Source organism: Furipterus horrens, unplaced genomic scaffold (assembly GCF_987537825.1).
Source record: "Furipterus horrens unplaced genomic scaffold, mFurHor1.1.pri manual_scaffold_2, whole genome shotgun sequence".
Taxonomy (NCBI): Eukaryota; Metazoa; Chordata; class Mammalia; order Chiroptera; family Furipteridae; genus Furipterus; species Furipterus horrens.
This window is the reverse complement of record NW_028327172.1, coordinates 137,555,368-138,067,159: the sequence shown is the minus strand read 5'-3', so window position 1 is coordinate 138,067,159 and position 511,792 is coordinate 137,555,368. Positions and strand designations below refer to the sequence as shown.

The 511,792-nt window shown below is 41.0% G+C and overlaps 1 protein-coding gene and 2 pseudogenes across 9 annotated transcripts; all 3 read right to left on the bottom strand.

Annotated features, from left to right (window-relative positions):
• Nucleotides 1-30,045: 30,045 nt before the first annotated feature.
• LOC150019561 (keratin, type II cytoskeletal 8 pseudogene) lies at nt 30,046-31,522 on the bottom strand (annotated as a pseudogene).
• Nucleotides 31,523-38,146: 6,624 nt separating this feature from the next.
• LOC150019560 (BAG family molecular chaperone regulator 1 pseudogene) lies at nt 38,147-39,707 on the bottom strand (annotated as a pseudogene).
• A 34,456-nt stretch (nt 39,708-74,163) lies between these two features.
• On the bottom strand, nt 74,164-476,164 carry CELF2 (CUGBP Elav-like family member 2). 9 transcript variants are annotated; one of them, XM_090266497.1, is made up of 14 exons: nt 383,314-383,390; nt 229,515-229,711; nt 178,166-178,248; nt 149,637-149,685; nt 141,738-141,872; nt 133,391-133,470; nt 129,238-129,396; nt 125,055-125,118; nt 115,423-115,557; nt 91,063-91,182; nt 83,894-84,091; nt 79,160-79,303; nt 75,794-75,965; nt 74,164-74,430 (listed from the first exon to the last, which is right to left on the bottom strand). In XM_090266497.1, the coding sequence occupies exons 1-13, from the start codon at nt 383,364-383,366 to the stop codon at nt 75,838-75,840; spliced, it is 1,545 nt and encodes a 514-aa protein (XP_090122623.1). In that variant the 5' UTR covers nt 383,367-383,390; the 3' UTR covers nt 74,164-74,430; nt 75,794-75,837. The 9 variants fall into 9 exon arrangements, with proteins under 9 accessions (XP_090122623.1, XP_090122629.1, XP_090122624.1 ...); XM_090266503.1 differs by lacking the exons at nt 74,164-74,430; nt 383,314-383,390 and adding exons at nt 89,492-89,527; nt 476,134-476,164 and having other exon boundaries at nt 75,600-75,965; nt 83,894-84,073; nt 91,051-91,182; XM_090266498.1 differs by lacking the exons at nt 74,164-74,430; nt 383,314-383,390 and adding exons at nt 89,492-89,527; nt 370,939-371,038 and having other exon boundaries at nt 75,600-75,965; nt 83,894-84,073; nt 91,051-91,182.
• Nucleotides 476,165-511,792: the final 35,628 nt, after the last annotated feature.

The following is a 511,792-nucleotide window of genomic DNA, read 5'->3' as shown; positions in this document are numbered from 1 at the left end:
AGGTAAAGCTGGTCTCTTATTTTTGTGGATTGCAGGTTTCAGTACCTTGGTCAATGTTCCAAAGTCCACAGCACGCCACAGTGGGAATACCGTCTTGCATGGTACCCATGAAGGACATCACCCACCAGGCTAGTGGCAGAATTGTAAAGCCTTAGTGTTCCCCATTCCCTTCCTGTATATTCCCTATGGCTTTGTATCCACCTTCCATATGTTACCACCTGGTATCACTTCCCTTGCAAACCCCAGCATCACATTTATATTTAAATAAGTGTGTCATATCTCAGTTACAGGTCTCCATCCAATGGCCTCTATTTTTCCTAGACCTTGCTTTTCTTACAGTTTCAAGTTATGAAAGGGTTCATTTTAACTGGAAGTTGGACTGTACTATCTATTTTTCAGGTCACTGATTCTTAAATTTTAATGTGCATAGAAATTACCTGGAGATCTTGCTGAAAACCAGCAGGTTTGATTCCATAGGTCTTTGATTTGTTCTGAGATTCTCTTGTCCCTATAACCTCCCAAGTGATGTTGATGCTGTTAAGACTGGGGATCACACTGAAACAATGATCAAGGCCAGGCTTCCTTGAAAAGAATGAGGAAGAAGTTCAAGGCCCATCATACCCATCCTGGGGGCCAAGCAGTTTCCTGGCGCCAGAGGTAGCTGCCCGGTATGGTTCAGGAAGCATATGGTAGTTTGCCTCTGCAGAGCTTGTGGACATAAATGGAATGGCTTTATGTCTTCTTCATGTCTTGGCACACCATTCATTTCACAGACCTAGACCCTTTGAAATCTCTAGTCTGGCTGTTGGAGATGTTTTTCATATCCAAAAGGCAATTCTGCAAGTTCTTATGGGAAAGGGATAAATCATCGCCTTTTGGGGTTCCCTGGAGCAGCTCCCAGCAGGTGGAAGAGGCATCTCCTGAAAACATTGTTCTTCCGTTTCATGCATGCAGGTGGGCCAAACCATTTCAGCAAGGTTCTTCGGCACCCACTCCTCATTTACTTTGGTGTGTTTTTCTATGGGACAGGAAGATAATAACATTTAGCCAAACCAAGCTGTGGGTTGGAAGTTATAACCTACCTAATTCCGTAATTAAGCTATCAATTAAGGCTGTGTCTAGGCCACCTGCTATGCCTGGGCCTCGTGCCATGTTGCAGATGCCAACTCTGACAAACCCATCCCTACAGAACCCACAGCTCCTGACACATTTGTTCCAGCAAATCTTTAGTCATTGCTCTCCTGCATTCCCCCATTGCTTCCTCCTCAAGCATTCTCTGAAGTCCACATTGAGAGAGGTTGCCCAACCCATTTGTCATGTGTGTGGGGTTACAGAATGTTGGGATCTGCCAGCAGGTATCAGCTGGTGCTTTTGAGGGCTATCGCTGTCCCAACAAGAACAACTTGGCACAGGAACCAACCACCTCTCTTGCCTTATAGGCCATGAGCTTCACCCCAGAGAGCAGGATAAGGCACACAGCTCAGAGAGAAAGAAAAAACAGAGGAAGAGATGCAGAGAGGAAACGAAGGCCCTTTGGAGGTAAGACCCATTGTCAACTACCTTTAAAACTTAGATGGATATTGAGTAAGCATTTGCTAAATGAGTAAGTGAAATGAGAAAAGAAGGAAAAGGCTATTGTCTACAAAGGATGGGTATCACCACAAAATGCTCTAGATGTTTTCCTATAATTTCAGGTAAGTCTCTTGTCTGAAACACACCTGGGCCTACAGAGACATCCATGACGTGGGCCTGCTGAGAAGATACAGTGTGACTGATTTCAGGGGGTCATGGCAGGGTCTTCAGCTGTAGAGTGGTCTCTCTCAGGTTGTAAATATCAGAGCCTGGGCTAAAACTCATATCCTGTGACCCCCAGGTTAACATGATTTTTAACTGTTAAGGAAATGTGCACCCCCCACCCCCCAACATTTACCCTACTGCAAGCAAGTGGTGATAGGAAATATATTTGGAAACCTGCCACTGACCGCACCAAAGGGCCTCCCTAAGAACAGTAGCGACTCAGGAAGACTTGCCTTCTAACCCTGCTCTAACTCTTCAGGGCCAGATCATTAGATCCTGAGGTCATTAGGATTTTGAGCAAATAAAGTCAGTATCACTTCTGTTTAGCTCTGGTGGGAAAGCTGGTCAGGTGACGCAGGGGTGGGGGTGGACAGCAGCAGTGCCCAGGGGATGCAGTGGGATGTGGACAAAAAGGACAGTGAGGGATAAGCAGTGGTCAATTCTGAACCTATTTTTAAAGACAAGGCCACAAAGCCCTGCCGGTGGGTTGGACATGAAACGTGAAAGAAGGGAAGGAGACAGGACAACTTCAGGTTTGGGGTTTGTTTGTTGTTTTTGTTTCTTTGCTTTTTTGGGGTGGCGGAGGGTTGGGGATAACATGCCATGAACCGGGATGGGGAAGATGTGGGAGGTGCAGAGGGAATGTGAAGAGCTCAGTACCGGGCATGTTAAACTTGAGACGATGTGTAATAACAGTAGGAGTAGCCTATCATCCACACATCAGGCACTGGGGAAACCGTCCTGCCTCTCTTGTGCCATTTAATCCTTACAAAAGCACTGCAGGAAAATTAGTAGCTGTTTCCATGCATAGGCTCATAAGACTTCATGCAACCACAGCAACACAACAAATCTTTCCTGTTTAATTTTTCTGTCCTAGCTGCATAGTGCCCTGGCTGGTGCTGGCTCATCACTCTGCTAATGAAGATATGAGTGTTCTCCTTGCTTCTGCAGCACAGCAAGGGATTATCAGCTTTGTTCTGCTCCCAGAGCTCCATGGGTGCTTTATAGATGCCTGAGTGAGTGAGCCTGCGGGAGCTGCTGGCAACGGCCCCAGGCCTGGATCCAGCAGTGTCCCTCACCTGTGAGGGGAGGCCGCAGAACGCTGTCTCAGAGTGTGCCCAAGGGTGCGCTATCTCTCACGAATCAGGAGCAGCTGTGGATATCTTCTTCACCCCCCTACCGGGCACTTGGGCTGGAATAGCTGGGACTCGTCACCCTTGACCATTTCTCTATATTTGGTCTCACCCCTGGTCTGTCCAGCACGGCATCTTCAGGATAGCAAAATTTCCTATGTGGCAGCTTAGGACGAAACTGCACCCTCTCTGACCTCGCCTCGGAGGACCGGCGGCCATCTCTTCTGCTGCAGTCTGTCTGTCATAGTCAGTGCCCACGGCTGACCCTTATTCCTGGAAAGGGAAACCAGACTCTGCTTTTTCCTGGTAGGCATATCCAGGAGTTTTCTGGCATATTTTACAACCACTCGGAAGACTGTGACATAGTGTGGGGACCTCCTAATAACACTGTTTGTCAATGGAAGTCTTTTGGTGTCTGCAGTGACTGGCAGTTCATGAAGGGTTGGTGTAACATGCAGACAAGTGGCTACATTTTCTGACTAACTACGGTGTCTCTACCGTTACCAGGAGAAACCCCAGGCCTGGAAATAGTTTTCCTGTGGCTCAGAATGACTTCTATCAGAGCAGATCGTGAAGTGATAATCCCACAGGGGTGCACAGTAGTGTTAGGGAGGCAGGCAACAGTAAGGAGACTGAGCAGTGTACAAGCATGTGGCCTCGACTTCCGTGTGCCTTTGATTTGTGATAAAATAGTGGGAAATCCTAAATCTTTGAAGGATGGTAGTGTTCTAGAATAGCCGATCGCCTCCATGACTGTTAAAACCAATGGGAAGTCGAGTCCCGGTGCAACCAGACGTCTTCTTCCGCTGCCCCCACTGTGAATGGCACTCGGGCTTCTGTGGGCAAAAATTGGAATTGTTCGGTTAGAGGGGAATCGGGAAGCTTAGTGATTCAAATGTACTTCCTAGCAGTATTTGAGGGCCCAGTGTAAGGACACTGACTGCACCATAGGATCTTTACCTGATGCCAACTAATTAGGAAAACGCATTCTGGGCCGAGCATGACTGAGCCCAGGGAAGGGTAAATGGTGTCGCTATAGCTGGTGCGCTGGAGCCCCTCAGTGTAACTCTTAGTCTCCTTACGCTTGATTGAGTTTATTCCATGCACAGGCTCTGCTAAAGGCCACCGGGTCCCAGCGTGCAAGGCAATTGCCAAAATATTGTAGCATTAACAGCTGGAATTCTTATCTGCTGCAGCTAAGCAATTAAAGTGGCACTTGAGTTTCACTGGAAGCGATTCCTTGGACCGTTTGGCGAGGTCTGCAAATGGGTCCGGTATCACCACCTTCCTGTCTCGGGGTCAGCTTGGGCTGGTAGAGATCGTTGATGCAGGCGCATTTTTCACTTTGGGGTCCAGTACCACTCACTGACTTCTCCCCCAGGGAGGCAGGGTCCTGTGAGGCCGACCCTGGGCCAGCATTTCTTAGCATCTGTTTGTGGAATGTAGCTGGACAAATATTGCAGGTGTTATGCAAAAACAAATTAACAAGTAAGCAAATACAATTAAAAAGGAGAGAAAGAGCCCTGGCCGGGTGGCTCAGTTGGTTGGAGAGTTATCCTGTTCACCAAAAGGTCATGGGTTCAATTCCCAGTCAGGGCACAGTTACAGGTTCAATCCACTGATCGGCGCAGGTATGGGAGGCAACCAATAGATGTCTCTCTCTCTCTCTCCCTCCCTCTCTCTCTCTCTCTTCCTTTCTCTCTCTCTCTAAAGTCAATGAATATATCCTTGGGTGAAGATTAAAAGAGGAAAAAAATATAGGAGAGAAAGAGAATGAGCAAATAAATTTGGAGATCTGAGTTCAATAAAAGTAAATCATTTTAACTTTTCAAAATATGGAATTTCTCATAGCCTTTAATATGCCACCATGCATCATGAATGTGCAAAAGGCTATGTAACTTTTTGCAAACCTTATTGACAATTGAAACCATTTTCCTGCAGTCGCCGTGGGTAACTTAGTGTTCCAGTGGCAGCTTTGGGATCTGCTTTTCTGGAGCAGACACTTAACGTGTGACCTAGGGACTGGGGAGGTAAGTACAGAAATTGAAGGTTAGCTTTTAGTAACTTTTATAGCTGATTATAGCTCCACAGTTAAAATTACTGGGCAGAGTAGTTTTTATTGTCTGTTGAGCCTACTAACAAAGTCGTGGGGCTTATAGTTCATATTTGTTTTACTAATTTCATGTTTCGAGTGATTAATTTTTAGGTTACTTTACAAAAAATATCCATCTGCAGCCCACTAAAAATTTATAAAACAGTCCTTTCCCTCATAATTTGAAAGCATCCCCACCAACATTAAGCCCCAACTGGATCTTTCTAGCATCAAGCCAAGAGCACGAAGGTTATCCAGACAGAATTCGGACGCTGTCCCCTCCTCCTGTAATTTTCTATCTAGTCTGAGGGTGGAGTCTCAGACCCAGGTGCCACACCGAGCTCATCCTCCACGGAGCCCAGAATGAAGAGCTGCAGGATGCCACCTTGTCTGCAGGTAAGTTCAGAAAAAGAAAGAAGGTGGCAGTCGTCACCCTGCCACGTGCAGCAACACTCACATGTCAGCCCGCCTCCCACCCTTGGCATGTTGCTGACAGCTCTTTGAAGACTTAAGAAAGTCTGACAAGCTTTCAGGAGTGGTGACTTCCCACCAAGGAACAAGGCACAGGAGGATTTAAGCAGTTCAGTTGAAACAATGCTTGCCTTTTGTTCTCTTTAATCGTGCCGGTCATGTGGCTTTTCTCCCCCAGCTTTCTAAAGTGTTCTCCAATAGAGGGCTTCAGTCTTTTCCAAACAGTAATTTTTGTAACAATGGTAATTACTTTAATTGGAGTTCTTTAAAGGTAGATCCTTCTCACCCACCTCCTAAGACGTGAATCACGCTCTGATCTATTGCATTACTCTAAATCAATGCTTTATTATTTCCTCTTTATATCCATTAATGGGCATTGTAGGAGGGGAGTCAAAAAACTTCCAGAAGCCGCTGTTTTTCAGTCTAGAATAATTACAAGCAATTTTTCTTTGTTTCCAGGTAATGGTAGATAATCAGCTTTATGCACAGAAAAATATGCATACTGCATATGGCTGGGCTCCCCAGCTAGGCTTTCATGGAGGATTAGAATGCTTAACGTCCCACTGGCTCCTTTCTGTCACCCCCCCCCCCCCACAGAATCCATTTGGCTCTCCCATTTCTGGGGGCCTTGTTTGGTTATTAATTGACAGTAGTTTGTCCTGCATAGGGTCTTCGACCCCCAAGTTGCCACATTCTTTAGAATAGCTGTTTGAGCTGCTTGACACATCCTAGGAAGTAGGCAAAATCTCACAGCCTTCACCTTGCTTATGGGAAAAGTCAAGGAATCACAGGGCTGTGGGGTGGGGGAGCTCAAGGTCAAACCCCAAGAACCAGCCTTCTCTCCAGGTCTGTCTGAACAACTTTCGTTCCTTTCATTCTTCATGTGATGTAGGGGACAGAAATAGGCACTTTTTGATTCCTAGGGTCCCATTTTATGTTGTTTTGATCTCCTGGTTGATAGAGGGTAAGTTGCTGTGAAATGTACCCATTATGGTTATGCAGAGCAGAGGGAAACTGGGGACCACTGAACTTTGCCTCTAAAATCCTCCTGGAGTGTGATGAGCTAAAGCAAGTCATTTGCGTTTTGGTTCCCATTCTCTTATGATGTCCTTTCTTTGCCCCTTGTCTACATTTTAGAAATATGGTAAAAGAAATATTTCCTCCACAGTTCTCTTCTTTTTCTTTTATTGTCTTTCTTTCTCTCTCCCTCACTTATCTATCCATCCATCCACCCATCTATGGTAAGGGAAGAAAATTCCCCTTTCCCCTCTTCGGGTTTCCAGCTGGGTGTAAGAATTAAACTGGTGTAAGACAGATTAACAGGAGAAACAGATACAAGGTTTATTAAATTTTTACATGTGAAGGGGAGTCTTCACAAAATAATGAAGACCCAAAGAAGTGACCACAGCAGAAAGCTTTTTACTTTTTAGACAAAGTAAAAATAAAGTTGTGCAGAACTGACAAGACTGAGGGGTTCGAGCTAAGGGTAGAAAATGGTGAGGAAGTAACTAGAAATGTAAGGGTGAGGTTAATAAGCTTTGCTTGCACAGCTCTTGTTGGTCCCAAGTTTTACATCTCAGGATGAGTCTGTCTTTCTTCCTCCTGTTACAAGGAGGGCACCTTTCACATAGTTTTATCTCCTGCTTTCAGGATAAAAAAGGAGAACACTCCTCTTACACCTGCTGTTTCTTAAGTGCTTCTAACTCAAAGTAATCAATATGCCAGAAAGGCTTATTTGGGGGTGACATGCTCTGAACTTCTTCACCATCAATCCTGTTACCCTATACCTGTATATCCATTATCTCTCTATCATCTTTCTATCCATCCCTCAATTCATTTGTCTACCCAGCCTATATCTATATCTCTATCTGCCTGCCTGCCTATCTATCCTCATGTATCTAAGTCATCAATAGACTGCATGTCCAGGCCTCACCAGTCCGTGACCACCAGTTAAGGCACCCTTCACCTTTCCATGAATTCCCCCGCTACTCATTAATTTGTGAGTTTTAAATTTTGGGTCCCCACCTTGCCCAGGGTTTCAGTTCCTCTGAGATCTCTTAGGGGTCTGATTTGGGGGTTGTAAGGTTTCATACGTGCTGTGTCTTTGAGTTGGGTCAGCTTTCTCCTTCCACAGGCTGCTGTCCTTATCCACAAGGTAGCTCTGGCACTCGGCACTGCATTTCAGGCACAGAACAGGCTCTTCCCTTGAATTCCTCCACCATGACAGAAACCAGACTGTGCTGATGAGCTAGGGAGAAGGGAGAGGGAGGGGGTGTAGCACAGGAAACTGAGAGGCCTGCTGGACTCGGTGATCCTAGAGCCTCAGGCAGGTCTGCCCTTGGGTCCTTTCCCGCGTCCCCCAACCTGGCCTCCAGATGGCCTAAATGAGAAGGAGGAGTCACCTGCCACCTGTGGAAGGGCTTCGTGCATGTCCCTAATCAGGGTCCCACCTAGCTGCTGGGAGGTCCAGATAGAGCCGGTGTCCCTGATCCTTGCTTCCTGTCTCGAGACCAGCCTCCCCCCAGGATACTGAAACAGAAGGGCCCATGTGTGGGAGAATTACCTCCCTTAGCCTCAGAAGTGCTTCCTGGTCATCTGGTCCCTGACAAGACTGGTCTATCAGAGCATGACTGTCCAGCATGAGCACTTGCTGGACCTCAGCCTTAAAAAATAAGCTTGAAGCAACAGCATTCCTGAAGGCCGAGAGACAGCAAGTGCTACCCAGGTTCCCTGCTCTGGGTTTTCCTCCTTCCCCTGTGGTAGACTTCTCAAAGTGGCCTGGCCTCCTGCAGACACGCCACCCACAGGCTGCAAGTATAGCCACTGAAGCCCATTTCTGAGCCCCTAGCCCACCAATTAATTTACAACAGACAGTGGTAGAACAAGCCTGGGATAATTGCTGCAGGCCCCCCTGTTCAACAAAGGTGGAGATTAGAGATGCACTGAAGTCACTGGTTCATAGCAATTCTGAAATCCAGTTGGATGCAAATTGACAGTTCTTTAGAATAATTTTTCATGGCTCTTGGCTTCTTCATGGACTTTCGTTTCCACCCTTTTTCTGGGTTTTTGTAGTTTTCTCAGCCTACTTCCTGCCCGTAGACATTTCAGAGTCCAAAGGCATCTTTTCAATTTGTTTCGTCTGTCCCTTTCACCCCCAAGCTGGCAATATTTTTTTCCCTCCAATATAATTCCCTTATAAACTTTGTAGGTATCCTGTGAATCTTACCGGGGCTCACTCCATTAGGAAAAAAAAAAAGCCTCACTTGTAAGAATCTTCCGTATAAGCCCTGCACAGGACGGGGTTGTTGAAGCCCCCCAGCCTGTGGCATTTGTTATTTGTTATGCTAGGTCAAGCAGACTAAGACATAGCAAGCAGCACCTTGGATTCATCTTTAAATCAAGTTTTCCTGACGGTGCCCTGGGAGCCCTTTCTTAATTTTAACATCATTTGCCAACTGGAGAGGTTAAGAATTTCCCAAACCAGGAAGTTCTTAACAGTCCCTCCTTAACTCCTCTCTCTCTCTTACCTCACCTTGTACCAGAACCAGCAAGAAGTAATCACATGACACCTTCAACTGCCGTGCTGGGACCATCTCCTCAGCGCCTCGTGCATAAGGTCCTCGTTTTACTTTCCATATTACTTCAGCAACGGTGCTGGTAAAGTTTCTGCCACTACTATACAACAGTTTCCAATAAGATTTTTCCTTTAAGCTCTCACCTGAGGCCTCCTCAAAGACAATCATGTTCTTATAAACAGATCAAAATGTACAACTTCCAATTATAAAATAAGTAAGTCCTGGAGATGGAATGTACAGCATGGTGACTGTAGTTAACATTACTATTTGAAAGTTGCTAAGAAAGTAGATCTTAAAAGTTCTCATTATAAGAAAAAAAGCTGTAACTATGTGTGGTCACAGATCTTAATTCTACTTATTCTAGTGATTATTTTGCAATATTACAAATATAGAATCATTATGCTCTACACCTGTAACAAATGTAATGTTATATGTCAATTATACCCCAAAGGAAAAAAGTTTTTCAAGACTCTTCAATTTTTCACTAAGATTTCCTCTAAGTTCTTCCAGCTCTGCTCACTACCAGGTCCCAAAGCCACAGGAAAATTTCCTCTGATACTGTATTCCCAAACTTATCTGGTAACTCCCCTACCAAGAAACAAGGGCCCCTTCTCAGAAAATAGCTCCCATTCTTTTCCTGCAAATGCCCCATTCCCTGCCAACCCTCTTCTTTTCATTTCTTCTTTCTCTCTCTTTTTGTGGACGAAGGGGTAACATATAATTAGTTTTTCAGGTGTATTTTAGTCTTATTGTTTTACACAGAAGTCACAGATCTTAAACTTTTGGCCAAGAATTGAAGCCCCTGAAGGTCCATGTCTACCGTGGAAGAGGTGGGGACCCTGACTAGTGGGAGCCAGGTGCATTCACACTATTGATCACATCATACCACCTGTCATTATAGGTGTTATTCCATATAATTCCTTCAGAGCCTCATGAAGTCAATTTACCTATGAGGACACAGAACAGTCATGTAATTTTCTCAAGGTCACATAGCCTGTGGCAGAGCCAAGATTTGAAAACAAGTCTTTCTCGGAAGCCCATAACATATCTACCACATCAATGGTCAGTTTTATAAGAGGAACCCCGCAGTGTTTGATGAATGAATGAATGGGTTTCTCTAAGTTGGCTCTGTCACAGTTCCAGGTTTTATAGTGGAAACAGTATGGAGATTCTGTTAGAGAAACAATTTTCAACCCATGTACCACAAGAATTTTTAAAACATGCAATACCTAACAATTTAGTCAGGGCACTGATCTTTTTCCCCTTAGATAGTCAAATTAAAAAATAAGAACAGCCAACACAACAATAGCCATCTGGTGGGAATGAATCAAAATTATACCTATTTTTGTCAGATCAGCAAAAAGTATAATATTTTTTGGTGTGCTGCATAATTTTAGTAATTAGTTTATGTGTGTCATGAGGTGAAAAAAGCTTGAAAAATCACTGTGTTCAAGGGTATAAACACACATTGCTATCTGCTTAAGCTGGAGGAGTTCAGCTCAACATCAGTAACTGATGAGACCCATTGGATTGAGCAGATGTACCTGGGAAAGTACACAGGGATCAACTCAGGTATCCCATCTCCATTTCTATGGGAACATCAGTCTGGGCATTTGCAAGGAGCCTATGGCACCCCAGACACAGTGGCTGCCATCCCTTCCCTTCATTTCCTGGCCCCCTGGAGTCCCACAGCCTGAGCAACCTTCAGGTATGGCCGTCAGAGGAGGCTGACACGGCCCCAGCATGGCCCCTGCCACAGACAGCTTCCCACCACTCCTGTGTGCAGGAGGGAGCACACTTGTTCCTGGTCCATCTCCGGGAGCTCTCTTGCCAGAGAAAGCCCAGTGGTGCTGAGTCTATTTGTCTGCTCCATTTGCTCCTTGCTCATGTGAGAGTTTTGCTAGTATTGGAAAGGGCATACATACATCACCTTTGGAGTTGACTAGATCGTGGCTATGTCATGGTTAGGTCATGGCCAGCTGTATGACTTTTTGGCAGGTGATTTATAGCCTTCATGTCCTCATCCACAAAACAGGATGCCAGCCTCTTAGGAGAGTTATGAGGGTTAAATAGAAAGCATTTGGTGCCTGCAGGTGTTAAAAATATAATTTGCCTTATTTTGAAATAAGGAGGAAGGTTTTTATTTGGGAAATAGGGGAGTTTTTCATGAGTGTGAAGAAAACGAGATGGCTTGTTTCTGTTGGTCAATGTTAAAGAAGATATTGTAGGATCCCTGAACTTCTCTGACTCCCCCAAAAGAACAATGATAACCTCTCCCGTCTTCATCAGGTGATGCTTAGGCCTTGTTGCTAACTTGGTCCATGTTATGGTCTGAATGTTTGTGTCCCCTTAAAATCCACATGTTGAAATCTTAATTCCCATTGTGATGGCATTTGGGGGTGAGGCTTTTGGGTGACGATTAGGTCATGAGGGTGGAGACTTCATGAATGCTTCCATCATGAGAGGACACAGTGAAGGTGTCCATCTGCAAATAGGAAGTGGGCCCTCACCAGACACAGAACCTGTCTGTCTCCAGAGCAGTTAGAAATGAATATTGTTTAAGTCACCCAGACTGGTATTGGGTTGGTCAAAAAGTCTGTTTAGTTTTTCCCATAAAATAGGACACCTTTCTCATTTTCACCAATAATTCTATTGATTTGGATATTTTGAGTATGTTGCTATCTCCCACGTGGTATAACATTAATTGTTCTTAATTAATGTCTCAATTTGATCACTATCAACTTCAACTGGCCTACCCGACCAAGGAGCATTGTCCAGGGAGAAATCTCTAGCGTGAAACCTTGCAAACCATGCTTGACTCGTACAATTAGTCACAGCACCTTCTCCATACACTGCACAATGTTTTTTTGCATTTCAGTTGCATTTTTACCTTTCTTGAAATAATAAAGCATAATATGCCAAAAATGTCATCTATTTTCTTCCATCTTCAATATTAAAATGGCTACATAAAAATTTACCAATTTTGATGTTTTTTTTAAATGCACACTGATATGACAGCTGTCACAATACAATCTAACAAAATTATTTCAAATGAAGTTAAAGACAAGTAAGCACTACTAGAGCCATCTTACAGAAAAAAATGTAGTGGACTTTTTGGCCAACCCAATATTTTTTTTTATAGCAGCCAGATGAAATCAGAGGTGTCCTGACACAGTACTCCTGTGATTTAGAAGCAGTCACAGACTTTATTATTATTTTTGGAAAGGCTAAGTTTCGTTGATTGTGTCTGTGCATCTGTTTCTTTACCAGAAGGTAAAGGATTAGACCTGTCCCCAAACAGACCCCTCTGAGGATGACAGTCCATCATCCCGAGGGAACAACTGCCCTCAAATGTCTGTTCAGGCTTTTTCCTCTGCCCCCAAATTGCTTATGTCTCCATCATTCAGCATGGCAATGACACATAAAAAGTGCTCAGGGACCTAGAATGGCAATCTAATAGGTTCATTCCTCATTCTGCCATATTCCTTTTGGCTGGACTCTCCCTTCTTGTGGTGACTTTCATGGAGTCTCTGTCTAGCCTCTTCCAAGTCCTGGTTTATATGCCTTTTTTTCAGCCCTGATGAAAGTGTGTTTGGGCACTTGAGTGGACAGGTGTGTTTGCAGGTGAAAAGAAGACGAGAAAAAGAAAGACCCTTCCCCCAAGAAAATGCTCTCAACTCTAATTCTATTGCAAATGATCTCTGAAGCTAAACTGAACTCACATCCTTGACATGCCGTCCTGGGAAGGGAGCTACATGGATGGGGTCTGGTTTTTACATGTCCTTTCAAAATCTAGCAGGAGGAATGAGCCATATTAATTCTGTCTGATTCAAGGGCCTTGTGGCCATTCTTTAATAGTCACTGCTCAGAGATCCGCAGGGGAAAGATTGCTTTTACATTGAGGATAAAACCTTGGTGGGAGCAGGCTGCGGGGTCTTTGTAGCCAGCTCTCAATGGAGAAACCCAGAATTTAATGTCAGACTTTCCACATGGAAAGCCTTCCCACATACATCACTGAATTAAGGGCCTGGGAAGTGGGTCTCTTTGCCCTGAAGTACTCAGTTGGGAGGCTGAATGTGAAGTACTCAGTTGGTAACTTAGGGTGCTATGTGTCTGCATTCCCAGACACAGAACAGAGCGTCTGCAGGCCTACAAGTCCTTCAATGAGGTCCCTATCTGATTGATCAAAAAATGGCACCGACTTTGTGTTACAGTGTGCCCTCCCTGTTCAGCTGGGTGGAAGCTGGCAGCTTGGCTCAGGGCTTGGGGGACCCTGGGTGCCTGGTGGGCAGCTAGCTCCTCCTGGCTCATGGGAAATGCTGCCAGGCGGAGTGGCCTTTCTTTCTTTCCTCTAAAAGTCTGTTGATCTGTATCCTTCTGGATGCGGCTACGTCTTGCAGCAGCTTTGGTTTTTTATTTATTCATGTGTGTGTTCTCAGAGCCTGTGCCATTGCTAAAGGGTTTATGGCCTCTTAAAGTTCCGAAGCCTCTGCTTTCATGGTCACTGTTTGTTGAAGAGAAGTGCTGTTTGGGGAAACGATTGGTTTGCCTTCCACCTGGATGATGAATGAAGGCTCAGTGTTTCCTCTTTTATTCAGAGCTTTAACAGCCCAGGCATCTGCTCGCCAGCACCACCAGCTCTCCAAAGGCACGTTCTTTTGTGCGTTCATGCTTCCTTTCCTCAGGATCGCCTCTGTGCGGGGCTAGGTGTGTGCTACATTTGAGTGGTTTATCATGCTGAATCCTGTGGCTTGGAGATTATTCTGAGAATTACCGCAGTGCTCGGGCACCTGCTGTGCAAATGTATGCACCCTCCGAGGACAGTGCAAACACCCTGGTGCCTGGCCTCTCAAAGGACTGATAGACTCGAGCCTGGGTCTGTTGACAGGAGGTCTTCTGAATAGCTGCTGTGAGGAATCAGGTATAATTGTCCTGTGACCATGGTCAGCATAATTAGGTGATGGGAGCTCAGGAACACTCAGTTCTGGCTGCCGAGTTTCAAGGGAGCGATGGTGATGAGGGACAGGAGTGGAAGAGGAGGCAGGTACCACTTTACCAGAAGCTGGGCAAAGCTGGGTTGGATTCTGCAAGAGACTGTCTCTCTTCTGTGGATACCTTCTGAAAACTTAGGATTTTATCATCTTTTATCCTGGCGCCTCATGCAGGAGGCCAACACAAAGCACACATGGGTACCTTGACAAGGGGGAGGAAAGAGCACAGTGCAGGGCTTGGCCATCAGCTGTGTCCCACAGGAGACAGCAAAGCCGTGCCCCTGGGTGTCCACAGGAACAGCGGCCCTGCCCACAACAAATGCAGCCCGGTCTGACACTGCATGAAGCCATGTGGGAATTCCCCATGTGGGAATTCCTCAGCTCCCTTCTCCCTAGAAGCCTGGTGTGGAGCGATGGCGCTGCTTCCTCCTGGCTACTCTGCCAATCCCTCATCTCCCTGCAGGAGCAGGGCAGCGTGAAGTTCGGCTCTCATTGCCCCCTACTAGGTCAGAGTGGATGGGACATAAATTAAAGCCATGTGGTCCCCAACTCCACGCCCAACCTGCCTTCCCAGAAAGAGACACCATGACCTTTTGACAACATCACCCAGATACAATGTCCCCGAAGTGCCCAAAACAGGAGCAACCCCTCTCATTGTTGTTTTACCAGGGAGAGGAAAGGCCAAACAAATCAGTCACCTGTTTTGGTTTCGAATCGGTCATCTCTCATCCTTCATTGCTCTGCCTGGGACACTGGAGCTGGACTGTGTAAACATTTCTCCTTTGCTGCATGGAGGAAGGTTAGGCTTCATCAACAGAGGCCATCAAAGGGTCCCCACAAGGCCAGAGCATCAGGAAGACCCCCCCTTCCAGGCTGTGCCCTCCATTACCACTGTCTTTCAGTAAAGGAGCCAGGCCAGCTGCCCCTCCAGCAAGCTTCTTTGCATCGGCGTGTTCCCTGGAAGCCTTGTTGTCTTTGAAGAGGTCAGAACTTCAGCCTTGGGTGGGGGTGGCCCCTCTCCTAGTCCTTCTGTTCACTCTCCCTCAGCCAGGAAGTAGTCATGCCCTTTTGCACTTGTCACCTCTGGACACCTGCCATTCCTCTTTCACCCCCTCTAATAGTTTTATTTAACAGTTTTTTACCTTAAAATTCCCCAAGTTAAATAACCGTGGCAGTCATTTTCTTCTGACTGGGCCTTGACTGATACTTACTCCCCCCTTTATTGAAGAAAAATGAAAGTCCAAAATTAATTCCTCTTCTTTAAAGATATTAAACCCACAAAGAAATTACAGCCCCCAAATTTGTCCCTTATCGCACATTGGGGTGTTTGGAGTAAGCTGATGACATAGGCCACAGGGAAAGAGTATAGAAATAGCATTGGGTCATGTCTTTCTGCTGGGCTTCAGTGCCGGGGCCAGGGCTGGGCTGAAAGCTGGTCACGCTGTCTGTCCAGTGGAGGCTGAGGCAGAGTGGTGCCATCAGACAGGTGGCGCAAGGATGGAAAGCCCTCCTGGTACCATTTCAGCCTGTCATTCAGCTGAGCACCCTTCTTCGACTTTACAGCGACGTGAGCCAATAAATTCCTTCTTCTTTTCCCTTCTTTTCTTCCTCCCATGCAGACTATTTTTAGATTAAGATTACTTTATGATACCATCTTTAGAGCAAACAGGGTCTTTTCACCAGCTGTCTTACGTAGATAAATTTGCCTCTACAAGTGATCATACTAACATCCCAGCCGAGCAGCCTTGCAGTCTGACTTTCACTTGTGGGATCATTTATAATTACCAGCTGGTCTGTACAAAGTATTTGGGTGTTTGGAAGGGAGATAGAGCAGATTGGTCTGAGGTGTCAGGATGGAAGTTGAAGGTATGAAGGAGGGAAGTCCTTCTTTAACAAAGAAAATCTCGTCAATCGGAGCGAAGTGTTTGTGACAAGGCCAGAGAGAGAAGGACAAGTGGTGGTTTCCCATGGTAACCACGGTGAACCTTATTCCTCATTAGGTAGCTGGTTGTGAGGAGGGTATGGCGGCCTGGCTGCCATGCTTCCGTGTAGACTTTTTTTTTTAATCACACAAATGGAGAGAAAACAAAAGGTAGTGGGTAAGAGCCCATTGCAAAGGGGACGTTGGTTTTCTCTTCGGAAAGAGACTTTAAGAGCTTCCAGCAAAGCTCTGCTGATTATTTATGGAGGCACAAGGAGACTTCTTTCCCATAAGGCTAATATGGCATGAACATTGCTCCTGGTATTTCTAACTCTAAGAAAATTGGAAAGATTTTCAACCCGAAATAAAGATAGGTGATGGTTTGTAAGTAGAGTTTTAAGTGAGTGGACACCACATTGTTCTTATAACTATAACCTATGGTTAGTTTTAAATGATATATATGTTTGTTTAAATATATTGAAGAAAGAACTCTTCGCTGGTTCATGGGTTTTCCATCCTATCAGTGTTTCTGGGGGGATAGGGGGAGAAGTGCTTTTCTTCAGACCCCACAGGCCACCTAGTGGCCACGTAGTGAATCACAGTGTCGGGGGGTGGGGGGGACTAGTGTGTCCCCCAGGGTGCTCCTGACAGGCCCAGCACTTTTTCAGTAATAGAAAGACACAGAAGCTGATTCACGCCTGGGACCCTGATTTTTGTTTTTCCGATTTCATCCTCCTAACTTGACTAGACTTTGATTTGCACCCTCCTAATCATTCAGCAGGAAGAGTGTAAGGCTCCCTCTCTGACAGCTGAGGAAATGGTGGTTCAGTGGAGAGCCGGCAATTTGCAGTGCCGAGAAGCACTGCTCTTACCTCAGATAAGAGCTTGTGGGAAATGGAGCTGAAGAAGATAAAGCAAATTCCAAACGTGGGGCGTGTGGGACTGATCGACATGAAAAATCGAGGAGCTCCAGATGGCAGTTTGTAAAACGGCTGTGGGGTGAATGAATCAAGTTTCCGCTGGTGCAGGTGCAGTGGGGACCAGCCGGCCTTCCTTCTCCCCGGGAGGGCCTGGGGCAGAATCACATTGAAGTGTCTGCAAAGCAAAGAGAAGGTGGTCCTGCCAGCACTTTGGTTCAAGGTGTGGTGCTCTTGTTTTAGGAGCCTGACCTGAATTTGTTTCTCTTATGTCCAATTTGACTCGTCTTCCTACTGGTTCATGTGAATTAGGTTGTATTCGCTTCCTTTGACAGAATTGCCTCAAAATGAGAGGAAGCCGTTTCCCCATGTTCACTGTCTGCTGGTTGGGTTCATTGCTGCTGCTGGCTCAATGGGACACCTTATCAGCTGTTAGGAGACTGGTTATGTGGTACTGTGTTTCCTGTTCCCTTCCTCGCGCCCCCACCACAGAGTAGAAAGTTTGCGTGTTAATGTGTGTATGTGTAAATATATATACTTCTATATAAATTCGCTCATATTTGTAAAAAGAACTGACAAGCCGAACATGGCAGGGATGCAGTGGGCAAATGGAGAAGCCGGGTTTCTCCGTCAGGGCTGCCTGGCCTGTTCTGTGCAGCCGCCGCTCCTGCTGGGTGAGGAGCCCAAGGGCCAGGCTCTCTCTGTGCCATTGTGTTCCAGTGGAGAGCGCTGGGAAGCCAAGAATTTTAAATAGGAATTTCACCTCCATGTCCATGTGAAGAAGTCTTAAGTGCTAGTCCATGAGCAGGATAGGAAGCTATTTAAGAATTAGTTGGCTCTGTGCATAACTTTAAAATACATGCGTGCATGGGATACGGGCCTCTGTCTGTAGCCCTGTCCCGGGACTCACAGCTCGTAAGGGCCGTCTATTAAATTCAATTTGTGCATATTTGACTTTAGAATCATATAAGTATTTTACATAACTATGAATAAACTTTAAGAAGTAGTTCCTAACTATTGAAAGCAAAATGAAGTAAGTGACTGAATTGGGTATTAAACCAGTAGCATAATTACTCAGAGAGAAACTATTTCAAGTGACTATAAAATGCAGTAATTTAACTCAACATCCTGAGTTAGGTTGTATTGAGAGGACAAAAAGAACTGTAAAACATTTTTTAAAACTGTATTCACTAATTCTATTGTTTGTGGTAGTTTCAGGATTTTTTTCTCCTAAAACTATTGTGTGTACACTGTGGAGGGAAGCCAATGAGTTTTTTCTTTGGTGTGTCACTGAGGCCTGGAATTCTGGGCACGAGAGGAAAGAAGTACAGATGTGTGATTAATAGGTTAAAGAAAAACCTTACAGCTCTGAATCTGAATTGGAAGTTTTAGTAGGAACTCATGTATTTTATCTTTAAAAAGAAAAGTATTTTATGGCCCAGTCCAATTAAGAGGCTTAGAGACAGTGAATACCCACAAAACCCAAATCAGAGTGTCAAAATATCTGAAACTATTTCCCACCAAACGGACTAGAGTTCTTCCAAGTTTGGGATGGGATGTGTTCACGATGAGCTCAGCCTGTCTCACACTACAGAGCAGGGGAGTTAGCTAAGCTGCTGAAGTCATGCCAAAGGGATCAGCGGCCACACTGATGAGCTTCCACTGCTGCTGCAGGCTGGGGGTCCGAGGCCTATTTCAAGGAATGAATGATGGAAAATTTATTCCACCTCCCTGAACCGCAGTTTCCTTACCTGCGAGAAAGTGACGCTGCTGGTGGCGCCTCACGCAGCTGTGGTGAGAACTAAAGGAGTTCCATACCCGCCGTCACGCACTTCAGCCCTTGATTGCTGTGTCATGCGTTTCTCTTCAGTGCCTCCTCGGGGATGTGTGGGTAAATATTTCCTCCCCAGATACTTGATTTAAAGAACTTGACCTGGAGGACAAAATAAACAAAGCTGTAGCTTGTTGCTGTGTATTATTAACATCCGTAAATGGGAGGAGATCTAGGCTCTCTATCAGAGCGAGCTTGCCTCCCAAACTTTCAGTCTGTTTGTTTCTGGTTCATTCCACGGGCAAAAGTCTACTCAAAAATCTCTCCTGGACGCAGCCCTCCAGCCTGCCCCCAGGTCTTCTTTATTTAACAGTTTACGGGGCCAAACCCTCTTCCTCTTTTTAACAGTGGCATTCCTGATGCATCTGAAATGCTACGTTTGAGGGGGAAGCAACACCTTTAATCCAGCTTCCAGACTGGCTGCAGTTGTCTGGCAGCCTTGAGCGGGGCTCTGAGCCTGTAGCAGGGAGCACCGCTATTGGGGTACAGAGGAAGCTGCCTTTTCCAGTCGCTTAGTCAACTTTGCTTGTAGGCCACAGGCAGAGTGGCCTTCCCTGAGCGGAGCCGTGTCCTTCTATCTCTGCTTGCAAACTTGCTTGGCTAAATGCATCAAGGAACAGCTAAATGCATCAATATTGTGAATGTTTTGAAATGATTTTTGCTAGAACGTTGTGTTGCACCAGAAAGCACTGAGCTTATCTGAAGACTTCAGCTAAGGATTCCCTGAAATAAGCAACAACAAGCCATTTACTGCGAGTAAGAGAAGGTTGCACAGACTCAGGAATAGGTTTGGACTGAAAAATATAAAAATTATTGAAGAGAAAGAGAGGGAAAAAATCACATTCACATAACTTTATTGCAGTATATTGCTGTAGTTGTTCTATTTTATTATGAGTTATTGTTAATCTCTTATGTGCCTAATTTATAAATTAAACTTTCTCATAGGTGGGTATACAGAGGAAAAAAATCATAGTAGAGGATTTGGTACTATCTTCAGTTTCAGGCATCCACTCAGGGGCTTGGAACATAGTCCCTGTTCCTAAAGGGGGGGTGACTGTACATATAGACACATACATACACATGCATACATATATACTTGCACACACGTAGGCATTGACAAAGATCAGAGAATTCTACACCACAGAGGCAACAGCTCTCATTTGATCTTTTAGGGGTGAAATTATAGACAATTTGTTCCATCTGTCTGCTTTTCTGTTATCTCCAAAATTTCTATAATTGCTTATTCCTTTTGAGTTAAGGCAATAATGACTGTGGAATGCCTTCTAATGTGTTTTTATGGTGGCGTTAAAAACCATCTGCCAAACACCACCCTGAGGAGGGCCTGGCCACATCCCCACGGAGGTGACTGCACAGAGGACATCTCCCACGTCAGACTGCCTGATACAGCAACGCTGGCATGTGTGTCCACAGGGAAGGTCCTCTGACCCCCTAATGGGCCATGTTCCCATTTGACAGGGCCTGCTCTCCTTTCAAGGGTCACGCTGGTGTTTCCTCAGCTGCTGCAGCCCTGACCCTCTCTGACAATTATTGCTGCATGTCACAAGGCCACTGTGTTAACCTGTCTAAACCTGACAGGCGAAGGCAGAGGGCCCCCATCAAACTCTGGGCCATGAGGCTCCAGTGGAGGGTTAAAAGTTCTGGAGTTTTCTGTGTCAAGACATAACAGTCTCTTTCCCATGCTCTGTCCTGGCTCCCACCAGCCCGCTGCTGCTCTCTGTGTTGGAGCAGAGGCTTTCAGACAATGCATCATCTCGGGGCCTGAAAACCTCACAAGAAAGATGACCCTGGGCTGCTGGCTCACCCTCTCAAGACAGATAGTCTAGATCTTCTGGAATTTGTTCAGAGGGAGTGGAGAGAGCTTTTGTCTCTCTGTAATGAAAAGGACCAATCAAAACCCCAGGTTTCCACCCTGGCCAGGTGGCTTAGTTGATTGAGGCATCGTCCTGTACACCAAGAAGTTGTGGGTTCAATTGCAGGTCAGGGCGCCTGTTCTCTCTTGCATCTCTCTTTCTCTCTCTCCCCCCTCCCCCTTCCTCTCTCTCAGGAAGGCAAGCAAACAACCCTGCCCCAAGTTTTCTGAAGGGCGCAAGGAGGGCTGTGATTTCATGCCTCCGCAATTTCATTCACTGTTGCTCAAGAGTGCTGACAGTGTGCTTCCCTGGAAAGGGGTAATTAATCTATGAGGAAAGTAGGGGTCCCTGAGAAAGATGGGGGTGACAGAGAGCAGATACTACAGGCTCCCACCAGAGGGTGTATCTAGAAAAATGTTACCCAGGTGGCAGGACCAGCCTGGCTTCAGGAAATGCCTCCTCAGACAGGAGCTAGTAGAACTTCCAGTTGTAACTTCCAATCTCAAAAGTATTAGCAACATTTTACTCTAACTTGTGCTTCTGCTGCCTCACTCTGTGTGTGCACATGGTGGTAGTGAGGAGATGCAATCACTTCCTGACAGTGCTAAGACCTGTTCTCTTTCATGTGTGTTATAGTTATACAAATGAGTTCAAGATGAAGATGGCAAATCACAGCAATGGCTATTCTTTTAGAAAGCTCCATGTGCCGGAAAGAAGTGCTTTTGATGGATTATTTCATGTCAATCATTCTTACAGCACGTATCTAAACAGCTCCACAGCAGTGGACAGAAGAGACAAAGTCCCATAAAGAAACAAAATGTGGCCTATACACAAAATGGAATAGTATGCAGTTATGAAAAAGAATGAAATTCTGACTCATACCACAAAATGGATAAATCTTGAGGACATTATGTCAAATGAAATAAACCATCACAAAAAAACCAATTTTGTATGAGTCCCCTTATATAAGAGCCCCAGCGTACTCATATCCATAGAGACAGAATAGTGAGTATCAGGGACTGGGAGGAGGGGCAGTGGGGAGTTAGTGTTGAATGGGTGCAGAGTTTCAGTTTGGGAAGATGAGAAAGTTCTGTGCTGGATGGTGGCTATGGTAACATAGCAATGTGAATGTACTGAATGCCACTAAACTGGACACTTAACAATGGTTAGGATGGTAAATTTTATCTTACATGTATTTTACCACAATTTGAAAAAAGACAAAGTCCCGGATGGCAGGGTTTCACGTTCTAACAGGGGCCATTCTACTCTAGCAGAGTGCATTTAATTTAGAATTCAGAGTGGTGATCTAATGCTCACAGCAGTCAGGCGTGGCGATGTATGTGCCCACGTTCACACTGGCACGACTCTGCTTTGGATTCCTCTGGCCCCGGCCACACCCCAGAGTCCCTTGTTACTTCTAGGGTGGTATGAACTGAGTTTCCTCTGCAGACTTCTCAAGGGCTTTCTTAAATTGCTTGAGGTGCATTTGCCTTCAACTGTCTTTTCTTGCCCTTTTGGCCTTGAATGTCTACCCAGCCTGGGCCTCTTCCTGGAGTCTGGGTTTCAGAGTCAGAACCCCCATCCTCTGCTCCGTGAACCCTTCCTCAAGAAGCCAGAGCCTGGAGCTACAGAGGGGCCCAGTGGGAGGAGGGTGTCAGTCAGCCTGACCTTGTGCACATGGGACACAGAGCAGCGCAGGCAAGGTACCAGGGCCCGGTGCCAGCGACTCTTTATTTCCTGAGCCTTTTTGCTCTCTCTCCGGTGCACCTTTAATATTCTTTCCATCTCCTGTGTGTGTGCTGCTGGTTGCAGGGCACCTTGCCACAGTGTGCTATTTCCTCCACTCCTTAGAGTTTCAAAGGTTGGTCCTGGTGGCAGACAGACCCAGCAACTGTGTCCCGTTGGAGCTTGCTGATTTTCGGAACCCTCAGGATTATACTGATGTCATAAAGCCTAGCTCTTGGACCCTGCCCTCTTTAGCCTTCTGTGCCTGGCGCTGAATGAATGAGGGAAGGCACTCAAGGATTAGGCAGCTATATGGAAAATGAATTGCATGATGATGGGGATGCTGGTGGGAAGTTCCATGGAGCCCATCCTGCTAGCAGGGCTCGAAAGATGTAGTGAGGTCAAGCGGAAAAAGTCAGGATGAAAGCGAGGTTGAGGAGAGAGCTGCCTAAGGTCACATAAAGAGCATCTAGTAGGGCTGGGAGAGTCTCTCTGCCTTCCTGTCTCTGTAAGTCTCTGTGTCTGTCTCTCACAACCAGAACTATGAGTCTTATTCAATGTGAAGCAGAAGCGTTTAAAGTGGATGTCTGGGAAAACTTCAAAAACCTATGAATCATGCAGCATAAGATGAGATCAGTTGCACGCAGGGCTTAGTCTCCGTGAGGCAGGCAAGGAGGTCAGGCAGGCTGGCACCAGAGGGCTGTGCCCAGTAGGTGTGGGATGCATCTCACCCCAGTCACTGCAGTCACTGCCCTGCTTCCCAGTGTGGCCTGTTCTGATCAGGTGGTGTTGGCCATGCCAGGCAGCCCTTTCAGGGATTCTTTGAGCCATCCCCGGGGGGTGGGGGGGTGGGGGGGAGATGGCCTGATTAACTCTGTGAGGCCATTCCTGCCGCCAAGGGCAGCCTTCCTGAGCAAGCCAGAGAGGGTCCTTTACAGACAACTGAGATACAAAAGCAGGCTGACAATGAAGAGGTTCCTGGAACCCCAGCGAGGGGGCCCCATGCAGACCATTCAAAGCTTTGATTTCTTTGGCTGGCAGTGGGGAGAGGCACTCTAAGAATTTCCGAGTCAGAGCCTCCAGGAGCCCTGGGACAGCCTGCCCCTTGTAAGTGACTCAGGTGCTGGGTTGAGAAGCTGGTGCAGGGTGAGCGGTGGGAAGAGAGCCTGCACACGTGACCTGCTCCAGAAAGATGCACAAAAGCACATTCTATTTATAGGTCAGAAATAGAGAGCTGGTTGCAGGGTTTTTGTAAAGACATGGGCACCAGCCTCTGTCTCCATGAGGCTGTGCGCGCAGGACAATCCTCCGTGGAGCCAGGACCCGCAGGGCCGGGGCGGGGCCTCTGCTGGGGGCGCTGGCACCGGGGCAGGGGTGTTTTTCCCATTCTCGGGTGCTGCTTCTGTGACAAGCCTGTGCAGGAAGGGGGGCTGGCATCTTCAGGTCGCTGTTGGAATGTAACCTGGGACGTCGTGTGCTACTTACTATTTAATGATATTTATTACGTGATGGCAAGTGGTAATGGGCTTCGCGCCTCCCTGGGAACCTCCCCCTCCTGCTCTCAGCCGCCACAAAGCCCTAAATTAGTGGGCTAAGATCAAAGCAGGGCCACACGTGCCGTCCCCACGCACTGCCCCCATTTCAGGGGAGGGTGACAGCATTCCTTTAACGTCCTCTGAAACAACCGGAGGTCCCATGTACACTCCTCTGTAGAAAGAGCACAACTCCGCCCCCACTCGTGCCTCAGGCCACTTTCACTCCAGAGTCAGGCGGTGGTCTCACTCCTGCTCCAGCGATGGCCACCCTACTCACTGCCTGCTCTTCCAATGCCCCTGGGCACAGAGTCGCCAGCTGGGATTCTGCCACCTCGTTTGTCCCTAGCGCGCAGGGTGTACATCCTCTTGAGGGTTTGGGACCGCAGGGCTGACAGGCGCCACTTCACAACCGCCATCCCTGTCCCGAGGGCCCCACCAGTTCTTCCAGGAATTTCCTCTTGGGTGGCTGGCTATCCAGTCCCTGTCTGTGTCCCAGAGCTCCCTCCCCGGATCCCTCCAACCCTCCAGGGACATTCCAGTTTTATTGCTTCAATCCCTGTTGCTGTTTGATGCTGAGCTTTGAGCCCAGCTTGGCCAAAGCCCTTTTATCTGGGTGACACCTTCTGAGGGAAGGAGCAGGCATTTCATTTAAATCCCAAAGACCCAAGAAAGTCCACCTAGGCTTAATTTTGGAAACCCAAGACCACCTATCTTGGAGCTCCATCTGTGTCTCACCTGGAGCAGTGTTTCCTTCTTCCTTTTGCACAGCAGTGACTGAGATCTGCCTGTGGGCTCCATCCTGAGCCAGACCCTGGGGGTCCCTGAAAGGCCATGGACAGACATCACATGGTCATAGTTGCCTTTCTGGATTTTATGGTGCCTTGGAGCAGACTCTCCAGACCTGGGAGGGGTTGCCCTGTCTTGGGAGCAGAGACCATCCTGCTGAGTGTCCTTACTCATTGCTCCTCTGTGGGACAGTTCTTCCACGGAATGGTTCTGTGCCGTGATCGTCTTTAGTTTTGGATCCAGCTGCCAAATTGGGACAGGGATGTTTTCCCTAGTCTTTGTTCCAGATGGAGCCACATCTGGCTTGGAAAAATGAGACCTCCGCTCCCCACTCCCAGGAGACCATCACTGGGTATCATAAAGATCAGGTTCCAGTGTCCTCCCACATCCTGGCTGAAGCCTCATTGGGGTGACAGGACCACCAGAACTCTGTGAGTTCAAGCCAGAGGAAACAGAAGGCCCCATCAGGCTTTCATGAAATGGGAAGAAACTGAGGACTGAAGGGGTGGGGGAAACAGAAGGAGCTGAACTGAGTTTTCAACACAGGCAGGGTTTGCACAAACAGAAGGATGAGGGGCATGTGAGATAGAGGGGCAGTGTAAGTAAAGGTTGGTGAGGAGGTTAGTTGCTTTGATGAGAGCAGGCTGATGGGGCCAGAGTGGCAAGTGGATGGAGAGAACAGTCATAGACAAAAACCGCTGAAATGAGTCAGACTAAAGGGGGCTTGAAAATTTGGACAATGGGAAGAGCACTAGGATGTTTCTAGAACAGAAAAAGAGGAAAAGAAATGTATATTGCCATGCACTTTACATTTAATCTTTACCGTGATCTTGTAAGGTAAAATATTATTATTTTACAAACGAGGCAGCTAAGGCCCAGAGAGATGATGTAACCAGCCCAGGGTTGCGCAGCTTGTCACTGATGCAACCAGTGTTCAAACTCAGTTCTCCCAAGTTCTAAAGCTCATGCTTGTGCCCTGTGTCACCCGGCCTCCCAAGAAGAGAAACTGCTAAAATTAATTTAAGGAAAGGTTAATCTAGCTGCAGTAAGGACACAGACAGATGGAAGGTGGGGGTCAAGGAACTTGCTTTGGAAATAAATAAGAATAAGAGAAATATCACACCAGAAAGCAAGGAAACCGTCAAGCAGACACAAGGGCCTACGTAGTTCCTGCTAGGCAAAGACAGGGAGATTCCAATGCCAGTTAAGATGATAACTGCAAGAGATTGACAGCAGTGGGTGAAAACACATCAAATATGTTGAAATCCAAGCCTTTCTAAAGATGCAAAAAATAAAACACTCATTGACCACTTTTGCAGAATGTTAGGGGAGTAATTCATTCTTTGGGAAACTGATATAAGAAGGGAATGAATCAAGTATTTGTTGCTCTCCCCTATGAAGCTTCTCTTTTCTAGAAGCATTCTAGCTAGTAAAAGAAGGTGTTCTAGAATGAGGACATCACCAACTGACCACCTGTGAAGGGTGAGTGGAGCTGGCAGTGGTCATCAGTGCCTACCAATGTCCCAGAAAGAGCCCAGTAGACACTCTGCTACCTTTGATGTTTCTTGCCAAATATAATCATACTGACTCGAATTAACTTTTTAGATCTAAATATCAATTTACAGAAGAATCAAAGGACAGGAGAACATATTCAGTGTTATCTCAGAGAGGCATTCAGCTACATCCAGACTGCAGGATCACTGACTGGATATTTGATAATATTCAGAAACTGCTAACATTTTAAAAGGAATGACAATGATATTGTGGATGTGTGTTAGGAAAACTCGGTTCTGTTTGAGATACCATCTGAAATACTTAGAGATGAAATGATATGATGTCTGGGGTGGAGGTGGGGGAAGTGGGAGGGCGTATGGACAAAATAAGACTGACTTGAAAAATAATTGAATTTAGGTGATAGGGGTGCATTAAACTATCTCCTCTATTTTTGTATGTGTTTTAAAAGTGTGCTTCAAGTGGGATGATAATGTTGTTGCAGGGACGGTGGAAAAGCGATGCAGGAATGAGGCATTTTTACAATGCTTTTCACAGATTTTAGAGAGAGGAAGGAAGAGGGAGGTAGACGGGGAGAAGGGGGAGACGAGGGGGAGGGAAGGGGAGAAAGAGAGACATCGATGTGAGAGAGCCTGACTGGTGTGGCTCAGTGGGTTGGGCATCGTACTGCAAACCCAAAGGTCACTGGTTCAATTCTTGGTCAGGGCACATGCCTGGATTGCAGGCCAGGTCCCCAGTTGGGGGTGTATGAGAGACAACTGATTGACACATCAATGTTTCTCTCCCTCTTTTTCTCCCTCCTTTCCCATCTCTCTAAAAACAAATAAATAAAATATTTTAAAAAATAAACGTCGATGTGAGAGAGAAACATTGATTGGTTGCCTCCTGTATGAGCCCCGCTGACCAGGGATCGAACCTGCAACGTGGGTATATGGGAATTGAACCCCAAACCTTTGGTACATAGGATGATGACACTCCGGTCAAATGAGCCACCTGGCCAGGCCCAACAAGGCATTTTTAGAAGGGAAAGATGGAGAGGGTGGGGCACAGTTGAATGTAAGCCCCTGAACTGCTCCCCCGCAAATCAGTGTGCTGCCAGAAATGTGGCCTGGTGTGACCCCGATTCCAGGGAGCCAGGCGCTAACTGTGGAAAGCTCCTCAGCCTTGTGAGAGCTCAGAACTCCTCCCAGTTCACTTGGGAGAACTATCTGTCATTTATTAATGATCTGTTTGATATTCCCAGATCCAAGGTCACCTCCTCCAAGAAGTCTCCTCCATCCCCCTGGGCAAAGCAATCATGCTCTTCTCTGGGCTCCCCAAGTTCCTTGACCAGATATCTTGCCTGGATCACAGTCTGACCTACATTTCAGTAGATGTTGTTCAGTCCCTTGTCCCCACTGCCAACTGTCCCCCTGGGGCCGAGTCCGCACAGAAATCCAGAGCTCTTCACGTGGGAGGCATTCAAACCTGCTTGCTGGTTATGAAACAGATGGCCCCACCTTGTTCCCTGGGCAAGCGAGGAAGGTCAGGCACTAACCATAAACTGAAAGCTGAGGCAGAGGGCTGGATAAGAAGGGACAGCCTTGCCCTTCATGAGGTCCAGCATTGCCTCTTCACCACAGCCAGGATCTAGACTTCCAGACCCTCCCCTGTTTCCACGGCTGTGAGCTGCTGCCTCTGAATCCCTTTTTCAAAGTCAAGTGCATTGAGGACCTAGGACCAAAATGCTTCCAGAGGTCCTTCCTACCAGGTCATGCTCTGGGTCCAGGTGTCCCGTGGGCCCCAAATCTGCTCTGGGGATTCAGAGGGGAGCACCTCCATGATGGGCAGCTGGTGGGGGCTGTGTCCTGTTCCCCACTCTGCTCAGATTTGGGGGAGTTGGGCTGCTGGTGGTGCCACCAGTGCTGCTTCTGAGGTCCTCCGGCCTCCCTGGGAGCTGATGTCTTGGACTCAAGCCAAGCATTTTCCTGGTTACACTCCCTCTGCAGTCTCAATGGATACTGTTGTCATCAGCTTTGCTTTTTCAAATCAGCGTTCAAAGGAAGTCTGCAGAGAGCATGCTCCTAGAGGCTGTCTCAGAAGATGGAGACAGAGCAGACCTTCAGGAGCCCATGACCCTGTTGCTACTGCTGAGGGCCAGGACTCCTGGGACAGGTGCTGCGGGTAGGGCGAGGAGGAGCTGGGGGCACCCTATCTGCTTGTGCTGCTCAGCTCAGGGCACATGGCTCACAAAGGTCAGAGCAAGTGGGACTGTGTCCTGAGTGACAGACACATGATGTGGGGCCGCTTGGGCAGCAGCCTGCCACAATCCAGCCTGGCCGTGCACAGGCCACCTGTGTGACCGGGCAGGGACCCTGAAGAAGGAACAGGTAAAAAATGGAAGAATGAAGCAAGAGGTTAGTTGACTCCCCTTCCATCCGTCCAAATTAGTAATGGAGGAAGAAGGCGATTACTTGGAGACTGATTCCAGGACAGGTCTCTCCCAATACATGTCTCTGTGTAGGCGCCCTGTGCAAAGGCCTCATTAGTGATCAAGGCTTGAGGTTCAGCATTGTTTTCTTGCTAAGTGTCTAAATTTAGCTCTCAAGTGCTCCTGGGAGTTGAAGAAAAAGGGTAAGAGCGAAAGCTCAGAGGCCAGAAGGCTTGTGTTTAACAAACCGACCAGCTCCTTCACGGCTCTGAACTGCAGTTTCCTCATCTACAGAATGGGGACGAGCACAGTGCCCACTTCACTGGGTTTTTCTTGAGTGTGGAATAATCTGTGCGGGAGAACAGAGTGCCTGGTACGATGATGCTCAACAAACGCTAGCTTTCTCATATTGTCTCAACTACTCACTTTCCTTAGGATGAGTGATGAGGCCTCAAGAGGACTCTGAAGAGGAGGAGGTGGCAGGAGTAGGGCAGACGGGTGAGAGTGGGTGGTGGACCAGGGAACAGGAGGAGGAAGGTCTTTGCTGAGTTTCTGCTCAGTGCCTACCTCTCCCGATCTTTCCCTTACTGGTGGCTGTAAGGGGTGGCACAGCAGATATCTATGTCACAGAGACCCCCTGGACCCTCGCTGTGTTCCTTCTGGTTGCCATGGTCCCACATTTATGATGTAACTGAGCTCACCAAGGCCGCAACTGTGGAACTTGCATGTCCCACTTGTGGCCCCACACCCCACAAATCCCCTTTCCTCCAATGGCAGGGTTTGGGGAGTCTTGGCAATCCCTTCCCAGGTTTTGTGATGGATGGGAAGCTGGAGAGAAGGACCAGGCAGGTAATGACCTGCTCAAGGTCCTCAGCTGGGCCCGAAGAGGCGCCCGCACCTCAGGAGACAGTGAGAAGCACAGACGTGGACTTTGGTTGCAGAGTGCCGGTTCTCTTGTTCTGACGCCACTTACCTTCAGCTTCAGGAAATGATTCCCAGACTGGTCGGGTAGGAAGGCTCCTTGTTTCCATTCATTTTAGTGAGGATTTTAGCGGGGCCAGTTAGAAACAGTTCACCTATGTGAACCAGGCACTTGACGACACTACCCGTTTGTGGTAATGACCATTCTGCTCTTGTCCTTTAAGGAAAGTGTGTCTGGTCCACATGCAATTAGAGGCTGCTGTTAGCTTTCCTGTGCCTGTAACACGCCCTGCCCCTCAGATCTAATTCCTTTGCTTTATTAGCTCTCACTTTCTTTCTTTTCTTTTTTTTTTCTTTGGCAGAGGCAGGTGAGACTTTATTTTGGGGAAAAAGGAAAACACTTGATTTGGCTTCTAGTCAGGGACATGGGTAAAAGGCGGTAAACTCCCCACCCCAAGGGCGAGCTGAGGACTGGGTGGGGCTGAGCTTCAGGTGGGCCTCCTGTGCCCTCCACCCCCCTGTGCAGCTCAGAGGACGGGAGGAACTGCAGCAGTCATTCACCTGGGCAGGCCATCAGATGACTCAGACACCAGCTTCCCATCGCAGGTCTCAATCTTCTTCACAACCACCGTCTTGGAGGAGCTGGTGCTGGTGCGGCTGAAGGAGCCAGAGCTCCCGCCAGAGCCCAAGCTGGCCTGGAAGCCCATGCCGTAGTTGACGTTGCTATAAACTGGGCTCAGCGCACCTGAGTAGCCGCTGGTGGTCCTGGTATGGATACTCATGTTCTGCCTCCCAGACTCCAGCCGGCTTTCCTCGCCCTCCAGCAGCTTGCGGTAGGTGGCGATCTCCACGTCCAGGGCCAGCTTGACGTTCATGAGCTCCTGGTATTCACGCAGCTGCCGGGCCATGTCCTGCTTCGCGGTTCTCAGAGCAGCTTCCAGCTCAGCCACCTTGGCCTGAGCATCGTTGATGGCCAGTTCACCACGCTGCTCGGCGTCAGCGATGGAGGCCTCCAGGGCAGCCCTCTGGCCTTTGAGGCCATCAATCTCAGCCTGGATGCGGCTGATGCTCCAGTTCATCTCAGAAATCTCCGTCTTGGTGCGACACAGGTCATCCCCATGCTTCCCAGCCAATGTCTGCAGCTCTTCATACTTGATCTGGTACATGGTCTCAGCCTCAGCCCGGCTACGGTTGGCAATCTCCTCGTACTGGGCCTTGACCTCGGCAATGATGCTGTCCAGGTCCAGGGAGCGGCTGTTGTCCAAGGACAGCACCATGGACGTGTCGGAGATCTGGGACTGCAGCTCACGAATCTCCTCTTCATACAGCTGCCTGTAGAAGTTGATCTCATCGGTCAGTCCTTCCAGGCGGGACTCCAGCTCTACCTTGTTCATGTAAGCTACATCCACATCCTTCTTGATGAGGACAAATTCATTCTCCATCTCTGTGCGCTTGTTGATCTCATCCTTGTACTTATTCTTCAAGTCCTCCACCATCCCCTGCATGTTGCCAAACTCCACCTCCCGTCTCAGTTTCTCCTGGGACAGTGTTTCCAGCTGCCACCGAAGGTTGTTGATGTAGTTCTCGAACATATTGTTCATGTTACTGTGAGTCATCTTCTGCTGCTGCAGAAGAGTCCACTTGGTCTCCAGAATCTTATTCTGCTGCTCCAGGCTCCGCACCTTATTGATGAAGGAAGCAAACTTGTTGTTGAGGGTCTCGATCTGCTCCTTCTCCTGGTTGCGCATGGCCTGGATGTTGGAATCCACCTCCAGCTTCAGGGGGCTGAGCAGACTCTGGTTCACTTGGACGGCTTTGATGGACCCTATACTCCCCGCTCCACCAAAACCTCCAGCCAGATTCATGTTGGTGCCCAGGCCAACCCGGTAGGCGCTGCCCACCCGGGAAAAGGGTGGGTAGCTGATGCTGGGCCCTCTCGAGTATGAGCAGCTGCTGAAGGCCTGGGGGCCAGAGGTGGACACCTTCTAGGCCATCTTCTGGGTCATCCTTGTGGACATGGTGGAGGCTGGAGTGGAGGCAAGGAGGCCAAGCCAGACAGAGATTCAAGAAGGAACCAAAAAGCTCTCACTTTCTTAACGTAGCTGATTTCTAAGGAAGTAAATGTGATTGGAGACAGGCTAAGTAGGACTCAGAGTCAGGCAGTGGGCCACAGGAGCACTGCCTTTTCTTATGGCTCCTGGTGTGGCCCCTGGTATGGTCCCTGGTGGGGTCCCTGGTGGAGGTGCCAATGCAGTCCTGGCCCAGGAAGTGTACCGAGACCAGAATATTTCCTGTTTCCCAGCAGTTACAAGCATGTGGGGCCATCCCTGCACCCCTGGCTGGATGCTGGCAGCAATGTCTGTAAGCCCAGCTGCGCAGTCACAGTCAAATTCCTTGCTGCCCCCAGAGAGGGTAGCCTTGTTCAGACCCTGTGGTTCATGCAGAAGAAGTCAACATACACCAGGCAGCTCCTAACAGATGTGACTTTTCTTGGCATGCCACCCCTCGGATTCTGAAAGCTTCTTCTGGCCCCAGTGGTCTCACAAGCTTCCCTTTCTACAAGAGATTAGCGATGGAACCTTCTCGAATGATAAATTCCAGAACTGTGGACTTTGGTCACTAGGGTACGTAAATGATGCCTGCTCTGCTTATAGACAGCACGTCCCAGTAAATTCTTTCTTCATGCTCCAGATCTCTCATGGTCAGGAGAAAGTTCTTCCAAAGCACTAAAAACTTTCAGGCTGTAGTCGGTGACCTTTTCCTCCCTGTTTCTCTTTAGTGAGGTACTAGAGGGCCTGGTTTCTCTCCTTCACTTGCTCATGGGCCATTAGCAGGAGGAGATGTTCCATTATCTGAGCTCTAATGAGCCCAGTAACTGGAGAAGTTGGGCCTGTGGGGGCGATTTAATTTCAAATTCAATGGCCCAGTTATACTAGTGGGCTTTATTCAGGACCCGAGGGCCCACAGAGTGGGGGCGTCCTATTGCAGGCAGTACCTGCGGTGGTGTTGAGGAGGGAATGAAGAGGAGAAACCCAGCTCAAAGGAAGTCCCACCTGTTGTTCTTTCTTATAACAATGGCTCTTAAAATAATCTGGGGCCCAGGCATCAGTTCTTGCCTGCTCTGTGGTCGCAGTGTTAGGGGCTCAAATAATACCCCTCTAGCCTTTGATTCAATATGTCCTGGAGAAAAAATGTGGCTTGCCTGTGGGCAGCACCATGGCCTACTTCCAGTCGGTGATAGGAAGGCTCCTGTCTGCTAGTCTAGATGCCAAGTGGCCAGGGGCACAGGTGGCAATCTGAGGACAAATCTTATACAAAAGTAGCAGGCCTGAGCTGCATGTCTGTTGCCAAACATGTTGAGTATTCACGCATCAGTTCATTTTTTATTAATTCTTCTGTTCAATCTACACTCATGATCTACCTAAAATAACCCTCTGCTGAAAGCATTTCCTGGATGCAGCACTTTGCTGGGCCTCCATCGCTTTGATTCCGGTCTCCAATTGCTCTTCTTTTCCTGCTTCATTTGTGTTGAAATGGAAGAATCATCTCTTCTCTTTCCCAAGGCCAGTGTTCCCGCTTGCCTCCTCTGGATCCCACATTCCTTCCCCACTGGTTCTTTTCCCACATCATTCAAACCTTTCCCTCTTAAAATGTTCCTTTGGGATCCCTAACCTCTCCAGCTGGGAATCCTCTCCTCTACCCCTACTCCCAGCCGAATGTGCCAGGATTGCCCCCCACCTCCTCTTTGTGCAGAAGTGCAGCTGTCAGCCCTCCGCTCCCCTGGAGCTGCTCTCTGACCACCAGAGAGAGAAACCCAACAGCCATTCTCTACCCAGAAGATTTTGTAGTTCCCTGTCCAGAGCTTGCCTGAGTCCCGCTTATGTGTGTGTCCAGGACTCCCCCTGTCTTCATCATCCATCCGTTCCTTTTCTCTTAAGCTGGCTCGACTTGGTATCTCCAACTTGGGACCAACAATGCCTTGCGACCTTTCCCTTCTTTCTCCCTTTTCTTTTTCTCTCCTGCCTTCCTTTCTCTTCCTCTCCTCACCTTCTTCTCTCTCTTCTCCTCCTCTCCCCTTCCTTCCTTTCTAGTCCTGGAGCCTAAAGGGAGGGGAAGTGTTGGGAGCAGAAGGCTCCAGGCTATAGCAACCAGCTGTCTCTCTCCTGGGTTCAGTTCCTGTCAGGTCTAGCATTTGGAGAGGGGTCTCCAGGCTCCTCTCTCTGGCCTCCCATAAGTCACAGTCCCACATCAAGATCTGCCTCTTTGAGCTAATAAAGGTACTTTTCATTTATATTTTTATATGTAAGGCCTTTCCCCAACATATCCTAAAAGAGAAATTGGTTCCTATGGAGGGTCCTATTGTCCTCACAATACAGCAGAGACACAGCATGCTTGTATATATCTGTATTATATATAGGATAGAATCACAGTAGTGCAATTTCAATGAAAGAGAGAGAAAATAAAACCCTTTAAAACACGTTGCTTGATCAAAATTTCTAGACCCTCTACTTCAGATTTGCTAATCCTCCCGGAAGGAAAGTACTATAGTAATGACTAAAGCATGCTGAGTTTAGTCTCTCTTTATTGAATATGTTTTCTTCTTTTTTTTTCAAAGGAGTTTAAATTGAGCGGCAGCATCAGCCAGCCTCATTTTAATTACCATCTTCCATTTCTGTGGCTAGCGGTACCAAGCTCGCAAGAGAGCTGCAGGGCGAAGGGATGGCTGGGTCCAAGAGGGGCAGCCTTCTTTCAAGAAGGATTTCCATTGCTTTAATCTAGTTTATTTTTTCTTTCTTAGTAAATGTACACTTAAAATACAGCAGGGACAGTTGGATTTCCAGAGCAGTGCTTGGTGTAAAACCTATCATTATTTATTTATTTTTGCATGACCAAACTGCCTTTGAGTCTTTGTGGTGTTGGTTTCTTGCCCTCCCCATTCCCCTGCTGGCCTGCTGATTTGAGAGAATCAACGATTATGGCCCAAATGGAGAAAACAGGGACACAGGCAGGTGTGGCCTTGGTAGTTGACAGGTCAACATGCCTTTGGATTCCATCAGCTGTCCCCCAGGCAGACCCTGCCCACCATCGTCTTCATATCTGTAACCAGACCTCTCCCCAGCCCTGTCTCCTCCTGAGGACATTTTCAGGTCACATCCAGCTTGGATGACTCCATGGTCCCTCCACTTGTGCCAGATGTCTGCTGTCGCTTGTCCTCTGGCCCTGGTGTTTGTGGGAATGGCCTGAATTTCTATCCTGTGCAGACGGGGGAGCAGCAGACTGACACAGAATTCCAGCACACCATCGCAGTAGTGAGCAAACGAGGGTTTACAGGAGCTCCCACTGGGAGGCAGATCCAGGTGTTTACAGCACAGCTAAGTACTTAAGGATCCTTTTCAATCTTCTGCTTCTCCAGAAGCTTTCCTCTGAGTGTTCTTCTAGCTCCCAGTACCCAGGCAGTGCCATTTTCTCTTTGCCAGGTAAAACAACCTTTCCGCCCTCCTAAGATTCTGACACCAATTTCACTGTTTGTTTTTCCCTACAACACCAAGCAATTAACTCAATTCTGATCCTACCTGAAGAGAAATCAGATCCTATGGGTTAAGCTCAGTCCCACACAACTGCCTCCCGCAACCCCTGAACACACACACACACACTTCAGAGATCAGTAGCAAGTCTCTTCTGACCAATCAGCTACAAATGGGAGGTTCCCACGACCATCTCCTCGGGTTTGGTTAATTTGCTAGAGCAGCTTACAGAACTCAGGGGAACAGTTTACTTACCAGATTACCAGTTTATTAGGAAAGGATGCAACTCAGGAACATCAGATGAAAAAGATGCACGAGGCAAAGCATGGGGAGGGTGCAGAGCTTCATGCTTTCTCCAGGTGTGCCACTTCTTCAAATCTCTCTGCATGTTTAAAAGCCTGGAAGCTCTCCAAACCTTATACTTTTAGTTTTTTATGGAGGCTTCATTACTTAGGCATGACTGACTAAATCATTGGCCATTGGTGATTGAGCTCAATCCCCAGCCCCTTGGGTGGGACAGAAAGTTCCAACCCTCTAGTTACATGGTTGGTTCCCCTGGCAACCAGCCCCACCCTTGGGTTACCTAGGGGTTTCCAAAAGTTACCTCATAAACATGATAAAGAGACATTTATGACTTTCTTCACTTAGAAAATTCCAAGGGCTTTCAGAACTCTGGACCCTGAACCAGGAGAGGACCAAATGTATATTGTATTTCTTATTTTGAACCACAGTATCACAGTCTTCTGTTGTGGGCAGCCTCACCTCCAGGGTTCCCCTCCCCTGTCCTTGTGGAGCAGAAATCAGATGTTGTCTGGAGGCTCAGAGAACTGAGGATCACAAGTCCCTTGGTGGCCACCCTGTGCTGCCTCCTACCTTCAGGCCACCCAAGTGCAGCTGAGCAGGAGAGGAGGTCACTGCTTTGGGACCCAGCCTAGGGAGCTGTCACCACCTGCCACCGAGGCTTCCCAAGCTGCTCCTCTGCTCTCCTCTGCCAAAAACGGGGCCAGCCATGGAGCAAAACGGGAGCCAGACTGGGATCCAGATGCCACTGCAGGAAGCAGGAGAGGAGAGGTGGCCAGTGCTTGGCATCTGGGCCACAGCTCAGACAGCTGGACTCCCAGGAGGCGCGCAGGAGGGGCTGCTCCTGAAGCGGACAGATAGGGAGGCCCAGCGAGGAGTACCCCACGTGGCAGTTAACGGCGGAGGTGGCACCAAAGGGTGGCTCCCAAGTGGCCAGCAGCATGGTTCCGAGAAAGGTTAAACAGTTGGCATTTCTGGTCGAAGAGCCAGTTTTTGAAGGGTGATTTCTGGGCTCTTCTAATTAATTCATGAAAAGCAGAGATTTGAGGCTGACAGATAGAGCTCCCTCTCGCTGGATGCACATTTCTGTGCTCTCTTGCTCCCTTGCTTTTCAAGCCTTTAGGTCTTTTAAAAGACTAAAAAGTAAGAAGAAGGAGAACAAGCCTTAGGTAGATTCCAATGTTCTAACTGAATGGAAACACATAGGGCTGACGGGAGGGGCTCCAAGAAGCCTGCAGCCCTCACCCCTTGCTGTTGGGAAGGGCTAAGCCCCCGGTCCTTTCCCCCTGGTTTCCTACTATGGTCATCCTGAAACGCGAGCCGGATGGTGCCACTGCTCTCAGAATCCCAGAGTCCCCTGTTTCCCATTGATTAGAATCATAATGAACCACACTGGCATCCGGAGTCCTCTGCGGTACCCATTCTTCTAGCCCCAAATAATCGCAGATTCTAAAGGAACATTTCCCAGGGGGATGTGATGTCCTTGTCCTCAAACCCTTGGAGGCTAGGTGGAGGCACTTGGTGCCAAGTCTGTCCTTGCACTGGGGTCGAGGGCCTAATCGGGTTGGCGGTGGCCTTGCTCACTCCGGTGCACCTGGCTCTCCTGCTGTGGGCCTCCGAGTGGCAGAATATCAGAGCGTGGTCTAACCTGGTCTCTGTATAGATGAGGTAGTGAGGTCCAGAGAGGGCATGGGGCCACATAGTCAGTTACTGGCTGATTGAGAACTTCACACATGAAGGACTTGGGGCCACTCCCCGCTCTTGATTCATGAATTCTCCTCTCCTGTGCTGGTAACTTAGTGCTACATACTCTCCTGAGTGCCCCGTGCTTGACTGATTCCCCAAGTTCTCGCTTCTGCCTCCTGTAAGAGCAAATGAAACCAGCATGAACACATTTTACTGGAAGAGAAACCTATGGGGAACGGGAGAGAAGTTTTTATTCTCCATTTCCTCAGGTGGCCTTTGCCCAATTCACGTTCTCTCTGATTCCAGCAGTGGTCCCATCGCAACCTGTCCCAGGGCCTGGCTGGGCAGGCCTCCAGCCGTGGCTCAGACTGCGGCTCCTGTGCTCGTAGGTGATTATCTCCCCATAAATGTGACGGATGGTCCCTTGTCAAACTGTAAATCCCAAGCTAAGCAGTTTGTGCTTGTTTGCAAATCAGCTCTTTCTTGTCAGGTGGCCCCGTGGAGAGATCGCATGGGGGCTGAGCTAATGTGAGTAGTGATGCAGACCCTGTTCTCAGGATTCATGACTTTAATTACTTTTCTTCCAGGGGCTGAGTGTATTGTGGAGGCTGCAGGACCAGGGGGTTCCTTCTTCCCTTTCCTGTGCTTACCCCACAGGAGTTCTGACACAGAGCTGACTTCTCAATCACATTATAAGCAGCACACTAGAGTGAGCAGGGCCTGCAGGAGAGCCTATGGTCCTGGGTTCCTGGAGCGTTTGTGGTGAGCCCAGCAGCCATGAGGGAGGCTCTAGGTCTGTGTTCTAGTCCCAGACCAGCATCCGGCTTGCTGTGATTTCGGGCCAGTCTTTGGATTTCTCTGAGTCTCAGCTTCCTCCTTTTTTTTTAAAGATTATAAAGACAATACTTGGTCACTGACAACAGGTGTACAAGAAGAAAAACTGGCAACTGACAATTGGCCAACTGTCCCCAACCACCCTGGAGAATCAGATAACTTCTGCTCCAGAGAGAGCAGAGCTGCTGGTCCTGTCCTTGAGGGCAGCATAGCCTCTCTCAGTGAGCCTCAGGGGCCGGGGCCGGGGCCAGGCTGGGGCCTGCGGCCGCTCTGTCTCCTGGAACGCCTTCTGCAGCGCCGTTGTCATACTCAGCTAGGGATGCCAAGCCCTTCTCACCAAACCCTTCCTTTTCAGTCTTCTGTCTTTGAAATGTCCTGGCAGTCTTAAGTGTGTCAGTCTCCTCGAAGATCTTCATAAACTGCTCAGTTGTGGCTTTCACTCTCCGACTGAGTTTGAAGAGAGCTTCAGCTTACAAATCCTTGGCCAGAAAACCCTGCTGGATTCAGGGAAGCTCTTTAGTCAGCTCTTCCAGTGGATCAGCTACCTTCTCTACAGACTTTTGCAAATCTTTCAACTTCTTCAGTTCAGCTTCTTCCTCTAGATTGTTCGTTTTCCCGATGAACACGGCTCCACAACCATTTTGTATTCCAAGTGCAGACAATGGCTTCTCCATTTCCTACAGAGATTTTTTCTTAAACATGAGTTTCTGAAAAGGCAGCAGGACCGCTGTGGCCTCTTCAACAACCTGGGCCGGGTCTTGGACAGTTGTTCACTGCAGCCCCATTGTGGGGTACCGTGAGGGCCCTGCTTCTCATCGCTGTGGATGACAGTCATGCTGGGTCCAGCTGCTGTCGGTTCCTCACTCTGGGCCACCTCTTTTCTCTTGGTCACCGCCTCCTCTGGGCCACGTGAGGCCACACTTTCTTCTTTCTGGGGCCCCTGGTGGATCCAACATGCCTGCTGGCTGCACCCCTGACAGATGCGATGAGAGAGAGGGGGACTGCGCTCCACCAGACCAGCAGCCCAGACGCTCCGCTCCAGGTCGCCTCTCACCAGACCCATGCGTGTTGCCGCCTGGCAGTGGGAGCTGGGCCTCGGCGTCCTCCTTTGTAAGTCGTCTGTGAACCTATTCCTGTCCGCTCGGGAGCTGACCAAGAGACTGGGAAGCACTTCATTATCATAGATCTTATTTTCTGAGTGCTCATAATGGGCCAGACTCATGTTCACAATATTCTTACAATTGCCCACCTAGCAAAGGAGGAACCCTGAAGCTTAGAGAGGTTCAGTGATCCGCCCAGACCACACGCTGGTGAGTGCAGAGCCAGCACTAAAACCAGGTCTGAGTGCACGGCCAGGGATATTCACCTCTGGGCTCTGCTGCCTCCTGGAACTTCAGCTGTGACTGCTTCAGATTCCCTGGTCAGTACAATGGGGCAGTGATGCCATTCTCTCTCCTTCTCCCTCACACGGGTGGTCTGAGTCCAATGGGACTTTAAGGCTCTTTGGAGGAAAATTCTAAATATCCTTAGTTTTACCAACCCCTGTAAAGGTATTTCTCTACCCCTGTGTTGTCTGGCTGGGATGGAGCCGCCCCATCCCAGAGGCGAAGGTCAGTGGCCTCGAGGCCTGCCTGGGTCCCTGGGCCGTCCCTGCACAGCCTATGCTAACAGAGACACATTGCTCAGAATTGCCAGTGTTGGATTCCTCACTAGTAACATCAGGAGCTCTTAGACCCTATCAATGCTCAGGCCCACCCACACACCAGACCAACCTGCTTGGCCTGTGAGGCTGGCACCACGTCTTCACAGCCCCGTGGGCAAGTCTGCTGCACACAGCAGCTGGGAACCGTGGGCCCGTAACGTCCAGGGTTCATTTCACCTCTACATTTCTATGTTTTTATAATTTACTGAGTCTCTATTATCATTCCAAAGTCAAATTAATTTGATATATGAGCTACCCTTGAATTGAATGAAAGTCAACAGAGTGGGAGAACAGGCAGAGAGTAACCGTGTAACGAGGCTGGCCCTGGGTCCAGCTGTTCCTGGTTCCTGGTTCCTAGTAAAGCCAGTCAGCAGAACAGTGTGAGAGACGAGGTGCAGTCCCTGGGGCACCCAGACTTCCTGGGGGTCTGTGCCAGGGCTTCATGTCGTCTCCTGACAGCAATGGTAAGCCAGTGAGTGAATGCTGGACAAGAGGTCACGGTGTCCGATTTGCTTTTTTAAAAGAAGACCATCTGAGTGTGCATGGAGAACAGATGGACATGGGGGCAGCAGAGGTTGAGGCAGGAGCGCAGGGAGGACTGAGCAGAAAGTGGCCTCGAGGGAGAGAAAGAGAAGTGGGAGCCAGCTGAGAGATTTAGAGGTGACCTCGGGCAGGTGTCCGTGTGGACTTGAAGTGCTGTGTAGTGGGGCGGGTGAGCTCCACACACAGTGTTCCTAGGTAAATGGGGCCTCCTGCCCGGCACACAGTGGGCACCTCCTCTGGCACTGACCTGGGCTGCACCTGCACTCATGTCCCCCATTGGCTGCCCCCACCCCTCTGAGCCCAAGTTCTGCAGAATCCATCAGCCAGGCTCCCTCAAGGACTGCTTTCTCCATTTGCAAATATGTACTGCAGATGTCTCTGGTTGGCCACACAAGGACTGTGACTCTCTAACTCCACATAATGTGTAATTATAGCAACACAAGCATCAAATTACCAAGGACAAGTAGCTGCCAAGTAATTATACGATTCTTTGTTACTTGGAGGGGTTTTGGTCCCCCCACCCTTTAAAAGCACCAGTTTGGTGGGTGGGCGAGAAAGGCAGGTGGCAGAGGGGCAGAGGATGAGAGAGCGATGCGGGACTCCAGCAGTGTCAGGGCTGCAAGTCCAGGGAAGTGTCCTGGTTGAGAGGAGGGAGATCCGAGCATCTCCCCGCCCACCCCTCTGTCAGCCTCCTCTGTCAAGCCCCCTAAGCAAATGGCATCTCTCCACCCTCCTGGAGAAGGAGAGGAGGAGAGCTCAATGGGGCTGGCAGAACCCGGGTGAGGGGGGTCAAGGAGATGGGATAGGAGCTGGGGAAGAGCAGGAGGTGGGGGGTTGGCTTTCCTGGGGTGCTCTGGAACCACCATGAACCGATGCAGTGCAACGGTGCCCACACTATGTCCTCAACAAGCACCCCAGCCCCTCTGTACCCTCACCACACACTTCCCATGGGCCCTTCAGTCTCTGCTAAAGCCTCAAGGCTGACCTTAGAAGGGGACCTTGGTCTTGTCACCCATTCTCAGCAGAAGATGGAAGGATGCTCAGCAGTAGCTGTGACCACCACCCCTGGTAGTGCAGGACGCTTCAGTGTGCAGCCTTCCAAAAAGCCTTCCTGAGCCAGCTGTCCCTTTCCACAGGCACTCAGTTGCTGTATGTGGTGCTGTTGTTCCTCCCATGGTCTCTGTATTGGCAGCTGCCCTGCCAGTGGCAGCCCCACCATGGCTCCTGCCCACATGTGCACTGGTGGCAAGCTTGTGCCTGCTCTGCTTGGGGCGTGCACACAGTAGATGGCCAATAAGTATGGAGTGGCCGGAAGTTTGGATGGACGTGGGACTTGGCTCTAACAGGCAGGAAACCCATTGGCACAGGACCATGGGATCCTCTCGTTCTCAAGGGGGTGCCAGGGCTGTGAGCAGTTCACTGGAGGCTGGCCCGTACCTCCGGGATGCCATGCAGGGACCAATATGTCCAAGTCCTGCGCATCTCCCACAAGCCCAGGTGCCATCCTTGAAATGAAATTGTCTGCTACCACCTCATTAGAGCACCGTTACTAGTTGGCACTCCCTAGATGGAATGCCTCTGAGGGGTCTGGTCAGCTCCCTGCACAAGCGTGCATACAGGTCCTTTCTCCTTGATGGGAACTTACAGCGCTCTCCCCGCTTTGGGGTCCCACATGCCCAGCCAGCACACTGTTCACAGGGAACTGCACTGTGAACGTCCTCAGACATGCAGTGCAGCCACTGCTGAAAAGTCTCTCCCTCACTCCCATTATGGTTTAGATTACAGAGCAATTATCCCTCTGAGCAGCTGTGTAATTCACAGGTCACATCCATTCACCCTGCTAATGTCATTCGGCAGACCCACACCTGCCAGAGCCCAGGACGTCAGAAACAGGCTGGGGCCCCAACACTGGGCCCCTTCTTGGTGCTGTGGTAGAAGTGATGAGAAAGCTCCAGACTCAGACTCCCAGGTCAATGGAGGGGAGGTAGCGCTGGGGGTCCAAGGAAATTTCCCTCCATCCTCCCACTTCACGGGCAGCAGGCTGCACTCAGGTTGTGGACAGTCCCCTAGCTTAAGTGGGCAGGGGCATTTTGGCTGAATTTGGGATGCCATAAAACTAGCTCTTTGAATCGCCCAATGGCTTGATTGATTGGGGTGTAAGAATTCCATTCTTAGGTCTCTGGGGGCAGAAGGCCAGCAGTGATGCCATCAACATGGCGGATCCAACGGGTGCCCCATCCATGCAGCCATCTGGCTGTCTCTGGGATAGGAGGTTGTGTGAGGTATTGGAATTAAAGAGCCAAATGCATCTAGAGGTTGGTCTCCCAAGCCATTTTACTCATCTGTCCAGATTTAGAGTCTAGAACTTAATTACTCAAATGGCAGGAAGCAAACACTGTACTTTTTAACTATTTTCCCCCAAGAAGCATAAAGAGTCTAAGTCCCTTTTCACCTCAATCCCAATCCTACTCTCCCACAACCCCAGGAATAATCATTGTTAACACTTGGTATATATACTTCTTCTATATATACATTCATAGATAGATAGGTGGATGGATAGATATATCAATGCATGTGCAAATATAATTTTTAAAATCCCATAAAAGGATCAATGCCACATATTGTTCTGTTGATCTGTTTATTTTACTTGGCAATATATTGTAGAGATCTTTCCATGTCCCTATATGTGGTGTGTTTATGTCATCCTTGTTATCCACTATATATATTCCATAGTGTGGATGGCTCATAATTTGTGTTACAACTCCTATTTTAATTGTTCCCATTTTACAATATTACAGGTGATCCTCCAGTGTCTGGAAATGCATTTTCCTGCAAATAGATTATAAATACATATAAACATGATTGTAATGGCTTAAACAAGATTCTTCCTTCCTTGTTTTTTTCTTTCTCCTCTCCTTCCTTCCTTTTGTTAAATGTCATGGGAAGTCTGGAGGCAGGCAGTCCAGGGCTGTTCAAAGATGTTCTTCTGTCTTCCTGTTCTGTCACCCTAGTGTATGGCTTTGGTCCTCCTGGTGGAAAAATGGCTGCTGAAGCTCCCGGGTCTGCTGCTACGTTCCAGTTAGGAAGCAAGACGAGCGAAGATGAAGGGAAAAAGCCAAAGGCATTTTGCCTTTCAGAATTTGCTTTTGTGTGGGTCTGGGGTGAGGAGTGAGGGGTGAAAGGGAAACTCTCTACAAGAACATACTGCCGTCTATTTGGCCAGGCTGTGTCACATGGCCAATTAACCCTGACCTTAAAGAAGGCTGGAAATGAATTTACTTAATAGGCTCAATTGTAGAGCAAGGCACAGAAGAAGGTGGCTGGAATGGTGTGTGAGCCTTCCGCAGAGTTCATGTACCACAGCAGAAGTGTGAATAGAGCTGTAGGCAAGATTCCCAGAATAGGATTTATTTTTTTAACTTCAAGCTGTGTGACCTGGTACTCAAGGTCTAAAATCTGGAGGCTTGCCTCATTCTTTCCTACAAGTGTCTCTGGCTCAGTGCACCCAGATTTCCAACTTGTAGACACTGGGCATTCATGTGCTCTGTTGCACCCCTGGCTTGTGCCCCACTCTCCTGGATCCCATCCTGCTCTGAGGTTCCGTTCTGTCTTAACATTTTCCTTGAAGCATCCCCCTGGCCAACTCTGCTGGGCAAAGTTTTCTTTTTCCCAAACTGAGAGTTTGTGTGATTTTGTTCTTGGTTCTCCTCCCCTCTCCATCTTTCCTTAGAACTGTTCTCAGGGGTCTATTTGGTCAAGGAGATAAGGGGAGAAAAAAAAACACATAGAAGAAAGGGATGTGGCCTGGGCTAGATTCTAAACAAAGTGGGCTGCTTGGAGACAGGTGGAATCTATTTTGAATTAATATCTCATGAATTTGAGACCAAATTCTGGGGAATGCTGGCTCCAAGTAGAAAGTGGGGGAGCAATTTCTCTGAGTCTCTGAGGGGTGTTGGGAAACAACGTGGCCCTGAGGCTGGTGAGGCACCTGTTCCATGTGGATTCACTGCTGGAGGCCTGAGGGCCACAGGTGGAGTGAGATAGGAAAGGAAACCCCCTGCAAGAGCCCCGTGGTTGCCAGCACCTGTGGGAGGGCACAGGGGAGTTTGTGAGCCCCAGTGACCTTGGCAAAGACATCAGAACCAGTGGTGGCCATTAGGGTTGGAGCAGGAGAGGTGGAAAATGGCCAGTCTGGGGGTGGCTGAAGGATGGCACTTGTGAGCACACATGAGCAGGTGGGGTGGGGTGCTGGGGTTGCTAAGGCACAGGACAGCAGGTGGGGTGGAGCCAGGGAAATCCTGTGTCGTAACTGCTCTGCTGATTCCTTTAGTTAAATGGAAGACTCAGATTACATATGCAGGTGTCCTCAGGTCTCCAAGGGCCATCCCAGGAGTTCAGACTCTCACTGTCCTACCGGACTCTTTCTCGTGGAGTGAGCTGCCCTCATTACTTCCGCTCCACTTTGCAGCGAGGTGGTTTTAGAGAAGACTCCAGGAAGTGGTGCTGCCCAAAGCTGGCCAGTCTGTGGATGCTTGGTTTTGATAGTCTGGCAGCATCTTTTGCGTGGCTGTGCCTGCAACTTTTCCCAGGCTAAAACTACTGTATTCTTGGTCTCAGGAGTAGAGTTTTGGAGTTTCTGTGTGATACCAGATTCCAAATTGTTTCTAAGGAGAATTGGCTTTTCTTTCCTTCTCTCTCTTCTTGCTAATTTTTCTTCCCTCCGGCTTTCCACCTTGCTATCTTCTTTCTACAGATATTTATTGAACACACAGTCATTGAGAGGGAAGTTGTCCCTTCTCTGTCCCTTGGTTGTCTCATCTATTAACTGGGGAATAACAGTAATATGTGTTCTGTGGGAGGTTGGCAGGATTAATGGTTTACCATATGCAAAATGCTATTGGTGATTGGCACATAGTAAGAGGTCAGTAACAACCACATTAACTATTATTACTTAGCATAGCAGGTGTGGTGGTCAGTGCTAAGTGGACATTATCAGTGTGGTCCCTGCCTTCTTGAAGCTTAGGGTCTCGTGCCACAAGGTGCGTTGTCAGTTTACCATTTCTGCTGACTTTGATAGCACAAGATTTCTGCTCCACTGGGTACATCAAATGGGTGAGTTCTAGGAAATGTGACTGTGAACTGACCTTCATCTAATACATTTAGCATGTGGCTGAGACAATTTTTATTTTATCTGAGTAAAGCATCCATATAGTCAAGCAAGTTAAATGATGCTAACAGTTAAATCAGAAAAAAAGAGTCCCTATTTGTATCCCATCTTCCACCTTAAAGAATACTTTTCATTCTCTTTATAGTTTCTTCTAGTATTTAAGGCCACATTCTTAAACAATATATGTTCTGTACATGACTCATCAATTTTATAAAGGATGAGGATTTTTACTTTCTTCTACCTACCTTCTCCTTTCCTAGCCTCCCACTATGGTTAAATCACATTTTAAAATTAGATTTGTATTCCATATTTTCTCTTGTGGCTCTGTGAATATTGTTCACTGAGTTGAGTAGTATACCATGACAATATTTTATTTCTTGTTCAACTTTTATGTTTCTTGGAGTTAATAACTGCATTATTCTGTCATCTGTTTAGATATTTCCTTACACAGCTGAGGATATTATTTATAGGCACTTCTTTTACCTAAGTTTTATTTTATTCCTTGAAACATCTATTTGCCTGACTTTCATTTTCTGTTTGTTTTGGTATCTCTTGCTCACATTGAGGACTTTCCTCCAATGCCTGGTGATGCTTCAGAGTTCATTCATATTTCAGAGGAATGCATAAGAAATTGATCAGAGCCCTGTGTGTATGTGCATGGCTTACTGCCTTGGGAGCTGTGCTGGAGGAGGGCTGGGTGGTCAGCAGGCTTCTTCCTTGTAGACACCCATGTGTCAATATCTGTGGGTTTTTCCTATCATGGGAAGGGATCCTCCAGTTCCCTGGCTGGGAATGGAACCCTGTTCGCTGAGGATTTGGAGCTGGGAGGGAGCAGAGGGCTACTTGTCTCCCCTGTCAGTGTGCAAGCCTTCATCTCACTGCCACCCTCCTCAATGGCCGGGCAACTGTGAGTTGGTTCAAGGTCTTAGCATTCCTGGAGGTTGGAGGTGAGTTGTCAGACTGGGTGGGGTTAGGGCCAGGGAGTCTAAATTTGCTCTCCAGATACTTTCAAACAGTCTTCCTGCTTTCACTTCGTCCCTTCCCCTGCCTTCCGCTGTACCCCGGCCTTCAGAGACAGAGGCTGTCTGGGTTTTACTGTACGTAAACCTTCCTGCTCCCAGCTTAGTCATTTCCATCAGCTTTTTGCCTTTGTTTTGTTCTGTCCTAAGTTACAGAGATCCTTTAGTTTGTATTTCTGCTTTTTTCCCCCTTTACTATTTGGAGCGAATTAAAAAAGAAAAGTTGACAGAAATGTCTTTATCTGATATCTTGAAACTAGTTGGAAACACTATTAAGTAAAGATTACTGAAATGTTATGTAGTCCTTCATATGTCTAGTTGATCTAAAATAATTATTTGGCCCTGGCCAGGTTGCTCAGTTGGTTGGAGTGTCATCTTATACACCAAAAGTTTGTGCTTCAATCCCCGGTCAGAGCACATACCTAGGTTGGGGTTCAGCCTCAGTTGGCGTGAGTACAGGAGGCAATGAATCAATGTTTCTTACATCAATGTTTCTCTCTCTCTCTCTCTCAAATCAATAGTAAAAAATATCCTCAGGTGAGTATTAAAAAAACTTAAAATAATTCTTTGAATTTAGCCAGAGCCCTAGAGAGCTGCAAACCTGAAGCCTGCTGCACTTCGAGTCCTGAGTTACTGAGTTTCATATAAGTGTGATGCCACCAGCCAACAAGAATCCCAAGGACTCTATGTTGTGTGTACTGTAAGGCAGCTTTTGACGACATTGATCATCACATTAAATGTTGTTTTCTTGCAAGGATCCTCAGGAGAATTTCTTTGTCTTATTTTTGTATAGTATCTAGTTGTTTTCTACTGAGTGGTTGGTTTGATTTTATTTTTTGGTCTAAGTTTTCCTTTTCCCATTGGCTTCTGGAGAGTGCAGAACATAATTTTAGGCTTTTAGCCAGCTTATAGAACTTAATTTTGTGTTCCAGGGTCATTTTTGTTGCCATTTTATTTCCACTTTTGTTTGCCTGTGCCTTTGGTTCTTCCTTCTCACCCACTCCTAATTCTTGTTATATTGCTCCATTTTACATGTTGGTTTTGATAGCTTTAAATCTTTTTTGTATGAAAGAGTATTTGAAATAAGCAAGTAGAATGTTGAAAAAAGGAATTAGTAATGAATGCATAGATATAAAAATTTTGTATTGTTTGGTGTATGCCCTCTTTAGGCATACTAAATTTGGTCTCCTGATTTTGTCATTTCTTACTAAAATGAGGAAAGTGAGGTAGGGATAAATTAAGTGATCTATTCAATAACTCTCAGAAAATTAGTGGTAGAGCAAAGTCATGAATCTAGGGCCCCTTCCATGACTTTACTTTGTCACCTCCTAAGAGATTTCAAGGAATAAAACGTCACTTAAATTTCTTTGACTCAAACCCAGAACCCTGGTCTCCGATCTCCCAGTTTTGGAGGTAGAGAGCCCAGAATTTTCAAAGTTGTGTCGTCTATGGATTTTACCATATTTTAAGCATTAGTTTCCCACTTCTCTTCCCCTTCCCTATAGATCCAATCTAGACATGTATATGGGATAAGCACTGCAGTGGATCCTGTAGAAAAGCAGAGGAAAGTGGTAAAAGGTACAATCTTCCAGTTATAAGAGCAGTAAGTACTAGGGATGTAATGTACAGCACGATGACTCCCGTTAATGCTGTTGTATGCCGCATAGGAAAGTTGTTAAGAGAGCAGATCCTAAGTGTTCTTATCACAAGGATAATTTTTTTCTTTTTCTTTTTCTTTTTATTGTATCTCTCTGAGATGATGAATGTTAACTAAACCTATTTTTGTAATCATTTCACAATATATAAAAACCGAACTGTCACCTTATACTTGTACAGCAATGTAGGTTGATTATTCATCAATAAAAAAGTGGAGAGAGACAGGAAGACAAACACATTCAGATCCATTCAACCAGTGGGCATTCACTGACTCCTATCAGGGTCCACAGCACTAAAATACAAAATGTCACTTTCTTTATTAAAAAATATCTTGAAACTCCACTTTCAGAGAACTCCTGGGGCCATCATATTGCCTTTTCCCAAACAAAATGAGGCTCTTCTCAGGCATCCCAGGGACAGAAGGGGCCTCAGGCACCTATATCATGGGCCATGAGCAGAGCAATTAATTCTGTGAGGCCAGTAAAAGTAGCAGTTTGCCCAATATTCCTAGTGGTTCAGTTGCTGGGTTTTTTTTTTTTTTAAGTGTATTTTATTGATTATGTTGTTACAGTAGTTCCATTTTTTTCCCTTTGCTCCCCTCTGCATAGCATCCCCTTTCCCTCCAGCAGTCTCACCCCCCCTTAGTTCATGTCCATGGATCGTGCATATAAGTTCTTTGGCTTCACCTTTCCTATATTATTCCTATATTATTACCCCCTACCCCGTCTATTTTGTACCTACAAATTATGCTTCCTAATCCCTGCACCATTTCCCCATTTCTCCCCCTTCCCCCTCCCTCCAAATGATCCCCATACCTATGATTCTATTCCAATTCTGGTTTGCTTAGTTGGATTTTGTTTTTATTTTTTAGATTTAGTTATTGATAGTTGTGAGTTTGTTGTTATTTTAATGTTCATAGTTTTGATCTTCTTTTTCTTAAATAAGTCCCTTTAACATTTCATAATAATGGCTTGGTGATGATGGACCCTTTTAGCTTTACCTTGTCTGGGAAGCACCTTATCTGCCCTTCCATTCTAAATTATAGCTTTGTTGGACAGAGTAATCTTGGTTGTAGGTCCTTGCTTTTCATCACATTGAATACTTCTTGCCTGCCCCTTCTTGCCTGCAAAATTTATTTTAAGAAATCAGCTGATAGTCTTATAGGCACCCCTTTGTAGGTAACGCTCTGCTTTTCTCTTAGTGCTTTCAAGATTCTCTCTTTATCTTTAACCTATGACATTTTAATTATGATTTGTCTTGGTAAGGTCCTCTTTGGGTCTAGCTTGTTTGGGACTCTGTGATTCCTGGAATTGTATGTCTATTTCATTCACCAAATTTGGAAGTTTTCCTTCATTATTTTTTCACATAAGCTTTCAATTTCTTGCTCTTCCTCTTCCGGCACCCCTATGGTTCAGATGTTGGGACGTTTAAAGTTGTCCCAGAGCTTCCTAAGCATCTCCTCATTTTTTTCAATCCTTGTTTCTTCATTCTGTACAGGTTGACTGTTTTTTTCTTCCTTATGTTTCAAATCATTGATTTGAACCCTGGTTTCCTTCCCTTCACCATTGGTTTTGTGTGAATTTTCCTTCATTTCATTTAGCATAGCCTTCACTTCTTCCCTTATGCATTTGCCATAGTCAAGCATATCTGTAAAACCTGTGAGCACCTTTATCACCAGTGTTTTAAACTCTATGTCTGTTAGGTTGGCTATCTCCTCATTGCTTAGTTCTCCCACTGGAATCTTGGGGCCATATTTCTCTGTCTCCTTATATTGATAGGCTCCAGCAGCAGCAGTGACAGGCTGGCGGGAAGTGCAGTTACACATTTTAAAAGTGTGTGTGTGTGTGAGGGGAGATATCTGGGGAATGCTCCCAGCACCAGACCAGATCACACAGCTCATGGTTCCAATGTTGGGGTAAATAAAGCCTTACTGTGTCTGACTGTGCAAACCAGTGGGGTTTGGGGCAGAGGAAGAAACTGCTGATCTCTCAGTAGAGCCACTTTGTTTTAAAGGACCCCCATGGTCCTAGAACGTCCACAGACCCACCCACTCTGGGAACGATGGCCAGGGCAGCAGATAGAGAGGTGCCAGTCCCATATGGAGGGGGGAGAGATGCCTGGAAAAGGGGCAAGTGCTGAGCAAGTGGCATTGTTCACTCTCAGACCCCTCTCCCACATACAGCGCCACAACGTGGTAAAACTGATCACCTGTACTGACGAATACTGAAGGCTCCACCACTTACAACATAACAGGTGCAACAGCTCTACCTAAGATGCAAAGACAAACAAACACAGGAGCCTGCCAAGATGAGGAGACAGTTGCTGTTTTTTTTTTTTTTCATTAAGGGATGTTTCTACTGCTTTCCTATTGTCTGATGTGGATAGTGTTTGGAGTGCAGGTGGGGTGAACCACAAATTTGTTATTTAATTATACTTTTGAGTTATCTTTAATTCTCTTCTCATCCACCTGGTCTTCCTTTCTTTACTGAGGGATTTGACACATGACAAGGCCCTTACCCAGGTCCTTCCCAAACCAGGTTGTTTTATTACCCATTAAGAATTATATTAGTTTCCTATTGCTACAATCTTAGTGGTTTAAACAACATAAAGTTATTATCATTCCATTTTGACAGTCAAAAGTGCAAACTAGGGCTTAGTGGGGTAAAACCAGAATGTTGGCAGGCTTGCACTCCTTTGTGGATGCTCTGGGGAGAATCTATTTTCTTGCCTTTCTCAGCTTCTAAACACTGCCAGCATTCCTTGGCTTATGGTCTCCTTTCATCTTCAGAGCGAGCCATGACCAGTTTAGTTTTTCCCACATGGCATCACTCAGACACTGACTTTTCTGCCTCTCACGTTCACACTTACGGACCTTTGTAATTATATTGAGCTGACCCAGATAATCTGTCATCCTGGTAAGAAATTTGGCATCATCCTCACCTCCTTTCTCTTTCCCTCATGATCTCACCACCCCCAGCTCTGCCTATTTTTCTGAGGTGTGTTGTGAATCCAGACTCCTTTCTACCCCGTCCTGTGGCAGTTCAGGCTCATTGCGTTCATCTGGACAACTACAACAGCTCTCCCGTTCCTGCACTGCTTCTTCCAGTTTGTTCTCCACTAGCAGCCAGAGTGAGTTTTGAAAGTTACACTTTTTATTTTGAGACAATTATAGATTCACATGCAGATGTAAGAAATAATAGAGATCCATATACCCTTTACCCAGTTTTCCCAATGGTAACCTCTTACAAAACAATAGTAAGGTCACATCCAGAATATTGACATTGATGAAGTCAAGTATAGAAGAGTTCTAGCACCACAAGGATCCCTGGGTAACTTTATTTATTTACTTACCTGTTTTAAAAATTGTAGTAAAATACACATAACATAAAATCTACCATCTTAACAATTAAAAAAATAATTTATTTATTTATTTGTATGTTTATTTGTTTATTTATTTATTTTTAGAGAAGAGGGAAAAGGAGAAAGAGAGGGAGAGAAACATCACTGTGTGGTTGTCTCTCAATCGCACCCCCAACAGGGGACCTGATGTGCAAGCTAGTCATGTGCCCTGACTGGGAATTGAACCAGAGACCTTTAGTTCATCTTAACCATTTTTAAGTGTACCGTTCATTGACATTTGGTAATTCACATTGTTGTGCTACCATTCATCCACAGAATTCTTTTCATATTGCAGAAGTAAAACTCTGTACTTATTAAACAATAACTCCTCATTCCCCACTACCCTGGTAATCACCATTCTATTTTCTGTGTCCACAAATTAGACTATGGTAGTTTCTCATGTAAGTGGAATCACATAGTCTTTGTCCTTTTGTGACTGGCTTATTTCACTTAGCATAATACCTTCAAGGTGTATTCATGTCACAGCATGTGTCATAATTTCCTTCTCTTTCAAGGTTGAATAATATTCTATCATATGTATAGAGCACATTTTATTTATTGATTCATCTGTCAGTGGCCTCTTGGTTTGCTTTCACCTTTTGGTTATTGCGAGTAATGCTGCTGTGGACATGGGTGTACAGGTATCTCTCTTCCTGTGTTGTCCTCTTATAACCACACCCACCTCCTTCTCTTCCCCACCCTTTCCTAACCACTGGTAACCACTCATCTGTTTTTCATTCCTATAATGCCATTTCAACAGTGTTGTTTAAATGCAAGCATATAGTATGTAACCTTTTGGGACTGGCTTTCTCTTCTTGTTTTTGTTTTTTACTCTGCATAATTTCCTAGAGTTTCATCCAATGATGATGTTAATAGTTTGCTTTTTCAAAAAATTGCTGAATAAGTCATCTTTTTCAAGTATAATTGTAGCATCACATTGTTCAATGGCTTACATCTCTCTAGTAGTGTATGGAACAATATCCATGCTCCTTGCCATGACCTCTAAGACCTACTGGGATCTGACTCCTGCCTCACTCTCCAACCTCAATGCCATCCGCCCTCTGCCTTGCCTCATTTACTTTGCTTCATTCATGTGAGTTTCTTGCTATTATATAAATACTTAAATCTTTCCTGCTCATCCTTTATTCTCCTTACCCTTCCTTTGAGTTTACTGTTTCCTCCACCTGGAATATATGTAAACAATAGTGAACATTTATATAGCCATTACCATATACCAGTCTAGGGCAGGAGTTCAACTCCAGCCAGGTTTACTTTGGATTCAGCGAGACCGAAAAACAACAGTGGAGTGTTGGAGAGGGAATTCATACCAATTTCCTTCTCATGGCAGCAGGCGAGAACAGCAACCAAATCTGCCTTTTAATTCTCATGGCGGCAAGTGAGAACAGGGGCCAAAGGATCATCTGCCTTCAGTCTTGTCCTGCTGCGGAGGACGAGTACAACACGGAGCCATGGGAGCCAAAACTATCTGCCCCACCTGAACAGCAAGGACCCGTATATATACATGAAGTTAACAAAGATGGCACCTGGCCAGTCTGAGCTGTGTAATACTTATGCAGAAAGAATTCTCTTAGATAAGGGTGACCTAGGGAAATGAAAATACATCTGTGTGGAGTGAGGATCCTGGCTACGGTCACTCTGACATGACAACCAGGCAGTGTTCTAATTTTTAAATACATGTCAGTGTATTTAATTTTCACCACAACTCTGTGAGGTAAATACTATTGTTATGCTGTTTTATATATGAAGAAACTGAGGCACAGAGTTATTATATAACTTGCCCAGGCTCACACAGTGCTCAAGAGGCAGACAGAACAGGATTTGATTCCAGACTGTGCAGAATCCTCTGTTCCTGCCCACATCTCTGCACCCAACCCTTTCCTGTCACTCAAGCATCATTTCCTCAGAAAGCCTTCTCCGTCAAATCTAAACCAGCATGACCTCTCATTGTTGCCATATTTTCTTTCCTCTGGGTTTTTATACCTTACTTCATATTTGTGGATTCATTTATTTGGTTGTCCAAAAAGTCCATTACGTTTTTTTCCATATGATGGCTCTAGTAGCACTTAGGTGTCTTTAACTTCATTTGAAACAATTTTGTTAGATTGTATTGTGACAGCTGTCATATCGCTGTGCATATAAAAAAACTTGTCAAAATGGGTGAATTTTTGTGTAGCTATTTTAATATTGAAGTTGGAAGAAAATATGCAACGTTTTCTGTGTACAAGGTCTGAAAAAAGTCCAGCTATTGTTAATATAACAAGAACAGTTTGCATGGGACATTAATGTAACCTGGCAGCCAACGAGAGTGGACTAGAATGCACATACACAAACAATGGCTTCGCTGTACTAGTCAGTGGGGGCGGTAGATGCCCCTGAGTGAGCATGTGTGCTGTGTGACCATCACATTCAAAATTATTGAGCAAGTAGAGCAATGAATCTGCACCAAATTTTGTGTTAAGCTTGAACATTCCTCTGCATAAACTATTTGGATGATTCAGAAGGCCACAGCTATGGGCAACTGGTGATTGGCAGCTTCATCATGACAATCCACTCATGCATCACATCTCCTGCAGAGTGTTTTTGTGAAACATCAAATTACCCAGGTGACTCAGCTCTCCTACAGCCCAGATTTAGTGCCCGGTGACTTCTGGCTTTTCCAAAAACTAAAATCACCTTTGAAAGAGAAGAGATTTCAGACTGTTGACGAAATTCAGGAAAATATGATGGGGCAGCTGACAGTGATTGGGAGAACTGTGTGAGGTCCCAAGGTGCCTACTTTGAAGGAAACTGAGGTGTCATTGTCCTATGTACAATTTTTCTCATATCTTCTTCAATAAATGTCTCTTTTTAATAGTATATGGCTGGATACTTTCTGGACAGATCTCATATGTTGCTTTATTATTTCAAGAAAGGCAAAAACGCAACTGAAATGCAAAAAAAGATTTGTGCAGTGTATGGAGAAGGTGCTATGACTAATTGAATATGTCAAAAGTAGTTTGCAAAGTTTCTTGGTACTATGGACATTTTGGCCAAATAACTCTTGGCTGTTGGCCTGTCTTATGCGTTGGAAGATGTTTAGCAGCACCCCTGGCCTCTACCTACTAGTAGCCAATACCGGGAGATAGCTGACATACTCAAAACATCCAAATCAATAAAGATATTGGTGAAAGTGAAAAATGTGTCTTTTATTTTATGGAAAAAACTAATTGGACTCTTTGGCCAATCTAATACATAATGTAATATTGGTTTTTTTTTTTCAAGTTTCTAAACTTTATGCAGATGACATCATACTATAGGTATCATTCTTAGCTTGGGTTTTAGCTCAACAATGCTTTCTGAAATTCGTTTATGTTGAAGATTTGGTTCTAGTTCATTTATTTTAAATAACTTAAGAGCAGGTTGATAGCTGTCAGGGGGTTGGGGGATCTGGTAGGGGGTTGAAGGATTGAGCAAAAAAGGGGAAAAAGAGGAAAAAACTCATGGACATGAACAACAGTGGTATATAGCAGGGATAAATGGTGATGGAAGGAGACTTGACTTGGGCTGGTGAACATAAAATACAGTGTACAGATGATGTGTTGTGGAATGGTGCACCTGAAACCTATATAATTTTGTTTAGTAGTGTCATGCCAATAAACTCAATAAAAAGGAAAACAATTTTATGATAAAAATGAAACTCTGTATTTAAGAGTTATATTACAGGTAAAATCAGATACGATAAGTAGATACTTGGTGAAATCAGTAAAATTAGGATGATTACAAAAAAACTGGAGAGTAATCCATTCTATGACTATATAACCATAATTCATATAGTCTATTGATGGACATTTAGGTCATTCCTAATTTTTTCTGCTATAAACAATACTGGAATGAACTGTCTTACACATATATCCTCAGATAAATGGGCAAAAGCATTTATACTCAAAAGTTCTTTACTCAAGAAGGGAATCACTACTGGGTCATAGATTATAAGAATATTCAACTTTACTAGAAATTGACAAGCTTCTATCCAAGGAAGACTATCAGTTTATACTCCAACCTGTAGTTTATGAGAGTTCCTTTTTCCCCACATAAGAGAATCATATTTTTGTTTTGAAAATATCACTCTGGTAGCAAAATAAAAAGGTAGTTGGGTGGGGGGTGGGGAGTGGTGCAATGGGGCCCAGACCCTGGAGAGCTAAGAGCTGACCTGGTAAGTTTCCTCAGCTCAGCAGTTGAGTGGGGAACTTGCCATGCACACTACGCTGCCTGTTCACATTCTCCCTTGTGGTATCGGGCTGGCGAAAATGGAATTATCTGCTTCTCAAGTGTTATCAATCACATAGCAAATTGTGTGGACAAGCAAACTGCTCTTCTTTGTAGAAAATTATTATTTATTTTTTATTTAACAAAACTCAAGGCTGAGAGGGTGCTCCATGGTGCCCTTCTGTGGTTTTATTATTTTCTCTGCTTTGGCTCAGCCTGGGTTGTTTATTATGCACGTGTTGTATTGCAAATGTGGAACAAATGAAGCCGAGATATCAAATTAATACTGTGATCTGTTTTTCTGTTTTGTTGCCATAACAATCCGTGGCTCTTGAAGCAAAGAGAAAATTAGAATTGTATTAAAGGTGTTTACACCATGTACACTCCATCCTGCATTATTATTTATTGCTATACTAAGTGTATTTAACATTTGCTTAAGGAGAGTTAACTGCTACTTCTTTTTGCCTTGTGACTTTTCTGCTTATCATTCCAACCTCGTTTTGCTTTTTGACCTTGACTTTTCTTATAGTTCTGAGCTGGAAGGAAGAGGGAAGTTTGGTCAGAGCCTCCGCAATCTCTTGACTCCTTATATTTATCTCTCCCCTTCATGCCCCAACCCTTGGAGTTCTTTAAAGTCAAGAGTGTTGGTTAGAAAGAAAGCAGAACCTAGAGAAAGTTTTTCCCCTTTCTTTGCCCCATTTCTACCCTCTAAACCTGAACAGGAAGCCCAGCATCCTTTGGGAGAGTTGGAGGAAAGTGGAGGGGTCAAATAAAGGAAAATTAGAGGAATTTATGTCTTAGAGGATTGGAGATTAATATGGCAAATGGAGAATTAGGGTGCTGGTCCCCTAAGATCTACCTTCATTCTACTCTTTTCCCAAGGTCAAGTGCTCACCTTTTCAGGGCCAAGGTCATTCTTTGACTGAGGTCCTTACTGCCCCACTGATCACAGAGTATAATCTGATGGGACTCAAGGTGGCTGAAATGGTGGAGCTGGTGTGGTAGAGGCCCCCCAACTAACCAGATAAATTTACCCATGTGGATGTCTGCTTGGGACTGTCCGGAGTTGTAAGTTCTTTTAAGGAAGATGCTATGCCTGCTGCATTTATCAGCCTATATTTCCTAGAATAATGCTGGGCACACATGAGGAACTCAAGGTCTTCATTCACTGATTATCCACATCATTGTAGTAACAGAGCTAAAGATAGTTTCCTTGCTGGTAGTGAAGGAAGATGTGTTTAAGACTGGACAACTCTTGGTGAGCTATGCCCATTTTAGAATGTCTGTGGCTTTAGAGATGATAGGAATATTTCTGACTCTCAGGAGAGTCCTCCAGGTGCTCTGTCTTTATTTCCTTCTTCTTCATTAGAGAAGAACATGGGCAAAGGAGGATATGAGGGGAAGCTTCACCTAGTGACTCTATGCAAAAAGATCAGAACCACAGATGCCCTAGGCAAGGACAGATTTTTAAAATGTCCTGCTGTTATCCTTCACTCCCTAGGGGATTTTCAGTCAGACCTAAAGCCCAGGGCAGGAGGAAGGCCCTTTCTTGTTCAAGTTTCTTTTTTAGTATGACAGACTCAAACGTAGAATGGCTTCTGTTATGTCAGTAATATAGGCAAAAAAAAAAAAAAAAATTATTGGTGCTAAGAGAAATCAAACTTTCTCTCAAGCCCAAAGTTATTTTCCTTCTCGAATTCTTGCATATGGGTACACAAACACACACAAACTTAAAAACTAAAAAGTATAAAAATGAGTTTGGAGGTCCAGGTGAGTGTGTGAGTGGTCACAGTATTATCATACAGGAAGCAGCTGCTCGTGACCATGGTAATTTCGATCCCAGGGTGAAGCGTGAAATGGCAGGAATATAAATCAGCTTGGTGGAGGGAAGATGCTAGGGGGACAGTGGGAGTGGCGAGAGGGTCTAAGACAGTCAGGTAAGGTAGGCTCTGGGTATGTCTTTGGAAAGAGCACAACACATCTCTTAGGTCTCCCTTGTCTTTCTGCAGAGCCCCTCTTTTCTGCCCAGGTGGCCATCCTAAGTCTTAGGGCAGAGGCCCCCTTAGACCTAGGAAGGTGGGGGCCAAAGACCAACATGACACAAGGTGGTGTAGTCGTCCTCAAACACTAACTCTTTGCATTTATGAATAACCTGTTTGAAATGTTCCACTTTAGCCACATTCTCTCAGACATTCTTGAGAAGGGTAACCATAGTTAATTCATTTGTCTCGGGGGATCTAAACTGCTTACCAGGTGAGTCACATCTACTGCTTCTGTTCAGTCACCAATTCCGACTAGAAGGGCTAATATTATTGTGTTTATTTCTGTGCCGGGCCCTTTCCTGGGTGGTAGAGATGTGAAGTAACTTGCTCAGGTTCACGCAAAGAGTGCTTCACAATTCTGCTTGTGTAGCCAAGCATCTGCATGGATGTGTGTGTGACAACGGCCCGTCCAGCCTTGCTGCATTTTGTGTGGTTGAATTCCTCGAATCCACATGGTCTGCATGGCAGTGACTGAAACGCAGTTACAAGAGAGCAGGTTGCAGTAACTATACTTGCAGAAACATGTGCTTCCTACCTTACATCGTATGTGACAGTTTTACTTGTTCCAGATAAATTCCTGGCAGTATCCAACTCTGGGGATTCTGCAGATGAAATACCCCTGTTAGGCTTTCTTTCATAAACTGTGTGCATTTTTATTTGTGTGGGAAGATGTTATTGTGAAATAGTGCCACGATGTCCCAGCTCACAGGAACCCACAGACACCTGGTGCCCAGGGCTCCACCCTGACTGAGACCACCTGAAACAGGCCCCCGCTTCCCCGAGTAGGGTTGTCAGACTCAGCAAGTAAACATACAGGTTGCCCGTTCAATGTAAAATCAGATAAACAACAAATAATTTGTAGTATAAGTGTGTCCTATGCAGTATTTGGGGCATGCTTCTACTTTCACTGAAACATTATTTGTCACTTATCTGAAATTCAGATGTAACTGTGTGTCTTTTATTTTCTCTGGCAACCCTGCCCCGAAGGAGAGTGAGATCAAAGAACGAAGGTGACACATGGTTGGCTTTTTTTTTTAAGTTGAAAAACTCTGGAGTAGTGTGAAATAGAGATGCTGGGAAGGCTACTGCTGAGTCAGTTTTATTTTTCTGCATGAGCAGAAATAACGCCGGCATGCGGGACCCAAGAGCAGCCAGGGCCTGGGGACCCGGGCCCCGCCCATTGCCTTCCCCCTTTTCCCAGAGTGCTGCGCAGCGGAACCAAATTTCCCAGGGTTCCTCACGGAGTCGCCGGCCTGCCAGGCCGGAAGGAGGCGCGCCCCATGTTCAAGGGAGTGACTTCGCCTTGGCTGGGGTCAGGGGTCAAAGGCGTTGCCACTGCTGATGGCAACAGCGGAGAAGCAGTACCAGGCCACTGTGGGCAAAGTGGGAAGAGGGTGTGTGGCGTGGAGTTTCACGTCAGGTAAAGCAACCGCGACATTTTGAGCCTGAAGACAGCGGGATAAACATGCGGAAAACGTGAATCTGACTAGATTTAAGGTGAAAACAAGGCGCCAAATGAGAGGTTGCGAGTGGGCAAAGAATTACGGTTCCTGCCCACCTGAAGTCTTGATCGGAGACTCTCATAGCATGACTTACTGAGATAGATGTGGAGACCGTGCTTGCAGCATAAGGAGGCCAGAGCCGCGTGCTCACGCACACCATTCAGGGTATTGCACGTGGGGTTGCAGGCTGGGGTCTAGTTACTCGTCGGCCAGGGTTGGCAGGTGCACGGCTGTGGCCGGGGTCGTAACCTCTGCGCCCACGCGGGCGAGTGTCCTTCCGCCCCTTAACTATATCAGAGCACTCTTCCCCGTTGCCCTTGTAGCCACCAGGGCTCATCCAGTGGGCGGTAGGAATGAACCACACCTGTCTTTCTGACCCCGGCTTTTACCGCCTGTGCGCCGTGATGGTTGTCCGGGAAACCATAACTATTGGCGTCGTGTACTGGCTGTTTGGTGGTAGACAAACAACATCTGAACCTCCATATGCTAACCTATAAAATGGAAACAATGCCCCCGTCATTGGGTCACTCAGGATGAAATGAGCTAGTGTATACAGAACCAATATAGTGCAATGCCTGGCACATAGCAAAGGTGCCATAGGTCAGCTCTGTTAGGCAGAAGCAATTTGTTTTTGGGCAGACCCCTGACCGCAACCTCTCCTCTGTTAGGAAGGCTCTTTGTATTATTTATTTTATTAGATTAAAGTCGTCTCACAAAGAGGGCCGTTTACACTTGCAGGTGGAACCTTTGTTGTTTAAATTCTCCCAGGATCATTGCCTTTTGCCTTTTATCTAATCGTTGAATGCTGGGCTTCCGTTTCTAAGTGGAGCTTGTTAGGAAGGAATTGCTTAGAGGAAGGCACCCTTCTCCACTGTGGGGAATCATAGCAGGTGGCAGGTGCAGCTGAGAGCAGAGAGGTGACACTGCTAGGCACTGACCTGGGCCTTGTTCCTGGCACAGGGCAGTGTTTGAGTGTCTCCAGCAGTTGGCTGGAATATGCCTAGGTGCTGGAAGCTGGCAGAGAAAACTCCAAACTATGACCCTGGGGACTTTCAGGGACACACAGCAGCAGATGTCTATTCTTGGCTAGGGCAATTAGCCTCAAAGAGGAAAGTCAGCAGGAAGAGAAAAAGGCTTTCACTCAGGGAGGGACACTACTGATGTACATTTGGTACAGTTTTCAGCTGCAGGAGAGAGAAGGCAGCTAATTAGATGAAATAATACTACCTGGAGATTTTAGCTGATCCAGGTGGGGACAGAAAGAAGCATAACACAGATAGGAAATTTTATTGTGGTGTTTTTGAGGCAGCCATTTTGACATTGGTGTGGCAAAAAGAAAAAAAAAAGATGTGCATACCAGACATTACTGACCCTTAACTCTAGGTTTGCACGATTTGACCATCTTCCTCCAATTTCCCCGACCTCTGCCTCTGGTATTTGAGTTTGTTGTTTGTTTAGCTTTTTTTTGGGGGGGGGGTGATGGTGGGGAGGAAATTCCACATGTGCTCTTGAAAAGAATGTATATTCTGCTGCTTTGGGGTGAAATGCTCTGAAGATAATAGTTAAATTCATCTGATCTCATGTGTCATTTAAAGCCCCATTTCCTTTTTGATTTTCTGTCTATCCATTGAAGTCAATGGGGTATTAAAATCCCCAACTATGACTGTATTACTGTCAAAGTCTCCCTTTATATCCATCAAGATTTGCTTTACATATTTAGGTGCTCCTGTGTTGGGTGCATAAATGTTTACCAGAGTTATATCCTCTTGTTGGATTGCTCCTTTTATCATTATGTAGTGTCTTTCTCTATCCTAAATGTAGCCTTTGTTTTAAAATCTGTTTTGTCAGCTATACATATTGCTTCCCCAGGTTTTTTGTTTCCTTTCCATTTTAATGACATATCTTTTTCCATCACTTTACTTTTAGTCTGTGTGTATCTTTCATTCTGAGGGGGGTCTCTTATAGACAGCATGTATAAGGGTCTTACATCTTACTCATTCATCTACCCTCTTTTGACTGGAGCATTTAAGCAATAAATATTAAAGTGATTATTTATAAGTATCTATTGCCATTTTATTCTTTAAACTGTGTTCCTTTTTTTTTTTTTTTAAACTTTCTCTTCTTAAAGCAGGACCTTTAATATTTGTTCTAATACAGTTTGATGGTAACAAACTCCTTTAGCCTTTTTTTTGTCTGGGAAGCTCTATTTCTCCTTCAATTTTAATTGATAGCCTTGCTGGGTAAAGTAATTTGGCTGTAGGTTACTTTTCATCATTTTGAATACTTTATGCCTTCTGGCTTGAAATTTTTTATTGGAGAGATCAGCTGACAGTCTTAAGGGAGCTCCTTTATAGGCTGCTATCTCCCCTTTTCTCATCCCAGATCCCAAAACCCCAGACTCTCCTCAGGTGACTCCAGTCTGCATTGCCCTCCCTCCACTGGAGCACAGGGCACGTGTCTGTGAACAAAATTTTGCCTGTTGGCTCTTTAACAGGGTGCTTGTGTCTCCAGAGGACGCTGCCTCTCCTTGGTGGACAGAAACCCTGCCTCTTCACAGATGCTATGTGCCTGCCTCTTCCCCCCTGCCCCCATCTCTCAGCAGGGGCTCTTGCAGCTAAGAGATATCACTCTGGCACCTCAGTCATGGCCCAAGAAAGTGGGGTGGGGGCAGTCCCTTTTATGTCTCCGCCCTTCCTACCAGTCTTGATATGACTTCTGCAAATCCATGGTTATAAGACCCCTTTCCTGCTAGTCTCTAGTTGGTTTTTCAGTATGGCTGTCCCCCAATTTTGTTGTATTTCCATTTTGGCCCTTGGAGGAGGTGTGTTCAAGATCCACCTACTCCACAGCCATCTTGGAAATCAATTGACAGTTTTTTCTTTCATTACTTTGAATATGTTGTCCCATTCTCTTCTGACCTGAAAAATTTCTGCTGAGAAATTCGCTGATAGTCTAATGTGTTCCCTTGCATGTACCTTCTCTCTTTTGCTGCTTTTAAAATTCTTCCTTTGTTTTTGACTTTTGACAAACTATGCATAATGTATCTCCTTGTAATCCTATTCAGGTTCACCCTATTTAAGGTCTTTTGGGCTTGTTGCATCTGGATGTCTTATTTCCCCGTGTTTGGGAAGTTTTGGGGCTATGAAGCTTCCTGTGTCTTCTGATAAGGCTCCTTGGTCAGGAAGGCTGAAGGCTTTATTTAGCAATAAGTGAGGCTACTAATTTGTTTCCCTGCCTCAGAAGGAAAAGCAACTCCAAGGCTGCTAATGCTCTGTGTTTTGGTCTTGACTCAAGCTGACCCATGAACCAGGTCTCCTGGCTTAACAGGGTCACCAGCGTTATTCTGGGGACAGTCAGTTCTGCCCACCTGCCTCAGCTCAAGCCTTGTTATGTAATGCAGTAGCTTCCAGGTGTTCATGCCAGCTTTTCCTGTCAGATGGGACCAGAGGGAACCTGGACCCTCTTGAGGCAACTTCGAATTTTTTCCCAAAAGCCTTCTGATCTAGAGGGCCTGGGAGCTGTACTTCACAGTGGGTGAGGTTGATTCAACTCTTCTGTCTGGGCATGGGCAGACCAGGCTCCCGGGCTAGCATAATTCCTCATTTGAGTACCTGAATCAGTCAGACATGGGCCACACCGAGTTCCTGAGGTCAGAATGTGCAACCAGCTTGATTCCTCAGATGGAGCAAAGCTGCTGGTCAGAACTACTACTTGGGCTCTGTAGGTGGGAACTTCGTCTTTCAAGATGCAAGTACTGGAAACCCCTTTTCCCCTCTCTGTCCTAATCAGATTCTCCGTGGTTAAGCCCCATAGATTCCCCTGTGATCTCCAGAGAGGAAAACCAAAATAGGGTTCCCAAAAAGTGACCTACAGTGCTCGGGGGGTGTGGAGTGGATGTCACCCTGGACTTTCTTTTCTCACTGTAGCAACCATAGGTTTGGGAGACCTCTTGGTGTGGTGCTGTGCTGGCCTGGGGGCGGAGCATTGAGGTCAGTGTGTAGCTGCTGCTTTTACGCCTCTGTGTAGTCTCTCCTGATCTCTTGTGTACAGGAGTGCTCCAGCCTCATCCCTGTGTTCTGAGATTCTCTCAGTGGTGTCTTATCCATGAATAGTTGTTAGTTGTTCTTCTTGCAGGGAGGAGCAATCAAGAATGACCTCTGTCACCATCTTGGTGATGTTACTCTTATCACATTATTTAATGATGGAGTCCCCGGTATTTCTTTTTTTTTTGGTTTCTTCTAGCTATCCTGAGAAGGTTGCCTTTCTCACCTTTTCATCACTGGGACAGGGAAATTGAATTGGGAATCTCACACTCTCTGAAGCTTGTTCTGTAGAGAGTGGGATACCGGGTGGCACTTGTCACCAGCATTTTACTGTGACTGGGCTGAAATTGGTACTAGGAATAGGGGTGTGTCTAGTCCTGTAGAGGAAACTGAATGAGGCACCTAGATGGCAGAAGACGCACTCACAGTGGGATGAGAAGGTGGGCAGCATGCGAACTGGGTGCAGAGCAAGCTTGTGAGCTTGGGGCCTTGGAGCTACAGGTGGATAGTGATGACACTCTTAGCTTTGGAGGACATCATCTCAGGTCAGAGCCCCCGTCTCTTATTCCCATTGAGGCTGTGTCTCCCTTTTCCAATCTCCTCTCAGCCTCATTGTACTCCTTGATGAGAAGACTCCTATTTGTTCAAGTCATAGTTTTGAAAGGGGCAAAATTGTTGGATGAAATACATTTAGTAGACTGGTAAGAATGTGCCATTTAGTTGGCTAGCTGGGAGACACGGCTCTTGAGTACATAGGGCCATTTTTTCTCAGCTTTGCCCTTTGTAGAGATGTTGATGTGGAGAAGAGGTGAGGACCAGCTCCCCTGCCCCCCCCACCCATTATATTTCATTCTTCCACAGGAAAGACCATTAAGATGTAGCCAGGGAGACACTGTGAATAGCAGTGAGCTCAGCTAAGGACTAGAAAGTCTGAAAGAGTTGCTGTATATTTGTAGATCTTAAGTGTGCGGGCACCATGGTGATATAGTGTTTGTTTTGCGGGGAGAGGAGTTTGTCTGGACCATCCACTCTTAGTGGTATGGAGGGTTTCTTTTCACTTGGCAGATTCATGCTAATTACGGCAAACTCCTGGAGGTAGGATCATGTTTACTTCTCTTTGCACTCCTAGCTCCTACAGAGTGCTTTGCATGGGGTCACTGCTTAATATTTGTCTTTTGAACAAATGAATGATGAGTGGGTTATGCACTGTCCCAGTGGTAGCTGTTGACGAATTGGGACAGATTACTTGGATTCACGCACATTTCTTGGATGTCTGGAGCTAAATGGCATCCCAGCAACAGCTTGTACCTTTTGCCTGTGCAAGGCTGTTCTAATGACTTTGTTGCACTTTTCTGCCTGCGGGCTGGCCTGGGCCCCATCCTGTTCCAAGTCCTAACTTGGCAGGATCACCAGTAGTTGCAGCTAGAAAGGGAGTTGCCTCCCGCTCAGGAATGCCTTAGAATCAGGTGCCTTTATTCATAATTTTCTGTTGGTTTGTACTCAGCTCTGTGGCTTTTCTGGTCTCTTAGATGTTAAAAATCTAGGGACATTCCCTAGGTATAAAATGTTTCTGAGAAGGTAAAAAAATGTAGCTTAGAAAAGATGACAATACACCCAAGGTAGTTTGACTTAACTGCAGGAATGTTCTTCCATTCAGGACCCTGTAGGTGATTAGCTCTGTGGCAACAAGACAGAACCTGAATTTTGGGGACTCATCCCTCTCAGTGTTCCAGGCCTTCCATAGTGGCTCCTGACTTCTGCCTCCTATTTCCACCATCTTCATCCCATACTATAATCAGACCTCTCTCCATAGATAGTGCCCAAGTTGTCCATTTACTAAGGCATGTTTTTCTTGAGCCCCAGCAAGATCACCTGCTATCTCCATCCATCCATCCATCCATCCATCCATCCATCCAATATTTTTGAACACTGATTATATGACAGCCACTGGTGATGCAGTGATGAATGAGACACAGTCACTTCCTTCAAAGAGCTCACAGTCTGGCTTGGGAGACAGACATAAGCACATGTTTAACAGTGTACAATCAAGAGTGAATGTTATGTGCATTTCAGACAAAGAACTGTGGGAAGGAGTGGGAAGATAAGGGAAGGAGAGAATGACTCCAAGGACAATAAATATTTATCACAAAGCTTAGGTAATGGTGAGCTTCTCTCCGAGATGCTCTTCCAAAGCAGTGGTTTTTAATCTTTGTGTTTTTAGTAGCAAAATTGTTTTTCTAAATACTACATGGACCACAGTAAGTAAAACAAGCAGAGTACCTTTGGTTAACTGGGGGTGGGTGAAGATGAGAGTGGCGGGCTGGAGGGCTCACTGCTTGGCTACATCTAGGCCTCTGAGCTCTGACCACTGCTGTTCCCAAAGTGATCAAAGATGTACCAGTTCTCATTGCTGCTGAGGACCCAGCTTTGCCATGGAGGGCATACAAGCTACAGGCTTGTTACAGGCAGATCTCCAGGTGACTTTGTTGTTCCCATTGGGACCCAAATGGACAGCTAGGCTTTTCTTTTGGGAAAGAGATACCTAAGTATAAAACTTAGGTGTAGAAAGCAGGGGTGGCTTAGAGTGAGTAATCAGTTTCCCTTTCTGGGAATGTAGTTAGTTGCTGGGCCTCACAACTTAGGGTAGGACTGGTGGTTGTGCCACCTATAAGGTGGGCGTGTCTCCAGGGTATGATTTCTCATGAGGGAAAAAGCCCGTCCTGGAACTTGTTAGTGCAGACATCTCTGCTGGAGGAGCTGTGGTTTTGTGTTGGACCTTGTTTGGAGTTGTCCAAGGAACTGAGGGAGAGCCGTGGGGCTCTCTGGGGATGCTGAGAGGACACCTGGTAGGAGACAGTAATAAAGCAGGCAGCAGAGGGGAGCTTAGCTGACCATGTCAGTAGATACTTCCATTGCTCCAACCAGTTGAAGGTACTGAGTATTTAGAACGTGATGGCCCTGATCTAAGTGTTTTGTATATGTGGGTTTAGGTAATCCTCTTAACTTCATGTGCTAGGGATTAGGTATTATTTTTAACCCTCATTTTGTCAGTGAGGAAATTAAGGCATAGAGAGGTTACATGGATAATTAGTGGTAGAGCTGGTGTGCAGAATGAGGCAGTGTGACTTGCCAGAGAATGCTCCTAAGTACCTTCTATATCTTGTGACTCCAACTCTGTGATAGAAGCATCATCCAGTGTCTCAAAATTGGATGGTCTTACATGGGACTTTAATTGACCAGTTGCAAAACACAATTATTTTTATATTTAACACATGACATATTTTGAATGTGTGTGTATAAAATTTTTAAAAAGTGCTCTGGTTGTAGGCAGGTAGAAGGTACTAGGCTGCTTTGCTGTCCAGTAGAAAAAGGTTAAAAGAAATGTAGCATTTCCTCAAGCAGCTCTCACCTGAAAGGCCCTCAAGCCATCCCTCTGAGCTTGTCTCCTAGTATGTATACCCTGAATGGCAACTGAATTGGGATTGCAGACCGAGGCAATACGTTGGTTTTCATTCTTTCTTCCATGACTGAGGTTCAGTGCTCTCCTACCCATTATTGCCTTGACTGTGTTCTACTTAATAAAGAGAATGCACCCTGGCTGGTGTGGCTCAGTGGATTGAGCGCCAGCCTGCGAACCAAAGGGTCACCGGTTTGATTCCCAGTCAGAGCAGATGCCTGGGTGGCAAGCCAGGGTGTGCAAGAGGCAATCATACATTGATGTTTCTTTCCCTCTCTTTTCCCCTCTCTCTACAAATAAATAAAAATCTTTTTTTAAAAAAGAGTGGGATGCTTTCCAGCTATATGACTGATGTTCAAGACAAGGCTATGAGAAGAATACTTTCTACGACACCCCATGTGCAGCCAGAGACCAGTGGTTTTCAGAATGTTAACCGTTTTTTCTTTTATTTTTTAGGAAAAAATCTCTTCCCCCAATCCCAAACTGTATGGCTCCAGCAGTGCAGTCTATCTAGACCTTTTCATTTTGCTACCCTTGGCTCTTTCACTAGTTTTAGTTTTTGTTGACAAATTTGTAAGCAGGAAGTTTGGGCTGGGAAGAGGCAGAGACTAGAAGATTTTCTGTAAATTTTCATTAACCATACTCTCTTTCCTTCATTATTAGGAATAACTGAGATTTATAAAGAAATAGGATGCCTGTGCCATTTTACAAGTAGAAGTTTATGAGTTTCTTTCAGAATTGAACATTAAGCAAGAAAAAATAAATCTAACATAAAACCCCAAGGCTAAAAAAATCCAACAGAAAATGCCATTCTGTTCTAACTGTGGCCTGTAGGGAAAATTTCAAAACTATTCCTTCAAAGGGCCAAGCAGCAGGCTTCCCATTTAAGCTTTGCAAATGTTCTAGGATGTCTCTCTCACATATTGCTTTGAAATTTTACCCTTCTCATCATGAATGATCAAACATCTTCTCCTGCTTTTTCTCGTCTCTAGCTCCTGAATAGAACTGCCTTGCTCTCCAACGGCGTATGGTTTTAGTGCCACATCATTTTGGAAAAGCATCGATGCAAACCAGCATTATTCTTGGATATGTCTTTCTTTTTCTTTTATTCTGAGCCTAAAAAGATAATATTCAGAGCGACAGTTGGGTTTTCTAGGTTAGGGCAGCTTGTGGATGCTTTCCAGGGGTCTTTTGGCAGTGAAGGGGTTACTCTGCTCTGTTACCCACAGCGCTCTGGGTAGAGATTTTCTATGGACACCAGTAAGGGGATGGTGTTCCAGATGTCTCTTGCTAAAATGCACTTGGAATAACTTCCCCCAACTCAATTTTGTTTCCAAAGTCAATTTATTGAATATTAAGTCATGAAGCCAGTGATATAATTTCAGTGAAAAATATCCTGTATCACTCAAGACTTAAAAGACTTAAAAGAACCAAAATACCCCTTAGAAACACTGCTTTGAAAAATAATCACTAACATTACACACACACACGAGTCCTTTCTTAAGCTTTATTTAAGAAATCGAGTACTATATAGTTCAATATATATAAGACACATCCAGTATTGTGTTCCTGATAGCAAGTGCATAGATTTTGTTAAGATATCATTTTCACTCGATATAAACGCTTCATGGCCACATGAAGATAATATTCCCAGTGATTGTGTCCAAGCATGAGAGGAGAAAACAGAACACAGCAAAAATAGTGAGCTACAACAGAGATGGAAAACAAAAACAGTGAATTAGCAGAACAGTCGATTCCTGATAAGTGAATAAGCTGATTGTTTGGTCACAATGTTTTATTCACTTATCAGGAATGATTCACAGTACATTTATGCTCACTGTGTTTCCTAGCCTGCCAGCTAAGAGTTCTGGACCATGGTTGCTAATTACTGCTGTGGGCTGCTGGGCAGATACGTGGCTTCCATCAGCAAGGTCAATGTTGACAGTTCTGTAATTTTCCCGGGTGGTATGTGAATGGCAAACAAATACACCTTGCTAACATGCAGCAGTGTTTTACAGAATCAAAATAAGTATGACTTTAAGCAGGGATCATCTTTATAGTCATAAGTGCTTAAGGTAACTAGCAGTTTTGTCTCCTTCTTTGGAGAATTATTTTTGTTGTTTTCCCAGAACAACAACAAAACTGGCTTTGTCTTTCCCTTCTTTTACTTAGCATGAGTATTTTGCCTTGTGCCAAATGGTGGCAATATAGATACCTTACATATTTAAAAAATAAACACTTGCTCACCCCCTTTATCTACCGCCTTCCTCCCCTCCCTCACATCTCCCACCAGAAGGAAAAAGAAAAAGAAAGGAAAAAGAAAAAAAAGAAAAGAAAAATCACCATCTTTAGCCATCTTTTCTCACTAATGTAAGCTGTGGGTTTTCAGAGGCAAACTGATGAAGGCTGTGATGAAATTTACAATAGAAGAAGTGGCAGGAAGTCAGCTCCCATCTGTGCAGGTCTGGAGCTGCTGTAAGTCACTTTGCTGAGGTGTTTGACCTGTGGAGGAAAGAGCCTCCTTTTGTCCACCTCACCAGGCCCCTCGGTTGTTGAGTCCACTAGAAAAGACAATCTAGGGATCCTAGAGGCTCCCGAAACCGGGGGTGAAGGGCCTGAGCACCTGCTGGGAAAATCTCATTGGCAGCCAGAGGAAGGCTGCCTGGTGCTAGGTGACCTGAGTCAGCGCTTGTGCATCTGAAAAGTTGGAAGGAGAGCTGAGGCATTGGGAGCAAACATCCATGGAATCTTTAAGAGCACTTGGAGAGCAGTCAGATTCCTGAGCATAAGAGATGGGCAGAAGAGGAAGGAGGGTCTGCGGCTTCAGTTTTAGAATTGTTTTCTTTAGTTCTCTTTTTGATAACGGGTCGGGGTGATAAGTGGGCAAGGGGGGGGGTCAAGTCTTTAAAAATATATATATTCATTCAGGAGGGAGTGTGTGGAGACAGGGCATTCTTGGCTTTCATTTGGAAATGGACTATATACATTATGAAGACTGAAGCGTGTGACACTTTACCTCCTCCCCCTTCCACGCCACCCGACTGACTAGAGCTTCCATTTGAGCACTTGGATATCTTTCTTTTCTCTTTCATTCATTTTAATAATTAAAGTTGCTCCTGTATTCACTTAGCTCTTAAAATATATAATTTAAATGACTTTTCTATGTACCTCTCTTGGTTGATGGCAACACATAGACTTAACCCTTTTCACATCTTCTATTTACCAGGTAAGTTTATTTTTTCTACCCTTGAGAGTTCACCTCTTTTAAAAATGTGAGTTTCTAAGAAGAGTAGGGCTGTAATGTTATGCCTTTGCACTTGTAGATAGAAGTTCTGCTGCTTCTCTTAAGTTTCTTAAGGTTATTTAGCAAAGCAGCAGCAGTTTTAAGTGAATGTTAAGAACTGCATACATATACCCATGGCGGGGGGACAGGGGGGAGAGGGGAGCGAGAAGAAGTGGAGAGGTCAGAAGAGGATAGAAGAGAAGGTGAAATTTCCGAGTCTGGTCAAAAGACCATAAAAGATCTTGGCAAATCCAGCTCTGTAGGCAGTTACTTAGGTGAATTACAGAAATAAGTATTTTGGAAGCAGTGGTTAAAATGGGCTGTTGTACATAAATTAGAGGTCGCTGGTGTGCAGTTTCCCCTTCCTCCAAATCAGATATTCACTTAGGTGGAATCGACTGTATCTTTTTACACAACATATAGAAAAAAAACATACGTGAAACAGTGTGTAGATGTATCACCAACATATAATGACTACCAACAATACAACACGCAGAGAGAGAAACAAGTATTAGGAAAATGGTTTAATATTGGAGACAGAAGCAAAAAACTGCATCACACAATAACATACGTTACAAAAATAAGTTTGACTGTTTCAACTACACAATTATGTTCACAATGAGGACGGAAGAATCAGAAAAAACTTTGATCTAAACAGCAAAAAAGCAAACCCCTAAAGTTTTAACTAATACATTTATCACTTAAAGTGACTGAGTACTTCTAAATCTAATTACCTTATTGTGTAACTGCACAATACAGAATAAAAAGTGAAACTTACCGCTGTATTTTAAGACAAAATTCTAATGCTAGATATAAGCAAAGGGAAAAAAGAAATCAAGCCAAAGTTTTTAATTCTCAAAAGAAAGCAACTTTCTTTCTATCAACCAGAAATCAAACTTGAAATCAGTCATTGTCAAGGGGCCCACTAGAGTAAGCCACAAAAATTTCCATTTTTTTAATCTCCAGTATAAAAAGTTCCACTGGTACAAAATGCATAATAAGTACAATCAGTTGTAGAAATAGGAAAGCCTGCATTATTATTATTATTATTTTTTGGCTCAAATTCCATCAAACAACAAAATCCAAATGCATCAATAAAACAAACAATACTCAATGGTCTTACAGTTTCCACTAGGTTGCATTAACTTTGGCTTTTCTCAGACAATATTTAAAAACTATTTCGTAATTCTAAACAAAATGATATTATTAATCTACAACAATTCTCACAGCACAGAGAAACACATACATTTTTTGTATGACATTATTCAAAAAGGTAATGAAACTACAGGTTTTTTTAAAATTTTATTTCTTTTTGTTAATTAGCACTTAAGATAATAATAAAAACAAACAGTAAAATGAGTCCAGAGTAGCACAAGCCAAAGAACTAGAACCCCTGTGGTGAAAGAAAGATGAACTTGTTCGCCTTGAGGACTGTCATTTTATCACAATTCTCTAATTTAGTTTAAAAATGACTATTCTCTACACTTGATTTAAAAAAAGCAGTTTCCCTGTGTTTGCTCTTCCAGCACAGGCCCTCGCACCCTTGCAGCTTTTTCCTTTTGATATTAAAAAGATAGTGACTAAAAGGACAAATTGTCTCTGTATCTTCTTAACAATGAAACATGCAAAAAACCCCAAACAAACAAAAACAAAAACCCTCAAGAAAACAAAGAATGGACTTTCCCCCCAAATACGTCTTAGTTGCCTGCAAAATAAGAAACACTCAAAGTGTTTACCCTGAGCCTCTTGTCAACTGCACTCAGTTCCTTTGGGGGAGATGCAGTGGTAAAAGGAAAAGAGGGCAGGAAGAGGGCAGTTTGCTTCATTGAAGAAATCAGAAAAAACTTTTTTGAGATCTCTGCAGAGATTGGTAAATGAAGAGATTTGGAGTGAAACAGCCTAAGGAATTCACGTGGTGTTCTCTTGCGTTCCTATGCATGTGTGTACACACCACCCTATACTGTATAGGAGAGAGACGTGTGGTAACTTTTGTTTCAGATGATTGATTGCTGCAGGAAGTACAAAATAGCCCTCAGAGGATGAAGGAAGGCCCCAGCAGTAGTAAACACGTGTGAGGATAATACAAATCATTTCATTATAAGTGCATGTGCCATAAGAAGGAAACTTTTTTTTTGCATCATTAGAGGCTAGTCCTTTCCATCCCAGGGTTATCACATCCATACACACATTAAAAAAAAAAAAAAAAAAGAGGGGGGGGCGGCTGGTGAGTGGGAGAGGAGGAAGGAAAGGGAGCCAGCAGTTTCAGAACTCCATTACAGACAAAGAAGCTTCCAGGGCCTGCTTTCAGGAAGGCAGGAATTTTTGTTGGGGCTGTAATGACGACATTGGGATTTGTTAAGACAGCAAGATATCTGTTCACATGAAGTCGAAGTCAGAGTATTATGGCACTTTAAAAAGTGGCAGCAGGAACTGATGCTAAGTATTTGGTCAGTAACTTTGATAAAGAACTGAGTTTTACTTATATGGTTAGTACATGCATTGAATTAAAAAAAAAAAAAGCTAGGGAAAGGACTTTCAGCTAATGCCAGACACACCTTGCTTATTCGGAGGTATCTGATGGGGTCAAAGAAATCCCCAGCACAATGGCTGATTTGAAATATTAATTAGGAATATTTAAAAAACAAAAGCAAAAATACCTCAAAAGACTAGCCTGTTACCAAGTCATTTAACTGGAAGGTATATGGAAATATTCTAAACTGGCACATCTGACCTCAAAAGCATACAGAATCTAAGGTTTATTTAGGTGCTGAATCTACCATCCCTCTCAGAAGGTTTACTGGATAAACTGTTTTTAAACAGAAGGAATTCCAGCAGCACATTAAGAATTCTTTTTTTAAAAAAAAGAACAAATAATCAAAAGTTTAATTGCGGTAAGGGGGGAAAAAGCAGAGAGGGTTAAAATACATATATATTTTTCCTTCAGATTTGCCTTGTGGATTTTTTTCTTTTGGATCTCAACCAAAGGATAAAGTAGTAAGGACAAAAAACAACTCAGAGAAGATATATGCAGGGGGGAAAAAAATCCAAATTAGAAACACCCCAAAACAAACTAAAATGATGACAGTATAAAAGTTATCAACGTTCCAAATAGCTCTGGGTAGAAAGGGTTAAAAGTTCAAAACTTTCTCACCTTAGAGGTTTCCATATATTATGAAGAAAATACATTGTGAGGTTGCCATTACAGCATTGATGTGCAGAGTGGTTAAAAAAGTGAGACATGGGCACTTATACAATGTCTTACAAAAAACATCATAGAGAAATAACAAACAATAACAATTTCAGGCAACAAGACCACAGGATAGCAAGTTAACAAACTTTTTAACCTTTTTTTTTGTTTTTTGTTTTTTAAATATTAGGGATTTATACAAAACACATAATAAAATACCCATGTTATCAAATTACTTCTCACAAGAAACACACTGAAGCTCTAGGAAGGAAGTACCTTTGGAATTTGGCACTATATATTTTCACTTTTTTTCTTTAAAAGAAAAAAAAATCACATTTTGCTGAACACAAACACATCTAAATAGTCCACAATAAAAAAAAAAAGTGACATCAATGCTTTACAAGCCAACACAAAACTTATTCTGGAATAGATTTTTTTTCCCCTCACATGAAATATTTTTTAAGCAAACAACTTTTTTTTTTGAAATTCTTTTTTAAGTAAACCAATTCTAAACTTGTCTTATCAACAAAGAACATTAAGACCATAAGACTCATGATGAAACCACAACTTAATTCACAGAAGCACCGACGCAACACAGTTTACAGTAACCTTTCTCCTGTACATTGAAACAGTATAAAATATAGGTAATTTCATGTGCATTAAACCATGGATTGTCTAACTGAGTCAGTTCAGCAAAAGGTGACACAAATAGGTAGCATTTGCCCCAAAACAGGGTAAATATTTTTCTTATACTAATCTACAAAAAGTGGTTCTATATATATCTTAATGAGAAAGTGAGCCACCTAAAATGGCCTTATCAAAAAACTTTACACTGCCTGAAAAATGTAAAAACTATTACAGACCTCTAGAGACTTAAAATCAGACAGTTTTTTTTCTCAAACTGTTTTTGGAAGTAGTCTGTTAGAAACCAACATTCTGTGTCCCTGGACACATATTGCTATTGTTACCAGTGACCGGGAAGAATGCCAATCCCTGTATAATACTTTCAAGTCTGTTTTATGAAAAGGAAAAAAACAAACAAAAAAAAAAAACATTTTGCCACAGGTTTTTTTCTATTAATAATTTTTCTAATAATAAATTTCAGTCTTGCGTGAATGCAGCAATGTTTTTCACATTGACTTCCCAGAATTCATAGCTAGATGAGGTCACATGCAAATTTCAAAGGTCAAACTAGATCAAAGGTCAGTAGGAGAACCAAATATGATGTGAGGTCAGAAAGACATCAGAAACAATGACGGGACGATGAAACTTTTTTTGAGACGCCACAGGGACATGCTAGGCAAACGGTGAACTAACGGGCATGAAGATGTCTAGGGAGAAAACAAGGGAGAGTAAAAAGTTACACAGAATCTACGCAGCAGCAACAAAATCACTTTTAAGGGTGCAGGAGAAAAACTAATGCAAATCTTAGGTCATTAGGGAGTCTGCGAGCCATCCACATAATTTGCATTTCTTACACTCTTTATCCACAGCACAATGGAACCCCAAGAGAATCCATCCGGAGAGGGAGAGGGGATGGATTCCAGGTGTTTTGGGGTGAGGGGCTGGCAAGGGACTGGGGAGGATCCAGTTTCAACAAATGTAACATAAGGGGAAAGTCAGACAACTGAACTGTAAACTAGATAATGGAAGTTACAAACAAAATAATCAGACAGATACAAACAACAAGAGGATAAAGCATGAAATTTTAGGCCTAGGGTTCAACAGTGAAAAAAAGCCCATTCCTAGAACGATTCCTTTAGAGACTACTTCAACAGGATCTAGCTAGCACAGAGAACTGCTCTTTAGGTACCCAATAAGTTAACAATAGGCAATAAATAACTTCCATTATTTCTGAGGCAGTAAAAATTTTGTACAAAAATAGAAATGCTTTTTTTACAAATAAAATTTACAGGCCTGTGGCTTTCTTTTTTATTTATGTATTATTTATGTATTATTTATTATTAAATTTATCTTTCAAGAAACATCAAGTATTTTCATTCATTTTTATTTTATTTTTAAACCCTGTAGCTTTAAGAAACAGATCTCTAAATCTTTTTACATTAATCCTTTCTAAAACTAAAAACAATAACAAAATAGACAACCAGTGTAATAACCTGACCAATAAATGTCATGTTTCTTTGAACCCTAAAGTAAAATCCTACTTATTAAAGCAAACCAAATGTAGTGGAAAGACATTTGTATTGTTTTAAGTGCTTCTCCTGGCTTTTCTCTTGCTCTAGGCCACCACCTTGACCTCTACCCAGCTGGTGCCCTCGTGGGGTAAGCAGGAAGGAGGGGCAAATTCTCCAGGCAGTGCTCTCAGGGCACCAGGGGGGGGGTCTCTGAGTTAGAATTGCACATTAGCTTTTGTTTGCCTTTTAAATTACCAAGCTGTCATTTATTTGTGTATGTTTTCCTTTAAAGAAGCAAAAAACAAAAACAAAAACAAAAAAACAGAAAAGATAAAAGGAGATTCAAATTGCAAAACAAAGGAGAATACAGTGGCACAACTGGAGGAGTTTACTCGATAGAAACAAGGTAGCCCAAGTTTTAAATATGGCGAACTAGGTGAGGGGTGGGAGGGGAAAATGGAGGCCTTATTGTAAAAATAACCGTCTCTCTTGGTGAAAGTTGGCAATGTGGTCCTCCTCTGCCTTTCCTGTTGAGAACAGGCTGGCTCGTGGGACTTACCCTAAGAAAGCTAAAACAAGAGCAGGGAGCCTCTGGGGTTAGGATCAGTAAGGTTTGCTGTCGTTTTTGGAGCGCTTCAGCTGGACCTTCAAGCGTTTCATGCCAATCTGAAAGCCGTTCATAGCCTGGATAGCAGCTTGCGCAGACACTGGATTGTCGTAGCTAACAAAACCTGGAAAATAGAAGGGGAAGGAAGGCGGAAGTCAAGATGGAGAGGCCGTGGATAGAGCAGGGGAGCCAGGGCCCCCTGGACAGTGTAACTGAATGGTCACATGTGCCAATCCCATGGACAAACAGGGCACACTTTATGGGCAACACTGGAAATGTCCACTGAGAAGCAATGAAAAGGCTAGCTGGACAGGTGATTGGATTTGATGAGAAAAACCCCTTGGCAGAACGCTAAAATCTCCAACTCAGTTGTTTGAGTAAATTTAGTCTCTTTGCTTACTGACTTCAGTCAAATCCACTTGTGTTTAAAGTCCCGTGGAACCCTTCTGCAAGAGCCCCAGGTACATGAGTAAGTGCTGCTCAGTTAAATGGTGGATAAATATGCAGGGCTGAAAGGGCCCCCAGAGGCTCATGTGTCCCAGCCAGGTTGAACTTAAGAAGGCAAGATAACTAATGAAAGCACTGGCTTACAGGGTGTGCTGCCAGAGACACCCCCTCCCCCACCTTTCATTCTACTTCATCTGTCTCATAGAGCCCACACTTGTTTGGCTATAGGATGGGGTTAACGCTAGAATAATTTATAACTTGATTTTTAACATTTTAGAGTTATTACTGAGAGGCACGTAGGGATGCAGGGGAAATGCTGGGCCTTCTTCCTTATCTCAACTTCCATTTTCAAAATTCCACCGAATTCAAAAGAATTGAAATTGCTACCTTTGTAGTCCCAAGAGTCTTGGGGAATAAGCAATCTAAACAGCCCAGGGCTTAACAACCATCCTAACAGAGTTCCCAGTACTCTTCTCTATTCTAACACTTGCCACCAAAAAACGATAGGGAGGGCATGTCTTTGAAAAAGAACTGATAATGCTCTGCAAAGTCCAAGAAACAGAATTCCGATCATATATTTTGTTCTAACACCAGGGGGTGAGATGGGGCAGGTGGTGGTGGTGCCTGCAATGTGGATGCAAAAGTGTTGAGCTTGTATAGTCCCTACGTACTTTTGGTGTGAAACAAAGCTATTATACTAATTGCATTTCAGTTTTGAACATCAGCTGTTCAGAAGGTTCTACATTAAGCTTTTCCATATACCTACTATTAAAAAGTTAAAGAAAATTCCTTTTCAAACTAGAGGAGGAAGGAAAGGATATAAAATACCTTGAGCAGAGTTCTCAGCAGATGAACATGAATATATGGTATAAGGTTTCTCATAGGCAGGCTGTATTGCAAAATGGTGGTTTACATTTTTGAAATCTAATTCCAAATAAATGTGATCCTGAATCTAAGATCCTTGATCCTTTCCCTGTGGGTTTTCATCCAGAAGTAGCAAGATGATTAAAGAATGGAAATGGGTCAGGAGTGCAATGGTTAACAAAACCTGGCCAAGAGGTTAAAACAAAAGAATGGGGTTATTACCCTCTGCCTAGCAACCCTGGGCCCCAGGAATTAAACTGGCTCCTGAAAGACCTTGGTATAGGATGCATTGGCTTTTAGTAAAAACTGAAAACATTGTCCATTAAACTAAACGCAATTGTCTGCTGGTACTCATCGCTATAACTTGCATTATTATGAACACATTGATTAAGTAGCTTGTGGGCTGATATGAGCTCTTTTAAAAGCAATAAATATTTTCTGAAAATCCAACCATGAAGCTCAATCCTTTTTCAATCTCCAGATAAGCCTAGGACATTGTCTGGCAATGAGGAATATAAAAATCTGGCTCAAAAACTGCAGGGAAGCTCCCGAAGGTAAGTTCATACTGAAACACATGCACCTTATATAACAACCAACTCCATTTCACTCTCTTCTGAACCATTACACGGGGGTTGATGGACTTGCTGCAGCAGTAGCAATAGTGTAATGGGTTCAGGCTGACAGCCTTTCCACTTGTGTAAAAAACAGTGACTTAAATGGTTGACATACGAATTCCCCTAACAACAGAAGCTTCAGACCTTCCTGGGCAGTCGCACAGAAATTAGAAAGACATTATGATAATGAAGTTTTTGAAGCCAAAACATACTGGTTGCCCATTATCAGTCAGCCAGATACTAAGTTTGAGTTTTTGGCTGAGTACCACCCTACCTTTGCTGTTTTACTTCACACCATACAATTCTATTTGTATTTCCTCTGGCCCACATGTAAACTACTTTATTTTGTTTTATGCTACTCTGAATACCTACTCCCAACATGAATTAGTAAATTGGAGGGGTGACTCAAGCAAATGTTCTTTCTCAAATTGGGCCAGAATTTGTCAAGTGAGTAATACATACTCTGAACATTCTGCCTCTAAATTACTCTGGGGACTAAAAGGGTTTGAAAAAATAAAACAAGCAATAATGCAACAAATGCTCTCCTTTTGGTATAAAACCTTAGTGCATGCAGTGAGCCTGCCTTACTCTTATGGAGCAGAAGTATTCCTAGGGAGGCCAAGGCTTGGCTGCTTGAAGAAGGAGGGCATGACAGCTTTGGCCGCTGAGGAGCTGGGTTTCCCATGCTCAGAATACCTGCACCTCCATGCTGTACATCCACCCAGGCAGTCCCTGCAAGGGTCTATCATCCCAGCATGATGCGGCGCCACATGTGAACTGAAAATATGTTAAGCAGTGACCCACTGTGCTCCTGGAGCTGCAGTGGGGTGGGCGGTCAGGCCTCTCCCCTACTAGGGGGATGTGTGCACTTGTGTGCAGTGTATAGAGATGCTGAACAGTAGGCCCCAGTACAGTGTGTCACCACATCCATAGTGGCTTAGTCACACTGAACCCGGCAGAGAAATTAGTGGTAAAATGGTTGCAGTGCCATTATGATCAGGACAGCCTACACTCCAGTTCATTAACTGACTCCCATCTGGGTAGAGTTTGTGGTTCAATGTATGAAATTTGAAGGAACTACTGTTGCTCTACAATGACCAAGTAGTAGACATATGTAGCAAGATATGTCCATAGTACAGTATATAACATTACCTAATGTATGGGCATTTGGTATAATTTTCCAGATCCTACAGCCCCTTCCTTTTTTTTTTTTTTTTTTTTGATTAAACAACTTTGCCCAGTCTGCTTATATGGATCCAGAGAACCAGGTAACACCAGCACACAGGGAAGGCCCTATCCTGACTTCTAAAGTATCTGCTATTTACATCTTCCTTCCCATAACTCCTCCCTTGGGGATGTGCTATAATATTCTAGCTTGGTTTCTTTTGCATACCAAAACACTTGCTCAGATTGGTCTGTTTGTCAATGAAGACTTTAGCAGAGATAACATTTCCAAAAGGCATGAACATCTGCAGAATGTCCTGGTCTCCAAACTCTTGTGGAAGGTGGTAAATAAAGAGGTTTGCACCCTCTGGACCTAAAGAGGAAACAAAAATCAGAGTAAGGTATTCTTTGCTTCTTAGTTCCCAAAGCCTCTTAGGAATGCTTTAATAACAGCTAGGCTAAGCATCTGGCTTTCCCTCAAACTGAAAGAGGACAAAATAGATGGATAAAATGTCATGTGCCAGTGTGTCTTTTAGGAACATGTTTTAGGGTTTCATCACTTCCTCAGAAACACTGGTTAAGAAAGGCTTCCTTTTCACTGATAATCTTCTGGGGCTCACATCTGCTTGCTGCACATGAGCAATATTTCAATCTCTTCATGGGTGGTGGTCATAGGATAGAGTCGGGGAAGAGAGTGCAGGCATGGGTTTTGCCTGGATGGCTGTGTTTTGCAGTATGCATATAATGTCTTTCAGAGAAGAAAGTGTCCTGTTTGTTCTAAACAAATTGCAGCAATTGAGAATAATGGCTATAACAGTAATGCTGCTTGGATTTCTCAATCATTTACCTAATTATCCATCCAGTTTTGATTTGCCAAATCTCTTAACACACAGTCTAATAATCATCTTTATTAGAAATGACTGGCAATGAGTCAAGGCAGGGAAAAATAGGTAGGTAGAGTTTTACAACTGTAATAGGAATTATACCACTGGGAGATAGCCTTGGAAATGAAGGGATGAGATGCAGCAGCTAATCAAAGACTAAGCTAAGCCTGACACCTTACTCTTACCCATCACTTTCTAGAAATACAAGAAACAAAGGCAGAGTGAGGAAGAGTTGAGCTATACTGGTTAGAGAGGTAAGATCTCCCAAGTTCCTTTCCATTTCATTCTCTCTTATCTCTAGCCACCTGCACAAGAACTATCTGAAGGTTAAAAGAAGCAAAAATGGAGAAAGGTGGGAATCCAAATGACCTGATGGAAGGTAATCATCTTCTAAAATATAACAGGCAAGGGTGCTTTCCAAGCGCTAGGACTAGTTGCACATTCTTTCCCAGATGGTTCTGGTGAGGCCTCTAGGATGTTCTATGTTCTGGGCATAGTATCTGGGAGGGAAGGGAACTCATAAAATTGGTGAATGAACCTCTGCAGCTGGTATATGGAACCTTACGTAACTGGCATTCACAGGAGGAACCAGGACTGGCTACCTTACTGTGAAGCTCCAGGGGACAAGATGCAGTGGGTGGGAGTCCATGGGAACGGGTCACACAAAAATTTAAATGGGGTAAAATAAACTTTATAAATAAAAAGATGAATATCTATGCAAAGAAAAGTCAAACCAGTTTCTTCCTACAAAAAAAAAAATTATAAAATAAGTGTTCTGATGAATGGGGCTTTTCATGAGGAAAACTTCTTGAGGCAAACTTCTGAAGCCAGAGGCAAAGCAGTTCTTAAGGGTCAACATGACCACTTTACCTTTCTAGGTCGCTCACTATTTCCATGGACATATCCACAGCCAGTGCAAAGGAGGCAGTCTGTATTTAAAGTTGCAGACTTGGATCCCCAAATGTTTCCTGGTTTAAAAAAATTCTTTAAAATGCAAACTATGAATAGATATAAAACCAAAACACTGGAAATGGATGTTCAGTGTGTACCATGCCATGCCCAGCCTGGACAAGTCTGATACTATCCAGCTTTGACGTTCCTTTCAAATAAAAGACCCAAACTCACACGTGAGACTGATGGCATCTTATCTGAATTGTGAAGTCATCTCACCTCCCAAAACTTGAGGAGAAAAGTGCAAATTTACTGCCTACGCCTGGATAATCCTGGCATTCTAGACTGCTCTACCTTTGGAACGTGTCCCTGCCAGATAGGGGGATCAAGAAGCTACGAAGACAGGTGAACCCAAGGAGGCTTTGTCCTTGTAGCCGTCATTTTCCCAGGAAAAATGCCACCCCACCTACTACAGATCCCATTTTTTTCCATCACCAGTCAATAGTTTGATTCTGCAAACCACCAACGTTGTTAACATTCAAATGAAAAAAAGTTGACATGGAAAACCTCTTCTTGTGTGCAAGGCAGGAGGCTACTGCCATAAATGCCAAGGGTAAAAAGTGAAAAAAAACTGAGAATTCCACCTATCCACCTCACCTTTCCCTTTAGTAAAAGCCAGCTGACAAATCACACATTCCTCATATTTCTCCTAGTACATGTTATTTAACCTGTTAGTGTTCTTTGTTATGTTGCTGGTCTCCGCTGGTTGGTATTCACATTTTGCCTTTCTAACAGGGCGCTTGCTCCAGCCTACAGCGCTGGGGCGTCTGTACTAGACTACCAGCTTCCCTGCTTCCTGTTGGGTGTTGGAGGCTCTTCCTACTTGTGTGTGTGACTTGCCTCCTGCAAACATGGGAAGATGGGAATGTGGGAAAGAGGCTGGAGGGTATTTAGGCAAGAAAGGGGGTCAATTTTCCTGGACTTAGAGCAGTAGGGAGAACACAACCCTTCAGAAGATTTAAAACCATATGCTTTACAAAGTCAGACTGGCTCATGTTCCTCTGGGATAATACACACCAGGGTACATGACTAAATATACCAAGCTGACTTTCACCTCTCTTGACTGAAGGACAGAACTAAATCTAAAAACCTATTTGGTACAATTCATTATGAGATTTTGATGAGATTTTTTTCTTTCCCAGTATAACTTGCCTTTTACATTATTTTAGTTAAACTAATATTAAGGTGGTTTACATTTCTTGAGCTCATGTTAACTAGATGAGGAGAAGGTATGAGAAAGTGAGATATGATTAAAAACAACAACAAAAACACCACCAGCAAACAAACCCTGCACCATGCTACCGGAAGCCTGTATACCTAAATATACATAATCTGGAGTTGGTAATTGTCATTTCGAACTGTTTTATATCAGTCCCAGAGGGTTAATTACTGCATAAGCAATCCCGAAAACTCAAGGCAGGGGGACTACATTTAAGGCAGTGGGCTGCAGTAAAGCAGCTGAGCAAAATGTTTCAAGGCCCAGACTCTATCCTTAAACTGCTACATTTTGAGTGTTCTGGTGACATTTTCCCAGCAACACGGGCTCTATAGTTTGCTGTAAGGTGCTGCTGGATAACGGAGAGGGTAGTACAACACAAGCAGGAGAGCTGGCTTTCATGGTCCCTTCTGAGGAAGGCATTATCTTACAGCACCCCCCTGTTGCTCTTATTTGTCACCACTGTAGTCAGACTCGAGACAAAGGGACCTCAAAACAGGCTTTTCTTTATGAAGTTGTGTATTTATGACATTGCATCTCCACACGCCTGGGGGAACAGTTGTCTGAACAGTTGTGCATGTTGTAAAAAATTTACAACAGTCACAACTAAGTACAGAGAAAGTTGAAATGTGAAAATCTAAGTTACTTTTCATCAGTAGTCCCTCTCTATATCGTGGTTCACTTACCACGGCTTCACTGTATCACGGGATTTTTAAAAATATATTTAATTATATATCATGGATTTTTTGCTATCTCGTGGGATTTTGCAGTACTGTATACGTATGCTGTTAAAGTTACGTAGGTTTAAGAGTGTAGAATAAATGTAAGGTTCCTACCTCGCGGAGGGGGTCTAGAACGTAATACCTGTGATAAGTGAGGGAATACTGTATCTTTTAAAGCTTGTTTATAAACCTCGGAGATTTTTTTTTTTTTTACACATGAGTATCTTTAAAGCTGTATCCCCTTTAAAAAATTCACAACTTTGTAAAGTAAAACTATTCTATTTCTCTATAGAATACCATGTTTAAAGTTGAAGTATTTAGACAAAAACTGTTTGGAATTATGGGGTAAGGGTTAAAGAGAAGAAATGAGACAAAATTCTTCAACAGTACTTCCCCATTCTAGCGTCCTATCCCATATTCTTAACAAGACAGAAAGAGAATAAAAACAATGTTGAAGGTTCTGCTTTTACAACAACTTCAATTAAGGAAGAAGAAACCAAAAGGAAGAAAGAAAAAGAGACAAACTCTTCCTATTTCGACTAGCTCATTAACTATTTTATAATTAGCTTTAATTTATTCTGAACTTTAACTTCCTGACATTCATTTTGCTTTACTGGCAGAGAAGCAATGCAATCAATCACTTATTTGCTATTCCCCAGAAGGCCCCCAATTAAAGACCAAGTCAATCCTAACAGTGGATAGTATCATATAGCTGGAAACACGGCCTGCTAAGAGGCAAGCTCCACAGTCATAGCATGTGTGGACTCTGCGAAACCTGTGACGGGCTGGACAGAGTGCATCACCCACAAAGGACTGGATCACTTCCTCATTCCCACTGATGAAGAGTTTTGTGTAAGGGGAGAAATAATGCTGATTTGGGAGAGGGGGTTCCTGGCAATTTTTTGATGGCAATAATCACTAAGCAATTGCATATAAACACACAGTGTGTGAGAAAGCCATCTTGAGGTAGATGAAAAATTAAATCAAAAGGTAAATATAAGTCTGAACAGGAAAGATTGAATCAAATGATTTAAGACGATCAGGTTCCTTGAATGAAAAACCATGAACAGTAGAAATAAAACTATTGCTTTTTAGCTCAGTCTAGTTTCTTTGAAAAGTAGCTCTGAAGGCGAATGTTGCCTGTCGGGCTGGCCACACCAGGGGTGCCCGGGGCCGAGGGCAGCACATACCTTCCTTCTGGCTGCCTGCTGCGCTCTGCTGCTGCAGCAAGCTCTGGCTGTACAGAGTGGGCAGTGCCGCGGCTGCGTACTGCTGAATCCCTGAGTAGGCCTGGGTGAGGGCGTCCATGGTGCCCGCTGTGCCATTCGTCAAGCCCGTGGCGCCAAGTCCTCCATTCAGAGCCGCCATACCTGAGAGCATTTGAGCAACTTTACAAAAAACCCAACAATAGAGAAGAGAAACAGCACTTTTCATTAGTGCTTTCCAAAGGAAGTTAGAGAATCATTTGACAAGTACAACAAATAGCAAGTGCATGCAGCTAGCATACCAATGAAAGCAACATGAAATTAAAATGAAACTATGAAGCTGTAACCGACAATCATGGTAAAAATACAAACAACAGCACACCAAAACCCCCCTGAGCAATGATAACCCTCACTCCCTAGGCCAGTGATCAACATTCACTGAGGTGCTACAGTTAGACAGTACACCTTTAATTCCATGCAGTGTGCTACTGGCAAGTACTGTGGTTATCCTTTTGAAATCAAAGCCCCTGTTGCTTCTTAGAGCTTGGAAGGAGGTTAAAAACATTACTGGCAGAGGCCTGTAAGATCTGTACACTTCAATCCGTTTATTGGGCTCTTTGAGGACCCAAGAGGTTGATGTAGAAAGGATAAAACTTTTCTCCTGTAAGCTGTCTGATGAGGAGGTGGCAGAGAAGACAAGCTCTATAGTCAAGAAACCAGTGAATCAACACTTCTGTTAACTAGCTTTCTTAAACAGAAGAATGTTGCCAGGGCTAGGAGCTTAGGAATAGCCTTTAGCTGATGAAGAATTCAGGCACAGGAAAAAATGTGACCCTTGTCCTAACTGCAGAGACTGAAGTTGCTTATTCAGTATGAAAGGCTAGATGTGGAATGGGGCTGTTTGTTTTCAGCAGCAAATAGTTAGATATTTAGACAGACAGACACACACACAAATATTATTAATCAGTGCCCATGTAACTGGGGTTTCTGCCAATGAACGAGCTCCGTGTCATGTTTTTCAGTCAATTGAAGTTGACACCTGTTTGGGTAAGCTGGGTCTTGGCTATTCATGATGTGAACTGGATGCTGGCTAGCATACTTTTTAGATTTTTTTATGCTTGTATCCTGGCTGCTCTTTTGCTCTATTATGGCTGCTGACTATGTCATATTTTCCCTGAACACTGAACCAAAACAAGTCAGACTTTATAGAGTGTTAACTTTCATATGAGCTCAGAAAATGGAAGAGGTGACATCATAATTGCCTTTAGTTCCTTTTATGATTAAACCTTTTTTTTTTTTTTTTTTAAGATCTGTTTCTGGGAGAACTTACTGAAACATTAATGAAAATCTTGGAGGGATTAGAGCTATAGATCAGGGCTATTAACTAGCAAAGATGACTAACTGAAAAGAGTTGATAAGAAGTCCTATGAGAAGAGAGAACAATTAAGATAAGGATGTTGACAAATTATGCCAGAATGACCTCAACACTCCCATCAATGTTTTTTTCATCACCATCCTTGGGAAGCAGAGGTGGGGAATGCTCTGCTTTCTCCATAGTGCTTGTTATTTTGACAACTTCATCTCTTTGATTAAAAAACAAAATGAAACAAAACCAAAAAACTACACACAAGATATGAATCAGACCATCACTTTACAACAGAGGAAGCTCATAGTGTCTCAAGTCTGGCATTCTCCCTCGGGGGCTTGAGGAGACAGAACTTGAGCCCTGGGTGATGTTACCAACCACTGACAGGACCTGGGGTGGGTGGAGCGCTGGGTGAGCCTGGGGACAGTAGAATGGAACACGCCTAATGAAAAAGGAAGTCAGGCAGACCTAGAAATACAAACAAAAGCTAAAAAAGGGTTAGCCAGCAGAGGTCCTGCTGACTTTGCTTTAAGTGTATTATTATGAAGGAGTCCAGTCTCCATAAGTTTTTTTGGTCAGGCAAATAAGTGCTGTTACAGAGCTTGGACATAATTTGCCCTCCTAATTAAACAATCCCTCAGATAACACCTAACCATGCTTTCCTCACTGCCTCTTTTCTTCTCCATCCCCATTACTCTATACAGCTGCTGGTGGGGGTGGGGGGGCAGAGAGTCACTTTTCTTTTCCTCTTTTGGTCTTATTTCATCCTCACTTCCCAATATTTGTGTGAGTAGGAAGAAACATCAATGTTTCTATTCTGCCAGAGGTAGAGGAGGTTGTAAAATAACTTGGGAAGAACCGAGCACAGCTGCTAAGTGCTGCTGGTTTCATTTCTGTCAGGCTCTTGATAGGTGCTAGGGATACAGATGGTCATGGCTCAGCCCTCTGGAAAGGCAGGTTTCTGTGTGAGAAGAAATACTGGGAGCGAAGTGAGCAGAGGCTTGCCATTCCACTTACATGGAGTGTACGGTTCTAGGTGTGCATTGTGGCCTACAGAGCTATGTGGAACACAGAGCCTGACAAACGGGCTGAAGACAGAAGCTCCACTTACAAAGAATCACTCCGGTTCCCGACAGCAATGGGATGGTGGGAAGCACCGCATCTCCACGATACCTCGTCTGTCAAGGGCCTCAGAGCTTTCAGGCCTCCCACATAAGACTGTGTAGGAGTGCCTTCCTGTGAACTGAAGCCTCAGCGACCTGGCTTCTCCAGAGGGATTGCACACAGCAGGTATTTAATTGCCACAGTCACTGGTAGCTCTGACTCCCTTCCCCTCTGGGGCATGTTCTTTTTACTGTTCAGGATAGGTGAATGATCTTCTCTTTCCCCCTTTCTGCCATTTTTTTTTTTTTTTTTCCTTTTGGAACACAGAAGCAGAATGAACCTCATGCTCCTGAAAGACTGGATAGATGTTTCAGGACTAGAGTCCTGTGTGGCTTGCAGCTCCAGCCAGTGACATTTCAGCCACCTCCTCACACTCGTCCTGCTACACTTCACAGTGGTTGGCTGTGTTTTTGGACTCTTTTATCTCAGGGCAAATCAGCTTTCTGAAGGGTCTGCTTGCTTCAGCTGAGTCCATGTGTGTGGGAGGTAGTCATGGCTGGGTTACCTGCCTGGGCTGGGGAGGGAGATGGCAGAGGAGGCACCAAGTAACAAGGGTGCTGATGCCAAAGAGATGGCTACTAGGGGCCTCTTCAGCCCATGGCTTTCCTCCATGGTATAACCATCCTTTTGAACACAAAACAGGGATAAAAATTCTAACAAGTACAAGTGCATTGAGAATATTTAAAACCAAAACTATTCTGGAAATTCTGGTGTATTTGCCAAAAGCCAAGGCAGAATAGGTAACTGATTACCTGGTAGAATTTGAAGGACCACCAAAGGAAGATTTCAACCTCTGAGAGTTATTCCTGTGAATTAACTAATGTGATTCTATATTAAATAATCATATCGAAGATAACACATCAATTCAGCTGCTGGTATCTGATTACATCTAAAAACTCTGCACAACAGAAACAGTTTTGAAGAAGGTTAAGTTGAATAACATGCTTTTCCCCTTAAAAGAATAGAGCTTTTCTTTGAAAAGGCCAAATGGATTGGTCATGCCACCCCATTTTAATCTATGTTTCCATGAAAGCCATTTGGATGCTGAAGGCTGGAACAAGGTGACAGGTGTGGCAAACCTCTACAAGGAAGGGTCTTTGCAAATGGTCTGTCAATAAAGTTAGTGTGTATCCTGACTACTAATACTTTAAACTCAACTGCTCTCCAAAGGTTCTCATCTGATGGAGACCCAAGGAACTGTGAGATTATTGAGTAGGTCTGAGAAGATGATAGAGGGATCCACTCATAAACATGAACATGAAAAGTTTTTATGGCCACTATGAAGGTAGTACTATTGGAGAATCAGAGGCTAAGCACTGTAAGCAAACTATTTTCAAGCCACTCTGCTAAGCTTTCTACCAAGTAAAAAATAGAGCAAGAGTGAAAAATGTATTAATGTATTCACACAGATTTGAAATCTGTTTACTAAGGTAAGTTTCCCTGGTGTAGGTGAAGCATATCTTTCTAAGTTGCAAGCTGACAGTGACAACTTAAGTATAAAGTGTCTACAACCAGGGTTGGTGAGTATGGATAGCACAATTAGTGACATTCATATAATATGCCTATGTTAGTATGGTCACAAGGGGGTGTGAGGCTGCCTGGGCTTATGTACATATCTAACTACATATACCTTTGTGTAATCCAACAATACAGATTACAAAAGTCATTTCACACTGCAAATAAAGGGTGATATGCCCTGATAGTATGCCCAAAGCATCTTTTCTTTTCTCTCTTTTACAAAAAGTAATTTCTATTCACCAGGCATTTGTGGCTGGTTATATTCAGAGCATCATAATTTTAAGCACTATCTGGGTAAGCCATTTAAACAAGGAAAACTACATTTAGACACACAAAATCAGACCTAGATTCTTGGGTGGACATATCTGCAAATAATATTTTCGTCTTAGTTCAGATATATTAAAAACATGCCTGGAGAACCATCAAATATTCTGTACGTGAAAGCCTGGTTGTGAATCACCCACATTTCTTCTGATCTGGACAATTTCTGCTTTTAGCTTTAGTGTACTGTACTATTTTTTTTAAGTCCCTCTGTTTATGAATGTATAAAGGAAGGAAAAGGAGATCAAATTAAGTTAAATTTAGCTAATTGTCTACTAACCAAAAGTTTATTAGGGGTGGGGAGAGGGTAAAATTTACACCAAGATGAGTTGGGAATTAACTGTGGATTCCATATACCTATTCTCTTTTTGGCTCCTTTGTTCATGGAAAGGAGTTGGCTCTATACATTACACTCTCCTTATGGCGGCAAATAGTGGTTCCTGGGATGGAGAGGGATGGGAAATAGCAATGTTATGGAAGCTGAGGCCAGCTATTCTAGGAGCTGCCTCTGACCAGCTGTTTCTTGACTACCATTTTGGGAATTCAGTAGGACAGGTAACATCATCATGTTGAGGGAGAATGGTCTGAAAGAGGACACCCCAGGTTAGGCTTTCTCTTTGTATTTGAGACAAGCAGCAAATACTAGCTGCTAGCCATTTTGGGGATTATTAAATAGTCCTGAACTAGTAACATTCACCAAATCTGAAAGAATATATTTTGGTTTCAGCATGATTTTTCGTTTCATTAAACATTCTCCTCATTCATAGTCTCTGGTAGGGGTTGTTTGAAACTAGAGACATTCTTATTTCCCACGAACTATACAAACTTACATTGACCCAATGGCAAAGAATTTTAAAAAACAAAATAACTTAAGCTTGTTGTCCTTGCCAGAAGCAAAATTTGTACAACACAGATCTCACACAAGACCTAGTCATGGTTTCTCTGCCATTCAACAAAGTCCCTCTCTCACCCCTCATAACGATGGAAAATCCCACTCAAGTATAACGCTGCAGGATGGAGACGGGTGGACCACACGGACAAGAGGACGACACACAACAGTCATGAGCACGTGCTGAGGAGGACAGCCACTCCCACTGGCCTGTTACTTTGCAGACCAAGGACAGGCAGGCGATCAAATCAAAGTCCTTGTTTTAGGGGAACTAGGTCCTGGGGCAAGAGAAGCAGCATGAAGGGCTGTGTGCAAACACACACACCTGCAACCGAGGGCAAGGACAAGTGGGCTGGAGCGTCTGCAGAACAAGGTCAGAAAGAGGAGTCAAGGCAATGAGGGCTCTTGCAAAGAGGGGGCTGGAGGCAGCTTTACTGGCACAAAACATTTGCTGTCACATGATAACCACTTCATATACTATTTGCTAATGAAGAGTCATCGTATATGGAAGTAGAAATATTTTATTTTCTTCTTTCTTTGGCTTATGGTGAGATAAAACTCAGTTCCAGTTTTTGTTTGTTTTTCCTAGAGCATCTGAATAAAAGGATTTAATAAAGCCTGAATATTTCCTACCTCTAAATTTATGATTTATTTTCTTATCAGGATTATAAAAGTTAGCCTTCATTTGGATGAGTTCTAGTTCATTTTTTACCAAATAAATTGCAAGGTACTATTTTCAAGCTTTTAAAGTATCAAATTACTGAGATTTTTTTTTTTCTTTTTGCCTTTTTAAGAAAATTGTACTTCCTGATCACTCTTTAAAAACAGTTCACATACTGAATCATAGCTTAAAACAGGGCAACTCAACAAGAACGTCTTTCTTAATGCTTAAAATGGGTGGTAAGTTGCTTGGGCTGCATTGTAGGTAACTGAATGCTCAAATCGGATCTCTTTGGGCTACATGGACCTGATGGGCTTGGCTGCTCTCAGGCACCCAGCAGGGACCAAACTGAGGCAAAGGCAAAGGAGATGCCTGCCTTCCCCCTAGGGCAGTAGCCAATGCCAAACATGAGCCTGCAATATACTTATCTGCTTGCTGGGAACTGTTCTCCCACAGATCTGATGTGCCAGACGTGGGTAAGCTACGTAGGTAGAACCTTGAGCTCTTCAGTGAGTCCCTGTTTCAGAACTAAGTGACTCTGTAAGCATCTGCCTCAGCCTGTGGTGGCAGAATGACAGCCTTTAGAGCTGCACTGATTAGAGTGACCCACGCCTGTGTGTGCTTAGTACTCCAGACCACGTTCCCTTCGGCAGTGGCTCCTCTGCTCAGCTGCACTTCCTTTGTTTCAAGGCCTCACCCCCTCTTACCCCCCAGCATAACTGCCATGAATCTTTGGGTTTTAGAGCTGGAGGGCACCTTTAAGATCATCTGATCCAGAACTTTCAATTTTCAAATGGGAAAATGAAGCTCAGAGTGGGGCAGTGATTTGCCTAAGATCCTACAAGTAATTGCTATCAGATTCGGGGCTGAATCCCTGTGTCCTGATTTCTGGTCCGTCAATTTTTCTATTAGCACACTGCCTCTTAGAAGAACAGAACACATCCAAAACCCAACCAAACCCCTCAAAACCTGCAAACATCTGCCAACCACAGAAGTGTATGGGTGAATATGCACTTGCTGCATATCAGAAAGACTACGGGGCTAGTGGTTGGGTGTTTTTGAGGCAAAAGGAACCTAGACAGTGTCTGCCTATCAAAGCATGTGCTCCTCCATCCCAAGTATTAGTTCTCCCTGTTATGTTTCCTTTTTTAGGTCATTTCTGGCCGACCATTTTCTGTGGAAAATTTGGGGGAAGGCTGTCCACCAGAGCAGCAAATACTCACTGTTTATGGTACCTGCAAGTGCATTAATATTATTCAGTCCAACAGTGGCCCCCGCCAGTCCTTGTAGAGTCCCGAGAGAGGTCAAAGAGTTCATGGCCGCACCAGCAGTGGAGTTGGGGGTTGAAGCAGCCACTGAAAAACCAAAAGGGTGGGAAAATGGAGAAAGAACACAAAATGAGTGAAAGCCAAATGGCCCAGTAAGTAATCTGCCCTCACCACAGCCGATGGATCCAGGGAGCCGTGCTTATGTTGTGGGTGAGAAAGATGGATGGGACTGTACTTGTGGCAACGACTGACCATTAGATTTGGCGATTAATAAAAATGACCACAGTTCTGTTTTGCCAGGACAATGAACACCCCCGTTGCCAGCAGGGAGGGGAAAATGTGAGAAGAGGAGACCTATCCTGGGCAGGCGCATCTCTCATTAGCCTCACTTTAGCTCCACGTGTCCTGATTTACAGTCCATCTGTTTTTAGAGGCCTCAGGCCTCTAAGCCTCCTCCTCATCCAGGTTAACAAAATAAGGAGTGGGGGAGAAAAATGACAGTGCCTGCCTTTCTTACTGTGTCTGCTCCAGAGCTGACATTTTCTCAATGCAGTTTTAGGGAAAAAAAAAAAAAATCATACATCTTCCTGAATTTGATAGAAGTCTCCAGGGCCCTGGTAGCAGTGGTAATAGAGGGGGTAGAATATAGGAGATAAAACCATTTTAGTTCAAACTTTCCTTCCCCTGTTTTCTCAATCATCTCTTATAAAACGACAGTCTTACTGGAATGGAATTCTCATACCATAAAATTTACCCCTTTAATGTATATAGCTCAGTGGTTTTTAGTATATTTACAGAGCTGAACAACCCGCGCCACTGTCTAATTTTAGAACATTTTTACTACCCCCGAAAGAAACCCATGCCCTTCTGACAGTGGCAACTACTTTCTATATGTATGGATTTGTGTATTCTGGACATTTCAAAGAAATGAATCTTAAAATATGTGATCTTCTGTGACTGGCTCTTTCACTTAGCAAAATGTCTGCAAGGTTCATCCATGTTGTAGCCTGTGTCAGTGCTTTCTCCCTTTTTATTTCTGAGTAATATTCCATTGTATGGAAACACTCAATCTTGCTCATTAGTTCACCAGCTGTGGACATGCTGGTAGTTTCCACTTTTGGACTATTACGAATTATGCTGCTGTGAACACTGTGTACAAGTTTTTGTGTAGACATGTTTTCAGTTCTCTTGAGTATACACGTTGGACTGGGATTGCTAGGTCATACACTAAATCTATTTAACATTTTGTAGAAATGCCAAATTGTTTCCAAAGTAGTAGTACTCCCTATCCTTTTATAGCTATTATAAAATAGCTATTATCAGTGTGTTAAAAAAAAAAACTAAAGGAAACCATGTTTAAAGAATTAAAGGCATGATGACAATGTTTTACCAAATAATAGAGCTAGAAATTATAAAAATGAACAAAATGGAAATTCTGAAATTGATAAATGCTTATGTAAACAGTATTTCAGCTATCTTACATTTGTAGAGCTTAACAATCTGCTGACTTTCATATCATCTTTATCCTGGTGATGGAGGTGAAGGCTAAACTCAACTCTGACCACAGCTCAAAGAAGCCCTTGATCCACTTCTAGCTGTGAAATCATTGTGAGTATGAAATTCCTTTCCATCTAGCATGGTCAGGAGCTTCATCCATCCTCCTGGAATGTCCATGCCCAGCAGGAGGGAATGCACCCCTGCCCTGCCACCAGAGACGACACAGCATTGTATGCAGTGCACCTCGCTTGGGATTCCTTTTGAATGAGACCAGATCAAATGTCTAAACACTGAATTCCTCACCTTGTCACATTGCTGTCCGTGTATCACATCGGCTTCTGATACCTCACAATGTGTGTCTATTTTCTCTTAAAATATATATATAATAATATATAAAGTCAAGCCAAAGTTTCTACTCCTTGTGTATTGTATGATGACAATATTTCATCAAATAATGGAGATGCAAATGACAAAAATGAACAAAATGGAAATTCTGGAATTGAAAAGTAAATTACAGAAATAATTCAGCATGGGGTTCAATACTTGATTTCAGAAGGCAAAAAAGCGAGCATCACAGAAATGTGACATACCATTGAGCACACTAACATGTGTAATGGGAGTACTAAAAGTAGAGAAAAGAGCAGAAAAATATTCAAAGAGATAATGACAAAGAACTTCCTAAATCTGATGAAAAGCATTCACCTATATATCCAAGAAACTCAACAGACTACAAATAGAGTAGCACAGAGATTCATACCCAGACATGATAGTAAAAATGCTGAAAACCAAAGATAAAGAGAAAAATACTGAAATCAGCAAGAGAAAAAAAAGACTCATTATGTTTAGGGGAATCCCAGTAAGATAAACAGCTGGCTTCTCAGAACAGTGGACCTGAAAGCGGTGGGATGGCATAGTCCAAGTGCTGAGAAGAAAAATTTATGAACTAAGAATCTTATATCCAGCAAAACTATCTGTCAGAAATGAAGGAAAATAATGACATTCCTAAATGAACAAAAACCAAGAATTTGTTGGACTTCCGGCCAAGATGGAGGCTTAGACGGACACGCTAGGTCTCCCTCTACAACTATAGAGGAATACAACTACTTCAAAACAAAGGATAACTAGAAATTCCAGAAAATAAAACTACACGGAAGCCCAACATATGAAGTTATAAACCAGCGGTGCCATTTGGGCAGGTAAGAGTTAAAGAAGGCAAAGCTGTTTGCGGAGCCCCTGGCGTGCGCGACTCCAATCAAGCCCCTGGCGTGCGCGACTCCAGGCGCTGGGGAGAGCAGCCGCAGCATCGCCTTGAACAGTGAGGCCCAGGGGGGCGGGAGGACGGATCCCGGTCTCCTAGCTGAATAACTGTGTGAATCCATCTTGGACCCCCGCCCCCACAGAAAGCGCCACAGGGCTGCGAAATAGGTCGCGGACAGGCACTGGTCCCTAATTTGTGACGCGTACACAGGCACCACCCCGGACAGCCGGCCCAGGAAAACAAAACGCATCTGTCAAAATGTGGCAGACAAATATAGAGATCTCGGTGGCACAACTCACCAGACAGCAGATAGAGAACCTGACAGATGAACAGATAAGAAACCTGTCAGAGGCTCAGTTCTGGGCCATTGTTATCAGGTGGCTTACAGAATTCACAAAAGAGCAGGAAAAAGATATGAAAGAAGCGAAAAACTTTCATAACGAAAGGAACAAAACCACATACGAGACAGATGGTGAGGAATCCAGAGTTCATTTCAACAAACTGGAATATGGAGAAGGAACAAGCAGTCAACCAATGCAGCGAGAGGAAATAGGAAGCAACAATGAGAGGATCAGAAACCTCTGGGACAGCTATAAAAGGCCCAACATAAGAATCATTGGTTTGCCAGAGAATGAGGAAGATGAACTAGAACTTGAAAAATTGAGTGAAAATATAATAAAGGAGAACTTCCCAGACTTGGGGAAGGGAATAGACATGCAGGTCCAGGAAGCAAGGAGAGTTCCCAAGAGACTGGACCCAGGGAGAACCACTCCAAGACACATTATAATCAAAATGTCAAAAATTAAGGATAAAGAGAGAATCTTAAAAGCAGCAAGAGAGAAGAAAAGAATTATGTACAAAGGGGTCCCAATTAGACTATCAGCTGACTTCTCAAGGGAAACACTACAGGCAAGAAGGGACTGGCAAGAAATATTCAAAGTAATGAAAATCCAAAACCTACAACCACGAATACTCTATCCAGCGAAATTGTCATTCAGAATAGAAGGACAGAGAAAGTGTTTCCAGGACAAAATAAAACTGAAAGAGTTCATTAGATCCAAACCACTGTTATATGAGATGTTAAAGGGACTGGTTTAAAAAACAGAAGCTAGGGAGATGAAACAAAGGCAAACGAAACAGGCAACGAGAGTGGAAAAGGAACTGTGGGTAAGGGAAGCATAGTGGGGGGAGGTCAACAGGGAGGGGGAGTGGGGAGAGGGAGGGAGATGATATAGGAATTGGGGATCATGGTAGGAGGGAATGGAATAGACGGAGAGAGATTGGGAGGAACTGTATGCACAACTAATGGACATAATCTAAAAGGGGGGGACAACTGGAGGGAGGGGGGCCACCGGGTGGAGGGGAGCAGAGGGAAGGGAAATTGGCACAAATGTAATATTTTAATCAATAAAACACATTAAATCTGAAAAAAAAAAAAAAAAAACCAAGAATTTGTTGCTAGCGGATGTGTCTTACAAGAAACACTAAAGCAAGTTCTTCAGGTTGAAAGCAAATGATTACAGACAGTAATTAGAATGTTTACACACACATACACACACACCAAAAGAAACCCCCAAAGAACATTAATGAAGGTGATTATGTAGGTAATTATAAAAGAGAGCATAATTGCACTTACCAAAAATGGTAAATAGAGGGTTACAAACAAACTCTACTGATATATACACACACACACACACACACACACACGCTCTCCTTTCAGATTCTTTAAAAGACATTAGGTTGTATAACACAATAATTATAACAATATATTATTGGGTTTAGAATATACATGTAAATGTAATATGTATGTAAAGACAACATGACAAGGGGAGAAGGGGGGAGTGTTTTATTGGAGATTTCTGTATCTCACTGGCATTGAGTGAGTATAATCTGACGTAGATGCTGGTAAGTCAGGGTGTCTATTTTAAGTCCTAGGGAAATTGCTAATAAATAAAATGTGAAAATATTGAAAATATCATGAAAAGAATTAAAGTGTTAGACCAGAAAATATTTACTTAATGCAAAATAAAGCCATAAACAGAGGAGCGAAAAGCTATGTGACACATAGAAAATGAAAAGTACAAAGGCACACGTAAATGTGCCATATCAGTAAGTACATTAAATGTGAATGAATTAAATGATACAATCAGAAGGCAGGGATTGTTAGACTGGATTTAAAAAAACCCTAAAACCAAAAACCATATCTGTCTATGCTGTCTCTAAGAGACCCACTTCAGATTCAAAGACACCAACAGGTTGAAAGTAAAAGGATGGAAAAATATTTACCATGCAAACAGTACCATTCGAGCTGGATGGTTATAATAATAGAAGACTTTCTAGTAATTTTAGAAATAAAATTGGGTCAACTGCTTGCATAGCAGAAGACCTTATGAAAATCTGTGTCTTTGTCCTCATGAAATGTAGCTAATAAAGGAACTCCAGTGCCAGTATACAATGACTGTCAGAAAACTCTGATCTGATTCAGGGCTCTCTTCTTCTTTACCTCCCTCAGACACGAGTCAGATCTGAGAGAAGAGGGAACGAATGGAAAGGAACAGGGCAAGGAGGTGAGATGATCCCTCAAAGCACAGGAAATGAACATGACGCAACCTGGGGAGAAGTGTGGAGGGGAGTTAGCTGGGTAACTGGAGCAGGACATTCTGGCACGCACCTGATAAACACGTGGGAGCTAATGTTATCATCAGAAAGGGCCCAAGGCTCGGCTGCCATTCACACCAGGGATGCAGAAGTATGTGTGCGTCAAAGCACTGAAAGCAATAACCTGGAGAAAGTCACTTCTCTGGAGGGAACACAGACACACTCCTGGAAAGTTATGATGGCCCTGTCGTCATGATGCTGTGGAGTACTCAGTGTTGAGTGCTGGAGACACGGAACCCGTGGTAGCGTCTAATACCTCAGTGTATGTATCGTCGAATGTTTGGACCTCATTTACAGCACAGAGACCTTGCTAGCCTCTAATCCTGTGGGCCACCCCTTGGGTGGGTTGCTCTCCATCTAATCTATGGTGGCAGGAGAAGGATCAGAGAGGTTGGTGAGCATGGGCATCTCTGAGGACAGGAAAAAGTGCCCTCTCTTGGCCCCAGAGGTACTAAGGCTATAGCTCTGAATAAAAAACACAACATTACAATTTCATCACCCTTTTCTAAAAACAACTGGAGGCAAAACAGGGCTCTAGTTAAAACTGCGCACTTTGGACTCAAACTGTCTTTTTCTCCTCAGGCTTCATTCAGTTCCATCATTTTTAAGTGGAGAAAAAAAAACCCAACCTAAAATGGCTGTGAGGATGAAGTAAGGTAAGCTGTGTAATGAAACCAGCACAGTATCTGGCACTGGTCAGGGATTTTTAGATCATCGATTATTGGGCACAGATTGAACTTGAGGGGACAAGCCTATACAGAATATTATTTCAGAAAAGAAATTAGATATGATCTTCTCCACTTTCAGTCTAAACACCTTCAATTATGAATGACTACACAACCATTGATGTTACTTCTTTAGATGACCCTCTTTACCTCACATGGAATTCTAGAGGGGACCCCACGTGCCAGTCCACGAGGCCCTTTCGAGTGAGGCCAGGGTGGGCACTGCTGGTCTTCTCACGCAGAGAAATCAAAGCAGCAAGAAGCAGACTTAATCAGTCACCCACTTCGAGCTAGAGTTTCACCCAGTGTGAATAGGGAAAAGGAGCTGGATGACGTTAGAACTGGCTGAGCTCATGCTTCATGGGTGATTTTTTCACATCCTTCAAGTCTCAGGTGGATCTGCGGGAGAAGTGGGTTCAAGTCATACTCTGCTTGCATGGATAATTCAGTTTTGATGGTGGACAGTGAGTTGGAGATAACTTATTACAGACACATGTAACAGGAAGCCTGGGCTCGGGGCTGTGGGAGAGGTTGATGAGTCTGGGTGACACACGGGGCCCATTTTGTGACTGACAATACAGAACCACTATGCAGAATAGAGGTTTCTTTACATCTTGGTTTTCTATTTATTTAAAAACCCAGGGAGACCAGCTGTAGTGAACTATACGGAACATGGTTTTCTGACCTTTATTATGCTGTTCTTGGGCAGTCCCAGCAGAAAGATGGGGATAGGGTGAAGAACAGGAAGGAGAAGAATCAAGCAAGAGACTAAGAAAAATGAGCTAAATAACCCACTTTAAAGTGAGAAGGTTCCATGACTCTGAACATCTGCCCCAGTTGAGTCTAACCTGGAAAACATACCTCGACTGCCTATCTAGCTGCCTTTAAGAACCTTTTGAATTCTAGTAAGTACTCTATTTAAAGCAAAAGAAAAACTTGAATCTGTCACACAGCCAATCACAATCAAATACTTCAAAACTAAATAGTCAACACATGCACAATAGAGAAAAGAGACCCTAAACACAATAGACAGAGACAAATTAAATGCCACCAACACACAGATTTTCCTATTTCTATGCTGGCAGACTGGCAAGATGCTGCCTTGGGCAATTGCATTCTGCCCACCTAAGATTCCCTTCAGTCTCCACTGAGAACTGTATCCTTTGCTTTCTCAATTGAACTGTTTACAGAACGCCAGAGGGACGTTTTGGGAGAAGGGTGGTAAGTGTTGGATACCAGTTGCCCACAGCACCTTTCAGTAGGACGCTGCTTCTTGCAAAGAAAAGGTTACACAGCACAGCCAAGGGGGGTGCCAGCAGGGGAGCTCCGCCTGCCTCGCCCTGCTCACCTAGTGGCAGACGGAACTTGTCACATGTGCCTCTTTCACCACTGGTTAAAAACCCCCAACCAGCCCCGAGCTGTTATGACCATTGGCTAACCAGGAAATAGAATGTCTTGTGATGGACGAAAGCCATGTTTTGATGACCTTACACAGCAACACAGTTCTGGGCCTTTTTATGGAAAAAGAAGTGTGTGTGTGTGTGTGTGTGTGGCGGCACTGGGGTATTACTGAGGGGAGTTGGCAGGTAAGAGGGACATTGGTGGTGAGGATTTTTCAGCTGCCCTGGTCACAGAATTTCTTTGTTGCTTTGACCAGGTTAGCTCATTCTTGGAAAGACTCTAAGCTGAGTAGTCTTCAAACATCTGTCCCACTCCACTGGGTATGTTCTTTCTCCTCAGGGCTGTGCTGTGTCTTGGATGGGCAATGTTATCTGGAAGAGTTTCTTGGCTCAGATCAAAACTGTAGGTCACAGACAGAGTGCCTAGGTCACTAGTTCCCTTGCTATAAAAGGTGGGAAGAAAGAAAGTAGGAAGGGAGAACAGGAAAAGAAAAAAGAAAGGAGATAGTGCTACCAGGGCCCTTGGAATAGCTGTCTGACAGAGCAGAGCCGAGAGTTGGACTTGCCTACCCAGCTCAAATATTTGTTTCTCTCCCTTAATCCCCAGCCAGAATAACAAAGGGCTGTAAGTCTTTTATGTGTACCATTTCAGGTTGGCTCTTCCCAGACAACCCGTGATCCAGATACGGAGTCACCCCCACTTTGGAGACGAGGACACTGAGGACCTGCCCAGTGTGCACATGAGTGGGCGCAGCCCCCCAGCTGTGTGGGTGAGCCTGTGATGAGGTGGCCACGCCGCGGCAGCCACTGAGATGTATAGTGGTTGTGGGAGCGGTGCGGTTAAGAAAACTTTCTTAAACCAGCCCGAATAATAAGCAAGCCTAATCTTACCTAAATAAAAAAAAAATTATTTCACTTATTTTCTTTTTAGGTTTATCTGTACCAGAGATAAATGCTTACTTGTTTTTCCTCAGCTCCCCAGAGGAAAGGGGCTCAGCTCCACTTCTCAGGAGAAAGCTCCTCTCTCTGCTGCAGGGATCACCTGGCCTACCCACCCTCCCGGCCCGTTCCAGTCTGCATTTCCTGCAGGAGGATAAGGGACTGATCTGAACTGAACTGAAACACAGCTCATGAACTGGTGCTTGACAGCGGTCCTCCTGTTCCCTGTTCCTTTTCCCTCCCAACTTCTGCATTACGGGGTAAGCAGACTAAGCTTATGTGGGTCCCCAGGGCTATGTTTGCAGAGGGAGATAAGAATTACTACTGTACTGTGTTCTCTCTGATGGGCAGAATAATGGCTCCTCTCCTGAAAGATGTCCATGTCCTCATTCCTGGAACCTGTGACTATTCTAGGTTAGGTGACCAGGAGGAATTCAGAGTTGCTGTTCAGCTGACCAAGAGAGGGGAAGATCATCCTGGATTACCTGGGAGGGCTTAGTGTCATTACAAGCATCCTTACTGGTGGAAGAGGGAATGGAAAGAGAACCAGACAGATGGCAGCGTGAGACATGTTGACCAGACAGTCCTGATTATGAAAGTGGTAAAAGGGGCCATGAGTCAAGGAAAGTTAGTGGCCTCCAGAAGTTGAAAAAGCAGGGAAATGAATTCTCCCCTGAAGCTTCCAGGAAGGAGTGTACCTTGCTGATACCTTGATTTCAGCCAAGTACGCTGGGCTTCTGACGTTGAGAACTGTAGTAAAATAAATTTGTGACCCTGGCCAGTGTGGCTCAGTGGTTGAAGCGTTGTCCCCTTGACCAAAGGGTCATGGGTTCAATTTCTGGTCAGGGCACATGCCCAGGTTACAAGTTCAATCCTCAGTTGGGGCACGTATGAGGAGGCAACCAATAGGTGTTTCCTTTTCTCTCCCTTCCTCTCTCTCTAAAAACAATGAAAAAATGTCCTTGAATGAGGATAAAAATAAAATAAATTCAAATAAATTTGTGTTGTTTCAAGCCAATAAGTTTGTGGTAATATTTCATAGCAGTAATAGAAAACTAATATATTCTCCAATTCATTTGTGCCAGAACTAAAGCTAATAATGATGATAGCTTATATTTATTGAGTGCCTACCACGTGCCAGTCATTGTTTTAATGACTATGAGTATTAGCTCATTTAATCATTTATAATTATCCTATGAGGTAGAAAGTCACACAGCTGTAAGTGGTACAGCCAGGATCTAACCCATCTGTCTGGCTCCAAAGAGTTAATAAAATGCTGATAGTGAACTTAAATTCTTATTTAGCATCTTGGACTTATCTTGTAGTTACTGTGGAGATTTACTGACAGAAGCAATGAATTTGCAGTCATTCAGATTCACCCTTAACTTTCTGGCTCTGCCCCTTTCATCTGTAAAACCTTGGGCTCGAATTAGCCGAGGTTAGTATTTATTTGCCGGACTGGAATAATGGACTCAGCTCTGAGAAGTGACATGGTAATCAAATAATCAAATGAGGTGGCATTGATGTCTGCTATCTAGTAGATGATAGATAAAAATTTGTTGGGTCTATATCTAAAGGATGAGTACCTGGTTATTCTGTCCTCAAAAAGAGGAATACCTTCTTTTCACATTATTTTACAACACTTGAAGATTCAACATTTTCCCCTTAGCAAGGCAGCTGCATGGATGATGACAAAATTTGCAGCCTTTTTCATTAGTCTGAGCATCAGGACACTCAGTCTGTGTGTACAGATTTGAGTGTGTCCAAAAAGTCAAGTTGAGTGAAAGAGAAATAGTTCTAAAAAAAGTACAATTTAGCCTAGAGAGGAGAAGACTCAGGGATGAGACAGTCTTAGGTCTTGACATCAAAAAGATACTCTTTGTAGCTCAAGAGACCAAAATGAGGATCCGTGGGTGATAGCTAGGAGGAGGCAGATTCAGTACAAAGGAAGTGTCAACGAATTTGAATTCTTCCAAAGTGAGCCCCGCTGCCTCAGACGCGTGACCTCCCTCTTTGTGAAACACGAAAGCTTAAGCCTTGGATGGCCATGTATCGGGGGTTTCTGAAGGCCCTGAAGCTGTGCTTGATAACTGCGGAGATCCAATAAAATCACTTTTGAAAAGCTCTTATTGTTTCCACCAGTGCCAGACACACTGGCTGCATCTCCTGTCAGGTAAACCAAGGACTGCAACAAGGCACAATTCAACGGGCTCAAGGCTGAGCTTTGGTGAAGGTCCCATTTTCCACTGCCCACACAGAGCTAAACAATGGGAAACCCTAGGCCTATTTTGAGACTGCAGAACAAAGGCATCTACATAATACAAATTCGATCAAGCTCAATACATAACATAGTTTCTACTGTCTCCTTTTCTAGGAACGCATATAGCAGCTGCCCCACTGAGCCTACCCAACTCAAACCTTGAATGACTGAGTCATGGAGACAATGAGCACAAAGAGAAAGACCAGACTTCTGTGGGCTGAGATGCTCTGATGGCCATTTGGTCAGAATCATTCTGTCTGCTGGGGGCAGGAAACACATTGGGGGCATAGTAACCATACACACTTTTAATGGAGAAAGGTCACTTTTTAAAAGTTAATAGTCCAGGACTTCCTGGCAAAAGCAATCACCTGGAGGTAACTTCAGACTGGACCAAAATCTCTGGTGGTGGGACCCGGGAATCTGATTTCATCAAGCACTCTTGGTGCGTCTGGCTCAATAAAGCTTGAGAACCACCATTCTCAGGGCTGTCTGAGCACAGTACCATCCAATTCCATCAGGGCTGGGTAGAAAATTTTGTTTGTAGCATGCGAAGATTAAAGGTTGTAAGGAGGGTAAGGTTTGGTTTGTGGTAAGGAAGGGGAACAGATGCTGGGAGGCAGGAAACCAAGAGTAACATACTACGTAAGCACAGTAAGTTATGATCCTATCTTCTATATAAGAAAACCCCACCAGGAGACAAGCTTATTAAAGAGCAGGAGTTCTGCCTGTCTTATTTGCCATAGCCTACAAGAATAACTCACACATCGTAGGTATCTGCTGAGTGAATAGATTAAAATGCTACTGCAGCCTCCATGTCCAGTTTCTCATAGGACAAGGCTAATCTGCAGGCCTGAAGGAGCAGGAAGAAGGGGATTCCATTCCACCTCATGACCTCACAGAGGGCTTCTCATGACACATCTGAGGCTGTGGCGCTGAGTAGACTCATCAAACCATTTCCTTTCACTTACATGCCAGAGAAAGAGTGTAGATATTTTAGAAAGTAGAATCAACGAAGCCAGTAGCTGCCTTGTCATCAGATGGGAGCAAGATACCCTTTGTTCTGCTGATGTAACTCACGCAGAAGGAACCAGGAGCATGCACAGGGCCAAGTTCAAACCCTAGCCGGAAAACCTCATCCTCCCTTTCACTTGAACTGGAATTGGGGACACACAAAATAAACACCAGGTGCTTCCTCATTCTTTGTAGAAGGTGGGGCAAAGAACGAGATCCCCACTCTGTGGCAAGGTAGACTGCTAACTACAGAGACCTCAGCTATTCCTCCATCCTTTCACAGATCCCAGCCCCACAAAGACGAGCAGACAAATGGTCATTTGGGGTGGATCAGCCGTTCACAACATTTACCACTTCTTCCGACATGAATGCTGCCCTTTCCGCCTTGTCTTTTATTGCAGGTCATGTCTAGCATTAAGTCCAACCCAGAAATGACTGTGCTTTCTAGGAATCAAGTGCATTAATTTCCTCATATTAATCCTCTTCCCACTTTTCCGGGACAGCAAGAGATTTTTTTTTTAAAGCAACAATGAAACAATGTTAACAGACAGCAAGAATCTGCCTTCAGTGCATTCCCTAAACACTTTCCATAGAACAATTACATGGTGAGCTTAGTGGCTTTGTGGTTTAAAAAAATAAAATAGTTGTAAACACAGAATTTGCTGGCTTTAACCAAGCAGACTTTAGGACACTGGAGCCTGCAGTTGTGTTGTGCCTCAAACAAGCCTGGATGCGGGAGTCCAACAGTGCAGTGAGGACTGTGAGGACATAGAATAATTAAGCAGTGACATAGGCACTACCATTATTAGCTAATCACAACTGCAGGGCAGTAACACAATACAGAGAGTGTCTCTTTTCCCATGGGGGTCTAATTATTGCACAATAACTACACCTCTCATATTAATTTATACCCTAAAAGATGTTTTTGAGGCGGGGTGGGTGGGAAGAGGAGGCCATTTGTATTAGAGAATGGTGTTGATAGGTTCTGAGGTGTTCTGATCGCTTTGCTTGCATCTCTGTAACAGGCCTATCTTCTACCCCATGAACAACTCTATTACATTCTTTCATTATAACACTTCCAGCCCACAGGGAGACTGGTAAGCAGAGGCAACCCAGGGCGACACAAACCATTATTGGTCCTCCAGAAGAGGCGTCCCCTACCTCCGGGGCTGCGGACCGGTACTGGTCTGGCTCTGTTAGGAACCAGGCTGCACAGCCGGAGGTGAGCTTGAATGTAATGCACTTGGATCATCCTGAAACCATCCCCCTGTTCCCAGTCTGCGGGAAAATAGTCTTCCATGAAACTGGTCCCTGGTGCCAAAAAGGTTGGGGACTGCTGCTCTTGAAGATGGGTAAGGGGAAAACTCAGAGTGTAAAGGATTCGATGAAGACAGTTCTTGTTTGGGCTCTGAATTACTTTTAAGGCATTATTCTGTGATGATCCCATTTCGGAAGGTGAGAAAGTGCTAAGAAATGGATACGGGAAGTATCATTTTTAATGTCCAAAGTAGCCCCACTGTTTTCCTCACTTTACTTTTCATTTCCACGTGCTTGTTGGAGATCTCACTAGTAGACTTTCTAAGAATTCTATTTCATTAGTTGTCACTCAACCTGGGTACCTCCTTAATGTACCCTACTTTTAGTATTCCCTCCACCAGTCCCATAAAGGGCAGGCACTTAAAGAATTAAGATGTAATTTGGGTCACAAATTTGAAAATGTCAGCTTATTTAAGTTCACTATAGATAGGTCTAACATGAATGGAACACGGAAAAGAGCAAATCAAAACTATTTTCTCTTCCAATGGTTTTTTGTGTGCAATTTACCAAAATAAATAAGAATACAAACCCTCCCTTAGCTGACCTCAGATGTTTGTACAGATGGTCATGGACACAGATTGAAAAAAAGTTAGTGATTTCCTCATGAGGGTGAGAACATGTAAGTTGAAAGAGCAAGAAATATAATTCTGGTTCCCCAGGAGTTCCTGCTTTGGAGTCTTTCACGGTGTGGCAGAACCACTTGATATCTCATCTGGATCATGACTAAGGCACCTGGACAGATTACTTGATGATTCCTTACACCTATAAAATTTGATGATTTGACCAGGCTCTGGAGTCTGGAGAGAGAGTGAGGAGAATGAACTGCTGTGGAAAGCAAGTGTGTGTCTGTGGGAATCACCGGAAACCTGTGTGAATCCTGGTCTTCAGATGTCCTGGAAAGGGGGCAGTTTGCCCAGATGGATAACAGACTCCTTTCTAGGTCATAGATCTTCCTTTGGATAATGTGATTCCAGGTTGGCAAAGGGTCAAGAAACTGTCCAGCAAAGTTCTAGTTTTGAAAAGGTGGGATCTGCAGGTGCAGGCTAAGTGAGCCTATACTTCAGCAGGGCGGCTACCTCTGCTACCGGCCCACCTCAGAGAGCAAATCCAGTTGAACGCCTGAAATAAAACCAGACAATTCTCCACCAGCTTCTGGGCCTGACTCGAAGTGGTGACAGCTACAAGGAAACCCTGCCTGGACGTGGTACCTTACTCGATTTAACGTAACAGCGAGTGCCATTTTTTCTTTAGTAAATAGGGTGTGTTGGTTCTATAACCTCAGGTCAAATTTCCCACTAATGTGGGAATTTCACTGCCAACTTGTTTAGCTAAGTCCTAAAAAAGAAAAGGGTCTACTCTCTGCATTTATATTCTACACTTGATCTTAGCCAAAAGGTGAAAAGCAATCTGCATTTATATTCTTATATTTTTAGGAAGGGTGGGAGATATTTGTTTGCCAAAGGCAAGAAATTCAGAGAAAGATATCACTGGCTCTTATTCCACTTGTAATGTATTTTCCTGTTGTCCAGAGGAATAATGACATCTCTTCCATATTACACTCAACGTTGTCATTAAAAACAAAAAACACCAGTATGTATTATATATACCTATTAACCTCAATATTTCAATGAGAAGAGTAAAAGCAAAAAAAGTATTTCACAACTGAGAAAACCAATATAAAGATTAAATAAGTTGTTCCAAGTCACAGTCCTTCAGCTCTTGGTCACGACTGCCCACATCCTCTTGAAAGAAAATAAAATTGAAATTCCACTATTACGTTCTTTAGGCTATTTTCTAAACCTCTGCCTGGGGTATAAATATTTTGTTGTTGTTTGTAGATATTTAAAGTCGTGACCTAATTTGATATAAATACTTTTCTGTCTTATATTCTTTACATTCTCATCATTACTGACCTCTTTCTGCTCATGCCTCAGAGGCAAAGGTGTTCCCTATTTTGAGGCCAAGCCATCACTTGCTCAGCATTTATGAAGGGTTTATGACATATCACATATGTTAATATGCACACACATTGGTGGGGACTGCTGGAAAGGCCAGGGGAGGGGCTGCTGGCCAGAAGTGGGGAAGCAGAGCCTGACAAGGCCCTGCTCCATGGGAGAGTTTGAGTCCATCCCTTCAACCTCCTTCTCCTGGAGTCCATCAGTTTTCATTTCTCGTTGGCCTCTTCCTTTTCTCCTTTGTTCTGGCTTCTCTTTGCCTTGGAAATATGTTTAAGTTTTCTCCATCTTAAACTTTCTCCTCCTATTGACCCTGCTACTTTTATAGACTTTTTTTTTTTTTTTAATCATGAAATTTCATGAAAATGCCATCTATAAATACAGAATTTTTACCTGCAGGGCTGTGGCATCTCCTCTACCTCTGGAGTGACCTGGCTGCTCACAGGGGTGACTAGATGGCCTGCGCACTCAATTCAAACACAGCCATCCCCGTTTCTGGGGGGTACTTTCCAAGCCCCCCAGGGGATACCTGATGAACCGTATCTATACTGTGTTTTTTCCCAAATATGCACACTTTGCAGCTTGTCTCTGGCTTATCCGAATAGCCAGCGTCACTACCCTTGTGCTTTGAGACCATTGATAAGCAAAGTAAAATAAGGGTGAGTGGGACACACACACTGTGATCCCAGGGCAGTTGACCTGGTAATGGAGATGGGTGCTGAGTGACTAACGGGTGGGAAGCATCTGTAGCAAGGAGGCGCTGGTCAAAGGGATGACTCAGGTCCCAGGTGGGATGGTGTGGGATTAGTGAGATATTTCATCTCACTACTCAGAATGGCGCGCAATTTACACTTATGAATTATTTCTGGAAATCTCCATTTAACATTTTCAGATCGAGAATGACTGTGGGTAGCTGAAACTGCAGATGAGGGGGGACTGCTGAACCTCTTCTCTGCTCTCCCCTTTAGCACACTGCTGCTCCAAGTTTCCCTGACACTGCTACTGCAGCAGCTCCCTTCCACCAGTGGTCCCCAGCCAGACTGCACTCTCAGTCCCTCCCTTGGTGCGCTTGGATGGTTTTCAGCGTAACAATCTTGCCCAGCCCCCACTCCAGCTTGGCCCTTTTCACCCCTGCAGTTCATTCTCAATCCACTGTTTTATTAATAGCGCCAATCTCTGTGATAAACTCGAGGGTCAGACACCCCACTGCTTGCTGGATGTATTTAAAAATGAAAGGCCTGTTCACATGTGCTTCAGCCCAACATGTGCAAATCAGCTTCTACTAAAACCTTTGTTTGTGACTCCCTTCTCTTTACTAATGAAAACACTGTGCCACTGGCTCCTCAGACTAAAGCTGCTCTGTCTTCTTCAACTCCTCCTCCCTCTTGTTCTCCCCCATAGCCACTCAGTACCGAAGTCCTATCACCGATATTCTTGTGCTCCAAGTCACAGCTCTTGGCTGCCTACGAGAGGCCCAGCTCCTTGGTCACGGCTTTCAGAGTCTCCATGGCTGTTATTGTCCATAAATCTTATCCTTGTGAAAAACGAGATAGATTTCCATTTGCCAACTAAATTCCTTTTCCGCATGTTTTTCACCTTTGACACATTTGCCATATTTTCCATCCCATTTGTATCTTTCAAAAGCCTACCCTCATTCTAAAATTTTGGCTCCAATGTCAGCCTTTCTATTAAAAATGTTCCCCAGTTCCTGAAGATGAAATCTCTCCTGTCACCGATACCTTGTACCTTATCTGACTTTCCACTCATGCAATTTGCTTATTTTTTTGTACATGGCCACAGATCGAGTTTATAGAAATTCATGGGATTGAACCACGTATGAACAAAACATTTCTATATGGTTGCTTTTGAGTCTTCATACATGGATGTTGGATCATGCACCTTCAGGGAGCTGTGACTAAATGATGTGTTGTTGCTTTTCTCATCTAAAATGCACTTAAGGAATGAACGCATGCTTTGTATCAGCATGAGCAGTGAAAAATAGTTCATCAGACAGCCCCACAGATAGCTTAGCGGGAGAAAACGCTGGTGGTCGTGTTGTACAGAAGACACACCCCTGAGCCCATGCACACACATTACTGGGGCACCCGGTATGGCTCTGCCGCACGACACAGTGAATCCCATACTTGGGACAGCAGATTCCAGAGCCACTAACTGCAGAAACATGAAGAATCAGAGCCAATACTAAAAATACATTATTCCCTCACTTATTGTGGGTATTACGTTCCAGACCCCCCTGAGAAGTAGGAACCTTACATTTATTCTACACTCTTTAACCTACATAACTTTAACAACATACGTATACAGTACCACAAAATTCTGCAATATAGCAAAAAATCCGCGATAGATAAATAAATATAATATTTTTAAAAAGCCCGCGATACAGTGAGGCTGCGATACGTGAACAGCAATATAGCGAGGGACTACTGTACTATAAAGCGCAGCGAAAACAAAGAAAGAACAAAGCACTGAGTGATAGCCCTCTGAACGCATGACAGAGATCTGTCTGTCCACGGGATGTGGGACAACAAGCAATGCTTAGGGCACAGGTGGAATTGGCTGGTAGAAATCTGGGTGCAGGCTCTGCAGTGAAATGACAACCATAAATATCTCCCCCTTCAGTGGGGGCAGCTTTATTCAGCTTTAAATTAGTTCAGGACATTAAGAGACTCCCGGTCAGGGGCCTCTCATTGACTGCAAGGCAGCTCATCCACTGTGCAAAGATGTTCTGATGGAGGAGGTTGGGGACCCTCTGGCAGGTCAGGGCACCAGAATGAATCAGAGAATCAGCTGCTTTTCTTTTTGTATCAGGGGGTGTCCCAGTTTCTCGATGATAAAGGAAATTTAAAGGTAATTCCACATCGAAATGCCCAGACCACGAGGGGCCATCAGAACTCCGCTGGGTTGGGAGATATTTGCATGTTTGTTTTTTAAACCTGAAGTATGAGGATTAATACCAAATAAAAACCATTTACTAGAAATGCAGACCACTGCCAATTATTTTTTTCAAAAACATGTTTTAAATGCCAAAGAACTTTTGAAATATTTGATTTTCACAAAATGCTTCTTTTGCAGAGCCACAGAGCAGAATGCAAATACACCTCTCAGCTTGTCTGGTTTTGTGACTTACCAGACCCACCCTGCTGGGTAACACTAACTCTCAGAGCTCCTTGCTGCATAAAACTCAGAAAAATGGTACAGTTTACAGAAGTGGAAGAACACAGAGAGAAAGGGTTCTCTCCTCTCCCCACTGTGGTCTAATTTGCAACATTTTAACATAAAGTAGAAAAATATATTGGTAATGAAGTTTTTTCAAAGGGTGTAGAAGTTATAAGTTATGCTTAAAGGCTAACTAAATCATTTTACTATAGTGGAATTTAGTAAAATAATGTTTTTTTTTTTTAAAAGCTAATGCTAGAATATAATCTATATAAGGACAGAGATTTTTGTCAGCTTTGTCCACTGATATGTTTTGAATGTCTTAGAATAGTCTCAGGTACATAGTAGATGCTCAACAAATATTGCTGAATGAATGAAAAACATATTAGGAAATTATAGTCACTATAGTGACATTTTATTTATGGAACATTTTGCATAATGTCAAACCTGCATTAACACTGAATGAAAATAAAGTGGGTCCCATAACGTCAAGAATAAGTTACTGTAACATGTGGAAATCTTTAAAAAAGATTCAGGAAATGAGCAAAAGAGTGGGCTGTTAGGTCTCTTTCAGTAGCAGTGAGGGTGTAGAGCTGTTTAACTGATTCGACCCCACAAACAGATAGCTAATTTTAACGACTGACTTGACTCTGCCTGACTGAAACACTTAACCACCTAGCTAGTGAAGGAGAAAACTTGACTTCTTTGAGATTTACTTCCTTTCCTTGATAATAAGCAATGAAAAAGGTGTGCCTAAGGAGAAAAATGGGAGGTGAAGAATTACTGGTCCCTGATTTAGTAAAATGCTGAAGTCTAGTATAAGTAACACATGCCCCTGGGAGGTATCCGAGGCACTGCTTTAGCTTGCCAGGGCAGGTGTGCCGAGGACCACAGGGAGTTAGTGGAGCTCACATCATTAAGGAGCGTTTTTGGGGGATGAGTTTTCAAAAGCCCACACACAAGATGATTTTTTTGAAAATAAAATGCCTTTATTTGATGTGAGACTCTTTTTTATCCCACATCATGACATCAGGACATTTAGAAAGCCAATCTTCATAAAATTGTTGGAATAAAAAAACTGCTCTATATGATTTTATTCTAATGTCAATTACTATTGATTCACTCTTCAGAAACCAGTTGGACCTGAATCTTCCCCTGTGGAGTGTTGCTATTTTTAGATTTCTCCAGAACCAGGTCAGGGGTTGTCAGGTAGGTCACTGGGCCTGTCAAAGGTCACGGTGACAGGTTAGGGTTACTTCTCAGAGATGTGTCCTGGACTAAACATTTATCTTAGAACATCTTCACATTGCTACTTTTTAAAATTGAATTGAACAGCACTTGAGTACCTGGGGGTGAGGTACTGTTGCAAATGCAAGGCGATTACCAGTGAATACACTGTCTCTGCTTTGAAAGAACGGACTGTCCAAATGGTGAGAGATGAGGCGTATACTCAAACAACTGCCCCACAGTGGAAAGAGGTGAAGTGCAACAGAAGTGTGAAGACCCTCTGTCTCTGCCCTCAAGGAACTCCTAATATAGTTGCTTAGGAAGGAGTTTGCATTTGACTCAGGTTTAGAATCAGTGCTTGTTAGAAATACTCATATATGATTAAGTACTTGCTCTGCATGAAAGCAGAAGGCTCGAAAACACGGGCTACGTCAGCCTATGGACCTCATCTGTTCACATGATGTGAGCCCTCGAATGACACGTGCAGGTGCAGTTAGGGGGACAGAAACCCCTGGTAACACTGAAAAGTTTGGGGATAACTCCTTGTGTCCCACTGCTCACTGGCCAGTGAGCCGGCTGCTTTGCTCCACCCCTGCCCTGGTGACAGGCGTGTGTGGCACTGAAGGTAACCACGCTCTGGTACTTCTTCAGTGAGGAGTGCAGGAGGGGCCCAAATCAGGGGAAGACACCTCCAGTCTCTGTTAACCTCCGACAGTCCGCAGGGAAGCTGCACCATTTCCCTGGGACTTCAGTGTGTCTGTCACAGCCTTCAGGGAGGCAGGGAACATCTGGAAGATGGGGAAAAACATTGCCTAGAATTTCAAGTGAAAACTATTTGAAAAGTCAATGGTGGGAATGGAAAAATGCTTCCTTAGCATTTTAAAATGCTTTACACTATCAAAAGAAATTATCTATTATCCTGAAATGTGCACTTGATTGAGTGCACTTACAGAGGCATTTGGAGAATTTTAAAACATTTTTTTGTTTTTTAAAGAAAGGAAATAGAAGGTCAATGGAATAACGTGGTACAGGAATGTAATATTGTATTTTAGACAGAAAATGCCAAAGAAATGTTCCTATGTGGTAATAACAATGCTCTCTCCTGAGTTCTCAGAATTATCAAGCAAAAACAACACATGTACAAGCCGAGCACAAGACAAATACTGCCTTTCTTTAAGACCTAGCTGCACACCTTAGAGACAATTTATCTCTTTATATCAATACAGAGACACGTGCCTCAAAACAGGTTCAAAATTGGGTAAAAAGAAATGACCCAAGGATTAATTAACTAAATAGGAGACTTAAGTAAACAGAGGAAAAATTATCATATCAAATTAAAAGACAAGAAACATGATTAAATTAGGCTTCAAAAGACCCGGGAGAAACTTATAAAAGGCATAATATGCATTTACCTGGTTTTTATTCTTTCATTATTTAATTTCTAATTTTATTCACTACCATCTGATAATTGCATGAAACACTTATTCTAACCACAGGCAATTTAGACCATTTTCATTTTTATTTCAAGGCCGTGAGACAAAGGAACCTATTTATTGCCTAAGGGGATTTTTTTAAAAGAAAAATTAAAGCTTAATCTTTCATGTTTTAAAGCATAGACAGTTTAAGTCATTTATAATAATGCTGTAAGGAGACTATTCCTGGGCATGCAAAACTGAAATGATAAATTTACAATTATTAAAAGAATTAATAGTTTAGGGGATTGAATTGTCCCTTTCCTTTCTGGATAGATTTGTCTGAAGCATAAGAGACAGCTTTAAAAACAGGGTAAAATCAAGCCTTTGTGGGAGTGATGCATTTCACAGTTTGACTGGGTTGTTAATGGAACAATAATAAGCCCAGCTTTTTATTATTTAAAAATAATAAGCAAAGGCACTGGCCTTGGGAACTCTTTTTCCTGCACCCCCCTGCCCCCATAGGAAATTGCTCTGATGAAGTGGAGTCATGAATTCTATTAAACACATTTTCTGTGACTTTTCTGAAAGAGTCCCCGATGGAAATTAAGACAAATAATTTACTTTCACTTAAACGTCAGGTTTTTTTAGTTATACTTAAGAAATATAATTGACATGTAGATTTAAATAGTTTCTGCTGCTACATTTCAGATTCTAATGAAATACTTTCAGCCATTATGCAAAGCATTCCTCAACAGAGAAGAAAAAAACCCCTTTCAGTGATACCTCAGTGAGCAGAATCTATGGAGGAGCAGATGCAGCTTTAAGAGCAAAGGGAAGGACACCTTGCTAGTGGTGGGTTGTACCGAGAGCAGGAAAGAAGGGGATAATCTCAGGACACACTCTTCCCTTCGTTAAGGCCCCAGGAAAAAATAAAAAAACAGTCAAATACGTCTAAATTTCCTTAAATACTTCGGCCAACTTCCTAGGGAGTCTAAGTACACCTCATTTTAAGAAATTTATGACATATCCATGCTCCTGACCACAGTGGAGGGAACAGATGTAGATCCACATTGTGGCCCTCACTTCTCACCCCTCACCCTGCTCAGCACCACAGATGGCTTCCTTGCCAATCTGGAATCACGCCAAGCTCCCTCCTGCCCCTCAGCGGTTACACTGGTTCTGTCCTCTGCCTGAATGGCCCTTTTCCTGGATATCAGCATGGCTTCCTCCCTTTGATTCAGGCTTCTGCTCCAATGTCACCTTTTCAGAGACAGAAAACCTCCTTCAACCCCCTTTCTTCTCTCCACCTTCCTGCCCAGTGTCTCTTCCCAGTGCTTGTCCATCACCTACAGGACAACCTGGTCTGCTTCTTGTCCAGGCTACCCTGACAGACTGGAAGGGACCAGACAGACCAGCGCTTCAGTTCACTGCCGTGTCCCCGCTGCCAGGGCAGCGCCTAACGCTGCACCAGCACTTCAGAAGAGCCATCCACCAGTCACATGTCACCGTGATCCACTCACATCTGCTTTAGCACTTGGCTTCTTAAACCGACAAGTCCTCTTTTAAAGAACAATGAAACATTCGAATAGTAATTTTGATTCCTCGGAACCACAGCACATTCCAGCACAGATGTCACAACAGAAGAATATATTTTAATCAAGTCAAATGAATCTTCACAAGCAAACAGCGGGCCATATACCTTTAACACAACTGTCAGAACAGTGGAATAATTGTAATGTAACTACAGTATTAAACATGTCAAAGTAAGGTTTAAGGACTGATGGTCCAAACGGTGGGCTATGTGGATCCGTGCCATATAAGGAAGATAGTTTTCATAAGAAAAAGTGTTTTCTTTTTTTTACCTCTTACCAATGATTTGATCAGTTTCTGCTGGCTATTTTCAACAAAAGGGAGAGAAGGTAAAGACCAAGGTTGGAAAAATTAGATGTACTTTAGACAAAAACGTTAATATTGTTTTCTCTTAAAAATGAGAGAGAAAGAGAGCAAATCCCCTTAATTTTTATATAAACAAAAAAGTGTTCAGATTTTGAGTAACTTTTAGTTTCTTTTTCTCCAATTAAAGTTAAAAATATCAGCTTCTGACTAAAGATACAATAAAATATGTGATGTTTTAATGAAATCACTTCATAGTCTTCATAGGGGAGGTAAAAATTCTGATTTGAGGAAATAGTTTTCAATTTGATTTATAAAACAGGTACATCAGAGAGGTTAATTTTTAAATTTGCTTTTAAGGTAAATCACTATTCTTTTTATAAGGGGTGATTTATTTTGTCAAAATGTTTATTTCTTTAAAAGGGTCACTATAGGATTTATTTAAATAACAAACATTATATATTACATTAGCACTAAAACTTGTTGGAATCACACAATTGTTTTTTAGGAATATCATTTGTTGCATGAGTAGGTGTCCATTTTTTAAGACATTTCAGAGAATGAAGTCAATGCCTCTTTGGGCTGTGGCTATGAGATTACAGCACATTTAGGATAAATCCCCCAGCTTTTCCTGAAAATCTCCTAGATTCCTCCCCTCAAACTGTACCCAGAGGGAAATGTATTAGATACATCATGTTTTATAAACAAACAGAGGGCTATTGCATTTGAACCTGCCAGCAGGCTCACGGCTTCCTGATGTCAAAAGCCTTGTGAAAGCTGGTCTGTGGTGCGCTGTAGCTTTCATTCTCTGTTTTTCTGAAAGAAAACCTCGCAGTATTCCATAAAAGTTTTCTTCAACACTTAGCTAGTCTTTTGGCATTGCCGATAGAGGGCCACGAGGTTTCAAAGTTGGAGAAAGCTTGGAGACCGTCCAGACCAACTCCTCCACGCACCAGAGGAGGAGGTGAGATCATTTATGAAGGTCTAGAACATTCAAGGAGAAAGAGAAGCCAGCGAAACATCTCTTAACAAACAAATCATGGTATCCAAGCAACTGCATTCTCTCTGGCTTGGAGAAAAGAAAAATGGCATCTGCTTTTGAATAAGGCAACAACATTTCTGAGGAAAAAGACTTCACATGACATAGTCCAGAACGTGGTCATAAACAAATAACAAGGATGGCTCCTCTAGACCGTGGCTTTTAAAATCAAATGTGAAAAATGGTGTGGGTGCGAAATATAACAGTGGAGTGATAAGGGATTTTGAGATTTCACAGAGAATTCTTAAACTGCTTAAAAAAAGAAGGGGGAGAAAAAAGCATGACTGAGATTGAGGCTCTTCAAAATGGTGGAGACTTAACGAGGACCGAATGGACAACACATTTTTGAAAGAGAATGAATGTGTGAGAATCACTAGCATGGTGGATTCTCCCAGAGAAAACACTTTTTCATTGGGAAATAAAACACCTGCACATTGAAAGTTTGGTCCTTTAAGAATAATTAATGGAATAAGTTAACCCAATGCCCAGTCAAGTTCCCTGGCTGTCTGGACACATCTGTCTGGACCTGGGCAGCCATTTTTTCATGTCCTCTTACCAGGGCTGGTGAGGGCTCCCAGGGCGCTGCTCGTGGTGGACAGAGGGTTTGCATTGGTGGTGGTGGCTGAGGTCTGGGCCGCGGCTGCAGCTGCCGCCAGCGTGGCCAGATTCTGTAACTGTAAAGCATTCATACCTGTGAAAGGAAGAGAAAGGTGGCTTTAGCAACAGGCCCACCTGGCCAGGCAGATGATGACCGCAGAGGCCCTGGGCAGTAAGCCCTGCGATGCTTGCTTGATGACTCATGTGTCACCTCGCCCTGGTGCTGCCTGTCCTAACCCAGCTGCATCAGCTCAGGGCTATAGAGATCACCGGAAAAGACGAGTTGAGATTGCTGTGTGTGGACTGGCCCCAGCAGGGCCTTCCACCACGGAGCTGTCATGAAACAGTAAGATCTGGGCTTGGCAGTGGGCGGAAGGGTATAGGGGTCAACTCTCAGTTTCTAAGCTTGCTAAGCTTGATAGCTGCACGTGGAAGGTATTAGAGAGAAAGAGAGTTTATTGGGGAAAAGTTGTTCTTAGTTTTAAGTTGAACTGATAGGGCTTCCTGGCTCTGCCACTTTACCTGCTGTGTGACTCAGGCAAATTACTTAACCTGTCTGATTTCCTGTTTAGTGAGTGGTAATAGTAACTGTATCTTACCTCAAAAAGTTGTTGTGCAGATTAAATAGATGAATGCAGATTACTTAGTATAGTGACTGGCACAATGTAGCACCCAGTAAATGGCAGTGACCATTGGTATTGTCACTGAAATTCTCTCTTCAGACTTGTTTTCCATGTGAACTCTAAAATACATCCATAGTAGGAACTCCAGAAATATTTGATGACTAAAATAATGAATAAAATGGCAGTGGCTAGTATTTTCACCTGTAAAACAGCTATATTTGCATTTTATAGGTATTTGTACTTTAAAAAGGGGCGAACTATTAACTAGAATGAATTTGTGGGTAGTAAAAATTGAGAAAAAACAGCAGAGAGAAATGAAACTTGGCGAGACCACCAGGGTGGGATCAGCTGAGAGCTCTGGGATGGGGGATGGTCCATCAGGGGAGGCCGGCCATGCTGGGCGTGGGGCTCGGGCCTGGCATCTTTGTCATAAGCACTTTCGGTATCTTTTCTCCTCTTTACTTCTACTGCTCAATCAAAGGTTCTCTGAACATTCAAAATCTTCCTCCGTGATTCACTTCACACTAATGCACACCCGAGAAGCAGGAAACAATGGCTTTCTCCTGATACAGAAGAATTTTCTATAGAAAGATATAGGAGTTAAGTAATCAGCTTAGTTTTGCCTTCTCTTCATGTCTCAAATATGGGTACTTAATAAATGTCTACTGAGCAAATTTAATCTGCTCTGGAGAGAGTGGCTAATGACAGCTTCCTTGTGTGTTGGGGAAGGGGTATGGAGCACACGGCGAGAGAATGTTCTAGCGAAGGCCCCGCACCACAGCCTCAGCGGCTCACAGCACAGCTGCAGGCTCACCGACCCTGCTCCTCCATCCTGACCCCCTCACCCAGGGTTTATTTCTACTCAGAAAAGAGTCTCTGATATCTCTGCTGCAAAATGGCTTCTCATGTTCCTCCAAATGATCCCCTATCTTCTCCCAGGTGACGTCCAGCTCTGTTGGCTTAGGGTGAACACCAAACACCTGTTTTCCAAAACCCACTTAGTTCCCAGGGGTTCCCAGAGGCAGGACACCAGCACTGGTGAGTTAGTCCTACTTCCTCAAGCACAGGCAACTGGGGACAAAGCTCTTCGGGGTTGTATTTATGAGAATTCGAGAGTCGAGAAAGCACTGCTCTTATTTTTCAGGCTTACTTGAGGAAAACAGAGCTGGAGGAAATACAGGAGCTGCTTGGCTTTAGTGTAGACCCACCTGGACTTGGCGATGGGCGATGGGCGATGGGCCGACTCCTGAAAGCCACTTGAATGCACTTCACACCTGGGCTTTGAGTCAGGTTGCCAGGAGCAAGGAACACGGATACTGACCCATCAGTTCCCTCTTGGCCATCTAGTGACGGGTCTTTACTCTCATGTTTTTTTTTTTTTGTAAATATGCTTTATTGGTTATGCTGTTACAGTTGTCCCAATTTCTTTTCCCTTTGTTCCCCACCTCTCATGTTTTAATGATACAAACCAGATGACCAGACTGCGTTACCCATGGCTGGCTGCGTAGACAAGTGGAGGGTTTAGCACTAAATTTAAAACCCACAATGCACATCTGGCACTGATTAATGATATGAAGACCTGCTCTCCTAGACCTGGGTCACAGGGTCCTTATCAGGGATACCTCTTTGACCTGGCCCAGGCGGGAGCCATGGTGCCTGGAAGGCAGGGTCCCCAGAGGTGGAGGGGCCTGGATCACTCACTTGGGCCAGAGGCCACAGAGCCTAAGGTGGCTGGGACCTCCCGAGTAGGAGCAGCGATCCAGCCTCAACTCACACCGCCCTCAGTGAAGACTGGTAGAGTGGATTTAACGCGTGCACTCTCTGTGTTACCTGCAAACTCCTTCATCTTGTTTCTAACTCTGGGGCCATTCATTAATCATATCCCACTTTGACGCTATTTTTGTGTATTCCTTAACTTTATAACTAGATACTCAGTTACTTGAGGACAAAAATGTTGTCTTATTCATTATCAAGTCCACCTAAACACACACACACTGCCTCAACATAGTAGGTGACAGGTGAATCCATGTAGGATAAATGAAGAGCATATCAAATAGTATGAAATTTTCATAAATTTTTCCAAAGAGTACTATCCATAGATGCAAGCAGATTTTTAGTTTTCTCCATGTTTTGTCAGTTCTTTAGTATTTATAACATGTCAAGTATTGACTGTTTCCCTCAATCATTGTTAACCATTCTACAAATATTTATTAGAACCATATATATTCCTCATCTCACCCACCAATACTCGTCACAGGTCCTGGAGCCTGGCTGACAGCACTCAGATTCTCCACCCCACTGCCCTTCCTGCTTGCAGACACCGGCAGAGCCCATGTATCCCCTCCCAGTGTCCCCTCTGTCTTTCCCCTCCCGCCCTCCACCACCCAGGAGAGTGTGTCACCGTGTTCAGCCTTTCCCTGCCTCCAGCTGGAAAGGCCAAGCAGTGGGATTGCGACTCTGGAACACCACACTGGGGGCGAGGAGGGCATTCTGTTCAACAGTCGCACTGCATGGAAAGGAACAGAATATGGACCAAAGGAAGCAAGATGATGACTGGAAAGGAAAAGCTATTGTGATTCCTAGCACCAGAGGAAGTCGAGGGGAAAAAAAGAGGTTCAGATGAAGAGAACCAGCAGAGAGCAGGCCCTGTATTTGCCTGCCCCTCAGTATATCTGTCCGTCCATCCATCTGTCTGTCCACCACCCACCTATCTGTCCATCTGTCTGCCTGTTACTGAGTGGCCATGATAGGCCAGACCCTGGGTACCACACTGAGAAGCAGAAAATAAGACAATCTCTGCCCCCAAAGAGGCTGCTATATATTGGAGCAGGGAGAAGCCAGGAACAGGGAATAATCCTGTATCAGTTTCTGGAAACAGGCCTAGACTCAGAAGATTTCTCAATAGTCTCTAGTTTGACGGTATGAGACAGAAGCACAGGAAAACTGAATTGGGGGGCGGGGGGGATGGCGTGCCCCACTGGAGGATCACGCCTGTCCTTCCATCCTGGTTATTTCAGGGTCCTTGTGGGCAGACCTTGGCGGATTTCACAGTGCTCCCTTCCCCCTCCTCCCAGACAGAAGCGCTCAGCACACCAGAGGCGGGCAGGGCAGCTTCCTTGCCACCTACTCTGGGTGGCGCACCATTTCTAGTGCTGATACCTACTCCCTTCTGCTTTTCTCAGTGCAGAGGCATCTTCTTTACCCTGTCCTGTGTTCCTGGGGCCTGGAATGCCCAGCCTTCTCTGCTGGTGACAATGTGACAACAACTGCTCTTTACTGGAGGCAGCGTGGCTGGTCAAGAAGAGTGCAGGCCCCGTTCTCAGACACCTGGGTCTCAGTCTGGGCTCTGCCTCACCTCCCGCCAACTGACCTCACCCTGAGCAAATGGGCTTCACGGTCTAGGCCTAGATGTCTTGACTGTGAAGTGGGAATGAACCACAACCCACCCTGCCAACAGCACGTGTCCTCAGTGACTGAGGTCTTGGCTCTTCCTGCTCCCGCAGCCAGGGAGCCGTCCCACCGTGTGGCCATCCCACCTAGGAAGGGGGCTCGGGGGCCACGCTGTTTCCAGAAAAGGCATTTGCCCCATGTCAGGAAGCAGCCTGGGAAGCTCTGTGCGGACAGGCTTGCAGATTTGTTCTCGACCTCCTCAGCTGTCCCAGATTGTGCTGGCAGGCTGACTGCATCACTGTCCCTTCAGATGGCAAGAGGCTGCAGATGGCCTGCTCCGGGCGGGAACCAGGTCTCCCCTTCCTTTAACTCTGCGCTCGGCAAACAATGGGGTCCCAGAGGCCATGAACAGAGGGTTTCTGCTTCTGCTCACTTCAAATTCACATTTCTGGTTTTCTTTTTCTTTTGGGGTGCCTGAGAGCACCCTGTCCTTCCTCTGCCTCAGCTCCTTTCACAGGCGTCTCCTGGTTCTCCGCCCACCCAGGCCCACTTTCCCTTTCTCAGCTGCTCCCACACAGTGGTCCAGAAAGGGCACCAGACGGACAGTGGACAGTCTCACTGGGAAAGCTGGGTCTGGTTTGGCACACAGCTCTTTTATAAGAAGAAAAACCACCACTTTGAACCTCACGAAGAACTCTGCTCGGATGGGCATCCCTCAAAACGGGTGATAATCTGGGTGACTGGAAATACAAAACATTTAAATAAGTGTTATGAAATCCAATAATGTGCCAAGCTCAAGATGGCAGGAAAAAAAAGAAAGAGTTAGGAATACAGGGATTCCACGTTTCATTCATTACTTCGGAAAAGAGGGTCCTTCTCAAAATGAAGAAATGATGTGGAAAACAGATGTGCAATATGCCTACTTGAAACTTAAGATTAAAAAAAAATTATTTATAAGGAGAAGGGCATGAAAATTTAATTTAATGTTCACCCTAGGTAATTTTGTGTCTTATTGTTCATAGCAATTACCATAAATCTGCATATCAATAAGCGAGAACAGATGTCAGTTGTTACAAGTGCTTGCCAATCAGGTCTGTTAGAAACTGACAGATGGGTGGTTATAAAACATTCTCAGAAGGCCCATTAGCACATTCGCAGGAAGCGTCTGTGGCGCGAGGGTGGGAGCCAGGCCTTGGGAAGCACAGGAATCCTTGTGGGCCCAGGATGACACCTCGCACCTGGGGAGGGCCTCAAGTGCCAGGTTCTCAGCCTCCAATGCAGTTTTTTAAATGCCTTCCCTCTTTCCACTAACCACAGGAAGACAGACTTCTCGGGGACAGGATCTCAAACCGATGAAAGCATCGCCACGTTGTTGTTGGAAGCAAATATTTACACTCTATAATTTTACTGTTACTTTTAAGATGTAGACTAGATATTCTGAAAGGAAATTACTAGCAGCTGTCCTGAATATCAGAAGTAAAGTGAATGTTTTCTCCTTTGTCAAAAGATACTCTTCTTCAGCCATGGCTTTATAATCTCTGTAATTTCCCAATAACGATCCCTTGCCCTAGAAAAAAAATTCCCAGAACAGAAAGCAAACCACTCTTACACACTTGAAATGTTGTTCAAAATGAAGGGAGGCACTTTTCCAGTCTCTAAATTGCTTCTTTCTGAGCAGATCTGGGGCTCTCCCTCATTATTTATCTACAGCTTGGACTTGTTTGTTATGTGGCCTGCTACACCCTCTGTGCAGGTGATCACTTCAGCCTGTACATATGCAAACATACCTGAATTTGCTGGTACCCTGAGCACTGCTGCCTGGGTGTAGGGGCAAGAGAGCTCAGGTTTCAGGATCAGGCTGAAGAGGATGTGAAATTGGGATCAGCCACTTACTAGCGTAGTAACTTTGGGCCAGTTCCTTAATTAACCTAAGCCTCAGTGGTCCCACCTGTAAAATGGGCTCTTAACGGTCCCTACCGCATACAGTTGTTTGATATTTGGGAATTCTGTATCCTAGGCCAAATTATGCCCCTTACCGGCGCTGTGGCCTCAGATTACTTATTTCACTTTTCATACTTCAGTTTTCCAACTGTAATGTAGTAACAAAGGGGTGGCTTTGTTCTTGGCAAGCTCTGAGGATAAAGAGGAGGGTTATTTCAAGGAGCTCTGTTAAAAAGAAAGCCGTAAAATACTACCTTTGTTTTTCTAACATGATCCTCTTTTGAGATGACAGTTGTTATAAAAAAATTAATGACTGAAAAGCAACTTTTCTCTCATTCCTTCCTTTTCAGAAAAATATCCATACTCTGAGGCCAAACTCAGACCCAAGTTTCTGAGAGTTCAGAGATTCATGAAACAAATACAACTGTTGAGTGAAAAAAAAAAAGAACACTTTTTTTACTACAAGTTTTAAGACGGAAAAATCAATCAACTTCAAAGGTGCACTACAAGTACACATAAAAGCACTCAGGTTAGGAAGATTTGATCCCAATCTATTTCCTGCTTTTAAAATTCATATTTAATAAAGGTGCCCTTTTATAAAATCATGGAACACATTTAGAGTTACTTTTAGTTTGACAGAACAGTATAGTTGATGTCTCATTCAATTTTATTAATGCAACTACTTAGTAACTCGTCATCTAAAATTTCTTTTACTGCTTTTTTTTTTTTTGGATTTATTTTATTTTCTCCTCAAACAGCAAGTGTTTTGCTCATTCAAATGATACATTTTAGACTCTGGTGATAAACCTGAATCTCCTGAAGGACAGACCATTATGTTTCGAGAGTTGTTCACAACAAAATATTATTAGTTTCCAAGATGATATTTCACTCTCTTCGGTGAGGGTTCCATGCCGGAGTACTTGAATTTTATTATGTGGAGTTTATTATACGGCACTGTAGACACACAGCTGGCACTGGATTGTGTAGGTGCCCACTCGCACAGTGCCACAATCTCAATCACCTGAGGAGCATTTTAACCCCTGGTGACTTTTGGTATCCGTGATCTCTGGGTTCCTTCATGTCCCTCCCACTGAATGCGCTACGGACCATGTGTTCCGTAATATGTGTGATATTGTACAAACCCTCTAATTTCAAATTCTCAGCAACTTATCTGTGAACATACTGTCTTTAGCTCATATGTTTTTTCAGCTTAGATGTAAGGCTAATGCCAAATTTCTTAATTAAGAAACTAGGCATTTAACCTAAGTGCCATTGGGTACATGCCCAAAACAAAAATTTGAGTTTGTCATTTCATAAATGTGTTTACTCATTTACTCAAAAATAGTCACGAGTGCCTCTTAGAGGAGCGAGGGCTGTGTTCATGAGCCCAGGCATGCTTGTGGAGCACCGGTGACTCTGGAGTATCACAGAGGTGAGGAAGGAAGGTAAGGGAGTGAGGGCTTCTGGGGCATGAGACAGAGGGGCACCTCCCACATCTGGGGAGTTGGGCACACTGCCTCTGAAAAGTGACCTCTATTACCCATTCACTTTATAACGACTGGCAAAGAAAAAAGCTAAACCTCACTTTGGGTAGAAGATGAAAGAGTAGGATGTCCTTTAACTTCACTTTATTGAAATAAAAAAATACCCCAAACCATGATGCTTCAAACACTTAGGGAGATGAGACTTGGTTATGCTTATGAATGAAAAATCACCCAGCAGACAGAGCCTTGATATCTATATCCTTAATCCTCTAAATGTTCAAGGCCATGGTCCATATGGACTGCTCAGCACTCTCTCCCAGCCTGTACAGACACGGGGTGCTGGATTTAACATACTGAAGGTTCAAGAAAGGGGTATTCAGGAAAGCCCAGGGCATTCAGAGAGTGCCTTAAATCAGCCATCTGCTCTGTGCACCTTCTAAGGTGATTCCCAGCAACCCTCCGTCTTTAAATGAGTGCGCAGAGCATGTGAATGCCGGTGTGCTGACTTGCGGCCGGCGTGGCGAACACACAGTTTAATGAGAAATGACAGGGCACACTGTCCGCCAGGGAAGATGCTCTTGGCAGTAGCCCGAGGACCCGGTGACCTTCTCTGCATAATTCAGGTGTGGGAGTTGGGGAGCCTGAGGCTTCCTCGAAGCAAAGACCCTAATTTTGGATCTGGGTGGGTCCATACTATTAGAAGAAAAACAAATCTTGCATTGGCTGAAAACGTGACAAATCTTACCACTTATTTTAGAGCTTGCAATCTGGAGATTTTCTCTTTTTAAAACATAGAAAACTTCTCAAATATTTTACTTATGTCATCCTAATTCCCTTCACAGAACCAAGAATAAATTAACTATTTAATATGATTATTAGCTCCAAGGCTAGCTTCCTAAACTGTATCCATAAAGATACCGATGAGTAATTTAACTACTTACCATTTGAACATATATATTTTTTCTAATAATTCAAAAGCTGTGATTATAACAGAACAAGCTGGCAGTGCCAGTAGATTTAAAGCCCAGTGAATGATTCTTCAGTATTTTTACTGTAGGCCAATATGTTCCATCAGACAACAAGCTCCCATTAGCCCGTGAGGCCGCAATGAAAAGCCCACATACAAGGAGAAACCTATGTATGCTCATCGGAAGTCTTTCCATAATCCACTCAAAGTAAAACAGGAAAAAAACCCAAGGACATGTATTTGGAAAAAAAAAAAAAGAGAGAGAGAGAGAAGAAAAAAAGGAGTCTTCATAGGGACAGATAAAGAAATCTGGCTTTTATTCTGCATATTGACTCAGGGTGTCCTTGATTAAAACAAATTGCCTGATTTTAATGTGCCAAAAATCTGTTCTTCTCCTTGCCCTTGCTCCCCACCTCTCTGGAAGGAAACAAGGAAAAAGCTTTCTCACAGTTCCTCACGGCAGGTTAATGGCACCTGTGTTCTGATTTATTGCACAAGCTGCCGGCCCTGGCCCCGTGGTAAGTTAGGATATCAGCCTGGGAGGTGACACAGCAGGAGTGACCTTTCACTAATCACTGAACCTCAGTTACTACTGACACAGCTCATTAGAAACAGAAACCCTTCATAAGCCGGCTTTCAAATCCAGCCACACTTTGATTTTATTGAGAACAAAGATTATACTTTTGCATAAAAGTGTCTGATGCCCAATTCTGTCAACTGGGGTACGAAAGTGAAAACGGCACCCTGACAATTGTCTGTGGATATCAAGGGACTGCGAACTGTAGCAAAGATAGGCTGCAGTCTTGGCTTTCATTATGGAGGTCAGACCATTTTTATTGACCGCCTGTTATTAAAATTTTACAAGCATGTTAATCATGTTGGCTGCCCTGGATATAAGAATTGTGCTGGAAATTCCCCAGTAGCCAATCCCATTTTTAAAAATAAGAAAATGAGTATACTATGCAGGAATTCTCTGTCCCCTCATGTCATAAATGTTGGAAATGCCAGAGATAGGAGAGCAACTTTCCAACACCTCTTCTAATTTTAACACCTAAACCAGAAAGGGAATAGGACTGGTAATTGCTCTTTGTTCTCCTTTATTCCCTGCTGCTTTTCTTTGCCCTCTGAACCCCCTCAAATTCAGATAACAGCACCGTCAAAAGGAAAGGCACTGTTTGTGACTTACCAGCCATCTGCTGAATGCCACTGAATGCACCCAGGTTGCTGGAGGAGGTGGCCTGCTGCAGAAGCTGCAAGGGAAGGGAAAAGTGTGCCGTCAACACAAGTGTGGAGAGGAGGGTGAAGTAACCTCCCAGGTTCAACTGGGGACACATCCTGTTTCCTTTACGTTTGTAGAGCTGCTTGCTGCTGCCTCTTAATGGACTGAAGGTTCCCACAGCTGGGACTGTAAATCCATAGTAATGTCTAATCTCTATTACGAAACACAGACACTGGGGAAACTCAGTAACACTGCTGCCTTAGAACATTTAATCAATTCACTCTTTTTAACAACCAGGTGTTAAGTCTATTGAAACCAACATGGCATGACTAATGCTATCTCTCTGTAGTCTGGTAGTCACTGTAACTCATCTCTGTCAATCGAGGTCCGTCTCTTCAACTTGCTTTCTCAGCTCTGTTTCCTTCATCCTGTGATAGAAGCACATGGATCCACTGCTTCTTGGGCCAACAGAGAAATCATGATAATTACAGACATCAGTGTGTCTATTCACAGCCATGACTACATGACCAAGATGGTGGTCACTCATTTTAAGATGGTCTTCACTGGCAGAGAGAAACATACTCTTTGTCAAAACTTAGAAGTGCCTGGTGAATGCTGTACTAAGGATTATAAATACGTATGTCAGCATCTTTTAAAAAATAACATATCTGTGAAAAGGTGTCTGCATTTCTTCCTAGAGACCTCCAAAACACATCTTCCTTCACATAGAATCAGTAGCTACCACAAGGTAAAGGCATGGGGTTACTGTCCTAAAATGCTCCTATCTTTTTTTTTTTTTTTTTTTAATTACTTATTTATTATGTTTATTGCTGATCTCCTTCTTAGAATACACATTGCAATAGGGCAGCAATCTTTTTTTTTTTTTAATTTTGGTTTTTCAATTACAGTTGTCCCCTTTTCCCCTAATTTCTCTCCCCCACCCAACCCACCCCCTCTCCCGCAGTCATATCCCTCCCCATTGTCCATGTCCATGAGTCTTTTATACGGGTTCTTTGACTAATCCCTTCCCTTACTTACACAATGGAATACTATGCAGCAGAAAGAAAGAAGGAACTCCTGCCATTTGCAACAACATGGATGGAACTAGAGAGAATTATGCTTAGTGAAATAAGCCAGGCAAAGAAAGAAAAATACCATATGATATCACCTAATACAGGAAACTAAAGAACAACACAAACAAAGGAACTAAATAGAATAAAATGCTCCTATCTTTGCCCAATTGACTTGAATTATAGGTTCACACTTAGGTGCTATATTAAGTGTCTGACTAGATTTATTGGTATCTCCTTTCTTTTAAGGTTGATCAATATAGAGTTTGTACATAGATATAAGCATATAGTTACCTCCTCTACTCAAATGAACATAAATACTGACAAGCATAGATTCACTCCAAATTTATTGAAAATTGTTATGTGCTTCAGAGGAAAAGATAAATTCACTATTTAAAAAGAGCTTTCAGAACTTATTTGGAGCTCTGCAAAACATAATGTAGAGGAACACCATTCCTTTGAGTAAGTGAAGGACTCTTTAGATAAATATGACTCAAAAATAGGAATCTATCAATTGACTTGAAACCACCAAGCAGAGTGGAGTATCAGTGGCTAATTAAACCAAAGACTTAGTGACAATGATATTATGGTGATTAACATGAACAGTTACCAGAAAAATGTCTCTCATGTTCACTTATCCCTCTCGACCCAGTGGAATACAGGGGTGGGCAAAAGTAGGCTTACAGTTGTGAGTACACAAAACAGAGTTTATTCTTATATTGTTATTTATTAATTAATTATTGTATTCATTTGTATTTTCTTCTTCTTGTTATTTTTGTATCCTTACTTATGATTTATCTTTTTTCATAATGATGGCTGGTAATCTAATCTACTTTTGCCTATACTTGTATATTACCCAGATGTCACAGAGAGAAAGAAAAAGACAGACACACACACACATGAAAAGAGGGAGAAGAGGGAAAAACTGGGGTTTAACCATTTCGATGAAAAAAATCCCTTACTTTGATTTGATTACTTGGGTTTCCCATTCTTTTGTGATTGTGACCCCTTACTAATTTTTAGTTTTAAAAATTAAAGTAAAAGTAAATAAGCTCTGAAGATATGTTGAGGAATTAAAACCTACTGAGATAAGCAGACCGGAGTGTCATTAAACTATTACTGAGGGTTTTTCCACTGCAAACCATTCTCTGGTGAGCCAGAGTCAGGATCTACCCATCAACACAGAGGTAGGGGATGCCTTCAAAGCCAGGGACCCTTACAGAAATGGACTTTCAATTCAAAGTAGGAGAAAACATAGCAAAGAGTATATAGAAATGTGTTTTATAAATGAGGATGAGACTAAATTTCTTTCAGAGTACAGAAATCTTTTGCTGTTGTGACCAAAGAAACATGGCCAGACATTTTGGTAAGTTGTGGGGCACAGGAGATGTGCCGGAGCCCTGGGACAGGCATGTGTGTATTGGTTTTTGGCAACGATGAAGTGGGAAGCTGGATTCTTAGAAACTATGAAAAGAAAAGATGAGCCTGACTTCAATCTCTGATAAAAATTCTTCTATATGCCATTCAACAGATGGTATGTGAACATCTGAAAAGCACAAGTTTGTGAAAAACAAATGATTAAGTTAAGACTCATTTTATTTTTCATAGAATTTCTAGACTGAAAGACCAAGAAGAAGACATGGCAGAGCCTATATAGATTTTTAGCAAGACATCTGGCAAAATCTCCCATGGTGTGGATCAGATGGAGAAATGGTGTGAAAGTGACAGTAATTCGGCTACTGGTTTTAGTAAGGACTCAGATAAAGACAGGAGACGCACGCTCCTCGTTCATTAATCAAATGTGCTTTGAGTAGCTATTCCATGCAGGGCCCCAGTAGGCAAAAAAGGCATAAGAGACACATCTGTCTCTGAGAGGCGGTCCAGCGAGACAGAGAGAACATGGAGGGCTGCGTCCCACTGTGCCACCAGCGGCAGGATCTTGGGTCAAGCGATGCAACTTTTCTGAGCCTCCCTTTTCTCACCTGTGCAAGCCAAGCAGTCTGACTTGTCCGAACCATGGGGAGGACTATTTTGCAGCACAGTACAGGTTCTGTGACAAAGTCAGTCTAATGGATAACACAGTCCTGGGAGGGACAGAGTTAGGACACAGACATACCCACACACACAAACAAGCATGTACACAAACACACTGGCAGAGACTAGGAAAAGAGCCCAGTCTCACAATATGAAATTATATGAATAAAATGGAGTCCAGCATTTAGGTTTCAAAACAGAGAAATGGAATAAAGTAGCACTGGTTTGGCAGGAGTTCAAGGAAGATAAATAGAAACTTGGAGGCATATCAGCTACCTTCCGTGTAGCATGTGACACGGTTACTACAAATGCCACTCTCAAGCTACACAGAGATTTTTAGAGTCCACACTAGGGGTCATTGCTCTTTGCCGTTTAGGTCTTACTAGGGGAATTGTCTTCAGTTCAGGTGACTGTATTTTAACAAAGACATTGACAGTGAAATACAACAGGTGGCTCAAAGAAAAATCAAGAAAGTAAAAAGTTTGGAAACAATGAAATGTGAGGGATGACTGAAAGAGTTGAGTCTATTTGGCCTGAAAGAGGATCTAATTTTTTGGTATCAAATGGATAAAGAAATATTTAATCTAGTTGACTAGATTTAATCTAAAGTTCCACTGGGAAGACCCAGGGTCACTGAAGGCAAGTTCCATGGGGATTTCATTTGAGGTCCTGACGTGGAATGGACTAACCTCTGAGGCAGTGAGCCCTCCAACTGCAGCTGCCTCAGTATCCTTAAATAAGCGCCTCCTACTGAGAGGGCCACATCCCTTCTAATGCAGGATTTTTTGATGTCTCTCCAATATGGGTTAGACATGTAGCCTTGTGGGACTTTGCTCAGCCTACATCAAGCAAGAATTAAATTAGTCATGTGCTTATGCTAACCCACTTAGCTTGGAAAAATTTTTCTGCATCAATGCTGATTTCAGTAATTTCCTGAGACTCCAAGTGTCCCCCAAATGAATTCTTCAGCATATGCAGGGGACAAGTAGGTTGTAAGAGTTGCTCCCCTCTCTCCTGGGAGTCACACTCAGGCCTGCAGCACTTACCGCCAGGTACTGTGGGGTGAGTCCGCCCAGACCTGTCAGGTTCCCCCAGGTGGCAGTGTTGAGCTGTTGCATCTGCTGTGCGAGCTGCTGTTGGAGGCGTCTTTGCTCTTTGTCCTTCTGAGTGTCAGCGAACTTCACCACAATAGGTGAAGAGCAGCCCTGTGGTCAGACACAGCGGAAAGCGGAGAGGGAGTTACAGCCTGGTCGAATCCGCTCAAGAAACTCAGCACTGGATCTAGCTTTCTGAACTATCTCGGAGCAACATGGGAGGGTCTGGAATGTTTTTAAATTGGTTTGATATTCCTTCTTCTTCTCTGAATTGTACCATCGACAGAAATTTCCAGATACTGTCATTGGTTTCTTTGGGGATCTGGCGGTCGGTGGAGCCATTTGCCTTCTTGCTCTGGTTAGTTAACTGCCTCTCCTTCCTTCTTCGTGTCTTTCTTCAACCTTCCGAGGCCCTCCTCAGAGACAAGAGACCTCATCAATGTTCTTTAACTAAGCTTCGTGGTTCACCTGTCTGAAAGTCAGACCTGTTCTGTGTGTCTGCTTCTTTCCACATGTGAGCAGGGGACAAGGATGGGGGAGGGAGTTGTGATGGGAATAAAAATGTCTCTCATTCTTTTGGGTTTTCACTCTCTCCTATTTTCGGAACTGTGGGGATCATATTGATCCATCAATATAAATAATCACAAGGATTTGTTTCAGAAACATGGATGAAGGAAGAAGATACACAGAGAACACAGACATTGACCAATGTAATTGTTCCCATGTTTTCAGAAAGATCTCTCTTCCTTCTGTATCACATCTACATTATCCACAGTCCCAGAGCTACTACTGTGAACCAAAAGGTTAAAAAATAAAAAAAAATAAAAAATTAGAAGTATAGTCTAGTCAAAGGGATATAGCATAAATGGTAGAGGGAGGAAGAGTCCATTTGGTTTCTTTTTCTAACAAATCTTCTTTCTGGGTTCATTTCTTTGAAAAGGGAAGGAGTAGGGGTAGTAGTGAGAAATGGCCAAGGGTTATACGAATTCATGTTTGATATAGATAAAATAATTAGGGAAAATAAGGGCCTAACTCCTCAAGGCAAGAAGACCTCCTTTGGAAGCACCTTTTAAACATTTGCATTTGGTAAATACTCAGCATAAACATTTTCTCCTCACTCCCCATTCTGTCCTCCTCAGTACAGCCTGCCTTCACTTTTCATCACAATTAAAGCTGTTAAAATTTTGCTGAGATAAAAAGAAGTAATTCTACCCAAGTGATTAAAAAAAAACCTTTTATTGAAACTCAGTATGATAATAGACCTCTCTCCTCTAAGAAATTTTATATTCTTATTTATATGAGCTTTTCCCTTTCTCTTCCCTTTGGGTCACTTTTCTTTCTACTAGGAAACAAAGTTGCATTTTTTATCACCTTGGGTAGTTATTGGGGAGTTAGCTATGAATACTTGAGGCTATCATGTCTGTTATTACCAAAACATGTGAAAAAAATGAGGTGACTTGAATTTCCAGCGTATAGGTCTTCAGCTCTGGTAGCCATAGTCACAGTACAGAATGTTAAATGTCAGTAAATTGCATAAAAGTAGTATTTCCACCATTAAAAAAAGGCTATGCTTCATTTTTCTTCATCTGCTCCATGTTTCAGCACTTCATTCCTTAAAGAGGGCAAAATACTCTGAAGAGGAAAATTATATAGAGAAAGGGTTTTGCATGGAAAAGGGTTATTATTGCTGTATCAAATTGTCCCATACAAATTATAGCATCTCCTCCTAACAGTAAATTTACTGTTGTTTTTCTTCTTCCTTAAATATTAAAAGATGATATAAAAGCAGAAAATCAGGCCAATGATTGCAGCTCAAATATTACTTATTTAAACCATGAAACAGAAAAATGGGATAGGGGTAGATCAGAGGAAAGTAGAAAAATAATAGGTACAATATTAAAAATTAATTATTTAAAAAACTGTGTTCTTTTAAACTTTGACATTCACATCATTTTCAATTTGAATCTCTTAGATAATACATCTTGACTAAAGATGTAAGCCAGAGTCCTGAAAATAATGTAATTCATTAAAAAAAGAAAACATACTTCAGTTATACCACTATAATGTAACTGCATAATGTAACATTTTCCATTCAAATGTCAATATTTTTGAATTAAACAAGACATTTAAGTGTCTGAGGGCCCTGTTCTTTAAGCATGGATGTCCATATTTCAAACACATGCACTAAATTTGATTTTTTATAATAGATATTAATAACAAAGGATCAAGGATTTCTTAAGAATCAGTACACTACATTCTCTACAGCAGAATCTTTTTCACTAGGAGAGCCTATTATTCCTTGGGTTGGGCCCATACCCAGTCTGCTTTCTTTCCTTGAGCTCTCCCTCTGTAGTAACAGGGGAACCCAGACCCCCATACTAGCACCCCTGTGGCTCTACTCAGGGGGCTCTGAGTGAAGGAGCTGGGGTGGCAGTGTTGCTAACAGCTGAAACAATTTAGACTAAAAAATTATCTGAGACCAATTCAGGTACAAATCACTAAATTACGGAAAATAAAAATAATTAAGGATGAAACACATACATGGAAGATACTAAATACAGGTAAAGACCTCCTTTTTCCTAACAGCACTTGTGTTTTAACTTCCAAGCTTAAATGAAGCTGTAAATCAGACTGATCCATGATAATGGAGCAGCCCAAGCTAGGAGAAAGGGCGGACAAAAACTGTGTCACAAAGGTAACTTTATGTTTCACAAGATTGGTTTCCTAGGTATTTCAAATCCCGCTAATTATCTCCTATCATGGCCGGATTTTCACCTGAGCTTGCCTTCAGGTAGGGGGGTGGGAGTGTCTTAAAAATGCATTGCACTGAAAGGAAAACACAGTGATTATATAAGATATGTTAGGAATATCAAAGTCAATATGAAGTTCAAAAAGGACAATAGGCTTTGCAATGCTGATATCAAAACTCAGAAAAGAACAATAAACACTTAATGACAAGGCCATGCACACTCATTCCCCCCTTGCCACCCACCTTTTGGCTCGCTGTAAAAAGGTGCCCACAAAACATGACGCATAATGAGCACTTGGCTCCCAGCATGCTTTGGGAGATGCAGCATTGCAAAAAACAAACAAATAAAAAATACCCCCCCCCAAAAATGGAGGCCGAAAAAGCTCAATCAATAAAGAAAATTTCTGCAGATTCAATAAAATTGAAAATATTTTTTTCCCCAAAGATGAAAAACATAACTTCAGATAACGCCACAAGGCCACCTGTGGAAAAGAGCACCCATACACAAAGATACAGTGTACATAATACAGCAGCACATGCACTCCCAAATGGTTCTATCAGACAATACAGAATAAGTAGCAGCATCTCACTCTTGGAATGCCTTTGTGCAAAATTCTGAAAGGCCATGACCCGAATCACAGACTAAAAGTAGAGAGCCATCTATCTTGCACTGGTGGGTGAACACCCACACCAGTATAGTTATCTTCCCCTAAATCCACTATCTCTCATTAGGATACCAAATTTGAGCCTTTATGCTTCTGGGTTATTCATTTTTTTTAGTAAGGAGGCAAATCTAATTTTTCAGGGGACTCTCATCCATGAGCATTTTCACTGCTTAAATGAAGTGGGAGAAATGATAAATTTCTCCAACATTCTTGATGCAAAAGCACAATTCTGTTTGACTAAAGATCCCACATTAAAAAACAGAAAGAACCCTGTGAGCACAGGGCAAGTTGCAATTTGGAATGGGGGTTGCTCACATTTAATCCGTACTAACCCTGGGCTGGGGAGTAGATGTGATCCTTTAGGTACAAAATACTACTTGTATTTGGCTTAAAGTGCATCATGACCTTACATGGCAGACCCTTGGCCACTGCAATAAAAGGCTCAAAAAATAATGGAGAGCAGGTGGAAGGTTTTTCTAAATCCATTTCAAGTCATTAGGGGAAAAATTCAGAGAGAGAGGGAAAGAGAGAGGGAAAGAGAGAGGAGAGAGAATGAGTATGAATGAATGGAGAGAGATGGTGAAAGTTTAAATCTGTGATTGTCATGTGAACGATGCACACAGGAGAGAACTGCGTTACCATCCCCATCATTTGCACAAAGAAAACAAAGAAAGGGCAGATGATACAGTACCTCCATGGTCTGAGACTGGTGCATGGCTTTGATTGCATTCTGTGCCATTGCCCTTGTAGAAAATGTGACAAACGCACAGCCTGTGGGAAACAAGGGGACAGGGAGCAGGAAAGACAAAAAACAACAAGACAAAAGGGTTGGACGCTTGTTAAACCAACACGGTCTACGAGAACTGCCACAGGACGACACTGTTCTCAGTAGTACATAAAAATAAACAACTTCTCTCTTGGTTGTATTGTATTTTGCTTTTTACTCACAGTGCTGACTTGCTAATCTGACCAAAGTAGAAAGATATGCTGATTGATTAGTTTATTTATTTTTTACATGGAGACGAGAAGGAAGTTGGGTACTGTTTCTAGCCACGGGTTTGAAATGAGCAAAATCTAGTTTGCATTTTCTAAAATAAAAAGTTGCTGTTTTACACTTTCTGCCTGGCTGATTATCTCTACTTAGGGCATCCACATATTAGGGCTCTGGATTTCAAATTTTGGCATTGATTTTTAAGTAGCAAATAATAAAATCCTCCAAGGGCAAATGAGCATAAAATTCCAAGAGCTTGAAATGTCAGCAAATAAACATATCTAATCTCTTCTGGGTAGTTAAAATGTATATGAATATAAATATACATTGATGACATTCAAATGTAAACCAATATACCAAACTCTGCACAAACTAGTACTTATTAGTTATGAACAAAGACAAATGCTCTATTACTCTCAGAAGGATCAACAGTGCATATAAAGCAAACATTTTAAATATGCATTGGATTTTTTATTTATGTAGAATCTTTAAGACTTTTGGAAGCTGTGACTTTCTGATATGTATCAGTGATCTGACTTAAAATCTAACATTCACAAGAATGTGTACATTATTTCTCTGAACATCTCCTGTGAAATCCATTGAACATTCCACGGCTATTTTTCTCTCATTCTGAAAAATAACTTGACTCTATAGCGCCTGTGCCCGTACCTGGTGGCAGAGCTGGCCACCATGCAGGTCACCACTCCAACTACACAGCTCATTGCCCTTTTCACTAATAAAAACACTGCCTTTTGAAATTCACATTTTATTCCTCATGCACCCTTGGGCTTCTTAGAGAAAAAGACTGAAATTAATGCAGATTCAGGCTGATTTTTATAATAAAACCACAGCACACTAAAAACTGAGCTAAATCAACGCAGACTTATTTCACTTAGGATCTCTAATGACTTTAAAAGTGCATTGATTTTCAGCTTGCTTAGCCTTGCACAGTTTGAACTTAGGTATCAGAGAATAATTTAGTGTTCCACTCAATTTACTCAAAACATTATTATTATTACTACTTAAAAGATTTCCAAATGAAGCAGATCTAAACACCGAGAGGCTAAAAAGCCTGTTGTCATCTCAGAGCGAATGCAAGAGAGCTGAATTCTGGCATCAACAAGGCGAGATGGTTGCCCTTGTTGCCAGGAAGCCAAATAGAATGTCCTAAGTCTAAACAATGAGTGGATGGTTTGGTTTACATAAATCCATTTGTGAGCCATAGGCCATATTTCCTTCTTTTGCTCTGCATGTATACCTGGTGAGATTATCAAGTCAATACTGTACTAGCACCTTTTAATCAAACAACGCCTGCCCATTAACCCAAAAGCACAACAACATCCAGTCATAAAATAAGTCAATGCATTTTTTTTTGCATTATGCTGTAAGTTTTAATACACAAAACTCTCAGTGCACGGGAGATTCCTTCCATATTCACCTCCCAGTTCAGCTGGCCTTCTGAAGCCTGAAGGAGAGCCCACCAGGAATGCTTAGCTGTTCATCGAGTTCTCTGACATCAGAGCAGCTAGTGAAGCTTGTACTTGAACATGCTGCCTGTACTTATACTGGCTGCAGGTTTTGTCATCAATAAAAGCAATCTGGCACCCTACTCTAAGGCACCTAGATGATGTGTGTAATGGAGTGTGAGACAGATGACAGTACCTCCGCTGGCGTCCATATTGATACTCAGCTGTGTTGTAAAATGACAGCATCCCAAATTTACCATCCCTTTCAAAGTAATGTCTCTTCAAAAACACTGTGATTATCATAGACGTTACTAACAGAGGAAATAACACTCAGAGACTTTTCTTTCCCCATGTCTTATTTTAAGAGTACAATGGAGGCAAAAGCAAATGATCTAATGGAGGTATATTGGAAACCATGGGAAGCCTGGATAACAGCTTTTTATAGTCAAAAAGAACTGTTTCATTCACTTCATTTGCTCTCATTATCCAGGAACATGTGCCAAACTGACAGTTTCCAAATGGAGATTAGGAATGCATTAAAAAACATAAAGTGTCAACAAAAGATCAATAAGGCACAGTTTATGCATTTACCACAATTTTGGAATAAGCAGAACTTCTGTAAATAACTTAGAGAGAGGTATATGGTAATAAACATACCTAAAAAGAAGGGCAAGCAACAGAACAATAAAATTACACCTCCATAAACTCAACCCATTGCCCTTTCATATATGAAACCAACAATTAAACCTCCACTAACACTTCTAATTATATGATCCTCATTCCAGCCCAAAATAAACGATCTGACAAATCTGATGCCTTCTTTAACCCTTTCTTCTACTGGCAGTAGTACAGCAAGAGACAAGTTGCCTCCTCAGGGGCTCGGTCAAGTTCTGCACTGTGTGCTGTGTTCAGGTACTTAGGAGAGAAAATTACGGTGTCATTTATAAAGTGAGAGCACATGTTGAAAGAATTCACTCTCTGTGCTCCTCTGGATGAAGTTAAGCGACTTCAGAACCGAATGCTTCATGGATTGATAGCTTTTTAACCTTTGTAATTTCTCTGAAATGACAGGTCACGATAGTGCTATGATGGTTAGATTTCAATTTTCTTTTCAACACCGCTGAAAACGTGGTGGTAGCTATTTAGGGTTAGGCCTCAGATCTGTGGCTTTTCTCTAACAGAAGCTCCTACCACCAAGACTGGCTGCTGGCTCCTTCTACAAGCTAACCAGATGGTTTTCCATTGGACACAAGTTAACTTAGGTCATAGCTGTCCCCTTTTTCTACTAAAAATGAGCTTCTGGGTGCAGTGGGGTTCACAAGACCTTGACAGGACAACTGCTCCAGTCTTGTAGGGTCTACTCCTTATTTTTTCTAGACTGTTGTATGTGCTATCTCGGCTGTCTGTTCTCAGGCTATTGACCAAAACACAAGAGAGATTTGGGAGAAAAGATACACGTACCCAGACAATGAAGCTACATTTTTTGGGGGAAGGGTGGTTAGATAAGATATTTGTATATTATTATCTTAAGACCTCCAAAAACGTAATAGCAAAAAAAAAAAAAAAAAAAAAAAGAAAAGAAAAAGAAAGAAGAAACATAAAAAAATTCATCTGTGAATGTGGCCAACCTTGCAATTATTTATTGTCTCCACTTGCAGAAAGTCAGAGATTGCTAGTAGAAATGAAAGGAGTTTGATTCCTTTTATTTCAGCGAGGTTGCCTTCTTGCTGCTAAAACAGATAAATGATTGACTGGGGAAAGGTTTCTCAAAGTAATTTCCTCCTACAGACAGGGTCTAAGGGAAGCACGTAGCTCTGTCACAGAGAAGGTTTTGGAACACATCTATTACACTTGTCATTTCAATCGAAAGGATAGCTTAACTCAGGTGTTCTACCTTTTCTCTTGGCTGCAAGAGAAATTTTAGAGAACTAGATGAATTCTTGCTCTGAACACACAAAAAAATATAGGCACTTTATAAAGCACGTACAGTGCCTGGGCCTCTTTTCTGCTACTCCTTTGAAAACGGCACAGCAGCCTGCTATATTTTAACTGAAAAAAGCATTAATTTAAAATAACGTGTGCGGCATGAAAGAGATTTCAACCTATGGAAAACTTGTTTTATAAATTCTCATTGTGCTGAAAAAAGGATCAGAATGTAGCCAATTTTCCTCACTGTATCTTTCTTGGCAGTGGCAGGGGTTATTAAACATGTTATCAGTATAATAACAATGGAGCACCCAAATTAATACTCTGATGAACCATTCCCAATGTTGGGTCCATTTATTTAAAATTGGCACAGAGAAATCATTCGATTATGGCACCTGAGGTTGAGTGCAGACCAGGACTTAATAGCTGGCACAATGTCAATGGAAGATTGTGTCCAGAGCAAGATGACAAGAGACAGTTAATGATCCAGGGGGCACTTGATAAAAAGTCCCCACATTTCTGAACATTAAGGTATTGTGTGGGCAAGACTAAAATGGTGTGATCAAAATTGAGTCCCTCTTTGTGTACGTGTTTTAAGAGTCAAAAACCCTATTCTAACATCTTGATCAGATATAACAAAAACAAATGAGGATATAATGGCTGAATCCAGTCTGTGCTTGCCAATATCCCTGAAAATATTGCCAATTCATTCGTCAAGGGTTTTGGCAGGAGAATGCTGGAATACCATAAACACAGCTGGAATATTCTGTTTAAACAAGCAGAAAGTTACCTTAAATGGCAGTGGAGATTTGACTACAGTTTTTGGGAAAGAAACATGAAATAAATTCCATCATTGTCTTTGAGTTACAAATATTCAGTTGCCATGGTACAGAAAACCTTGTATATTGTACCCAGATAGTCCATTCTGACTGTGGGGTTATGGGTGAGAACACATGAGTATTTTAGGAAATCAGCATGCTAAGGTACCACTATCACATGCATGCACTGGCTCAGAGCCTCCAGCTTTGGTTTTGAGCTCCTATATTCCCTCTGGCTTGCCATGTGTGGGCGCCCTGCATGCTGCTTGCTTTTTCAGTGAAGGCTCATGCACCAGGACTGTGAGGTCGATCTGCCATTGCAGGAGGAGCTAAGTATTAGGAAGGTGCTTGAAAGCATCTCAAACCAGAACTTCCAAATTAGAAAAGATGGCAGAACGGGTTACTGCCCCCAAAGGGGAAATGCATGTTTAGAGGCGGGCATACTGTGTGATGTGAGGCAGAGTCCCGCCACTTGCTGAGTGGCTTCAATGTGCTTGGCAGGTGCTAGGATCTTTCTGTGTACAGTTGTGACAGTTTCCTGGGTATGCAGGTGGGAGGCACTGTCCTGGAACATGGCAACAGGCCTGGATGCTGGTGAGTAGTGAATGATAGGACTCTTAAAATAGTCGTTCTTGCCAAGAGGTAGATCATGCTTTTTTTTATGGACAGCAATTCTAACAGAAAGTACAGTAAGGCTTAGTAAGTACAAAGCTCTGGGTCCTAGCAGCCCACTGGTCTGGTTCAGTGAGGGGTCCTGAGTCAACAAGCCTGGAGAAACATCAGCTCAATACCTATCAGAGAGGAATTTAAACCACTGATGTGACAGAGAAGAAATGACATTAGACACCTGTGAGGGAGCAGCATCATGCTTGTAGCTGAAAAGCAAAAAAAGAAAAGTGAACCACCCAATAAAAACTTGGTTATTGACTAGTTTATACACTGGCTTAGTTATTAGAAGGTAATTTTCAGAGCAGCCAAGCTTTCATTTCCCTTAATTTTTATTTATTTCTGGAACAGCTGAGCCAGCAACAGGCACTGAGACCAGAAGTGCTGAGCGCCCTTTATCTGCGGTGCCTCTAATGGGAGACACTTATTAATATTTGATTGAAAACTGCAATTCTTTAATGAAAGCAAAATAGTAGCATGAAAGATAATTTTTCTTTTAACAAATACACTGATTCAGAAGTGGTCTCCCATACCCAGGAGTCCCTGGATCCTGCTAATTGAAAAACCTAACATTGTCTGTCTTTATATTTCAGAACAAATGGTTATAAATGAGCATTTTCTTTTTTGTCACAGGGAATCTCATCAGTTCACCAGATAGTACTTTTCTGTAAAAAAATAAAAATAAAAAAGGTAGAGAGGAAGCTTCTGTTCTTTATATTGACCAGTATTTGCATAAAATATTGATGAGGGTCTTCCCTAACTTGTTTCAGAAGCAGGCAGCTCCTGTCTAGGCCAGTTGATTAATCAACCAAATAGCTGATCACATTGGCCAGATTCTCTCGTCAAGTCCTGTGTCCTGCTCTTTCTTATGGAAGATGGGGTTGCCTGAAAATCTCTTCTGCAGAAACTACTCACGTCTGCTCAAGGAGCTCTAGACATTGCAGGGGCCAATGCCATGCATTACTGTCCCCACCGGACAACAAGAAAAGTGAGAGGGAAGGTCGCTCAATAAACAGACCCAGCTCAGCAGAGGGAGAACGGAAGTTGTGCCTTCCTGACTCACGGTCAAGGCCTCTAGTAAACCACATGGATGGTGTGCCTGTACAAAAGCCCCACACTGCTAACCGATGATGCACTGCAATGCGCAGGGCAGGTATTACGACTGCTGCCATTTACAAATGGGGAACCTGAGGGAGAGAGGTAAGAAGATGAAATGACTATGGTAACGTTTCATGTCAGGAGAAGTTCTGGGATGGGACCTGGGGGTCACTGACCCCCAAAACACTACAGAATTCACGGTGAGTAATTGTAGGGCCCGGCTTTCTGTTCTCAGTGCCATGTGCCTTGGCACATGAAAAAGTACAATGAAAACATAGAAGAGTGACTGAGAACAGTAACAAGAGAGAACAGTAGTTCTGATTATGAAATCGGCAGCAGAAAGGCATGGCAAAAATATTATCGTGTGTCTCCCACATATTTTGTCCTTTGTTTAGCCATCCTGACTTTCCCCTTGGTATTCTCTGTCCTGGTTTGTCTGCCTAAGCGGGCATAGGTCTGTCATGATGCAGAAGAACCCTAGGATCAAATATGATTAGAAGCTCTCATGGTATGAATTTACTAGGATGGAAGAGAGGGGACTAGGATGGAAGTCCTAGTGTCCTTCTGCTGGGAGGTTGTACAGGAGCCAAAGGCTGTGAGGGTCATCAGCATAATGCACTATTTTGGGTGACACTGGTGATGGTAAAAGTGGCAAGCTACAGATTAGACCAAGGCACTGGGTCTGCTGTTTAGGGGTCTCCCTCAGTATCACGTTTTGCTCAGTTTTTTAGAGAACTCCATTTTTTCAATGAAGGTTACGTAACAAGAGTTCAGAATTGTTAGAGAATTCATTAACTGTGATCTCTGTGCCTCCTCCCCTCATTTTTTTTTTTTTTTGAGCGACCTGTGAAAGAAAATAGAGGGATGGTGAGCTCCAAGCTGATCCACCTCCTTTCAGTTTTCCTCTAGACTCCCTCCATTTGGGGACCTGGAGGTGGATGTGGGCGGGACACTTTTGTTCTTTGTGCCTGCAATTCTGGCAGCTGACATCATGAAGCTTATGTCTGAAAGTCAGAAGAACAAATGTTGTTCTGCACATGGTGCTGACTTTAAGCTAACCGAGGGAGACAGGTGTGAGGAGTGCTTTGTACCGCAGGCCCAGCCCTTCCTCCCCTGTGGTCTGGGGTGGCAGTGCTGTCCCAGAACCAGAGGCTGGAATGAAAAGACATTTCTAATCAGCCCCATGGAACTTGCGCGGATAACGACATTAATGGAATGCAATCTTTTTCGTGTTGCAAAAATATGCATTTTTTAGAAGAAACTGAAAACTGTAGTTTACGTACTTGCTTTCAGTTCGGCCTCCCTGGGCTGACTGGGAAGCGGCAGTCAGCTGAGTGTTAACACTCAGTGACAGCCCTTAGGAGTGGTTTGAAGAAGGGGGTGTGTGGTACTGTCATAGGGGATGGAGGAACGGGAAGAGGATAGTTATTTCCAACGACTTTGTGTAACTGCTTGGGAAAACTCGTTTTCTTCAATGCTTGGAGCTGCAGCCTTTGCTCCTATCATGGTGACAAAGAAGGGCCTACAATCTTCTTCTAGAGGAGGTCATTTCTCTGTCGCTAAATGAACTCCCTGTGCTCAGGACTCCAGGTTTGAAAACAAAACCCTGATGCTCCCAGAATGGCCCAGTTTCTCTGAGTTCATATCTGCTCTGTCCTAGGTGGAAACATGGATATTTTGCCTTGGTTTACATCACTGCCAGGAGGCCGACACCCTTCCCATTTCTTTCAGGCACAGCCGGAAAGCCAGAAACTAGATGAAAACATTAAGTATTCTGCTCCTTTTCCACATCTTCCCCTCACCCTTGTTTCAATCTGAGATTGAAAAGGGATGTGTAACAACGGGGCAGCCTGCTGGCTTCCGGCCTGACAGTGATAACCTGAGCTAATATGTTGGCACCAAGACCTTGCCAACTTTTCAGCTATGGTGAAAAGTTCAGGCTGGATAACTTGATCACACGGAATGTATTACAGGGTAACCCCTTGCTGCGTGTGGTGGCTACATCTACCTTGACTGTGACACAGAGTTCCAATTAGCACTTCAGGAAAGAGGCTTTAGTGACAGCACACTCACCTCGACTTAGCCCGTCGGGTCCCCGGAGGATCCGGCACTCTTCTATCTGGCCAAATGGAGAAAACATCACCCTGATATCATTCTCGTTACATTTCTTCGAAACCATTCCTATGAACAATTTTCTGTCTTCCACAGCTAGGAGACAAAAATAATGCATGAGCAAAGGCTGCTATCATCTTTTCCCTTGTAATCAATGCTTCGTGACCACACCAAACTGGGTGCCCATCTCGTGACACTGAGCTCAGGCCCCAAGGCTGACCCTAGACCTCCTGTCACTTCCACTCTGCCTCCTTGCCCTTCCCGACACTGCGCTCTCTCTGAGCTTGTTCTGACTAACAAAACAGCTTCACAGGACACAGAACACGAAGAAGTTCTTCCCCCTCCACTTGGAAATGAATGGTAATGTGTTTACTAAAATGTTCAAGTTCCATGTATTTGCTAAACACCACCATTCTACAGAGATATTTTTGAAGACAGTTTTTTTTTTTTTTTTTTGTTTTGGTAGATGTTCTTTAACTTGAGTGACAGGGAAAGAAAAAGGTCAGGAGAGGAAAAACAAAAGGAGCAGATATAACGGAACAGTAAACAAAACTTTTAACAAAGCATTCGAGGTAAGAAAGCAGCCTTCCCCTCCAATTTCACATAGCTTCGTCCCCACAGATCCGGAGAAGAGCAGGAGATGAAAGGCACCCACTGCCCTGGAAACCTAGCCATGGGCTCTGCATCCCTAACCAGGACAGTACATGCAGTCTGCCTGCTACAATGAAAGAGGGAGGCGATCCTAGTGAAGAGAATGGGGCTGTAGCTACTTGAGAATTACATCAGGATGCCCTGGCTTAGGGGTGAAACCTGTACCTAAAAAAGAACAAGGAGGGAATAATACTCTTCTTCCCACTAGGGAGGCAGGACTCTTGATGAACAGAAATTCACTTTGGATGTCATGCCAACACGGTGCAAATTCTAACCTTGGAACCAGATGGGGGTCAAGATTAGGGAAGGTTTACTTCAGATGACCAGGGAGATTTTCCTCACATGCTTGTGCTCAGGACCACTGGCCGATGTTTAGCTTTAAAGGCGCCATTACAGCGGAGTTGAGCGCAGTGTTGGGAGTCTTCTTTTAGGAGAGAGCAAGATACTGACAGAGAACCCCCTCAGGGAGAAGTCTTGCTTATTCCCCATGTTCCATCCACCCCATTATTAGAACTGAAGAGGAGGTTGGCCGGCTGCAGCAGCACCTTAGCTCGTTCCGGCTTAGCAAAGGGCTCTGCTGTTCCTCGCTGTAGAAACCTTCTTCTTGCATGTGTTTTATAGTCTTGTCATTGCTATTGAATTGCTTTTATTTCTGTTTCCCTTATTCCTTTCCTGTAGAGAGTAAGTGTCTCATTTTCATTTAACACGCAAGGCTGTATTGTAGCCTTTCTAGGGCCGGTTGCTTTTGGTGCCTAAGTCACACTGTATGGTCTCTGCCCTCTGGGAGGTGGGACAGAAGGTCTGTCTGTGAAGCAGTGAGGGAGCACAGGCGCCGACTCCAACAAGACGCTGTCCAACACTAGTTGGCAGGACGGGGCAAGTTCTACTGATCCTCATGCAGCAGCTGAAGCCAAGTGTGGCTACTGCGCATTTAAAAAATGTCTACTGTGACTGAGGCCCACGTGACTACTACATTGGACAGTGCAGTTCCGAGGGGCCTAAGTGAGACAGCAAAACGGTCCTGTCACAGAACCCCAGACTGGAAGAAGGAGACATGAGAGATGTTTTGTCTACGTCTGAAAGAGATCCTGCGGCCTGGCGGGGGGAAGCGGCTTGCCCAGGGTCATTCAGCAAGGAGGTGGCCTAACCTGTACCACGACCTAATATCCTACTGCTGTCCAGGCTTCTTCTCACTCTGCTGTGTTTCCTGCAAGCCCAGAGGAGGCAGATGAGGCTTAAAGCAGAGAGCAAGGCTGGGATTAGGAAACTTCGGCCCCAGTTCCAGCGCAGCCATCACACTGATGTGTAACCTTAGGCAATGAGCTGGACCTGGCTTGTCAGCTATAAAATGAAGGTTTAAATTCTTTTTCCTTTTCTCTTTCTTAAATACTGGAGAGAAGTGGCCCAGCCATATGCTTTGGTTGACTGAAGCACGTGGGGGTGGGGCATGCTGGAGCCCAGAATCCTTCCCTTAGCCTCTCTCCGCAAGGTGGCGGCTGCTGCTGAGACAATGCAGCGAAACTGCAGGGCTCCACGGACCGCAGGGCCCAACCACAATTCCACAGTACTTGTCACTATGAACTGGGCCCCACAGTTTTTGAGAAAGGCTTGATGGAAGATGTGGAAGTTAAGGTGGCCTTGAAGAAGCTGGACTTAAAGAAGCCAAGGGAGCCGTAGCTGCTATCTTTAGGAGATTCCTATTTAATTTTTTTCTGATCCTAGAGAATCTGGTTTTGGTTCTTTCAGACTAAAGCAAATAATCCATTCCCCACTGGTTTTTGGTTTCAGTGGTAAATCTATTGATTATGGTATTTAGCTAAAGCAATTCATAGATTTTGAACTTTAGCGGGAAATGATACTAAACAAAACATGCAGCTCCTCAGTAAGCTAAAAAATAATTTTTTTAAACTAAGATAAATCTTAAGGAAATGGAAACCATTTAAAAAATTCTGATTTCCTAATCACCATGAAGGGAAAACTCAGACAGGCAGGGAGACCAATAATAACTTTCACTTTTTTCAGTAACAACTACTAGTTAAAAAAAAAAAAAAACAACCCTAAAGCCGACACCATCCGTATGCTATTCAAAATGTGAATTGTTTGTGTGTGCGTATGCGTGTGCTTCAGGGGAGGTGGATGTCTCCAATTTTTTGCTAGTCAAGGTTGCTCTGTGGTTTTAACAGCTGGGCCATGTTTGTTTTAATGGCAAAGTGAGGATAGATCCCTCTCCCTTGAGTTTTCCTCATTTTCCAGTGAAAATTTACTCACACAAACTCTCCCTGTGATTTCCATGCTAAGGAGCCCCTAAACAGCCTTGTCAACATTTTAAATAATTATAATTATCTTCAATTTACTTAACTTTTTCATCAATATTTGATGAATTTCTTGGTGGGTTTTCCCCTAGTATTCACAGGCAGGGAGTATCTCACTTATTTTTTCAATCCACAAGAATGCTGATTGCTTAAATAAACCCACCATGTTCACAGTATTCTGCTAAGTGCTTTAGGGAAATAAAAAAAAAAAAGAATTAAAAGATAAGGTCTCTGCCCTCTTGGGAAAAAGCCTGTTTTCCTTTAGAATAACCAATGAATGAGTGAGAGGAAATAGTTTAATATACAAAATGCTGCACAGAAGGGTTACCACCATTAGTAACAACAACAGCAGAACGGGAAGGTTCTCCAGGCCAGGGATTATTTCAAGTTCTCCATCCATGGTTTAAATAGGAAAGGGTTAATATGATAAATGGGAACGTTTTTTAAGTTCAGGGAATAGAAACTTAATTTTTAAAACATCCCTAACTGTAAGCCAGTGGTAACACCCTGGTATACGGCCTGCCAAGTCACACCTGGATTTGGGTGGCCTGAATTAATTAACAACTTTTCAATGTGTTAGTGCTAACATATGGCATTTAATTACTGCCTTCAAATCCATGAGTTTCTCCACTTTGAATTTCAAAATCGTTTCTTCACCTTCCAGTAAATCAGAAGGGGGCTGGGTGGGGATGCCCTGCTACTCCCATGTGCACTGGAGCCTTGCAGGCCTTTATCCTCCCTGACAGTCTTTAGCTATCTTGACTCCTGTGAGCTCTGAACTTGACACGCGAACCCTGGGTATTACAGAGGCCTTGAGAAAAGAGGTAGGGGCCTTGATTGGCATTTCTGGATTTGAGGCTGTAAGGACCCCTGACAAGCTCTGATGCTGGAGGGTGAAAGCAGGATGGCTTTATGCTCTGTCTACAGAGTCAAGAACAATCTTCTCAACCAGGAGCGTGACCTAAGAGTGAATATTGGCCACAGCCACCAAGACCTACCCCAGCCACAGAACCAAAGGAAACCTCTATGCTTTTCTTATCACTCACTGCTAGGCAAAATTCAGATCTAGCAACTGCATTTAACACCCCCCTCCTTTTTTTAAAAAAGGTTTTGTCTATTTATTTGTAGAGAGATGGGCAGGGAAGGAGAGAGGGTGAGAAACACTGATGTGTGAGGAAAATATCAATCAGTTGCTTCTTGCACATGACCTGACCAGGGACCAAACCTGCACCCCAGGCATGTGCCCTGACCAGGAATTGAACCAGAGACCTTCTGCTTTGCAGTACAGGGCCCAACCAGCTGAGCCACAATGGTCATGGTGCAACTACATTTAATTTTCAACACTGTTGGTACCTTTTCCTGTATAATGATGAAGGATTAAAAGCTGGGAAACAGGCCCTCCAATGACATGCAGAAGTAAAGAGAATAACTAAGGTTGTGCCAGCAGATGCTGGTCCCTGAAATCCACACTGTCTCCAGTGCCCTTCCTGCACCGTCACTCGACTATCTGCAATGGAAAAATAACGAAAACGCTGGAGTCTATTGAAATTTGGGTATTGATTTAGTGTGTTATTCTTAAAGTCCCCAGCATTGTATTGCTAATGCAATGGACTTTTCTGACAGGGGGACACCTGGCATAGTAGCAGCATGAGTGAATTGGCATAAATATGCTAGAGGCTGCAGCTTAAATCAGAGCCAATGAAAAAGGCAGACTATAGAAAGCCAGGGAGATTTCAGAAGCCTGTTCAGTAAAATACTGATGTGCAGGGCAGAATGAAGAGCAGGCCAACATTTCTGAGCTCACCACACAGGTTCCCTTTGTCAGAGTCTCTGGATGAACAAAGACTAAAAAGAGTGATTGCTTTTCTGGAATTCATTTGTCCATCACTAATTAATCTGTGCCTTGTCTTGCTCAGCAAATACAAAGTTTTAGAAATCTGAACATACTGATAACAAAGGCAGTAACTGTCTAACTGCGATGAGCCCTTTGTGCTATCCATAAATGTCAGCAAACTCAATAAAAGTGCAATTAGAGCTCGTTATGCTTCTTTCACAACTACAGGAGCTATTTCGAGCATCTGAGCCAAAGAAATCTTCGTGCTCTTTGAGCTTTGGAAACTATGCTTACCTGTCAAAGCTGCCACGTGAAATCAGAAAAGGCTTGCAGCATTTATCACTTGCTTTAGAAAATTACACATTTCTCTTGATTCCTCCATCAGGTCCAAGGAGAACCTTTAACCCTGTTCATGTCTATGCAAGGTGAGGTTCAACTGGAGCCCCCATAAAGAAGGCACTTTAAAAGCAGATTTCAGTCCATTTATACTTCTGACTTTTTTTTTTTCTTTTACTTGAAGTTCAGGAGATGAAACTCCATCTACAAAGCAAAGGAATAATTGGCCCAACAAGATTTTTATTTTTAGGGGGGAGGGTTCCTTTGTGTGTATAGATCTATGCTGTGATGTGAACAGCCCAAGGCTGGACGTGCCAGTCTCGGTGAGCCAGATTTATGTCGATAACTTAGCAAGGTGAATATTTACTATGAGCCAGGTATTATGCTCAGCTCTTTGTAGATGGTGACTTATGTACTCCTCAAACACCCTTGGAAGGTAGGTGTTACAAGAATTCCAACTACAGACCACTATAGACAGCACCCTGTTATAGCTGGAGACAAGGAGGCCAGGTGAGATTGGAGAATGTAACCAAGGACACAGCTAACAAGTGCAGGGTCAAGGGGTAAAGTCCAGGCTCCTCAGAATAGTTTTTAACTGCTATTCTGGGTTGCTCCCTGGAAAATGGCATTTTTGGGTATTCTCTCATCTTAGTAAAACAGTGCCCAATCCTGCATGGCTTCTGAGATCATGCAAAACTGGGTGTACTCATGGCAGTTTTATTCTGTGTGGTGGCAAATGTCACCCTCAGTGTCCAGAGTAGACACCGAATGGCAAGGGCAACGAACCATTCTGAGGCCTCCCTGCAGCTGTTTTATGGAAAGGATTCTTTGAGTCAGGGCTCATGTCTGTACAATAGACAATGCAAAAGAAGACATTTTTTCATGGTTCAATTATTTGGGTATTTCAGGTTAAATGCTTTCAACATAGTTTTCTAATCCATCACACCTTTGTAGCTATGACCTAAGGTTCAGAAATAAGACAAAACCTTTTCCATCAACTTTCACCGCATCGCCCCTGTCCTGACACAGTTTAGAGAACGGAGAGGCAAAAAGACAGGGAGCATTTCTTTTTCACCCAGAAGCTCCAAGATGACCTTCATGGACAGAACTGATCCTACGAATACATGACCCCTCTCCCCATGGGGAACAGAACAACATGCACTTCTGGCACAGAAGGGTTCTAGGAACTGTCATGGGTCTATGGCCTTCAGCATGGGGAGGGGCACACTCAATGCAGAACGCTATGTGGCCAGGAAAAAGTCTGGATTGCAATGACTGATATTGTACAGAGGTGCTCTATCATATATAAAGTACTGTTACAGATATCTTGTACAGATCTTTACAAAAAGGCAGCCTGTGTGAGGTAGTTACCATTATTCTTATTTTATGGATGAGGACATTAAAGTTCAGTGTCTGAGCGACTAGTAAAGATCAGAAGACTGAATGTCAGTTCCCCGAGTTCAGGGCAGTCTTTTGTAGCCTGTTGTTCTTTTTACCATTTATTCCTGCAGCCTCAGCTAGTACCATGCCTGATACACAGTACATAATCAATATTCATTGTCTAATAAAGGAACGAAGAGACTAGACTGAGGTCCCGCAACAAAGCAGTGGCAGATCTTAGCCCCTCCGACACTAAATGCCAGGTTTGTGATAAAGTGGCAGAGGACATAGGGAACTAACTCTCAGAGAACAATGTGACTGATGAGAAGATGGTGGGCCATGCACTAATGTCTCCTCCCCGACACACAAATCAGAGGCTAGCAGCCCCATGATACGCTGTGGAATTCTTTTCAAAACTTTCCAGTCTGTGAAGAAGTCAGAAAATGGGATGCACTACAATTAGCAAAAAATACCTTGTGGAGAGATTTAGAGCCCAATCATAATTTACATTTGCAGATATGCAGATCTCTGAGTGCATGGCTTCTGCCCTGATTACTAATTAATGAGGTGCAGAACTGCCTGTGGAAGGAAGCCGTGCTGATTATGTCAGTCTTGTGGGACAGGAAGGCTCTGAGGTCTAAGAAGGTGGAAGAGTCCTTTCACATACATTTCAGTACATTCAAAATATAAAACAGGAACAGAGGGCTGGTGTAAGTGGAAGCAAAAACCTGAGAGAGGAATGTGACTATCAACCCTCTCGTGTCTCGGACAGTCAAATCTCGATTATTCCACGGACCTCATTAAATGCATAATTTGCACCGAGTGTATGTTTATTCAATCAGCAGGCTGAATACTGAATGAATGCGGATGCAAATGCATGGGTACAGTTCAGAGGAGAGTGCAGGAAGACAGCCTCCAAGCCAAAGAAGAACAAATGGAAAGGAGAAAAAAGGCAGCCTGGTTCTTAGCGGGCAACCCTTTTCCTCCCACCATCCCTGCACAGTGTAAGGTCATTCCTCCCCCTCAGGTGTCCTGTGTTGCTCTGCGGGAGCAGATAAACAAGAGTCAGAGGCCACACACAGGGTCACCACACAGAGCAAGTCCACAACAGAGGGACACGAAACACCATTTCTGGTAACATCACCACAGACCTTTACACCAGAGATAAATGAGGCAGGCAAGTGAGGCTCAGGTTCTCCAGACACACCCACTCTAGCGAGGGTTTCCTGGAGCAGTTCTATCTGCCTTTCCGAGAGAGAAAGCAACTGGGGCTGGCATCTCCCTCCCCCAGCTGACTCCTTAACTTACAGACACAGACATGACATGAGACAGTCCGTCGCCACCTACCGTTTGACTTTTCACTATCTGCAGGTTTCATCTGAATGGGATGATGCATCTAAAAACACAAAAGTGAGAAAGTAAAGGCAGATTGAACAACTGTATAAACGGTCTCAGACATCCACACTATTAGGCTTGAACACTGATATTGCTGTAAGGACACATAAATAAATAAGATGACCTCTCCCAGGTAAAAAGTAACCAAATCTAAATGTGAGCCTGTGTTTTATGTTCAAGAATAGAACTCTTTTAAGTCATGGGGTGCAGGCGGCACAGGGACACAGTATTTAAGTACCCAAGTACAGTATTCAAGTCTACAGTCAGACTTGAGTTTGAAACCTGGTTCTGCCACTCAATATGGTTTCTGTCTGTATCCTAGAGGTCCTGCTACTTATGATAGCTATGTGATCTTGGGCAAGTGTCTTAACTTCTCTGAGCTTCAGTTTCCTCATCTGCGAAATGGAGCTAATACCTGCATAGTAGGGCTGTGGGGATTAAGTGAGAAAAATGCAGGTAAAGTGCTTAATTAACAGGGCATAGGATATGCTGAAAAAAAAAAAAAAAAAGAAAGAGCTATTGTTTTCTTTTGTTATTACAAATTTGAATGCAGATTGCCTTTGTGTTTCTTCTGGCCATTCTCTGCTGCGTGGATTTTTCTTAGGTCTCAGAGTTATGAGAATTTGAAGGTCTAGCAGTTGACTGATTCAGGTGCCATTGTGTAATTTTTATTAAACACAGAGTATGGGACAGAATGGAAGGAGGGAGGAAGGGAGGGAAAGAGGGGAGAGGAAGGCAAAGACCTAGGACCATGTCTACTCAGTATACAGGTAGGAGTAGAAAAAGCCTGAGATGAAGAGGTGCCGTAACCGTGGCAGAACTGGGTGCCCTCTGGCCCTTTATGCAATGCCCATCACACCTCTGTGGTGCATGATCTGCAGTTTACTCCAAGTGCAGAATGCTGTCACTATTTCCAATTAAAATAAATTCCTCGAACTTCTTTAAAAGGTCTTTTTGCTTCATATTTCATCCTACCCCAAAGAACACTGGAGCCACAGGGTAGATGGAATCACTGGCTATGCAAATGCTTTTATTATAATGGGTCCCATTCTCCCTGAACCTTTAATTTCCCCAGTGGACTTTCATCGCTTGCAAGCCACAGCTCTGGGTTTTATCTAATTTAAATGAAAGGGGAATGGTACTTGGCTCTAGCACTTAAATGATGGGAAATTATTATCAGGCAGTCAGGACCATGTGCCGCTAATGCCTACCAGGGTCTTCAAAACATAACAGGAAGAGGAAAGAGGGAGCACTATCAGGGGATGAGAGGCTAAGTCGGTCAGAACTGTTTGTTTATTCTAAAAGGCAAGATGCTCTCAGGCATAGAACACAGGCCTTGGTTTGTGAGTTCTATTTGTATTCCCACTCCATTCATTCATCTATTCAATTTACAGAAGAGTCTAGAAAGAGAATGAAATGTTTAGGGATAAGTAGATCAGACTTTTCAAAAAAGACTAGAATATACACCTAAAAAGCAGGCAGAAGTAAACTGTGGAAAACTCCTGATTTGGGTTAAGGAATGTGGCCTCCATTCAATATGTAATGGAGAGAATAACCAAAAAAGAAAAGAAATGTTGGGAGAAGATGGACTGAGTCCTCGAGTTGGCTCTTCTTCCCTCATGTTTTATCCACCTGTTCAGCAAAAATGTTTGAGGTGCCCATGTGCCCCTGGCTCTAGGCTAAGAAGTGAGGAATGAAGGCCAAGGGGAGAAGTCCAGACCCCTCAGGTATTCACTGTGTGGTGGGGGAGACTGACATGTAAACGGCCTCCCCAGCAACGTGGTGAGCGCTGTGGTGTACACAGGAACGAGGGGGTATGGGAGCTCAGGGGACCAGGCACTGCTTTCTGCCTGGCAAGGGAAGAGAAGGTTTCTCAGCAAAGCTGGTATCCGATTTGTGTTCTAAAGGCCAAGTTGTACTTGCCGGCATAGGAGGGTGAAGTGGAATATCCCGTGTAAAGACACATGGGTGAGGAAGAGCACAATTTCTTGCAGTAAGTTATGCAAAACGAGCGCGGAGGGACACAGAAGTGGCTGAAAAGGGCATGAGCAACCGGCTCTCAGAAGAGCCTGTGCACTAAGAAATTGGAATGTTGTCTGAAAGTGAACGGGCAGGCATAGACGATTTAAGTAGCCAAGGCAACAAGATCAAACTTGAATTCTAGAGAAGTCCCCTTTGGCTACAGTAGAAAGACACAGGAGGCAGGGGGAACAGCAAAAAGGCTACTGCAAACGCCTGTGTGAAACTGATGGTGGTCTAAACTTCAGAGGCAACTGGCTAGCTGTGGGGGAGAGGGAAAGGGAGAAGCCCGGGCCTGGACAACAAGATATATTGTCAGATTATCACCCAAATAGAGAAAACAGAAGAATTTGCTTTGGAGGAGACTGATGAGCACAGGTCTGCACATGACCCATTTGATATGACTGTGGGATTACAGAGAAGTTGGGAATGTGAGTTTCAAGCTGCAGCGATGGCTCTGGGAGGTGGCAGTGGAGGCTGCAGGGAATGCGAAGTGAAGGGAGCCAAGGGACAGGGACAGAAGCACGGATCTGAGAGGGACAGACCAGAAGGCAGTCAGAGAAGCAAGAGGAGGAACAACTGGTCCCACAAGAGCTGCACAGGGAGAGTTTTAAGGACAAGGTGGTGCTGCTAGATGCTATGATGAAAATGCCCAAGTGTCCTTTTGGATTTGGCAATAAAAAGTTATTTAGGGAATTAATCAAAAGACATTTCTGTAGGGCTGGAGGAGGGCAGAATGTGAGCTTGCAGAGTCGGGGAGTAATAGGGAAGATAACAGTGGCAAAGATAAATGTAGACTACTATTTCAAGAAAAGTCACTACAAAATGGGGAGATACAGGAAGTCTGACGGAGGATGGGGTGGAGTCTTTCCTTTCCAGGTAGCAAAGACTTGGACAGGTTAATGTGCTGAAAAGATGCAGATGTGACTTTGGGTTAAAGAGAGGAAAGAGGAGGTAAGTGTACCTACTTATGTGTGGGACACAAAATGCAAGTGAATAGGACTTGCCCTCAGGGAGCTGACAATCCATCATGAAGCTGATATGCACATATATGAAGAAGAAGAATGTGACTGACGTTAGATTTCAGATCAGTCTGTGAAATGCGTGGAGGTCTGTAGCAGGAAACCTGGGACAGCATCATTCTGTAAGGACAGCACCATTCTGCTCTCAAGCTGTAAAGGGCTTGGCAATCATTTAGTCCAATGCTCTCAATTTATAGGTCTGAAGGGACTAAGCGACTTCACTAAGGACACACAGCTGGTTAACGACTGAGAGGGGATCAGAAATCTAAGCTTCCTGCTCTTACTCAGTGCCGAATCTCCCTATCACACTGCTTCTCCACAAAATGCCCCACTGGGGACTTAGACACATGAGCTCACAATGCAGGCTTCACTCACTGAAGAGAACAGGCACGCATTAGAAGGCGACTGCAATATCCCCTTAGTGAAGTAATAAACTTCCCTCACTAAACTCTCCAATAACTTTATCTATGCAGCTTTATGACCAGTATTGTACTAAGGCTTGGTTCTTAGTTTTCTTGTAGCGGTTGAGAGAATTAGCTCAATTTCTGACCTGAGACTACGCAGGAGGCTCAGGAACGCAATAGTGGTAGTATAGTCATACACACACACCATGTTCTGGTCAACGGACCATGTATACAAGGGTGGTCCCATAAGATTTTAATGGAGCTGGGCAATTCTTATTGCCCACTGACCTCAAAGCCATGGTAAGATCTTTGCGTAATGCATTCTTCATGTATTTGTGGTGACGCTGATGTAAGCAAATCTACTGTGCTGCCAGTCAGATAAAACTATAGCACATGTAATTATGTGCACCATTTTCTCTTGTGCATGACTTAGTCTCATGTTGTTTTGCACAGTAGCATGTTGTACAGGCTTGTAGCCTGGGACCAATAGGCTGTACCATACAGCCTGGGGGTGTGGTAGGCTATACCATTCAGGTTTGTCTATGATATTCACACAAACAGGAAGTTGTCTAACAATGTATTCCTGTTGTTAAGAGACTGACAACTATTATAGAGCAGCTGTTGCCACCAAAAACTTGAACTTTGTGTTGGTTTTTCCTAGGCCAAAAGGGGGTGAATGTCAACTTCCTAGAGATCACAACTGTCAGACCCTGGTGAATTCTGAACAGACGGTCACCCCTACTTCAGGTATATTCTGAAGACAATGAAGATAATGTATGTAAAGCACTGTGACCTTCTTGGAGAGAGGTGTTCAATCAGTACTGTATTAAGAATGGCTCATTATCATGAACAGCTCATGTGAGTTACAAATTTCTTATCAGATACAGGATGTAAATGTCAAGGAAGACAAAAAAAAAAAAGGTTTGGAGGAGTCCTTCTCATACCGTTTTACTTCCTCACAATCTCAGGACTCCAAAGACCATTGAGAGGTTTGCTGAATGGAGCAGAGAAATTATTGTAAAGGACTAGGCATTCTAGTTTCAAGTTTGCAGTTATAACAAAGGGATTCTTTCCCTAAACAGGAAATGGTTTCAAAGATTTGATCTGTGTGACTCCAGGACTACTCTTTCATTCCCTTATTTCTGCTTTTACCAGACACTCTGATAGCTGCTGGGAATACAGCAGAAAAAAGTCCTCGTCCTGATGGAGCCTGTTACATAGTGATACAGAGAGCCACATCAGCCAGCACCCCGCCCCGGCCCCCGATGATGTGTGTTGTGCTGAGACCCACAGCGTGGGAACCCGGTGGAGCGATGCCCAACATAGGCAAAGGGAGGGCAAGATGGAGAAGGTGTCTCAGCTGAAGGACTGGTTGAGTTCACCCTTGAAGGAATCCTAATGTTAACACACGAGTGAAGGACGTTTCAGGGAGGGAACAACATATTTGAAGATACAGAGTAGGAGAAATAGGTCATGTTGTTACTAAAGAATGATGATGGGACATCCTAACCAACAGAGGAAGCAATCAAGTTGCTAATCATCATGCACCAAATTACAAAATACCCAAAGCACAACAAGACTAAGAGTGAGGGATATATTCATGAAATCGAAATATTTCAAGTATAAAGACAACAATGAGAGTCTGCTCAATTCTGAATTAAAACTGCTGTAGGAATCATGATTGGTAGCTAGTGGCCACAACATCACTGCATTCCTCAGCAACGGAAGACAAAGTTCTTGGTGTCAGAACTGCTGCTTCTCAACACTGCCGCTGTAGCAGCCAAGAACACTGGCCTTATCTGCTGCCAGAGCTGGATGCAGCCGGAGGCTGGAGCTCCATTCTGTGTTCTGCACTTGGAGGTCCCAGTTGAAATCAACAGACCAGAGGAAGGGCCAGAGAATTAGGCAGTCACTCTTCCAGTCTCCTAACGTCTCGCCAGTTGGAAGGGCGTCTCAGAGTCAGAGGGGAGGCTAGTTTCCTGGGGAGCGTGGGTCCCCTTCTCCTTCTGTCTACAGCAAGTGAACACATGATCTTCAAGAATTTTTGCAAGGAGTCTCCTAAGACACATGCATTAATTAAATTAAGGCTGTCTCCGTAGCCATACAGGCTTGGCTGTGCCTGAAAACATCCCGCGTCCTTGGAGCACACTGAGCGACAGGAGGGGACCGGCTGTCGTAACCCAGCCTCCCTGTTGGCAGCATGTTTGTCCCAGGGAGATGCCAAGATCAATTGTTTTGGAAATAGGTCCTGAATTCATGGCAGTGAATCTGACTTAACACATTTCATCAAGTTTACATTTCTATGAAGAAAGCCTTTGAAATCTATTCCCTTGAATATTTCTTTGACTGCATATGAATTACCTTTTCATTTTATTGCAGAACATTTTGCCTCAAGTTACACATTCAGGTACTGGTTAACACATTGGTCCATATTTAACCCTGTCTGTTTAAGAACTAATGAAGTCTAATAAAAGGGAAATTTTGAGAGCTCCCACCCTCCCTTCCAGCACGGTGGGGAGGAGCCAAGCCTGTTCCTTAGAAATTAGTATATTTCTGTTACATTTGTGTATTACGTATCGCATCACACATACAGCAAGGTGGAGTCTCTGAAGAAGAGCTCTGCTGCTGCAGCTCACGGAAGGGCCATTGCTTCAGGGTCTCATTAGGCTTTCAGTGAGCTGGAGCTTTCTGAGGGAAGGACTGCATCTCACTGCCCCCTCTGTGCCAAAGCTAAGCACAACATCAATGGCGAGATGCAGCCTGCTCCTGTCTGACACAGGCCCAGTTGCCACCCAGGCCTCCACTCTGGTGGGAAGCTGTCTGAGCGTTGGAGCATGTCAGGCTTCCAGGGCAAAGCCTCATCCTTGATCCTGCCTCTGAATGAGTGAGTGGCACTCAGCCTTCCCTCCTCTGCTCCCCCCACATGCACTCAGGGCCCCAGATCTGGCCTGGACTTCAGAAAGCCAGAGCATTGATAGGACCCGATGCTCCTCACTCCTGAACGTGCTGACCTTCGAGTCGAAGCCAAGAGCCCAGCTGTGGCTCATGAAAATGAAAATGAGGATACATCTGCGCAGCAGAGCCATTACCCGAAGTCTGTGGGGGTAACGTCATGCGTAGGGAGCTGCACATAACCCTGGCAACAGCTGTCACTGACTACATTACAAGTCCTATCGTGTCACAGGAACACAGATGAGGCTGGGCCTCAGAGCACCGGCATTCACACTCTCTGGAGCTCCCATGACACACCAAGTCCAGCGGGACTGCTCTAAACCTCTCTGCCTTGGTTCTGTGATGAATACGGGGGAGAGTCTGAGTTTAATAGCCAACGGTAACAGAGGCCACGTCTGGACGATGGAGGACCTGGAGCAGGAAATGGGTGGAGGGGAAGGTGGCAGGCCGATTTCTCACACAGAGGAGAACTCATGCTGGAACTTGTTTAACCCCAGCCATCCCCAATTGATGAATTAACCACCTTTAACATGAGATTCAATAAAACATGCCATTTTTAACCTGAAATGGGTTTTACAGAGTCACTGTTACACATCTCATTATTAAACCTATCCTGACCTCTTGAGCGAGTAGCTGTGATAGTACATATTATACGCTTACTGCCTATAAAATATTTAAAGGGATACCAAGAAGGGAGAGAAAGAGGAGAATTCACAGAAGAGCTATGCACTTCCTGAGAAAATGAAGATTCCAGCCATCAAGACAAACCGAAATTTTTCTTTCAGTCCATGACAACACACGTATGACTCATGCAGAATACTTGTATCTTGTTGTACACAGGCTAGGGGATACCAAGAGCATCTGTAGTTTCTGAATTTTTCTTTAAAATGTTTTATAAATAGCAGAGGTAAGTTTCAAAAGAATTGCTATCAACTGGAGGCCCAGCATCCCCCAAATGACTGTGTGTATTGTCAAGGGATCTGCTATCATAGGAAGGTGCTCCAGAGCTGTCTGGGCTTCCCCAACTCTCTAGGTAGGAAACTTTGCTCCTTCAGTCACTGTTATATGATGCTCTTCCAGAGAAAGAGTGGGAGAAACAAAAGTATCTTTAGGAGTGTTGACTTACTAGTGTTAAGTAAGAACTTAAGAATTTTTCTGATTTTTAAAGTGGTAATAGGATGATAAACTTGCCAAAATAGAATAGAATAGATGCCTCTGCAAGAATACAGATGACAAAAATAATGTCTTTGAACCAGTTTTTATCACTGGGACAAAATCAGATTTTGAGCTCATGGCTATACCTGTTAAGTGTAGAATTTAGGTAATTTTGTGAAAACGGAGCTACATCTTCCCTTCCACTCTCAATTTTCCTGTGCCAAGCACTGTTGCAGGTTCCTTACGTATGTTAACTAACTTAATTCTCACGCTCACCCTGACACAAGTACATATGAGGAGCCAAGGAAGAGGCAGGGAGAGTCCAAGCTCTCTGAGATGTCGTATACCTATGCTGGTGAGAGAAGAAATCGATGATGAACAAGAGTAGCTTATCAACTATCATGAGAGAGAAAACTAATAGCTGACATGAACAGATCCTGCATTTTGTGGTTTCTTCATATACTGATAGTGTAAAAAGTACATTGGAATCTTCAGAATTGATCAGTGTGGACCGCTCAGTGTTGATTAAGCCAGCATTTACATAAGGCGGCCCTGATCCTTGGTTTTATGTTAACAACTAGATTATACAATGCCAATTTATTTGAATACTACTTTGGGAATCCTGGAGATATCTGAATGCCTAGTTGTCCTCTGAAGATCCGAATTCTTTGGTGGGAGCGGAGTGCATGGGGCCAGCTACACTTTGGGTCACAAGGCTAGTCCAGGGTGCTCTTTTGTGCACCGCCACAAACTCTGTTAACATGGTGGGTGCAGAGAACACTTTCAACCAACATTTGCTGACATGTATTTTTGTAAAAGTGACCTAAGCCAAGGAAAGAAAGGGTATTTGGGTGTGACAACGACAAAGAAATAGATGTTATACTTTCTCTTCCTGTAGCAAATCACAACTAGGGGGAAAAACTATAGTGAAAATAAATGAGGAGCTTAAAGCATGGGTAGTGTACTTAAGTGTTCGATAAGGTTATCATTATCGTTATTATTTTATTTAGTGGAAGAGTTTCCCAGAGGGAAAAAGGAAAAGGTCCCATTTGAAAGCTAAAAGACTATACTGGAAGGAATGGCCTTTCTTGGTCATCTGAGAAGTAAACAGCTAGTATTGGTCAACTCCCAGCTTTCTTCATAAACACTAATAATCCAGTGAAGAAGAAAACCCTATAGAACCTCAGTGTCTATATGCTTTTGGCTTATCAGCCTCCAAGGAAGCCTCTTCTAGCTGGAATTACTCTACCTGTTCATATTTTGTAACAATCATGGGGTGGAGCAGAGGGGAAGAAACAAGCAGTGAACCCATTTAGTCCTGGCAAAGAATAAAATAAAAAAAAATGTTATAGGAAAATTAGATTACTCTGGGTAGAATTCTGTGAGGAAATTTGGAGTCTGTCACGGTGATTAAGTCATCATTTCTGACAGATGACTCTAATCAGCTGTCCGAGAACATTCCGCAACCCCATCTGCAGGTTGGCATCCCAGTTACCCAGCCTGTGTTACCTTCTGTAGACAAAACACATACAGACAAGAGGGGGTAGGTACAGCCGGCATTTATTATACTCATCAGCTATGATTAGGTTCTTTGTTTTCATACTAAATAATAACACAGGCTTCTATCTTGCTTCATTTATTCTTAAAATGAGAAGAAATATGAATAGGATCAAACTAGGAGGCATGGGATGTGAATGAAAAATAACTTATAACTAAGTGCGAACATATGCTTTTAGAAGCATTGCTGTTCGAGAAGAATGCTAATCCTCTCTTACTTTAATTTTTCTTGGGACTATTATAGTGTATTATTTAGAGAGGTAAATCTATGACACTTTTTAACCCTCTAGTCAGACTGGGTACCTAATTAGTTGTTATTTCAGGAGATGGTATTGTTCCTGTGTTTAGCAATGTTATTGTGAGCAGAAAGCGGTTTTTTGATAAACACTGCAGCTATTCCCTCTCTGTCACTGCATCTTTGGGATATAATAAATAATTCATCCTGTCAGTTGAGCTCCCAAATAAATTTGGTGAAGAACAATGCAAAAATAGTTAAAACTAGAATACTGTACTTAGGTTTGTCTAGAATACTCTGTTTACAGCTGTATGTTTTAATGACAAAAAGCTGGAGGGTTTAAGACAATTTTGGAAGCGAAGATAAATAGAAAGCCTCATTATAAGAAAAGGTGTGCAGCAGCACCATGCTGCTGTGGAAATACTGTAACAGCAGAGGACCACATGATAATTCTGGGTGACAGGTGGGAGATCACAATCACTTCTGATTAATGAGACAAAATGAAGAGAAAGGTAATACTTTTGCCCTTTTCACTAAGTAGGAATAGACAGATATCCTTTATAACCATGATTTCTTTTTGATTGTGGAACTGTCTCCTAAAACCAATGATGGATGCTCCAAGAGTCATCCTTCCAGATGTTACACAGATGCTAAATTAGACATGCTGCCTCACTGAGCCATGCAAAATCACACGGACATAATAATGTCAGGCCTGGCCAATACTATGATCCTACAGGCCACAAATTTAGTATAATGTCATATTTTAAGACAAATGAGTCTGGTTTAAAAATAAATTGTCCTCTTGACATTGGTCTCTTCCCATAATGATCATCACTGGGCTCAGTGTTCACGTGGCCTTAGAATAAACGAGCACCCAGCCTACCAGGCTCTTGGTGGCTCCATCCCCCAACACCAGCTGCTTTGGGGTCATTCATTCACTGTTACCCAGTCCTCAATGCCCAGTGATTGGGATGAACCGAGCCTCAAGCCCTGCATGCTGGTGAGTGGATGGCACCGTACCACGCTGTTATCCTTCCTGGTATGGCAACGACCCTTTTGTTTAACTGGTCCTGCTATTCGGGTCTTAGCCAAACTGGGCGCTTTCTCTTCCCCTGGATCTCTGCCTTCTTCCCAGGGCTTGACTCAGTACTGACAACCCCTGGTACAGCTTCCTGGAATTTTCTTTCCTTAGACTTTTTTCAGCCATGCCCCTGCCTCACTTCCACAGGAAACACCCTTGGACAGTGAAACATTCAGGTTGCACGTGCATTTCAGTCACTCCCTGGAAGTATGCGGGGCTTCCGGGTATCACATCTGGGATGGGAGCAGTTGCTGGGTCTGCATTCCCAGACCCCTCCTGTAACACTCAGGCTTGGTCCTGCCTTGGCTTACTTTTCTTCCTCTTAGAACTCTCAATTTAGAGCTATCTCCATTAAATTTCTTTTTCTTCTATACTCTTTTCTATTTTTCACTGCTGCTACCCTCCTTAGCTCTTCATTGCTGCTCACTCAGATTCCTGCAATGGCCTCCTTACCAGCCCCGGTCCTCACCCCCAAACCATCTGATACACTGCTGCCTTTTTAATCTGTCTAAGCCTCAGGTCTAATCATTTCTCTCCCCTGCTCAAAAACTTGCAATTATCTGCCAAATTAAATTCTAGCTCCTTGGCCTGTCTTTCAGGGAACTCCATGCTTTGACCCCAAATTACCTTTTCAGGCTCTATATTTCTCTTCCATTCTAGTTCCTATTACTGGAACTCCGGCCATCTGCTCACCCACAGAAAGGCATACTTCTCATGCATGTAAACCCAGCATTTCCTTTGCCAATGCAACCGCTGTATGCTGGTTATAAAGAAACACCTATATGTCAAGTTATTAGCTTGAATCAAGTGGAAGTGCCACATTTGTAGATTAAAAGTGGTTGAATAGTGACAATTTCATATGGTGCACCCTCATATCTTGCATAGCAATGGAACTGCATTATCTTCTTTTCACACGACTCATAAAAAGCCCCCAAAGGCTATCTCCTTTGTGAGGTTTGGACAGCTTTCCAGTAATTCATCTGCACTACTCACAAGTTGTACAATTTAAATGAAACATTAACTCGACAAAACAGTGCGACCCTCTAAACCCACAGATGGGCATTGCCTGTGCAGCACAAGGCACCCTTCTGCCCACCTTAGCAGCTTCAATGCTCTGCAAAGATTAGTTATGCTTCATCCAGTAATCTCCAGTTTCCTTTCAAGTTAAGGCAAACTAAACTCACCACAAGAACACCCCTCTCACAAGCAAATCTTTACAATCTCTGGTTCAAAACTAACTTGGAAAACGTAAGCCAGCTGTGTTTTGCCTTGAACCTTTTGACAGGATGTAAGGCATTTCATCAAATCAACAGAAAAGCCCCAATGAATTTTGTATTCTAATGATTCTTCCACAGCTTGGCTTCTGAGTCCTGAGCTTAGTTGCTTTGCCAGCCACGTTTATTAATTAGTGTCTAACATTTCCATCTCTCTGCAAGTTGCAACCTTTCATAAAAAATGCATGATCTGATTGGCTTAGGAATGACAACTTCGTTTACAACAGACAAATAAATACCATACCTCACCCAGCAGTCTTTTCCCATTTATTTATTTAACTATCCCATGGCCTTTGGGATTTGTACTAAATGAATAAAAGTAGATAACTAGTGTAATATTCCTTTCTTAATCATGTTGAAGCAAAAATGATTAAATCTCTCTCTCTGTTTTTAAAAACAAATGAGGCGGGCTGAAAAAAAAATTCCCTACTAAAAATAGATGGCAAGTTTGAAAAAAGAAAAGCCTTTAGGCTATTTCATATTACCCATGTTTAAAATGCAAATCTATTAAACATCTGAGCAAGACATCTGATATTGTTTTTAGCAGCTATATTTATTCATCTCATCTTAAGCAGCAGTACTAAACTTTGGTTGGTATTTTGCCAAATGAAGATCACTCCTCCAGTGTTGCTAACTCTTTATGAGTTTAATCTTAATTTCACCGTCTCATTTTGATTTCCACCTTTTACTCTAATGTAAGAGATTGCTCACCAACGTTGGAAACCAGTGCTGGCAGAGCTTAGGGAAATTATGACGGTTTGAGTCTTCTATAAATATCCTTATCCTGAAGCTCAGCCTTCTGAAGCTCAAATTCAAGGCTTGGGCCTTCAAATAAATGGCAAAGGTGAATTTAGGAAGGGGATCCATGGGACACAAAGATGGGAGAAATTTTATATTAAGGAAATAAGTCAGGACCCTCCATTGACAGCACTTGACCTACAGCAACAAATTTACTTCTATGGCCTCCCACATCTCTGGGCGTGAAGTACTGAATGAGGCCTTAGGGAACTGGAGCTGTTTTGTATTTGTTTTGTAATGGAAAGAACATCACAGTTAGAACCACAAGGTCTGGGTTAGAATCCTGGCTTTGTCAATTGCAAGTACATACAGTCAGGCCAGCTGACTTCTTTTCTTTAAGCCTCATAACTCATACCATTTCTGAGAGCAAGGATCATATCAGAAAATGATTCTTTTCAAGGTTGTTAGGCTTGAATCACATATATATGTGAAAGTACACAGTAAAGTAATATATAATGATAAACTTATTTTAATTCATTTAAGGATTACAATTGGAGAAAAAATGTCTTGTGGCTACACACGCTCATGTCCCACCTTGTGCTTCTACTTTGTAGAGCAGGGGGGCTACCTTAGCAAAAGGATTTCGATGGAATGAAAGTGTTGAGACCACCCTCCCAACCCCCACTTCTGCTCCACCAGTTTCTGAAGAACCCTTGAGATTTTTTTGTATTGAAAGGCTGTCTATGAATAAACTACTCTTGAGAGTTCATTTACTCAACAGGCATTTGCTAGGTAGCAGCTATGGAATGATGATGCTGGCTCTCGGAACGTTCCCTCTCCTCAAGGAGTTTGGAGTTTCACGTGGAAAAGGCTGAGATGTAAACAATCAGGGGGAATACGATACAGCAGGTGGCAGGAGGAATTTCAGCACACGCTACAGCTAATGACAATGGAAGCATACTAATTCTGCCTGCCAGGACGGGTGAAGCAGCACTTGCATGATGTCCCAGGGCTGGAATACAGTGTGGTAGCAAGAGGGCCATAGAAGCTGGAGAAAAAGGAGGTGGCATAATATGGAGTTCAGATCTCACTCTTAAGACTCGGCAGCTGCATCTATTTCTGCCCTAAGACCCAACACAACAGTGCTCACCTACGCTCGTATATGCTGAGGGTCATGTGTAACTTCCAGTGTCCTGACTGTGACTCCAGCCATCCTCTTCCATTCAGGAAAGCACCTGGAGTGCAGTTATTATACAGATAACTTCACAAGTCCCCTAATCCCTTCTGTGCTTTTATTAGCTGTGATAGCAACTGGTAAGTCCAGAATTCTAGACATGCTACTAAGGTGGAGCACAGGCTCTCCTCGCTGACTAGGGACAGGCTATGGAAGGGGAGGTAATGGCCGAGGAGACGAGGATGATTTCAGCTTTCTGTCTTGGTGGGACTGCCCATCACCCAGACCAGTAATACCCACAGAGGGCCTGGTCTGTGGTGGGAAGAAGACTGAAGTGCTGGAATTTCCTATGGACCATCTGGATGAAACTTCCAATAACAGAGATGGACACCTAGGTTTGGGGCTTAGCAGGAAAGTCTGATTTCAATATCAAGACTTGGGGGTCCGCAGCCTACTGGAATCCACAAGAACAAATGATGGAGACCTGAGGAGATCACACAGCCTGAAAAGGAAGGGGTGAGCAAAACCCTGAGGCACATCCATGTTTAAGGCCTGGTTCTTTGCTTACCACCTGTATGAACACCATCAGATTCCTTTCTATTGGGATAAAGTATGTTGTTAATAATTTCTCTTCATTGTTGTAATGAAGGCACTGGGAAGGCCCATAGTTTGAGATGTTTTATACATTCTCTTACACACTTAGCTCTGCTCTGATCTAGTTTTCCAATGTTCCAAGCTTCCCTTTCATAGATCAGTCTTGGGCCTAGCCAGCTGGAGTATTTACTCTTTCATTATCAAGAATTCTGTTACATTCTAAGCTAGATTTTCCCTTTTCCAGTAAAGCATTTTCAAGTTACCACTATAGATTTTAATATCTGCATTACTATGAACTTGAAAAGTACATGATGTATAGGGAAGGGAGTCAAGATAAAATGCCTGTGAACACACCCAAAGAATCTGAACTACAATATCTATCCCACCAAATGCGGTCAGAAACTGAAGGTCAAGGTTCCTTTGAGATTCTGGGATGCTATTTTGGAAACCGGGCACTTGGCACAATTGACTTTGGGAGAGCTGCCACCCTTGAGGTCCCTGACTTCTATGCAAAGTGTTCTTCCATTCTCCTTTTCCCACCCATGAATGCCTCTGAGGCAAGTTACAGAGACACAAGGGTGTGTCCTCAGTGTGGCACATCTACTGAGCCAGCGTCATCAAGGCACCTCTCAAGAGGTGTGACCGAAGATTGCCACATGGATGGAAACATCCTTATCCTGGCTCTTTCCCTCTTCTCCAAGTGACAGGGAGACTTCATGGTTAGTCAACAGGTTTGAAAGGCTAAAACTCGTTTTCACTAATGAGCTGATGTGCCGAGTTACCACTGGATCCTGTTGCCCTGTGAGTTACAGTCTTCTATTTCTTTCCAAGACCAAGGGTGAGAGGACTTAACCCATGTGACTCAGAGGCCCAGTGAGCACATATGAGAAAACAGAATATATCAATCTCCAAAAATGCACAGTTAAGAGGCAGAAGCTACTTTTTAACCCCAATCCTATTAATTCAGCTCGAATCAGATACTGAAGTATAAAAATGGGTAGAGGACTGTGAGCATGAAAGGTGTCAACTGTATACACACCCAGGTGACAAGAATTTCAAGACTTAGTCATCGGGGGGTGATAAGCAAAATCAACACAAGGTGTGTGTTCGCCGGAATAAGGCCTGCTAGTTTTCCTCTTCCATTTCATGGGCTCCTTCTGGGTCCCCTTTTCTGTTCTGGTCTCACACACCGCCAGCAGGTGTTGCACAGCAGTCGTACTCTCTCTGGGTACAGATGACCTGTTGTCCTGCCCCTGCTTCCCTTCCTGGTCCGTCCAGCTCCTCTGTTCATTTCTGCTTCTCATTTGGTCAACAGGTTGCACCTGGTGCTTTGATGCTGGTCTGATGAGCAAAGCTGGGACTTATCGACAATTAATGGCCATGACAAGTTTTATTTTGTGTGGCAACAAATGACTCTGTGCTTCCAGCGTGCTATTTAGGATGTCTGTTGTACTTCAGGTGATTAGGAATAACCCCAAAATGTGAAAAATGTCTCAGATCCACAAGAAGTAAGGATTAAAAACAAGAACACACTCAGGGGGTACCTCACAACTATGCGGGCCAGATGACATTCCTTTGAAGCTTCCCAAATTGCAAAAACATACATGCATAAAGCACCCCTTATTAAAAGATAGGATATTCTACCCTCGCATTCATGCTGTAGTTAAAAATTTTATTTGTCAGCAAAAGTCTCTCAAGCTGTGGATATCAAGAGCAAGGGGATAAAGGCTTTGCTTTCCCGGTAAGGAATTTCAAGTCCAGGAATGATGAAGCAGCAGGGACCCCACGCTTCTGTTGTTTCGGCAAGGTGGGACGGGCTGCTGGGCTGCCAAACATCACAGATTAACTCTTTGTGACAGAAAATTGCTCCCCTTGCTTAGAATGAGCTTACGCTGGCCAGAAAAATCGTGCTTAAAATAGCACCAACTCAGTTCACCCTCTTACAGACCGGGACGTATTAATTCTACGTAAGTCTCATTCATGTGAGATTTTCCATCAGGTCTCAGTGTGCTGATGGGATGGAAAAGTACAGTTGCCTGTACCAAGATGCAGTTGAACAAGAGACCTCCTCATCTGCCCACTTGAGCACTCAGATGAGAGTGCCCATCAATCTGATGGTTACCAGAAGTATGTACGCTAATGTATTCAGTCCTGTCTTAAAGTGAACTGTGACAGATTCCCCGGAAAACAACACTGGTGAGGTCTGTTTCTACAGAACAGTGCTTCTCAAACTTGACTGTGCACATGCATCTCCCAGGGATCTGGTTTCAGAGCAGGTCTGAGCAGAGCCTGAGAGTCAGCATTTATGACACATTTTAAGCAGCAAGGCTATGCTGTGCTTGTGGGTGGATAATAGGCAGGTCAGAGCACTTCCATATGTCCAAGTGAAGAGCAGGAGAAGGAAACAGGCAACCTCCACCTCCTAACCCTCGGGGCTGATGAAAATTCATTCTCCCAACAGTGGTTCTCCAAGTTGCCTGACCACTGCCATCACCTGGGGAACTTTAAAACTACTGATGCCAGGTTCCCACCTCAGAAGAGTCTTGTTTCATTTGCCTGAGGAGTGGAGTGGGCATGTTTACTTTCAGGAGCTTCCCAGTGAGTCTATTGTGTAGAACTGAGAATCACTGCTCTAGCTGTAGATGCAAATGGGCTTGATTAACTATTAGGACCGCTTTCCTTTTCTTCACCTATTTCCTTACAAATTCATTTAGTTCATACATCATTTTAGGTAAATGGCCAGGATCAATACTAGTACTGTCTCTCTGGATCTTTCTCAGAGAACGGAAATGAGAAAAGAGATCACCTTGTTTAACTGCCCTCTCATCAGACTGGCATGGACAGACTGGCATTTGCACTATGAATCTCAGATTCTTTAAAAACAACGTGTTTGGCATAGTCTTGTAGAAAAATCGTGGGGGCATGATTTCTCAAAAAGAGCAACAGGCTCAGAGTGAGGAGACATGAGCTTTTGTTTCCAGCTCCACCGTGAAGTGGCTGCGTGACACGCAGCCTGTTACCTCACCTTTCTGGCTGTCAGTCTCTTCACCTACGAAGAAAGGGGGCTGGACAGTATCATTTATAAAAACACTTTAGCTTCTTTAGTCCATGATCTATAATGAGATCTGGTCTATTCTCCTCCACATACCCTCTCTTCCTCTACTGAGCCAGAGAAAAACATTCAAATAAATAGAAACCTACTGAAATTAGTCACAGGACTGCACAGGCTTGTGACTCTTTTATTTTCTGTACCGATGACATTTGGTTTGTGTTAATGACCTCCAGAGGTTTTACACACGGGCAACTTGGATTCAAAAGTGATTTGGTGACTTAGTGATTGAGATTCTCTAATAAGCGACCTGGTGGTGCTTGTGAGATCTAAAATTTTTTTTAGGGGTTGTGATAATAGTCAAGGCTGCCATAAGCTGCAGAAGAAATGTAAGAGAATGCATCAAAATCTCAGCTAAAGTTCCTCTTCCCACTTAAATGATAGCTTACAAATATCAGTAAATCATAAGATATTAGCAATGGATTAGGATGACAGGGTGAAGGTAGCATGAATTAGCTGACAGCTCTCTTCTACATTATACTTGTATCTAGTTGAAGGTAGGCAATTACTAGCCAAAAGATTTACTCTAATAGTCACAGAGACTAACTCTTGGGTGTAGAATGACTGAATTCTAGTTGAAACGACAACCAGAGTGGAAAAAATATTATTTACTGGTTTGTTATTTTCTTAGTATATTATTATTTATATGAGGTCAGGGGTATATGAAGCACTTGGCACTGTGCTCAAGACATAGTAAGGACTCAATAAACGTTAACTATTACTATTATTTTTTAATTGAACATTTATTGTTATTGGCTAAAATTATCTAAAGTCTGAAAGCCACTGAGAAATATCATGTAGATAAAACATTTATAAAACCAAAATGTGCTAGAAACATACTTCTTCTGGATTCTATAACTACTGTTCTGACTTTATACCCGGAATTTAACAAGCAATGACAGCAATTAATTCTCTGTTTCCTAATCCCTATGACTTGCTGACAATTCATCTACTGTACTGGACCCAATATATCACTTAATACAAAACTTCTGGCACACTTTTCTGGTTTGTATGTAAATACATGTTTTTCTGAAGAAACTTTAATATATGTGGACCAGTAAAATAAAACACTGAGTTTAATCACTAAAATATACTCTGTTGTCTCACAGTCACTTAGTTTAATCTTCCAGGGGTTAAGTGAGTTTCAAGGGAATCTAGTCACTCTCAGTTGGTCCTTCCTGTCCTGGATGGAGAACAAGAATGGAGGAAGTGGTGGCCTGGAGACCACACATCCCTGGTCCGACCCCATGTCTTAACTAAAGGTCACACGGGATCCTAGCTCCTTGCTCCCACAACCAAGACAGTGGCAGAGACTACCTAAGTTCAAGCCTCCACAACACGTCCACTTATTTGCATTCACATTGACACAGAAATCACAATTTGATGACTAGACAGAAGTAACCACATCACTAGCCCTAGTATCTTAGTCAGTACTTCATCCTTTGATCCTAACTTGCTTCTGGACAAAAAGGGAGAGCAGAGCAGATGGCTGGTTGGGGACAGAGAGAAGGAACACTTGAGCTCTCTGGACCGCATGGAGCCGGTCCCCTTGCCCTCGGTGTTGCTGCTCAGTGGGGCTGCTGAGGGGACTGTGCACTATCCTGTGTGCAGTTACTGCAGATTTCTTAGGGCCCCTGTTTGCGGTGGAGAGTTTGGTCCCCTGTCTTTAGAAGCAGAGGATTTAGGCACTTAGATGGCCACACAGACTTTACTCCCATAGTCCACACCCACAGCTTGTGGTCCTGCTATTTCGTGCTCCGGGTGGCAAATAATAGGGCTCGTGAGCCCAGCCCCCATCTGCCCTTCCCCTTTGGACAAGAGCTGAGAGGGGGGTGGAGGCCAGCTGGCTGGAGCCAGGACATTAGAATGCAGGTTGTGGATTGGGACCGAAAGCCTGTGGATGCAGATAAAGAAAAGCACCCTAATAACATGAATGTTAATGAGATGATATTGGAAAAGCTACACTCCTCTGAAGAAAGGTGCTGCATTTATATTATTTTTGCAAAGCAGGTCCACTTACAGTAAGGACAGTCTTGGATTTGGAGCTCACTCTCACAGAGCTTGGTGTTGGTCACCTTGTCCGGAATGCCTCACCTACCCAGCGTTTTCTGTGATCTCTGCCTGTGCAAGAGAGCGTGGCATCTCATCTCAGGCAGAGTGCACGCCACAGTGCCTGTGCTCATGTATCAGGCCTGACTCTTGAGGAAGGCCCCTGCTGACTTCTAGGAAGGTGTACTTAGCAAAGCACCAGGGCCGGAGGCTCTGCCACTCGGTGAGCTCACCAGGGGACACCATTAGTTGTAGCAGTGACACCATGAGCAGTAGCTGAGGATTTGGATTTGTTTTAGGACAGAGCCAAAGGAATCAAACATGGTTGTTCTGAGGTTATCAGTGAAGCAATGGAAATACCAAGGGGGCACTTCCTGCTGGAGGTGCCCTGAAACAGTGGGGTGGGAAGGATCTAGGACCTGCGAGCCTCTTGTCTCATGAACAGCGAGTGGACAGGACCTATATATCAGAGGCCAGAGATGCTGGTTTAACCCTGATTGTTTAGCAACTCAGTTACCAGCTGGGTAACCCTGGACAAGTCACTTGTTTTCTCTGCCTCACGGAGTTGTGGCAATTCCAAGTAATACAGTCCTAGGGCCTGCATATAGTGCCTGATAAGCGGGCAATCAACAGTCACATTTTAGTCATTCTTATTGTGCTGCGCTGACCTCCTGAGTCATGCTCCCCACTCCCTAAGATGTGGTGAATGTCATGCCAAAATCTGCCGTCAGGAGGCCAGGCTATTGGGGAGTGTCAGCAGCTGTGACTTCTAATTCTAGTTCTGTTACTGCTTTGCCGGTGGAGGGCAGAGAAGTTAATTTAATCTGCTGGCACCTCAGTGTCCTCAGTATAAAAAGGTGAACGCTATCAATACATCACCTGAAATATTTTTAGAAGGGGTAACAAACAGCACCACAAAGCCGACCACAAACACAGGCAACTCACTTACTCATGGGAACTGGGGACAGGAATCAGAGATAAAAGAAAGCCATAAATAATCCTTAAACCTCATTAGGTTAAACACCCTTACTTGTCAAACCAAGGCTGTAAGCAAGAAACCAGACTGACTTGTTAAGAGTTCACTGCCTTCCTTTTCCTTTCTCTGTGCCCTGCTGGAAAAATGATGAGTGCTAAGCTCCCTGTTGGTTCTCAACTAGAGAGAAGAGGGAAGCAGATGCCTGGAGATTCTCAAAAAAGAAGACAACCAGACCTTTAATGGTTCAGCTTTGTCTATACAAAGGACTCTGAAGTGACTAATACTTTAAGCAAGTAAAATCATGTAAATCTATCTACTGATGTACCTACATACCTACCTATCTACCTACATATCTATCTGTCTACCTCAAGCTATCTATCTAGATTTTTAAAACCTTAAATGGGACATTCCTGTAGGCAGCGTATGGAAGGTGAAGAACAGTTCTGTAACACTGAAAAGGACTCTAAGCATTACTTAGTCCAACCACTTTGATTTGCAGATGAAGAAAGGATGGGCTTTGAAGCATTTCTAAGTACTTATGGAGGAGGGAATTTCAGCACAATATGTGTTTCGAGCACTGGTGGCACGTAGTGTCAGTCAGGAGTCAGTACGAGAACATTTGTCACAGTGTCCCTTTCTGTACTCTGCCTCAGGTACTGTTTATTGTTTATCCTTTCATCTTGTGTCTTGTGGGTGGTGACAGCAGTAATGACATGGTCCTCAAATATGGCTTTATTATCAAAATTAAGTTAATAGCTTATGTCAATACTAGTGGGACTTCCTGAGCACCTGTTTGCAGTGACAGTCTATAGCTAAGGCAAACAAAGGATACTTGGTCTGCCTTCCCTGCTTCTCTCCTTGCTAGTGGCCAGTATGCTCCCCTTGTACTTAACCAGATCTGGCCCAGGGGTGGGTCTAGACTCCCTCTGATCATGTCTCCCTTCCCCCAGCTCTCTATTTCTCCGTGGGTGGGGAAGAACCCTGGGGCTCATGTCACATACAGCAAGTCTGTACTCAATGTCATTAACAGGTTCTGTGACTTTAAGTGCAACAACATATAACAAAACCTATTTTGCCACAGGCTAATTGATATAAGAAGAGTTAAAGTCCTATAGTATCTCATCAATGTGATAATGAAATGATGTCATTTGTGGACCTCCTGTCCTTTTTTGTGGCCTAGAGCTTGAGACCCTGAGCTGACCGGCCCATTTCAACTGGATGCTCTTGAGCTGTGCCAAGCCCACCTGGGAAAGGTTCAAGTTCTTTCCAGTACAACAGTTCATATTTTGGGGTGATGAGTTCTCATGGAGACCATATACTGTAGAGACAGAATGTGGACAATTTTCCAACTGGAATATCAAACCTTTCCCCCTTCCATTTGACTGTCACAACCCGTTCCTCTGCAATTGCACGCAGGCCTTTAACATGTTCATGAAATTTTTTTCCTTCCACCATCTTCTTGTGAAATCTTATCAACCTCTTGGGAACTGAGGTCCATACATGTGAACTTAATATTCCCTATCTAAACTTGAGATGTCATGAAGGAATGACTGTCTCTGAAATCAACTATTACTTCATTTTGCCACTGTGCCATCATACCATATCCTCACACAACAATGAGATACCAATATTCCTCAAACAATGACTTGGTGATTTTGCACATCTGGCCAGGCACCTGTGCCAGGCCACTTTGCATGCATGCTCTTGTAAACCCTCATGAAAGTCCTACTGATTAGGTGTGTAGTTGAGACTCTGCTGTTTGCAAAATAAAACATTGAGTTCTGTTTCCAACAAGTGGTGTGGCTGCTCCTTGCTTTAACCCTGTGCTGGCTGGGCTGCCTGGCTCAGTCATTTTCAACTTTTCACCATCAAGGACCCCCTCTTGTTAATTTTCTCCTATGGGTGTCCTTGCATTCAGTAGTCCGTATTTTAAAAGTAACTAGATTTTTAATTAGTTGATCAGAGATATACATATATAACTGCCATTCAAAGTCATTGAACTGACTGGCTATTAGCTCAAAGCAAAAGCACCCTCTAATCAGGTGGCACATACAACTTTATCATGGTTGAAACAGACAATTTCCAATGGACTTTTATCAAGTGTTAAAATATACTTTCCCAGGTCTCTGGGCCCTGGGCCTGAAGACTAGGAACCACTGGGCCAAAGATTTGTTCCATTTTCCAACTTTCTCTCTGGGGTCTCACCTGATGCTCTAGTTGGCCAACAATCCTGCCACCTGGCTAAGTTCCATTTGCGGTTGCTTCTTCGTCACACGGCTTTGGCCTCCGGGGTAGGCAGGGGCTTCTACACCCCTCAAGGAGCTCCTCTGTTGCCACACATGGCACTCTCCATCCCAGTCCTTTCAAAAGTCATCTTAAAGAAAGGCTTACTTTTTGTTTAGCTTGTATTCTTCTGGGACTTAAATGTTATATTAAAACAACCCAGGCAGCAGGGGACTCGTTGCTTTGGGGGAGTATTATGGGGCCAAATATTTCAACCAAGACCAAATTCTGCAAAGGTAAATCTGAAGAATGTACACCAAATGCATGTCCTGAATGGTACATTCCAGAGAAAAGGCATTTTATATGTTGGGTTGTTACTGAAGGAGAGTTCAAACCTACAGAAACTATCACAGAGAAACAATGTTTTATAAGCATCTTTCTTCAGGGCCTTGGAAAGCCTTACATAACGTTATCTCATTCTTCTGATAAGTAGGTGGAAGGCAGGATTATCATCAAGAAAATGGTAGTTCTCAAGAACTATGCACATGTACTGAAATTAGTCATGATTCTGATTTGAAGCAGAAACAAACAAACAAACATAAGAGTTATACTGAGAAACTGAGGCACTTCACAGAGACTAAACCCAGAAAGAAAGATGGCTACATAGTAATTGAGGGTATGTTGGCAGGCCAAATAGAAAAATGCGATTTTAAGCTAAATCTTCCTGTATTTATATGACTCAACTGATACCCACATGTAGATGTGTGTGTTAATTTATCTGTAGGTATTTGGAGCTTTACATAACTATGTATATAGATACGTGTAATGAAACAAATAATATCATTATACATACATATAATGACAAATTCATACCCATCTTATATTTTGGAGCATCTGAAATACTTGTGGGAAGAATTATCATTTGTGGAATAAAATTTGACTCCACTGGAAATATTTTATAAAAATAACCCATTCTGGCATTAAGTATCCCAGAGCTTTTTATTAAACATTAAGCATGTATAGGCACAGTGGCTGACCTTTGTTTTTTTGTGATTCTGTTACAAATAGCATGGCTGATTGTGTATCCTATGTACCTAGAACAGTGCCTGGCAAACAATAAAAATTCAATAAACATTGAATTCCTATGAGTATAGGAATGTTCCACATGGTCCATGATTTTGAGGACTCAAACCTGTTTGTAGAAATAGAAATTCTTGCTGTTTTTCATAACAATTTTAAATAAAATGCATAGAGAAAACATTTTCTCCAGTTTGACCTACTTTGGCTTTGATTCAAATGGGATGCTTTGGGGGGAAATTTCCATGATAATGATGACATGAGGTTTTAGAGATTTTATGACAGAAGTAATGATAATGGTAAAATAATAACCATCGTGACTCTGAGAACAAAGGCATTAAACACATATTAATAATTAGAGGAGGTGGTTCAAAGAAAATGACCACCTTAAAATGCATTACAATGGACAAACTGCACTTAGTCCCAGTGAGAACCAAGCTGTCCTACTGAAAGGATATTAAATCCTAGCATTCCACTGTTAAAGGACACGGGGGACTATTCTGTGGAGAGCTGCGTTAAAAACCGCCTGGAAGGAAAGTGCCTACTGCACAGGTACATTATCTCTTCCAGGGCAAGCCAGGAAGGGGTTCACTCACTTTGTGTGGGTGAACACACTTGTCCCAAGAGGCCATTGTATTTACAGCTGTTTCCCACTGGATCAGGTTCATTTGTTTTTATATCTCAAATCTATGTGGAGTCCATGCTCACACTGCCTGTGTTACTATAAAACATCTTTCAGTATGCCACTGCCAAAATGGAGTGCTCCAAACAAAGGTTCTCTTAGGGCAATAACTCCTTAATATAAACTGCATTTAATAAAACTGGTGGTGGTTCTAAAAAGGAACGGAATAAGGCATATTCAGAGAAAATGTCTGGAAGAAATTTGCAATTAATATTTTACAAGACATTTAGATTCCACCGATTCCTTCTTGCTGTTAAAATTTAAGAGCTTTCTCAAAACTGTATTCCTCTCTGTTATTACATCCTTAATTAAATTAATTTATACAGTGAATGCTCTAATGATACTGCTGTAGATTTTCAATCAAAACGCTTTATTGCTAGAGACAATATGTGTTAAGACCTCGAAAAAAGCATGACACAGGCACAGTGCTGTCCCTGGCACAGGGATATTTGGCCCTCATATCTGATTATTGATCGTGGTAGTTGTTCTGTGCCTCAATTAAGGTCTTCATTTTAGTTTTTTAAATTAAGCTAAATTAGGTCAGTGAAAACAAAGTGAACCTTGCAAGTTGCCTTTCCAAAGATTTATCTCTGGGAAATACAATGGCAGATATGACATTTCTATTGAATGATTCTACCAGAAACCCTCAACAAAGGAAGCGATCCCTAAGCCAACTTCTGTACTGTTAAAGCAGAGGCAACCAAAATTTGTCTAAAAACACAAATGGCTCAGCTGTGGAAAGAGTCAGTCTCTCACAATTTTGCACCAAACTCAATGGCTCATCAAGTAGCCCTGCCTGTGTAGACATAATCACAGTATGCTCTTCGGGCTATAAGAGCATAACTCACTAGGGAATTCAAGAGGGAATGTGAGAGTGTGTGTGTGTGATATCAGAATAACTTAGTCCCCTTAGTACACAGAAGGCACCTGATAATCATTAATTAATCTAATAAAATGCCAGTCATAAATAAAGTACTGTATCTAGCATTTGATCTGTTGCTTACACTTCTTCAAGCTGCCATTTGTAAAAGATAACATGATCAAACCAGGGAAACAAACCCCAGACTCTCATCCTTTGCTCTCGGGGTTGAGCTGTCCAATGTACCTCCTGTATTTTTAATATTCTGTTTCTAGGATTCATGTTGAGCATTTCAGAGGATGTAAGACCCAGTACCTTTCTCAGTCCCACGGCAAGAGACAGGCTTAAGAAATGGGTCCTTAGTGACTTTGCACCAACGAGTATGGCCCAGATCCTCGACCCCATGCCTGGTACCCTCCATGTAAAGGGTCTACAATCCACACATGACATGAGAGGAAGAGTGTCTTCATACAGAAATGTAAGCACAGACACAGTCCGCTGCATGACCCATAGTCCTGTTGGCTTTTTTTCCTCTCCCATACTAGCCAAGTTCTTTGTTTCTCTCAAGAAGGAAAGAAAGATGGTTCCTAAATCTAATTTTGGTTGCCTGATAAAGTTCCATATGATACAAAGCACCAACAGCAAAAGAAAATAGGAAAAAAACCAAACAAACCAAGAATCACAAACACCCAGCACTCTTTGATCTTGTTTAAAATTGAATGTTTTGGACACTTAAAAAAAAAAAAAAAAAAAAAAAAAAAAAAAGGCAGCAAGTGCCTTTTTAATGGATTTTATCCGCAGGAAAATGATTACAAGCAGGAAAGCTTTAAAGTGTCACCTGGTGATGCATTTTTTTCCTTTATTCCTTTTATTTTTATTCAGAGAGATATTAAAGGCATATGGCAAAGTGCACCATTAATTTCTTATTAATTTCATAATATGAAGGCAACCAGTAAAAAGAGTAGTGGTACAACTTTAAATTACCGAACTCACTTGGTATTTAATGAGAGGCCGAGCTCAGCAGGGATTCTGTTAAATTAAGTTGTGCCTTGCATCACAGTGGGGAAACAGGTGTATATTGGTTTAGAATTATGGAAATGTTGACTAATTCCAAGGCTTGTAATCAAACAGCAAGGCATCCTGTAATATTTTTTCCCCAAGAATACGCATTAATCTTTTATGTCTGGCCCCATTTCTTCCTGTCCACCAAAAGCTCACAGCTGAAAGGAAACCACTTTCATGTTTTTCCTGTAGCTGTTTAAGGGTGATATTTATCGGATGAAGCTATACATAAATGCAAGACGTGGAACTCTGTTCCTATTTACCTAATTGGAAATGGCGAGTGCAGCGGCAGTGTGCGCGTGGTGGAGGCTACCAAGTCTACAAATCAGACCTGACGTCTCAAAATGTTCATTTAAGCCGCTTCAAGTAATTGGGCATATGAAACTGAACTAGATAAAAGGAAAACCAAAAATAATCCACAAACATCTTTTCCAGACCCCAAGTCATTGTCCTTAATAAGGGGTCTCCAAATTCACCACTCCTGACTTCTGTATGCAGGATTTTTAAGGAGAAGAGACAGACATATGTGACTGTTTTTTGTTTTTGTTTTTTAATACAGAAGATGCTATTTGTTTGCTAAGAAAAGGGTCAAAGGAAGATGTCCCAAACAGAAGTATGCTCATCAGTCACTTGAATGTTTCTCAACATGGCTCAGTCATCGTATTAACTCTGGGTTTCTTGAGAGCATCTTCACATATAAAGATGGCATGTTTGGAGCTGTGCTTTTATTGGAGACAAATTCAAAGTAATCAAGCTTTGCATTAGTTTAAAATAGGATGTGATTTGTCACCAATATGCCCTAAATGCTAAACAACCATTTATCATTTCAAGTATTTTTTTTAAATACATATAGAAGGGATTTGGTTGTGCCATTTGATAATATGACCTACACACTACAAACTCACAGAATTTACATTATAAAAAAAATCAGATTTATACAGAAAATGAAGCTGAAACACGACTTTTCTTTTAGAAGTCTCTCAGACCTACTAAAAACTGCCTTACTAAAATTCTCTTCCTAAGTTTCAGGGAGAAGTAGTTAAATTAAACCGGGAGGGAGAAGCCTCATACCACACATGTGCTTTGCCAGCTTTCTCTTTGATTTGCTATCATGAAAAGGGGAAAACCAAAGTGGTGTGATTCAAGACCAAGGCTCCTAATTTATTACTTTTGAGTGATTAAGAAGCTAATATTTTGATAACCTTTTGTTGAGTAGCTTGCCACTGCAAATATTATAAAGTTTTCAATGGCTCTAAAGTGAATTAAACAAGTGCTCTCTTTTCTGGGGGTACTGGGGGACAAAATGCATATGTGTGTCTACATCTACAGAGACAGCTAAATGACACAAAGTTAGAATTATATTCTAAAAACATTATGGACATTATGTTATCTTTCTCTTATTATCATCGAACCAGGTTTCAATAAAATCATTACCACTGCACTGCTTACCACAGGCCCTTCATATAACCAATGTACATCATTATGATATTAAATTAACTTGTCATTGATTTTTGTGTCAATGGGGAAAATATCCAAAAAGCATTAGGGAAATTTACAGTAGCATGCACTATATAAAAATTGCCACAAAACTCCAGACATGTATTCTGATGAAGTAGCTATATATAAATCAGTTCGTTTCTAGTGAATTGTACTCATCAAATATTACTGGGAAGGAAATGGAAAAAAAGGACAAGCTTTGTATTTTCTGTTCTCTATCAACATGAAGCCACAAATTGGGCATTAAAACATTGACTTTGTTAACCACCATTGACTGTTTAGAAGCCATTAGGAGGTTTAATATTATGGCTGTACAGGGTACATTTTGTCCTTTCAAAAGAAAAAGAAAAATCTAAAGACGAAATTTGAAAAGGGGCTCCTGGTGAGTAAAAGCTTTTCCTTTTCCATTTGCTTCTCTTGTGTGTGTTGGGTTTCTTTTTTCCCTTTTAAAATCTTAGCCCACCCAATACTCTTTGGCAGCCGCTGTGGCCCAGTGGGGTCACTCTGATTTTCTAACCAGGGGACACACTATTGAGAGCTTTTTCCGTCAGCATTAATGCCAATGCTTCTTTATGGGGCCAGCCAGCTGGTTTGGCCGCTGCAGAGGAACGGAGGGGTCAGCACACACTCCTCAAAGGACCAAAGTCATTTTTGGCACCAAGAGCCCATCACTAGAGCCTTCAGTTGAAAGGACCATTTTCAAGCAATAAAGTGATTTTGGTACAAAAGTAAACCGACTCACCCCAGGTAAAGTTTTAATATTGTGCAGTGCATTCTGGGCCTCAAGTGCAGCTTTTCTTGTATAAAATGTTACGAAACAACAACCTACAGAGAGAAATGAAAAGGTTTTAGAAATTTCTGTGAATGCTTTGCTTAGATATAATGGAGACTGTGGCGAACAAATAATCTACTTTAAAGGATGCACAATTTAAAATAATAAAGTGTATGAGAACAGTAATAAACAACATCTCAAGCATTTACACCGTGCCTTTCATCCTAAATCATATTAGCTTTTCCCGTGTTGGAGATCAATTCATAACTCTGTGCACCAACTACCTGGAATACAGCTCTTCAGAACTGAGGGTGGGAGGTGGTGGGTGAGCTGTTAACGGGACTTGTGGTATAGTGACCTCATAAAGAGAAGTGTTTCATCACAGCAACAATAGCAGAAACTCACGTGAATTATAATTTCCTTTAAGGATATCTCTAGAACATCACACTTTTAAAATACTTTCTAAACTCACTGGTTTAGACAACTAGATGATAAGCTTCTTAAAAACTGGGACAATGCTCTATTGTTGTTTATCTCCACCACAGTACATAATATAAATTCCTGTACATGAGATACTCAATATTTGTTTGCCAGAATTAAAGACTCTATTTTAACCAGCTAGCAATTAAGTTACAATACAGGTGGGCACATGTCCAAATAGTTATTTGCATGCTCTGTCCCATGTATTAAATACAGCCGTGACACATCGGCTGGCAATCTCTGGATTCCTTACGTGCGAGAGCGATGGGAGTCCAGGCTGAACGCCCCTCCAGGAGAGGCTGGCATGTACCCTCTTCCCAACCAGCTCCCTCCACCAGAGAAAATGGTGGCAAAACCTAAGATCATTCCTTCTGTGTCCTGAAGGATAGCTGATCCCTTCCTAAACGTACTGGTTAACATAGCTGGTTAAACCAGATAAAGATACCAGTTAACAATCTGTTACCCAGCATTCGGTGTCTTGGCACAACCAGGCTTTAAAAAAAGGTGTGGACAAAACTAAAAATTTAAAGAAAAAGGATGCTAGCGCTGATCAGGGCTGTCTATGGCAAGTTGGGCTGGGGGAAAAAGCGGAGAGGCACACGTCAAGACTGTACATATTTTACCCCACTTTACCAAAGGGTCCTAAGGCATGGGGCCAGAGATGGGTACAGCTTTGAGGCACTCTCATGCCAATGACAGCAAGTAGCAGGAGAGAGATCCACGGCACTTAGGCATCAGCATTGGTTCTACTTGAAAATAAGACCAAGAGCGGAAAAAAAATAAATAAAAAGGCGCCGTTGGAGAGTGGTGAGCTGGCACCACTAGCCCTCTTTAGAATGCTAAGATGGCATTTTGATTTTTCAAAACAAAAGCTCATTCAAAGGAGTAGGAGGAAAATTAAGTGTAATATCAGTTGTATAGCATTCCTAAACACATCAGAGATGACTCCTCCTCATTGGGAAAGAAATTTGGAAACTTGTCATGAATTTGATTTCGTTAGAATCAAACAGGCAAAACCTTTACCTTTTGGACAAAGTAGAGTATGATCATAGCTTTTTGGCATTTAAAAAATCCATGCATCCAAGGATAGGAAACCTTTAAAATATATCATTGGCATGACAGAAGAAACAAAAATTCTGAAGAATCACAGGTGGGCAGACTGACCATTTTTATAAGAGTTTTTCATTTGAGCTATTTGGACTTCTTTGACCAGAGTTCATTTAGCCATGCTGCCTGATGGTAGATTTTTTTACTGAACCAATCAAATTAACAAGTAGTTTTAGCTTCATCAGCATAACGTAAGCCCAAGAAAAGCTATAGGAATTGCTTTACATCAAGCAATACTTTAAAACAGCAATGTAAAGTCCCAGCTTCCAGTATCTAATGTAATCACTCTAAGAAGAAAAAATGCCAACTATACTTTGTGAGGCTTGGTAGAGAAAGAAATGCAGAAAGACACACCCATTGCCTTCTGAACGTGTCTAACAACCAGACTCTCGGTAAGTTCTCCGCTCCCTCCCCTGGGCTTACGGGGATCGATTCCAGATAAGGAAGCTATGGGGAAGGCTCTGAACTTCAGTCTCAATAATCAAAGCTTCGGAATAGAGGCAGAATTTGATACTTTCAAGCAGGTGGATTTGGGAGGTGTGATACTTAAAAAAAGATTTAGGGATGGGATAGAAGTTACACGATAGTATGCTGGTGGAAGAAGGCAGTTAAGGAAGATGAAAAACACATGCCAGTCTGGCCATGCTCAGAGCAAAGGATGAAGCATTTCGATTGGTCTAAAGAACAGTGAAATGACAGGGGAACTGGAAATGGAAAACAAACACAGTACTAAGATAAAAGCAGCAAGAAACAAAGATGATGTGAACTACAGGAAGCTTGCATGTTCGGCCAACCTGAAGAGCTCTGGCCAACATGCCGTGGTCTCAGGAATAACGCAAGCTCTCCTGCCTTAAACAGCCAACCATAACGCCTACCACTTCCCAGTGCCTGAAATCCACTGGGAAGGTGCAGTTCATTTCCTATTTAAGTATTAACATGGTGCCCTCAGGGATGGTAACATTCAATTGTTCCTAGCTAGTTAAATCTTACTATAAATTTGGCTAAAGTGTTTTCTTCTTGAACAAAGTTCTTAGTGAATGGAAGGTGATTTTCATGGGGGGGGGTTGGTTTGTTTTTGAGAAAAGGCAAGTTTGAAGCTGATGTCTGAGCAGTGCAGGATGGGGATGGAGAGGGGAGTCTAATGTCTAGAAGGGGAGATGGGAAGATAGCCCAAATCTCAATCTCTTTCAATTTCATCTGGGTTCTTCTCTACCTGATAAGGTGCAACCAGCATTTTTTATTACTGATCCTCTCCAAACTATGCACAGCTCTTAACTCTTTACTTTATGTCCTTTTAAACAAAGGTTTTTATTAAGATGATGCCAAGATTAGTTCTGTAACACATAGAAGAATATCCTGCATCACATTAGTGACATGCTCTCTTCACTGCTCACTGAACCCCAGTCCAACACCTCAGCTCCCTAGGTGCCGTGCTGGCAAACAAATCTGGCACTTTTGAAAAAGGTGTCCCATTTCTAGGTGGGCAGAGCCCCTCTCCATAGCCCCTTGCTCAGAGAGCGGAGCCCAGTCTTCATCTCTGCCCCTGCATGTAGCCTCAGCTAGGCACCCTCATGCAATAACAACTTGCAGAAGTGTGGGGGTTCTGGGGAAGACAATATGATCCGGGATATCACCAAGACTCTCCCCTCTGGTTTCACATGTTTGAAAAATATCTAGCTTCCTCTATAACTTAGTTACTTCAGTTTCATTACTTCTAAATTAGTGAATAAAAACCAGGTCTGCCTAAAACCCTCCCCCAAACTATATGGACATAAAGCCAAAGTATTTCATTCAGAACAAAATTTTAAAGTCAAAAGTCAAAATTATTCTTTACCTTTCCTGGGCTGAAAACGTCTTGTATTTCATTCAGCATGCATACCAACCCATTTAATAAAAACAGTGTTTGATTAAGTTGTCTTCAAATTTGCAGGATAAATAGAGAATTACAAATTTAAATAGTCACCTTAAATGTAGCAATTTGTATTTTTCCCCCAATGGGACTTTAGTCTGTACACTTCCAGAATAAGAATGTGTTAAAGATTCTTATTTCTTTGAGTACTCTCCAAAAAGCATACTTAAAAAAAATCCATCTATTACTTGATATGCTCACTTAAAATTTAGATTCATTGACCCGCAGAGACTATTTCAACAAAGGAAGGGAGAAATATCATTATTTGCCTTGATATGGTAATTATCATGGAAAAAGGTCAGGGAGCTACTATAGATCCCAGAAGACCCATGAAGGTTGAACAAGGATGGAATTTTCTTTCTTGCCTACCCTAACTGGATGTACAGCTGTTAAGGGAACCACCTGTCTCTGCGATTTCCCCACACCAGCTGTAACTCAGGTCTGAAATTTACTGGATGCATTTTCAGGTCAGCTGCAACACCAGATGGCTTGGCAATCTGATTCTGGGGACAGACCTCCCTCCTTCAGCAGTTCTGTTTCCAACAGCATCGTAAGGTGGGTGGTTAAACATCGACATTATCCACAGGTGCTCTTCAGTGGTCAGTGGTCGAAACATGCACTGGAGGGGACAACCCCTCCAGCTTTGGGGATTCCAGGATCATTCCTGGAACCTGCCTTTCCCTGACATCCATGGAATTCTCCATGTCAAACATGGGAAGTGACCCCCCCCCCAACCGAGGGGACTCTGGGGGATAAGCAGACACTAATGCAGTTTGATGATTCAGGTGCTTCCACAAGACTTGAACCTTTTTCTGCTTAATGCTGCTAATTTTTGCTGCTTCACATTTGTCCGCTTTGTTCATTTGACACTAATAAGCACTTGTACGTCACAATTCTTGTCACCTTTACCCACTCATTCTGGAGTTTATCAGTGGCAGCAGCCAACTTACAAAAGCTGAACATAATGTTCCACACCCAGCCCACTCTGTGGCACCCTGCCTCTCCACAGTTTCATTGATACAATGAATTGTATCAGTAAGAGCTCTGGATTTTGGAGCAAAAAGATATATATCCATCGTTCACGTGTCAATTTATCAATCTTATCCCTGCTCCTCAGAAGTGCTTTTTAAATTCACAAGTGAAATAGGTTCAGAGCTAAAACTTAAGAGGTGATTGCAGAACCAAACACCAGTATCAGGCCCACACGGAGCCCCACATGCCCACTACTGATGATTTCTCTACTGATCCTCAAAAGATGCTACGAGTCTATATAAACTTTATGGGCAACACATTAAAGCATACTGACCATGAACACCTCCCTGTGAATTCTCTTTGCTGCCTGACTTTGAACATCTAGCAGAGACCCTAGGAAGGCAACACAGGACAGGTCAAGTCCGATGGTGGAAGAAGTGTGGACGAGAGAGGTCCTGAAGTACAGAGTGCCGCCGTGAAGGCCGGCGGTGCAAGGCCTCAAGTGAGCATCTCTGAGTGATCAGTAAGCAAGCGGATGCTGGCACCAAGGGCAGAAGAGAGGTACAGAAGTCACCTGGTTCCCGTGTCCCATCTGCCACCCCTCTGCCTGCCTCCGCAGAGCCCCGTCAAGAGGACTGGGAGCCTTTCACCATCCAGGTTCCCAGAAGTGGGCATGTTTGCCGATCTAGTTGCATTATGTTCAGCTTGTAAAGTGTAGTGTAATCAGTATTATAACTGTGCGATAAGATCAGATCATCTTGTATCCGAAGTTGAAGAGTGGCAATTCCCAGAGAGGCTGAGCACTACACAGTCCAGGTAGGGTAGTTGGCGTGTGACTATATCTCTTCACAAATTGTGCTGTCATGAAGGGTTCCCTCAGGTATTTTGCTGGCTTAATTGCTGAATAATTTGACACACTGTTATGAGGCTTTAGCTCTTCCCAAAGATGAAGCTCCAAACAAGACCAGCCAATGGTATCTACACACACACAATAGTAGTGCATTTAAAATCATAAAGAAGACACTCAACTTCACTGAAAGACTTTCATTTTAAATGATCAAGTAGATGTATCATCAAAGAAACCATCTGGATGATCACATATCTTTTCAAACCACAGCTGTTTCTCTTGAAAATCTTTGCTTGGAAACTCTTGGTAATAAAGAATTAAAAAAACAAAAAACAAAAAACAAAAACTGTACTGCATATGCAGAGACAACCAGTTTATATCATGTCTTGCCCAGAGACAGACAGCAATTTGTTTACATCGTTCAGTGTGGAGAGTAGTGTAGACATAGCCCTAGAGAACGATACCAGAGATCAGATTTTAAAATGAACTCTACCCCAAAGAGAACTGACACCCTACTTGTTAAAGAGACTTCCAGGTTTCCAGACCATACCGAGTTGGGGAGGAAGAGAACTAAGGTTTGAGGCTCTGGAGACACCATTTTAAGATGGCATTTTCTTTAAGCCTTTGACTCTAAAACATAGACAACAAGGCTGTTTGTGTTATATCTGCGTGCTTGTTTTAAGGAATCTGGGCATAAAGATAGGAGGTCAGAGACTTGAATGGTTTTCAATGATTGAATTAGTCACCCGTCAGCTGTAGTGTGGATGTTTCAGCTTACAGGCCAACATGTTATATCTGCTCAAGGGCACAGGATGCCAGCCCCGCTTGCGGCTGGTCTAATGACATTCCTCAGGACTCTCCTGGAGCCACCGGCCTGGGCTGAGCATGAAGGCTCTTGTGAAAGGGGCTCTCATAAACGGGAGAAAGGGCCTTTTTAGAATGTTCTGGTTCTAACTGCTAATTCTTCTTCTGATGCCACTCTTCCGAAATACCTTCATAAGGAAAACTGTGGAACATTTGCTGAAGTACATATACACATAACTGTACAACTTGAGGATAGAGGAAAGGTAAGAAAAATGATTTCCCATGACGCTGTGGCAGAGCTACTAAAATAAGACATATTTCAGGTTAGGAGCTCACAGCACTGTGCACGTGAACACCTGTCTCCTCAGGTGGGCTCTGTCCAGAGGATGCAGCGAGGGGGCTGTCCGTGCATTCAAGGTCTTAAATCTAGGAAATGTACGTTCATTTCTAAGTCTAAGCAAACAATCACTTGAAAACAGCCACAGAATGATCATCTGATGGTTGAACCCAGCGTTTATGCTCGTATTTCTTTCTTTTAAAAACAAAGTAATGGTTGTGGCAGACACATTCAATATATTTTTGAATTCAGGACATCAACAAAGTCATCATGTTATGAACTGAAAATTCCTTTAACAGCTGCCTTTGAATTCTAAGGGGCTGACAGATCAAGGGACTAAGTAAGGCCCTGGAAGGCTAAATTAGTGAACCCGCTATAGTTTTTCCATTTCTGTGAATGAAGCTCTCTCTTTTGTGCACATTTGCAAGCAAAGCAGGTGCCTGTGATACACAACTTGCATTGCAATTGGGATCTGAGCTCCTTGTCAAGTCAGTAGCATACAGGCCAGCTGAAGTCAAAAGAGGACACTCTCCTCATCCTTGATTCCCCTTGTAATCTATTTTCTCCCTCAATCTTCACCACTATATGGAGAATGAAATTCTTTTCCCAGAGTCCAAAGGTTGTTGATCTAAGTGGTGCATTTTGTGCTCAAGTGAATCTCACTTAGACCAAGGTTTCGGCTATCAATCATTGGCCTCACCCCTGCCAAGACTGTAAACTTCCAGTTTCTACAAAGCAGCTAAAGGTTCAAAAACCCCATCAAAAAGTCCCTGAAATTTTTTTTTTTCCAGGAAGACTTAGCATTGACCTTAAAAAAAGGAGCAGCTTACCAGGGAAGGTGACCCTCGGCGCCTTGATGAAAAAACAATGACAAAATTCCACTCTTTGAAAATACACAGACACTTCAGGAGGCGAACTGGCGCCTGCAGAGGCCCAGGTGCACGTCCCTTTCCTTGGCCCGAAGTCCACCCACCAAGAAGAACTGGCACTCCCAGTGAAAAGCCATGTCAGATGTGCTGGTACTAACTGGTGGCCTCTATTGTCTTAGGCGTTTCTTTTACTTTGTCCTCAGATGATGGCTTGCCTTAAAGGAGTGTGAGAAGGGTCTGCAGAGGGGATGTTACTGACCACGCGGCTCCATTACAATTCAGCCCCCATGCTGCCGGGCAGTTCTGTGTTCCTGCTTTCGGTTCCTTGCCAGGGCTCCTCTCAGCTTGGACGCTGCGCCCAGATGGCTGCAACGACAAAGGCTGAGACATACAAAGAAGAGGAATGAAAAAAAGTGGCATTCAAGGCAAAAAATGAGCTCTGGGAAGAACTTGCAAGAATATGAGAGTTTTGTTTTGCAGGTCCGCTCCCCCTTTTTTGCTTTAAACTCAAAATGAAGAAAAAGAAAATTACAGGAGGTTAACGTGGCATTGCTTTCTCTTAACTTCTGTGCTTCTTTCATAGACTCACTGAGTTTTACAATTTGTTAACTCAACTAACCTAACAAGAAGCTAACAGTAAAGGCAAAACCATCCTAATAATTACTGGTGGGACAGCACCCTTCAAAGTCAATGCCTATCACAGGACGCTATGCCATGGACCGCCCCTGAGAGTTTCTGCCTAGAACTCTTTCAACCTCCTTTCACGTAAAAAAGACTTTTATAACCTTACTCTCTCTTGTTTCAAACTTCTGCCAGTCTCCTAAGACAAACCTTTTTTCTCCATCGAAAAGTGGGTCTTCCATAGTGAACATAACAGCTACCCAATACAAATGCCACATCCTGTAGAAATCAACTTTTAATGAAACCATATCCAATTAGCTTGGCTTTACAGGGTTTGATATAATTGGCACCCTGATGTAAAAAGTATTACCATCTGCCCGCTGCCTAGGAAGCAGAGAAACAAGGCTGCCATTCTGTTTTCAGTTCTTGAATTATGTGGCTGTCACCATTTGGATGACAAAGTGCAAGCCCAAGGGAATCCCTTGGGAATTCCACTGCCAGAGCAGGCACTGTCCTTCTTACTTTTGGCTGCCTGGGGCAGGGATCCTCTGTCCCTCCCAGAACTCAGACTCAATGTTCCAACAGGACTACCCCTATACAGCAAATATGAGCCAACCTTTCAACCAGGGAGACAACACAGGCTCTGGGCAATCCTGCAACCTCTTCTCAGACACTGCACCTGACGGGCCATGACCATGTTCTGTTAAGTGGCCACAAGATCTAGGTGACTGCCAGCTTCCTGTTGCCCTGGGACTTCTCTTGGAGAAGCCATCTCCTGTGCTCCCATGACCCTGTGAAGACAGGCTCACTTTCCAAATCTCCTGCCAGGAAAATTGAGTTTCTTCCTATTTTTTTTTTTTAAACCTAGATTAAATCTACTGTATTTTCAAGCCTTCTGGAACAACTGAGGAAGAATGTGCGGAGCTGCGCCTGAGCTGCAACACTTCCCTGCTCATTATTATGTAAACGCCAAGGAGAGCAGGACAGAGACTGAAAAGGTATCAAGGGTAGAACTGCTGGGACCTGCTTTTCTCCCTTTACCCTGGGCCTCTGAAATAAGCCACTTATGTTAAACCATTTCAAATGTCCCATACCTGTAAAGTACCTGAAGAATTTTAATGTCACCCTTTTCCCTTGATACGACAGTGCGTGCCTTTAGCTGTTTCTTGTACTCGCCCACGCTGCTCTGGGCATGGGAAGGGGAGTTTGTGGGTGACCTACGTGCGTGCATGTCAAGGAGCCACGGGGACAGGATGAGAGCAGCAGGCAAGTTGGTCCAGGAAAGGTCACGTGGCCTTTGGAATACGAGGTAGCAAGCAAACTGGAGGTATTACATTTTCATTTTTACATACTAATTCTAGAGCTGGAAGAATTTAGGTTGACAAGCTAATTATTGTTTTTACTGTTTTTATTCTTTTTCACCTTTAAAAATATTTCTTTTCTAATTGCTGTTCTATTACAGCTGCCCCCAAATTTCCCTCAATGCTCTCACTGCCCATACCCCCAATCCCAGAGTCAATCCCCACCTTGTTGTCCATGTCTATGGGTCATTTCTACTAGTTCCTGATAATCTAACTATTGTATTGTACAAGGCCATAATGGGCAGTGTCTTTAAACTCGGAGTGACTGCACTGGCCCCTTGGACTGATGGGTCTCCCAGGAGTCTCGGCAGTGAGGCAGAGATGGTGCCAGTGGGGATGGACGGCAGCCACGGCTCCTGCTCCAGGGGCCCGCGGCCACAGCAGGCCTGCAGGCGGAGCTCATCAAGACATCTTCACTTAGATGGAAGAGGGCGGCCCAGGGTTAACTGTGGCAGAAGGTAGTTCTGTCTTGAATCCAATTAAAAAGGATTTAGTTTCTAAAGCACTGAGGGACCTCATTAAAAGAAAGTTTTTAATATAAGGTTATTTCATAGTATGGATTCACTTGAGGATAGGATGGCATTTTAATTAGGAGTTTGGTGGCAAGGAAAGGAGGTTAAAATCCTATCTATTTTCTGATGATTCTCAGTTCAGCACATTGGGCTTTTAGATGCTTCCCAGCCAGACCAGGCGGTGAAGTCTCCACTTCACTGTCCTGCTTCGAGGGTGGGGCAGTTTGTACTCCTGGAGACTAGGCATACAGACCTCTTATTGCTGGCTGGTGTAAAATATAACTCAGCTCCGTCCTGCAGCGTATTCTAACAGGTGTTCTGACATTTTACGGGCCTGACCTAGGAGGCGCTGAACTCTCTAGAGCAGTGGTTCTCAACCTTCCTAATGCCACGACCCTTTAATACACTTCCTCATGTTGTGGTGACCCCCAACCATAACTAAAGCATAGTGATTAATCACAAAAACAATATGTAATTATATATGTGCTTTCCTGATAGTCTTAGGCGACCCCTGTGAAAGGGTCGTTTGACCCCCAAAGGGGTCGTGACCCACAGGTTGAGAACCACTGCTCTAGAGGCATTTCAATCCAGAGTAGAAACAAAATATTTTTTCTGGGATTGGAGGAAGGAATTATATCTACTTCCTGACTCTAGTCTTGACAGCCAAAGTGAAATGTAGAGGCAAACCCTGTGGCTATAGAAACCGTGTTGGCTAAAGATCTGCACTGATGTTAGACTATTTCCTCTGCTGTGTGACTCTAGGGAGTTATTATGGCCACTATATCTGCCTCACCCACTCCCACGATGACGAAGTCATTTTTCACGTGCATGTAGGTCAGGGAGGGAGGGATTCTTACAAACTGCCTGGAACAGCAGAACTCCTGTAAGAAATGCACTTATGTAGCCAAACACATATAAGGTGACGCTCCAGGGGACAAGAGGTCCCAGAGTTCTCTTGGCAGAGACTGAGCATTTTCAAAGTCACACCAGATATTTCCTGCTTCATTCATAAAACTTCGCAGTGAGTAAAGCAGTCACCCATATTAGAATTTCAGATTCGCTGGGAGTGTGACACATTTCTTTACCTCCTAAAGTTTGTTTCCTTATTTATAAAATTGGGTTTTTAGCAGCCATATGATAGGACTGTCATGTTAAACAAAATACTCTGTGAAAGTGTTTTACATAGCTCCTGGCATAGCCATCAAAGTGGTTAAGAAATGTTAGATGTTATCATCTACCTTAAATTTACGTTCCTCCATAAAGCCCCTCGCCGGGCAGGGAGGGAGGGGCAGGCAGCGTTACCCTGATGTTGTAACAAAAGAAACCGAGGCTCTGAAAGGCAGTGTCAAACACCCCTGTCACAATGTCCTGCTGCTCCTGCTGGCCTCTGGGTGGAAGGGAGACAATCAAGCCTCTTGTGTAAGTGATGGCCACACACCCTTTAATAAGGTTTGGAATTGATTTTGTTGTCTTGCTTTCTGAGGTAATTACTCAGAACTAGCCAAGTTCACTCATTTGCACGGCCTTTGAGTGCTCTGCACATCTATTTACATGACCTCGAAACAGTCAATCAATTTTAATGTTGTCATTGGGATGACTTTCCTGTTCAGGGTATGACAAAATTTTCCCCAACTGTACACTCAGTGGCACTCCCCCAAGAGCCCAAAGTTCCCTAAAACAGGTTGTTATATGAAATAAAACCTGTTGCTGCCTAATGAGCACACCCAGGTTTCATTATAATGAAGGGAGTTTAGCAACAAATATGTCACTTCCCTTATTTCAGCAACCAAGGAGGAGGAAGAAAGCAGACACTGGACTTGGCATGAAGAGGTGGCACTCTAAAGGTCTAGGATCAGGAGCAAAATGGAAGGAGGGCTGGCATACCTACCCCCCCGGGTGTATTGAGGCACCCTTGTAAATGGGGTTCCTGTGGCTGCATTTTATTTTGAGAGTTATCATCACACAATGATAACACACAGGAAAAAAATCACTGGCTGCCTGATACACTGCTGTCTCGAACCATGGTTCTGCTATGTTGTTACCATGGTGCCTAGGACCACCGAGGCTCTCTGACAACAGGGGCCAGATGGAAGGGATCCTTGGTCCCCTTAGCAGGGCATGGCATGGTACAGGCTTCTAGGTGCTTTTTATATTGATTAACTGTCCTCAGGGCATTTCCCCATCTGCTCAACCCAGAGCAACTCAGTTTTTTTTAGACATCGTGTTCCACGAGCCCTTCTGATGTGGGCTATCTGTGGTAAAACCAGCTCACATGACACTCTTTAGTCCATTTGCTGAGAAGTGAACCTGGTATGGTTGACCAACTTCTAGGCTAAGAGAGGTGTCATTTGATGGTTAGGTGAAATTTTTGTTCAATCCACTTAGTAATAATGTATACATAGCACCAGCCTCAGACTCAAGCATACAGAAAACACTCAGTAAAAGTTGGTTTCTTTTCTTCCTTCTGCTTATGATATAATTTTAGGGATACTATGGGCTTCCTCTATATCTAGGGTGATCAAATACATCACCATCCAAGTGGGGACACTTTAGAAAGTAGAAAGGGATAATAATAGTTATTCTGGGACAACAGAACAAGCTGAGGACCATCACAGGCAAACACATATACCCTTCTCCCTCATTCTCTCTCTCAATCCTTCCTCTTCTCCTTTGAGCATCATCCTTTTAGCTGGAAGCTTCAATTTTTATTAAAATAAAAACTTCTCAAAAAAACACTATGATCTATTTTTCCAGTGATGTACACTACAGCATAAATAAATCTCTGCATGATGACAGCCTTTGATATGAGCTTATACAGTGACAAGGTGGGTGCTGAGGCCTGAGGTGTGATGAGGTGGTGTCAGGGAAGAGGGGCAAAGGACAAAAACTGGGGGTGGCTGCAGGAAAGAAACTTCACATATTTTGTGATTTTCACAAGGGCTGGTCCTGATTTGACTGTGATCAACTTTAAATGCTGGACTGAAGAGAGTAGAGGGAGCTTAGCAACCGTTTAGCTTTATTTAGTTCCTATTTCCAGTTACAGAAACTGAGACACAGAGAGATGCTATCTAGACAGAGTCAACTCTGGTCACTGACCAAGCCTGGACCCGAACCCAGTGAGAGGGCTGGCACTTGCCAAACTCTGCGTGCTGCCTCATTGTTCCGGATCTCAACTCGGGTATATGGTGAGCATGGCTTTTCGTTTTTCAGGAAATTTAAGAAATGTACCTGATTACGGTCACAAGAAAAATATAGTACATGGCCCTTCCACTTGATTTGCTTATAAAATTTGATTGCAGAGTTAACCGCACATTCTATAGCAGATAAAGAGAAAAGATTCATCTTTGCCATGGAATCTCTCTCTAGAAGACCTCAGAGGGAAAGTGAAATATTTCCTTGATTTCAAGACTATGGAAAAGTCTCCATGCCATGCACTGATTAGCAGCTATTTGGTTTCACTCTAGGGAGAAGACGCCATCTCTCAGCCTTCCCCATGCTGCCTGCAAGCTGAAGCAGTAGTTGATCTAAAAACTTTCATTTTTCTCAATCATTGTCAGTGGCACTCACTCTTCTGTTGAACCTTTAGAAAAGAGAAAAGAAATATCCTGCAGGCTCCCATTCCGTCCTCAAGATGACTCAATGAAGATGGATTTCTCTGTCGTTAGCCCTTTTGGACTTACGAGAGCCAGAGCTTGTGTGGATTTTGAACACACACACAATTATTAAGATGGGGGTGGGAATAAAAGGCTGCTGTAAGACACTCAGCAATGAGCCAGAAGGCTCAAGGCAGCAAAGATTACTTACACGGCAAAGTCTCTGCTGTACAGTAGTCCCTCTCTATATCATGGTTCGCTTATCACGCACGGCCTTATTGTATTGCAGCATTTAAAAAAAAAAATTTAATTATTTATTGTGGATTTTTTACTATATTGTGGGATTTTGAGGTACTGTATATGTATGTTGTTAAAGTTACATAGGTTTAAGAGTGTAGAACATGTTTAAGAACATAAATAGTGTTTATAAAAGTGTGGGAAAGGTTAATAAGGGAGTGGGAAAGGTTAATAAGGGACTGGGAACAGTCTATAAGTGTGTGGGAAGGGTTTATAAAGCCTTAAACATGTATATATATAAAAATACTAAAATAAATGTAAGGTTCCTACTTCGTGGATTTTCACCTATTGCGGGGGTGGGGAGTCTAGAACATAATACCTGCGATAAGTGAGGGAATACTGTACTCTATCGCTTCCTAATTGTGCAGATAACAAATGATACTTCCTTGTAGTCAAAAAAGAGATTTGCCCACCACTAAAGGCCTCCTAGTCCTAAATTTTATTCTATCACAAGAAGATCAATAGCTCAGGCAATCCAAAACAGTAGACATTCCAAATATTTTTTAAGAATGTCCTGGAATACTTTTTATGTTACTGAAAGGAAGAGTTATCTTCCTGAATGTAACTGTCTTAGGCTAATATTAAAGTTAGCTTGAATTTCCTGAGCACACCCCAATTTGTCAAAGGGACGTGGTCTGCGTGACTATTGGGTGGCCGGGAAAAAGAGCGTAGGACTCAAATGTGCTGTGAAGAGTGCATCACGCAGAAATTCCACACATCTTGTGTCATTCTTTTGGCGTGTTCAGAAGGCCGGGTGGAGCAGCTTTCCATTTTCCAGTTTTGGACAGAGGTCACTGATAAATAATTCAACAACTACTCATCCAATACAGTTATGCTTTTAATTTCCATGATGGACTCAATATTATGACAGCAGGGGAAAACTCCCAAGATTTCATTACTAGTCAGTCTTATACACTGACCTGTGTGTTAAAGAGCTGTCATAAGGTGATATATTCCAAGTATTTGATATAATCCGTAAAACAACCATATGTCAAAATGACTGCTGAACTTGGTCAACTGAATGAAGCAGTGAGCTAACTCAAAGAAAAATTCAGGTTTGAACAGATGTGTTAGTGTTGCATGGTAGAGTCACAGTATAACTCTGACTACATAGTACATTCTAAGACTACAGATAGCCAAAGGGTGCCAGGAATTAGGTTCCACCCATCTAGTCTGCCAGCATTTCTTATAACCCAGGATTCTCAATCTAAGACTGCAGCAAATGTACAATACCTTCCCAAAATCTAATTTCCTCTTACAGTGTTTCTCAAATTTTCCTGAAGACAATCACCTAGACTGTTTGTAAAAATGCAGATATTTAGAACCAACCCAGACAGACTGGGTCGGGATTTTCAGGGGGAAAGGCCTGGTAATCTCTATATCCATGTGCCCAGTGAGTCTGGGAAACAATACAATAAGACACCTGTGGCGGAGACCACTAGCTGTCCACTGCAATCCACTCTTTCCTCTCACAGTGCTGGGACTGGAGCAGAGTGCATGGCAAAATCACATCTGCTGGCTTCTTGCCATGTGACTAGGGACAGTCTAAGGCAGTGGTTCTCAACATTCCTAATGCCGCAACCCTTTAATACAGTTCCTCATGTTGTGGTGACCCCCAACCATAACTAAAGCATAGTAATTAATCACAAAAACAATATGTAATTATATATGTGTTTTCCTATGGTCTTAGGCGACCCCTGTGAAAGGGTCGTTCGACCCCCAAAGGGGTTGTGACCCACAGGTTGAGAACCGCTGGTCTAAGGGAATGTGAGTGGAAGTAATCTTAGCTGCCACGGGACGGGGTCGAGGCTTTTAATAGACCAGAGATTTTCATATTTACCTTCATAGTCACCTTCTTCTTATTTTGGATGGATGCAGATGGCAAACAACAAACAAAGAAATAGACAAAAACTAGCAGGAGGAGGTAGAGTCACAAGATGAAGAGGGCTGGATCCCTACACATCACATGAAGGAAAGCCACCCACCACCAGGACACCCAGAAAGGATCACTGACATGAACAAGAAGGAAACGTCTACTGGGTTTTAAGTCTAAATATATTTTTGGGTCTATTTGTTACAGCAGTTTAATGTATCCTGATTACTACACCAAGTGGTAAAAAATTACGGAGTGGAAACAATGACAAGTCCGAGCACGTCAGTGTTCTGCTTCACACCTTTAACACATTTTGGTACATAGTCTCTCTCTGCCTCTCACCTTCAGCACATTTTCTGGGTACTTCCCAAAGTGGCCGTGTTAAAACCCTTCAGAAGGCTTGAAATGAATGTCTTTTAGATTGTGGTTTCAGAACAATTAGAAGTGGATGTATGGCTATAGAGAAATCAGGTGGATAAAGTGAATGATGCATTTAAACCTATATTGAATAGTTTCGCTTTTTTTCAACAAAGCATCTGGTAAAATTGACTAGACTGAGGGGATGATATAATTCTTGACAGGCCTGTCAGTATGTCAATCCATATTGGCAAATAATTCCTAATTTCATTTGCTTGACTGGGAGATTTAGTCCACAAATAAACATAAAAGTTACTTTTTGTCCTCTCTTTCAATCTTTTCTCTTCTTTTTATTAGCACTTTTCAAAGCACAGATCTAGCAGTTCAGACCTGTCCCCTACTCCCTTCCTCTCTTGCTTCACTCACTCATTAGCATTCTCTGTGTAGGTGGGAACAGCCGTCCAGCCTGGAGAGATCTCAAGGGGTCTGGATCATCTTGGCAAAGCAAAGCAGCAGTGTGCTGTACCATTTCCTCAGGGTAAGTTAAGAGCTAGAAACCAGCGTCTTCAAGTCCTTTTAGTACCTAAGTAGCTCTGCAATTTTTAAATCTCTTCCAAAAATTCATGAAAATAAGCATATGCACAAATAAAAAAACGTATAAGAGAGACTAAGGCATATACTATGAAAACACAGGGAATGGTATTTAAAAAAATTAATAAATTCACCTCTTTCCTTAAACCCCTCTTTGTTGGGATTTCATGTGAATCTAAACAAGTATACAAAATGTTAAGTACCTTTGCTTTAAGGAGATGCTTTCTGTCTTTTAACACTGTGATGTAGGAACAAAGAAAAGTTAATTTTTGGAATGGAGGTAAGGGTGTAGTTGTGTAAGAGAGAGATCTAAATATAAATGTGACCCCTGAACAGTTTGTAGGCAGAACGGAAATCATACAGACTAAGTGGTCCTTGAAAACTGTATGTAAAACTTCTCTAGTGGTCTCAAAGAGTTAATATAGTCATCCAAACCCCTTATCAGACCACTAAGGTGATATCTGGAAAGTCTGGATGAATTTGAACATCATTCATTCTATTCAACCAAAAAAATCTGTCCCTGGAAGGTCTGCCCTCAAATACATTCTCCGCTGCACACCTCCCATGACCCAGTTTTGTGACATCGATGTTGAGGCATTGTTAGGTGCTGGCTGCTGTAGAAAACTCCCAGGTGAGAAATTCAGGCCATACAATCAGGACACATCTAGGTTATCTGACTCCTGAAGACTCTGGTTTTATCTCATTTCTCTTCACCATATTCCTTGTTCTATGTTAAGCTTTCCCTCAGTACTGCTTTAGAGAAGCAATACATATATTTCATAGAGTGTTTTAAAAAATCCTACATTTCTAGTCATCAAGGCTAACTTCTTGCCTGTCAGCAGCTTTTAAAATACTGATGGCTTTTTCCTCATAACAGAAATGGCAAGCAGAGTCTGGAGGGCCTGCTCTTAAGTGTGACTAGAAATGGACTCCATGAAATTAGATATATTTTTCAAGAGAAGGCACAACCAGAAAGGTGGGGGGCAACTTCCATCCATCCCCTTTCTGGGCCCCATCTATCTAATCCAGATATCTAATCCAGATATCTCTAGACAGTACAGAGATATCTGGGCCTGCTGGCACGCTTGACATGTGCTTCTGACACCTCCGGTCAGATAGTTACAGCAAGCAGGCCCATGTAATGACAGAGAAAGAGTGTGGCTGAAGGGATAGAGTCTGCTTGGAAGTAAACTGCTCTATATTCAAGGTGGAAAGAAGGTGGGCCAACAGTCTGGCCAGTAACTGAATCAGGGAAGAGTAAGAAAGCATCACAGAAACAAAGAGAAAGCATCTCCTACTGTTTACTTAACCAAATGGCTTCTTACTAGTCTCTACTTAAAAATGTTGGTGCCAGAGATAATATTCTTGGATTCTAGTAAAGCTACCATTTTGTCCCTGATAATCTGTAAAATGTAAAAAATAATCAAATAATTGTACATCATCCTGCCTCCAGCTTTTCAACTCCCTGGACTCCTTGGTTACCTGACAGGTAAACTGCTCTTGGTCCACAAGATGAGAAGAGCCTCATAATATGACTCACTGTATTTCCCCCCATGAACTGAAAAACTCAGACTCTACTTTTAGTTCAAAGACAGGTTGTGTAATCTAATCATCAGACCTTTATGTACAAGATTAAATTTTGAGTCTTGGGTCTTCCTTGAAATGTCAATAAGTTGTCTATGGATTGCTGCTAACATCTTTGTAAACTGGAATAATTGTCTCTAGAGATGACAGAGTTTATGAAAAAAATCTATGATGCTTTTCCTTCAGATGAGATTTGTAGAAAAATGGGAGGTCTGGGGCAGACCAGATGACCCCTCCTTTTCTTTCAATAGCTCACTATGAAAGAAGAATGTTAAAAAGTGGATACTGACCTAGAATTTTTTTTTTTAATTCACATAACCTTAGATATTTTTTATTGCTTTTAGAAAAGAAGACTCTTAAGCACCAGCATCCTTATTTCCAAGAGGCCAACCCATGTCTACATGAGCTAAAGTCTAGTCTAATGAAGTTTATCTAAAAACAAAAGATCGAAGGTAAAAAAAAAAAGGCATTGACAGTAGATCAAGCGTCCTGTCTCCCAGACCTTGCCCTATACTTTCAGGCTCCTAGGAAGTCTGACCATCACAACCCATGCTTTCCCTCTGAGATAACAAAATCCCGTAGAACTTTCCAATTTAGGAAAGGACCGGCTGACTGCGGTCCTTTATCAGTTCCTGCATTCTGCTCCCATGTCTTAACTGCAGCAGAATAATTATTTTTGAGATTGTACATAGCCATACGGAATAAGCTGTAACACTAAGAGATAACTGACTGATTACACAGCCATGTTTTAAACATTTCATCAGTCTTAGAACAGCAGATAAAACAACTATTTCATGTGTACCAGCAGGTTACAGATTAACTCTGCAGAGTTAAAAACTGTGAAACCAAATATCCGCTGATTCCAATTTAAAGCAATAAATAAATCACTGGTGAATGTTAACATAGTTATATGGGGTCTGGTTACCAGGTGACAGGTACTGTACATTTTAATCTAACTTTCGTATTGAAAAAAAAAAGTTGTTTTGCAACTGCCTTGAAGCTGCCACAATAGTATATTTTTAAAAGAGTAATAACACGAAAACATAAAGAAATAGCCTTAATAAAACTGTCAGCGTCAACAAAAATATAGATGATTCCTCATGAAGATATGAATTAAAATTAGCAGTAAATATACACCAATAAACTAAGCACGCAGGACTTGGACAGGGTTTGTGTACAAGCACCTAATTATTAGATATCCCACTGGGAATAGATTTAAGAGTTGCTTTCCCTGCCCCCTGCCATCAACCATGCAAGTCAAACAGGAGTGTCTATTCAATGTCCCAAGCAGGACAGCCCAAGGCCAGTCTGCGTCACTTCCACTGTGTATTGTTTTAACAGAAAAGTGGCCCACTGAGAGGCGGCCAGTCAAGGCTGCCACTGCTTTCCTTGGAGGTGTCAGGCAACCTGGATGCTAAACTGTATTCTGCAAAGTACATAAAATAATTTTGGTTTTCTTTTTCCCCTGTGACATCTGACAAGGATCCTTTGAGACCCTAGTATCTGTTTATTTTATGAGAATTGAAACTCGAGATGAAAACGGACCCTACAGAATCCACAAAGCCTTTTTATATATGTGAATGGAGACAGCAAGAGGTGTCCAGAGTCCAACAGAAGGACCCGGGATTCAACAGTCTGCAGGGTGTAACAAGAGCACTGGCCTGAGTCTGAGAGCGTGGCTTTCATCCCAGGTCTCCCAGCTGGGGCAAGTCACTACTGACCTTTGAACACAGATTACTGTGTAGAAGCAAGATGCCCAGCCCAGCCTGTCTACTCCCAAGGTCATCATGGGGAATAAAGGAGAAGATGAGGAGAAAATGCTCCATAAACAGACGGTGTCTATACGAATGGAAGTTATTACCAAATAGGGTATCAAAATTCTCTAGTTTATAAACCTGGATCAGCCATAGCAGGAGCTGAGCAGCTTTTGGCAAATTACTCTCCATGTCTTCTCTTTCTCTACAAAGAAGCTGACATTGGTGTGTTTCATGGTGTTACTCTGGGATGATTGGCTTAAATGACTCTAAATTATATATTCATGGTTTATAGGATAATACAGCTGCTAACCAATAAAAATAACCCAATGATGAATTCAAATTACTCGATTAAAACGTAAAGGACAAAGTCATTTTCAAGAGGCTAATCTTTTCCCATGAGGTGGACAGAGGAGGTTTAAATGAAGACTCTGTTCTGCTGTGTTTAAGAAAGAGCATTAGTATGTGGTGTGACTGCATCTGTGAATGAAGACATTCAAAAAACCATTATGTTTTCAATGTAGGTTAATAATAAGTATTTTTCCACCCACCCTTTGGCACAGCTGTACTGTTCTTGGCCTCAAGTGGGAGGCAAGGTGGATCAAGGAGTCAGAAGATGAATGACATAAAGCACACCAGTGCCAGTTCATATAAAACATTACCAGACTGGAAATGGCTGATTCTGGTCTTAGGGACAGAGATTCCTGGTTCACCTTCTTTTCCAGCAAGCGTCGAGCTGTGGCTCCCAGGCCCGTCCATGAAGTACCCAGGTAGTGATAATTTTGGTCCTCACTCTGAACAGATGCCAGCCCAAACTTTAAACACAATTTATCTCCAGGCCTCTTTTCCTAGGCGACACTGCTTTACATATACATGGCTGTTGGCCTGGATGGGACGTGGCAGGTGTAGAAACAAGCCTGATGATTAGGGAAGAGTAAGAGATACAAAGAAACGATAGCTAAGCATGGCTATTGGAATCTGGTTACCTGGTGCAGAAAACCCACAAAAGCAGGAGTTAGGGAATGCTGAATTTTACTCACTGCTATTTGGAATCACCTATTTACTGCACGCTAAATCTCCTCTTGGTGTGTTTCCATCCTCTCCGGTGCAGAAAAATGATCCAAATAGCAGTTAACACTCTCATAAAGCACTTTGGGGACATTCTAGGAAAAGGACAGTATAAGTGCCAAGTGTGACATTGCTCTATTGTAGCAGAATGAGAAATATTATCACATCTAGAGGTGTGATAAGAGGTGATTTTAAGTTCATGGTGGAACACTGACAATAAATATCATAGATTTATACAGCTTCCAAAAGAGTACTTTTGATGCTCCTTTTGAACTCGGCAAGGGAAAGGCATTATTGTCTCCATTATCCTGAGATGGGACTAGTGCCATGGGATGCCTAAAAGTGGCCCGCTGAAAATGATAATTTAGAGCATAGGTCACTGAGATCGAAACTCATCTCCATTCTTTTCTGAGATTATGGCTTGTCCAGCAAAGAGCCATCAGTATTTCTGTAACCCATACGGCACTATAAAGTATGATGGTTTCTTGTTTTCTGTGAAATAGACAACAAATAAAAACTGAGTTGAACTTCTCCATGAAAAGTAATTCCTATGGGTGTTTGCATCTGATGCCTCTTTCTTCCAGAAACAGAAAATGCTTTCTGACTCTATCTATTAAAACTTAACATTATATTCCCAGTAGAACAGCATAGCATGTTAACATGCTATTGATCTTTGCTAATAATAGCAAGGTGGGGTGAGATTAGAAGAGTTTATTTCAAGGATCCAGGCAGTTTGCTATACTTTTCCTTCTACTCTCCTATGGTCAATATTTGAACCTTGAATGTTTCAGGGTACCCTTTGCAGAAGAAGGACTTAATGATTCTAAAGGGCCAGGTCAATGCAAAGATGTAGACCTATCAGGGATACTGGGCAAAGGCCAATTTTCTTATTTCAAAATTTTCATTTTTTTCAATTCAAAATAAAAAGTTTTAAAATCTTTCCTTTTTAATGCTCAAAATTAAAAAAAGAAAGAAGAGTAAAAATATCATAAAACTGAAAAAGCACCAAAATGAGTCTTAAGATCTTGAGTCAAGTCTCTAAATGATCAAATTCCTAGCTAGGTGACCATTATTTAAATTGTAAATCTCAGTTTTCCCACCCACAAATTAAGGATGACTCCTCAGCCTCCTTCCCAGGATGATACTGAGAGTTAGTACTTGATAAATCTGTCAGTGTGAAGCACCATATAACCACATGTTTTAGCATTTCTTGGAAAAGTCATTCCATTAACAAATACAAACAAGCACAGAATTAAAGAGTGCCTTAAACGATCACATGCATTCCATTAAACCTGCATTATTTTTTTCTTGCAGCAAAAACTGTACTGGACACATAGAACATATTCTCCCTTCCGATAAGAATCCGCCATTAGGCAGGGTTGGTTCATACCCTAGCCCAGTCCTCCACAGAGCAGGAGAGCTCTGCTAAGACAGGACCTGTAGGGCGTTAGCTGTGACACAGAGAGATCTTAACATTAATTCAATGATACCCTATTGCACAGAACTTTCTTAAGTTACGACAAGTTCAGGTTGTGGTGAAATTTTCTTTTGTACTCATTTAAAATTAATTGCTGCACTTATCTTGTCACTGTGAAACTTCTGAGTTGTTCTCTCACATTCACATAAACCTGTGATTTCCTGCAGACCCCTCATTGAAAGATTTTGAGAAGGAAATTCACCTTACCCATGAAAATCATTCTTTTCCCTACCCTTACATTTGGCACGGGTCTCGATGAAAGAGCCCAAGGGGTTTCCAACCAGAAAGCAATGATTGTCCCATGAGAGGCCAGCCTGGTTCTCACAGTCCACAGGAAAGCCAGATTCTTCCAGGGGAAGGCTATAAATAATTGAAGTCCAGGAAAAGCCACTGGATGCCCAGTGAGAGAGAGGGTGAAGATCTGGGGGTGTCTGTGCTCAGGGAGGTGCACAACGGTGTCTACCTCTTGCTAAAAATGGCTGGGGCGGGTGCTAGAAGCAATGTTAGAAAAAAAACAAGAAAACTAACCACGTTATGAATGATTACAATATCTTTACATTAGTCGGGTTCAAATCATTAGATATTGCCAAAAGAGTGGAAAATGTAAAGACAGTAACACCAAACTAAATTTATTTACTGGTTTATGCAATACTTTCTCAAGCATTCTCGCCTTGTCTGCCTGGAGCCTTCTGGACTCTAGCTGTACATTTGAATCACGGGAACATCATTAGATGCTGACTGGGCCTGTCCTCAGAGGAATTCGGAATTCCTAAAGGTGGAGTCCAGGCACTGATATTTTTGTTGTTCAGTTCCTCGAGATGATGCTAACAGATAGACAGGGCTGCAAACCACTGCATCTCATTTGCACCTCATATCAGCTTCGTGAAAAGGGCTCAGAATGGGTGGGAAACTTACTCCAGGTCACACAGGAGATTAATTCCAAGTCTGGTTCAGAAGTCAAAGTCTCTGAAGCCTTTCCAAACAACAAGGCTCACTTGTAACTATTGTAACAGACTGTCACGGGACAGTTGTGATGGGTGTGTGTTAAAGAGAAGGGGGATAAGTAAGGGAAGGGTTTAATTAAAGAGCCTGTATGAAAGACTCATGGACATGGACAACGGGGAGGGATATGATTGTGGGAGAGGGGGTGGGTTGGGTGGGGGAGAGAAATTGGGGGAAACGGGGACAACTGTAATTGAAAAACCAAAATAAAAAAATTAAAAAAAAATAAATAAAAATAAAATGCAAATAATACTGGCAAAAAAAAAAAAAAAAAAGAAAAAAAAGAGTAGAGTGGCCGACTTCCATGGAATCCTGGCTCTCCTGGAATCTGGTCTGTCACAGACAGTTTCCCTTCCAGAGGTCAGTGGCACAGGTCAGTGGCAGGGGGTAGGGCCAGGCAGGGCTGTGGCACAGCACACTCTACCTCAAGGCTACTCAGCAAGTGAGGAATGGCTTGCTGGGGACCAAAGCCAGGCGGTGCCCTGTGAGGTACTAGAGTAAAGGGAGCAGCATGGTCGGTGCTCCTGCCTAACTGCGCTGTTTCCTCTCACCTGCAGCCTTGCTGGGACAAAGCAGGGCCTAACGCAGGATGATGCCTCCTCACTGCCTAGAGCTTGGAGTTTGGGATTGTGTTGGAAGAGCCCCATATAACCACGATGAGACTCCAGTACTCTGCTTAGTATGTGTGCCTTTGACAGGATCCCAGCCCCAGGGGCTGTACATCTGTACACGAGGGACAGATGGCTCCTTAACGCCAATGGGTGTGCTTACATGAAGGCATGAGAGGCCAGATGTGTGCAGATGACAATCCCTCACTGCTAACTGGCTCATCTGGACAAATGGCAGGAACCCATTAAATGACCCTGACTCCGTAACTCCCTAGGAAAATACCCTGTTGTCAGGTTCTAAGAAGCCAAAGTGACATAGACACTGGGAATCGGTGAGGAAGGGGAGGGAGCACCAATAAACCAGAGGAATGGAATTTGCATACACACATGCATGCGTGCGCACACACACACACACATCCTCCCTCCCTTCCTTTTCATTTGCGACTTCCTTCTCTACATTCAGACTTTGGATAATCACCTTGCTCAGAAATCAGAACACTGATGAAACAAACAACCACTAGCTATATTTTTATTTATAGAAGAAGTCAAGTCTGATGATTTGGAAAAGATCTAAACTTTGAAAATGAGGACAGTTGAGGGTATGCATCCTGGGGTGGGTGGGGTTCCACACTGAAATGAAATGCAAGAACAGGCAGCATGTTACCCTGAGCTTGAATTTCCTGTTCTCAGTGACTTCATATTTCAAGGCGTGTCCCCATTTTTGCCACCTAACAGGTCACTGTTCTGAGACCACCAGATTGGTAGCTGATTCTATGGTGAGTCCTGGTCCAGAGGTCTCTCCCTGACAGCGACACCAGGAAGGGCACAGCTTCAGAGTCCCTGCCCAGGGAGACCTCCTAAGACTACAGGAAGCTGGGTTGAGCTAAACTAAACTAAACACAGCTCTTTCCCAAGCCACCAATCTTGCCTCCTTCACTCTCCAAGCCTGCACTTGGGCAGGATTTTCCAAGTAAGAAGACAGTCACTATAAAGCCAAAAAAGTCAGAACAAGGTGACCAGTTGTGAGTGCCCACTATTTACAGGCACTGGGTCAGAAACTTCTAAATATAGTTGCCCCCATTTATAAACGAGAAAACAGATTCAGAAGGAATAAGCAGCTTACCTAGCCCCACATAGCTAGCTGAAGTATTGGGAACTAGAATTTAAACCCAGATTTACCTATAACCTTTCCCTAAATATAACCAGGACTTCAATTATTTCTTTTTTTTTTATTGTGGTAAAATATATGTAACTTAAACTTTACCACTATAACCATTTTTAAGTGTTTGGTTCAGTGGCAAGAAGTACATTCATGCTGTTGTGCACATATCTCCAGCATCATCTCCAGGACCCTTTCATCATCACGAACTGAAATGTACTAGGGTACAGGGAGCAGCCCTGACTAAACAACAGCTCCCCTTCCACCCTTCTCCCAGCCCCTGAGAACCCCCGTTCTCCTTTCTGTCTCTCACAATCTGACTACTGCAGGCACCCCGTATCAGTGGATTCATTTCAATGGACTTTTAAAGAGAGAAAACCCAGGGAGTCACAGTGTGTAGTTTTGTGCTTTCTTTTTCTTTGAATGCTTTCAGTATTTCAGACAGATTATGGAAGATAAAATCTCTCCATACCACATCCATGGTCTGGGCTACTTTGTGGGTTGTTTTTTTTTAAAGAATAATGCTTTTGAGAGGATCTCCCACTGGGAGTTACTGCTGTGATTAAAGAGCTATTTCTTGAACCAGGTACAGTATTAGGTTGTGGGAATACAGAGGTACCCATATAAAAACCTCTGCCTTTACAGTCATCCTTTCAAAGGGACAATGGCAATTCTCATTTGCAAAGCAAGAGAGAAGAAAGAAGAGGTATATCAGCTAAACTGAGCATAGGACTGAAGCGTCCTGTAGAAAACAGAATCTCTCCATTACTTCAGCCTAGTATATTCTTTTTGATTGGGCTAGAATTTCATTAAGGCCTACTTAGTGTTGATTTCCAATAAATGTATTTTGAATGAACATGTATGGATTGTTTAATTTTTATTTATTGATTTGAGAGAGAGAGAAAGAGAGAGAGATATACCAATTTGTTGTTCCACTTATTTATGCATTCATTCATTGACTCTTGTATGTATCATGACCGGGGATCGAAACTGCAACCTTGGTGTATCAGGATGATGCTCTAACCAATTGAGCTACCTGGCCAGGCCCATGGATTGCTTAAATATGTGCCCACTGTATGTTTCTAAAAGCATCTGAATGAGATACCGATTTCATCTTCAAGGGAGTTATTGATAGTGAGAGGAGCTAAGACATGTGAATAAATAAGTTAGCACATGGTAGAAGGTGGTAGAGGCACATATAAGTCTTTATAAGAATTTGAAGAAAGATGAGACTATTTTTAACCCGCAGATTTGATAAAACTTTGTAGGAAATGATAGGTCCTGAAGAAAGGCAGGCTGTTGAGAGAAAGAGATGGAGTGCAGGAATTCCAGCTTATGAAAAATAGATCTGTAGGTATGGAGATTACGAAGGGAATTAGAAAAAATAGAAAGGTTTACTGAAGATGTGGAAAACATGGCCATGTGATATGGGCTTTATTTACTAAGCAATAACATGGTACCACTAAATGTTCATGTACAATAAATCAGTACTGCAAGTCCTCTGGATGAATAGGAAGGCACTGTGAGAGGAAGAATCAGGGATAAGTATCATCCAGAAGAGCAGACTTCTGCTTCCAGTCTAGATGGATAACCTTCCAGTCTGGAAACAGCTGACTGCCCTCAAGAGTCCCTGAAGGAGAGAAGAAAGGAGACAGAAAAAAATATCTGAACAAAGTAAGGGCTTAACATGTTCCTAATTTGATGAAAACTATAAACGCACAGATGAAACAGCTCTATAAAGCACAAGTACCGGAAATAGGAAGAAAACTAAATCAGGACACTTCAGAATCAACTTGCTCAAACCCAGTAATAAAGAGAACAATCTTAAAATAAGACTGAGGACAAAGACTCATATTTGGTGAAATAAAGATAAGGACAACATCAAATTTCTCAGCAGGCACCGCGAACGTGAGAAGACGACGGACAGTTAAAGTGCTTTAAAATTCAGAGAACAGACTGGTGGCGGTCAAAGGCAGCGGCTGGGTAAATGGGTGAAGGTGGTCACAGGTACATGCCAGTTCTCAGATAGATAAGTTCTGGGGATGTAATGTACCATACAGTGATCTAAGTTAAAAATACCATACTGCCTATGTAAAAGTAGCCAAGGGAATACATCTTAAAGGTTCTTATTACAAGAAAAAAATGTAAATATGTGAGATGATGGAGGTTAAACATGTCGTGGTAACCATTTTGCAATATACATTGTGAAATCATGTTGTACACATAAAATACAATGTTATATGTCAAATCTCAATAGAAGTAGAAAAAATAAATAAAATACAGAAAAAAACCCTGTCAACCTAGGATTCTATATTCAGTGAAAATATATTTCAAAAACAAAGGTGAGATAAATGTTTTTAGACATACAAAAGATAAAAGACTTTATTCAAAAATGACCTATTGTATAAATAATGTTAATAGAAGTCCTTCAGCAGAAATTAAATGATACCAGAAGGAGATTGGGGTCTCCACAAAAGAATGGAGAGTATCAGAAATAGTAACTACATGGGTAAGTATGTATGATACTTTTCTTATTTAAATGTCTTTAAAATAAACTTAACTGCCTAAACAAAAATTATAACTATGTATTATGGGATTTGTAGCGTATGTAAAAATAAAATGTATGACCATAAAAGCATAGAGTCTGGAAAGAAGGAAAGCTCACTACTGTAAGATTCTTAAACTATACGTAAAGTTGTGTACAATCATTTGAAGGAAAACAACAAGATAAAGATAAATACTATAAATCCCAAGGCAACTCTTAAAATAAAACAGAGTTTTATACTAATAAGAAAAAAAAAGATTAACTAGAATAAAAATCTTAAGAGAAAGCAGAAAATAAAATAAAAAGCAAATGAGAGAAGTAAAAAGCAAATAGTGAAATTATAGACCTACACCCAATGTGAATTACGTGAATACTGCAATTAAAATGTAGACCTTGTTACAATGATTTAAAGAGAAGTAAGACTCAACTGTTTGCTAGCTATAGAAAATTCACTTAAAATACAAAGAGACAAATAGGTTAAAACTGAAAAATGGAAAAAGATACATCATTGTAACACTAGGTTAAAAAACCCCTTGATTGGCTATATTATCAAAGTAGACTTCAAAGCAAAGGATAATAGCAGAAATAAAGAAGATTTTTTCAAAATAATTAAAGTTTCGACAACTTCCAGCCAAGATGGAGGCCTAGAAGACATGCTGTGCCACCCTCCACAACTAAGAAGAAATACAACTGCCTCAAAACTAGAGACAACCAGAAGTTCCAGAATATCAAGTTGCATGGAAGTCCAACAAAGAAAGATATAAAGAAATACTCATCCAGACAGGTAGGAAGGGTGGAGCCAGGGTGGAGAGGACATAGTGTGGTGGTGGGAGCAGTGGCAGCAGTGGTGGCAGTGGCGGCAGGCCAGCGGAAAGGCTGGCGGAAAGTGCAGTCACATATTTTAAAAAGTCGGGAGGGACACCTGGGGAGTGCTCCCAGCACGAGACCAGACCGCGCAGCTCATGGTCCCAGCACCAGGGAAAATCAAGCTTCATTGCTTCTGATTGTGCAAACCAGTGGGGATTAGGGCAGAGGAAGAAACTGCCAGTCTCTCAGCAGAGTCTGCTTGTTTAAAGGGCCCCCACATGGTCCTAGAATGTCCGCAGACCCACCCACTCTGGGAACGACAGCCAGGGCAATAGCTAGAAAGACGCCAGCCCCATACGGAAGTGGGAGAAGTGCCTGGAAAAGGAGCGAGTACTGGGCAAGCGGCATTGTTCCCTCTCAGACCCCTCTCCCACATACAGCATCACAACGTGGTGAAATGGGTCGCCCTGTACTGATGAATGCCCAAGGCTCTGCCCCTTACAATGTAATGGGTATGACAGCTCTACCTAAGACACAGAGGCAAACAAACACAGGAGCCTGTCAAGATGAGGAGACAGGGGGAACGGATCAAGGTTCTAGTGGGTGACTAAATGACAAGGAGATAGCCAACCTAACAGATGTAGAGTTCAAAACACTGGTGATAAAGATGCTCACAGGCTTGACAGATATGCTTAAGTATGGTAAACACATAAGGGAAGAAGTGAAGGCTATGCAAAATGAAACGAAGGAAAAGCCACACAAAACCAATGGTGAAGGGAAGGAAACCAGGGTTCAAATCAATGATTTGAAACATAAGAAAGAAAAAAACAGTCAACCAGTACAGAATGAGGAAACAAGATTTGAAAAAAAATGAGGAGAGGCTTAGGAATCTTTGGGACAACTTTAAACGTGCCAACATCCAAACCATAGGGGTGCAAGAAGAAGAGGAAGAGCAAGAAATTGAAAGCTTATGTGAAAAAATAATGAAGGAAAACTCCCCAAATTTGGCAAAGAAAATAGACATACAAGTCCAGGAAGCACAGAGTCCCAAACAAGTGTGACCCAAAGAAGAACACACCAAGAAACGTCATAATTAAAATGCCAAAGGTTAAAGATAAAGAGAGAATCTTAAAAGCAGCAAGAGAAAAGCAGAGAGTTACCTACAAAGCGGTGCCTATAAGACTATCAGCTGGTTTCTCCAAATAGACTTTGCAGGCAAGAAGGGGCTGGCAAGAAGTATTCAAGGTGATGAAAAGCAAGGACTTACAGCCAAGATTACTCTATCCAGAAAAGCTATCCTTTAGAGTGGCAGGGCAGATAAAGAGCTTCCCAGACAAAGTAAAGCTAAAGGAGTTCATCATCACCAAGCTATTATTATGTGAAATGTCAAAGAGACTTGTTTAAGAAAAAGAAGATCAAAATTATGAACATTAAGATGACAACAAACTCACATTTTTAGATTCAACAACTGAATCTAAAAAATAAAAGCAAAATCCAAGTAAGCAAACCAAAAAGAGAAAAAAAAAATTTAAAGTTTCAATCCTTCAAGAGGACATAAAAATTCTAAACATCTATACATAGAACAACAGAACTTCAAAATACATAAAGGATAAACTAATAGAACTACAAGGATAAAAAGAAAAATCCACAATAATATTTGGAGATGTCAATAGCTTTTTTCAATAACTGACAGAATTAGTATAGATAAAATCAGTAAGGTTACATACAATTTGCACAACATTATCAACCACTTGCACAACACTCAGTCCAAGAACAGCAGGATACATAGTCTTTTCAAGTGCACACAGCATATTTATGAAGATAGGCCAAATTATAGGGCATCAAACAATTATCAATACATTTAAAAGTCTTAAGCTATTCCAGTTTTATTATATTCCATGGCCATGATAAAATTTAAATTAGAAATCAGTAACAGAACAATCTCTGATAATCTGCAAATATTTAGAAACTAAATGACATATTTTGAATAATCATGAGTCAAAGAAGAAACCAAAAGAGAAATTAGAAAGTATTTTAAACTAAATAAAAATGAAACTATAACATATCAAAATTTGTGGGTGGTAGGTAAAGCAGTAGTTAGGGAATTATATACCATTAAATGTGTTCAGTAGAAAAGCAGAACGATTTCAAATCAATGGCCTCAGCTTCCATCTTAAAGTCTACAAAAATGAGAGCAAATTAAACCCAAAGTAAGCGTAAGAAAAGTAATAAAAATAAAAGTAGAAATCAATAGAGAAAACAAAAACAATGAAGAAAATCAATAGAACCAAAGGCGAGTTCTTTGAGCAAACAAATAAAATTGAGACAATTTTAGCTGTATGAAGGAAATAAAGAAAGCACACATTATCAGTATCAGGAATGAAACAGATGACATCACTATAGATTCTACAGACATTAAAGGCATAAAAGAAGAATATTATATACAATTTTATGCCAATAAATTTGACAAGTTAGATGCAACAGACATATTCTCTAAGGGGAAAAACTCAAGAAAAAATTTATAATTCTGAATAGACCTACAGGTACATGTATATACAAACATCTAGTACATATATGTATATATGTTGTAAAGAAGTTGAATCTGTGCTTAACCTCACAAAGAAATCTGGGTCCCAGATCACTTATGTGATCAACTCTAGCAAACATTTAAGGAAGTAATATTACAACTTAATACAAACTTTTCCAGGACATTGAAGTGGAGGCAATACTTCACAAATCACTCATGAGGCCAGGATTACATTCAACCAAAACAAGCCAAAGAAATTAGAAGAAAACAACATAGCAATACTCTCTCTGAACATAGATGCAAAAAATTCTGCATAAAATTTAATCCAATAGAATCCAATAACATAAGAATTGTACACCATGATAAAGTGGGGTTTACCTCCCAGCAATGCAAGGCTGCTGTAACATAGAAAATCAATTAATGTGAGTCACCACACTTACAAACTAAAAAAGCAAACCATATGATCACCTTAATCGATGCAGAAAAAGCATTTGACAAAACCCAACATCCATTCCTGATAATGATTCTCAGCAAAATAGCAACAGAAGTGAACGTCCTCAACTTAAGGGCATCTATGCAATACCCACAGATTACATCATACTTAATGGTAAAATACAGAACAATTTTCTTCTAAGATCTTGAACATGATAATGCTGTCCATTCTCATCACTTCTATTCAACTCTGTCCTGGAGGCTTTAGCTAGTGCAATCAGGCAAGAAAAAAAAAGGTACTTATATTAAAAAGGAAGTAAAATTATCTTTTTTGGTGTGTGACTATGTTAGTTTTTTGATACAAAACCAAAGACTTAAAATTAAAAACTTCTCCTTTTTAAAGGCATTGTTAAGATAATGAAAAGACAAGACACAGACTGGGAGTAATATCTGCAAAACATGTATACTATAAAGGACTGAAATACAGAGTATTTCGAGAATTCTCAAATCTCAACAAGAAAACCCAGTTAAAAAACTGGCAAAAGATTTGAACAGATACTTTATCAAAGAAGATATATGGGTGTCAGATAAGCACATGAAAAGGTGCTTAGCATCTTTAGTCATATGAAAATTAAACCACAGTGCCATAGACCACTACACACCTATTAGAATGGTCAAACTTAGAAATCCTCATTACACCAAGTGTTGGTGAGGAAGTGCAAGGAAGTGAAACTCCTACACTGCAACACCCATAAAATGGTACCATCACCTTAGAAAACAGTTTGCCAACTTCTTAAAAAGTTAAATATTTATAACACTTACCATATGATTCAGTCATTTCACCCCTAAATGTTTAGCCAAGAGAAACAAAAGCACACTAATACTTGTACATGAATGTTCATAACAGCTTTGTTAAGTCAAAAACTGGAGACCACCCAAATGCTTATGAACAGGAGAACCGGTAAACTGTATTATATCCATTCAAAGGACTGCTACTCAGTGATGAAAAGGAATGAACTGCTGATATAAATGAACTATTGATACTGAATCTTGAAATAATTATGCTGAGTGAAAAAGGGCAGATCCCGCCCCCCAAACGGCTGTATGACTGCAGTTATAGAAAGTTCTAGAAAATGTAAGCTCACAGTGACAGAGAGCAGGTTGGGAGAGGGAGAGGGTAGGGTAAGGGATTTCAAAGGAAAATGAGGAGGTCTGTAGGGGTGATATGTTTCTTATTTTGATTGTGGTGATGGTTTCAGAGGTGTAGACCTATGTTAAAACTTAACAAATCTTATGCTTTTAGTATGGGGAGCTTATTGTATACTAATTATGCTTCAATAAAGCTGTTATTGGAAACAACCATTTGAAAGGCTATTTACAATAACCTAAAAAGGTGGTACAAATTGTACAGGTGGTAGGAATGGAAAAACATGGCTGTAAGAACGCAAAGGACTCCAATTCACAAGGTTGGAATGTGAGAGCAAGGAGCAGCAGAGGTCAGGTGCAACCCCCATCTGGAGACTGGATGACAGGAAGGGAAGGGGCCTCCTTAACAACAATAGGAATGACCAAAGGAAGAGTAGTAGTGGGTGAGTTCAGTTCTGGACACACTGGATGCTGCCACCACATCTCATTCCCAGGGGCAGCTCAGACCATGGGACTAGCAGTGAGAGGCAGGAGACACAGCCTCTGGGATGCCACACTCCCAACTTCACATTCCTCCCTCATTCCCCTTGGGTGGATTCCTTTTCTTCTGGGTCAGAATCTGAGTCCCTGAAGGTAGAGAACGCAAGTCTGGAAGAGTTCCATTCACCTCCATCTGACCTTGAAGAAATTTCTAGGATCACCACGAGAGGTAAAATCTATCAGGTTCTCATCTCAGAGTTTCAAAAAAATGGCCTCAGCTAAGTGGAGCTTTCGTAGCCTCATAAAAAGGTTGTGTGTGTTGGCACTGAGTGAATAAAGTGATGTATGAAAACTGGACGGGAAAAGGCAAGGTGCGCCGCAGGCTCTAAGAAACTGGAAACGGTAACACCTATGAAGTCATCTCTCTGTGCTGCCCCACTCCTTGCTCCATCAGCCCTGCCAGGACGGAATGGCTCCCGAGAGCGGCAGCGTGCTTCCTCACCCCAGAGCCAAAGGAAACATCTGTGAGTCTGGCGGGGATTCAGGTGAGCGTGCTGCTGAGAGGGCTCCAACTACAGAGGGAACTGTTTTTCTCCTTATTTTATTTTAAATGTCAAGCTTTTCACACTACGGTGACACCTTAAAATGATTCTCTTACTTCCGTTGCTTCAGTTGAAACAATATTTTTTCATGCTCCATAGAGTGCCCAGCAGCTGATTCAAAACCAAGAGTGCAATAGGGCCCTCTCTTCCAACGTGCCATGAAAACAAAAATAAGAAAAAATAAGGCACAGTAAGCTGGCAGGAAAAAAAAAATCCCTTTCTCTTGAAGTTTCTTGCACTTACTTACCCAACCAATGTTTATTACAATTTTAAGGCACTGTATGAGGTTCTAAAGGTATACTAATTGACTAAAATAGCCCCTGATTGCAAGAAACTTCTAGTTCAAGAAGACTAGAACACACACATCTTCAGTATGACCCAGGAAGCACTTGCAGGGTGAAAGGGGGCCATGCTGCCATCTGAATTTCATTATATTACTCTTTAATGGGTGTCCCAGAAGGAGCCTTTATGAATGAAATGGCATTTACACTAGACTTTGAAAGGCAAGGTTATAAACAGAATTGGGAAGGAGAAAGAATACCTCTAGATAGAGGAAACGGGCAAGACTCAAGGCATGGGGGCCAAAAGCCAAGGAGTGTTCAACGAATAATTCAATATTATTCAACAAACATTATTAAACACCTGCTGGCTACCATACACTGCGCTAAGTGGTAGGCATACAGACATGTCACAGGCAACCCATACCCCAGAGGAGTGTAGATTTTGAAGTGAAATAGGTGCTTTCAGTGTAATAGTCATAAACATCAAGAACAGAGATATACCGAGAACACTCTAGGAACCCCAGGGGCAGGACAGTGTAATGGTTAGGAGCACAGACTAAAGTCTAACTACTTAGGTTCGCATTCCATGCCTGCCACTTGTTTAGATATATTTGTTATCTAAGTTTCAGTTTTCTTTGCTATAAAATGGGTGTATTAATAGTATTTGCCTCATAGGACTGTTGTGACCATATTTTATAACAAGATATTGTATATTAAATCCTTAGCATAGAACCTGGCACATAGCAAGTATCCCAAATAAAACTAGTTCTTATTTCTGATACTACTGAGAACTGACCCTGCTTCTGCAGAGCTGCTGCTGGGAGTCAATGTTAGACTCTAATGGCTCCCCTAACCTCTCTGTCCTTGAGATTTCCCATCCAGAGTAAACTGGGAAAAACAACAGCCTACTGTGTGCCAGACACTTTTCTGAGTGCTGTGTGTAAATGATCTCATTCAATCTGTATAACAACCCTATTTGTTTTGCAGATGAGGAAACTAAGGCACAGAAGTGTCAGTGACACAAAGAAAGTAGGTGGGAGAGTCAGGTCAGAAACTGGGCACTTTATCTCCAGGTCTGTTTCAGGTCACAGTGTTAAACTAGAAGCAGGCCTTTTATCTGGTAGGCAAAGGGTAAAAAGAGACTCAGTGTGGCATGAAGATTAATCTAAACCAGGAAAAGCACACACCTAAAAGAAAAAATCACACCTTGCATTCCTATGGAGTTTTACACACTTTGTAAAATCTTTCACTTATTTGATCCACTTTTTCCCTTTTCTGGCCCCAAATTACCGAGGACCATAAACAGGCTAATAAACACAGCCTCACATAAGAAACATGTCAGCCCTGTGTATCTGTGGGTGCCGACAGAAATGACTGGGGGGATGGAGGGAAAGCATCTGATTTCGAAACAGTGCCGAGGGCTAAGGGTGGTCCAGCCTTTCCCTATATCTAATAAGCTTTCCTACTAGCTGACGGCTTGATTTTCAGCATGTACAGTGGGGCCTCAAATAATGTCATTTCATTCACTATCAGTTCTTTACAAAGCTGATGAGATTTCATAGGAACTTAACTCTTGTTTATAAATCAGTTAGCCTATGATAAAACTGATTTTTGTCATGCTTACAGTTGCAAACCTATCAATGACTAATGTATCTAGCAGAAGGCCACACACACAACCTGAGCAACTCAGATGTTCCCTCCTCCCACACGTACATTGCTGTTGTTCTTAACCTTTACTGGGTCAGAGAGCTTTTCAGGGGAAGAAAAGAACATTACAGACCCCTTCCCCAAGCACCCCCCCACCAGCCCTGGTACACCCCACGCCCAAAAGACTCTGACTGCCTCGTGGCCATGGGTCACATTTTTTGTTTGTATTCCTGGTACGTAGCACATTACCTAGCATGTAAGACCCTCAAAACATGTCCTAAGAATGAATGAAATCCTATCTCCACTTCTTGGCAGTAACTATAAAAGTGGGTAAGCAGTGTTACTTCATTCAATCCGCAGTGAATTTTGAATGTCTGTTCCATGCCAGGCACTGAGTTAGGCACTGGAATTTCAGCAGAGGTGGATTTAACAGCGGGCGCCCTGGGCATGTGCCCTGAGCCCCAACTTCTGAAGGGCCCCGCAAAACCCCAACTTTACACTTTTTTCTAATGACACCAAGTTGGTTTCATATGTGCCATTTTAATTACATACAGGTTTACAATCGGCGGTAAAACCTGACAGTATGTTTATATTCGCTTATTTTCATTATTTCATTACTATGCTGCATACTATACATACTACGTGGCATAGGCCCTGCGCAGCTGCGCTACCGCTCATTGGAACAATAGAATTGTATTTACTACTTTGTACTTAATGATATATGCAAATACGCAGGGACATAAATTAGTTTGTGGATATGTACTTGTTTTACGGTTTTAAAAATAGTTTTCTGGTGTATAAATAAATATTCAGGTAAGTTGAAATTATATTAAATAAAATTAATTCCTATTGTTGAAATTATATTAAGATAAAATTAATTCCTGTTGTTACATCAGTGCCTGGATTTTCATAGTTTATGAATAATTATTTAAAAAATTAATAGTACATAATGTTTTTAATTTATTTAAAAATACGGTTAACACGTATTTTTATTTTCCCTCTCTTTTTTTTTAAGGGGCCCAATATTTTCTTCTGCACCCGGGGCCTCAACCGACCTTAATCCACCTCTGAATTTCAGAGATACAAAGGACAAAGTTTATAACAAGTGATTTAAGCTACTCACATGAAAGATACCTATGAAAATAAGTGTTATAAATTCTAAAAGATTTTCAAAGTGTGCCTGGAGCTTTGATTTTTATAGTACAGTATTTTGTGCCTTTTTTATATATATGAATAAATGCCAGGAGAGTAAAGGGGAGACTCGATTGCATTTTGAACTCCATAAACAATATGAAGGCTTAGAGTTAGGGTTATATGGAACCCACATGATATAGGTAAAAAAGCATTATAAAAATCAGATTTTAAGAACAGTTCAGCAAATTTCCCTGGCATTTTCAGCCTTGCTCAAAATGTCCCTTAAAATTTGTCTTAGGTTCCCCTTCTATAAAATGGGGGTGCCTTTCCTGGGGGTGTGGAGGGAAGTGGCTAGAGTGCAAGGGAGGATGTGATATGGCCTAACGGTTTCCTCACTTTGAAGTGTTCTAAAAATACACCATTTTCACTGCAAACATGTGATGGAATATGTGTCAACACAGCCTTCTGTGTTGCTAGGGCAATCCAACCAACAGTTTTACATACCCTCACGCAGCTCTTCAGCTAGTGCAGGGAAAGAGAAAGCCACAGAGGTGGGCGCCTCTCCCTGAGCACTCTCGGCATGGCGTTCTGGAGGGATGTGGCAGACCCTCCAAATACTGATTAGTCTACGTTCAGCAATCAAACTCTGCCATTTGCTGCAGGCTCTTTCTGTCCCCTCTTAAACTGTCACTATTTCATTTGCCTTGGAGTTTAATTCATGGAGTAAAAACCTGACAGGTCCCACTTAAAAACTGTGGTCCTAAATACAATTAGAGAACAATGAGGTAGAGAGAAAAAACCCAAAAGAACCGATTAAAAAAAAAAAAAAAGTCTTTAATTTATTCATTACACCTTTTCTTACGTCTCTTTCTTCCTTCAAAAAGATTAAAGCCTTGGCCCTAGACAGCACTGCTTTTGCAGGGACGTGGGCTTGATGGAGGGACCCATCATTTTTCTACCTCTAGGGTAGAACACAGGCCATACTGGACTTGCAAAATAGCTAAGACCCGTCGCCATCTGGCAGCTGTACTGTGGCCTGTATAAAATGAACTGGTGGTCACAATCCAGTTCCCATTAAACAGATGTCCACTTCACAAAGAGAGCATCACACTCAGCAGCCTACTTGGCAGAGAGGAGACAGGACTGGGCACGGGAACCGCATTGACTTGTTCTGCGCAACCAGGTTGCTTACTCAGTCGGGCGGAGGCAAGCCGCAGGATTACGGCAGGTAGTGTGTCAGCAGCTCTCGGAGGACAACTCTATGTTTATTGATCTGTCTAACCCCTTACAAAACACCTCAAAGCACTTCTCAGACATTGTCTCATTTATCCTACTGAGAAGCCATGTTTTTCCAAATTAGGTTTTGGCTCATTGAGCCACACAGTGATTGTCTTCTAAAACTACCACCAGGACATGCTGACTGCACTAGGGGACTGACAGAGATTTTGGTGATAGGGACCACTCTCATCAGCTTTCATTACAGTACTGGGGAGAGCACTTGGGGAAGCATGGCCAGGAAAGGTCCCCTTGAACCTTTCTTGGGCTAGTTAGCATTCTTACCTCAAACAAGCAAGTTATTATTGAATGCTAAAGAGAAGGGGCAAGAAGAATGATGCAAAATGTCCCATCTACTTGGACTACCATGAGCATACTACAGAGAATGAAAACAATGAAAGCACTATTTACTGTTTTTGCCATTGAGGTATTTGAGTCAAGCTAGACAGGGAAACTAAGTGGGTCTGTTTCCTCCCTTTCTAACAGAAGTGCAGAGAGAGGGTATGTCTCCTGCACAGCAGTGGTGTGCAAAAATTCAGCAATTTTTTTTCACTTTAACTCATGTAGACATTTTGGTTCACATCCTCTTTTTTTTTTGTATGTCTTATTGATTATACTATTACAGTTGTCCCAATTTCTTTTCCCTTTATTCTCCTCTGCCCAGTAGCCCCCTTCCCTCCAGCAGTCCCACACCCCCCCTTAGTTCATGTCAATGGGTCGTGCATGTAAGTTCTTTGACTTTACCCTTTCCTGCATCATTCTTAACATCTTCCTCTCTACTCTACACCCTCCTACTATGCTTCTTAATTCCTGCACTGTTTCCCCCCCTTCTCCCTCCTTCTCCCTCCCAGCTGACACGCCTCCACATGCTCCCCATACCTGTGATTCTGTTTCCACTCTGGCTGTCTGCTTAGTTTGTTGTTAGGTAAAGCTAAAGGAGTACATCATCACCAAGCCATTATTATATGAAATGTTAAAGGGATTTATTTAAGAAAGAGAAGATCAAAACTATGAACATTGAAATGACAACAAAATCACGACTATTAATAACAGAATCTAAAAAATAAAAACAAAAACCAAGCAGACACATCCACACATCCTCTTTTTAATAACCTAACATTCTTTTTATAAAATTCACATACAAACATAAACAAACACCCAAATAAACAAATGCCAAATAACCTGACTTGGAGAATCTTTAAGAAGCAACATAGAAAATGGTAAGTAAAAACTCTACTACATAATTAGATAACATTAACCATAGAATATTAAGAAAACCTTTTCAGGGTTGGTATCAATTACCACAATATTTCTTTAATAAACAGAATGTATGCACCATGTAAGGGATACCTTTGCAATATAATTTTTTTAGAGAGGGATGGTCATGTGTATAAAAGCTGATGTTAATGAGCTCATTTCCTTTTCACACTTGTGACTCTTTAAATAATTGTCTTAACAGGACTGTGTACAAAATGAGCAACACTGCATAGGCTTCTGAAACCAGTGGTGATTCTGAGTGGGGTGTAAGGGTGGGTTAAGCCCTAGCCTCTGCGTGGGAATGATCTTCATGAGGACGGTTAGAGTTCAGAAGGCAGAGAGATTCCTGCCCTGAAAGTGAGTAAACGTGGCTCCCTTCGTGGTCACAGGCTGCTGCTCTAACGCCAGTCAGCCATCTTCAAAACTGAGTGCAGCTGAGAATGAGAGAGGCCAAGTAAAAGAGAATGAAAAAACTGCAATAAACTTTCAAAAATAACTCAAAAGTAACACCTTGTTGATGGTAATTTAGTCAACTTCTCAACAAAGTCAACTTTGAACAAATCATACAGAAAAGTCTGTGTGCCAAACACAAAAGCAAACCACAACTGAAAACCCCAAACAGAAAGTCGAGGACAATATTAACACAGTGCAGTGTGCTGAGCAGTGTGACACGAGGCCCACGACTGTCAGAGCGTCCACGGTCCTCAGGACCAGGGAAGATGGGATCGAGAATTCCGAATAATTACCAAGGTTTGGAACCTCTAGGTCTTTGATTCTGAGCTTCAAGTATTGGTTTTACCATTTAGGACACTCTTTCCCCAGAGATCCCTGTTTTTATTGACTGCCTGTTGCCCTGCCTTATTCTACCACGTCCTTCTCTTTCCCGACAGAATGCCGATTTAAATTGTATATAACGTCATCTAGCAAACTAGTTGAGAAAGAAGCATTAGAAGGTTTCTGTGCACAAAAATGTAAAAATAACCCTTCCTGTTAAACACTTCACAAAATCAAGATACTACTACTGCCGTGGCTAATTTTCCACTGTTGTGTTCTGTTTCCACACCTATCATACAGGAGTAAGACTTCCTACCCTTTATTCAGTTCCCGCCACACCCCAGGCACTGCACAAGGCCACTCACATTCAATAGTTTGTAAATAATCTAGTCCTCAGAAGTCAGCCATGTTAGACATCCATCTGAAGAAATGGTGTTCAAAGAAATGAAATTCTGGGTTACCGCAAAATTTGAAACACATGTATGTGCATCCTGTACACATGCACACACACCTCCCACAAGGGCTAAGGCTGTTAAGTCACTTTTACAGTGTCAGTTGGATGTAGCTCCATCAGGGAGGGGCCAGCCTTTCTTCTTCAGGCCCCGGCACCAAACACTGTTACACAGGAGGAGGGTGGTGGTGAGGGCCAGCCGATGCATTACCAGCATCTTAGTTATGTTGATGGGTGGGCTGCAAACTACATACCCTTAGATTTAACAGAGGACTCTCAGGTTCATGGAGTGAACCTTTAGCCTCTTCTTGTCCTATACTCCCTAAAGGGAGCAGAAAGAATAAGGAAAAGTAAAAATTAAGAGAAAGGTGGAAGAGGATGTATGGGGCATGCTGCTGAAAGGGAAAAGGGCAGATTCCTACTATCAGATGGCCTTGGGTGCCCTCAACACTCTCATTTCCCCTTTATTATATGAATAGCACTGGATTCTCCGCTCATGGGGCTTCTTGAGCATATTTTCCATGAGAGAAAACACACACAGAGATGTATGCACAAAATGGACACTGCTAACCCAAAGCTAGCTCTCCATTTCAAAAGAACTTCTGGCAGTCTTGCCTTTCAGAGCACTCAATTCTTTCTCTCCTTTTGGGGCAGAGAACATGGCCTGTTCATCCTTATAGTCTCAGCACTAAGTACAGTGCCTTATACACAGTGGGTGCCAATAAATACTGCCATGTGACTGGTACTTTGGTAAATACTGTTAACTTTCTGGGTCACATCTTTCATTTTTTTTCTGTTCTACATTAAATTCAATACTAAATGGGACCGGTGCTTTCAAGGCCACCCTAAGCTCCAAATAAATCTCTTTAACAAAAGAGCTAGGCATTAAGCCTCTGGAGAGCGCTGGCCAGAGGCCTACCCCTGGGGAACTGAACGTTAGCTGCCCCCACTATCTCCTTCACTTTCATCACGTTCTCTAAGTTCACCACCTCTTCTGGGTAAAAGTTTGGCTCAGTCTCTTCACTCTGCCTGCTGTTCCAACATTTTAAATATAAGCAGCAGAATCCTAGGGTTTAGTATTAATTGAAAGAGCTTATCTATATATAGCCTCACAGTGTACTTTAGCATCTTCAAAACTTCTATCATATTCTTTTTTTTTTTTTTTTTTGAGAGCACAGCCCTCTTTTCATGTTTTGCTACAGCCTTTCCCCATTTTCATTCTTGTGACTCAATGCTCTCAGGCCTTTTAAGTTAACCTTCTAGACCTTTCCATCTGGGCTCACCTTCCTGGACCTTAAAAATTCATGCTGCTCTCCCTTTGAACTCCTCCATCTCCTTGATACCCTTTCAATAATGTGTCCTAATATTGGGTACAGTGGCCTACATAGGAGTGAAAAGCACTTTGTGACAAGCAGTGAATTCCCTGTTCTTTAACACTTGGTGTCGGGCATATTCACTTGGCATATTAATGCTTTGATTATTAACTTGTCGGAGGCTTTGTTTCTTTAGGCCCCATCACTCTCCCTATTCTGTTTCTCTAGATGTCCAGGTTGCTGTTTCCAGTAATCTACAAGCGTTTTGGAAGCATTTTATTTTTTACCTTAAATAAAAAGACAGCGGCAAAAGAGCAGCATTTCATGACTTAGCTGGCAAGAACTATGAATACCACAGATAACCCTAAAGGTGACTATGAAGAGCTCTTGGTCCCTGCACAGGTTACGCTGTGAAATTGTCCTACATAGGCCTAATATACCCAAAAAGATTTTCAAATAATCAGATTCTGGGTTTTAAAGAGTGCAATCTTTTAATTCATTTCTCAAATTCTAATTTATGATCCTCTAATAGAAACAGAGAAATTACATTCCTTTGTTCTTGAAACTGATTACTGTCCAGAATATATGTCTCCAATTTGGTTTCTCCAATTTGAATTAATGTCAGAATGTGGATACAGGATTAGGGACATCTTTCTCAGTCATTTACATAGAAAGTGAAAAAATATTGATCTTAATACCAGTTCCTGGGGTGTTTCAACTGCCATCCCCATTCCCCAGGACCCATTAGTTTTTACCATTATAACCTGCCGTTCAGCTAACTAGCTCCATTTTCCATTTATAGCAAAACCTACTTTTAAAAAATTTTTGCTTGCTACCTAGGTGTCTATGTGACTCAGCAGAAAAGAGGCCTTGTGAAATCCAAATACATCATAATCCATCATTCCACCTATGCCTTTTTTTCTGTGTTCTTTTCCCCACCACATATGCTCACCCAAAACAGATTTGAAAATATCCTTAGAAATTTGAAAAAAACTGAATTCTTTAATACATTTAGTCAGTCTAGTTCATTGCAAATGTCTCTAGTGTGATACCTACTGCATCACTAAGATACCTAATGTCTAACTGACTTTCCACTGAATTTCACAGTATGGGTCAGAACATTTTCAATTCTATTGACCAATTGTCTTGAAAGCCCACATACTATCATCCATCATTTCTGTTACTATAGCAATGCTTATAAACCTATACCAATCTGTGGCTAAATTATGTTATTTTAGTTTAGTTTCTACTTTTTCCCATTTGGCTAATTCTCTTACTATCCCTTTTTAGCTTACAATGGTTCTAAAGATCATGGCTGTTTTGCATTTACTCATGAAGTTACATCCTAATACACATGTCTAACTGGAGGGGGAATTGTTCTAGTAAGAAGTTTGGGCTAGCCAATCTTCAAAAACAAGCATGAGAATGGATGGACTGAGGACCAGTGAAATTTCAACAGGGAACAAAGAATCTGAGACCTCAAGGCTAAGCCTTGTTAGCATCTGGGACAATGTGTCTAAGGATGAAAATTCATTCCTTTAAGAATATATGAACACACGATAAGAAAAATGGTACTAACTGTACTAACAACATTGTGCATTGTGCATTTTACTATGATTGGAATTCTAATAGATAATAGACTTCTCCAAAAGGTATGTGATATTTTTACTTATATATTTTTAATGCTAATATTCTGAACACTTCTAAAATATAACTTAGCTATGGTTCATTTTAAATTTTAATTAGAAGCAAAGTTTGAAGAAGGAAGAAAGTAAACCTTGCAACCCAACTGCCTGATTATCTGGGGCCTCTGGAGCAGAAGTGAGTAAGGGAGAGCAGATCATGCTAATAAGCTAATTCCCAGGCAAAGCATATGTGTTTCAGAGTGACTAACAAAGTTACTGGGTAGGAACTGGACTTCTCATTTCCAAAGGCTGGTTTCATAATGACCCCACAGGATGGCAACTCCGAGTGGTACCATTGTGTAACTGGTGGTGAAGCATCTCTGATGTGGAGCAATCTCATTGGGTACAAATAAAAAGGAAAGTAAGACTTTTAAGGAGGCAAACTATCAATGCACCAGCGGGAAACGCACATTGTAAGATGCACTAGAACTTGGCTCTTTCCGTCAACCTGTGATATGTGTTGGAGGAATTCCAGTAGACATTAGCCATGAAGCCCTAGGTTTCTTTCTCATGTCAAGTTTCTACCAAGAAATTTTGTCAAGAGCCCATTTTCTTTATTCTTTTGCTACTTTAATTCCAGAAATGCAAATCTACTGGGGACAAGACAACTGGGGACCAGCTGATGTCCCCGAGACAGAGAAGGAAACAAAATGGTTAGAAGCAGCCTTAAGTAATTTCTTTTTGTCTTTGATTTTGGCTCTCTTGGTGTATCCTCTACACCTCCCTCCTTCCCTTTCTTCCTCTTTCTCTTTCCAGATATGTAAGAATCAAAATGTGCCCAGGAGAGATATTATTTGCCCAGGAGAGCTGTTCTTTGATATAAGCAACAGAAATTCAGCTCTGTGCTAGATACACACAGTCCAGTCTCTCAGCACCAGGGTGTGGAGCATTTATAGAGATTCTTTCTCACTCTAACTTAAAAGAGTATTATTTAACATTTCTCTCAATCAGTTCTATGGGTGTGGTCTATACAAGTCAAAATAATTAAAACGTCCGTTTTGAAAAAAAAAAAAAAGGAATTGTTAAAATTTTAAACTATAGCTACATAATATAATGAATGACTTCATCTCTCCCAAGGATGTGATAAGGATCCCTGCCCGCAGGAATACAAAAATTCTGACTGTGTTTTATGTTTATCTAGTAGGACTGACTTCAGTCAGCCAACAAAGAAAGGGTGTCACAGAAGGTTACACAGAGATTTCTGTTAGCATAAAATTAATTCAGGATGAAAGTGTCCTTCCTGTAGGCCACTGAGGCAGCACTATTAGAACTGGGACTGTCCCAGAAAATCTAGGGCAGGAACCCTAGTTTTCAAGAAATTTAGGGCAGAAATTCTATCTTCTGCTTGTGTGCATTAAAATGTAAAATTGGCTCATCTCCCTACATTTTGAATTCTTCTTCAATTACTGATTTCAAGATGACTTAAAAAAAAAAAAAAAACTGGTTTCAGTCCATTTCTATTATTTAAGAAAAGTTTCTGACAGTTTTTTTTTTTTTTTAAGAAAGAAAGGAAAGGCCTAAAACATGAAACGAACCTCTCCATCCCACTGCTCGATTCCGTTAATGAAAAGGATGCATGTGTTCTTTACAAACCTTTCACATTTTAAAGCAGAATAAAGTCGATAAGATTATCAACTCCCTTTAGACTAGCAGCATTCGCATTGTTCTCTCACTGAATATGTCAAACAGCTCTGCGGCAGGTATTATTGCTATTATAAGGATAAAAATATAGAGGTGCATTCTCTCAATGAACTTGTGATAATAAATTTTTAAGTCTCCTGAGTTTTCAGGACCTGCTCTCATTTTGCCAAAGCACAGAAGAATCTTCTAGACTCAGGGCTGTCCTGCCAAATTCTGAAAGGAGTAAAATTACTGGTGCCTTCTCCTCTTTGCCTGCCTCTTCCTGTGGATTCCCAGCCACCTCATCTCATTCTCCAGAAACTTTTCCATAGTATGGAAATGGGAAGAGATTAGGAAAAAACTTAGATGTTTTGAATAAATTCTTGAAGACTGATGTAAAGGCTTTACGATGGGAAGAAGCGACTCATGTTCTGTCACAGGCTAAGCTCAGTGGAGGTGGAGAAGGATCGAGTTACTGAAGGCGAGCTGCTATCCAGGCTAGTCCCCCTCATCCCCTTGGGTCCCCCTAGCCAACCAACACCAACATGAAATGGTAACTGCATCAGAACCACCACAAAAACTGCTGTTTTGAAATTTAAAGTTAATAATCCTTCTCAGAGGTGCCGTAAATTTAATCTTTGTTCCACCCAGAAAGCTCTGGGCTTGAAGCAATGGAAGCTCCACAGTTAGGCCATGACCTTTGAGCACAATTCAAGAAAAAAGGAAGTTTTGTTCTTCAAGCCTGAAGCACAGAGTGAGAGTCCACACAAGCCACATCCCACTTCTAGTTCTCCTTTAGCTGAGAAGTCGCCAAAGAGAGGGTAAAACGGGATCAACGAGGCAACAGATTAGGATGGAGGGTCCACTTTACCATCCAATCTAAAAATGCCAAATGATTTTATTCTAATCACCTACCACAGACTCCCCAGTGCTCCTTTCTGTAAAACCAGGTAAACAATGCCTAACCACCTGAGCTTAGCCAAATGTAACCAGCATTCATTAGGGTAAACTTTTTCAGGGTGCTATGATCCTGGGTTATAACCTGATTAAAACTGAAATATCAATAGAGTGATGATCCAAAGCACAGAATTTCCCTACCATTTGGAGGTTCTGAGATTGGTCTCACTGAATAAAACGTAGACCTGCCACCTCTGCCACTGTCCCCCATTTACGATCTCCAACTCCTCAACCTTTCTTTCTTCTCCAGACTAGGAGCTACCTTCCATCTTTACCAGCTTCCTTACTGTAGACCTCAGAGAACATTCTAATGCATTTAATACCCTTCCTGACCGTCTACCACATCTGTCTTGTCACCTCCAGCTCAGGTTCCTGATGACTGTTTCTCTGCTCCCTGCTCACCCACTGATGGACAGTCACAGAACCACAACCAATAGGGCCCACTCTCAATTGACACAACCTAACTGTAAGCAGGCCCATCCTGCTCTTCTTTACCCTATTGGATTCTCCAAACCTGTCATTTTAAACCTTTCCCGTTCTTCTTAAATCTTCAACTTCATCTGACCTTCTCAGAAACGTACAATCTACTGGGAAGACTAAAGGCATCTTTACTGAGTGTCTGTTTGCCCCCAGCAGACTAAAACTTGTTCTGTGTCACTTCCCAACTGCCCTGCTGTCTCAAATGTAGGCTCTTTCCATCCTCTCACATGCGCTCTTCAGCAATTCCTCCTGTCTCTCCAAAGACGCTAATTCCTGTCATCCCTACACTTTCACTATTGCCTTTAGCTCTACCTTCTTACCTTTTGTGCAAAAAACAAGCTATACCTAAGCTTTCTTTCTTTCACAATTGGACTGCTACAAAGGGTAGTCTCCACTCACACAGACCTGCACTTAAACTCATAACCTTCTCCTAGCCCACTGTTCTGAAACACTCACGTCCTCCCAACCACCAAGTTCAATGGCTTTCCCTGGCCTGCGTTCTTCTTGACTCCTTTGTGGCACCTAGACTCAATACAGTCAAAACTGAATGAAAAACAAAACAAAACAAAACAAAACACAACTGAATGGCATATTCCTCGCCTTCCCTGTTCCCACCATCACTGACTGCTTTCCCATTTTTTCCAGTTAAGCCAAAACCTCCTGGTCATCATTGTCTTTGTTTAGGTATCAAGTCTGCTTCTTTCTACCATGGTCCTGTCATATCACTCAGTTCCTCCCTCTCTGTTGCCATGACAGACAGCATCCCTGTTTAGTTCTAGGTACTTCAGACAGCACACTGCACCAGTCTCCCAGCCTCTTCCCCTCCACAGACCCTCAGTCAACTAACAAATAAAATTCAAACATCTCAGCCTGAGAATTAAGGCTCTCTAAGAACTGGACTGAGCCTGTATTTCTAGACATGGTGATCTTTCCCTCTTCCATTTCATCTCATGTATTTCACATGATCTCCAAATTCTGGGAGAACTCATAGTTCCCAGAAGTCACCTGCATTTTCTCAACTCCATGCTTCAATTAGGCCAGTCCATCCACATGTAACGTTCAACATTGTTTTTACTTATTGAAATCCTTTTTTTCCCTCAAGATTTGGTAGAGGTGCCATCTTTTCCTATCTTGCTAGAAGTTATTCATTCCTCCCCTGAACTTCCAAAGTTCATATATGCTTCTCTCTTTCTTACTTCCTCTAATTTCATGTTCTTTTAGATTATAGTTACCTGCGTACTGGTCTCATTGTCCCTACGAGATTTCAAGTTCTTTGGAACAGTGATGATGATAATAATTGTAGTAATAACCAACACCACTACAAACTCCTACCACATTCCAGCTCTGTGAAAGCACATTGCTCCATTTCAGCAATGCTATGAGGACTGTCTCTTCTTTCAGAGGTGATTAAATACTGTGTCCAAGGCCATCACCCCAGAGTGGTAGAGCCAGGAATTGAAGTTAGGCCCTGTCTGACTTCAAAAGCCATGCACTTAACTACTATGTGGTAGTTCTCATCATCTATACACTTGACCAATCATCATGGAATAAAAAAACATCCTCTCCATAAGTTCTAGTAGTTCACTTAGCCAGGTTCCCCAGAGCTGCTGAGTCTGCATGGTTAGCACATACATTTACAGGGAGAAGAAACAGATAACTTAGGCTCTAACTCTTAAAGGATGATTTCAAAAATGGAACAAAGTTTTTAAGTCTCAAGACTAAACAGAACATCAGGTGTAAAGTGAGAGAAAAATCTGATACCCTGGATTTGGTAAGACCTTGACCTGGTCATTGTCCTTGGAATTACCGACATCAGTAAGGAAATGAATCAAGGCCACTCTAAAGCCTTACTTAGATCATTTAAACCACAGTTAGAGAGAGCCTTCACAATTCTAATTTCTGAGGCTCTAACATCAGCAGTGAGAAACATGGATATTGCACTCTGCTGGTACAGTCAGGACCAACATATATGTGGGGTCCTATTTTATACACAAACAGGCAAATGACAAATGACACACATAGGTATCAGTGTAAAGAAAAACAGTGGTTGCTGCTCTCTGAACATAAGCAGCTAAGGGCTCTAATCCTTTGAGAGGAATGTCGTTATACAGCTCAGATCCCATTACAACAGATACCGTTACAACAGAGATGTCTGTGTAACAAAAACCTTTTCAAGCTTTGGCTGACAGCCATGTACTTCAAGCAATATTTGATGTGAGACTTGGAGTTCACAGTAATGGGAATTGACCTATATTTCCAAAGGTAAGATTTGAATGATTTCATCTGTAACTTCTATCCCATGATACCATGAGTTGGACTGATGTACATTCTAAACCCATGAGTATAAAAACTAAACACAAAGATGGAAACAAATCAACCCTGCTCTTCTTAAAGGGCAAAATTCCTTTTTTACACCTGGGGAACACTTAGATAAAGGAGAAGTCTGGCCTGTGGCCTCATCTCATGGAGAGGAAAGATGGCAGGGCACATGAACACAGATGGACTGCGCTCAAATTGCTACTCTTGTCTCCTTCTAGCTGGGTAAACTGGGCTACATTTCTTAACTTTTTCTGAGCCTCATCTGCAAAATGTGATTATTACCACCTACTTTCAGAATTTTAGTAAGAACTAAATAAGATAACATATGTAAAACTCCTAACATAGAACTTGGTACAGAGCATGGGCTCAAAAAAGCCATCAGCCTTCCCTTTCCCTCCAAGACTGTGGGTTTATGCAAACTATTGTAATGAAGTTAGTTACAGAACCCAGTGAATGAAGTTAACAAAATGTGTAGTCTCAAATATACCCTGATGAAGAGACTGCTCAGAGGAACATCAGGAAAAAAAAAAAAAAAAAAAAGGAGAGAAAACAGTAGAAGAACTAGGCCACGCACAAATACTCACTTGATGGAGAGAAAGGTCTTTTTGGCTAAAGGAAGACATGTGGAATCCTGAGATAAAATGTAAGTAACCAGGCATTGTAACCATAAATGAGCTTTGATCACTGTATCAGAGGTCATTTTGAAAAATGCTGAATAAACTGAAATTTGGAGGCACATTTTCCTAGTCAAGAGCAAACTGTGGTTGTTGCTTGGAAGCACTGCTTTCCCGCCTCTGGCCTAGTTTTCTGTGGGTGTCCTTCTACATGGCAGGAGGGCCCGCACCTGCTCAGTTCAGTTCAGGGCAGGATACTCTCTTTCCTCAGTAGGATACTGTAGAAGTTAAGTATTAAAAAACAAATTCTAGTCATCTCCTTTTGGGAAACATGTAGGGAAATAGTTTAGGAATATAACCCACAAAGGGTCTTTTAACATTGCCTGAATTTGTGATGTTTTTAGTCCTGTTCACCTACCTAATTTCCTATTTTTGAAGTTAAGGACAACTAAGTTTGTGGTGACAAAATTTTATAGATGTCCTTTTGAAAACACTCTTGGTGTTATATGGTTATGTTTTGAGATAGAAAATGACAGCCTTAAGAACATAATCTGAAGGTGTGTGTCTGTTTACCTTTATAAAGTAAGGATTAGGCTTTTACATTTCTTAAAAGGTTTTAAAAAGTCCTATCAGACCTCTGCAACTAGTATAGGGAACAAGAGATGGCCCATTTCTCAGCCACAGGAGATCAGTGCTTTAATGATTACTTAGTCCCATTCCTTCACCTTGACAGGAAGGAAAATGCTCAGAGAAAAGTGTGTGCTGATATTCATGTGCTCAACAATGAGCTTGCAGGAGCTCTTCTGAGAGGCTGCACAGAGATAAAATAGCAGGCCAAACAGATATACGAAATATAGAGAAAAAGGAAGTGTGGATCCACAGAAAGACCAAGAGATCAAGAACGGAGAAAGAACAAAATTACTAAAGCAAGGTTAAAATACAAACAGAGACCAACCAACTGGCAGCAGAGGAAAGAAAATATTTTAAATTCAGCCTGCACAGCGCTTGCAAAAGATGACTCCAATATAAAGAACCTTCAATGTGGTAGAGATTTCTTACTTCTCTCTGTTAAGTACCCCCACCCGACCAACATCACCCTCATCTTAAAATGGTGGCAGTAAAAACCACCGGATTGGTACACGTGAATCTTATCACTGGTAAGGGCGTAAACCATAAGCATTTTGAAGGTGTGCTAACTATTTCAGGCCACTAGGGTGTTACTTCCTGCCCCCAAACGCACACTTCATCTAACGATGCCCATCCGGACCCCAAGAATTGATGTCCCTCCTGAAAGTGTACCCTTTATTCCTTAGATCAGTGGTATCACACTAACTGTTCAGAAGGCATTTCAGGATCCCCGCAGGCTATGGAAAAGCGAAATGCAATTGTAATTACATGAGCAATAATGGGAAGGTAGCGGTAGAAAGAGTTACTCCTGAGATGCAAGGCTGAGAAACACTATTCCTTAGAGAGGCAGCCACTCCAGGGCGAAGAGGAGCCTGCGCTGCCTGGAAAGTGACCTCTGAGAGCAATCACGCGCCTGGACAGACGCCGGCCGCGCCCCCGCCCTCGCTCCTCCTTTCCTGCGTCCCAGGCCAGCTGGATCCACCTGCCCGGGAGGGAGGCGGGCGGGGGCGCGGGGAGGAGCCGGGATGGCCACGGGGCACAGGGGCAGCAGGGGGCTCCCACTCGCAGTTCTCCCTCCTGCGATGTCCACAAAGCCCAGGGACGCCCACACCCCCCCCCCCCGCCCCCCGGCACCCCCGACCACGCACACCCCGCTGACTGTACCTTTACTCTGGGGAGGGTTCTGACTCCGGTCCCGGAGGACGTTGATCTGGTAGACGGCTCCGTAAGGCTCAAAAAGTTCTTTCAGCTCCTTTTCCGACCAAGACCGGGGGATCTGCCCGACAAACATCTTAATGGCATCTGGGTCTGGTTGGTCTGAGTGATCCAAAGCGCCGTTCATCTTGTTGGCTGTGCCGTTACTGTCAAAAAGGGAACCGGGAGCCAGAGTTAGGGCTGCACGGTCAGGGACAGGAAGAAAAAAATAGCGGGGTGGGGGCGGGCTGAGGCGGAAGGAGGAGGAAGAGGAGCTCGGGGCAAAGTGCCTAATGAGGCGTAGAAATTTGATGAACTAAAACAATGCACAGGCACCATTAGGTTGCTCCTCGGTGGCAACGGCAGTGGGCTCTCACTGCAAGCTGCTGCCGTTCAGCACCTCGCCTGAGACCCGGGCAGCGCCCCGCCGCCTGTCACCCGGGGCGTGGACATCTTGAAACCCGGCTCGGGAGGCAGCTGCAAGTTAAGTGCAGGTCTCCTTCTGCAAGGCTGCCATCAACGCATCTGCAGCCTTATCAGCCTCACACTGGCTCTCGAGTGGAAAGAAAGGCAGGGCTGGATTTCTGCTGGATTTTCCACCTTCCCCTCCCCTTTTTGGAGATTTTTGGGAGAAGAGAGGTGATAATGATAAAGTCACATGAAAAGAAAATGAAACACTTGGCAGTTCGTCAGATGACTAATGCAAGATGCTGATGATGAATTTGCAGAGTGCGCGAGGCGTCCATGTGTGCATCAAATTAGTACGTTGTTGCTGCTCAGAATGGAAAGTGCTCCAGCAATGCTGCTGGGTGCAGCCGATTGGCTGCCTACGCTGGAGAAAAGGGCCAGGGCGGGGAGGGGGCTCCTGTTTAAAAAGCACATTGTTTATGGGACTCATGCACAAAGGGTTTAATTCAGAGAGGGAAAGGCGATCTCAGAATTGCCTGCTTTGTGCCAGGGGGGAAAAAAAAAAGCAACCCCAGAAAGTTGAGTTCCCGCTAAAGGACGCTGAATATTTCAAATCTTTCACACTCCATAAAGCTCTCTGTATGTCTGACTTCCAGATGTTGCACTTGAGTTCTAAACAATCACACGTTTGGAAGAGAAGAGAGGAAAGTCTGCCTTTTCTTCTCCTAGCTTCAGTAAATATTAGGGGATGATATAAAGAGCATGAACATAAGCCTTGACATATCAATCTTCCTTAAGATTTCCAAAGCCCCCATTTGGAAGAGAGAAGGCTTACTGAGGGCCTGCAATTCTAGTCATCAGCATGAAATATGATGATGATGGCACTCATTTTTTACTTGGATTCCCCCTTATCTGACCTTCTGTAAATAATAAAGCAAAATCACATGCCCTCTTTGTCTTCCACCCTCTGACTGCCCCTAAACCCACCTACTCTGCCAAGTGACAGACAGGGCTGAATGCCCCGAGCGGTAGTCATTTGCAGTACTGTGCTCTTGGTTTAGTGTCTCAGTCTGTGAAAATAAAATGCACTTAAACAAGTGCAAACCTGGCAGACAAATATCTACAGAGCCATGTTCATGATCATTCTCCAGCCCCCAGCCCAAGAGGCAGAAAAGTCAAAAGGAGCCCACATAAACTAAAATTTCACTGCAAGTGGCAGGTGTCATTTCATTCCAGTCTTGGGGTAATAATAAGAAGGTATCCAAAATGATGGCAAATGCTCTTCACTAGGACCTGGCTTTACTTCCTACTTCTGATCTCCCTATTTTACCACTTCATTTATTTTTTTATTCTTGAGATAAACAAATGGTCTAACTTGAAGCACTTTCAGAGTTTTCTCTAATCAAGCTTATTGTTATATAAAATGTTTTGCTAAATAAAATATTGCGGACAAAATCATCTTGCAACAATTTAGGTGTAATATAATACTTGTTTATATTAGAGATCAATTGTTTATTGTGCACCTTTACTTCTTTTTAAGTTGTCCTTTGAGAATTCAATAAACACTTTAACCCTATGGAGCTAACTTTTGTGGGGTGGAGGTGACAGAGCCCTACAGGGAGCAGAATGTAATATTCACAGCTCGTTGAGAGCTCAGAGTGTAGCAAGACTTACTTCTGGGACAGGAAGGACTTGTGGTTAGTGCTGTTGACAATCAGCTAGAATGAAAGAGGAAGGCACTGCCACAGGTCTCAGCTAACAGAGAACGGAAGTTAAAAAAAATGGGGCTGTTTCATCTTGTTTGTACAGAGCCGTTTAGTATTGCGGAGGGGCTAGGCAAGAGTATACAGTACTAACATCTAAAGTTAGAATTCTAGAGCAAGGATTCCTTAATGTCTCTCCAAATGAGGGGCCATTTTTACTTGTTCAACAAATGCACTCACCGAAGTGCATAAAGGAGGGGAAACTGAGAAGAGGACGTTGCTTAAGCCTTTGGTCTTTTTATGTTGGTGAATGTCTATTTAAAATCCAGCTCCCATCAGCCATACTTCAGAAACAGCTGGAGACCTCTTATCTTCCTGAGGCAGTGGAGTGTGGGAGCTCAGGGCATGCGCTCAGAGTCCTGGCACCACCACCTCCTAACTGCACCCCTTGGGCCTGAGATCCTTCATCTGTAAAATGGGACTAGAGACTCTACACCGCCTACAGTCACGTGCTTTACACAGGACATGACCCAGAGTAAGGGTCTAATAGGTGTTAGCTATTTCTATTTTTAATCTCTTCACAGCTGTGATGCACTTGAAATGAGTGACCATCACACGTCTACTTTTCAATCCAATTTTTTTTCAAACACAACTCCTATCCTAACTACTACTACTAATATATATCTTTTAATGAGCATTTATAAGCCAGATACTGTGCTAGGTGCTTTACAAACATTATTTCTGACCCTTTTAACAACCCTAGAGAAAGTATTCTCCAGATGCAAACATCTAAGAAATAAGTTCCTTTCCTTAAAATTACCAGCTTTTAAATTATAGAAGTAGAATTCAAACCTAGGTCCAATGGGCTCCAAAGCACAAAATATTTCTAATCCATCATGCGGCCAAATATTGCATTGAGTCTGCCTTGGACTGAAGGTACAGCTCATGGCAAATCTATGAGAAGACAAGGCCAAGTGCAAGACCTCCTGGGTCTCCAGAATCCCACTGCCAAATAAAAGGTACCAATGCAAGAAACACACATACCTGTTCTCTTTCTATCTGTGGGAAATGCTGAACTCAAAGAGTCGGTTAATACTACTTTACAGTCCACATTTTCTCTATAATTACATAAGTGTCTTTATCTCCACAGATTCCCTTCCTTTCTATTCCCTAGGAGTCACCTCAATAAGTGCCTCTCATCCACATCCCTTCCTAACTACTTGCCTTTGGCAAACAAGCATCCCAAAGCTTTGTATCAAATTTGCATAACAATCCCTTTCTTAAGTAAATCCAAGGATTTCTAGTTGTTATACAAATCATCAACAACAGCAGCACACCTTTCCCAAGGAAAGCTTCTATGCAGGGCAGGTAGGCCCACCTGATGTAGGACCCACATGTTGCTGAGTTCCTTGCCCCAATGGTATAGCATCAGCCTGGTTAACTTGTTAACTTCATTCTAATGCACACAAGCTCCTTCTGTTTGGGACTCCCAACTTTCTGCCTGGCTGAGGTTCATTTCTAGCAGAGACTTACTGACTTGTCCTCATGGTGCCGTCAGCAGTGACACCAGAATTTGTGTGTCCGACAGTTAAACCTTTGCGGGTCCTTGCCAGAGGCCACGGAGAGCCAATGTGCTTTTCAGAGGAGTAATTACGGGAACAGATACCCCAAATCTCAGTAAGACTCTCAGTAAGATCTATTTATTAGACTCTGATATCGGGCTTAGAAAATTAGACTAGTTCACTTCTCTGCACTTCCCAAACATCCTAAACACCCACAGCAGTACAGGAATTAATTCAAATTCCAATAATATTTATTGAGGGCCCACTCTTTTCTAAAAACCTTTGCCAGGTGTTTGCCATCCAATATCACGACAGCTCCAGGATGCTGAAATCATTATCCCCATTTTGGAAATAAAGTAATTGAGAGTCATGAAGGTAAAATGACTTTTCCTGTATCACACCCCTAAGAAGAGGTGTCTGCAGAACCTGGGCACATTAAGTATAAAGGCCAACCGTCATTACTTAATATTCCGTGGGTTCCTCTAAGGTGATGTCTCCTGTGGGCCATTTGCAGGCCCAAGACAAGAGCACATCTCGGCTGGCACCAACCCAACAAGCTACAACGAGATCCCGAGTGCCAATTCCGCTTTTGCCCTTGGCAAAGAGCCACCTGTAAGGCTCCTCCCGGACAGATGCCATATGGAAGCAGACCAGTGGGCACTGGTGGTATCAGTCTCAGAGCCAAGAGGGAAATATCATGACGTTTGGGGAAAAAATGGGAGTGCTTACGTTTTGCTTTCAGCACAGGCATTGACCTACTTCCCTACTCCACTTTGGAGTAAGAAGTAGTAAAGTGACAGAAGATATGCAAAAATCCTCAGAGGTTCCTCTAAGCGGTAAAATATTAAAATTATAATAATTGATTGAAATACATTATTATTATTACCATTATTAATTCCAGGACAACAAGCTTTTATAAGGCCCAGAGAATTTTAAGGTTTCTTCTGGAGAAAACAAAAATTGATATTTTTATTCTTTCCTTTGTTCCTTAGCAACTTTCTACATTGTATCTCCTTTATTTACATAAAAGGAAAAACAACAAACTTACAAAATAGGTGTGAGAAATGACAAGTGGCTATAAATAATTATATTAATGCTGAGAAAAAGATGAAGAATGCCACCTTCAGAAGATACACAAACCCCAAACCAACACACAAAGGTGCTTTGTTTTGGAAAAATTCTGTATAAAGATAGCTAATCTCCCTGGTTCTTAATAATCTTATTATTCCCATACATTTTATCCTTACTTTTTTTGTTCTGTGGAATATCCTGTTGTATAATCTGTCCAACCCAATAGGGTAGCCAGTAGTTACATGTGGCTACTAAAGACTTGAAGTGTGACTAGTCCAACTGAGAAACTGAGTTTTAGATTTCATTTCATTTTAAACTTAAATAGCTCTAAAGGCAAATATACCTTTAGGAAAAAACTAATTAGGGTTGAGAGTTACTAAAACATGATTCCATCAGGAGGTTAATTTGGGAAAACAGGAACGAGGAACCAGGAGAGTGGCGTGGAGACGGAGGGTGCGTGGTCGTCAGGGGGCAGGTGCTGAGGCCTGGGCTCCTGCTGTGGCTTGGTACTGAATTAACCGTGGGAACCCAGGCAAGCCATATAACCACCCCGGACCTCAGTGTCCTCACTTGTACAAAGAGCAAAACAGTTCCCATGTGGCTCTAATTTCTGTAATTCTACAGTTATGGTTTGGACCCGGATAATGATATATAGAAAAGATAATTCATATAACATGACCAGCTGCCTGAAACCTTGGGGCAATTCCCTGTCTGTGTCCAATTTAGTCCCCAGGCCTCACAAGTGACTAAGGCAAGGGCTGAGGAGCTGACAAGGTGTCACCTGCACTGGGAGAGCAGCCTGCAGGCTCAGACAGAGCCTCTGAGTGGCTGGCGGCCTGGGGTTGCTGCCAGAGCATCATTTCTCTCAATTTGTGCTAATTCTTCCTAATATCCCAACTGCAGTCCCACCATTTCAGTCAGCCAGCAGGCCACTCTTTCAGAGCGCCCAGGAGTTGTTTTTTAATACCACTTGTACTTAATAGCACATGAAGAAATAGGCTTTGTTTGGTGTTCACAGGAAAATGTCCAGGACTGAGCTGACTGAGGGAAAAGCAGAAAGAACCTGGTGATGGGCCTGGTGCCTTCTGGTGGGCAACAGAATGGGCACAAAATCCAGTCTTATGAACCAGCTCTTACACTGTCCATGCTGCTGTTAATATTTAAGAACAGAATTGTGTCCTCGACTGATGGGCAATGTGGCATCTGGGTACAGCACCAGCTCCTTCCCACACTGCGAAGAGATACAGAGACTTAGCCCAGGCCCTGCTCAGGAGCCTCCACCCTCTGCTCTAAACTCACCACAGCCTCTCATTTAGGAAAAGGAATCAGCTGTCATCCAAACTCATGCTCTGGGAATGGCATCTCCCTTCAAAAATGCACCATTTCAGGGTCACCATGAAGAACACCTCCATCTTCTGTGATGCCTTTCGATGGAGCACCTTTGTGACCAACTGACACAGCTATGTGTTAACTGTAGTGGATCCTGGGCTGCTGAGTGATTCTGGTAAACTCAATAAAACTCTCTGGCTATGTTTTCTCCCCAATGAGATGATCAAACCAATGGCATTCCCGTATTTACCTGGAAGGTATTGTTGCCATTTGTCAAGTGCAGCCAAAGCACTGAGAGTCATGGCCACACCAATACAAAATGGGGCTCCAATGTCTGAGGTGAGACATCTGTAGATCTGCCAAATTCACAGATGATTTACTGGATCAAATGCTACCCTAAGTCAGCAGTTTTTCAACATTTTTCATCTCATGGCACATATAAACTAATCGCTAAAATTCTGCAGCACACTAAAAAATATATTTTTTGTCGATATGACAAAAAAAGATATGATTTTGATTCATTCACAATGGATGGCTATTGTTGTGTTGGCTGTGGTCATTTTTTAAAATTTGACAGTCTAAGGGAAAAAAGGTCAGTGCCCCTGACTAAATCAGGTAGTGAATGTTTTAAAAATTCTTGTGACTCATGGGTTGAAAATCACTGCCCTAAGTAGCTGCAGGAGGCAGAGGATTTCTCCAAATGCTCAAATTGTAAATAAATTAGTTTGTGCTCCTCTGAAGAAAAGGTTCAAGTTTCCTGTAAGTTCACTTACATGCAATATGCTCATCCCTATGCTATGCCAAATTTAAAAAAAGATTTTATTTATTTATTTTTAGAGAGAGGGGAAGAAAGGGAGACAGAGAGGGAGAGAAACATCAAAGTGTGAGATAAACATTGATTGGTTGCCTCTCGCACACCTCCCAACTAGGGACCTGGCCTGCAACCCAGGCATGTACCCTGACTGGGAATTGAACCAGTGACCTTTCAGTTCCCAGGCCGGCGCTCAATCCACTTAGCCACACCCACCGGGACTGCTTTGCCAAAATTTGAATAAAATTTTATTAAGAATGTATAGAACATCATTTTTATGAATGGACAACTAAGAAAGAACACATCAGTGATGGGCATTCTGGTGAATTGCTGGAGTTAATGTTAGTTTGTATTTGGTTAGAGGTCTAAAAGCTATACAGATGCTCCTCAATTTATGATGGGGTTATGTTCTGATAAATCCCTTTCTTAGTTGAAAATCTTGTTAAGTTGAAAAAGCACTTAATACACCTAATCTAGCAAACATCTTAGCTTGGCCTAGCCTATCCTAAACATGCTCAGAACACTTATATTAGCCAGCGTTGGGCAAAACAACTAATGCAAAGCTACTTTATAGTAAAGTGTTGAATATCTCAAGTAAGTTATTATGCATATCGCTTTTGCACCACCATAAAGTTAAAAGATTTCATGTTTAACCTTCGTGAGTCAGGGGACATCTATATATTTGTTTATGAGGGTGAAATGTAACACTATTGCTGCAGAAAGGGCTGCAAAACACAGAGCTTTGAGCTCACCAAACAAAAGGGACACCTAATTACCTTAGCTTAACTTGACTGCTAGTCAAAGGCAGAAAGCTAGAAAACCCCCAGAAAGAATTAAATCTGGAGGCATCCGAGGGGACCTAAAGTCTGAACCCACAATAACCCTCACTGAGAAGACGGTGAGGTATCAGCCTGGATAGCCCCTATCCAGGGAATTCATTTCCTTGGGTGATTTATCAGAAACAGCTCAGAGCAGAGCAGGAGGCATTTGCATAGGGACAGGTTTCTTAGATGAACTTTTAAGAAATGGCAACAGGGAAATAATAATCACATAGAAGATTCATACCGGGCTTCACATTTTGCAAGTGCCCCAGGAGCTCACCTTAATTAATCCCCTCCTCATGGCTGAGGTCAGGATTACTGCCCCCACTTTACAGATGGCGAAAGGAGAGGAGAGAGGGAGCTACCTGGCTCTGGGTGGACACCCCTGCTAGGTGTCCACAGCTAAATGCCATAGAAGTCACCTGTTTGCTTAGGCAAGTACTTGTAAATGGCCCTCTGGATGATGGAGAAGACACTAGTTTTCCCTCTCATCCCCATCAAATAATTAACTGAAATGTGAATCATTATGAAATAAAGGCAAATGTGGGAGGAAACTCAATACTGGTCTGAACTTCCCAACTGAACACTGATTTTTATCAAAAATGTCTCCCATATTCTTATTCCAGCAGCAAATGATGAAAACAAGAGACATATACTTTCAGTCACAAACAACACAGACACAGTGCTTGGTACCCTGTGTCCGGGTTTTGCAGCTCTGCTTCTCAAAGCAAATAACTTCTGCTGTTGCCTTTGTCTAAAATAAAATAGGATTTATTTATGCAAGAGAAAGCAACCAGAGAGGATTCACACACTCTCCATTCACTGAAGAAATACAGGTGGTAAAAGTGGATTTCAAACCCATTTAAGGTTTATTCTCACACGTAGTTCTTTTCTTAAATTCGGATTACAGGTATTGAAGACCTCCTTTATGCCAGGCATGGTGCTAGGTTTGAAGGAGAGAGTTGAAAAATTTCTAATTTATGCCCTTAAGCCCCTCAGCCAATGCATATGCACAACATGAAACCAAAATACAAAGCGATATGGCCCAGAACAAGGCAATATGTATAAGGCCTGCGGTAAGCCAGCAACAAGTGACTAATCTGGCCGCAGGGATTGGCATTCAGCATTGTAAACCACACTTCATCCCTGGGTCAATTTTTTCAACAGAATCTGAAAAAAAAAAAGTCAGAGGCAAAGGATGATAAGCTGTACTGTTTCAGCGAGTTGGCAAGGAGATTGAAAGAAAACAACTGAAGAAAAAAGCAGGCTGTGATTAGGGTGCAGACTTGGGAGAAAGCAGGTGCCCCCCTCTCCCCTGCCATGAGCATGCATTTGAGATGGGGACCTGAGCAACACCCGAGACATCACCTGCCCAGACCCACAGCTGGATGCCCTTCACACTCACTGCTGGCCCTCGCACTGGGGGGCACAGCCTAGTCCCCCAGCTATACTCGCTGGCAGTGCCATAAACTGGGAACCTACTGCCATCCACATGGTCCCACGCATCTCCGTTCTTTACTCTAAGCCAGTTCCTCCAGAGGTGACCCGCTCTCCAATGTTCCGTCCACTCACTACCACTCATATAAAAATCGCTCCCTTGGTCACGTCCATTGAACCCTCCGACGTGATCTACAGCTACCACGGACCGATGGTGTATCCGCAAATAAGCTTTCCTTCCAGTTAGGTTTCAAGTTCAACTTCCCCGTTTTTCTTACCGGCTCAAACTGTACCCCACCCTGCCCCAAGCCTAAGAAGAGAAACAATGTCTTCCACAGGACACTCACTCAATACCGAGGTACTGCAAGCCTAATCTCTCTTCTTGTCTGACCACTGGATTTGCAGAAACAATATTTAACTGAGTTTCCAATCAGTTACATGGTGGGACTGTCGAGCTGTGAGGACAACAATGTCTTAATCGTTAATTCAGTAAGTACTTATGAAATGCTGGAGTTACAGCAATGAATAATATAAGGTAAAACTACCTTTATGGAACCTATAGTCTAGAGGGGGGCATAAAATGAGTGAAATATTAAACCTAAAAGGTTAGAAAGAGATCATTTCGATGGAGAAAAAGAAAGCAGGGAAGGAGGATAAGGCGTGCTGGGTGCAGGACTGCAATGCTAAACCAGGTGTTCAGAGGAGGCCTCACCTGGAAGGTAAGCACAGTGCCTTGCACTCAGTCTCAGTGTATCTCCCACACATTTTCTGAATGTGTAGATTTAATACAGCAAGGAGTCTTAAGATTTGTAAAAATTAAATCACACATGATACAATTTGTCACCATTATTACAAAGGGCCATGTTATTCCATCTAGTGCTGTTCCATTGAATCTAAGGGTCAATACACCTATTGCCAGTGATTTACATGCTTATTTTTCTCTAAATGCCCACTGGGTCCCCTTGTTCTGACCCCGCCACTGTCTTAATTCTGGCTATCCTGATGGTAAAACAATTGCAACACTGTTCAGTGAGCTCTCTCTCCTACTTTGAACTAAAGGACAAAGATTTTACTGACCTTCGTGCTTGCCTGGCACTCAGAACTCTATCTACTCTTCTGTTAAATATTGATTATCTGCCCATTCATTATTCATTTTATCATTTATCAATGGCAGAATTTAATCTCAGGCTGGTTTCTTCTCAACTTCCTTTTAGCCAGCCTTCCTCTATCATAAATGAGGTGTAATCAAGGAATACAACTTAAATTGAATGCCGGCCAAAGGAATGCAGCCAGGAGTATAGGATTTGATACAAATGTGTGAGAGATTAGAAATGTCATTGCTTCTTTCAATGACCTGGAAAATCAAAAGTTGACAGTAAATAGGAACTAATTACTTCATATTAATGACTAGAGTTTAGGTCATAAAATAGAATCCATTTGTGAAGAGATATGTGATTCTGTAGACTAGCTATTTATTAGGTTCAGATTTTTTTTTTTTCTGATAATGCTTTCAAACTCATATGCTTGTGAAATGCCAACAACACAGTTAAGAAATAAAGGACCTTGGAACAGTCAAAACCTATGACAGAATGTTCTTGCTCTGATGTTTTGCTTTTTAAACCCTTTTGGAGCTCCTCAATTCCTTCTGCACAGATTTCTTATTTTATGTTGGTTTCTGAGTCACTGTTAGCTGCACTTCATATGCACAGGAGATTAGAAGTAGCACAAAGGATGGCATGCAGCAGGTGCCCATGGAATGATGGCCAGCATACAGGGGAGTCCGAATGGGCCCAACAGCGAAAGGCCACTCAGAGCTGGGACAACTTATATTCTCCAGAACTTCCCATGGACAGCAGCATAGCAGAATAATTAATCTGCGTAACAACAATCTTATCTAATGGGTCACATTGTGCTCAATACATTCTGTTTAAGGAGGCCGGGAAATATATAATTTATTATTAAGAAGAATTCCTTTAAAATGAAACAACAAAGATAATTGGTGCCTTAAACCAGTGGGTCCCTAACCTTTTTGGTACCAGGGACCGGTTTCATAGAAGACAATTTTTTCCACAGACCCACAGACCGCAGGAGGGGGTGGGTGGGACAGATGGTAATGTGAGCGAAGCTTCGCCTCTCACCTCTAGCTGTGTGGCCTAGTTCCTAATCCTAACAGGCCACTGACCAGTACCAGTCTGCAGTCTGGGGGTTGGGGACCCCTTCCTTAAAGGGTAACTTTTCAGGGGCTCCAGCTATCTCAGATTTTACTTTCCTATTCATTCCAAAATTCCTGTGTCAAAATTCAAGATTTGTGTAGCATCTAATTTGTTGTCATTAAATGCAGCAACCAATTCTGCCAAGACTCTTCAGCTTTTGGGGAGTTTAATTTTGCTATCTAAGTATTCTGTGTCATTTTTACCTCCTGTTATTGTTCTTGCTGTTGTTTGGCTAGCAGAAATGAGGGAGATGGGTGGGGACCTGAGCAGAAATGAGTTGTTCCCTTTTGGGAGGTTGTTTTTCTAAAGTAAATTATGCTTGTTCACTGATTAAGAAGTAAACTTTAATTCTTTCTAAGAGATTACAAAAGATAATATTTGAGGTTTCAAAATTAAAAATGAAAGGCCCATAATAGATGACTAATCATGAATTTTCTAGAATCTTTCTGTCCTGACATAAGAAAAGGCAATTAGATGTTCTACTATGACTGCACTAAATTCCTAGATAGCAATCCAAAACATTTGCCTCTCTGATAGTCTGCTTAAAGAAATTTGCAAAAGATCGAAAAGAAACACTGCCAAGTCTGTAGACTTACTCCAAGAAGACTTCAGAATTCGATGCATTTCAGCTCACTGTGTTTGGTTCCCTATGATACAAGCATACATTTGTCATGCTACAAAACTACGTATCAAAAGGTAAGTCCCAGTGACATTCTACTTTGCTAGTTTTTAAATCCGTTAATCACATCTTAAGATGAAATCAATACCAAACATCACATTTTGATTAAAAAATCTATAGGCCCCCTCTCTCTTTCTCAGAATACCATAAAATTTCATTTAGCGTCTTAAATCACCAATTAAAATAGGCTTTGACATTTAATTTGCTTATTCCTTATAAAACAGCCCATCAGATCTAACCCCCTAAATAAATAAGAATAAAAATAGGATTATGTGCTAAACTATAATGGTTGTTATTCTAAGAGACTGAATACCATTATATCAAAATTCCCCATAGCTGACTTTTTAAAAAGTCATTTCTTCATTTTTTGACACTACATCTGGCACAATGAATACAGATTTGTTTATATATCTGTCTAACTGCCTTTCCCAAACATAGCCAGATGGAGTCTTTCAAAATCAAATTAATTTCAGATTAATTCACTCTGGACCCACTCCAGTTTCATGACTCTTCGCTTTGAGGCACCAACCAAACTGATGTGAAGTCATGAACTTAGACGAGCACAGGGTTCCTCTATATCAAGGGGGAAAATGGTACAAGTGTGTGGTTGCTCCACCTGCCGAGAGAGAAATCCATCAGGCAGCACCAACCACCAGTTTAAGGTCTGATCAACATTTCACAGTGTCAAAATCATCCAGGAGGAATTTCCTTTGGGATCCAAATAGAATCATGGTTAATTTTACATCCAATATTCATAAAGCCTTGAGATGATTCCAGTAAAAATGATCGACCTAATTACTAACATCAGAACCAACGATGTTATGGTAAACTTGCCACATACACAGAGTCAGGTACCACATGTGACACGAAAGTTAATTCTAAGCACCAGAAGTGCATATTCTCTATCTCTAGCTGTAGCTACTGAAAGAAGTATAAACAAATGTAACCAGGCTTTGCATGCTGTCAATCTCAGTGAATGCCTTTATTATCATACTTGTTTCAATTGCAATTTGGGTTTCCATGGAGACACAACAGTCAGCTCTAGGAAATTATAAGATAAATGTCAGGCAGTGATAACGGTGTTAATGAAGCTTCAGTGACAAGCAGCTCTGTGCTTCAAATAATAAGCTTATTTCTATTAGCATATGTATAACCTGTCAAAAAAACCTGGAAGAAATATTAAAAATTAAATACTTTTCTATTTATATTTAAGAAAGGGAAGAGACCCCTCTAGAGTGGCTTAAATTTGGTGGGTCAACCTGAACCAAAAAAAAAAAAAAAAAAAAAAAATCACTGGTTTCTTGGGATGATTAGGTACCAGTCATGGCTCTCAACGATACTTTAGCTGACATCCACAAATGCTTTACTTTACCCGGTAATAGAAAGAATTTTTTCCTATTATGTGGTGAAAGTAATCTCTTTTGTTTCTGGAAGTTAAGAGCTCAACTCATGAAGTTTGAGCTTCAGAGAAATAAATGCTACAACCACCCTCATGGAAACTGGACTAATGTAAGCCCCGCCCTGACCCCTCCCCCCCTGCAGCCCACCCTGGGATGCTGGCCAACTATAATGTAATTGCTCAAATTCAGAATCCAAAACCACTCGTGACTAATCTATAGCCAAACATGTCCCACTGAAATTTTACCAAGAGGTACTTTCAGGTGGAAAAAAAAAAAGACTGACAACTATGGCTTTATGTAAGTTTGATGTATTTTGAATATACAGGTTGAGACTGTGGAAATGTGAACTATAGTACAGATCAAGGTAAGATCCTACATAAAGAAAGTGAAGAAATAATTAAGTTTTATTTGAAAAAGATGACTTAGAAATAGGAAAAAAAAGATTTTATGTAGATTTTGTTTTCTTCAAGTACATCCTTCAGGACCCTGAACAGTTAAAAAAGGGATAATTCTGCAAATCCAGCCTCTCCAGAAATACCCAAGAAGGCCTGCACATATTTACTTGTCCTTCACAGTAAATGCCCTTTCCTTGCCACAGTGTCCATTATTATTTTATTCATTACATCATATTTTTCCTTCATTTTTTAAAAAACTGTTTATCACATGCAAGGTCACTGTCCTTACATTTCTCACTGTTTAGTAGCTTGTCTAAGCAAATAGCCAAGATCTCAAACAAGGTATCATGTTTTTTTTTGGGGGGGTGGGATTCCAAAGTCTAGTACATACTTAAGTGACTACATGACTAGCTTTTTCTGGGGTCAGACAGCTCTTTTTGCCACATCTCTGCATTAGGGACAGCTGGCTGCTCAAATCCTCCTCACCTGCCTTGTTTTTCAATTGCTGTAACAAAAACCCCACAGGCTGGGTGGCTTATACACATCACAAATTCACTTCTCACAGTTCTGGAAGCAGGAAGTCCTAGGTCAAGGCACCGGCACCCTGGTGTCTGGTGAGAGCCCGTTTCCTGGCTCATAAACAGCCATCTCCTCCTTGCACACATGTGTGGGTGGGTGAGGGGGCTCTCAGGTCTCCTTTGTAAGGGCACTTGTCCCATGATGAGAGTTCTGCTCTCTGGCCGAATTTCCTCTCAAATAGTACTACTTTGGGTGTTAGGTTTCAACATGAATTTGGGGGGACATGAGCATTCAGTCTATCACAGCGCACTTGTTACCACTCTTGACTCCTTTGTCCTGATTCCACTCTTCAGGAAGGAAATCAATGGGGCCAAATCCCAGGTCTGGGATATAACGGGGCCATGGTGCTAGGGTAGGACCTTTCGGTGCTGCTTTTGAAGAAGCTAACATTAAGTTCTTATTTCCCCATAAAGCATCTCTTTTCCTTTTTCCTTCTCTTTGGAATGCTCCCTTGTAACTCCATATGGCTGGTGCGGAAAGTAGGAGGGCTGCCTCTCCCTCAGAGGGGTGGGCACCTCATCCATCCTTGCATATCTAGCATGGCAGGGTGAGACCCGGGAGGGACGGGGTGGGGGTGGGGCGATGAATGATGCTCTGCTCTGGAGGAGAAAGGCTATACTACTTTTCGTAAGAGGCCTTTCCTACATTCTTTCCTTCCTGACTGAACTCACTGTGAGGATGTGAAGACCCAAGGATTCAAGTTAGGCTTTGGTTAGAAGAAACAGCCCCAGCCTCCTTTCAGTTTCGGGCTTAGCTCAGAGGGCACAAAGGACTTTGGTTTCGCTCTGGCCAAGAGGCAGGGGTTCCACACCAGGGCTGGTGGCCATACACAGTGTCCTCCATGCCTATGTTATGGTACCTCTGCAGGAACAGTCAAGCTGACTGAAAACTCCAGAGTTCAAAATCCTATTCACCTCATTCAACTGCAAGGAACTTCAGACGTATATCCTTACCTCCAGGCAAAATAAAACACTAAACAAATCCAAGGCTATCAACAACAGAAACACTGGGACAACTATAATAGAACAACAATAAAAAAAGATTAAGAAAAAAAAAAAAAAGACTATCAACAACAATAGCCTATAATATCCTCATGTGGGCTCATGCTCTGGGATCTTTTCTTGTTATCCCATCCATGGAAAAGATATGAAAGGAAAAACGATTCAAAAGCACACAAAACCCAAAGCATTAGCAACATGATTCTTTAACAGGGCCTACACGCTCGAGGGCATATACAAGGAAAGTCATGAGGTTTAAATTTAATAACTCAACTTGGACTACCAGACTCGAGGTTGAAAACTTCTCAGTTGTAAATCAAAGCCGGACACTATGTTACTAAAAACTGGCTGAGTAAACATCTGTGGTCATGGAAACAAAGAGATTAAGAATAGCATGCCTTTGTCTCATCAGTTAAATACCCTCATCTTTTAGAAACTTTCTTTTGATGTGTACTTCTCACGTACTTCTGTTGCTCTTAAAACTTCTCATGATGTTAGATTTCTCTTGAAAGGTGGGGAGTCAAATATAGAAACTGAAAAGTTGCAATTATTATTGTTGGTATCTTTACATTATTGAAATAATTACTGCTATCTTTAATAACAATAACACGAAGCATATTACGACAGTTCTTCAATTTTAAAATGACAGCTCTAAACTGGGGCAACCAAAATTACAATCATAATTTTCTGGAATTGACAATATTTGCTAAATAGACTCCTTGAGGGGAAGGAGGTTATACACATGGGAAATAAATAGGAGATTATAATTTAAGTGTGGCAGAGCTTTAGTAGTGAGTTCTAAAGTGAAACCCGAAAACAAATCGCTGCCTAGGTCTTTTGTTTTCCTCTTGTTTAATGCTGAGAGGTTTGACTACACGCAGGAAGCTCAGCTTTTGCTGATGGGAAAGCAGGGAATAAGTGCCGGCCATGATTATATCTCTTTGGAAGGTGTTGCAAGTATTCTTTAGACTTTAGGTTTGTATGCTTGTTTTTATAGTCAGAGTTATAAGCGGAATCAAATAAAATAAATTGAAGGGAAATTCTCATATCAATGAAGTCATTAAAACACGACTCTCAAAGAAGCCTTTCCAAAAAAGTGTAGAGTAGATGGTAAATTGCCCTAAAACTTGGGATGACAGGGTTCATGTTTATGTAAAAACAGACATACTTACTACACTGGAAATAGCATCACAAAGTTAGGTTAGTAACTATGCCAATGCAAGATTATAAACCACAAAAAGGGGGAGACCAGGGATCTTGCCTTCAGCTTCATGTTTACTTTGATGTTTGCTTGTTTGTTTGTTTTGCATAAGGCTGATTGAGGGAAAGCAAAAAGGCTTGGATTATGTCTTGTGTTACTAAAACAATGAAACAGAAACACTGCTGATACTGAAACCAAAGAACTCTTCGAGGACAGGAAGATACAGAAATATAAAAAACAACCCAAATAACTATGAAAAGGATTCTCAATCTTCCTCCCGGGGCCTTATGGTATCAATTTCGGAAACCATGTTTCCCGTGGGAAATATAACTGGGAGGTTTTCTGTGTCTGTAGAATTATAAATTTATTTAACAGCAAAAAGCTATTTGAATTTTTGGAGATCCACTGGCTGGAGAGTACACCTGAGTGAATGAACACCTTAGGACAGAGTACCTTTGAATCAGGGACAACCCAAGATGAGGAGGTAACTTCCCAACTGTGGACCTACAACTGCGCACATTCTTTGAGATCAGCTTGTTTTTGAAGCTTCCACACAGAGCTTTCACTAGCAACCCAAAGCATCCTGATCTCTAAGGACAGCCTGGCAATGGTCCATCTCAGCACAGCTCAGAAAGATCAAGAAATAATAAAAAATGCCAGATGTGTCCTGAAGTCACACTCAGAAAGTGCAAAGCCTCGGTGTTTATTTCAGACATTACTCCCGGAAATCCCACCTCCTTTGGCCATGGGGTTATTGCACGTGTACTAGACTTACAAGAAAGAATTTGTTCTAGAATTTTCATCTAGATGACAGGAAACCTAAAGGTCTGTGGTTTCAGCAGTGTGGGAAAATCAAATTACATCAGAGGGTGAAGGCAGGGGATCTCCTTAATATTTGTGTTAATAATTTAGGTGTGGGTGGGAGGGACTGGGACTCAATCAGTAGAAAGTTCCTCTGGTAAGTGGGTTACTCGTGATAAATGGGTTCCAGCTCGGAGGCAGTTCACCTGTGAACCTGGAATGATGAGATTTATTGAGGCAATTTTTAATTCACTAACTGGCCATTATTGGCAGGCTACTAGAGCTGTTTTTTGGTTTGTTTTAAAGACAACAATTGATAAAAACAAGGGCAACCAGCTTGACTGGCTGGAGGGAGACCTTGGACTCTCTCTCTTTTTTTGTCCTTAATTAACAATAACATTCAAAACCCTGACAGAGAATAATGGTGAAATAAATTATGGAACCACGTATGTATTAAACCATACATTATTAAAACTACTCTAAATGAGTCCTTAATCTAAATAAAGACAGTCATTTTAGGAAGCCAAGCATCTCAAGAATTAGAAAGGACACAATGTTATTTTGACCCAAAATAGAAAAAGTGTGTCACTTTGCCAGCCAGCCCAAGTATCAACTCTCCTTGAATTTTATTAACATTCATATATGTCTCTACTGCTGGCTGAGTCTCAGCTTCAATTATTTACAGCTATATACTTCTGCTGGTTAGATAGGAGAAAGAAGCACATTGGGCAAAATTCCTGTCTAATATTTACACTCTGCCTGTTCTAACCAGTCAGCGAAAGCAATTCCATTCCTTCTCTACTGCATAAATGATCCCAAGGACCACCTTTGGCAAAGTCTTATGGGTACGCGATGCATCACAGTGTGGGAGTCTCTTTGTTGCTAAAAATGTCTAATTTGGTATGGTTGCAATATGTTTGCTTTATTAAGTTCTAATACAGGGATCTTAATGAATGCATTTAGGAAAAGCTTAGGAGCCCCTTCCTAATTAAACCAAGTCCTTGCTGTACAATTTCTACTTTTACTCCTGCTTAACTTACTCAAATAAACAAAGACAGACTTGGTTCAAAGGAACATGTTTTTATTTCTTTTCTTTTTCTTTCTTTCTTCCTTTCTTTTCTTTCTTTCCCTCCCTCTCTCCCTCCCTTCCTTCCTTCCTTCCTTTCTTTTTTTCTTTCTTTCTTTTTTTGCAGCTCCAATAATGCTAAGCCCTAGTCTTGCTTCAATATAAAATGTATTGTAAGCTACCATATGAATACTGTTTCTGCCATCGCAGGCCGATTGCCATCCTGAGGCGTGGCTCTCCACGGGAGAGTGAATCCTCTTTGCTGCCACCATGCCCGCCACCCTGCTGGGAGGAAGGAAACCTCACCATGTGTGAGGCCTGTGCGCAGCTCTGCTTGGCAGTTTGACACATCATGGTCAGGCGTTCATAAAAACGGACTTTCAAGTGACACAGTAACTTGAAATCTCCACTCTATGCCATGGAGATTATTATAATTTTATTCCTCTGAATAAAATTAGCAAACAGTGATTATGTATGTTTCTATAACTTAATAGTCTACACTCTGTGCAAAAGGAATCCACTTGCCTCTCAGCTACTGCCAAGTGATTATGAAACACTGAGCTCAATTGTTTTAACAGGCTTACCCTACTTAACAAAGACATCCTGGTTTGCATGCATGGGGGCCATGCTCAAAAAGGCTTATGGGGACAAGCTTTGCACAAGCATTTTATTTTTTAATGACTATAGAGGCTCTTGGGGCTCATCATATTAAAAGAACAAAAAAGGTGGGAAGTAGGATTGGTTTTTAATTACTTTTACCTCTGAAGCTAACAATCTTAAAATGAAGAGTTCTTTAAACATTCAGACACCAACTAAAATGCGACTTTTTGACCAGCTTTCTGTTGCTGCCACTATTGTTGGCAGGAATGAATAGATCAGAAAAATAAATAAATAGGATATAGTAATCTGTCTCTTAGTTCAGGTACTCATCTAAAATTCAAATAATTTCTAATCATTTTTATTAAGGCACCATTCAATCTGAGTACCAATTTGGAAAACTACATTTGCCATTTTGGCTCCATCCTTTTCTTTTAAATGAACACATCCATTCCGATCTAGTTCCATCTTCATGTGCCATGGCCTTGGGCTGGCTGCTAAAATGCCTGACTCTCTCACCCAAGTGACATCATCAGGAGATCAGACAAAGATAACTCTATAAGGATAAACACACTTCGAAATGCAGCTGTGAGTTTTAAATGGAAGATGAACTATCTAATGACATGGAGAGTCAAGGCTGCTCTGGCTTCAGAAGGAAAGAATCCTGAGTATAGGAAAAATCCATCATTAAGGATTATGAATAGTAACAACTCACAGAACACAAGAGCACATGGCCATTAGGGAGTGATAGAACGTGGTTCTGCGATCCAAAGGTATTCTTCCCCAATTCACTTTATGTGTGATTTCCTTCTGCCAGCTAAGGGTGAATGGTAGGTACACAGGCCGCTCACGGATAATAATAAAGTGCAAAGGACAAAACAAAGTTTCTTGTTTAGATTGTAACAAAAATGTTTCTTCCCTTTTTAATTATGAAAGTTTGATTGTTCAAATCATCACATTGGTTACCTTAAATTTACACAATGTTTATGTCAATGAAGCTGAAAAAAATCAGATTTAAATAAAAAAAATTTGTTCACACCTTAAACATAGTTAATTCATTATTATCATTTTTAACAATATCTGTAGAGAAACAGGCATATTTCTGAGATTAAAATAGATACCTTGTTAAGAAGCTTGATCAAATACATGTTGAATCCTTTTGGAAAGCTTCATATGAAAATGCATTTAAAATACTACCAGTAAAGTACCATTATTCAAATCATTCATTCTTTCAATATTTACTGAATGTCTATAAGATACTACAAAATATTCCTAGGAAGTGTAATGAATGGAAAAGAGGGAGGGTTTGATGCTAGCCAGACTCAAGTTCAAACTCCAGCTTTGCAGCTTTCTTGCTCTGTAATCCTGGGCAAATCCTTCAGATGGAGAATGAAAACAATGAGGCCTACCTCTGTGCTGTTGTGAGGATTAAGTAAGATATTTTAAATGTCTAACAACAATTGGAAAGAGTATAGTTGCTCTCACAGTGTTCTCTAAGTAATAACTGAAAAAAAAAATACATACAGGAGTAAGTATTGTAATTGTTTCTCATACAAGGTAAGCAGCAGGATGTATCAGCCAGATTTTAAATGGAAGCCACAGGGCCCACCATAAGCCCAGGCACCCAGAATACTAAATAAAGGTTAACTAATATTGATCATGATGCTAAAGGGAGAAAAATAAATTAAGCAACTTCTAGACTGTGGAGGCCTGGCTGAATTTTCGGAACTGGACTTAGTTTATCTGTGGTTGAAGGGAGTTCCCTGTTTACAATTCTCTCTTTGCAGTCACCATGTTTCTACCCACAGCTCACTTCCTCTTGTCCTCCTGCCTCAGCATCTCCACCCTTCTTCAGTAGCTGACTGGAGAATATAGATTTCCCAGAGCAATTCTACTCTTTAATATCTCCACCCCACCAATCGGTTCTATGCACACAATTTCACCTGATTCTCATATTAAATGTAATCACTCACCAGGCAATGTGTTTGCAAACGTGGGAGTCTTACATACAACCTGCTATGATTTGCCTGGTCAGCACAAAATGCATTTCAGAGCCGCTTATGAATTCTGATGCCCCCGAGAACCTATCTGAAGCACAGCCAGCTCTTTCAAAGATACATAAAGGTATCTCTGCCACACAGATGCTGGAGACTCATTTATAGACCAATTACAGGACTGGAGCAGCAGCAATGTTTTACATTTGTTCTGTTTTGTATTTTTAGCCCTGGCTCTTTCCTCTCGTGGATTATGGTAAATACAACATTTGCTTCCAGAACGTGGGACTTGCTGAGATCATAAAGGAAAGTGCCTAACAAGCAGATTACCTTTGGCTATTGCATTATAGGAATACACAGAGTTACGCTAAGTGGCTGGATTTAGTCATATTTGAATTCTATTAAGCTACCTTACCTTCAACATACAAATAAACAAGGAAGGCTTAGTGTGTAGTGTATTTTCAAATGCCTGGCACCCAAGCAGCACATCCCTGTGAGGGCTTCACTGTGGAGGAGGGCAGAGAAAGCTTTTAAAACAACAGCAACAACAATAACCAAATACAGTCAAGGTTTCTGTAAGTTTGTTCCTGAAGTTTCTTTCCTTCTTTTAACATTTTGTAATCTGCTTTCTCAACATCCAGACAACAAAAGAACCAGGAAAACAAAGTATGAGACACTATAATTCCACTGAGAAGTACATACTGCCCATCTCATAGAGCGACAAATTAACAATTTTTCATGTGGCACTGTGTATTGTCCTGAGAAGATGACATTCCTTATGACTCTGTATCCCATGGCTCAGTCTGTTAATGCGGCATCAAACTACAATTTGTATATTTTGCCTAATTGCCCAACTGCACAAATCATCACAAGCATGATGGACAGATTTTTCTTCTCTTACTCACAAGCCTGCTGCTTTTCTGACCTTGCCATAAATTAGCGAGATACTGAGTTGTAAATCTAGAGCTGCGAATGCCTTTCAGAGGCAATTACGATGAAACTTTGTTTCAACATCATGAAATGTGGCATTTTCACTAGATAATGTCCATATTCAACACACCACCCAGAGGCCTCAGAGTGAACCTTAGAATGAAAAGAAAACGTAACATTTGGCCACGCATTAACTGTGGAAATGCTGCAAGGAGCTCTCTGTTCATACAGTGATGCCATTGATAAATGGCAGAGCTGTGAATATATTATATTATTTAAAGAGCTGTCGCCTGCAGGTCTGTGCATTTTATTCAATAGTTGTCCCCTTTTTTTCAGGAATAAGGTAAAGACATTTCACCACTCTGAAAAAGTTTTTTAAAAAAAGGTCAGGTGTTGCCTCTGAAGAGAAATACATTTTAATAACGATGACAATAGTTTTCTTTTTTTTTTAATTCTCACCTGAGAAGTTTCCTTCATTGCTTTGAGAGAGAGAGAGAGAGAGAGAGGAAGAGAGAGGGAGGGAAATAAGACGTGAGAGAAAAGCACTGATTGGCTAGCTTCCACATATACCCAGACCAGGGGACAAACACAAAACCTGGGCATGTGCCCTGCCCAGGAATCAAGCCTTCAACCCTCTGGTTATGAAGCGATGCTCTAACCAACCTAGCCACACTAGCCAGGGCAAAAATAATTTCTTACTTATTTCTTTAGTGGTTATCTGTAGTCACAAAAATATGTGCTCTGTGAGGATACACATTTGTGTATTTTTTGTTAACTTGATATCTTCCTAGCTCCTAGAATGGTACCCGATATATGTAGTAAGTGCTCACTAGAGAGTCAAATGCATGAATGAATACTAAAAAATAAAATCAAAATTACAGTAAATCTTCTGAATGTAAGGAGATGTTTGGTAGAACATTCAAGTTAACACAAAGCCTAGACTAAGATGATGCCTTTGGTAGGAATTCTGAAATGGGGAATAAAGCATTGCAGGGCATGTTAAACTGTATGTGGGAGTGAAGCAGTAGGCAAGAGATTAGAAATAAGGGGAGCGAAAAAACTGATATGCACATTAGGACACCACCAACTAACCCACCTGGGGTGAAAATCATTCAACAAATATATCCTCAGTGCTGATGAAGTTAGCACAGTACTGGAAAGAAATATCTGGCACGAGGTTAAGTAAGCCAACGCCCAATCTAATCTGGCTTGAAAGGCAAAGCAAGCACTGAAATTTTAGGCTGCGGCGGTGGAGTCCCCAGGACCTGGGGAAAAGTGAACGTGCCTTTCTGCAAGTATGTAGTATTTCTAGGGTTTGAAGATTTTTAATGTACTGGAATCACAATTATTAAAAATCAGCGCAACATTCAATAGAGCTGGATATCAGAATCATGAAAAAGTGAGAGACAGAAGACCTTTAGGAATTGGTGGGTGGAGGGGTTTACCATCCCCAAACTGAAGGGGCAGGAAATGGAAGTGACAGAGGAATGTAAAGGAGACTAGGAGGGACTGAAGAAGCAGGAGGGGAGGGAGAATACACCGTGGCTTTAGAGCAATCTCCTCCTAATTGACCTGACCTCACAGCTCACCTGCCCATTCATTCCATGCACCATTGCTGACTTCTTTTTTCTAATGATATGTTTCTTCAGGATTGCCCACATACTTTTAATTTTGACATTCAAGTTCTTCACCAATGGATCCAACTGGTCATTCTGGCTCTTTTCCCATTTCCCCTACAAGAACCCTTGGGCACAAGTGTTTATATCCTGCCATCTTCCTCTGCACATCTTTTCATTCACTTCTGCACCCTGGAATTAGCTTCTTGCCACATTAATTCAAGACCTAGAGAGTGATCAATTCTTCTCCAAACTTACCACATACTTTCTGTCTATATAAGCCATCTGATGAGTAACCACATTTTATGTAATCTCACATCTTATACAACTACCTAATTATATTATTTAACAAGTGGGACAGTGTGGCCTACTGCAAGATCTTCTGCCTAGGGGTCCAAAGACCATGGTTGGAGTTGCAACTCTATTACTTACAAACTGGGTCACAGACCATAGGTAGGTATATCTGGGCTATAATTTTCCACTAATAATATATCAGCTGTAATAATGTGACATATGTGGTCTGTCCAGAAAGTATCCAGCCACATAGTATGAAAAATAAGAGACGTTATCGAAGAAGGTAAAAGATACAAGGAACGTGTACAGAGGACAAGGATACCTTAGTCCCCTTCCTCAAAGCATGCACTCTGGGACCTTACACAGTTCTCCTAATAAGCTATCAGCTGCCCTGTTATATTTTGCTTAATTTCATCAACAGTCTGAAATCTCATCCCTTTCAAAGGTGCTTCTAATTTTGAGAAAAGCCAGAAGTCGCAGGATGCCAAATCTGGGCTGTACGGGGGCTGAGACACTTGGGTGATTTGATGTTTTGCCAAAAGACGTTATGTGTGAGCGGGTGTATTGTGATGAAGCTGCCCATCACCAGTTACCCATCTGTAGCCTCCTGAATCATCTGACTAGTTTCTGCAGAGGAATGTTCAAGCTTAATGCAAAACTCGATGTAGATTTGTTGCTCTACTCAGTCATTTTGAATGTGATGGTCACATAGTACACATGTTCACTCAACTGCATCTACCACCCCCAGTGACTAGTACAGTGAAGTCATCCCTGTTCACACATGCACATTCCAGTCCACTTGCCTTGGCTGCCAGGTTATGTTGATGTTGCACAAAGCGTTCTCATTATATTAACAATGGCTGGACTTTTTCCGGACAGACCTTCGTATCACCAAGAGATATTGTATGTAAAGTACTCTGCAAACTAGTAAAACACTATATACTATACATTATGTTTTTATCTTTCTTCCTAGCTAGACTCTGAGTATATTGAGGGCAGGAACTAGGTCCAACTTCATCTGTCAAGGCAGCCTCAGGATCAAAATAAATGCATCAGGAACTAAGTGAATATGCAACGATTCAGTATTTGGCACTTCAAAGTCAACAGAAAAGGGCCTGAGGACCCAGGGCTTGCTGCTTTGTATTCCCCTGTACTTCAGACTCATCTAGTCTAGATTACAGTAATTCATTTCCATTTGGCTCCCAAGGAATCTTTCAAGAATGTAAATCTGCCTGTTACACCAGCTCCTTAAAATCTTTTAAAGCTCCTTTAATAATCTGCAAGCTCTTCTGAATAATTAAGGCTTTTTAGGAACTGGCCTGTGGCTAATTCCATGGCCTTGCTTTTACCATCCTACCCCTCAAAGTCTCTGCTCCAAACCCGCTGGTCCCAGATGAGAACCAATACAATCTTCCACCAATGTCCTTCAGTGTGGGGCTGCCTATCAGTTCCATTCACTTAGCCAAACCCTATGTGACTTTGAAACACCCCTCAGGGAACTCTTCTCTCCCACTCTAGTCCCTAACTCTAGAACTGATTGGGAGGCAGTGTGCTAAGTGCCACAGCAGCACATATATGACTTTGATGGTTGGCTTCTTGACAAAAGGGTCATGCCTTCAGATTTCCATTTCCAGACCTTAGCACAGAGCCTGGCACAGTGCTTAAAATTTTGTAATAAATGAAAAACTTTATGGGTGAATTAAATAAACAATGCTAGCAAGTTCCATTTTTAATGAAATTAAGTGATAGGTATTATTCTAGAAAATTTTTATGATTTAACAAAAGCAAAGACATTAAAAGTCAAAGAAGAAAATGTATGTAACAAAACAAAAATAGCTCAGTATTTCATACACTTCAACATTTCAAAAATGTTTTCATGATTAAAACTATGCTCTCATAAAATAAGTCTTGTCAAAGTGAATGAAACTACTGAAAAAGAGGTGCCTGAGGCTAAAAGATAGATGGGGACAGAATGGAAGACTCCTAGGTTCACAGTATCTCCTAGAGAAGCATACCAGATTGCTAAAATGGGCCACTCATCAAAAGATGAAATCTAAAATATAATTCCTTTCCTGTTGGATACCTAAAACTAGGAAAGAAGGATCAAAACCCATCAACTAGATTTCTATTAAGTCAAGTTCATTTTCTGTTCAGTATTTTTCTTTAACTGATTAAGCAGGGAGACTGTTTTCCATCTCATAAGTACAGAAAATGTCCATTTTTACTTTTACTTTAAATGAAATCCCAAGAAACTGTCTCTACCTTTAACCTCTTAGAAAATAATGCAGATGAGAAATTAAAGGTGGCTTAGTTTAGAGTGGTAACAATGTCCATGAAGAGAAGTGAACTAAGTAGAGGTAGGTTATGACTCAGTGAGTGACTGGTATATATGACTTGAAAAGGGTTGTTGAATAGAACAGAATTGAATGATGAGGCCTAATTTAGGGTGCTAGGAATGGAATGGGGGGGGTAAGTATAGTATTTGTAGAACTCAGATTTATAGAATAAGGCAAGTAATCAAATGTAGGGCAGAGGGGAGAGAGAAAGGGAAAAAGATAAATATTTTATAGGATTTTATAATCTAGAAGACTCTTAGCACTGTGACAGAGTCAAGGTATTGTAGGGAGCTCCGAGAACAATAATGGGGAAAGCGTATATTAATCACACTGAAATTATTCGCTAACTTGGGTGGTAACTTCTTCCCTGAAGGCTTCACTTTTACATAAAAATCACATGATCTTCATAAAAGTTTCATATCAAAAGGTAACTAACTGAAATATGTATTAGGAAACATTAATATGGACCCTTTTAACACACAATCCCATCAATATATGTTTTCTTTTAGTCATTTAAAATTTTTTTTCAGGAAGATCAATGACTTAAAATAATCCTGATTTTTTACAGGATTTCTTTTCTCACTCTTTTAAAAATTACTTTAAAGTATATTTTGCAAAGATAAGGTTTCTTAAAATATAATTTTTAGAATTAAAACGATTTAAAGTTATACCTAAAGCATGAAGTTTCATAAAATATGTAAAAAAGTAACAGCAAGCTACAAAGTTCTGGTAATTAAAAAAAAACGGTACTGATTTCAGCACAAACTCAGCATTTATTCATTTCAGTTTCTTTATAAGTAATATTCTGAGAAGTATTAGTATTTCTATAGGTGCTCTCATACAGGGTAGTTAAAAAATTCTCAATGTGATGATGGTAATTCATTTTCATGACTTAAGTAATTGAGCCTATCTTTAGAGTTATTAATTATAATTACATTAAGCTGCATTTCCAAAGGAAAATAGAATAAATAGAATATAATCACTATTAACATACTGTAAAAAACAGTAATTACATATTATTAACTCCCATCGCTTCAGTCACATACCATTGCACTTAATGCCTTCAATACGCTCCAGGATCAAGTTAAGTGAAAAGCATTAACTTTCTCTCTTAGACGTGATAATTTATGGCCCTTTTCAATCACAGCACCCAAGGTTCCATCTTAAACCACGATAAATTATTTAGGATGCAGAACATGGCTTTACTGAACACACTCAAGAGATGGTCTCCCATTGAACACATGCCATTCACTTTAGTCTCCTGGCTTCCTAAAAGAAAACAAGGTTTGATATACGTTGAACAAAGGCAGTTCATGACACCTGCCCAGGTCTTTTTAAAATAGAAATTTTCGAAGCATGTATTCAGGCCAATCTTTTCTGTTAGATTATAAATTCTTTAAAGTAAGGATCATTGTGCTAAACACCATGGCACGCGGCACAATCCTGCCCATAATATGCTATCAGGATGTGTGTCTGCAAAGTGAGTGAAGGAAGAGGCATAGGACAAGCGTGTTAGGAGCTATGGGGCTTTAATAGCATTGGCTGCTCAGAAATACCCCGTGTGTCAGTGGAAAGCTGGGCCCGGATGGTTGAGCCAGGGTGGAATACCTAGGGAATGTCACCACTCAGGGTGGCCAGGTCCCCTCAAGGCCATAGGCTTTTTAGCCTCAGGACACAGGTCATTCAGTTTGGTGTCTCAGTTTATTTTTTATAAGTGTTCTAATATTTAATACATAAGCAGCTCCAAGAAACAACAGCTGGTGGGAAGTGAAAATTCCATCATCATTACTGTCAACATTTCCAGGCCTGTTTTATGGGGACTGTCAGATTCTGCTTCAGTGCTGTTTCATACTGTGCTAATTTTGTTCAAATGATTTTCACCATCCTCAATTGAGCATATACTGGTTGACATACACACTATGAGTTACTAAATTACGCATTTGTAAATTCATACACTCCTTTGGGTATAGATTACAAAAACGCACATTTGAAGTCTGTCTCCTTAATTACAAGATTTTGGATAACTGAAAAAATATGGATAATTCTATTTTTAAAAACTTTATTCACTTGCTGAAATATCTGTAGAATCACTTGTTGAAAAAGCCCTATCAGTTATTTTTGTAGAACCTAATTTGTCTTACTTTTAAGGCAAACACATAAATAAAGATACAGTGGGTTCTTCTAGTGACTAATAAATAATGATGATAATAATCAGAGCTCATATTTATTGAGAGCTTAATTTGTGTGAGGCCTTTGGGTAAGTGCTTAGTATCTATTAACGTATTTAATACTTTCTATATCTTTATTACATAACTGCTATTATTCAAGCCATTTGACAGGTGGGAGAACTGAGTCTAAAAATTAAGTTCCATGGCCACACAGGGAGGCCGCCATGAACAAAGGCCGTTTGACTCTAAAGCCAAAGTCCTGACAGTGCTGTACTGATGTGGCCTCGCCCTCTGTGATTTATAGCATCCAACTAAAGAATGTGCCTTAATTCCAATACTTAAATCCTGGAGGGGCGATCCCAGGAGAGTTACTGGAGACTATGACGTAGAATATTTCTAACTCACTGTAGTCTTATTGACCTCTTTAAAATTTCCAAGAGAGGTTATTCCATTTTCCCCTGCAGAGTCAACCTGTCGTCGTCGGCAGCCGTCCGTCTCGAGAGATGATGGTGTAGCTTCTTAAGAGTCTATCTGCACCGCCGAGAATGGCTGTGCAGTCCGACTCGGGAGTGACACGGTATCTGTCTCCTCCCGTGTTGAATCAGCATCTTGTGATGACGCTGGAGTGTCCTCTCCAGTGAAGCTGAAGCTACAGAGCCTGGGCAGGGTGATATGGAGGGTCTGCTGTTGCCCATGCAGCAGACCCCCCCTCTCTTCGCAGCTGAAGGGTCCAAGGGAAAGACGGAGTCAATACAGCTTGGCTTCAGGTGCGCCGCAGGAGTTGCCGGTGTTGACTACAACGTCAAACCGCCTTAGGGACTCCGGCTCCGGATTTTCTGTCGGGGTTTACTCCCTTAGCCTTTCCCCTAAAGAGGTATGCCGCAAGGCAGCGGAGGTTTTTTGGAGTCAGAGTTTTCCTTCTCTGATATACCCTGACTGGAAGATCGAACCAGCGACACTTAGCTCGCAGGCCGACGCTCAATCCACTGAGCCAAACCAGCCAAGGGTAGAGCCAACCTGTAGCAATCTCTTATATCTCAAATAATGAAAATACTCCTTGTATCATAACTTTAATTAATATATTACGGAACCACATATTGTCCAAGTAAGCCTAAGCCTTCTTTCTCCTTGGACTTTCATGCGTGTGTGTGTATAAGACATTTATTTATTATATATATTTGTTACACATACAGGTATATACATATACATTCATACATATATACTGTGTGTATATATGTATGCACACACATTCAAACCAGAAAGCATTATGAGAAAATTTTCCTATTCTATTTAAATATACCTTTACATAATTAGGCAATTAACCTTGACTTTATAGTTGGATAACTTTAAGTCAGTAGAATGATATGGAGCAGAGATGACCTCTTGTTTCAAAATTCCAAACAGTCTTCAGTACAGTATGGAATATTTGAAGTGATATTTAATATTATATATTAAATTATTTTTTAAACACTAGAGTAGGATCGACTCAAGGTGGGGAAAACTCCAGATGGAAGAAGACATGCAGGAAAGAGTAATATCCAAGACACTGATAGTTATCTTCAGTACCACTCAGCAATCAATCAAGCATTAGGCAGTGGTTTCCTTATGTTGTCCTACTGAATTATTTGAGTTCTCTATTATTTAACTTTTCATATTCTGTTTTCTCAACCAGACTATAAGATTATCAGAGCCCAGGGACCATGGTATAGTCTCTGTTATCTCAAGTGCTCTGCACAATGCTTTTCTCCTAGGGATTGAATAAATATGTGTTAATTAGCTGAGTGACTGACAATGTTGGCTCCAGGTTGTCAGGCATCTCTCTGAAGCTCACCATCTGAGGCTGAGTCACATTTCTAAACAAGTGTAAAGCAGCACATTCAGGCTCCATGTCTCCTTTTGAGCATCTCTCTATTCCCAGCACCTGGTGAAGTGCCTGCTACATTACAGACTGTAATAAATATTTGCCGCATGGTTGTAATTGTTCTCAAAGGGCCAAGAATCACGTGGGAGCTCAGTGGAAGTGCAAACTCTCAGGCTCCACTCCAGAGTTTGATTCCACAGGTCTAGAGGTCCTAGAGTCTGCCCCACTGCGTCAAGGGACGCCTGTACTTACAGACCTCAGGCCATACTTTGACAAGCACCAAACTTACCCTCCTGTTGCCAGGATAATGGTGGGGAAGGTCTTTGGTCAGGGCTGCCCAAGCTATTTGACCAAAATGCAGAGGAACAGTAATGATGAATTTTGTAAAGCAGCTGACAGCACCCCTTGTCCTATGACCTCACGATTTATGATCTCTTGAGAAGGAGGAAAATATGACTGTGGATACTTAAAAAGTATTTCTCTGGCAAGGGTCTTCCTTACAGCATATTTCATGGGTATTGATAAAATTATTTTCATTCTGTTTGCTTAGTCGTGAAGTATACAGTAGAGACAAGTTGGAACAATGCATATTTAATAAAGGAGAGGTCAAGCTTTTTGACCAGGCAAAGGAAACACAATGTACAAGTCATGCACTTGGTCCAGGCTTTCCTGACCTTGACCTCCACTATTTTATGTTACATATAAAAACAAAACAAAGTAACATATGTCAGGGAATGGAGAAACTGCTAAAACAAGATATGTAAGCTTAATAGTAGCTGGATATAAATTATTTTAAAACAAAAAACGAGACATCAATGCCACTGTGGGAGAAAAATTAGACAGTATTTTCAGTTATGAGAAGGCACAAAACAATGTCACAGCACATTATACGAGAACTGGCTGGTGCAGTTGACTCTTTGGGAGGAAAGTGCATGGAATCAGGATCAGAGATTCCAGTCTCCCTCTTGGTGTCACTCTGCTCTCAAAGCATCAGTCAATATAAACACTTAGCCTTTATGAATTCCGTGCAGCTGCAGCAACGGGCACTTGAGTATCATGCTTGAACCTAAGATTTCCAGCAGCATTATATGAGGTTCTGTGATTTGAATGAAACCCTGTCAAGCCACTGGCCAGAGGTGTCTCAATTATTTAAAAGAGAAGAGTTTCAATTCAAAGTACAGACATACACACCTTTCAGGTTTCCTGGCACCCTACCTCCTCCAACGAGGAGGGCTCTGTCTGCACGGTGGAGGCTGGGAAGAAGGCATGTTACACAAGTATCCTGATCCTCTCCTCTTGCCCTCTATTTCAAACCCCATGACCAGCAGAACCACTAATACTTAGAGAACAAGCATGCGTTCGTTCAGTCAGTGAGCAGGTGTTTACTGAAGGTCTGTGACACAGCAGGCATACTCTTCAGGGTACCAGGATGATGGTGAACTAGGGACACTTGCTTCCCGCATTCACGAACACCCCAGCATGGAGAACTGGCTCACCCAGGGCAATTACAAGAAAGGGGAGTGCTGAAAGGAAACCCACACAATGCCTTGGGAGTCTATCAGTGATGGCCAATCAAAGCAAAGCTCCACAGCATTGGTCCAGCAAAAACTAGCCTGTAGCCATCTCAAATACCCGAGGGGCTGTTCTCTGAGGTCACATTTGACTATCTGCTCTGTCATCACTGGTGCTTTCAGAGCGCCCCACAGCAGCCCACCACACCCTCTCACTATGAATAAGTAGAACCGTGGGATCTATCACAGCCCTGTGAACAGTAACCTTAGACTCACAGGAAAATGGCAGAGGAAAAGTTCTCCTTGACTAGAACGCCTTTTCATCAGGTGTGAATGCTGGACGTGACCGCAATGTGTCCCTCATTCAGGCTGGAGTGAGGGGAGGACAGCAGTGTTCATTTCTCTTTATAATCTGTTGTCCTTGGCTCTATATGTGCCAAGTATCACTATGCTAGTGAGTCCACACTCCAAAGAAAATATCTGATAACACCCAATTCTGACCAAAAAATACAGAGAATCTATTTGTGCAGAGAAAAAGCAGCTGTGAAACTATAAAAACACGTGTTACACACGTATTGAGTTTTTCAGTCTCTGGTTGACACTTGCTAGTTTGGGGAGGGGGCATTCTTTAACAATTCCAAAGTTTTTTCAGGTTCAGGTCTAAGGAATTATTCCTCTTTGGTGAGAAAGCGCTGTCTTTTACTGGACCTCCACAGAAAAGAGATTGGATGAGTAACGAGCAGGAAATCAGGCAACAGTGACGGTGCAACATGCGCTATGGGGTGGGGAACAGTCTCCAGCACAGAAGCTACTTGGCCCTTTGAGATTCAGACTTCCTGTTACAAAGAAGGTTAACCGTCCTCACTGGATTGTAGTGAAGATTAAACAAAGTGATATAAATATGCTTTAGAGAGCCTAATGCACATTTCCCTTTTGTTTTTAAGGAATATGATGTGGCACTTTTGTTCAGACATTAACAACACAATCCCAAAGACTTCCCTCTCACAATTATTGTTGTTGTCACAATTAATTATCACTGCACAGGCCTCTCAATTATGACACATAAAGGAACTTATATTTTTATTGTTCTTCTTGGTCCCAAAACAGAAACTGTTGGACCAAAGAATCTATTTCAATGAAGAGGGGACACAACATCTGGATGGGGGATCGATATTTGAATGAGGGGATACTTAATGGCTCTACCTTACTACATTCTAACTCTTTAGAGAATTCTGACCTAAGGCAGGAAGTCTAGGTTTTTGGTATCTGTCCACTCATGGATCCACAACTTGTTGTTTGATCTGGCCCCTTTTTACCTTATGGTTCATTGTCTGCTCTTCAGTAGAAATCAGGGATGCTTGTGCCTTCTTCCCTAAACTATCACGTTTCCTGCTTTGCTACTTAATGATGGAAAGCTTGCTGGACTTCTAGAGTAGAGAACACAGGTAGCCCCGCTGTCTTCTTTAACCCCCTTCCAGCTTTATACTTTCACTCTTTAATTAATGGCAGTTTCGTCACTCACATGTGGCCCATCAGTTCTGTCATCCCTTTCATAACACTGTAGCTTTGATACAAATAACCACCAGCACCACCTCTGAGATTATCCAGTGTCCTTATTTGTCCCATTGTGAGGCTGAGAAACTACTGTGCTGAACAAAGCAAATTTCATTGTGCAGATGACCAATATTTGGGATGCATGATTAACAGTGTCCTAAGAGTCCCCTTGGTGGCCCTGTTCTTCTGTGTTCTATGACACCCTTTGGACATGTGATTAGATGACACTGTTACTTTTTCTCCTAGGTAGGCAGTTAGCATTGTTTTTCATTTAAGTCTTTTGCCGGTGGAGTGATTTTGCTGCTGTCAGACTGCATTATGGATATTAGATCTTGAATGAGCTGTAACTTTCTGCAATTGAAAATTTATAACACAAAGACAATTTCATTGGGCCCTGTCACTGTTTAATACACAGTCCTTGACTATGCAGGATCATGTGGGTTTCCATAGTGCTGCCTCTACTGCCCACATGTGCTGAGTGAAGGTGGTTTATTTTCACCCCTTTACTGTACTCTTGAGCTGCTTCTGCTTCAGTGACCAAAGTATATCCACATTTCCTTTCTTTGATATTCTACCCTCTTATATACCAGACTCCTGCCCTCTTAAAGCACGCCCTGCTTGTAAAAACTGGTACAAATGAAGAAATAGGATAGAAATATTTAAAATCTGCCCAGGTGCTCATTAAAATATTAGATTTTTTGCAATGAGTAACATGGATGATTTTTCCTTTCTCTTCCTTGTTCTTGATTATACAATGGTGGACATGTTTAATTGGCAGCAAAAAATTTTTTTTAATTTTATTAATTGATTTTAGAAAGAAAGTAGGTGGGGAAGAGAGAGAGAGACAGACAGGCAGACATCAGTTTGTTGTTCCACCTCTTGATGCATTCATTGGTTATTCTTGTATGTGCCCTGATTGGGGATTGAACCTGCAACTTTGGTGTATCAGAAGAACACTCTAAACCAAATGAGCAACATGGCCAAGGCAGCAGTAATTTTTAGGAAACAAAGCAGGAGGGGAAACAAGAGACATGAATAAATGAGCTGGATAACCTGAGGATAACTAATTTGACACACAGTTGCATACAGATATAAACTGTACCTTCTGTCAAAAAAGTTTAAATAATCACTAATCTTCCACTCTTTTAGAGTATAATCCATGAAAGCAAGACTTAAAATTCAACATCCACCCAAAATATTACTCAAAATCTGCTATGAATTGTATCTATATATTGGCAGAAAACCAGATATTTTATTATGCTTCATAATTTAGTACTGCTGGCTTTACACAGCTGCAAAACCAGATTCCTGAGAAAGCCCTTTAAATGGTCTCCTTTCTTTAATCACGAATTCCTTTCTTCTCCTGAAGAAATCTCCTAGGCCAACTTACTACTGAGTTACAACTAGCTGCAAAGTAGAGCCTGTGTACGACATTCCGACAGTAGCCTATGATGGCCAACACGACGCAGTTGAGAACATGTCATCCTGCTTCTCGGATCCACATTAATGCAGGACATAGATGATGCTGGTGAGGAAGACTGAGAATGGTAAGAAATTCTTTGTTTAAGGAGTCAAAATCATACTGTGGAGAAAAGAAAGTCTTTTCAATAAATGGTGCTGGGAAAATTGGAAAGCCACATGCAAAAGCATGAAACGAGATTACAGTTTTTCCCCATGTACATAAATTAATTCAAATGGACCAAAGAGCTGAAACAATAAATGACATAGAAGAAAACACAGGTACTAAACTTAGAGACTTTGTTCTTAGGGAAGATTTTATGGCTCTGACCCCAAAGACAAGGGAAGTAAAGACAAAAACAAATAAGTGGGACTATATCAAACTAAAAAGCTTCTGCACAGAAACAGAAACTGCCAACAAAACAAAAAGGCAACCAACCGAATGGGAGATGATATTTGCCAACAATAGTTCTGACAAAGGCTTAATATCCAAAATATATAAAGAGCTCATTCAACTAAACATCAAACAAACAATTCAATTTAAAAAATTAAAAAATGGGCAGAGGACCTGAATAGACACTTCTACCAAGACAATATATAAATGGCCAACAGGTATATGAAAAGATGCTCAACTTCACTAGCTATTAAGGAAATGCAATTCAAAACTGCAATGAGATGCCACCTCACACTGGTCAGAATGGCTGTTATCAATAAGACAACTAATAACACATGTTGGTGAGGATGTGGAGAAAAAGGAACCCTCATTCATTCTTGATGGGAATGTAAACTGGTACAGCCACAATGAAAAAGTCTGGTAGTTCCTCAAAAAATAAAGAATACAGTTACTACATGACCAAGAAATCCCTCTTCTGGGTATTTCCCTGAAAAATTTGAAAACATTTATTCTCAAAGATATATGCATTCCTATGTTCATGATGGCATTATAATTGTGACCAAGACATGGAAACAACTGAAGTGTCTTTCGACAGTGACTGGATAAAGATGTGGCACATATATACAATGGAATACTATTCAGTCATAAAAAAGATGAAGTTCTGCCATTCGTGACAAGGTGGAGAAACCTTGAGAATATCGTGCTAAGCGAAATACGTCAGAAGAAGTTAAGAACCTATGATTTCACTCATGTGGATATAAAACTGAAGGTAGCAAATGAAAAAACAAGAAAAACAAACAAAAACTTGCAGACACAGACAATAGTTTGGTGGTTACCAGAGGGGAGGGGAGTGGGGGGGCAATAAAGGGTAAAAGAGGCCTAATATATGGTGACAGAAGATGATTTGACCTTGGGTGGTGGACACACAATGGATATACAGATCATATAGAAGTGTACACTGGAAACCTATATAATCTTATTAACCAATGTCATCCTAATAAATTTAATAAGAAATTCTTTGCCCACAACATCTGTAGTGGTTGTTATTTGAAATAGTTGGACTTTACGGAATGAGTTATGAAGACTGGGGTCGAAGTTGACTTTTACAATAGAACAGGTCTATTAAGTGCAGGATAACCTGTACCCGCTAACTGAAACCTTTTCTCAGCTGGGATGATGAATCTCAGAGCTTAAAGTTGGGCAGCAGACGTCCTGTAAAAATGTCATGGCACTTCTTTCATGACCAGTGTACATAATGAGCCCCAGGGGGTTCTCATGCTTCTTGGCACAGCATATCCTTCATGAAGCCAAACACATGTGAGAGCTGCTTCCTTTCCGACATAGGTAAAGGGCACTATCACCTTTGAAACTGACTGCTTGTCGTCCAGCTCCTGAGGCATCATGTCAACATTACCCTCAACTCATTTACTGTCCTGCCAAGTTCCTGAAGAAGTCAAATATTCAAGTTTTCAAGTTGTTTTATTGTGAAGTCTTTTCAGTGAAATTGAAATTTGATGCATTCTAATCTATTTTTGTTATTTTTTGGTTAAGAAACCACAACTAACATGTAACAAAGGCTGAGTTCATTTTGAATGGTCAGTGAACATCTGCTAATAAACAAATGCACTAAAATGCAGCTTTAGGGGTTGCACATATTTCTAACCATAAATGCATTGCCTTTTTCTAAGTTTCAACATCAAGTGTATAAATTAGCAGTGAAAAGGTAGAGCAGAAAAAGAAAGTGACATTTAGTGAACAAAAACAGACGGGGTTTCAAGTATAATTATTTGTTTAGCATTTACAAATATACATATACAACTGCATAGACATATATCAATATACTTACAGGAATGTAAAGGATTATGCTAGTAGTGATGTGGGGAATAAAAATAAATAGAATGTACTCTTAAAAATATGCAATCTGATTAGAAAGATAAAAAACATTTACACTTCAGGACCCAGGGCCATTAATACAACAAATACATATTACAAATAAATATATACATATAAGTATGTATGTATACACTTCAGATCTCAGTACTTTTAAAACAATAGAGAATGATAATGCCTTAGGACAATAAAGGACTCTGGGGCATCAGAGTAAAAAAAAACTTCATGGTAGCAAGTGAAGAAGGAGGTGGGGGGGGGGGCAAACTTAAACACCTGACAGATATGATGGCGATGGCTCCTTCCTCCTCCATGACCTCATGAGACGGTTTTGTTCCCTAGGGTTTAATGTTAGGAAAATCCAAACTGTAACAATGCTGGCTGGCATAAAGTGTTTGTTGAATGAGTGGCTGAAAGCATGAATGAAACAGATGACTAAAGAGTGAGAATGTTCCCTGGGGTACATAATAAACTATGCAGGAAAACACTCAGATTATTACAAGGCTGGAGCAAATATAAAATGCTAACCACTGATAACACATTTATCACGAAATTTGCCGAACCTCAAAGACTCACTCTGCATCCACAGATATGACTGTTTCTTTCTATCTTCTTACTAATACATTACATTTTGCATCTCAAAATCATTGCTTTAGCTCTGTGTATAATATTAATTACCTGCAACTAAAGTTAATCAAGGCAAACCCATTTTTTTTAACACACATTTCCAATGTCTCAATGTTTTATTCAGAAAATAGTTGAAAAGATCACCAATATGTTCTGATATAGCTACAAAAACATATAAACATGTATGTGTATATACTTGCATGTATAATGCTATCTCGGAAATTTGGGGGATATGTCCCACTCCTCTCTCTCACTCTGCCAGGGCTGTATTGATATTCCTGTAAGTATATTGGTCTACTGCTGACATCTTGAAACATGAGAGTCGTCATGTGTGAGAGAAAAAGCAAGTGCTTAACAAAGGCAAGGGTGATATGTGCTTCTGAATGGATTCAAGATTCCTTGGTTATTACAGAAAAATCTATGAAAGATAATGGAAATAAATATAGAATGGAGAATTGGAAACTTAGGTACAGGCATTCCTCTCGTCTCAGACACTGGTCATTATCAATGAACTGTCCTTATGAGGTCATTGCTTTCTAGATAGCACATTGGGTTACTCAAAGGAGGTGAAAAGTGACTCAAGCCACCGGAGTAGAAGGATTACATCCTTTCTGTCAAGTGGACGGAAGGGTCCTACTCTGAGTGAGGGAAAGAAAATTTGAGGGAATATACTGAAAATTAGAAGCGATGTTGAAAGAGGAATGAGACTAACAGTTTACATTTGTAGGAGCCACTCAAACCCAAAGGCTGAGACAGTAAAAACAGGAAATGAGAGTAAGCAGAGTATTACTCTGAAAAATCGCAGATGTATAAATTAAGTTGCCGAGGAGGACATCAAAAACAAACAGTATAAATGAGTTTTAGGAGGCAAGTAGACGCTTTAATGGGGACAGCAGGGATTTAAGGCTACAGTGACAAAGTAAGGAGGTAGGACAGTGAAACTGAGAAGTGACAGGCAGTGTGACAAAACATGACCATCACTATTTTAATACCATCAACTCTGGACCACTGTGCCATTTTAGAAGAAGGCATATTATTAGATAATAGATCATCAGTTTATTACAAAGGGGAGTAAATGAAGGAACTCAATTCTTCACAGGAGGAGTATTTTCAAAATTGAGTTGGGAAGGTTGAGCTCTCCTTTCTGAGCCATTCAGCTGTATGAAATTCTCATCTTTTACCAAATTACCCATCTTAAACCTGCCTCTCTTTATCAGTCTATCATACTCAGGGGCATTTGGGCACCTTCCCTATGGCAACACTACAAACAAAGGCCACTGAATAATTCTGCTTACTGGCTCACAAATGTTCAGATTTATGTCCAAGCAAGTTAATTTTAGTCAGAAGAGAAATGATGATTCCTTCCCACCCTGAGCCCAAGTGTATGACAGCTAAGGAGTTTGGTTTGCACAGCACCTGCTGTTTAATGATCTGCACTTGACTGGGGCCAGAGGTCCTCACACTCCATTTATGTAAGTTCTTAGCCATTTCCACCACTGATCAGGTCAATCTCAAGACAGAGCCTGTTGAACCTGAAACCATCATCCTTAATGGTCCAGCTAATGGTTCCCGTTAGAAAGGGAGTCATTTAGATTGAAGTAATTTGTAAAACAATGCCATGCATTACATGGGAAAATCCTGCCTTATGCTGATTGGTGACCTTCCTGTTGAACTTCCATCATATATGATGATGGACTGTAAGCTCCATGAGAGGAGGGACCAAGAATCTCATATGAGCCACTACAGACCCAGGACTAACAACAGGGCCTGGAATATAGTGGGCATCAACAAATACGTGTTGAATAAATGAATGAATAAATAAATGATAATCTGTTATTAAATTTCCTATTTGCCTGACATAAACAATCACCAAATTTTGGAGAACGTTAAACACTGTCATTTAATATTACATTTTAAAACACTGAATCAGTTTCTGTTTTATTAGATATGAAACATATAATTGAGTAACATGCATATTTGTATTGCAATTTATTTTCAACCAAGCAACCTTAATCTCAACCCAGTTCCCTCTTTACTAGGAATAAAAAAGAAATACATGACATGATCCTTTCCTCAAATGGGCATAGAAAGTGTTGGAACCAATCTCGTTTCACAGGAAAGTCATCAAGAATGACAGACACGACTGCACTGAGTGTGTGTAGGTGTAGATACATAAGTGTCGAGCCTTTCATCATTCTGAGAGTGAAGGGGGCAGGGAAGGGGAGAGAAAAGGAAGAGAAAGGGGCTGGAGAGAGAAGACACATGTTTTCATGTTTCTGTGTATATTAACTTTATAATTGCTTCCATGTCTCTCGGCACTGTCGGAAGCGAAGCACTTCCAGATTGTGATCTGCCCATGTCCTCACCAATGAAGAAGGCTGGCCCCTGTCTGCATGGAGGAGTAGCCGATTCTTCTCCATGATGAGTGAGTTTCCCACACTACTAAGAAACTGGCCCAATATGGTTTTCAGCACCAGAGACGTTACCAACGTTACAGAGCACCATCGCCAAACTCTTATCCTTGGCCACCTATCAAAACCCTGCCTCTAAACTGGGCTCCCCAAACCTACTGGATATGTTTTTTTGAGCCATGGCTGAGTTTTCTTAAGCCTGCTGCTCTTAACTCCTTTTTGCTTCTGATGGATTTTAGGGTGGATAATAAGAGGAACAGGAACACTGTTAGAACAATAATCCAAAAGGGCTAATAAAAAATGCTAGAAGATAGGAAATATGGTTCCTGATGTCCTGGCAACTTGAATGATGGTGTGTGGCCTTAGAAACTGCCCATTTCATGTACCTGAAGGTGGTCCAGCAGAATGTCCTTACAGAAAAGGACACTTTAGAGACCATGACCCTTCCTGGTTGAAGAAGATACCTCCTCCTTTCACATCTGTGACTTTCACACCATGGATCTGCACCCGGGGACTGAGGGGCTCAGGGGAAAAAAGAAGAAATGCAGAGGTCACATTTATCTACCCTTGTTTTTCTTCTTTTTCTGGCCAGTTTAGGGAGATTGGATTTCAAAGTTGTGAATCTTGGCCCCAGATGTTGCAGCTGTCCTGCTAGGTCTTAGGACGGATGCTTTCCTGCTCCTCCAGTCCCCACCTTACACAGATCAGGAGCCCTGCTTCCAGGTTCCATAGATTGGTACTTTACTTCTTGCCAGCAATTTCAGACTCTAAAATAACTTTCTGTGTTTGTGTCTAAGATAATAAGTTTCCTGAAGACAAAATTACATTTTGTAAGCCTCCAAGCTTGGCCATCAACAGTACTTGATATGCTAAATCAAGCTGTAACTGGTTTGCACGAGAAAATTTTTCCCCATCACTGCTGGTATCTAAGAAGCCCATTCATCTGGGTTTCCTTTCAAAGGAGCAAATCCAAGAGGAGGGGGAAAGAGGAGATCCATTCCCACCTACCGGTTATGGAGTTAGGAAGGTTCTGGAATACTACCTTTGAAGGGACTACTTTCTGAAGATATTTGAGTGGCCACAAATCAGTGGCTCACTGCAGTCACTGTTTGGAGGGTACAGCTGGGCACAGCTAGTTGGAAACTGGCACAAAGAGTCAATTGATTTTACCATTCGGTTTTTTGACTTTGTCTAACAGGCAATTCCTGAACATCATAAAAGTCTTCTTAATTTGTCTCCATATTGTGTAAAGCAGGTGTCCTTGGTTACTAAACTGATTAGTAAGTGGTTTATATTACTCTAATAGTTGCCATTGTTATTGCAAAGAAGAAAATAGTTAAATAAGGCCACAGAGCAAGGCTTCTCTTCTCAGGACTAAGGACAACAGGATGTCACATTCAGAAAGGACTCAGCCTTGAGCCTACTGTAAAGATCCATTTTCAAAAAACACTACTTCAAATGCTCAACAGTGCATTTCAAAACTGAATGTTCCATTCATTGGCTTCTTGAAAAATATGATGGAAGGCTGGGCAGAAACCAAAGGCAGTTTCCAGAGACGCCTGAACTGCCTGGAGTATCTCAACCTGGATCTGAAGTACACTAAGCCTTGAACGTGACCTCACACTCTGCCATCATTCCAGGCCATTCCGTTATCTGGCAAAAACAAATGAAATACCACCTCCTGCCCCCACCTCATTCTGTATGAGCCCTTCCTTGCAGAGTCAACATCCTCAATAAAAAGCATAATAATTTCCATGAAAGTCATAAAATCTTTACTCTCCTCTGTCATCAGAGCATTTAATTCTCTTAGCATGCTGGGCGCTATGTACTCCGAATAAGACCTCCCCCAAAATAGTGCCTGTACAAAGCCCCATGGGAGCACCCTTCATTCAGAAACAGGCACATGGCAGAACCATTTTCCCCCAAGTGAAATGTCAAAGACACCAAGGACAGACACTAGCCCCTTGTCACTGGCAATTGTTCTTCAATGTCCTAACCGGAGTTTGTAACTTGTGTTTATTTTCATGATGATTTGGCCAATGTCTGCCTCCTCTATTGGACCATAAGCTCTGTAAGAACATGAACCAGCTTTGTTCTTGTTGGTTATTGTACTCCCATCATAACACAGAGCCCAACACTTGCAAGGCCTTAAGTTTTTGTTGAGAAAGGAAGGGAGAAGAGAGGAGGAGGAGAGACAGCAGAGAGGAAGGAAATAAGGACACCCGCTGCAGAAGAGAAAATGCTGCTTAATGGTTGGCATTAGAAGGGTTTGCCTAATTTCTTTCATGCAAATAGTCCTAACCTAACAATGCGCAGACGTCTTACATGAACTATATATTCACAGAGTGACCAGCCTCAGAAAACACTGAGAGAGGCCTTTAAAATTTTATCCCAACCATGTAATTGGACCTATCAAGGGAGAAATTGGTTTTCTATGCCTGGAAATCAGGGGGAATTTTATTATCTCTGAATTTTCAAAATAGCATTTAGTTGAAAAGTCCAATAGTGCAGACTTATAAACTTCTGAGGCCAGATCTGGGTCTACGTTGGTGACTTCTGCACCTGACAGAAACATGCCTGGGGGTCTAAGTCATGGACACTGATGGCTCCGCGCTCACTCACAGGCTGCACATCTACCTGCAAGCTCTCGGTGCATCAGCAAATGGACATGCGTTAAAGCTGTTGATTTGAGAGGCACTGGTTGGCTAACCCACATACTGTTTGACCTGCACCTGCAGTAATTTTGCACTTGAAGGACTGCAAGCTTCAGAGAGGAGCACCAGTGAAGTATTTGTAAGAGGCTTGGAGCTATCTCTAGTGTTGCGGCAGGGCTTGCGATGGCCCTTGTATAGTAACCTAGGAAATGAAGGACCCACAGCACCAGAGTAGGTGCAGGGTCTGGGAGGGCTGGGGAAGGGGGTGGGTGGAAGAATCGGGGCTCAGTGCAGGAAGGGTAAAAGCACAGGCTCCTCGGTGGGGGGTGTGCTGGAGGGGGCGTGTCTCAGGCCTGAGGAGCTCTCATATTTTCCTTCACAGACTTTTGATGGATCAGAAAGCTCCCAGAGTGAAAGCTGGTACTTGGAGGCGGGTCTTTGGAGATGCTTGATATTTCTTCCTCAAAGATAAATTTCGATTTCTAAAATGGTAGGGGTTAACGTGTCCTTAAATTTTATATAAAGTAAGCTTGAAACTTAACTTTTTCTTGGTAAATTCCCTCTTATTCAACAATGATGGAAACATCAGAAATGAAGTCATGTTTGAACATGAAGTACTGAGTGCAGAATCCAGCAAAGTTCTCCTTCTTGTATGCAGAGTTTAGGGGATGTGGACAGTCTTGCCACCTGATAAATAGGCTATTTGGGGAGTATTTGCTCCCTGAATTAATAAAGTTATTCCTTTCTTCATTGATGTGTAAATTAATAACTAAATATGCATATTTTCCAACCACAAGTGCCTATACTTCCTTGTACAGAAACTTCTTGGAGACAGTCTCCCCTACACCTGGCAAAGGCATCTGACATACAACAGGTATTTAGAGGGTATTTGCGGACTTGAAAGAACCTCTCCATTCACTTGTAGAATTAGCACTGTGCCTGCATCCAAACCAATTCTGCATATGTCAGGAAAATTAACTGCTTGGAAATTGAAGCATATAAAAGAATGAAATTGACTGTGGTTGTGTTACAAGATTGTATACAATCATCAAAATGCATCAAATTGTACACATAAAATGGTGAATTCTACTTTATATAAATAACACCTTAACAAACAAAAAATAGGAGAGAAAAATCCAACAGCCAAGTAAATAGTGTGGGTCAGGACGTGAACCCAGATATACCCATCTTCTTGACCATTAAAATGTTTTAGTCCCTTTGATCATTACAGAATGAGGATGAAGGGATTTGCATGTGTATATTAGAAAACTGCACTTTTTCTTCTCTGAAAAGCCTCTTTGTATCACTTATCCATTTCTTTATGGGGCTTTGAATTCTAAAATATAATTTTTAAAAATTTTAAAAATTAAAATATATGACCTTTGTCAATAAAAAGAACTAAAGATATATAGGACAAACATATTTCTGACAAGACACGTCTCCTGATATTGACAGAATAAGTTATTAATGGTTAGACTATATTAGAGGAAACCATTAATTTGATTAGTTGTATAATAAAAATTTAAAACACTATGAGAACCCATGAAAAGAGTGCTTGTCACATGCCTTCACAAGACATTATGTCTGTTATCCTGAATCACAGGAAGTGTCCTAGCTTGCTATGAGGTAGGTGACTGACACTGACTGTCCCCTAAAAAAGACAGATGGGAGTAAATTAAAATCTGACTTTTAGGAAGCATGTTTCCTGAATTTCACCAGCACAATTTATTGCTCTATTTTATCAAACTCTCCCAGATTTATCTGTTCAAGTTTACTTATGGTATCTAAAGGTTCAGGAAAAAAAAATAATCCTTCCAGACCATCATATCTTCATTAATACAAAGAGACAGGTGACAAAGTTACATTACACTGATTTTCTGATGTATCTTCTTAACTGAAAAATTATTAGTCCCCATTTAGTTTCAGCCTCGTTTGTGTATCTGGTCAACCGGATGGTGGTTTAGGAAAGTGCCTTCAGCAGCCCATTGTCTGAGCATCTCTACTCTCCTTTCTTTATGATGTCACCCTCTGGAACAGGTAGGACGCCAGGGCTCCTCCATCCTCATTTCACAGAGAGTGACAGAGGAGTTAAGTAGCTTGTGAAAGGTGAAACAACCAGTCACTGGTCAGGACCAAAATAGAATTGGGGTTTGCTGACCTCCTTGTCTCCTGCTCAGATGAATCAAGGACAAGAGAAGTGACTCCTGAGCTGTAAAATAACAGGGCAGCCTTTTGATTTTCTCATCCTTGAACAGAACGAGCTAACACATCTCTTTGGTTTAACATCTATCTGGACATCCAAATGAGTGTCTCCTGAATTGCTGGGGAAAAATGAAGGCCAAGAATCCAAAAGTTAATAACTTCTGCTTTTTCAGTCACTACCTATTACCTTATGTAAAAATTAAAGGCCGGTGTGTCTCAGTTTTGCTCTCTATGAAATGGGGACATTATGAACCACTTATTGAATATACTAATCTTTAGCAGAAGTAACATATCCTTGGATATTATCACTTGAAGTATTGGCAATGGAAGATATGAATATGGTTTTTAAGCCTGCCTCTTGCAATGGAAACAAGAATCAAGAGCTGGTGACATCCTGAAAACAAGTACACTGTACCTTGGAGCGGGACTACTGAGAACAGGGATGAAGAATCAACATTCATTTAAAACAGAGTTTACTTATCATGCAACTGGGCAAGAAGCCCTCAGTTCGGCACTACTAAACTGTATCACCTCTGCTGTACAAATCAGGCTTGACATAGGGCCTTATTTAATTCACAGACATGCTTATACTTCTGCAAAACTGAAAGCTTTTAATTACTATTTGTTGAGCATCTAAGACAATTAAATGCTTCTGATTACCCTTTTGTTTTTTAAAAACATAGAAGCAGAGAGTAAACACTTCTACACAACCATCAGAGGAAAATGCCTTTTGAGGCAGAATGCTTAAAATACATTCTGCCTTATAAAAAATGTATAAAAGGATAGCACAGAAGAAGGCTGTGAAGCGTGACATGGCCTATCATGTTGTGCATGCATGAGTTAGCTCTTACACGATCAGAACCAGGAGCTAAGATGAATAGCATTCAACCTAAGCCTGATGCGTTGGAAGTTCAATGTCATATCGCTCAGGGTCAGTGGCAGAGCCACTCATAGGTATCCTCTCTGGAGAGTCATGCATTTTAAAAATATTTGAGTAAATGTGTTATTTATAACCTAGAATGAAGACTCCGTTCTTCATTTTAATGTGAACAGTGATTGCATTTATTTCATGATATTGTCACATCTGTGGTCTTTGTTTTTATCATGAATGTTTACCATGAATTTCCAGCATGTCTTCACATTAGTCCCAGGTCTAGAGGTGGCCTCCTGAGCTCCTGCAGGAAATAACAGGAAACCTGGAACCGCAGGAAGACAGCAAAGCCCTTTTGGGCACTGCCATCACAAGGGACCACTGGTCTTTCTGAATGATGCCTAACCTATTTCTACAGTATTTTACATTTTACATAACATTTTGACTTTTGTGACATCCACAGAATTTATATCATTACACTTATGTGGCAATGAAAGCAACTCAGAGACGTGACTCTTCCAAAGTCACACAGATGCTGAATATCAGAACTCAGGTCTTCTAAACCAGACCGCTTGGCATTCAATAGAATCTCTTAATGGCCTTCGAAAAGATGAGGGGAGAGATAGGATATAATGGAGTAAGAGGAACTGATCACTGGCTGTCATGTGATTTACAAACCAGGCCTTATATTACTTGAGGGAAACAGGATAATCATGGTCTTGAGCCAGGCCACTCAGATTCAAATTCAAGTTTTGCCATATCTAGCTGTGTGATGTGTGATCCTGGGCAAGTTTCTTAAATCTCTGTGCCTAAGTTTTCTTATCTTTAAAATGGGGCAATAACAGAACCTACCTCATGTGACTATTACGTGAATTAAATAGGTTAACATCTGTAAAGCATTTAGAACAATATCTGCCATATAATAACTGCTATATAAGCAATGGGTAAGTGAATGAGTAAATTAATCTACTATGATGTAGACTGTTCTTCTCCAATGGTCATGAACAACTTACTGCTGATGTTTTAATAGATATCACCTCCCTCGCATCTTATTAGAAGTTCCTTTTAACTAATCCTGATACTTTTCCTTGCCACATGACCAACAGGAATACAGGTCTCTTTCCTCCTTGATTTTAAAAAGCAAAGCAACCACAACTGGACAGCTGACCTATTTCCCAGACTCCTCGGGTCTCTCCTGCGAGGCTTGGAAAACCACTGACTGATTTCACCAAATAATTACATGGGTTGATCAAAGAAACTCTTTCAGTCCAAGATGTCACTGCTCCCACCAGCACAGTGTGGCTTGAGGCCTGCAGCCCTGACCATCAGGTAGGTTTTGGTCGTCCTCCCAACTTCTGTGGCCTTATATATTCCATCTGTAGGTGAAAAGGATCTCCTTTGGATAAGATCTGGTCATTTATTGCCAGTTAAAATTGCACATGGCTTGGTCTTTTGCTCTTTGAAGAGTGATCTGTAAATTTCCATGGTCTAGAGTTCTTGCAGAGAGCAATTCAAATAAATTAATTAAAAGGATTTTATCTTCAAAATGACTAATACCACCCCACAGGATGATGGCCATTTAAAAAATTATTTACTCTTTTCCTGCACTTATCTTTTAGAAACCAAGGTATACTAGTCCCATACTGGCTGGGAAAAAGGTCCTTCGTCCTTTGTCTTCATATACCAATCGTTAAAGCATAAATGTCAGATATATTTCAAAGAAGGGTGGTATAAAATGAGAAAATCAACCTATTTTTCACTCTATGATAGGGTGAAGAGGCACACATAAAATCAATTCCTATGAAAATTAGATTTTTAATACCACTGACAACTAGGAGTGCCAAACTGGATTAACAATGGTGATGAGTAACTTGAATCTATCTATATTTTCATCATGCATATTAGTATTTTGTTTCTTAGGTCTACATATTGTTTTTCCTCTGCAGCTCAGTCAAGTGCCGGCTATGACTTTTTGAGGAGCTTTGAGTAATGGGATCAGCTAATGTTCTGTACATGAAGAAATTCCATATTATTCGCTTCTCTAAAAATACGCTGCCTGCCACTGGAGCCAATCCACAGTGATGAATAGCTGAAGGGACAAGTAGGTCTCTAAATTTACTTCATATCTGACAGCCCTTCAGCAGATACGGATAACGGATCCCTCTGACTCACAAATTTCACTCCCTCCTACTACAAGCAAGCCTCTTCTTTCTGATATGAGAAAGGGCAAGGATTCTTAATGACCCACTACGTTCCTCCCTTCCCCTTTTCAACCATCCAACAAAAATTGGTTAACTGCCTATAGTATCAGGCTCTCTGCAGCTGCTGGGCTGTATATAAAAAGTTGAATAAGACACATGTCCTCTGCAGCCATTAAAAAACCATTAGTATCTGATTTGATGCTACCAATCAAAACGGAGCTGGAAAAAAATTTAATTTGTATGTATATACATTACATTGCTCTAGCTTCCCGACCTCCAGAGACCCATGTGGTTAATCTGCATATTGAACAATTTGCGACAAGTTCACCTCCACATATTTATGTAGGGAAAACTGTATTCTCTGGGTGTGTAGTTTGGATTCATCCATACAAGAATGTTTATTAGGTCCCTATTATTTGCCAGAAGCTGTATGCTACACGGTGGGAAAAACCTGTGGTGATACAAAATGGAGAGAAATACGTACATAAACTTAGTTACCTACTGAACCAATACCTTTAGGAAAAAAATTTTTTTTTGACATATTGGTTGTATGTTTTAGCTAATCAAAACTTAAAATTATATGCTTTATACTAAGATTACTGCATACTCTGCTGACGGTGTTTAGACAAAGTAATGCTCCTTTCAGAGTATATACATCTTTGTGAGGTCTAAGACTTTAAGGTACATTTAAGATTTCTCAAGCCCAAAGAATTAAAGGGCTTTCATCAACCCATTACAACAAGACAATCACTTAATAAGAATCTTTTCTTTTCAAAACCCACTCACTCAACCTCACACAAAGAGCAGCCTTGGGCTGTGCTGAAATTCCATCCACGTGTCTTCACTTCAAGTCCCCTTTCCATTTATGACTCTGAGAGTGTAGCTAAGTAGGAGTGTCAGCTAGTTTTAAATAGCTACGAAGTGACTTGTGACTTATCCAATTTGGTGTAATCAAAAGATTTGATACAACATATAAAACTATCAAATTTGCTTCAATATACTATCTATTTATTGATACTATCAGCGTTTCTGTTTCTCATGAATACCCCCTCGCATCTGTGTTTTTTTCCTGGCATTTTTCATAAATACTATTGGCCTATTATGCTTGTATATAAAGAAATTATTATTTTGTATTCAAACCATGTTTAAAAATCTTTTTGATCATTATTTACTCTCATTTGTTGTTTTTACTTCCAATATGTTTTGTGACCAGGCCCTGTGCTAGGCACCATCACTGAAAGGACAGATGAGAAATGGGGAATCTATAATTGAGCTATTACATCACATTTTTAAAAATTAAGCAGGAGAAATGCAAGGAACATAATAATCAAAGCATAGAAGCATTTGCCAGAATTAAATTTGTTAGTTGTTTTTGCCCAATTACTATTTTAATTGAACCATCCATAATTCTTTCCTCTTGTATTTTTAGTCTCAAGGAAGCCAGAAGCCAGTACATTTTCTGACAGCAGAGACTCCCTAACACCTATCAAAACCACTAGAAGAAGAAAACAAGAAGTGATGGTACCGGAAAATGGTACCTGTCAAATCTAGAACCTTGATTTCATTTCTTATGTTCCTGGGTTAGCTGCACAGAGGAGACAAGCCAGAACCCCAACTCAGTTAACTCTACACATGGGGATCTGCTGGGGTACCCAGGTCAAGACAAAATGCAGTGTTTAACAAAGGAGACTCAAGAACCCAGCTCCACCGGAAAAGCAGAGGCCCTTTCCAACTCTGATTTAAGGAATAGTTGTTTCCAATACAGGCCATCTGGTATTATGTAGACACCAATGACCTACTTCGGTATTCCAGATGTATATTTACAGGTGTGAATATGGAAGGCTGGACTGCCTCTCCCGTCATGCCTATCTTACTACTCTATCTGCAGCGTAATTTTAATTACTGAGACAAGGCCATCTAATGTTATCATCCTCTTTCCTTCACTCTCTGATACATTTCTACATTCCCTGAGCAGCCAATTAGTGATAGCATAGAATCCAGGGGAATGACTCCTATAATATTCAGTGCCCCCAATTCCCCATGCACCATCTAGTGGTGATGATAATTATCAGTAATAATGATGCTGATGATGGGAATCTCAATGAACTTTAACAACCTAAAAAGACCATTTTAACAGTGAGTGAAACAGAACCTTGATTTTCCTTTTGGAAACATTTTCCAAGAAACACAAAGTGCTCATATTACCTTGACAAGAATCACCATGGTCTCTGGGTTAGAAAGCAAGTTAAAACCATCGTATTTTAAAATAAGATACTGATTTACTGAACAATTGAACATTGCATTTCCTTGTTCACTGGCTTTGCCAAGTACTGACAGCAAGGTGGTAAAGTAGTTTTTAAGTTGGGGCACAGACTTCAGACATGAGAATACAGGCTTTTATTTATTATGACTCAGTTTCAAAACTATCTTCCATCATAATTTCATTTACATTTTCCCTATCTTTGTCCATATATCGTTTCTACTGCCCAAACTTCTCTCACCTCACAGATGTCTCTATTAAAATGGACTATTCCTATTGCTTTCCCCCAGATATTGTTGTCCATAGTTTATTGCCACTTGAACCCCTCCTTAAACATAAAGGCATCGCTCTGGCTATCCACCACATACATTGCACTTCTATTAAAGATATATAAACTAACAAAAAACAATAAACACAGGCCACTTAAATCCTTCCTTCCCATTACCAGTTGGAAAATTGACGAATCATTACTAGCTCAACCAATAACTACAGTCTCTTGGCCCTGGTTCTGTGGCTCAGTGGACTGAGCATCAGCCTGCGAGCCAAGTGTCGCTAGTTCAATTCCCAGTCAGGGCACATGCCTGGGTTGCACGTCAGGTCCCCAGTTGGGGGCGCGTCAGAGGCAACCACACAGTGATGTTTCTCTCCCTTTCTCCTCTCCCCTCTCTCTAAAAATAAATAAATAAAAACTGTTAAAAAAACAAAACATGTCTTCTTTAAAAAAAATTGATAAAAAAAATAACTACAGTCTCTCTAATTTAAACGTGTGTGTGTGTGTGTGTGTGTGTGAAATTAGGGTCAGGGACATAAACATATGTTTGTGTATATGTACATATACACTTCACTAGGAATTAATCTGGCCTCATCTCTCTTCAACTCCTTTAGTAGTAGTTTCAGATTTTTTTTCCATATCAAATAACGCATAATCTCAAATTTTATATGTGGCCCTAGTGAATGCTGTCTTCTACTTCCTGTGATACATCCTAAAGAAACTAAAAAGCCTACTATATCTCCATGGCTGAGGTGAAGAATAATATGAAAGAGCTCACAAAACAAGATTTTCTTGAAAAGACATTAGTGTCCAATACAAAAGCTATATGTTAAAAAGTGTCAGCTCAGAATTTGCTCTGAGACAGAGCATTTCTAAAATTCATGTATATTTAAATGTGCAAATATGGAAGGGGTCCCTGTTAGAGCCAAAAGTGGATACAAGAAACAAACAGGTAAGTCGACTTTGAAAAAGTTACTCTGAGGTATCCCCAAAAGACAGTGCATTTGCTTTACAAAAACCAGGCCTCTCATGCAGTTGCATTAGCTCTTCTTGTCAGAGAACGGCCTCTCCTTCCCCAAATAGGTGAATATTACAATGAACCAAATTCACACATTGCAACTTCCACTGCTTTATATGAGAAGTCTCTTTCTAAAACGTTTTCCTGTCTGAGGTACAAATTTGCTCTCCAATTACTTGTGGCAGCACCTTGAGTTTCCACGTGTCCACCATAAACTGAGAGACACAGCACAGAAGATCCAGTCACGTGATTTCAATCATTTTTCGTCTGTAACCTCTATGACAGAAGGGCAAATTGCTTAATGAAAGGGAGAATGCTTTCCCATCAGACAGACAAGCATTTGGAATCTTTTTCCACCCATAAACCCGGGACAGTTTCCCATTTAAAGAAAGAGAAAAATAAATCCTCTTTATAATTGAAAATAGCTTTCCTCTACAGCTCTGTTAGGTGTCGCTGGGAAGAAAACCATTTACCAGTTTAGGAGGCAGATTTCACTGAAGGTGGATCAAAGAGAAACTAAGCTGATTCTTCTTATGAATCAGTCTTAACTACGCTGACAAACGTTCACCATGAACAAAAGCCTCAAAATGTGGCATCTACTGTCTGTGGCTACTTCCTTCTCAGGTATCACTAGATGACCTACCTAGCGGAGGGGGTCAGGTGTTCAATAGTTTTGTTTGGTCATTTTGCCCATCTTTAACATGGAAATTTAAAAAATAAATAAAACACCCAGCAGAAAGATGAAGATTAACAGTAGGAGGCCTAGAAAGTTTTTGAGCCCCTGAGTCAAAAAAATTACTCTGTTAATAAACACTACGTATTATTTCATCAAAGGATTTCAACTCACTCTCAAGTGACAGCTCCCGTTTCAGTGGCAGACAACAGAACAGAGAAGCACGTCCTCACCAAACATCCGCAGTGTGGGGAGAGGCTGAGCTGATCATCTGCCAATCCACCAGCCCCTCTCCCAACAGCCTTGCCACGCATCCCTGTAGTTAGTAGCTCTGAAAACAGGGTACAGTCCAGCACGTGTGTGTGCTGCATTCTCACGGGCCCGAGGCCTAGTTAGTGGGGGCCAAGGTGGTTCATGAGGAGGTGGTGAAGGCCAGGCTAGCAGATCTGAGACATGAGTAGCAACAGCACTAGACAAGACTCTCCCTTCGGCACATTTGATCTAGTGTTCTAGAAGAAGCAGCTCTTTGTTGGTGCGCTGCTGAGAATGCAATGACCTCGGAGAACACTGTGGAGGTCACAATGGTTGCCCCACTGCCATTGTCCCTCACTGGTCACCAGACAGCACATGGTAGCCACCAAGCCTCCCTCTTCCCTTCATCTCTGATTTCTTTGTCTTCAGTTGTTACCCTTGATTCAAGCTCCACTGTTTCTGTTGCATGAATTAACACATTCATAAACCTACCAGTGTTGAGGGAAAGCAAAGAAATGCCGGTGCCTGGGCAGTTTGCTTTAGGCAGAAGAGGGGGAAAGTGCAAGGAGTTGCACGGCTTCTTCAAATTCTTTTTGTTTCACAACAATTATTTTCTGTTCCACTTGAGAGAGAGAGAGAGAGGGAGGGAGGGAGAGGGGAAGAGGGAGGGAGAGGGGAAGAGAGAGGGAGGGAGAAGGGAGGGAGAGGGGAAGAGAGAGAGAGAGAAGGGAGGGAGGGAAAGGGAGAGGGAGAGGGGGAGAGAGAAATTTTCACACAGAGAAGCATACCCTTGTAATGCATCTAAATACAGTGCATCTAGGAAGGAATAACAGTGAGGTTAAGTTTTCTGAGGCACACATTAAAATACAAAGAGCATCAAGAGACCATTCCTGTCATCTTTGCTCTCTAGTCTGCCTTGATCCCCAGCTGCTTCCTAGACTGGTACCCATAAATTCCCTCTTGCTACAAAAGAAGGGAGGGATGGAGGTGTCAGATCATGGACACCTGGACTTCGGACTTTGGTAATCAACCTGGCCCTGGACTTAGCATTTCCCAAAAGAGATGTTGAAGGACTGAAACTTTCCCAGAGGAATGCTAATGGACTTAGCCTGATATGTTAACTAAGCTGGTGTGGGAGGGGGAAAGCAATGAGATGTAAATGACCTACTGAATATGTCAATAAGCAAACACCCCTTACTGAAAGGTGTATAAAAAAGGTGCCAGCAGAAGTATCCAGGCAATTCGTACAGGCACGCGAGGAGGACCGGAAGCCACCCCCACCCCCTCCGCCGCCGTTTCCCTTGCTCCTACAGGCCGTCGAGTCAGTCCAGGGAATTGCCTTTCCTCTTAACCCCCTTCCCCCTTCCTTTGTTCCCTCAATAAACCAGTTATCTGTTCCCACAGCAGTCTCTGGTCGATTTCTCAGAGCAGGGCTACCCTGACAGGAGGGAGGAAGGGAAGGACGGAGGAAAACCACAAAACATCTGCATCCCATAGTTAAGCACAACCATCAGCCTAAATTAAATAGCAAAAGAGTTGGTTACTAAACAAGGTCACTCAACAAAGTCACAAAACTTGACATGCAAAGGGTAGAGAGGGAGGCTAGAAAGAACCTGCTCTGTCCTGGAGAGTAGGGAGGCAGTCTAGGGTCATCCAGAAGGCACTGGGCTGTGCAGGAAGAGACCTGGTCACATCCATCTGTAACCTAAATTTCAGACTCTTCACGTAAAAGCGAGACCATGAAGAAGATGAGATTTAAAGGTCTTCTGGCTTTAAAATTCTAAATAGAAAATTCTTGGATTCCATCCCTCATGTTCTAAGGGTTCCAGTGACCAAGGAGGCCCAAGTCTGGGTGCTGCTCAAGAAACAGAATCAGGATCCTTAAATGGATCCATGTATATATGGCACTTGTTAAATGAAAGAGATAGCGATACCAATTAGAGGAAAATAGATGGATTACTTAGGGGATAGTAGTGTAAAAGGTAGATTACTGTAGGGAGAAAATGTTAGACAAGTACCTGACCACCATAAAAATAAAACAAATCCCTCAGAACCTCACCTTCAAATGCTGTAAAGGTCTAGATGTGAAGTATACCCATGAAGCTAACAGAAATAGCTACTGGAAAATATCTGATAGCTTGGGATAAGGAAAGATTCCTTAAACATAATTTTTTAAGTCATAAAAAAATGCACTGATGGATCTGTTTACAACAAAAGTACCATAGACAAAATGGACAGAAGATATTTGTCATCTTTAAAACTGAACAAAGAGTCATATCCAGACTATACAAGAGATCAACAAGAAAAAAGATAAGAAATCCAATAGAAAAATGTGCATAAAATATGCATAGGCAATTCAAAGAAGGGCAAATTCAAATGTCTGATAAATATTGGGTTGGCTAAAAAGTCCATTTGAGTTTTTCCTGTAAGATGGCTCTAGTAGCGCTTAGTTGTCTTTAACTTCATTTGAAACAATTTTGTTAGATTGTATTGTGACAGCTGACATATCAGCGCATTTAAAAAAGCTTATCGAAATTGGTGAATTTTATGTAGCCCTTTTAATATTGAAGATGGAAGAAATATGTAACATTTTTGGCATGTTCTGCTTCATTATTTCAAGAAAGGTAAAAACACAACTATAATGCAAAAAAAAGATTTGTGTAGTGTATGGAGAGGGTGCTGTGACTAACTGAATGTGTCAAAAGTGGTCTGCGAGGTTTCGTGCTGGAGATTTCTTGCTGGATGATGCTCCATGGTTGGGTAGACCAGCTGAAGTTGATAGCAATCAAATCAAGACATTAATTGAGAACAATCAACATTATACCACGTGGGAGATAGCCAACATACCTGAAATATCCAAATCAATAGTTACTGGTGAAAATGAAAAATGTGTCTTTTATTTTATATAAAAAACTACATGGACTTTTTGGCTAACCCAATATATAAGAAATTCAATCTCACTAGTAATCAGAGAAATGCAAATTAAAATGACAATGATACAGCTATCCAATTAGAGCTAGAAAGTCAAACAGTGCCATGTGGAGATGTGGGGACACAGCAAGGCTCAGCCCCAGCTGTTAGGAGGATAAACTGGTTCCCTCATTCTGGAGAGCAATCTTCTATGGTAGATGAAATTAAGCATGCTCATGCCACAGAAACTCATAACCTACAGAAACTCACCCACAAAGCCAGAAGAGGCCATGGATGTTCATCAGAGCACTATTGTGGAATATCTGGAAACTAGAGGCAGCTGAAGATGACTATTATTAGGAGGATTAATAAAATGTGTTGCATTTACATGATGGTGTAAGATGCAGCAGCCAGAAGGAAGAAATGAGACTCACATCCAGCCACATGAGTAGCTCTAAGACTGGGAATAAAGAAAACCAGATTCTATAACACCAGACATTTGAACAGCATTTAGTGCATTGAAATGGTGACCTTTGAAGAGAATGGGAACAGGGACAAGGGCTAAGAGGGGAAACAAAATGAAATCAGAGTGTCCTTGCATGGCCTGATCACAGAGATGTGCCATGTGGAGGAGAATGACTCTATGATCCACCTCTGTGCACCAGAACGGGGTGGGAGAGGAGCCAGGGAGCCAGGAAAACTGGTGGAAGAGCGGTCTAGCTTGCAATGTAGACAGGATCAAGGGCTAAAATGCCAAACCACTAACCTAAAAGACTTTAAAAGAGGATTCCTGAGAGAAGTGAGATATCTTACCTTTCACAAATAAATGCCTGGTTAAAACACAGAATGACATTCAATCAATATGTATTTACCAGATACCTGAGACTGTTGCAGGTGTACATTTAAACTCAAACCAGCTCTACTATGGATATGTTGTGATTCCCACAATCTCTTAAGTCTCTGATAGGCTTGCTGCCTCAGCTCCCAAATCCATGGGACACTTGAAAAAAAAAAGGTGGCTATTGGTAGGTGGAAGAACATACTAGAAGCTCAGAAATGTGTGTGCTTACACACACACACACACACACACACACACACACAGGCACATGCACACACACATATATTTGCTTAGCCCAAACCATCTGTCCTTATCCTAGGAGTAGCATGATGACCTGGAATACTTCTGTTAGCGTGAGCTCTGGATAAAGTATAAAATCTGTTTTCAACAACAAAGGTCACAAACTGGTGGACCACGCATCTCATCCAGCTTAAACCATGTCTTGAATTAGCTGCCAATGTTTGGGTTTCACATAAAGCCCAGATTCCCGGTTCTTGTGGGAAACTGGGAATATCCGGGACAATGGCCCACCTGTCAGTTCTGCCTGGAGCTGCTGGGTCTACCTTCCCACACACAGTAGGTGTGCCTCCGTGTTTGCCGCAGGTCCCACCCAGCCTGCCTCCCTGCTCGTGCTGCCTGCCGGGCCATCCTGGATGGCGAGCTGGTGACACTGCTACTGGGGCCAGTCACTCACTGCCAGGCAGGACACTGTGCTAGGCTGCCTGAGTCACAAAGGAAACTGGTCACAGTGGAAGAGCAGGCCACTAATGAAAACAATGTAAGTCTCAGCTTAAAATGAGCATGGGCCCAACTTCTGGAAAAGCTCTGCTCCCTCTGCTCCAGAACCAGCAGCGGAAATGGGGCAGGGAGAGGAGAGTCATCGGTTTACCTGTGTGAGGAAGGTATTCAAGCAGGTGAGGACACAACTTTTTTGAAGGGAGGTTTAGAGTAAGCCAGAAGCGAGAAGCAAGAAGACACCTACACATTGGGTAGTCACGGTCCTGAGGGCCAGTACTCTGTTCAAAGTAAATATACCTGTAACTCTAACTCCTGGTTCCCTATCAAGATGACAAAACACAAACAATGTTTATCCACTCTATAGGCTACTCATTATTTAATGTATATTAACTTTCATTTCCTTGGTTAAAACATCTGCTTGAAATACTCTGAGGATGCTTGTCCTCTTCCCCATTCCAAAGTTCTATGGAAATGAGATATTGTTCATGTTCTAAGATTAATAGTAGAAGTGCCAAGATGGCACTGGCTGTGTGGCTCAGTTGGTTGGAGCGTTGTCTCGTACACCAAAAGGTTGCAGGTTCAATCTCTGGTCAGGGCACATACCTACGTTGCGGGTTTGAACCCAGGTAAGGATGTGTACAAAAGGCAACCAGTTGATGTTTCCCGCTCATCAACGTTCCTCTTTCTCTCTCCTCCCCACCTTCCTCTCTCCCCCAAATCAATAAACATATTCTTGGGTGAGGATTAAGAAAAAATGCCAAGATGACTTAAGTTTTAAGTTTAAATGTCCTTTTCACTTTAGTCTGTCCTTAAAATGGCTAGGGGCTTCTTAAAATGATCAGGGCACATCTGATAAGGTACATATATAGGATTGACAAGGACCTTATGTCAGTTCTTTGAAATATAAAGCCCAGATAACCCACTAATAAATTTTTATAAAAACAGGTAAGGCACTATTTACATATGCTTTGAGTTTTTCTTCTATTAAAAATCTGTGGGTGAACACCATACTATATTCAGGTAATAGTACAGGCTAGAGGAAATCTATAAAAAGGTAGGAGGAAGAGTGTGACTGGGATGTAATATTGCAGAGAATAGTTAAGAAAAACCTGACATTGGGGCAGCAATCTAAACTAAGTGAGGGGGCTTCTAAGTTAAGTGTTATGTGGGGAAGAGTACTGCAAGCCCAGGGAAGAGAGCACATGCAAAGGCCCTGCAGCAGAGATGGGCTTCAGGTGTTTGAGGAAACATAGGAGGCCCAGTGTGCTGATGCAGCAAGAGATGGAGAGTGACTGAACTGACTAAAGAAACATGAGAGAAAGAGAACATGTAGAGTAGACTAAAGGAAAGAGAAAACAAATTAGGAAAAGGTATGCAGAGCCCAAAAGAAAACTAAGTGCTGACCTTTAGTGGGTAGTTGTAAAATACAACTGGACATCAGAAAGGGCAGGGGATGAAGAGGCATTCTGGGGTCACTAGTGTTTTGGAGATAAAGTCATGGCAGACTCATCCTGAAAGGCAACAGAAACATCAGCTCACACTTCTAACCCTGTGCCAGAAGATACTGAACAGTTTGACAAACATGATCTCACTTAATTTCCACGACACCTCTTTGAGAAAGGTAATCAATTGTTCCATTTTACTGGTGAGGAACCTCAGCCCTAAAGAAATGAACTAAGTCAAGGTCACAACTAGGAAGCTGCAAGACCTGAATCAAACCCAGATAGTCTGGCTCTGAAATCCGTGCCCTAATCACTACTGTAGACTGTGATAAGAACAACTTTTATGTTTCACCCAGTGGAAGTCAGGAGACGTCTTGGTTGCTCTAGACTTAAAAGTTTTAGTCCTCATTGCATAACCCGACAGGACAGGTGTTTTAAATTGGCTAATAGTGAAATCGTGGAGCTGGAAAGACGATGCTTGCCCCATCTCCATCACAGCTGAACCAGGGCTTCATTTTCTGAATGCAAACACAGTTGGGTACAGTGTCTCCTGTCCCATATTCCTCACCAAGTCCCCTATGCCTGCCCCACGCCATGGAAGTGTCTGCACACAGACTATACACACTGGTGCTAAGGCTTAGAAGATTCTTCTACTTATCAACTCTAAATGGCATTATTGGAAAATGAACTGTCACTAGCTTTTAAAGATCTTTTTTCTTAGTCTATTTAGTGGATTTTTTTCTGAGTTCAAGGTTATTTCTTAGGTCTCACTATTCCTGGTAAATATTTTAAGTTCACGAGGTAAATCTCATCACAACATTTTGTATGTTTTTTCCTGGGAAACAAAGACCTTTTTTTTTTTTTTAATCTGAAGATCACAGAGTTTGATCATCTGGCAGAGGATTATAGTAGTTTATAGGGCATGGCAAAAGGCAAGCAAATAAGTTAGAAACACTAGAAGAATTACTTTCCTCCAAATGTACAAAATTGTGTAACCTGATATAATTTATGGTGTATTAAACATGGTATGATATAAACACCAGTCAACATTAGTAATGATCAGATTAAAGGTGGAGATCAAATGCTAAGAGCCAAAGGGTGAGGTCAGTCCATATGTCTTTGCTGAAATATTTCTCAGGCTTTGCTGGGTGAAAGTAGAGTGACTGACCATAAAAATCATAATCTGAATTTCTCACATTTCAGGAGGATAAATTTAGGCATTACCATATTGCACTTATTCAGATTTTAAGATACCTACTCAATAATTTTAACCCTCTGATTGCAATAATATATCTTAAGAGTAGTTTTTATTTTAATCTTTGGGCCCAAAGATTAAAATAGTGTGTGAATTCACACATTTATTATCTATTCATTGAATATTTATTGAGCTTCTACTAAGGACCAGGTACTGGAACAGACAATCTCAAAGGGAAGATAAACATCACCACCACTACAAATAGATATGTACCAGGCACAGTGCTGAATTTAACATTCCAAGTTCTTAATTAGTTTATTTCTGATAATCATGACAACCCTTTGAGATGGGCACTACTAGAGTCTCATTTTACAGATGAATAAATGAGGCTCAGAGAGGTCAAATAACTTGTTTCATAGCTCACGGTGAAATCAGGTTTCAAACAGATGAAAAACCTTGTGCTTTTAAGAAAAGCACCAGGCTTTATTGCCTCTTGTAAAATGTTAATTAAAGGTATTAAAAATTTATTCACTATGTGCATATAGAATATCACGGAAAAAGATAAAGGAAAAAGTTTGGCTCTGAATTCATAGGGAGCCATCAGGGCACCATTACATCTGCGGTGGATCTCAAGCAAAGAACGAGAAGCTCCAAGATGAAAGCGTGGATGTGAGTGGCTGGGACAAGGCATGGACCCCCTCAGATACTGCTACATGGTTTTGTACAGCTGGGGGAAGAGTGTCTACAAGTTGCTAACTAAGCAGTTGCGGCCTCACTGGGAGGTGCCTTTAGGACATGCTAAGATGCTGAAACTTCAGTAGGCAAAGGGGAGGAGGCACTGGAGAATTTCAAACAGGAAGTGACTTGATGCGACCCACGTTTTAGAAAAATCAGCAACTTCAGTGTGGAGGCATGGAGGTGGCTGAAGAGATTACTGCAAATGTGCAAGGGAAGATGGTCCATCCATGTACAATGAAGACAAGGAGACTGATTCCTTATAATATATTTAGGAAGAAATGTGTATGGGACCAAGGGTCTCATGAGCTGTGGGTTTTGAAGAACTCTTACACATTGCTTGGGTGAGTTTGTAAGACTACTGCAGAGCAACAAATTAAGAAAGGGAGGAAGTTACAAGTTCCATTTTACATGAAATGTGGCTGCCTGTGGGACATACAGGTAGAGGTGTCCAATAGAAAATTACTAAAATTCAAGCAAAAAGTGAGTCTGGAAAGATTTGCAAGTCAGTGCAGTATGGATGATGTCTAAAGCCACAAGGGGGCGCTGAACTTGGGGTCGAGGGGATAACTGGGCTGAGTTTCCGGTACAAGTAGCACACATCCCCACAAAGGTGCCAGGCAACCATCTGCTTCTGCAGCAGAAGAGAAGTCCACGTTTTTAAAAATCTGAATACTCTTTAGCATAAGCAAGACTTGGGGAGTAAGACAGTTTAACTTGCCAGCAGAATCAATAGCATACGCATTTGTTCTAACTTCAGCTACAGCAGAAATTGTTTATACGTGGGGAAAGTAAAGTTACTTCATGAACAGAGAACTGCTTACATATTTACATTTTTTCTTACCCCATACCCCTCCCCGTCCAAAAGAGCCAATTAATGCCTTTTTCTTTCAATCGATGATTTCATAACTGGCATATTAGGGAAAATATCTTGCAATCTACTGAATGCCTATTTTTGTCATGGACTGAAAAGCTTCAGTAAACAGCAACTGCTATTATTATGAACTTATTTCTGCTTAAGTAATGGATTTACTGGATTACAGTCTGACTAATTGTGTTACACTTTGAAGCTTCCACGAGGTAAGTAAAATTAAGAAAGGAAGCTCCTTTTCTTCAATCACTGTAGCTCTATCAAGAGTCCTACCAATAGAATTAGTTCAATAAAGGCTCCAATGCTTCTTTACGAAAGAAAAATAAACACTCTTAAGAATATATTTATTAAATCTGGACTCTAACTTTTTACTGTGGGAGTTTGATGTTTTCTCCCAGGAAACCGCTTTAAACCAGGATACCTCGGGAATAATGGTATTTTCCTGTCATTATCCAAACTGTCGACAAAAGGGAAGATCATTATGATCCCACAGAAGATAGAAAGAATGGCACAATAAACTAGATGAATTTCCCATCGGGTGAGAGTAAAGTAAAATTATTCTGGGTGAGGGAGGAAGGATTCTTGGAATGCAGAGGCTGGAAGTGTGTCTGTGGTGTCACGGTGGTAAAAATTCACCGGTCGGCCAGGGTGAGTCTTGTTTAGGAAGCACAGCTGATTTTCTACAAAGAAGTTTAGATTCTGATGTTGCCAATATCTGTGCGTGAATTAATGGGGAAAGATAAAGGTTTCACTGACTGATTCCTCTGTCCTTGAAATGCTCTCCTGTCTTGGGTGCTATGCCACACCTGTCCTGGAACTGTCCCTACCTACTTCCTGGGCTATTCCTCTGCCTCCTGCACAGGCTCATCTTCTCTTTACCACCTGATGAGTCATTTAGTAATGTCATTCCCACTCATGACTGAAATTATTCCTATATATACACAGTCACAATTTATACCTTTACTCATGCCTTCCCCATATAGTCCATATCTGTATGCCTAATTCCCCATCTGACATTCCTACTGAGACGTCTCAAAGTACTGCAACTCCCTCCACATACCTAAAACCTAACACTCCTGATCACTTTTCTCCAAACCTGGTTCCCTCCCAGTGACTGGCCTACTTGACTAGTGCTACATTCGCTCAAGGACACAAGACACCCTCATTTATGAGGCCATCATTTATGCCTCCCTCTCTCACCCTCCGCAGGAGAGTCATCTCCAGGTCCTATTGATTTTTCCTTCCAAATCTCTCTCAATGTCCAATTAAAAGAAATGTAGGATTCAGCAAAAAAATATTTTAGAAACAATTATCAAGTCTCAAAGTCTAAATAGCATCAAAGTTATTTATTTAGTGGAATAAGTGCCTTCTGTCTCTTTGCCTCGTGTTTCCACCATTTTGCCACCCAAATTTTCATGTGGATTTTGTTCTATTTACAAGAAGAGAATCTAACAGCTGGTATATGAGACTCCTATTACAATAAACAAAGGAGAGTTAGCTTTATCCATCTGCCCCTAGGTACCTGTTCACTTGTTCACTGGCTTTGAATATTTACATGTGTGTGCTAGTAACTTTTCCCTTGCTTTAAAAATATCTCATATTATAAAATTCTATAGGACCTCTTTCTGGGCAAGAACATTATATTATTATATTCATAGACTTAAATTTAATGTTTAACCAGTGGGGGGGGGGGGTAAAGATTAAAAGATGGGGTTAAGTTCATCTTTTCTTGCAGATATAAGAATGAATTTCAAAGACTTCAAAAAGTTCCTTTTTCATTTCCTACATGGCAAAATCCACTTATATTTATTAGGAACTTGCATCTGGCCTTGAATAAAGAAGGCCCCTTGTCACTTATTAATAATAATGTGTCGATATCTTAGGAATGGAACGGAGAGATTTTCTACAATTAGTATCCCCTCGGCTGATATTCTATAGCACCCACTTGTTGACTCTGGGCAATTATTTGCTATAATTATAAACTGTGTTTTTAAAATAGTAGGGACAGGGAGTTTCCAATAATAGGTGTAACTATGTAAATGTAAGAAATTCAATATTCTACCATTAAAAATTGTAGTAACCTACCATTTTATTGAAAAAGACTAATTTACACAGCAGTAAATAGAAATAAAATATTTCATAAAGAAGAGCCAAAAATATAGGGCAGTAACATAGGAAGGTGTTGAGTTGAGAACTAATTTGACCTGATCGTAACAGTGACTAAAAATTTCAGTGACATTTAACTGACTACATTGATGCTAATTCCATCACAACCAAAAGCAGAAATAGACGGAGACCCAGAATTCTCTGCCCATGCCCTAGTCTGTTTTTTAATCGGCTCTGAAACGTATTTGTCTTAGGCATAAACCAGTAAAAAGCCAACAAAAAGAAAAAAGTCAACCCCAAGATAATTTTAAATGAGAAATAAAATCTAGAGGGAAGCCATGCCAGAATTTATTGAAAAACAGATTTTTCTCCTTCAAAAATGTTATTAAAAAATACGAATGTTTTTGTGACTTATTGCCAAGTATATTTTATAAGCTCTCTGCTACTCGGATGTACCATACTGCACAATGTGATGGATGGGGGCTATTAATCATTTTTACTGAAGAACAGAACAGCCCATGCAATATATTGCTATTAAAAAAGGTGAGGGTATTCTTAGAGTACATTTATTTCCTCATAAAGTCACATTTCCATACCCCTTGGTTTTTCAACTAGTTCCTTCCCACTGAACAGCATATTTTACAGGTCTTGACTTATAACAGAGGGTTGCCACAATGCCCCAGGACATTGCCAAGTCTCTAAACTTTCATTTCTCTGTTTTGTATAGTACAGTCACATTTGCATTTCTGTCCATTATTACATTTTAAACTAGACAGTTTTTGCATATTCTGTTTCTGGACTGTACTCAAACTGAAGGGATGGGAGAAGTATGCAGAGCTTGTCTGCTCCCCTAGGCAACTGCCCAGATAATATTATTATCCCAGGGAGAGTCTAGTCTCAGTGAAATCAGTTGCCATTGGTTCAAAGAAATTAACCACACTGATGAAGTAGACAGAGATCAGACAGACAAGTGATTTTCAACTGGTGTGCCACAAAAAAATTTAAAACATGCAATACCTGACTATTTAGTCAGGGACACTGACCTCACTCTCTTAGATTGTTAAATGAAAAAGGACAACAGCCAACACAATAATAGCTGTCCAGTGTGAATGCCCTGCCTTGAACCATAAATATATGTCATATAATAGAGCTGTACCTTATTGGACCTGTCACCATAATAAGGTTGCATCTGATTGGTTAATCCTTGGTACCAGAAATCCTTGTATATAAGTATAGGAACTTGATTTTTCAACAAGTCACTTTGGAGCAAAAAGGATAGGTAATTACTATTATTTTTTATAAATCAACCAAAATTATATCTATTTTTTTGTCAGATTGGAAAAAATATATTTTTTGGTGTGTCACAGAATTTTAGTAATTAGTTTGTGTGCTATGAAATGAAAAAAGGTTGAAAATCACTGAGATAAACTACTTTAGGTAGGACTTTTATTATTTTTCATAGAGAAAACAATATAGTTCTTATACAGATTGGTATAGCATGGATTATTTGTCTTAAGTAGAAAAATGAGATCCAATGATAAATAAGAGTCTTCTTTCTAAAGAGATAGACATAAGTTCAGTGTTAATCACCTCCCCTTTTATCCTCTTCCTTATCCATTTTCTTCTTTCTTCTCTTGTGTGTCCTGCTTCCTCTGTAATTCCTCCTCCAAGGCTAGTGTCTTCATACCTCTCCAGGACACTGGGGTTTAGCTCATGTCCACCCCTACTGATCCAGGGGTGGATGTGCCCAAGAAGACGGCAGAATTGGACATACTGCTTGTCTTGTTAAGGCTTGCAGACCCCAGTCTACAGCTCCTGGTTAAAGCAGAGCCAAGAGCATGCTGGATCCTGACCATTCAGAGAAAGAAAAAGTGGTGGCTCTTGAGGGCCTGTCTTCTGTCCAAAGCAAAGGACATTCTACTAACCAGCCTCTTTTTCCCCAGTCTTATGTGGTCCATTCAATCCAAAATATAGGCTCACAAAATACATGTCACTCTTCAAAAAGACAAAACTGAAAACCTTCACTAACTCTGAATTTCTTTGAATAATTATCCTGAATTTGCTTTTCTGGCTACTACTTGGGGATGCATGTGGTTCACTAACAAGTTCTTATCAACTCTGGTGAGTGCTCACTGCTGGTCAGACTTTAAAGACTAAAATGTAATACCTAGCATGCAGCGAACGAACTGTGTTAGAACTTCACGTGGTCAGTGGCAGGCTGAAGGCCAGATCCTCGAGCAGAGACCAGCCTGTGGCAATCTGGGAAGGCGCTGGTGATAGTGATTGTGGTGGCACAGTTCATCAGGTGATGAAAAAGAGACCCCCACCATTTGGGGGTGTCTCTAGTAGGCTGAGCACAGTATTAGAAAACTCCATAGAAATTCAGGGAACCAGTAGGATACTAAAAGTAGAAATGGAAGAATGCACTATGCTACATGCAACATGTGGGCACCTGGTCAAAACACACACACACACACGCACACACACACACACACACACGTAAAGACTCAGATTTCTGAATTGAGAAGTAAAGGTGACATGAGACCTAGCTGAATCAGAACACTGGACTCTTTCAAATCTCCTGGTTCCAGAGTTCAGGGTAGAGTGGAATCATCTAACCATGTGGGTTTCAAGGGATTCCAGGTAAACGAATGGAACTAAGCAGGTCAGTTTACTGAGTATTTTAAGTTTTCCCAGGCCAGATTTCCATCTCCCATCTATCTCCCTTCTAAACCCTCCAACTCAGAAATTTACGTTAAAACTTTCTGATGTTGTCTATCAAGAATAGACAAAGCACTTGGAAAGCAAATGGAACTTCTTTATGGACATGTAGTAAAAGGGAAAAGATATAAACATTTTTAAAGGCAAGTTTCTCATCTCAAAGTTTCAGTGAAAGGATTCTCTGTTTTCTTGATTTTTACTATGATACCCACAGGCACACCACAAAAATGAATGGAATGGTCACCCCTACTTTTGTTGGGATACATATGGGAAATATTATAAGTCACTAAATTACACAATAGAAAAATATGAAAAGTGCCATGTTAAAACATGATCAGAAGTTTGTGAGGAACAGCAGTATTCCTCAGACCACATTTTTTGAACCAGTGATTAAAAACTTAATTGTTGGTTTTAACATCAAAAGACTAGCATGCATGTGAAAACAAATAAAATAGTAAAAAAAAAAAAAAAAAAAAAAAGGGAAAAAGAGGATTTGATTAGTAATAAGCTTATTTCAGACCTCTTCAGATTAAGGTCAGGTATAAAATTCTCATTAGTTTCCAGTTTATTTAAATTAGGGTTACAGTGATTTGAAAATCAGATCCATCATTTTGGGCTAAGAAGGAAAAGAATGTGTAAGTCCACAGAGCCCAAAAGAAAGGGTGCCTGATGTTTTCTAATTTTCAAAAGATACTTATAATTTTTAGAATCTACAGTATTTTTTTCATCATGATTTGTTTTTCATCATTTCTGATTAATTCTTCAAAAAGGGGTTCCATGGGGGAAAGCTTTTCCAACCCCCAGTTTGGCAAGCCATCCAAACTCAGATTGCCTTCAATTAGCACAGGAAACAGACTTGAAAGATGTTAACACTTCCCCTCTTTGATTGTTAACTGCTTTATTTTCCATTTTATTTAAGATACTTAATTTGTTTTTAGTGATTTACTCTTCTTGGTAATTAGATGTAGCAATTAGGGAGCATCTTTTCCCTGGCAATGCAGTTTTCCTTAAACAGAAATGAGCTTAAGTCTACATTAGAGTTGCAGTGACTAAGTATAAGGATTGGGAAGGAGAAAGAGCCAGCTAAGATTCCCTCTCTTCTGCTGAAGCAATGCAAATTAGAGGTAAGACAAAGAAGCAGTAATTAGTGGGAGGGAGGCAACAAATGGATATTTTGAATGCAGAATTCATTCATAACACAACACTTCTCAGGAGTGCTGTTCTAATAGATTATTTGCTGAAATGCTCGCTGTTTAGAAGTAAATGCATCTCCTCTGCATTTGGTACATAAAAGCCTTTTGAACAAATGAAGATCAATACGAGGTAACTGATTTGTCTTTGCAAAATGAAATCTGATTATTAGTACAAAGGCTGGATGACCTAAAAGGAGGTATTAATACCGAAGAATGTGATGTGTGAACATATTTCCATGATAATATAGAATATACATGGCAACATGTTCAAACAAATTGTAAATAACAAGGAAATGTGGTTTTTTAAAAAAATTACAAATAGTTTTACTCAACAAATCAGCTAAAGTAACTGCATCCTTTTTCACTGGGGAGTTTCACAAATAGTTTCATCACTTGCTTCCTGACTCTAAGTGTAGGTCTCCTATTTTGTAAGGATTTCATTTCAAAGCGTCTCCTGTCATTATGATGAATGCTGAAGCCAGGCTTCTCCGATTGAAGTGTCGCGTTCCTGCCTCTGCCACTCACTCTCCTTTTCTAGTCTCCAAACAAAAATCCCACCACCACCTCTTTCAAGCTGAAAAGCAAGAGTCTTTTCCCAAGCTGAGAGGCTGTTTCCAAGTGACAACTCCTTGTCATCGTTAAAATGTGGTCAAAAGACAGAGAGGTTTACATGCTTCTGGTAAACCTGAGCTGCCCCTACCTTCTGCGGGTCACAGATTAAAACGTCCCTGGGCTGTAGCCTGGTTACAGGTAAAAGCCATCATTAGTGAAAGGAGAGAATAAACTGAACACCGGAGAGCTGAGATGCAGGCGACTCTGTGACAGCACTCAGAGATTTCAATCCAAATGACAGAGTCTGGAATTAAGCAGCAGACAACCAGACAGCTCCACCAGCACAAGTTCTACTTAATAAGCCTGAATGTGTGAGTATATCTGTGTGCATGTACATTAGTATTTTGCTAACAAGCCCAGGAAGAAACTCCATCAGGTCAATGCCCTGCACAAAGTCTCACTGGGCAACGTGTCAAGGCTGGTTCGGTGTGGAATGAAAAAGAAAAACAGCAAATGGACATAAATACAATTAAAAGGGATGAATGATTGATAAGAATGATATATAACATTCCAGATCAAAAGCACATCCAATCCAGTTATTATCCCACCAAAAATATCAAAATGTAATTATACTGTTTTCACACATCATTATTTGCCATTTGTGGAAATTAGAACGGACACATTAATTAATGTACAAAATGATATTCAATTATAGTGTCGTGTATCCTTCAAGGTTTTGCATTAGAATCCTTGCCAACATCCCCCACTCTAGGAGTTTACACCAAAAAGTCTCACATATGTTTATCTGATGTTTAAGGTTTAACCGCCAGGGACATGGCCTTAATTGGGAGATTCAGAAACCAAATGACAGACATTCTGGCATGAACACATTGCAGGCGGTCTTTTCCCACAGTGCTTGAAATGTTGCCTTTTTTACCTTTAAGAATAAATCAACAAATGTATTTAACATAGAGATGTGGCTCTTGCTTTCCTTTTGCTTGTTTCCCTTTCTAGAGAAAATGTTTTCAGGAAAAGACTGGTTGCTATGGAAGCTTTACTGTCAACCACTTCAGGGTTAGAAGGCTGGAAAACAGTCAACCATTTCGAGTCACCTGATCTATTAAACATTCCCAAGTTCATTATAATAAAAATGAGGAAGAGAAAAGATGACAAGGTGATTTCAAAAAAACAATGCAGCTCTTTGCCCATAAATGGACTGCAGAGCTCAGTAACTAAAATCTGGATAAAAGACAGCTGATTCTCATATTTTTTTCTTCCAAAGCTACTCTTACAATTGGTGGCATTTTAGAAAAATAACACAGATTCTCAGATGTCTAAAATAACACACCATTCTTGTTACTGTTGTGGACTTAGTGTAAAGTTACCACTCTCAATTCAGGTCAGTCAGGCAGTTAGGTCCCAGAAAGTTAATTTGCCATAAAGACATGTTTTCATAAACATGAGTGCAAATAAAGCACTGGATTCCATGTAGTAAGTTACAAACTGGGCTGAGAAAATGGAATGGCTTGCAATCTACCATTTGGATGTCCAGTCTTTGAGAACTCATGTGGACTGTCATGTGGTCAATACGATCTCATCCTAATACCATTAGCAGAAATGAACTGTAACCAATTGTAAGTGGCTGCTAATTGCCCATGACAATGATGGAAACACGGAATCAACCTCAGAAGAGCTAGTTTAGTCTGAGTGGTAGAGATACGGCCTGAAGCTATCGTAATCATATCACAGGTTGACTGTATTAATTAGCCATCCTGGGGTTCCAGCTGAAAAAGAGAGATCAAGAAATGGGGGACCACACTGATAGTCTGGGCCACATTACTGGAACTGACTGGCTGATTCAGCTAGAGAAAAGGGCCGGGATACGCACATAAAAATGCTGTTGTTCCCTGGTCCATACAAAATATCTCAATGTTTTATAAATGTAGATTATTATTAGTATCTGTTTTCTATATGTACATTATTATTATTATCAAGTTTAAAAGTTCGCTTGATGTTTGAAACAGTTCCACCGTGATGCCCGATTTGATGGCATTAAGGTAAAGGCTCCCTAAAATTATAAAGGTGGGATGTACATTATGGCTGTTGGTTTGATTTTATAACAACTCTCAAAACTTTTCTTCCCTCTCTTCTACCTGCCCCACCCCCACATTCCTAGTTGGTTTGGCATATATTTACTTTAAAGATTGATATAACTTCAAATTGATTATAGTTTGAACTTCACAGTACCCTTTGTGAGGCCAGTGATACCTGGAGGTAAAAACCATGGTGCCTGTCTGAACTTTCAGTACTAAGTTCCAATCCTGGGCACAGTCAGTTGGAATCTGCACACTGACTAATTCCCAAACACCGAACTGTTCCTGTATCACAAGCACCCTCTGAAGAGGGAACAGGTCAACTGTCCCACAGAATGATTGATGGCAGCTCTAACTCCTTCTTCTGTCAAGAAAGTCAACAGACCAATGGAGACACACACACATATATACACAAAGCTAGAGGAGACAATGACAAGTGACTGCATTGGTTTACATCTATTGGCATGCTAATTATGTGACAATAGGAAATTAACTGATGCCACTCACAAAGCACAGCCTCCTGTCACATACACTGGAAGGGATGGATTGCACTGGGCAGCATCAGAATGCCATGCATCTCCGCTTTAATTGAGAAGGACAAAGGAAAGTGAAGTTGCAAATCCAGAGATGCAACAAAATAAGATATCTGGGTCCCAAGAGCAGATGGGTATTCACTCAGCTGTGAAACTGAGTATTCACTTATCATTCCAAGATGCCTCAATGTGAAATTAGGGTGCAAAAGGATAATGGGGTAGCTACAAAACCTCCTTGGCAAGAGCCTGGCTTTGTTATGGTTACCATTACCTTTCTAATGAAGGAAATGCCAGTTGTATTAAATTCCTTAAAACTTCTGAAAAAGTTCAGGGAAAAAAGTTGAAGAGTGTTTGGTGGTAAGAAAAGTGACTGAAAACTTGCATGTCCTTATGTTATCACAGTGGGGCACTATCTGACAGGCCTGTCCAAGGGTTGTTTAATTCTCTAGAATGTACCTGTATCTGATTTTGCTATTTAGCATTTGACTAGAAGTTAGAGATTAGCTTAGAGATTTATGCCCAGTTAAAGAGTACCCCCAAAGGTTATGGTTTTATTACTCTCTAAGACATTCATCAGTTTTATATATAACCAAGACATTTTATTCTGATATTCATTTCTAAATGCCTATATTCAGGTCCTCAAAAGCTTTTTAAACCTGAATTACCACTTTACAAGGTTTCCTCGCTGATGAGTTTCATAAATCTTTGGCATGTGTGCCCTATATATTTGATTGAGAGTTACATTTTTTAACTTTGAGAAAGTTTTGACAGTGGTAAGCTCACATTTAGCTATCCAGGAGATTTTTATCGCTTTCTTTTATCTATTTTGCTATGGGTTAAATATTTCTACAGGTTAAAGTTTACAAAATGAGTTCAGAAACTTTCTAGGGTGGTGGAAAAAAATCTACGTGGGGGTCTTCCTCCATCTTTGGCTTACCTTTCCTCCTATTGCTCCCTAATTAGCAGACAACATGCTCATCTGACTACAGAAATTTGCATTTTAGTATTTCCTCACAAGTATAGTTTAGCTTCTTTAAAAAAGCCAAGAAAGGCATTAAAGGAAAAGGCAGAGGGCGCCCACTTTCTCTGAGGGGCTGTCTCATTTCTTATAGACCCAGGGCATGTGGGTCAGCATTATCTCACGGCCTCAAAGAGTGGACGAACTTCCATAAGAGAGGTCATGTTTCTCACAAGTCTTCATTTCTCTGCTGAAGAGCTGCCCTACCCACCATCTCCCGGAGACAGGATCTCACTTCATGCCCTCAAGCCCACTGACTCAACAGCAGCTGGTAAAATGATGAAATCTGAATGGGGGGGGGGATGAGGGGTGCAGTGGGGTGGGAGATTATCCTAGAGTTAGTCATCTACGTTTCTAAATTACAAATCAGTCTTTCGGTGTTCTCTCAGGTGACTCTGTTAAAATGTCTGAATATTGTAACCCGTAAGACATTTCTTCTTAAGCTATTAAGTACTAGAAGAAACAACTTCATTTTTTAATGGGAATGGGGACAAGTAATGAAAAAATGAATACTCAGTATTCTACTGGAAGGCTCTCTCTACAGAAGTGCGCGCTCCCTCTCTCTCTCTCTTTCTCTCTCTCTCTCTCTGGAGACCCAGGAGCCACGCAGCATGGGGAGATCACGTGTGTGCTTTTCTCATCATGTCCAGCTCAGCCTGGCTTTTCAATCATTCCATCTTATATGCCAGATGACACAGATTCTCTCCGTGAGCAAACTCCAACCAGGCTTCTCTTAGCCTTTTCTCCATTGGGCCCTACCTTGGCTTGTAAAGACCTGAACAAACACTAACATAGTTTCTAACAGCTCCATCTCCAGGATCACCCTGCCCCTCCCCCTTAAAATATCTGCCTGGGAAAGCTCAAGGCTGCCAAAGAATTTACCTTTTGTTCCAGACAATACCTGAAGATTCAGGAGGGTAGGGGGTCTAACTTCCATAAGAGCCAGTAACAAACCTAGATGGGCTTCATGTGGACCAAACCCTCCTTCCTGCTTTTTGTAATTTTCAGCTTCCCTGACACTATGAGCTGCCACTCAGTCCCTTCCCTGTTCCCTCATCCTCCCTTTAAAATGCCCAGTCACCTCTATACAAAATGAAGTTGAGTTCAGTTCACACTGGACTCTCTCCTTATTGCAATAGTATGTTATTGATCAGAATTTGTCCTGCCCTCTTTAGCCAGCATTATTTATCCTTGACACAGACATATGAATGAAGAAGCCTCCAGATGATTCCAGTCCTCAGTCTTGAGTTGCCATCAGTCATATGAATCTTTCCAGCAGAGGCCCCAGACCTCATGGAACAGAGATAAGACCTCACAGCTATACGCGGTCCAAATTCCTGACCCCTCAGATTCCATAGCAATGTAGTTGCTGTTTTCTGCCACGAAGTGTGAGATCACTTGTTACAGAGCGATAGGTAACCGCTATACCTAGCAAAACCACTGACTCTGCATGCCCCCTGCCACCCAAGGCGTTTGTTTTCCATCCATTTGCACAGCTGAGCTAAGGCAGGTCATCATTTTACGAGTCTAGGTGAGCACCAACACACACTGGCTCTGCTGCCACACGCTCCCTCCTTCAATTTATTCTGCATGTTGCTGAGTTAATCTTTTAAACCACAGTACTAACCATGTCATTCTCCTGCTACAAACACTTTAGTAGATCTCCAATGTCTATGCAGCAAGTCCTCTATAAATTTACATTCTCTGCCTTATGTCCCATTCTCACTGCTCATTCCACCCCAACTGGACTAGTCACTCTTCTCCAGAGACGTCCCACATGTTTCCATGGCTTTGCCTCGCCCATGCTGTTCGCTCTGCCTCACGTGTCTCTCCCACTCATAGTCAGGGGTGTAAGTTCATGCCTCCTTCAGCGCGTAGACCTGCCTCACTGGAATGTCCTCCGCACATAATTACCTGCATTCTGGCATCCCCCTCTTCCCTCTTGTACATATATTTCTTTTTACATCACCTCTACCACTGGACTGCCAAATTCATGAAGAGTCAGATCATGTCTCAGACATCTCGCTATCCCCAGCAATGCCTACTACACTGCTGTACCCATGACATACATTCAGTTTTTCTGTCATTGCTGAGAACATACCAGAAACACTAACTTAAGGAAAGAAGTGGAATCATCTGGTCTGGAAATTCTTCTGCCTTCACATTTAACACTGTACATGTGAAAAACATGCAAGGCCATGGGAATGACCACCTCCACTTCCTCCTTTGGAAGGTCTGAGAAAGAACTACAGTATTCCCTCACTTACCGTGGGTATTACATTCTAGACCCCCATGATAGGTGAAAATCTGCGAAGTAGGAACCTTCCATTTATTTTAATATTTATATATATTTTAAGGCTTTATAAACCCTCCCCACACACTTATAAATAATTCCCAGTACCTTATAAACCTTTCCCACTCCCTTATTAGCCTTTTCCACATTTTTATAAACACTACTTATGTTCTTAAACATGTCCTACACTCTTAAACCTATGTAACTTTAACAACATATGTATACAGTACCACAAAACCTCATGATAGCGAAAAATCCGCAATAAATAATTATAGTATTTTTAAAAATCCTGTGATACAGTGAGGCTGTGACAAGTGAACAGTGATATAGCAAGGGACTACTGAACTACATTTTAGGTAAAAAGAGAAGTTCAGAGTGAAATTTTAACTTCAGGTGCCTGGAGAAGAGGTCTGTAAAGGAACAGGCGTTTGCTAGCATTGTCTGGTGATGCATTTGGGTTTAGAAGATGTGCATTACCAGGCCCAGTTTTTGTTGGTACATGTTGTTCTTATAGGTCAATTATTCCTGCTTACTGAATAATATGGAGTCAAATACCATCATAAACGTGGTGCATGCATCTCATTCCAGGCCCTGCTGCAACTCACTGACATTTGTTAATAAAGTGATGGATAGGGGCAGCTGATTGTATAATAATGAAGCCTCTTCCTCGACCATTGCAGCACCCCCAGAAAGCCATACATAATTGAGGACAGGAAGCTGGTGGCTAATTTCCTTCACCTCATTTCCTTCACCTGGGCAACTTTAGTTAGCATTATTTCCAGCACTTAATTTGATACCTGTTTTCACCCTTTGCCATTGAGCTGTGAGCTTTTAGGTTTAAGATAATCTAGTCTCAGCTGGTCAAAAAAATGTGCAATCATCCATACACTATCCAAATATGCTGCGAACACATCTCTCATTCCTTATAAACCTTCTCGTGGTGGTTCATTCTGTTTGGTGGCTGGAATCTGAAGAACAATCCTATGGTAACCTGCCTACCCTGTGAAGATAAATGAATTCACCAAACTCAGTGAAACTTCTGAAATTTGAACGCCAACTTTACTGATACAAGATGGCCTTGATATCCCTGTATTTTCTATTTGTTCTTGGGAATTCTTCTTACACTCCATTTGGAGACTGGAACTCACCATTCTCTTGTCTCCTGCCTCTGAAAATCTCTCCAACCTGCCCCACACTGACACGGGGACACAGAGGCCTGCCTGCGTCCCTAAGAAGATAGAACATACCTAATTCTTTTTAAAAACCCAATCCTCAAAAATCAATTTCTCTTTTGGCGGTTGCTCCCTCCATCTCCTCCCGCCCCTTTAAGAAGGCCGGAAACATCTTTCCCTGGAATTTTCAGAAATATATTTTTAACTGAAATTTTATTTGGGTCTCACCATGCAGGAAGCTATTATCCGTCCCTATCTTTTTGTGCCTGATTAGGAATAATAGCTGATTTGTGAAGTTATCTATTACGGAAATAACCAAGATTAATGAGCCCTGTGGCACTTGCTGAATGCCTGGGGAGATTTATTGCTCAGGCTGTGCATTTCTCCTGTTGTGTTGTTGGTGCTGTCAGGAGGGTTTTTTTTTTTTTTTTTACACATGCAAATGGAGACATGGATTAACTGTGGAAGAGGAAAAAGCTCTTTTCAATGTTATCAGATATTTTGGATTGCTCAGTCCCACCTCTCCCAATTATACTATGTTATTCCACATAGTATCGGGGAAGTCTAGTCCCTTTCCCCGCTTTAGACCCAGTTAGGGAGTGGTTAGCTTACATCCTCCATGGTTCAGGGAGCAGAAACAAATAATATTTTCTATTTGCAAATCCTCTCCCCAAGTCAAAATTTAGTCTAGATGGACAGCAGACCATGGTTGCTATTGCGGCAAATGCCAAGGAAGTTTCGATCACTTGCTTAGCCATGGAGGTGCTGCTTTCCCCTCCCTGTAGCTATAGGGATGCTGTCCATGGCAAAACCACTGCCACCAGGCAGATTTACCTTCATCCTGAGGTCTGGATAGATTCATGACAGTTCTGTACCCTGTGCATCTCTGTAAGTGGAACAGTGATCCAGGGTGCAAATGGAACTTGGAGTAGTATTGCCACTGTACTGTACCACCTACGTAGTTAACATGAAGTTACAAAGCCAGCCTCTGACACAAGGCAGATGGGAGGTAGGGACAGAAAGCTCCCATGACCAGGTCCAATTTGGGAAGCAGAATAAGGTGCTGGGTAAGGTCAAGGACTCTGAGCCCAAATGCCTGCATCCCAGCGGTGTAAAACACCCCCAGCCTCTTGCCAAGTAAACCCTTTGCACCTCAATGCCCACCTGTAAGCTGCGGGAAGTAACAGTACCAATGTCACAAGGTTGTTTTGATAGATTACATGAATTAAAACATGTGAGAGTGCTTAGGTAAACTTCATAAATGTTAGCTATTGTTATTATTTTTAAATAACCATGTGTCGGTGGAAATGTACTTGAAATCTCCTGGACTCTTAATCCATGGTGTTCTGGTACATTGGTTCCAATCTGTAAATTGTCAGTTTTGACAATGGACAGAATGAAGGTGTAATGGATGAACCCTAAATTAAGAGTTGAAACGTCTGTCTTCTAGACCCAGGTCAGTCACTAACCAATGAGGTATGATGTTGGTCAAGGCACTTTGTATCTTTGGGTCTAGTTTTCCTACCCACAAAATACAGAATTAGAAAATGATCTTGAATTATCTTCAAAGATGGTATTACGTAAACAGTTACATTTATCTTCCTGTTCATTTAGCGGGAGGGACAGTACCAAGGGTGATTATAACATTAATGCAATATACCTCAAATTTTATATGAATGAAAGAAAACCCTAACAAAAGTACATTTGAGTATTTGCTAGATCACAGAGTTATCAACTAATAAAGACATGGGGTGTTTACTTGTAGAAATTATAAAAAGTCAATGCCTCTAAAAACATACTCTACAAAATACAGGAATGGCAGAGCATCCCAATGGGATACTTCTAATGTGCTGGAGGCTGTATTTCCATGAAGATATTAAAAGAATTGTTGGGTTTATTTAGGAGCATATATACTGATGACCTTAAGCAGTTAGACCATAACGAACTTCACGGCGAAGGGGTTTATATGCTCGAGGCCATAATTTCCTCACTCTCTTGGCAGAACTTTTTTTTTTTTTTATTCTTTTCCCAGAGACTTGTTAATTAATTATCATGCAGAGCCTGAGATTACTATACAAATAGCAAACTGGCTAGTTTTTTCAGCAATGTATTTATTTTCCATTTAGAAGCAGAAATTACCAAATTACTGCTTGTGAATTATATCACTTGTGAATTCAAGAGTGTAATTTCTTTGTTTCTCTCTCCCAACCCTACCTTTGACTCTGCCCATTAATATACCGTCCATCTTTTTCAGGCCCAAGTCAAATCCTAAGTCGTCATCTTCAACCTTTCCAAATTACATCCATTTTCCCCTTCTCGGTGCTTCCAATGTAGCAGTCTGCAAATCATGCTTAATTGTGTGTTGGGGCACTCCTTCATTCAGTCCAATAAGACCGTAAGCACAGAGACCATCTTTAATCCATATTTGCTCAAAGATACAGTCAATCATGTGTCTGTGTATTCCTCTATTTGTCCATAAGATTGAAAAAGATAAGGACTGTGTCTTAATTAATGCTTGTTTCCCCCACAGTTCCTGGTTTAAACTATCCTTCCACAAAGCTGCTGTTCAATATGTTACAGATTTAATTATTTCACTCCTTAGAGTTATATCCAACGAGAGAATAAGAAAGTAGGTTCTTTATTCTTCAGCAGGTAAATGAATGATCCAAGTGACAGTTTCTTTTCTTTGCTTCCATATTATCTGCTCATACCACTGACAACCAACATGGACTGGATCTTAATAGTGGCCTAAAAACTTCTCTGGACCCTTGATCACAAGGCCCAACTGCTTGATGGAGAGAACAATGAATAAAGTCTCCCACAGCCCATGGTGTGGTTGTTGAGATTGGCCATGGGAAGTATGACGTCAAGATGTGGTCGCTACATGCAGGCTCTGTTTCAAAGCCCTCTCCATCCATTCTATTTAATCCTCCCTACCACTAAATAAGGAAAGCATTATTCACTTCCCTCTTAGAGATGAAGAGACTGAGGGACAGAGAAATTAAGTGCTTTGCCCAGATAACTAAGGGAACCAAGAGTCCATTCAAGCTGTCTGACTCCGGAGCCGTCGCTCTTATCCACTAAATTTAGCTGGAGGGGTCAGGTGACAATTGCACTTTTTACCCACTGCAGGAAAAGGGGGATCGGGCACATGGAAAGAAGGCAGGAAAAGCAGAGGGCTGAGAGAGGGCACACAACAGCACCTTCGTACAAGCTTTCATGTGAAACTCAGGTTATTTTCCATCATTCCCAGGTGGTTATTTGGCACTTTCTCACTCATGCTGATGACAGAAAGAAATACATGTGACAGTCATCAAACTGCTCTGCACCAGCCTCCACTGGCCTCTCCACCTCTCTGTTATTTAAATTCAATTACATTTAAGTTCACTGGTTTCTATAAGCCGTTCATGAAATTAGGAAGCTGAAATACACATTTGTTTCTTATTATTAGGAAGTTACCAGTTGGCACAGCCCCCAATAATAGGTAGCTGTCAAAATGACAGAAGTCCTTTTACTGGCTAGTTTTTATTTTCCCAAGAGAGGTGTCAGCTGTCTACAGATTCCATAGTATGAGCAGAAGGGTCATAGGACCTCTAACGTCACTGCCAGTCAGAGGACAGAATAAAAATCACAGCTGAAGGGAATAACACATATTGGGATGGGACCTGGTGTTGGGATCCCTTCTCACAGGTGACCCTTCCGTGCAGGAGAACAAATATTTTTTTCTTGTATAAGGGGACTTCTTTATCTGGCATCTATTTGGAGACATTAGTATAAATAATATTAAGATAAGGGCAATTTCGAGGAGAAACAAGATGGCGGAGGAGTAAGTGGAAGCTACACTAACTTCCTCCCAGAACTAGTCTGGATTTACAACATAATTTTGGAGAAATCATCTGGAATAACCAACCGAACACCAGCTGGAGAGAAGTCTTATAACCACGGAGAGACAAAAAAGGCCGCTACATCACAACGTGACCGGTAGGGAGTGCGGACACGCGGAAGGGCTGGCTGGGCTCACACGGGTGGCAGCTGAAGGGGCTGAGAAACAGATCAGCAGCCGGGAATTCCCCCTGAGAAGGGCAGGGTCCAAACCCCAGCTGGGCTCCCCAGCCTACAGCAACAGAGTGGAAAGTAAAATAGTATCCAGCTGAGAAAAGCGAAAAGCCACAGGGTTTCTTGCTGGCTGGAGAGAAACAGCTGGAGAAAAAGAGCTCTTAAGCGGATCACATACAAAAATATTTTGGCCCCCACTTACCCTGGGCACAAGCAGAGGGAAGACAGAGAGGACTGGAAATGCTTGGGGAGAGTTTGGTGTGGTGGCTTTGAGGGGAGAACTGGGGAAGCGGCCAGCCGGGTCCCAGGGCTGACTCATCCCCACACTGCAGGCAGACCATCCCCGGCCAAGTGGAGTCAGCCTGAGGGGAAACAAAGGCCCTGCCTACAGGAATTAAGCTGCCACACCCACGGTCCTTAAGCCTGACGGCTAATCACAGATTGAATAGATTATCAACTAAAGGAGACAGACAAAGGCAGTAGATCCCTGGAAGTCTCCAACAGGCTGCCTAGGCCCAGACTGGTACAGGATCTGATGCCACCAGGGGCAGACCCAGGAAGTGCAGATCATTCTAAGAAGCACCAACAAACAATAGGAGTCACAAAAATGGGGAGACAGAGAAACAACCCCCCATCGAAAGGAAAGGTAGAGTCCCCAGAAAGAGTGCTAAATGAAATAGAGGGGAGCCAACTATCAGATATGGAATTGAAAGCATGGATTATGGAGAAGCTCAATGAGCTCAGCGGAAACTACGAAGAACTCCAGAAAAACTACAGTGAACTCCAGAAGAACTATAAGGAACTTACTGAGAATTATACCAGCATCAAAAAGGACATGGAAGCTATCAATAAGAGCCAGGAGGAAATGAAGAATACGATCTCTGAATTGAAGAACACAGTAGAAGGAATTAAAAGCAGGCTAGAGGAAGCAGAAGATCGGATCAGCGAGCTGGAGGACAATGTAGACAAAAACTCACAGACAGTGCAACAAAATGAAAAAAGGCTGAATAAGACTGAAGAGACTCTAAGACAGCTGCAGGACAACATGAAACGTAATAATATCCGTATCATAGGAATTCCAGAAGGAGAAGAAGAAGAGCAAGGAATAGAAAACTTCTTTGAAAAACTAATGACAGAAAACTTCCCTAACATGAAGAGAGAAAGAATCATGCTAGTCCAGGAAGCACAGAGGGTCCCAACGAAGATGAACCCCAACAGGCCCACTTCAAGACACATCATAATTAAAATGGCAACATTCAAAGACAAAGAGAGAATCCTAAAAGCAGCAAGAGAGAAACAACTAATAACATACAAGGGAGCTCCAATAAGGCTATCATCAGATTTCTCAGCAGAAACACTACAAGCCAGAAGGGAATGGCAAAATATATTCCAAGTAATGAAAAACAAAAGCCTACAACCAAGAATACTCTACCCAGCAAGGCTCTCATTCAAAATGGAAGGTGAAATAAGGAGTTTCCAAGACAAAAGAAGGCTAAAAGAATACATCTCCACCAAACCAGCATTGCAAGAGATGCTAAAGGGTCTGTTTTAAGAAGATGAAGAAACAGAGAGAGACAGAGAGGAACACGAGTACAAAGGGGGAAAATGACAATGAATAAGTACTGAAAGAAAGAAGGAACTTCTACCATTTGCAACAACATGATTGGAACTAGAGAGAATTATGCTTAGCGAAATAAGCCAGGCAACAAAAGAAAATTACCTTATGCTATCACCTGTTACAGGAAACTAATGAACAACACAAACAAATGAGCAAAATTGAACCAGAGGTATGTAAACGAGGAATAAACTAACAGTAACAAAGGGGGAGATGGGAGGGAGAGAAGTGGTGAGAAGGGGAAGGGTCTAGTCAAAGAACATGTATAAATGACCCATGGACATGGACAACTGGGTGGGGACTGAATGTGGGAGAAGGGAGGGACAGGGTGCAGATAAGCAAGAGGGGGAAAAAAGTGAGACAACTGTAATGGAAAAACAAACAAACAGAAAAATTTTTAGTGGGGGGAAAAATAAAAATATAAAGAATAGAAATGCAAGTTCAGTGAATATTAGAAGGACAAGGATTTTCCTTCACACTGTATATATTTTCTCCCTATCTGATCCCTCCAGAATTTGGCATTCTAAAGAAGTAAGTAATGACCTAAGTTTCTTTGCATAAAACTAATAAGACCAGTTGTTAATAACGATTTTTTGACTAAGACTTTGACTGGAATGTCATGCCTAAAGGAGACATGATTGGGCTTTGGTTGTTACCAAAAAGCCCTGAGCAACTGGGACTGACTTTCAAAGGTAATAAAAGTCCACGAGATAAAAGGCCTGGTACCTTGGATGGATGAGCGGTCCATAGCAATCTTTCCAGGGAAGGAACGAAGGTTGTTTTCCTGAAAGATGGCTAGAAGGGACCTTAAGGCACAATGGAAAACCAGGGGGACCTGGAAAAGACAGGTGTTTACAGGCAAGGCTGAATGCCAGGTATGTGGCTCAGCTTCTGTGCCCTGAAGGGCAGACTGAAGGTCACCCTAAATGTTCCTTGCATAAGTTTCAGCAAAGCAGAACTAAAGATCATAAGTGATCATTTGCTGCTCTTGTTGTGTTTATGCAAATGAACAGGATAAATTAAAAATGAACTTAATGCAGTCCCTTTAATGACAAGGAGGGTAATCTTAGGGAGAAAAATCACGATTCAAGGAAGATCACAATGCCCAGTGGTAGACTATAAAGTAGTGCAGCTAACCGTCTTTAAAGTTTCTTTTCATTTAAAATTTGTTTTCATTTGAAAGTTAAACTATGTCTGCGGCATTATCAAAGATGTTTAATTTACAGGCAAGAAGAATGTCAAATGCCTTGCAACTGGATGTCTTCCGAATAAGACAGTCCTACAGATTTAGAGACTTGTATGTGGGTTATGTTACATAAATTAACATGTGTTTTCTGTTTTCAAAGGGCATAAGCCTACGATCTCATTACCTGAGTGATTGTCTGTACGTATAGGCCTCACTTAATCCTGTCTGCAGCGCTGCCTCCTGAGACTCAATGGTTTGGCTGAACTAAGTGGCTGGGTTGGTGAAGAACGGGGTGGTCTGTGGGCTTCACTTTAAAACTGGTTTCTCTTTTCTATCCTAATGGCTTGGACAGAAAGAGCCCAGAGGCCTGAGAGGGGGGAAACCTAAAATATTTCCCTCAGTCCAAAATAAGTATAATGGGCAAAAGGGTTTTGGACAGGTGAGATGTACCTGGCATACCTTCCTCTAAAGAAGCCCTTCTTTTCCCTAATGTGGGACATTGAAAAATTAATACCTGTCTTTTGTCATCTAGTGGTTATGGATTGAATGATGTCCTTTAATCCTGTTGCCCCCAGAATACAACAAGGATGCCAGCCTGTTAAACCAAGCACGCCGTTGTCCAGAGACAGCCAACCAACCTGGAGTCTGCACGATCGTTCCCCTTGTGGGAAGGCCACCCTCCCCTCCACACCCCCACTCTTATTAGGGATTTCTCGACCCAAGGGTAGGTAGGACGACGACCATGTCCAGCTTGAAGCAGCTAGAGGAGCTCGAGACCTTCGTCCATTGCCCTTTATAAGATTGTAAAGGGTCTCAAGTCTGAGAGGGAGGGATTGTTATTTTTTATTGTTAAAATATTTAACTAATTAATTAATTATTTTTAAAAAAAGAAGAAGAATATATGAAAGGGTGAGCCATGGGCATGGACTTGGGGAGGGGATTGTCGGGGAAGGGGGGTGCTGGGTGGAGGGGAGCAAAGGGGAAAAAATTGGAACTATTGTAACAATATAATCAATAAAATATACTTAAAAAAAAGATAAGGGCAATTTCATAAAGCTTGTTATTAGATGCAAAGCGGCTGTTTAACACGTACAATCTGATGGATGGCAACGCGTTGATGCACCTGCTTGGAGGTGTGGCTTCCTCTGCCATCTACAATAAACAGTTCCGTGATGAGACACCCAAGCACAAGCCATGGGACTCTTCATGGACTGCCTGTGCTTCTTGCCAAGAAGGAAAATAATTCTGTTTTCAGCTTTCATTTGGAAATGTGAAATACTGGCTCTAGAGATTGGTAGTCAGAAAACGTTAGCCCTTTTAGAACTGGAAAGGATCAGAGCTCAACCAAGTAATCCCTTCCTTTTGCAGATAAGAGAACAGAGCCAGGCAGGAGTGACTTACACCCAACTTCTCAGCCACTCCTAGCAAAGTGACATCTAGGAATCCAGGTGTTCCATCTCCTGGGCTGCCAAGTTTTCCACTCTGCAGAGAAACCTAGCCCATTGCCTTGACCACATCAGCCACCAAGAGAAGCTGAGTAATCGGCAAATCTAGAAAACATGGAGGGAATAGAGTTTTGAGAGAGAGATGTGGGCCAGGTCATGGGACTCATCTCTCCCATTATTTCAACAGAAGATAGGAGCTCACCCATTGCCTGCAACTGGGAAGATTTTCTTTAGAGTCCTCTGTTGTAAGGAGGTAAAGGATGGATATCATTTTTGGAGTGTGCCCCTTATTGGGGAGTAATTGGTTTGGAACTGAGAAAGAGCACATGAGGGTTAAGTGGGGATGGAGAGGATAAGAGGGTAGATAGGACTGAAGTCCAAAATTGTGCTACTTTCTTTACCTCCTCACCTCCATAGAACCCTGGCTATGACCAGAAAGAAGGAATCCAGAGCCCCAGTCCCTAGTCCAACAGAATATTGATCATTCTGTGATAAACTGACTAAAATTACAGGGAATTTTGAAAGTCCCTCCAGGAAAAGCAAAGTAGGTCAGGGTGGTGTACTACTGGCCCCAGAATAAAGCTTATTCTGTTTTTCTTCTCAGTGAGTTAAAAATGTATGAAAGAAAGCACCAGGATAAAGGGAAACTAGAAGCCAAGGAAATGCATCAGTAAATGCCCAATGTGCCCTGAAAGCCTTTCTTTCCTAAGAAAAAGAAGAACAAGGGTGCCCAGTTGATACACACTGAAACCCTTTAGCAATAGTTATTTACCACCAGAGTGGGCAAGAAAATTGTCAGTACTTCAGAGGAAACTAAAACATACCAACCCAAATACACTTGTCCAAATTTTCATCTATGTCTAAATGAATCTTCCATGAGAACCTTTCAGAGGTTCCAACGTTCAGTTAATGGATTTTCTTTTTTTCTATTTCAACCCTCCCAGGTTCTGGCTGGTATTTGAACCCACAGTGCCAAAATAGCAAAGCAGGGTCCTCAAGTAGAATTTCCATCTTTCCTGGGAACAAATTCTACCAGGAATGTAGATGCTCTTGTCCTAGCATTCCTTTGCCAGTTTTTAAAACTTAAATTGTCCCAGGTGTGACTCAGACTGACATGAAATGTAAAAAAGTGAACTTGCATGCTAGTTGAACTTGAATTGTCAGGAGGTCATATTTCAGCTGTGATCCTGAGAGTAAGACACCTGCCCTCAAGGCTGCTTCTTCCTTTCCCTCATTGGTCTTTTTGCCAAACTAGTCAAGAGGAAACCATTCAGGAAAAAGTGGCTTCTTCAAAGCATCTTACTTTCCAGCTGATGTTCTTAACAAGAGACCGTGCCCTGCTATATGAAAAATATGGGGTATTAAAAATAAATAAATTAGTAATTCTTCTCTTCACTAAAGAATTTATTAAAAGGTTGAGGTTGTTCTTCCTACTAAATAAGTCCCTTTTGATTTAAAGAATAATTTTATGTTTTGAAAGTTTAACTTCTAGGAAATGGCTGCTCAAGCAACATTTCAAAAATTCAACAAACACCATTTTTTTTCAAATAAGTACAAAACCAACTCATCTAATGAAGCCAAACTAAACTAAAAACACAAGGATGCCGAAACAGATAGCTGTAGCCTGCCCGCCTCCAAGAACTGGCAGCCGCTAGACATAATTCTAATGACAACAGACATGGATCAAATCACAGTTCATACAATTTCCTTTTCATTAAGTGAATATTAAGACTTTGATCCAAATTTAACACTGCCCCAGCAAAGGCCATCCACCCCCCTCCTCCACCCTCAGAACAGGACTTCTCCTTATTACCTAATTATTAAGTTAAGCACATAGATGACCTTCTCTGGACAACACACAACGAACAGAGTCCTCCATACTGACTCAGTACCATGCACAAATTTTCTCCCAAAATAAGTGCTGGCAGAGAAGAAGTTAATGGTTAATACATATGGAAACTTTCAAGTCTAATACCGACTTTGCCTGAAATTGACCAAGTTTATACAGTTCTAGATGCCCATATAAGGCAATAAATCAATTTTCTGGGTAACCTCAGGTAAACTACAAACTCCGTGTTCCTTGTTTAATAGAAGAAATAACAGCCATATCCCTCTAAATATATGTAATCATCCACTCACTCAATCCATGAACATTTACCGAGAAATCAAGATGAACTAGAAACCAGGCACGTATTAAGGAATAATCCATTAATGATGGCAAAGGCTTGTAAATATACAGCTTTACTAAACAAAGACAGAAAAAAGCAAAGGGAACATTAATGAGGTCCTTACTTGGACCTTTTATATATTACCCCACTTAATTCTCATAATAAGCCTATATCGTCTCCATTTTGAGATGAAGAAATTAAGGCCGAGAAAGGTTAAATGATTTGCTTAAGGTGACATTTAGTAGCAAAGCCAACATTTGAACTAATGTCTGCCAAGAGCACAACTTCCCATGCTCCCGTGCTAGCTCTCATAATACGCGCTACAACATTCATAAACCAGCAAGCCAATGAGAGTGGTTTATAATCTTGATTTTTCAGCCAGATTCATTTTTTTCTTAGTGTTAGAAGTGGTACAAATGGTTAGCAACTAACAGATCCCATAGTAATCTGTTTTTTAAAATTACTAAGTGCTACTGCTCTTAGCACTATATCATGGTCACTCTGATTACACACAGTGATACAGCCATGTGACAGCAAAACCTGACCCAAGAAATAGGGCCACGTGCCAACTTCTTTTTCTAGGTTGAATAACTAGTTAACTTTCATTGATCTGCATTTCCCCCATATTTTTGTTGAGGTGACAGCTGTGTATCAAGCCATAAAGCTGGGTGTATACTAAAACCAAGGTCAACAAGATGGAATACAAAGAAGCTACGGAATAAGAGATCACTTAGGTGACAGGGCTTTATTTCAAGTTGATCCTAAAAATGTATCAACTTCACATATTTTTCAGATGTCCTTCCCTCCCTCATCCCTCTTAATAAGTTTAAGAACATTTTCATTTTACTTCTAGGCCAACAGAGGCAAACAATATCCTTAAAACCACAGGGAGGGCAAGGAGGTAAAAGAGAAGGAAGGGCGGTTTAATACGTTCAGTACATGAAGGACCCACAGCGCTATCACACCTCCACTGTGCACTCAGAACACGGTAAGAGTTGAAAGGACAAGGTGATCTGCTCAAGTGAATCAATCAATTGTAAAACAAATATCCTTGGGTCCAAAAGTGTTTGCTTACTTAATTCTTTAATCATATTCCACTTATACTGAAGATGGAAGTAGTATGAGCCTCTGAAAGAAATGAACATGCCCAAGAGTACCCTCACCCTCGGATCTTATCTACTGAGCATCCAAGGTTTTGTCTTTCCTGCCCAGGTCAAGAATACATAACGGGTGAGAGAATACAGAATTGCTGCCTCGGATGATTTTTTTTTTTTCTCCCTGTAGGCAGTGTATGAAGAGACAGAGCCACACATACTTCTGTGATCTGACAGAATTAGTGGCACATTTCTGGGTAGTATATTTGTAGTGGCTATGGGTAGATTTTGGAAGATGGAGGATTCAGACAGGAAGAAGATTCAAAATAAATGAAACTGGTGACTAGAAAATGGGTCAAGCACTAAAGTGAGCCCGGTAAAAAATACACTGAGGGAATTTCTCTCTTCCAGTTGTATCTTGTTCAACTCTGGAAAAGCAGCAAATTCATTCCCTTTGTAGTCATTTTCCCTGAGCAAAGCATACGTTTATGAAAGGTGAAATTTGTAGCACCCAAGAGAGACATTCTGTTGAACTCTGTTTCCCGTTGCATACATTCCCCCACCAACTCCTTTCAGGATAATACAAGGAAGAGCAATTATGTAGAAAGTGGAAGAGGAAATTAAAAGAAAATTTAGGCTGAATGTCTTAAAGAAACTCCCAAATACCTCTATCTATTAGACTGTGAAATTGCCCTCCAAGGGAATGTATTCAAAACTTAAATGCATGAAACAAAGTACTGTAAGAGGGGGTGACCTTGAACTAGCAGAAAATGGTCTGCTCTAGTCTACCTAAGCAGGTTATTTCCCAACCATTAATTTGTATTTTTCATTCCCTTTGGTATGCTTTCCTCAAAGATTATTTGGGGCTTTAATTGCAAAACTCCTAATATGCTTTCATAAGTATTATTTATGTCTAAATCCTGATGTAACAGTTTGAAAATCAGATTCCTCTATATTTTTCTTCTACTCACACAACAATTTCTAGAGCTATGGGACTGAATTCCATACAGCTGAAATTAACTTTATGTTTATGTGTATGGTATGGTTAAGATTATGCATGAACTGTTCATAATTCATCTGTCAAGAGGCTTACCCTGTATTTCAATACAGCTCGGAGGGCACGAGCCTGTTTAACACACCAAGCAATAAATAACTTTGAAACTAATGACTTTCTGGGTTCAACTTCAATTTTACTAAGAGTACTAATAATGCATATATATTTTTTACAGCTCAGAGAACTTGCATTATTTTCCAGGAGACAGGAGAATACATATTGACAACTTTGTACTTGGAAGATAGAAGTTTCTAGTGCTGACTAGTTGACCTAATTACTTTTGGTGTTTTGCTCATATTTATGGTGTCAAGTCTCTGGTTATGAAAACCTTATCAGAATACCTTAAAAACTGGACTGATCAGAACTGACCCACTTGGGATTATTTAGGATTTCTTTATAACACAGTATTTCCTTACTTCATCTGAACTTAGCTTTAAGAAGCAAGAATAAAATATTAGCAATTAGTCATTACAGAATCTTTACTCAAACAAAACCAATGGAAGAGAAGCCTTTTACTGTGCTTTGTCCTGGGGTCAGCACATATTCCTCCCATCTTTTCATACGTTGTTCCTATAAACCATTCTGTACATTGAAAATCTGATATTTATAATGATAACCCTAGGCGTCTATGAACTGCAGTCACCAAGGGAGATATGAACTCATTTCTGAGTTAATGGTTTTTAAACCTGCAAAGGACTTGGGACATCACCATTTTATAGGTGAATATACATTGAGGTGCAGAAAAATAACGTGACGTGCCTAAGGTTACTGAGCATTAAATGACAGAGTGAGAATTCAAAGCCAGATCATATCTAGAAGTTCAATACTTATTTCATAGCCTCTCTTGTTACTGTAACCCCCCTTTTTTTCCCTCCGTAAAATGACACGCTATCGGTAAGCCAGTTAGACTTGCAAGGCAAGCTGTCCTCCTGTCAATCCCCTTTAAGCCTGAGATTCTGCTGTGGACTACAAACGCCTTCACGTGTGGGGCTCACACCAGGTGATTTAAATTTCCCTCAGGTTTAGGAAGCTGCAAAAAGATAATGCCCACCATCGAAGCAATGCTTCTTGTCCCATAAACGTTTACCAAAGGAATCCACATTTTTCTGTACATACCAAAAGACAGGCTCGATATACCATTTCATCGAGAGCCGGTGTTCCTTTCAAAGACAATACTAGGGGCTATGTGTTACATTGCTAACTCAAACTTCCCTTGATATCAATCACTGCTTAATTTAATTCTGGGTTGTAAAACATTCTCATAAGGTTCACCTAAGAAAACAGTCAGGCACTGAAAAGTAGCTGTGGATCTAGATCCGTTCACAGATATTAAAGCAGGCAGAGCACATTTAAAGCCCTCAGGCCATATTTATCCACTTCCTGCTGTATAATACAGCAAGCCTACTGCCTCCTTGCAATGCAAATGAATGCTCACAGCATCTGCTTTTCTTTTCCTGTCCAAAGGAAACAATCTGTCCCCTTTTGCTGGTTGCTAAATCCGGACTCCATCACTTAGGGTTATAAGAAAAAGGCCCTACAGAGCATTATCTTTATCCTCTAATATTCTTCCTCAACCAGGAGTCAAGTTTGCTTTAGTAAGCTTGGTATCTGGCCACCAGGCCAAGCACCCTCTGTCTGTGACAATAAATAGTTCATATACTTAATAAAGAAAAGAAAGAAATAAAAAGAAAAAACAAACTTTTCTCTGCTTTTTTAAAGTCCATCAGCTATCTAAGTGGACTTTTTTTTTTTTTTTTTTGAACAAGGGATCATGACTTCTCTAAATAATTCAGAAGTTTTTCTTTTAAACAACTTAATATTCTTAAGTAATCAGTGTGTTCTCACAATAAGAGTGTACTACTGCATCACTCTTAACATGCTTTTAACAAAAACAGGAAGAGAAAATGTTTTGGGTTTGCTCATTGAGATGTTAATGTGAGCAGTAAGTTAAAGACCTCAGCTAATTGAGATTTTGCTCTAATACTAGTCAGTTTTCCTTGCCCAGAAAGTTCCCAACCATAACTCTGTAGCATCTGCTTGCCTGGGTCCTTTATGAATGTCATTTCTCATTCCTAAGAATTCTCACAGCTGCTCACTTCCCATTTCATCCTTGACCATGGATGCCACCCGCTTTGCTGCAAATATTTTACCCCCCAAAAGACAGGTCGCTAGTAAACGCTAGCCCAAATGGACACAGAGGAGACAGAACATATATTTATTTTCTGGACCTTGGACACTGGAATCAATACTAATGTTCATAGAATCTTAATCCACTTTATTTATATATCAGCTTTCTCTTGAGCTTCTTATAGATCTTATTACACAGAAACCAAAAGACCTCCTACAGAGAAGTTTTGAGGGTCAAATTACCATCTCTTTCTTATTCACATCTTGCATGTATGTATATACTAGGACTCCACATTCTTACTGTATGTTTCATCCTTAATAAATTATTTAATAGGATAGAATATGATCTTTTTATTGGCCCATTCTCAGACCAACCCTTTATTTTTCTTTTTAAAAAGTGTGTGTGTGTGTGTGTGTGTGTGTGTGAGAGAGAGAGAGAGAGAGAGAGAGAGAGAGACAGAGAGAGACAGAGAGAGACAGAGATGATGAACTTAGGGCAATACTGAAAGCTCCAAGTAGAGTGGCTACTATGCTTTAACTATTTTGTAAAAGAAATACAAGCATGTCTTTGGATGACTTATGAATACTCCTTACAAATGGAGACCCACAGGGTGGGGGCTCCTCCATGCCTTTGCCATTCAGAAGTAGTGGCAAAGGAAGGGGACAAGTCATGTCATGAGGGCTGGCAAGGAGAAAAGGTATTACAACAGAGGAACAGCTTCCCTTAGCAACAGAAGCAAACTAGAATACCGTCAAATAGATTTTCCATTCCCTTCTAAGTCAAAGAGATTTAAAAAAAAAAAAATTGTCCAATTGGGAACCTGCATGTGAAGCATTTCTATGAGAAAATAAGTTCCAAAATTAAAATATGTGACTTGAACTTTTGACTGATTTGCCATTTAGAGACCAAATTGTTCTGTTTTGGATATTTGATCATAGAATAACCCATCATTCTTATGGCTGGGCAAGGCCATCAGTGAATCTTTACTAAAAAAAACTAATGTTTTCCTAGGCAGAGGTTCAAATAGAGCTATACCAATTTGATCATTCAGATTTGTAATGCATGATTTATGCCTTTTGTGGCATTGAGAACCGCTACTGCATTTGATATAGTTTTGTATACATGCTTTGTGTCTGTGTGAGCAGTGCTGCTAATAACATCAGTTCATAGAGTGACCACAGGGAATGAGGGCTCTCTGGCATGTTGCAAAGCCTAGCAGGTAATTTATTTCACAATTAATATTAATTAGGGAAACCAAAGAACAGCAGCCAGACACTGGTTGGAAATCTTTTCCCTTAATTCCAAGTTGCTTCTAAGGCAGTGCTAAGATATTTTGAGAACAGAGGTATATTCATTTCAATGATGAAATTTTACTTAGAAAAAGTTGGTACACTTTCTAAGAATGGAAAACCAGGTTAGAAGCCAAAGTCACTAAGGAATTCCCAATTTTTGGCTATTATTTTTAAGTCCCTTGAACAGTAATCCCCACCCTTTTTGAATATACATTTAAAAAAAATTTGTACTTCCTTATGTGATAATATTTGAACTTTGGTATCAGATGACTGAGAAAATATAAAGGATATAAGACTACTTTGAATTTAGTATTGTGCTTCAAAATTATTTTTTTAATGTTACTAATTATTTTATTTCATCAATTAAAATAGCAACAAAATAGATTGGAAAATGTTGTAACACACATATACTCACATATACTTCCATCTATAGAAAATGCTTTATGTGTTCAAGAATTTTAGAATTTCTGGTAATGACTTTGCAGACCCCTCTGGGACTTTAGGCTCAGAGGCTGGAAATAATTTCTCTAAAATAGTCTTTCAAATCCCAAGTTTCCAGCTCTATGAGGCTTATGAAAATTAATTTCTCCTACTCATTTTACATTTGGTTACATTTTGAAAATATTTTCTTAATTATTTTAAATTTAACTGCCAAAATAATGACTGTAAAGAAATTCTAAATTAGATCATAACTTTGCCTCACAAAACTATGTACAACACAAAGTACACTTTTGGGTTTCCATGTCACTGATCTCTATCTGTCACTTTCTCTTACCTGTACCCAGGGGACAGCTTGCTCTTCAGCAGGGTGGATGTCATTATGATCAGAAGACTGAGAAGCTCAAGGCCATTTTACATTTTAGTACCATGTTAATCTCTAACCAGAAAACTACAGCAGAATCAAGTATAAAAATCTTTCCACTTGAAACCAAGTAGTGTGCATATAAGTGTGTAGGCACAGTGCCTGATTTAGAGTAGGTAGCAAATGTGGCTATTCTTAAAACCATCACAAGGTAGTAACTCATTAAACTTGGGTATTGCTAACAAGACAACAAATCCAAATGGGGTTGCTTATCACCAAACTGAGACTTAACTGAACTACAGTCTGAGCTCACCCAGAAATGGAATGTGAAGCATGTCAACCGTGCATCGCAGGGTCAGCCCCAGTGTGGTCACCTGCCTGAGAGACCCTCACCAGCCCCTAGGGAGGTGACCCTGCAGTAGCCGGCCTGCTGGATCACCCAGTGGGGCTTCCTTGTTCCTGCTGCCCTCTGCCTGTGAAAGTCTGTATTTGGGCAGCTCCTCAGAGCCCCTTTCTCTTTGCTATACTGAACACTGTCTGATTCATGAAGTAGTGAATAAAGCCGACAAGATCTGTCAAATTTACTCAGTCGAATTTTGTTTTCTGTAGCAACATACACTAAATGCTAGAAAAACTTCTGTACTGATAGGTGTTGCAGAGATTCCTAAAAGTTCACTGGAATAGTGCATTCCTTGCAGCTAATTTCATCCCTTCATTTAAAATAATGAATCATTACTACTAATAAAAGTTACACGGAAAAAACAAAATCATAAATGGGGGAGGAGAAGGGCCATCCCCCCCGCCCCCACCTTACCCCCCCCGCCCCCACCTTACCCCTCCACCCCCCACCCCCCTCCCCGCCAAAAAAAAAAAAATCTTCCCAGCAGAAAATGCTACAGTAACTGAGACCAAATGGTTACAACTTAAGGAACAGTTAGTTCCTTCCACAGTGAGAGCAATCTGTGCACATACTGAAATCACACTGCTGGTGAGCATTATACCATATTCTAACCTTTGATATTTGTAAATGTTTTATAAGTATCATGGCTATAATTTTAATATTAATATTTTTGATAATTATATTAATATTTTTATTATAGAATGTGTAATTACAATTTAATATATAATTTATAATTTTGTATATTTTAATACATCTATAAGAGTATTATAATTTATGTAATACATAATTTGTACAATGGATGATGTAATATACTCACAAAATATTTTAATATAATTTTTTAAATATTTATTTTTTCTGTTTTAAAATGAATTTTATGTATTTCAGGGACATTTTCTTCCACACCCAGTTAATGTACCTCTGATTTATAATGGGAAAGTGAATTCACCTAGAAGGATAGCACCCAAACGGATATTCAGTCTCACAATACATACTAGTGCAAGGTGTCTTTGAAACTTAACAGTTACTATCTGTGAACTCACTGGGAGCAGAAAACTACAGTAGTTCCTCCATATCTACGGTGTTATTTTCCATAGTTTCAGTTACCCATGGTCAACCATGAGGGGAAAATGTTAAATGGATAATTGCAGAAAATACTAGATGGAAAAATTCACAAGTAAATTGCCTGCTGTTTTGAGTAGCATGATGAAATCTCTTGTCATCCTGCTCCATCCTGCCTGGAACATGAATCACCCTCTGTCATGAGTCTCCACACTGCAGATGCTCCCCACCCCAGTCACTGAGTAGCCACCTCGGTCATCCGATTGCCTGCCCTGGGATCACAGCGCTTGTGTTTAAGTAATCCTTATTTCATTTAGTCATGGCTCCCAAAGCCCAATTCCGATATGCCAGAGTAAAGTGTAAGAGCGTGTTAGGTATGTATTGTCATAGGTGGGTAGCAGCCTAACACTGCATCACAAGGATTTCATCATCGGCCTCGCTTCTCTCATCCCGGAGGCGTGTATCATCTCACTCATCACAGGAAGTATGGTGAGTGCGGTACAGAACGGTATTTTGAGAGACCACATTCACGTAACTTTAATGATTGTATATTGTTATAACTGTTCATTTTTATTCGTTATTGTTATTAATCTCCTACTACACCTAATCTGTAGATTAAACTTTATCATAAGTATGTATAAAAAACAGTATATATAGAGTTCAGTTCTCTCCGCGGTTTCAGGCATCCACTGGGTGTCTTGGAACATATCCTCATGCATAAGAGGACTATGGTATTCGTGTGTATCTATGGCAGGGGCGACCTTTTACAAATCTTTGTTTTAAAATTCAGACAGAGGAATGCTCAGATTGAGGCAATAACATCAACAGGCCCCAGTTTGAAATACCATCAGCATGTGACTGGTCGGTGCTCAGACATGAGCCTTATAAAGAATAGAGGGCGTGGTGGCCGTGGCCCAGCAGAGGCCACTGGTCTCGGTCTAGCCCTACAAAGAAAGTGCAGATGTTTGAAGTTTGTGCTGTCTCTATGGGCTGGGCAACAGGCAGAAAACAAATGCCTAAGTCCTAACACCATTTACTGTGACACCAAAATCTTCCCCTGAAGGCAAAGAAACACCTTGTCAATGCAATTAAAAGAGGTTCTCTGAGTTACTTCTAGAGAAATGCAGAGAAGGAACAAAACTCTGGGAAAGGAAAAGGCCCAATCCTTTCAAAATAGCGCCTCCTATAGGCTAAAAATGGGTATTAAACAAAAGGACAGTATGGTTCTACCTCTGTCAATGTCTTCTGTTCTACTTGGTAATGTGCGATCCATCTATACTTTGTCGGCTTGATGCTACTGTGAAACCATAACAACAGAATGAGCAAGGCCCTCTCTAAGCCCATGCTGCCTTCATCAACTGAACATTTCTATTTCAACACACATTGATTAACCTTAAAACAAAATTAGCCTTGATAAATAAAAACGTGAACAAGATTAGAATGAGTTCAGTTCACTGTCATGTTTATTATCTGGCCATCTGATATTACTTTGTCTTTTCTCTCTACTTCCTTCACACAGCCAAATTCCTCAAAACAGTTATCCATGCTGCCTCTATTTCCTCACTTCCTGTGCCATAGCTCATTCCATTTAGCCGGTTTACTTTACTGAAATCTCTCTCACTAAGGCTACTAAAAATCTCTACATTGATAAATCCAAAAAAAGACAACCCTTTTTAAAAAAGTTAACTCTTATTTGACCACCCCTCTCCCTGCCCCCAGAAGCAATCAATGCTACAGACCCTGCACTCACAACACATTCACCTCCTCTGTCTTCTTTCACACAAACTCTCCAGGTTTTCTTTTAGGTCACTGGTCCTCCTTCCTTCCTCTGCCTCCTCTAAAAGCTCATCTTCTCTTCAGGGCCAAAAATAATTGGGTGTCCCAGAGACTGGGGCCTGGATCTTCTCTCACTTCATTCTCTCCCCTGGCTGGTGTGATACGTATCAAAATTTTAGTAACTGATCATTTTCAACTGAACTAACTGTAGATGAATCACACCTTACAATTTCCAGTCCCAAAATCTCCTATGAGGTATAGTCCCATCTACAGAGCTGTCTTCTAATATCTCATCTTGGATACTTCTAAAATCACCTCAAAGTCACCTTCATTTATTGAAATGCAAGTGTGATAAGGTCAATCCTCTGCTTAAAACCCTTTGTTGGCTCCTTTGCTCTTAGAATCAAGACAAAAACCTTCAACAGGCATCATGAGCCACCACCATTCCCTTTTCCTGCCTCATCTCACTCTCCTGCTCTTCCGCCCTCCTTGCATTTCAGCCACATGAGATTTCATTTAGTTCCTGAAGGAGTTCTCTTTTCTCCCTCAGAACGCTGGCAAGTGCTGTTCCCTCGCTTTTATTTTTTGCCTGCTGAACCCTCTGTAGTTCCAGAAAAACAGTCATCACCATTTACCATCTCTGTTCAATGGGCCCTTTACATTTTAAAAAACTTTTTGGATGAATTTAATGAATAATTTATAGAAAAATAAAGGAAGGGTAGAAACAACCTTATTTAAAATGTCAATAAGAATTTAAACAGTAAACCCAAATTTCTATTCCATACTTTTTTCCTGGCTTTGAAGATTTTCCCCAAATGGGCAACATCTTTCGAATGCAACTGAGCACTCATCAAATGTCTTGAATGAACCTGAAACATACCTGTCTTACAAATGTGAATTCCTGATTTCCAATACATCTCTAATAAGTCCTAGCTTGTCATTACTTCTGGTTCTTCTTCTTGAAGTTGCATCATTAAAACACAGTATCTTTAACACTGTGATGGAGCATAATCTTGCTGACAAGAGGACAGCCATATTCTTGGCTTAATAATTGCAGAACACTATCATTTGATTTTGTAACACCAATGAGAAGTCAATCCAATGATTTTTTGTCATTTCTGTATCATCTGTTTCTCTCAACCATCTTTGTATACACATCTACATTTGCCCACTTATGAACGGCATGAAGCATATTTTTGGTGCATAAACATCTTAAAAGATGAAAGAATACTGTCATCTGCTTTCCACAAAAGAGGCTGACCCAGGTTTTTGATGCACAGTGTATGATGAAGTACTTCCTGTGAATGACTAACTGGATAAGACTACCACATTTCCTTTTTGTCCTTTGAAATGTACTGCTGACTCACTGACTCCTGAGTTGGGGACAATTCATCTAGGCTATCTGTACATGAACAATCAGCCTGAGATGTCACTTATACAATCAATTTCACCGTCATTATGAGACGTGCTTCTATATGTTTTTGCACTTATTCTCTGAATATGTAATACTAGAGAGATGTCTTCCTGTCAACTTTCATTTATTTGCTGTTACAGAAGTAAAATTGTAAACGCTCAATTGCGTTTAGATTTCTAGACTTTTTATATTTTCTTGAAAGATGATGCAAAACTGTGAATAACACAGTAGGAAAACTCAAGGATAATGTAAGAGCGAACATTTATTTCACTAATGCATCATATAGATGATTCCATCATTCTTTGTTTTTCTTACTGTTTTTACTGTTTGTTTTTTTACTTTTTTAGCATGGTTGGCAATAATTGACGAGTAATGCACAGATGATGAAATAGCAAAATGCTAAAATATAGGAAAGATAAGGTCACTATGATCCTACCATGTTTCTTAGATTTATGAGAGTCCAGAGGAACCATGTGTAATGGTACAATAGACTGAGTTGCTTTCTGCTTTAAAAGAAGAAACAGTTTTTTGCCCCTTGGAAGACCTCTAAAGATAAAATTTATGAAATAGCAATCAGTAAAAATAGTTAACAGTGTTCAAACAAGAAATTCCAAAACCAAAATGGGGTCCAGTGAACCCTAACAGGGTTAAAGGCACCTACTCACATTTATCAGCATCCTTGCTGGGTTGTTTTTTTTTTTTTTTTTTTTTTTTTTTGGAGAAGGCTTTCTAGATCTCTCCCAATTATGTCAAACATCCCTTATTCATTTTTATAGCATCATTTTCCTCTTTCATATCACTAAGCATAGTTACAATTTGACATTTATTGGTCTCATTAGTGTGTGTGTGTAATCAATGCCTGCTCTCTCACAGAATTATACAGATTATGAGGGCAGAGACTAGTTATGATTTCGATCTCCATCTATTCTCAGCACCTGGAATCAAGCATGACGCATAGGAGGTTTTCCATAGGGATCTTAGGGAAATAGATCCAAACTAAGCTCTTTTCTTTCCTCCACACTATGAGAAATACCTATAATGGCTCAGTATGTTTCATAATTTTTCCCTTCCAGATTATTACATATAATCATTCTCCCTCTCCCAACTCACCAACCACAATAGGGAAGGAAATATTTACTAAGTACTTACTGGGGTCAGGTGATTTATAAGTATTGTATTGTTTTGTTTTTAAATTCTCAATAGTGAATATTATTATTTTTATTTCACAGATGAGAAACTGGGATTTGGAAAGTAGAATAACTTGCACAAGGTTGAAGCACCAACACACTGAAAAAAGAGATTCAAAGCCATGCCCGATCTGACTCTAACCTGGGATCTCTCCCTTCCATCCACTCAAACACACAGCAGGGAAGCGCTGCTATTTCCTTCACAACCATCCAGAACATGGACATTCTGGCTTGGAAAACGATGGGTACTAGGTGGTGTTGTCTAAAGAGCTATGCTTCCATTTAAACCAGTATTTAGATTTAATGTATCTGTGGGGCTTTTTGTTTTGAATGTTTCTGCAAAACTGTACTCTACTTGCCTTGTGTGTAGAATCTTATCAAAAAGTGGAATGCACACCACACAGGCACTAACTGGCATTTTCCTTTTCCTTGGGAAACAGGAAGTCTGCTCCGATATATTAATAAGAATGTGCTATAGACGCCATACAACTGTGAGAAAGTTTTCCTTGGCAAATTCAGAAAGTTCCCCAATAAAGGATTTGCCTTTTACCAGTACCTCAAAAACATATTTCCACTGGTTATCATAATGCTCGCTTCCATAAAGTATAATGATGCAAAGTAAGCCCAGTGTTTTTAAGTCTGTCAAAAATGTACATATTTATGTCTTTTTGTAAGTGGTTATAATGGCTCTCTCCTTAGAACTCATTTCACCTCATACATTTCTACTAGATGCTTAGGTTCCTCCTTTCAAAACGCAAAAGTAAATTCACAAGACAATGTCGTTCACAGCCCCAAAAGGGTTAGAGCAACATGACACGACTGCAAACTGGGTGCAGGAGGCAACCGAGAGCGAAGCCAACACTGCACACTCAGCTCCCTCATCCTCTCACCTGCGGGCAAGGGTGTCTGTCCTGCCACGGGGCAGCTTCCGCAGGCCGTTCAGGACTGCCACCCCAAGTGTTCTGTTTACACCTCAGCAACATCCACACCAGCGGTCTCAAAGGAGAGGAACCGAGCATGACTGGGCTTCTTTTCTCACTATACATGCACGGACCTTTGTCTTCCCCTCCCCACTTTCTAGCACATCCGAAACGGATAATTGAGAGATTATAACTTGATAAAACCCCACAGATGACTCTGACACAAGCAGTAACAGCTTGCTCTCCGAACCCCCTGGCAGACATGGACATCCACAGAGTACAACCCACACGCACCCCCAGGTCTGAGGAGTGGAAGGCCTGGGGCGCCTGAGTGTGAAGAAGCAGTGAACTGCTCAAAAGGGGGTCTGGCCTTGACTTATGATGGGGTGGGGTGGGGTGGGGGTTGTTCTACCTTTGTGCTTAAGCACCAGGAGTCTGGAGAGAAGTTCCTGGGCTTGAATATTGACTCTGCCACTTAAGTGGCCCAAGGTCCTTGGGTAAATCATTGATGCTGAGTCTTAGTTTCCTTACTTATAAAATGGAGATGATAATGTTTGCTGCTTAAACTTGTTGTAAGGGTCATGGGTACAATCTATGCATAGAGATTGGCAGCTTGCCCAACGCAGCAAATGTTGGCCATTGTCATAATTTTTTAAAAATTTTATTTTTATTATTTTTCTTCTACAATTGTCCCACTTTTTCCCTCATTGCTCACCCCCACCCAGCCCATCCCTTCTCCCACAGTCAATCCCCACCCCGTTGTCCATGCCCATGGGTTATTTATACTAGTTCCTTTAGCCATTGTCATACTTTTTAGACAGATAAAAAAATGAAGGAAGACGCATGTGGTTCCATAAACTATATGAAATTTATTAATAAAAAGTAATTACCAAAATCTGATGGGCGCTAAAACACACAGGATTCCTTTGCTCAAGACATTTCAAAAGACTTTTCCACATCACTCGGAATAAAGCCAATGTCTTTAACAAGGCCCACCTGGCTCCAGTGGTCGGAACCCCCTTTCACCTCTATGACCTGATCTCCTAGCTTCCCCCACTCCCTTGAATCCAGCCACACTGGGCTCTGGCTCTTCCCCCGACTTGCCAGACACATGCTGGCCTTTCTACAGGCTGTACTGCTGCCTGGATTATTTATCACACATGACCTCCTGGCTAACTCCCTCCTCTCCTACTTGTTTTTGTTCCAATGTCTCCTCCTTGATGAAGCCCATTCTAACATCTTATTTAAATTGCAACCCTTCCCGCACCAAATCTGGTGCTCTCAATCCCCTGCTCTGTTACTACCCCCAACTCCCCATGGAACCAACTGCCTTCTAATATAAATTATTTTATTTAGTGTCTTGTTTCTGTTTTTCCCACTGGATTGTATGCTCCAGAAGGGCAGGGGGATTTGTCTGTCTTGTTCACTAATGCTCCATAAATATTTGTTGAACATATAAAGCCTAATCTTAGTATTTTAGATTTCCTTTAAGTTCTTCCATACTAGTTCAAAAAAGAAAACCCCATTCCTGCCTTTTTCCCATTTTAACATGGATACATCAAAACAACGACTACAGTCCCTTATGATTTAAATGGTCCAGCAATCCTCTAACCATCACATTACCTGTGTACCAGGCAGTAAAGTAGTTTGTGTATTGAATTTATTTCTACTTATCTCTTTTGGAATAATAATAATAATCTGACATAGTTTCAGTGGTAAGGATTTTTCCTTTAGCAATATACTGGAAGAAACCTGAAGGAACAAAATGATAATTTCACATTTTTGCAAGAGGAATCCTCGTGATTAAGAAAGATACACCTGCATACACAATACAGAGTAGTGGTTCCTAGGACAGGTAGAGGTGCTCTGGTAATGGCCACGACTGCCAAACTTGTGCCCACCCAAAATTCCCAACACACATTTACCATCTCCAAAGAGGAAACCATTTTTAACAGAAGGTGCAGGTCCCAAGTAATAAACAGAGGACTAATGTTAAAATATATAAATTGCTTAATTGCTCAATTCCTTTGACACCAAGGCACACCATACTAAATAAGGATGAGCTTTAAGGATTATCAGGGATAATTCAGGTGATAAATTATATACATATCTTGAGAAAGGAATATTCCTGGAATTGAGACCGGGCCCACAAAGCTTTTGCAGTATTTTTCTGCCTGGCCTAATTTTAGATAATTCTCTGAGCACTGGAGAATTTTCATTGTGCCAGGTTTACCCCAGCTCAAGCAACAGATTTTCATCTCTATGACTGCAGGTCACATTATCTCATGAATGAACTGCTATTTAGGTCAGCTAAGAGTCTCTGCCTAAATGAATGTGCTTTTCATCTCCAGTGTTCACGCTCTATCTATCAAGATTTTAGATAGTTATTGGGAGGGTGGGGAAGAAAGAAAATACTGGTATCGGGATGCAGAATGAACTGTAGTATTTGGTTTGAAGCAGAACAATTCAAAATACCAAAATAATATAAAGTCTCTCATTCCTGAGTGATAGGTTTACTTATACACTGAATCACTACCATTTACTTGATAATACTGGTTTATCTACTACTTCTTCTGTAGTGTTAAACATTTGTTTTAAAACCAAGAACTGCTGTTTGATTTTAACTTAAAAACTTAGGTTTCTAGAAATATAAGAGCAAGGTACTATTTGTTTCTTTCTAAACAGACAAGCAAAAATGATTCCTTGTTTAAATGACCATAGAACATCATGAGGGCTGCAAAGTACAGAGTGACTTGCTAGAAATAGTAAATTCATCCAAATACTGAATGTTTTTGAGAAGAAACAAAATCTGAAAGTCAGAAGTGTCAGCACTGTGAAGTAATTCTGACAACCTAGCCCCGACTTGCAAATGAGGCTAAATCTGTCAATGGAACAAGATAGTCCTGTTAGTGGTACATTGACTTTGGGAAAACTCAATAAATAATCTTTTGCCAAAACCAAAAAATATAAACTCAGACAGGAGGGGATCAAGTCTTTCCCAGCAGGTGATGGAATAGTGTCTGATATACAATTGACCCTTAATATATTTGCTGAATAAACTCATGAATAAAGAATTAAGTGAATTCAGAAAAGTGGACAAATGCTTTTCTTATTTTTTTTTTTTTTTTGCTTTGCTTTAGGAGCAATTACCTATATAGAATGCAAAAGGCACAAATCCTTCTTCCCCACACAAAAAAAAGGTGTTCAGGCTCCACTTTTCAGATAGCTTGACATAACTGGTCAGATTAGGACCCAAGAATCACTATTTTTAATAGAATTACCCAGGTCATTCTAATGCATAGCCAAAAATGAAAATCACTGATTTATAACACTAAATGCATAAATCTAAACATTTCTATATGTTTTATCCATATTGACAGGTAAAAGAAAAAGCAGTATCTGTTTTTATTTAAAGATATCTGCTACGCTCATATAACACTTAGAATCTGAATATTTAAATTTAAAACCTACAAGTATGTTGTAAGAACATTTTATTTCATATTAAGTCAAGAAATAAACCGTGCATCTATGGGATTAAAATGTGATCCCAAATTACTGGCACGCAATGGTGCTTTCAAATAAAAATTGATAAACAAAATCCTCCAGCTTACATGTCAACATTTACATGTTTCTGCCTAGATTTTATAGATAACTCACAAGTGTTGTATAATAGCAGTCACCTGACCATGTCAAATCAGCATTTCCCATTTAATACTTTCAAATCACTTCACAGATATCAAATTGGAAGCAAACATGTAAAAGGCAGCTCCCCTTTACATGTTGCATGTTCTAAATACTTTATCTCAAAGTACATCAAAGAAGGATAGCACTCGGACTCCTAAGAATAGCAAAAGAGAAAGGTAAAAGGAAGCAGATCTGAGGTTGTGAAATGCAGACAACATTGTAACATTAAGAACCCCACCATACAAAATATTTCTAAATTATGCTTTTCCTATAATTATTTGATTGTAATGGCCACACCTGGTATAGGGGTAGCTCACTCCTCAGCTGGTACACAATGCTGTTTGGGCTAATAAGGTATGGTGGCACGAAGATGGATTCCTGGGCTTCCCAATACTGGAAGAGTTGAGTGAGGTTCACTCAGTACCTATGGGCAGAATTCAATTACAAGGTGTACTCCGTGCTATCATAGGTATTAGAAGAAAGTTAAACCTCTGAGATTACAGGGCTGTTCAGAAACTTAGACAAAGTGGAATTCGAGTCTTCAAATACTGTGTTCAGGTTCACAGGCAGCCAATAGCCCCCACACCTGACCTTGACTAGACCTCTTTTTCCTTTCATTAAGAGCACAAGCCTAATTGCATAGATACGTTTTTCAGATAAGCTTTTAGAGGAAGAGAATCCAAGAAAAAGAACTATGACCAAGTCAACCATTCCTGAGTATCTGCTCTGTGCCATGCTCCAGTATTTAAAGGCGAAACTTGTATTTAATCAGGTAATCTCAAATAATTTCAAAGCCAAGGTCCTATGGCCTCACTGTCAGAAGATGGAAATGTTGCACATTTGAGAAATTTCACATATTCAACAAAATGGGTTTGGGAGGCCTAAAGAGTTAAGCTTCCTGAAGTGAAAATCCCACTCTGATACTCCTATGCTGCCTGCCAGAGGCCAGGCTGCTCCTGGCTGATAGAATTCTTGCCTCTTCCCTCCTCTGTCCTGACAGCTGTTAACTTGGAGAGTGTGGCTGCATGCTTACTGCAGTTGCGCAGCTCATTACTTGGACTCCGTACCTTCCTTTCAAGATTTAAAATCCTCGATGCAAGAGAAATGAAGATGGTCACATGGGATGTGTTTTCACCATTTCACCTGAGTTCTCCTTCAAACAGGCTCAGCCTTCAGAAGGACTCACTATGTAAGCAAAACACTTTCTCTTCCCTGGTTGTGTGGGAAGAGCCCACTGTCCCGAGAACCTGTTTAGTAAGAGCTCTCACTAACTTACTTTCCACTCAAATGTAATGGTTCAAACCTCCTCAAACTCCTGTAAAGAAACATACAGGAGAGTTGTTGCAGCTGAAAACACTCCGCCTATAGGACAGTTTGCAGACAGTACTTGGCATGTTGTTATGCGGCTGAGCTCAGGCTAGCGAGGTCTCTCTGTTATTTATCCTCTTTTGCATTGTATTTAAATATTAAAACCCAGCCCAGGTATGTGAATTCTCTGGGGTTCTAAGATGGGGTTTGAATATTACATTTTTATTTTTTTCCATCAGAAAATATATCCCCATTCGGCTGGGAATAAAGCATTTTCATTTTGCGTAGCCTCCTTTTTATTTCCAGGGAATCTAAGATCTAGACCAGAAAAAAAATTTTTCCATTTAACATATGTCTTGCTAACAGTAAAAAGCAGAATTAGCCTTGCTAAATATAATTGGTATTTGTGGTAGACCACAAAAAATGTCATAATCTTGTTGGATGCGGTCTCCAAAAATACATCCTTCTGATAACATGGGTTGGAAGGATGATGCTGGGGTTTGGGGTGTCAGGCAGATCCGCCCACCCCCCATGAAATACCCTGGCACTCATCATCCCTAGTTAGGTACTTAACAAACAGCTCCCAGCACGTCATCAGAAACAAAAAAGGAATAATATTTCAATGCGTTGTGCACAGATTTAATGTTTGTATCCATACAGGCCAAGCATTCTTGGATTAACACTTATTCAAGTGAACTCCTCCCCCACAAGGTTCTGTCTGGGGCTGCTTTGTAAGAGTTCCACAGTGAGTAGCTGTTTATCATGCCATTAACTTGTTTTTCCTTTTTCTCTTGTACTCCCTACAGATTAACATTTAGCAAAACAAAAATTCCTCCTGATAATTACCTGGCTGTATTTCAAGGCATTCATAAAAGTGATTGTTTCCTCTGGCGAGGGATTCCCTTCATAGAGCATTAGTATTGGGGGGCCGTGGGTTTGGGAGTGCTCCTTGCTCCCCTTTCTGGGGTTGGGGTGGGGCCCTCTGCACCCTCTCAGGGCCCAGGCACCTCCTGTCTGGGGACCACTACCTCCAGCTGCATCTCAGCACAAGACAGGTCTGGGACATCCTGTTCTTTCAGGGCTGTATCTGCTGCCTCTAGAGATGGGCTTTTCCTCGGGGAAGACTGCTGGTTCCCAAGCCTCCTGGCAGGGCTGCTTGTTAATCTTTCTAGCACAGCCTCCCCTGGGCCCACCCTTCAGGATTTAGTGTGGAGCAGGTGACTGGACACATCACTTAGCCAGTTCAAAACCCTCTTCTCCTCCCAAAGGGAGGGTCCCATCACAGTGTGTGGTTAGGAGTCTGGACACGGGACCTGACTGTGCTCTCGGCTCATGCTTCAATGTATGTAACATTCCCCCCAGTCCTAGGACTTCTGAGGTTTTTACTCTAAGTTACAGAGTCATTTCTCATGTCTGTGCCCTTTCAGACTTCTTTTTTTTTTCTTTCTTTGATTGAAGTGTCCTGATGGATCAAAATGATTCACTCTGGCACTGGTTCTTAGTGTCTTCGATGTTTTGTGATGCTTCTATCAAGAAATACATCGGCATTCTTGGTAAACATTTCCTTCTTACTCATGAACTGTATTACCTTTGATTCCCCTTACTATACAATTTAAATACTTCCCTCCTTACACAAGAGTTCCTCAGAGATCCAGCTGCATCCCCTCTCCCTTTGTCTGTCTGTCCGTCTCTCCCTTCTTCCTCCTTCTCTCCCTCTCTTTCTCAATTTGCATCATGAGTGCATTTTAGGGAATTATGCTAAAAGCCTCTCATACTTCTTTTTATCTTGTAGAGAGACTGTCACAGTATTGAGAAACTTGTACAAGTGTGATAAATATTTTTTACCTGATTGATTACAAACTACAGAGCATGCCATTAGCCACCTATTCATAGCTATGCATTTTCAGAAAAGGAAGAAGATCTAACTATTCATATCCTAAGGAACAACAAAACCCCATTTATAGAATTACCCTAAAAATAACATCAAGTGTGAAAGTGCATATGTTATGTGCAAAATGAATTATTTGTATGATTATAAAGTGCATTTTAATAGATTTATATGACTGTGGAACATAAGGTACCCTGGTGCACATGGATTTCTATCTATAGCAAAAATCTCTAGTTTCCTTCCATTTTTAACAATCTCTACAGGAGCTCAGTATTGTCCATTTTCAATGGACAAACATGCTGAAACAAATGCTGTTTAAAACAAACAAAAACTCTTTCTAAATGCACTTCTTGGATGTAGGCCACTGTCACAAAATCACTGCTCTTCTGTGTGGCTCCCCTAGCTACTTTTAAAGCTTTGTTTTCAATCACAAAAGCAGATTTGAGCATTGCTTCTAGTGAGTGCTGAAGGTGGGATTTAAATAATACAGCAGTTGGGACTGAAAGGAACCCTTAGAAATGGCTAGATAGGGGTTACTCCAGATGGAAGAGGGGAAAGGAAGCAAAAGCTTTCAAGATGGGGGCTGGGATTACAAATAGGCCATGCTTTCTAAATGCCATCAAGAGTTTGAGTGAGCAATGAGGATCAAAATGAGGTCATGTTTAGAGAAAAAAAAAGTTTTTCCTCTTCTGAACCCATTCCACAGAATATCAGAGTTAGAACAGATCTTAAAAACCATCTAAGACCTGCACGTCTATCCCACTCATCCACTTTGGCGTGTAGGAGAAATGAGGGCGCATGGATGATGGAGAAAATGTACTTGTGTGAGCCTGCATTATCTCTACCTCTGCAAAAACTATGCCGTATAAAATTATATTTTGTCAGCTAAATAATTCCCTTTATTGTTCTTTCAGTTATTCCAATTTAGAAACTCAGTAGAAACAGGAATGTGCCCTATTTATAAAGCGTTCTGATTATAATGGTGAACTGAATATAGTAAAATAAGAATGAATGTCAACTTGGACTTTTAAGGCACTTAACAAATGTCAAGTCTACATATTTGTTCTGTGTGAAAGTGTGTGTATCTGTCTTTGCCTCTATTCACTCTGCAACAGTAAGGTACACAGGGAGAAAAGACAGATGAAACATGAGTTAATACCTTTGCTAGTAACTTTCTTTTTTTTCAGTTATTTTGGGCAATTGGAAATTTGAATAAATGGCATATAAGCTCATGAATTATAAGTTATGACCATTACAGTAATATCCACAATTCAGTTGGTTTTCACCATCTACTATAGCTCAGGGATTTATCTCTCATAGAATAAATCTATGAAGAAAGCCATAAAAAAAGAGTTGATAGTCTTCCCTTAACAGCATCTTAAGTCTTGTCTTGACCTTCATTTAATCTTCAGTTCACCTATGCAGTGCCAGCCCAGTTTCCTCAGTGCATTGTGAAATGACATCAATAACGATAATACAAAATATTTTTCAAAAATTGAAATTATTTAAGTTAAAAGACAGTCCTACTAATACACACGGAGACTGTCTCCTTTTAGAAGTTATGATGAAAGCTGATGACAGGTATTTTATTCTTAATATCCTTCCTTGTCAAAATATAATCTTAGTACCTAGGCATGTCCTTCCCAACTTAAGAACCATTGCCCTAACTATCAACCGCCTCTTACCACTGACACCACTGTAACTATGGGATGGTAAAATAAGACAAGGGAAGATGAACAATGAGAGCACTGGTGAAGGAAAGACATAATGGAAGAAAAGGCATTCCACCACTATGCAAATATGTACCAGCTTTGCAGGACTCATCAGAGCATTTACTGACTACTTCCCAGGTACCACATTCTGTATGAACTGTTTTATGCACATTACCTCATTCATTCTCACCGTTTGAGGAGGCGAGTTAAAGAATGTGTTACTTTCTAAAGACATTAGCCATTATAAAACAAAAATTGAAATTGTGATATTTTTTAATAAAAAGATTTTTTAATATTTTATTATTGATTTTAGAGAGTGGGGAAGAGAGGGAGAAAGAGAGGGACAGAGACATCGATCAGTTGCCTCTTGCATGTGTCCCAAGTGGGGACCAAACCCACAACCCAGGCACGTGTCCTAACTGGGAATCAAACCTGCAACCTTTTGGTTTATGGGACGACACCCAACCAACTGAGCCACACAGGCCAGAGCGAGATTATAACTATGTTTGAGCAGTATGAAAATGAAACATTTCTTTTTCTTTTTTTCCCCAAATTATCGAAAAATAGTTTCATTATTTATAATAATATCATTAACAAAAACTATAAACAAAACTGCCAAAGTATATTCAGGATGAGCTGATATAGACTGAAATCAGAGTAAGACTATGAATGCTCAAATAAATTGGTTCAGTCTTTTTAAAACACATTTCTTGGAACAAAAGTGACAAAATTTGTTATTGTAAAAGAAAAATTCTCTTAGCTGACAAATGAGATCGAAAAAAGAAAAAGATAACAACATGAGATATTTCCTCCCCTACCCAGCCATGAGACATAGTTGAAATTAATTTTGAATATACTTGAATACATTGTATTTCCTTGAATGTCTCTCAGTGGAAAAAAAGGACCAACAGTAATTTTAGGAAAGTATCCGTGCCTAGAAAATCCTAAATAAGACCAGAGCATCCACCTACTTAACTGAAGAGATGGTCTACTGAAGAAAATCCAAGGAACAAAAGAATGGTCTTGTGTGACATTTTGTTGGGAAAGTGACTGTAATAATAACAATAATAGTTAATGTCCAGAGAATGTGTCATATAATTACAGTGTTTATGGTTGATAACTTAAAGGCAGAGATAAACTGGATTCTTTTAAAGGATCATTCCCACCTGTGAGAATACAACTTATCCTATAATGACCTGGGTTTTTCACAAATGAAAAAATCTTTGAAATAATGAACGCAATTCCACAAGATTATAATGAAGACAAAATTTAAAAAAAAAAAAAAATAACTCAGGCTCCGGTCACAAGAAAGTTAAATAACATGAAATTTCACTCCAAGGACAATAACAAGCTCTGAAGAGTTAGAGTAGAGCAGCTGTGTGATACTTTGAGAAAAAACTAGATTCTGAAATGAGTTGACCCCTGCCACATGACTTACTAGCTGTTGCACCTAAATCCACTTACTCAATCTTCCTGGGCTCCACTTTCATTCTGTAAATACCCACTGTAATAACAGGACTGTCTAATTCACAGAGTTGTTACTTGGATCAAACAAAACCCTGGTTGTGAAAGAGCTTTCTTTGTAAAGGATGTATACTAAAATTGTCACAGAAATATAAGGATCCAGAGAAGTGCTCAAAACAAGACCAATAAATTAAAGTGAACTGTATTTTACATATATGCATTTTGTTTTTCCTTTTTAAATATGGCACTGCTTGGTCTGAACAGGGTAAAGGCCCCATGTGACAAACCCACAGGACAGCACCCAAGACTCTTGCAACAATTACCATCTCCTCCGAAAACATGGACATGCAGAGCACCTAGGACCAAAAAACAAACTAGATTTTGGTCATAGTATAAAAAACATCTTTCTTAGGTGTTTGGATCAAGCAAGGTTAGATCACAGTAACTAAAAACTAGGTTATGTGTATAAAAGGAATCTAATGAACAAAATAAACAAAACAAACTAACGCTCATAATAGAACCAGAGGCTTGGAAATAGAAACAGACTGACAGCTGTAAGGGGGGGCGGGAAGGTAATGGTGGAAAGGAGAGGAAGAGACTAGTCAAAGAACATGTATGAATGACCCATGGACGTGGACAAAGGTGTGGGGATGAACTGTGGGAGCGGGGAACGGGCTGGGTGGAGGAGGGTGAAGGGGGGAAAATTGGGACAACTGCAATAGAATAACAATAAAAAGTTTAAAAAATAAAACAAACTCGGTTATCTGAACTAAATTTTGCAATGTTTTTGAAAAAAGGTAATGGTCTCTACTGGTTAAATCTCGGATTTCCCCCAAATAGTCTATAGGCCCAATTAAACAAAGCAGAAAGTATTAACAACAACAAATACACACACACACACATACACACAAAGTCTAAAAATCAATTAGGGTCATTAAATTGTATGGCCATCCTATATCATATGCAACATGAAGTTCTTTTATATGAAGCTAAACATTTCATCTCCTTAACCAGCTCCGCCCCCAATTAAATCAAATCCCTTTTATATACATCTTAACCTAGTTTGTATTATTTATTTGTGTGATTATTTAGTATTGGGCTTCCTCTCAGGTGTAATCTCCATAAAAGCGGTCACCATCTCTGTTCTGAAACCCTAGCACACAGTGCGGTGGCTGTCACTGAGTAGGTGTTCAATATACACTGAAGGTAAAAATGAAATGTAATAGCTAACTGGGGAGACATCAAGTTGAGTTTTATAAATGTGCACCCCTTAGCTAGGTTATTATGTTTTATAGAAGTCAGTTGAGTTGGACAGGCAAATGCAAATACAGATTAGGACCCTGCTGGATTTAAACATTTTCAATAAGTATGTGGATATTCAAAAGAGAACTGTATATGTTGCAATTGTTTTCAATATTCAAAATGTAAGTAAGCATTTCACGTGAAACTAGTAGAGTATGTGTTTCACAGCATCCACATCACTGTACAGCCCTTATTCAGCCCAATACAAGTCTTCTTTTACAAAGGCTCTAAAAGGCTGACCTTTTCGAGGAGTTGTCTTTTGAAGAAAAACTAGACACCAAAGATGAGAGATTTAGCTCAGAATCCTTACCTCTCCCAGATCCCTCACGTCCTGCATTTAGGAACTGTCCTGTGCTTTACAGAAGACAATGCCGGTCAATCAGGGTCCTCAGTCAGCTTTCAAAAGTCAAGATCTGGTTGCTGAAAGGGGACAGTCTTGGGGAAAGAAGCGAGGTTCTATCACAGCGTGGGGTTTTGTTCACCTCTCCTTCCCTTACAGGTTGGAGCTTTACCCAGGAGAAGTCAGGACAGGGGCTGGGAGACAAGTAAGAGACGTGTTCACTGGGTTAGTGGGTAAAGAGGGGACAGATAGGACAGACAGCAGTTTGTAGAGCTCTGAATGCCAGAGGTCAGGGCAACCACTGGTGTTCTGAGAAAAGAAACAACCCCAACAGATGGCCTTGCAATGTGTGACCTGGCCCTGCTATGCAGAAGGGACTGGAGATGGGCACAACAGTCCAGGGGACAGAGTGGTGACGTTGCAATAGGGAGCTGAGGAACGATAAGACAGAAGCGTATGGAACAAAGTGCTCAACCCAATGCTAAAGAAAACCCAAAGGTTGGACTAAGAGTGTATGTAAGTGTGCACAAGGCTGTGAGTCAGAGAGAACCAGCCCCAGGGGAGCTGACCCAGTCCGGAAGGGCCAGTTTAACCTAACACCCAGCTCAAGCAAGGCCCTCCTCGTAACACACCTGTATCCTGCACGCCCGTTCCTGCCTCTTTGTAGTGTGGAGCATCTCGTGCATGACCCAGAAGTATCTGAAACTCAAGACCAACAAGATGCGCAAACAATGTGCTGTAATGATTTTTAAATGTGGCATTTTCTTTTACCATTCAAAAGAGATCAACACAAGCAGGATGGTTTCAGCTCGATGCACTGGATTTCTCTCTGCAAAATGCTAGGACAAAGAGTGCCAGACACAGGCAACTTCTTGTTCTCAGAGAGCCACATTTTCTGTGGCTCATTAACTTCTCCCTTCGCCATGCGGTTCCCTGTCCTTAGCAGGAGGCCAGTTTGTCAGGAAACTGAGGGAGGGACAAAGCGTGCTGTGACAGCCAGCTGAGCGCAGATCCTGATAAAGCCAATGGCCTGCTGCCTGCTCTGCAAGCTCTCCCAGCTCCTGACCCACAGGTGGCTCATGGGAGGGACCAACCAAACCTTTCTTACACTTTGGAGGGAACCTACAACCATAGAGATCCACGAAGACATCACCAGTCCACCGGATTGGTCACATTCTTGTGAGGTTCCCTTTATGGTATTCTACTTTCCTCCCAACTGTGCAGAGATATTCTGTGAAAGTTGTCACTTTCAGCATTTTTCTTTCCTTAATTCCCAAAGTGTCTACACAACCTGCTCAAATGAAAGAAGAAACAAACCAAATAAACAAACAAACAAACCCAGCACGAGAAAGAGGCAGGCAGGACATTACGATGAACAGTGTCTCCATGGACCTTTCTAGTCTAAATTCTTGGAGTCTGAGTCTGTACTGGAAGCATGGATGGTACAGAAAAGAAGAGATGCAGAAACAAAATGATACAAAGTAAGTTTTACTGTTTGGGGAAAAAAAGGAATGAAGAGATCAGAACTAAAGCAAAGAACAGAAAAGACCAAAAAATGGCCACTTGGAGGAAAAGGGAATGAAAAGCACTGCATAAAGGCAGTTCACTGAGTGACTCGTGCTCAGGAAAATCAAGATCTAGGCTCACCGTATTTTACAGACCATGTCCTACACCTCTCCCCGTCTGAATTTGCCATAGAACGATGATACAAGCAGGACGTCTGGACCAGCACACTACTGCTGCCATCAGAATGCAGCAGTGGAGCAGTGATGGAATTCAGCACATCCGAACATGCTGTGATCTTCCAAATAATTAACATAGTGTTAAAAGTCAAGTTTTTGTGGCTCTCGATCCAGGTTCACATTCGTAATCCAACACTTGGAAAGTTGTTGGGGGGAAAGAGCATAGGGAGGGATGCAGTTCAAATGAAAATGAAAAAGGCACACCAACCAGCGTAGTTACCACAAATACTGAAGTTTAATTTTTTTTCAGCAAGAAAAAAGTAAAGACTTTTAAAAACAGAATAGCTTGTTCAGTTACATAATGCACAGAATCCAAGAAGTGACTTCCTTCTTGCCAATTTTTCAGGGTAATAGGTTACACCCAAGAGCTCACTCAACTCTGTACATATTTTGCAGCTCCTCCGGCTTCTAATACATGAAGGCAGCACACAGAGACAAAGTAAGGGCTGCGAAACACCTAATGTCTATTTTCCTGACAATTTCAATGATGTTGCGCTCCCTGTCATTCACCTGAATTAGGTATTCTGTGCTCAGAACATTCCCGTGCACCACATTGATGTCTGTGTGCACTTTGTGGTTTTTAAGCAAATAATTCATATACCTACACATGTAATTACACTCAGTGAATAAGAACCAGATTGGCTGAAACAGAAAATGACAGTGCTCTGTAATACATCACGTTAAAAAAAAAGTTTTGATTGCCCCTTGAGAAGAGAGAGGAAGGAGATCATGCTCTTAAGTTCTACTTTCAATGTTTTATGGATGTGTTTTCACAGATCAGTGGATCTTAACAGTCATAATATTGTTGTCAAATGGGGGTGATCTAACTCTTTCCAGACACCAGTATTCCTCATGGGGGGTGGGTGGGGCGGGTGGGGTTGGAGGTGGAGATAATATGGAAAACAAAGTTTGGCGGCACTGAAACATTCACTTTCACAAATAACCAACCACCCTGAAGTGAAAAGTTAGATTGTCCAAGGTAACTGAGCATGCTCTATGTTCAGGAAGGCAACAATCTCTTTATAAAGTGTAGGTTTGATTTCATTTCTTACCATCTCTAAATGCACTACTGAAAGAGCTACAAAGGCATATTCTGTTCATTGCCAATTAAAAAAAAAAAAAAAAAAAAGCTGCAGCAACAGCTAAAATAGAAAGGGAAAAAAAATAAGTAGACTTTTCTGTTGTCAGTAGTGTTAATAATCTACAGCTATAAAACTCCACTCCTTCCTTTGACAGTGTCTGGAGATTAATGGCCTGCACCACTCAAACCATACTTCCTTGACATTTTCTGGTGACTGAGAAGAGCTACAGGACAGCAGAGTATTGCTAAGTGGACTCTGGCCCTGGAGGGCTTTAAGGGGAGGGGTATAGGGAAAACAATGAACTTGAAATAGTACAAACATGAAAGCAGCAATTCTTATATTTATATACATAGCTTCCTGGGCTTGTTTAAATTATGAATGAGTTTAAAATTAATATTAAGTTGAATTTTTCATAATTTTGAAAGCTGACACCTTAGAGAAAAAACAAACAAACCAGCAATCCCATGACCTTTCTTCAGTACTTCACCCTCGAAATATATGTATTTCGCAATAGAATGCTGGGTGAATTGGACAGTGGAATTTTGTCTAGATATAAAAATATGGAAGGCAAATGTCTACCTTCCAGGGAAATTTAACCAGGAATCAGCATTCAGTAGGGGCATGGAGGTCTTAAGGAGTGACAAAATTATTGACTAATGAAGTCTCTCTAGTACTTCAAATTTTCTAAAAAAATTTTTTTTCTGCTTCAGAAAGGAACTATAATGATGTCCATTGTAACTGGCTGCACAGAAAAGAGGAGCTTTCTATACCTCTGAGGCTGCTTTAGGAGTCAAAGATGATGGCACTAGGATCGACCCAAGGATTTTTGCACCAGTATGTCCCAGAGTCTGTCTGCACTGATACCGCAAGAGGCTCTACCCAAGCTCCCAGCGCCAGGGAGTCTAGGAGCAGCCCTCTCTTCTACATCCACCATGCTGAAAGTCACATGAAAGCTCCCGATGGTCCTGGATTAAAGAATTAAAGACACCTGTTTAACTTTGTCTAAACCTGTGTTGTAAGCTTTCTTCATTTTTGACACAGAATCTTTTCATTCATTTAACTTCCTCCTTGTGTCCCATGAACCTTCTTTGAAAAAAAGTAATCTAACAACTGAACACATATATTGGCTGAGAGCAAAAAGTGAAAATTATACTCAGAAACAGTGAAAAAGATATTTAAAGATCTTTAATATTGTTGCGTAAAAAGGCTCCTTTGTCAGTAATAATGGGTCAGGAAAAACAAACTTACAGAGACTGTTTTTTCTATATGAAAACAGGACGCATTTAAAACATGCAGAATGACTCCTCCTCCATCAAATTCTTTTCTAGTGAAGAAATATCCAAGTGCTCACACTCAGAAAAATGCGAGTAAAATAAACGATGAATTTGGCCATGTAATAATTCAAAACAACCCTTCCTCTACAAGTCCAATTTGTTTTGTATCACTTCTCTATAAATTTTTCTCTTCTCCCCAGTGACTCAATCAAATGTTAGCTTAGTGAAGGCAACTGCAATCGCATTTATAAATTTAGAAAATGAAGCAACAAGCCCAGAGTTTCAGCTCTGTGATAACAAGGTGGGGAGATGAAGGGAAATGAGATTGATGATGGGGGACTTCTACAAACTCTCTGGGAGGTAAAAGGATTCTCATCCACGTGCTAGTTCTGAGGGTTCTGTTCAGTCTAAAATGAGTCAAGAAAGGAAAGGGTCAATGAGCAGAAACGTGGAGCAGATGAAAATGACAGTACTTCGGGGACAGAGAAGCCATGAAAATTAGTCCTGAGCCCACATGCCCAGGACATAAAAGAAATCAGGACAGCCTTAATGAGAATCAGGCAGTGCGCCTAATGAGAACCTTAATATACTTTATCTTCCCTTTATATTTCATTTTGGCGTCATTAGACCCAGTGAAGCAACAAGTATTTACTGAGTGCATACTCTGTGCCCGGCCCCGGGCCCAGCGCTCTGGGGGGATCTCAAGTTGCAAGCAGCTCAGTTTGCTTTGCCTGGTTTCCTGACCAGTCGCAGCAGCAGCAGCCGCAGAACCACCTGGAACTCGTTCAACATGCAAATTCTCAGCCCTGTCTCAGACCCAGGAAATCAGCACATCTGGAGATGGACCTGCACTCAGGGTAGTGATTCTGGGGTGCAGTCACGTGTAGGACCCACCGGCATCCAGTCTAGCCAAGGGGCATGAAATCATTAAACAGCAGCAGATAACAAAACAGGGCTGGAAACTTTAGAGCGCTGTCAGTCTCACTGAACATGCCAACTCTTTCTGATCAGTGGTTGCCTTTCAAAACAAACCCAAGGCATTTTAAATTCTATTGTTTCTCTCACCTCTGCCCCCAGAGGATTCCAGAGAAGAGGAAAGAACGTAAATTTCCATAACAACTAAACCAGCGCAGAAGCTAATGAGTATTCTGAGTTATCTCGGCCAAGATTCAGTGCTACAGAAAGATCCATTTTTGTTCTTTAAAGAGGCTATAAACATATAGGGCACCTTAAGGGGGACTCTACCTGTGTTATATTTGTTATTTCCAACCAGCCTAATGAGATACAGTCCTGAGGAGAAAAAGCAATGAGAATACATTTACATTTTATTGCTCTATTTAAAGCCCTTTTTTACTTCTCTTTACCTGAGAGTCAGTCTAGCATCACTTTGCTAAAAAATATTTCTTCACCCAAAGTGTGCAAACATTTTAAGATACTACTAGCAATAATAATTGCAGTTAACATGACTGAACATTTTATTAAGTGCTATGTACTTGATATAAATCATTAATTCTCATGCAGTCTTTTGAGGTAGCTACTATGATTCATCCCATTTTACAGGTGAGAAAATTTGAATATAAAAGACTTACAGAGAGTGTGCTTCATTGGTACACAGTGCTTAATCAAGTTAAGAGTCAAGCTTAGGCAAACCTGACTGTAGAGAGCAAGGACTCACCCACTGTATCATATGCTCCTGAATTATGCAGTGTATTGGGAGGCATTAGAATATGACCTTCACCAAAGCTGATATTAGCCTCACTTGTTTTTGACAATTTCATGAGCTGGAATAAACAGACAAGAGGAGGGCTGGAAGGCAGTTGAACAACCTAGAGTTTTAGGTAACAACATGTAACATAGCCAGAAGAATGAATAAAACCGCAAATGTACAACTTAAATGTATAGACATATTTTGTAGATATCCCTTGTGTTGTTTTATGTATAAGATTCTCAACAGCACAGTCTGGAAATTTATTATAAAACTACCAGAGCTCTATGTGTATGTTAAGTGAGGTTCTTATTAGTGGAACTGCAGTAATAAGACATTATTACATTACAATATTATATCCTAGGGTATTGTAATATAAGGCTATTATCACGTACTTGGCTAATAGGGTCCATACTGTTATAATGTATTAAGCCCAGATTGAGTAATAAAAATGACAATAATATAATCATCATCTTTGGTACTTGAGGGGGAAACCATTTTTCAGATGAGGCCTCGAAGCACCTGTCTAGCATAATTGCAAATTTACATATGAAGCAACTGTGTTGCAGAAAGGCTCACACAAATTAATTTATAAATATATGGAAGTTTTTGGCAAAATGCAGGAAAGATTAAAAGCTTACCCAATATAGTTGACAACAGAAAGATTCTGGATAATGCCAGAAAGAAGAATAAGCTACCCTGCTCGCTTGGCAGTAATTTACTGAGTGCCCAGCACGAGCTAAGTACGTACCATTCCAGGCTCTGAGGATATGGCAGTAAACCCAATGTGCAGAGGCTCTGTCACCTCAGAGCTTACACCCCAGTAGATGAGACAGAAAATAAACAAATTAGTAAATAAAATGCATTGCTTATGTTATCAATTAGTGAGAAATGTCATGCAGGGTGAGTGAGAAGCCAGAAATGATGGGGCTGCTATTTTTATAATGGCGGTCAGGGGCATTCTTCTGATGAGGTAACATTTCAAGCAGACACTTACAGGAAGCGTGGGGATGAGGGGTCAGGACAGAGAGGACAGCAGGTGCAAAGTGCTGGATGAGAAAACATGCCGGCATCTTCAGAGAGCAAAGAAGCCGCAAGGGTGAGAGTGAAGCAAGCAGGAAATGGCAGGAATTGAGAACAGAGGGACAGTCAGGGGCTTGGGGTATTGGGGCCCGAGGGTTTGAGCAGGTGACCAGCATGATCTGAAGTCCAGGTGAGATGACCGGCCGTGAGAGTAGTGAGAAAGAAATGGCCCAAACAGAAGTGACTATGGGATGAACCAACAGGATTGCTGATGCTCTGGATGTGGGGAATGAGGGAAAGAGAAATTAAAAATCATTTTAAGTTTTTGCCTGGAGCCGTTGGGCACCATTTAGGGAGATGGAAACAGGAAGAGGTCTAGGGTTTGGTCTGGGACAAGCCAAGTTTGAGATGCCTTACATACATCCAAGTGGAGACGGGAGAAAGTGGCTGGCTATTCAAGTCTGGTGTTGAAAGAAAAGGCTGAGGTGAGAAACACACCACTGGCTCTATTCTTATGATGGGGAAATAAAAACAACGTCTAAATGATTTCCTCATCAGTTTTCCTGAAACAATGTGGCAGGAAGAAGAACAAGTATGATCGGGAGACACTGAATTGTATCCCTGGCCCTGCCTTTGACACTCTGGGTTTACCTTTGCTATCCTGCCCTTTTCATCTACAAGATAAGCATAACTAAGAATGATAGTGCAACAGACCATAACAAGGGTCGTCAAAGATGTTGAGAAATTAGAACCTTTACCATACTGTGCAAGGTAAAACGGTGCATTCACTTTGGAAAATAGTTTGGCAATTCCTCAGAAAGTTAAACATAGAATTACAATGTAACCCAGCAATTCCACTCCTAAGCATATACCCAAGAATTAAAAACGTATTTGTTCATAACAGCCAAAGCAACCTAAATGTCCATCAACTTATGAACACATCAACAAGTTGTGGTGTATACATACAAAGTAATAACATTCAGCTATGTAAAGAATGAAGTACCGATGCATGCTATTACATCATGAACCTTGAAAACATGCTAAATGAAAGAAGCCAGTCACTAAAGTCCACATGTTGTTTGACTGCATTTATGTGAAATGTACAAAACAGGTAAATCCACAGACACAGAAACAGATGAGTTGTTGTCCATGGGCTAGTGGAATGGGAGTGGGCCCTGGGAGGTGACAACTAAGTGGGGGTATATGGAGTTCCTTTGGGGTTGATTAAAGTGTTCAGAAAATGGTGATGATTGTTGCACACTGTGAATACACTAAAAACCAATGAACTGTCCACTTTAGAAGGGTGATGATGATGGTATGTAAATTATATCTTGTAAAATAAAAAACCCAACTAACCAGACAAGACTGATACTAGGAAAAAAAGGACAGCCAGTCACAGCTCCTCAGATATAAAGAACACCAGGTTGAAATCTGTTGTTGGGAGACATAGCAGTGTGACTCTTTCAAGTCAAGAGGGACTGTGAAATTATTTGTATGCTGGGATGGCCACGGTTCCTGCCAGTCCTGTTCTCGTTTCCACCTTGACCATGATTGCTGCCTCCAGAGAACTTGAACCTATGAGTGCCCAGTTTCAAGTCATTCAACTTAAAGCAGTGGGTCTCAACCTTCCTAATGCCGCGACCCTTTAATACAGTTCCTCATGTTGTGGTGACCCCCCAACCATAAAATTATTTTCATTGCTACTTCATAAATGTAATTCTGCTACTGTAATGAATCGTAATGTAAATATCTGATATGCAGGATGTATTTTCATTGTTACAAATTGAACACAATTAAAGCATAGTGATTAACCACAAAAACAATATGTAATTATATATGTGTTTTCCGATGGTCTTAGGCGACCCCTGTGAAAGGGTCGTTCAACCCCCAAAGGGGTTATGACCCACAGGTTGAGAACCACTGACTTAAAGCAACGGTTCCAGGCTTTAAAAAGCTCTGAATTAAATACAGTGTATACTGTGCAATAAAAACAGAAATATTAAAGGGTAGCACATAAATATAAAATTCCCTTTTTGTTTTTTCAACAAAAAACCAGCCTTTTGGTAATTTCCTGATGTATGAACATCACGCTAAGCCAAGTCATCCTGAATATAAACTGTAATTGAAAAATAAAATTTAAATTTAAAAAACCATAGTGCTAAGCCCTCAGCTGTACTTTTCACTTAATTTTATTATTGAAATTCTGATCATGCAATAATAGTTTGTCACATTTTAGTTTATCCTGACTCTATCCATCACTAACCATGTACCAATAACTGTGTCCCCAATGAGTCAATCACAATATAATTAATTATACTTACTTAATTATTAATTAATTAAATATAATTTATATCATTATGTATTAATAATTATAATTATTAATTATAATTAAACTCCAGATACAGAATAATGGGACTAATCACAGAGAGCTAGAGCTAGGTACATACCAAATATATGAAAATCCAAAGAATCTTGACAGCATTCTTTTATATATATAGTAACAGGACTGTGAACATAGATATATCAGCTTACCTACTGTAAACTCTCCAGGAAGCATTCCATTGCAAAGGGATTACAGTTATGCTCTAATGAAAGGGTTACAAGATCCCACTGGGTAAACATCATGGGGAAAGACCTGAGAAATCTCTTTACATAAGACACTTTTCTCGAGAAAATGGACTTAAAAACCAAATGAAAAATGTTTGTGGGACTTGATTGAGCAGAAATTTTAAAATGTGTTGAGAGAACTAAGAAATATAAGCCCTATTTTTAATACAAAGTCTTACAATGATGATACCATCTATATCTGTAATTTTAGTTATTATCTCAGCCTCATGAAATGAAAGTTTGGGAATTTTCTCTGGTATAGCTTTCTGAGTTCTCCTGCTCCAAATTTGAAAGGGCAATCCCAAAGAGTGTGTTTAAGAGTAAACCACTATTCATAGGTAGTGGGTCTTGATGTTATACTACCACTATACTAATTCCATTCTGCTTAGGAGTGTAGAGTGTTGTTCCTCCCTCTATCTTGGGGTCTGTTTCTGTGTCTTGGTAGTACCATTAATTATTCATGTGGATAGAATGCCTGTATTCCCCTCAGATTCATATGTTGAAGCCCTAACCCCCGAAGGCATGGTTTTTGGAGGTGGGGCCTTTGGCAGGTGATTATGGTTGATGAGGTCATGAGGGTGAGGCTCTCATGATGGGATTGGTGCCCTTATAAGAGAAAGAGAGACCAGAGTATCTTCCTTTTGTGAGGATAAAGCAAAAAAGGCATTTGTGTGCAAGCCAGGAAGTGAGGCCCTTATCAAAAACCAAATCTGCAGGCACTTTACAGCCTCCGGAATTATGTGAAATAAATGTCTGTTCCATAAGCTGCTCACACTATGGTATTTTGTTTTAGCAGCCCAAATGGATTAAGGCACTATTAATGACCAAAAGCACAAGGTGAAATGTTTGGAAGAGGTGAATGCACAAAACAGGAGGGGACTATAAATGCATATTTTCTACAAATGGGTATACAACATTGAGGATGTGGGGTCTTCCCAGCAACAAGTTTAGTAACTGGCACATAGGCAGGCATTTTATAAATATTTGCTGAACCAAGAAATAACAACTAAAATTACATTGAGAAGAGGAAGAGACCAACTAGACTATAACAATAAATAACTACAACAAATAAGTTCCTATACAAGAAATACAGCACAAAATAGGTTTTTCATGGTGGCTCAGAGTTCTGTTGCTCCATAATTAAAGTTCTATACAAATTATACCTCTAAAGTTTCCACAAACTATTGTTTCTTTTACTATACAATGCAAGTTATCATATGTAAAAATGTTATGATAGAAAATTAAGATCTTACCAAACACTACACATATAAGTCAGTGTGTTTATAGAACCAAGGACTGATTTTATTTCTCCTCTAACACACTGTGTCTAAGACTTGTTAATGCTCATTCTGAATTATTTCCATATTGTTGGAGTCAAACTGCATGGAGAACAGAGCGAAGATATGTCAGATACACAAATGCCACCTTTTCCTTCTGTCTTGCCTGGCATGGAAATTCTTTCACTTTCTCCTGTCCCAGTTTTCCTTAGAATCACGTGGACCCACTGTCAATGACAAAAATTATAAAAATTTTTACAAGACACTGAACTCCCAGGAAATGATAAGTCTGTAATTAAATACCAATCTGTAGTAGTCTGAATACAGACTACCAATACATTTTGTTCTTCTCAATCCCTAGGATGTTTCTGAAATCCTTTCTGTAAAGATGATACAATAATACTGTATTAGCTTGGCATGATAGTCGACTGTTCTCCCCACCCCAACCCCCGACAGAGATTATATTCCAAAGTCTCCTCGAATTAAAAATATAACTTTCTGCATATTTGAACAACTTGGGTGCATGGTCTCCTCCAGGAGCACAGGCATAAAAGTGTAAAGTGTGATCAATATATAACTATTCCTTATTTTGTTATAAAACTAGCTAATAAAAACTGATATATAAGTTCCTACTTCAATGACCAAAGTAACAAATCACCTATAACATTTTCTATTGAGTGGCTTTAAATCCAGCTTTAAGAATAAATTTGTGACTCACATTTTTTCTTCAATAATGTGCATTTAGAATCTTATAAAACTTACATAAGGAATAAACTGTGCATATGGACAAACACGGAACAAGTAAAGTAGTGTCTCCCAAGGGAAATAAATAAGGCCACAGCTTACTCACTGAAGTCCACTGTTGAGCACCTTCAGTCCACCCAGTGATGGGAGCTCCCTGCCCTCAGAGTGTAAGTTCTAGGACTTCAGTGTGTACTGATGTCAGCTGCAATGGAACAATTTTTGTCTTTATGTCCTATATCCTGGCATACGGTGAGTGCTCCATGAGGACTTGCTTAGTTTGTATCAATACTAGCAATGTTAGTCTTTGACTTTTCTCCTTCTTTCATTGAATTACATGGGCATGCACCTACTCTGGGTCACGTGGAGTGCTAGGTGCTGAGGTCGCAAGGTTCACTGAATCTTGATATCTGCTCCTGGGTCCTACTGCCTGATGCTCCCATTACCTGGGAAATGCCATTAAGAGCAGTGTTGTTTACATGTGTATGCACATACATATATGTGCAAGACATCGAGGGATGGGGCATTTGGTTGAGGGTGGGGCTGGGAGATGGAAGGAGAAGACAAGGCAATTGGCTTCCTATACCAGGTCCCACCAGCCTCCATTTTAAAGAATTTGAAAAGCTTTCCATTTTTAATTCCAAAATCATGTTTAATAAGTGAGCTTCATTGCTGCCAGAAACCTTTTAATAAAAATGAACTGAACCTGTATAATTTAAAATAATTACAATTTCAAGCCCATATATGGAGTTCCAAATATTAAAATAGTTTTACATGGGATATTTATATTTACAAATGTTATAGCACATTTTAAAACCATAATCCCTGAGAGTGTCTTATCCCACCTCCATTTGTAATTTATGTGTGATATGTAAATTTGTATGTGTAATATGTATGAAATTGTGCTTCAATGGATATTCTATGTTTCCCTCCAGAATTCATTTTTATAGCTTTGTACTGCATAATATTTGGTTCATCATAGAAATCCCCTCAGGATTTCTACTGTCCCAGCACCAGAACTACTACTCTTTTCATGCATTTTGCTAGAAGAGTAATCACTTTCTAATACGATTACCTTCTCACCTTGCCTAGTTGACGACCATCCACCAATAACTTAACAAGCACTACGGTTTGAAAGAGCACTCAATTTCACACACCACATACCTCCACCAGCACAACCTAGCGATATGTAATATGGCACAAACCACCTTAGATAGGTTCTTTCTAGAAAAGAAGCACTTTTCTCTTAAGAAGACAGACCAGAGGCTATGCAAGGGGACCCCACAAATAGGAGCCTAGATATAAGTGGGGAGAAGGGAAGTCATTTCTCAAAAGAGGCCAAACGTCCCTCCGGGAACCATGGCCTGTGCTCATCCTTGCTATTATGGGTTGGTCCTCTCAGAGGCAACCACTTCTGGGGACAGTGGGACACACAGCATTGCCCACGCAGGTGCTGCCTCCTCTGCCCAATGTTACTATCAGAGCTGGTAGATTTATAATTTAACATGGCGACCTATCAGAAGTTCTAGGCACTGCAGAGAATTTTTACAAAATCCAGTAAAAAACACACACACACTCAAATCACTTTGATTTTGCTTTCAACCTAAACTTTCCAGTAACAAGAGATCTAAAGCTTTTCACTTTGTCACTATTCATTAATTCAATCTATATCCTGCTTCTTGCTCTTTATACCTTTATGATTTTTAAAAAATTAAATTATAAGTTTCAGCACTATGGAACAGGAGTACACCACAACACAAAAGCCCAGTTATTAACAAATACATTTCAAAGCAAAGATTAAAATGTCAGGAAGAAATTAAATAGCTCAGGCTGGGCTGGGAAGCAACTTCATTTTGTGAAATACTCAGTCTAATAAATAAATGGAGAAACAACTCTTACTGTTCTTTCTTTAAATTACAGAACCCTTCATGGGATTCATAATGTTCTTAATAAATTGTTGAAATGGGACAGTGGCCAACCCAAGAGCACTCAGGAAGTAGCCATCACTGAGTGGATGGACTCCGAGCCCTGTCTACTGTGGCAGAAATACATCCAGACAGAAATAACATTCAAAAGCTGCCTCTCACCCCCATCAGCCTAGAGAGACTATACAAGCTTTCTAGAAAGAGAAGGTTGTGAAGGACAAGCTCAGAGCCAAAAAAGTGAGAATGCAAAGTGCCCACAGTCAGGAGAAGGAAGAATTAGGGGTGTGGAGATGAGGGGCTGAGAGCTAAGAGGACACAGAAAAGGAAAAAGAATCACGGGACAGAGGCCAAATAAAGACTTTAAGGAAATAGTCAAAACTGCCAAACATCTAGTAGACATGCAATGACTACTTAATGACATAAAAAACACCAGGCTATACTGATGCTTCTCTCACCCACCAGTAAGGAACGAGGCTAATGTGAAATGCCCAGAGAAGCAACAGACCCAGGGAGGGGTACTATCTCCCCATGAGAAATTAGCGGAAGGAGGCTTAAAAAAAAAAAAAAAAAAACCCCAATACACCACCAGATGGCGACACAAAGCCAAATATGATTCCCATTTATTTCTCTAGGCTCTCTAACAACTTGGACCACAGGAATGACCAATATATCACTGGAATGTCAACTTTTATGTTTGCTAAAAGATAAGATTAGAGAAATAAAAATCGGTCCCCAAAGAAAGGTAAATATTGAGACTGAAGAAGCCTTTTGTCATTGTACAGAAGAGACCCTCAATTAGTAACTGTACCTTTATTGTGTAAATGGCACAGGAAAGTAATTAGCAATTAATAGACGCTGTCCTCAATTTAAAGCCTCGAAGGGAAGTAATTAAATTTAGTAGAAGCTGTGGCCTCTAAACAAAGACACATCACACCAATACAAAAGGAAACACAGATGTGAATAATAAATGCAAATTAGAAAAAAGGTTTTTGACTATAGACTGAAGAGAAATGATGCTAAAGTTATTTTTCCTTAGAGATGCTCTGTTCAAGAGACTAGTTTATGAACCTACTTTAATCTAGGCCAAGGTCTGACATGAATCCTGGCTGATGTTTCTTGAGTACAAGCTTGCTGTATGCATGCAGATCAGACAGCTTCCTGTGGTTTGAATTAGCTGTACAAGTACCTTTCATAACAGTGCAGATATACTTGATATATACAACGTCAACATTACGACCAGGGAAAGAGATCGCAAACATTGCTCTGCCTGTTGGTCATGAAATACAATTGCCAAGCAGAATTTGTGTAGCTCCAGAAGGTAAATTAATGCAGGCAACGCAGTTATCAGCAGTCTCTAGCCTGCCTCTCTAAGCTTCTAACAGAAACATTTAGGGAGCAGAAGCATTACGTCTGGCTACAGTCACACATTACACGGTCCACTGAGACTCAGATGCTGATGGCTGCACTGAATAACAAACAGCTGGGTATAAATGTAAACACCAGGAAATCAATTTTAGACACACCTCTTTCACCATCCTCTGAAAATTCTAACACTGGATGAGAAAGAGGAATGACCACTGAAGAGTGTAAAAGCAGCCAGAGATTAAAACTCAAAAAATCTACCTGGGCACCCTGGTGTCACGATACCTCGGCTGGGTTCTCGGGTTCTACAAAGGGCAGTGTGAAAACAAACATGGGCTGAATCATCAGATCATTCTCTGACTCTGGTCACACTGAAGTTGAAAGTTTACAGACGTAGCTTCCTATATGAGCTTCCCAGGATGGAGTCAAGTTATTTCATGAATGTAACTAAACTGAACGGGAAGGCTGCCCTGAAAGTCTCACCTCAGGGTCCTGTGACACTGAGCCCCAGTGCTGGGGAAGTTCTCAGACAAAGCTGCAGACAGAAATTTCCAGCACAAGGGATTTAGGTCAGAAGGAAACTTAAGTTAATTAGACAGCACATCCCATGGTGCCCAGTGGGGGTGCCAACACATCATTAGAAACACCAAATACATTTGTTAAATTTTGAGTAATTTTTCTATTTACAAGGATTTAGGTAAGGGAATGGGTCAAAGCAAGAGAGACTAGGTATTGCTTTTCCTGAAAGCTTGAAAGTGTGGATAACCATGTTTGTGCAAAGGCTTGGTTTAGTCTTACGTATAGTCTTTTAAAGTCTGGTAAACACGGAGTTTATTCTTGTATTAACATTTATTAATTATATTACTTTCCATATAGACAACTGTAAATCTACTTTGCCCAACCTTGTATTATACTTAAGAAAGCCAGTGACACAGGATGACCCGTGACCACAGCATTTATCATTCATTTTTTAGAGTGAAAGGGGAACACTATTAATGATGATGCCAGGACAACAGGTTCTGAAAGTATTCCAGCAAACTAGGACACATACTCACTGTATCTTGAGTAGCAAGAGAATGAAAAAGAGCTTGAAGTCACATCTGCAATGCCAATCAAGTGACTGCTACCCATTGGCCTATTTTCACCCTTTGTGCCTCCTTGTTCTCAAGATTCCAGATCTAGTATAAATTAAAGAACTCATTTAAAGGAAGCCTCGGGAGCAAAAGGGTAGACAAGACAAAAATCTATTGGGTTGGCCAAAAAGTTGGTTTAGTTTTTTCCGTACCATGGCATCAGTAGTGCTTAGTTGTCTTTAACTTCATTTGAAACAATTTTGTTAGATTGTATTGTCACCGCTGTCATATCAGTATGCATTAAAAAAAAATACTTGTCAAAAATGAATTTTTGTGCAACCATTTTAATATTGAAGATGGAAGAAGATAAACATTTTCAGCGTATTGTTTTATTACTTCAGGAAAGGTAAAAACACAACTGAAATGTAAAAAAAACAAAAACAAAAACACCAGATTCGTGCAGTGTATGGAGAAGGTGCTGTGACTGATCAAATGTGTCAAAAGTGGTTTGCGAAGTTTCTTTGTACTAGTGACATTTTGGCCAAATAATCTTTGCTGTGGGATTGTCTTACACATTGGTGTAGCAGCATCCCTGGCCTCTACCCATCAGAAGCCAATAGCAGGAGATAGCCGACATACTCATAATATCCACATCAATAGTTATTGGTGAAAATGAAAAATGTTGTCTTTTATTTTACAGAAAAACTAAGTGGACTTTTTGGCCAACCCAACAGATGTCTTTGCTTGCACAATTAAGTCTGAATCACACCAGGTCCAATCTGACCTACTGGAGTAGAGCACTTTTTTAGATGTGAAAGAACTGTAACATTACCAGTTTTGATTAATGTTGATTTTTCTCCCATCTCTCAAGCTACCCGGATACTACAATCCAAGTAGTCAAGATTTTAAAACTGTTCATGTATACACACATTTCCACCAAGAGACTATGTTTCCTCCACCGTATTCTCAGCAAAAAAGAACAGATGAAATGTTATTTTAATGAATGCAGGAAGGACTTAGATATGTCAAAAAATGAATGAGGCAATACTGTAACATTCTCTTTATCAAATGTACAGGAAGAGGAATGAAGGTCTTTAGAAAGATGGAACAGTAACTTTTTTGTTTCAAGACCAAGAAAATCCTTTATTAACTCTACATAGCCCAAAATAATGCAACAGGGCAGATCCTTCATTTTAAATCTGTGTTTCCCTAAAGAAGACATAATCAATAGTGATAAAATAAAGCTCAGGGTAACAAGTGTTTAACTTAAAGAACTATTTTGTTAACACTTCATAGAATTTTGTTAACACCTAGCATAGGCAGCAACCTGTACATCACGATATGTACTTTAAATATTCACATTGAGAATAATGCTTGATATAAGCTACAACTCTTGGTCACCGGCAGGCACTTCAGAGTGAAAAACAGGAACATGGATTTTGGTACAGAAAACGTTTAGGTGGTTTCCAGATGATGACAGAAGAACGAATCAATTCAGCCAAGTAACAGGTCAGTTGTGACTCATAAATCCTAAACTCCTCAGCCGTCCAACTTTAATTTTAACTATTGAATCTGTGGCTCAAACTGTACAACTGCCATGTGCTTTTGAACTTGAGCCATACTTACCACACCAAGGTGGAATCTATTTGTTATCAGAGAGGCAAACAAGAAACCTTGATAATTAGATAACCTCAAACCTAATTTACTTTGATTCTTGGCTAATTATATTTCTTCAAGTGAGTTGCTGATTGGTTAAGAATCCAAGCTATCAAAAGCCCAGGCACTTAGAAACATAAACACATAAGCTGTCAAAAAAAAAAAAAAGAAAAAAAAAAAGTGCCCAGAACATAAGAGAGAGTATTGGCAATTCACAGAGGGAACGCATGAACACACAAATTGAGTTGCTCTCATTTATTTATACCTCACAATTGGACAATTATATTACAGAGACTAGTAGAGGCCTTGTTTCAAAAGCTCCAACTATCCATTTACATTTTAGAAATGAAAAAAAAAGCAAACAATCCTTGTTGATGTGTTGTATTACATATATTACATAGACCCCAAGGTTGTCTACTTACCTCTGAATGTTACAAATACTGAATATAGTTGGTAACTCTCATAGTACAGTATAAAGTGGTCTGTCAAAAACCCAACTATATTTATGTTAGAAAAAAGTAACTAAAAAGTAATTAGGTATACTCCTAAATTGATTTCAACAGTTCACAATTTAATTATGATCAACACTTCTTTGTTTGCTAAAATGTTTGTCCTGCTTGTCAGACTGCAGGACTCAGGAGGATCTCTGAGATGGTGTGTGGGTTTTCTGAGCAGGCTTAGTCAAGTTAGGTCCTGCTTCTATTTTAATTTAAACCTTCACAATGATTTCTCTTTAATTTTCCAAAGAGTTGAACTCTACCAGGTCTCAGAGAATGAGCTGTAACATTATGAACATTCACATATGACAAATTTAATACTATAGAAACAGAATTACAATAACAATGTCATCATCACTTCTTCCCCCATTTGCTTTCCATCCAAAGCCAAGGAGCATTTCTATTGTATGGGTTGCCCGGATTTTAAAATGCTCCTCAATGATGAGCAAAACACTAAGGTATGACATGTCAGGTTCTTTCTCTTCATTAAAAAAAAAAATTCCAAGTGGTTTAAGCTCTCACTGAAATTAGAAATGGATCTTATCTTGTGTCCAGAAGAGCAAACTTGGCTAGGATATTTTTTTTGTCCCACAGCCAGAATTTAAGACCAAGGGACGAGTCCATCTCACAGTAGTTTCCCACAGGAGCAATCTTTTTTTTTTTTTTTTTAACCCCAGCCTAGGTGGGATCGTAAAGACAATATGATGACACAGGGGCACAACAGTACCTGTCCAAGACAGCAACAGCGTCTGGATCTCAACCAGCTCTCGCAACTTGGCCCATCAGGCTTGGATCTAAATCAATTTGTGGTTTCCTGTTTTATATCCTGAGAATAGAGGGTTTGTGAGAGGAGGTGCCACTGTGGCCAACTTGACAATGGAGCAAACGAAGTGCTGAAAGAGTAATAACATCTTCCTCCAATTATATAATCATTGAGAACCCAGGACTTCGACAAAGTATTCAAATATCAGAGGATGGAATTTGTATCACGTAGTTGAGAGACATGGTATTGGGCCTTACAGTCTGATTTCTGAAAGCCTTATAATGAGGATGGAGTGGATATACATTCCACTCCTTGGCTGTATTTTTGTTCAACAAAGCCTGCAATTTTCAGTCACTTGAAAATGTAATTATAGATAATGTTAGCATCACTAGCAAGAATACAATGAGCACATAGGGCATGAAAACTCCACTCAAATCACATCCTCTTAGGTTATGACGCTCATATCCTGCCAAAGTAAAGGCATTTCAACAAGTTAATATTGGGTGCAGAATGGTTTGTGGGTGAGGCCAACCCATGGGTGAATTCTACTCTAACTTTCCTAGCATCTCTTCCTTTGCATTGGGTGTCTACACATAAGACAAACATATATGGTTTGCTAAAAACCCAGAATACTATCAAATGTTTAAGCACTTGAGCAAACAGCTATGGAGAAGTTGAAAGTATACTAACACTAGAAATGGACTGGGTACTATAACTGAGTTGGTCACAACTGTTGATCATCTAAAATCCATTCGTCATCTTGCTCAGGGACTCACTATTCTACTGCCCACTTATTTGGCCCTCTTATGAAGAAGGGAGTTGACATGAATGTAACCCTAGAAAGGATACTGCACCAAGTCACCAATTAAAGGAGACAGTGGGGACATCATCTGAAAGCCCTTTTGTAATTCACAAGAAGGCTATGGGCTAGAGATAGGGCCCGTGGGAAAGGACAAGTGTTCACCTAAATCAGAAGCAGAAATTAAGACTGAGAAGTTAATGGAAGGAAATGCCAGGTTTCTAATGAAATCCTCAAAAGAAACCTTTTCATGAAATACAATTATTTTAAGTGAAGAATTGGGATTCACCTTAACATTCAATGTTAATTGCTTCCTTATCTCTGCAGTGAGAATCTGCCCTAGGCATTAGGAGATCTTGACATCACATTGCTACCTGCCTCATTCTTTTGACATCTCTTACAATACTCTTGCCTTCTAGACTCAGAAATTGGCCTGGCTATGAAATAAAATCAAGAACAAGTAATTTATGTGAAAGAAAACAGAAAAAGCAGGTTATTAGACATAGCTAAGAAATTGTATTTCACACTCAAATCCACATTATTCAGCTGTCACTGTACCAACATATCTGGAAATTCAACCTATTTATGGTCATAAAATGATTTGAGAATCTGTCAAAAGACTTGTAAGCAACTAATGGGCCAAACTGCGATTTAAGGTTTTGCAAACCGACAGAGAGACAGATACAGGCTCGAACTTTCAGTACTGCCACCTTCTAGAACTCAATTTCCCCACTTGCAAAACATGAATGACATCTTACCTTGCAAAATGTTTCTGATAATCACTGGTAATTTATGTACATCCCTTAGCCTAATGGCTGTCCACAGTATGTTCTAAATCAAGAACAAGTAATATTATAAAATATTTCAGAAAAGGTACCCACAGGAAGATAGCATCCTTTGAAGTGTTAGTGATCAGAATTAGGAGAAACACACACACCAAAAAATAGTTGGTTGTCAATAAATTACAGCTTTGTTGATGCTAGAAAACATTTTTTTAGCTTCTGGGTATACATCATTTTATTGAACAGACAACTAGAAACCAATTTAGATCAAAAGTATCATGTTCTGAATAGACCTGAAAACAAGACATAGTTAGAGGCAAGATAAAGGCCTTCACATGTCCTCTGAGGCTGACAATGGTCCCATTTTAGTCACTTTTTATAATACCTGACACAAAATCTTGGCCCCGCTGAAAGGCTGACTATAAAGTTAGACTTCTCTGGCACTGAGAAGATAAAATGTGTTGATTACAAAGTACCAATTAATTTGTACAGAAACATCTGTAGTGTCTGTGTGGCAGACCAAAGATGCGGCCAGCTTGGCTAGATTTTGCTAGTTTTCCTTTCCCAATGACCTCAGAAACAGCAGCAATCTCTGAGATGGTTTAAGTGGCCACTGCCTTTAGTGACAGCCCTGGTGCCCCCTAATGCAAAGTGGTATGTTAGGTGAGGCAGGTGACATTCACGGCCTGGAGAGTTTCTCAGGGTCAACTGCACTCTCTTAGCCAGAGCAGATGCTGAGTGTTCCCCTGGCCCGTTATGGAGGAGGTTCCTCAACCAATGGGCTCAGCTCAGGCTTCCCAATGGAATCTCATCATATCTGATCTCAATAAACCAAGCGACTTATAACGTGAGAAGTAAATCTTCACACTAGCTATGGTGGCTTTGATTTCTTAAGATTTCATGGACCCTATCAGCTATGTCAGCAGAAATAAGTGCCTGTTTATTAAAGCACAGGAACAGAATAATTTTGATACATCCTGCAGCTGGGCAACACCTGGATACACAGTCTATGTCCACTGCGCCACCTCTTAAGGCAAAAAATCAATGATTCTTTTTCCAAATGGTTTCCTCCTTCAGAGATTCCCCTCCTCCTCCTCCTTTGTTCTCCAGGCATTTTGTGACCTGAGCACCCACTGAGGCCCTTAGGTGGCAGGATCTACAATATTACCCCTCCATATTCATACCATCAAATTTGTTTTGTTTTCTTGCAGGTTTCCGCAAGGGTTAGGAGTCCCATTATGAGAGAACCAGCCTTCATCCTGTGTGGCCAATTCTCATCTATTTCAACAGGTTTGAGATGGGCTTTTTTGGAACATGCATATGGGGATATTGGATGGAGATATTGCTTTTTGCTTCACCCCATTCCAGAAGGGAAGGTCTGACTGTAAGTTCACAGTTGCTGACCCATGAACTGCATTTTATTTCTCAATCATCATGGAGAAAGAGAGAAAAGAAAATCCATCTTCTTAATGTTGTCCTGGATATGAAGCATTTTCTGAAACTTGATATGGGAGCAATCCTGCTTTATGGGACTTCGGCTGAGACTATAAAGCATGAATGTTCTGAGGGAGGAAACATTAGCTGGCCAGTTGTAATGAAGTTCCACTGTATTCGATTCTCCTAGGCAATGAAGATGAACCTGTGGTCAGTTTTAAGTACTGGGAAGCTATAAAATATTTAGGTTGTCATTCCTTTCCCAGTATTAGCTTTGTAATAGCACTGTGGGACAGGTAAGAAGCGTATCCTATTATCCTTACTTTTTAGATGGAGAATCTTGACAAGCCACTTGAGACTTGAAGGGGGCATGGAACAAATCAGAAGACAAGCCAGGATAATATCTGAGGCTGCTGCTTAGCAAAGGATGCTTAGCCTCGCAGAACTACCTTCTGAGCCTCTGCGGGAGAGACTTTAGAGCAATATCCCTAGTGATTCTATTCTGCGGCACATGTGCAGGTCCTGAGGCAAGGTGACTGTCCCTGACAAGCAGAAACAATCCAAGAGGATGTGATTTCTAACTAAAAATTAAAACCCACCCAACAGCCCACTGACTTAAAATGATTTCTGTATGAAGAAAAACAAAATCCTAAATTCTTCCTGAAAGGAAGTAAGTTCTGTAGCAAGTGCTCGATTAAGAGAGAAAAAGTGCTTTGCCTCAGCCTCCTATCCCTACAGGGTTTTATAAGGCACCTCTAAGAATCAGAAGTAAAAACATGCTCTGAGTGCTCCAGTTCTACAGAAAAGGAAGAAATACTGCCCATCAGTAGATGTTGGAAGTGACTTTTTGACATCAAAGAGTAAGAGAAAAGGAGGGAAAGAAGAACCTGGAAAATGTGGGCTTTTTGTGAAAAGAAAGAAGAATCCTGACAAGGAGCATTATGATGTAAAATAAAAATGACTTCATATTAAGGAATCTTTGAGAGAGAGCTGCCATAATGTCAGCCAGCATGCTGCCTTTAAATCTTGACACCTGGAAGAGATGACTGGGTGGACAATGGGAGTCACAGGGAAAGATGTCACCAGCATGGATGGAAGGGAATAATTGCAGTTGGAGGCCTCCTGGTGACAATTTTGAGAATGCAAACACAGCTGCAGCAGCGCCAAATATAGCTGGCCATGACAATGACATCTATAAAGTTAATCATTCTGAAATATGCCACACTTAAGAGTCAACCAGAAAACTCAACACCCCTTCCATAATGTAGGAAGAAGTCAAAATACAGTTTTATGTACAGAAACACGCAGCTGCGCCAGGGGAATGGACTGCCAGCGACGACTGAGCTCTTCTGATGCCGCCCTCCTCTCTCTCATGGCTCCAGTTCGCAGAACTGTGTTGGGAACAGATGTGGCCCCTTCCCTTGAAATTTAGAGAACGTATCAGGAACAGGAAATAAAATGGGCTTAGAGAAGCCCGTTTAATCTTAAGAGATTAAAAGGACTGAAAAGATACAAATCAGGAAAATATAAAAAAGGCAGAAAGACAACTTTGAAAATAGCTATGCTGTTCGTGACCTATAGGAAGCTAGGTTGGGGTACAAAGAATCAGGAGGGAAGAAGAAGCAGAGGCAGCTTAACGAAATAGACATCCCATCCTCTATACCAAAAGCTTTCCTTCCTCATGCTTTGTCATAGCATCTTTTTCCCTTTTATTTGTCCTCTAAGAGTTTTCCAGGAGAAAATGATATGTCCAATTTCAACCTCTATTTGTTCACTTGCATGACACCCAATGTTTTATTCTGAAGATGCAAAGAGAAAAAAACAACTGTGTGTCAGAGCGAATGCATGTGTTTAAGCTGGTTTACACTAATCTGCCCCCTTACTGGCCCATCGATTCCCTGTAACTTTGGCTTTTTCAAGATGTTCAGTTTATATGCTGAGTGCCCATTTGGCATAATCACAATTTCAGAGATTCCTTTCAACAGCAGCAGGAAGCTATGGGATAACATATATGAATCACATAAAAAGTGGCAGCAGTCAGGAATTTGGTCTAGCTAAGACCAGCGGTGTCCACCCAAGAAAATATCCATTTTGGGTCTGCTGTCCAAATTCTCATGTGAAGGGTCTTTCTTTCTTCCTCCTCTAAACCTAAGAGATCTTGACAGTAGCAACACCTCAACTGTAACTGAGACACAGAAGGGGGCCCCAGGGAGTTTGCTGCAAGGATGGAAAGGGCTGATCAACTGGGAAGGGTCTCAGCTTGTCACCCAGTCAGGTATGCCAGGATCATCAGAGTAAACTTCTTTTCACACTTTTAAAAGACGCAACTCTGAGGTTCTGAGCCCAAGAATCAAAACATAGTCCTGAGACCCCGGCCAGGTAGCTCTGTTGGTTAGAGCATTGCCCTGCAATGTCAAGGATGTAGGTTTGATCTCCAGTCAGGGCACATAAAAAAGCAACAAATGAAGCCATAAAGAAGTGGAACAACAAATCAATCTCTCCCTCTTCCCCACCAAAATCAATAAATAAAAAAATAAAAAATAAAACATAGTCCTGAGTCAGGTTTCTGCTATATCACTAATCTGAAGTACTTCCTTGGTTAAGAGGCTAAACCTTTCTGAACCTTTAATTTTTCAGTTACAAAGGTAATAATCTGTAAACACATGTTAAGCTATGTAAGAATTTCTTAACTTTTATAGCTAAAGACCATTAAATGTAAAATAGTTCAAGAAAGTAAAGATTTATGCCCAATAAAACAGTTCTCATATTTTTTTCATATATCCATATATATATATATGTATGCCTATTGACCACAGCCAATGAATGAATAACAAACTATTTTGCTTTTCTAGCCTACGGGACCAAATGATTTTGTGTCAGATAAGTGTGGTACAACTTTCCTGCTACAGGGGAAGACTAAGAAATAAGGACATAATTCATGGAAAAGGATATTAAAAAACCACCTTAAAATTTAATGAGCCTAAGTCAAGCTATGGACTTCCTTTAGAAAAAGCATGGGAAGTAAGCCTTTAAGCACACCATCACAGAATTACAGATCCTACTATGGAAGCTGAAGAACTACTCATCCTTATGGTACTTAAAAAAATGTTTTAAGCTGGGCAAAAGTTATGTCAAAATGTTAATCAAATCAGTTGAAATCAATTGCATTCTCTCTAAGGAGTGAATCAACACCATCATTTGTGAAAGTAAGAAATCTTCAGTCCTATTTGAGCCTATAAATGTCAGACAAAACAGCTGGGGGGTTGTGTGAACTTATTTCTGTGCTTATGACAGAGAGAGCCACAAACAGTTTCAATGAAAAGAAAAACCTCTTCGACTTCTTTCACAGTTAAGGCTTAAAGTCAAAACATTCTGTGCACTTCATTTTTAAAGCACTATTACCACTGAAGAAATCCTATGTATTGGTCGTCTGTCCATGTGACACTCAGAGCATTTAAACTGAGATCGCTTCAGAACAGCTTTCTTCATTTAAAATCTGGCCTTACATAAAAGGCCAGATTAGTCTGTTAGAAAAGTCCAGAATAATAAACTGAAATGCTATGTTAGTCTAAATGTAGCCTAAACTTAATTTACATATATCTTTGGGAGGGGGAAAAATGTGTCTAATAATTTGCTGGCAAGTTGGCTCTGAGGCATTCATTCCAAGGAGTAATTAAAATTTAACCAAAAATGGAATTTGTACTCATGTCATTTTGAAGGCCATATGATTACAAATTTATTAGCCTTCCATTTTAAATTATAAGCCGATTTGAAAGCATCGCTCTCAGTATCGGAACATAATATACAACTTGCACTCCATGAAACAGACTGAGCATAAAGCTCTGGGTGTCGCAGGGTGACAGCGTAAATCTCAGACGTGCTCACCCGCACTTCAACCGCATAACTGGAATTGCATTTCGATAACGCTAGTGGGAGTAATCATTTTCTGTTGTGATTTAGGACAAATGGGAAGTGGCTCAAAATCTCCCTCAATATTTCCCCCTTTCTTTTAAAACTCTTTAGAAGGAATATAAGGCTCTCAGTAAACGAAAAAGGAAATCCCAGAGGGAAGCAAGGTATCTATCCGTCCCTTCACTGCCACATTCAGAGGAGGAGAATATTGGATAGCACAGTTAAACAGTGAAGACGCTGAAGGGGAATAATTATTTGACAATTACCTGAGAGTATCACATTCACTGCGCTAATTGGTTTTTGTTTCCCTCAAAGGTCCTTCCAGGAGTGCACAGCTCTATTTCTCTTAGATTGAGCAAAAGCTTTTTCTTAAAGAAAAATAAAAATACATTTTCTGCACTGCTACACAAGTAGCACACGGTTGGTGCCGGCTTCTTAGATTACGGGTCCCTCCTTCATAGGGGGCACAGACACGAGGGCATGGGCATGTGCAGGAGCTGATGAACTGGAAATCATTAGATCCTTCCAACACTCCCTTCTGCTCTTTCCCAGAACAAATATTACATTGAGAAATAGTGACTCCTTTGCCTGTCCTAATCCACAAAAAAAAAAAAAGCAAAATAGGACCCTCCCCTGAAAAAACAGAACCCTCTGCTACTAACACTCTAAAGTGGAAATACAGACTAAGTTTGGGTGAAGTTCAGCAAAGAAGTGTAACACACGAATCACTTATTAATTCAGCTCATTGCAACATGTTGAAAATATCAAGTTCTCACTGACATGTAGATATGGTAACGGACATTTATAGTACTGTTCAGCAGTTACGAGGTTTGTTTTTAATTCACTGCAGTGACACCAGACCATTGATGTTCGGTCTCCCAAGTCTACATAGACGCCTCCACAAAGAACTCCACCCAAATTTTGACACAATACCTAGATCATGTGTGTGTTGGTTGTCGGAAAGTTTATCCGATTATTTTGTATGCCAAAGCATTATCTGTCTTTTTATAAGGAGTGCATGAGTATTTAACTTGTAAGAAACAAAATCATAAGTTAAGGAGTAAAGAGAAAGGAAAGTTTGGGGATTTGTGTTAAAAAAAAATTGGGAGGAAGGAAACTGCAGCCCTTTTTTAAATCAGAGGCCAAATATACAGTTATTACTGCTGTTGAGTGGGAAAAATACTGAGGTGAAAAACATTCTAAATGATCATCACATAAAATCTTAATTACTAGGTTCATATCTGAAAATCCTATCTCTTTTTCATCTTGTTTTGCTAGGTTGTTGTACGCCCCCCCCCCCCCCAGTTCACTGCATCTCCTCAACAGATGCCAGAGTAATCTCAATCCAGCAAATTACAATACATAGCAAGATTTAACAATAAAATACCACCTCTAATCCAGATCACAGATAACTGTACTGTTCTAAATGCCAATGTGGGATGAGTATGGGGTCTCAGGAAGCAGCTAGTATTAAAATATGCAGTGCTGAGAAATCCCACCTGAAAATATAATTTAAAAATATCCTTAAAGAACCACAGGTATAGCTCTTCCTTTTAGAGTCTCCTCATTTTAATTATTTCTTATGACCGTCATGGAATCAGGTGATAAATCTCAGTTATCTCTGTACTTTATTATTTGTAATGACGTTTTCCAAGGACCCTTTAAATGCCATCTTAAAAAAAAAAAACCAAAAAAAAAACAGGCCCCATTGCTTTTGACTTTCATTTTGCTAGTACTTTGTAAACCAAAAATATATTTTTTAATTAAAATATATCCTCTTTAGATAACTGAAATACGGAATAACAGTGTAAATTTGAATCAAACTGGAGCATAACAGACTCAGTTTGAATCAAATTAGAGAGACAAGTCTGAAAAGGTGGTATGTAGTTCCTATAAATGCTCAATCATTCCCATATGGCACCATTTTGCTTTTCTGACCCCCCCCAAAAAAAACAAAAAACTAAGTCATATTTAGTTCACAGATCTCTCTTCTCTCTCATTAATATGCAAATGTGCATTTATAACACACACACACACACACACACACACACACACACAAGCCAATCACAGCTTTCTTGTTTCTTGCCTCTGTGGCACAGGCAAGCATGTAACCTCTTTAAAGATCACCTGTAAAATGGGTATAATATATAACCACCCTGCAGATCTACTGAGAATGTTAGAGACTATAAATAAAGTCTCTTGAGACATAGTAGCCATTCAATCAGTGACTCATGATTTTGTCAAATTAGGGGAGACAGGGGAAGGCAGTAATTATGTTGCCTTCTTAGACTGGTCACATGGTCCCTCTAATAATTTCTTGATCTATAAAACTAGGTCTGATGAGATGGTTTCTAAGGCCCCTTTCAGCTTTAACAATGACATCCCTAGAACCAACTTTAAGTTTAGTTAGACAATGGTAGATATTTCTAGTTATCCTAACTTGTGAGGACTTAATGAACAGAAGGAAAATTCACCAAGCTGATGATTGTACACTTAAGACATCTTCTTTATTTTCAGTAAGGTTACTTACCAATTGTGGGGGAAAAAAATAAGATTTCATTTTCATTTATTGGTAGCTTCTCAGCATCTTGTTTTAACATCATGAACCTAAACTAATACTTTTGCAATTGCATTTATAGATTTTTCCACATGTCATTTCTCATTTCCAAATTATTACTTATTTGTTTGTTTAAAAAAAATCACTTAAAAATCCTACGTGCATATCTCATCATTAAAAAGGTGAGAAAAGGAGGAAACACACCCCCCCAACATCAATCCAAAACCAGCTATCCCAGTTGAAAACAGATTAAAAAAAAAAAAAATCAATCCCTAGTTTGTTTCACCATACTTTGTTGTAAATGATATTCTGTAGTGACACAAAGACAACAAAACATTAATAGTTAAGATGATTTAAAAGGTCCATTTCCACTTACAGTTTTATTAATGAATATTTAAAACTGCAAGACTTAGAAGCACATGTCCTAACAATTCTATACCACCATAGAGCCTTCCTTCTGTGACCTGGGCTTTTTAAACACTGGATGGCTTGTGGGGCAATAAAGTGTAGTTATTCATCTGCAAAGCTATTTGTGCATCTGCCTTGAGGACTCAAACATATCTTACAAACGTATCTGATATATTCTCCTGGGAAAATGACATTGAAAATACATCCTGCTGCTTTAAAAAAAGATCAACACCAGAAAAGCCTCTATGCTTTATTTAAGTTCCTTTTGGAAACAGGCCAATACCTAGGCCACTGAAATTTAATGCAAAGGGCAATATACTGTATGTGACAACCAGTCTGGAAAACACTGAATCCACATTGAAAATATAGCTATCTCTTCAACTGTTTGAATATGGTGGTAAGATACACTGCTAGGTGGGTTTCAAGTGTTTTCAATTGGTTATGTGCCCTCCCACACACCTCTGTATCCCCCAAAGTTAGTCTCTAATGGTTGTTAATTGCCAACTTTTTTGGAAAACATACTACTACATTCTCAGGGCTATGGAGACAAATACTAAGAATATCGTTTACAAATCCTCGTTTTTGTTTTATTTTTAAATAGTTGACAAACACTGAAAACAATTATGTCTGATTCCAAAGGACATCATTTAGAAATAACCAACATCTGGAAGAGAAGTGGGGTAGAAGTTACATTAGGATTTGTACGTATTCCATGGCTAAAATACATAGATTCTATTCAGAGCAAACAGTTTGAACAAGCCACCTACATGCACCTAATGAAAAGGACAAATTAAACATTCATAATTCAACTGACAAGAGACAGCACCTTTCGGAGGCCACTAACACTTTAAATTCAGAGAGCATTCATTAGCTAGATATATTATGGTCACTTACACAGCAGGTGACCATAAATTCAAAATCCAGGCCAAGCCAATTCTTCAGTTCAGCCCCATCATTCCTCTAGAGAGGAGAAACACACACAATTTGCAACAGCTAATGTGCACACATGTATTGTATAGCTATACATGTATATATTTAAGTGGACAACACAGAGATCTTTTTAAATATGAGAATGTTACTAATCAAGATTAACTTCTCCGAGAAAACTGCTAAAAGGAAATTCAATATTTTAATTTATGTTATCTATTATCTTAGTTGAGATAATGAACCTGATCGAGTGTACAAGTAAAGTTAATGTTCTTAATATCCACTGAAAGGACAATACACATTTAACAGATTCTATCATTCCCCCTTCCCCATTAAAAAATTCCTAGGGGCTCAAATAACTGGCCACTGTGGAGTTTCTCAAGAATCTCTAAACTCATAACATTTAACATACAAGAAAAACAGTCTAGCATCGTAGGGGAAAGTTAGTTGCCAGGGAAATGGATCATAAAGCTCGGAATGGCATGAAAATTGGTAAGAGTACAGTAATGTGCGAGAAAGAATATGGATGTTAAGTCTTACAGTGTGCAGAATAGGATGCATTTTATGTGGACTCTTACCAAGGATAGCAGCCCTTTTCCCTAGATTAATCGTAGCCTACTGTCAACATTCTTGCCTGATAACTGACAATTTCATATATTCCATGTCCGAAATGGACACAGACCTTTCCTACCCACTCCTGGCAGTCCCTTTCCTCTCTCTTCAGGTTTTCTTTTCACAACACGCTGACATACAGATAGAACCTACTGAGGTGATAAAGTTTCTCTTGCCAGTTCAGGCACTTCCAAGACGAACCAGCCAGATAAAAATGAGGCATAGTTTCCTCAGGAATCCCAGCGCTCTACTTTTCCCAATAACCTCTATCCTAGTTTGACGACAGATAAAACAACCAGGAACACATTAATTATTAAATTATAGGCTGCATATCAGACAAAACCACCATGATTACGTAAAAATTACCACTAAATTACCACTAATTTCTGCAACAGAGCACACCTGACTATTGTGCTTTATAATTACTCTCCACCACCACCACCCTTTTCTTTCTTTCTTTCCTCTTCTCTCCTTCCACTCTCCCACTACAGAAAACGAATCTTTGCAAATGTAAAGTCCGATGAGCGGATAATTTGGTAAGAAGGGATCTTTAAATGGGCCACTGGAGCTCCAACAGCCCCGCATTTCCAGTGACATGAGCGTGCACGCGCGCACTCCACCCCGGGACGCCGCGCCCCGCTTGGCTGTCTCCAAGCCTAAAGCCCCCGGACACCGTGTCCCGCTGACCAGTCCTCACTGGGTCCCCGCTCACGTCCGCAGGCCTGGCTCACCGCTCTGCGACCCGATTCCGGACCCCTGTCCCCGCGCTCCGTCCTCCAGTCCCCGTGCCTCTCGGCAGGACAGGACACTCTCCCTCCTCCCAGCGCCCAGCGCGGGCTCGGAAGACCAGGGGAGGCGGCTGCTTCGGGCCACCACCCGCGTTCCCGGGGCGGAGGAGCCACGGAGGTTGTCTCACCCTCCTCGGGGATCCAGGAAGGCGATTTGGCAGTGGCCGCCCGGACGGGGGGCGCAAGTAGAGCGCCGGCGCAGCCACACGTGCCCCCGGGGCCCCACTCACATTCGGTCGGGAACTAGCAGGCGGCCTTCGACCATCATGTCCGGGAGGAAATCCAGCTTGAAGGCAGAAGTCATGTTCGCAGCGCACGCGGCGCTTGGAGGGCGGGTGGGGGCGGGTTGGGAGGGGGGGGGGGCTGCGGTGCGCGCGTCCGAGCAGCCGCGGGCAGCAAGACAGGCAGGGACAGGTGCGCGCGGCCTCCCCGCGGCGGCCGCCGGAGCTGGCACTTGTCACATTCTCTCCCCTCCCGCGCTCTGCCAATCCCCTCCGAAATCTAGCGCGGAGGCCACGATCTGCGGAGCGCCAGGTGCTGCGAGCGGAGGCGGAGCTCCACGCCCGCGCGCGCCGCAGCTTAACCCCTGCGGGCCCGCCCGGGGGAGGGACCTGCCCAAGGCAGGCGGTTAGGGCAGCTGGGCTACCCGCTTTAATATTAGCTCAACTTTTCATAGGGTCCAGAGCATCTAGATAGCTCACCGCACTGAGTCTGCCCTGTACCTCCCAATTTCCCATTTCCAAGGCGCCCGGCAAGAAGAGAACCGCTGCTAGGTTTCGTGCTACTATGTGGCCAAAGCCTACTTCACTTCGCGGTCAAAACCAAACTCCCAAAGCCACCAAAGTGGAATCATTCCAAGGGTTTGTTTAAATGCTCTCGGTGTAATATTCTTGCCAGTGTACGAACTAACCAAAATAATTGAAATAGGACTCCTGGTTTAGCCAAAGTAAAGATATCATAAATGGCCCAAGTGAAATTTAGGGACTTCTCTCAGAGCTTTAAGGAGAAATATGAATCAATCTCTGCACAGTTATGTTTCCTTTAGTATCATCTTGAAAACACTAAGAAGTATACGGTACTGAAAATAAGAAACAGTAATAAATCATGTTTTCTTTTAAAAAGATAAATTACAAACTTGTCATTTCCAAGTATTTAATACAATGATTAAAAACCAACAGCGACTTCACGAAAGAGTGTTAGGCCTATAATGACCATGAAGCTTAAATTACCATTTAAGATTGGTGACTGATATACAGATAGAAATTTTGAAAAATGACAAAACTCTTACAAATAAATAGAAGCAGATGAGTTTGATTTTCCCAGGTCATTCGGTCAAATTCTTAAAAGATAAGTAATTTATATAGTGGCATTCTAATTTAGCGTTCTCCTTACTGTTTTACTGTTTGGTTATTTGGATGAAACTGAAGTTTTCACAATGTCACATGTATGTAAGACTACTCCATAGCCTATTTTACATTCTAAAGCAACATCATAAATTGCAGAGCAGACATTAATAGTTTGCCTCTTGGTAGTCACAGTAGCCAGGGGGTTAAACAACTCAGTCACGACTAGTTAAATGGATCACTTGTAGTTAAATGTATCAAACACAACAATATGGAGAAAAACATCTTTTCTCACCAATTTCTTGTGTGATAATAAGACCTGACCAGCTTTAGAGGTTATGAAGGAAAATAGGTATTTATATACTAAATTTAAATTCACATACCGACTTTAAATCCAGGCTTGATGCATTGAGCAGTATGGAGTTAACAGGCCTGGAGTATTCAATTAAGACCAAACATACATAATTCACTTGATTTCCTTCTTCAGCTGAACAATATATCCTGACTTTGACCAAGATAATCCTAATTTCAAGACAGTTAATATAGGATTAGGACTAAACTTCATTTGAAAACATTGCCTTTCTAAGGAACCAGGTTCATAAGGAATTGAAAAACAGATGCAATAAAATGAATTCTTATATCCAAAATGCCTGAACTTTCCCTAATAATACTGTATTACATTATTCCCTCCCCCAGCTACTGCAGGCTATTTTTGAAATCGTAAGAATTTTGTTGGTCTTTCGGTAATTTTAATAATTAGCTGGATAAAGAAGACAAACCTTGACAGTTCTGGGTTTTCCACACATTATTTACATAAATCCCAAATATATATAATGAGCTGGCTATATAACAAATTTATTTTAAAACAAACAGAACCAGCCCCCACAAGAGAGGCAGAGCATAGCTGTAGGAATCAAAAGGAAAACAATGTTTTCAGATCAGCTATGGAATAAAGCGCCATCTATGTCTACGTTCTAAAGATGGAAAAGGCTTCATTAACATGTACACTTCTGAAATCTTTATTTTCCCTTTAATTGCAACGGAATTAGTTGGGAGAAGCTGTGGGGAAGCCCTCTTACTGACTTAAGCCTTCTCAGCAGTTTGTTAAATTCTTGCCACCAATCCCTGGAGGCAATCGTGGATTCAAAGCAGCTTTTAATCATACTACAAGGAGGGTGAAGTAGTATGTAAGTAGGTCATAGAAAAAGAAACACAAGTGCATAGGTTATTGCCTTATTTAACAAATAGAGTGTTCCAGAGTTTTCAAAGCACATTTGCTTTATCATTTAAAGTTAGAAGCAAAACTAGAGTCAAATATAAAAGATCACTCTTCAGTGGGATACAGTGACAACATGAACCGAGGAAAGCTACGGGGTACGGTTGAGTTTAAATAGTTTGGCAGCCAAACTATGTAGTGACTGCATAAGCACTTGATGTAGGTACCAGAGAGAAACAAATACACAAACACACGCACACGCACACCCCACAGGGTTTTGTTTCCATGATATGGGCACATGTATGATAGCCGTTTTCAAAAATACACATTTCAAGAGCTCTTGAGCTTAAAAACAAAAACAAAGGCACCCAACCAAATATCACCTGATGAAAAGCTTAAATTTCTCATTTCACTGCTTTGACAGAGGGCAAAAAAAAAAAAAATAAATAAATAAAAAATAAAATAAAAATCTGAAGACAACTCAATGGGGCCCCTTTTTCTAATTTTCATGCAGTAATGAGCCATCAGGTATCATGTTTTGGCAGTTGGAGTTATTTGGCAGACAGCTCCACTGGGCCACTGTTGAACTCTGAGGTTCAATTAAGCTACTTTATAGCCAAGGATCTTATCAACGGCCGTGAGAGAGGATGGGGCCATCAGCAGACTCCTCTTGTGGACACAACCTGGTTGGTGACACCATGCAGGACCAGGCTATTTCCTCACCGTTTTAGCTTCATTGTAGAAAAACCTCAAGCTCTCCCCTAGGTCCATCTCCCTACCTTCCCTAATTGTCTCCTTTAAAAAAAAAAAAAAAATCAACTTTCTATTCATTTCCCAAACAAAAGGCAATTCAAGAATTGGAAGCACTTCAAGGGAAAGTTTCTGAATGACCTCATTTTTACATGAGGCATTCTGAGGCAGGCAATCGGGGGCATGGTGCTGCTTCAGCAAACCCCTTTTCCTCTCACTCCTCATCGCAAACAGTTTTAACCGATGCGATAGTTTGAGCTCTGAGTTATCAATGACATTTAAAAAAAGAAAAAACAGCAACAGCAAAAAAAACACCTCTGTAGAAACAGAGTGCTAATAAATGTATTTATACATACAGTATGCACTGCTTGAAATCAAACAATTCTCTTTCTGTCACCCCATTCAATTAACGAACCCGAACACAGTCCCTCAACTACAGACCTACCAACATCTTTGCACAAAGTCTATACTATAACTTAGAGACTGGTGCCTGATAGACAGTGATTGATGTTTGTAACTAAAGAATCTTCTTTTCCTGCAGACAACCCTGGATATTTTATGACAAATCTCCATTTAAAAAAAAGTGTTCCTTCACATAACTTTATGCATCACCATCTCTTTACAAGTAGACTATCAGCTATGCAACTATAGATGAACCAGCACTGTTCTGTCTACTCATAAAGCCACCTTCACAAAAGGGTTCCGCCCCTTACTTTTGCCTCATCTTTACAAACTAGAATCCAAAACATTTCCTCTACCACATTTTCAAATTCAAATTTTATTAACATAGCTGTTTATTTGTTTGTTTGTTTTAAAGTCCAGTGTGCTTGCCGAGAGCCATTTGGAGCAAGAAATACAGGCCCTATTAGGGGATTTCCCATCATTTCCAACCAATAAATTTGAAATCCAGGTGAATTTTAAGTACCTAAGAGGGCATCTAACATTGTGTCCATGTGTTTGTTCTTGGCTTACCCAGTTTCATTAGTGATTTGCAAAAAAACAAAACAACAACAAAAACCCAGATCTTTAAGTGACACATTGCCAATATATCTTTTCTTAGCTCCATCAAAGTATTGTCTAAAAAAATAAAAGCTTAAGTCACCAATCATAAGTTTAAAAAGATCACCTTATTATTCCCCCACCCATCCACTTTGAAAGCTTCTGGAATGGAGATTTTTATCACAGTCTTGAAACGACTTAAGTGAAATTAAATGCCAATAAAGATGAAATCGTTATTAAACTCATATTTTACGTTTTACGGGAATTGTAAGGAGTCCCTCTCCCTTGAGAACAGCTGCTACTGGCTCTTTGCAATCTTGTATTTTTCTGAATCTGTTTTTAATAGAGCAAAAATACATAATAGTGAATTTATCTCCCTTCTGAAGAGGCCCTCCAACTGAAGACTATTCTCTGCATACATACCTTCGCGCTCGGAAATGAGGCGCCCCTCTAGAGCTTTCAGAAGCTTCCTTTCCAAGGGGATGAAAGGTTAACACTGTGGATCTGTCAGAGCCAGAGCGCAGCCAGCTCATCACTTCCCTCTCTAACTTGCCTTTCCTTTTGCCGTCTCTCTCCATCACACTGTTGCTGACTTCTTCGTTTCCCCCACCCTCAGCTTTCTCCTTTTCCCGCTTTGCTCTCTCAAATGGAAGCCAGACAATGCCAGAAGCTTCCCTCTACAGCTGCTTGTCTGAGAGGCAGGTGACTACAAAAGTGAAGTGACTTGTTGGTTGCTTATCTGCCAGAGAAATCAAGTTTGCCTTTGCCTTGACCAAGGCTCTTTTCTGGCCTAGGAACAGCTGTCTCTCGAGTTGGGCTGACTTCCAGACATTACCAAGGGGGTGGAAGGGGGAGGATGTAAGACTGTGTCCCACAGAATGAGTCAATTGGATGTGAAAATTGGGAAGGAGAAAAATAGTGAAAGGATGGGGAGATGAACAAGGCTTGTCTGTCCAGCATGGTGATTTGTACACAAAGGCACTCAGGAAAATAACCTCTGAAGGAACGTTTCAGTGGCCTCTTGAAGATGCCGAGATTTGTCAGACTATCCCAGATACCCTTATCTGGTGCCAGCCTGGCGGCAGGGACAACATTTATACCTATCAGAATGAGGATTTTAGTTCTTGGCAATCTACCCTTGAATACTCCTACCCCCACAAAATGTTTTCCCCAATTGGCCCAAAGTGCTCATCTTACTGTCACGTGCTGACTGCTTGATGACTGACCACAGCTGAGTGGCAACAGCTGGGTGGCTACAGGAGCACGCGGAGAGAACACAGCAACAGGTGGGGGTAAAAGGAAAAGATGTGGAAGTTTAGCCCTAGGGTGGGGTTGCCAGAGACTGGCCTCAGCAAGAATCAAAATCTCAACTTGAGAGGAAATTTCTGCGGGCTTGATAGCCCCAATTTGCTGGAATGTATCCCCTTTCCCCGAACAAAGGAATTAAAGTGAGGATTAAGGAAGCAAAAGCCTGGGGTTCTGTAAAACAAAATACACGAATCTACTTTACCCAAAATGATGACAGAGCCCCATCAGAGAGCTCTCGGTTACAAGGATTAGAAGTCATCTGATACGGTGCATGCAGGCCAGACTTTTTAAGGCAAATGCTATTTTCAAACTGAGTGAAAAAGATTATAAGATTTAACAACCACACCTGTTGGATACTGCATTTGATTCTGCCACAGAGTTGATGGACACTGGGAACATGTTATTTAATTTTCCGATTCATCACTGGACCTTTGACATATGTTTGGCCATCATTTCCTCGTGGGGATGAATGGCTGGAAAATCAAAACCTACCGTGATCCTCAGATAACAATGTGTTAGCCTAATTATTCCTACAGCAATTATGTAACCAACTTACTGAAGTGACATGGAGGTTGAAATACATTAAGGTTTTGAGTACAGGAAATTTATTTTTTCCCTGTAAAATGGTTCAACTCTCTAGCCATTTTTAACTTATGATAGAGGTTTCTAAAAAATCCCAAATGACTTTTTATTTAAATTTGCTTTTGATGCTAATTCGCACGAAATCCATTAGGAAAAAAAAAAAAAACTTTTTTGTTTTTTTTTTTCTTTCTCTTGAAAAAGCTACCCAAAATCTTCATGGAAAATTAGTGTAGCAAGCTACTCAAGTTAAGTGGAATGTGTTCTCTCTTGTCTTATCTCTACTGCTGAGTGTAAACCTTTGTGTGACCTAATTGCTTAGGCTCCCCATGCTCTCTGGAGACTAATAGCTACATTTGCCCTATTTCATAGGAATATGGCAAGGTTAGAGAGGGGGACAGATATGAATGACCTTGAGGATCTGAAAAAGAAAGGTGATACAGCTCAGGATTTATTTTGCTCTTTTTTTAAAATAAAAAGAGAAGCCCAGGGTTTCTTTTTCTAAGAACATCTTCCCTCTCCTCCTCAGTCATCCACCCTTCAAGGCCCAGTTCAATGCCCCCCTTCTCTGCACTATACCACTCGATACCCTCTCACCCTGTTCCTTCTGTTTCATGACTGTTGTGAAGGCTGAGACCTTGTCCTATATCGAGCACAATACATCATTGTCGCTAGATTGGTTATGCTGGCAGTATGACATATTTTGGCCCCTTATGCAGGTAAAAAGTTACACTTCAATGTCATAAAGCTTTAAAATACTCCATTATTCCTTTCAACATCTGTTCCCATTTTACAGATTAAAGCCTGAGAAAAGTGAGGCTTAGGAAGCTTTAATTCAAAGACCTCATGAACAAGGAGGACATAGAGGATTAGAACTCAGAAGCAAAATACTGCTGAGATTTTTTTGCTTTCTTTTCCCTTTCTTATTGCACAGCTTAGACGGTGGCAACATTAGGAGGTGTGTACAAATCAAAGTCCATGGTGGAAATGCAGTCCCAGAGGAAGATATGACTTTAAAATATCAAATATCCAATTGTTATCTTTTCAAGGTGTTGTCCGGGGAAGGAGTTGGTTGACATCTGAGTTAGAATCCCTTCCTCTACAAGCTGTGTGTCTTCTAGGCCTATTTATTACTTTACCTCTCTCAGTCTCAGTTTTTTAATCTTTAAAGTGGGAAAAACAGAACTACCACTAAATCTGTGAGAATTAAATTAGATAAAAGAAACCACCAAGCGTAGTGCCAGGCATAGAGTTGATTGTTAATAAATTTTGATGTTATTCCTTACCTCCAATTATAACATTCCCACCCTCCAATCTTTGTTTAAACCTGGAACCAGCAGGTGGAAAGGAAATGAAAAAGCCAGTCTAAACCTTACTGTTCTATTGCATTAGTGTTTCCACTGACATGTCTACATGTAAGGCCAGCAGCCTCAGCCAGAGGGAAGAGGAAGGTTGTGGTTTATGGAGAGCAGGCGCTGAACATCCAGGGGCTTGGAATGAGATCTCATCCCTTTTTCCAAAGAGAAGGTCAAAATGAACCCTAACCACTGCCACCAGGAACTCACGCCACCCACCTCCAACTGTGCGCACGTTCATGTACAGAGGTGCTTCTTAAATCCCCTCTGAATGAACAGCAAGCCTCTCACAGAACCCAGAGGGGAGCTAGGGTCTCAGACTAAGATATTAAAAAAGCATAACATGACAAAGACTAGGCATTGCCCACAGCCCTTGAATTATGGAGATGGGCAGCTTCATGGGAGCGGTGAGAAGCACCCAATCCACGTCTGCATTGGGCACAACTGTGTCCTTTCTAGTTGGTGCACATGCCACCTAGAACCAGCAGTGCCATCCCTGAGTTTCAGGAGAGGTTTTACTGACTGCAGCAGCCGTCCTTCTCAAGATAGGCATTTAAAAAACCCTGGATATTGTAGGTGTATCAACCTTAAAACTTCAAACCTCAAGCTCTGCTTGGCCAGGACAACAAAGCTGGTTGAACTGAATGATTTTATAGGAAAATTCTAGTGTTTCAGTTTCTCAGAGGGCATGCTGGCAAGTCCTGCTTCATAAACTCCAGGATTCATCACAATCCTAAACAGTCAGTCATGGACAGGTCAACTTGGAATGGGCTGAGGGCGCAGCTCGAGCTGTCCTGCTAATATATGTCCTTCTGGGTCAGTGTCATCCTCTCCCCACAGATGCCAGTTCCTGTTAACTCTGATAGTCTTGACATACAAAATGTGCTTGGGATCAGTCACACAGTGAGAAGAATGCTATGAAGAAGACAAACACACCTGTGCGTGACAATTCTTAAAGATGTCATGTAAAGCAGAAGACCACGTTTGGGAACAGCGTGTACTTCAGCCCAAAGCAGGATTAAGCAGCACATTTCTGAATTGAATGGAGGTTCAAACACACACACACACACACACACACTCTCTCTCTCTCTCTCTCTCTCTCTCTCTCTCTCTTTCCCTCTGTCTCTCTCTCTTACATGTACATCTGGCTTCCCTCTCAATCCGATCTGTGTAGATTGGTACCACGTGATCAGAAAGGTGCTACAGCTCTAGGACACTTCATTTTGAGTCTTAAGGGGCTACCACATGAAAACCTCACATACGCTTTCCTTCCTCTGACACCCTCGTCCCAGTGTCAGTTAAGGAAAATACCACGGATTTTAATCCTCTCTCAATCACTGCTGCCTCATCTTTCCTGCAGAATAAAAGTCACTGTGAGTTTAGAAAAACTCTCAAAGCCAATAAACATAAGCAATCAATAGTTTTATGAAAGGGGGAATCCCCCAGGAATTACCAAAATGTAGAAAGAAATTCACGAAGGCTAATACAGAAGATCAAAAGCAACTGAATAGACTGTGTGTTACTGCGGGAAGAGGTGCAGAAAAGTGCAATGGAGCTGGATGAGATGCCACTGAACAAACCGCTGTCTCAGTGACTTCTACAGAAATCTCTCTATGCAAGAACCGAAGTCGGAGATTTCTGATTTCCTCACTACCACGCTCACACCAAATCAAGGTATGTTTTTCATTCACAAACCTTGACCCCTGGAACGGAAGCTATCAATCCCACACGGCACTCTTCCTTTTGCATTTTACCTTCCTTTTCATCAACCTTGGTGCTTCCGGGGCTGTGAGCAATGAACTTTCCATCAGCCACATTTTCACCTAATTAACCCCCTTGATTACAATAATTAGTATTGATTCACTCTTGCAATGACTTCCTGTGTATTCAAGCACAATCTGTACTTGCTATAAAGTTCCAGATATGAATATTAATCAAACACTCTTCTTTGTTTTTCAGCCCCAGAGGGGTATTTTGCAATTGTATACACTCATATAGAAAGAAAGAAAGAAAGAAAGAAAGAAAGAAAGAAAGAAAGAAAGAAAGAAAGAAAGAAAAGAAAGAAAAGAAAGAAAGGAAGGAAGGAAGGAAGAAAAGTGGTGAGGTTTTATTTTAACAAATAAAGGAATACTAATACACTGAGGTTACAGATCTGAGACTGTAGTCTGCTGAACACATCTATGTGGATATTTTGGAGGCCTAGGTGTGACGGGACTCAGGATGCAATCGTTGCTCTATTGAAAGAAGCCATTTTTCCAGTTTGGATCTTTTGCTATTCCTTTTCTGCAAGTCTGAGTTTAGAATTAAAATTTACTTTAATATTTGTTTAGGTCACTATTGAGGGGGATCATCACACATAAAGGCTGATGGCAGGATAAAGATTACATATAATGTTACTGTTGTGAAAATAGATGTAGACAAGTTTGCCAACTTCAGGCAATCTCATACCTTCCCATTAGACTAAAGGAAAAGACAGTATGTATGTGGAATGCTGGAAATGGGGGGTCTCCAAATTCCATTTTGTAATGGATCAAACAGCAGGAGAAGCAAATCAAGTAAGAAGGGATTTGCCTCCTTCATGAACCTGAGAGCATAAAGAAGTCCAAGTGAATAGATCTCAGGTAAATAATTAAAATTTAGTCAAAAATTCAACATGGAGGTTGCCAAGTTAGATCTTCTTTTTTTTTCTTTTTTTCCAGTGTGCCCCTGACAGCTAGCGAGCACAGGAGACTACTCTTCTTCCAAACCACAAAAAAAAAAAAAAAACAAAAAACGTTGCAACCTTTGTTTTAGAATAAAAATTTCCCATTAAAGCAGAATCTAGATAGGCTGGCAACATTGGGCTAGCTTCAGTTATAAAGCTTCACCAATTACCTTTTATGAGCTCATCCTAAAAGCAATTATTGGCATACTCGATGGAGTGAGCAGTTCAGATCCCATTGGAAGTAAGAGAACATAATAAGTATGCACTTAAAATCCACTCTATTCACAATGGATAACTTTAAAAATATCATTATGCTGCAGATATGTTTTGGATCCACCCAGGCTCTGAATATATTGTCCATAAAAAAATCTATACTTGAGAAGGCAATTATTTAGCTGTAACACTAATTTGAATTACTCTGAATTATTGCATAACATTTCAACTTAAGTTTAAAACATTGAAATGTATGTCCAAAATCCAAAAAAGTTAATATTTCATAATGTGTTTTCATAAAGAATACATCTTGTTCCTTATTTACCAGTAATATCACTAATTTAAACCATGATATTTAAAAAATTTTCCCTTTAAATAATTCCCCTTCTGTTTTTAAAAATTAGGACCTTACTCTCTCTCCATAAGTTTACTAATATATTTCAAAATACTGTTCTGACACAAGCAGCTAATTAAAGCAAAACACTAAAATGTTTGGTAAAAATTATTCTTTACAGAAACGAACCCCAGTGAGGTGATTTTCATGTAAATCAATTACCATTTAATATTACAGGATTTGTTCTTTTGTATCTAGTATGGGGAAAAAAAATGATTTCAATATTATGAGAAGTTCGAACCAGATTTTCCCACTTTCTCTTTTTGAAGTCTCACTGTCTTCATCTTAGAAACCAATGTTTATGTTATAAAAAGAAAGATTTTTGAAGATGTGAGAAATGTTTGCCCTGCATGGAAATGCGTTTTATGAGCACATAACCGTGTATCAGAAATCAGTATGTTCCACAGAGATTTGTAACTTAACAACATGAAAGGTTTTATAATAATGGTTTGTGACCAAAATTATGATGGCAGAAGTTCTCACTTGTCCTTGAATTTCTAAACTGTTTATCTATCTGGATGCAAAAGAAGAGATACAGACTAAAAATTATAATTTACTTAAACACAGAAATATTCCTCTTAACTTCTCTTTCTTGGTACATTCTTTAAGTTCACCAAATTCGCAAATTTTAAATCCCTAAGCATCAATACTGTATAGGCATGTCTTATAACAAGGTATTTGCCAGAATGATAATAGTATTACAAGCAGTCTCAATCAATATGTTTCTTTCTGTAGTTAACAGAGAGGTAAGCAATAAATCTCTAACTTAATCCAACCCACATAACTGCAAAATGCAAAAAGCTCTAGGAATGGCAGATATCAAATTTTTTAAAAGCACAAACCCACAAACAAGCAGTGCTAAAAGCTTTCATTCTGTATAGTCTATACAAACAAGATTATAGCAGATAAAAAGGGTGTTTAGAAAGCAAAAAAAAAAAAAGGCCCAGACATGCATTAAGCTAGTTTGACAGCTCCATTGTTCAACCGGTCCCATTGTCAGACCCAAAGATGTATTCAGTGCTACAATGTCTGCTAGCAAATAAACAAAAGACTACATTTTTCAAAGCAGGATGCCAATTCTCTCATAATTCTTTCTCTGCTTCCAAAAGGTCAGTGGTGGCTCATTCTTGGTATGCGAGAGAACCCTAACATAGATGGAGGAAACAAATATTTGTTCTCAATGCACAGGGACCCAGAACGCCATGCATGAACAGAGGTATTTAAACAGGTACACATTTTGGCAAACAGGATAAAGTGATCCAAACCTGGTAACACAGATCGGCTATCTAGGTAGGCTAAGTCCAGAGTAGAGTGGTATTTGGAACGCAAGTCTAATATGGGGTCTCCTTAGCTCCTTTTTCGGTGATTATTCCATGCAGAATGCATAATAATGAAAGAGGCTTAGAAATTGCAAAGGAAAAGACAAACCAAGAGCTAGATTCGGAGCCTTTAAAACGAGCCACTGGCCACTCAGAAATCGCAGCGAGCAAAAACATGATGAGCTTTCAAAGGCGACTCGTGCAAATAGAACTCGCACACAGCAGTCCTTTTCCTTTCTCTCGCTTGCTCTCTCTTTCTCCCAATCTCTTGGTCTTGATTTTGTTTTCCTCTTTCTCTCTCCCTCTCTAGATTTTTTTTTCTCTTCTAAGATAAGGAAGCTACTTGCTTCAGAGCATGATTATTGTTTCAGCCAGTTCTGGAAATGAGAAAAGCATACATTAAAACAAAGGCCACCACAACATACCTTAAAAGCAGCTCCTCATTTCTCATAGTAACAGCGGATTTGGGACAGCGCATGCTTTCTGCACTGAGACACTGATAGTCTCAACAAAGCCAGTTCAGAAGTGCGCTCAAACATCAATGCCACAGTAGCTGTTCACTAATGCGCGCGCTCTCTCTCTCTCCCTCTCTCCCTCCCCACCTCCCCCTTTCTCTCTTGCCCCACTCTCTTCTCTAGTCAAATTCTGAATGGTGGAGCAAAGGGGCTCCTGCAGACTCACTAAATAGAAATAATCCTCTCTGACAAGTTATGTTGTCTAGGCGTATTTTCACATTAATACACCGTGCTGCCTACAGGGGTCTTGTGTGCACTGACTCAAGCCTGGCTGGTGTTAGTTTTCCTAATTATCATCTTAGAAAATTGGAAAAAAATATAAGGGACTCATTTACCTTTCTTTTATTTCATAGCAGAGTCATTTTCTTTGCTATCAACTATCAGCAGGCATCACAGATAACAAGAGAAGATGTGGATAGACTGGTATGCTGGAAGGGATTTTTGCTTCTTTTTTCGGGGACACTGAATTCACAGTTGGATTCCTCAATTCCTCTGCTCTTGTCCTCAGGAGGAGTGACAAGGTCAAGACACTTAGTTCCCACCCTGGGTCACGGATGTGGGGACAGAGATTGGGGAACTGGGAGATATTTAACAGAGTTCCTGCAGATCAGAACCGTAATCACCCCAAAGCAAGGCATCTAGAGGAGGCAGGCAATGCAAAGATTGGTCACACTGAAGTCCTAACTGACACTGGAGCACCTTCCTCAGGGGGCCAATTGGGTGCTCTTTTCCAAAATAAGAAAAACCTGCTTCCCTACTTCACCATACTCACTGGGCTTAGCATAAAGTTAGCCAGGGAAAATACACATAGCACATATGTTTACTGGAATTAGAAGAATCCCAGGCAGATTAGCCAAGTAAAACAGCAAGTTAAATACACACAGAAAAGACGAGATGCTACAGACAGAATAGGCAGTTGTCCAAAAGTGCAGATGAAGGCACCGCTCCAGGAGGTGTGTGCTGACAGGAAGCCAGGAATGCTCTCATCCCGGATGGAACAACCCAGAACGCCCCCCAAAACAAAGCTGGATCCCTGAATGCCAGTTCCCTCACCCCCAGGTCACCTGTTCTCAGTGACAGCCTGGAGTTAACGCTTTTGTAGGAATAATTGTGGAGTGAGGAAAATAACAGTGCGCTCTGTTTCCTTCCTATTTGAAGACCTGAAATACACCCCAATATCTTGCTAGATCTCTAACCTCTGAACTTAGTCTTGACCCACAGCTAGGGAAGGGGAGACCTTCTGGACGGGGATGAAGGTCCTTGACTCTCCACTGCACAGTGATCTTGCTTAGATTATCAACTGACCTGAGGACAATAAGCCAAGGTGACAGCAGTCACCATCGCTATTTCTGGAAGGCAGTCAGATAACGTGATAAATAACTTGACAAAGGTCAAATAATGAAATGAGAGCCCTGTCCCTAGAACAACCATATGTTTAAATTTCCTGCCTTCATTATAGCCTATGAAAGTTATCGGGTGAATATATGAAAGCGAATGACCTTGTCAGGGAAAGACAGCATATAAAATCTAAGCTGTTCTTTTGGAGCCAGATAAACATGTAAATGGGTTTAGAACCAGAGAGGCCTTGGAGATAAAGGTGTGAGCCATGCCCTAGGGACCTGTGGTGGGTGCTGAGGCAGCAGTCACTTCACCTCTCTGCAGCTCTCTTTGCCCCAGCAGTCAAATAGGGGCGGACAGAAGCTAATGTGTTTGAAAGCACCTGAAGAGCCAGCTGGTAATGAAACTGGGTGTGTTCTGTCACTGCCAATATTAATAAAAAGGAGAATGAGTGAACTGCCATAGGCCACGGTTTTGTCTTTTAGAGAAAGGTAAAACTATGCTGCTCAGACAGAAATCCCTTTTTTTAAACACTTCCAACCAATTTCTAGTGTGGCCTGAACTATGATGCAAGTCCTAACATATAATGATAATGTTTTTCCTTATCCATAAATAGATTCTTAGCATTGGAAGCAAATGCTTCGGTATATGGCACTATTCCTATAATGAAATGAATTATGGGCCCGTAATAATAAGGACTGGAATTGAATCAAACCATTAAATATTTTATTTTCTCTCCGCTTCCTTTTCAGTCTAGGCACCCAAATAATGAGAAAACTACAGAGGTAAGAGTGTAGTACTTGTCCAAACTCCATTACTGACAGATTTGAAGGTCTTATATCCACCAGCTATATTGCTGAATTTGTGGTTATAAAGATAAGTGAATAGAAAGAAGGTATGTTATTTCTAACATTTATATATTGTTATTGTATTGTAAGTCTCTGTTTCCAAATCCATACTCAATTAATCTTTGTACTTCTTAATCCGCCAAATAAAATAACATTCCCTTAGCTGGTTCCTAATAAATATTAGTTAAATAAAAAGATTAATTTATTTTTAACTATTGGAACTTTGGAGAGAGGACTACAACTGACCTGGGGATAATCAAGGTCTGAACTCCACAGGTCCATTTTTACGTATTTTTTTTTCCAATAAATACAGTAATGTAAATGCATTTGCATTCTCTTCTTTATGGTTTTCTTTTCTCTAGCTTACTTTATTGTAAGAATACAGTACATAGTACATATAACATAAAAATTATATGTCAATGACTGTTTATGTTATTGGTAAGTCTTCTGGTTAACAGTAGGCTATTTGTAATTAAATTTTGGGGGAGTCAAAAGTTATACGTGAATTTCTGACATTGCCCCTAAACACCACATTGTTTAAGAGTCAACTGTATTTTATTTTCAGACTTCCTGCATGTAGTTTCTTCAACAAATATGCAGGGAAAAAAAAACACTTTTTATTCTAATTCAGTCATTCATTTGGCACAGCAGACAACACTGAGAATTCCTTACATGCCATTATGTTTTAAATTTCACGACCCTTTCACATTTATTAGCTCGTTTGATCCCCATAATAACACTGTGGGACAGGCAGGGCTGGTGCTGTTACTTCTCAGCTGAAAAAGTTCAAGTGCTGAAAGAGAGTGACTTGCCCACAGAAGGCGCAATAATGGCCAAGCGTGAGAACTCAGCCTACAACCCCCGGGCCTGCGTTCCCTCCACTGCACCTACATGTGACCATACTGCTACCCTGCCCGGTTCACAGGCACACCCAAGCAAACCACAGCTTTTAAGTGTTTAGTGGAACAAACCTCACCCTGTTCTAATGTGACAGTAATAACCTTAGAGGTTAGGCAGTAAATCAATGCAAAATTGATTAAACGGCTATATTTTGGCTACTAGTATTTATCAATTCCTTTCAAAAAGTTATTCAAATGAAGGTTGAATTAAAACTAGACAGACTAAGTACTTTTGGGGACAAGTTATCATTATTTGGGGGGTTACCTACAAATAACAGTTAATTTTTAACAATCCTGATTACTAACTTTATAGGGAATTTTTTTCAAAAGGATTACAGAGATAATTAGCAAAGAATAACAACAAAAACTTAGTTTATCTCAAAGTTCTCTATATCCCAAAAGATGTTTCAACTTTATAAATTAAAAGTTTAGCCACTAATGCGAACTTGGTGAGGGGAAAACTGGAAAAGTACTGCAATGTGGGACTCCAGGGGTGAGCTGGGAATCAGCCATTCTTAAAGGTATATGTGCATTCATATGTTATAGGTAATTTCTACAATAAAAAGCTAAATTTCTAAATGCAAATCAATGACGCTAGCTTTTTTCTGCCTTGCACGCCTATCTTGCCCTTGCATTCAGACATTTGCATTGCGAAGGCAATAGGAAGTGCCATTTCAATGGAAGTGTATCACACAAGGTGTGCTGGAGACATGGGGTCAAAAAGCTCAGGTTAGTCCTTTGATGAAGGATGGGGCTGTACAAAAATCTAGCATGCCTCTCCAATTCCCGTCTTAAGAGAACACTCTTGGAATGCAGAGGTACCAAGGACATTAAATCTATTTAGTTGGTGGCTTCAGATACTTAGTCCATTCGGGCTGCTATAACGAAACACTAGGTGGCTTATAAACAGCAACAGCTCTGGAGGCGGGAAGTCCAAGACCAAGGTGCCAGCTGTCACCTTCTTGCTATATCCTCAGATGACAGAGGGGGCTAGGGAAGTCTGTGGGGTCTCTTTTATTAACAGTAATGATCCCATTGATGAGAGCTCTGCCCTCATGATCTAATCACATTCCAAAGTCTCCACCTCCTAATATCATTGTATAGGCATTAGGGTTTCAGCATATGAATGGGGGGCGGGGGGGGGGGGGGAGCACCAACATTCAGACCATAGCAGATACCAAGAATTGCCAGGTTTAATTAAGAAACATGACCTATTGTTATGAAAGATGAAAATAAAAATAAAACCAGTAACAGAGAATTTGTAAAGTAAATACAATGCAGTGACCAAGGTCTACAAGAAATGGAATTCCAAAATTCTCAGTGCTTGACACACAGTAGGTGCTGAGTGAAGTTGTTAAGTCTGTGTGAGTGGATAAGTTCCCACCGAGAGCTGGTATGCAGCGGAAGACACAAAGTTCCCCTGCCCATCTTTGTGAGCCTCAGAGGAAGGGTCACAAGGGCAGAGAGGCAAAGCAGTGGAGCCCGCACGGGGCAATCCTAGAACAGCACTCACCGGGAAATGGAATGAATGGAATACGGACAACCTGTTCTTCCAGACTCCAGTGCTCCCCACTGCCTTGAGGGGAAAACCCTCCAAAGCCAAAAGGACATAGGTATCACAAATCACAACCTGAAACATAAAACTGACAGTTGGCTTAAAGTAAAACCTCAGTGGTGTTAGTAAAGAAAGGATTTGATGGTAATCTGAGGATCCATGTAACATGAGTTCCTTGCACTTGAGCACTCCAAAAATCACCTCCAAGTCACATTTTAGGAGCAGGGGGCCACTATCTCAGTAACAAATCTATGGGCCCTAAGTGCCAAACAGATTTTCCTTCCTAAGCCATGGGACAACTTACGCATCTTCCAAATGGTGGTGTAGCCTAGGCTGAGGGGGGCCATAAGGATTAGTAATTAGCAAGAATAATTGTAAAGCCCCTTAAAATTATAAAGTGTCATCTTTATCAATAAGTAGGTATAAATAATAAACCATAAAGTACTTAGAGCTCCAAGAAGCTACTTGAAAATAGACACTAGATAAATATAAGGGTTATTATTATAAAGAGTAATAATGACTGCTCGCTATAAAGGAAAGGATTTATAAAAACACACCATGAAGTAGTTTTGGGAAACTCTTTCTGTGTAGGTAGGGAAAGGTTTACTGAAGACAGAATGAAGAAAGTAAAGGATTTCCCATGAAAATAAGAACACCATAAATAGCCTAGTTGATAAAATAACTAATTTTTGGCCTATGAACTCTTATAACTTAGCAAATAATACGTTCACAATCGAGTGATTATTTTTGGCCTAATGTTTTGCCAACAGCCACCCTTGGGCAGATGGGAAATCTTGAGGCGGCCAGAGGTGACTATACATAAGTTAGGCATTAACATTTGCACAGGAGATGGGCCAAGTTTATTATTGCTATTTTTAAGGCAGACACATGCACACACAGCCACCTTTCTGCCTGCTCTAACGGCCATGTCAGAGAGATTCTGTAACTTGACTATTATCCATGAGTCTTCAATGGACATGGAGAGTTTGGTGCACTTGGGGATCCCTCTTTTTTAGTGGTTTTGATCTTAGGGAATCCTAGGAAATTAGAAGTACAAGTGTAATGAAGGCCATGGATGAAGTAAATGAGTCTTCCTTACAAGAAGGTGAGACCAAGATGGGAATTTATGTGATTATACGACAGAGATAAAAGAGAAGCCCAGATGGTCTGGGAAAGATGCTTTCCAAACAACCATAACACATTCACAGCTCTTATAGAATGTGCAGGTGCTTTAAATGTTATATTTCTGAATGTATCACTCTCTGAAATTACATTATCTACTTATATACTTGTTTATTATCTCTTTCCTGCATCTGTATCTAAGTTGCATAAAAACAAGAACTTCATTTTATCACCACTTTAGAATAATGTGCGGCATATGGTAGATGCTCAATAAACATTTATTCAATGGCTGGATTTCTCTCTGAAGCATTCTTTTTGTTAAGTGACCTAATCTCAGTGGCTTGCAGCTACATAACACAATTGGCGAAAAACTCACCATGCTCCACTATGAGCAGTTACCAGGCTAGAATGCCCAAGGGACAGAACGATCAGGTGATCCTGTTCCTGACTTTAAGGACTTTACACATTCAGTGACATGTAATGATAAAGCTTGTTGCTTTACTTTTTTTTTTTTACTTTAAAACACCATTTACATGGGTACCCAGAAAATGAAGTAATAAATGAATATATTTCCCTCATTACTTTCCATAATGCTGATGTTTGGGTGTTGAAGAGATGCAGGCAGGTGGAACAGGGCATTGAAGATGAGGTGAGTAGACAAACTTGCAAAATTAAGGGCAATGTGAGTTGTAGGGTAAGCTTTGTGATGTCTTGGAAAAAGCCAGAGTCCTTATAGACAAGGAATAAGCACCAGAAGTCAGTCTATCTAATTTTTGCTAAGTTCATTTTCACGAGTAGATCTACTCTCCATGTTTAACTCTTTAGTTAACCATGCCATAGCTTCAAAAGTTAGTGAGTCAATCTCTTTCTCCCAGGGACGGCCTGCTTACTCCCCTCTCAGTTTACTGGGTCTCCAGAGACATTCAGCAGGTTCTATTCTTATTAGTTCCATCATCTGCCTGCTATTCAGAACAAAACAAAACTGTAAATGCTATTAAACACCACAATCATTTCTTTACGTCAGTTCCTAATGAGATGTATCCTCACTTTTAAAAGTGTATTATATACACACACTTGTTTATTTTATATGTGTGTGTGTATCTATATCTATATCTATATAAAGGGAAAATGTTTTAAGAACATGACTAAGTCACAATCTTCAAAGGAAAGTCCCTAGAGGCCAAAGGGGTGATGGAGATGAGGCAGAAAGTGGCCTGGAGCTGAGGGTGAAAGGACGTGGCAATCCACACCAAACACTGGCAACAGAAGCCATAAAAGATTTTAGATCAGCTCTAGAACGTTAACTCTGGTTTCAGTGTTAAGCACAAGCTGAGAATAGAGAGAGGTCTGGAGCCACGGAGGCAGTGGGTAAGCCACTGAACACAGAAGAGATGATGCGGCCTGCGAGGTTGGTTCTCTTGTTCATGGACCACTCACTGCCTACTTGTTGGCCTTGTTTGAGATGCTGCATATAAGAATGGAAGACTCCATTATCAGAGGAATCCAGTAAATTAGTATTACTGTCCACATTACACAAGTAAGGATGCCTGGGAGTGGAAGAAAGGCCCAAGCTGATGGGCAGTAAGTGGTGCGGATGGTGGTCAGGCTTAGCTCTATTCACTGTGCTTCAGAGGTAAGGTGGTAAAAGACATTTTAGTGGTAGAATCAGTATATAGACAACTGAACAGGTGGGGTGGAGAAAGAGAAGAGTGAAAGATAATTCTGATGTTTCTCACATGGACAATCTGGCAAATGATGACCTGCTGAGATGGACACCAACATAAAGAAAAAGGCAAAATAGGGTAGATGGGGAAGATAACTTGAGTCCACTGGGGATGAACTGAGCTCGTGATGCCTGCAGCAGGGCTTCTGAGTAGAGGAGGCAGATGGAACTACTTCCCGCAAGGATGAGATCAGGCAGGAGAAGTACTGAGGATGGAAAACAAAATAAACCAACTCCAGAACCCCAGGGCAAATAAAAAATTGAGGAGGTGGCAAACAAAGATGCTCCAGTGAAAGAGAGGTTCAAACACATCACTAAAGGGCTTAAACTTAGCTGGGGAGAGAAAACATATGCATGTCAAGTTTTGAGTTACCTTGCTGTATCTGATCTCATGAATTATTTGTTTGGATGCTAAGCGAAAAAGCAGGGCAGTACAAATAAGTCTCAAGAATCCGTCGGGAACTGGGGCAATAACTGCAGAAGGCAGCCTAGTTTGAGAGGGAATCAGGCTACTTCCACACCTGCATCCTCGCACCCAGCCTACAGAACAGGAAAGCAACAGCAGAGGTAGTTTTTGAAGGTGTCTGTGAATATTGCCAGGTAAGGATTCCAAAGTTATCAGTAACCATAAACTATGGACTTGGATAACATTTCCTGAGTCAACTATTTTTAAACTTTTTGGCGAAGTATCATATAGTTAGAGAAAAGTACCCATAAGTATATTACAGACGGAACTTCACCCAGATGAACAAAACCTTGGGCCTGTTTTTGATTCTGTAACCAAAGCATGATGTGAAGAATATAAACATACAGGAACTAGAATGCTGGTGAGTAAAATCTGCCTGCGAGGCAGTGAGTCAGCGGCACCACACCTTCTCTGGAACCCACCTGCTTTTGCCGCCTACACTATCCTGCTTCAGGCTCTCAGGGCTTCCAAGGAGTCTCTCTCCCCAGTCTCGCCAGTGCCGATCCATGCTATTCACTTCCGCAGAGTTATGTCTCCAGTATCAAAATATGGTCATAGCTGCCTGATGCTTGGAACCCATCAGAGCTTCCCCCCTGCCCTGAAGATGAAGTCCAAAAAACCCCATAATCTGGATCAGAAGACCTACCCACATGGCCAACCCTGTCTCATGAGTTTTCTCCCCTGGCACTCTATGCTCTCCATAGACTTCTTTCGAGTCCTCACATACCTGGTTACTCTTGCCTCTGTGCCCTTGTTCATGCTGTTTCCTACTCCTGCAAAACTCTCCTGGTAATCCCCAACCCCCACCAGATTTATTTCTGCATATCCCTCAGAATTCTGCTTAAATGTCAAGTGCTGAGCACAAAAATACATGCTGAAAAATACTTGCTGGCTGGCTGAATACATAAATAAGTCGAGGATATCGCCTCACTAGCAAAGGAAATACAAAGAAATCAGAATATAGCCCCAGTTTTTTAAAAAATGTGATGGAACAAATCAACCGCCCTTTTTTTTTTTTTGAGTGACTATAATTTTGATTTTCTAAAGTTGAATTCAGAAGAGCTACTACTGGTCGTGGCCTCTGCCCTCAGAGAATGTATGAATGTATAATCATGTTAGAAAGGCGGAACTTACCATATGAAGCAAAGGGCCATAGAGTGTCTGTAGTAGTTTACGAGCCATAAGAGTTCCGAGGAAGGAGAGGTGAGAGTTGGCTAGAGTAATCTGAGCATCTTTCACGAAGGAACAAGATTTGAGACAATCCTGAAAAGTATGGTTCCATTTGGGGAGGCCACAGAACAAAGACCAGACTGAAGATAGTTTATGTGGGAGACAGTGAAAAGAAATTCTGAATAAAATAGCACAAGTATTGACAAATGTAGGGAAATTAAAGAAACTAGGAAGAGTGAGGCCAGACTGTGAATCTTATTAACTGAGCAAAAGAATCTGGATTCAACATAATAAGCAACAGGGATTCAGTGTAATTTCTGGATCAGTAAATGAGAATCCTCTCCAAATATGCCAATGAGAAAGTTAGAAACAGCTCTGGCAGCTGGTAGGCCATGATGTTTACAACTTACAAACAACTCTTACAGAACACAGAAATAATCAGACTTTGAGACTCTTGTAGAACAAGAGAAAGACAAAGACAATTCAGCTACAAAAATAATGAAATATCCCCTTCTTCCAACTGCTTATTTCCCAATGATGTCTGGCTCTGCTTTAATCCTTCTAATCTTTAGATAAAACTACCAAGATCCCTGGATTAGTCAGCTCGGGCTGCTATAAAAAATTACTGCGAACTGGGTGGCTTAATCAACAGAAATCTATTTCTCCCAATTCTGGAGGCTGGAAGTCCAAGATCAAGATACCAGAAGGATTGGTTTCTCCTGAGGCCTCCCTCCTTGGCCTGCATACAGCCACCTCTCTGTGACCCCACATGGGCTTTCCTCTGTGCACATACATCCCTGCTGTGTCTTCTTCTTCGTATAAAGACCCAGTTCTATTACCCTTATGACCTCATTAAACTTAATTACCTCCTTAAAGGCCCTAGCTTCAAATACTGTCACATTATAAGATACTAGGGGTCAGGGCTTCAATATATGAATTTGTGGCAGGGTGGAAACACAATTCAGTCAATAGCAATACCTAATGCTTCCTAAAAATACCCAATCAAGAACTGATGCCCACTTCCTTAAAACCTCCTTAGCACGTGCAGAAGCCCTATATTTATAAACTAAGCCCCTTCTTACCTTCTTGTTCTCAGGAGCCCTCTCATGCCCTTTGTGTGCATGCTCCTTTTCTATAGCAAGTTATACCTGACTTTGACTGGGGATGTGTTCCTGGTGGCTTTAGCTGTTGGGCTTCCACACCAGTATCTTCCATATTTCTGAGCCTTACCTTTCCCAAGCTTGGTGCCTGCCTGAATTGCCAGTCCTCCTTCCTCGCTACCTGCAGCTCATCCTTCAAGATTCAGTTTAAATTTCACCTTCTGTTAAAGCATTTCCTGATCTACTCTTTCCCATACTGGAATTAAGATTTCCCTTGTGATGGCTCTGAATGTGTCAACCTGGCTAGGCTGAACTACAGTTTCCAGACTTTACTTTATTAATCATTTGTTAATGTGACTGGTGAGGGCATGCCACAGGAAGATTCTTGGGAGAGGTGAAGAACAGAGGGGAAGCAATTGCTGCTGGTGCTGGTGTGCTGCTGGTCCTACAACTGCTCTACGCTCCCCTTATCTTCCCCAAGTGTCTGTGACTTTTGGGCCAGGTGTGTGTGTTTACCTCTGTCTTGAAGGTCACTAAAGCAGAGGCAACAAGAACTGACATGTGTTTCAGTTCATCCTTGAGGGGCTCCAGTTCATGTTTCTGGATCTAGCCTTACATCCATTTTCTTTTCTGGACTTTTTGGCCTGTGGACATCAACTTTAGCATCAGATGCAGAGGAAAAACCTTTACAGAGCCTTCCTAACCTAATGCCACAACTTTGTGAAGTCAAATCCCTTTAATAACTGTCTATCTATCTATCTATCTATCTATCTATCTATCTATCATCATCTACCATCTATCATCCATCTATTTACCCTACTGTCCCTGTTTCTCTGGTTGGCCCTGATGGACATATTCTTCCTCTGAGATAAGCCTTTGTACTTTCTCCAAACCATTTATCATACTTTGTTGTCATTATTTGTGTGGTAGATTAGATTATCTTGCTAATTCTTCATGCCCTGCCTCTATCATGTGACCCTGGAGTGCACTGGAGTTGGTGGAATGTATTTCCCTACTCCACTGACATTGGGCTTGACAGTGTGACTTGTTTCAGCTGTTAAAAAGTCAGCAGGCATTATATTAAATGTGCTTGTGTGGTTTAGTTTCGGTTTCTACATTCTGTGACCTGCCATGAGAAATGCAAGCTCCTTCCACCAGGGCCTCAGAACAAACACACATAGAAAAGATCTGAGCCCAACTCACAGACTGGAGCCAGCACAGCTGACTCACAGCCTAACCTAATCCGCCAAACCATAATTTACCCACAGACTCGCAAGTGTGAGAGTAAGTGTGTGTTGTCGCAAACCATTGGATTGTGGAATCATTAGCGTGCAGCCTCACTGCAGCAACTGACTGGTAAATTACTCTTCTCTTCTGTGTTCCAATTTGGTTGTTGGCTTCTTGAGACCAGAGACCATGGTGACAATTTCTATTTCTCCAATGCCTACTAAGATGCCTGATACACAGTAGATGGTCAGTAAGTGTTTGTTGCATACTAGAATAAATCAATAAATGACCAGATGATCAAAAAGCCACATGGAGGGAGACATGAAGGGGGTGTTAGAAAAAAATAAATTCACAGAGGCACATAGGATGGAAATGAGGGAAGTGAATTTGGAAGCAAGTATAAGTAAAATGTGGTTCATGAACAACCATAAAGAGACTGTTACCTGCCTTTTATTTTCTGATGATCAAATATTCAAAAGGCCTCCGAAGTTCCATGTGACTCCAGTAATCTTCGAAGAGTGTTTGTTTTTTTTTTTTTCCACTGTGAACTTGTATGAGTCTTTCTGGGAACAGCTAGCATGAAAAGCTGCAGAGCTTGTCCATGGCCACATATAGTGTTAGGGAAACTGACAAAAGTTGAAAAGCCTGAACCTCCTTCAGAAGAAAAATCATGAAAACAAAATTACCAGGAAATAAAACTTTCCTATTATCCCTTCAGGTGACCTTGTCTCTGTAATCATCTAATCTCATGTGGTCAGTTTATGGCCCCCTTGACTCACTGATCTCTTTGGTTGTTGATAGGCTGGTGTGACACTGTATTTGTGGCTCCCAGACTGGTCACCAAAGGTCTATGCAGCCTGGGAAAACACATGGGAGATGAAAGCAGGTCTCCACAGCAGAAGTCCTCCCGGCTGACATTGTTATCACATTCCCTTAGAGTGTGTGTCATGGGCTTGTCAATAGAATTGCTCCTTATGAGACAGAGCTTAAAGGACGCAAAATTCATTAGTGTTTGCAGTTGAACTTTTCAAACCTTTGTCTTACCCTGAGCAAACAACACACACATACTACATGTGTAGATATGAACATCCAACACCACAGATATGCAATATTCTACTGTTTTGAAGAATAAAAAGATAGTTTGCATATGCTTGGTGCCAATAATAAAATAAGATTAAAGGTGCTGTTCTATGCATTTGAAAGTTATACTCATCAAACTCATGCTTTGTTGACCTAAGCTCTGAATTTCAAAAGGAATATATATATATTTTTACTGTGTGGTTGCCTCTCACTCATGCCCCCAACTGGGGACCTGACATGCAACCTAGTAATGTACCCTGACTGGGAATCGAACCAGCGACACTTGGCTCGCAGGCCGATGCTCAATCCACTGAGCCACAGCAGCCAGGGCCCCAAAAGGAATATTTCATAAGCACACATACACATATACATAACACACCTCTAAAAGATGATGTAAGTACCTGTTCATTTCTATTTCTATAAATGAGAAAAGCACTTCCAAAGGGATCCAAGATGGTGGAGGAGTAAGTGGAAGTTGCACAAACCTCCTCCCAGGACCAAACTGGAATTAACAACTAAATTGTATAGAAATCATCCTGAATAACCAACTGAACACTAGCTGGAGAGAATCCTTATAACCAAGGACAGACAGAAGAAACCATTTCCCCACAATGTGACTGCTATGGAGTGCGGAGGAGTCATGAGAGGGCTCCCTTGACTCCTACAGGTGGCAGCTGAAGTCCTGCAGGGATATTTCAGTGGTTGCAGGGCGTTCCCCATGAGAAGTGTGGGGTTTAAACCGCAGATGGGCTCTGCAGCCTACAGCGCCAAAGCTGAAAAGGAACCCAGATATTATCCAGCTGTGAAAAGCAGTGGGGTTTCTGTCCACAAGGGAGAGATGCTGGAGATGCAGAGAGCCTCTTAAAATGCCAACGCACAAAATTCCATTTGAAGCCTCTTACCCTGGGTGGCAGGGTTGGGTGTGTGTGTGTGTGCAGAGGAGATTAGAGACACATGAGGAGAGTCTGGGGCTGGTAGCTCTGGGTAGAGAACTGAAGGAACAGCTGTCAGGATCCCTGTGCTGAGTCATTCCCCACACTGCAGGAGACATTTTTCTCAGGCAGATCACTCCTCTCTAAGTGGCATCAGCCTAGCAGAAGCAATAGCCCTGTCCATAAAATTACTCTGCCTCACCTTGTGGAACTTAAGGCAGCTGCTGAGGAGTATAGCTGGAGGTTATCTCAATGATTAAGTCTAACAGGTAAGGCAGATCTCTGGGAGCTCTGAGGCTTTAGCTGATCCTCTCCTGGGCCCAGGGCTGATAAAGCTGACCTAAGTGCACAGCTTGGTTCTTTCTGCACACACCCAGGCCAAGTAGAGGGAGCCACAGCTATGGCTCAGGGCCAATCACAGTCAGTGTCTGACATAGGTATGCACCAGAGTCTTTGCAGAATTACACAATACATAGAAACAAACACAAAGAGACAGCCAAAATGAGAAGACAAAGAAACGGGCCTCAAAAGAAAGTACAAGAGAATCCTATAGAAGAAGAACTAAATGAAAGGGAGGCAAGCAACTTATCAGATACAGAGTTTAGAGTAATGATTATAAGTATACATAACAGCATGAAAAAGAACATAGAAACAATAAAAAAGGAACACTCAGAAATGAAGAATGCAATATCTGAAATACATAATATACTGGAAGGAATAAACAGTAGGTTAGATGAAGCAGAGGACTGAACCAGTGATTTGGAAGTCAAGGTAGAAAAAAACACCCAAGCAGAACAGCAAAAAGAAAAAAGAATTTAAAAGAATGAGGAGAGCTTTGGGACAACATTAAGCATAACAACATCCACATAAAGGGATGACCAGAAGGAGAAGAAAGTGAGCAAGGAATTGAGAACCTATTTGAAGAAATAATGACCGTAAACTTCCCCAGTCTGTTGAAAGAAAAAGACACACAAATCCAAAAAGTGCAGAGTCCCAAAAAAGATAAACCCAAAGAGGCCTACACCAAGACACATCATAATTAGAATGGCAAACCTTAAAGACAAGGAGAGAATCTTAAAAGCCACACTAGAAAAGCAGGTAGTTACCTACAAGGGAGCACTAATAAACTCTCATCTGATTTTTCAAAAGAAACATTTCAGGGCAAAAGGGAGTGGTGTAAAATATTCAAGGTGATGAAAAGCAAGGACCTACAACAAAGCCTACTTTACACAGCAAGGCAATAATTTAAAATGGAAAGAAATAAAGATCTTTCCAGACAAGACAAAGCTAAAGGGTTTGTTAATACCAAACCAGTACTGCAACAAATGTTAAAGGGCCTCCTTTAAGAAGAAGAAAAAATAAGAGGAAAATGTTTTAAAATAGCAATAAATATGTACCTATCAACAATCACTCTAAATGTACATGGCTTAAATGCTACAACCAAAAGACATAGGGTAGCTGAATGGATAAGAAAGCAAGACCCATAAACATGCTGTCTCCATGAGACCCACCTCTGATCAAAAGATACACACAGACTAAAAGTAAAGGGATGTAAAAATATATTTCTTGCAAAAGGAAAGGGAAAAAAAGTTGGGTTAGCACTACTTATATCTGACAAAATAGACTTTAAAATCAAGGTTGTAGTAAGAGACAAAAAGAACACAACATAATGATAAAGGAAATAATCCAGCAAAAGGATATAACCCCAGTAAACATTTATCACCCAACACAGGAGCACCTTAATATGTAAAGCAAATCCTGATAGACATAAAGGGAGAGAACAACAAACACAGTCGTATTTGAGGATTTAAACACCGCATTGATTTCAATGGATAGATCTTCCAGGCAGAAAATTAACAAGAACACAGTGGCCCTAAATGACACACTACTAGATCAAATGAATTTAATTGATATCTTCAGAGCACTTTACCCCAAAGCAGCAGAATATACATACTTTTCAAGTGCACATGGAACATTCTCTAGGATAGAACACATGTAAAAACACAAAACAAATCTCAATACATTTAAGAGGACAGAAATTATATCAAGCATCTTCGCTGAACACAATGCTATGAAACTAGAAATCATTCACAAGAAATACACTGAAAAGCACACAAAGACAGAGAAGCTAAATAACATGTTATTAAATAATGAATCGGTCAACAACGAGATCAAAGAAGAAATCAAAAGGGAGAAAAATGGAATAACTGCAATAGTGTAAACAATAAAACATTTTTAAAAAGATACCTTGAAACAATGAAAATGAGACTCAACAGTCCAAAACTGTGGGACACTGGGAAAACAATCTTAAGAGGGAAATTTATAGCATTACAGGCCTATCTCAAAAAAACAAGAACAAGCTCAAATAAACAATCTAACTTTACACTTAGAGGAACTTGAAAAAGACAACAGACAAAACCCAAAGTGAGTATGAGGAAGGAAATAATAAAGATCAGAGCAGAAATAAACAAAATAGAGTCTAAACAAATGATGGATAAGATCAATGAGTACAATAGTTGTTGTTTTTTCTTTGAAAAGATAAACAAGATTGGCAAACCTTTAACCAGACATATCAAGGAAAAAAGAGAGGACCCAAATAAATAAAATTAAAAATGAAACAAAAAAGGAGAACTAACAATTGACACCAGAGAAATACAAAGGATTGTCAGAAAATATTATGAGCGACTATATGCCAACAAACTGGACACCGTGGGTGAAATGGACAAATTTCTAGAAACATACAATTTTCCAAAACGGAATCAAGAAGCAGCAGAAAGCCTGAATAGACCAATAACAACTAGTGAAATTGAGGCAGTAATCAAAAACTTCAAAAAATTGAAAGCCCTGGACCAGATGGCTTCACAGATGAATTTTACCAAACATTCCAAGAAAAAGTAACACCTCTCCTTCTTAAACTATTTCATAAAATTGAAGACGAGGGAGCACTCCCAAGCTCATTGTACAAGGTCAGCATTATCCTAATTCCAAAACCAGATAAAGACACTACAAAGAAAAAAAAATTATAAGCCAATATCCCTGGTGAACATAGATGCTAAAATCCTCAACAAAATACTAGCAAACCAAATACAGTACTGCAAAAAAAAAAAAAAAAAAAAAAAAAAAAAAAAAAAGATCATACACCACATAAAAGTCACAACTATCAACAACTGAATCTAAAAAATAAAAACAAAATCCAACTAAGCAAACCAGAATAGGAACAGAGTCATAGGTATGGGGATCATTTGGAGGAAGGGTGAAGGGGGAAAAATGGGGAAATGGTGCAGGGATTAAGAAGCGTAATCAGTTGGTACAAAATAGACAGGGGAAAGTTAAGAATAATATAGGAAAGGGTGAAGCCAAAGAACTTATATGCACAACCCATGGACATGAACTAAGGTGGGTGGAATTGCTGGGAGGAGGGGCATACTGGGCAGAAGGGAGCATAGCGGGAAAAAAATTGGAACTACTGTAACAACATAATCAATAAAATATACTTAAAAAAATAAAAAAGATCATACACTATGGTCAAGTGGGATTTATTCCAGGAATGCAAAGTTGATACAACATTCACAAATCAATAAATGTTATTCATCACATAAACAAAATAAAAAATAAAAACCATGTGGCCATATCAATTGATGCAAATGAAGCATTTGATAAAACCCAGCACCGATTAATGATAAAAACTCTGAGCAAAATGGGATTAGAGGGAATATACCTAAATATAATAAAGGCCTTATATGACAAACCCACTGCCAGCATCATACTCATCAGGCAAAAACTACAATTGTTCCCTTTAAGATCGGGAACAAACAAGAATATCTGCTTTCATTTCTCTTATTCAACACAGTACTGCAAGTCCTAGCCACAGCAATCAGACAAGAAGAAATAAAAGGCATCCAAATTGGAAAAGAAGCAGTAAAACTGTATTTATTTGCAGATGACATGATACTGCACATAAGAGAACCCCAACTATTCCTCCAGAAACTAGTAGAACTGATAAATGGATTCATCAAAGTATCAGAATACAAAATTAATATCTAGAAATCAATTGTATTTTTATATGCCAGTAACAAACTAACAGTAAGGGAAGTGAAGAGAACAATCTGATTCATAATTGCTTCAAAAAAAAAAATAGACCTAGGAATAAACCTAATCAAGGATGTAAAATAACTGTTCTCAGAAAATTATAAGACAACGAAGAAAGAAACTGAAGAAGATACAAATAAGTGGTAGCAGATACCGTGTTCATGGATAGGAACAATTAACATCATTAAAGTGTCCATACTACCCAAAGCAATCTATAGATTCAATGCAATTTCTATCAAGATTATAATGCTGTATTTCACAAAACTAGAACAAATATTTTAAAAATTTATATCAAACCACAAAAGCCTCACCTAGCAACAGTGACCCAGAGAAAGAAGAACAAAGTTGGAGGAATCATGCTACCTAATATCATCCTATACTATAAGGCCATAGTAATCAACATAGTATGGTGCTGGCATAAATACAAACATATAGATCAATGGAACAGAATATAAACCCACAGCTTTACAGTCAATTAATATTTGAAAGAGGAAGCAAGCACATACAATGGCCTAAAGGTAGCTTATTCAATAAGTGGTGTTGAAAAATTGGACAGATACATGCAAAAAATGAAACTAGACCACCTTCTTACACTACACACAAGAATAAATTCAAAACGGATCATAGACTTAAACGTTAGACCCAAAACCATAGAAATTGTAGAGAAAACACAAGCAGCAAAATCGTGGACATTGTTTGTAGCAATATTTTATTGGATATATCTCCCTAGGCAAGGGAAACAAAAGAAAAATAAAGAAATGGGACTATATCAAACTAAAAAATTTTTGCACAGCAAAGAAAGTCATCAACATTCCACTTTTGACTTCCGGCCAAGATGGAGGCCTAGACAGACACGCTGGGTCTCCCTCCACAACTAAGAAGGAATACAACTACCTCAAAACTAGAGATAACCAGAAGTTCCAGAAAATCAAGCTGCATGGAAGTCCAACAAACACAGATATAAAGAAGAAATACTCATCCAGACAGGTAGGAGAGGCGGAGCCCGGGCAGAGAGGACGCAGTGTGGTAGTGGCGGTGGTGGTGGCAGCAGCAGGTGGGCAGAAAGTGCAGTCACACATTTTAAAAAGTGGGGAAGGACATCTGGGGAGCATTCGCAGCTCCTGACCAGACTGCACAACTCACGGTCCCAGCGGCAGGGAAAATCAAGCCTCATTGCTTCTGACCGTGCAAACCAGTGGGGATTGGGGCAGAGGAAGAAACTGCCAGTCTCTCAGCAGAGTCCACTTGTTGAAAGGGCCCCACGGTCCTAGAATATCCGTAGACCCACCCACTCTGGGAACTATGGCCAGGGTAACAGCTAGAGAGGCACCAGTCCCATACAAAAGTGAGATAAGTGCCTGGAAAAGGGGCAAGTGCTGAGCAAGTGGCATTGTTCCCTCTCTGACCCCTCCCCCACATACAGCACCACAACGTGGTGAAACAGGTCGCCCTGTACTGACGAATACCTAAGACACCACCCCTTACAATGTAACAGGAGCAACAGCTCTACCTAAGACACAAAGGCAAACAAACACAGGAGCCTGTCAAGATGAGAAGACAGAGAAGTATGGCCCAAAAGGGGAAATGGATCAAGGTTCCAGTGGGAGAACTAAGCCAAGAGGAGATAGCCAACCTAACAGACAAGGAGATAGCCAGCCTAACAGATGCAGAATTCAAAACACTGGTGATAAAGTTGCTCATAGGCTTGATAGATATGCTTGAGTATGGCAAACACATAAGAGAAGAAGTGAAGGCTATGCTAAGTGAAACAAAGGAAAATCCACACAAAACCAAGGGTGAAGGAAAGGAAACCAGGGTTCAAATCAATGATTTGAAATATAAGTAAGAAAAAAAGTCAGCCAATACAGAATTAGGAAACAAGAATTGAAGAAAATGAGGAGAGGTTTATGAACCTCTGGGACAACTTAAAACGTGCCAACATCTGAATCACAGGGGTGACAGAAGGAGAAGAGGAAGAGCAAAAAATGGAAAGCTTATGTGAAAAAATAATGAAGGAAAACTCCCCAAATGTGGCCAGGGAAATAAGACATACAAGTCCAGGAAGCAGAGAGAGTCCCAAACAAGCCAGAGCCAAAGAGGACCATACCAAGACACATCATAATTAAAATGCCAAAGGTGAAAGATAAAGAGAGAATCTTAAAAGCAGCAAGATAAAAGCAGAGAGTTATAGGGGTGCCTATAAGACTGTCAGCTGATTTTTCAAAAGAACTTTGCAGGCAAGAAGTATTCAATGTGATGAAAAGCAAGGACATAAAACCAAGATTACTCTATCCAGCAAAGCTATCATTTAGAATGGAAGGGCAGATGAAATGCTTCCCAGACAATGTGAAGCTAAAAGAGTTCATTATCACCAACTGATTATTATATGAAATGCTAAAGGGACTTATTTAAGAAAAAGAAGATCAAAACTATGAACACTAAAATGACAACAAACTCACAACTATCAACAACTAAATCTAAAAAATAAAAACAAAATCCAACTAAGCAAACCAGAATAGGAACAGAGTCATAGGTATGGGGATCATTTGGAGGGTTATTAGCTGGGAGGGGGAAGGGGTAGCAATGGGGAAATGATGCAGGGATTAAGAAGCATAATTGGTTGGTACAAGATAGACAGGGGGAAGTTAAGAATAATATAGGAAAGGGTGAAGCTAAAGAACTTATATGCACGACCCATGGACATGAACTAAGAGGGGTGAGATTGCTGGGAGGAGTAGTGTACTGGGCAGAGGGGAGCAAAGGGGAAACAACTGGGACTACTGTAACAACATAATCAATAAAATATACCTAAAGAAAAGAAGAAAATCATCAGCAAAATAAAAAGATTACTCACAGAATGGGAAAACATATTTGCCAATGCATCTGATAAAGTGCTAATATCCAAAATTTATAAAGAACTTACAAAATTCAACAACCAAAGAAACAACCTAATTAAAAAATGGGCAAAGGACATGAATAGACACTTCTCCAAAGAAGACATACAGAGATGGCCAATAGACATATGAAGAGATACTCACCATCACTAATCATTAGAAAAATGCAAATTAAAACCACAATGAGATACCATCTTACACACGTCAGAATGGTTATCATCAATAAGTCAACAAACAACAACTTCTGGCAAGGATATGGAGAAAGGAGAGCACTTCTGCCTGTTGGTAGGAACGTAGATTGGTGCAGGCACTGAGGAAAGCAGTATGGAGATACCTCAAAAAATTAGAAATGGATCTGCCTTTTGACCCTGAGACCCCATTTCTGGGAATATATCCAAAGGAACCCAAAACACTAATTTGAAAGAACATAAGCACCCCTATGTTCAATGCAGCGTTATTTACAATCGCCAAGATATGGAAGCAAAGTGTCCATCAGTAGGTTAGTGGATAAAACAACTAGGGACACTTACACAATGGAATACTACTCAACCATTATAAAGAAGGAAATCTTACCCTTTGCAACAGTATGGATGGACCCGGAGAACACTATAGTAAATGAAATAAGCCAATCAGAGAAAGACAAATACCATATGATTTCACTCTTATGTGGAATCTAATGAACTGAACTAATATGGAACATGGGGACAGACTCATAGATGGAGAGCAGGATGAATGCTGAGCAGTGGAGGGACTGAGCAAAAAGGAAAAAGGACTCACAGACATGGACAAGAGTGTGATGATTGCTGGGGGGATAGGGTATAAGGGGAATAAATGGTCCTGAAAAAATACAATAAAGATTAAATTAAAAAGGGGGGTTAAATGGTAACAAGAATAAATAAATAAATAAATAAATAAATAAATAAAGGGAGGATTGGGGGGAGAGAAACATTTCCCAGGAATCTATAAGTGAAGGCTTGATGGCAGAACATCTGAAACACCACTGGGAGCATAAAACATCACAAAAGATATGCAACCCATGCTGACATATGTAGAAAAGTGTGCCAGGTGGGGTGTTTGTGAGCAATTTACTGAATCCTACTTCTAGGCTGTTTCAGGCTGAAACAAAACTTGTTTTATAAGTTGTTTATCAAAATATATCTGGGAAATAATTCCTTTGTTTTTAGCCTATATTTAGCACCTTAGTACAAACAAAACATCAATATAATACTATACTGAATTCCCACTGAGTATATAATATTATTAGAAGTTTACTATTAAAATGTTCCTAATTTAGATGCCATTAATTCAGATTTAGTGATTATTTGGTCATAGACTGTGATCCTTTTAAAAATAACTATTTTTTTTTAACGATTATAAAGAATTTATATTCACAATTTTGTTGGGAAATATGAGAAGTATAAAGAAAAATTATCATCACCTATATCTGACTAGAAAAAATTGTTTAACTATTAATACATTTTCTTTTGGTCATTTTCAATGCATAAATGTCTTCTTTTTATATAAATTTGAGTTGTATTAATTATATAGTTTTTAGTCCCTTTTATAAAACAAGAGGAGTTATTTTCTCCCAAAAGTAATTATTTAAAAAATGTTTTCCAAGGCTTATATGTTATTTCATTTTACTGATGTCCTATAATTTATTTAATTACTTCCCTAAAATTAGATATTACCACTGTTTCTAAATTTTTACTTTCATATATAACATCGAAATAAAAATTCTTTATTTATTTTTATTTTTTATTTTTTTCAATCACAGTTTACATTCAATATTATTTTGTTTAGTTTCAGGAGTACAGCATAGTGATACATAAACTGACCATTCAAAAAAGAAGACAAATGACAATAAACATTAGGGAAAATATTTGTGTTCATTAGGAAGAAATGCAAATAAAACAGCAGGGTAACAGGCTTCAGTTTTTACAGTTTCTCCTGAAAGAAGAGAATAACAGTAAGTCTTAGCATATGATACTAAACTGCTTTGCAGAAGATTGGCAACCATTGACACACGTGACAAGAATGTGTGACTTGCCCTGCTCTCAAACATATTGACTGTTACTTAATTTTAAATTTGCAAATGTAACGAATGAAACCTATTACATCACTGTTTCATTTGCATTTCTGTCTAATGAAGATAAATATTTCCCCCAGTATGTATTGACATTTGTCATCTTTTGTAAATGGTCAGTTTATGTGGCTTAGCCATATACTAGTAAGTTCTAATTCAGTTGTAGTCATTCTATATATTTATTTTAATTAAAAAAAAGGATTTATAAATTTATAAAATTTTTCAAGATCATTTATTTTTAATTAAAATTTTTTTCTACTAGAGTTTCAAAATTTTTATATAACTAGATATTTTAATAATTTCCATTATAATTTTATTTTTTACATGAAAGAAAGGTCTTGCCCACTCTGAATTTTGTTGGTCTTTATTTTTCTATTTGATTTATTTAGGATTATTTCTTGAGGGAAAGCTCCAACCTGCGATTTCCCTTTTTCACAAATAGGCAGTATCATTTATCATGTGATCTATTCTTTTCCTGTGATTTTGGGGCTATGACATGTGTGTTGATGTATTAGACTCAGTGCTACTGAGTCTCTCTGTCACTTGTTAATGTTGGTACCTCACTGGTTTAAGTATGAAAACTTGGTAGCTGTGTTTTATAATATTCAGAATGGCAAGTTACACTAATTACTACTCTCTCCTTGCAAAGGGAAATTCAAGTTGAAATTTAGAATAAACTTGTCCATTCAAAAAAATTTCTGAGTATGACTGGTATTTGAATTAAACCCTTAGATTTATTTGGTAAAATTTAACATCTTTATAGTAATTGTTTTTCTACCTGAAAACATGACTTAAATTTACTAAAATCTTAATTTCTTTCTCTCTCTGGAGGGACTTAATGTTTTCTTCAAATAGTTTCCACATCTGATACTACTGATTTAAAGGGAAGTTATTGATCTAAAACATTTTTATTACACTCTCCTTAAATCCTTAGAGACTTTTAGTTATTTTTTTTCATATTTATATCATATCATTTGCAATGATCAATTTTTTTATCTTTGTGTTTCCGATGAGCATATTTATTATTTCAGTTCTACTTCTTATTATTTTATAACCAGAGCCTGGAGGCATAATTTAATGAATGATGATACTTGTACCCTTGTTCATCTTCCATCCAACAGTTCAAGACACCTATCTTTTATTATGTATCGAAAGTTCCTTTGTATTCCTGGTTTTTTAAGAGTATTTTTTCCCCTTCTTCAGAATTAGGCTTGACTTTTATTGAGTATCGATTGAGATAAATTTTTTTTCTTGTTGACCTCCTGTGGTGGTACATTATATGAATATATTTTCCAAAACAAAAATATCTTTTTATTCCTGGCATAAACCATAAATGGTTGTAGAGAAGGATTCTTTTCATGTACTCTATCTTTGAATAATGTCAAGAGCCATAGTCAAAACACCATATTAACAAGAAATTCCAGAGAACTTGTGTTATTTTTGAGTAAAATGTTAAAAGTAAATGATGTAACATGATATCTTAAAGTTTAGGAAACACAGTTAATATAGCCTTGTTCTGACATGTTTTCATTTAACACACTTCATTCAACTAAGTAGTATAAATTTGCCTTAGGTTATTATAATATTTATAAAAATTTGTTTACCTTTGGGAAATTCTCCAATTTTAGGAAAGACTGTTTTGACTTAGAGAGGTTTTAGTGCTCTACCAGAGATGGGGGAAAAAAAATCTTTGAACTTTGGTTATAATGTTTTCACTAGTCACTGACCAGATATTTTAAAGTTATCAACCATTTTGCTGCCTGATTTTTGCACTCAAGAATCTCTACAGCCTTGCCAATCTTGATTTCTTTTATTAATACCTTCAAGCATGTTTCAAGTAGTAGAATCAAATTGAGATGGTGAGATCTGAAAAGTAAAAACCACCTCTGTCAAGAGGTCTGTCTATGGTTGACCTTCAGAAAATCTCTGACTTTTAGCTTCTTTCCATAAAATAAACAATTTATACACTTCTACGGTATTCTCTTAATGTTTTCATCAGTTATCCCTCGGCTTTGTGCCTTCCCACTACTGCTGGAAGTCCTCAGGGCCTGCTTTGAAAAGGGGAGTGCCCTCCCCTTTTATATATTCCTGTTACCCACTATATATGGGAATGGGAGTGCATGACCATGTGGTTCTGAAAGCTAACACTTATTTTACACATTCCTCCCAGTGAGTCTGGCCTCACTTCAGTGAAGTTGGCATGGAAAGGTCTGTTGAATTACCACTTTAAGTGTGGTTTCAACCCCTTGAATTCATTAATTCAATTTAATTTTAAAAAATCACTGAGTAGCTATTGTGTGCATGGAACTATATACTACAATATAAAATATTAAGTTTGAGACTCCTTTCTCTTTCCCAGCTAAATCAAAATTTTAATTTCTACCAATTGGGTATCAATATCTAACTAATTTAAATTTTTAAAAAACTGCTTAAAAATCACCCATAATTCCTTCTACCTTTAGGTAAAGCATTTAGCTCACATGAAAACCCATAAAAATCTATCAATTAAATAATAGCAAGATCTTTATAGCAGATAAATCTTTATAAAAGTAATGAACCTCATATAAAACTTGCTTAAGTCCATGTTATAAAATATCTTTTTTAGATATTACCCTATCTTAGAGTATAGGAAGTTACATGGAAATTCTTTAAAAATTTTTTTTATATTTTGAAATATACAGAGAATGTACTCTTTTTTAAGGTTTATGCCAAATGGATAGTTCCATTGTTATTGTTTGGCATGAGGAAATATAGAAATGTGGGAATTAATAAATTATCTATGGAATTTTTAGAATTCTACCTGGGGAAGAGAATTATATGAGTGATTAGAATTCCCTTTCAAATGGCATTATGTTTCTGTATTTTGATCTCAACAATAATTTCTAGATACTAAATCCACAAATTTCTTAGGACAAAGAAAAAGTGTCCAAATTTGACCAAAAAATGCAGTCTGCATGCTTCTTTAATGGTTTGATAGGATAAAAGCAATGCCCATTGGCTGCCCAGGAATGGACCCCCCCACCCCCAAATCAGTGTGGCCATCGTCATGGTAACATTGAGATGTGGCCTCCTTAGTACACATTCATCCGTCTTTAGAAAAATGAAGGAAAAAGAGAAGGAAACATAAAATGAGGAATCTGGGCTTTCAAAGTGGAGAGCTTTAATTATTTATATTTATATATTATGACAATGGCAAAGAGAAAGGTTTGAAGGTGGCTGCTGGTCATTCCAAACCTCACCAAAGACAGTGTTTCTAGCATGAACCAAACTCCCACACACAGCTTCACAATCCTTACAAAAGGAAACTTGTAAAAGATGATTACCAAGCACATTTATGGAGACAATGTGCTCTTTGTGATCAATTAAAATGCACGAATAGTTTGTAGTGGAGTGTCTTACAAAGGGGTCCTTTCTTCTCAGTACTTTTTAAAAAGGCAGACCTATCAAACTTATGATAATGCGTTGCCATGCTGATTTAATTGTCAATTTTAAATTACTTAAGTGTACTTTAACGACCTATATAAAACCTTATTTTTTTAAAAATTTTACTCTAATAGCTATTAATCTTTGTTAAAGAAAATGAAACCACTTTACTGAAAAGTAATGTAGGGATCCATTAAGAATAAATTCTCAAAATGATAAAATATTATCATAAAAGTATGAACCCCTGTACATGTTAATATTTCTGAGTAGGTCAATCTTTATTTCATTGAAAGGATATTCCCTTCAAACTGCACACAATTACAGTTTAAACATCTTCATGTATAACATATATAAAATAAGTGTTATCTAATTACCAGTCAAAATGCTTTTTCAGAAGTTGGAAAAGAAGTAGGGGCAACATGTTATTATATTTCCTCCCAAAGTTTTAGAAAATCTGAAATAATAGATAAATTTCCAAAAAGAAGTATAATTCACATTCATATATTAAAGTAATGTTTTAAATATAGTAGAGGATCTTACTAATTAATTGAAATTTGTGATGAATACCTCTAAGAAAGAAGAGTGGTTTTATCAGCAAATCATTATTTCCTAGCATATGTTTGTAAGCCTGACATTCTTGAATGGAGTTTCTTTAAAGGGGAAGACAGCTGTCCGGCTCTGAGGGCTACTGAACACACACAACTGAAAGCATCCCCTCTAGGACACCAACTAGACAAGGAGCTATTATAAATCTAAAATTAAATATAATTAGAGTCAGAATGAAACCACATCAGGCTTATGTCCACAGAACCTAAAGTAATTTAGACACTTTACAATTATTCGTTTAACTTGTAACTGTAGACAGTTAAATAAGCCAAATAGTCAAAGCAAAACAGCTATTTAAAATTCTATTAAATTGTAAGAGGGCGTTTTGTGTCGATGCATTATGGTGGGAGCAGGAGATTTTTTGAAATATGTGTGCGAATTTTGTCGTTACATAAAATCACTATAAATTGAAAACCGCTTTGAATTTTCTTCATGAAACTTTGATTTTCTTACTTTAGAATGTATTCTTCATCATTATTATGAAAGATAAAGGCAATCTAGGCACAGTTCGCGAAAAACATAATTTTCCGTATCCCGCATACAATGTGTTAAACAACTATCAAGACTTTACTTAATTTTATATTTTATGATTGAATGTGAAGTGTACTGGAAAGAAGAGGGTTTTAGAATAAGTTTGAGCTTGAAGTCAAATTCCAAGTCAATGACCCTCTGAATTTCCTTGAGAAAGTTTCTTCTCTGAACCTATCCATCTATAAAGTGGAGTTAATGCATACCTTACATGAATGGTGCAAAGAGAAAATAATAGAACAGATGTCAAGAAACTGTCACAAATAGATGCTTCATGAGTGTTATTGGTCTGTTTCATGATCTACCTAACCCTGAGGCCTTAAAAAAATCTGCAAACTCATATAGATATTTTCCATTCTTAATTTAATAGTTCAGTAATTGAAGTCAGAGATATATGCATGTTGAAATGCTGGTCTTATGTCTTTGAGGGCAAGAATAAAGATCTATATTAAAAAATACTTATCTATATAGCTCCTATCACAACATAGGATCTTTCTAGGCACTCAATAAAAATTGTAGATTGAATTGCTGGGTCCAGTAGAAGAACCATACTATGTATGTGTTTGTTCTTTGGTTCTTTAGGCTAATTTCATTTTTTAAGAGTCCCTCATCAAATCAACCAAGTAAACATTAGGTTAAGGAGGATGTATCAACTTAGGCACAGATTACTTACCCAATACCATCCCCCAAATGCCCTTAACTTATTGAACTACGATGTGTGCATATACTGCATGTGGGAATGCATGGTGTTTAAGTAAAAATGTTTAAGAAACAGTTTCAAATGTATCACTAATTTTACTTAACAGTTTCATCTTGTACAAGCCCATGTGTCTGAATTTACCTTCTGAAAAACTTGGAAAAATAAACTTAGAAAGGGCTTAAGTCACTTAAAAAATTAGTACCTCATGAGGCTAACCTGTTGAATTAAGAGGCAACCTTAAAGTCAGTGAAGGCTTAATAGTCCCATTAATTCAGCAAACTGTTGGGGTAAAAAACCTATTTCAGCATATAATCCTGACAACATACTTTTTGACAACTTAAATGAATACAGCTAGAAGCACAGATTTCCCATAAAATTTCAGACATGAAAAAAATAAGGAAAGCTCTAGTAGACCATAAGAAATAAAAGTAACTTCAAAACCAAAATCATTTTAGAAATTGAAGCTTTGAGGTAGTTATGAACAAGAATGGGAAAACTGGCAAGTGCTCGATAAATGAATTAAGCTTTAAAATAGCTGTGGGAAAAGGTAACACTCCAGTTGCCTCAATGAATATGCTTCAGGTCAAAAAATGAATCAAGTCAGGAGACAGAACCAACTTCTTCCCTTCAGATCAAAGCTGAAAGTACAAGGTAATAAGGTGCTGTATATTCTTTCTTAACATCCTCTCATCTGATGAGAAGCTCCTTCCTGGACCTCATTCCTACTTGCTCTGGCTACAGCTCCTTCTTCTTGGGCTTTGAGCTGGACAGGGTGGGGTTTCGTTCTTCCCTCTCTTTTCCAGGGGACCCAGAGAGCCCCCAGGATAGCCCATGTTCAGAAATTTTTGTAGCATTTAGTGATTCATTTCCCATGTCAGTTTGAAGCTGGTTTTCTTTTGTCAGTTTAGAAATATGACATGAGGGGCATGCATCTGGGGGTTTCTGGGTCATTATAAGACCTCCTAAATCTCTGCTTGTGATTTCTCTGTGAGTCCACATGCAAAAGAATTTTGATTGCCAGGGTGCCAGAAAGTTGAGGAGGTGGTCTACAAAGCAGTTGGGAGCAGAGGCTTAGAAATGTGACAGACCAAGCTTTAAATCCTGAGTAACTGTGTGGCTGCTCTAAGTCTCAATTTTCTCATTTCTAAGATGAGAATAATGTCATTTTACCTGCCTAACAGAGTAAAGAGGATTAAATGAGGAAATGCATAAAAAGAGCTTGGACAATGCCTGGCATGTAGAAAGTACACAAAATGTTAACTATTCTTATTATTTCTATAACATATCAGTGGGAAAGGATGAGTGTAAAATATAACAAAATTAGCAAAATCCTAGGAAGGGAAGTAGCTATGGCCATACTGTTCAAAATATCTACTTTTTAATAAAGAGTGTCAGTGAAAATAATGCACGCATGAACAACAGACCACTCTGTATACATTATTATTTATAAAAGAGGTATAGAAACTCAGTATTTTAAACATATAGATGCCAACCTGTGAGGTATCATACTTATTAACTTGTGCAAATAACTGTAGATTCTCAGATTCTCCAAACTTGAATGTATTAGACTAAATGTATCCTACTTTTTCTGACTATTACTCTTTAGTGTTCTCAAAATGCAATTTTGGTAGGGTATTGATAAGTGTGTGGTAAAAGCCAAAGTCTGTTTGACAGGTTGGTACAGTCTAGTGAGCTCATTTCCCACTCAGCTGCTCAACAAATCATATTGTTCTAACATCCACACTGCCTAAAGGAAAAAGACCTTTGATTACAGGTGTTTTATAGAAGTCCACTCAATAAAGTGAATGAAGAGAATGAAATATGTGGGAAACATTCATTCATTCAACAATATGTATTGGGTGCCTAATATATACCAGCTCTGGGACTTCAGTTGGTATCTTACAAGGTCATGAGGACCCTGATGTGCCACTAACCCACGATTCTGTGACAAACTTTGTTGTAAAAACCTATGTGTAATTACACACAAATTAATATGTGATCTCATAGCAGGTAATGAATAAGTAGTGGAATGAAAATAAAAAGAGGAAAGGAGAGCAAATGATGAGAGAAAGTAGGAGAAGATTAAGGGATATTTTATATATGCTGATAAAGGAAGGACTTTCTGAAGGAGTGACATTAGAACAGACATTGACTAATAGGTATTGGATGGGGAGGAGGAGGGAAGAGCACATGAGCCATGGGAAAAACATTCCCACCAGAGGAAGAACAAGTGCAGACTCCTGAGGCAGGATCCAGTTGGCCAGAACAGCTGAGCAGAGGCAGGTAGGCAGAGTGTTGTAAGTAAAAGAACTGGGCCACAGAGAATGGAGACTTTGTAGGACACAGTTTAAATAGATATATACCAGCATCTAAGACCCAAGAAGGCCTTTAAAGATAACATTCCTTGTGAAAAAGACATATCTCATCTTGGAGGGAAAAGAAAAAAAATCAGCTTCTTTTAAATAAACAACATCTGTAAAGATAAAACTTTAATCTGGGAAGAGATACTACTGTGCAACAAAAAATAGAGCATTAGCAAACACATTGGAAAAGCTAGAAGATGAAATTCAACCAAGGCTTGATGCAGCCTCCCATGTCTGCTTTTGCTTTTGTTGCCTGTGCTTTTGGCGTCATATCCATGAATTCACTGCCAAGACCAATGTCATGAAGCTTTTCCCCAATGCTTTCTTCTAGGACTTTTACCACTTCAGGCCCTATGTTTAAGTTTTTTAATCCATTTGACTTGACTTTTGTGTATGCTATAAGATAAACACAAAAACTTCTGAATAGCAAAGGAAACAATCAACAGAGTGAAAAAGCAACCTACATACAGATGGGAGAAAATATTTTCAAACTATGTATCTGGTAAGGAGTTAATTTCCAAAATATATAAGGAACCTCTACAGCTCAATAGCAAAATAAAACAAATAAAACAAAACAAACAAGCAAAAAAAAAAAAACAACAAACAAACAAAAAAACAATAGTTGGGCTAAAGGCTTGGATAGTCATTTCTTCAAAGATGACATACAGATGGCTAACAGGTGTATGAATAGATGCTCAACATCACTGATCATCAGGGAAATGCAAATCAAAACCATAATGAGATATCACTTCACATCTTTTAGGATGGTTATTATATAAAAACAAACAAAAAACAAAAAAAGACTACAAGCAATGGGAAAAATGTGGAGAAACTATAACCTTTCTTCACTATTAGTGGGAACGCCAAAAGGCACAACTGCTATGAAAAACAGTATGGAGAATCCTAAAAAAATTAAAAACAGTATTATCATATGATCCAGCAATCCCACTTCTGGGTATATAACCAAAGGAATTGAAATCAGAATATTAAAGAGATATTAGCACTTCCATGTTCACTGCAGCATTATTCACAGTAGCTAAGATATGGAAACAACCTAAATGCCCACTAATGGATGAATGGATAAAGAAAATGTGTGCAGACACCTACATACACACAGAATGGAATATTATTCAGCCTTAAAAAAGAATCCTGCAATAAGAGACATGAAGCAACTTTGAGGACATTATGTTAAATGAAAAAGTCAGTCACAGAAAGACAAATTCTGTATTATTCCACTTATATGAGGTATCTAAAATAGTCATATCACAGGAGGAAGGAGTGGAATGTGGTTGCCAGAGACTGTGGGGAGGAGGAAATGGTGAGTTACCAATCAATGGGTATAAGATTTCAGTTATGCAAAATGAATACATTCTAGAGATCTGCTGCACAACACTGTCTATAGTCAACAGTCCTCTATTTTACACTTGAAAATCTGTTAAGTGTAATCTCTGCTGTTACTATTCTTTGACTTTTGAAGCTATCACAGTTTTTCTTTCTCTTTCCTTGTATTCTTCTCTCTTCCCTCTGTTTTTTAGCAACTTACTCGAAAAAGAAGTCAGATGTCTTTTAGTTGAATCATGGGGCCTAGCATCCTGGCTTGCTGAGTGCTTACTCAACACTGACTTGTTTGCCACCTCTGCTTTGCCTCTGCAAGTGTTGTCAACATTCACTCTGAAAACAAGGCCTTTTGATTTTCTTAAACAATCATGCTAACAAAATTTAATTTCTTTTTATCAAAAAGAGACCAGAGACATAGTTACTAACATCTTTGCAATTACCGAATTTTCCTCTTTCAGTTCATCACCAATACTCCATTTTCCCCCACTTCAGAAGTTTTAACAAATATGTTCTGATATTCTGCTCCTACATGCATCCTAAAGTTTGTTTTGTTTATTAGTTGAAGAACTTTGTAAATTGTAAAGTTATAATCCAATCTGACTTTTATTATAATTGTTTTATCACTAATGATTATTTAAGTAATCCCCATGGGTCTTTCCTATCATGGCTTCCTGGATTTACAATCTGAAGTTTGCCAATTGGTGACTCTCTGTGCCTGATTATACCTGGATGGTTGGAAGGCACATGCCTGAAGCCAAGCGAACAGAAACATAGGTGTGCAGGTGGGACCCCAGGTATACTTCATCTCCATCTTCTCCTTGCTCTCAGGCTCCTGTGTTTCAATCACTTTCTACTGGAAAGTGGTGACTAGGAGCCAGAGAGTAAATGGAAGAACTTCAAGGGCAGAAAACTGGTGGAACTTGAAAGCGGGAATATAGTTTACATGATTTGGGAAATAAGAAGGCTGGAATCCTATAAATGGGCTACGAGCCAAGGAGCCAAACTCTCTGGTTACTGACTTCTCAAAAGATGTGAAATATGCTTATGTAAGTTTCTTCATGCTCATGAATATTTATGTTAATTTTCCTCTTATGCATCAGTAATACTGATACTACTGTATTGGACAGCAGCTTTTTACCTTTCTACTTTTATAGCTCTTTTTCTCCTCTCTTCATATTCAGTTTCCAGACTTAGGGTAATAGCCTCCAACAAAATTGGGAGCTATTGAGTCTTGCCAATTTTTCCTGCCCCCCCTCTTCCTAGGCAATTGTTAGATATGGCTCTAGTATTCCATTCATAAGCTACTGTAATATTCAAATACTTTCTATTGCATTCTTGGCATGCATGGTACAACTTTAGAGTTCTAATTTGGTCAATTATTCTGGACACTGATTCACTTGCAGTTGCCAATCTCCTATCGCCTCTGTGTCTTGAAAATACACAAAGTACCTCAGAGACCTAAAGGCTATACAGAATGTTTCAGTCCTCGCCTCCTTAATTGGACACCAATTGATGTCATCAATAAAAACATAAATACAAACAAAAAATCCGAGTTCGGCTATTTTTTTAATACAGCTTTTTAAAAAGAAGGAAATCATGTCTGATTAACATTTGTTTTCCCCCAAGACTTATTTTATCAAGCTACAAGTAGGTAAATGGTGACACTATGACATGGATTTTGGTACGCATTAGGCTAAAACTGGATACTTGTTTTCTGAATGACTGAACAATGGTGTAAAACTGATGTCTTGAGAAGTTTGGAAATGTTTTGAGAGCAGTATTCTCTTTTGATTTTTGAATCACATAATTTCAATGAGTCAAGTATGGTGATTTCATAGAAACATTTATGTAAATCTATTATCAACTTCAAAGAAATCATCTCAAGTTAAATACCTTTCTCTGAAAAGAAAAGAACCCCACATACATCTTTAGCATATTCACTTCTGGGTAATAGCAAAATGGCAGCTAACATTTATTGAGCAATTTTTGCACTAAACACTGGCTTTCACTGTTTGTAGGTAAGACATTTATTCCTCACAACAATCCTAGGAGATGGGGACTATCAATATCCCCATTTTACAAAGGAGGAATCTGAGCCTTGAGAATTTAGACATTGGTTCAAGGCCATACACCTAGGAGGCAATGGAGACAGAATATGAGTATAATCCAATTCCAGAGCATATAACATGTGAACTACCAAGTACACAATGATATACCTGCAGAGCCTAGGAAAGACAATGTATAAAATCCTTCCACTTTTGCAGTGTTTCCCCCTATAATTTCAGAAGGAACGGCATTCAGAGAAAATGCTTCCTTTCCATTTCTGTGCTTCAGAATATCTAAATTGACTCACTCCTAATTTTTAAGATTTGTACATTTCACACCAAGAAAGACAGTCAGAGAAGGGAACATTTTATTCCCAAGTGACATTATGGGTTTAAATATCCTTTGCAACAGTTTAGTTTTGAAAGATCTCTGAGGTTGCATATGAACCAGGCAGATGTCAACGACGAATATGATGTACAATATTCACGAGAGACTAAAAATACTCCTTCCTGATACACTCTTTGGAAATACCACACAAACATCATTGGACCTGCCGCATCACTAAGTGTCTGTGTAAATGTGTCTGAAGCAGCAGATGTTCTGGGCTCTTGCTGCTGTTCCCTTTGAATAGCAAAATGACTTGTGGGGAGCTGAGCTTCCCCTCACTTTTCCACACAACAGTTTCAGAAAAATGGATGTGTTCATTCTCACCTAAATTTCCCAAAGCAGCATTAGACCTTGTGCAGATCCTGAATCCACTGCAGCTATGGGCAGGTTTCTGCAGATGTCTGCCCACGGGAAGCTGTCAAGAGTTGGTCCAAAGCAGGGCAATGCTCTTGACAGATAAAAATTAATCAGTGGGAACTTTTTAGTGTCTTTCCAGGACACAGATATGTAGGTGGAATCTGCACTCAAAAATAGCTCAGTGATGGGGACAGTAGAAAAGACTACGGCTGAGCAGTGCGGGGAGAACAGTGACCCGGAAAACAAGCAGTAAGTGATGAGAATTGACATATACACCACAGGGGCCCAGAGACAGAACCAGGGTTGCAAACGAGCAACACTTTGAGTTCCCTTGAGGGAAGAGAGGGGAAATTTCTAGAAGTCAGATTGTAAAAGGTGAGAGAAAATAACATTCAATAATTACAGTGTTAGCCACAATGCTGATGATCAATACCCTATGTCTATAAGCACTCTGCGATTTCCAAAGTCATTAGCTGCATTGTGTCACTGGACTAATTAGAAACCTCAGACTGGAAAGTGGAACCAGGTCTTGAACTCAGCAGAGGGAATGAAAGAAAAGGGAAACAAAGTTAAAGTGATTTCAAGTTCCCCTCCCTGAAACTAAAGGCATGGAAAAGGGGAAGGGTAATATAGCTTAACATAAAAAGAAACTCCAAGCCTGACATGAGATGAGATGGCATGTCATGGTGAGCTGGGGCCCCTGAAGTCATCCCATCTGGGAGTATGTTCTGTTGTCTTCTGCTTTGTCTAATTATCTCCCCATGTGTTCTTTGCCATTAAAGAAACTCCCCATTCCCTGTTCCCGGCTTTCCATTGATCACATGATCATCCTGTAGTGACAGTCTTGCAGTGCTGACTGAATTGGGAATAAAGCCACAGGCAAAATTATACCCCCATGTTTTCTGATGAAAGTGACTCTGCATGTACCATTAACAGATACCATATATTCAGAAGCAGCAACAGGTCAAAAATGAGGGGTGACAGATGAATACAGACATAAACTCTGTCTGCAGCATACTCTTGCAATGCTAGGAAGAAGCATTCAGTTGCAGTCAGAAGACCCACACTGTAGACATGCTGCAGTAAGTGATCAACTGTGTAGCTTTGGCCATGTCCCTTGCCGTACTCCAGCCCATGTGTCTTTATCTGCAAAATAGAAGTAACGGGATCTGCCTTCTTCTGTTTTCACCAATGTAGATGGTACTGTTTGGCATTTAGGAGGCATGGACAAATGTTAGCTTGAAATGATAATCATATTCCTCTTAATCACCTATACATATTTTTTCAAATCTAAGGTCTCCATGAGTTAGATGTTGCTTCTATTCTACAAGAAAGACAAACTGAAAATGAATGGTCAGTTTGTAGACTTGACATTAGAAATTAGGCCTTCTGATCCCTAGATCTTTTCATTGGGGAAAATAAATAATTTAAATAATGTGTCCAAAGTCACACTGCTAGAAAGGAGGTGAAAGACAGAATTATCTATACATTTTACTATCAGTGAAAACTAAAAGTTGCTGGCTTTCTTTTTTCACCCTCAATCTACTGTTAGTTACAAAAGGCTCTTAATCATTTTCAGATAAACATCTAGTGTTCTGATAATATGGGCAGATACATTTTTGAGTCAGAACACTTTAAAAATCACTCTATGCTTTTTATTTATGGTAAAAAGAAAAGCTTGATTCTACACTGTAAACTGAAACTTAACTTCAGTCTTGGTTCATGAGAATTTGACTAGGCAGGACTCAATGTTTCTTTAAGATGGCATTTTCAGTTTACCTACCATAGTTGAGAGGTGGGACTAGGGAAAACAACACTACAGCAAGTATTCTTTCATGGACAGTAAACTGCTAAATATAATCACATAGCCAGAGGGCATGGCTTAGTGCGCTAAGCTTCAGGTCTGCTATGCCTAGGCTGTTTAAAACCTAAAGTTCAAATCCCACCAGATTGTGTATGACTCTTCATCTCCTTGAGTTTGATCAATTACATTTCATAGATTTTTATTATGTGCAAGACTCAAATAAGGCTTTATAGCCCAAATCCGGTTTATCTTATGGAGACTCTAAATACCTTGTTCATTTTCTTTATGTAAGTACTGAACTTCGGGCTTACTGTCTCTAACACCTTCCCAGTACTTAGAGAGGAAATTATGTGAAAACTCTTAAAGTGAGAGTATTTTCGTGGAATCATGAGCTACATTAGTAATATATGTGCTCTGCCAGTACTGGTGAAGGAGCGGTATAGAAGCAATCCAGTCCAGGAAGTGAGTCCAACGTAAGAAGCTATAGTAACCCCCAAGTACTGAACGACAACCATGTGCTTGGCACTTAATGTGAATTATCTCATTCAATCCTCACAGCTCCCCAGTTTACAGAGAATTATAAATGCCCTGTCCAAGATCACATGAACTGAAGTGGGAGTGTTGGGATTTAAACACCAGTGTGTCTGAACCCAAGTCCATGAGGTTCCATTTGTCTACAAAGCCCTACAATCACTGTATGCCTAATGAGAAAATAAAAATGAAGGATGGAGAAGGCACCAGAAATGGAATTGTAAAGTGAAAGCCCAAATCAGGAAGGCAATGGAACCCAGGGACTAAAGGAGAAAGCCTGGGTCAAACTGTCATAATTGTATATCAAGCCTATCTTGAAAGAGCTGGTGGCTGATCATCCCACTCCTGCTGTGTTTTGTCCACATGGTGAGTAGGCAGGCTTATAGGCATGGTCTCCAGAAGAGCTGGGTGTGGGTGGGTGCCAGGCTATAATACCCTTTAAAAATGTCACAGGCAAAATTCTTACACTTAGTGGATTGTGCACTCTGCCGAGATGGCATGTCATGGTGATCTGGGGCCCCGGAAGTCAACCCATCTGGGAGTATGTTCTGTTGCCTTCTGTTTTGTCTAATTATCTCCCCAGGTTTCTGTATTCTTTGACATTAAAGAAACTCCCCGTTCCCTGTTCCCAGCTTTCCACTAGTCACATGATCATCATGTAGTGACAGTCTTGCAGTACTGACTGAATTGGGAATAAAACCACAGGCAAAATTAACTGTGCCTCCACATTTTCTGATGAGGGTGATTCTGCGGGTGCCATTAACTGATACCATATATTCAAGAACAGCAACAGGTCAAAGATGAGGGGTGGGAGTGAAAATAGTCATATCAATTTAAGACATATTGAGTTGGAATGGTCTAAGGAGCATCCAGGTAAAGAAAGTATCTAGGAGCATTCAGGTAGAGATGTGTGGTTAGAAAATTGGATATCTGAGTCTGAAGTACATGGGAGGTTCAGAAACCGAAGACCTAATTTGGGAATCATCAATATGTAGGAGATAATTAAAACCATAGAGAGGATGAATGAACTCACCCATTAGAAAATATATAGAAAGAAGAGTAGTAGGTCAAAGTAGAATGCTGGGAAATATCAATAAAAAGAGAATTAAGAGGACAGACAGAGAGATCAGAAAACCAGGAGAGAACAGAAATGAAGGAATCAAGTTTGAAGAGCAGCACTTCCCAAAGAGTATTTCTGGTTTGATAAGGAGTTTTACAGATTAAAGTGAAACTGGCTTGCTAATTTGTATTGCATGCATTTAAAGGGAATTATAGTGTGCAGAGCTTCCTAAAATTATTTGACTACAGAACTCTTCATTTTACATAAAATCTATTCCTATTCCTCAAAACTGATGTTCCTTGGAACATACTTTAGGAAAATCTAGCATGAGTTTCCCTAAACAAGAAATAGTCTGTCATATTGGTAACACAGAGATATCCTATGTATGATGACACATTAAGGGCTGCATTTTGACAATTAGCAAGTCACTGATTACCTCTATCAGAGCAGTTTTAGTGGAGCAGTAAGGACAGAGGCAGGCAACCTGGCAAAGGACTGACTAATAAGAAGTAAGGATATGAAAATGGTGCATGTTGATTACTCTTTCAAGAGATGGGTTGGAAAGACATACACTGCAGGGGCCCCTCAGGCCATGGACCAGTACCAGCCTGTGCCTGTTAGAAGGTGGGCCGCATAGCAGGAGGTGAGCTGGAATGTAATGTGCTTGAAACATGTCCTCCCTCCCTGGTCCATGGAAAAATTTGTCTTCCATGAAAGAAGTTCCTCATGCCAACAAGGTTGGAGACTGCTGACATACAGGATAGGAACAGTAGGATATTTCAGAATGAAAGAGTTTTGTGTAAATTTATAGGCTGAAAGGAGAAAAAACAGAGAAAAAATCCAAAAATATGTGGAGTGAGAGAGTAGGGTAGAAGAGATAAATGCCGGAACAAGGTATAAAGATATGGAAAGCACACAGATGTAAGATGGAATGTGAGGAATGCTCACATAAAAATGAAGTACCCATCTAGGAGAATGCAGAGGAGGAGGAGCTCAGTATTGGTTGGGGGGTGCTGGTTATGGCTCCTTCCAAGAACTCCTTTGACTTGGTCCGGGAAGAAGCAAAGGAGTAGGAGAGAAGGAGAGAAGAATGGCGAGCAGGAAATGGAAGCCACCGAAAAGGAACAGGAGCCAGAAGGAAAGGGGTGGAGATGCTAAATAACAGAGTGTGTCCAAGGAAGAACATTTGGGACTGGAATTGGAGCACTTTTCAGTTTTAGCCAATTCTTTTCTCATTGTGCATCACTGGGTCCATGGAACAGAGTATCCAACTGACTACAGGATCCTTAACATCAACATGCCTCATCCATCAGTTTATTTGTCATTTCGGGTTTAGTTTTACTATTTAACTCCTGATATCTAAAGTTACACAAGCCAAGTTTTTGATTAAAAAGAAAAAGAGTAAAGAAACACACAGTAAATTTTGGTGAATTGAAGTCTATGAGGAGATAACCCAAGCCAAAACAAACCAAACTCTTATGAGTAAAGAAACTACATGTTGTTCATTTTGTTAATCTTGAACTAAGAGTTGAATCAAGTGACTCATGCAAGAACAGAATCTTGAACATGAAGTGTGGAATAGATGTGAGCAAGATGTTATTTTCCACATTGTTGAAATCACATCTTTTTCTAGACAAGAAAATGGGAGTTGTTCTTGGTCACTACTGCTTACCACTTAAAGGTATAAAATAATCAGTATTTTTAGTAATAGTTTTAAAAACAATCATTTCAAGAGGTTTTCTTGTCTGTGCAATTCAAAGCAAGAATCCACAAGCTACCTCCTGGTTTTAGAGAAAGTGTGAATTCTGGGGTTTGGACATATTTAAAAGACATTTCTGCAAAACATTTTGTTCTGAGCAAACTGCATAAACAGAAGCTTCTCAGCTGTTTTCCTTTATAATATTACATTCAATTCTTTTGCTAAAGTCATATTAAAAATAATAACAGAAATGGAAATTATTCCATTCTAAAGATATAGTTTTAATCAGGTTTAATCTGAAGGCTGCCCCACTCAGCAGCGTGGTGACGCCTCCATGGTAGTCTATGCTAGTAGCTGGGGAAAGCTGGTCACCATCCCATACAGGTATTTAAACCACCATTGTTAGTAACCTATATCCAGTATCAGCCAACATTCTACTGAAAACAGGACCATTAACTGTATTTTTATTTAATTGCCACAGAGAATTAAGCTTATCTAAGGATAAGCATTTTCCATGTGGGAAAGCTTAGATAAGCTTATAAAAACTTACAGAGCTCAAGTAATTACACATTATTTCAGAGGTATGACTGTATTTCATATGTATTCTGAGGAAAAAAGGTATAGCAACCATTCCCCCCTTTTTATATAGTGGGTCCGTGAATGAGTGAGTGTTTCTATGAGTGAGAGTGTGTGCACATGCATGTGAGAGACACAGAACATACAATATTGTGCATGTAGCAAAATAGGAATGTTTGTAGTTTGTTTATTGTTATTAAACTAAGGGAATAGCTTGGTTGATCTACAGGCAACTGATTGCTCTACTCAATAGGTAAATCTCCATTTCATTCAGAAAATAGCCCTCTTGAAATACTGGAAGCCTTTCCTAGTCACAGTTCTTAGGATACCTCACTGCTTCTGCACACCTGTACCCTGAGACTTATTGGAATGCACTCCAGGCCTTTTGGGGTTTACCTGAGTCCCACACTTTGAAACTGTCCCTGGATACTTTTGCCATCACCATCATCATTATCTTAGTTTTTCTCCATCTCAGAAAAACCAAGGTCTTTGTGTATTAGTAGAGCCGGTTAATGTATTTTCATTCTGAACAAGGGAAAAAAAAGATCTTTTATTCTTAGAGTCATTATCTTATTATTATTAATTTTAACTCTGTTCCTTAGAAGTGTATGCATTCTTTACCAAAAACAGTAACACTAAACATTAGGCAACTGTCCCACTCTGATGGCTGAATGTCTTTTATCACTTTTTCAGCAAAATTCATTGGTATGTTGTCATTTTTGTTCCCCATTATTTTGAGGATAGAAGAACAATTAGAATACAATGCACATGCATCATCGCAGGAACTGTCCCACCAGTTAGGCTTTTCAAAAATTATCTCAAAGAAATCTACTCCCCACGCATCCCCGCCTCTTACAAACAGCATAAAATATACAATATCCGTTGGGTTTTGGAAATCATAACTCTTCATTTCCCCATTTCAACATCAGAAGAGACAGAAAGCAAATTATTTACATAATTTAAAATCCAGCAGGATATATGTATATTTCACTTAGGGAACATCTCTAGGTGGCAGCTGCTATTCCAAACATCATTATGCATTCCACACAGTGAAACGGAACACAGATTATTTATAAAATGAAAAATGAGGTGCTCCATATTTAAAGGCCAAGATTTTTTTTCTGGGTCAAAAGAGTGAAAATTTTAGCAATCCAAAAAAAAAAAATAAAGTACTGCCAATTCTTAATCATTAAGCAGCAATGAAGTTGGTGCTTTTTGCAGCCGTCCCACCCCCATCCTGACCCCCCTCCTTCTTGCTTCCAATTCCGGCATTTTGTTGCCCTTTCATTCAGCACTGGGAGGAAAGTGATACCAAGGCAGTTCATTTTGCTCTTCTTCCCAGCTCTTAATACCATTCTGGAGGAACAGATAGACCGAAACTGCAGGCTTAAAATAAAACTTTCAGATCATGGTGGATTTTAATGACCTACACTCTCTGCTTTCTAAGTACTAAAGATAATGAGGTATCATTCCATTTCTTTTTTCTTTTTCTTTCATAACCGGTATCACACCATTCCCATTGCAAAGCACAACCTTTACATTCAGCCAAGACACTTTGGCTATTGGCCTGTTAGTGAGGTGAGGTGAGGGACACACACCTCACAGAACTCCAGCTGTAGGAGGCAGAATGTCAAGGTGTCCAGCTGCTGTGCTCTGAAATCCATCAGCACTTTTGCTCCTAGTCAGGTGTCCCACTAGCTGCTCCAGCCACTGATGAGCACAGAAGGGATATGAAATCAGGCCCATTCCTGGGGGGGCATATGATGGCTCTGGTGGTCAGGTTTGCTTGAGGACTTGAGGAATCTTCCTGAGACTGCACTTTAGTCTGGGACACTTCCATCCACCCTCCCCTTCCCTCAGGGTCTGGCCAGTCCCAGTATTTTCAGGCTTCTTCCCCATTTTCTCTCACCAGTATTTCCCCTGATAAAATCCTTGCATGTTTATTTCTCTCTTGATGCCTACTTCCAAAAGTACCCAGACTCATACAATCTATAATCCTATGTGAAATCAGGTATAGAAAAGTATGAATCAGCCATCAATGAAATCCATTTGTGCATTTTACAGAGAGAGAGAGGGAGAGAAAGAGAGGGAGAGAGGAAGAGAGGAAGAGAGAGAATATATTAGATATTACTCAGGAACTCCCTGGCTCATAAATGGCCAACTTGGAATAGCCGTTCTGATTCACCCTAAATAATACAAATAAGGTGGCTAGAGGAATTACTTTTTCTTTCTGATTTGACAACAGTGATTGCTTTCTTCTGTTCCTTTCCCTAAATCTAAAATGATAGAGAACCTGCTGTTACCTGCAATCCAGTCTGAGTTCTGAGGAGGCTCATGCTGTGATATGGGACCACAGGACTGACGCTAACTCATTGATGCACAGTAGCTGTCCCGGTCCCTCTCTGGTTACCTGGTCCCGTCACATCTCCTCAATTCCCTAATCCCAGACATTCAGCTCCTTCTCAGTGTAGAACACCTGCTCTGGATATGGGCAATTTGGGTTTCCCCCTGTAATGTATGTGAATGAGTGTCCCCAAAACATCTTTATCTGCTCTAAGTCCTTTGTAAGTCTGAATAAGAAAAAGAAAAGGGAAGGATTGAGGGTCTTCTAGGAAGCCTATGAGAAAAGGGAAGGGAGGGAGCAAAGCTATAGTTGGCGGTGCTGAAACATCTAAGCAGGCCTGTCCATTACCAAACCCTCGGAAGAAAATACCGGGATTACGAACATGAAGACTGCAAACATCCTAAGTGGTTTATGCCACATGATGTGCAGCATTTCCTGAACTCCTCAGCCCCTCTGGGCTACACTCACTGACACAGCCATGAAAGAAAGCACCATCAGTCTCCCTATCACTGTCTGGGTGACAAAAAGAGAAGGGCAAATGGGAACTGTGTGTCTGCTGCAGTGAGGTGGGGATTATCTCCAGAACACTACATCATGGACATCACCTGGATGTGCCAAAGAGAACACAGACTTAGTGTGTCCAGAATGAAACTTCCAACTCCTTCTCCCTGGTCTTCTATCCAGGTACCCTGTTTAGTTGCTGGTGATAGAAACCTATAAATCCTAAAGTTTTCCCCTTAGAAATCCAGGATTAGGACCCATGGTATGATTATCTTTGGGTAAATTATGAGTCAGAGAGACATCTGTTACAATTGTTTATCAAAATTCTTCTATGGTAAAACACATTTTGAGTTTCACACAACAGACCCCAAATAAACTATGGAATATGATCTATTCATAAGCTGGATAATAGCTGTGCTAATGATGTGGGATACATCCTCATTTAGAAAATTATCATTAATCAGTTAGAGTTATCCATTCATAGCCTGATATATCTGAAGCCCAGCTTAATTTCTTTTAGGTCTTTCAACCTGTAGATTTAGCAGTAAATTCCTAACTTTTAACTTATGGGTTTAACTGCATTTGTTTCTATGAATAATGATGCTGTGTGCTCTTGAATCCCAATTTAAAATTGGTACAGATCTTAAATATCATCCAATAAAATTTGAAGGAGACTTTGACATGAATCTAATGCAATGATTCTCAAATTGTGGCCTCAGGAACAGCAGCATAAGCATCACCTGGGAACCATTAGAAATGCAAATTATCAGCCCCACTCCATACTTCCTAAATCAGAATCTTTAAGGGTGGGGCCCAGAACTGTGTTTTAACAAGGACTCTCTCTGATCCATGGGAACCCCTGATCTCATGTGTCTACTATCTTTAGGCCAGAGGTTGTATCAATTATGGGTCAATTAAAGCTGTCCTACTTGTCATAATCCCTGTGGAGAGTACAAAAATAGCTCCAAGAATGAGTCTTATCTTTTAAGTTTTCCATCAAGTTGGGGAAACTCACACATGAAATTAACAGAAAACTGTTGGACAATAGATAGTTAAATCTTTGCAAATCAAACAGTGCTAGAGGACATACAAGAGAGAGGAGCATACGCATTGGATCCTATCTCTTCGGGTGTGATTCAATGTTTGCCTTGATGGGAACATAAGATGTTCTTCTAGCAAATGATAAACAAGAAGGAGAAAGGACTAGACAAAGAACATAAATGACCCCAGGACATGGACGACAGTGTGGGAACTGACTGTGGGAGTGGGGGGTGGGATGGGCGGAGGACGGCAAAGGGGGAAAAACAGAGACAACGGTAATAGAATAACAATTAAAAAATGATTAAGAAGTGATAAAAAGAAGCTAAAGCCATTTTTCCTGGACTCCAAGAATTGAGTTTGGGTAAATTTAATCATGTTTCTAAATGTGCTTTGTTTTTATCATCACAGAAAAATGATTCCACAGCCTTTCTCAGGAAACCAGACCAGTATTAAACCATTGTGAGAGCTAAGAGAGTTTTTTCATGCCTAGCTAAAATCTTTTTCTATTGACCAGGAAAAAAGAAAAAAAGCCCTTCATAGCTAATTCATAATTGACACTGTGAGATAGTGAGATGTGAAAGCATTCTGTAAGGTTTAAAACATTGTATGAAAGAAAATTAGATATCTGTTATTATTATTATTGTTTGGTTTAAAGACTTGCATTTTTTTCTGCATGGGAAGCTTAATGATTTTGTTGATTCTAAAAAGACAATAGAAGAAGGGAAGGTTCACATTCAGGTTAAATTTTTAAAAACCTATTTTCTTATTCCTTCTGTAGATGTGTCTGAAAACGTACAACAAACAAATAAAAAACCCCAGGCTTTCTTTAGCTCTCAAGATGATTTTTTTTTAAGTTGCTGAAATGACATAAAATCAAATCCCTTTGAAAAGTGATGCCTTCACACATAATTCTATAGGCCCAATCCTAAAACTCAAAAAGGAATAATTTGCTCACTTTTGGTGGTCATTAATTTTTTCAAGTTACAAAAGCACCATTTACTAACTTATCTTTTCCAAGGCACTCAATGACATCTCAAAGCTCTGAAAGTGTTAAATCATTTTCAAAAAGTGGTCGGTTTACCCCCTCATCACTGATAACATCAGTCCAAATAGCTTCAATTTCTTTAGCACTAGATTCTGATAAACATAAAGCACTTTTATAGACATTATCAAATTCACCCTTAACACTGTATTTAGGATGGGAGGGGGCAGAAGAGATTTTAGAATTTCCTAGTAAGCTGAAGAAATGCTATGGCTTTCAAAGGAGATCTTAATTATAAATTTGTCCAATAATTGCAAATAATATCATCCAAAGGCTGCTATTTCTTTTCTATTGGCCATGCTTTATGATGCTAATGAAGATATCTAGTCTAATATCTCCTTGATTCTAATTATGCTTGCAGGCTGAGTTGGAGCATATCATATTAAACTTTGGATTTTGGTCTATATAGAATTTAGATTTCTGAATTTTTATAGTCGTTGGCAGCCGTCCGTCTCGAGAGACGATGGTGTAGCTTCTTAAGAGTCTATCTGCACCGCCGAGAATGGCTGTGCAGTCCGACTCGGGAGTGACACGGTATCTGTCTCCTCCTGTGTTGAATCGACATCTTGCGATGTCGCTGGAGTGTCCTCTCCAGTGAAGCTGAAGCTACAGAGCCTGGGCAGGGTGATATGGAGGGTCTGCTGTTGCCCATGCAGCAGACCCCCCCTCTCTTCGCAGCTGAAGGATCCAAGGGAAAGACGGAGTCAATACAGCTTGGCTTCAGGTGCGCCGCAGGAGTTGCCGGTGTTGACTACAACGTCAAACCGCCTTAGGGACTCCGGCTCCGGATTTTCTGTCGGGGTTTACTCCCCTAGCCTTTCCCCTGAAGAGGTATGCCGCAAGGCAGCGGAGGTTTTTTGGAATCAGAGTTTTCCTTCTCTGAATTTTTATAGACAACTGTGAATATGGTGAGACCTCAAACAACCTGCTCATGATGAGTCTCTAGGGGATAGGTGAGTATAATAGATTAGGAAAAGCTGAAAACTCATTGCTGCATTAAACTGGGATCAACATGATCAGGGCAACAGCTTCAGAAGGCTAAACTCCTTCCTTCACCTTAGATGGGCACCTTTACCTATTAATGTGAATTTCTATGACTTCAATTCAGCACTGCTACCCAAAATTCATAAATTAAATTCAAGTTCACAAATTACCTATTATTTTCCAATAAACCAATGATTAAAAGCTTTCCCAGGACTAATGATCTACCTATCTATCTACCTATCTATCATCTATCACCTATCTGATACAATGGACCTATAAAGACCCACATTGTGTCAAGATTTCACACTGGCAAGCAAAAGCTAGCCAGTGTGTGCTCTCCTCTAATTCTTCACATAAGTTTCTCTGGTTTTCAGCCTCATAGGTTGCTTGTATATACACTTCTGACAAATTTCAAGGCAAAGCTCTAACCCTCAGTGCTAAGAAATGTTAAAGATGCTATTAAGCAAAAAAAGTTGAAGACAACAACCTTAAGTGTGGCCTAGAAGGAAACAGAATTTGCTTACAGAGAAGGTTAATCCATTTGACTTACCAAGAGGGTATTTCACATGTGATGAAGACATGACAATGAAACCCAGGGTTCAGATGGCCATGCAACAGAGCAGAACCCACTCCAGCACCAGCCAATGGTTTGGTTGGCTTTTGGAGAGTTTAAAAGAAATATCAAATTTTGTTTCTTACTTTTCTCCTATTAGTTTCCCTCTCCCCTTTATTTCCTCACTCTAGTTGTTGAAAAAGAAATTTCTTATTACAGTAAAATATATTCTCTCTTACTGTGAGCAAAAAGGCTCTTATGGCAGAATTATGGTGGTATCCTATAACCAGTAGTATCTCTAAGAGCTCTTCAGCGTAGAACTATGGGATTGGGAACACAGCAGGGCTATGGAATTAGTACCCAACATCTCATTTTGTTTCTCCTAAAATCTCCATCACACTATACCATGAGGCTTGTGGGTTAAAAATGGGAGAGAAGAAAGAGCCTTATCTAATTTTTTATTAGATTTTGTGTTTTAGTTGAATTGGAAAAAAGATCTGAGGAAGAGAAACGAGGAAAAAGTATCAAAAGTATATCCAGGAAGACAATGACAGATGAACTTTAAAAGCCCAAATTAAATAATGTGGAAAAATTTCAAATATCTTTAAAAAAGGAAACTTATACTAAATCTTCAGTATTACTGGAACCACTGTTTAATTAGCAAATGAAAAAATTTACCTGGATGGGAATATCAGGGACTCCTTCTTTAAAACAGTACCGTTTTTTGTTTTTTCTCTTCAAGAAGTCAATATCACAAACTATAAATACACAGTGTAATCTTCTGTCAATAAAATGAGGTCAGCTTTCCTTTGGGTCTCCTTTAAAACTTGAGATCATTATCTCCCTACTCCAAATCTCCTCACCTACTTAAAGAACTTCTCTTTTTTTAAGAAAAAGAACAGAAGCCTCTCAATTCCAAATTAACTCTTTGGCCTTCCTCATGCCTAAAAACATTACTTGTAAGAGGCTCATACTGGAATTCAAAGTCAAGCAGCTGGGAGCTGTGCTAAAGAAATAGGGAGAGAGAGAGCAATGGAAGATTCCCATCCTTGCTGTGTTCACTTTAATCCCATTAGCCAAAGAGAATGCTATACTTTGAGAAATTTAGGGGCAGGGAGTCATCTGGCTGGGGACACAACTAGTTACAATACCTCCCTTTAAAATACGCCTAGTGCATTTAAATGTATAAAGCTAATCCCCAATTTAAAAGAAAAAAGGAGTCAAATTCTAACTCATACCTATTAGGTTCCCTACAAAAAATAAGAATGACCTAACTTTGCCTTGAGCAGTACAACCTGCCAGATATAACAAGAAGTCTTTGCTACCCTGCTTTGTTAAATGGGATGTTGTGTCAAATTACACATTCTGTTTAATAGGGTATTATCAAAAATACTAGGTATGCATTACCAATTTGTAAGAAATGGAATACAGTAAAACACACTCAACACGAAAACAATGCAAAACATATTTTAATCCTTCCCTGATGACTCAAGACATTTTTGAATATTTCCTTGCCTCCAGGTCACCATTATAATCTTTTGTTTTCACTATGTCCAGGGAGATATGGTTATATTAATTAACAGAGGTTTCTGGTTGACAGAATGTTCAAACAGCTATCTTTAACAGTATATTGTTTCTACTGTGTGGGTACTCAACAAAACAGGTAAAACAATTAGTTGGGTTTTGTTTTGCATTTTTTTACTTTGTATTTTTTTGCAGTCCATTGGTCCAGTGCCTCAAACAGTACTGGCTTCACATGATTTGAATGATATAAAGATTTGGGGAAAGAAGACTCTGCCACTAAAGAGGGGCAGGAATGCAGAGAGAAGCAGAGTTGCTTTGAATTCTTCCACTACTGTTTCTGCAACCCAGTTAACAGAACGCTTTCTGGCTGTAAACATCTTCTGCTTCTAGAGCTCCAGCACGCCCCAGAAGGAAGAGGCCACAGGCTGAAAGGTTGGCTAAGAACTTTACTATCTGGCTACACAATTCGAAATGCACTTCAAAGCCATCTTGAGTGGTTGAAGAGTTTTGAAGCTGGTAGCAGGAATCCTGACAGCTTTATGTTTATGTAGGTAACCACTGTGCTGGAATAAAAGCATGCTGATGATAAACCTTTTTAAGCTTGGGTCACACAAGGTGACAGCTACTGGTGCTAATTGAAAAGGAAAACGATAATTCAATGCTGGAACAATTTGCACCTACCTCATGCTTTTTCATCCAGAAGATGAAAAACATTTTTTTTTTTACAAAGCAAAATAATCTAAGGTAACTCCCTCTGGGGTATGGGGTCATTCTCTCTCTCTGAAAAGGCCAGACAATAACTATGTGATGACAGTACCTTCTGCAGATGGACCAGAAATATCCAAGGAGGAAAGATGTAATATTTAACCTTAGGCAGACGGTAGAACTGCACTGAATAACACAGTCTGGAAATTTAAGAACATTCCTGGAATCCCAGCCTGGTTCTCCACGTTGGATAAATCATCCAGCCTCCCTTGTGAAATGCATGTAACTTTTTTTTTTTTTTGATTTGTTTTCTTCTGAGCAGAACTCAAAGAACTTTAAATGTTCAGTAAATATTTATGAAAGATGATCACAGTTTTCCATTGAAAGGAAAATGTCATATAGAAACTAGTAGGCCATAATAAAATGGATGACCTTGTTCACTGATATGCAGAAGGCCACAGTTGTGACGGGCCACAAAAGGTATTTGTCTTGCTCCCTTTAGGCTTCTATAACAAAAATACCACACATACGATATTTTTTTTTAATTAATTTTAAATTTTGAGTTTAGAGACAGGGAAAGGGAGGAAGAAAGAGAGCAAGAGAAACATCAATGTGGGAGAGAAACATCAACTGGTTGCCTTCCGTATGCATCCCAACCTGGGACTAAACCCACAACCCTGGCATGTGCCCTGCCCGGGAATTGAACTGGTAACCTTTTGTGAAACAACACCCAACTAACTGAGCCACACCAGCTGGGGCACAGATAGGTACTTTAAACAACAAACATTTATTTCTCAAAGTTTTGGAGGCTGGAAGTCTGAGAACAGGCTACCAGCAGGGCCAGGCTCTCAGTGAGGGCCTTCTCTCTCGTTTGTAAATGGCTATTTTTGAACTGTGTCCTCACATGGCTGAGAGAGATCATCTCTCTCATCTTTTCCTATAGGGACACTAATCCTATTCAAGAAGGTTCTATCCTCATGATCTAATCATCTTCCAAAAGACCTCACTTTCAAATACCACCACATTGGAGATTAGGATTTCAACCTGTGAATTTTGGACAGATGTAAACATTAAACTGAATCTGGGACTTCTTGGGACCAGAAAGATATATTGGTCCAGTTTTTGACATGCCAAGCAAGGTAGCATATGCATACATTGTAGTGCTATTGTGGCCCTATTCTCTTTTTGTTTTCTAACATATTTGAAAGAACAGAGCAATGAGGTGACACTTCAAAGTGGAGGGCAGGGCAGTTTGAAATCAGAGGCCCTGTGTTACAGTTTGCCAGAGCAGTCTATGGTCCACATGTCCACATGTTTGCTCTGGAGAAACTCAGGTTGGGGAGCAAAATATCTTGGGCAGATGGCTGCGTTTCTCACTTCCATCTCCCTGGCTCCACTGTTTGTTCTATGAATTGGTACACACAGTACTTCTGAGGAGAGATCCCTGAGAATTCAGCTGCAAAGCCCGGGAGAAGCACTTACTGGGAAGAAGCCAAGCACAGATTTCAGTGAAATGTCTCCCTCATGCTTGAACAGGCTTCTCTTTCTTGCTGAGACTTGTTCAATTCCCTATTTACACCCTACTCTGTAGACAGATGGACAAAGAGACAGACACATGCTTATTTTGGTCTAAAACACTTCCTTGATTAAGTACAGCTTTCAACCGGCCTCAATGACTTACTCCTAGGAATCATTCACATTTAATCTGTCCACTTCACCCCATCCTGCTGAACACTTCATAAACATTCCCGAACTCCCAATACTCCTCTGAAGCAGATCATGAGAACAGCGACACTAACAATACTTGTACTTCACGAAATGACCTTCTAGTGAACTATCTGAAGTGCTTCTAGTGTTTAGTCCCATAGTATCACTATGGCATGTGCAAAGTAAATGCAGTAGAGAATATGATCCCAATATGATCTTCCAATTAGGAGGTTGAGGAAACTCTAGTTAGTGAGGAAAAGGTTTATGTCTGTTCTGCCCTCCTAAGCAGTTTCTGTCCCTCAGCTATGAACTTTTGAAGAGTTGTATTGAGTACGGATAAAAGCTGGACAACTTGGTCAAAGAAGAGTTGTATTGAGTACGGATAAAAGCTGGACAACTTGGTCAATTATGAGTCATCTTACTATGAGGGGGGGACAGCAGAAATCATCATTTAAAGTATTCTGCAGTTAAGAGGTCAGAGGGAATAGACTTTGTATACATTTTTGGAATATTGACTATTTTGGTTTTTTTTTAAGGAACAAAAAGACTTAAAAAGACCCTCCCCCTTATTTGTCTAAAGAAATCCAGATAGGAAAACCTCCTTAAAGGAGGAGAGCTAACACCTTAGCATAATATGAACTAAGTATGGCAGACAGGAGGATCCTAGCGAAGTCTGTTTATTAGAGACACCTTTGGGTGACCAGGCAAAAAGTTTGTTAACTAAATGTTTGCTTCTCCTCATTTGCCTGTGAAATGCCTACTGCTCTTTAAAATCCTAACCACCATCCCTCTTTCTCCTTAGACCAAGATGGCATACAAGCCTCAAATACCCAATTTCCATACATATGTAATTACATGTGTAATAAATTTGCTTATTTTCTCCTATTAGTTTGTCTCATGTCAATTTGGTTATTCCATTAGCCAGGATAACTTAGAAAGGTAGGAGGAAAATTAGTCTTCCTCCCTCATAGAGCTCACTCACTAATCTTAAACTGTTTGTGACTAGTCCCTTTCCAGGGAGAGAGGAAGAGAGGGAAGGGGGTGGGCAGGGAGGGGGGGGGGAGAGAGAGAGAGAGAGAGAGAGAAAGAGAGAGAGAGAGAGAGAGAGAGAGAGAGAGAGAGAGAGAGAGAGAGAGAGAGAGAGAGAGAGAGAGAGAGAGAGAGAGGAGAGAGAGAGGGAGGAAAAACACTGTTCAACAATTCGCTAGGACTGAATGGTTTCTTAAAGCACAACCTGTTTAATCCCAATGGGTTTCTTACTGACTTAGCTTACATTGCTTCACAGGTGAATCAATTCATCCTTTAACAGCCAAACAAAAGGCATTCTGGGATCATCCTTCAGAGAGTGAATAGCTCCCTGAGGACACATGCACACAAAAAAGAACCCTAATTCTATCACAGCCCTAACGTACCATTACTAGTAATACACTTCTTTCATTAAATTAACCAGTATCTTAGTTCATAGCTAAATACATAAACCAGTTTGTGTGAATTAGTGGGAAAACTGGTTAAATGATAAAGAGACTAAGAATTAGCATATGTGGAAAAGTCAAGAACTCCAGAGTGCTGAAGATGACTGCTTTTAAATACTTGGAAAGCTGACCTGTGGAAGATTCTAGACTTGGTCCTCAGTGCTCAGAGAATGGAGCTGGGGCTGGTCACTAAGTCTGTCTCATTATAAAAGGATCTGAGATTTAAGGGCCATCTACCATGCACAAACCTCTTCGGTGGGTGCTTGAGAAATGGCAGTTCATTGAACCGTCTGCCTCATAATCCTGCCCAGTAATACTATTTAACACTATGACAGATAAGTTTAACAACCGGGGTTCAGAGAAGTTAAGACACGTGCTTCAGGTCACACTGCTTATTAGAGGCAGAAATAGGATTTGGCCTAAGTGTGGGCTATTCCTAAGATTGGACCCATTTAACGTCCACCACCCAGGGGAAAATTACAGCTACAAAGAAAGACAAATACCTAAGTAAATATGGCACCTGGAACATTGTTTACTTGTGACAGCAAAGCATTTTCTCTAAAAAGAATCTTAAAACCTGAAAACTTTGTGTACAGTCCTCTTCTGAAGAAATAGAGCAGAAATAAAGCTTTCACTTGTCTTTCTTTCCGTTATTATTAAGAGCTGTTTTGTGGCAGCGATAAAGTAAAATAACTCAGTATCGGTGTTTGGTAAGCTCCCCATCAAATATAGGGGGGGAAAAAAAAGGAAAAGGATGTTCCTATAAAAATGTCTGTAAACTGATCCATCCACAGAAGACAACTTTAAACGCCAGGGCAAATAGATTCTCAGTTGCCCTTTCTTTCCTATTTCTTTCTAACAAGTGTAATCTTTCCTAACGTAGGTCTGAACAATTCCAAATGATGACTTGATTTGCAGTGATGGACCTAGAAGGAAGCAGGGAGTTGTATTAAGCGTTTAAACTACTGTCACCCGTTGCCTCTCTGAGTCTGGTTTCCTTACGATGAATAGGAAGAAACCCCTGTGGTCCCTCTTACCTCAGTGTACGTGAACACCAACATGCCTCGACAACAATATCCCAAAGTCTTTTTATGGAATTACTGTATAGGAGCACAGTATGTGGCTAAGAATATAGCATAATGGGTAACAGCCTGGGAGCTGGACTACTTGGCCTTAAATCTCAGCCCCCACTTCATTACTAGCTCTGTGACCTGGGTTAATATTTAATCTCTCTCTAGGGGGGAGCTACCGCCTCTGAGATAGTAGCTACTTCACGTGGTTATCTAATGATTAAATGATTGAATGTGGGCATGTGTTATTATTACTATTCCTGAGTGGCAGTGGTCCTGAACCTCTCTGATCAGGCTCCTTCAAGGAACTTTGAAAAGCCCACACATGAAGACTATTCTATCAATAGATTTGGGACAGGGCCTAGGAAGCTACAAAGTCCACCAGCAGGAGGTGAAAACTCCATTTCCTCAGTTCACATGGGCCTCTAGAGGCAGGCAAGGCATACTTGCTTAGTATGGGTGAGTGACAGGCACACATGCTTTAGACCCACACAGACTTGAATTCAAACACTGGCTTTGCAATTTCTTAGCCACATGGCCTTGAGCAAGTTACTCATCTTCTCTGAGTCTCAGTTTTCTTATTTGTAAAGACAGATCTATGAAAACTCTAGTAGGTTATCAACAATGCTAAGTGAATAAGCCAGTCAGAGAAAGAGAGATACCATACGATCTCACTCATAGGTGAAATCTAAAAGACCAAACTGAAAGAACAAGCGAAATAGAGACAGACTCATAGACAGAGAGCAAGCTGACAGCTATAGCGGAGGTTGGGGGTGGATTAGGGGGTGGAGGAATCAAGCAAAAAGGAAAAAGGACTTACAAACATGGATAAAAGTGTGGTGATTGCAGGGGGAAGGGGTATATAAGGGGGATAAATGGTACTGAAAAAAATTTTTTAAAGAGTGAAAAACATAAATAAAAAAATAACATAAATATCCATGCCTTTAGGATATTTACTGCCTAATAAGCAGAAATTGCATGTTTGGCCATCAGCTTACTGGTGATAAAAAAATTTTTTTTGATCTAGCTTCAGTTTTAGGAATTAAAAAGCCTATGTGCCAAAAATTTTCTTTCTGTCCAATGAATATCTTATTGATATGAAAATAATTAATCTATATCACATTAGATTAAATCTTTTTTTTTGCTTCTTTCCTTTTTCCATAAGTTCAAATGAAGTCCATGTTTTAATTTCTAAATAAATAAATAAAATGTATGCTTATCCTTATATAAATTGCTCAAACTAGGAGGAATGATAATAGAAATGAGAGAAGTGCTGGCTATTTGTAGCCTTTGGAACAGGGAGTTAGTCTTTTAAACTATGAATTAGCATTTATCTTTTTGAAACAATGAATACATCTGTACGGTATTTTTCCCCTTTTGAAAACATGTTTAATTTATGTGCTCTTCACTACATACTGCTTTTTTTTTTCTTAACAATATATCTTGGGGTTTTTTTCCAAATCCACACATAAAAAAGATCCTCATTTTTATTCTACAGAAACAGACGACTGCCTGATTGATGTCTTATGATTTAACTAGTCCTCCATTGAGGGGCATTTAGGCTGTTTCCTAGTATTTTCTTTTACAGACAATGCAGAAATGGATAACTTTTAAATAAATCTTTTCACACAGATGAATCTGTGGGATAAATTCCTAGAAGTGAAATTGCTGGATCTGAGGATTTGTACATTTGTTATTTTGTCAGAAATTGCCAAATCGCTCTCCATAGATTTTGTACCAATTTATATTCAGATCATCAATGAGAGAGCCAGTTTCTCATGCCCCCATTAACACAATCTCTTGTCAAACTTTCTGATCTTTGCCAATGTGACAATTAAAAGTGGTATCTCCATGTAGTTTAATTTTTATTCACCTCATTATGCAAACAATTTTGCATATTTTCCTATGTTTTGGAACAATTTGACTATCTTTTCCTGGAAAATGATTATTCATATCCTTTGCTTCCTGTTTCTCTATTGGTTTGTGGATCTTTGTCATTTTGATTTATAGCAGCTCTTTATGTATTTGAGATAGCAGGTCTTGGTCTGTAATATAAATTGCAAATATTTTTTTCTAGCTTGTCATATATTTTTTACTTTGCTTATTGCTGTGTTTTTCTGAATTTGTTGGTTTGCCATGCAGAATTTTCTTTTTGGAGTTGAATTTTTCTCATATTTCCTTAATGGCTTCGCGTTTTGTATCAAGGTTTTAAAAAGATTTTCTCACTCTGATGTTACCCCAGAATTCTTCCCTGGCTTCTGTTAAGTTTATTGTTTTATATTTCGCATTGAAATCTTTGACCCATTGGAAATGGAATGTGGTGGAAGGTATGGATGTAACTTTAAAAAAATATGTTAATAACATACTTACGTAACTTAACAGCCAATAATATAATTCAACACATGATCAGTACAGAAATTATGAGATTTTTTTTTGTTTTTGTTTTTCACATAGGATTTTTTTAAAGTATATTTTATTATGTTGTTTCAGTAGTTTCAGTTCTTTTCCCCTTTGCTCCCTTCTGCCCAGTACTCCCCTTCCCTCCAGCAATTCCGCCCCCCTTAGTTCATGTCCATGGGTCATGCATATAAGTTCTTTGGCTTCACCCTTACATATATTATTCTTAACTTTCCCCTGCCTATTTTGTACCAACCGATTATGCTTCTTAGTCCCTGCACCATTTCCCCATTTCTCCCCCTCTCCCCTCCCAGCTGATAACCCTCCAAATGATCCCCATACCTATGATTCTGTCCCTATTCTGGTTTGCTTAGTTGGACTTTGTTTTTAATTTTTAGATTCAGTTGTTGATAGTTGTGAGTTTGTTGTCATTTCAGTGTTCATAGTTTTGATCTTCTTTTTCTTAAGTAAGTCCCTTTGACATTTCATATAATAAGGGCTTGGTGATGATGAACTCCTTTAGCTTCACATTGTCTGGGAAGCACTTCATCTGCCCTTCCATTCCAAATGATAGCTTTGCTGGATAGAGTAATAGCCTGGTTGTAGGTTGCCTTTCATCATATGAAATACTTCTTGCCAGTCCCTTCCTGCCTGCAAAGTGTCCTCCGAGAAATCAGCTGATAGTCCTATAGACAGCCCCCTGTAGACAACTTTTTGCCTCTCTCCTGCTGCCCTCAGGATTCTGTCTTTATGTTTTACTTTTGGCATCTCAGTCATGATGTGTCCTGGTGTGGTTTCCTCTGGATCCAGCTCTCCCGGGACCCTCCATGCTTTCCAGACCTGTATGTCCATCTCCTTCACAAAATTTGGGAAGGTTTCCTCATTTTTTTTCAATTATTGCTTCCTCATTCTGCACTGGTTGACTGTTTTTTTCTTCCCTATGTTCCTAATTATTGATTTGAACCCCAGTTTCCTTCCCTTCACCATTGGTTTTGTTTGGATTTTCCTTTGTTTCACTTAGCATAGCCTTCACTTCTTCTCTTATGTGTTTGCCATACTCAAGCATATCTGTCAAGCCTGTGAGCATCTCTATCACCAGTGTTTTGAATTCTGCATTTGTTCGGTTGTCTATCTCCTCATCTGTTAGATTGGCTATCTCCTCTTCGCTTAGTTTTCCCACTGGAACCTTGATCCATTCCCCTTTTTGGGCCATACTTCTCTGTCTCCTCATTCTGACAGGCTCCTGTGTTTGTTTGCCTCTGAGTCCCAGGTAGAGCTGTTGCTCCTGTTACGTTGTAAGGGGTGGAGACTTAGGGATTCGTCAGTACAGGGCGACCTGCCCCACCACGCTGCATACTGAATGTGGGGGAGGGGTCCAAGAGGGAACAATGCCGCCTGCCCAGCACCCGCCCCTTTTCCAGGCACCTCACCCACCTCTGCACCTGACTGGCACCCCTCTAGCTGCTTCTCTGGCAGTCGTTCCCAGAGTGGGTAGGTCTGTGGACATTCTAGGACCATGGGAGCCTTTTAAATAAGCGGACTCTGCTCAGAGACCGGCAGTCTCCTCCTCCACCCATACCCCCACTGGTTTGCACAGTCAGAAGCAATGAGACTTGACCTTCCCCGGTGCTGGGACCATGAGTTGCTAGGTCCCGCGAGGAGCAAGGAACGCTCCCCAGGTGTCCCTCCTGACCTTAAAACGTGCGACTGCACTTTCCGCAGGCCCACTGCTGCCGCAGCTGTTGCCACCACCACACCACGTCCTCTCAGCCCTGGCTCTGCCCCTCCTACCTGTCTGGACGAGCATCTTCTCTTTATATCTTTGTTCGCTGGACTTCCATGAAGTTTAATTTTCTGGAACTTCTGGCTGTTTCCAGTCTTGAGGTAGTTGTACACCCTCCTAGCTGTGGAGGGAGACACAGCGTGTCTCTCTATGCCTCCATCTTGGCCGGAAGTGTAACTTTTTTTTTAATTGGCTAAATTTTATTTCATATTTTTAGAGAAGAACAATTTATAAGAAGTTATATGTAGGGTAAGAAAAAGACAGCTTTGAAGACTTCAAGCAAAGAGAAAGTGAATAATTATTTTTGTTAGATAACTTGAACAGCTGAATTTCTTTCCGTTTTCCTGGTGTGAAAACATACTCAATATTCTTCTTCCTCTTTTCAACAGTAGTCATTCACTTACTAAAAACATTAATCTTTACTTTGAGTTGAATTAAAAATTACATATGGTAGTAGTAAGTGAACATTTCTGAAGATGATATGGTGGTGGGGCATTACTTCCCCCTTTTACAAAGAATTCTTTTTTCTGTGGGCAACCTATCTTCTTTATCTCCAATGCTTTAAATGCTTCTGTGCAATAATAATATAATCATAAAAGCTAATTACTAAAGATTTTGTGTCTTGTTAATGATGTACAATTGATTATGGCTCGAGGACAGAATGAGAATAATCATTCATCCGTGATGAGCACTGCATTCTATCTCTTTACAATATGTAGATGATGGCATTTTTATTACTGTTTTTCTATTATGTAGACATCTGAAACAACTCACCAATCTGTTTTTCTCTTGCAGCATCTTTTACTACCATGAAACCTGGGCTCTTGCAACATGTAGATTACTCTGGATGCCTGACTATCAGAAAAATGAGGAGGGTTAATTACACATGGACCAAATGGTGAACAACCATTGGGGCATCACTTTCCCATTCTATCTGTGCTTAATTTTTAAAATCACACTTTTCTCCTATAAAGCCATAAGCCATAATTACATTTTACAAATGCCTGATTAAAAATAACATTAAAGTAGCCACTTAAATAACTGTGATCCTTTTTTCTGGACCAACTCATACTCAGTAATTTTTTATAAATAAATTGGTGTAGCTACACAGAGATAAATGTTTAAATAGTCATATAGCGATAGGGACAATAAATGCAGACTCTGGGACTTCCCAGTAAAGGTCACTTCCCAGGGGATTATGCTCCGCCACTTTTCCAGTTCCTGTTTCTTCTCTAACATTTGCCTTCTTCATTCACCTCAAGAGGCTCCAAATTCAAAGCCACATGCAACTGTAGCTCTTTTCTTTGGGGTTTGGTCCAATACCCCATTTTTCAAAGGCATGAGAGTTTGGCTCTTCCAAGTTGGTCTCAATTGTACAGCTGTGATGAGAAAAGTACATAATAAATGCAAAACTCTGACAGGTAAGGATTAAGAGTTTGTTATGACATGGCTCTTTCCTGAGAAAGACACAACCCAGACAGTAATTTGGGTATAGTAATTCCCTGTTGCTATTTCCTGATGCATGAAAATATCCAGAGATATTCTCCTTGGAGGCCTGCAGAACAGCTCTGGGGCCTTCACTCCCACGCCGGAGGGTAGCCACACAGCCAACATTGCCCAGAAAACCACTCTGGCTTGGTGCCATCCTGTCTCTATTCGCCGTTCACCGTCTTTCCTCTCCATACGGTGGAGCCCTGGATGGTGCAACAGCCCCAGAAACTCAAAGTGCAGAGCACGAAGGAAGAATCTGGCATTTTGGAGACCGGCCCTAGATATCTCTTCACACAGAGGTGCTTTTCGTCTCTGGTGCTAGTCTGTTTGCTTAGCCAATGGCTTCCTTACATCTGGGCTGCTGGGCAACAGGGGGACAGATTTGGGGTTGGGAGGGCTAAAACAGAAGATAATTTATTTTTTTCCCTTCTCTCTCTAAGCCACTAGTGTGATTTCAATGGAAAAGCACAAGCTTCTGTCTTTCATGCTTGCCCTGGGGGGAAAAGGTGGGCTCTCAGGGGGAGACCACAGCTCAACTGGAAAGACTGGACAGAAGGCATGGAATTGGGGAGGGCTACATTTTTCAACCTTCGCAACTCGTATTCTCAGAGGAGCACAACAGCATGAAGCTGTGCTCACCCAGCCAGTCACCCCCCTCCTTAGCGGGTGGCTGTTTACTAAACAGAAGCTCATTAAAATTGGGGTTTAACTATTTGGAACTATAAAAAAGGATGATGGCACTGAAGGTGAGCTCCCAGTAGGCTTTGGGGGTTAGGATCTCAACACACAAATTTTGGGAAGGACACAAATATTCAGGTTACAGCCCCAGTTACTGGTTTTGGTAACTGGCTTTTGGAGACACCTAGGCTCTAGCTAAATAACACATCATGAAATACAGAAAGAACATGAGCTATTTTCACGAGTTACCATAACAGTATTGCGAGAGAATAGCTGCTGCTATGTACTCATAACACAAAGCTAAGACCTGGCTCTTCTCAAACTTGACTTACCAGGAGTTGTTCATGGAAACTCTACTTTTGTTTGGCACAGGACTAGATGGTAGGATGCCATGAGTGACCTACCTTCATAACAGGTATTTTTAACAGCAGGTATTTTAATATGTGCTGATAGCTGCTGCTGTTCTTATACACTTTAACTGTACTTTTATGTTTTGTACTTCTGCCCTGAGGCAATTTAATTACATGAGTTGCAGTTTTATATGCAATAATGATAAATAAGTAATTGGTATCCAATTTCCAAAATAGGTAGCATCAGTCACTCTTTATATCTCCCTTGTGAATGCTACAATTCTTCCATACTTCTCTAAAAAGGGCAGTCCCTGGTAGCCTCCTAGTATTAAAGAAATCAGACATGCTCCCTACCTCCAAGCAAACAGAACAGAATATTACAAACCACATGCATCTCCCCTGAGGTTGCTTCCATTTATGAGAACAACACATAGTTCCTCTGCCCTTTGTCCAGGCTCCCATCTGAAATCTCAACAGTGACTTGCCCCAGTGACTCCGATCCAGTGTTCGCTGATACCAGGGACAGAAACAGATGATCCTAAAGGGCTGCAAGTCACTATGCTGTCACCTGCAGTATCTTTCCTCTGTGTTCCTCCAGTAATGTTCCTTGAGACTCTAGCAATTTAAAGATACAGAACATGCTTGAATTACTATTCATATCATGGTACTTCCTGAGCTCAAGCTTCCATTGTGTTCAAGAACACAAGATGGAGCCTGGAAACAATTACAATGGATAAGTATGTCTACCAGTCCACCCCTCGCCCTCCCCTGCCCCCTCCTGTAGATGGGGATAAACTCAGGAATGATGAGACAGGTTCCCTGCTTTATCAAGGTCATCAGAAAGGCCCCTCAGACAACCCAGGGTCAGAAAAAGGAGAAATGCTCTTTCAGCATAAATAAGTCAACGTTCTGTCAACATAAAGAATGTGAGTCTCTTATGTAGGCAAGATAAGTACTTTCAGCCAGAAGCTGGTCCTTGTGCTATGAACACACAGTGAATTTCTAGGTGAGAGTTAAAAAAACTGAACAACGAACTGCACCCCTGAGATCCTTCCTGCCATCCCCTGTCCCGCCATCCTGTACACTTTACACTCAGTGTCCCCTCTCTCTTGTCCACAGTGGTGAAGCAAGGTTTGGGAAAGACCCCTTAGAGTCACAGACTTTTCGGGACTGACAGATGGTTTGAGAAAATGCAGGGGCTTTTGAAGTGGGACAGAGATTAAAGAAGAGAGAAAGAATGTGGGAAGGAGATGAATTTGGAGGAGGCTGCATGAGACAGGTTCAGAGAAGGAGGGGACATCTAGTTCTGGGACGGAAGCCTTCTCATGCTGTCTTAGTCCATTTGGGCTACTGTAACAAAATTCCACAGGTATTTGTTGCGTGGCTTATAAACATCAGGGATTGATTTCTCACAGTTCTGGAGCCAGGGAAGTCCAAGTTCAAGCTGGCAGCATGGTCATGTTCTCTTTTTTTTTTTTTTTCAGATTTAATGTGTTTTATTGATTAAATTATTACATTTGTGCCAATTTCCCTTCCCTCTGCTCCCCTCCACCCGGTGGCCCCCCTCCCTCCAGTTGTCCCCCCCTTTTAGATTATGTCCATTAGTTGTGCATACAGTTGCTCCCAACCTCTCTCTGTCTATTCCATTCCCTCCTACCTTGATCCCCAATTCCTATATCATCTCCCTCCCTTTCCCCATTCCCCCTCCCTGTTGACCTCCCCCCAATATGCTTCCCGTACCCACAGTTCCTCTTCCCCTCTCGTTGCCTATTTAGTTTGCCTTTGTTTCATCTCCCTAGCTTCTGTTTTTTTTTTAAACCAGTCCCTTTAACATCTCATATAACAGTGGTTTGGATCTAATGAACTCTTTCAGTTTTATTTTGTCCTGGAAACACTTTCTCTGTCCTTCTATTCTGAATGACAATTTCGCTGGATAGAGTATTCGTGGTTGTAGGTTTTGGATTTTCATTACTTTGAATATTTCTTGCCAGTCTCTTCTTGCCTGTAGGGTTTCCCTTGAGAAGTCAGCTGATAGTCTAATTGGGACCCCTTTGTACATAATTCTTTTCTTCTCTCTTGCTGCTTTTAAGATTCTCTCTTTATCTTTAATTTTTGACATTTTGATTATAATGTGTCTTGGAGTGGTTCTCCCTGGGTCCAGTCTCTTGGGAACTCTCCTTGCTTCCTGGACCTGCAGGTCTATTCCCTTCCCCAAGTCTGGGAAGTTCTCCTTTATTATATTTTCACTCAGTTTTTCAAGTTCTAGTTCATCTTCCTCATTCTCTGGCAAACCAATGATTCTTATGTTGGGCCTTTTATAGCTGTCCCAGAGGTTTCTGATCCTTTCATTGTTGCTTCCCATTTCCTCTTGCTGCATTGGTTGACTGCTTGTTCCTTCTCCATATTCCAGTTTGTTGAAATGAACTCTGGATTTTATTTCCTTTCCTTCTGTCTCGTATGCGGTTTTGTTCCTTTCGTTATGAAAGTTTTTCGCTTCTTTCATATCTTTTTCCTGCTCTTTTGTGAATTCTGTAAGCCACCTGATAACAATGGCCCAGAACTGAGCCTCTGACAGGTTTCTTATCTGTTCATCTGTCAGGTTCTCTATCTGCTGCCTGGTGAGCTGTGTCACCGGGATTTCTATAGTTGTCTGCCTCATTTTGACAGATGCGTTTTGTTTTCTTGGGCCGGCTGTAGGGGGCAGTGCCTGTGTACGCGTCACAATTCAGCGACCGGCGCCTGTCCGCGACCTATTTCGCAGCCCTGTGGTGCTTTCTTTGGGGGCGGGGGTCCAAGATGGATTCACACAGTTATTCAGCTAGGAGACCGGGATCCGTCCTCCCGCCCCCCTGGGCCTCACTGTTCAAGGCGATGCGGCGGCCGCTCTCCCCAGCGCCGGAGTCGCGCACCGCCAGGGGCTTGCGCAGCCGGGATTCCTCCCCGCCCGCTGCTCCGGGTGCGATGGCAAACAGCACTGCCCACTTTAACTCTTACCTGCCCAAATGGCACCGCTGGTTTATAACTTCATATGTTGGACTTCCGTGTAGTTTTATTTTCTGGAATTTCTAGTTATCCTTTGTTTTGAAGTAGTTGTATTCCTCTCTAGTTGTAGAGGGAGACCTAGCGTGTCCGTCTAAGCCTCCATCTTGGCCGGAAGTCTGGTCATGTTCTCTTAAAGTCCCTCTTCCTGGTTCACAGATGGCACCTTTACACTGTGTCTTCACATATAAAAGAGGTGAGGGGTCCCTCTAGAGCCTCTTTTATAAGGGCACTAATCTCATTCATGAGGGCTCTACCTCATGACCTAATTGCCTTCCAAAGGCCCCAGCCACTGGTACTATCATCTTTGGGGGTTAGGATTTAAACATGCACATTTGGCGGGGGGACACAAATATTCAAGTCATAGCACATGCCAAATATTTTTCGCCTCAAATTTTCTCCTCCCTTTGAAGATTGTCCCTCCTCCTGCTCTGATTACCTTTGAATAAATACTGGTTTTACCTACTGTATGAATATTACTGGGAGGAACTGAGGTCAAAGCAGTATGTGGAATACATAATAGAGTTGCTCCCCCTTCAGGCACCTCCTCTTTTAAATAAGCATGGAAGCAATTGAGAATGGTTTCAGGAAGCCAGAGCCAGCCAATGCCTGGAACAGAAAGAGTTCCAACAGGGTTTTGATCTCACAAAGAAGGACCATGGGAAGTTTGCAAGGGTCCCTGATTCAGAAGGTAAAACATGCCATTCTTGTGAAAGGTAGTTTGTTTGCCTTAGAGAGGAATGTGGACAGGTAGAAAGTGATGGGGACATACTCAGAAGTTCAGACCCCTGGGCACAAAGTAAGCTATGGGGTCTGGTGCAGAGAATGAGCCTCCTATCCCCAAATGAAGGATGGCCAAACTTTGCCTCTGAACATCCTCAAGATCCTCTGAAATGTTCTGAAAACAGCTAAGTCACTCAAAGGAAGAAAAGGCTGAAGCTTATAAACATATAAAAGGCTTGATAAAACAGAAGAATATCAAGTTTTATGGCCAATATAGAAGGTGCCATCACAAGACAGTGTGAGGTTCTGGCAGCAGCCCCAAAGTTGAGGGGCTGCCCGCATGTTTCCTTCAAGGCCACAGAGCTCTAGACCTAAAATACAGAGCATCCTTCTGAGACTATTCTGTTTCCTGCTTCTACTTTAGATAAGAAATATGTTTAATGACAAGATGTAAACTCAGTCATTTCCTGGTGGTAGAGAAACAGAGCAGTGTGAACTTTGCTAGGGAGCAAGGGCTGTTGCAAGCCAGCCCAAGAATATAGAATGATAGGACCATGGGCAAAGAAGGTACAGCCAGGCTGTGTTCTGCAAGTGGTTCCCATAAGTCTTCCCATATGAGTTAACTTGCCCACTTTCTTGTGCTTCTGGTAACATGCAGAGGCTCACCCCCAGTTGGAATTGACAGAAGTGGGCACCACAGTGGTAGTGGGCCACAATGGTTGTAATGCTATGGAATAATAACTACTATGTCTTGTAGAGAACTTCTGCATGTTAGATAGTGTTCTAGGCACTTTATACATATGAACCTATTCTGTTTTTGCTAGAACCTTATTATTGTTATACCTCATTTTATGGATGTCAATACTGAGGCTTTGAGAGGTTGATGTCTCCAACACAAGGTCATGCATCTGGGAAACAGAAGAGCCAAGATCTGCCCTTGCCAGTATGGCCCAGAGTCCATGCTCTCAATCACTGCTATATTGCAAGAGGGAGGGGAGAGGAGTGGAGGGAAGATACACTTGGGTAGGTTAGGGTGGGAGAGTGAGTTTAAGTAAAAACTTCATGGAAAGCCTCCCTGAAAAGGCATGCAAGAAATATCCTGGAAAGAGGTGAGAATGGGAGATAGGAGTCTTTCTGAGCAAGGATTATTCAATTGTAAAAGCCCCAAGGCAAGAGAGAGAGAGAAGAAGGAGAACAGAGGGGCTGGTCAAGCTGAAGCAGGGTGGCCAAGGGGAGACCAGCAGGTGATGAGGCAAAGCTTCCTGATGGACTGCAGAAGGCTCTGAAATGTTTAGAATTGCTGTGGCTGTTAGTCTGGTGAGGCTGAGGGAAGGAACACCTTGGTCTGAATTTTATATTATCATATTCTTGTTGCAGTGTTGGGAAGAGACTAAGGAGTTGAACTGCAACAACCAACAATCCAATAACTAACTGCCACTGTCGTCACTAGGCAGTGAGGATTGGGAGGCCTGACCTCCCACCAAGAGTCATTCTGAGTCGGTGTGAATGTGTCCCCTGGGCTGAACAGGTCCAATGGGCTTCACTATTCACACAGCTCTGTGGACTCCCTGAGGAGGGGAGGATAGGGGTAGATTCTGGTCATCATTGAGGAAGTAGTTTCTGTTCTTGGCTGCCTTGTGCTCACGAAATATTAATGACTGCTATTCTTGTTGACTCGTACAAGCCATTCTCACATACCTCATCTCACTGATTTTCCCCTAGGGTTGTGACTCATTCTCTCTTCAGATGCTACATCCATGTTAGCTCCATAGCTCAGGCCCACACCTCTCCAACTTGCAAGAGTGCAATTTATGATTTCCTATTTCCCATCCGCCAAACTCAACTCTGTGGCTTCTCCACCCTTCCTGGCTGCCCCCTTTCTTGACCACCAGTTACCCTGGTTCAGACTTTTAGCTGCAACTCAATCCTCCTTTGTTTTTGCTTTCTACCAAAAAATGTTAATTCCTATAAATTATGCCTCTGGGACATCTTTTGACTCCATTCTCACAGCTGCCATCTTTTCCCATTTCTCTTCCTCAGGACAACTCCAACAGCTCTTCGACTGGTCACCCTGCTTCCAGATTAGCCCCTCCTCCAGATTCTTGTGAGCTTCACCTTGCCAAAGCAAGCTGTGATCTTGGTTTCAAAATTGTCAACTGTTCCTCGCTGCCTAGTGTACCAGACACAAGTGCCCCAGCTTGCTAGTCGCCGTGCCCTACAATGCGTCAGAGGGTGGCCCCAGCTTCATTATAGTCCCTTGTAAAACCTGTACATATCTAACGCTTCAACAGATGACATGCAAACTTTCTACCACATCCTGAGCATTCCTGTCTCACACTCCTGGGGTTCCACCTGTCCTCTCCCAGTTCTCTGATGCCCTCATTATGAAAGCCCTCTTAGTCCTCCAAACTGAAAGCACCTTTTCTCTCTTCTAAAATGCTACCTTTCTCTTATGCAGTTGTGATACAGAGGTCTATTGTTGTCCTATTAGATGGCTATGACCCTGAAAGCAGAAAGTTAAGGCATCCTTAAATCTCTTCTACAAGGGAATACCCTGGGTGCTAGACATCTGCATGCTGGGTACTCATTTATTCATTAATTATTTATCCCACAAATATTGAAAGTTAGACATTTTTCTAGGCACTGAGGCCCCAAAGGTAATAAGACACTATTACCTATGTAGTATGCTTGTTAGGTATCTAACACAACATAAAATGATTTACAAATTACAGGAGTGATAATCCAACCATCCTCAGTTAACAATTATGCTTTGTGCTGCCTTCTACTCCCACCCTCATAAATCAAGGTAATTGCCTGGCAATCTGGCTAGGCCTTGTAAGGCAAAAGAGCTGTTCGTGTCTTCTGTCAAATGGTGAACAGGGAGGGGGAGGAAAAGGGTAAATTAGTCTGCTTCCATCTGTGCCCACTCAGCTCTAAATGTCCAGGAAAAATGTGCTCAGGATGGCCAAAGAGAGAGCCTCCCAACTGTACATGTAGAAGTAGGGAAGGAGCTGGCTGCTGTAAGTGTGCAAGCATATATGAAACTCTGGGTTGATCTTTTATGGTTGAGAGAGCGCATGTGCACCTCTAATGGATTTATAAGGTTACCGCACCTCCGCTAAGTGTACACCCAGCAAGCAGAGCAGGGCTCGGAAGGTCTGACTGTGACATGTGCTGCACATTTTAAAGAAGGCCCGTGAAATGGAAAACACCACGGTCTGCTCAGTCTTAAGTGCAATTCTCTGATAGCTTGCTGACTTTTAATGCAACAATGTCCAACATGCTGCAATTTTAAAATGGGTTCTTACCAGAAGAGAGACTTAAAGAGAGGACAGATGCATAGTTTAAACGACCCTTAAAACTGAAAACGAATAAAATGTGTCTAGTGTAGCCAGTATGTCATAGTGGTTAAGAGTGTGGCCTTTGAAGCAAGTCTGCCTGGGCTGGGACCCCAACTCCACAACTTACTGACTGTGTGAACTTGGACAAGTCACTGTAAATGAAGGTAATGACAGTATTTACTTTAAAAGTGTTATGGTGAGCGTTAAATGAGTTACCATTTATAAGATTTTTAGAACAGTGCCTGGCAATGATTAGCACCATATAAGTGTTTATTAAAATAGAAAATGATGGTTTGATTCCCAGTCAGGGCACATGACTAAGTTGCATGTCAGGTCCCCAGTTGGGGGCGCAAGTGAGAGGCAACCACACAGTGATGTTTCTTTCCCTCTCTTTCTCCTTTCCCCTCTCTCTAAAAATAAATAAACAAACAAGTTATTTTAAAAAATAGAAAATGGTTTTTTAGATTTTGTCTTTCTTTTTAAAAGCTTCACCTTTTTCAAGAAAAGAAAAATAGGGCACGTGGACCCATCACCAACCTTGCCCAGTATGGGAAACCCTTTGTGACCTCCTCATTATCAGGAGTCAACTCCAAATTTTCATCCATCTCCTAAACAGTCAACATGAATTGTCAGAAAACAAGAGCGGTAACTTCTGTTGCACACAGTAAATTTTTATACTTACTACTCTCTTAAATGGAAGAAAAACATACAAAAAGGGGGAGGTGGGGAATCTTTCCCAAATGATACTTGAATAAACGTGAACAAATGAGCAACACAAACGCTACACCATTAATGACTATCACGTGCCATCCTGTGGGGAGAGAAATCCCCCCAGTTGGCCCTTTTTATGCTTTCTTTCCTCCTTTATGTGCAATTTCATCTTTCTGGGGCCTATATAAATCTCTCTCTGCCTGCATTATCTTCCCATTATGAGCGAACAGCCATAATGACAGCCACCTGTTTTAATGACAGAGCCAGGATGTCATCATTTTCAGCAGGGTGTTGTTAATCTAAGTAACCTTTCCCTCCAGGAATGCCATCCCCACCCTCGTGCAGTTACGAGCCATTTCCAAAGCACCTGTTCCCCCTCTCGTTGTAAAAGGTAAATTCCTCCCAAAGGGGTCCCCTGCTCATAACCCAACCCCCTGCTACGCTATCTGTATAAATCTTGCACTTTTGGTCGCTATGGTTTTCTCAATCAAACCACAGGGGGGAAGAAGGGAAGATAGAAACATATTGCTTGAGAATGCACATTGACATACTATAATAGCCCCATCAGAAATTTGTCAACACAGTTAACTGCCACTTTTCTGGGCTTCTATCCTGGAACAGCTGCTGATGCTGCTGACAGTCTCTTGCTGTCACCAGCTCCTGGACATCAGGTATGAAGCATCCACAGCTCCATGGGGTTTAATGCCAGTGACTGCCATAAACACCACTGGTCACTCGGATACACACAGAGAGGTTCACAGAGATCTCGCCACCTCCAGTTAGCCTGAGTGACATTCCCAGGCAGACTGACACCACTGCATCAGTTGGCACAAATTCCCCCACTGTCGAAGCTGTTCTAGCGAGCTCAGCTATGTTCAGCCTACGTGGCTCTCGATTTGCCCAAGGCACTCAAGGCTAAAACATGCACACTTCAGTTTCTGCTTCTGCCATCTTATCTAGGTCCCAGAGTCACATGTCATTTTCCTATTTTCCTTTTAAAACCTAACCAACTCTTCCTTAAGCCCCAGGTAGGAATTCAGCCCTCACGGGTGGTCATTTGATAGTGATACCTGTCTCTTCACCCACAAGAGCAGACATATAGGGCCTGCCCTGAGCCTACCCTGGCCTTGAACTCTGGTTCCTTCTTAGCCATAGTGGGACAGTTTTCAATTACTTGTCCCTATGATTTCTTCCTTCTTTATCCTCAAGGTATTAACCCACATCACCACAAGTAACTGAGAGTTTGTCTTAGAATACAGCATTTAACTGCAGCAAAAGCAAACAAACAAACAAACAAACATCTCCATCAGATTGCAATTTGGAATCCTATCTATATAAGCAGTGTCTATTTTGACCCCCAATGATCCTATCCTCACATACCTCCTACTCATGTCCTTATATCATCCTTCCTCTGAGCATGGGCTTGACCTTGTGACTCATTTATAACAAAGAGAACACAGTAACAGTGCCAGGATATCACTTATGACATCAGATTAAAACAAGACTCGTGACTGCTATCTTGATGATCCTATCCTATCCTTACTCTTGTTTGCTATAATGGGAGCTGGCTTCCCTGTTGAGAGAGCCACATGGTAAGTAAGTAGAGGAGGCCCTGGTCCACAGAAAACTAGGAACTAAAGTCCTCGGTCCTACAGTCTGTTGGAATGGAATCCTTCCAACAACCATGCATATGCACCTGAATGTGCATCCTTCCCCAGCTGAGTTTTCATATGAGATTGCAGCCCCAGCCTGAAGCTTGGTTGCAGCTTTGTGAGAGTCCTGGATGTACTAGCCCTCAACAAAGCCATACTTAGCTTCCTGAACCAAAGATATTGAGGTAATAAATATTTTTTGCTTTAAGCTGTTAAGTTTTGGGGTAATTTGTCACACAAAAATAGGGTCAAGAGTAGGGAAAAACACATTTAAGACCATTTTTATTTCTGAGTCCTAAATCAAAATGAAAAAAGAGATATACACAGCTGAAATTCAGACATGATGACAAACGTGGTGTTTGTGAGGGTCATTTGACTTTTGATTTCCAAGGTTAACTATTAAGAGAAAAATAACACTCATATCCTTCAATTCCACTCCAACAGAATAAATGGAGGCGACAGTTGTCACTTACTTCTTTTATGTAGCTGTTTGGGGCAGATGCAAAGTGAGTCTAGCATCCAAATGCAATGTTAGCCTTAATGAATTCCCCAAATATCTTTTTTTTTTTTTCCTGGGGTAAATGTATTTTATAAATACCACTATGGCCAACGCAAAATTAAATCAATAAATCAGTATGAGGAAATTGTCAGGAGGAGCTGGGAGTCCTGCTAGAGAAAAAAAAGTGTTTATGGATAAATTCCCATATCGCTCCATGAATGGCCTGCCACCCAGTGCCAGGGCCATGGGAGGCCTAGGGGGAGAGACAGCATTAGGCTCCTGGGCCCACATGTGCCCTGCAGCACCTTTCTCTACTCCAGGAAAAAAGAAAGTAATCATTGCCGAGCTCTTTCAGCTCATGTTTCTGGCAAGGAATACATATTTCTAATTTATTAACCCTTTGATGATAATGTCAGACTCTGCAAGCTTGAAGCTGCTTTCTCAACTGCCTCTTCCTCCTCTTGTGTGATTTCTCTAGAACATCACTCAGGCCCCAGAAAAGGGGGAACATGACCACCCAGATGGTAAGTTATGTAGTTAACATTGTTGGCTGACTGGACACCAATGTTGGCTTTTCCAACTCTATTTGAATCATGATTTTTTTTCTCCCTTTCTCTCTCCCTCCCTTCTTTCCTCCATTCACTGAATAAATACTTACTAAGCATCTGCTAGTACCAGGACTACAACAGGTGCTAGGAATACAATATGATCACACTGATAAGATAGGTATTGTCCATGCCCTGCTTTTATGTCCTGAGTTTGCCCTGAAGGTCATCTGCAGATCCTTCCCTAGAAGAGTTTGGATTCCTGCCTCTTTCAGCCTTTCAGAGAGGGTTTACTCTAGCCCTCAGAGTGACTGGCCTGAACAAGGGGAAGACAGTGTGTCCAAGAACAAATGTGCGTGGAGAAATGTCAACCACTGAAGGATAAGGCATTGTCGAAGTTCACTAGAGCTTGCTTGCCCCTCAGTGGAACAGGGTCTTCAGTGGGCTTCAGTTCCTGTTTCCCAGGAAGTAACCTACTTATGAACGTATGTTTCCTGGCTGCCTTTCCTTCCTGCCTCACTTACCTCATGCCCTTCGACTCCAATCCTTGTCCTAGAGTCTGCTTTGGGGGAAACTCATTGAACTTAGAAACTCATTGCAGAGATACAAAAAAGTAACTCTGAATTATGACAAAACTCTTATTTTTTTCCAATAAGAAAATAGCCGAATGAGATCATTCAAATCGCTAATCCTCTAAACCTAAGTTACCTGGCATGTTTGCAATGGCATTTTAACATATCCCAAAGAGTCACAAAAATCCATAAAGTATTTATTCACATGAAATTTGAAAAACATAGAAAACACAGGCATATTCTCTGAAAGAATTATCACGTGATGCTTTAAATATAATGCACTAGCATTTTTCATTCTCTAAATTTAAAGATAATCTTTTGGTATTTGGATCTTTGAAATGGCTGTACTGTTCAGCTTTTTGTTAACCTAAATAACATTTCCTATTCTGCAAACAATATAATACCTTGAATCAAACAAATTCTACTTGGTAAAGTTTACCTGAATGCTATTTTTCATCAACATCACATGCCTATTAGAAAACAAAGAACACCTGGCTTTTCACCAAAGTGATTATTTTTCATTACTGAATTCTGAATATTCAATGTTACCTATTTCTCTATTTGTCTTGAGTCATTCCAAATTAGGTTGCGATATCCAAGACACCCTCATTTACTTTAGTAAAGGGGAAAGGATGAGATAAATGGGAATAGAGGTGAAAGGAGAGAAGTACTATTGCTTCTAAAACACTTTTCAGTTTCATACAGAATAAATAAAACAAAAATTATTTTAACATCTGTGCAGTCCCTAAATGTCAGTTTTCATGAATCAGCTTATAGCCTGTGAATTGACTATAATTTTGAAGCTGACTCCTGAATATGAATATGCACATATATTCATACTGTCATACTACCTAGACATATACTATCTGTCTACAGTCACTGATACAGAATTAGAACACCTGGGAACTCAATTACTTTACATAAATAAGTCTTCATATATGTAAAATAAAACTTTCTAATAGCCAAACTTGGGTCTCTGCTTTAAGGATACTCATTATAAACTCAGACTTGAAAGTCAAATCTTGATTGATAATGTATTCTAAACTCATGTGAACTCAATAACATAATATTGCCTTTATCCAGTTCTTTTCAATCTGCAGAGACTTCTACAGCAGGTTTATAGTAACTCAGAGTTTGAAAAGAAATTACTCCTACAGTGGCAGTTTCCAAAATGCTTTGTAGCATCTTCTCGAAAAGTAAATAGTAACAAGCCAACCAGAAATGTATAGTTCCATAGTTCCTTTCTTGCTCATAGGGTGGCCCAAAGATCAGAATTCTCTGGAAAAACAAGATGGCGGAGGAGTAAGTGGAAGCTACACTAACTTCCTCCCAGAACTAGTCTGGATTTACAACGCAATTTTGGAGAAATCATCTGGAATAACCAACCGAACACCAGCTGGAGAGAAGTCTTATAACCACGGAGAGACAAAAAAGGCCGCTACATCACAACGTGACCGGTAGGGAGTGCGGACACGCGGAAGGGCTGGCTGGGCTCACACGGGTGGCAGCTGAAGGGACTGAGAAACAGCTCAGCAGCCGGGAATTCCCCCTGAGAAGGGCAGGGTCTAAACCCCCAGCTGAGCTTCCCAGCCTACAGCAACAGAGTGGAAAGTAAAATAGTATCCAGCTGAGAAAAGCGAAAAGCCACAGGGTTTCTTGCTAGCCAGAGAGAAACAGCTGGAGAAAAAGAGCTCTTAAGCGGATCACATACAAAAATATTTTGGCCCCCACTTACCCTGGGCTCAAGCGGAGGAAAGGCAGAGAGGACTGGAGATGCTTGGGGAGAGTTTGGTGTGGTGGCTTTGAGGGGAGAGCTGGGGAAGCGGCCGGCCGGGTCCCAGGGCTGACTCATCCCCACACTGCAGGCAGACCATTCCCGGCCAAGTGGCGTCAGCCTGAGGGGAAGTAAAGGCCCTGCCTACAGGAATTAAGCTGCCACACCCACGGTCCTTAAGCCTGATGGCTAATCACAGATTGAATAGATTATCAACTAAAGGAGACAGACAAAGGCAGTAGATCCCTGGAAGTCTCCAACAGGCTGCCTAGGCCCAGACTGGTACAGGATCTGACCCCACCAGGGGCAGACCCAGGAAGTGCAGACCATTCTAAGAAGCACCAACAAACAATAGGAGTCACAAAAATGGGGAGACAGAGAAAAAACCCCCCATTGAAAGGAAAGGCAGAGTCCCCAGAAGGAGTGCTAAATGAAATAGAGGGGAGCCAACTATCAGATATGGAATTGAAAGCATGTATTATGGAGAAGCTCAATGAGCTCAGCGGAAACTACAAAGAACTCCAGAAAAACTACAGTGAACTCCAGAAGAACTATAAGGAACTTACTGAGAATTATACCAGCATCAAAAAGGACATGGAAGCTATCAATAAGAGCCAGGAGGAAATGAAGAATATGATCTCTGAATTGAAGAACACAGTAGAAGGAATTAAAAACAGGCTAGAGGAAGCAGAAAATCGGATCAGCGAGCTGGAGGACAATGTAGACAAAAACTCACAGACAGTGCAACAAAATGAAAAAAGGCTGAACAAGACTGAAGAGACTCTAAGACAGCTGCAGGACAACATGAAATGTAATAATATCCGTATCATAGGAATTCCAGAAGGAGAAGAAGAAGAGCAAGGGATAGAAAACCTCTTTGAAAAACTAATGACAGAAAACTTCCCTAACATGAAGAGAGAAAGAATCGTGCAAGTCCAGGAAGCATAGAGGGTCCCAATGAAGATGAACCCCAACAGGCCCACTTCAAGACACATCATAATTAAAATGCCAACATTCAAAGACAAAGAGAGAATCCTAAAAGCAGCAAGAGAGAAACAACTAATAACATACAAGGGAGCTCCAATAAGGCTATCATCAGACTTCTCAGCAGAAACACTACAAGCCAGAAGGGAATGGCAAAATATATTCCAAGTAATGAAAAACAAAGGCCTACAACCAAGAATACTCTACCCAGCGAGGCTCTCATTCAAAATGGAAGGTGAAATAAGGAGTTTCCAAGACAAAAGAAGGTTAAAAGAACACATCTCCACCAAACCAGTATTGCAAGAGAGGCTAAAGGGTCTGCTTTAAGAAGATGAAGAAACAGAGAGAGACAGAGAGGAACATGAGTACAAAGGGGGAAAATGACAATGAATAAGTACTGAAAGAAAGAAGGAACTTCTACCATTTGCAACAACATGATTGGAACTAGAGAGAATTATGCTTAGCAAAATAAGCCAGGCAACAAAAGAAAATTATCTTATGCTATCACCTGTTAAAGGAAACTAATGAACAACACAAACAAATGAGCAAAATTGAACCAGAGGTATGTAAATGAGGAATAAACTAACAGTAACAAAGGGGGAGATGGGAGGGAGAGAAGTGGTGAGAAGGGGAAGGGTCTAGTCAAAGAACATGTATAAATGACCCATGGACATGGACAGCTGGGCGGGTACTGAATGTGGGAGAAGGGAGGGACAGGGTGCAGAGAAGCAAGAGGGGGAAAAAAGTGAGACAACTGTAATGGAAAAACAAACAAACAGAAAAATTTTTAGTGGGGGGGAAAAATAAAAATATAAAGAATAGAAATGCAAGTTCAGTGAATATTAGAAGGACAAGGATTTTCCTTCACACTGTATATACTTTCTCCCTATCTGATCCCTCCAGAATTTGGCATTCTAAAGAAGTAAGTAATGACCTAAGTTTCTTTGCATAAAACTAATAAGACCAGTTGTTAATAACGATTTTTTGACTAAGACTTTGACTGGAATGTCATGCCTAAAGGAGACATGCTTGGGCTTTGGTTGTTACCAAAAAGCCCTGAGCAACTGGGACTGACTTTCAAAGGTAATAAAAGTCCACGAGATAAAAGGCCTGGTACCTTGGATGGATGAGCGGTCCATAGCAATCTTTCCAGGGAAGGAATGAAGGTTGTTTTCCTGAAAGATGGCTAGAAGGGACCTTAAGGCACAATGGAAAACCAGGAGGACCTGGAAAAGACAGGTGTTTACAGGCAAGGCTGAATGCCAGGTATGTGGCTCAGCTTCTGTGCCCTGAAGGGCAGACTGAAGGTCACCCTAAATGTTCCTTGCGTAAGTTCCAGCAAAGCAGAACTAAAGATCATAAGTGATCATTTGCTGCTCTTGTTGTGTTTATGCAAATGAACAGGATAAATTAAAAATGAACTTAATGCAGTCCCTTTAATGACAAGGAGGGTAATCTTAGGGAGAAAAATCACGATTCAAGGAAGATCACAATGCCCAGTGGTAGACTATAAAGTAGTGCAGCTAACCGTCTTTAAAGTTTCTTTTCATTTAAAATTTGTTTTCATTTGAAAGTTAAACTATGTCTGCGGCATTATCAAAGATGTTTAATTTACAGGCAAGAAGAATGTCAAATGCCTTGCAACTGGATGTCTTTCCGATAAGACAGTTCTACAGATCTATAAACTTGTGTGTTGGTTATGTTACAGAAATTAACATGTGTTTTCTGTTTTCAAAGGGCATAAGCCTACGATCTCATTACCTGAGTGATTGTCTGTACGTATAGGCCTCACTTAATCCTGTCTGTATTGCTGCCTCCTGAGACTCAATGGTTTGGCTGAACTAAGTGGCTGGGTTGGTGAAGAACGGGGTGGTCTGTGGGCTTCACTTTAAAACTGGTTTCTCTTTTCTATCCTAATGGCTTGGATAGAAAGAGCCCAGAGGCCTGAGATGGGGGATACCTAAAATATTTCCCTCAGTCCAAAATAAGTATAATGGGCAAAAGGGTTTTGGACAGGTGAGATGTACCTGGCATACCTTCCTCTAAAGAAGCCCTTCTTTTCCCTAATGTGGGACATTGAAAAATTAATACCTGTCTTTTGTCATCTAGTGGTTATGGATTGAATGATGTCCTTTAACCCTGTTGCCCCCAGAATGCAACAAGGATGCCAGCCTGTTAAACCAAGCACGCCGTTGTCCAGAGACAGCCAACCAACCTGGAGTCTGCACGATCCTTCCCCTTGTGGGAAAGCCACCTTTCCCTCCACACCCCCACTCTTATTAGGGATTTCTTGACCCAAGGGTAGGTAGGATGACGACCATGTCCAGCTTGAAGCAACTATAGGAGCTCGAGACCTTCATCCATTGTCCTTTATAAGATTGTAAAGGGTCTTAAGTCTGAGAGGGAGGGATTGTTATTTTTTATTGTTAAAATATTTAACTAATTAATTAATTAATTATTTTTAAAAAAAGAAGAAGAATATATGAAAGGGTGAGCCATGGGCATGGACTTGGGGAGGGGATTGTCGGGGAAGGGGGGTGCTGGGCGGAGGGGAGCAAAGGGGAAAAATTGGAACTATTGTAACAATATAATCAATAAAATATACTTAAAAAAAAAGATCAGAATTCTCAGAATTCCCATGGGAGCTATTAGAAATGGAGAATTGCAACCCTGAAGAAAGAAACTGAAGAAGATTCAAATAAGTGGAAGCACATACCATGTTAATGAATAGGAAGAATTAACACTATTAAAATGTCCATATCACCCAAAGCAATCTATACATTCAAGATACCAATGGAGTATTTAAGAGAACTACAACAAATATTCCAAAAATGTATATGGAACCACAAAAGACCCCGAATAGCCATGGCAATCTTGAGAAAGAAGAACAAAGTTGGAGGAATCATGCTATCTGATGTCGAACTAAACTACAAGGCCACTGGAATCAAAACAGCATGATACTGGCATAAAAAACAGACATATAGAGCAATGGAACAGAATAGAGAACTCAGAAATGAACCCATACCTTTATAGTAAATTCATATTTGACAAAGGAGGCATAAACATATAATGGGGAAAAGACAGTTGTCTATTAAATAAATGATGTTGGGAAAATTGGATAGATACATGCAAAAAAAAATTAGACCACCTTCTTATACTATACACAAGAATAAACTCAAAATGGATTAATGACTTAAATGTCAGACTCGACACCATAAAAATCCTTGAAGGAAACATAGGCAGTAAAATCTTGGACATTTCTTGTACCAATATATTTCCTGACCTATCTCCTTGGGCAAGGGAAACAAAAGAAAAAATGAAAACAAGTGACTACATCAAACTAAAAACTTTTGCCCAGCAAAGGGAATCATCAACAAAATGAAAATACAACTCACTAAATGGGAGAACATATTTGCCAATGATATATTTGATGAGGGGTTAATATCCAAAATTTATACAGAACTTATAAAAGAAAATACCAAAAAATCCAAATAATCCAATTAAAAAATGGACAAAGGACCTGAATAGACACTTCTCCAAAGAGGACAGACAGATGGCCAATAAATATGAAAAGATGCTTGAAGTCACTACTCATCAGAGAAGTGCAAAATTAAAACCTCCATGAGGACTTCTGGCCAAGATAGAGGCATAAACAGACACTCTGCGTCTCCCTCCACAACTAAGAAGGAATACAACTACCTCAAATCTAGAAATGACCAAAAGTTCCAGAAAATTAAACTGCATGGAAGTCCAGCAAACAAAGTTATAAAGAAGAAATACTCAACGAGACAGGTAGGAAGGGTGGAATGGGGGCAGAGAGGACGCGGTGTAGTAGCGGCAGTGATGGCAGCAGTGGCGGGCTGGTGGAAAGCGCAGTCACACGTTTTAAAAAGTCAGCAGGGACACCTGGGGAGCATTCACAGCTCCTCACTGGCCCTCGCAGCTCATGGTCCCAGCACCCAGGAAAATCAAGCCTCATTGCTTCTGACTGTGCAGACCAGTGGGGGCTGAGGTGGAGGCAGAAACTGCCGATCTCTCAGCAAGTCCACTTGTTTAAAGTGCCCCCATGGTCCTAGGATGTCCACGGACCGACCCACTCTGGGAACAACGGCCATGGCAGCAGCTAGAGGGATGCCAGTCCAGTGTGGAGGTGGGTGAGGTGCCTGGAAAAGGGGCGAGTGTTGGGCTGGTGACATTGTTCCTTCTCGGACCCCTCCCCCACATACAGTGCCACAACATGGTGAAACAGGTAGCCCTGTACTAAGGAATCCTTAAGGCTCTGCCCATTACAATGTAACAGGAGCGACAGCCCTACCTGAGACGCAGAGGCAAACAAACACAGAAGCATGTCAGAATGAGGAGACAGAGAAGTATGGCCCAAAAGGGGAAACGGATCAAGGTTCCAGTGGGAGAAAGTGACTAAGAGATAGCCAACCTAACAGATGAGGAGACAGACAACCTAACAGATGCAGAATTCAAAACTGTGGTGATACAGATGCTCACAGGCTTGACAGATATGCTTGAATATGGCCAATGCATAAGAGAAGAAGTGAAGGCTTTGCTAAGTGAAACAAAGGAAAAGCCACACAAAATCAATGGTAAAAGGAAGGACACCGGGATTCAAATCAATGATTTGGAACATAAGGAAGAAAAAGCAGTCAACCAGGGCAGAATGAGGAAGCAAGAATTGAAAAAAATATGGAAACCTTCCCAAACTTTGTGAAGGAGATGGACATACAGGTCCAGGAAGCACGGAGGGTTTCAGGCGAGCTGGACCCAGGGGGACCACACCAGGACGCGTCATGACTGAGATGCCAAAGGTGAAAGATAAAGACAGAGTCCTGGGGGCAGCAAGAGAGAAGCAGAGAGTTGCCTACAGGGGGGTGCCTATAGGACTATCAGCTGATTTCTCAGAGGACACTTTGCAGGCAGGAAGGGACTGGCAAGAAGTATTTCATATGATGAAAGGCAACCTACAACCAGGCTATTACTCTATCCAGCACGGCTATCATTTGGAATGGAAGGGCAGATGAAGTGCTTCCCAGACAAGGTGTAGCTAAAGGAGTTCATCATCACCAAGCCATTATTATATGAAATATCAAAGGGGCTTACTTAAGAAAAGAAGATCAAAACTATGAACACTAAAATGACAACAAACTCACAACTATCAACAACTAAATCTAAAAAATAAAAACAAAGTCCAACCAAGCAAACCAGAATAGGAACAGAATCATAGGTATGGGGATCATTTGGAGGGTTATCAGCTGGGAGGGGGGAGGGGGAGAAATGGGGAAATGGTGTAGGGACTAAGAAGCATAATTGGTTGGTACAAAATAGACAGGGGGATGTTAAGAATAATATATGAAAAGGTGAAGTCAAATAACTTATATGCACAACCCATGGACATGAACTAAGGAGGGTGGAATTGCAGGAGGGAAGGTGGGAAACTGGACAGAAGGGAGCAAAGGGGAAAAAATTGGGACTACTGTAACAACATAATCAATAAAATATACTAAAAAAAAAACCTCAATGAGATATCACCTCACACCTGTTAGAATGGCCAACATCAATAAATAAACACACAACAAGTGGCGAGGATGTGGAGAAAAGAGAACCCCAGTGCACTGTTGGTAGGAATGCAGACTGCTGCAGCCGCTGTGGAAAGAAGTACGGAGTTACCTCAAAAAATTAAAAATGGAACTGCTTTATGACCCAGCAATTCCACTTCTGGGAATTTATCCAAAAAACCCTGAAACACTAATTTGAAAGAATATATGTACCACTATGTTCATTGCAGTGTTACTTACAATAGCCAAGATTTAGAAGCAGCCTGTGTCCATTAGTAATTGAGTGGATAAAAAAGCTGTGGTACATTTACACAATGGAATACTACTCAGCCATATAAAAGAAGGAAATACTACCCTTTGCAAAAGCATAGATGAACCTGGAGAGCATTATTCTAAGTGAAATAAACCAGTCAGAGAAAGACAAGCACCATGTGATTTCACTTATATGTGGAATCTAATGAACAAACTGAACTAAGAAGCAAAACAGAGACAGACTCATAGATAGTGGGCTGATAAATGGTGAGGGTGGATTGGGGGGTTAGGGGGTGAAGGGATTGAGCAAAAAAGAAAAAAGAAAAGGAGAAAAAGAACCCATGGACACAGACAACAGCGTGGTGATTGCCAGGGGGAGAGGGGTTAGGGAGAGGTGAAGGAGGTTATGGGGGGATAAATGGTGAATGACAGAGACTTGACTTGGGGCAATGAACACACAATACAATTACAGACCATGTATTGTGGAATTGTGCACCTCAAACCTATATAATTTTGTTAACCAGTGTCACATCAATAAATTTAATAAAAAGAAAAAAATGGAGAATTTTGGGCTGCATTCCAGACCAATTGAATCAGAATATGCATTTTGATAAAATCCTCTGCCAACTTATATGTACATTAAGATTTGAGAAGCACTATTGTACACCATGATATAAGTGACATCAACACTTATTTCAGCACTTGGCTTTCTCTTAGCAAGAACAAGGCTATGCTGGAAATACTGGAAGTAAACAGAAGTTACCAAAGAAGGGGGGTAGGTTCAGACAGCCAGAAACTTGTTAAAGGGGCTTCTGATTCTATGGCCCCAAAATAGGCCCTGAAATAAAAACTGGACCCCACCCATACCAGGTAAATATCAGCTTGTCCAGCAAGAGCAAATTGTCAGGTTATGAGGACTTGATTTTGACTCTCTGAGGCTCAGTCTGTTCATCTGCAAAACAAGATGATACAAAAGAAGTCCATCTAGCTCTAAAGTATTACCACTAAACATAAAAACAAACAAAAAACCAATCTTGGTGTGTGTAGGCAGGAGAATCGTCACATAAGAATATCTGCACTATTCTCATTCAGATTACACTGTGTTCTTCAACAACTTATGTTAAAATGTAATTATTACTCCTCTGAGAGTCTCCACTTTTTAAATGAAAAGCATTTACTTACTTAAAAATTGTATTAAATTATTTTTTATTGAGTGAGTAACCATTTCTTTACCTTTGCTCCTTCTAAAGCTCTTAATGCTTCTTTCTGCTTTACAAATATCAGCTCCAATGTGCATGTATATCAGAGGAGGGAGAGATTCCGGTGAGAGGGGAAAAGGAAGAGAGAACTGAGGCATCTGAGAAGTCTTTGCAGACTCCATGGTTATGAGAACTCAAGACAACCACTCTGATTTCATTTTGTTCTTCAGTCCTTAGTTGCTTTCACAGGCTCTCATTTTCTAATTCTAAAGCATTGCAGTCCGTTAGCTAGAAATAGGGGTATAACTTTTTCACCCTCACAAGCATCTCTGTATGACTCAGTGTCCATGGACCTCAACAAAATTTAAAATCTACATCACCCAATAACCCCAAAGCTAATATACTCTATAAGCTACCAAGTGCTGCTTTATGATCTAATCTATGCTCTTCTATACGAAATTTTAATTTATAATATTTAAGAATACCGGAACTAGCTTACAAAATAAAGAGCTAAAATGTTGCATTCAACTTGGGTTTCAATTTATGCTGGTATTAAAGGGAGACTCTTGCATCATGGAAATTGAACTTGGATAGGACTTTCTCAACCGAACACTGTCAGCTGCCAGAGCTTCAGGCAAGAACCCAGGAGACACGAAACTTCCGACATGATGGAATTAGCCAAGAAGTACCAGGCCAAGATGAGAAAGGCCAAATGAGAGCAGGCAGCAAACACAGTTCTGTTTCCAGCAGAACTCTGCTAACAGTGCCATGTACCAAATTTTCATAGTGAAAGTCAGGAACAAGATGGCAATTGAAGTGGGCATTTAAAAGGGAAGTAAGTCACCCCAGAGAACTCCTTTATTATTCTCCTGAGAAACTGCCAGAATGAACTAGAAGCCATATGACTATTGCATTTATTTCTGCTTCAACATTATCTGTCCTCAAGGACTCCCTTCCAAATTTGAATCCTGCCTAATTTGGCAAAGGATCCACCATGAAAGACAACTGCAAAACCTGTTTGTGTGGGCAAAATGACTTCAATGAAACCTCTATGCAAACAACTTCCAAGACGCTTTATTCCCAGACACTGAAACCTTCAGGGCCATGTCCACAAGTGTCCCTCACCCCCACCAGAAATGTCCATTTAGATACCTGGCTTTTATCTCTAACTCAATATAAAAGAAACCTCTTTCTAGCCCCACATTTCCCAACAAGCTCTTTTTCCATACCGCCCTGATTTGTGGCAGCGTTACTATGACATTTCCGAACGAGAAACTTGATGATCATTTGGACTGCTTTCTCCTTCATTACCTAAGTTTTACTGATTTGTTTTTTCCACTTACTTTCTGTAATCAACCAGTGCCTTTTTCTTTCTACAATGACCAGGCTACTTTAAGTATTCATTATCCTCATTTACACTATTTAGAAAAAATCTTTATCTCCCAGTTACTCATTAATTCATTTGTCATATATTTGAACACCTACTCTGTGCTGTAGGCACTGTGCTAGGTGTTGAGGACAAAAAGGTGAGCAAAATGGATTTGGTCCTCGTCCTCAGGGAGTTTCTGGGCTGGTGAGCTCTTCCCATTGCAGTATGTTCTGCAGGACACCGTCTGATTAACCTTGCCAACACACTTTTTGAATCACATATTCATCCTGCTTCAAGGTCTCCTGTGGCCTCCTGAAAAGAAAACAAAGCGAACCAAAAGCAAACTACTCTATCATTTTAAAGCTGCAAGCTGGCTTCTACCAACTTCTCTAATCTCATATTTCATTATCCTCTCAACAAACCATCTGGTTGAAACCAGCTGGCTGAATCTCTGTTTGAGGGCACTCCACAGTCTTTGCTCTTTGCTTTGTCACTGCTAGTCCTTTTCCCAGAAGATCTACATCTTCCATTGTGATAGTTTTCTAATTGCCATACAAAAAATGTTCTCTCTCTCTCCTGTGAACTGAAATACTTAGTCAATTTATATGGCTTTTAATGTACTCAATAAAAATGTTTTCACCTTATCATGTGACAGACTCTGTGCCTGCACTGGGGTCCAAGAAGAACACACTTTTTCTTACTATAAATCAGATTTCCGCTTTTAGAATCTTTTGGTTCTTAAACACAGGGATCACTGTACCTTTTATTTTACATATATTTCCTTGTTCATATGGGTTCTCAAAGATGTAACTAGTAATAATGACGTTGTTAATATCCACAGTCCATATTAAAGTTTCATTATTATGCCCATTAGCACCTTCATTATCCATTAAATATTCATATAAGTTGTGAACTAGTCACATAAACTATTTCACTAAAAGTATGATTTGGGAATGATTTCCTTTACTTTGCAAGAACCTAATCTGAAAAGAAAAATTTACAAGGTTTAAAATTAAGTACGTATAAACGAGAATGAATTTTATTAATTTATATCCTGTTGGTAGATTGACAATTGCAAACATCAATGGAGGCAAATGTTTAAGACAACCAAAGCAGCCAACCCTGAACAGGAAGAGAGGCTCTCCCACATGGTGTTCTGTCAAAGCCTAGTGGAGAGCAAAATCGGAAATTCTTCGGGAGGCCAGAGGTTTCATACGACAAACTGGTATTAAGTGAATATAAAATAGCTGTATTTAACATATAATTTTACCTTGGCAGTGTCCCTTTACAAAAGAAAGTGAATGACTGGAAGTTATGACACAAAATTATTTACTCAAGAAGGTGTAATGGCTCTTCGGATCCTCAAGCCAGGAATTCTCCTTTATTCTACCATTGGCTCTTCTTTCTGCTGGCTGCATGTGTGCATGCATGCATGTGTGTGTGTGTGTCTGTGTGTTCCCTTTCGTCCACTCAAGAGGTGCAACTTTTACACAGCAAATAAGGAATTCTAATTGCAAAATGTTATCTTCCGCTGAAACCATCTTCTACCCACTTGTTCAGAAACGCTGAAGAGATGAATGCTTCCACAAAGAGAATGAATAAAGCTCCAATTCTCTACGGCGACAAATTCAGGAAATGGCAGGTTTTATCTTAAAGGAGTTCAACTGCTACACAAAAGCTCTCAAGGGCAAATAATAAAATTCTCAAATTAGGAAAAATGTGCTTTTAAGAATCTTTATTTTGATCATTTATTTCAGGTAAGACTTGTGGATAATATAGCATAGCTCTGGATTACTGAGCAGACAAGGAAAATCTAAAAAGAAAAAAATTAGGGCAGGCCTTTATTAAATTTTAAAGTATGCCTTTGCTATACTCTTACAAAGAGCCAAACAGGGTATCAAAATCTCTAGAGATCACCAGTATAATTTCTTTATCATGTTCCATTTAAAATCTAATTATGTAGTCTACAACAAGAAGAATTTGAGCAGTTTAAGTAGGTCACGCAGTGAGTAAGTTAGCACTATTCTAAAGTTTTGCTTGTAAAGATGGTTCCTTTGATAATTTGTTACACATCAGAACACTATAAAACAAGTGTAATTTAATTCAGTCACTATGGACTCTTATATACATCTATAAAGAATGAAATGTTTTGATTTAGGTAATTTGGAGAATTAATAAAATCCGTGTTCCTGATATAGCTGGCTATGATAGATGGGGAGGATTTGCATACACACTTTCTTTGGGTAATTGTTATTTTCATATATTATAGCAAGGTCAAGGGAATTTTATATTCAACATTTGGGTATTTTGTTTTAAATCAATAATCATTCATAGCAAACAAAAATCTAGCCACTGAATAATTAATATCTGAATTAGAGGTTTATATAGCCTATGATTTGACACTACTTCATGCCCCACCTCAAATTTCAACTAGTATACAACTTGAATTTCCTATAATAAAACAGCAAAGTAAGAACTGTTTGGTGGACTTTCACGTGTCACTTCATTTCATTCTCAGAATTACTGATCCTATATTATCCCCCATTCTATAGATGAAGCGAACAGGGCACAGAGAGTTTAGGAAACTTACCAAGGTCACAGAACTAGTAAGTGGTCAACTGGGATATGAACACATGTTGGATTTTGTCTCCAGAGCACATGTTCTAAACCATTTCACTAGGCTGTTTCTTATAATGTAATAAGGTGTCTTGTCTTGGATATGGACACTATCCAAGTGTTGATTAAAAAATAATTAGCATAAAGCTATCTTTGAATGAACCACTATAATAGCCACCATGTATTAGTTTGCTAATTGTTTGCCAGGCTCTCAGCTAAATATTTTATAAGAATTATCTTCTCATCATGACACTATAAGATGGGTATCACAATTTTTCCAAATTTACAAATGAAACATGGAAACAGAGATTTTAACTAACTGGCTCAAGGTCACATGATTAAGAAATGGCAGACACAAGATTCAAGTGTCTGAGCCCAAAGCCCAATGTCTTAACCTCTATGCTAAGGTACACTCAACAACAATGGCTCCAAACAGCTTGTTAACAAATTTAGGTTAATAAGTTTCAGCCAATAAGATGAATTTTTCTGGGTGCCAAGGATATAAAGCAGAGAGCAGAGTGAGAAGGGTGATAGAAGGCACAGATCATGTTGCTCATCTACCACTGGTTCTTTGGGAGAAGGTTTCTTCAAAGCTCCCTCCCTTTTTTCCTGTTATGATTGAATGTTTGTGTGCACATCCCAAAATTCATATGCTGAAGCCCTAACCCCTAATGTAATGGAAACTGGAGATGGAGCCTTTGGGGGTGATTAGGTTTAGATGAGGTAGTGCAGAGCAGGAGGTGAGGGTCATGCTGGGACTAGAGCCCTTAAAAGAAGGGAAGAATCTGAAAAGACTTTTCAAAGATCACCTGCGCTCCTACGTGGAAACTGCATTGCTACAGAGGAATTGAGAAACTAATTGGGAGACCATTTTAAAAGTGCAGGTGGAACTTTATAATGGCTTAGAGAGAGATGGGGAAAATAAAAAAATTAGAGATAAATTTTGTAGGCTTTGCTGATGGATGGTCTGTTAAGTGTGTGAAAAAGCAAGGCAATATAAATAACTCTAGGTTTCTCATTTGAGCAGTTGGGTGCATGGTGGTGAAGTGGGTATGAGTAGGATTCAGAAGTTCTTTTTTGGTCAAGTTTATAATTTTATATCTAAGTATTGATGTTAAATTGACAGCTGTGTATTCAGATTCAAAGCTCAAAGAAGTTAGGGCTAGAGATATAAAAATGAGAACTATCCACATAAAGCTGATCTTTAAAACCATGGAACTGGATGAAATCTCTCTCCACATCCTCTCTACAAAGGAAGGGAGAAATGAGCAAGGGGAACCTTAGTACCTCAACATGTAGAGTCAAGTAAAAAAAGGAGAATAGCAGGAAGATTGAGAAAGGATGGCCAGTGAGAAAGGAAAAGAAGAGGGAGAGTTTGGTGTCTCAGACACTAAGGAGGCATTTCATGGAGAAGGAAGAAGTCCCTATCTTGAATGGAAAGTCAAATAAGAAAACAGATAAATGGCCTTTGATTTTAGCTATATGGAGGCTGCTGTTGACCTTGATGAGACCTGTATAGTGGAATCAAAGGGTCAGAAGCCTGGCTGGTATAGGTGGAGGGAAAAAAAAAAAAAGAGTCCTGTGGCAGATATCATTCCTCAAGCATGTACAAGCCACTTTCCCCTTACCCTGACTCGTACTTTTCTCTTTGATGGCAGATTATATCTCTCATTATAAAGACTGCAAACACCAGAAGCTCAATTTTCCCCTAAGAGCTTATACACGGGCAACAAATTATTCCCTAAAATAAGAAATGTCCTTCTTCTCTAGATGTGGTCAGGTCTCCATGTGATGGCTGGAGCTGCTGCAACCATATTGTGAACATGAAGGGCACCATACTCAACATGCTGAGAATGGCAGAGGAGGAAAAAGGAAATGTGCCAGGGCACTGAATTAACCTTGGGCCATCCCCAACTTCTTAACTATAGTTACAAATTCAATCTACATTTTTTCTGGCCTGATATAGCTACAATGCCTTTTAGATGGGTTCAATCTGAGAAAAATAATAAAAAAGAGTATATTTAGAACAATATTCCTTCAGGTGACAATTTAGTCACTGACCAGGAGTGGAAGATGCATTGTATAAGTTTAGGATGTGGGGGTCCAGACAGGGTCGAAGAGAGAATACATCTTAACAACTGTGACTGTGGTTTCAGTCAGTATGCAATGTGATGGTTGGGTGCTGGAAGCAGAAAATTGGGTAGTGTAAAGCTTGCAAACCAATCACTTAGGCTAGAAGGCTCGTTTTTTATTGTTCATGAAGTAGTAAATCTAAGAGAGGGGCTGTGGGGATTGTGAGGTCTGGTGGTACCATTAGGTTCTGTACAAAGAACTTCAAGCCTCCTTTGCTTTCCCCAAGTCCATTTTATTGATTTTTCCAGATTAGTCTTCTTAAGAGATAGCTTAGAGCATTCCCTGGATGGCTCCTCTGACTCATGTCTAAACCCTTCACATCAGCCAATCATCCCCAAGATCTTCTTCCTGCCTCTGCACTCTACCCAACAAGATGGCACCACTTCCTGTTCCCTACCATATTCCCTGCACACCTCCCCTAGGCACCAATGATGGCCCTCCCTCTGTGTGGAGTGCACAGCCCCCTCCACTGCCACATGCTTAACCCTGACCATCTGCTCAAGTCCTGCTCAGAAAGCTGATTCACAATGCTGTCCTTGCTTCCTCCAATCAGAAGTGGCCCGTCCCCTTCTGAAATCCTTTAGTTTAATTACATGTCTTTCTCCCTTTCTCTTGGCATTAAGCACTTTCCACCTAGCACTATGTCTGTATTTGCTACACTAGACCAAACTGCTGAGGGGAAGAAATGATGTTCTGTTTGTTTTTTACCACAGAGCCTACAATCATCCTTGGCATGTAGCTAGTGCTTGATGCACATTTGTTGAATAAATAAACAATAAATTTTGTAAGTATTGAACCAGACTTGGGTCCTATGAAAGTTAAGAGAATTATTCTTTCTTAGGGATTATAAAAAAGATAGGAAATGTTCATAAGTTCCAGATTCGCCTGGAACTACCAGTGTTTTTGTTTGTTTGTTTGTTTCCTTATTTCCTCTACCCTCAGGTCCTGGCAAACATTTTCCTACTCTCTGTTTCTATGAGTGTGACTTATTTTTTTAGGTTCCGATTATAAGTGATACCATGCAGCCATGCAGTATTTGTCTTTCTCTCTCTCTCTGGTTTATTTCACTTAGCATAATGCCCTCAAGGTCCATCCACACTGTCACAATGGCAGAATTCCTTCTTTCTCATGGCTGAATAATACTCCACTGTATTCATATGCCACATCTTATTTACCCAGTCATCTGTTGACAGACACAGACAGGTTGTTTCCATATTTTGGCTATTGTGAATAATGCTGCCATGAACATGGTAGTGTAAATATCTCTTCCATATCCTGTTCCCATTTTCTTTGGATAAATACTCAGGAGTGGTACAGTAGTTCCTCTTTATATCACGGTTCTCTTATTGCAACCTCATTGTATCGTGGGATTTTAAAAAATATTATATTTAATTATTTACCGTGGATTTTTCACTATATTGCAGGATTTTGCAGTACTGTATATGTATGTTGTTAAGTTACATAAGTTTAAGAGTGTAGAATATGTTTAAGAACATAAGTAGTGTTTATAAAAGTATAGAAAAGGTTAATAAGGGAGTGGGAAAGGTTAATAAGGGACTGGGAATGGTTTATAAGTGTGTGGGAAGGGTTTATAAAGCCTTAAAATATATATAAATACTAAAATAAATGTAAGATTCCTACTTTGCAGATTTTCACCTATCATGGGGGGGTCTAGAACGTAATACTCACAATAAGTGAGGGAATACTGTAATACTAAATCCTATAGTAGTTCTATTTTTTTTTTTTTTTTTTTTTGAGGACTCTCCATACTTTTTTCCACAGTGGCTGCACCAATGCACATTCCCACCGATAGTGCACATTGGGTCCCTTTTTCCCACATCCTTGTCAACATTTGCTGTCTCTTGTTTTTTTGATGACAGCCATTTTAACTGGTGTGAGGTGGCATCTCATTGTGGTTTTGGTTTGCATTTCCCTAATGATTTGTGATGCTGAGCACCTTTTCTCGTATCTGTTGGCCATCTGGATGTCTTCTTCAGAAAAATATCTGTTCAGGTCTTCTGGCCATTTATTAATCTATTGTTAGCTTTTTTTTTTTTTTTTTTTGCTATCGAGTTGCATGAATTCTTTGTGTATTTTGGATGTTAATCCTTTATTAGATAAATGATCTGCAAATATCTTTCTGTTTCATTAGGTTCCCTTTTAATTTTGTTGATGGTTTTCTTTGTTGTGCAGAAGCATTTTAGCTTGATGTAGTCCCACTTGTTTATTTTTGCTTTTGCTGTCTTTGGTTACCAACCCTTTTACCTTCTAATTTCTCAAAGGTCTTTCAGGAGTGAGTATTTTATATTGAAGACAATGAAAAATATGAGATTATGTTAGCTACTAAAGCTTTCCACAGGAAACTGAATATCTAAGTTAAGACCCCTCTAGAGCCACATGTGGTGAGTTGGGCTGGCAGAGCTTACTTTGATTCTCTTTGCTTCCACCTTTTCCCTTTGCTGATACCTGAGCAGTCCCACCCATGACTGAGAAATGTGGTCAGTCAGAAAGTTCACTCTGGCCTTTCTACTACATCGAATCTGTTCAGTTCAAATTTTGAATAACAAAGTTCAATCGTTTAAGACAAAAACTGCATATGTTAAATTGCAATGCAATTAATGGCTTTTATTTCTGATAGTTACACAAAGCAAGCAGTTCTTATATTTTTGGTAGAGTGTCTCAAACCCTAATCATATGGTGAATAATGGTATTCTAGGAATGAGCAGTTCCATTTTTTATACTGAATAGTTATGTTCCCTAATCCCCTCAAAAAAGGCATAGAAAATAAGATCAAGTTATTGGATTAAAATACAAGAAAAAATGTCTAAGTTTTTCCTTCATAAGTTAATTTTAATCTTTGGCTTCTGCCTCCTCTATTTTATGCTAAAATCTAGTAAAAGACAACATCTGACTTATATACTTAATTATTTAAAGCTTCATTTAGCGATACTTCATGTTCTTCAAAGATTATCCTGACTTCTCGGTGTTGTGCTTCAAGAACCAGCCTGTGAATCTCTGTTGTAATACTTAAGCTACTTCTATTAAAGTGTATTAAGCCACTTTATTTCCCATACTGTTTAGTTTACGTTAACAAATAGCAGACTATGTTAACAAGGAATTAAAATGTTCTCTTTCTCAAAAACAGCCACTAATATTGCATGATTACATTAAAATCTCTGTTAGCATAAACCTTGTTTATAACCTTTACTCTGCTCTCCAAAATAAAAATGTATCTTTGTACAGGAATCATTTGCATTAAAAACCCAGCTTAGAATAACTAATTTAGTGCCTCCATTCACCGGGATTTTACCATCATTTAATTAAAACACATCTACATAAACTAAATACTCCTCACCATTAAAAAACTTCTTGAAAGACATGCTTGTAGTGGGAGAAAAAAAACAATTGTTCAGATTGCTAAATTGTTCTTTGCTGCAGCAAAATAGAAGGAGTTACATGTTAGATTAAAAATGATCATTTTCCCAGTTCAAGAAATGGAACCATACATCCCATTTCCACAATGCTTCCAGAGAAAGAGGGCAGCCTGAGTACTATCTGGAGCCACTTTAAATATCTGTTTTAATCCCGACAAGATCATTGATTTGAATATTTATAACATAATTACAATGCTCAGTGCATGTTGTTCATATAATCTAATTTTTCCTGGTGACATATTATTCTTAGGCTTTAATTTCAGCAACAGCAAGAATTCAGAAACACTTCAGATTTTCATTAGTAATGAAAAACAAACCTACTGCCTGTTCAAGCACCTTGTACACATATCTCATTTCAACTTCAAAGGATTTTTAACTACCAGGGCACAATCCTTCACTACATGACTTGGACAGTTTCACAGAATATTATCAATCTGTGGCCAGCTACTTTACATTAATGCCATGTAAGGCAATTAAAGTTGAAATACTCCACATTTGTGCAATATTTGTAAATGGCCTTTCGGAAAATTTCAAGATAGTCAAAGGCAATGGAAACCAAACTGCTATAAGATGCCACTGTCTTCTTGCCCAGCCACCTATCACTCACTACTTAGCAGTTGCCCAAATTACAATTTCCGTTTTTCCTAGATGTCACAGCATAAGCACGCTTTTATGACTAAAAGGATAAAAATCCCAGTACCACTAACCATTAGCTGACAAACAGACAGAATAACTCCACGCACCCGGTTTTATGCAGCACCAAGGTTTTCCAGGGCACTTGCACTTTCCCACTCACAGGCTGAAGAAATTTGAAAAACAAAAAGCTAAAAGCTGAATAACTGATTGAATTCCACAAGAGTGTACAAACAAACAATGTTAGCAAAAGAAGTACTGTGAATTCTGAATGCCAAGATAAGTAGTTATCATAAAAAAAATTATACTATTTCATGTTAATATGAGGAAGGGTTATAAATGTCAGTGGATATGTCCTAAATTGCCTGTGGAGAAAGTAAAAAAGAATACCTGAGGCTCCATTAGAAGCTAACTGAGAAACAACAGACATATTTCTCACACCCTTATTGCCATGACATTAGGATGACTGAGAATTGCAGTGTGAATGGGCTTGTTGTCATGTTTGTTTTCAACATGATACAACATTAGAACAACAACAACAAAAAATCATGAAAAAACATAAGTAGACTCATTACTAAAATATCTCCCACCAAACTCAGGAAGAGAGAGAACTCTCCCTGGGACAATAAACCAGCTACAACAGAAGACCATTTGCAGTGAATACAGGAAGTGCCGTTTGGTATTCACAATAATAAGCATGGCTATTTAATGGAATTCAGGGTGTGCACCAGATTTTTTCAGATATCTAATTTTTATCTGCATGATACAGCTCCGTGTGGGCCTCATCTGAGGGTGATGCACTCCTTAGCCATTTTAGAAACATTTGAAAGTCATTCTTTCTTTCATTATTTGGGGATTAACTTCTTCACCACAACATGGGCAGATACACAAATCTCCTTCTCCCTGATGGGTTGCCTAAGCCTTCAGAGTGGACCTTCTTCAGAGTGAAAGCACAATGACAAACAGAGGGCATACGTACACCAGAACACACATCTGCTATAACCTTGTAAACCGGCACACAGTTGAAATGTTTCTTTGGGATGTTATCCAAAGAATTAAGACATGGAGTAATTTAAATATTTGGATCACAGTAAACAGTTTTTTTGGCAATATTAATCATGATCCTATAAGCGAAGATTTTCCTTACATAAAAAAGCAACCAAATGTGCTTATCTCCTGTAACAGATGGTGACGATATAACCGTTCTTATTCCCTAGTGCTGTTCATTACCATAGTCCGTTCACACTTCTTTTACTTGTTCTTAAGATTCCCTTGATTTCCATTTCCAACAGTTCCCAATACCCTATGTCCCATTTCTTCATTCACAAATGGTTACTGAGCACCTTCAAAGACTAAGGCATGATGCTAGGTGCTGTATGTGATGCCCAGCAGAATATCTTTTAAAGTATTTCCTACTAACTTTCTTTCTTTCTTTTTCTAATAAATAGTAGTAATCATTTTTGGTGGCTAGTTCTCTATAATTTGCATCCTGTTAATTTTATCTTATTTCATAAAATGACAAAATATCAAAATATATAAAATATATTGATATATTGATATATTGATTTTTTTTGTTGGTGAGGTACTATTACTAAGTATTTATTTCCATGATGATAAGAAATACAAAGAAATCTATATCATCATCAAAACTACGATATCAGTTCTTTAGGGGAATCTCAGGATTCTTTCATAAATCTATAAATCCTTGAACACAGTAATAATAATGGATATATTGAAGAAAAAAAGAACCAATTCCATGTATCTTTAGATTGCCAAGCCCATGAATATAATAAAGGAAACAGCATGTTGATGATTTCTATAAAGAATATAGCTCACCGATACATCTCCGGATAAAGAATAGAACTTCAAATACGAATAAGAAGTTATCTAAGTTGTAAGTGGACATCATCCTCATCACTTCTTGGTTATATCACTTCTATGTGACTCAGACACAGTTTTGGCTATTGACATAGTGAAATATGAGGTCTAAAATCTGAGGCAAGAAAGGAAAATGAAGTCCTCTCTAAAAGCACATACAACACTCCTTGCTGGGTACATCAGAAATCATGCACAGAATAAGCAAAGTATGTCTGCTCACCTTGGTAGACTTCCAGCTAACTCTGTGGTTGTCTCTCTGGAAGGGAAAAAGAAGATAAGTATGATAAGCTTATTTTGTTAAGTTCTAAAAATGTGTTAAATAAAACCATAATATCATTGTGCCAAGGAGTTATGGTATCATATGTGTGCAAAAGATACTGTATATGCAGCTGTTGATTTAACATTGTCTAATCACACTTCTGAGTAATTCCCATCAACATTTCAATGGTTATTTTCAAAGGCAAGTTTATACACATGCAAAATACCTGCCTTTGCTTCTCCGTGGTAGAACTTAACTATGTTTAAAACATTAAAATTTAAAAATGTACCACATACAGAAGGAAAATAGGAAGAAAAAAATCCTAAGTCACCATATTAGGTATTTTCCAATTAAACAAAGCAGCTGTGTTCTCTTTCCAAGAATCATTTAGAAACAAATTCTGTTGAGAATGTGTCTTCATGTTGATGCTCTCTGTCACCTAAGGTTTATGAAGGAACATGTACAGCACAAAATCCAATTCTTTTAGTAGCAAATTCTTGTTTTGTTTTGTTTTTTTACTTTTTTGTTACGACAGCCTACCAGTTGGTATTATTGAAGACGATGCTGATAATTCAAATGGCACAAAAGACAAGTCACTAATTGCGTGGCCAGACACAAATTTAAAAACTAAATTTTTCCTAATTGCAATGCCTTGTCCTTCTATTAGAGATGTGCTCTTAAAAGTAATGAGAAGTGGAGTTAGAGTGGAGGAGAAGTTAGAGAAGGAGGAGGAGAGAAGCTTGATATTGAGATATTTTCAAAGCAGACATGGGCTCAACTTGAGACTGAAGGATTAAGAGTGTAATTCTCGGCGCTTCCTGATTGAACTGGGAGGCTGCTGTGCCTGGAGAGAGCATGGGAGCTCCATTCGCCATGCCCTGGACATTTCTTCCATTTAGCTGTTGTTATGTTCTGTCCTTTACAATAAACCAGTCATCTGGTGTGAGTCACAGAGACGCAGCAAAAGACGCTGAATGACAGCTTTGGAGGCATGTGTGTGCATGATGAAGGTATGCCCTTCACCAAAAGACCTCTAGTTAAAACAGGCAGATAAAGCTCAGATTTCAGTTGGGAGAAGAGGACTTTTGATACTCCCTGGACACTTCGTCTTTGCAAGCAGTCGAGTCTTCAGAATGTTTTACTTTTTCAAGGAGATTTTCATTAAAAAAGGCAAAATCATCTGGTGGTGTTATCTATTTTCATGTTCCATGAGATCTTGATCTTCATTTGGAAGTTTTTGACAAAATGTTCAGTGTCTCACTTAATATCAACATTACCAATGAAGGCCGTCCTAGTGTCCTCCCTGAACATCCTTCTCAACTGGCCCTGATCTGCGCATAGCTGTTCTCTGTTGTCCATTCTACCGGATCTCCTCAAAACGAACAGACAGAAAATGAGAGATGGCTAATGAATTAACACCACTTTTTTGCCCCCTCTTCAGTGGTGGGCTATTGCCTGCTTCTACTTCCTGGCCCAGCCCCAGCATGGACTGAGTACTTGCTCTGAAAAAGGAGTTCATGACTTGTCCTTTTGAATCAATGTCATGTTGACTTCTTACATACCGTTTTTCATGTGCATGTGTGTGGGTGTGTGTGTGATATCACACATGCAGTTGTTTCCTATAGTGCTTGAAAATATCTTGAAAGTACAACTGAAATTGAGTTGCATTTTTGAAATTTTTAAGTTGTCTTTGAATAGAGAGTGCTACACTGAATATTATGTAAAGTACAGAAAAAAATCAAAGAAAGAGCTAGCATCTTAGTCTGAGGGCAGTATTTAAGAGACAGACCTAGCATAGAGGGAGGGAGGGAGAGAGAGCTGGAGAAAGAGAGGTAGATGGGGAAGGGGAGTAGAGAAGAGAGGAAAAGAGGAAGGTTAGGTTGTATATTCCATGGAGTTTAGGTCTTCTGGAAAAATTAAGACCCAAAATAAAGCTGACATTTATTCTTCTTATAAAAACCTTTGTAGAAGAAAACAATAATGAAAGAACTTCTAAAAGTCATTTCTTGTGAACAATAAAATGTAGACGAAGCAATCTTATATATCACCTTTACAGTCATATAGAGTCATGGGGTTTAGAAAGGGAATTCACTCTTATCTAGGAATTAAGGCCTTATCACTAGGCAGCTGATAGTGAGGATTACTTTTACTTTCCATGGAGAGCTCTCTAAATATTATTTGCAATAGAAATGTTTATATTACTTTTCAATATCCAAATATAATTTTGAATTCTATAGTCCATGTTTATTGTAGAAAATTTGGAAAATATAGAAAGACCTCCAAAAGAAAATAAAATAACCTATAATTATATAAGCTAGAGAGAATTTTAATATATTTCCATTTAGCATTTATTTCATGTGCCCATGTCTATTTGCAGTTCTATATAAGTGGAATCATACTGTGTACAGTTTTAAATTCTTCCTGTATCAATAAAATCAAAACAATATTTGATATCTGTACTGTGGGAAAAAAGTGTAATTCTTAGGAACAGTAGAACCGCCAGTTCTTTGGGTCATCTAATCCATTTAAAATATAAACACCTTACCCACAAAAAAATAACAATATACCCAATACATATATACACAAAATGTGGTACGCAAATGTAAGTGGTCTATGGACCTCTTGAAGCAAATATGTCAGCCCTCTGTTAGAAATCTCAGTTTTAAACTACATTGTCTTTACTCATCTTGTCAATTCAAATTAAGGGCTTCCTCCTCCATGAAGCATCTGGGGGCCTTCCTGACCTCTAGAACTTTCTCCTACCTATTGTTTGTGATACTACCGAGGTATTGCAGAAATATGTTGGTTCTGATAAAGCCATGCTGCCTTAAATAAATGAGTGATTCTAGGTTCAAGTTCTAGAGAGATGTTCTTTCCTAAACAACCATACAATATTAAACCTTCAGCTTTTATTGGTACAGAACCTGGCCTTTGAGAGAAAGTTTTCATTCCTTTAGCAAAAACCACAGTTGAAAGCTCTGTCCACTACAGGGCTGTATGCTTCACATCTATTTGTCTCTTAAGAATTCAATGTGTGCATACGAAATTTCTCTTTCCAAAAAGAACCTGGAATTGTGAACAGCCCAGCTGAGAAGCACCCCTCCCTTTCATCTTCCTTTATGACATTTGCCACAACATAAACACCTTTTAAATTTTATTATTTTTCATTTTGTCACTTGAGACCAGCATATGTGAATACTCAATAGATCTTTGTTCAATTTCTAAGGAATGAGTCAATGAACTTTTCTGACCTTCTGTTGCCCTTAAGTATCAGATCTATGTTTAAAACTTGATCATAGTAATAGCAGCAACCTAGGGTTGAGGTACAATTACCTTTCCTTCTTTTTAACCTTTTAACTCTTTATTTTTGCTTTCTAGATTATCCATATTTTAATATTATGAGGCCTGCTGGTATCTTCTTAAACTACTTGGGACGTACGTTAAAATAAGTGCAGTTCCGTATTTTCTCAGCCTCACAGGAGACTGACACTGGGCCAGCTGCAAGGGGCGGTCCCGTGCATTGTAGGGTGTTTAGCAGCATCCCTGGGCTCTCCCCACTGGATACCAGCAGCATCTACTCCCCTTCCTTCCCATATCTCACAATCGCAATGTCTCTCTACATGTTGCCGAATACCCACTCGGGGCAAAACTGCTCTTACAGGAGAACCACTGCAATATGGCAATAAAATTGAGGGTCCGTAATCGACTTCTGTTTCAAAGCCTCATTGGATTAACCAAGGTTCTCCACTCCCATGGAAAAACACAGTGACAGCCCTCTCAGAAATGCCTGTCTCGCTTTGGCTCCTGCTGCCTACGTTTGCATGCTTACCAAGAACGAGTACGTTGTGTTTGTTCCCTTCCCCGCTTATGTTAGTGGTACTCATTCTAATTTTCAAATCTGAGTAAACATGATCTAGCACTGATGAACTATGAATATGAAAAAGTTTTTGTTTCTTTGAAAATAAAGCTGTATTCTTTGGAAAGATTAAAAATATCAGAAAACTGATATTGAATTAGGTCTAGAGACATGATAACTATAAACATCAGAGGAAGAAAGACAAGATTTTCACAGTGTCTTTTTTGTTTTTTGTTCCTCTTAATAAATAAGCCAGAAATCCCTAATTAGGGACTTATGGGCGTGATTTCTGCATGATAGACGATGCCTAACTACATTCAGTAGATCCACACATGCAACAGAAAGGTGCTGGCCTGATCTTTACAGCAAAAGGCAAAAATGCTAGGGAAAAAGCAATGTTCTCCACATAGTAAGTACTAGCAGGGGAAAATTATGTTTTATACAACCATGTACTCAAAAAGTAACATTAGAGTTACAGACATTACTTCACAGGAAAAGTAAGTATTGGTGAACATAAATGAATGGATGAACATAGGTTAAGTGATGTCACCTAAAATCCTGATGACAATTTAAAAAAAAAAAGGACAACGAAGGCACAACTGCATCTGACTACTCCAATGCAACTAGGACTCACCAATCAATGGCCATTTTTCAGATTGGCAAAACACTAAAGCTTCTAAAATGATGAGTTGTTCGTTTTTACCTGTTTACTATGGCTAACAAATAATCTGAATCATTCATCTTTTCATAAATGTATACCTTTTGTAAAAAAAAAAAAAAAACCCTTGAGGAAAATAAATTTAACAGAATATGCTATGTTTCACATAGACAACACTCCTTTATAACCCAACTGAGAGAACTGACAGAAGGTGCCATATGGAAAAATTGTAGGTCAATGAAACTTGTCTGTATGATAATGTAGTGATGGATACATGGCATTACACATTTGTCCACACAGGTAGGCTGTACAACACTATGAGTGAACCCTAATGTCAACTGTGGACTTTGGGTGAAAATCTGTCAATGTAGGTTCATCAATTCCAATGAAGGTTCAATTCTGACTAGGGATGCCGATAGTTGTGGGAGGGTCTTTGCATGTGTCAGGACAGGGGCTATGTAATAAATGTCTCTACCTTCCCCTCAATTTTGCTGTGAACCTAAAACTGCTCTAAAAAATAAAGTGTATAAAAATGAAGGTGCCATAAAGACCATGCTTTTTTCAACGAATTTTTATGGGTTGAAATGTCCATTATTAATGTTGCTTTCTATGCATAAAAGGTCTTCAGCACTAATACTTAGTCATTCAACATATTCACTGAGCCTTCAGAATATGTTCAGCACAAAACATGCTTGGTGCTTTGAAATGCACCCAGATGAATTGGATCCTGACCCTCCTTTCCAAGTGTTTACACTCCAGTGAAGAATGTTATATAAGGTATGAAGTGGTGAATACTTTTTATTTTCCCACAACTGAAAGCTGCTCTAAGTCAAAGACCACATCTTATTCAAAATTTTAAATATTCAGTGCCTGGCATACACCAGACACTCAATACATATGAGTGTGATGAAATCATGAGACATTTTCTACTTGAAGGTAATTCCAATCCCTTAAATTCATTTTTAAAATGCCTGCTGTAGTTATAGCACTATTTGGAGTCTAACTGCACTAATTTCCTTTTTTTAGCTATCATTGCCAAGATAATCTGATTTCAAAAGAAGAGCAGAATGCTAAAAATTGAATGAAAACAATGATGAAGAAATGGCAAAGCGAAATTATATGTTCTGAGGAATAGAGTTGTCTCGGGGGTAAGAAGGAGACCAAAATGATGGAGGGTACGAGCTTTTGGCTTTAATTTTAAATGTGTGGACCATTTGCTGGTGCAGAGTGATACCAGTTTTGATCAGCCGTCTGAGATAAGAGTTCTTCCTCCACTGCTCCTCTCCTCCCATCCCTGAACTATTCAAACAGTTCTTTTTATAGGGAGTGTTGAAGCAAGGGCACACCATCTATTTCTGTGCAGCATGCCGGTTTCCAAAATTAGCTGACAACAATGAAACAGAGGACATCAGCCCCCATGCTAATTGTGTGTCAGCCTGATAAATATTTTTAAGACCTGGAATGTTTCTCTCCAATGGTATTGTCAAGTCTTTCAAAAGTAAAAGACTTTTTAAAAATGTTAAGATACCCTTTTTAATCGCCTCTCCTGCAAGTGACTTAACGTTCTGGTTATAGAAGGACTGAGATTTTCTTTATCTTAATTAAGGGTAAAAATATTACAATCAAGCAGATTTCTTCTTCTTTTTTTAATCACCAGACTTGGGGAAAACTGTGGGCTTTTGAAGTTGGATCTAGCCCTGGCTGGTGTGGTTCAGTGGATTGAGCACTGGCCTGTGAACCAAAAGGTCAAAAAGTTGGTGGTTCAATTCTAGGTCAGGGAACATGCCTGGGTTGCAGGCCAGGTTCCCAGTAGGGGCATGTGAGATGAGAGGCAGACGTTTGATATTTCTCTCCCTCTTTCTTCCTCCCTCCCCTGTAAGAATAAATAACTAAAATCTTAAAAAGATAAATTTGGATCTATTTCCAAATAATACATAAAGGCATCATTATAAATCCATATATTAACTTAGAACAGTTAACTTTTTCTTATATGGTGAACCTTAGCCCTGGGAAATCCATAACACCTCAGAGTCTGAAGTTTCTTCTCTAATAAAGAAACTCTTCCTCCCTCTTGCTCCCACCTTCTCTCTGACCATTCATCTGTCCTTATGTTCTCTTTATTTTGGCTGTTCTTTATTTCTTCTCTCCCACTTTTATCCCTCCTCAGTGTTCACTCGCATAATTAAAACACTCATGTGTATGTGCATGTGAGCGCATATGTCTATATACAGACACAAGTAGTTATTCCCACATGGTGAAATCTACACTTACACACACACACACTTACTGGGGGCTTATTTGATAGCAGCCACTATACTAGGTCATTTACATGAGCTCACTCACTTAACTCTTATAAAAACCTCATGCAGTCATTATTACAATTAAAACACAATACAGATGAGAAAAATGGGACAAAAATAAAAATGTTAAATTGCTTCCCAAGGCCACATAGCTAGTGAGAGAGAGAGCCAGGATTTGAACCCAGGCATTTGGGCCCCACAGCCCTTGCTTTTGATCACTATTCTACACTGCTACTGAGTATATATGAGCCACAGATATAATTAATGTGTTGCACATTCATTCACTTGTCTAGGTTCTGTGCTCGAGCAGTGAACAACAACCGACGACACCATGGTCCTGCTGTTAGGAACTTACAATCTCGAAGTGGGAGATAGACACAAAAATATAAGCAAATGGATATTTATTACTTCCTCCCATAGCGTATATTAGGAAGACATATAAGCAAGGGAAGGGTAGGATGGAATAGTGAGGCTTGCAGGAGGGGCTGTTATTTTGTACAGGGCGGTCAGAAACAGCTCTCGGGTAAGGAGGCTGAGTGAACCAGTAACTGCATGAAACACAGCCACTTCTCCCCGCCTTACTTGCTCATGCCTGGTTCTTTCCACCGCACTACTGCATTTCACTCTTCTCTTTATATTAGAGTATTCACCAGGTACCCACTGCGTGGAACAGACTGTACTAGGTGTGGCTGTGGTTAAAAAAAAAAAAAAAGATAGGTCTGGACCTATACATTCAAAATGCTGACAAATTAAAAGGGGAAACAAGGCCCTCATATAAACTCAACCAGTCTCTTAGAAAACTATTTTCAACAAGAGATACTTCACAGCACTACGGAGGCTGGCCAGCTTCTCAAATCCACTCCTGTCAGCCTGCCGACACTCACAGATATGGTCCTGCCTGCAAACCAACTTCAGGAGAAATGCCTCCAGGTTCCTTCTGCATAGCCGGCACTCACAGGGGTTAACCCTTCCATACCTCTTCGTTAAAAACTGTCTTCAAGGTGGAGTTTTTCTTTTAAATCACTTTTGGTATTGAGCTCAGGCTGAGAGTTGCCACTGTGAGGAGATGGGACTTCCCTTCACCAAATCCCTCAGGAAACAGGGACGTCCTGGGGCGTGGAGGGTTGTTTAGAACTAGTGACCTACATGAAGCAGCAGGCCTATTGTGATTTGGGGTGTCCAAAAACTTGCAGCACTAAGATTAATTTAACCTAAAAATGGACACATCCAGCCTTTAGAGTAGTTTAATAGTCTCTGTAAAAACAGCCACTATTGTGTGCCTTTGTCTGTGTTCATGTGCTCAACTGCCCGGAAAATAAAATTGACATAGGTTTCTGTTAATCAGCTCTTCAAAGCAGCCTATCTAGCTGACTGTCATCTGGGGGGGGGGGGGTGGCGAGGGGCACTGTTTAAATAGCATTGGAGTACGATCATTCCCAGGTGGCATTAAAGGCTTTTGTTTTCTTTCAAAAATGTCATTTTGACACGTATCTTAGAAACACTCCTGAAGGGGAGATGCTGCTGGTGGCAGTAGGAAGAGAGGAGTGTGTCCCCATGCACACTGGAATTTACCTCGGTTCAATGTTTTACACTACCATGGTTAAAGGATGTGGTCGGGGAAGAACTTGAATTCGGCCAGTAGGAACAATTCCTGCTCATTACACCTCACTTATTTAGACTCTAGCTGTGGCAAATGTAACCAGCCCTGAGGGACAGTCGCAGACCCTTGAAATGGCACATTACATTTTCTTTAACAACTTATGCTTTCAGAGACAGACAAGCAAAGGCAAAAATGACGAAAGAACAGACAATGTACACATAAGGCTGTGTGTGTGTGTGCTTTTTCAAAGCTTTGTTAACAAAATAACTCTCCAAAAAATAAAAAAAGAGGTGTATTTTCTTCAAATACTACGTTTCTGTAATGGGGCGGGCGTACCAGGTTATTAATGACCTCTACATTTAATATTGCTTCATTATTGTGCTCAAAGCTGTCCTGCAATTTGTAAGTAGGCTTCCTAGGTAAAAATATACCAAAAAATTAAAATCAAAATAAATTTTTTTCTTGGATAAATCAGTTTAAAAGGAGATCCATTTTGTTATAAAGATTAATTTTTCTCTATTAGCACCCAGAGACGTAATATCACCCATAGGTTCTTTTAATGAGAGAAAATCATCCTGATAATTTGTGGATCAAAGAGGGATTTGCAAATACCAGCCTGTAATGTAATGTTTGACTAATGGCCTAATCCATCAACTGACAAGCATTGGTTATTGAATTCATTAGCATTTTATTAGCATTTATTTATTAATTTGGCAAACAAATATTTCTATAGCTCCTACTATGTGCCCGTTTCCATGTGTTGGGGTTGAGCAGGGAGTAAATAAACATGGACCCCTCCCTCAGGAGGTTGGCCATCTAGAGGGGAAGCCAACAAAAAAGGCTCACACAAGGAGACGTCTAATTGCGTAGGTAGCAGGATGAGATTTTATCTGCCCCTATGCCAGGATCAATTCCTTATTTGAGAGGTTTTTGGTAAAACAAATCCAGAGACTTCATTAGTATAATAATGCCAAAGTTGTGACTAATAAAACAGATTTTAGCAAGAGGAAGCATTTTTTTTTTCTTATAGATGTTGCCCTTCCCAAGAACATAAAATACAAAAAACACAGTGCAATCTGAAGTAGATGTGAGAACATCCAGGGCTTTATGCACTTTTCCAGGTCAGGGTATGGCCTGAAGGAGGGCAGGAGTGGGCCATAGGACACATGGAGGACTGAGGGAGGAGAAGGTGGCTTCTAGCAGCCACAGTTAAATGCCATGTGGGATGAAGTGAAAATGGAAAAAATGGAAGACTCCTGGTCTGTTTGAGATCAGCTAAGAGTCCCATTACTTCCTCCCCTCCCCCCTCACAGAAATAACCTGCCGGTCCTGCAGGCACTGGTGTTGTAGGGCTTTGAGGAACACAAGCTGAAACTTCAGACTCTTGTTCATTTCCAACTGATCCCCAAAGTAAGGGACGTACATGCTTCTATATAAGCAGTGGTGTAGCCATGGCCTCTGCCCAAAGGACACCCCCTCAAAGGGCTTCCACTATCTGGGCCCAACCTCCAACCTGCAGTCAGGAATGGGGTTCAAGCCAGGGCACTGACGACTGCTCCTCCTTTTAAAATTTAAAAAATGCACAAGAAATTATGTCAAAGGTGACTGGCTGTGGGGTTGAAAGCTCCTAACAGCCATCCATGGAAATTGAAAAGTAGTAGTTTGTTCTTATATGATATGGAGGAATCTTTGCTTTTTTTGTTTATTAATTTTTACTTTTCAGAACAGTGGCTATAAACACATAAAAATGCTCCTTTCTCCTGAAGCTGAAGAAGCTACTTTTCTCCAATAGTATATTCATTACAAAATCTGGTTTTATACAGTCCCCAGTAAAGAAAAGGATGGCGCCATCACCTCATTTCACAGAAGAGTATAGTGGGGTGCCATGAGGGTCAACAGTTTTTGATAAAACATGAGCTGAGGGACTCAGATCCAGCCTTTGCAATCATAAAGACAGACAGGAACATCAAATGTATGGGCAGAAACACAGAACTCAACTTGAGTTCTGAGTGAAACAGAACCCACGGGTTGCCCTGATTGAAGCAGAACTTACAGGCTGCCCCGATTGAAGCAGAATTCAGGGACTATTCAGTTATGAGGGACTTGACTGCCCACCACCAAAAAGCATAACTCTCAATACCAGAGTTTAATGAAAAGAAAAGGAATTGTTCATTTAAAGGTTATACAGATTCAGATTAATGACAGATTTCTGCTATTAAGTCTTATTTTCTTTAAAACACCCACGAGCACATAGTTTGCCTCCCCCTGCCAGACCAGGTTAGTTTTAGAATAGAAAAGTCAGAGATACCATTTCTCTACTTCCCAGACACAGCTCAGCTTTACTGGCAGCTTCCAATCATTCATGCCTGATTGGGGAGGTTTTGGTTCTGCCGCAGTGTTCTTCCTCTCTGAATCCAGAACCACAGGGTTCTCTTTCAACCCACATGACTCTCCTCTTCTACCTTCTGGCAAACCACGTTGGAGTTCCCCTTCCTCTGGCAAACCACGTGGCCTTCCTCTTCCCCTTCCCCTTGCAAACCCCATGGCCTTCTCCTTCTCCCTTTCAAAACCACATGGTTTTCTCTTCCCCTTAATGGCTGCTGCCTTATTTGTAAGTGTCTGACCGAGGCCTGTGGTGCAGGCCCCATAAGCTTTTAGCCACCATTCTAGGTCAAAGTCCCTCCCATTTCCTTGGGGACCCTGCTCTGTAACATGAGCACAAAGTAGGAGCCAGACAAAAACTCTCCCATTCAGGACCGATCACCCTACTTAAAGTTACCCATTTGAAATAATGTGACTCTGAATGCTATCTGCAGAGGGGTAGTTAGTGCTATTTTAGATCCTTGGTATTTTCCTGGTCACTTCTTGGGCCCTGCTGGGTAAATTAAATCTGGTATTTATCACCATCTCTGAAAATTCAAATCTGTGTATTCAACCATGGTGGGTCATGTCCATACTGCTCATTTAACAATCACCAATAAGTCGTTTTTGTGTCAATGGGAATTTTGAACTAACTCCAAATGAAATCTCCAACATTCTGCACATTCATAGATGACAATTATATCTCTACAATCACTAGAAAAATAAATAAAACTAACAGAAATAAAATCAACAGTAAAAGAGCTAAATTATAGATAACAGAATACTCATACAACTATATATCTCATCTCACGAAAGTGGGCGCACTGTCTGTATGCCAGGATTTCTTTAGCCATTGGTGATATTCAGCATATTGCAATTCAGTGCAATTACAGTTAACTATAATTAAGAACAATTACAGCTTTTATTTCTCTACTTGTTCTTTAAAAGCACATTTGTAATAAAACTTTTTTTAAAGGTGAAGAGTATAATTATACATCCTTATAACGTTTCCAATAATTAGTTTGACTAAAGTTTCTTCGGGAACAATTTTCATGATAACTGTCAGAGCTGCCATTTATAGTCAAAGGAACGTTCTTAAAAAAATTCCATCATTAACCTTTTTCACCCCATATAGGTGCATATGAATTATTGGTACAAATTGAAGGTTTCAGTATTTAAATCTCTAGGCCTGCTGAAAGTTATAAAAATTTTTTTCCCTTTTAGTTGTGTATGTGTGTGCATGTACATGCACATGTGTGTGTATGTATGTATGTGTGGTGTCTTTTAATGAAAAATAATTGCTAGCCATGGGCGGTGTGGCTCAGTTGGTTGGAGCATCATCCTGTAGACCAAAAGTTTGCAGGTTTGTTTCCCATTCACAGTGCATATGAGAAGGCAACAAATCGATGTTTCTTTCTCTCTCTCTCTCTAAAAAGCAATGAAAAACAAAATGTCCTTGCGTGAGGATTTTAAAAAATAATTTTAAAAAATAGAAATGCTATATTTGTAGGGTATGTTTTCTTGCTCAAGATTCTTGAGAAAAAAAATGCTTGTATTTTAAAGGTGTGTACTCTAGTTCTAAATTACAGAACATTGTCACTTACTATTTATTATGCAGGGCCCAAACTATGCAGTACCAAAACTAAGACTGTTACAAATCTGTTTTTTACTTAGTAGAGTGCACAGTCAATATCAGCTTTATAGGTTCAGTGTCTAAATAGGATCAGAGAAATGCTACCATCTCATAAATCTGAACTCCAACTCAATGCCACTTTATCACTGTCTCCCCTGGTAGACTGTAAAGTCCATGAGGGCAGGGATGATCTCTCATCCCTCTCTATCATCAGCACCCAGAACAGAGAGTGGCTGTCAAAAAGTACTCAACAAATTGAGTATGTTGAATCAATGAAGAGGGTTTTTTTTCAGGCCTTTCCCATTTACGTTGGGAATAATTGAAAATTAATCACCTGGATGACTTTGAAGATAGAAGAAAATTAGGTAATATAACTCTGGAAATTAAGGATATTTTCACCACTTATCTGGTTCAATTAGCTGTCGTGGGAAATAAATTGTTAGACAAAGGCTATGCACCTGGGAATGAAGTGGGGGTTGGAACAGATCATCTTTTAAGGTCCTTTACAACCTTGAGATGATCTAATAGCTTAATAAACTTACACCAATCTTAAAGGCAATAATCATAAGCCTAAAAGGACACATATAGTTGTGTGTATGTGTAAGGGGGTGGATAAAAGCTATCCCATTCGTTAGTATCAAAGATGTTAATACATTGAGAAATTGCTTATTAAAAATTCCCTCAGTACTCAAAATATTAAAATTGACTTGGATGTGATTTTTATTGTAAAAATTTATCATTTATCCCATAACACCCATCCATTATTACCTACTTCCTATATTTTAATCACTTTGCTTAGCACTTGCATAAATTTTCTTTTATTTTCCACAACTGGTAGGTAGTAATTATAATGCCCATTTTTCAGATAAGGAAATTAAGGCTTTGCCGTCATATGATTTTGAACCCAGGTCTGTCCAACTCTAAAAGAAATGGTTAAAACAAGAAAACAAAACAACACATGGCTAATTATGGTCAGAGGAAAGTCAAAATAGGATAATAAGTCTGGATCTCTATAGCAATCTAACAGCCAAAATGAGATAAACAAGGATCTATGAAGAGAAATTTCACTCCCCAGATTTACTTATAGATCTGTAAGTTTTTCTCTTACTGGTTCTCAGACATAGATGCTTTCTATGAAAAAGATCTGTGTGTATTGGAGATATTGAGAACAGATACAGGGGTGGTAGTTCTCAGGGTCAGGTCTAAGGTTAAGGGTTATTTTAAACTACTTTTGGTTCCACCCTTGCCCAAATGCACAAGAAGGCATGACATGGCCATTCATCACAGTACTGTGTGTAACTGAACCACCTAAATGCCCACAAAAAAGTTAATGGCTAAATAAACTGGGCTATAGTCCCACCACGGAATATGTATGAGAGGTTAGGAAGAAAAAGGTGGCTGTCTATGTTCTAAAATGGATAAAATTCTAAGGCATAGTGAATTACAAAAAGAATAAGTTTCAGAATAATACCTTGGGTCTTATGCAGTTGATGTTTAAAACAAACAGAACAAGGTGTTCCACGGGTACATCTGAGGATAAAATGTATAGAAACGGGCTTGGAAAGAAACTCAGCAGGTGGGTAAGTGGTGCCTCAGAGGGAAGGCTGATGGTGGGCATAGAAAATTTCAGGCTTACATGTAAAATCTGTTTTTTAAAGGGCCACCCAGACAACCTGAGGGCCCAGAAGGTGGGGTGTCATTTCCTCAGCAGCAGCAGCAGCAGAGCCTCCAGCTCTCCAGGGCCAGAAGTGCCAGCTGATTGCAAAATGTCCTGAAGGGCGTTAGGAGCTGGGCACTGACCCTCCGTCCGCTTCCTACGGCCGGCCGTACAGGAGTGGGGGCGGCGGGTGGCCTGCAGGCTCCGATCCAAGATGGCACAGGGGGAAGCATCGTGCTTTATGTATGCCCTGCCTCCCTCCTGTGACCCTCGCCTGTGGGGTTGAGGAGGAAACACTCACTGTACCCGCAGCCGGGCCAGGTCCAGCCACAGATCAAGAGGGTCACTCATTGCGTTCAGCGTGCAGAGGCCTGGGAATCCGCACCCCTGGCAGGGCCGCAGTGAGCTCCAGTGGTCTCCCGACAGCTGCACGGCGGACCTCCTGTCCCCTTGGGGTGCTGTGGACATTCCCAGAGGGCCCTCTGCAGGATGCTCAGCAGCACGTGGGCGTGGCTCTATTTCTAGGACTATCTTCCCCAAGGGCTGCTAGGGGAAGTTTGGGGGAATATAGGGCAGAGACCTATGACCAGAGAGGTACGTTCAGGCACCAGACAGCACACAGGAGCCAGGCCCACAGATCGGCTTTCCTGTGGGAATCAGGCCTGTACTGTGTCTATAGTACTTAAAAGCTTGCTTTTGCTGAAAAGCTTCCTCACCCACAGCTGAAAAACAACAGATGTTTTAATGTATAACTTTAAAGTAACTTCTCAAGGTCTCTTCTGAACTGTTTTAAGGACAGGATGAGGCCAGATCTCCCATCCTTATTATTTCCTTGCATGAGCAACATTCTTTTATTATCTGTAAATAACAACCATCTAAAGCAACATTAGCAAAGAGGTTTGTAACTTTGTTTGATGTGATCTGCCCAGAAAGGAATAAAAGTCTTTTCAGGCAAGGGTCCTGGCACTCCCACTGATTTAGGGAGTGGCCGTTCTGTCCCTTCTCTCCACCGGATTAGTGCAGTCCCTGTGCTTTTGTTGGTCGCATCCACAATGCGGCAGGCACCACTGGTCGGAGTCTGTGACACATGTAGATGTCTAATTGGTCCAGCACCATATGTCAAAAATCCTATCATTTTTCCACTGAATTGCCTTTGCATTTTTGTTGAAAATCAGATGTCCATTTCTGTATATGGTCTCTTTCTGGGCTCTCTTTTCTGTTTTCTTCATCTATTTGTCAATCTTTTGTGTCACTTCTATACTGTTTTGATTACTGCAGCTTGATAATAAGCCCTGAAATCATGTAATGTTAGCCTTTTAGCTTTGTTCTTCTTTTCCAAAGTTATTTTGGTTATTTTAGGTCCTTTGCAATTCCACATGAATTTCAGCCAATTTCTACCCAACAAAGACTGCTGGGATTTTTATTGGTTTTGCACTAAATCTATAGATCCACTGGGAGAGAGTTGACACCATAACAATATTGAATCCTCTGACCCATGAATTGATGTTCTCTCCATTTACTTAGGTATTCTCTAATTTCTCTCCACAATTTTTGTGGTTTTCAGTGTGTAGATTTTCACCTGTCTTGTCGGATTTATTCCTAAATGTATATATTTTTTGGTGGTATCATAAATGGTGTAGTTCATAGAAATACAATTTACTTTCACATGTAGATCCTATATCCTGCCAAATTGCTAACTTGTTTTAGTAGCTTCTTTCTGGATTCTACAGAATTTTCTATATTAGACAATAAAGTTGCTTTTGAAAAGATAGTTTCACTTCTTCCTTTTCCATGTAGGTGCCCTTTCTACTGCCCTTTCATAGTACAGTTTTCCTAATTGCCCTGACTAGAATCTCCAGTATAATGTGAAAATGAAGTGAAGATGCAGACATTGTCTTGATTCTGATCTTAGGCAAAAATGATTCAATCTTTCACTATTAAGTATGCTAATAGTGGTAAATTTTTCATATGAGATTGAAAAAGTTCCTGTCTAGTCTTACTTTGATGAGAGGTTTATTTTTCTTTCAGGAATGAATGTTGAATTTTATCAAATCATTTTCTGTGCCTATCAGGTGATCATATAGTTTTCTCTTTTAGTTCATTGATATGGTGAATTACATTAAGTGATTTTACAGTTTCATGTCTGCCATAAAATCCACATGGTCATCGTGAATTTTCCTTTGTATATAGAGTTGCATCAATACAAAGTTTCCTCTATATATATTGTTGGATTTAATATGCTAAATTTTGTTTAGAATTTTTGCATCTATGTTCATATGGATAGTGATCTGTAATTTTCTTGTGGTGTTTGTCTGGTTTTGGTACTATAGTGATGCTGGTCTCAGAGAATAAATTGGAAAGTATTCCCTCCTTCTTCATTTTCTGGAAGAGTTTGTTCACAATTGTATTACTTCTTCCTTAAATACCTGGTAGAATTTATCTGTAAAGACTTCTGGGTCTTGAGTTTTCTTTGTAAGAAAGTTTTTAACTACAAATTCAATTTTATTAGGTATAGGGCTATTCAGGTTATTTATTTCTACTTCAGTGAGCTCGAGTAATTTGTCTTTTAAGAAATTTGTCTATTTCATCTAACCCAGCAGTTGGTCTACAGCCTGCAAGCTAAAAATGTGTTTTTTAAATATTTTTAAAGATTGAAAAATAGTGTGGTACATACCATATGTAGCCCTCAAAGACTAGAACTTTTATTGTCTGGCCCTTTACAGTAAACATTGGCCCCTAATCTAAGTGGTCAAATATATTGGCCTAAAGTTAATAGTGTCCCTTAATACACCTTTAGATATCTGTGGAAACTCTAATGATGTCACATATTTCATATTTACTATTAAATTTTTCCCCTTAATTGGCCTAGCTAGAGGTTTAGCAATGTTATTGATCTCAATGAACTAGCATTTGGTCTCAATGATTTTCTCTGTTGTCTTTCTGTTTTTTATTCCACTCTCATATTTATTGTTTTCTTCTTCTATTTACTTTGTGCATAATCAGCTTTTCTTTTTGTAGTTTCTTAATGTGAAAATTGTAGTAATTGATTGAAGACTTTTGTTTCTAATATAGTGGTTTGGTGCTAAAAAGTCCCCCATAATACTGTTTTAGTGGCATCCCACAAATTTTGACATGCTGTGTTTCTATTTTTATTCAGTTTAAAATACTTTCTAACTTTTCATTAGATTTATTTCACACATGGATTATTTAGGAATATAATATTTTAGTTTCAAATATTTGGATATTTTTCTGTTATTATTTCAATTCTCTTTTGTTGCATTGTATACTGTGTATCACTTGAATACTTTTAAAATCATTGAAAGTTGTTTTATGGCCCAGAGAATGGTCTGTTTTATTAAATTTTCCAGGTGCACTTGAAAAGAATATAAATTCTGTTGTTTGATGTAATGTTCGATAAATGTCAATTATGTCAAGTTGGTTCAAGTGTTGTTCACGTCTCTTCTCTTCTCACTGATTTCCTGTCTTTGTTCTAACAATTTGGAGAGAGGACTGTTGAAATTTCAGACTAGTGTGGATCTATTTTCCCTATCAGTTTTTACTTCAAGCACTTTGAATCTCTGTTATTAAATGCATAAAAGTTTAGGAGTTCTATGTCTTCTTGATCAATTGAATTGACTTCTTTTATCATAATCAGATGATTCTCTTTATTCCCCGGAAGTATTCTTACTAATGATAGAGCCATTCTAAGTTTATTTTGTTTAGTGTTACTATGGTGCATTAGTTTTTTAGGGGAGATGTAACAAAATACTTGAAAATGTGCGACTTAAAAAAACAGAAATATATTTTCTCACAATTCTGGAGGCTGGAAGTCAAAAATCAAGATGTCAGCAGGGCCATAATCTCTCTGAGGACTCTAGGGGAAGATCCTTCCTTTCCTCTTTCCAGCTTCTAGTAGTTGACAGCAATCCTTGGTGTACCATGGCTTGCATTACTCTAATCTCTGCCTCTGTTGTCACATGTCCACCTTCCCTGTGGTGGCTTATGTCTCTGTGTTGCCTCTCTTCTTTTTAGAAGGATACAAGTCATGTTGGATTTAGGGCCCACACTAATCCCATGTGATTTTATTTTAACTAGTTACATCTGCAAATATCCGATTTCTAAATAAAGTCACATTCTGAGGATTTAGCTAAACATGACTTTGGAGGAACAGTACAGTCTGCCCTCTGGACCCCCAAATTTACATCTATATCACTTACAAAATACATTCACCTCATTTCAGCACCCCCCAAATTTTAACCCATTGCAGCATTAACTTTAAATCTAACATCTCATCTAAATAGCATCAACCTCAAAAAAGTTCCAAACATCATCTTATAAATCCTCTACATTAGGTATGGGTGGGTTTAAGGGTATGATTCAGCCTGGGAAATTCCTATCCATGTGTGGACCTATGATACTATCAAGTAAGTTATCTGCTTCCAAAGTACATGGTGGGGCAATATAGCCATTCCCATTCTGAAAAGTAGGGCCTAAGAATAATTCTCTGAGGCTTGATCTACCTTCTGGGCCTATGAAGCCTGAGCCAGCTCCCTCCTCTGGGCTGGCAAAGATCCCAGGAACCTCCCTTTGAGCCCGTGAGGCTCCTCTGGCCCCTCCTCTGGCACTGCTGCCCTGCCCTTTGCGTCGGTGGCTGCAGCCTTGGAGTCATTCTTCCATTTTTTTGAATAGAACATGCTTGTAGTTGAATAGCTCCATTAGCCTGTTTCCTGCGTGTAGGATCCTGACACCTTCCCCTATTTCAGCCTGTCACTTCAGGGTCACTGTGCCTCGTTGTCTGATGTCCAGTGCCTTGCAGATGGTTTTCTTTTTGCAAAAATATATTTAAGTTTTATATTATTTATAAAATATATTTTGTCCTTCAAATTGTTTCATCAGACAGAAAGGTAAACCCAGTCCCTGTTACTCCATCTTGGTCCGAAGCAGATAGTTTCCCAATGACTTCTCTTTAATTGGAAAATAAGCTTTGAATTTCACTATACAGTTAAGATTAAAATGTGTAGCATGGGTAACACTGTCAAATTTACATCAAAATGACTAATATCTCTTTCTTAGGAAAATTGCTTTATAGGGCAAGTCCATGAAGGATGTTAGGAGGCAGCACAATCATGTTGGTCAGGATTCTGACCACTTGGTTTCAAATGTCGGTTCTGTCTCCTATTGGCTGTGTTCCTTCAGCAAGTTACCTCACCTTTGCACCTTGGTGTCCTCATCCATAAAATATAGATAAATCTGGACTCTTGTGAGGATTCCATGTGATATTATACATTTAAAAAATCAGCACAGTGCTAGGCATATAATGACTAGCAATAAATGTCAGCCATTATGATTACTTCTATGGTATTGCCTGTATGCTAAGGTGTGGGTGATGTAGGAGAAATTCTTTAAAAATACAGCTTTGGATTTCTCAATGGACAGGTATTGTCCAGCTTATAAAGAGAGAATATGAACTCGTATTAGATTTCCAGTGGATCTATCTCAGAGTAGATTCACCAGGGGCAATATAGGGGATTCACCACAGGGTAGCATGCAGAATAAGTTTGGGAACTGACTGAGTACCACTTAACATTGTGCCTGACAGGCTGCCCATATTTAATACAGATTTTTTTTTTCAGGTGGCTCATTTTATAGTTGACCACGGTAGATTACTCTTCCTAGTTAATCATCCCTTTCCTAAATTCAGACAAGCCTTTATAACTAACTGCCCATTGACTAGACTTCTGGTATGATTGAAAGCTGATGCTATAAACTAGTAACTGAAGTCTCTACGCTAGAGGGATTTTTCACATTATCTTATAAACTGCTTCATGTATCTGTGGCTTTTATAAAGAGGATCCAATTTAGAACAATACTAGGAAAATCAAATTACTCTTAAACTCTATGTGGTCAGGCTACTTACAATATCAAAGCTTAGCAATTTTAGACATTACATTAAAACCACCATGTTGGTGCTATTGAACTGGCCAGATGATTCATCTAAGGAAACCCAGTGACATGTTACCAACTCACACTGAGATCCCAATTTTATTCTATTTGGTTTTCTATAATCCATTTTAAAGCTCACATTATTCTCCTCTTTGAGCTGCAAGTTTTGGCCTCTGGCCCAAAGAGGTAGACTTCTGAGATTACCTCCAATTCTTTTTGGCCCCAAATGAAAAATCTACCAGTTGGACTTTCTTTGCCCTATGAGAATCAGGTTAAAAACATATTTTGTTAAGATTTTCTTTGGTCTGACTCACATTCATTATAATTTTATAATTAACATGGTCATTCTGATCCAAGAGCTCTGATTCTAGAAACATAAAGTGCACTCAGTGCTTACCTTCCTAGACTCAATTTGCTCTGGGAACCCTGTGCAGTTGACCCAGGCCACAGTTTTAGGTCCTGCAGCTGTGGACTAGAATGTAGAGGGGGGCTCAGTACTCTAATAAATCTTGCATTCTGCTCCTGCCTGACTCTTGGCCCAGGCTGCTGGCTCCCAACCTCATGGCTGTTGATATGGCAACCGCTGGGGCTGCAGAGAACTGCTGGGGGCATCAGATGTCATGGCACTTCTATCATCTTAGGGCTCAACTAATTAAGATCTTTCTATATGTGTAATTGCTTCCAAGCTACTCAGTAACTTGCTGTGTGGCCTTGAGCAAGTAATTTACCCTCTCTTGTGTCTCTGTGTGAAATGCCCACATCTGGGAAATAAGAAGCATTTGACTGACCTCTCTCACTGGGACTTGGGCTAGATTAATTTGTTGCTGTATTTAAAGGGCAGTTAATTCTAATCCTTGCTTCAAAGCAAAATGTTAGAATGTTCTGTTCTGCTATTCACGATGCCCCAAAGGAGTTAGTGTTTGAAAGGAAAGGAAATAATCAAGAGGCAACAATCATAAGAAAATAAGGACTGGTGAAATGACATCCACATTTTACTTTTTGGCACTTCCGCTATTGTCTTTCAAGTACTATTGTTCCTTCACTTGAAAGTAAGGCATAACTGGACCTAACTCTCTTCGACAAGCACATTTTCCTGTGTTTACCTCATACTATAGCAAAAAAAAAAAAAAAAAAAAAAAAAAGAAAAATCAGCTTTATGCGTTTTTTTAAAAATCTTCTCCTGCACAATGCCTCCCCCTGTGATGGATTTACAGAATTTAGGAGCGAGACTGGCAGTTCTCTGATAAATTTGGGCCATATGCAGAGCCCAACAGGGGATTATGGGAATGACTAGTTTAAGTTCACTATGTGTCCCAGACAGTTCAAATCACCATGCAAACTTGTTTTGTCATTACATATGAGGTGGGATCCCCCCAACTAGAAATATCTTTTGGAGGGCGGGTTTCCTATAGTACAGGCTTTCCCTGTTAGGTGAGTGTTCTAGGAGCCCATCTGTATCAGTGTACCAGTTGGTGTTATTGTGAGAGGCTGTGTTCGGCTTCAGTTAATTTTTTTTGAAGACTCTTTCAATGTATTTGTCCATTCCGTGATGGGTGATTTACGAGTGCACCTGCCCACACTGCACTAAGTGTGCAGCAGTTTTTGACCAAAAACAGCATGACCCCCATGCCCTACCTTGCCTATTCACCCTGTCTTGCCATGAGTGACATTTTTGTTTCCCCGCATGAAAAAAGTCCTCGGAGGGAAATGTGTTGCTGACGTGGAAGAGGTGAAACAAAAGATGGCAGAAACACTAAAAGGCATAAAAATTGACAAATTCAAAACTGTTTTGAGCAGTGGAAAAAACATCTTATTAGGTGCATTGCATCAGATGGAGAGTGCTTTGAAAGTGACTGAAGTTTAAACATGTAAAAACAAATACACAATGTTCTATAAATAAATTCCATTTTTTGGGTCCCCCCTCATAAGCCAAATAACAACAGTTAAAATAAAATTAATGAGAATGTTTCAAGAATGAAACATTTTGATAACCTGGAATTTCTATTTCCAGCCTTAGTGGTTGAAAGTGTTTTCACAATAAACCACATTACTCTGAATAAGCACAGTCTACAGGAACAGAAAAGTCTGCCTTCTTTGTGGATAGAGAAGATCTGGAGAGCTCTTACTCTGAACAACCCTGTGTGCTTAAAATCAGGCCAAGAGGTTGGATAGAAATATGGGGACATGATAGAAAGAGCACAGACACCTGGCATTGGACGACTGACTTGACATCTGCAGTCTCTAGGGAACTCCCTGCTCTAACAGTCTCTGATTGAGACCCTAGAAATATCAGAGAAACTGCTTGCATTTTAGCAAACTTCTTCTGTTCACGTATTATTATCTTTCACTAATTGTGTCTTGCTCTCAAAAGTGGAGTTCAAGGAAACAACAAAAACAATGTAGACAATTAAGAGTTCCTATTTATGTAGGCTCTAATTAAATAAAAGTTTTATTGGATATCATTGCTTCTACTACTTGATAAACGCCCATGTTTTAGAATAATACAAAACCTTTAAGAAAACTGTATTTTTAAGAATAAGCCCTGCAAACAATACCACTACGAGGGAAGGAGACCTTACATCTGTCTTATACTCAGTATACAGTATGTCATTTGGTCTTCCCAATGATCCTGTAAGGATTGCAGGCCCAGTAATAACAACACTTTACAAATGAAACAGCAGGTTTAGAGTGATTAACAGACTCTTCCAAGACCATAGGGGGTAATAAGTGACAGAATTGAGATGTGAAGACAGAGGTTATTTGATCGTAAGGCCTATAGTTGTATAAGTCCATTCATCCAGCTCAGCTAGCTAATAAACATTGAAGTGACAGCATAGAGTCGTGGAATAAAGTGAGGCCTGAAGTTGGGTCTGATTTGAAGTCCCAGCTCTGCCTCTTAAAAAGCTGCCCAAGTAATATCAGTAACGTGAACTACTGTTTGTTTATTTCAAAAATGGGAAGTATGATACATACCTCTCAGGGTTGTAAGGATGAAATTACATGAGCTAATGTACGTAAGTAACTGGTACTGCTTCTGGCACCCAGAAGAAATTTAGTAAAAGTTGCCTATTATTATAATTATTACTATTATGATTATTACTATTATTATTAATGATGAAAGGAGAAGCTTTTGGAATTTATCATTCTCAGGTTTCAGTCTCCAACACTAACAGCTATTCTCAAACCTCTTTAGAGGAAGGAGTAGCAGTTCTTTCACGGAGTTTGACTATGAGGGTCAGGTGAGTCCTGCTTGCTCCCTACCCAAACAACTTGCTTTGATTATGGATTTGTATCAGAGAGGGTTAACACTGGTCAATTCTCAGTTGCTCTCATTAATGTACAGAAAAAGCACTACGAATAATCCTAAATAGACAATCTGAAAATTATTTACATTTATCCTGACTTAAAAGTATATATGTCTAATCTTCTGGAAATATTTTTAATTAAAGAGAAAAATTGCTCTGTACCTCAAACTTTCTCACTATGCTCTTTCCTTTCATCATTTCCTTCTCGCTTTTCTGCTGTGGAAATGGAAGGTGCCGTCTTGCACAGTGATGTGCAGAGCAACCAAAACCAGAGTTCACCTCTTTCAGTCAACAACCCACCTTCCAAGAAAGAGAGGTACTTAGTGCTTCAAAAGGTGTTTTCTTTCAACAAATGGACAAATACTAACCAAAATCTCATTCCTGTTAATCAGATTGGCTGGCAAATCAGTAAAATTATAAAACTACATTTTCAAGGATTAGTTGTAACTATGAACAACTGAATGCTTTTTTATTATGCTCACAAAGCCCTTTTTCCAAGGCATCCTATGGCCCTCAGGCAGTCTTGTAAATTGCCCTAGCACAATGCTGCTGGTGAGTGGCAGAGGGGACGTTCAGTTCTATGTCCTCAAACTCCAAATCTGTGGTCCTTCCTCCATACCTCAACCCCATAATGACGATAATTCACCACTGAGCACTGGAGAGCTATGTGGAAATACCACAGATTTCCAGAAATCTGGACAATAGTTGATTGAATGCTCTTCAGTCTCAGTATGTCATTATTCTCATTCTTTTTGACTATTAATTTTACTTTCTCTTTGAAACCAGACAAAAAATGTCATGAAAATTAACCACATTCATATGTCACTAAAATTCTATCAGTTGGGATTTGGAAACAAAACAAAACAAAGCATAACAAAAACAAAACAAAAACAAACGTCCTTATCACGACTTTGATCCCATTCTTTCCATCTCAGGAATCTGTGTTCTTCTGATTCTAGGCCAGAGGATTAAGCTTAACGTTGATCAGCATTTATGTAAGACTGTCCTTGCTGTAACTTCCCCAATTTATCATGCACAGAAAATACCCTACATTCTTCAAGCAATTATTGAGGATTCCAGATGAGCTATTTATTTTTCTCATAATCAGAATCAGGTCTGAAATCATGTTCGTTTGGGGGACTCTCTGTGCTATATTCTTCTGCTGCAAATCTAGAGGGAAAGGGTGCCTTATGCTTTCTTGGCCAGCAGGTACACAATGAAGGTGGCAGAGCTGAGTTCTTGATCTCAGTGCTCAAGTTCAGGCTAGACCCCGATATGTGCCCATTATTTTTACTAGAGAGCAAAGGTCAGATTGACCCAGGCTAGAAACCAAGGAAGGTCTTTCAAAATATAACTTACCACCTGGATCTTTCACGTTTCTGTTTATCAAAAAATGTCCAGTTTTGCCAGAATATGTGCAAAACCTCTAATTTTAATGAAGAAACCACTCCCAATAATACATACTTGCTTTGGAGATAGAAAAAAAAAGTCAAGGAAAGTATTACCTACAGAAATAAACACCGGCTTATTTGTCACCGTTTTATATTATGCTGCTTAGAAAAGAAAAACCCCAGGGCTCCATAAGGAGAGTACAGTATATAATTTCTTTGAAGCTTCATTACGTGTAGATTAACCCCAGCAAAATGCCTCCATCACATGGAATTACTGGGAAGAGGGGAAACAACGAGAAAGCAAATCCATGGATTTCACAGTGAAAATCCCCTGGGCTTAGTTTCTTCTCTGTTGGATCTGCTCACAGGAACATTTTATATTAGAGGATTCTACGTTCCACAACCTTTTTCTGCTTTCTTCATTAGAGAAGATTTTATATGAAGAGTTTTACATTCTTTGGTTCGAAATACAAGAATGATGGGCTGTCCCCCTTGAGGGTCTGGTGTCTCGTCTCTGGGCACAGATTCATTTTGTCATTGAATAAGCACTCTCCAGGAGTCTGATTTCCTTGGTCAGCACAGAAATTCAAAGGTGAAAGTCTCTGGAGGGGGTGGGTCAAGCCCTCAGGAAGCTCACAATCCATGGGGGAAGGGAGGTTGGGAACAGACCAGGTTGTGGATAAATAACAATGAATTTATTCAAGACGTTTGAACAGTGTGCTAGTGGATTTCAGAAAAAGGTTACTCACTAGTTTTGGTGAGAGGTGGTGATGACTCTTTGTTCTAGGTCTTAAAATATAAAGGGATGGTCAAACGGAATAGCTAAGCAGAGTCATGGAGGCACAAAAAAAGTTCCAGGGTGGGGGTTGCAGGCTTTCCAGTGTGGCTTCAGTCAGGAGTTCATGGTACCCCGGGAGAGCTACTGGAGGAGGCCTTTCAAATAAAAGGCCCTACTCTCCACTTGTTGGGTTCCTACGCCTCAGCATTTATTTACCTAACTGTTTCTTCTAACTGCATGCTGCTCTATGACCAAAAGGTTTTTAGCTGTGCTTGAAGTTGTGCTTCGAGATGGAAGCTGCTTCCCCAACTTTTTCCCCCAACAAACTTCAACTCACTGGAAAGCCTTCTTGGTGCCCCTGAATACCCTGTGTGCACAATTAAATTGCCTTCAGAATGTTGCCAGTAAACAAGTTTTGCCTTGAAGGAATGTTCTTTATGTTCCCATAAATCAGAGTTTTTTGTTATTTTTTCACAATACGAGTCCCTTGTCATTTAGAAATTTAGTAACTTAAATAATTTGCCATTCCATCCGTTAAGCCTTATGCACCTATACAACTTGACATGCTAAACAGTGTTCCCCCATACACAGCTGGAGCATCATGAGCTGAAATAGAACAACTGCACCCTGTCTTTGCTTCTAGGCCTTTCCTAGATCACTTTTAATTTTTCAACTTTATGTTCTGCCAGAAGCTTTGGTGTATTAGTAATTTCTAAGAAAAAAATAAAAGGACATCTTTTCAACATACATATTATATTCTGGAAGTGGTTCTAAAAAAGAACCAATTACCAGCAACCAAACAGTCTAAAGTCTATTATGTGTGCATGGGTTTCATACTGCAAGTATTATATCTGTTAGCCTCCCTGCACAGAAGCTTTAGCAAAATCAATGGAATAAGCAGCCTTCTCGATTCAACTGAGTGTTGCAAACTACCACCATGTCGTAATAGGCACTGAAATGCCTGCCCAAACTGCTTATATAACACAGCTCTTATCCTATGAGATTTATCAGCAGCCACATTTTTCTTCGTCGGCTGGAGCCCAGTGAAGTCCATGGTGAGAGTCCTATTAATCATAGTTGAACTTCGTGTGCTATCTGTGATACCTTGTAAAATGGAGGGTGATAAAAAAGATGCATAGTGACAGGGACTGTCAGAAATGCCTTCAGGATGATGTGCCTCTTACCAGATGCCTTTGCCAGTCGGATTGGCATTCAACATTCCACAAGTGGAGTTTAGAAAATATAACAATGTTGCAAATCTGGGAAGGAATAGTTCCAGGATTCTGCCAGCCCCCAGTTATTTTAGACCTGGTGACAGGGATTTTAAATCTTAAGAGAGGCTGCAGAGGTGTCCGTTTTAAACTGCAAATTCAGGAAGCTGTGACATCCAGACAGACATCTGTGTCCTACCCCTACCCGCAAATCCCACCCTGTCTAGAAATGCAGCTCCTGTGACAGCTTCTTGGTCAGCATGCCTCAACGAGCCTATAAATAACGTCAACATGTTACTCATTCACTTTTGTAAGGCAGAGAAATGTTGGATGCTTGTTCAGTTTTCAGACTGTTCTTTCATTATATTTCCGTAACAGTCTTCTCTGTCAAAAAGTGTAAGTATCAGGAGGGCAGCCCTTCGGTAAGCACTTCACTGTGATTCTGGATTTAGACGTGTTCACTAAGGGTTCTAACACAACGATACTTAAACTTGTTCATAGATAGCTCCTACAAGGAATTCCAAGTTAGGTGGCATCTGAATCCTAAAGCTTTATCTGGACAGTCAAAGGGGAGATGGATGGTCAAGTCACTTCTGTGGGTACCACTAACTTGGGCTAAAGACATTCCATGACCCTCAGTAGGGACTCAACAGGGGCAACAGAAAGGGGAGAGGGGAAGGCAGGAAGGCAGGAAAGAAGGAAGGAAGGAAGGAAGGAAGGAAGGAAGGAAGGAAGGAAGGAAGGAAGGAAGGAAGGAAGGGAGGGGGGAGGGAAGGAGGGAGGAAGGAAAGGAGAGAGGGAGGGAGGGAGGGAGGGAGGAAGGGAGGGGAAATGATCATGTTCAGAACATTGATTTACAAACACAAAAGACCATCTGTCCAGCTTATCAGAATACCTGGGGAGACAGTTCTTTTTGTAGGCAGGTCAATGGCCCTCCAAAAATATCCTTGCCCTCATCCTTGGAACCTGTGACTACGTTACTTTACATGACAAACCAGACGTAAAGATGGGATTAAGTTAAGGATCTTGAGGTTGGACATCATCCTGGATTATCCAGGTAGGCCCAGCATTACCACAAGGGTCCTTACAAGGGAAAGGAGGAGGCAGGAGATTCATTTGGAGAATATGTGAGGCTGGACAGAAAGAGAGATTTGAAGATGCTGCTCTGCTGACTCTGAAGATGGAAGAGGGGCCCATGAGCCAAGGAGTGCTGGAAGCTGGAAAGGAAAAGGTCACTGATCCTCAATTAAGTAAATTCCCCAACACAATATTTGTCTTCTACTTGTTTTCCTGCCAACCTGAAGCCTAGACTCTGGATTCAGACTGGAACTGTACTTCTGATATTTTTCATATGGTTTTAAAAAATAACCATCTACCACTAGTAACTTAGTTTTTGCTTTACTTTGCAGTACCCCTAGAAAACATTTCCCTTTAATACATAACTAAGTGTAAAGCAGATACCTACATTTCATTTCTAAAGGCTTATTATTTAGTGTTAAAAATCACTTAGCACTTACCATGTGCCAGATACGGTCCCATAAGTAGAGAATGAACAGTAAGCAAATTATAGATAGCTGCATATACATAGATAATCACTTGATGCAAAAAAGACCAAGGGACCAAAACTAATACGCACTTATACACTTGTACTGTGTATAAGTGAAAAGGCATGGAGGGCTGGCTTTTATTGTGAAAGTCTTCACAAAAAAGATAGAACTTCATCTGGACCCTAATTTATTTAGATTTTTCTCCAGTTCTGGAAAACATATGAGTAAAGAGTTATTGTTATGTAAATATAAGATATGTTCCAGAAGTGGCAAGGAGTCAAGACATGATTAAAGTACTGTGTGTGTATGTGTGTGTATGTGTGTGTATTAAGTTCTCTTTATAGTGTTAAATGTCGTACTAAAGAAGGTAGGCTTCACTTTGTGCATAATAAAATTAAAAAGTAGGGAATTCTGAGAGCACTCTATCTTTCAGATTTGTGTGAACTAAGAACTTGACCTTTGATACTTAAAAAGCACTGTAGCGTTAGCCATGGACAGTGGTTAAGTTAGAATCTGAGTGAGAGACATCGTTCGTCACCTTCTGAATACCCCCAAGTCACTCTGCCAGCAGCAGGCACGCATGGGTCCTGCTGCCTCAGCCAGCCCCTGGGAGGCCCAGCTCCAGCTCTCATTAAGTCCCATGTAGTTACGGTCATTTTTCATGGGTCACTGTTACAGAGTTGTAAAGCTGGAAGAGGATCCTTAAGATGACTGTTCATTCAGCCTTGGCTGTATTTTCAGTGTTTGTTCATTTGTTTTCAAAATAAAATGCAGGGATGGGGGAGAAAAAGAGAGAGGCTAAGACAACTGACTCTGGGGTTCCTTGCTAATTCCTAAATCACATTCCCAAACAGCCCCTGACAAGAAGAGGAGGAGGAGGAGAGGGAGGAGACGAAGAAAGAGGAAGAAGGAGGTGAGGATTGGGAGGATGAGGGAAATCACATTGAGATGGCCCTTGCCCCTGTCATCTCTTTCATACTGGCAGCAGGAGGGGAATGAGTTAGGTTAAACCACACGACATAGTTATGTTTGCAGGTAAAAATGATTAAATATCAGCAATTTGATATGGCTTAACCTATCCTTCTCCTCCACCCCTTCCTCCACCCACCCCAGACAAGTCTCCCTTAGACAACTCCGGGCTCAGTGTCATCTCAACCACAGCAGCGGGGCACGTGACAGCACCCACTAGACAGCTTTTGCATCTCAGTGTCCCACTAGCCCACCAGGGACTCTTGTGAATGACCCCACAGGAGGAGCACACAGCTGTTTTCAGTAGCATCTGAAGATGCTCTTCTGGGCAGCAGCCCTACCATGACAGAGGGTGGGTAACATATAGGGAGGAGCAGAGAGTGCCGGTCTCATCCAGAACACACCCTGCCAACAGGGTCCCCTCAGGCACTCTGGGCAGTCTCAACCTCCCCGCTTGTGAATGAAACATTTCCTTTTCCCTATAAAGCAGAAAGTGAAATTTGGGAAAATGAAAAATGCTGTACTTTTTAAATTTTATTTTTTTATTGTCCAATTTCTATGAGGAATTTTAAACCTAGAAATAAACACCATGAAACTGGTAATAGTCTCACTTATTGCTTGGCAGTTTGTTATTTTTAATATACGTTTGCATCTCTTGTCAGTATTTAAGTTTACAGAGCTTTCCGCAAATAGCTTGAGAAGTGCCATAGGTATGCACGCTGTTCATAAAGGCGTAAATGTATCTGTTACTGGTTAGCAAATGACACTGTATTGATGGGTAGCTTATGATGGGCTGTTAAAATATAAAAATGAAAGTAAACTACTTTTTACTCTCAGTGCCATCTTATCTTAATTAAAACGAGTGAAAATAACATTTCAAGAGACAGAGAGAGTGACAGTAAGCACTTTTGCCATCCTGCAATATCCAGAGCTTATCAACTACAGGTAAAATGAGCTTTCCCATGTAGTCATGACAAGATCATACACCAAAGCCTGCTGAGCCTGAGGTGGCATTAAGGGGCAAGAGAATGGTCCAAAGTTTAGTGTTGTATCAAGAACATGATGGCTGAAATTCAGTATTTTAAAATTTGGAATAACAGAATAATAAAATAATAAGAGTAGAACAGTAAAATAGTAAAATGCATTTTATTTATTTGTCAAGGGCCCAAGTCACAAGAAAGTCTTCTGAGAGAAAGTCTTCTGAGAGAGAATGCACATGGGGGCATTCTTGTCATTAAGTGTTATATTTTCCTTTTTTAGTGTATTATGAGTCTTTCTCATCAATTGAAGGAATTGCTTTTAGAGCAATAAAACCCAATGGAATAATTCAATTTGTTCATGTTAGCAGTGGGATTTTGCAATAATGAATTGAATTTCATGAGAAAGAGAGGGCACATTTTCATTGCTATGAATGAGAATTAAACCAATATAAACTACCTTCCCTGTTCAGGCAAGTAATGTAGAGAGAGCAGAACCACAACCCTCCCACCCGCCCACCACCAGCACCCTTTGCCATCAAGTAATGAGAGTGGACATGAATTTAAGAAAACAAACTATGAGGGGAACTACACTTGAGTTCTGCTATTCGATGGGAATTTAAGCAACATGAGGGTCACTCCACAGAGTGCTATCTTCTCTTCCTCACTTCTCATTTTGTTTTCTTCCCTTTTTCTTGATCATGGCTTCATTTTATGAGACAAGACTGAAAGTGTGAGTAATCAGATGGAAGCTAATAACAATCTAAACTATGTTGACGAGCATTCTGGGGAAAATAACTGGTTCTGGTAACTATAGCTGTATTCTTTAGAACTATGGTGGTAATCTGCTAGCTGTGCCAGGATTACATTTTGCCTGTTTCTTTTGCAATGTCCTTCAAAACACATTAAAAGATGCAACAGTACAAGTAGCCCTAGCAAAGAAAGCTATCAATTGAAAATATCACTAATCTTCAGAGCAATGGCCCCCAGCGGCAAAAGAAGTGGATCATGTTGAAGAAGGAATAATAGCCAGTCGTGCCTAGACTTCCAAAGCTCAATGAAATAGAATCGTACTGGAGAAACGACTGCTGGGTAGCAACAGTGTTGTGTGGTACCTACCCAGCAACTTGCTCCTAAGCTTCAGATCTGGAAGAGAGCTTCTAGCAGCACCAGGTGGACTGTGAAAACAGATAAATCTGTCAGCAGTCAAACCCTGGGTATAGACACATCATATCTTGTTTGAGAATCAGTATGAAAAACCGAAACAAATATTTAATGTGGAGGTCTATGAAAAAAAGCACTAGTGTGAAAGAAAGGCTCCATCGTCATGTAGATCTAACAGAAGTGTGTCTAACACAGCGTGGCAACCACGAGACAGTGTCATGGTTAAGAGTGGGGGGTTGGGAGGCAAATTTCTGGCCTAAAATTCTAGGTTTTCCATCTATTAGTTATTTAGCTCTGGGAACTCAGATTCCTTACCTATGAAATGGAGAGCAAAACAGCACCGTGTGGTGTGAAATTAAATGAATTAATACACGTAATACTCTTCACAAAGGAAGTGTCTATTTTCTGCTGTCATTGTCATCACCATCATTATGTAAAACTATGGACTATGGAACTCAAGGAAGCATAGATTTTATCAAATAAGAGATTCAAGTATTGGGGAGGAGGTGTGACTCAAGTGTGAAAAGGCGACCAACAGAGAAGTTATTTAAGAAAACTAACAAATACCAGAGTAAATGAAAATGTGTATTCAAGGCAATGAACAGAGTACACAGGGTAGAAAGCACACAGATGCTGAAAAGAAATTACAGATAATTTATAGGAAAACAACAACTAAATAAAAACGATCAAACTAAAAATCTTATAATCCTATAAATAGCAGATCTATATTCCCAAGAAAGAAACAGAAAGAAAACAAAATAGATATCTAATGCCACATCTCTTTGAAGCTAATAGTTCCCACTCTTGTACATAGATTTTTTTAATAGTTCTGAAAGCAGAGATTATCTTCTAATTTATGTGTAACATATACATACATGTGTATATACACACAAGTATATATACCACATGTATGTATATATATATACACACACATATAGTTAAATCAGTGATGTATTTTATAGTTAGTGGCATCTTTAAATAGACCAAAAAGTTCAGTAAACACTTTTTTGAACTAAGAAAAATGAGTCAATAGAAAAGATTCATCTGTGTTCCAGAAAAGCATATCAATTGTGAAGGGACACATACCTATACACCCCAAGATTTTTAAAATGTTAGACTAAAGCAAAATATTACAATCAAAAAGCAGATTGAAAATTGAGCTAGCTTAACATTTTATTCATGAAAAAAGAAACAGAATTAAAGTATAGATAAAAATATTTAATTATATTAAATGTGGATGATGTGTTTATCTTTGTCTAATTATACTAATTTTTGGACAGTGATTTGAAATATTTGCTATTTTAATAAAAAAGGGGTCTTTTGCTCAGACTTCTCTTTCTCAACTGCAAATTTTAGAAACAATAAATGAGAACATTTTTTCTGAAGGACATAAGTGGTTATTCATGAATTCTGAACATAGCCAGATGGCATTCAGCTTTTATTTTTATTTTATTTTTTATTTTTATTTTTTGGCTTTCAGATTTTAAAGGAAAAGTAAGTCTTGCTTGGATATGCAAGGTCTCTGAAAATATATCATCCATGTACCAATTCTAGGAATTTATGCAACTCTATTTCAGTTATAAGTGAGATGAAACTAAGGCAAGACGTTCAGTATGGGAAAGTCAGTGTGTGAATAGAATGTGGTAAGCAACTAAACAAATTAAACCCACAGAATTACACTGAAATGCTAGTTATAAAGTTGCAAAATTAAATATTAATGTTTATAATAGTTTTTGAAGGAAAATATATTTACTGTAACAATTAACAAATTTTAAATAAAAGTTATAAAGGAGTAATCATCAGGGTCTGGATTTCTATATCACTCAAAGATGGGAAAAAGTAAAAGCATTATAAATTCCTCCTCATATATGAGGAGGAATTAAAATAATGATTCCAGAATCAGGTCATCAGAGTAAACAAAGCTTTTCTACCTTCTAGTAATGTACCTTCCTTATCACTAGAAAAAAAAAAAAAGACAAAAAATTTTGGAAGAGTAAGATACATAAACATGGAATGTATAAAATAACACAACAAAAGTTTGTTTAAACATTTTGCTTATGACAGGAAATTAATGTCTTTAAAAATGAAGACTAAGAATATGTTTAAAATGTTTAAAAGAAAAAGATAAAAGAAAGATGAGCTAAATGTACAAGGCAACCACAAGTAAAAAGAAGAAGAGGTGAAAGTAATAATTTAAAGCAGATCTGAAGTCAGGACCAAGAACATTAAATAAGAAAGAGCATAATTTTTATTATTAAAAGTTACAATCCTTTAAGAAATTTTCAAACATATAGATGAGAATTTAGATATCATTTCAATAAACCCAAAACTCAAAATAAGAGGAATGGACAAAAACAAAGTTCTTTGAAAATTACATCTCTCTCAATTTTTGACAGAGAAAGAATGAAATAAAGGCAAGGAGATATTATTTAAATGTCATAAAATAGGTAGAATTGAATATGCACACACATATCCAACTTTGTGTTATATAAAGCAATCATTATGGCATGGCTGTAAGAACCTTGATCCACTAATATGTCATTAAAAAATTTACAAAAGAAATTTTAAAGGTCATAAATTCTGACCATAATTCAATAAAACCAGGAAATAATGAACATGTAAATAAACATACCAAATCAGTTGGATATCTAAAACAAAACAAAGCAATACAAAATGTCTGTGCTAAATAACTCTTAGATTAAAGAGAAAAAATTTTAAAAAATTCACAAACTATTAGAGAATAAAAATGTTAAAACACTTGTATATAAAATAATTGTATATGAAACTTGTAAATGGAGTAAATTTATTAAACAATGAATGAAAATAAATTAAACATTATACCTATGAGGGTAAGAAAAAGATGAGAAAAATAAGAGAAAGATAGAAGATAAAATAACTTATAGAAAGAAAATAATTAATTCAGAAAGTAATTAATGAACTGATTATTTGGGGAAGAAAAAGTAAACCAGGAAAATGAAAACCACAGGCAACAAAAGCAAAATTAAACAGATGGGACTACAGCAAACTAACAAGCTTCTGGACAGCAAAGAAAAACATCAATAGCGAAAAGACCTGTCATATCATACATAAAAATCAACTCAAAATTATTAAAAATTTAAATTTAAGACCTCAAACTGTAAAGCTCCTAGAAGAAAACATAGGTGCTAAGATCCTTGACATTGGCATTGGGAATCATCTTTTAGATTTGACACCAAGAGCAAAGGCAACAAGGCAAAAATAAACAAAAGGGACATTAAATTTAAAAGCTTCCTCACAGCAAGGGAAATGATCAACAAAATGAAGGGCAACCTACAAATGGGAGAAAATATTTGCAAACCATATATTCAGTAAGGATTTAATATCAAAATATGTAAGGAACACATATAATTCAATAACAAAATAAAAGAATTAAAAACATGGGCACAGGACCTAAATAGACATTCTTTCTTTTCAATGAAGACATACAGATGACCAAAAGGTATATTAGAAAACTGCTCAATATCACTAATTATCGGGGAAATGTAAATCAAAACCATAATGAGATATCACTTTATGCCTGTTAAAATGTCTCTTATCAAAAGACAAAAGATAAAATATCCTGGCCAGGATGTAGAGAAAAGGGAAATGCTGTGTGCCTTTGAGAGGAATATACACTGGTCCAGGCACTACAGCAAACGGTACAAAGATTTCTCAAAAAATTAAAAATAGAACCACCTTATGATCCAGCAATCCCACTTCTGGGTATATATGCAAAGGAAACAAAATCATTACCTTGGAAAGATATTTGTACTGTCATGTTTATAGCAGCTGTTTTCACAATATCCAAGGTATGGAAACAACCTAAGTGTTTGCTGATGAATGAATAGATAAAGAAGATGTTACACACAAACACACACACACACACAAACACAAAGGTATGCTATTTAGCCCTAAAAAAAGATGGAAGTGCTGTCATTTGCAACAACATTGATGAACCTGGAGGGTATTATGCTAAGTAAAATAAATCAGACAAAGATAAATACTGTAAGGAATCATTTATATGTATAATCTAAAAAAGAAGTTGAACACATGGAACCAGAGGGTAGAAAAGTGGTTGCCAGGGGCTGAGGGTAGGGAGGGGGTGTAGAAGAAATAGGGAGAGGTTGGTAAAAGGGCACAAACTTTCAGTTATAACATGAATGAGGGTTGAGGATCTAATATAAAACATGCTGACTATAGATGATAAAACAGTATTGTAAAACTGAAATTTGCTAGGAGTGTAGAACTTAAA

What these genes read in the sequence shown, in the direction of transcription:
- CELF2 (XM_090266498.1), bottom strand. Translation starts at nt 371,012, where the DNA reads ATGACTTCTGCCTTCAAGCTGGATTTCCTCCCGGACATGATGGTCGAA. An exon ending in GAACCCTCCCCAGAGTAAAG is followed by an intron (nt 178,249 to 229,514) that starts GTACAGTCAGCG and finishes TTCTCTCTGTAG; the next exon opens with GTTGTTGTTTCGTAACATTT. An exon ending in TGGCATTCAGCAGATGGCTG is followed by an intron (nt 115,558 to 125,054) that starts GTAAGTCACAAA and finishes TTCCTTTCACAG; the next exon opens with GTATGAATGCTTTACAGTTA.